Here is a 576,716-nt window from a genome sequence, read left to right as displayed (position 1 = left end):
ATAAAGGCTAACAGTCCATTAGCCTTCAAAATAGCTTGCTGCTTTCCTACAGTTAGGATACAAGTTATCCTACAATGACTTTTTGACAAGGATGTCTAGGTCTTGTTGCACATCTAAACTTTCCGACATTTCACTATTTAAGAAATATTCTGCACATCTGTTCTTCCTACCAAAGTGGATATAAGCACATTTTTTCACATTATATTCCATCTGCCATGTTATTGCCTAATCATTAAGTCTGTCCAAATCCTCCTGAAAACATTTGTATCTTCCTCACAATGCACATTCCTACTTAGCTTTGTATCATCTTGTAACTTTGGAAATATTACATTTAGTCCTTGCATCAATAGGACTGATATATATTGTCAACATCTGGGGCTCAAGTACTGATCCTTGCAGAACCCCACTAGTCACAGTCTACCAATATGAGAATGTCAATCTGCAGGAATTATTCCAGAATCTATGGAATTTTGGAAGATGATTACCAGTGCACGGTTGATCTCTCTAGTCACCTGATAGGAACAGGAGTGTGCCATTCAGTTCCTCAAGCCTGTTCTAACATGCAGTGAAATCTGTTCTGTGTGGCCTAACTCCATATAACTGCCTTTTGCCCATATTTCTTAATGTCTTTGCTTAACAAAAATTGATCTATCTCCCATTTAAAATTATAACCAATCCTGCACTCACTGCCATTTGTGGAAGAGAGTTTCAAACCTCTACCATCATTTGTGAATAGAACTGCTTCCTAACGTTTCTGCTGAACGATTTGGCCTACATTCCCAGATTATACCCCTTTGTAGTAGAATTCCCAGCCAGTGGAAATAGTTTATGTACTCTGTCCTTTCCTGTTAATACTTGAAGACTTTGATCAAGTCACCCCTGAAACGAAATTCTCAAGAAAACTGATCTAAAATGTATAATGTCTCAAATTAACCCCCAAAGTCCCAGCATCATTCTTGTAAATTGGCATCGTATTTTCTCCAAGGTTACTATGTTCTTCCTAAAGTGTGGTACCCAAATCTCCTCACAGTACCCCAGTGGGGTCTAACCAAGATTTTGTAAAATTGCAGCATAATGTCTGCATCCATGTGCTTCAGTCCTCCTTTTGCACTCTAGGATGTAGATTATCAGGTCCTGATGACTTATACATTCTAGGCACCACTGGTTTCTCCAGTATAACCTTCTTACTTCCCTCATTTTCGCATTCTCCCTAATCAATTAGATCTAATTCTGGGAGAATCCTTGTATCCTCTTCTGTGAAAACAGATACTAAGTAATCATGTAGCTTCTCTGCTTTTTCTCTATTTTCCCATTAGAAATTCTCCATACTCTGCTTTTAATGGACTCACATTTGTCTTAACCAAAATGTTTCCTTTTTATGTATCTGTAGATCTTTCTACAGTCCGTTTTTATGTATTTTTTTGCTAGATTTCAGTTTCATTCTATTTTTACTTTCCTTATCAGTTCCTTGGTCCTCCTTTGCTTTATCCTAAAAATTTTCAAACCAGCAGATTTATTTTCTTTCTGGCCACTTTTGAATCCTTTTTTTATGATCCTCCACTTTCTTTGTCAGACACAATTGACTGATTTTTTATTTTTGTTTTTGCACCATGAAGGAATATATAATTGCTGTAAGCCATGTAATCATTTTTTTAAAAGGCTATCTATTGCCATGTACAGTCAACTCTTTGGTAGTTACTGCAAGACATTAATTGGAGCTAGAGTGATCTCCTGAACTAGTTGCAAAATGATTTGGAGACAGGTTGCCCATCTGCCCACAATGAGGTATTTTATCTGCTTTTCCACGTTAGGCTTTGAGTAAGGTGTGGAGTGTTTATTTTTAAACTTCTTATAGAGTCATAGAGATGCACAGCATGGAAACAGGTCCTTCAATCCAATTCATCCATGCCGCCCAGATATCTCAACCTAATCTAGTCCCATCTATCCCTCCTAACCCTTCCTATTCATATACCCATCCAGTTGGCTTTTAAATGTTGCAATTGTACTAGCCTCCACCACTTCCTCTGGCACCCTCTAAATGAAAACGTTGCCCCTTAGGTCCCTTTTATATCTTTCCCCTTTCACTCTAAACCTATGCTCTCTAGTTCTGGACTCCCGTACCCCAGGGAAAAGACTTTGTCAATTTATCCTATCCATGCCCCTCATAATTTTATAAATATCTATAAGATCACCGTTCAGCCTCTGACGCTCCAGGAAAATCCCAGCCTATTCAGCCTCTCCCTACAGCTCAAATCCTCCAACCCTGGCAACATCCTTAAATCTTTTCTGAACCCTTTCAAGTTTCACAACATCCTTCTGATAGGAAGGAGACCAGAATTGCACTCAATCTGCCGAAAGTGGCCTAACCAATGTCCTGTACAGCCGCAACATCATCTCCCAACTCCTGTCCTCAATACTCTGACCATTAAAGGAAAGTGTACCAAATCCGCCTTCACTATCCTATCTACCTATGATTCCACTTTCAAGGAGATATGAATCTGCACTCCAAGGCCACTTTGTTCAGCAACACTCCCTCGGACCTTACCATCAAGTGTATAAGTCCTGCTAAAATTTGCTTTCCCAAAATGCAGCACCTTGCATTTATCTAAATTAAACTCCATCTGCCACTCCTTAGCCCATTGGCCCATCTGATCAAGGTCCTGTTGTAATCTGAGGTAACCTTCTTCTTTGCTGTCCACTATACTTCCAATTTTGATGTCATCTGCAAACTTACTAACTATACATCTTAGGCTTACATCTAAATCAGTTATGTAAATGATGAAAAGTAGTGACCCAGCACCGATCCTTGTGGCACTCCACTGGTCACAGGCCTCCAGTCTGAAAAACAACCCTCCACCACGACTCTCTGACTTCTACCTTTGAGCCAGTTCTGTATCCAAATGTCTAGTTCTCCCAGTATTCCATGAGATCTAACCAGTCTCCCATGGGGAACCTTGTCGAATGCCTTACTGAAGCCCATATAGATCATGTCCACCGCTCTGCCCTCATCAATCCTCTTTGTTACTACTTCAGAAAACTCAATCAAGTTCATGAGATATGATTTCCAACGCACAAAGCCATGTTGATATCCCTAATCATGTCCTTACCTTTCCAAATACATGTACGTCCTGTCCTTCAGGATTCCCTCCAACAATTTACTAGGACTTTAACGTTTGTTAATCTGAAGAAGGGTCACTGACCCAAAGGGTTAACTCTGCTTCTGTCTACAGATGTTGCCAGACATGCTGAGATTTTCCAGCGATTTTCTATTTTTGTATTTGTTGTCCATTTCCTTTGATAGTTATGGTGACCTGCCTCCTTTAACCATTGAAGTCCCAGAGGTGTAGGGATACCCACAGTGTTGTTAAGTAGGAAGATCCACAATTTTGACCCAAAATCAATGAAGGATCAGCGATTTATATATCCAAATCAGCATGGTGAGTGGCTCGGCAGGGAATTTGCAGGTGGTGGTGTTCCCAAATAACTGCTGACCTTGTCCTTCTAAGTGAAAGAGGTTGTAGGTTTGGAAGGTGTCTTGGTGAATTGCTGCAGTTTATCTGTAGATAACATCACATAGCTGCCATTGACATTGATAGTAAAGGGAAGGAACTTTGAAAGTGTTACTTGGAGTGCCATTAAGTGGGTTGCTTTATCCTGAATGGTGAGCTTCTTGTGTTGTTGGAGCTGCACTCATTCAGGCAAGTGAAGAGTATTCCACTACACTGCTGAATTCTACTTTTTAGATGGTAGACAGGCTTTGGGGAGTCAGGAAGTGAGTTACTCACTGAAGGATTCTTAACTTCTGACCTGCTTTTGCAGACACTATATTTACATGGCAAGTCCATTTTCTTGTCACTGGTAACCCAGGATGTTGATTTGTGGGATATTCAATGATGGTAATACCTTTGAATGTCAGTCGGCAATAGGTTGATTCTCTCAAACTGGAGATGTTCGTTGCCTGACCACTTGCTTAATGTGAATGTTACTTGCCACTAATTACTCTTAAGCATTGGTGGAGACACTTTGGGAGGTCAAAGGTGATTCTGACATTTTAATTGTCTTAGAAAGTCTGGCTGGACCAAATAATCTTTTTTTAATGTGTTATTGTTCAAATGAATCAGGAAACATTTTTATCTCAACTTTATATTATTGTATAAGGGGGTTTGTTTAGCTCTGTTGGTTTGATAGCTAGTTTGCGATGCAGAGTGATACCAACAGTGTGAGTTTAATTCCTGCTACTAGCTGAGGTTATCATGAAGGACTGTTTTTTTTCCTCAACTCTCGCATCATCTGAGATATTTAGTGACCCTAAGTTTAAACCACCACCAACTATCTTTCTTCAATGAGAGACCAGCTGTATGGTATGGTAAGTTAGTGGTGACATAACCTTTATTATTGCATATTTCCCTTTCTCTTTCCCTCGCTCTCTCTGTCTTTCCTCTTTCCTTCTGCCCATTTTGATGGTGTGTTGTTTAAGGAAGGGTAAGGCTTGAAAGCTGCTGGCAGTATCTTACTTTTGGCCATGTGGTTCATGTGCTCAAACAATGAGTGACACGTTTTTAATAGGACAGGACATTCTAAAGAAGGAAAACCAGCCTCTGGAAAACCTTGTCAACCGGGATCCTGAACTTCACTGGTTAGGGCACCTCTTATCCTTCCACCTTCACCCCTATGCTATTCCCATGCCAATACCAAGGTCATGAGCTCATCCCATTGGGCCCTTCCCCCAAACAGCTCCTGAACCATCATTGGCCAAATCACAGTCCATTCCTTCTGATCTAGTGAGGGACAGAGTGCCCAAATAAGTTATGGTTGACATCTTTTCCACCTTAAGGGCAGGGCTAGGCAGATACCCTAGAGTGTGGCTTTACCAGTCTGGATTATTGGCCCCATTTCAGATAGGACTGAGGTGGTGCAGAGGTTTTGATGGTTAAAAGTGCTAAGGAATATAGAATAAATCGAACAAATCAGCCATGTTATGATTTTTAAAAGTTCATTCATTGGCTAGATCAGCCATTATTTTCCAGAGGGCAGTGGTAAAAAATGATAAGTGTGCAACAGAATACCAAAAATGACATTTGTTTATTGAAGATGTCTCAGAACCCTTGGATATGTCAAAGTGCTTTGAGGCCAAAGAATATTTCATTGGTGTGGCCACTATTAAGAAAAAAGTCATAAGTTTTTTGCTGAGAAATTGTTGTCACTGAGAGAGCCAGAATTTGTTCCCATCCCTAATTACCTTGCTTAGCCATTTCAAAGGGAGGTTAAGAGTCAACCCCATTACATGGGGTCTAGTGTCTCATGTAAGCCAGAACAGGTAGGGATGCTAGATTTCCCTCCATAAAGGGCATTAGTTAACCAGATGACTTTTACAATGATCACTATTGGACTAGATTTCTATTGAATTCCCATTTCACCATCAGTCATGGTAGGATTTGAACACACGTCCCCACATCAACTTGGGGCTTTTGTTTATGGTTCCATTGATGTTATCGCTACACCACCATCTCCAACTTTAAATGATGGATCAGGTTTGAGGGGTTGAATGACTTCTTTCTCCCTATTCTTATGAATGGATGACCGAGAGGAGAGTGTAACCAACAGGATTATCCCTGAGAAGATATCTGTAGCTCAATGAGAGTCAGCTCCAGGTGCTTTACTCTGGCACAGCCAAGGTGTCTCTTCAACAGCCCGCATTAGAAGAGAAAAATCCCTGCAACATTCAAAACAAACTTCCTTTCGATATGAAACCTGCTGATGCCAACCTTCACACTTGCAGTCTCAATCTGGCCCAGCAGGAGATGGGGGTCAGTGCGCTCTCCAGTGTCATGGAAAAAATGAGTTAACAGCTCGCCAGCACTTGGCTGAAAATCCTGTCTCTTCTTTTTGTATTTCGTTCTTGCCTAAATGAACTTTTCACACACCAAGAATTTTAATCAGAGAAAATTAATCCTGCGAGTTATTAAATGTTCCTTTGGTGCAGATGTGAAGCTAGGCAGTGGTGCAAGCAAAACTGCAACAGGCCCCAAAGGGCATCAAAAAGATTGAAGTGTAAATCTGTTTCATTTTCCATGAGCAGCTTTATTTCCTCAGCATTGTTGGGAAAATCATTTCCCCAGACCCATAGACTGGTAAGTGAGTGTGATGTTCCTGAATCTCCATGTGGTTGTGTTTTCAGGATATTCGATCACCGAAGTATAAAGGTTTGGCACAGGAGTTGGCCATTCTGCTCATTGAGACTGCCCTGTCATTCAGTAAGATCATGGCTGATTGGCTTCTTATCTTCAAGTCACTATCCTGCCTGTCTCCATAATGTATAAGACTTGGATAGGTAGATTCTTGGTCAGGAGGGAAATCAAAGGTTATGGAGAAAGTGGACATGAGTATTACTAGATCAGCCATGGTTCTGTTTAATGGTGGAGTAAGCTTAAGGGACTAAACAGTCTACTCCTGTTCCTATATCTTATAGTCTTATGGCCTTATAACTCTTGGTTCCTTTTGTAGACCAAACTCTTGACTATATTCCATGAAGCAGCCCCCTATGTTCTCTGGGGATAAGAATCTCAAAGATCCTTTGAGAGAAGAAATTCTTCCTCATCTTTGCCTTAGAGAGATCTAGGAGTACAGGTCCATTGTTCCCTGAAGGTTGCTGCACAGATGGATAGAGTGGTGAAGAAGGCATATGGTATGCTTGCCTTCATCAGACGGGGTATTGAATATAAGAGCTGGCAGATAATGTTAAAATTGTACACAACGTTGGTTCAGCCACATTTAGAATACAGTGTACAGTTCTGGCTGTCAGCTTACCAGAAGGATTTGGACGCTTTGGAGAGGGTGCAGAGAAGGTTTAGGAGGATGTTGTCTGGTATGGAAGGTGCTAGCTATGAAGAGAGGTTGAGTAGGTTAGGTTTTTTTCCTTAGAAAAAAGGAGATTGAGGGGGGACCTGCTTGAGGTCTACAAAATCATGAAGGGTATAGACAGGGTAGATAGAGAAACTTTTTTTTCCCAGGGTGAAGGATTCCATAACGAGAGGTCACCCTTTCAATGTGAGAGGTGAAAAGTTTAAGGGGGATACATGCGGCAAGTACTTTACACAGAGTAGTAGGTGTCTGGAACGCATTGCCAGTAGAGGCAGGTATAGTAGATTCATTTCAGATGCGTCTGGACAGCTGCATGAGTAGGTGGGGAGCAGAGGGATACAGATGCTTAGGAATTGGGTGACAGGTTTAGACAGTAGATTGGATCGGCTCCGGCTTGGAGCCGAAGGACCTATTCCTGGCTGTAAATTTTCTTTGTTCTTTGTTCTTTAAATGGGAAATCCTTTAGTTTATAAACTATCTCCCCCAGTTTGAAATTTTCCAAAAATGAAACATTATTCCAGCAACTACCCCATCAAGCTCCCTCTCCTTCTGGCAAGTGCAAATGAACCTTGTTATGAACTCCACTGATTACTTGAATTTGTTGTTAATATAGTTATTTGCGCACTGGGGATTGTTTAGCAATGAGAGGATCCCATCCAATAGTAGGCATTTTATTTTTAGGGTTGTAGATGCCATTGGTTGGGAACAATTTGTTGTCTCTTTGCTATAAACAACTGAAACCACATGCTGCTTGATTTAGTCAGCCAGTCATTGTGACGGGCTGCCTGAAATTCAAACATGATGCTTAATTGTGGGAATAGGCAGACCATTCTTTAATACTGACAGTAGCATCCTACTGATGGAAAGCACCACTCATGTAGCTCCGTGACACTGACTTTCCATTTATAATCTCTCAGGTGCATTTATTCTGGATGTGTACTGCTAGTGCTACCACCAGCAGCATTATAAAAAGCTAAATGTGTTAAATTATGACAACAAGTTGCATAGACTAGCTTTCCTTTAAGAATAGATGACTAAGAGAAATTTCACCTATTGTCAGATGACCAGAGCAAATTGATACAATATTAAACGTAGAGTTAAGATGGCTTTTATTCTAGTGATGGGTGTGGCTTAAAGTACAGATCTTTGAAGTTTGGCTGCTGCTACAGAAAAATTCATCTGGAAAGGGGTGCTTTTTTCTGAAAAGAACCATATAGTTCAAACACTTGCTAGCAGATGAATCTCACTTAACTGATAACTGGATGAGTGAGTTTCAAAGTTGTTTGTAAGTTCTAATCCAATGTCAGAGTGTGAAATTCGATCTTATGAGATTGCTAGTTTCCAATGTCAGTTAAATGACCATGAAAAATGTCAAATTCCTGTCCAAGGTAACTTAACTGGTTCATTAATAGACTTCAGGGCAATCACATTTACTGTAATTAATTGATAATAACTCTTGGCTCTCCAATGTGAACCATGTCTAAGAACACATAAGCCCCTCATTTAGTCAAATCTCTGCAGCTTGAGAGGAACATGGAGTTGATGTGTCACTAAAGACAGAATCCAAAAGGGGTCTCAGTGATGGGAGATTTGGAGATATGTGAGGCAGAATTAGAAATCCAATGAGGCCTGTCTTGACTTCGGGCATAACCCATACTATCCTTTATGTACTTGATGAATGGCATGATTAATTTCTTGCTCAGTGAGTTGCTAATTAAGGGGATTATGCTTTGTTAAATGCCTTATTAAGGGTCCAACTCACTTAATTGATATTCAGCTTTGTACCTTACCAAACACGGCAATTTAAAGGTTGGGAAATATTGAGATGAATGTCAGAGCAGATACTTGATAATTTCAGCTTGTCCCTTGCTTGAAGGAACCTCCATTTGGCACCAGGCATCAACATCTTGGGGCACACTCCTTGGGCACCGGTGACACACAACGGCATCCAAAATGTGCCAGCTTTGATGAACCCTTCTAGTCACATCTCCAATCCACTTACAATACCCTCTAATGCTGCATGTCAAGCTTTATTGGTAAGTTCTTTTTAATTCACTTGTGGAACATGGACATTGCTAGCTGGCCCACATTTATTGTCCATCCCTAGTTGCTGTTGAGAAGGTGGTGGTGAGCTGTCTCTTGAACACATTGTGGACAAGTCTCATTGTAATGCTGCTGCAGGGACATTGTGTGCTAAGGGACGTGCACCCAGCTCATGGACTCCAGCATCTGCAATACCCACTTCCGCAAGCTGCATCACTGTCCTGTTTGCTTCCTGTCATAGTACTCTTTCACTCTGAGCCTATGTGGCTGCTCAGAGTCGCTGCCTTTCCGTTGTATGTTTTGTCCCCTCAGACGGAGACACTAGGCTCTCATCACCACCTTGCCATTTAGTGCAGGCACAAAGCTTTGTCATGGTTGTCAGCAGGTCTCCGTCAAGTCAAGGAAGATAGCCTTCACTTAGGTAGTTCCAGTCCAGTAAGTACAGGGCAGACTCTGTTACCATTCTGTAAGATTGAACATGGTCAGTCAACTGTTTGGGTGGACAAAATCAGGGTCGTCTCCTCATAAGGAGCTGAACACTATGGGGGTGGTGGGGAGTTGGTGACAGCGAATGAGTGAAGATATTGCAGGCAACAGTGAGAGTGGTAGAGCATGAGTCTTGTTGGGAGGTGGGCGTGGGAGCAGAGACAGAGAATATGATGGCACTTAACTGCCAGAGTAAAAAAAGGACCATGACTTTCTTTTTACATTGCTGGGCATTCTTCTAGACGACTGAAATGGCACTGACACAGGGGCAACCTTGGACCAGACTGGCATGGTCTGGTGTTGTGGCCTCCATTGCTGAATTTAGGAGAAGGGCAAGTCTCACATTGTCACCACTCTATTCAGCAGTTGCTCCATGACCCTGCCTGCAAATTGGGGTACAGATTTCCATCTGTCTGCCATGAGGCACATGTCAAAGCGGTGATTGAGAGCATAACGGGCTATTTAAGATGGCACAGCCACAAAGAGTGCTGGTCATTTGGTAGATATCTGGTGAGTGATGAGTTGTTCTGGAAACAGTGAGTGGTTAGATGGGGTCAGATCTGAACTGGTATTGGGGAGTTGGGAGGGGCACCATAGTAGTGAGGTAGGTAGTTTGGTAAGATGCAGCAAGACCTCTCGTTAGGTCTCATGGTGAGAATCATTCCAAAAATCTCAACACCACTCAGACTTAGCTAAAGAAAATGTGATTCAGCCCATATATCCAAGTGAGTTTGATATTGAGATGGCAATTGAATACCACCCCCCCCCCCCCCAAGTACCCAGGGCTATTACTTTTCATTTAAATGTCAAATGTTTAGTTGTGTCATTCTCAATGATCCATTCTCTGTTGAGAAGCCAATGCAAGCTGCATGGTAGTTGAGCCTGTGGTTATTCATTTGTCTCAGGAGATTATTTGTAAAATTTGATGTTGGAGGCACTTGTATTTCCAAAACTACTCCTAACCAACTTATGGGATAAATCAGGCTGGAATAATAGTTTTCATAATGTTGGGAATCACAGTGTCACTCATGTTAAAATACAGGAAGATACAGCAGTACATGAGTGTGAGCCTGTTGGAGTATTCAACGAAATATCAATTTCCAAATGTATTTACAGAGCACTTTTAATTTAGGATGTTTTAAAAATTCATTAATGGCATGGATGAGTGCTGGCAAGGTCAGAACATATTGCCCATCCATTCAGTTGAGTGGCTTGCTTGCCCATTGAGTCAACCACATTTTTAGTGGGTCTGGAGCCATATGTAGGCTAGACCAGGGCAGAAGAACAGATTTCCTTGCCTAAAAGACATTAGTGAATCAGACTTATTTTTAAAAATTGGGATGGCTAACCTAGCATTTATTTCCAATCCTTAATTGTCCAGAGGGCAGTTGAGAGTCAACCACATTGTTGTGGGTCTGAAGTTATGCATAGACCAAGAAAGATTTCCCACCTTAAAGGGCACTGGTGAATTGGACGGGTTTTTAAACCACTATTAACAGTGGTCACAATGAAGCCAACTTTTCATTGAATTCAGATTTCACCATTTGCCATGGTGGGTTTCAGACCCACCTCCTTGCAGTTTTAACACAGGATGCTCGGTTAATTACTTCCCCATTTACAGTGATCAGTGATAGCTACATGGCTCCCACTTATTAGGAGTAGCTTTATGCTCCAAGTTTTAATGTTTGAATTTAAATTCCATCAGATACTGGATGTAGGTTTGCTCTCTGAGCTGGAAGGTTCATTTCCAGACATTTCGTCCTCCTACTCGGTAACAGCTTCAGTGGGCCTCCAGTCAAAGCACTGTACATGATTCCTGCTCTTTATTTATATGTTTGGGTTTCTTTGGGTTGATGTCAATTCTTGTGGTGATGCCACCACAGGAAATGACATCACCAACCCAAAGACACCCAAACATACAAATAGAAAGCAAGAATCATGTACAGTGCTTCACCTGGAGGCCCACTGAAGATGTTATCTAGTAAGAGGACGAAACGTCTGGAAATCAATCTTCCAGCACATGAGCAAACTTATATCCAGAACCTCAACCTGAGCTACAAATCTCAAAACTTGCTAATTCCATCAGATAACATGATGATATTTGAACCCACATTCCCCGTGTATTAGCATGGGCTTCGGATTGCTAAGCCAGTGGTGTTACTGCGACATCACCATCTTCCCTAATGTGTTAGGGTACTTCAAGTTTACATTGATCCAAACAAGATAATAAAATGGGTAGTGGGATCCCATGTGAAAGAAAGTTTTGAAGACCAGTCTTAGAGGAGAGATGGAGATTTAAGGAGGAAGCCAACAAAGCCGTCAGATGGAAAGGAATCAGGGTGGTGTGGGGTTGGAGATGTGGGAAGAGGGCCTGTGTAAGAGGTTGGACAGGCAGGAAAGCAGGCCTTATAGGCCTAAGCAAGTTAAAAACATATGGAAAGATTAGAAATGATGGCACTTGGACACTTGAGATGGAAATATCAATAGGTCATGACGTGATGAGTAAGGAAGACTTGGCTTGGTTTAGACTGCATGTGGCTGAGATTTTGCTGAGCCCCAGAATAGGAAGTGGACCAGCAGTGTATTAAAAGAGTAGAATGGAATATGCATGGATTGGAGACAAACAGCATTATTGGAGAGAAGTCCAGTAAGTTTTGAGACCGAGATGATTTTGGGGTCCGAACTTGGCTCAGGGCTAAATCCGATGCCGAGGTTATGAAACATCTTGATTAGCCTGTGACATTGTCTGACATCGGCAAATTGCATGGGCTTTGTGGTAGAATGGAGCAGACGTTCTACAGTATTCAGCTGACATGCAGAAACTGGCAATCTGGATGCAGGGGTGAGTTTTTATTGTGAAATGCTGCAGATGCTGGAAATCTGAAATCAGAGCTGAAATTGTTGGAGAAACTCAGCAAATCTGGCAGCATCTGTGGGGAGAGAAACAAAGTTAATATTGCAGGTTGAGAAATTTGCATCTGAACTGGGAAATATGATGGGCTTAAAGCAAGGGGATCAATGCAGAGCATGCTGGAGAAATTCTCCATAGATGCTGCGAGACCTGCTGAAATTCCTCAGCTTTCTCTGCTTATATCAAAGTTCCCGCATCTGCAATGTTTTGCTTTTGTTTTATTAAAGCAAGAGAAAGTAGATGGTAGTGGAGGACAGTGGTGAAAGAACCAAAGGGGAGGCCGATGATAGGGTGTAAGGTGGAATAAATTAAATGACAAAAGGGAACCAATATGGGACAAGTAAAAGCAAATGTGGAGTCTATAGGAGGTGTGAATGGCAGGATAGCTGCACACCAATCAAGGAAATAAGGAAGAAGCAAGAGACTAGACTAGCACCAAAGAAAATTAAACAAAATGGCTTTGAGCTTAGGATCTGAAATTGTTGAACTCGGTGAGTTCTCAAAATTGTGAAGTGCATCATTGAGTGGGTGGGGTGGTGCTGATCGAGTTTGCATTGATATTTCAGAGGGATGCTCTAACAGGCCAAGGGCAGAGAGGTCCAAGTGGAAGTAATGTGGGCAATAGAAATGACAGAAACTTTGGGGTCACACGCTGAGACTGAACAGTTATTCTGAAGACCAGTCACTGTGTTCTCCAAGTATAGAGGAGATCCCATTGTGAATGTAGGTGCTGGTGTAAGGACAGCTACATTCAGTTTTAATGTTCTTGTTCCTTCTATACCTCTACTCTATGCGTCTGGCTCAAAGGATATAGGTCCAAGCTCCTTTTTCTTTATTCCAAGTGGTCAGTCTTCATCTGTGCTTCACAGGGAAATATGTTCCTCAGTGTGAGCCACCAGAACACAGCCATTTTTTTTGTAACCGCAACACTCCACTTTCTAACATGGGTGAGGAGGGGAGCAAACACAGGTGATTTTTCTCTTTTTAGAAATTGTTTTCTATTTTCCCAATCAGTAAATCCTGAAGCTATGCTATGTGTCTTATTAGGACAGCTTCTTAACATCTAGCATAGCACAGAGTCGATTCAAATTGGGGAATGTATGTGTTGTTTGGAAAGGCCAGAGAAAGTGGGTTGTACTCAGAGCAGAGAGGTTTGAGGGGAAATTTAATAGAGAACATGAGGGATTTTTGTAGGGTAAATAAAGAGAGTATTTTCACTGGCACCAATGTCTGTAACCAGAGGGCACAGATTTAACATAATTGACTAAACAACCAGACTAGAAATGACACAAATGCTTAATTTACACAGTGAGCTGTTATGATCAGGAATGCACTGCCTGAAAGAGCAGTGGAAGCAAATTTAACAGTAAGGGAATTGGATAAATGCTTGAAGGCAAGAGCACTGCAGAACCCGAAGAGGAACAGGAAAGCAGGATTAGGTTGCATCGCTTGTACAAACCGACGGCACCAACACAACGGACCAAAAGATCTCCTTTTTGTACTGCAAAATTGGATGATAACTAGATATCACAGATTAAATTGTTTCACCTATGCAGAAATTAATTGAAAAGGAAAGTGCCTTTTAATTGCCACATTACAATAGCACATAGAGGCAGCAGTTTACAAGTTTATAACAAATCTGAATGTATACAATTGGACGCTCAATCCATCAATGTGGGTTCTAGAAGATAGAATTATTAACCTAGAGGGGCTATGCAACATGGACTATTTTACTGAGATGGCTCAGTATGCAGTTTGAATCAGGGAGAAAAATAACACTCAAAGCAGATGGTGGATTTGGCTGGTATCCCAGTTGGAAGCTCTTCCAAGCATGCTGAACTGACTGCTTGCTCTTCCGCAATGCATGACTGCTGTATACCCAACATCAACAGCCCTCCTTTCACCACCCCCCCAATCTTGAACCCCCTACCACAGGCTCCCAAAATACCCAACCCTCCTATCAATATGAACCATTTTAGGCTTAGAATGGTGTAATTTGCTGTTTATATTTCAGTCCTCTATTTAGGAGTGGGGCGTGGATGCAAGTGGGAGGATGGGATGGGAATGAGGGGATAATGGGGTAAAATAAAGGCTTTGAAATTCTAATAGGCAGTCAATTTGAAATTTATTTATTGGGAAAGCTGTCAAAGCGTCTCCTCAAACTGACGTCAGAATGAATTAGGAGCCAACTCCACACTTTCTTCACTGTCCGATTGGAGTCCAAGTTATTCTTTGTGTGCATTTTGGGCATCTCTGGCTGGGAGGAAGTGAGGACTGCAGATGCTGGGGATCAAAGCTTAAAAATGTGTTGCTGGAAAAGCGCAGCAAGTCATTCAGCATCAAAGGAGAAGGAGAATCGACGTTTCGGGCATAAGAAGGGCTTATGCCCGAAACGTCGATTTTCCTTCTCCTTTGATGCTGCCTGACCTGCTGCGCTTTTCCAGCATCTCTGGCTGGGGGCCAGCATTTATTTTCATTCCTAAATACCCTGTGGAAGGTGGTGCTGAGCTGCTTTCTAGAATCTCTGCCACCCTTTGAATTTGAGATTGAGTTAGGGCGAAATGGGTACATCCACAGTCTGTTAGGGATGGAGTTCCAGGATTTTAACTCTGACATTGAAGGAATGGCAAAATATTTTCAAGTCAGGATGGTGTGTAGCTTGAAGGGGGACTTGTGGTAGTGTTATCTCCACTGTCCTTGTCCTTCTAGATGGTAGAGGTTGCATGATTGATATACATTATTGAAGTTGCTACAGTGCCTCTTATTTGGATGACCACACAGGCACCTTTTCCCAGTTGATATGCGCTTTGTCTTCCTCTAATGGACTTACTTTCATGCATTTTCTTCAGGTGATTGGGCTAATTGCTTGAAGGTGTTGTGGTTGGGGTGTGGATGCGTTGTCTGTCTGTATTTGTGGTGTTACATGTTCTGGTGACATTTGGCTCATGTCAAAGCTGCTTCCTCTGGATTCGAGCCAAGGTGGAACTCAAAAATTCCAGATCATTGGCCACAGCTCTTTGTGGGATATTGCCTGTCGTACCATTTTATGGGACAGCCATCTCTGCATGTCAAAGTAACTCAACAACTTAGACCTGATGCTGTTTCAGTCCAGTGTTAATGCATAGTGGCAACGTGAATTGTCTTGTATTCAGGTGAGGTTCAAGAGGACTGGCAGCCTTTGTAAAACTGCTTAACTCACTGCATACATTGTGCACATTACAGACCCCCATGGACTTCAAAGTGGGTGCTTTTCCAGCTTACTCAGCAAATAACTGGGTCCCGGGTCTTCACACGCTTAGACATCCAGATCCTGCTTAGTGCCAGGTTTGTGCTTGGCTGGTGCCAATGGTGGGCACAAGTCATCACTTGGCTTCTCCACAGTTCCTGCTTCTAATGAACAACAACCAAACTCTCCCTGGAAGTGCAATTCCTTGGAAGAATGGCAACAGAATGAAAAGAGGTGGCAAAGAAGATGATTCAGAGAAGGACAACAGTGATACTAAAGCCTTCAGTGGTCTCTGAAGGGTCAAAAGACAAAAGCATTAAATTGAGATGATTCAGTTTTTAATTAACCTTGATGTGATAGAGTGGAACCTTTCTTTGTGTTATCCTTGTAGAGATGACTATAGACTGTTGGAAATAAAAAAAATAGCTTCAGAAATGATTGCTTTCCACTTTAAATTACCAACTGAGAGGACAGGCCAACTTTGGATTGTTGCTTTCCCCTCAACTCCAGTCCCATTTCAAAATAGAACAATTCCTGGTATGGTAGCCTGGTATAGTCCTGCTCTTTCTGTCTTCTCTGGGAAAGGGAACGCGATGTTTATGTTCACTGGACTAAAAATCCTAAATTCAAATTTATAGATGGCAGATGCGAGAATTTAAATTAACTCGATGTTTCACATGAATCCTAACTTCAGTTACACAGAGTAGTGAAAACCAGGAGTTTTTCACTTGGAAGAGAAGGAAGCTGAGAGCGGGTTTGGTTGAGGTGTTCAAATTAATGAGGGATCTGGACAGAGGAAATGGGGGAAACTGTTTTCACTGGTGCAAGGATCAAGGACAAGAGGATATGATTGAAGGTAATTGTCAAAAAAAGCCAAATGAAGAAGAAATCTACTCCGAACAAGTGGTTAGGATCTGAAGTGAACCACCCGAGAGCAACGTGGGGTGGGTTTAATCAAGGGTTCAAGAAGGAATCAAGTTGTTAACTGAAGAGGAAGTGTGTGCAGGGTTATGTGGAGACTGGCACTCCAAGAATTGTCCCTTCAGAGAGCTGGCAAAGATGTGACCGGCTAAATGGCCTCCTGTGCTGCAATGGTTCTGCAATGCTGGTAAATTAATTTGGAATGGGAACAAGGAGGATACCTTTTATAACAAATTTAGTTTTCTCTCTCCATTGATGCTGCCAGATGTGCAGCAGTTTCTCCAGAATTTTCTGAGTTAATATTTTGAGTCCAGTGATCCTTCTTCAGTCATGGACTTGAAACATTAATTCTTTTTCTCTCTCCACAGATGCTGTTGAACCAGCTGAGCCAAACTTGAACTGCTACAGTACATGGAGGTGTAGGGCATCTACAGTACTGTTATGTTTTCCCACTCAATGAGATCATGGCCGACCTTATCCTGTGCTTCATTAACTTGCCTTGGTTCCATATCGCTTAATACCGTCGCCACATTTTGAAAGATCTTCCATTCTGCAATTTAACCTCATCCACAACACCTCTCTGGTTTTGTGGGAATGACAGGCCCAGATTCCTTTATGTATCCTTTGTGAAAAGAACTGTTTCCTTTCAGCATTTCTTAAGAGGCCAGCTCAAATTGTAACATTTCCCCGAGATTCCTCCCTGCAGATCAAATCTCCACCCGCCCTTTTTAATCCCTTTGCTCAAACCTCTCAATCTGCTCATCTAAACAAAAGGAATATAAGGTCTGTCTTTGCAACGTGTCCTCATAATAAGAGTCTGAAGTTAACAGTAATATATTAACTGATTTTTCATCCTTTTGATAGGTAACAACTGATTACACTAATAGACTATGAACAGGTTCCAGCTATGACTTTGTGACCCCTAAATAATGAACACTATGGTAAAGATGTTCTTCATGAACCCAACCTGTACTGGTCCATGGAGTGGGAATTGGAGTTTCCAGTGGATATGTCAAACAGATACAGTTGGACATATGCATCCTGACTGCAATTGAAAACCAGCAAAGCAGGAATAGTCGGTATTTAGTGAAGTGTGCACTGTGGTGAAAATTCATTACAGTGGTGGATTTTAATCTATCCCTGAATACTTGAACAAGATAGGACTCACTATATGCAATCTTCTCTAGACCCTGGTGAATATAGAAGCACAGCTTATGTGTCAACCATTGGTATGTAACGGAAAAGACTTGCATTAATATAGTATCATACACTACTTCTCAGGCCCTTGTACTGCCAGCATACAACCTTTTGAAGCATTGTCACTGCTATAATATAGGGAATGTGGCAGCCAATTTGACCCAAGCAAGCTCCCAAGGAAAGCAGTGTGGTAACGATCAGACAATCTGTTGTAGTGTGTGATAACATTTGGCCAGGAAACCAGGTTCAACTTCCCAAGACTTGAATTGGAAATAGCATCAGGGTCTTAGTCATCCACTCACACACCTCTATTCTAACTGATTAAAGATTTAACAGCTATCTTAGGTTTGTTCAATTTGGTCATATCAGTTATATGACCCTTTTGATCTTTTACTTAAATTAGAGTCATCGAGTCATAGAGATGTACAGCATGGAAACAGACCCTTCAGTCCAACTCGTCCATGCCCAAACAGATGTCCCAACCTAATGTAGTCCCATTTGCCAGCATTTGGCCCATATCCCTCTAAACCCTTCTGATTCATATACCCATCCAGATGCCTTTTAAATGTTGCAATTGTACTAGCCTCCACCACTTCCTCTGGCAGCTGATTTCATACATGCACCACCCTCTAAATGAAAAAGTTGCCCCTTAGGTCCCTTTTATATCTTTCCCCTTTCACTCTAAACCTATGTTCTCTAGTTCTGGACTCCCCTACCCCAGGGAAAGGACTTTGTGCATTTATCCTATCCATGCCCCTCATGATTTTATAAACCTCTATAAGATCACCATTCAGCCTCCGACCTCCAGGGAAAACAACCTCAGCCTATTCAGCTTCTCCCTATAACGCAAATCCTCCAACCCTGGCAACATCCTTGTAAATTTTTTCAGAATCCTTTCAAGTTTCACAACATCCTTCCGTTGGGAAGGAGACCAGAATTGCACTTAATATTCCAGATGACGTGTCTAAGGTCTCTGTCTCTTTCTCACACTAGCACTTGAAGAAGGAGCAAGGCTCTGAAAGCTTGTGTTTTCAAATAAACCTGTTGGCCTATATCCTGGCATCATGTGATTTTTGACTTTGTCCAACCCAGTCAAACACCTGCACCGCTACATCATGGCTCACACAGACAGATAAGAGTCTCAGTTTAATTCTCAACTAAAAAATAGCCATCTCTGCCAGTGCAGCACTCCTCCAGAGTGTCACTGTCGATTTTTGTGTTCAAGCGCTGGTCTGGGACATTGGTAGCCGAAATCTGGGCAGACTTTTGTGCCACCCTCTCCACTTTTCCCAGGTGGGGTCAGGGCATTGTGCCTGTTACCTATTCGTCTCCATGGATTTTATCCCCTGGAAGACAGTTGTGAGGCTCCTTGCCTAGTTTTGCACCAACTGAACCCTTATGAGAGGCGTCCCTCACTCACTGCCATTGCAGTGTTACCAGGTAAACTCTCATGTCCACCATTTCCTCCTACTTGTTTCCTTGGCTCCACCCACCCCACATCAACTAGCCTTGGCAACTGACTCCCTCACCTTGGATGTCTGAACCCTAGCATCAATGCGAGTCAGCGGACACTGTTCTTGGTACCAGCTCTCGGGCAGCCTTAGAGGTGAGTCCTCTTCTCTGATTCAGAGCAAGGCCATGGCCTGAGATGGTTGACAGCTGTAAAATCCTAGTTGGGGGTTTCCTAGCCATGTGGGAAGGACAGTGGGAGAGAGTACTCCTCTCAATTTCTCATGGTGCGTATGTGCAGGGTGGGATACTGTGGGAGGCAGCCAAGTTTTGAAATATTCAGGTCCTTGTGGCTCCCTTCGGTACTGTTGCCAAACCTTGGGAGGCTAGTTGACTGACGCAGCTTGATGTCTGCAGCTGGGGGTTCAATCTCTGTTATTGCTGAGCTAGATTTGGATTGTGGGTTGCATCTGCCCTTGGGTAGTGAAATCAAGAAGTGTATCTTTTTGGGTCCAGGATGACATTTTGACGAAATTCCTTTTTGGGGGTTTTGTGTAGACTTCTAATTCCTGTTTGCTCCCTCCCCTCTCCATGTTACCCTCCTGGATTAGAGATAGTGGGACTGTGAATGCTTCGAGCATCCATAACTATGTGCTTCCTGAAAGTGTTACTCTGACTATTTATTTATTAATTGGAAATTATGGAAATATGTGGTGGGCCACGGGAAGGAATGTCTCAAGTTGAATTTTTTTGTCTCTCTGGGAGATCACACTCCTCCTTTCTCTACCCATCTCAGTCATCTAGTTTCTCTTGGCTGTAGTCAGATGAAGGATTGTGACCCATGTGTATTCATTTGCAAAAGGGGTTCTGTGTGTTACCAAATGAAATGTGGATATTTGATTTGAGAATGCTTCTCCAGGGTCACAAGTTTTTGTGCCTATATGTGATCGACCCAGGTGATCTTGACCCACGGATGTTTGTTGCCCTGAGAGCAGTTAAGATTCACCCACTGTGGATCTGAATTCACATGTAGGCCAGACAAGGTGAAGACACCAGATTTCCTTCCCTAAAGGACATTAGTGAACTAGGTGAGTTTTCCCTTGGCAATCTACAATTCCTAATTTTTGTTTTTGCTTTTATTTGTAATGGTGGAAACTTTAACCTGGATCCCCACAGAACATTACAAGGGTCTCTCAATTAATGGCCGAGCAATCATACCACTAGGCCATCACCATAGCATTACACAAACAGTCAAACATCAGACAATTAAGTACTACTTCAAGCTTCTTCTCAGTTGTCTCCCTAAAATTCTTTGCCTCTCTACTCACCCTACTCCTTTTATGACACTTTTTAAAATCTACCTTTTTAACCAAGATTTGATGAATTGTCCTAATGTCCCTTTCTTCGAATCACTGTCAATCTTGGGAAGGATCTTAAAATGCACAATACGTTAAAGACACTATAATGAGTGTATTGTTACAAGAAAGGCACTTTAAGAAGTGTTTTAAAGTATAGCATCAGTAATGAATGTCTGCTAAATCAGCTTATTTTGTTTATATTTTGTATAGAGACATTTATAGTCAAAAAGCATAGTGTTTGGCCATATCATTAAAGAGCCATTTTCTGGTGAGTTCCACTAAACACATGTGGTATGTTTGTTTATCTGACTTTTTCTAATATTGCCATGACAACAGCATTCTTATTTTGGCTCACATAAAGTTTATTTAACCTTGATAATTAAACTAATTGCCAATGGAATGTAAACTGATAGGAATTTTGCCAGACCTCTGATTACTCAAAGGTGCAGGGAGTATACAGCCTTTGCCTTGCGCCTTTTGGTTCAAAAGCACAGTAGATTTTTCAGAAAACAAAGAAGTCATTTACCTGCCCAAAGTCACACGACTCCCCCACAACCATCATCAACTCTGCACAGCTACCCTGAAAGATTTAATGAATAAATGCCACTGAGCCCAGTGGAACAGAAGGATCCCTGGCTCTTGGGGCTCAAATGCACGTTGATGATTGACTGGCGTTAGTTGAGGAACAGGGAGCTCTCAATGTGTCAGGCAGAGAATTGATCATACAACCGCCCTCACCACGAACATTCCTACTGGACTGACTATTGCACTTGCTGTTTGTGGGATCTTGCTGAGTTAAACATGTCTGCTGCACTTGCCCACAATGTAGCTACTGCAAATTCAAGTGAGTCATCATATGTGAAGCACTTTGAGATGGTTCTGAGGGAGCTGCAGGGTGTTGCATTGTGCAGGTAAGTCACAAGTGTTAGGGATTGATATGCCTTGCTTGACTTATGCCTTCACTGGTCAAGAAGCAAGAGCATAAATGGAATTAGAAATTAAAAAGGAGAAAGTCTTGAACCGTCTCCATCTGGAGCAGATATAAGATCTAATCAAAGTCAGTCGTGGAAGGGTAATAATAATTTACCTACCTTCTCCCAATTCAAAATCTCAAAAAAAATCCAGATATTGATCTATCTTAATACAGCAAACCTTTTATTAACTGGCACCTAAGGGACCAGGAGCGTGCTAGTCGATAAAATACTCCGGATAATCAAAAGGGACACATAACTGCAGTAAATCCTGACCAAGCGAAGCTTCAAGACATCATCATCTTTCAAAATATCTATGTAAAAACATCAACACACCTCCTAAAATCAAAACAAAATACACAATAATTAATAGAAATGTGACGTGGGGCTATGCATGTCACTGTTATACTTCATTTATAGCATAAGTACTTGGACATCACAGTGGATTGCAGAATTTTTGCTTACTTAACACGAGTGTCAATTTGATAAGGTGCTGGTTAAAACAAAGTTTGCTGTACTGAATTTGGTTCTGCCTCCCATTTCTCTCCACCCACACCCTAAAGTTCTTCGGACCATCTAGTCTGCAACCATTTTCAATTTGCAGAGTGGCATTTATGAATTGAGAAATTGTGGATGACAATACAATGTACTGTGCATCCCAGGCTTCACCTGCTCATCAGGAGCAATCCCCTTCCCCCCCCCCCCCCCCCCCCCCCCCCCCCCCCCCCCCCCCGCCCCCCGCCCCCAATCTAACCTTCATGTCTCTTTCTAGTTCGATGCTGTGTGGATAGCAGCTCTCTGCTGAGTTCCCACATGTTCCCACCTACCATCTGGAGTAACAAGTGCTAGTCTGATCCTCAAACCACCCCCCCCCCCCCCTCTCAAAAGACCCTACTCACAGTTCAATCTTGCCTACCATCGTGATGGATACCAACTCCACCCCCACCGAGGCCACAGTAGTGGTGACTCCCCTTTCTACAGCATCCCATCTCCTTCCACACCTATCGCCTGCATCCCATATTTGCCAAACATGTCATCACTGTTTCATCCCAACAACACCCAAGGTTGCTGCCTTCAATCTCCAGTGTTGATGCCCCCCACTTCACTACCATGTGTCCCCTAATATCCTTACCTGCAGGACTGACTGTGGTGTAGCCATGACTGATCTGTATGAAGAGTCCTGGCTAAACAACTGAACAGATTCCATATCAACCCTTGAGTGACAATCCTTGAATCCCTTGACTGATGGCTCTGGACTGACTGTGACCTACTCTCTGGGCTATTGAGATGGAGCCTCTGAAACTGTTCGCCCAGAGTGAATAATTGACCATACCCAAACCCCTCGTCTGTAAGGGGATGCTTCCCTTGATAGACTGTACCAACATTCCCTGAATTCACCGCAGCACCCCGCCTTGCCTTGACGGAGGACTACTGCCTATCAACTTTGAGTCATGACAATTTTGGTTGAAACACATATAGTGTTTTTGCCAAGTGAGCTGCTGGCACATGCTGTGGCTGTGAGATTGACCTAGCAATGTACTGTATAACATGTCCAAACCCCTTGATTGATGACTGCTGAAAAGCACAACAAGCTGTCTGGTTTTGTGGTTCGAGCTAAATAGCAAGGGCCAGAATGAAGTGCTGAAAATGATTACAGTAATCTGTTCTGATGAAGAGTCACTGGACTCGCAACATTAGTTCTACTTTCTTCCCATGTATGCTGCCAGACCTGCTGAGTTTCTCCAGAAATTTCTGTTTCTGTTTTAATATAATTTAGGTGCTTGTTTTAAACCAGCACAGACTTGATGGGCTGAAGTGCCTCTTATTGTGCTGTAGACTTCTATGACTCTTAAGTAATGTGAGCCTTTAAAGGCTTGTTGAGGGGTCAAAGTGCAAAAGTAGTCAAAGATGCAGTAAGCATCCTGGCTGGCCCAAATTGAGAGAGTGAACTGAGACAGTGCTCTCAGTGCTAATTGCACTGAGAGAGTGAATGAGCAGTCCTGCAATGTAGCCTGGTCTAGTCATGAGCTGGGTGCCTGTCATAGTGTCATACAGCATGGAGACAAACTCTTTGCAACCTGTCCATGCTGATCATATTCTGAAGCTAAACTAGTCCCACCTGTCTGTGCTTGGCCCATATCCCTCCAAACATTGCTTATTCATGTACTTACCCAAATGTCTTTTAAATGATGTAACCAAACCTGCATCCACCAGTCCCTCTGGAAGTTCATTCCACACACAAATCACTCACTATGTTAAAAAAAATTAACCCTCATGTCTTTTTAAAATCTTTTCTTCTAATCTTAAAAGTATGTCCCCTAGTCTTGAAATCCCCCACTCTAGGGAAGAGACACCTGCCATTCACCTTATCTATACCCCTCACGATTTTATAAACCTCTATAAGGCCACCCCTCAACCTCCTACACTTCAGCAAAAATGTCCCAGCCAATCCAGTGTCTCCTTATAAATCAAACACTCCATTCCAGGCAACATCCTGATAAATCTCTTCTGAACTCACTCCAGCTTCATAATATCTTTCCTATATGTCGCTGTGCACAGTAGAGATTAAAATGTAGAAGTGTACTGTAAATGGATTGTAGATGTGTCATGATGGTGCAGTGAGTCTGGTACATGCAGATGCCCATGTCCCTGGTTGTAGGATACATGTGGCTGTTCACAGACTTTGTTTGTTTGTACCGGATGTCTAAGATGGAGGTCCAGAGCAGCAAGCAGCAATTTGAATTCACCAAGTGCATGCTCTGAATTTCACTTCAGGAACTCTTAACGTTTAGTTTCTCTCCAGCAGGTGAGAGAATGGGACCCTGTATATTAATGAGGTGAGATTGGCCAGCAATGAGGGTGATAATGAGAAATAATCCCTGTTAATAGGCCTCTTGCCACTTACCACCAAAAATCTCATCTCGGCATCTGGGATTCGGTTGGAAAATGCAACTATTTGGTCTCGATCTCTCACCCAATTTTTTCAAGCTTCTCAACATAACCCCTTTTTTTTAGGGCCTAGGAAGATTCCACCTTGTTAATCCTGTCTTTCTCCCTCTGTCTGTTTGTCTTTGTGTATCTCTCTCTCTCTCTCTCTCTCTCTCTCTCTCTCTCTCTCTCTCTCTCTCTCTCTCTCTCTCTCTCTCTCTACAGATGCTGCCTGATCCACCAAGCATTTTCTGCTTTTATTATCATTGAACTAGTTTTATTTTGAAGTCTGCCTTCAAAACTCCAGTCGTAAATGGACAGTTTCCCAGGGATAATGAGACAAAAGGGACAATTTCCGTGATGCTGACCTGTTCCCATTGAAAGAGATGTTTTGTATATGTGTGCGTGTGTTTGAAGCAGATCTAGCCCTGAAAGTGCCAAGTTTACGTGCTGCACCAGTGGATAGGAGGGGGTACGCGAATCGGACCACGAAAGGACAAAGCCCTCGTGCTAAGGCCTTAACAGGGTGCTTTGGCACATATCTTCCCCACATATATTAGGTAAGCGTAGGGGGCAGTTAGTTTCTTTGTCCTGTCTCCTGGTAGACAATTTGGCAGCTCTGTTTAGAGTCTGTGTGTAGAAATGTAACTAAACGACAAGAGAGAGTGAAATGGTGAACAATGCTTTGATTCATCAAGCACTCTGCAGTCGCCTAGCAACAAGAGAGCTATATAGCAGTATCATAACGTGCCAAGATACACCATGGTTTCGAAGGAGACTTCCTCAGAAACTGCAATGCGGCCAGTTTAAAGGGAGAAAAGCTTTTTTCTTGCTCTGTCAATCTTTCAAAAATCAATGTCTGTTTTTATTACTATAGCTTCCTTATATTTTAAAAAATTCAATTGATGTCTTCTTCAAAAAATGAGTTTTTTAAAAGATTCAGGCAAATATTTTGACGCCTTAACAACCATGTTGAGGTGGGCAGCTGTGCTCCAGCAATGGAAGTAGCACAATAGGAGAGACAATATAAACATTCATGGCAAATCTTACTCAAAGTTCGGTCTCAGATCAAACATTTGTAACAAAACGTCAGAATGTTTGCATGAGTTGCAATGACTTGAAAATAAATTTTGCAGCTTAAATCCTTGGACTCCAGCCACCTTTCATTGGCTGCAATGAAAACAGGACCCAGTATGGAGGAACAGTAGGAGTTCTTTGCTCCAGTGGTTTCAGTCCAAAATATCCTCTGTGGTTCCCTGAGCCTAACAGAGCGGTGAAACATTTGACATGATTCTGACAGCTAGCACACAAATTATGGGACTGTGACTTTTTAAAAATACTGACTGGAGGAGCCACCCATCCTGATATAGGTCCTAATGTTTTACATCTCAGCTGTATAAAGCCCCTCAACTTCCTACCCACAACCCCATCTTGCCTTGCCAGAAGATTCTTTTTCTCAGTGAGTTGGTTCCACCCACACAAATTTATGTAATTATAGCGCATCCCACATCTCTCAAGAGAAGACATAATTTTTATACTGCTTCCCATATCCCACTATGTAGTTGTTATAGTATATGAAACACAGCAATCAATTTGCGCAAAGCAAACTCCCACAAAAGTAAATGTGATAAATGACCAGGTTTCTTGTCTTCAACTAAGGACTAAATATCAGCTTAGATGCCAGGGAGAACTTTCCTGCCTTTGAAATAATGGTGGCGGATCTTTGATATTGATATGACGAAACAGTTTAATGTCTCATTTGAAAGTCAGTGAGATCCCTCAGTACTGCACTGGGAGTGTCAGCCTGGAATTTTGTGCTTAAACCCCTGAGGAGTGGGAATTGAACTGATGGCATGAAGATACAACTAATTGAGAAAGACTAGCCTAAATGGTTCAGTGTTAGAATGTTACTCAGTTGTGAGATGGGAGGAGAGCTCTTACCTGTCAATTGCAACCTTTCCAGCGAGGATCAAAAACTGTTTTCCTGGTGACTGCTAACATCTACATTCAAAAGAGGACTGCCACCTAATGCTTCCCGATACATGGCACTGTTCCCCAGAAAAGTCTGTTTTAAGTAAGTAAAGTCACCCTAAGGACTACTATCCCATTAGAGAGCGATGACTGATGGTGAATTTAACTCAAGAGTCACCATATACCTCAGGTGAGGGATGAAGTTGAAAAGGTAAGACTTCCATGGTGACCTCTGCTGACGCAGCTTTTGAATCCTCGCTGTTGGCAATACTCTGCATTACAAACCAGCCATCCAACAACTGAGCTAACCAACCCCGTAAGTTCTCATTCCTTGACTGGGAATCGAACTCAGGCTGCAGTGGTGAAAATGACAAATCCGAATTACTAGACCATTGATTTTAAATAACCACCACATAATATATACAAGGTAAAGTTATAGCCTTAACATTGATCATTCTTGCTTCATCACCTTTTCAATAAATTGTTGTTTATGCTGTCAATGGAAAACCGGCTGAGGAATCTTTCAGCCTGATGTGACGACAGAGATTTGTGGGATTTGGGTATCACTGGTGAGGTCAGCATTTGTTCCCTCATTGTCTTTTAGCTGAGTGACTTGCAGAGCCATTTCAGAGGGCAGTTAAGAGTCAACCACATTGTTGTGGATCTGGAGTCAGGTGTGGGCCAGATAAGGACAACACATTTCCTTCATAAACAGGCATAAGTGAATCATTAGTGTGTTTCATGTCAAATGACAGTAGTTGTCATCGCTTGTTTGCAATTCTGGATTTAATTAATGCTATTTAAATTCCACCTGCTGTTGTGGTGCGCTTTGAACCCATTTTCCCTGAACATTAGCCTGGGCCTCTGGGTTATTAGTCGAGTGACATTACCACAAGATTACTGTTGAACTGCCACCATCATGTGGGCTTGCCTCCAGCAAGTTATTTGTACCTGATGTTGCAATGCTTATTTTATCTCCTATAACATTGAAACTATACGTGGTATTAAAAGATTCAACAGATGTTTATTAAGGCTCCTGATGTATACACGTAGTACTGTCACAGATACTTCAGTGTCTGGGCCATTATTGAGCTATTCAGTTTCAAACAACAGCATATGTTGACGAGAACATGCCATGCTTCATGTGGCCCCAATTAAGGTGAGGTTGGAGAAATTTATACTATCACATCAAATGCTCTGATACAGTGATGATATCATGAACATGTCTCTTAAAGAGATGCTATATACTAAATGTGAGACTTAACACTACAATTGTCTCAGCATACAAATGCAGGATATTGATGTGCTAGGGTGGAATTACCAAAAGGGAAATGAAAGAACTTCGATACCTATAGTATCTTGCCTTTATAAATTTAAATACCTTCACTAGATCACCCTCAATCCTCTAAACCCAAGAAAATCCAACCCAAACATATCTGTCCTGCCTTTCTTGGTTAAATCCTTCAGCCTTAATTCTCTTCAACCTTCTTTCCAAATCTAATGGAATACAAACCGAGTTTAGGCAACTTCTCATCCCAATTTTACCCTTGAAACTGAGTATAATTGCTGTTGAATCTGCACCAATTTACCTCTTAAGCTAATACTTCCCTTCTGAGATTACCTAAAACTGGACCCAATTCCTCAGATGGGTTCTTTGCAACTAGTTCCTCAGCCTCTGTGTTTGAGTCCCTTTGAGGTAAAAGGCAGCATTTCCATTTGCTTTCTCTCTCGCTCTTTTGTTTGTAAGTGGAACGTCACATCCCTCAGTTATGTAAACAGTTGACCAAAAAAGTGCATATGCAGATTATTCACATGAAGGTAAATTGCAGTATTGCTAGACAAAGCAATATGTGATGGTTCCATTATTTCATACAGGATTCTCTGCATCCTTCATTGGAGGTAAGTGGAAATTGGAAGAATCAGATCAGCTATGACCTAATTGAATGGCAGACCAGACTCTGATGAGTGGACTACTGCTACTCTTAATTCAGATATATGTATTCATTAAGTAAACCTTCATCTCATGCTGGCCTTAATGTGAAAAGTCAAATATCTACATCTATTTTCTAAAATCTTTTACAGATGTATTTTGTGACAAACCATTTCTCTCAGTATGATAAAAGCTGTGCAAAATATGTCAATGTAATTTCTGCAATTTGGGTTGTTTAAAAAGAAAAGAAACATAAGTATGGTGATTAGTATCTGAAAAATGGTCAAAGACATTCTGGAGCAGTGACATAAATGTACCAGTTTTAAGAAGACATATAATTGAAATTGATGGCTGAAAGAACCCTGCGAGTGTTAATAGAATAAAATGTTTATTCTTTGGATTTATGACAGGTAGAATAAACCCATTAAGCTATTTATTTTGTTTTTAGTCCACTCCAGAAAATGCTAGAGTTTTAGCTGGGAATAATTAAGAGTTGAGTTGAGAAGCAAGTTTTAGTTTCTCTCCTAGAAAGTTTTAGTTCAGTTCAATCTAGTTCAGATGAAGGCAGACACTGCAGTCACAGTGTTTCTTTTCCTAATTTATGAAGTTTCTAAGTCCGGAGACTTTAAGACAAAAATCTTCAAATTGTTAGAATTGAAGCAATTTAGGCCATTGGAATTGTGAAAGGTTTATTCAATAGCTTTGGAGAGGTATTATCAAATTATCTCAACAGATCATGAAAGAGAAACTGAAAGGAGTCTGTTTATAGACCTTAAAGTAAGGATATAAGTCACACAACTTCACGACTTGTGAAAAGAATGTAATTTCTCTGAGCTTGAGTATCTGTAATGGATAGTGTTGGGGAAGAACATTAAACCAAATTTTAATGTTGTTCAGATCTTTCTAACTGTTATATGAAAACAGCTTTGTTTGTTTCTATTGTGTCATAAATTTATGTTCCGTTGTTAAAGAACATCCATAGACTCAGATGAATATGTTTCAGTGACTAGAACGTGGAACACTACAGCACAGTACAGGCCCTTTAGCCCTCCATGTTGTGCTAACCGTTTATCCTGCTCTAAGAGCAGACTAACCTATGTACCCCTCTTTGTACTATTTTCCATGTGCCTATCCAAGTGTCCCTAATGTATCTGAGTCTATTACCACTGCCGGCAGTGTACTCACGCACCCATCACTTTCTGAGTAAAGATCCTACGTCTGACATATTCCCTAAACCCACCTCTAATCACCTTAAAATTATGCCCGTCGTGATAGACATTTCTGTCATGGGTAAAAGTCATTGACTATCGACTCAATTTATACCTTTCCATTATCTTGTACACCTCTATCAAGTCACTTATCATCTTTGTTCCAATGAGAAAAGCCCTGGCTCCCTCAATCTTTCTTCATAAGACATGCCCTCCAGTCCAGGCAGCATCCTAGTAAATCTCCTCTGCACCCTCTCTAAAGCCTCCACATCTTTCCTATAATGAGGCGACCAGAACTGAACACAATATTGCAAGTGTGGTCGAACCAGGGCTCTATAAAGCTGCAGCATAACCTCGTGGTTCTTAAACTCAACCCCTCTGTTCCTCCATACTGCCAAGCATCCTGCCTTTAACCCTAAATTGTGCATTCAAATTCAACCTTTCAAAGTGAATCATCACACTTTTTCTAGGTTGAACTCTATTTGCCACTTATCAGCCCAGTTCTGCATTCTGTCAATGTCCCATTACAACCTACAACAGCCCTCCACACTATCCACAACTCTACCAACCTTTGTGTCACCGGTAAATTGACTAACCCAGCCTTCAACTTCCTCATTCAAGTCATTCATAAAAATCACAAAGAGCAGAGGTCCCAGAAACAATCCATGCGGAGCACCACTGGTCACTGAGGTCTAGGCTAAATACTTTCTATGTACCACCACCATCTGTCTTACATGGGCCAGCCAACTCTGTATCCTGACAGTCAAATTTCCCTGTATTCCATGCCTCCTTGCTTTCTGAATGAGCCTACCATGGGCAACTTTATCAAACGTCTTGCTAAAATCCATTTACACCACATCCACTGCTCTACCTTCATTGATGTGTTTTTGTTACATCCTCAAAGAATTCAATAAGGCTTGTGAGGCATGACCTGTCCCTTACAAAGCCATGCTGACTATCCCTAATCAAACTATGGTTTTCCAAGTGCAGGGAACCTCGATTATCCGAATACCAATTTTCTGAAAATCAGATTATCCGAGGGGGATCGTGAGGTCCCGATGGAAACATTACATCAAAGACGTGTTTCCAACAGTGATTGCATCTTTTGTTTAGTGATTAAGCAGGCACCTCCTGCCCTCTCTCTCTTCCCACACTTTCCCTGGAGTTCTATATAGGGATGTACCCTAAACTCCTCAGATAATCTCTCCAACATTGTCCTGTGCAGGGGAAAGGTGGAACCTGTCAAAACGTTGCAGTAAAACATTGTGTGTGTGGCTGCGTGTGTGCATGTTTGTGCTATTTGGAGACTTGCCCCACAAAGGCAGCGGCAGCATCAGTCTTGTTGGTGTCCAGTCCAGCTGCCTCGGAGAGGGGCGGGTGTATACAGGGTTGGGGGACGGGCAGTGTTGCGGGTGGTATTGGATGGGATTGGGGGCAAGGGGACGGTGCTGGGGACGGGGTTGGTGGTAGGGGGGGGCGGTGTTGGACAGGGCGAGGGTGGTGGTGTTAGGGGTGGGGTTACTTAGGGTTGGGGAGGGGCCTCGTGTGCTGTGTGCTGCTGCAGGCTCCTAAACGTGGAGCAGACTTTAAAGGCTCCGAGCCCCAGAGGAAAGGCATTTAATCGATTAACCGAATAATCGATTTTCCGAATGAAATAGTGCCTGCCCGTTCCTTTTCTCAGGGTGTGGTAGATGGGGTCTAACTTGATGTGTTTGTTGAACAGGAAGTGATTTCACCACAGGAAATAACATCACAGGAAATGACACCACCAACCCAAAGAAGCCCAAACATATAAATGGAAGGCAGGAATTATCAGCATTGCTTCGCCTGAGGCCCACTGAAGATGTTACCTAGTAGGGTGACAAAACATCTGGAAACGAACCTTCAAGCTCAGCGAGCACACCTACACTTTCTTAATATTAACCTGTTTGAGCATATCAGTCTGTTTCATGTTGTCCTCAGAAACATCAAGATCCCTCTCAGTAGTGAATACTGAAGCAATGTATTCATTGAGGAAGTCCCCAACCAACTCCAACTCCAGGTGCAAGTTGTTCTCTGCACTCTACGTGATCAGCCATACCCTCACTCTGGCCATCCTCTTGTTCTTCAATAAGTGTAGAATGCGTTAGGGTTTTCCTTTAATCCTGGGTTGAAAGTGTGTTGCTGGAAAAGCGCAGCAGGTCAGGCAGCATCCTGGATGCTGCCTGACCTGCTGCGCTTTTCCAGCAACACATTTTTAGCTCTGATCTCCAGCATCTGCAGTCCTCACTTTCTCCTTGAAGATTTTCCTTAATCCTACCCATCCAAAAGGAGTCCATCTTCCCAGAGGATGTTAGCATCTCAAGATTCATCCTTATATATAGAAAAGAATAACTTTATGTGTTAAAGATTATGACATTCACTTCCTGGTGTCGTAGAGGGGTCCTGGCATATTCAAGTCTAAAGAAGTAAGTACAAATATTAAAGGCACTAACGGAGTGCATTTGCAATGGTAAGGAAGATGATCCCAGAAAATTTGAGAAAGAAAGAGATACTGCACCCTTTTTTTGTGGTGGAGGGCAATTGGTGGTGGGTACTGATATATTTCAGAATTAATTGTGGGATCTTGCTGTGCAACACAGCTGCTGCATTTGCCTTAAGTCATTGATTGTCACAGGTAGTGTTTAGGCACTCTAAGCTGCAATGTGAGGGATGCAATTTATCATGCGTTATTTTCACTTGTCCTACATCTGTCTGTCCCCTTCCTCATTCTTCTCACCCTGCTCTTTTTCTCTCTCTCTCTCTTTCTGTCTGTCATTTTGCAAGAGCATTTCTCCACCTTCATTTGTAGTTGGAGTAGTATCTGTGACTATCTCTGGTCTGAACTTCATTTGTACAATCTTGAAAAATTACTAACTGAAGTTGGAATGCAGTTGTCCAATTGGTTTTCAGTTATACACAAATCACAAATGAGATGCAGGCATCAATCTCGAGGCCAAACTAATTGAAGCTTTGCGTTTTCTAACAATTATTGCACACATGTTTTGCTACTCGGATACCATCTCTGTAAACCATTATTTAGAGAACGTTTTAGTTTTGGATGTCAAGCCATCATTCAACAATACCAGCAATAGATTCCATATGTACTTGTGCCTGTGCAGATGCTGGAGATCAGTCAAAAACTGTGGTGCTGGAAAAGCACAGTTGGTCAGGCAGCATCCGAGGAGCAGGGGAGTCGACATTTCATGCATAAGCTCTTCATCATCTACATTACATGGCACTTTGCTGCTGGATGCAAATATAAAAGCATCATTCCAATTTTGTTGCACTGCGCTCCACCTGGTGATGCAGCCTTAATATATTTCCTGGGAAGTGGAGCAGATGAGGTTCAGAGGGTATGTTCTACCATTGCCCCAGAAATTGAAAAGCTTGGACCAAATTGTACTTCTGCATTTCAGAACTCAAAACCTCTTTCTCTAGAAAGAACAAATATTACAAGTATGAAAGCAGGGATATTTCTTGGGTTTGAATCCAAGGTACAGGAGTTGTTTTCCTTTGTTGGAAATCTAACTGCTAAAAGGTTATCTGGTTATGTGAATTGAAACCTTCCTACAGCACATTGCTATAACAACAGCATTAAATGCAGCACTGGAAAAGTGCAGCAGTGTTGGAGGCGCTACCTTTTGGATGAGTTGTTAAACTGTCTTCTTGGGGACCAATGTAAAAGTTCCCTTTGCACTATTTGGCGAAGAGCAGGGATGACATCCCTGATGTCCTGGTCAATATTTATCCCATAATTGACATTCGTTAAATATCCAATATGACTTCAGAGAAATTATGTTCTGAGGAAGAGTCATATTGAACTTAAAATGTTAACTTTTTCTCTTTCCACAGATGCTACTGCCAGAGCTATTTCTCCAGCACTTTTTGTTTTATTTCAGCTTTCCATGTTGTTGGTGTATATTTTAGTAAATTCCCAACAATGGAAAGCTACTATTGATGTAAATGAAACAAGGTGTGACTCACTATAGACCTGTATCTCCTCTCAAACTGGAGCCAACTCCACAAGTGGGTGGTCAAACAAAGTTAAAGAATTTACTGCAATAATCTGAGAGCAGTGAAGACACTCAATGCTCAAAGGATAGCCAAAGGTTAGATGGACAGATGGGCAGCCCTTAGACATTTTTAAATTCATTGCTGGGATATGAGCTTCACTGGCTGGGCCAGAATCTACTGCTAATCCCTAATTACTGTTGAGAAGGAGGTGAGCCAACTTATAGAATCCCAATAGTGGTGTGGAAGCAGACCATTTACCCTTTGAATCCACATCAACCCTCTGAAGAGTCCACACCTGCTATCCCTCTAACCATTCTATTTCCCACAGCTAACCTACCTAGTCTCCACATCCCTGAACACTATGGGCAATTTTCCATTGTCAATCCACCTAACGTACACATCTTTAGACTGTGGGAGGAAACCCACACAGACACTGGGAGAATATACAAATTCCACACAGTCTACCAAAGCTGGAATTGAACCCGGGACCCTGGTGTTGTGAGGCATCAGTGCTAACCATTGAGTCATTGTGCTGTCCCAAAACTGAAAGAATGGTGATACATTTCCAAGTCAGGATAGTGTGTTGTTTGGAGAAGGGCTTGCAAGTGTTGGTGTTCCCATGCACCAGCTGCCTTTGTTCTTTTAGATGATGGAATTCATGAGTTTGGAAGGTGCTGTTGAAGATCCTTGGCACATTGTTGGAATGCAACCCGTCGATGGTACACACTTCTGTCACTGTAACATTGGTGATGAATATTTCTATTAAGGCTTTAGATGGGTTACTATTGAGTTTCTTAACTGTTGTTGGAGCGGCACCCACCTAGGCAGGGGATAATATTCCATCATACTTCAGATTTGTACCTTGTGGATAGTGGACAGAATATGGGAAGTGAGGAGGTGCATTCATATGGCTGGTCCAGTTCAGTTTGGTAACCTCTAGCTGTTTGATGGTGGGACATTCAACGAAGGCCACGCCATTGAATGTTAAGGGGAAATGGTTAGAGTCTCTCATATTGGCCACAATGCCTGACACTTAACGTGACTTAGCAGTTGAAGCCTAAATGTTGTCTAGCTTTGGCTTCAGTATCAGAGAAGTTAGGAATAATATTAAAAACTGTCTACAATCTATATATATCTTCTGTTTTTCAATGGAAACAAACAGTAAATAACTTTTGGAACCATTATTTCTTCTTTGCATTTCTCTATTTATCTTTGCCCTATTAAAATAATGTCCCACTTTGATGACATTTCATCCTTAATTCATTAATGTTAGTTTCCAACCATGTCCCACACTCCCTACTATCCACTCACATGTTATAACTTATTTGATTGATATGAAGTTCTCCAATTATTTAGAAGCTTATAGAATTCTAGCAAAGATCTTTTAGTTTGTAAAGTGTTGCTGGTAAAGCTTTCAATCGTTAAGCAAAATGCTTTATATAGCAATCTTTGTTGCAAATCACCTCATGGCTAGTGAAGGTACTTTTGAGGTGCACTAACTGCTGAAAGGAAACTTGGCCACCTGTGCACACCAAGCTGCTACAGACAGTACTGAGATTAGTGACCAGTTACTGTCTTGGCTGAGGGATAAATATAGTCCCTTAGGTACCTGCAGAACGTCCCTGCTCTGGTTTGATTATTTTTTTGTGCCATTCTGGATACTAAAGGATACTTTTGCAGCCTGTCGAAACCTCCAACAGAGGTATTCTGAAGTATCAGCCTCATTTTAGTGCTCCGATCTTGGAAATGGATCTTGTGCCTGTGATGAAACTGTGCAGAGGTGAGAATGCAACAACTGAGCCAAGTTGCATTCAATCAGTCAAGTAACATTTTAGCAGCATTTGATTCTAGGATATTTACTGAACCATTCCACTACAGTGGAAAACAAAAATCTAAGAGCACCTGATGATGCCAAAGACCAGTGCACAATCCATTTGCGCTGTCGTAAGCATTGGAAATCAGCAGTGTCGTTGATAAATTTAAAACTCTCATCCTTGTTATCAAAGCTGTCCATGGTCTCCTCAGTGCCTATCTCTGTAACTTCCACCAGCCTTATAATCCTCTGAGATCTCCATGCTTCTCAATTTCTGCCATCTTGCATATCATGGATTTTCTTCACTCCAACATTGGTGGAGGTGCTTATAGTTTCCGAGTGCCTGACTTGTGCATTCCCTTCTGTATAAACAGTCCTGCTTCTCTCATCTCCCTTTTAGGATCCTCCTTGCAAGCAAGTTCTTTGGCCAAGCATTAGATTGCCTGTCCTAATCCCTCCTTAAATGAAGCAAATGAAAACAGAAATTGCTTAAGAAACTCAACAGGTCTGGCACCATCAGTGGAGGGAGAAGGTGGCATTAATGTTTCAAGTTCAATGATTTTTGTTAAATGGCTGAGTGTCAAAGTTATCACTTGACGCTTCTGCAAGCCACCCTTGGGATGTTTTAATATGTTAAAGGCTCTATCTAAATGCAAGTTTTCACTGCCATGAACTTTAATTTCCATGGCATGTTACTAAGAACTTGCCTGGAGCTTAATATAATCTGTTGGACCATTGAGGAAGGCACCAGTTGGGTTGGCTGCAGAACATGGCTGGCAGAGATTTTGTACCAGGCTGTTTGCCTGTCTCCCTCTTTCTGTTGTGTGAAATGAAATATGGCTTGGAGACAGAAAGGAAGGGAACAAAACAACTAGAAAATCATGAATAGAAAAAATAATTGATTTCTCAGAAGCAAAATTTCATGCATATCACAAAGCTCCTAACAGGAGGATATTTGCTCAGAGGTGGTCATCCCTCAGTTACTAAATTGGAATGCATGGACAAATCTAGTTATACTTTCATAGCTTAGCTACCAGTTGGTCACTGATAATGTAATTTGTCCTTGAGGGTGGCTGGTATGAGGAAGCGACCAATATTCACCACCTTGCAAAGTCCAGAGCGAGTTCATTTTTTTTTGTCAGGTTTCAGCTCAAACAGCTCTATGGTACAGGACTCTGTTGCTTTACATGCCGTTCCACCAAGACTAACATGCCTATGGCTGGAGGGTTATCAACTTGGTGAAAGATCCTCTTTATTCTGTCCAAAACATGATGGTCTTCTTTTATCAAGAGCTCTCCATGGCTGGGTATGGCAGATGGGCACATTCCAAGGCTCAGGACTACACGCTGAGGGATGCACTAAAGCTCGGGTCAGCTGCTGCAAAGACTCATAGGAGAAAGAGTGCAGTGCAAGACCCTCTTGTAGTCCATTAAGAAGCTAGAAACATGTGAAACCCCTTGGGCAGTATGTACTGGAGATGATCTGCCATGAAATGTAATTGTAGATTGTAACTGCAAGTGCAGTTAGCTCAGGTAGTTGGATGGTTGGTTTGTCAATGTAGAGTGATGCCAACAATGTGAGTTTATTTCATATAGCAGCTGAGATTACCATGAAGGGTTCTCCTTCTCAGTCTCTCCCATAACCTGAGGTAAGGTCACCCTCAGGTTAAATCACCACCAGTCATCTCTCTGTAATCAGTGAGCACCCATATGGTCTGGTATGACATGGTGACTTTACCCTTTATCTCAGAGTGCCAAATCCTATGCTGCATGATTGAAGTTTTTATTTAAAAGAAAGAATGCCAGTGTGGGTTCAGATGATTGATGAGGAAGATAACTGCTTCTGTCCGAATCTTCACCTACTTTTCCGGAGTGAGCACTGGACCTGGAATCGGCTGCTGCTACCTTGCCAAAGATAAAATCAATGAGGTCGGCTCAGCATTAAAAGATGCCACCTAAGCATCAGCGACTTTATCATTGGTTGGGACCAGTGCTGGTGGCAGTGATGCGGTGGTTAAAAGCAATCACAGCGACATCGAGGTGGGTCCAGCGGCAAGAGATGGGACTACAGCATTGGTTAGTCTGGCACAGGCAGCGGCAAGGTGGTGGAGGAGAATTGGCCCAGCAGCGAAAGGTGGTGTCTGAGGATCAGTAACTTCGACTTTGGTTGAGTCCAATGTAGACAGTAGCCAAGTGATAGAGGAAGGTTGGTGGCACAGGTGTCATTGATGGTGATAAGCTGGTTGAGGACTGATGGACTCTCTTTAAGCTGTATCTTTTTTCTTTTTTTTAACCTTATTCTTAAATTATTCAAAATGGGGCCAATTCATGGCGACAACTTAAAGCTTTTCACTGTATTTTGTCATATTCTTACTGTAAATTGTATGTGACAATAAAATAATTCATTCATACGTTCATTCAAATCCATCCATCTGGAGTAATGTTTGGTCTGTATGTGTCCGATTGCATTTTCAAGAATTACAGTATTCCATACGTTCATTGCATTTTGTATTATAAAGAATTTCCTTGTCTGTTTTAAATCAAGCTTCTTATTCATTTGATGGAAGTTGATAAGTGCTGTTCCTGAATTACTTATTTGGTTCCCTCTGTCAGCTTGGACTTCTCTATAAGAGCCCCTCCAGGACACAGGCTTGCAGAGTAAGACTTGTGGTGCACATCTCACCTGAGTTTCGGCCCAGGATTTCCAAGTCTCCTGAATTGTCCTGAAGTCGCCAGGATTTAGAGATTGAATTCCTGCAGTGGGAGATGAGGGAGTTGGAAACAATTGTCTGATTTTGTAAATATGTGTTGAAGTTCATTGGCTCAAATCAGTCCAATTTCTTTTTACAATCAGACATGTGGTAAAACCTCCAGGCATATGTCCAACAAATTTGGCAATCAAATTCAGACCACAATAGAATGGGTTATTAGGCCTTTGTCAATGGACAGGGAGGATCCCATCACACTATTCCAGAGAGATAGCTCTGACTGCCATCTTGGCCAATATCTATCCCTCAATACAGAATTGGCACTCTGAAATACCTAGCTACACTTATATTGAGAGTGAACACTTACCTGAGAATGACTGACCTGAAATGTATGTACAACTAGGATTTTATACACATTCTAGCTCCTCAATGTATAATGCGGGAGGGTCTTAGACTGTGACTTATCCCCACTAAGTCTTTGTGACACCTGCCCCAAGCTATTGTGCATCCCTCTACATTTCGTCCTGGTCCTTGGAGTATGCCAGTCTGCATCTTTTGTTTGCAGTGGACACTTGGCACTGAAAGACCAGTGAGTGTCAGGGCATGAATCTTCATTCTTTCTGCCTTTCGCAATTTATAAACCCTGAAATGCCTTATACTGGCAGGCATAATCAAGAGCACCAAACAAATGAGGATATTCTGACCAGGAGACGAAAAGAAATAGGAACATGAGTTGGCTGTTTGAGCAAGCTCTGTTCTGGTCACTAACACAGTGCAACTCCTGGGATCTTGCTGTGTGAAGATTAGTTGCCTACATTACGGCTAACGTTGAAGTGAGTTTGTTGTTATAAAGAGCTTCAGGGTGTCCTGAAGTGGTGAGAAGCTTTTGTGAGCTGAAGCATAAATGGCCATCTTGGGAACGCCTCTACAGTACAGCAGGATACTGCAGACCCTGCAACTCTGAAATAAGAACAAAGAAGAGGCTGAAGAAACTCAGTGAATCAAGTAGCTTCTGTTGAGAGACAGAGACTGAGTTAGCATTTCAGCTGGCATCAAAATTGAGGCAAAGTAGAGTTTTTAAGCCATGGGGTGGAGTGGGGAGGGGAGACAGAAAGAATGAATGAGAAGACCCTTATGCTGGGTAAGAAGGGTAGATTGAATAATAAAATATTTCATCAGGATGCAGTGAGAGCAGCTGCTTGTGGAACTTTGAACATCACTGAGCTACCTGTGATTCTGGATGGGATTCAAAGCGCAAGGGATGAAACTTGAGTTGGAATCCATATGGGGTGAATCTGAGCTGGAGGCAGTCACTGAGAAATGTGAAGTGGCTGTGGAAACAACTATGAGCAAATACCTGGTCAAATACCAGACATGACAGTGAAATTAATGACGGTGGATAAGAGAAAAGATTATTTTGGAAATCCCGTTGGAGGAAGGAATCCCATTCTGAGGAAGAGTTAACTCTAATTTCTCTCTGCATATGCTGTCAGACCTGCTCAGCTTTACCAGCAATTTGTTTTGGTTTCTGATTTGCAGCATCTGCAGTTATTTTGATTTTTATAAAATATTTCATGGCGTCAGCCATAAAAGAGTTGAAATAGATTAGAGATTGTGTCCAAATGAAGAGTGAATTGCTACATTAAAAAAAATGGAATGAACCACAAAGAGACGTAGAAACAGAAGACATACCTAGCAAAACAAAGAAAAATATGCAGAGCAAAATGGAAGCAGTGGTTATGATTTATTTTTTAGATTCCATACAGTGTGGGCCATTTGGCCAAGCAAGTCCACACCAACCCTCTGAAGAGTAACCCACCCAGACCCATTTCCCAACATTTACCCCTGACTAATGCACCTAACACTATGGGCAATTTAGTATGGCCAATTCACCTAACCTGCACATATTTAGACTGTGGGAGGAAATCAGACCACCTAGAAGAAACCCACGCAGACACGGAGAACGTGCAAAATCCACACAGTCGGTCACCAAAGGTGGGAATCGAACTCAGGTCTCTGGCACTGTGAGGTAGTAGTGCTAACCACTGAGCCACCGTGCCTAAAGTTGTTGAACTCATTGTTGAGTCCAGAGGCTGTAGAATATCCAAAGTTAGGGGGCTGCTTGTCATGTTTATATTGAGCTTCAGAAACTACTTGTTCTGTTCCTCTTTGCAAAGAGAATTTTTAGTGGCCCTCAACCAAGTCTCTAACTCAGCTCTTGGCTTCTCCACAACAGTGTATTGATTATCCTACCTCGATCCAATTGGAATCCCTTACCCTGATGTGCTCCTACAGCCCACACTTAGACAATGCATGGTCAATTCCACCCCTGACTGTTATAATAAAGATGCCAGGAAAGATCTTGTAATAGATGAGACCAAAGAGAGAAAGCTCTTTCAGAATATTGGGGCTGGTTTTGATATAGGGTGAGTAGAGGGAAACTTTCCTTCAGTAGTTTTTGTTGATATCGAGGCAGATTTCAAATAATTGGCCAAAGGATTAGAGCAGGGGAATCATTTACAGAGGGCTGCTAAGGTCTGGAACACACTATCTGAAAGGCTGTTGAAATCAGACTCCAAAGGACCTTTGAAAAGGCACCTGAAAATATGGATTGACTGCAGAGTTATTGATGACAAAAATGGGGTGTGGGATTAAATTAGGTGGTTCTTGCAATGATCTGGAACAGGCCTGGCAGGTTGAATATTATCCTTGTTAAGATTCAGTCTAGTTCAATACTTGAAAGTTGTAAAGGACACAGAGGTCCCAATGACAAATTTAGCCATTTGTTGAACCTAGTTTGAAATTGTGCTGGAGTTAATGCTGTTAACCACAGGGTGTGAGACTGCCTCTCCTGGGCAAGCGGAGAATGAGTTCTGTGCAAAGATAAAACTCCTCACATAGCAACTACGGCCAATTGGATGGGGCATCAGAGGGGCTGATGGTGCCAATAGAAGTGCCTCATTGGAGTGTCAACATCCTCAGGATCCTGCAACAAAGTCACGGGAGAGGTGACATCCGAAAATCTCGAGCATGGACCAGGAGGAATGTTTGTGCGGAACACTTTCTGATTGCAGTATTATTTTAATAACTAGACTTTACTCTACACCACAATAGGCTCTTGATACCACAGTGTTATTTTGGTTGGAAATGTGCTGTTACTGTGGGTACTCCATATGTTTGGCATGTCGTTGGTGTTCTCTGCCCAGCATGTGTGCTCTGTTGGACAGCGTCACTGCTGCTCTGTTTACTTCAGAACTGTCTCTTATGTTGCATCATTTTTTTTCCAATTCTGTTCAGCAGCCGGGAAGCAGTTCTGTCAGTTATTGTACTGAAAAGTCTGGTTAGTGGTTGCTAGTCAGTGATCTCTTTCAATCAGTATGTTTAGGGTGTTTGGTAGCTGATGGAAGCATAGAGTCTGACTGCAGGATGTAGGCAATAGAAAGCTTGCTTAAGCAGGATCAGTCGGTTAGTGCAATTAAGTTATTAGGCAGTTATACCTCTTAGATAACAACAACAACTGGCATTTATATAGCTCCTTCCAATGTAGTAAAATGCTCCAAATATTGTAAAATAATGATGGCATCACTGCCGATAAGGAGATATACAGTCAGACAGTTGGTCAGAGAGGTAGATTTAAGGAGACAAGGCAAGTCAGAGCAATGGAGAGACGTATGGATGGAATTCCTGAATTTGGGGCCCAAGCAGTTCAAGTTATGCCACCAACAGTTGGGTGATTAAAATCAGGTGGTGTCTAAAAGGCCAAAATGAGATGAGTGCAGCGTGACAAAAGTATGTGATGCTGGAGGAGATTAGAGATAAGGAGGGATCAACGCCACGAAGCAACTTGGATGAGAGTTTTTAAATCAACTCACTGAAGTCATTCTCTTGATGTGATCATCAGTCACTTGGTTACTTAGGTAGTTCTGCCATAGGTTAATGCAGTTATTAAATTTGTTGATTTATCTGGTCAGCCCTCGTCTTTGGTGTTGTTGTACTGTCCTTAATGGACTCTGCATGTAAATTTGTTATTAATTAGAAACATGGGTGAGTGGTAATGGATAAAGGCACAAAATAAATTGGGTGACTTGGTGGTGAGAGAAAATAATTCAGTTGTGCATTATAGAGGAAAAGAAAGAGAAAAAAAATAATCTGGTCGTTGTGACTGCTAGTTGGCTAGTTATTCTGTTAAGCAGATTAGTTAGCACAGTGAGCGCCTGGTTGGAGTCTGTCCACTTTATGTACACTCAAGGCACTTTGCTTTCTCACATGGGCTCTGTTATTATAGGCATCTCAACAAAACTTGCAGTGTAGTCCAACTTATAAAAACACATTGGCCAAGTCAGCATTTTGCAAATTGCTGAGTAATTTGTATTCAAAGGATAATAAAATGCACAGTGCCTTGGCTTCATTGTCGCTGGGTTGGGAGAGGAAAAATCAGTCAGGAACCCTTATTTTTGCTCATTATCCAGTGATCTCTCATAGAAAGTGGGTGTGTGTGTGAAAGGTTGGGATCAGGTCCGACTGCACCGCAAGTGCTTTGTTTACATTTCTTTCCTGACTTTTCTTCATTTTTTTCATGGGACATTGGCATCATTAATGAAGGCAGCATTTATTGCCCATCCCTAATTTCCCTTTGAGCCAATCAATCATTTCAGTGGGCAGTAAAAGTCAACGACTTAGAATGGCTCTAAAATCATATGTAGACTAGACCAAGTAAGGACAGCAGATTTTATTCCCTGATAGGGAAGAGTGAACAAGATAAGTTGTAAAAGGATTGAAGATAGCTGCCATCATTGAGATGAGTTTGCCTATTCCAGCTTTATTGAAACCCCATGGTGGAATTTCAACACTAAACTGGGCCTCAGCTTTAACAATTCAGTAACACTGTCACAACATGCCATCTCTCCATGGCTTTGTTAGCTTGTGTCACTACCTTCTTTTAGTGATTTGTGAATCTATACCTCCATAGTCCGTTTGCTCTTCTGTCCACTTGGATTCTTATCATCCAAGGATGAGAATTTCCTTCCGAGGACCAATCACCAACAACTTACACTTGCCTATATTGAAAATCGTTTGCCACTCACCAGTTCACTCTGCAAGTTGCAAACCTCCCATTTGCATTCTGTTGTAGTCTGAGCACACGAAAACTGTTGGGTGGTTTGGTGCAGCATGTTGTTTGAGAACTTGCCCGCAGCCTAGCTCCATCTCATTTGGCCATTGGTTTGGCACAAAAATTGGGCTGGCGCAGAGTGGCATTGGCAGGGATCTCGGAGCAGGCTGTATGCCCATCCTTTGTCTGGGTTTTGCAGCAGGTGTTGTAGGGAAGGGGAAACGGGAGAGAGCGCAAGGGAGAGGCTGACCAACATAAAAAGTCAAAAAGAGTATAAAATAATATGCGCAAAAAGCATGCAAAATGTATATGAATTCTTACTATCAACTTGGCCATTTCTAATATCTGTAAGAGTGCACTGGAATAAACATACATTTAAAACCTCAAATGAAAGAAGGCAGATAACAAAAATCCCTTACTTGATTCTTAAATGTGCAATAACAATTTTTAAACATATTTTCACCCCAGCATGATAATTCTTTGAAGCGATTTAATAAGTGCTACAATTCCACTTAGCGCAAAGGCAGTTTTTATTTTGATATTAAACTTTATATAACCAGGTATATCTTGGTAAATTATGCATTTAAAAATTTATTTCAGAAACCTCTTTTCCTTCTGTTAAAAAGAGGTTTGACAGTGTTAATGAATTATGTCAACTCAGCAACAAATCTTGATTGGCAGTATGTTCTTAATGATGAAAAAGAAAAAGGCTAACTCACTCAATCTAATTCCCTAGGCAGGACGAAAGTGAATAGCCAGATGCTGGAGATTAGAGTCAAGAGTATGAAGGGCTTTTGCCCGAAACGCGATTTTCCTGCTCCTCGTATGCTGCCTGACATGCTGTGCTTTTCCAGCACCACACTCTTGACTCTAACTCCCTAGGACTCAATCTAACTCCCTAGTCACTTGGCTTAATTCCCTAGTTACTTAATATAGCTCTTTTAATATCTTTAATATAACTCTTTAATATCACTCAGTCTAACTCTATAGTCATTCAATCTAACTCTATAGTCACTCAATCCCTCTCTTGGCTTCCACCCTATCACAGACCTTCTTTCCCTTGTTCCTTACAGAAAACCTATTACTGTACATATCTAACATTTCCCAGTTCTGAGGGAATGTCACCGACTGAAACGTTAACTGTTTCTCCTTGCACAGATGCTGCCTGACCTGCTGAGTATTTCTGGCCTTTTCTTTGTTTTTGTTTTAGATTTTCGCCATCTGTGGAACTCTCTTTTCCAACAGATATAGCTAGAATAGTCGAACCCCAGAGTAATACAGTGCAAAAGAAGGCCATTCTGCCCATTATGTCCAGATTGGCTCTTTTGAAGATCAAACCAGCTAGTTTTATATCTCCTGTTTTTCCATATCCTTGTCATTTTTCTCCCTATAAGTATTTATCCAATTAGTTTTTGAAGGCTACCATTTAATCTGTATCGACCATCCTACCTGACATTATACTCAAAATCATGACCACTTGGGTAATAGATTTTTACTCATGTTGCCGATTTCATTTGCTGATTACCTGTGTTTGGTGCTGTTTATTCATCAAACTTTCAACCATTTGGAAACAATTCCTTTTTACTTACATGACTTAAACCCTTTTGTGACTTTAAACACTTATAGTATATCTCGTACCATTCCTTGTTTTAAGGAAATTGACCCCAGTTCACCAGTGTATCAATTTACCTATTCTCCCTCATCCCTGGACCTAATTCAAATCCTCTGTCCAAAGCCTTCCCAAAGGGTGATAGCCAGAATTGGACTCAATACTCTAGCTGCTGATAAACTAGGATTTTTTTTTTCTTCTTTCTTTTGTGTGTGTGCAGGTGTGAGACACAGTGAGAGACACAAGGTGTATGAATCTTTATTCAATTTCCACCACCAGGAATAAAGGAAACACACGCGTGACCAGTGACAAGCAATGCCCTTCACATCAAAGGGCAATGCTGTGTGATCAAACAGTGAAGGGAAGGGCAGGGATTAAATAAAAATAGAGTTGGAGGGGGAAATAATGCTCTCCACTCCCTGCGGCGCCCACCTCTCCCTGAACAACTCCAGGGTGTTGGTGGAGACCGCGTGCTCCTTCTCCAAGGACACCCGGGCTCTAATGTAACCGCGGAAGAGGGGCAAGCAATCGGCCCTAACGACCCCCTCAATGGCCTGCTGCCTGGACCTGTTTTTGGCCAGTTTGGCCAGGCCCAGGAGCAGACCCACGAGGATGTCTTCAGACCTGCCCTCCCTCCTCCGTACCGGGTGCCCGAAGATCAGGAGCGTGGGGCTGAAGTGCAACCAAAAGCGGAGGAGGATGTTTTTAAGAAAATCAAAAAGGGAGTGCAAATGCCCACACCCAATATACACATGGTCCACGGACTCCACAGCGCCACAGAACAAGCAGTTGGGCTGGGAGTCCGTGAACCACCGCAATCTGCGGTTGAAGGGGACCGCTGCATGCAGCACCCTCCACCCCAGATCCCTGAGAGAAAGGGGGAGGACTCCTGCGTAGAGAGCCCACCACTGGGGATCCCCACCGCCCGGTGGCAAATGGGCACACCAAGGCGTGTCCAGACGGTGGATGAGGGAGAAGAGGTGGACAGTGTGCAGCAGTCGATACAGGGCCCGCCCTTTTACGTCCTTAAAAGGGACAAAATTAAAATTCCTGAGGCGGCTCAGGTTGTGGGGCACAGGCTCCCACGGAAAGTACAGGACCTTGGGGCCAATGTGAAATTCCGTCCGGGCTGGGGTGAACGCGGACGGGATCCCACCGCACACCTGAGCGTCCTCCAACTGGTGCACTACGTCGGGTCTGAGCACTGCCGTTTTAAGGTGTCGGATGGCAGTGGCCACGTACTGGACGTCTACCACTGCCCTGCTCGCTATGTCCTGCGGCAGCATCCAGCCCAGGCCCCCGGCACCCAGCACGGCCCTGACCCTGGTCACCCTCGCCACCACGACCCTCCCCTCGAACCCGCGAGTACAGAGGTGCGGATTCCTGAGCAACGGCTCCCTGACGACAGCCGCTACTCCTGCCATAAACTAGTATTTTATAAGGTTTTGGTGTATCTCTCAGGATTTTACGAACATACAAACAGACATCTTGTACTCTATGTCTCTATTTATAAAGCCCAGGATCTCAGAGGCTTTATTAACTGTGATTTTAATCAATTTTGCCATCTCTAAAGATTTGTGCACAAGCACCGAAAGGTTTTGTGTTCTTGCACACCCTTAAATATTTTATTGTTGCTTCTCAATTTTCTGACCAAAATATATCATTTCATAAGACTTGAATTTGAATTTCATCTGCCTTGTGTCTGTTCACTCCTCAAGCTTGACCCTTGAAGTCTCTTCTTACTTTTCCCTCTTTACTTCCATGTTTCAGGTCATTTGGAAATTTCAAAGACATGATCTTATCCCCAAGTCCAAGTTATGAACATACATCGAAAACAGCAGTGATCCTATATTTGAGCCCTGGGGAATCTTCACTGTTCATCTTCCTCCTGTCTGAAACAGTCCTTCATAATGCTTTTTTAAAATCTCTTGTCAATTTTGTATGCATACTGTTATTGCCCCTTTTAACCGATGGTCATCTACTTTGCTAGTTCAGTTGTCTGGTGCGCTGCAACAATCAACATCTTCATAGATGTTATGAATTGCTTTGTAAATCAGCATTTCACATCTAAAATGATAAACCAGTGCCAATTGGTCTTTTGAATGGTTGGTGACATTGAGGTCTAAATCAGGTGTATATGTAATTATTATGAGATCATGGCTTTTCTGATGAGAAAACATGCAGAACTTTAATCCCTTCACTGAGTTTGTAATCCTGAGCCCCAGGCGAATATCTAGGGATGTGGATTTGAATCTCACCTGGCTGATGTAAAATTTGAATTCAATAAAATCTGTCGTTATAAGAAAAGCTGGTTTAAAGGTATTCAGTTAACCATTGCAGATTGTGATAAAGAGACATCTGATACACTAATGTTCTTTACAGAAGGAACTCTGCCATTCTTACATGGTATGGCCCATATATGCCTCCATACTCACAGCAATATGATTGTCTGTGAAATGGCTGATCAAGCAACTCAGTTCAAGGGCAATTAGGGACGAGCAACCAATGTTGGCTTTGCCTAGTGAAGCCCACATCCAATGAAAGAATGGCAAAGAGATTATAAATTGACTTTCCATTTCAAGACAGATTTGAAATATCCTATCTACATGTCCTAAGAGGTTTATCTGACAGTTATTACAAGTCTCATTGCCCTCAACGCAATGAACCTTCTCAAAAATACTTACCTGGGCAGGTATAACATATCAAACAGTAACAGCAGAGTCTGAGGTATGTATTCTTTGGAGAATTTCAAAGGTGGTGAGAAAATTAGGGTGATGAAGAGATTGAGGGAGAATCTTCTACAGAGCAGATCTACAGCATCTGCTTTAATATTAGGAGGGCATTGTACTTAAGAGTTAAAGATAGACAATTACCTAGTCGTTAGTAGATAGGTGATAGCCTTCCATTTAGATTGACAGAGATTGGAGCAGGTAGGGTTCACCATCCCTCCATGTTGGAGGACGGTTCATATTTGTAATTGGAAAAGAACATGCAAGGAGAGAACTTTTCCTTTCTGGTGCCTCAACTGGGCTAATCATTATACAGGAGTGCCACTGAAAAGTCTTCCTGAAGTGGGATGATGCCTGAAAATAAGAGAGACTCCTCAAAGTAGGCATACAAGTAGAAGCAGCAAATTGTCCTGCAAACAATCTAAGGAAGATGTATAAATAGAGAAGCAAAATTGCAAAGGAAATATAAATTAAATAATGGAATGTTTTCTTTTAATGACAGAAATACCAAAAGCAAAATTCTTGTTGATAAATGTAAAATTAACTGACGTATTCAGTTGTTGGCAATGAGGGATTGATTAAATATATATAGATTTGTTTTTGCAGATGCTGTGAAACTTAGTGTTTGTCTACTCAAGGTTTCTGCTGGTTACTTGCTCCATTGGATTCAGTCCTGACCTTCTCCCAGTGCTTTCTTAGGTAGGAGAGGGAGAGTTTTTTCATAAGCATTTTGAACATGTTATTTAAAAAGAAATTAGACAGTGTTCTGGTCCTGAAGTCAAAGCATAGAAACCAGTGCATGTGAGGCTAAACACTTCCATCTTTGTTGTTTCTTTTACTGATGTTCTTACAAATCTAACTCTGGACATTTATTGTTGCCTGGCAGCAAAAAGTACAAACTTCAAACTCCCTGAAGTATTTGGCCATAGCTATTTCCCAGGTCTTATTTTCCCTTTCAATCTATGTGGTTTTTCTTTATAATGTTTTACCTGATGCGTTGCTGATGACTTACTTCCTCCTTATCTATTTGTGTGTGTTTGTTGCATTTGAATGTGTGAGTTAGGCTGCACTGTTATAGATTCTATGCCCAAGGACCCATATGCCATCGATTGATCTATATGTGGTCCAACATGGCAGATGTACACTTGTCTGGCCCATTGAGTGTCACCTATCCTTCACCCTCACTCCCTTTGTCTCCAGTACTCTATTTCAATTTCCCCCCTCTCTCTTTCTTTCTCTCATGCGGAGCCAAATATTGGATTGAGTTACTGGCAGAATGATGCGAAGGAAAACCTTGTATGAAGTGAAGGCTCTGCAATGACATCTTGGCTAGAGCATGTTGGATGGTAAATCTATGGCTTCAGATGAATATTTTCCTTCCCATTTTCCTCTTTGTTTTTTAAATTTTTTTTCAAGACAAAAATAGACAAGGATTCGGAATATGTGAGTGTTTTGTGAAGAGCAAATCACAGAAACAGATGACTTTTAACCCGTGCACTGCTGGAACTACAGAGCTGAAGGAGTCAGGATTAGGTGAAGTATGTACTGTTGTTCATTTCGTGCTTCTTTATTTGAAACAGATTCTTGCAGTTGGAAGAATGCCTAACCAGTCTTTAAAAATGTGTAGATTTGAGGCTGAGTCTGTGCACTCCCAGTTCTGAACCTAATTAGCTTAAAAGATTTATTATTCACAGTCAAGAGTGAACTGTAAGGGATACTTTGAGAAAACGAATGATGCCTATGTGGCTGGGGGCCATTAGCTCAGTTGGTTGGATGGCTGGTTTGTAATGTTGAGTGATCCTAAAAGTGTGGGTTCCACTCTGGCTGAAGTTACCGAAAAGGTCCTGCTTTCTCAACCTTCCCCTCATTCAAAATGTTTGCAGTATTTGAAATATTGAAGCCTTCGGGTTGTGCTTACTGCCAGTTGTCTGTGTGTTTCTCTCTAGTGCAAAGGTAGCTCTTGAGAGCTATGTGATATTTTGACTTGCTCTTTCTTTACATCATAAGTCGAGACTGAGAAAGAATGCTATTATTTGTGAGGATGAGCAAAACCATTGGCTCCCAATGTGAGAAAGCCAACTGAATATGAAATAACTAATTCAGAAGGAACCTTTTTGCCCATCAGTGAGGGGAGCAATATAAGTGTTTCCATAGGGGAAGCTATATTAACACATGAGGGTAAAGAATATGCAGATCAGGAATCAATGAAAGGAGGTTTGAGTGCAGTATAAAAACTGGCATGGACCACTTGGGCTAGGTGACATTTTATCTTATGTATCTCAGGAATATTTAACTTTTATGCACATCTTATTCCATTCTCTTCCATGTTGCCGTCTGACCCTAAGCCCCATCCAAGCCCTTCAAGGTCCCTGAGGCTATGCCATGCTCCACACCTACATAGGAGGTAAATGGCAGCTGCTGATGTTTCCAGTCCCCTGGGAGATTTGCTTTCACCCTTGTTGCATTCAGAAAACTGTTGATTTTCCCTCAGGGTATTCTCACATCAGCACGTTTGAGTTACTGCAATAATTTTCACAATTGACCTTGCTATTACCATCCTTGACACAACTCAGAGATTCAGGACAATGAATATTGGGATGTGCATTACAGGAGGAATTCAGTTGCAACTTTCAGAACTTCTAATTCTTGATCCAAGTACTTTTTAAAGGTTGAGAGGTTTTTTTTGCCTCAACTACACTTCCGTTTAGTGCTTCCAGACTCCCACCCTTGGAGGAGAAAGTTTTTGAAAATGTTTTACCTCAAACAAATATTGGCCAGGGACACCACAGACAAGTCTCCTGCTCTTCTTTGAAAGAACACATTCACCGAGAGGCTAAATCCAGACTTTAGTTTAATGTCTCATCCAAAAAGGTGACAGTCCTGAAGCACTCAACTGGAGTTTTCAGTTTTAATCTTTGTACTTAAATTCTGAAGTGAGATTTGAACCCATAACTTTTGACTCTGAGCTAAGAGTGCTACACATTTTGAGCCCGGCTGATTCATGCCACCCCTCTTCATTTCATCTTTGCGAAGGATTTGATGTGGACAGGACTGATTGAATATAACTGCTTATGCCTAAACAGTTCCTTGCTAAAGAAGGCTGATCAGTTCATGTAGAACCAGGCTGTAGCTTCAATTTGGTCTGTGTGAAATTGATCTACCAAGGAATGAAATGCTTCCTCAAATATACACACTGTACAGTGATACAGGCAGAGAGCATTGAGCTTAATTGTGGGGGTTTCCATATGTCTAGTCAGTTTTGGCAATATCCAGTGTGTAAGCAGTCACAAGGTCTTTATGTGCAACATATTTTCTCAGCACCTCACACACCTCCCAGCAGGGAAGCAGGCCAATCAGTACTCTCCGTCATCCTCATCCTGGTACATCCTTCTAATGAACGTCATCAACAAAATGTTATCTCCATTTCTCTTTCCATAGAAGCTGAGCAACCTGTTGAGTTTTTCCATCACCTTTTGTTTATATTACGGATCTCCAATGTTGGTAACACTCTATTTATATGTTAACGGATCCTTATATTCCATTCTTACTTTGTCTAACTTCTTTGTTTCAAAACAATTTGGCTTGCTTATCTTCAGGAAATAAATTCCCACAAGTTGAATTCGTCGCATTGAATGAATGAACAGCTGGACATGTTATTTATGTTTTGTACCTGGTTCCTTCCAAGTGTCACATCTGCCATCCTATGCACACTCTGTCTACCCATATCTGCTGAAATCAATAAGCTCACCTCACTAAATGTGGACCTCCTCTCCTTCCGAGACTTTGTCCTTTCTTTATTCTTTTGCAGGATGTGAGAATTGTTGACAAGACTTACATTGTACAGTGCATCCATGACTGCCCTGGAGAAGGTAGTGATTAGCTGACCTTAAACCACTTTGGTCCATGTAGTGTAGGTACACTCACAATGTCATTCGGGAGAGAATTTCAGAATTTTGACCCAGTGACACTGAAGGAACTGTGATATATTTCCAAGTTAGGATGGTGAGTAGCTTGGAGAGGTACTTGCTGACTGTGGTGTTCCCTGCTGCCCTTGTCCTTCTGGATGGAAGTGGTCATGGGTTCAGAAGGTACTGTTGAAGGATGTCTATGGCCCGCTTTTTCCCAGTTCTGTGGTGCATTGCTACTTTTTGTGCAGTCGCTGTACAAACAAAATCACAGCAACCAATTTACATGCAACAAGGCCTCACAAAGGAGGTGAACAATCAATCAGTCTATCTTGTGGGACCTGCTGGCCTTAGGGTATCACCTGATCATCCTTCAAACGATGCCAACTTAAGGGAGCTTTCTACATTATCTGATAAAGTAGTTACAGCTTCAGTTTTACATGTAACCTGAAGCAGCACTCCATCATCGCTGGTATATGTGCAGCAGTTGTGTTTTGAAACATTAGCTCTCAGGCTTTCTGTTCCATGAGGGAGAGATAAGATGCCCACAGCTGAACGTCATGAAGTACTCTCCATAGTTGTTTCTTTTGCCCTCTTTATTCTTTCATGAGATGTGGGATCACTGGCAAGGTCTACATTTGTTGCCCATCTGTAATTACTGTTCCAATGAACACTTTGCGAGCGACATTTCAGAGTCAACCACATTGCTGTGGCTCTGGAGTCACATATAGGCCAGACCAGATAAGGATGGCCAATTTCCTTCCCAAAAGGGCATTAGTGGACTAGTTGGGGGGTTTCTACCCTCCCCTCCCCTTAAATCAATGTTGTTATCATGGTCACCATCACTGAAGCTAACTTCCAAATCCAGATTTATTAATTGAATTTAAATGTTACCATCTACCATGGTGGGATTTGAACCCTAATTCCAGACTGTTAGCCTGGCTTCTGGATTATTAGTCTAACAACGTTACCACTATGCAACATTTTCTCCATAAAATGCAGCAGGCATGAGTAGTATTCTGTAAATGCATGTTTCTTTTAGAGAATAACACTTTTTAATATTAACTTGTTGTAAAAATCTTATAAAAACTTGCCCACATTAACTAGGCTGGGAGGGTCTTGTGGTGCAGTGTCAAGTCCCACCAACCACAGAGATGTGTCATAACTTATCTGGAGTTTGATTAAAAATATTTCCTGGGCGGGGGGAGAAATGAGAGGTCATTGCTATTAATCCCATCCTCAACTTTACATTCAGCAATCTTTATTAAAAAAAAGTTTAATTAAATATTAAATTTGACATGCATTTGAAGGCAGTGGTCCTGGAAGCTTTGGCTGTGGGATTCACAGCCTCTGGTCTCAAGGACATCATTTGTCAGCTACGCTAAAAACATGCTCACGCAGGAGGAGGAGTGATCCACAAGGTGTTGTGGGATAGAGCAGCCTACTCCTCTCCTAGACGTGGTCTGTGTCCCAACAGCTGGCTAGCCATTTGTTACACTAAGTGTTACTTCAGTTGAGGAGCTGGGATGAATATTCATAACCCAACACACTTGCTACACCAGTGCAGCAGCTGCCCTGTTCATTTGACAGTGATAATAACACATGTTGTGGGACTAAAATTAACAAAATACTCCCAGTTGTTGATGCTTATTTAGTGATTAACCAATGCATCTCTCTTTTCTTTTACTCCCTTATAAACCTTGAGATCGACATCCTTTGTTATGTGGTATTTTCTTCCATTTTTTCTTGTCTTTTGTCAGACATTACACATTGAAAGGAACTTTGTGCTAACATTATATTAATTAGCAACGCTAATCAAATGATATCGCGTCTGCTTCTGATTACAACAGCTCAGTCTGTCTTTATGAAGCCCAGCTTGCAGACTGACTTCACTCTGAATCTGACTGGCTGTCTAATTGCAGTAGCATGCGCTGTTGATATGGAAATATCTTTTAATTTTCAAACTCAAACCTGTTATAATTATCTTGGGGAGAGAAAGGGACGGGGGAGAAAGAAAACATCCGTTGGCCATAGGCCTTGATGCCATCGTGCCTGTCTGTACTGAAATGTTGATACTTGCATTTCTTTACTGCCTTTACACAACCTCAGAATATCCTGAAATAATCCACAGCCATTGAAGTACTTTTTGAAGTGCAGACACCACTGTAATGTGGCAAATCAGGCAGCTAATTTGTGCACAGCAAGCTACCACAAAGAGGTATATGAGAATAGCCAAATAATTGGTTTTCTTAGTGATATTTATGCTCATGATTGACTTTTTATCCATTAAAAAGTCTTTCCCTCTTTCACTCTGTGTCTTTCATGGTCTCTTTCATTCTTTATCTCACTCATTCTCCCTTTTACTCTGTTTCTGTCACTGTTTTTCTCATTCACACTCTTTTTCTTCCACTGTGCCTTTCTCTTACACTGTCTCTTTCATCTTATTTTTCAATCTCTGCTTCACTCTTTCTCTCTCTGTCTTGCTGTTGCTTTATCCCTCTTCCTCCTTCTCTTTTCCCTCTGATGTATTGCTTCACGGCATTGTCATAACCTCCAAAAGCATAGTCTCATCAATTGGCTTGGACACTGAATTATTCAACCATGGGAATCAGTAGAATTGAGTTCATTGGGATTTTGTTGTTTAAATGTATCATCCAGCTAAGTAATGCCAAACTGATCATTAGTTACACCATTCTCCTCCTTTCTTCCACCAGACTCCACCCCCACCACCACCACTAAGCCCACCATGTAAATCCTCATCTGAGAACGCAAAATTCAAATGCAACTCCCATATTTCAGATTGGCTGCTTCTGCATGGACCAGACACCAAAGCTGGAACATCTTTGGTCACTCATGAAAGCTAGATAAACACATGAGGGAGATAGGAAGGTTATGGTAATGCGGGAGGTTGAAACAGATGAATGGGGAAGTTGTGTGGACCATTAACACTAACCCACATTGTGCTCCTAGTACCTGCATTGACTATAAACTTGTGTAATCAATATCGGACTGATAAGGCACAGACTCTAATAACAGAAAATAGGAATAGGCCATTCGTCCCAGCAAGCCTGCTCTGCCATTTAACTAGATCAAGGCTGATCTTGTGCTTCAACACCATTTTCTATGCTATCCTTTGATGTCTTTCATATCCAGAAATGTACTGATCTTTATCTTAAACATTCTCAATGAATGAACCTTCCACAGCCCTCTATGGTGAAAAATTCCTTAGACAAGTTTAGTTCCTCTGATGGCTGCGGATATTGTTCACATATGATTATAAAATTTTTGAGAGAATGCTGTGGTATTGAGTTCAGTGAACCTTGATAATCCTTTAGATAGCTGGAAAACATCTGCACTCAACAGAACATGGAATGTGTAGTGACTTTCTAACTTGCAAAATATAATTTCTATTCAAATGTTGTTGAAACAGATTTGAACGTAACTCCACAGAGGCTGGTATCCCCACCAAGTCACCCTTTATTTACACATTTAAAATCCTTGACATTGGTCCAGCCTCCTCAGAGCCAGCTCTCAGCATGTCAATGTCCAACAATCCTCTTTTTATATGTCAGCCAGGCTCCCTTATTGGATCAGATTAACAACCCCAATCAGAGAACTCATTCAATGAGGCTGACCTCATTACAATCACTATAATCCTCCCACTCTAAGTCTGAGGACATAGGCTGGTCCTTTTTCTTCCTCCTGGGACACTTTATCAGCGGATCAGGTCCCTCTAACTCTGTGCGGATACAGGTGGCGCGTGATGAACAAGAGCTTTCCTCCAGTGCCTGAAGTGTCTTGGGAGAAATTCACTCTCTTTTTTGGCAGTAAAGGCATGGATGCAGTGAGATCTGCTGTGTCCATCTCAGATTCTGAAGTCTGTGCAATGCTTAACTGAAGGGAAGAACTCACAGGTTTCAACAGCCTTTCCGACTGTTCCGAGAAGCAGGGCTCAGTGCACCGTTTGCGAGTTTGCGGCGGCTTTCATACGGTCCACGTGCTTCTTCGGGACTGTTGAACATACCCGAACTTCACATATCACTGGTTCTGACCTTGCATCAACCAAGCCTCTCACACATGCAGGGCCATTTCTGTGGTTACTACAACAAATTTCGTCCCCTATAGTAAACTCTCTCTCTCACTTGGTGGAATCTGGCTTTCGACACTGGTGTTCCTGATGCTGTTTCACCCTCCACCCCAGGTCTGGGAAAGTCTGCTCGAGTTATCTGAGTAGTTGCATGAGATTTGGTACTATAGTCAAAGGGCCAGTTTGGTATCTAGCTGTAGGTTATTTCTTAAAGACTTCCTTCAGAGTTTGGACTGTTCTTTCTAGGCCATTGGATAATGAATGGTATGGAGGTGCCCTTACATGTCGAATACCATTCAACTTAAGAAAATGCTCAAATTCCCTGCTCGTAAACGATGGCCCATTGTTTTGTGATCAGGACTTCCAGGAGTGCATGTATTGCAAAAGATGAACACAGTTTTACCATTGACATTCCCGTGTTTGATAAATAAACTCTAAGCATGTGCAACCACTTTGAGTGGGTGTGAACAATGACTAAGAACATTGGGTCCATGAGAGAACCTGCATAATCGACATGTCCAGGATTTACCCAGCCATTCCCACAAATGTGGGGAACTGCTGGCAGTAATTTTTGTTCTTATTGGGGCTCTGGGCACTCCCCCACCAGTGCAGCTAAGTCTGCATCCAAACCTGGCCACCAACATCTTCATTTTGGAGACCTCTGAATGAGCCTGGTGGAGTTCAGCCAGTATCTGGTGGTGACCTTTGCTTGAAACTATCACTCTTTCGCCCCATAATAATATACCTTTCTCTACTGTGATCTGGTTTCTCTGGGTCTAAAAAGGTTTCAGTTCTGGTGATGGCCCTTTGATTTTTCTGTGTCGCCACCAGCTGTTTCAGTTTTGCCAGATGGGATCTTTCTTTGTCCATAAGTCTGATATTGTCAGCTGTGACTGGAAATGTGTACAGAAAATATAAAATCGTTACAAACTCTTCCAGTGGTGGTACCACCGATGGTCTACCTGAGAGTGGGAGGCAGCTCAATTCATCTACATTTGCTATGTGACCTCCTGGATGGTGTTCCAGCTTGTAATTATATGCACTTAGAATGACAGTCCATTGCTGAATTCGGTCTGAAAGCACTGCCTTGTCCTCTTTAAGTAGACCGAGTAGGGGTTTGTGATCCGTTATTATTACAAATTTATGTTCATAAAGGTATTGATGGAACTTCCTGACTGTATTTGTGGTATTGCCACATGAGCTAATACTAACCCAGTACTATACAGGGAGGCATCGCATGTCATTACCAGATCTCATTTGGGATTATAGTGTGCCAACACCTAAGAGGGGATAGCTGTTTCTTCACTTCCCTGAAAGCTATCACTTGGCTATGCAACCATTTCCAAGACTGACCCTTTTTTAGGAATTGCTACAAAGGTGCCAGGATGGCAGCCAAGTTATGTATGAACTTTCCATAATAATTCACCAGAAGGCCTAAGCTCCGGTACAGACATAGGAGCCAGCGCATTTTTGATCACTCTTGTTTTATCTTCCCACAGGTGTAAGCCAGTCTTGTCGACTCTGTGGTCCAAGTAGATTTTTCCCTTTTAAGGTATATATCTGCCTGGGAGAAATGTCTGAGGGCTATGTCTGTGTTTTCTAAGTACTCCTTATTGGTTTTTGCTGTTAATAGCATGTCATCTAGCTAAATGGTGACCTGGGGTAGACTTTGCAAAATGTTCTCCATCATCGACTGCAAGATTTCACAGGCTGACGATACCCCAAATGGCAGGCTAGTATATTGGTACAAACCCTTATGGATCTTAATTGTGCCATACTTCTTGGAATCGTCATCTAACTGCAATTGCAAGTACACATGGCTCATGTCCGTGTTCATGAAGGACAGTCCCCCTGCCAGCTTTATGTATAAATCTTCACTGGTGAAGATCAAAAGTGTGGACAAAGAACTAGGTTTTATGCAGCGTCTTAACGGAGGAGTAAGTGGTACAGAGAGGGCATGTTCGGTGCAATTCCAGAGCCAAGGGCTTTGCCAACTGTAAGTACAGCCTCCAATAATGGAGCAATTAAAATAGGAGATGTGAAAAAAGCCAAGACCTTCTTTATCCTTTGAAAGATGCAGGGGACATTGTAGTCCATCCCAAATTGCCCTTGGTTGAATGGCTTGCTTGCTTTTTCAGAGGGTAATTAGAAGTCAACTGTATTGCTATGGATTTGGAGTCATGTGTAGGCCAGACTAGGTAAAAACGGCAGATTTCTTTCCCTAATGACATCAGCCAATTAGATGGGCCTTTGCTACAATTGGTGACAGTTTCATGGCACCATTACTTCAATGAGCTTTCGCAATTCAAGAGTTTTTTGATTTGATTTCAAATTCCACCAGGTGCCATGATGGTACTTCAACTATGATCATGGGGTATTAGCCTGGCCTCTGGATTATTGCACCTCAATTGAGATCATGCAAACACAAATCTCTGAATATTCAGGCATTCATGGTAAGATTGCCCATGAGGTAAAAGGGACTGGTTAGTTTTCAATATCAAAATGTTTCATTCTGCTGTATTTCTTTAGTCAGAAATAAAACAACTGAGCCACTGAAGTTCATGTTTTCCAGATCTCTGCATTTCCCTTTCATAGCTGACAATTAGATTACTTACAGTGTGGAAACAGGCCCTTCGGCCCAACAATTCCACACGGACCCGCCAAGGCATAACCCACCCAAACCCATTCTCCTACATTTACCCCTTCACCTAACACTAGGGCAATTTAGCTCGGCCAATTCACCTAACCTGCACATTTTTGGATTGTGGGAGGAAACCAGAGCACCTGGAGGACACGGGGAGAATATGCAAACCCCACATAGAGAGTCGTCTGAGGCAGGAATTGAACCTGGGTCTCTGGCGCTGTGAGGCCCACTGCCACCGTGCCGCCCAATTTACTGAGTCAAACTGTTATCGGTATGATATGGTCTGAGTGCTTTCCTATATATTAGCCCATGTAACATACAGTATAAAGACTGGGTTCTTATTGAGACAGAAGGCATGGTGGCTCGTGGTTAGCACGGCTGCCTCACAGCACTAGGAACCTGGTTCAATTCCATCCTTGGGCAACTGTCTGTGTGGAGTTTGCACATTTTCCCTGTGCCTGCATGGCTCAGGTGAAGTGAAAGAAGCCATAGGAACAGAATTTATAGGCAGAGAAATCAAAAGTGTATGTAAATGTATTGAGTGGAGTGTCAACTGGTTGAATAATAAATCTTTGCAGGTGATCAAAAGTATCAGATGGTGTGAGTAAAGTGTCAACAGCTGTTCAGTAAGTGAAGGGAATGACCTATAATCCAATTAATTGAGGCAGTAAGATAATTACCAAAAATGCAAAATAAGTTGGTACTGGAGACAAACCACAAATGGCTGGAATAATATGATAGATGTAAGAGTCACATGCTGAGGGTCGGATCAAAATAACAAATTATTGTCTGGCATTAACATAATACTTTCATTATCAAATTTGTCATCTTGTGGGATGGGTGATTGCTCATGGGCAGTTCAGACATGTTGTCTGTTTCTTTGCAGGGCTTGACTATTATTCATTGCAACAGTATAAAACCAAGACAAAAGAAAAGTACTGCGGATGCTGGAAATCTGAAATAAAATGCAGAAGGGAGTACTCTGAGGTAATCTTGTTCATTGTCTACTGCACCCCAATTTTAGTGTCCTCAGCAAACTTACTAACCACACCTCTTATGTACACATCCAAGTAATTTACATAAATGAGAAAAAGCAGTGGATCCAGCACTGATTCTTGTGGCACACCACTGGTCACAGACCTGCAGTCTGAAAGGCAATCCCCCACCATCACCCTCTGTCTTTTACCTTTAAACCAGTTCTGGATCCAAATGGCTAGTTCTCCCTCTATTCTGTGTGAGCTAGTCTTGCTAACCAGCCTACCATAAGGAACCTTGTTAAACGTCTTACTGAAGTCCATATAGGTCACATCCACTGCTCTGCCCTCATCAATCCTCTTCGCTACTTCTTCAAAAAAACCCAATCAAGTTAGTGAAACACGATTTCCCACACACAAAGTGACGTTGACAATTACTAAATAGTCCTTGCCTTTCTAAATGTGTACATCTTGTCACTCAGGACTCCCTCCAACAACTGGTGTCATGCTCACCTGTGTATAGTTTCCTGGCTTTTCCTTACTATGTTAGCTAACCTCCAGACTTCCAGCACCTCACCTGTGGCTATTGATGATACAAATACCTCAGCAAGGGGCCCAGCAATCTCTTCCAGGATTTTGGCTTTGCTTCATCAGAGGATCACTTTACTAGTTTAGAGTTCTCATGTGGCTCTTCAAAAACTAAGTGTTTTGAATGAGACAAGCCATGTCCTTATTTTTTCAAAGAAAGGCAAGAGAACGAGTATAAAATGTTCTTCCTCAGTATCGGTTACTGTTCTTCATTCTTGAAAGCTAGTTGTAAATTTGAGCTCTCAACTCAGGTAGATGACAGGTGATGGTGATGAAAACTTGGATTTTTCACAACTGCTATTGCTATTATCACCTGTTCAGCTTTCATAACAACCAGCTACCACTAGTTTTTATTGCTCATTTGCTACCACCATGGCATAGTTTTTTGGGTCATATGCTGCTGTCAGTATGATATGAACTGAGTGTATCTGTTTATGTTAGCCCATGTGGCATAAACTATGAAGGCAAGGTTCTTGTTCAGACAAAACTGAAAGAACTGAAGCTGTAAATCAGAAACAAAAACAAAAATTGCTGGAAAAGCTCAGCAGGTCTGGCAGCATCTGTGAAGAGAAATCACAGCTAGCATTTCGTGTCCAGTTCTGAGGATTAATTTCTTTTCAAGATGCTACCAGACCTGCTGACCTTTGCCAGCAACTTCTGTTTTTGATTCTTGTTGAGACAGATGCCTTGAAGTTTATTAACAGCACCAACTGGTACTAATAGAAGGCTATTTAGTTTTGAGGGGAAATGTGAAAAGGGTGGGACTGACTCTTTCCTGACTGAGGATACTGATAAGTCAAACACAATTATCATCATTACTAATGAAGAGCACATTGACCCTCTGCACTTTGTCAATATGTTACTGGTTCCATTGAATGCAATTAGAATTTATCAACCATTGGACAACCACTGTTTTAAGCACTATCCCCCTGAACAATCATTTGATAACCTGCCCTGTTACCATCTCACATTGCTCATTTCAAATTGTACATTCATAGGATATACATTACATACAGTTCTTTGCACCACACTTTGGAAGATGTGAATCCATTGGAGAAGAAGTTTATGAGATTGGTTGTAGACTGGAGAAGTTGGGACGGTTTTCCTTAGAAAGGAGATAGTTGAGGGAAGGATTGATATGAATTTTCAAAATTATGAGGAGTCTGGGCAGAGTAGATTGGGACAAATTGTCCCGCTTGTAAATGGATCAAGAACCAGATGACTCATTTAAAAGAAGTACAAACGAGGTGAGAAAAATCTTTTCCATACATTGAGTAGTTAAGGTCTGGAATACAAATGAACCTCGATTATACAAATGACATGGGCAGGGAGTATTTTGTTTGGATAATCAAATGCCAGATTACACAATTTAGCCAAGCATCAGGACCTTGAGATTTTGTTCGGATAACCCAAAATTCAGATAATCGATGTTCGGATAATCAGGATTTCTCTGTATACTACCTGGAAATGTGATGGAGCCAGGTTCAACTGAGGCATTTAAGAGGGCATTTGATGATTATGCAAATAGAAACAATGTGCAGGGTTGTGGAGAAAAGGGAGGAAATTGGCACTAAATCAAAATGCTCAGAGAACTAGGGCTGACAGAAAAGGTCAAATGGCCTCCTTCGCCATTATAACGTACAAACATAAAAACTAGGAGTAAGAGTAGGCCATCTGGCCCTTCAAGCCTGCTCCACCATTCAATAAGATCATGGCTGATCTTTCATGCCCTCAGCTCCACTGACCTTCCCTCTAACCATGACTTTGAATTCCTTTACTGTTCAAAAAGTTATCTTTCTTAGCTTGAAAAATATTTACTGAGGAAGCCTCAACCACTTCACCGGACGGGGAATTTCATAGATTCACAACCCTCTGGGTGAAAAAGTTCCTTCTCAGTTCGATCATAAATCCGCTCCACCGAATTTTGAGGCTGTGCTCTCTTGTCCGAATTTTGAGGCTTGCTCTCTCCAGCCAGTGGAAGCATCCTCTCTACTTATATTGTATCTATTCCCTTCATAATTTCAGATGTTTGTATCAAATCCTCCTCATTCTTCTAAATTCCAATGAATATAATCCCAGTCTACTTAGCCTGTCCTCATAAACCAGGCCCCTCTACTCCCCTCAATTGAATTCTATGATATGGCACACAAACAGATCGTTCAGCCCAACCAATCAATTGCTGGTGCTTATGATCAAACACAAGTATCCTCTCACCTTCACTCATCTAAGCCTGCCATTGTAAACATAATCCCATTTATTTAGAACATAGAAAATTACAGTGCAGTACAGGTCCTTCAGCCCTCGATGTTGCAATTACCTGTGAAACCAATCTGAAGCCCATCTAAGCTACACTATTCCATTATCATCCACATGTTTATTCAATGACCATTTAAATGCCCTTAAAGTTGGCGAGTCTACTACTGTTACAGGCAGAGCATTCCACGCCCTTACTACTCTCTGAGTATAGAACCTACCTCGAACATCTGTCCTATAGCTATCACTCCTCAATGTAAAGCTATGTCCCCTCGTCTTAGCCATCACCATACGAGGAAAAAGGCTCTCACTATCTACTGTATCCAGTCCTCTGATCATCTTGTATGTCTTTATGAAGTCACCTCTTAACTTTCTTCTCTCTAATGAAAACTGCCTCAAATCCTTCAGCCTTTACTCATAAGACCTTTCCTCCATACCAGGCAACATCCTGGTAAATCTCCTGTGCAGTGCTTCCACATTCTTCCTATAATACAGCGATCAGAACTTTACGCAGTACTCCAAGTGGGGCCGCACCAGAGTTTTGTACAACTGTAACATGACCTCATGGCTCTGAAACTCACTTCCTCTACCAATAAAGCCTAACACACCATACGCCTTCTTAACAACCCTGGTGGCAACTTTCAGGGATCTATGCAAATAGACACCAAGATCTCTCTGCTCATCTATACTACTGAGACTCCTACCATTAACCCAGTATACTTTATTCTTGTTGCTCCGTCCAAAGTGAATCACCTCACACTTTTTTCGCATTAAACTCCATTTGCCACCTCTCAGCCCAGCTCTGTAGCTTATATATGTCCCTCTGTAATCTGCAACATCCTTTGGCACTAGCCACAACTCCACCAACTTTAGTGTTATCTGCCAGTTTACTAACCCATCCTTCTATGCCCTCATCCAGGTCATTTATAAAAATAACAAACAGCAAAGGCTCCAAAACAGATCCTTGCGGTACATCAGTAGTAACTAAACTTCAGGATGAACACTTCCCATCAACCACCACCCTCTGTCTTCTTACAGCTAGCTAATTTCTGATGGCAAACTGCTAAATCACCCTCATTCCCATGCCGTTGTATTTTGTGCAATGGCCTACAATGGGGAACCTTATCAAGCGCCACAATGAAATCCATATATATCACATCAAACGCTTTACCCTCATCCACCAGTTTGGTCACCTTCTCAAAGAACTCAATAAGATCTGTGAGGCACGACCTACCCTTCACAAAACCATGTTGACTATCCCTAATCAAATTATTCCTTTTGAGTTGATTATAAATCCTGTCTCTTATAATCCTTTCCAACATTTTAGCCACAGCTGAAGTAAGGCTCACTGGTGTATAATTACCAGGGTTGTTTCTACTCCCCTTCTTGAACAAGGGGACAACATTTGCTATCTTCCAGTCTTCTGGCACTATTCCTGTAGACAATGACGACATGAAGATCAAAACCAAAAGCTCTGCAATCTCCTCCCTAGTTCCCAGAGAATCCTAGAATAAATCCCATACGGCCCAGGGGACTTATCTATTTTCATACTTTCCAAAATTGCTAACACCTCCTCCTTATGAACCTCAATTCTGTCTAGTCTAAAAACCTGTATCTCAGTATTCTGCTCAACAACAGTGTCTTATTCCTGTGTGAATACTGACGAAAAATATTCATTTGGCACCTCTCCTATCTCTTTGGACTCCACGCACAACTTCCCACTCCTGTTCTTCACTAGCCCTAATCTTACTCTAGTTCTTTTATTCCTGACATACCTATAGAAAGCTTTCGGATTTTCCTTGATCCTACCTGCCAAAGCCTTCTCATGTCCCCTCCTGGCTCTTCTTAGCTCTCTCTTTAGGTCCTTCCTGGCCAACTTGTATCTCTCAAGTGCCCTAGCTGAGCCTTTATGCCACACATTAACATAAGCCTCCTTCTTCCTCTTGACAAGAGATTCAACTTCTTCAGAACCACGGTTCCCTCGCTCAACCACTTCCTCTCCCCCTGACAGGTACATACTTATCAAGGACATGCAGTAGCTGTTCCTTGAACAAACTCCACATTTCAGTTGTGCCCATCCCCTGCAGTTTCCTTCCCCATCTTATGCATCCCAAATCTTGCCTAATCACTTCATAATTGCCTTTTCCCCAGCTATAACTCTTGCCCTGCGGTTTATACCCATCCCTCTCCATTGTTAAAGTAAACGTAATCGAATTACGGTCACTATCACCAAAGTGCTCACCTACTTCCAAATTTAACACCTGGTCTGGTTCATTACCCAGTACCAAATCCAATAATTTTTTCTGCCTATTTGTATTTGTGGTATTCACCTCAACCACACCCTGTGTGGTGACTTCCCCATTCTCACCCCTAACTGAGCAAAGACCTTTCTTCTGAATTTCCTGTTGAATTTCTTTGTGAAGACCTTATATTGACAGCCTCTAGTCTGATCTTCCACACAAGAGGAAACATTAATTTCTGAACCTACTTTATTAAACCTTTCAGCATTTTAATGCCTCTATTGGGCTCACCCTCAGCCTTTATTTCGAGAGAGATACGCTCAGCCTGTCAATCCTTTCCCTGATATATAAACTGACAGATTTCTTCTATAAACCTTGTTGAATCCTCTGTACAACCTTTCCAGTACTTCTTATGCTACCCTCTTCATAAAATAGTGACTGGAATTGCACACTGATCGAACTGTGTTCAAATCATTGTTTGATATGATTTGAGCATAACCTTCCTGTTTCTTCTGCACAAATAAAGCTGTATACTTGGCTTGCCCTTTTTTATAGCCAGAGGCATAAATTGTAACGATTATTACATTTGTTTATGACACTGCTGCAAAGCACCTAGAAATTATTTTGGTGCATTAAAAATGTCATATAAGTTGTTATGTTGTGAATCACAGCAGGTAAATGAGAAAGCATATAAGGTCAGACAGAGAGAAGAAATATCAAAATGGAATGAATGGATGGTGGTTCATGTTGAATTGCTCGACATATTCTGCCTCTTAGTTTTCAGTTTTGGTGCAGGGTGCAAGCTCAAATTGTTAATGCTAATCTGAACCCCAAAGTAAACTTGATTTTTTTGAGCATTCTCTACTCTTTTAAATGGGAATTAAAGCTTCCTCCACACTATCCACATCAAACATTCCCAGGACAGAATCAGCACAGGGATAGATACAGAGTAACGTTCCTTCAACACTGTCCCATCAAAAACTTCCAGGAAAGGGACAGCATGGGGTTAGATACAAGACTCCCTCTCTGTTTTATTCTCTTTTCTTTTCAAGAGAAACAGGGCAGTTATATTAAATTCAAATCAGACATTGATTGGAACACAGTTTGAATATTGTGTACAATTCTAGCATGGTAGGGGAAGATATAGTTTTTTGCAACTGATTTGGAAACAAGGTAAAGATAAATCCTGAATCTTGGAAACACTTTGCATGTTACTGTGTCCCTGAATTAGAGAGATAGGATTTTTGAATCAACATTCCCTGCTGGCCTGTGCATCAAATACTCCTTGCAAAAGGAATCACAACAATAACTTACATTCATATAGTACCTTTGATGTAGTAAAAGGCCCTCACAGGAATCAAACAAAATTTGACAGTCGTGGAATGAGATATCTTAGGATAGCTGACTGATAGCTTGGTCATTAAGGTAGATGTTAAGGAGCAGCCAAATGGAGGGGAGAGAGAGTGGAATGGTGGGAGAGATTTATGGAGGGAATTTCAGACCTTCAGGTCAGACTCAGAAAGGTACTGTCAACTATAATGGCGAATTAAAATCGGGCATGCTTAAGAGGTTGAATTGGTGGAGCACAGATATCTCTGAGAAGCGTGGGGCTGGAGGCAATGACAGAGAGAGAGAGAGAGAGTCAAGAACTGAGGTGATGCTGGATCATAAACCAGTATCAGTCAGCGTGCACATAGGTGATGGATTTACTGGACTTGGCAAGAGAGGAGTAGACTCTTGGCCTGTGAAATCTCTTATTCTACGGACATCAAAGAGTTTTAAATCATTTCCAATGTTTTGTTTTCTCTCTGTGAGAGGGCACTTATTGTCAGATGCAGCCATTGTCCTGATAGCTCACGTCTCCTGGAATTTTTAATTACATTCAGCCTTTGTTTACACTCACATTTTACCTCTGGAGTGTTTTTAGTCAATTCTTCTTTTAAACACTAGATGGTGCACTGTCATCAGGCATGGGATGGAGCCTCCAAAGGCTGGGGGGAAGGGGGTAGGGGAAGGGAAATATAAATATTGATATCTTACGTGGGCCTATTGCCAAGATCCATGGGAGTGCATTGTTGTCCAGCTGTAAGATTATCTGTGTCCATCATGATACCATCATGAGTCATCCTCCACCATTTGTAAGGCTGGTGTATGGAAGGTGGAGGGTAGAATTTGGGATCCAGTGACAGTTTGAAAAGGGAGTGAGGTCCAAGTGTGACTCTCGTCCAGAGTTTACAACACAGGAGTACTTTTATAATGTCGTCTAAGGGCTTTGTTGTTGTCATGAAGAAATCCTGGTCTGAAATGTGCGAGGCTACCAATGGCTTGTACCCCTGAATTGCCAATAGCAGGAGCAGATTTGGAAGCAGCATCCAGTTAATACAGTAGTTTGAGCATCACCGAGACTGTGAAATCAGGGACGAGTCTCCTAACTGTGGCACTGTAGGTGTGCTCTCCACTCATACAGTCAGCATAGCCCCAAAGGAAGCCATTCTGCTATTCACATGCATGATAACACTCCACAGAGCAATCTAGTCAGTTCAATTCTTACATTTTATTCCATTGCCCTATGCATTTATTTGTTTTGAAAATTTAGTGAAATTATTGATCAACTTTGCTGCCACCACTCTCATTGTCAATGAGTCCCAGGTCACTAGCATTTTCTGCATAAAATAATTCTTCCTTGTATCCTCCCTATGTCTCTTGCCCAAAAGCTTATATCTGTGTTGCCTAGTCCTTACGCCACCAGCTAATCTGAACAATGTTTTTTTGTCTACCTTAGCTAAACCTTGTGTAATCTTGTAAACCTATATCTCATTGATCTTGTTGTGAATGGGTAGTGGAGAACTTCACCTTTCTTTGCTTGATTAGAGATGAAGGAGCTTAACTCAACAGGAAGACTGAAGCAATGATTTTGCTTTGCCTGGCCATTAAGTTGGAACATACAGAGTCAAATCCTGATCCAACTACAAAACCAAGTAAGGGAGTGAGACCAGCTCTTTCAAAGGGCAAGCACAAAATTGTGGGCCGAATGGCCACCTTCCATGCTAAGAGGCAAAACAGAGCGAAACTCAGTGACAAAGGAAAACTCACTGCTTCACTCTTTAGCTGTCCTTGCAATCCACAAGCTCACATGATCCCTTTCCATTCATTCCTTGCTTCTCCTAATATCATGTTTACACTGCATTTTAGATATTTTATTGTCGTCCTATACAGAGATTTATTTTGTAGATATTTTCTAATTAACCTGTTCAGAGCTGTTATTGCACACCTCTGGAGCAGATGGGACTTGAATTCAGGCTTCCTGCTTCAGAAGCAGGGACATTACCATTGCACTACAAGACAGTGGTAAAAAATAATAATTCACTGCCAAAACACAAGCTTGGGCCAGGGGCTTTCAAACTGTCAGACTAATGCTCATCCAACTGAGCTATGACAGTAAATTTAGTGTTAGAGTAGGTAGGGCTTGAACCCAAGCCTTCTGGCCCACACAAGTTCATCCTTGGGATGTGAGCATTACTGGCATTTATTGCCCATTCCTAGGTTTAATAAAAATCGAATGGGTAGTTAGTGTTAATTGTATCAATTGAAGTTAAGCACATACAGGTGGAGGATATTGACTGAGTGGTTACTTGCGCACAGATAAATAGGCACTTATAGAGTTGATTAGTCAATTGGCTTGATGGCTAACATGTACTTTAGAATAACGCCAACAGTCTGGCTTCATTTCCTGTTCCATTTTAGGTATACTGGAGACTTATCTTCTTGCATTATTCCTAGAGGTAAAAGGTGAAAACTATAGTTTCTTGTAGTACAGTGGTAGTGTCCTGGGCTAGAAGTTTAGGTTTAAGTTCTGCTTGCTATGGTAAAAGTTCTAGATGGTAAAAACTGCAATGGGAATTGGTTTAACTGAGGTCTTCTGTCACTGATGGACACTACAGAAACTGGAGTGTATTCTCCATGGCCACAATTATCTTTTAAGTTTCCTTTGAGAGTTTTATATGTTGTTACTGTGTTGCTTTCAAGGGTTGCTACTTATTAATGTGGTTTAATTTGGCTTAATTGGTTTCAAAACAGTAAAATAGATGCTGACATGGCAGTTCAATGGAGTCAGGAGATACTTACCTGTAACGTTGCGCTCTGTGAATAAGTCTGCTACAAGCAAAGACTGGCCCTCACCAACTGGCTATCTGGGGTATAATAATTAGGTGACTTTAGAGAACGGTTAAGAGTCTTTTATAAACATGGATCAAGTAAGGACAATAAGTTTCCTTCCATATTAGATGTTTGCAAATTTTCTTTTCTTATAACAGTTTAAGCATTTCATGGCATTTTCTTTTACGGATACCATTTTTTCAAATCAAAAACTGTACCAAATTCTTAGGGATGTTTCCTGAAACATTTCTAATGTTTCTTGAAATATTAGCAAAACCCTCTGGATCACTTGACCTGTAATGTCCATTATACATCCAGATTATTTGTGAGCCATTTTTCCAGTCCAGGCAATGTGTGCTGGCTGTAGGAAGGGTCTTCACAGCCAGGCGTGTCCCTTTCACAGTGACCTGCACACACCAGTGAAGAAGAGTCATACCAGACTCCAAATGTTAACTGTTTCTTCTTCCATTGATGCTGCCAGAACCTGCTGAGTTTCTCAAGCACTTTCTGTCCTTCTGGCTAAAAAATTAAATATAATATACCGTAGAGGTGTACGATAGCATAGGTGTTATGTTACTGGATTTATAATCCAACCATCTAGACTCATGCAGCATGAGTTTGAATCCTACTGAGACAGTTTGGGATTTAAAGTTCAGTTCTTCTATTATTCATTCATGGGATGAAGGTATCACTGGCTAGGCCAGCATTCATTGCTCATCCCTCACTGCCTAGAAAGAGTCAATATTACTGCTTTGGGTCTAGAGTCACATGTAAGCCAGACTAGGGTAAAGATGTCTGTCAGAGAACACCTCTGGGACACCCGGACCAACCAACCCAACCACCCCGTGGCTCAGCACTTCAACTCCCCCTCCCACTCCACCGAGGACATGCAGGTCCTTGGACTCCTCCATCGCCAGACCATAGCAACACGACGGCTGGAGGAAGAGCGCCTCATCTTCTGCCTAGGAACCCTCCAACCACAAGGGAGACTCAGACTTCTCCAGTTTCCTCATTTCCCCTCCCCCCACCTTGTCTCAGTCCCAACCTCGAATTCAGCACCGCCTTCCTAACCTGCAATCTTCTTCCTGACCTCTCCGCCCCCCACCCCCACTCCAGCCTATCACCCTCACCTTAACCTCCTTCCACCTATTGCATTTCCAATGCCCCTCCCCCAAATCCCACCTCCCTACCTTTTATCTTAGCCTCCTGGACACACTTTCCTCATTCCTGAAGAAGGGCTCATGCCCGAAACGTCGATTCTCCTGCTCCTTGGATTCTGCCTGACCTTCTGCGCTTTTCCAGCAACACATTTTCAGCTAAAGATGTCTGTTACCTTAAAGAACATTAGTGAACCAACTGGGCTTTTTCCTGACAATTAACATTGGATTAATAGTCATCATTAAACTCTTAATTTCAGATTTTTATTAAATTCAAATTCGAATATCTGCCATGGCAGAATTTGTATGCAGGTCTCCAGAACAGTCCAGCAATATTACTGCTAGGTCATCATCTCCTCTGCAAGTTACTTACTAAACCTGAAATGAGAATGTTAATGGTGATCCTAACACCAGGGACAGCTGCAAATGAGTAAATTATTCACTAAAATCTTTCAGGAAGGAAAATCTGTTATGCTTATCCAGCCTATTCATGACTCCAGATGCTCCCTGACTTGGTGAACTTGAACAAGACTCTTGTTAGACCTCACATAGACAACTACTTATAGTTCTGTGTGTCACATTGTAAGAAGACCGTGAATTTATTGGAGACAGTGCAGTGGAAATTCACAAGAATGGTTCCGGGGTAAAGAATTTTGTTTCCGAGGATAGATTGAATAAGTTGGGACTGTTCTTCTTGGAAAGAAGAATACTGAAAGGAGATCTGATTGAGTTTTTCAAACTCATGAGCGGGTTAGATGGAGTCAATGGGGAGAAACTGTTCCCATTTGTAAAAGGAACAAGAACAACAGGCCATAGATTTAAAATGATTTGCAAAAAAATCAAGGGTAATGTGAGAAAACCTTTTCACTCAGTGACTGGCTAGAATGTAGAATGGACTACTTGAAAGTGTGATAGACATTCAACTGAGCCATTCAAGAGGGAATTGGATAAGTATTTGGTTAAACTAATGTGCAAGGATATGGGGAAACTAGCAGGAGATTGTCATTAACTCATGATGCTTGTTTGAAGAACCAGTGAAGACACAGTGGGCTGAATGGCCACCTTGTGCACTGTAATGTATCTGTGATTCTATAGTATTATTTCCTTTGAAGTGGGCTGTTCTATTCTTGAGTGTATTCAAGGATGTGTGTGTCCAAGACCGGCACAGAGTTACAAGGGATGGGCAATAATTACTTACCCTATCAGTGGTGCTTTCATCCTATTGATGGAAAGGCATGTGCTGCATTCACCTACATCCCTGAGTCTCCAGGAGGCCTTTTTTTAATCAAGATCTTTAAATCAACGAAATCTGATTTTGTTAGTGATTCATTGAAGAGCAGTTTGTTTGGGACTAATGATAATCCCCTGATGGAAACAGACCAGAATGTAAAATGCACAGAGCAATCAGTCTTCCACTTAATATGTGTCAACATCCAGCAGTGTTTTGTCAAAGGCGAGTGACAAAGCCTGATTCAGAAATTGGGAAACATCTACTTTGAGACTTGGGCACTAGGTTGTGCCCTCAGGCTTGTGGTTTCAAGTCCCACTCTGGAGACATCAACACCAAAACCCTCCCCATCTCCACCAAGTGCTGTAAAGAGGGAGTGCAGCTCTGTCAGAGGATGCCGTCTCTTGGTTGAATTGTGAAAACAAGGCACTCAGCTGGATGTAAAATATCCTGCGGCGCTATTTCAAAGGAGAGCAAGGGAGTTCTCCTGAGTTCCTCAACCAAAATAACTAAAACAAAAAAAAGTCCAGAATATTTAGTCATTATCTCATTATTGCTTGTGTGATCTTGCCATGCACACAGTGGCTGCCACTTCCCCACATTATGGTGGTGACTATACTTCAAAACCACTCCATTGGTTACAAAGAGTTCTGGGATGTCCTGAGATCAGAAATGCAGATACGGATGAAATGCTGCAAATTAATTGGCACAGACGGCCCCAGACTGATGTTTCTGAATATTGAACAGAAGTCTTCTGTTAGCAGCAGGAGTTGTATTCTGTGAAAATTGATGGTCTGACTGTGGGCACCTCAAAGGAAGGTCAGATTGGGCCTTGTTGTCTTGAATTGATGCCCTTCTTGCTTTCTCTTAATTTTTGCTGAGTCTGCTCAAATCTGCACTTCCCAACACTTTGCCCAACTTGTCACTCTTCTTCAACACTGGTAGCCACAGTCTGATACTGTCCTTGCCTTCACATTCGAGAACCAATTGTTGAATGGTGCTCAGATCCGCCATCCCCAGCTACCATGAGACCCCTCTCCCAGCCACAGTCCGTTATGTGTCCACTACTGAAGGAAAATAAGTCCATAAATTAGCCCCCTTGAGCCTTTTGTTTATTTGTTCAGGGGATGAGGATGATGTTAACAATTGTTGTTCTTCAGGCAGTTAAGACTCAAACACATGATTCTGGAGTCACATATAGATCAGACCAGATAAAGATGGCAGATTTCCTTCCCCAGCTGGGTTTTTATGAGAATTGGCAGTGGTTGCAGAATTGCTATTAGGACAAGTTTTTATTGAATTCAAACTTTGCTATATCCCACGGTGGAAATTGAACCCATGTCTCTAGAACATAAGCCTGGGGTTCTGAATTACTAGTTGAAGAGTGTGGTGCTGGAAAAGCTCCTCCTCCTTGGATGCTGCCTGACCTGCTGTATTTTTCCAGCACCACAGTCTTCAACTCTGATTTCCAGCATCTGCAGCGCTCATTTTCTTCCTGTTCTGAATTATTACTCTTGTGAGATTACCACTCAAAAGCCAGCTGTGCTCGCTGGGACATATCGTTCATAAGCCTGGCATCAGACTTCTGAAACAGCTGTTGTTCTTGTGGCAGAATAGTCTGAGGATGACAGAAAGAATGTTTTAGAGGCCTCAAAACATGTCTGAAGAGATCAAACATTTCCCCCCGGACTCACTGCAGACCCTGGCTGGTGACCGATAAAATTGGAGAATGTTCCATCTGGCCAACGTCATACACATGGTGAGATTTGGGGAGTGGGGGCAATGTTGAGTTGCCAGAGCAACTATTCAAAATTCCACATAGCTCATCTGCCCCAACTATTGAATACCACCTGCCTGACCATGCTGTTGGCAAGCTCTGCAACTTAGCCAGCTCCAAATCCATTGAAATAGAAACAAGTCACCCTCACTTCCCAGCAGCTGCCTAAGGAGAGGGGAAGAGATTTCAATGGAAATTGGATCTTGGTGCTACACCTTCTGAAAGAGTCTTAGAGAATTTGGCATATGTTCTGCTGCCTATCCACTGCAGTATTCCCGAAAAAATATCAAGCTGTGACATCAGTTATAGGGATAGATTGAATGAGTAGGGACTGTTCTCTCTGAGGAGAGATTTGAAATCTAGTAGTCACTAGTGTACCACTATGTTCATGGGTTCTTCTTTGCAGCAGAATCAGTCACTGCCATTTTTTAACATAAAAGTTATTTTATTTTCAAGGATGGTTACTAGCTGTGGGTTGCAAAGGATTGCACAGGGACAAAAGTCTCTTAGTACTTGTTAGCAGGGCTTAGCTCTCCACCTGTCACGGGCAGATTAAAGTCTTGCAGAATGAGGTATGGCATGCTTTTAAATTAGACTTTATTGGACAAGATTTGTTTGAATATTACATGAAAATTTGCACTGTATGCAAAATAACCTCTTAAAAATGGATTAGATGTCTAACTTTCAGGATGAAGTTGGTCTTAAAGCTTGGCACGCATTCTGGAGTGGGCGCCTGTTGTAATAGACCATTTTCAATATGTCTCAAACTCATACAGCACTGTAAGAAGCCATTTGTTCCATCATGGCTGCCCTTTTCTTGAATGTTGCTATCCAATTGGTTCTACTTGCTTGCAGATCTACAGTACTGAAGAGTTCCACTTCAAATATTTTGAAAGTTATTTTCTGCTTCCACTGTACTTTCACAGGTACAAAGGAACAGGAATAGGCCATTCAACTATTTGAGCCTACTTTCACATTCAACTCTTTGTGCTAATTTTCCTTATTTCCCCATTAGTTCTTCTGGAGATTACCTTAAAACCATGTATTTTGATTACTGACCATCATGCCAGTGGAAATAGAATTTTTAAAAATTGATTTTTTCCTGGGATGTGGGCATCACAGGCAAAGTCAACATCTTTAAACTGAGTAGCTGTCCAGGCAGTTAGGGGTCAATCACATTGCTGTGAGTCTGCAATCATGTGTAAGCAAGACCAGATTAAGACAGCAGAATTTCTTCTTTAATGGACATTAGTAAGCTGGACAGGTTTTTGCAATAATCAAACTATGACCATCTTTAAATTCCAGGTTTCATTAATTGAAAATAATCCAATCATTTGCTATAGTGGGATTTGTACCTCTGTCACCACAGCATTAACCCAGATCTCTGGATTAGTAGTTCAATGACATTGCTACTATACCACTAGCTCCATGTGTAGCTTGGGTCAATTTGCTCTTCAGGCCATTATTAGTTTGAATGGCTGGGGGGTTTGCCCATTGTCGTATCTTCACATATGAAAAAAAAATGTCATCCACACAGGTCTGATGAAAATTGTGTGTTTGGTAAACTGAAATCTGTTTGGACTATTGTGGATCCTGTTGGCCTGGTTTATTGATGAAACCTGAAGGAGTGGGCCCATATGATCATTAAATGCAGGAGCATAAGTAGGCCATTCAGCCCATCAAATCTGCTCCACTATTCCATGAGATTGTGGCTGATCTGATATTTCTCAATTCCAATTTCCTATTTTCCCCACAACCCTTGATTCCCTTACTGTTAAATATTGGTCTATCTCATCCTTGAATAAATTTAGCATAATAGTTCTCGCAAATCCCCCCACTTGGATACAGGAAACCAAACTTAGTAGTGGGTGCTATTAATGCTGTGAACCATTCAGGTTGAGGATTACTGGTGTTCTGATTTTAGCTGGTTGAACTTCCTGGTCGCCACTGTCCAAACCTGAAAATCCTAGAAATATTTGTTCCTGATCAATGTGCTCCAGCATGTATCCTTTGGTAGAGTTTGCATGTTTAACATCATAGAATGGAAACTTTAACTGTGTTGTTTTCTCATTAGATTGGTTTGAAATACCTTAAGTATGATTCTCCAAGTTCTTTTAGGTATCAAAACCTGCATTCATCGTCTGCTCTGATGTATATACGACTCTAGCCCCCAGACTAGAAGGAACTAAAAAGACACTTGGGAAGTTCACTGACATTTTCCCGGGACAACTGGCCAGCAAATGCCAGCCTTGTCTATGAAACCCACTTTCAAGAATCAACTAAAAAGCATGATTAGGGAACTTAGGCTGATGAGTGGCAAATGTTGTTTAATGTAGACAAGTTGACAAATAGAAACTGAGCAATAGGGTAGACAGGTTGCAACCCAGAATACGAATTTTCGAGTATTGGTGTATGAATGATGAACCCCTCAACACTGTGTCCTAGCTGTGTCTCAGTGAGTGGCACTTTTCACCTCCAAGTCAGAAGACCCTGGGCTCATGTCCTAATACAGAGACGTGGGCATATACCCATGCAGATGTTCCTAGTGCAATACTGACAGAATTCTGCACTGTCAGATGCCAAGTCATGCCCCCATCTGCTCTGCAATAGATGGCATCTCATAGCAGTGTTGCAATGATGGTTAGGACTAATCTTACAATTATTCAGCCAATATCTCTGAACCTACATCAGCTCAGTACATGGTCACTTGTGGGAGCTTGCTGTGTGTAAATTGGCTATCATGCTGCCTACATTACTCCCTCAGGTCCATGGTGATAGTCAATCTTCCTCCTGATGCAGGACTCAATACCTTTGTCGCTAAAGCAACTACCAGCTTTGGCTAATTCACAACACAAAAATGAAACTGCATCAACACTGATCCTTCGGACCAATCTGATAGTTTGATCTCTGTGTTCTCGGGAGCTTTCTAAATGATAGTAAAACATGGATGACTCATCGCAATCGAGGAAAGGAGCTCAACACTTTTCTTCTTTACTGTTTGCGCCATGTTCTGGATTTATCCTGGCAGGATCAAATTGCAAATGTCAAAGGCAGAGCTGCCAAGTTTGTTGGCACTATTCAAGCAGAAATACACAGGCAGGAGGCTGGAAGAACACAAGCCAGGCAGCCTCAGGAGATGGAGAAGTCCATGTTTCGGGTATAACCCTTCTTCAGGACCTATGCACCTGAACTCTAAGGTCACTCTGTTCCGCTGCACTCCTTAAGGTCCTACCATTCACCATGAAACCCCTACCTTGATTTGACTTTCCAAAATGCAAGACCGCACAGTTAGATGTATTAAACGCTATTTGCCATTTCTCGACCAGTTCCCCAGCTGATCAAGGTCCTACTGCAATTTCTGATAACCTTCCTTACTGTCCATGATACCACCTATTTCAGTATCATCTGCAAACTTACTGATCATGCTTTGTACATTCTCATCCAAATCATTCATATGGATAACGAATAGCAATGTGCCCAGCACCAACCCCTGAGGCACTCCAGTAGTCATAGGCCTCCAGTCTGATCAGCATCCTTCCACTATTAGCCCTCAGCTTCCTACCATCAAGCCAATTTTGTATCCGATTTGTCAGCTCTTCCCTGGATTCCATGCGATCTAGATTGCTAATGGGCTGAGGAGTGGCAGATGGAGTTTAATTTAGATAAATGGGAGGTGCTGCATTTTGGAAAAGCAAATCAGAGCAGGACTTATACACTTAATGGTAAGGTCCTAGGGAATGTTGCTGAACAAAGAGACCTTGGAGTGCAGGTTCATAGTTCCTTCAAAGTAGAGTTGTAGGTCGATAGGATGGTGAAGAAGATGTTTAGTATGCTTTCTTTTATTGGTCAGAGTATTGAGTATAGGAGTTGGGAGGTCATGTTGCGGATATGCAGGGCATTGGTTAGGCTACTATTGGAATATGACATGCAATTCTGGTCTCACTCCTATTGGAAGGATGTTGTGAAACTTGAAAGGGTTCAGAAATGATTTACAAGATATTGCTAGGATTGGAATATTTGAGCTATAGGGAGAGGCTGAAAAGGACGGGACCGTTTTCCTTGGAGCGTCTAGGCTGCGGGTTATAGAGATTTATAAAATCATGAGGGACATGAATAAGATAAATGGACAAAGTCTTTTCCCTGGAGTGTGAGAGTCCAGAACTGGAGGGCATAGATTGAGGGCAAGAGGAGAAAGATATAAAAGGGACCTAAGGGGCAACTTTTTCACACAGAAGGTTGTGCATGTATGGAGTGAGATGCCAGAGGAAGTGGTGGAAGCTAGTACAATTGCAGCATTTAAAAGGCATCTGGGTGGGTATATGAATAGGAAAGGATATGGGCCAAGTGCTAGCAAATGGAAATAGATTAGGTTAGGATATCTGGTCAGCATGGACGAGTTGGACCGAAGGGTCTGTTTCTGTGCTGTACATCTCTGTGACTCTATGACTCCAACCTTCCAGAGCAGCCTACCATGTGGAATCTTACTAAAAGCATTACTGAAATCTATATAGACTACATTTACCGCCCTGCCCTCATCAACCTTCCTGATCACTTCATCAAAAAACTCTTAACAAATTTGTGAGGCATGATGTCCCATGCACAAAGCCATGCGAAATAATCTTAATTAAACTGTGACTTTCCAAATGCATGTATATCTTATCCCTCAGAATCTTCTCAAGTAACTTATCTACAACAGATGTTCAGCTTACTGGTCTGTAGTTCCCAGGTTTCTCTTTGCAGCCCTTCTTGAATAAGGACACGATATTCACTACCCTCCAGTCTTCCAGTACCTCACCTGCGGCTAACGATGATGCAAATATATTAGCCAGGGTCCCTGCAATTTCCTCTCTAGCCTCTTGCAGGATTCTTGGATATATCTGGTCAGGATGAGGAGATTTATGCACCTTCGTACATTCTAATACATCTAGCACATCCTCTATTGTGATATGGACAATCCGAGTTACATCCTCGGTTCCTGAGGATTGGAGGGCGGCTAATGTTGTGCCACTTTTTAAGAAGGGTGGGCGGGAGAAAGCAGGAAATTATAGACCAGTTAGTCTGACCTCAGTGGTGGGAAAGATGCTGGAGTCTATTATAAAGGATGAAATTACGGCACATCTGGATAATAGTAACAGGATAGGACAGAGTCAGCATGGATTTATGAAGGGGAAATCATGCTTGACTAATCTTCTTGAATTTTTTGAGGATGTAACTCGGAAGATGGACGAGGGAGATCCAGTGGATGTAGTGTACCTGGACTTTCAGAAAGCTTTTGATAAAGTCCCACACAAGAGGTTAGTGAGTAAAATTAGGGCGCACGGGATTGGGGGCAAAGTACTAGATTGGATAGAGAATTGGTTGGCTAATAGGAAACAAAGGGTAGTGATTAACGGCTCCATTTCGGAATGGCAGGCAGTGACCAGTGGGGTACCGCAGGGATCCGTGCTGGGACCGCAGCTTTTTACAATATATGTAAATGATATAGAAGATGGTATCAGCAATAACATTAGCAAATTTGCTGATGACACAAAGCTAGGTGGTAGGGTGAAATGTGATGAGGATGTTAGGAGATTACAGGGTGACCTGGACAAGTTAGGTGAGTGGGCAGATGCATGGCAGATGCAGTTTAATGTGGATAAATGTCTGGTTATCCACTTTGGTGGCAAGAACAGAAAGGCAGATTACTACCTCAATGGTATCAAATTAGGTAAAGGGGCTGTTCAGAGAGATCTGGGTGTTCTTGTCCACCAGTCAATGAAGGCAAGCGTGCAGGTACAGCAGATCGTGAAGAAGGCTAATAGCATGCTGGCCTTCATAACAAGAGGGATTGAGTATAGAAGCAAAGAGGTGCTTCTGCAGCTGTACAGGGCCCTGGTGAGACCACACCTGGAGTACTGTGTACAGTTCTGGTCTCCAAATTTGAGGAAAGACATTCTGGCTATTGAGGGAGTGCAGCGTAGGTTCACGAGGTCAATTCCTGGAATGGCAGGATTGCCTTACACGGAAAGACTGAAGCGACTGGGCTTGTATACCCTTGAGTTTAGAAGACTGAGAGGGGATCTGATTGAAACGTATAGGATTATGAAAGGACTGGACACTCTGGAGATAAGGCTGGAACAGGATACTGATTAGGAATGATCAGCCATGATCATATTGAATGGCGGTGCAGGCTCAAAGGGCAGAATGGCCTACTCCTGCATCTATTGTCTATTGACTGTTGCAAGATATCACCACCAACTTCCCAAGTCTTCATGTCTTTCTCCATGGTAAACACAGAGGAGGAATATTCATAAGAACCTTGCCCAACTCCTGTGGTTCCACACATGCATGTCCACTTTGGTCCTTGAAGGGTCATATTTTTTCTCCGGTTAATTCTTTTTCCTATAATGTGCTTAAAGAACCTCTTTATATTCACCTTAATCTTCGCAGCCAAGGCTATGTCATGCCCCCTTTTTGCCGTCCTGATTTCTTTCTTCAGTAAACTCCTGTATCCCCTATACATTTGCATGCTCTGCTGGACACCCAAAGCTCTATTTCACAGATATCTGTAGGCAGGACAAAAGGTTTCTAGACATCAATCATTGTACATGTGAGTCACTAGATGTCAACAGAGGGTAATGATCATCTCCTGTAAGCTGCATGCATCAACACAATGCTACTGTGGCTACAATGGCTTGGCAGCAGAGGTGCGGCATTTGAGGCAGAATGTGCCACTCAAGGATTGGCCTCCTAACTCGTCAGCAATGGTGCGGCATATAATGAGCACACCACAAGCCTTGACACCCCCCCCTCCCCCACCCCCCAGGACCCTAGCTATCACTGATTGTTTGCTGATTGCTCATCATCTAGATGGAAGGATGTCAACGTTTCCTCCAATGGAAAAGTATTACATTTTCAAGGTATTAAATTTCACAAGTATTACTTTTGAAAGTATTGCATTGACTGGACAACATATGGGGGTGTCCATTAATTATGAAAGTCATTCTCTCATTTCAAGGCATCAATAGGAGCTAATTCGGTTTTGCACTGTCTAGCTGGAAGCGTAGAGCGCAAAACAATTCTACATTTACTTAAAACTTTGGTTTAGTCCCCACTGTGAAAAATTCTAAAAACTGCATTGTAAAAAAAAGTCAGTCATTGATGAGGCTGCAGTGAAAGGTAATTACATTGATAAAATGAGACCTTGTAGAAGCAGGGAATGTTCAAAGTTGCTCAGGGCTATCTTACCGAAATTGTCAAGATTTGAGCTGATAACAGTTTAAACAGTTAAATGTTTGATATAGGTATTGATTCTACAAGAGAGCAGACTCAAACTCCAAATAGGAAGAGTCTGTTCAGATTTGAAAAGAGCTTGGTGAATATACAGGATGAAATGCCAAAGAAGCCAGTGGGAGAAGATTGTAATCAGAAAATTCAGGAGAGTTGGATAAGCACCTGGCAAGAAGAAAGAGATTGAAGGGTATTTTGGCTATCATGGGATATGACAACATGGAGAAATGGGGACTGACCAGATGGGTTGCAGCATCTTTTGGGGGCATGGATGTTCCTATAAGAATTCCATTTATCTTATAGCATGTTTACATTATGATTTTGCCACTGAGGTTGGCATCAAATTTGCAGAATCTGCAAAGTAGCAATCTGGCGTGTGTCTCTCTGAAGGCTGTGCCACCTCAGGCGCCAAAGTAAATGTCATAGGAGGCAAGGACAGCCAAGAAATATACATGGTTGAGGCATTGCTGCCTACACAGAACAGACCAGAAAGGTGATTCGCTGGCAGTGTCCTTACAGATCCTCACTTTGCTTCTATAAGCAGTTCCTGGCCCGAGTGAAATAATTGTTGTTTATGCCATTGTAGCAGCTGCACTGGCACAGTTGGTTTCAAAGTGGTTCTGACTGTAAAGCAGGCTGAATGGATTGAATGTTTCCAATGTTTCTAGAAAGTATCCTATGTAAATAGAAAGGTTTGAGTATTAATGACAATTAAGCCTGTAATTGAGAAGTATGACTGTTTCTTAATACATTTACAAAAGAACCTTTTACTGTTTGCATTTAGGAAATCTTCCAAGTATTTTTATCGTCCCCATTTTTCACCTCTTACTCTTTTTTATATCATTCTGCTGCTTTCTTGACGGATCTCCAGGACTCCTGGATTGTCACTTTATCCTGCATTTATGTAAACCTTTCTTTTTACAAATCAGTTGGTGAAACAGAACCTCAGCATTGCTACAAGGAGGCAGGAAGCTGAAGCTTTTTGACTTGCACCCAATAAGACTGAAATACAGGAAAGAAACAACCCTCTTTTTCACAGAAGAACATCACAGATAGGAACAAATCATTCGGCCCGTCAAGCCAGCTTCATCTGTCAACATGATCCAGACTGATCTTTGGTTTGGACTCCACTTTTATGCCCATTTCACACATCTCTTGACTCCCCGAGAGACCAAAAACCTGCCTAACCCAGCCTTAAATCTATTTAACAATGGAACAATCCACAGTACTCTGAATTAGAGAATTCTAAATATTCATAACTCTTTAAGTGAAATAATTTCTTCTTATCTCAGTCCAAAATGGTTATCCCCCTACCATGAGACTCTTGCTTATGATTCCCCAGGCAAGGGGAATCAATCCCTCAGAATAACCCTGTCGAGGTTCTTCGCAATCACATATGTTTTGATATAGTCACCTCTCCATCTTCTAAACTCCAAAGCTTATTAATATCTCATGCCTCATTTGTTGACCATCGTCACTTAACTTCTCAAGTGAACCCTTTTTAAGGGTACCTTTTTTTAAGAATACCTTTTGTATTCTACTGATAACTTCCTTGAGAGTTTCTGAGCATTGATCTGAGGGTTGATCCATCAAGAATTCAGCCTGGCTTATTGTGCTCAATTTATTTCTAAGGCTAATTGTCTTACTTAAATTTCAGTTTGTGGCTTTTGTTCCTTCCTTTCAAAACTAATTTCATTATAATGATAGTTATTTCCTAAATAGTGCTGTACTTACAGCACAGGAATAGTCCATTCAGCCCAGATGGTCAATTCTGGCATTTATGCTCAGCACAAACCTCAAGATAATTGCTCATTTTTGCTCATCACGTATTTGACTCTTTACACTTATAAAACACGTTCTTGAAAATTGTCCAGCATGCATTACAGAAATGTTCCACCTATATTAATTGAGTTGCTCCGCTTCTTCCAGACTATGTGAGAACTATGTTCTTCTATTGTTATCATATTGCATCAATTGCCACACTCCTGATTTTCATATCAACAAATTTGGATTAACTGCTGGGATGGATATGAGATATTGAATATCTCAGGTATCAAGAGATACAGGATTAACCTTAAAAGTCAAGAACCAGCCATGATTTTATTGAATTATTCCTGTTTCTTGTCTTTTTATCCTTTTACTGCTTTCAGGCAGTCTGTAAACAATTCCTGCCTGAGTTTTCCATCCGCTTCAGTCCCTTCACAGCTTTTCATGCCCACTCACCCTTACTGAGGTTTCCTTTGCTGGTCTGTTGACAATATTGCCAACTTTCTCCCTTTCCCAATCATCTAGTCCATCCCCCAATCTAGAATATGTGGCTGTCAGACCTCCCCATCATTACTTTTAAACTGAAGTTATAATTCAAACCTGCTTGTTTTATTCCTAATTTTACAGTCATTCCTGTACACTACATAAAACCTGCCTAGCTGTCCCATTCTGCCCTGATAGTGTGTTCCTCACATATTTGGTTGCTGTATACTGCTGTATAGGTATTTTCGTACTCTTTTAAATTTGTTTCCTCAAAAGAATTTTATTTTAATTTAATTTTATTTTTTTTCCTTTACTGTTTCTTGGACTCCAGTCTTTCCTCTCATTCCTCCCTTCAAATTATTTTCCTCTGTGCAACCCTATTAATCCTTTCTGGCATGGTCAGAAGATCCTTCTTGTCCCAATCCAGGAGCCTGTGACCCTGGAAGTGAAATGTACTCCATCCCACACCAATCTGTCAACCTCACATTTACTTTCCTGATCCCTTTATCCCTGTGCCAATTAGCACGTGGTCCGGGTGATAATCCCAAGATTACCGCCTCTGAACTCTGGTTTTTAATTTGGCTGTGATCATGGGCAACACCGCCACTAGATGGAGAGCTGCAGTCCGCGAGTGCGAACAGTGGGAGAATTGCCTTTGGCTGAATGTGACAAAAATGACAGTGACCTGTTGTGCCGAAATTCATTCTGAGCAAGAAATGAGTAACCAGACCACAATAATCTTGTACATTAGATTTTAAACTAGTTGTAATATGTTCCAGGGGAAACAGGGTAACAATCTGTATATTTCTTTATTCTGTACATGACTGTTGAACAGCCTGGTCTTTTTCCAATTCAGTGTGATGTTGCCCAATAATTTGTCAGTACAAATAAAAATCTTGCTTTCCTTTCCAAAATATGTTGGAAAAATGGAAGTGGATGGATATTGTGAAGTGTCATTATTATTTTTCTAGTCTGTGGTAAGGGAAGCTTTCAACCTGGGGTGAGTACATAGAACTGGTGCTGTTGGAAAATCTGTCTATTTTTATGGGCTGCTAATTTGTTCATTTCAGTTAATCTGAAATTGGAAGCTCTGCTCCTGGAGAATTCTTCACTTAGGAAGTCAAACAATGACATCACATTATTCTGGAAAGAATGAGTTTGAAAGGAAAGGTTTGCTTTTCTTATTCTGAGCCTTTTATTCAAAAACATTTTTGATGTGACATCAACCAACAACTTTTATGATTTGTCTGTTTCCAGGCATCTGAGAGTTACTGAAGTGGGCAATAGCCAAGGCTTCATTCCCACAGATACATAGAAGCATAAACCAAAGTGGTTTCATCCTGAATAAAGTGACGTATTCAATATTCCAAGCCTGCATATGGAGAGAAGACCTTAACATGGAGGCATGGTGGCTCAGTGGTTCGCACTGCTGCCTCACAGTACCAGGGACCCGGGTTTGATTCAAGCCTCAGGTGACTGACTGTGTAGTGTTTGCATGTTCTCCCTGTGTTATGCATAGGTTTCCTCCTGGTGCTATGGTTACTTCCCACAGGCCAAAGATATGCACTTTAGGTGGATTGGCTATGCTAAAATTGCCCATTGTGTCCAGGATGTGCAGGCCTGATGAATTAGTCATAGGAAATGTAGGGCTTCAAGGATATGGTAAAGGATGGGTCTGGGTGGATGCTCTTTGGAGGGCCAGTGTAGTCTTGTTGGGCTGCATCGCCTGTTTCCACACTATAGAGACTCAATGGATAACACATCCATTAAGAAGGCAAAAATTGTTACCATAGTAATCATTTGAGGATAAAGCAAAAGGACAGTAAATTTGGTGAAGAAGAATTTATTTCACATTGAAGATCATCAAAGGCTGTAGGGTTTGCCATTTTTCCCATTTTAATTAAAGCTTCCTTCCTCTGCTAGGCCACTCCCTGGGTTAAGCTGGATTGTTAACCAATATCAGCATCTTATTTCACTTTGAGCAGGTTATCCAACCTTTAATCCATCCTGAAACATTGGAGCATTGCAGGGAATAAAAATCCTCTTTGTTTTTGTACCTCACTTGCATTCCAGTGAACTCTCCTAAAAGAGAGGCAATACGGAACAGAAGGAAGATGTTTGGCTCGGCACTCAGAACAGAGAACAGAACAGGTGTTGTGCTGAACCTGGTGCCAAATTAAACTAATCCCTTCTGCCTGTCCTTGGTCCATATCCCTCCATTCTTTGCATAGTCATGAGCTTACCTAGAAGTCTCTTAAACACCAGTAATGTATCTGTCTCCACCACCACCCCTGGAAGCATGTTCTAGACTCCTACCACTCTCTGTGTAAACCTTGCCTCTCACATCTCCTCTGGACTTCCCCCTCTCACCTCAAATGCATGCTCCCCAGTATTAGACATTTCAACCCTGGGAAAAAGATTCTAACCGTCAACCCTATCTATGCAGATTCTGACTCAACCCTCAGTCATGCTCAATCATTGAACTAAGTTCCCAATACCTGCCATCTTCACTGATAAATGAGGAATGTAGAATCCTCTGGGTTTGAGAATTCCAAAGATGCAAACCTGTCTGAACAACAAAATATATCTTCGTCTCAGTGAATAATGGCTGATTCTCTATCCTGAGACGCTCAGCACTTTGTTCTAGACTCTGGGGAGTCTAGGGAAAACATAGAACTGCCGCAGGCTTGGGTTTACCAAAAGGGAATTGAATCAAATTCACATTCTTTTCCATTGTTGTCTACTCTTTTCCCAAAATGAGCTGTTTCCTCATTTATAAGTGAAGGCAATAAGTATTGAGAGCTTAATTCATTGACTAAGCAGAAGTGCCCAGTTGGACCTTCTCCTGCCTAGCAGAGTTCATTGGAGTGTGATCAAGAGGCAGAAACAGAAAAGATTTTTATTCCCTTTGTAGTTGTAAGGCTACTGATGAAATTTGTGACTCATCACCAGATACAACTGTTCTTGGATGAAAACTTCTGAATCTCCAGACGGCAACTTCAAATTCCCCAAAAAGGGCAAGAGATGCCCAGTTTAAATATTCATAATTTGGAATTGTTTAAATTTTTTATAATGCATGCTGATATTAGTGATCCATGAGTAGATTAACAGGCAAGTTATCAAAATTTCTTTAACAAAGATTTACTCTTCAGACAAAAGCAAAGTTTTTCATTTTTGTTCCAGTTATTTGGTCCCATCATGAACTACATTATTAATAAACTGCAGAGTGAAGGCTGTAATTTAGAGCCCATTGGGCTCTCTGCTAAGTTCTATTATATGTCAGTACAGTGTTAATTGAGCTGTTGGATGAGGCTCTTCCTCTTTGACTGAAGGCAGACTCTAGTTCAAAGCGACGTGTTTGCTTATGTTAACAGTATGGATCATAGAACGTCCCAGCATAGAAGCAGGTTGTTCATACTATCACATCCATAGTGATGTTTTCTCCATAGAAGCCATCTAAGCTGATTGTGTTCCTTGGCTCTCCCTTTCAATCTTTGCCTTTATAAGAATTAAGAAATGTTTGTGTTTACGTTGCACCTGTCATAGCCACTGAATGTCCCAATGGACTTCACAGCCAATTAAGTAATTTTCAAATGTAATAGCTATTGTAATATACCCATGTGAGATCTCATTAACCATAATGTAATACATGATCAGGTAATTGGGTATTTTTTGGCCAGTGGGGCTTAATTATTGGTCAGGATAGTAGGAATGACACCCCTGCAGCTCTTTAAAATTGTGCCATGGGACCTTTCACCTGATAAAGCTGATGGGGATTCAATTTGGTGTTTCATCTGAATTATGGCACTCATTTAGTACTGCACTGGAGTGCGAGCCTAGATTATGTGCTAGTATCTTGAGAGTGGGATGAGGGCCCACAACTTTCTGAATCAGTGGTGACAGTGCTAAGACTGAGTCATGGCTGGCAGAGAATTTCGTGTTCTCATCACCCTTTGTAGAAAAACATTTTTCCTTACCTTTAAGGTTTTGGGTGATTATCTTCATTTTGTCCCCTTCTATCAACTTCTGAAAGACCACTGGAGATGATTTATTTACTACTTCTTCCATTGTGGGGCCTTGTAGCAAATTTACTTTATCCTATTCTACTCTGATGAACATGGCCCTGAATTATCAAGTTTCTCTTTTTAACTGCAACCTTTTCTTCCTGGTAACATCTCAAAGAACGTTTCCACATTTGACACCGTTTATATGACTTTGAAATATACTGAAAACAGAACAATCCACCAACTGTTTTTTTCTTTATTCACTCATGGGATGTGGGTGCTACTGCATGGGCCAACATTTATTGCCTGTTTGCTTTCTTGAACCATTGCAGATGTGTTCGGTAGGGAGACCCACAATGCCATTAGGGATGGGATTTCATGATTTTGACCCAGCAATACTGAAGGCCCACCATCCAAGTCAGGATGGTGAGTGGCTTACAGGGAAACCTACAAATGGTGGTGTTTCCATGTATCTGCTGCTTTTGTCTTTCTCAATGGAAAGGGTTGTTGATTTGCAACTTTTTGTCTGAGGAGCCTTGGTGTATTTCAGCAATGCATCTTGCAGATAGTATACACTGTTGCTACTGAGCATCAGTAGTGCAGGACGTAGATGTTTGTGAATGTGGTGCCAGTCAAACTGGCTGCTTTATCCTGGATAGTGTTAAGCATCTTGAATGTTGTTGGAGCTGTACTTATCCAAAAACGAGGGGAGTATTCCATTGCACTCTGGACTTGTGCTTTGTAGATGACAGACTTTGAAGTGCCAGGAGGTAAATTACTCGCTGCAACATTCCGAGCCTCTAACTTGCTCTTGCAGCCACTGTATTCATATGATTAGTCCAGTTTAGTTTCCAGTCAATGCTAATACTCAGGATGTTGATAGTGGGGAGATCAGTGATGGTAATGCAATTAAATATCAAGGACCAATGGTTAAATTCTCACTTATTAGAGATGAACATTGTCCCGGTTTTGCTTCATTTAGCCATGGATTGCTTCAGAATCTGAGGAGTCTCAAATGATGCTGAACACTGCAATCATCAGGAAACATCCCCACTTGATTGATTGATTTACTGTTGTCACATGTGCCAAGATATAGTGAAAAGTATTGTTTTGAGTGCTATACAGGCAGATCGTACCATATAAAGTGCATTTGAGTAGCATATCAGAGTGCAGAATACAGAATTCTGTACAGAACTTCTGACCTTGTGAGTGAGGGAGGGTTTTTGATGAAGTAACTGAAGATGGTGAGGTCTAGGATACTACCCTGAGGAGTTCCTTTGAAGATGTCTTGAAACTAAGATGACTGACCTCCAACAATCACATCCAACTGTATCCCTAATGGAGACCAAGTGCAATGTTCAAATTTACCTTTTTGTGTTTGTACTATATGCCTGAAAATAGGAAACCAAATATTTGATTTTTACCTTCTTCACTTGCACAATCACCTTCTCTATCTCCATAATGTCTTTCACTCAATAACCCCTTATCCAATCTCTCAGTTTCTTTGATAGCCACACATGCAACATCATTTTCCTTTCAAGTGAAACAAATTACTTTGAATGATGGAAATCTGTAATAAAAACAGAATGTACTCGAGATACTCAGCATTACTGGCTTCAAAAGAAAAGCCATACTAGGCTTGAAACATTAACTCTATTTCTCTCTCCACAGATGCTACCTGACCCACTGAGTTTCTTTGGTACTTTCTGTTTTTATTCCCCTTTCCTTTACCCCAACATTGGTGACCATTAAGGAAACATCTGCACATCCTCCACTCTGTAATGACCTCTCCATACTGTTTTTTTCCTCCACATCTCTCCCAATCATCTTTAAAAAGGTCTTCCTTAAGGACCAGCTCTACTACCAAGTTTTTGGGCACCTTATCTAATCTCTCCATCAGACTGATACCCATTTTTGTTTGTTCTCTCTGTGAAGAGACTCTGTGAAGTGCCTTACAATGATTTTTAGTAATAAGGAAGCCTTTTTTAGGAATGCATATTGTTACTGTTGTTGTTTCATGATCTGGATAACACCTATGAAGACCTCTTTGCTACTGAACTTTAATCAGGTTTCTGCAAATTAAAATTTTATCCCTTTCCCTGCTATGTCAATTAGTTTACAGAGTGTGTATGCCACTGGCCTGGCCAGCATTTGTTGCTCATCCCTAGTTGGCCAGAGGACTGTTGAGAGTCAACCACATTGCTGCGTATTTGGAGTCACATGTAGGCTGGACCAGGTAAAAATGGCAGATTCCTTCCCTGAAGGGCATTAATAAACCAGATGGGTTTTTCCCGACAAGTACAATTATTACACTCTTAATCCAAAATTTTCATTGAATTCAAATTACGCCAAAGCTGCCATGGTGGGATTTGAGCCCAGCTACCCAAGCCATTATCAGTACCCTTAGCAGACACTGAAAAAGCCATCTTAGTAAGAGGATTAAATTACAACTTCCAAGATGCTGACAGGAAAGATTTCTTAGCAGCATTAGAAACAACACTGAAAGACAACGAACTCACAGAAGAAACCCAGCAAACCATCAGACAGACAGTCGCACCAACATTAAGCAGAAAAAAGGAAGCAAACACACTCAATACACAAGAAAGGAAAACACTAGAAGGACTAAAAAAAATTGTTATCCTACCTGTAGACAAAGGATGCTTGACAGTCATTTTAAATCAAAGAGACTACATTGAGAAAGCAAATGCGCTGCTTGCACATGCCAACACTTACCAACAAGAGGCGCTAGACTGACCCCACAACTAGAAAACCGAATCACAGCCCTACTCAAAAAAACTCCCAAAATCTGGAGAAATAAATAAGACCAACTTCCAAAAAATGAAACCAGATGGATCCAACATATCACGCTTCTATGAATTATCCAAAATTCACAAACCAGGAGCACCCCTCAAGACCCATAGTCTCCCCACCCGGAACACCAACTTACAGATTAGCCAAGGAGCTACACCAAAGACTAAAACACTTAGTAGAAGACTCACACCACTCCATCCACTTCACCCAAGAATTCCTGAAGACCATCAAAGACACCAAGATAGAAGAGAACGAAGCAATGGTCTCCTTTGATGTAACAGCCCTATTCACATCCATCAACATCAACCTGGCCAAGGAAACACTGACGACACTATTAGAAGAACCAAAGACGCATACCCCAAACACCACCAACTTCATCATCAAGGACAATATCATCAAGCTAGTGGACCTATACCTTAGCACTCACTTCACCTTCAACAACAAAATCTACAGACAAACCAACGGAACACCCATGGGATCTCTGATATCAGACTTCTTAACAGAGGCAGTAATGCAGGGACTCGAACAAACAGCTCTGCCAACCATTCAGCCCAAACTTTGGGTCTGCTACGTGGATGACATCTTTATCATCACTAAACTAAACAAATTAGAGGAAACATTCAAGACCATTAATAATGCCCTTACTGGCATAAAATTCACTGAAGAGGAGGAAAAGAACAGCAAACTGCCATTCCTAGATGTCGCAGTAGAGCAAACAGCCAATGGGGAACTTCAAACCAGCGTCTACAGGAAAACAACACATACAGGCCAAATACTGAACTACAGAAACAATCATTCCAACACCCACAAACAGAGCTGCATTAGAACATTATTTCAATGAGCCACCACACTGCAGCACAGAGGAACTATGAAGAGCAGAGGAAAATTACCTATATAGTGTATTCAAAAAGAACGGCTACCCAATGAACACAGTCGGTCGATTTCTCAGCAGCAAACCCAAACAAGCAGACAAAATGCGTCCAGAAACCTTAGCCACTCTCACTAAATCAAAGACATCTCAGAAATGACTGCGAGACTACTCAGACCCCTTGGCATTATGGTAGCTCACAAACCCACCAACACACTAAAGCAGCAGCTAATGAACTTGAAAGCAAAACTAATGTCATTTACAAAACACCTTGCAAGAACTGCAACAAACACTACATTGGACAAACAGGCAGAAACCTAGCCACCAGGATACATGAACATCAGCTAGCCAAAAAAAGACATGACCCACTCTCAGTTGTATCTTTACATACAGATGAGGAAGGACACCACTTTGACTGGGACAACACATCCATCCTATGACAAGCCAAACAAAGACACGCGTCAGAATTCCAAGAAGCATGGCACTGCAACCGGAACTCTTATCAACAAACACATTGACTTGGATCCCATTTACCACCCCCTGAGAAAAAGTACAGGAAATGAGATTACCTCAGAAAATTACATCACCACAGGAAATGACATCACCAGCCCAAGGAAACTTAAACACCTAAATAAAAAGCGGGTCATACCACCAGTGCTTCATCAGAGGCTCACTGATAGAAAATAGAACATAGAACAATACAGCACAGAACAGGCCCTTCGTCCCACGATGTTGTGCTGAACATTTGTCCTAGCTTAAGCACCCGTCCATGTACCTATCCAATTGCCACTTAAAGGTCACCAATGATTCTGACTCTGCCACTCCCACAGGCAGCGCATTCCATGCCCCCACCACTATCTGGGTAAAGAACCTACCCCTGACATCCCCCCTATACCTTCCACCCTTCACCTTAAATTTACGTCCCCTTGTAACACTCTGTACCCGGGGAAAAAGTTTCTGACTGTCTACTCTATCTATTCCTCTGATCATCTTATAAACCTCTATCAAGTCACCCCTCAAACTTCGCCGTTCCAATGAGAAAAGGCCTAGCACTCTCAACCTCCTCGTACTACCTATTCTCCATTCCAGGCAACATTCTGGTAAATCTTCTCTGCACCCTCTCCAAAGTTTCCACATCTTTCCTAAAGTGAGGCGACCAGAACTGCACACTGTACTCCAAATGTGGCCTAACCAAGGTCCTGTACAGCTGCAACATCACTTCACGACTCTTGAATTCAATCCCTATGCTAATGAACGCTAATACACCATAGGCCTTTTTACAAGCTCTATCCACCTGAGTGGCAACTTTCAAAGATCTATGAACATAGACCCCAAGATCCCTCTGCTCCTCCACCTCATTAAGAACCCTACCATTAACCCTGTATTCTGCATTCTTATTTGTCCTTCCAAAATGGACAACCTCACACTTGACAGGGTTGAACTCCATCTGCCACTCCTCAGCCCAGCTCTGCATCATATCTAAGTCCCTTTGCAGCCGACAACAGCCCTCCTCACTATCCACAACTCCACCAATCTTCGTATCATCTGTAAATTTACTGACCCACCCTTCGACTCCCTCTTCCAAGTCATTAATAAAAATTACAAACAGCAGACTCAGAACTGATCCCTGTGGAACCCCACTTGTAACTAGGCTCCAGGCTGAATATTTACCATCTACCACCACTCTCTGACTTCGACCGGTTAGTCAGTTTTCTATCCAACTGGCCAAACTTTCCTCTATCCCTGACTTTCCGCATAAGCCTTCCATGGGGAACCTTATCAAATGCCTTACTAAAATCCATGTACACTACATTCACTGCTCTACCCTCATCCACATGCTTGGTCACCTCCTCAAAGAATTCAATAAGACTTGTAAGGCAAGACCTACCCCTCATAAATCCGTGCTGGCCGTCCCCAATCAAGCAGTGTCTTTCCAGATACTCATAAATCCTATCCCTCAGTACCCTTTCCATTACTTTGCCTACCACCGAAGTAAGACTAACTGGCCTGTAATTCCCGGGGTTAAAACTATTCCCTTTTTTGAACAGGGGCACAACATTCGCCACTCTCCAGTCTCCTGGTACCACCCCTGTTGACAGTGAAGACGAAAAGATCATTGCCAAAGGCTCTGCAATTTCTGATGATGTTACTTAGTATGGTGACAAAACATCTGGTTATGGGCGGCACGGTGGCACAGTGGTTAGCACTGCTGCCTCACAGCGCCAGAGATTCGGGTTCAATTCCCGCCTTAGGCGACTCTCTGTGTGGAGTTTGCACATTCTCCCCGTGTCTGCGTGGATTTCCTCTGGGTGCTCTGGTTTCCTCCCATACTCCAAAGATGTGCAGGTCAGGTGAATTGGCTATGCTAAAATTGCCCGTAGTGTTAGGTAAGGTGTAGATGTAGAGGTATGGGTGGGTTGCGCTTCGGCGGGTGCGGTGTGGACTTGTTGGGCCGAAGGGCCTGTTTCCACACTGTAAGTAATCTAATCTGAAGAACGAACCTTCCAGCTCAGCGAGCAACCTTACATCCACATTATCAGGATCACTAAATTAATAGTCAAGAGATAATATGACATGGTGGCTCAGTGGTTAGCACTGTTGCCTCACAGTGTCAGGGACCCAGGTTCAGTTCTAGTCTTGGGCGACTGTCTATGTAGAGTTTGCACATTCTCCTTGTGTCTGTGTGGGTTTCCTCTGGGCGCTCCGGTTTCCTCTCACAATCCAAAGATGTGCAAGTTAGGTGAATCGGCCATGGTAAATTGCCGTAGTATTCAGGGATGTGTAGGTTAGGTGCATTGGTCAGCGGTAAGTGTACAGTAATATGATAGGGAATGGATCTGGATGGGATACTCTTTAGAGAGTTTCTGTGGACATGTTGGGCTGGAGGGCCTGTTTCCACATTGTGGGGATTCTATGAATACCAGTAGGTCATCACCTTCCCTAGTTCAAGTCCTCTCAAAAGCTCAAATCTCTGCTTGTCTCTTCAGAACATTGGCAGGAATGTTGTATTCTGGCCGCCAATAAGCCATCAAATAATTTGCATATTCTTGTGGGTACAAATTATTCTGTATTCAAATACCAATAAAGAATCTTGGTAGCTTGCACATTATTCGTCCCTCAACTAACACAGCCAAGTTATGCACTTTGGCAGGATGATTAGATTATGATTAGATTCCCTACAGTATGGAAACAGGCTGAATACAGGGGTTGAATATTATCGAAATGGAGAAGGACTGCAGAAGGCTGTGGTACAGAGGGAATTGGGAGTCCTTGTGCATAAAATAAAAGGCTAGCGTTCAAGGCAGATTATAGGCAAGGCAAATGGAATGTTACACTTTATTTCAATGGTAATAGAGTGTAGAAATGGGGAAGTCTTGCTAAAACTATGCAAGGCACGAGTTAGACCATAGCTGGAATGCTGTAAATAGTTATGATTCCCTTATCTAAGGAAAGCTATAGAGGCATTGGAGGCAGTCCAGGGAAGATTCACCAAACTGATCCTGGGTATGGAATGATATCTTGCAAGGAGAGGGGTAGGATGGGCCTGTACTCATTGGAGTATAATGAGAGGAGATTTTATTGAAATGTATAGGGTAGACGCTGAGAGATTGTTTCGACTTGTGGAATAGTCTACGATGAGAGGGCAAAATATTATAGGATAGTGTTGCATATTTAAGACAGAGATTAGGAGGAATTTCTTCTCTCAGAGGGTAGTGAATCTGTGGAAATCTTTACTAAAGAGGATGTCGAGGCGAGGTCTTTAAATATATTCAGGGCTGGGACATATAGATTTTTAATCAGTGAAGGTTGTTGAGAAAAGGCAAGGAAGTTGATTTGAAACTTATTAGATCAGCCATTATATCATTGAATGAGAACAGACTTGATGGGCTGAATGGCCTACTTCTGGCCCTGCATCTTCTGGTCTTATGGTCAAAATGTTTGGATTTCATCTTACTGCAGATTGTGGATCTTTTCTATGCAAGTGAATTGACATAATTGCACACAAAGTTACTTTGATGACATTTCAAGCAATAAATAGTAAAAATAGAAAGAACTGCACTTGCACTTATGTGGTACTTTGCACAGCCACTCAACATCTCAAATAAGTATTTACTTTGCTTTGTTCATGCGATGTTGGTGACACTGGCTTACGCAACAATTATTGCCCATCATAATTCCCCAAAAGACAGTAGTGGTGACCTGCCTTCTTGCACTACCCTTTGAAGTAGTCACTGTTGTAATGTGGGAAATATTATCGGCAATGTGATCTCAGCAAACTCCCACAATAGGTACATAATGGTGACCTCATCATCTATTTCTTTATAACATTGCCTGAGAGATAAATATTGTACAGTTGGAGAGAGCTCTCCTGCTCTTCTACACAATAGTGCCATGGGATCTTTTACGTCTTACAAGGCTGCAGTTTAACGTCTCATTCAAAACACAGCACCTCCAATGGTACAGTACTCTTTCAATACTGCACTGCATGTCAACCTAGATTTTTATGCTTGAGCCCCAGAGTAGGACTCAAACACAAAACTTTGTGATTCAGAAGTGAGTGTACTACCAACTGAGCTGACACATTGCAGTATTTTGTGAGTTGGTTAGTTCAGTTGGCTGTCCAGTCAGTCTGCACTGTCAAGTGATTACTAACCTCAATTCCTGCACTGGCTGAGGTTACCATGAATGGCTGTTTATCTCAACCTCTCCCCTCACCTGACGTGGGGTCACCCTCAGTTTTGAACAACTACCATTTGTTTCTTTCCATTGAGAGAGTGTTACAATGGTGACTTTACCTTTTTTTTGGTGGTACAGACTTGATGGACTGAAGGGCTTCTTCTATACAGTATGGTTTTATGGGACATACCAAGGGTAGGAAAGATATATAAAAGACAACACTTCCTCAAAAGATGAATATTAATTTATTGTATTCTGCTTCTGCTCAGAACTGTACCTTCATTTTTTGCCTAAGTTTCCAATTTAAATGTCTTCCTTCATTTGTTAATATTTCTATCTCAAATAAATAGTCAGATTTCATAATGCCATGTACTCAATAGATTTTGAAGTTATTGCCTTCAACACCCAAATCTAAACTTATATGAATATAGAAAAGAAGTTCTAGAAGGCGTCCCATAGAACATCCTGCTCTTCGTCCTTTAAGTCTAACTTCCTTTAACCCATCCAACCTTTGACTTCTGACCTTCTGTAGTTGTTCTATCAACGGGATCATGTTCCACTCGATTCCATGCACTGTCGTTTTTACCATAATTCTGATATGTTAGACCTTATTAAATACCTGCCAAAAACATTAATAAATCACTTTTACTGCTTCTGATCTGTATTTGATATTACTTAGAAAATTCAGCAAGGTTGGGCAAGCATGACCTCTTCCTAAATGTTTATTATTACAGATATTAAGAGCCCATGGTAATTGAAGTAACTTGCATTTATGTAGCAGCTTTGTTGCAGTAAAATGTATTGTTGACAAAAGACACATTTTGTTCAATCTTTACTTCTTGTACTCATTAGGACAATTTGCAAGAATACCAATGTACTATGTCCCAAGATGCATCACAAGACTATTGTCAGGCACAATTTTACATAAGGGAGACAGACTCCTCCACAGTTTCCTGAATTAGCTTCACACCCTCTTCTGTTGAGGAAATTAAATTTGCTGTTCTCCTGGCAGAACATTCCTTCCCATGTACCTCCAGAAAATTGTTGTTGTTCCCCAGATAGTTTCAAAATGTATTTGCCAATTTATAGATCTTTGCAAATTGATTTAATTTAAATTTTGGTACATCCACCAACCCATTTCTGTGATCGCAACCTGAAGTGGACTCTGGCGGTTATCCAACTCCATATATATACTACCCTTATGAAATAGAGTCTTTTTCTGTCGAACCCTTTACTCACTCTGCAGCCACGACTCTCTTGTTTGCACCTGGAGACTAACAGCACTGTGGGTGCACCTACACATATGGAATGCAGTAGTTCAAGAAGACAGCTCACCACCACCTTCTCCAGGGGAATTAGGGGTGGACAATAACTGTTGCCCCAGCCAACATTGTCCACATCCTGAAAAAGAAAAATGACATCCTCAAAGAAAGCATTTTATTGCCCTTTAGATGTTTTGCCAATTTACTCTAACACTCCCTCTTAGACTTTCTAATCTCCCAACTTGTTACTTTTTTGTTATTTATAGTTGTTCTTTAATCTTTATTATCTGCTCTGCCAGCACTTAATGGTTTTATTTTAATAAGTTTCAAATTTGATCTGATCTCCCTATTCACCCATAGAACTCTCCCTTTAATACACTTCCACTTTTCTTTGTGGAATGCATTCAGTAAGTAACCCCTCCATTTCCTTCTGAAATATTTCCTGTTGCTGATGGGCAGAGATATTAACAGAACGATTGCCCGTCCACCTGAGAGTACTGAGATGAAAAGGCTGGAATATATTGCTTCAACTCAGAAAGCAATTGTTGGGACTTCTCCAGTCATGTGTTATGACCTTCAAAACAGCAAATGGGATGTTCACTTTTTCATAGAGTCAGAAACAGACTGTTCGGTCCAACTCGTCCATGCCGACCAGATATCCTAACCTAATCTAGTCCTATTTGCCAACACTTGGCCCATATCCCTTTACACCCTTCCTATGCATATACCCATCCCGATGCCTTTTAAATGATGCATTTGTACCAGCCTCCACCACTTCCTCTGGCAGCTCATACCATACATGCACCACCCTCTGTGTGAAAAAGTTGCACCTTAGCTCCCTTTTATATCTTTCCCCTTTCACCCTAAACCTATGCCCTCTAGTTCTGGACTCCCCCACCCCAGGGAAAAAACTTTGTCTATTTATCCTATTTATGCCCCTCATGATTTTATAAACCTCTGTAAGGTCACCCCTCAGCGTCCGACGCTCCAGGGAAAACAGCCCCAGCCTATTCAGCCTCTGCCTATAGCTCAAATCCTCCAACACTGGCAACATCCTTGTAAATCTTTTCTGAACCCTTTCAAGTTTCACAACATCCTTCCGACAGGAGGGAGCCCAGAATTGCACACCTTATTCCAATAGTGGCCTAACCAATGTCCTGTATAGCCACAACATGACCTCCCAACTCCTATACTCAATGCTCTGACCAATAAAGGAAAGCACACCAAACACCTTCTTCACTGTCCTATCTACATGCAATTCTACTTTCAAGCAACTATGAACCTGCACTCCAAGGTCTCTTTGTTTAGCAACATTCCCTCAGACCTTACCATTCAGTGTATAAGCTCTGCTCTGATTTGCTTTCCCAAAATGCAGCACCTTGCATTTATCTAAATTAAACTCCATCTGCCACTCCTCAGCCCATTGGCCCATCTGATCAAGATCCCATTGTATTCTGACATAGCCTTCTTTGCTGTCTACTGAACTTCCAAGTTTGGTGTCATCTGTAAACTTACTAACTGTACCTCCTATGTTCACATCCAAATCATTTATATAAATGACAAAAAAATAGTGGACCCAGCATTGATCCTTGTGGCACTCCACTGGTCACAGGCCTCCAGTCTGAAAAGCAACCCTCCACCACCACCCTCTGTCTTCTACCTTCGAGCCCCACAAAAAGATTAATGTCAAATTTCTTCCTATGGAACTTTTTCTGAACAAAGAGTTTTTGCCAAATGTTTTTGTTGCCCACTCGTTGGAATTATAGCTGACAGACCAAAGAGTCCTCTTGAAAATCCTTCCTCTGCACATCAACTGATTAATGATTCAGGAGAGTCAAATGAGTGATTGGATGGAAACCTCCAGACCTAATAGCTCTGCCAGAACGAGTGCTCACCAGGCATTCGAGTATCTATAAAGGCAGGATTCACTCCATCCCTTCTGCACCTTTCAGCATCTGAGGAAGAGGAATTAGCTCAAAACTTAAACATGTGCTAACATAGATACATAGCCCATCCAACCTAAGTGTGTCAACATAATAAGGCGAAAAATCTGCAGATGCTGGAGATCTAAAAAGTAAACAGAAATTGACAGAGGAACTCAACAGGTCTGGCAGCACCTGTGTAGAGAGAAACAAAGTTAATATTTTGAGTCCAGGGGTCTTCTTCAGAACACCATGGTTGGTCTGTTTACACATGTAAATCTGCATCAATTACCTTCAGAAATTTGGCCTTTTTGACACACCTTCAGGGTAGGTGAGACTTGAACCCAAATCTTTTGCTTTAGCAGCAGAAACCCTAGCATGAAGCCACAAGAGGCCTGTATACTTAGTTTGCTTATATGATTGTTTTGTTGTTCCTTAAATGCATCTATACTGTTTACTTCAACCAATCCCTGTGGTAGCCAGTTCCATTTTTTTTGAGTGAATTTTATTTTCTGTTTGATTTCTGAGTTGCCAACTTATATTGATGGTCTCTAGTTCTGGTCGTTTCCGTGAGAGACATCTTCTCTCAGTGCTTACTCTATGAAAACCTTTTGATAGTTTAAATACCTCTGTTACATTACCCCTCTTTTTCTTTCTCCTTGTTATTTTAATACTTATCCACAATCCAGCATATTGGATGAATGCTGTCCACCTCCTTTTATTTATTCATTGAGGGATCCGAGTAAGCTGTACTTCAGACACAAGAATATGTGTTTATGTAAAGTTCATTTATTTTAATTCACTTCACTGTGCGATGGCAAATTAAAGTAATAGGATCGAATGTCCAAAAAATGTCCATAATTATTAATGGAAATAAGAGAGCTCCAATGATGATTCCTTTCCCAAATCCATATACTTTTTTGTTCACTCTCAAATTTCATAACGTACAGGAACTGTAGGGATGTTGGGCTTTGGAGCAGGAATAGGCCATTCAGCCCTTCAAGTCTGCTCTGCCATTGGATATAATCATGGCTGATCTACTTGTAATCTCAACACCACCCTCCTGCCTCCCACTCTTCCTCTCCTGAACAATAGCCCTTATCAATTGAAAATCAATCTAACTCAGTCTTGAATAAACTTAATGACATGCAACCTCAATTGCTTTCTGAAGTAAAGGATTCCAGCGACTAGCCACTCTCTGAAAGAGAGAAGACAAATTACCTCATCTCCATCTTAAAAGTGAAATGCCTTATTTTTAAATTGTGCACCCCAGAATTCAAAAGTGAAGGCAATCACAAGAGAGAAGGAAAACACAAAGGCTGTGGAGGGTCAGTGTCAGAGGTGGGGCAGTGGTGGGGAAGAATCAAAAATAATTGCTGAGTCTGTTAGGAAGGATCGAATGGAAATGTTTCACTGTGGGTGAAATGCAAGCAGCCAAGCATAACTGGAGGAGGATGGGCTTTCTTGGAACAAGCATTGGTGTGGAACCAGCCAGAAGCAAATTTCCTGCCCATGTTAGTGCCAAAGCATGCAGCTGCCAGGTAATTTAACACCTCCTGGTGCATGAACTGATGTGCGGCCAACCTGCAGTTCAAGCCAGGTGAGATTACATTCAGTCTGGGTCATTCCAACCTGGCTTAAATGTGATCACTCCCAAAACCATGTGTATGATATGTAAAGCTGCACCATACAGCTTTGGTACTCATTGACAGCCCAGCCTAATTCAGTTAGTTGGAATAGGATGCAAAAGATCACAGTAGGAGTGTCACACAGTGAGAACTCAAATCAGATGATAAACCTCGAGACAATTTGTCGACTTCTAAATTTCATGGTATGTTGAATCTTTGAGATTCAATGACGGCTGTGTTATTCTTTGTCATCTGCTTCCTCAGATGAATACAAACATTCTTATTTTGAAACAAGACTGCTGTCCTGCCCTGAAATAGTAGGCATCCTTTAAACATCATTCCAAAAACAAATGTTCTGGTCATTGTTCTGGAGTAAAGGACAATGTAAATCAGTCAGTGGTATAACTGCTGACATAACCATGACATGGATAGGACTCAGAGAGAAGGGTCTACAATGGAGACTGAAAGGGAAGCAATACTTTGTTTATAGTAATGAATACAGTGTGAATAAAGAGTTGGAAGTACTTTACTGTGCCTACATACAGATTTTCAATAGAGTAGAGCAGATAAGGACAGTGAACTGTTTCAACAATGATGGGATTGAGCAAACTTAGTTTAATGTCATGCTGGACCATGCTGAAAGCTCCCATTTCATGGTCAACTCCATTCCACACTAACTAGCACATCACTATTAGTTGTAAATTGCTGTCTGCAAATTGGCTGTCCTGTTTCCTTTATTATAACAATGACTACACTTCAAAAGGTAGTTCAGTGGTTGTAGGATGTGCTGAGGCAGTGAAAGAGACAATGTCAATGCAATTACTTCTTCTTAGCCGTGTACATATGGAGTGGTAATGGTTTGTTCACAGTCTTCTTCCAATCAACTTGAGAAAATGCTTTCAAATTAAGGCTGTATTTCTACTGGCAATGGTCTCACCCACTCACACCAAGTGGCCCTATTTAGGTGTGACTTTTCACTGTAATATTATTTGATATCAGCTAGACCTGATTGGTTCCTCACATAACATTCATGCCTTCACACTTTGAAGCATTGCTTTCTTACAGAATAAGAGCAGCAGCCAGAGGTGACATACTCCTCCTCAATCCACAATGCTGAGCTCAATGACAATAACTTTCCTGCTCCCTGATCAGAACTCAGCCGATTCAACTAGGCATGATATGCATTATTGGACCTTTGGAATCTGTGTGGTATAGGAACACTAAAGCTTCAAGCTGGTTCTTGGCAAACCACACCAAGTGGATGGTCACTGATGGTTGCAAGTAATCTGTATATACAGTAGTTGGCCTACCCTCATCATTATCACTTTTCTATCTGCTCATACTACTGAGGCATTTCATTGGTCAGTAATGACCTTTCAATTGTTGCTGAGGTCTTCTCACAGTCCAATTGATCAAAAGGAATCATGAGATCTCAAAAAACCAGTGTAAACAATGTCATTAGCTAATTGTAATCCTTTCAATTGTTCTTGATGTCGTTGAGCATCTTCATAAGCAACAATAGACATGTGACTTATGTCCATGATCATTTGTTGTGTCACTAACCCCCTATTAATTCCTTCCACTTATTTAGTGAGATTTCGACCTGAAAATTGCCCCTATTCCGTTTTATTATGTCAACTGTCACAGTATCTGTGGAGTCTTTTAAATTTTGCATAGTTGTGTAAGTGCAAGTCTTGTTTCTTCCTGTTTTTCAAATACATGGAGGTGTTAAGGCAAAGCTTGACAAATTTGAGAACTGTTGTTTAGCTTCTGCATGTTCTCATCACAATGGATTCTTCAGTAGAATTACATAACTGTTCTCATCTCTGCACAATAAACACCACTTGCATTCATATAACACCTTTAAGATAGTAAAATGAGTAAAATAGTTACTGCTACTGTTGGATGTGTTTTATGGTTGGACAGGATTTGCTGAACAATCCAAAGTGTACCACTAGCTGCATAGGTAGCTAATGTAAGATAATCAATTGTTCTCTTAAGATAACTATTTGTGCTTGGCAAGTGTAACATATGTTTATAGTCAGGGACCTGTTCTTTGCAAAGAAAAGCACAATTTTCATGTTTTATGCCTTTTTGAATTCCTTGGTAGGCTATGGTTTCCCAATGTTTTCTCCATGGCAACGCCTTAGCCAATTAGAGTTGAATTCCCAATCAGTTGGCATCCTTTTCTCCTGCGGTATAAATTGTTAGCAATCTTGCATATGTCTGATGAGTATAAGGTGAAAGGCTTTAGTGGCATGTCTTTCTTTTCAGTAAGATTGCATGTCTGTGCTCTGGGCAATTTTTCGATTGCAAAACAACCTTTGGCTTAACCAGACAAAATGTGATACTAGTCCAAAGAAGAACAGATTAGCACAATTAAACAAAGGTTTGGTCAAAGAAATAGGCTTCATAAAGACCAGATATTAAAATCTGCAATAGAAACAAATTTTGATGGAAATACTCTAAGTCTGGCAGTACCCGTGGAAGGAGAAACAGTTAATGTTTGAAGATGGTAATGGTTCAAGAACATACTTAAAGCTGAACCATCAACTCAGTACTAATCTCTGCCTGACCTGCTGATTCCCTGATTGTTTTAATGTGGATGTAAATTAGGAGATAACAGAAAAGCTGCTTACAGGAGGGAATTTTAGACTCTTTAAAACCAGACAATTTGGGTCAGGGTCCCCCAGGGGAGGGGCATAGAATGGTGAGACATGCAAGAAGCCAAAGTTAGAAATGTGTACAGTTCTTAGAGGGCTACGTGGCAGAGATAGGGTGGGGTGTAGGAACTGGTATAGATACAGAGGGGTGTAGAGGCTGGAGCTGGTTACAGAGAAAGGGAGGGGTGACGGGGCTGGAGGTGATTACAGAGATAGGGAGAGTTGTAGAAGACTGGAGGGGAGACAGATAGGGAGCAGTGCAGGAGCTGGAGATGGTTATAGAGATAGGGAGGGCTGTGGGGGCTGGAGAGGGTTACAGAAATAGGGAGAGATGTAGGGGCTGGAGGAGGTTACAGAGATAAAGAAGGGTGTAGTGGCTGGAGGAAGTTAGAGAGATAGGGAGGGGTATGGAGACTGGAAGATGTTACAGAGATATGGAGAGATGTTGAGGCTGGACAGGGTTTCTTCAAAAACCACAATTCCCCCCCCCCCACCACCACCACCACTTGGTCGATGATACCCTCCAACGCATCTCAACCACTTTCTGCACCTCCACCCCCGAACCCCACTCCTCCAACCCCAACAAGGACAGAACCCTCCTGGTCCTATCTTCCAGCCCACCAACCTCCGTATACATTGCATCATCCTCTGCCATTTTCCACACCTACAAATGGACCCCACCATCAGAGATATATTTCCCTCCCAACCCCTATTTGCTTTATATAAAGACCATTCACTCCACGATGCTCTTGTCAGGTTCACGGCCCCACCAACCCACCCTCCCCTCCTGGCACCCTCTCCTGCCACTGCAGAAATTGCAAAACCTATACCCACATCTCTCCACACCTCCCCCCCCCCCCCCCTGCCATGGCCCCAAAAGAGCCATCCACATCCATCAAAGTTTCATCTGTGCTTCCACATGTCATTTACTAAATCCGTTGCTCCCGATGCAGCCTCCTCTACATTGGGGAGACAGGATGACTTCTTGCAGAGCGCTTCAGAGAACATCTCTGGGACACCCGCGCCAACCAACTCCACCGCCCATGGCCGGACACTTCAACTCCCCCTTTCACTCCACCAAGGACATGCAGGTCCTGGGCCTCCTCCATCGCCACTCCCTAACCACCCGATCTTTCACCTTGGGACCCTCCAACCTAATGCCATCAATGTGAACTTCACCAGTTCCCTCATTTCCCCTTCCCCCACCTTATCCCAGTTCCAACCTTCCAATTGGGCATGTCCTACCTGTTCATTTTCCTTCCTATCTATCCACTCCACCCTTCTCTCTGACCTATAACCATTGTTGGCACCTCCATCTACCTATACCACTCTCAGCTACCTTCCCAATCCCCACTCACTCCCATTTATCTCTCCACCCCCTCACAAGCCTCATTCCTCATGAAGGGCTCTTGCCTGCAACGTGGATTCTCAAACTCCTCAGAAGCTGCCTGACCTGCTGTGCTTTTCCAGCACCACACTCTCGACTCTGATTTCCAGCATCTGCAGTCTTCACTTTCTCCGGAATTACAGAAGTAGACGGGCTAGAGGTGGTTATAGAGATAGAGAGAAGTGTGGGAACTGGAGATAGTTACAGAGTTAGGGAGAGGTGTGGGGCTGGAGGTGACTACAGAGATAGGAAGTAGTGTAGAGACTGGAGTATGTTACAGAGGTAGGGACAGGTGTCGGGGCTGGACGGAGCTACAGAAATAGAGAGGTGTTGGGGCTGGAGATGGTTAAAGAGATAGAGAGGGGAGTGGGGACCGCAGATGGTTACAGAGATAGGGAGAGGTGTAAGGGCTAGAGAACGTTTCAGAGGTTGGGAGAGCTGACGTCATGGAGGGAACGGAGACATTCAGGTGAGAATTTTGAAAGAGAGGCAGCAACAGTGTTTCTTTAAATCAGAAACTCCCACTCGGCAAGTGCCCAGTTGTCAGTGTAAACAGCAGAAGAACCTGCGATCACGTTTGAGATGAGATCGAGAAGTATCCAACTTGTCATTCCGCGCACAGCCATCACTGAGCTTTACTTTGGCTGATCTCTGAAGTGCGTGCATTTAAAAAGAGAGAGAAAGCGACAAACAAAAGAAGCAAAACTCAGTATTCTAACGGTGTCTAACTCTCTCGCAGGGGCTCTGTCCAAATGCATTTGCAAGATATAATTTACCGCGGGATTATAACGTCCCCTCACCTTCTTGAAAGTCTTTCCTTTGAAACATTACACGAGTTCAGGTGCTCACACAATCGAGATAGAGCGATTTCGGCCAGCATGCACTTTTGATTCAAAGTTAGCCGACTTTATTTTTCCTGGAAAAACAAAGTGCCGGCGGTTCGAGCACCACCTAACCTTTTTACGTGCTGTCCCAGCGTCTAGTTTTGTTCAGACTTTATTTATCTAGCAGTCAGGGTCAATCTGCTTGGGAATGCTTCCTAATAATGTACCTGTCAAATAGTTGTCTTCCCCGTCAGACACTTTGCACCAGAGAGTTGAGTATTTGGGGTTGGGGGGAGGGGGGTGGTGGGGGTGGGTGTGCAGGGGAACGGGTTGGTGTAGGGAATGAATTGTATTTCAGTCAAGGTTTCCATCACAAACAATAAAAAAAAACATTGCTGAAGAACCTCAACAGATTTGGCAGCGTCTGTGGAAGTTCTAACAAGGGGCACTGGACTGGAAATGTTTCTCAGTCTCCACAGATGCTGCCAGACCTGCTGAGTTTCTCCAGCAATTTCTGTTTTGGTTTGTTTCAGATCGCCAACTCCACAGTTATGAAGTCATAGAATCATACAGCACAGAAACAGGACCCTTCGATCCAACTCATCCGCACCCACCGGACGTCCCAATCTGACCTAGTTCCTTTTGGCACAATTTGGTCTATATCCCTTTAAACCCTTCCTGTTCATATAACCATCCAGATGCCTCCTAAATACAGCTAGTTCCATACGAAAAAGTTACCCTTCAGATCACTCACTGTTTACATCTTTCCCCTCTCACCTCAATCCTATGACCTCTAGTTTTAGACTCCCTTACCGTAGGAAAAAGGACCCTGCTATTCACCCCATCCATGCCTCTCATGATTTTATAAATCTGTATACGCTCACCCCCTCAGCCTCCGACATTCCAGGGAAAAAAGCCCCAACCTATTCAGCCTCTCCCTATAACTAAAACCCTGCAGTTCCAGCAACATCCTTGTAAATCTTTTCTGCACCATTTCAAGTTTAACAACATCTCTCTTTGTTTTATTTCAAGATTTCCATTGTGTTATTGCCAGTCCCACAGAGTGATTATAGTCAGTGCACTATGCGATGAAGATTGGAAAGGCATAGTGAAATTATAAAATTCGCTTCTTGCTGGGGAAAGGAAAGCACTTTGTAAAAAAAAACTATCGGTCTTATACTCATTAGGACAATTCGCAAGAGATGCCAAAATTTGTAAAGCTCTCTCTACTTTTAATAAACATATATTCAAGTCGCTTGTTGAAGGGGGTTTGGTGCTGATAGATGATCAGTGATTCCCAGAAATTATTTAAACACAGTGACAAATCTTATCAAAGACTTACACCTCAGAACAAACCCACACAGGAATATTCTGACCCTAGGTCAGTGCTGCATTATATGTCTTTTTTTTGGAAACAATGACAATGACATCGGAGACTGATGTGTGCCCCTTCTGTCCTTTACTTGTCTCTGCGTGTCTCTCTTCCATTCCTGTGTTTGTTGCGGGGCGGGGGCAAGGGTTGTGGGGGAAGGTAGGGGTGAAGTGGGGAGTCAGAGGCAAAACAACGTTTTGCAGAGGCGCTGATGCTTAAACTGCTAATGTTTTAGCAGTGACGGCTGCTGTCTTGCACCCATTAAGGCGAATAGATTGAGAAATCGGGATTGATAAAGAGTGACGGTTTGCAAGCAGCGAGAAATACAATGAGTGCAACTTTCGAGTCTTCACATTCAAAGGGAAACTGATGACCGAATTCCTGTTAAATTCGAGCACTTGGTATATATGTTATCACATTTTATCATAGGCGCACTCATTGACACAATGTGATATTTGTAATATATATCCATCTCTTTCTCTCCCTTGATTTAAATTGTAGAGCGATAGAGGAGGGGACCTTCAGCGGGACAAATAAAATGTAATCAGACAGAAAACGAAGGGGGAAACTGAGGGGAAAGAAAGGGAGAAGGAGGAAGAGTGAAATTGAAAACGACGGCGGGGGAAGGAGACGAAATTAATAAATATGTCAAGAGAGAAGGGGGAACAGAAAACAAAAGTGAAGTACAGAGTGGGATCAGTAGAGAAAAAAGGTATTTTTAAAAAGGGACGAATGGAATAATGAGAGAGGAGGAAAGAAGCGGAAGGGAAAGAGGGAGAGGAGAATAGGAAAAGGGAGAGAAAAAAACATACCGGGACGGTGGGTGGGAAAAAGGGCAACTGATGTTTAATAGTTTGTTTTGCGCTTTCAGGGAAATTGACTCCCGGGTTTGGACTCGGGTCAAACATAAGAAGAAGACGAAGTTTTAGTGGGAGTTAGTTACAAGTGGGTTCAAGACGGCGGTCCAGTCTTCCTAAAAGTGAGGGGAGATTCACAACAGCTTGGAATCACAGTTGTCACCTGGTCTGGATGAGTAAGTAATCATTGCTCTGTGTTTGAGGGAGGCGACAGGGTTAGAGATGAAACCTCAGAAAGGGTCTTGGTTCATTTTAATTTTGAGACGACCGTGCTTGTTGCCGCTTTGAGTTCCCTGCGCCGTGCATTTGTTTCTCTCTCACTGCCCCTTTTAGTTTGAGTAGTTGAGCTACTTAGCAAGACGCCAGTTTCGCAGATGTGAGTTGTTTTATTAATGTGCAGGTTTAATCAGCAAATACTCCTGCTTTGGGGACCCGCAAACTGAGGTATAAATTATTAATGAACAAATAATGCTCGTCTCTGGAACATGTACAGATGGGGCATCGGCGTTCAAGGAGACTTTGTATGTTTCTTGTGCAGAGAGAAACAGCAGACACAAAGTTATTGTAAACACCACTTTTTTTTCAATTTCCCTGCACTTCAGAGTGCAGTTCAATTCGTTCTCTGCGGGTGATGTATAGGAAAACACCTTTTTAATTCCGGTCTTGATTTAAAAAAAACACGAGGACTGATCTGTAACCCTGTCCGATTTCCATTGAAATTTACAGAAACCAATGGGTTGGGTGATATTGAATACTGACCAAGTTTCCATCAGCAACTTGCTGTCAGATTCTCTGCCTATTGGTGTTTGACACTGATGATTATTATCGGGTGTAATATCAAAATAGCAACAAATTGCTGCAAGTGCACTGAAATCATACAATAAATGAGCATTTCTAAGAAGAAACCCGTCATTGAAAAAAATATATACTGTGCATCTCGAACGTGGCTGAAATATTAAAGCTCTTCCGACAAAGTTTAACTATAACTAATCACAAAAGTACGGAATATTGAATAAATAATTAGCGTCAAAAATAATATTAAACAAACATCTTTCACGAACACGTTGCAACGTTTAAATTCATTAAAATGTTGCAAATCGTTTAACCAAATTTATTCAGTATGTTGCCATGGATAGGGCACAGGGCAATAAAGAATTTGCGATTTTCTGCTTAGTATCACCGGAATGTTTTATTTGCGCGCAGGTAATTTGAAAACGTTGCTGCTGTGCCAATGCAAAGTCCTGACTTAAAGCAGTTTGGAGTCGCTACTCCGTCTGTTATTAAAATATTCTTTCAGCCAGAGAGATTCAAAGGACTCCTCGGGCGGGCGGGAGTTAGCCAAGTGTTTGCGCAAATCGAAGTATGTGCCAGAGAATTCACGAGAGAGAGAGAGAAAAAAAGTGCCACACATTTTGCCCAAGGGAACGTGAACAAAACAACAAGCTAATTCGTTAGAACCAACTTAAACTCTGCTATTCGAATCTGCTTACTAAACGCGCTCACTGCACTGTAGTTAGCCTGACCTGTTCTCTGGCGATTATGTGGCCGACAATTGCGACCACGACTTTGTTTGTCGCTACAATGAATTTACGAGAGAAAGTGACCTCGTTTCCCATCAAAATGTCTGTTTCTGACCTGTGTCAATCACTTAATCATAAAATAATAACAAAAGTACATAGATGCACTTCATACAGACAGACGAACACATATTTTGACATTTATAAATATTCGCAATGTAACGCAATATAAATATAATTATTACTCAGTAAACTTGTTAATAGTATAGGTGTATAAAGTACATTCGCTATGTAGTTACAGATACCCTATAATCCATCTGCAAGATTGCATGAAGCAGTTTATAATAGTCAACTTCTATATTGCACTATCTGTCTGTCTGTCTTTCTGTTTGTCTATCTATCTAACTAACTATCTATCTATCTATCTCTGATCTGACACATCAATTTGAAAACTTATTTTAATCAAACACCTGCCCCTGTCACTCAGATTACGAAACGTCTATTTTGCATTAAATTGTCTCTTCCTGTGTGTGTTTTTATTGCAACTGTCGCTTAGGCGCTTCCACCTCAAAACCAAATTTGACAAATTTGTTAATTCATGCTAATCTGTTTCAGTTGTTTTTCCCCTTATTAAATCAATTCTTGGAATTACACCTAATGTGCAGAATTGCCGCACCGACTATTCCTCCCAGAAAGTAATTGCTGACAGGTTATCCGCAGTTCAATTTTCTACCTGTTAATATTTATAACACTCTCTTCGTACCTTCCTTCTCTTCACTTTTTTTTTGCACTGCCTCTCTAGTTCGCGCACAAATATTCACACTTACATGCCTGTTCACCTCACATGCCTCTTTCCAAGTGTTTTGCTCAGTATCTCTGCATTTCCTCCCCTCTGGGGTTCCCATCATTTGCCCCTCCCTCCCATGCTTCATTTCATTCCCCTGGACTGTGCTGCCCTTTCGCCCTCTCTTGTCCTTTATCTGTCTTCTCCTGCATTCCGCCATCCCTCTCAGCCCCCTACCCGCTCTGCCTATGGCTTCAGTGGGATGCCGGGAGCTCTGAGGTGATGATTCCAGAACGCCAGGCTCATCGAGGCTGGTGCTGTGATAGTGGGGCTGGGGGAGGGGGGATTGCGGAGCAGGGTGCCAACCTCAACTGGAACTTTAAACTAACGCCAACACTTGTCCTTTTAGGCGAGGGTAAAGTGTCCTACTTTAAAGAAAGACAAATTCTAGTTCTCGGTCAGTACTGATCCCCCAATCCAATTTAGACAAATCCTAGTCGGTGTCACATTGTTATTTGTGGGAGCTTACTGTACACTAATTGGTTGCCCTGCTCCCTACATTATGTTTCAAAAGTTCTTCTTTAAAAAAATTGTTGATGCTGAAGATCTGAAACAAATCAGAAATTGTTGGTGGAGAGAGAAAAACAGAGTTAACTTTTCGACTCCAGTGACTGTTTATTGGATCTTAAGAAGGATAATTGGACTTGAAACATTAACGCTGATTCTCTATCCTTTGATACTGCCTGACCTGCCGAATTTCTTGGCAATTTCTGTTTTTTAGTTCAAAATTCCTTCGCGGGCTGCCCTGTGCACACGAAAATCTATATATAAATGCAGGCCTCATTTGGGAGGAGGTTATTACTTGTTTTATTCGTTCATGGAACGTGGACGCCGTTGGCTGGGCCAGCATTTATTACCCAATTCTCGGTGCTCTTGAGAAAGTGGTGGTGAGCTACCTTCTTGAACCACTGCAATCCTTGAGTCATAGAGACACTATAGGGAAGGAGTCCCTGCATTTCGACTCAATCCTGTTCCTCTTCTCGCTTAATTCATCCCACCTCCCCATTCCTCCTTTCCCTTGTGTCGATTTTTATGTGGTTTAATACATAACTCACATTTCTACATGGCTAACCTAAGAACCGAAGCCCCATACCCTTCCCCAGTTGGACAGTCTGGTTCCATTTAGAAGGAGCCGCGGTGAAATGTATCATCAGCCTTCTGAGAGATTCTGTATTTCTCGGCCCCTCTCTTCTGGAAGCTCTTTGCCTTGAGAGATGTGGTTTGTGTGGTTGGGTTGGTGGACTTCTCACGGTTCTAATATGTCACTACCTCATAAACGATTCATGTGGTTGTCCCATTGTAGCGAGCTTTAGCGAAAATGGAAATTCGATTTTAACAATTCTAGCCCTTTCATCTCCGTTTTCTTTTACTCCATTCTATCTTGTGGGATGATTCCCTCAGCGGCAGTCAAGACTGAAGTGAACTCTGTCAAATTCTGTTCACAGTGTGTCTCTTCATGGTGTGGGGAGTTTTATTGGCAGCTGGCTGATGTTCGCCTTGGCTTTATTTTATGATTTGTTAATTTGCTGGTCCGCTTTAGAATTTAAGTAGCAACTATCCCCTCCCTTCTGTTACATGCATCAAGTGTTGACTATTGAATGGATACAACGGTCTCGGTTCCAAGTTGACGACTTAAACTCCAACAGAAGAGCGTTGGATCATTGTCTTTAAAGCCTGTCACATTGCTACGCGGTATTTTCAGGGCAGCAAAATGGCGCCAAATGAGTTCCTCACCTCAGGGTCAGGGGCGGAAATGGGCGTCCTCTTGTGTCCTGTGAATGAGAGCGCAAGCAGGGTGGTGCTGTGGCCGGTCACTCTGCCAATTGCACCCAGACTTCCCATTCGCCCTTGTTTCCTCACCCCCCTCTCCTATAATAGGATGGAATCACCAACATGGAACCTAGCAGGAACCTAACATGGAATTTAGCAGGTGTGAAAGCGAGAGAACATAAAGTTGCCATAGCCTTACCTGACGACAGGGCTGCACTCCCATTAGAGATAGGCAACTGGTAGTGGTTTAATCTGAGGGACACCACATTTCAAGCAAGGGGAGAGGTTGAAGACAGAGATTTCCGATGCTGGCCTGAGCCGGCGTCAGAATTGAACACATGGTAATGGTTATTATTCTACAGACCAGCCAAGTGAGCTAACCGATCTCCAACTGGTTGAATACTGAGGCAGTAATGGTGCAACAGTTTAGATTAGATTCTACAGTGTGGAAACAGGCCCTTCGGCCCAAAAAGTCCACACCGCCCCTCCGAAGAGAAACCCACTCCCCTAACTAACACACCTAACACTGTGGGTAATACACCTGACCTGCACACCTTTGGATTGTGGGAGGAAACTGGAGCACCCGGAGGAAACCCACGCAGACACAGAGAGAATGTACAAACTCCACACAGGTGGGAATCGAACCCAGGAGCCACTGTGCTCAGAGGAACTGGTGGTGGTTCAGTTTCCTCACGTATAAGTTAGCAAATTTTAGATTTTATTATTACAGTCATTACATAACCTCTGCATGGGACCTTGTGGCAGTGTCCATATCTCCAAACCAGGAGTCCCGAGTTCATGACCTACCTACCCCAGAGATGTGTAATAACATTTTTGAACATGTTGGTTGGAAAATATCTATAACCTTTGTATGAGGAAAACATTTAAAACATCAAGAATATTTTAGCTGCAACATTAAATTTCCATATGACAAACTATTAGAGGTATGGTGAATTAATATTCGACTGAGCAGGCCACTGGATGGGCATTTATAAAACAAAACATTGCATTTATATGATTGGACCTTGCTAAAAAAAACTCATTAACTCATGGGGATAATTCACAAGAAATACTAATTCAGGGAGAAGCCAATGTTTACACTTCATGAAAAGAGAGTGCTCGTGCCTATTAAATGTTGGGTTTTCTCTTGAATTGATATTCTTGCGAATTGTCCTGATTATTTCCACAAATGTCATGTGTTAGGGTCGTATTAATCTGGCGCAGACAGGGGCCAATCCTTTTCATCGCATTGGCCTCTCCCCTGATCCTTGTGGCTCAAAGTGCTCCGTCCTTCCTGCAGATTCTGAGTCTACAAAGGATTTGGCAACCATGTTGCATTTCTCCGGGTAGGCCTTCGACACCTCCTGCCTGAGCTGGAGAAAGTAGTTTTATTTCTGAGTCTGGTATGTGTTTCTAGACAGGCAAACAGGCCGCACGCTTTTTTTCCCCCTCTTCCATTTCGCCTGTTATTTCACTGGTTAGGTCTCTTGTCTGTTAGTAATGCTAAGGAGAAGGCTGTAATCCATATGTGGCAGCGTGAAATACAACAACTTGCGTGAATTTTGTTTCAAAGCGAGAGGTTAAGTAGCTTGTTTTCGATTATGGTTTCTTTTTGAGAATGTGTTACTAACAGCAAGAAAAAAACACCATATTAATCTTCTGGTTTACAGATAATCCAACACCTAAATTGTAACAAACAGAATACTGTGCAAATTGAAATAATTAAAAAAACTTCACTTACCTGCTTTTTAGATATTTTCCCAATCAACATGTTAAGTGATAACATTACACTCTCTAGAAGGGATAGGGCTTGAACCCAGAACGTTTGACAGAGAAGTAGGGAACGCTATCACTGTGCCATAAGAACATACTTGTTGCACTGTCTGTTACTTTGTCTGGTAATATCCAGGAGAGGACAGTGCGCGCATGTGTGTGACAGACTTTATGGACACGTTTATGTGATTGTAAAATTCTGTAACATAAATGAATGATCTTCCATCCTTATAGCGCCTTTACGGATGTCCCGATGCGCTTTGCAACAAATTACCTGCATCTTGAAGTTTACTCTCTGTCGCTGTCTGGGCTAGCATTTCTTATCTGTCCCTAACTGCCCCTGGAGAAGGTGTTAGTGAGCTGCTATAGTATTTATGGCTGAAGAGACACCCACAGTGCATTTATGGAGGGGATTCCAGGATTTTAACAAGCAACAGTAAAGAAAAGGGGATATATTTTCTATCAGGATGGGTGAGTGGTTTGAAGGCGAATATGCAGGAGGTGGTAGTCCCATGTTTCTGCTGCCGTTGTCCTTTTTGGTGGAGGTGTTCGTGGTTTTGGAAGATGCTGAGAAACATGATCTTTAATTTAGGGTCTCGCCAGAGATGAACGGAAAGAGGGGGTAAAGAGGCAAATGGTGTGGTGACATTAAGTTTAACTTTTTAAAGCCGAAAGATTTTTGTGAAGGGGGCGGAGAAGGATATAGAAAAAATTCAGAATTGCGGGGAGGGAGTGAGACCTATAAAAGTAACAGATAATTATCAGTAAGGATGAAGGCTTTTTGGGGGTTGGGAGGGGTCAGAAATATATCATTTGTTTTGGATTACCGAAGGTGAGTTTGCACTTTTAGAATGAGTGGGCGGCACGGTGGCACAGTAGTTAGCACTGCTGCCTCACAGCGCCAGAGACCCGGGTTCAATTCCTGCCTCAGGCGACTCTCTGTCTGGAGTTTGCACATTCTCCCCGTGAGTTTCCTCCCACATTCCAAAGATGTGCAGGCCAGGTGAATTGGCCATGCTAAATTGCCCGTAGTGTTAGGTAAGGGGTAAATGTAGGGGTATGGGTGGGTTGCGTTTCGGCGGGGCGTGTGTGGACTTGTTGGGCCGAAGGGTCTGTTTCCACACTGTAAGTAATCTAATCCTGTAATGACAGGAGCATTGAACTCTTTGTGAATGTTCGCCCATTCAGTGCAGTTAAAGTGGGACAGACCAACCTTGATTTCTTATTCTATCCTTGATGTTAAATGATCCGGGGTCGCCGGCACGTGATCCTTTAACTGCAAATAAACGCTGCTAGGCTGTAATACGGTGTCATGCGCACCTGGAGTCACATATTTCAAAAGGCAAAAATCAAGGCAATGGACCTGAAACGGTAGGAGAGAAAAGTTCACGGTTCGGGCGAAAAAATAATAATTTTGAGAGAAAGGGTGAACTTCTGGCGAGAGTCTAATTGATTTTGCAGTTTCCCTTACACTGTTCCCTCTCAACAGGAGTCATTAGGAGCGTGTGTTGTCGAAGTGAAACTATGTTTGGAAACAATGATGGCGTCGTTTACAGGCTTAGAAAGAGGGTGGGGGGTGAGTTGAAGTTTAGACATTGCTCCTGTCGCATCGGAAGCGGACACTAAGGATATTGTGACCACCCACCCCCGGACACACGCACAGGCTAGCGCGAGGAAATGGGCTGAACATAGACGGAAACACTGTTCCCCTTTCCAACATGAACACCTTTCTATGGTGGAAGTGAAGTTTGAGGTGACAGTTACTGGAAATGCTAGTGCTATACAGCTATCCGGACCCTGAGTTCTGACTTTTATTTCCTGCAGTAACAAAACGACTCTTAAACGGGCCCGGCTGTTATTATGGTTCATTTTAAATGCTGCGGCTCTTGAGATGGTACACATCCTGAGTTTAATCATTTGCTGATACACTTCATATTTAAACGAGGCCTTATCTGAAGCACTTTGACCTCATAAAACCTCTATAACATCTTGAACATATAACACGTTGATTCTGTTCAACTTTGAACAGGCCACAGAATCGTCCATCTCCTACAGCGAAGTTCAAGCACATCAAATGTTTGCCAAGAGACGCGTTTTTTACGTCTCTCGCCGTCCTTGCTTGAACTCCGGTTGCAGGCAGGCTGACATAATTCTAAACCTGTCAGGGGTATGCGGTTTACGAGGGATTTAATTTTAAGACTTGGCATTAAGCAGTATGTTGAGTGACCGGAAAATGTATTGAACTGGCGAAACGTCCAGTGAAAGTGGGAACTTGAGCAAGTGGGCTGAGGAAATGTGGTCATATACCCGCGCACACCCGAACTTGAGCGTGATAGGCTTTGTCAAGTTAGAGTGAAAGAAACAGGTCAGAGAGGAAGAGAGAGAGATGCGGTTAGATAGAAAAGGTTAGAGAGAACGACAAGGTCAGAGAGAGACGGGAGGCACAGACAGGGTTAAAGATAAACGGGTTTGTATCTAGAAAGAGGTTTCAGGGAGGAGAGATGGAGTTAAGGGGCGACCGATAGCGGTTGAAGAAAGGTTACTGAGAGAGACAGAGTTTAAAGGGAGGTAGGGCTAAAGAGAAACAGAGAAATGGTTAAAGAGAAATGGATTTAGAGAGAGAGAAAGGGTTAGAGGGAGATGGGTTTACAGAGGGAAACAGGTAAAGAATTATAGAGATGAGATTAGAGCGAGAGACAGATACAGAGTTGGAGAGAAACTGTTAGAGGAAGCGAGAGAGGTAGTGTTAGCGAGAGACGGACCGAGAGACGGTGAAGGAGAAATGGGGTTAGAGAGACAGACATGGAGGGTGATAAAGAGAAAAGGGCCAGGGAGAGATAAAGTTAAAAATTACATAACACCAGGCTATAGACCAACGCGTTTATTTAAAAGTACAAGCTTTCGAAGCGCTGCTCCCTACTGTCACCTCCACAGATGGATTTAGAGAGAGACAGAGAAAGAGGTTAAAGAAAAATGGATGAGAAAGAGACAGGGAGAGTGGTGAAGAGAAATAGGTTTAGGGCTAAAAATCCCAGAACACCAGATTATAGTCCAAAAGGTTTATTTAGAAGAGCTAGCTTTCGGAGCGCTGCTCCTTCAGGTGATTGACAACCACCAGATGAGTAATTTCAGCATTTCAGTTACATCACACCGTAAACTTTTGCTGTAAAGTCTGTGCCTTACAATCTTATGCTCCACAACTACCTGATGAAGGAACAGCGCTCCGAAAGCTAGTGCTTCCAGTTAAACCTGTTGGAGTATAACCCGGTGTTGTGTGGTTTTTAACTTTGTACACCCTAGTCCAACACCGGCATCTCCAAATCATAGATAAACAACGTTAGAGGGAGATTACAGAGGACGCGTAGAAAACGGACAGGGTTAGATACGGACGTTGAGAGTGGAATTTCAAAATATTAAAACTTCCAATCATTACAGGAGCGTGTTTCTGTTAAAACTGCTCAAAGGCCCGCAGAAAAATGCAAATTGGCACGAAATTGATACGTGAACTGGGAAAAGGGAAATTCCGAGCCAAGCAACTCCGTGCTACCCCCCTGAAAGGTCAAAGAGGTGAAACAGTGCCGGTGACTCGCTCAAAATCTGGAGAATGTCCCACAGATGGTGCCCAGACACCGCTGAGTTCCTCCCAGCACTTTCTGATCTTATTTCAGATGTCCAGCATCCGCAGTGCTTTCAACTGGACCGTGACGCCTGTCCCCAGGTACCTGCGACAGGGAAAAGCTCCATTTCAAATGTTTCCAGATTTTATTTTAGCATTTGTCTTTTTTGTTGTTAATTAAAGTGATAGAATCAATAAATATTCACACATCCCTCCATGCAAGCAGCCCTTGCTTCCAATGAGCATGTTTTCCAATGGAATCTTCTCTCTCTGGAAATCTGACTTGAGCCCCCTGCAAGTTCTCTTGACCCTCCCTATAGCTTCATGGTGTTTGCCCTTACCAGGTCTTCATTGTAAACTAAACATCAACTATTACAAAATATAACCCAGTCACCCAAGGTAGCAATTCAGTGTTAAAGGCAGAAATGTATTAAGTGTTTTCATGTCCAGTTACAGGATTCTCTCTCCACTCTGTTATGGTGCAGTGGTTATGTCCCTACTTCTGAGCCAAGATGCTTGGTTCAAGTCCTATCAGCTTCTTTAACAACAAATGGCATTCATTGTCACATCTTTGGATGTGGTTTTCTTTTTGTTCGTTCATGGAATGTGGACATCACCACATTGACTCTTAATTCCAAGTTTTTACTGAATTCAAATGCCACTGTCTGCCATGGCATTGTCCCCAGAACATTATCTGAGATTCTGGATTAATATCTCTGCACTTAACAGTCCAGAGGCCCAGGCTAAAGTCCATGGTAGTTGGTAAAATTTAAATACACTAAATAAAATCTGGAATTGTCCAGAATTGAAGTTTTCATTTACTTTTGTAAAAATGCATCTGGTTCATGAAGGAAGTAAATCTGCCACCCTTACTCGATCTGGCCTATATGTGTCTTCTGACCCATAACGACAGGCTAATCTCTGAATTGCCTTCTGAAAATGGCCTGGCATTAAAGAAGGGAAACAAATTAGTAAAACAAGCCTCACAAAATTATTTGTCAAACAAAATTTGTTGAACAAAATGAAATTAAGTGGAGGTTACCAAAATTTAGGTTGAAGAGGTAGGAGCAGCTTGAAGCACTCTTGTTACCTGAGTCTGGAGTCCTGGGTTTAAGTCCCATCTGTTCCAATGGTGTGTAATAACATCTCCTGCAGGTTGTTTAGGAAAATACCTAGGGACAACATGAGAAGGATTATTGTAGTGTACTGGTAATATCCCTATCTCTGAGCTAGAAGGCCTGGGTTCAAGTAACACCTGCTTCAGAGGTGTGCAAAATATCTCTGAGCAGATGATTGCAAAATATTTTGGAAGAGAGGTTGAAGGAGGGAGAGGTTGTGGATGAAGTTAATGTGGGATCACATGTTCGTCTCAGCGTTAAAAAGGGTACAAAGGTTGGGCACAGTCTGAGGAGAAAGTGAGGACTGCAGATGCTGGAGATCAGAGCTGAAAAATGTGTTGCTGGAAAAGCACAGCAGGTCAGGCAGCATCCAAGGAGCAGGAGAATCGATGTTTCGGGCATAAGCCCTTCTTCATTCCTGAAGAAGGGCTTATGCCCAAAACATCGATTCTCCTGCTCCTTGGATGCTGCCTGACCTGCTGTGCTTTTCCAGCAACACATTTTTCAGCTTTGGGCACAGTCTGTGTTAGTCTCAGTTAGTTGTTAAGATGAGGAATGGAGTTGATGGTTAAGGAATGAAGAATGTAATGGGACCCAAAGCCAATAGCTTTGTTCTTCTTGATACTTATGTGGAGGAAATAACTGCACATCAAAATAGAATGTCAGCCACACAGCACTTTGAAGGCGGTGGAGGCACTGAGGGAGATGGCGACGAGATTGAACTGCATCTCACGCTCATTTAAGTGAAATCTGATATAGTTTTGGATGATATTGTCGAGGAGTGGTATGTCTGCAATCGTTATCCCATCTAGCTAGAGGAAACAACTGGATAGGGTAGGGATCAGTGAGAGTGGGCAGTTGTGAATATCCAACATTCTGGGTCAAATGCATCTAAATGTTAGTTATGTTGTGATTTATACTGATGTACAGATGATTCCCAATATGGAAGGATTGTTATGAGTAAAGGTTGGGACTCTACTCACTGGAGTTTAAAAGAATGAGAGAGGTGATCTCATTGAAACATATAAGATTCTTTAAGGGCTTCAAGGAGAAAGTGAGGACTGCAGATACTGGAGATCAGAGCTGAAAATGTGTTGCTGGAAAAGCGCAGCAGGTCAGGCAGCATCCAAGGAGCAGGAGAATCGATGTTCCTGAAGAAGGGCTCATGCCCGAAACGTCGATTCTTCTGCTCCTTGGATGCTGCCTGACCTGCTGCGCTTTTCCAGCAACACATTTTCAGCTTCTTTAAGGGCTTGATAAGGGTACGTACTGAGAGGATGCTTCCCCTCATGGAACAGTCTACAACCAGAGGGCATAGTCTCCGAATTAAGGGGTGACAGTTTAACAGGAGATATTTCTTCTCTCTGAGGGTTGTGAGTCTTTGAAACTCCTTTGCACAGAGGGCTGTGGAGGCAGAGTCCTCGTTCTATTTAAGGGTGAGATAGATTCTTGATTCAAACAGGAATCAAAAGTCATGGGAAATGCAGGAAAGTGGACATGAGAAATGTTAGTTCATTCATGATCCTTTTGATTGGAAGGGCAGGCTCAAGGGGCCAAATAGCCTACACTTGTTCCTGTTTCTCATTCTGTTATATTAGCCTCCCCTACTTGATGTTGTTGAGTTTGTTTGATATAATTATCAATATGCAAGTAAGACCTTTTGGAATCGATCTTGTCAAAATTATCATGGAAGTAACATAAAGCTGTCTAAAAAGATGGTGTTTGCAGAAACTTGCAACATATTTCAAAGGTCCTTGGATATGAAGTTGAAGTGCTGTCACCTGCAAGACTTCAGAAAGTAGAGTTAGGTTGAATGGCCTACTTGTGGGCAAATGCAGACACAATGGGCCAAATGGCCTACTTCCATGCTGTTAATGTCTGATATCTATAAGACAGCAGTCATTGTGTTGCTGGGTATTTATGAAGACTGATGTTGACTGCTACATATGACAAGCTTAGAGTTTTATTAATATGTTGAATGTCAGATTCCTCTGAAAGCTGATCAATGCCACAATACATGCTTGGTATTTTTTTTAAATGATTAGTAATTAAGAAACCAAGTTTAAGCTCACTCAGTGCAGAACACTACCTGGACTGAAGAGTAATGATTGAACGATATCAAACTTGGGTTTCAGAGATCTGTAGTTGTAGGAAGGATGGAGGAATAGGAAGGTGAGGAAATTTATAATTTCCACAACTGAATCACCAATCTCTACAACACAAAAGACAGCGATTACATCTGTGTAGCTCTTTGAAAGAGTTACCCCATTATCCCCACTAGCCATAGATCTGCAAATCATTCTTTTTCAAATCCTATTCCCCTTTGGAAAATTACTATTGAATTTTCTTCTATATGGTTTTCAAATATCATATTCCAATAACCCCAACTAACCTGTTGTTCCAAAAAGAAATGTCTCTCTTTTCCCTTCTGTCTCTCTTTTCACTAGTTGTGTTAAATCCGTATCCTGTGGTTAGCTACCCACCCACCAATGGAAACAATTCCTCCTTATTCACTTGAAGGAAACCCCTCATGATTTTGAGAAAGAGCACAAGAAGTGTGCCCTCCAATAGCTATATTTAAATCTGTACCCATTACATAAATATTTGTATCAGTTGAAACCAAATCAAGAAGAATTGCTTGACTCAGAGAGTGATGAGTTTTTGCCAAGTGTGGTCCTTCAGAATGCTGCTAGATGATGTGATGAGAGAGTTAGTGTGCTACAGCTGAGATTTCCAAACATTGGCCCACACACCTTGCCAATCTAGCCATTAGAGATCATGCAACTCCATTCCATTTGCGTTTATGTTTCTGATTCACCATTTGCTCCTTGTTAAACTGTGTGAGCTTTAGAAAAAGCAGTGTTTAGTGGGCTGTTGACTCAACAGTAGATGAAATTTAAATCTGAAAAACAAGATCCATTGGATCAGCAGTCCATGATCCATGGATGTCAACAGGTCATGAAATTAATCTTTATATGTGTTCTCAGACGCATCTGGGCATACACAGGCTAACATCCCTGAAATCCACAAAGGCCAAAAAGCTAAGCACCTTTGCACAACAAGAATTGCCTTTAGTGTCTTGAATGGCCTTTTGCTTCAATCTAGACATATGCTTCCCAATCTCTCTGCATACAGACCACCTAGACTTTGGACTTCTCATCCACGTTTCAAGAAGTGTTGAATTCATATTTCACTCTACAATTTGAACACAAAGCACTAGTTTGATAGTGTATGCTGAATAAGTGCTGCACTGTCAGAGGTGCTATCTTTCAGATGCTATCTTGCAACATCAAACTAAGGACCCATTATCCCATTAGCTGGATTCAAAGATCTCATGGCATTATTTAAAAGAAAAGAGTAGGGAAATTATCTCTAGTGTTCTTGCAAATATTTATTCTTTAATCAACATAACTAAAATATGATATTGATCATTATTACTTTGCTGTTTGTGGGAGCTTGCTGTGCTCAAATTGGTCACTTCATTTTCTAGATTACAACATTAGCTACTCTTCAAACATGCAAGTACTTATCTTATAGTAAAGAGTGGAGGGTTACTCTGTAGTTAAGGGAAGTTTTATATAAATGCAAGTCTTTCTGTTCTTTCTTCTTCCAGATTTTGTTTTATAACATCCTTAGCTGCATTTGGAGTTTGCAATATTATGAAAGAATCCCAGTGTATCATAAAATGTAGATCTGCTTAAGTTTTACATTTGAGGCCTTTTCCATTAGCTATTACATTTCTGATGAAATACTACTAACAGATGTCTGAACCCACGGATCAATGTTCCAAGAATTGTGTGAAGCTTGAATCAAATCTTATTTGGACCACACTTGGATTACTGTGTACAGATCTGGTTCCTATATTATGAGGAAGGATACAGAGGCACTGGTGTGATTGTAAAAAATATTTACAAGGAACTGTGACCTCATATCTTAGACAAAGGATAAGTGGGGTGTTTTCCTTTTCTCTTGAAGGAAAAGACAATTGGATAACTTCATTATGTTTTTTGGAATTATAATTTTATAATTTAGACTGAATATAGTGTGCTTCCATTTGTGGGAAAAGGCACAATGGAAGATTATGAATACCTGATAGTCACCAATAAAAACAAACAGAATTTTGAAGAAATGCCTTCAATTAGTGAACAATTAAATTGTAAAACCCATAGACTCAAGGAGTGGCTGAAATAACTGGTATAGATGAATTTATGGAAAGGCTAAACAAGTAGGAGAAAGTGAGAACTGCAGCTGCTGGAGATCAGAGTTGAGAGTGTGATGCTGGAAAAGCGCAGCAGGTCAAACAGCATCCGAGGAGCAGGAGAATTGACATTTTTGGCAAAAGCCCTTCATCAGGAATAAGACTTGTGAGCCAAGGAGGTGGAGAGATAAATGGGAGGGGGTAGGGGCTAGGAGGAAGGGAGCTGAGAGTGCGATGGGTAGATGGAGGTGGGGGGCAATGGTGATACATCAGAGAGGGTGGAGCTGATAGATGGGAAGGAAGGTGGACAGTTAGGACAGGTCATGAGGGCGGTGCCAGGTTGAAAGGTTAGATCTGGGATAAGGTGGAGGGAGGAGAAATGAGGGAACTGGTGAAGTCCACATTGATGTTGTGAGGTTAGAGGGTCCCAAGGCAGAAGATGAGGCAATCTTCCTCCAGGCATTGGGTGATTAGGGTGTGGTGATGGAGGAGGCCCGGGACCTGCATGTCCTTGGCAGACCCTCCTCTCTGACTGATCACCATTACCCCCAATTTCATCTACTTATCACACTCTCAGCTACCTTCCCTCAGCCCCACACCCCTCCCATTTATCTCTCCACCCACTTGGATCACAAATCTCAATCCTGATGAAGGGTTTTTGCCCAAAATGTCAATTCCCCTGCTCCTCGGATGCTGCCTGACGTGCTGTGCTTTTCTAGCACCACACTCTCAAAGCTAAGTAAGTACATTAGTGTTAGGCTGGTATGTGATAGATGAGGAAGGATGGAATGAGACTTAAGTGGAATGTAAAAGTTGACATGAAGCACCTAGTGTCAATATTACATTTTCTATGTAATTCATCTAAGTTCTATGACAGAAACACTATCAGTTTAACTGATCACTGCAGCACATCTGCATGCCAATCAAAATCTTGTTTATATTATTCACAGCACACTGGCACCCTCTCTGATTCCAAGCATATTTTTCATTTTGATTTCCATTAGTCAGCACTTACTCCTGAACAAAGTCTCTGTGTCACTCACATGCAGACACACCTGGCTCACACTCACACATTCGCTCATCAAATCTGACACTCACCAAATGAGGACAAAGAAAACACAACTCGTTTTGTTCTGCACACACATTCAGAATTACACAGACTCTTAATCACTTCTGCACACTCATGTTGTGACTGATCAAACACTCATATGTGGAATCACAATACCTCACTTCCCTCACTTAACTGCACTCATTCATAAGAACATAAGAAGTAGGAGCAGGAGTTGGCTATTCAGCTTCTCGAGCCTGCACCACCATTCAGTACTATCATGGCTGGTCTCATCTCAGCCTTAACTCATTTTTGTGCCTCCTCCCTATAACCCTTCAACTCATTGCTAATTAAATTTCTGTTCAATGAACAATCATTACTAATGTAGTTTCTGTCCATTTCTTGCAATTGCAATTAAAAAGATCCATACTTTTAGCTTTTCATTGGTGATGGTCAAACAGCTAATTTAATATCTGTAACTGGAAAACAGTTTTAGTCCTGTTTGTATTTCTGTACACCTTTCAGCTTGACTTGTATACACACTCACTGTGAAAATGTATTTATCACACTCACAAATTGAATCAAATTTTCTCTCTCTCTTTCACACACATAGACACAAACAATACACAGCCTTTCTTTCCATATATTGTATCCTCCAATAATTCACCTTTATATAACTAGGGTCTTCAGAACAAGTAGTCCTTAAATTTTAGTAGTCTTATAAACTAGTTGACTTATTAATATGTTGCCATTGCATTAAGGTTTGATTAGCTCAGTTGGTGGAATGGTTGGTTTGTGATACAATATGATGCCAACAGCATGGGTTCAATTCCCTCACCACCCGAAGTTGCCATGCAAAACTCTCCTTCACAATCTCACCCCTTTCTGATGTGTTGTCACCCTCTGGTTAAAGTGCTACCAGTCATCACCCTCTCTAATGAGTGGTGGCTAGAGCAATTTTGCAAATGCATTAGTACTAATGTGTATCTGTTGATGTATTGCTTACCTTTGAAGCATTAATGTTGTTCTTGAGTAGTTAAAATGAAGTGACTCCTACAGTGGGCTGATAATTGTAGGCAGTCTCTGATAGTTGGAGTTGTAACCATGGTACAATGCTGTACTGCATGGAAATTTATATAAATGCCAATCTGTTGCGTAGTATTTGAGGGTCCTCCAAAGGAGGCTGTAGCATCCTTGTCACTGAGTGGTAGATTTAAATCCCACCCCAGTGATTTGAGGGCAAGAATTGAGGCTGATACTTCAGTGCAGTATGTTCCAGGTGCTGCCGATAAACTTAAACCCAGATCCCATGCCATTTTAAGAAAGAACTGAAGGGTTTAATCTGTGGTGTGTGGACAAATATTCTTCCTTATGTCAATATCACACGAGCACTTTATCTGGTTATTTTCATATGATTGTTTGTGGGGGCTTGCTGTGTCAGTATTTGTATGCCGAATTTCCTCATAGCGCAACTTCACGAGTACTGCATTGGCTGTAGGACACTTGGGGACTTCCCAAATTTGTGAATGGCGCTACAGAAGTGCAAGCCTGTCCTTTTTTAAAACTCATTTGTCAATGGATTTTCGGGATTGCGCCAGTATTGAAAGATCTCTCCTGGGGTACGTCCGAATTGCAGTGGGGTCATTCCTTTAGAAATATATAATGCAGAAGATGCTGGAAGCGAGCAGCAAGGGGCAAGAAAAGAATTAGCAATTAGATTAGCGACCTAATGCACTCAATGTCCACTGTGATTCTCTGTCGGAGTCTGTTTCTGACTCTGCTGCCAGACTTGCTGAATTTCAGTAGCTCCTTCCCTTTACTTTATAACTCCTTCACCATGTATTTTGCATTGTTAACGTTAACTGAAAAAAATACTGCAATGTTGATAACTTTTTTTCCTGAAAAAGGAACTGCAGTGCCACATTACTTCCAGTATATATTGTAGAATTTCGTCCGCACCCCCCCCAGAAAAAAAGTACATTGAAATTGTCAAAACACGAGTCTAATGCAGGGAGTGAAGGGTTAAAGTTGCAATCATTGATACTGCAGTTATGTTGCGCCATACTAGGTTTTTCTGACCTTCCTGTTAAAATGAGCCCCAGTTAATTGGACAATTTAACAGCGGATTTATGAGCAGTCAGTAATGAGGAGTATTGATACCACAGTCCGGTCGATTAGATCCCGAGAGTGGGAAGCAAGTGAAAAAATTAATCATAGTGTTATTTGAGAACTTCAGGTGAACATGGCCTCAGTCTTCGGGTTAAACAAATATCAAACCGCGACCTTCTGGCTCTGGCTGGAACCCCACAGAAGCCCGCCCAAAGTCCAACGCCACAGGCCCAACTAATTACACCAAAATGCTAATTATTGACTGTCACACTTTAAACTAATCTATAATCCCCTCTAGATAAGAACTTTATGTTGCCATGTTGATATCTGTGGGATTTTCAACGTTCGCCATAGCCTGCGGCTAATGACTGTACAGTAAGATCACCAAATAAAGTTGAAAATCACACAACACCAGGTTATAGTCCAACAGGTCTAATTGGGAGCACACTAGCTTTCGGAGCGACGGTCCTTCATCAGGTGATTGTGGAGGGCTCGATCGTAACACAGAATTTATAGCAAAAATTTACAGTGTGATGTAACTGAAATTATACGTTGAAAAATTGATTGTCTGTTAAGCCTTTCATCTGTTAGAATACAGTGATAGTTTCACTTCTTTCATGTGTAAATCCCAAAACCTTTTTTTAAAGTTGCATTCTCGGGTTAGCTGTTAACAATGGTGATAGCTAGACAATATGTTGAAGGTGTTAACCCCCTGTGTTCTCTGTCTATGCCATGATGTTTAGACTGATTCTAATTTAAAAAGTGAGATAACAGAGTTTTACATAAATGCATGCAGTTTTTGAGCTCAGAGTTCTACATGAATGCATGCAGTTTTTGAGCAAAGTGCAATGTAACTCTGCAAGTACAAATTCACCCCACAAAATATATGTGTGCATGTGGGTCTTTGTCTGTGTGTGTCTGTCTGGGGTGGGGGTTGTGAGTGTGAGAAAGTGTGTGTGTGTGTGTGTGTGTAGTGAGTGCAGAGTGTCTTAAGTCTGTGAGGGGGTGCATGTGTGAGTGTGGGAGTGTGTGTGTCTGTAAGGGTGTGTGTGGGTGTCTGTGTGCGCGTCTGTGTGTACCTGTGTCCGCACAGACATAACCTGATGAAGAAGCGTCGCTCCGAAAGCAAGTGTGCTCCCAATTAAACCTGTTGGACTATAACCTGGTGTTGTGTGATTTTTAACTTTGTACACCCCAGTCCAACACCGGCATCTCTAAATCATGATCACTAAATAAGGGAGCATTGCATATTCTAAACTGCCAACTCGTCGTGACCGAACAGCAATTTATTGCAATCCATAGGGTAAAATGCAGATAAAAGTTTCGTTTCCCTTAGCTCTCGGGCTTGTAATCAATAGCTTAATGAAAAGTTGAAGACTAGGACCAGAAAACAATGTGTCAACTCTCACTGTTTTCTTTATTTCTATTTCTCTTTTCCCCGCTTTCTTGTTCCCACTGTTTTCTCTCTCCGTCTCCCCACCTCTCTTCCTTTCTCATTCCTTTTTTTAACTCGCTCTCTGTTTCTTGTTTTCTCTTCCTATTTTGCTTATGTCCTTATTTTCTTATCTCTCGATTTGTTTCTTTCTATCTCACTTTCTCCCTCTTTCTCCAATTCTCTATTAATCTCCTCCTTTCTTCCTATCTCTGACTGTCGCTTAGTCCATCTCTATTTTCTCTCCCTCTCTAATGTCCTTCCTCTCTAATCCTCTCTACTTTTTCTCCCAATGTCTCCTCTCTTTTTTTCTTATTTCTCACCCTTTCTCTATTTTGCCTAATTCTCTGCCTCTTTCTACTTTATCTCTCCGTTTCTATTTTCTCTCTCTACTTCTCCCGTTTTCCTCTTCATTTCTTTCCCTTTTTTGCTCTCTCTATATTTCTCCCCTCCCTTTTCATTTTTTCTATTTCTCTCCCCCATTTGTTTTTCTATTTCTTTTCCTCTCTCTATTTTCTATCTCTCTCCACTTTCTTTTCTCTTTATTTTTCACATTCTCTATGTCTTCTCTATTCCTCTTCCTCTCATTTCTATTTACATTTCTATTTCCTCTTTTTTAAAATTTAAAAAATCTCTATATCCAGCTCACCCTCTTTTTCTATTTCTCTCTCCCTCGCTTTTTTTTTTCTCACTGTGTCACTATTTTCTCTCTGCTTGTTTCTACCTTTCATTCCTTCCGCTGAAGATTACCTGCGGCCCCAAGTCCCGCGTACTGCCTTGACACGGTGTGGAGCGGAGAACACCGTGCGCTTGCTAACAGCGTCGAGGCCAACAACGAACATAGACGGTTGGATTATTTGATGAAGTATTTCTGACATTCTCTGTAAAATGCACAACGTTACTCTTCCGTCTAACAGATCCCCCCTCCCCCCTCCGCCACCCCGACTCGAAACACATGCCCTCCCCCTCCTCAAACATGGGATGCTAACACAGACGGCTTGTTACAGGGTCGGGTTTGGAGGCGCAGGCATGTAACTGGGGTCTCCGAATGTCTTCGCAGCATTTGTTCAGTCCGCAATGTTACCCTGCTCGAAATATTTTAGGATCGTCTATTAAGTTACATTAATAAAGTTAAACGAGTGAGCAGTTGACCTACTTTAATATGAAAGCGGGTTAATCCAATTTATTCCAGCAAATTGTGAATGGACTGAATGGCTGGGATACTAGGGCTGCAAATGCCCGTAATCCCCCTCCCCCAGCCCATCCACCATTGATTATCGCCCTTTCCCCACTGATCTCCGTTCCCCATTGATCACCCTCCCCCACTGATTATCACTTCCCTCCCCCACTGATCGGTCCCCTCCCCCAAAATAATCTCCCCCTCTCCGAGGATCCCCCCCCCCCTCCCCATTGATCACCCCAACTCGCCCAATGATCATCACTCCCCTCCCCCACTGATCATTTCCTTCCCCAATATCACATCCATTTTCCTACTGATCACCAGCAACTCCCTCACTGTCCCTCCATATTAATCACCCACATTCTCCCACTAATCACCACCCCACTCCCCACTGACCCCTTCCTCACTGATCAACCTTATGCCTCCACTGATCACCCTCCCCACTGATTCCCCCTACTCACTGGTCGCCATCCCCTTCCCCACTGATCAGTCTCCCCTGCTGATAATCACCCCATCCCCCACTGATCACCCCTCAGGCCACCACTCCCTTCCCCCACTGATCCCAAATATTCGGACATTATCTGATTTAATTACTGAGGTAGGTGATAGAGGCTATTACATTGCTGGAAATTAAGCCATGGACTTGTTCCAGTTAGTTCATGTTTCAATAGAAAATTGGCAATATTCAATGTTAGAGGTATCATGTGCAGTTCAGTTGCCGCTCATTCCTCTAAGTTAAATGAATTGTTTGCTTCCCCCCCCCATCCCTTCACTCTCTCTCACCGCCCCCACTCCTCCCCACCACCACCATTAAGAACAAGTGAAATATTGGTCCCAAAACTAACACACCAGTCGAAATTCAGGGGTTACTCCAAAGCGGTTATTTTAGAACCACATTTGTGGCTCTCTGCGTAGGCGGGATTTTTTTTTGGTTGTTAAAACTTCTTCACTGCGGTAAACATCGCAGAAGCTTGTGAAATGCAATATTGTTAAAATGTGGTCAGTGAGAAGTGTCACTAATGGCGGTCGCGAAGCCTCATAAGGAGACAAAAAACTTTTTTTCAAGGTCTCATGACCGGGCGCATCTTCCGACACCTGCTGTCCCTTAAATCGAAAATCATTGACTCGCTCTGACTTCCAAAGATGCAGACTCACAACACAACTGCTTTAACCTCATCATCCCCAGCCCACACACACACGGGCTCGAGACCTCTCTCATACACACACACACAAACACACATATACGAATATAGATATATACAACACAGTCTCATGCACAAACATGTACACAAACATATACAGACACACAAACAGACGCAAACACATATGCAACACTGTCTATCACACACAAACATACATACCCACGCAGAAACATGCATGCAAACACACACACAAACACAGACACCAACACAAATAGACAACACCACTGTCTCATATGCAAACACATATACATACACAAATATACATACAGAAACACACAAACATACCTACACTTACATACATACATGCAAACATACAAAGAGACAACACAATCTCACATGCAAACATACATACATAAGCAGATATATAAACATACACATACATGTATATAGACAACAAACTCTCTCTCAACCACAAACATACATACAGACACATACACAAGCTCTATTTCACACACAGTCACACAGTCTTCCTCTATTTCACACACAGTCTTTCTCACATACAGTCTCTTTTTCACAGACATTCACACACAAACACCTACATACGGATACACACATATTTGGATACACATATACATGCAAGCACCTATACACACAAACATATGCATACATGCAGACAGGCACATCTGTGCATACACACATACAGATGTATGCACACATACACACAGGGTAAACACATGCATGCATTCAGACCCACACACAAAGACACTTAATTTTCAACTTTCCATTCACTGCTTATTTGGCAAAGAGACTAGTGAAGTGACTCGAGCAAACGGGCATGTTACTATCTCGTTATTTACATTAACGCAGTAAATATAAATTTAATACATTGTAAAGCAAAATGTGATTTAAAATACAAAGAAGGTGAACGCCTGATTAGATTTCATATTGCGCATTGTTTGTTTATTGTTAAATGTTCAACATTCTTCAGATATTGTAAAGAGGTAGATACACACTGATTGGCCACAAAACCGAAAACCTTACAAAAGAGGTAACACACTCCAACCTCATATGCTGAAAGCTAACTTTATATAACATATTAATTTATGACAGATGAAGACTCCTCATTGAGGCGAGAAATGGTCACATCATTTCAATTAATTGGTCGTATCTGTTATATTTTAGATTTAATCTAATACTTCTGCCTTTTCAAACACTGAACATTTCTCGAGCCTTGTTTCTCCAGGAGCTGGGAGTGAAGGAAAGAGTGTGGTTGGAATTAACAACACGACTCTCGGGTTAATATTTTGAGAGAAAAAAAGTAAACGGTAGCGATGGGGAAGTCTGCCCTTCCCACGCAGAGACTATAAGCTGTACACAACTTTTCAGTATTGCTCCAGGTAGAATGTGACAGAACTATCACAGCAAGCTCTTAACCCTAAGATTATCAATGTGTTTGAATTCGATTTTCCTTTTTTTTAATAAAAACGCTCGATTATTTCTTAACTACTAACGAGACAGCCAAAGAAAAACATCAAATTGTCCTTTAGTTTGAGCCCCAAAATTTAACCGGCTTAGGATTCATTCATTGTAATTGTTTAATATTCATTGGTGGAGTGCAGATGGACGTAGCTATCTCTTACTTTAAAAAGTATGTATAAATCTCTCCAAGTGACTTTGATAATTGCAACCAGCTCTGTTTCAATCTAATCCAAAAAGGTAGGGAATAGGCCCCAAATTGGCAAATTGGGGCAAAAACAAATGAAATTATTTAAATTATTAAAAAGGATGAAGATATTTTCTTATAGTAGTGTTCGAATTATCAATGGAGGAATTGAAAAAGGATTAAAATACATTTCTTCGAACAGGGATGTAGAACGAAATCTTTAGAGGAGTAGCAAATTTGCATTGCAGTGTCAACCTGATCTAACTGACGAGACCATTGTGACTAAAACTGACTGCACACTCCTGCCAACTTTCCCCCGACTTCATTGGAGGGAAAACAGCTAATATTTCGAGTCCAGTGACCCTGCTTCAGAATTCAACTCGAAACATTTACTTTGTTTCTCCTTCTCCCTTCACAGACACTGCCAGGCCTGCTGAGTTTCTCCAGTAATTTCTGTTTTTGTTTCAGATTTCCACAGTCCGCAGTTCTTTGTTTTATCCCTCTGTCATTTATTGTTGATGAGGTGGATTTTGAATATTCTTTCTCAGCAATTCCGGCATTTGCCACTGAACAACTATCCTTTCCTGCGGGGTTAAGGAGTAGCAAACAGATCGGTATTTTAATTCTAAAACCACGTAGAGTGCAGCTTTTCATTTTTAATACGTGCCCGAAGTTTTGACGTCTCCACCTCTGGTCAGTTAAAAGATCTGTAGCACAAGATAAAACAAAGAACTGCGAATGCTGGAGATCTAAAACAAATCAAAGCAGAAAGTGCTGGAGAAAATCAGACTGGCAGTATCTGTGGAGAAGAGAGGGAAACAAAATTAACATTTAGATTCCTGTAACCCTTCCTCAGAATTAGACTGGAAGCATTAACTATTTCTCTCTCCTACAGAGTTTCATCAGCAATTTTTTTTTTTGTTTTTTTTCAGACTATATAATTTTGGGCTCCAGAATTAAAACGAAAAAAGAGACTTTATTAAACATATTATTCTAATGCTGGGCTGTGGAACTATCTTACGTACATTTTCACGCTCTGGTCTTTGCTTCGAACTTGATCAGAGAACAAATGGTAACTTTAGATAGGGGTGGCGAGGTGATTGGTGGTGGTTGTTGGTTGAACACGGCGGTTGCGAAAGAAATGAAGCAGTCGTGAGAAAGACCCTTATTCGGTTCTGTGTTAATCGTGATAACATTCGTTTTTAACGATTTTTGAAAGGGAGTGTGTGCTTACTTGAGAAAAATACGAATATTCTCCAGATTGTGGCAATATTCAATTTTATACCATTGATAATTGTGAATCAAAACATACCTATTTGAAATAACGTTGATGCAAATAATTTATTGTTAGACTGACTGAGATATGAAAAAAAATCGACAACCACTTGGAAACCACAGAATTGCAAGGTTCAAAATACTTTCTTATAAATCTAAAACATTGATATAGAGATCATTATTGTAAGTGAACCAACCTCCGTGTGCCACATTCAAAACAAAGCCTGGGAACATTTTAAAGAAATTAAATAATAATTGTGCAGGGAATAAAACAACATTAAATATGATCTAAAATATTTATGAAAACACGACATTTACAGAACATTTTGTCAGAACAAAATCACATAATTCATGAACTAAAAAAAGGTATTTTAATGCGTTTAAACACAGCGTTAAACACTGTGCAACAGACCTCCAGTACGGGCTTAAGGAGTAGCAAATAGGTTGGTATTTAAATTCTAAACCCACGTAGAGTGCAGCTTTTCATTTTTAATACGTAAAATTAATATTAGTTACTTATATTACGGACACAGTTTTGAAAAAAAAGAAGCGGCCCAGTATCAATTTCTTCCGGCACTGATGCTTCCAGTTTAAAAGGTTGAATTTCGGAATCAAAGTAAAATCTTCTTGGCACAGTTATTTAAAATGTTTCTTCTTCGCATTCCATGTTGGAATTTGCACAGGAAGGTTGTGATTTAGATCGATTTGATATTCGCCATTAAGTTGTGTACAAATAACGAGGAGTTCAACAAGTTAAAATAAGTTTAAGTGTCATACTAAGTTTTTATGAAGAAGCAGTTTAGAGCTTTAGAAATCTTCCGATAGTAGAATGGTTCGGATAGTCTTTGGCTCATTTCATTGCAACCTTCTTGAATATCTACGATGTGTGTGAATCATTGTGTATGTATAACTGTGTGTATGTGCATCTATATGTGGGTATCTCTGCGTCTGTGTATCTGTGTATGCGTATTTGTATCTATGTGTATCTATGTCTCTGTATCTCTGTGAGTATCTATCTGTATGTGTGTGTTGTGAGTGAATGTATGTGTGTGCCTATCTGTTTGTCTGTGTATGTATCTGTGTATATCTCTGGGCGTGCCCACGTTTTTGTGTTTCTCTTCGTGTGTTTCTGTGTCTGTTTTTCTGTTTGTGTATATCTGTCTGAGATTGTATTTCTGAGTATGGAATTAGTATAATGGCTGGTAAAATGAAATACAAAAGCTTAACCAAATCAGCATTTCAATACATTTTTAAAACGTTTTAACCTAAGTTTTGAATCTGCTTCGGACACTGTTAGAGCTCTAACTCTATTGCATTGTAAAATTCATTTGAATAAATTATTGCTAATAACAAAACGAAAGTCGCAAATGCTGCATTTAATTAAATTGAGAACGTGTTCGGGAAATGTAACGAGATATCAACTAGGTAGGTTTTTTGCATGTAGAGAGAGAATAAGCTCTGAAAGTACATAAACTAAATACTTAGGAAAAAATTTCAATTATAACATGTTTTTTTTAGTTGAGAGTACTGGAGCTCGAAATTGGATATTCATCCAAACGAACATCTATTTGCAGTATGTCAGCCCGACCAGAGCGTTTATGATATTGTCTGAAATCAACTTTGAGCACGGTACGTAACTAAAACAGTGGAGGTTTGGTTAATCTATCTTGGCTTTCTCACCTACACCATCCCACCTCAACATTTTTTCACCACTACCACCTTCCCGTCCACCTTCAATCCCCTTTTCGCGAAATCCTGCCAGGCGCTTTAAAACAAAACATCTTTCGCATAGCTCCTTACAAGCAGAGAAAGCAGAACCTGGGAGGGGGGTGGGGGGGGTGGCTACTGTGACTTTGAGGCAATTTTTCAAAAATCCACGCCGGCACAAGATTATTTACTGGGTATATTGGAAGTCGGCTACAAAGTCTACAAAATGAATCCATGACCAGTTGATTGCCTGCAGCAACTGAAATGTTGTGTGGAGCTGAAAGGGTTAAAGGGTTTGAAACTTGTACGGAACTGTTGACTCCTTAACACAATCCCTGCACATTATTCCTTAAATTATCGATTCGGAAATCAGCCGCGTAAATTTAAATTTCATTCAGACAAAGGATAGTAATTTCCCATTGTGTTGAATCTGTTTTACAGTGGGTCAGTATTGCATAAACCGTTCTGTCGGGTAATCTCATTGGAAACTTTGTCTCTCCTTGTTTACACGCCCTGTCGCGATTTTTAATCTGTCCAGACCTCCAGGATATAGCTGCCCATCAAATGTAATTTAATTTATTCTGTTTTGCTTTATGAAAAATGCCAAGCGAAAGGTCGAAAGAGTCAAAAATTAGCTTCAGCAAATCAGGCCAGCCATTTGAAAACTACAAAGTTTTTTTTTAATCTCTCCTTCTCACTAAAGTGCTTGGAATGGGGGATCGTTTTACTTCATTCGAGAGAATCATGTCGAGATTGTCACGCTTTCAAAACCCACCCAAAAGTCCGATCCTATTCACAATATAGTGATTCCTGACTTTAAGCCCAAGAATATTTCTACCAATGCGCAGCAGAAAAAGCAAGAATAGCTGCTAGTGATTCTTCATGGGATTTTCATTTTTTTAAAAATCATGTTTTCTTATCTCTAAAACGCCGTTATTAGTTGTCTCAAAAGAAACGGTAGTCGCCTCCTTCTTTACCTCTATTAAATAGCAAATGTTCATTACTAAAGTGATTTGACTGCGTATTGCTGTTATTATATCTGAAATGATATACTGGCCAGTGAATCCATTAAATAACACTCTTGGTGTTTCTGTGATTTCGCCCCTTCTACTTTCAACAGATTTATTTGCGTTTGTACCAGCGGCACTCTGGTGTATTCGGGGGACACTGCAGCACCGATAGAATCATCATCATCACACATGCTTGTCAGATGTATTCCCAGATGTTGCAATTTCCCTCTCCCCGCACAGTCCCCATTTGCCCTGTCTGCGGATCTCTCTGTACATTTGAACACTGCTGGGGAAATTCGCGGATACCTGTTGTAAAGCGCAGGGACACTGAAGCTAGTGAAAGGTTGCAACTTTTAGGAGTTAAATCCCATTTCAGGAATGGCGCCGGGTCCATCTCGGTGGTACACATTGAAGAAATTCTGTTGGGATACAACTTGCAGCCATCCTAATTCAAAATGTGTTGATTAAACCAGCACATCGCTGTTTACAGTAACAGTAAACTCTTGGATTTTTAACAGGAGCTAAAATAGGTTTATTTAGTAGGGGCATTTTGGGTTTTTTTGTAACAGTTGCATTTAGATAAAAGCCAGACAGTTAGAAGTTCCAGGTTACTTTTGGAAGCTCAAAGGCTATCCACGATAGAACCATCAATCGACAAGTTGTTTTAAAGCAAGGACAACGTAGTGAAGAAGGTTTGGGATAAACTGCAAGCATAATATCTAACAAATGCTGAGGTTGTGATGTTAAACTAAAGTCAACCTGGACAGTTCAGGGCTATATTTTAAACCGATTAATTGTAAAGTCTGCTATAGGTTTTATACACACACACATACAAATTGACTTTACTCACTGTTATCAAATCTGCATTCTACAGGGAAAAATTGGAATTAATTAACACCTCCCTACCTTCCAGAGGACTGACACTATTAACTTTGTATTTTTGTGGTGGTCACAGGGGCGGGGTGTCCTTTCAGGGAAACATTTTAAGTTTTGGACGGAAATCGGTTCCCTCTGCTGGAAATAACATATTTGATTTGGATAGTTTGGTATCTGCGAGGCTGAACTTGTTCTCTAACGTTCACTGTTAACAAGTTGCCCTGCCATTGTCTCCTTCAACACTTAGCGCCGACCGTTTTCTCTCCCTCTACCGAAAAAAGGAGAAACAGCTCGTAATTTAGCAAACCTGTCAGCACGTTTGCAAAACAAAAATAACACAGTTCAACTATTTGCACGCACCATTTGCGAAATCGCTCCTGTTTTGGTCTCTTTTTTTTCTGTTTGAACTAACACCACCAACCCCGCCCTCACCACCATGTCCCTTCGCTGGTTCTACCGGAGAACGTACGAGACCGAATGCACTCGCATACATTTTCGGCAACTTTCCCTCTGCGTCGCTGCCTCTTTAAAACAACCCTCAGTTCCTGGCTTTTCACTCTGTAATTCTGCTCAAAAACATACACACAGGGACACACACAGACACAGCAGCTGCTCTCCCAGCGCTTATAGACCAGATGCAAAACAAAACACACACACACACAAAAGTTATTAAACAAATCACGGCTCAACTCCGACACTGGAGCGGTTAGTTAGTTAGTTAGTTAGTGAGGGAAGTGGGACTTATCGGCTCTCTCTCAAAACCCCCCCTTCTCTCTCTCTCTCTCTCCTCTGCAGTGTTTGAAGAGATTTCTGTTCTGAGCACACGGACTGCTTTTCTTGACAATGCTCCGAGACGAACAGTGAGCCGGGAATGCCGCGCAACTACAATGCTGCAGAGGTAGAATAACTTTTTTTTAAAAAGAAAAAATATAAAGAACAGTTTCACCGAAGCCGCAAAGGAAAAGGCATAACTTTAACCTGGGAAAGCCGATCCCAGAAAGGAAAAGACAGTGAAATGCATAGAGAAAAGGAAAACCTTCATGTGTCGGACTATTCGAAGGCAACTTTTGACTGAAATAATCTTTCTCTCTCTTTCTCTCTCGCTCTCTCGATGGTTTGGGACCGGCGCGCTTTATTAGACATGGACTTGCCTCCCGGACTAGGGAGTTTCCTGGATCTGCGGCTTGCAGTGGAAGTGATACAGTGATTTCTGGCAGATTTCCCCACACCACAATGGTACGTGTTGTGTGAATCGGGAATTCTCTTTCTCTCTTTCAATACTTTCTGAGAAGACTTTTTTTAAAGAAAAAAAACCAGTGCAATAGAAAGTGGAATTGTAAGCCCAGTTTAATACGCAGACTGACATCTGACACGTTTAAAGAAAGCACAAGTATTATGTTTATGAGGTTTTGAATTTTGGGGGTTGAGAAAGGAATCTAACTTATTTTTTCCTACGGTCTCGTACTAGTTAAAGGGGAAGAGAAGGTGGCGGTGATGGTCGTGGAGATGGGTGTGTGTGTGTGTTTTTTGGGGTTGTCTATTTTGCTGCTAAATCGCCGCCTTTATGTTGTAGTGTGAAATGCTGCACATTCTTCGCCCTCCCCACCCACAAGAATGTGCATTTTGATCACTCTTTCCTCTTTATTTACAAATATTGACTTGTAAATATTGCATTAATTTGCCTTCCCACCCCTTTTAAACTGACCAGTTCTCTTTTGAAAAAAATCAAAATTCTGAGGTCATAAGAATGTCTGAAGGTTTGGCCCATGTGTCAATACTTCTGTGTCCTTATTCCTTCAAACCCGAGAATGTATGAACCTCCATTTATTCTCTCCATGCAGATCATATAGAGCTATTCCATATAGTTTCATGCTATGAGATTATTTTAGGTCAGTTTCACTCCATAGGAAATCTGATGACATTGGCAATTTTTTTTATCAGTTTACCCGGTTCGTTCCTTATAATGTCCCGTGTCTATTTTAAAATGTATCCTTTCTTTGCGCCTGTCACTCTTGCACAATATTTAGATCAGTCTTGTTTATTAGTAGCTTGTCTGTGTGGTGCGTTTTTATTTTGTATATTTCATGTCGAGAGACCTGTGTGACTATTTAGGTAAGCGTATTGGCTTTATCGCATCCGGAGTTTAAGCAAATAGGTGGAAAGATGCAAATCTCGTCAACCGTGTATTTTTGCAAGAACTGTTTTCTCACGGGGTTCGGGGGACGGGCGTGGGGAGTGGTGAGGGTGGCTCCCCCAGAAAAGCTTCACAGTTTGTGGTTCTGTCAGAGAGGACAGAGAAGAGATAAATATTTTTAAAAAATAAATATAATCCACCAACCATAAAACAGTCAAATTAAAAATTCCAGCCTGATTCTCTTTACAGTCTCTATAGTCATTTTCCTAATCAATTAGTACCTGGAGCAATTTCACCGAGGTCGCATTGTTAGGCTGGCAACATTTTTAAAATAAAATAAAATACAACTGAGGCAGTCTTGCAAGACTTTGTGACTGAGTTTGATGTCACCTTTGTAAGACCGGTAATGAGTGTGTGATTTATAGACTGTAATTTACCTGTTAATTCATATTACATTTGTTTACTGATTCCGGGTTATAGTGCACGATAGTTTGCCATTTAGTGTTTTATGTTGCCCTTGCTTGTCTCTCAGTCAATTATTTTAAATTGTGGAGAAAGTGTATTTTTTCAGCCCTTCTAGTAAACCAAACAGGAACGCACACTTTCTGATGGAGATTTTAATCACTTGCAGGCGTGCAGTTTAAGTGTAGCAGGCAGATCAAAAGGGAGGGCTATGTGATTAGAGTGGTGACACATTGTGCGAATGCTTTCAGGAGCTGTTACGCCGAGAATGGTTTAAGTTTCGCCGACGCTGAATAATTGTTTTTTTGTGTAAATCAGCTGCCTGTTTTGAGCCGTTTCTCCCTCTAACCCGCCAGCAGCATCTGAAGCGCCCTGCTTAACTGTTTTAGGGAAGAGGAGTTCATCGTGGTACGGCAGCCGAGTTAACCTGTAGACGCCGATTTTTCCTCATCCCAACCTCTCCTGTGCACGGGGGAAGGGGCAGGATGACGAGAAAAAAAATGTAGTGCAGTGTTACCGAGGAACAGTTGGGTCATCTTGAAGGAATAAATTATTTAATTCTTATAATTGTTGAATTTACAAATAATTTGTAGGTCACAAACGAGGGGAGGGGGTGGGGGATGGTTGAGGGAAGTGATTGTTTAAATATTACCACTGATTAACATGAAGTTTGATTTATTTTCTGCAGTTTCAATATACTGGGGGAGGTAGATTTGAATGGTGCACACTTGCTGAAACTCATACACAGCGTGGTTTGTTGCAGATGGCAGATTGTTAACTAACTAATTCCGTTTCTGTCATAGTTTTCATACCACAACAGTAATATCACTTTGGCTCATTTATTTCAGAGTGTTGAATTACTGGACAGTTTAGTTTAAAATTAAATTGAAGGAAATTAATGTTGCAATTTTGGATGTTTTGCAGGGAGGGTTGTGATATGGAGAATTTTAGTAGGTGTTCTGTGGGAATGGGACTTTTTTCATATTTTATACCTATACTTGAGAGACGTTCAAAATTGTGAATGTTCTACTCAGAGTGGGAAGAGAGAAACTGTTCAGACTGGGGAAGGGTCAAGAACCAGAGGGCACCCATTTAAGGAGAGAAGCAATGGCAACGTGAAGAAAAACATTTGCATTCAATGAGAGTTCAGGGTCTGGAAGGAGCTGCCTGAGAATGTGGCAGATTCAATTGTGGATTTCAAAAGCGAATGAGGCAAGCACTTGAAGAATAAACACTCGCACCAATATGAGGGAAAAGGCTGAGGAGTCGATCTGGTTGGATGGCTTAACAGAGAGACAGCATGTATCTGATGGGATGAATGGCCATCTTCTGTGCTGTGATCATACCATGATTTTCCTCTCATAGGGCTTTTGCTCCTATATATATATCCTTGGCCCACTGGTCCTGCATTAGTGGCTAATATTCAGACACTGCTGAGGGCATCTCTTCACTGATCCATGTGAATGGCGCAAGGGACATTAATTATCCAGGCCCTTCACCAGCAAATGTTTCTTCTTTGATCACATGATGTTGGTATCTTTGACAAGGCCAATATTTATAACTGATCCCTTTGCCCTTGAGAAAGTGATGCTTAGCTGCCTTCTTGGGGGGATGTGTTTAGACTCACGCACACTATGCTGTGGGGAAGGGAATTCCATGATTTTGACCCAGTTACACTGAGAGAATGGTGATGTATTTCCAAATCAGGCTGGTAAATGGCATGAAGGAGAGCTTGCAAGTGGTGGTGTTCCCATGTATCTGCTGTCCTCCTCCTTCTAGATTGCAGGTTTGAAAGTGCTCTGTTAGGAGCCTTAGTGAGTTACTGCAGTGCATCTTGTAGATGGTGCATTGTGCTGCTACTGAGTCTCAATGGTCAAGGGAGTAAGTATTGAAGGTGGTAGATGTGGTGCCAGTCAAGCGGGCTAGTTTGTCTTGAAAGGTTCCAAACTTCTTATGTATTGTTGGAGATGCACTGATCCAGACAAGTGGCGAGTATTCCACCACGTTCCTGACTTGTGTTTTGTAGATGACAGACAGACTTTAGTGAGTCAGCCACTACAGAATTCCCAGTATCTGACCTACTCTTAACAGTCAAACTATATATATAGGTATATATAAGTCCACTTTAGTTTTTAATCAACTGTAACCCCCAGGATGTTGAAAGTGAGGGATCGGTAAAGGTAATGGCACTGAATGTCAAAGGGAGGTAGTTACATTCTCTCTTATTTTAGATAGTCATTGCCTGGTACTGTGTGGTATGAAGTTACTTGCCACTTGTCAGTCCAAGCCTGGGTATTATACAGGTCTTGCTGCATTTGGACATGGAGTGCTTTAATATATGAGGAGTCACGAATAGTGCTGAACATTGTGTAATCATTAGTGAATGTCCCTCACTTCTGAACTAATGATGGAGGGAAGACCATTGATGAAGCAACTGAAGTTGGTTAGGCCCTGGATATTACCCTGAGTAACTCTTGCAGAGCTGTCCTGGAGCTGAGATAATTGGCCTCCAACAACCACTACCATCTTTCTTTTTGATAGGTATGGAGTCATTGTTGGAGCAATTTGTCTCCTTATTCCCATTGTGTCAGCTTTACTGGGGCTCTTAGGTGTCATATATTGTCAAACTTGGCCTTGATATCACCTCACTCTCACCTTATCTGCACCCATGAAACCAGACAACTACTTGCCAATCTTCAGAGTGGATTGGAGAGAGAAGGGAATTTGTGGGCATAACTATCAGTTGAGGTCAAGGCGATGCTGACTGAAATTCCTGTGCTATGCAAAGATCTGTAATAATAACATTAAGATGAGAGTATATATCACCTACAGTACAGGAAAGTATTGAGATTGTGAGGAAGAACAGAGCAAGAAAATATATTTTGAGAAAATATTTCTTGATTTGCCCGCTAAAGACTGCGACTGAAAATAACACAAAAATATTGTTTTTGAAAGTTTATCTTCAAAAGTATATTCGAAGCCTTTCAGTTACAACTTGGAAAGGTTTTGCAAATCCAATTGCGTGTTGTTCAGTCTGAAAGTATTAGCAATTTGAAGGTATGTTTGTTGATTGTTACTGGGCCTGTGTATACAGGATTATTTTTGTTATAGTCTCTGGTTTCCGATGATTGTTTCTCTCCCATTCCATGGCCTGAACATTCGGAGAAATCTTTGCCAGTGTGACTTCTGAGTCAGCCCTCAGGAGGTGGGGGGGTCAGAGGAATGAACCATGGGGCTGATGTCCCTTCTGTGATGCCCGCTGGGCTACATCCCTCGCTACCATGCAGCACATTCCTAGATGGGCAGGTTGCCATCGAGGAATGGTCGTTTGGGGTCACAGAAAGTGGCAGGTGGAGTACCTTAGTCTTGCCAGTCTTACATGCCAGCTTCCTTCCCCCACCCCCTGCAGTGCCTTGCTTTCAAATCCTTTGTAGCTGCCTGTGGCTGCCATCTTTCTCATAGCTTGGGCAAGCATTGCCTTCAGGGGCTTTAGACATCTCCCACTGCACTGGCTGCTCACAATGCACTAGCAGGAGGAGTGCATCTGTAAGGACAGAAGCAGTTCTGCCAATTTCTCTTCTTCCCTTCCTCCCCCTCCCAACAACCTCCCCCCGCCCCCCCCCCCCCGCCCCACCACCGTTTGTGCTCATCACAGTGACCCTCCACTGCCATCTGCTGTGTTATCTACCAGCCACAAAATAAAGGATAGGGTTGACATAAAAGTTTTGTTTTCAAAAGAAAAGGAATGAGGAAAAAATATACACAAGGAAGATTGCAATGCAAATGCGATAGAATCTAAACAGATCATCTCCACTCCAATACATACTGCGGTACAGAATGTGGAGTCATTATGACCATCTGTTTAGATGCTATCATGCTAACTACAGCAGAGCTGCAAAGCCACATACATAAAGACACACGCACACACTATCTCTCTCTCTCTCTCTCTCCCTCTCCTGCAAAAAGCCTCCATTACAAGGGGCTTCTGAACACAGAATAGCAGCCCTTCAGCATCAATAGTGAGGCATACTTGTGCCAGCAGTCCCTCCGCTGCAGTCCTTGTGAGTGAGTCAACAAAACATTTTGAGAAATCGCCTCATTCTCCCTTTTCTTTTGCTACGGTATGACAGCCTGCAACATGGACCTTTCTGGATTTGTGACCATTGCGGCATTCCTTTGTTATCTTTGCAAGCAGGTGGGAGTGGGGCGGTTGTGGTTGTGGGGGGTGGGGGGTGCGGGAGAGGGTGGCTAGGGTGGTGGTGTATGGGGTTTTGGGAAGCTTTGAAATGTGGGGATGATTGAGTGGTTGGACTTGGGGAAGGGGCTTGGAAGGAGGTGGGGAAATGGGTGTTTACTGGGCAAACAAAATCTCGCAAACAGCCAGAAACACCACCAAGCTGCCATTATCCAGGACTGCACAGTAGCAGATAGATTCCCTAATATGAAACCACCTGATCTGAGGCAGCTGCTCTCAAGCATCCCAGTGGATGCAGTGGCAATAATTTAAATAGTAAATTTTGTATAATAACAAAATCAGCCTGACACATGGGCAAATGGATGCAATGAGGTAATCTCATACACTCTGATTAAAAATGGCAAAGCCTTGTTTTTGCCAGCCTTTAGCAGACTGGCAGTGAAAGCATGTAAAGAAACAGGATCCTCTATGTCTCGCATGGAGCCTATAGCTAGAGCTGTGTTTTCGATTGAAAAACATTGACGCAAACTGCACTGCAAATGTGTCCTAATATAGCCAAATCACGTTTAAGATAGAATATTGAAAAAATATTGAGTAAGTTCCCAGGAGTGGATGGAGCGGAAACCTGCTTTTTCTGCAGTATTGGCTGTTTTGGTGTGTAACAACATCCATTCAGCAATTTCATCCTGCCTTGGCTGCATGTTCTCCCTTCAGATGGCTTTTTGAAACAATTCTTAGAGCTTGGGGGTGAGGAGGGTGTCGGGGGAAGGCGGGGATGGGGGAGAGGGGGAACAAACGGAGAGTAATCAATGAAGTGCAGTTACTTGTAACCCTGAGTTCCTTAGATCACTCGAGTTCTGGGTTTTGATTATGTAAGTGGGGCATGACTGAATAGTTATTAGGGGAAGATCTGTGCTTCTCTAGATGGCCAAGGTAAAATGGAAAGGTTGTGTTGATGAGTTTCTCCTGCACATATCCCGGTAGCATTGAGAGAGGCCTAAGGACTGTGGATTCATACGTTGCCATGGTTGGTATATTGGTATGAGATCCTTCAACAGCACCTTCCAATCCCATCATGTCTACCACCCTGAAGAATAAGGGCAGATATACATGGTAACACCTCTCTTGCAAATTCCCCTCCCAGCCATGAGCCACTCTGATTTAGAAAAGTGTCGCTGTTACTTCATTGTCACTGGGTCAAAATCTTTGAATTCCTACCTTAATTGCACTGTTGGTGTGCCTGTATCCCAAGAACTGCAGTCTTTCAAGAATGTAGCTCATCACCCCCTTCTTGAGGGCAGCTACAGAAAGGAAAAAATACTGGTCCAGGGAGTGATGCCCTCGTCCCATGGATGAATGAAAAAAAAAATAAGAAAAATAAAAATCAGGTAGAGAAGTAAATTATTTACACTCAAACTTCCCTTACTGTCTCTCTCTCTCTTTCTTTCTTGCTCTATTTCCTTTCTTTCCTTTTCCAGGTGCATCTGTTGCCGTTGTTCATTCCAACTTTCACCCTCCCCCACCCCTTTATTTGAAGCTCCAAATACACTGTTATTTCGTATTGGATCTTTTTGCCCTTTGCATCAGCTGTAACTTAGTGAGCAACTTGACTCTGCACCAGAAAGCTGTGGCTTTAAGTCCCACAAAGAAATTTGAGCATGGCAATCTAGGCTAGCACTGCCAGCACAGTACAGTAATGAAAGAATGCTGCACTGCCTGAGGTACTGTCTATCTAGCACTCTCAGATGAGATGTCAAAGGTCCAAGGCCTCAATTTTGAGGAAGAATTGAATTGGGAGGAGTTTTTTCTCTGTCTACAACAAGATTTATAGAATTCCTACAGAGCAGACAGGGGCCATTCAGCCCATTGAGTCTGCACTGACGCTGTGAAGACCATTCCACCCAGACCCCACATTTTCCATGGCTAATCCACTATCCTGGACACTATAGGACAATTTTGGCATGGCCACTCCACCTAACCCACGAATCTTTGCATTGTGGGAGGAAACTGGAGCACCCAGTGGAAATCCATGCAGATATGGGGAGAACATGCAAACTGCACACAGACAGTCACTAAGGGCTTGAATAAAATTGTGGTTCCTAGTGCTGTGAAGTAGCATTGCTAACCACTGTACCACCATGCCACCATATCACTAAGTTAATTGTACTACAAAATGATATCGGGCACTATCATATAGCAGCTTTCTGAACAGAAATTGGCTGCTTTGTTCCTCTCATTACAACAGTGACAGCACTTCAGAAGTACTTTAAATCAGTGCAAAGTGCTCTGCAATATCCTGAGGTTCATGGAAGATGCTACAGAAGTACAAATCTTTCCATTACATCTTCCTTTCCATGAACCTATGGAATTGTCTACTGCAGAGGGTTGTACAGGATTTTCATGGAATATACTAAAGAATGAAATCAATAGATTTACGGACACTAAAAGCATCAAGGAGCATAAGGAGAGAGCAGGAATATGGTATTCAGATAGAGAATTGGCCGTGATCATATGGAACAACAGAGCAGACCTGATGAGCTAAATGAGCTAAATGGTCTACTCTTCTTATTTTCTACATCCCTAAGAATCCTCAGTTTATTGAAATCAAGAGCATCTCACACACATTCTGCCCCAAGTCTTTGAAAATGGCAATCTTTTTGCTTGTCGCAGTCATCCATTCTTCCCTCAGTCTTTTCAAAGCACTAATCATGAGGCCTTTTGGGCAGTACTAATCTTGATCAGCAGGAAAACAATCTACCGGCTTTAAATCAACAGTAGTACTCTAACAATTCTTTTCTCACAAGTTCAAGTCTTGCTCCAGGTTTTGAGCATATCATTGAAACTGACACTCCAGTGCAGTAGGAATGCTGAGATATTGTTTATCAAGACTTCATCTTTTTATTTCCCTGCCTCTTTTTTCCTCTTGAATTTATGTGAATCCAGTAGGTACTGATTTCGAGCAGACCCTAAAATAGTTTTATTGGAATTGCTGGTTATTTTAAGATATGATTGAGAAGGTTGCTGTTTTAGGGTGGGGCTAGTTGGTTGGAGGTGTTAGTTTCATTTCATTCAATACAATTGTGCGTGGCAGATGCCATTAAATGTGGCAACATGGAGTTAGGAAATTCCAGTTCTTTTTGCATTAAGCAGGGATCCATGTATAAAGTGCTGGATGAAGGAACAGAGTTGAGGGATTAATGAATCATTGATTACAAATGCACAAATAACATGAGATATTAAGAGGAGAAGCAATCAGAATTCTAGGCAAGGACAAATTCAAAAAAGCGAGTACTAAGATTGGCAGAGGATCTGATATGATCTGACTTTGAGGTCTCTTCCAGCTTTCTCCTGAACTGGCTACAGAAATGTTTTGTTTCACCCAGAAAGCAGCGCAGTCAGGGGATACACAACAAGGAGGGAGTTGTACTGTTGACTGGATGGAATTGGGTTTGAATTGGTCGAATGGTCTTTTACACCTCCCTCTCCTTTTCTGTTGGTATGTAGCTCACATCATGGAACATGGCCCTTCAACCGCATTTGTCAAAACTTCTGGGCTTGAGATTTGTCCGACCTGGCAGGAGAGGGGCCAACTGCAGAAACAAGGAGTTAACACCCAGTCTGATGGATGAGATGGGGACATGCTGAACCTGAAGGCACGGGATGGGCACCACAGTTGTTTTTGGGAATGTAATGGAGGTGTTCCTCTAAATTTCCACATTAGCCAACCCTAAAATTAATGTGAGCTTCTTGTTCACCAAATTATCACTGGTTTCATCATTTTTATATCTTTTGGTTCTCACAAGTATGAAATGGACATAATTTAAACTGAAGATGCCAGAGTTTCATTGAGTTGATGTTTTACTGAGGTCTGAGATGTTACTCAACACATGACCACAGTGTAGCAGTAACTGTGGCATTCTTAGGACAATTAGGTCCTAGCTCCTTACAATAAAATCACAGTATAACATCTCTCTTTCTTCAAAATAGATAGAATGCCTTTATCTCAGTATATTTGTTCCAATCATTAACTCCCTTTTCTGAAAACAGAGAGAATTTATAAGTAATCTGAAGACTTTGAGAATCTGTTTAAGCTTTTCTCTTCCCAAAATATTATTCATGGCATTGTTTAGGTGGTAGAATGTTGTGCCTCCTTCTTATAGGGTTGACATCAATGATCTCACTGGTGAGTTGCACAATGTTGGTTAGTGACATGGATCATAAGTGATGTTGCTGGTTAGTGACTTAGCTGGTTATTGACATTATGAATTAATGTTGTTGCTGGTTAGTAGGGGTATTGTTTCATGGCATTGTTAAGTAGTGATGTTGCTTGTTAGTGATATTGTTGGTTAATGATGCTGGTTAGTGATGTTGCTGGTTAGTGATGTTGCTGATTAGTGACATTGTTGGTTAGTGATGTTGCTGGTTAGTGATGTTGCTGATTAGTGACATTGTTGGTTATTGATGTTGCTGGTGTTGTTGATTTTTTTTCTTTTATCCAGCTCAGCCAAACGTTGAACACGGACTCAGGTTCTTCTCATTTGTCCACTGGCTTTGGGCTTTGTGTATATCTTTAAGTCACACTTTTACCAATAACATTTACAGGCTTCCAGGTTATTCATGATTGGATCCTGAATGTGTGCATTTTGTCTTCTCAGCAGTTCAGACAGGGGTTTTTACAAGTTTCATATGTTGATCCACTTCTATTATTACTTGACACTTCGAGGGTGCATCTTGTCTTATACTTAGAATATAAATAAAACTCTTAAGATTATTTCATGCCAGCTTTGAAAACCAGTTGTAAATATAGGAACAGGACCAGGCCATTGAGCCTGTTCCACCATTCTAGATCAAGGTGATCATCTCCCTCAGTGCCATATTCCTGAGCTATACCCATGTTGCTTGACATCAATTGTAACAAGAAACCTATCAATTTTTGTCTTGAACTTACTCAATGACTGAGCCCTCAGGGGTAGAGAATACCATAGATTCACTACAGTCTGAGTGAAGGAGTTCCTCTCCATCTCAGGCTTAACTGCTTTTCTGAGACTGTGTCTTCTGGTTCGAAACCACAAAGCCTGGCAAACATCCTTTCTGCATCTACTCTGTCTATTCCTTTAAGAATTTGTTAAATTTCCAAGAGATCACCTCTCAATCTTCTAAACTCCAGAGAATGCATCCTTCTTAATCTTTCCTTGTATAATGGTTCCACCACCCCAGGTAACCTCTGCTGCAGTCCCTGTGTGGCAACTATATCTTTGTCCTAAGCAAGAGGCCCAGAATTGCACACAACACTTCAGGTATGATCTATGTTCAGTACTATTGAAGCAGGACTTCTTTGCTCCTGTACTCAAATTGTCTTCCAATAAATGTAACATGACATTTGCCTTTCAAATTGCTTGCCAGCTTTTGGTGCCTTATCAATAAGGATATCCAGAATTATTTGAGTTTCAATACTTTCCTATCTCTATTTTTGAAAGACACACTCTGTACCTCTCTTCTTCCTATCAAAGTGGATAACCTCACACTTACCTATATTATATTCCATCTACCAGTTCTTGTCCAGTCATTCAACCTATCTAATTGCCCTGAAATCTCTTTGCATACTTCTGACAATCCCCATCAAATTTGTGAACACTAAAATCAGTCACCACACCCAGATATATCCTATGCAACCTTTCCAGGTATGTTATAACACACCTCTGGAGTAAGTGGGACTTGAACCCAGACCTCCTGATTCAGAGGTAGAGACATACCACTATGCCGGTAGAGTACCCTGATCACTTCATCTATACATTGATGTAGATTGTTCCCAATTAATGATCCCCCGGTACCCCATGTGGCACAATGGTAGTGTCCCTATCTCTAGTTTAGAAGATTAAGGGGAGATCTAATAGAGACGTACAAAATAATACATGGCTTTGAAAAGGTGGATGCTAGGAAATTGTTTCTGTTAGGCGAGGAGACTAGGACCCGTGGACACAGCCTTAGAATTAGAGGGGGTCATTTCAGAACAGAAATGCGGAGACATTTCTTCAGCCAGAGAGTGGTGGGCCTGTGGAATTCATTGCCACGGAGTGCAGTAGAAGCCGGGACGCTAAATGTCTTCAAGGCCGAGATTGATAGGTTCTTGTTGTCTAGAGGAATTAAGGGCTACGGGGAGAATGCTGGTAAGTGGAGCTGAAATGCGCATCAGCCATGATTGAATGGTGGAGTGGACTCGATGGGCCGAATGGCCTTACTTCCACTCCTATGTCTTATGGTCTTATGGTCTTATAGATTATTAAGGCTGGGATTCAAGTTCCATCTTGTCCCAGAAAAGTTTCATAACACATCTGAGCACATTGATGAAAGAATGTGTACTCAACTGGTTACAACATGCCAATCTGAGAATTACCCATTTATTCCCGTTTTATTGCCTATTAACAATTGTCAATCTGTGCCAGTATATTACCTCTATGCATTTTACATTTTTTTATTAACCTCTTGAGTGGAACTTTATCAAAAGCTTTCTGAAAATTGAAATAAACCACATTCACTGGTTTCCCCTGAACAGCTCTGCTAATGACATCTTCAAAAAACTCTATTAAGTTGGCCAAACATGGTTTCCCGATCATAAGTCCATGTTGACTCTATCCAATCAGAAAATAATTTTCTAAAAATTTCTGTAATCACAACCTATATAATAGCTTCTCCTGTTTTTCCTGTGTTGCACATCAGTGTAACAAGGTAAGTTATCCCTCACTTTCTCTCTCCCTCCTGTCATATTCATGGGGTTACATTTGCAACCATCTTCAGGCACTATTGCAAGAAATAGAATTAGAATGGAGTGACAGTAAGACAAGGTTGCATTTTCCTTTGCCTATTGGCATTTTAAGGTTTCTTCTCTCAATCCACATTCAATTGATGGTGATGATGTTGAAACCACATTCTTCGGCAAATCCCTTCTGTTCTCTGGTCGTGAATGGGGTTCCATTATCATATTTTATTCTTTCTGTAATTCTTTGCATGGTGAACAGAATTCATGCTACAGAAATGTTTGTTGCGGCTCTTAGATCTTCCACCTTATGGTTCTTTGAGTAGTATTCTGCAATTGTGAGGTTTTATATTGCAAAAATGTACTTTATTCATAAAAACTCTTATGTACATATACAGTTACTGAAGCTTGTTCTGTACAGTCTTTGCACATGAAGAACAAACAAGCATTGAAATTTGGCAATCCCCACAGTTTCAAAAACCTAAGGCATTTCTTACTTACACTAGACAATATTTACATACATTTGAGACAGCTAGCGGGTCTCATAACTGAACGGACCACATTGTAGTTTATCAGAAAGACCTTAGATGATGGTCTTTACCCAATGCATCTTGGCGTCAGCTGCCCCAAGCTTTAGTGCGTCCCTCAGCATGTAGTCTTGGACCTTGATGTGTGCCAGTCTGCAACAGTCGGTCGAGGTCAACTTCTTGCACTGGAAGACTAACAAGTTTTGAGCAGGGTAAAAACAATGACTGCAGATGCTGGAAACCAGATTTTGGATTAGTGGTGCTGGAAGAGCACAGCAGTTCAGGCAGCATCCGAGGAGCAGCAAAATTGACGTTTCGGGCAAAAGCCCTTCATCAACAATAAAGGCAGAGATCCTGAAGTGTGGAGAGATAAGCTAGAGGAGGGTGGGGGTAGAGAGAAAGTAGCATGGAGTACAATAGGTGAGTGGGGGAGGGGATGAAGGTGATAGGTCAGGGAGGACCAAAGAGTGTCTTTCACCCAGTTGATGCTCTTCCAGCACAGTCGATATTTGTCTCAGTATGCACCCCAGGGAAAAATCTGTAGAGCACAGAGTCCTGCATCACAGAGCTGCTTGGAATGAACCGCAACAAAAACCACTGCATGTCTCTCCAGACTTTCTTTGCAAAGGGACTGTGAGATACCAATCTTGACTATGTTTAAATGAATCAGCTCCTTCAGAATGCCCTGGTTGGGTGATAAGCTAATGTCTCCTCTTTTGGACTGTGTTGATGCACTCCTGGAGCACATTGCAAGTAGACATCGTTGAAGGAATCTTCTGGGCTCACTTGCATTTTTTAGAAGAGCGGATGAAGAAACAAGTAAGTGAGAGGCAAAAATGTCAATTTCCTAATGGGGGAGTTAGTCTTGCAATTACTTGCTCAGAATCTTTCAGATTGTTTGGTTTTCCTGACCTTCACATACCCTGTGCATTCACTCAATTGTTACGGTTGTAGAAGGAGGTTATTTGGCACATCGTAACAATTCCGTGATCAGCATGCTCTGAATACTCATTAATTCCTCCTGGAATCATGCTTAAGTTGGAAACCTGACTATGTACAAGTTATATGCACCTAGCAAAGTAGACATCTCCTTCCAAGAAGTAAACACTCCTTCAGTAACACAACGTCTTCAGAAACAAGGCACCACTTTGTGCAACCATGAAGCCTGACCATGTCAACCAGCTCATGAGAAGTCTCAGTCATTGCCTATCGTCCTTGCTATGGTATACCTCTGAAGCAGATAGGAAGCACTCATTCATGGGATATCGATTTGTTCTGGCAGTATCTGTGGCCTGCAATATTGTGAGCTTGTCTTTTTCAGTTAACCCATTTTGTAATCCGGGTTGCGCAGATCCCCAAATAAGGTGATTTGGCAAACATTCATCTATGTTCTGAAGTTTGTATTTCTCAAGCTGCATTTTTCAATTGTGTTATGAAGTACTCAGCCCTGTTCACCTGATTCTCACCTCAGGTCTTGAAATTCAGATTGAGGATTTAACTTTGACTAGAGATGGGTTCTGAATGTTTCAAAAACACTTCGCCTGGAGTTTGCGATTGCCTTCACATAATTTCTGGCTATTAAACAAATTTAAACCTCTCTTCTCTGCTCACAAAATGAAGTAGTTGAGCCTTTTCTCTTCACTTGAGCCTTTTTAAAAGCTCCTGATGTCAGTCTGCACTTTTGTTTAAACTTCTCAGTTGCATCTATGTTATCTTCAGTCTCCCAATTTATTCTGGGTTGGAAGTGTGTGTTCATTGCTGCTTCCACAGTCATTATGTTAATGAATGTTTTATTTAATTTTTCTTGCCCTTTCTGGCACTAATTGAGTTTGATTGAATCACAGAATGATAGAGTCATAAGACACCGAAACAAACCGTTTAGTCCTACTCATCCATGCCAACCAGGTTTCCCAAACTAAACTAGTCCCATTTGCCTGCATTTGCCCCATATCCTTCTAAACCTTTCCTATTCATATACCTGTCCAAAGGTCCTTTTATATGTTGTAATTCTACTTACCTCTACCACTTCCCCAGCTGTTCATTTCATATGTACACCAACCTCTGTGGAAAAAAGCTGCCCTTTAAATCCCTTTTAAATCTTTCCCTTCTCACCTTAAACCTATGCCCCCTAGTTTTGAACACCCCTTTTCTAAGGAAAATACCTTGACTATTCATCTTATCTATGCCTCTCATCATTTTATAAACTCCGATAGTCATCTCTGAACCTCCTATGTTCCAGGGAAACAAGTCCCAGCCTATCCAGCCTCTCCTTATAAATCAAACCCTCCAGTCTTGGTAACATCCTTGTAAATCTTTTTTGCACTCTTTCCAGTTTAAAAACATCAAAAACATCCTTCCTATAGCAGGATAACCAGAACTGAACGCATTTGAATTGATCCTTAATTTTGTTCAAAATGTTTGGGTTCATACTCATAGAAAACCCACAGCTACTGGTCATCTGGTTCCCATAGTTTTGAAATGAGCACAAAATGCTGCAGTTGCATTGAATATTTTTCTTTCAATTTCTCACATGGACTGACACATTGTCACTTGGCACGTGTTGTGCAGCAGTAGCTGTGGCCCCCGAATGTAAATTGTCAGAACAATTAGTTCCTTGCTCCTTATGAACAACACGACAATCTAGCAGCCATTGACTGCACTGAATCAACGTCAGAGATTCAAACTGTGAGGATTCAGTGGTTCAAGGCAGAAAGTTACACTAAACTTTAGAAATCCCTAGTTAGGCCTCAACTTTGGTGCTGTGTCCAATTCTGGGCACCACTCTTAGAGAATGGTGCTAATGCCTTGGAGACAAAGTTAAAAATCACACAACACAGGTTATAGTCCACAGGTTTAATTGGAAGCACTAGCTTTCGGAGCGCTGCTCCTTCATCAGTTTGACCTGTTGGACCATAACCTGGTGTTGTGTGATTTTTAACTTTGTACATCCCAGTCCAACACCATGCCTTGGAGACAATGTAGACAAGATGTACTGTACAGCATGTTTGGAGGAGGAGGGCGTCACTCTTATGGGGAGATATGTAAAATGGAATTCATTTCTTTAGTGCAGAAAGGTAAATGGGAAGTTTAGTAGAAATGTTCAATATTTGAAGTGTCTTTGTAAAGCATGATTAAAGAGCAGTTGTTTTCACTGGTGAGTCAGTCAATAATCAGAAAGTGCATATTTGAGGTAACTGGGGAAAAAGTGGATCTGGTAGCATTGTGATAATGAAACTTGAGTAGTTAATTCTAAGGCTGTGTGGAATGTTTTGGAGGAAGAGTTCAAATTCCTCTTGGTAGCTTAGGGGATTCAATCCATGGAATAAAATGCTAGCTTCAGCCTCAGAGTGAAGGAATGACCCTTTAGAACTGGGATGAGGAGGAATTTCTTAGCTGGAGGGTAGTGAATCTGTGGAACTCATTGCAGTGGAAAGCATTGAGGCTGAGTTACTGAATGTATTTAAGACAGAGATAGCTAGGTTCTTGATTGGTAAGGGGATCAAAGGTTACGGGGAGAAGGCAGGAGAATTAGGTTGAGAAATGTATCAGCCATGATTGAATGGTGGATCAGACTCGATGGGCCTAATGGCCTAATTCTGCTCCTGTATCTAATGGTCTTATGATCATGAAGCTATTGGAGTGGATTGAATAAATCCTTCAGATTTACGAATGTTCTTAAGGAAAGGAAGTCTAACATCTTTCTTTGGCCTAACTTCCGTGTGATTCTAGACCCACAGCAATATAGTTCACTCTTTACTGCCCTTCAAATTGGCTTCACATTCCAGTCAACCTGATGAAGGAGAAAGCACCATATGCAATGCATAAATTCAAGATGTCTATTCACCACCACCTTCCCAGGGAAATTAAACATTGGACTTGCTAGGCAATACTTACAAACCAAGAATGAATACAGAGAAAAAAAAAATTCAACCAATTGGAATGCACTGCTGAAAAAGAATGTTAGAAGTGCATACTACTCCTTTCATAAAGGAATCCATTTGTAGAGCAATGGGAAAAAGAGGAGTGAGGTGAAACAATGTTCTAAAAACCAATTCATGGGATGTCATGGCTAGACCAGCATTTATTGTCCATCTCCAATAACGAGTCAATCCTCATTGCTGTGGATCTGGTGTCACACATAAGACACACAAGTAACAGAAAGCAAAGAACTCTGGATGGTGGAAACCTGAAAGCAAAACAGAACTTGCTGGAGAAACTCAACAGATCTGGCAATATCTATGGAGAGAAAACAGAGTTAATGTTTTGAATTGTGTGACCCTTCTTCAGAATGTCTAAAGAAGGGTCACTGGACTCAAAATATCTATGTTTGTAGACCAGACTAGGTATTTCATCCTTAAAGACATGAGTCAAACAAATGGGGTTACAGCAACCAACAGTGGTTACACAGTTGCTATTGAACCAAATTAATTTTTAACTTCCAAGACTCACTAAATTCAACCTTTACCACAATGGGATTTGAACTCATGCCTGCTAAACGTTGTTTTGTAGCTCTGGATTACCAATCCAGAGACAATATCACTACAGCTCACGCCAATGTAGCAGATCAAAATGACCTTCTTCTGTATTATAAGATTCTATGATTTGACTATTGCATATTCTTAGCCATGCAAGCACAGATTCTTGTGAAAGAGGAAACTTCAAATTTTGCAAAATATGAAACTCTGTGAAAAAGGAGACGCACCAAAAAAAATGACATTTATGCATTTAGTGGTGGCTTGGCAGTGCTTTAGCTATGTAGTAGATGCAGAATTGTGGTGGGTGAAATGGCAATATAGATTGTTGAAATTGAACTTAGGTAGAGAGTAGGTGGCCATGCCTGAAGCTAGTTGCTGTGATTGCTTTGACATTGCACCAAACTTTTCCTACTGTTGCTAACATAAGTATGGTTCTTCCTAAAAGTGCTTCTTAACTTCCTGTTCCACTGTTGTGTTGGTAACAGAGAACCCCACTAGATGTTTTGTGTTTATTTTGACTGTCTGATAGGCAAGCAACTAAATTTTCCTGATTGAGAGGATGAAGTCAAGCCACGACAGGACTGCTTCCACATCAGAGTGAGACAATTAGCAAAGAGCCTCTGACAAAATGTGAAGTTGAGAAGGTGTAACCTCAGCTGATATGGGAATTAACTCATGTGGTTAGCATTACAAGTTAGCTGTCCAGCCAACTGAGCTAACCAGCCCTTTGAGAGTAGCATGTAGTTAATAGTATAACTTGGGTCTGTTGGCGTTTTCATCACTTTTAACTGAACAGTGGTGAATAACACTTGCAGCATTACAGAGCTGTTATAAATAGTGGTGTGCCTATAATCATCTTATTTTTCTGGGATGGCACTGTAGCTTGTAATTGAGCCTATAATGCCTAACAGCTGTGATAAAGGTGCATTTTGTTTCTTGTACAGAGAGTACACTTGGGCTTCATGGATCAATCCTACATTTTAAAAAATAAAGTTGTAAAAGTTAGTATTCTTAAATCTGCTGCAAATCTCAATTTATACCAGCTTCATCAAGAGGTTACAACCCACAGTTCAACAGCTGTCCCCTTCTGTGACATGACTGGCCAAATAAATGCCACGTATCCAAATATGCCTCATCTCCCAGTTGGACATTAATCCAAGAAATATGCATCTTTCTTTTGGAGAGGAAGTCGAGGGGAAATGCACTCATCTGACTGTATTGCTAAGTTATGAGGATTGAAAATTCTCATCCTTGTGTTCACATCCCTCTATGGCCTCCCCATCTCTGGGACTTTTTCCAAATCCACAACATTGTCGTTCTCCAATTCTGGCCTTCTATGCATTCAAAATTCATTCACTCCACAGGCTGTCAGCCTCTAAAAACCTCTCTTGCCTCTCAAACCTCGGTCCATTTTCCAGAACTAGGGGTCATTGATTAAAATTAAGAGGTTGTCCATTTTAAAACAGAGATTAAGTCTTTTTTTTCTCATTGGGTTGTGAATTTATGGAATTCTCTTCCTGACAAGCTGATGGAAGCAGAGTCTTTAAGTATTTTTAAAGTAGGGACCGATAGATTCTTATCAAACGGGTGGATGAAAGGTTATGAGGAATGGGAAGCACTGCAGATTTGTGGTTACAATCAGATCTGCCACGCTTTTATTGAATGGTAGAGCAAACTCAAGGGGCTGAATGGCCTTCTCCTACTGTTTGTTCATACGTTCAAAAGACTTATAAAAAAACCCACCTCTTTTTCAGTTTTCCAGTTGCTTCTTCCAATGCCTCCTCATGTGACTGGATGCAAACCCTGCTTCTATAAAGCACCTAAGTTTTCTTAATACATTTCATAAATGCTGTTGTGGTTGCGACTGCTAGTCCTTCACCCTGTAGTCTGAGACATAGTGCAATGCTAATTTTCTGATTATTATAGGATCTGAATCTACTCAAGTGCATCTGTGTGATAATAGAGTGCAGGACACAATGTTACAGCTGCTGAATTTGCCAGAGTTTGTATCTAATCCTCACATCACAAAGTAGATGCCTGCTAATGTGAATAAAGTTGCTAATCCCTCAGATCAGGAACAGCATATCAGCACTATTAAAATCTTAAGTGGGTCTAACTATCATGCACACTTTAAAAAGGAATATACTACAGTAGGACCTCAGGTATCCTGACATCTCAAGGCTAGCAGTGACCTGCAATTTTAAAATGGCCATATGTAGTATACAATATTATTCTTCCCTTCTCCATGCCTCCATCAACCAACACCTTTGTGTTCCTCTGCTAAAGGTGCAAACTTACATATGGGCTGTTGTTCATGTTCCTGTTTGTGGAAAATCAGCTGGTGTATTGCCCTCCATTGAGACAGCTATGAAAATTCAGACACCCTGAGAGCATTAAAGGTACTATACAATGGCAAGTCTTCTTTTGTTCACAGGTAAATAATTTGTCAATGCTAACTATTCAGGCTCAGGAAAGGAGAGAATGGGTGTGTTAGAGAGTTAGCTTTGACTAGGACTCTCTGAAGAAGACTGGAGAGGGGTTCCCTGCTCTTGCTTGAAAAGAATGCCTTGAGAACTTTTATGTTTTCTCAGGAGGATGGGGAGGCGATGTCCTAGTGGTATTATCGGTGGGCTTTTAATCCAGAGACCTAGGTAATGTTCTGATTTTGAATCCTGCCAAGTAGATGGCGGAATTTGAATTCAAAGAAAAGCTCTGGGAAGAAGAGTCTAATGATGACCATAAAGCCATTGCTAATTATCAGGAAAAACACATCTGGTTCACTACTGTCCTTACCTGGTCTGGCCTACATGTGACTCCAGACCCACAGCATTGTGGCTGACTCTTAACTGCCATCTGGGCAATAAATGCTGGCCTAGACAGCAATATCCGCTTCCTATGAATAAATAAATAAAAAGAACCTCACTCCTAATAATTAACTATTTCGTGTAAGTGTCAGCTTAGAGCAAAGAACAAGGAAAATTTACAGCCCAGGAACAGGCCTTCGGCCCTCCAAGCCTGAGTCGATCCAAATGTACTGTCTAAACCTGTTGCCCAATTTCTAAGCATCTGTATCCCTCTGCTCCCCACCTACTCATGCATCTGTCCAGACATATCTTAAATGAATCTACCATACCTGCCTCAACTACCTCTGCTGGCAACGCGTTCCAGACACCCACCACCCTCTGTGTGAAGTACTTGCTGCGTGTATCCCCCTTAAACTTTTCAGCTCTCACCTTGAAAGTGTGTCCTCTCATTATTGAATCCTTCACCCTGGGAAAAAGCTTGTCTCTATTCACCCTGTCCATAACGTTCATGATTTTGTAAACTTCAATCAGGTCCCCCCTCAATCTCCTTTTTTCTAATGAAAACAAACCTAACCTACTCAACCTCTCTTCATAGCAAGCACCTTCCATACCAGGCAACATCCTCGTAAACCTTCTCTGCATTTTCTCCAAAGCGTCCACATCCTTTTGGAAATGTGGCGCCCAGAACTGTACATAGTATTCTAAATGTGGCTGATCCAATGTCTTGTTCAATTTTAACATGATTTTCCAGCTCTTATACTCAATACCCCGTTCAATGAAAGCAAGCATACTATTTGCCTTCTTGACCACTATATCCAACTGTGCCGCAACCTTCAGGGTACAATGGACCTGTACTTCCAGGTCTCTCTGTCCATCAACTTAGAATTTGGAATGGGACTTGACCTTATGAAATGGAGGCCTTACATCTTGCCTTTTGTTTTTCTTCATTCTTTCATTTCATGAATACTATCAAGACCTGGATTTATTGCCCATCCCTAATTGCCCTTAAAGTAAGAGCCTTGCTCGGGCCATTTCAGAGGGCAATTAGGAGTCAGCCACATTGCTGTGGGTCTGGAGTCCCATGTAGGCCACACCAAGTAAGGACAGCAGATTTCCTTCCCTAAAGGGTAGCAATGAATCAAATGGGTTTTTATAACAGCTAACAATGGTTTCACGACAAATATCACTGAGATTAGTTTTGTATTTCAAACTTTATCAATTGAATTCAAATTCCACCAGCTGCCACTGTGGGATTCAAACCACTGTCCTTCGAAGATTAGCCTGATTTTCTGGATCTTTAGTAATGACAACATCTACCCCATCTCAGGGCTGCCTAGAGCCAGTTCCCCTTCCAGCTGGGTGAGATTAGAGAGGTTGAGGTGACCTTTATTAGAGCCAAGTAGATCCAATAGTGGAGTAGAAAACTCTAGGGGCTTTAGCTGAGGTAGACAAACAAATGTTTTCCCATTAGCTGATAGTACAAGCATGAACAGGCTGAGAATTTAAACTTTGGGCAAGAGATGCAAGGAGATGTGATTGGACCAGTAATCCAGAACCTCAGGTTGGTGCTCTTGGGATGAAGATTCAAATCCTACCATGGCATATGGTGAAAATTGAATTTGCTTGCATTTTTAAGAAAAATCATCTGGAATTAAAACACTAGCTTGCTGGTGATTTGCATAAAAACCCATCTGGTGCACTCATATCCTTTAGGGAAATGTGGATATTTGCTGTTTTTAACCTCTTCTGGCCTAGGACTCCAGACCCACAACAATGTGTTTAACTTCTAACTGCCTTCTGAAACGATCCAGCGAGCTAATCGGTTGTATCAAACTTCCACAAGGTCTAAACAAAGGCCAAACAGCATAGCTACACAGCAAAGAGTTCAAGAAGGTGGCTCAGCACTGTTTTCTCCAGGGCAGTTAGTGGATGGTCAATAAATGCTGACAGGGTCAATGAAGCCCACTGCCCATGAATGAATTAAAAGAAATAACTCTTTTGCATTGTGAGTGACAATGCCCTGGAAGTCATTGCTGGTGGAATTAGAAAGAATTGGTAACTTTAAAAAGAAACTGTTCAAGAAAAATAATCTTGTGGGGCTACAGGAATATAGCAGTGGAAATGGGATTGACTGCGTTGCTGTGCAAGGAGTAGGTATGAACTAGATGGATCAAATAGTCTCTTTCCATGAAGTAAATGGCTCTAAGATTGTATGACTCTATGATAATGAATATAGAAGCTATAATCCTCACTACTAGGTCAAGTGGTCTAAGTTAGGCCAGGAAGTAAAGTCACCATAATCCCAGAGGATCATAGGACGGTTCTGTCATTACAGGGAGACAACTTGTGGTGGTTTAAGCGAAGGAAGAGGTTGAGAAAATAAGTCTTTTCTGGTAACTTCAGCCCTGTGGGAATTGATTTGCATCACTCCTCATCACAAATTGGTCATCCAGCCAACTGAGATTGCCTCAAGGTGACACTATATAAAGTCACTTATAGTTATTGACAATGTAGTGTCTTAAAATGCTTGATGACCAGACAATTGTATTTGGAAACCTCAGAACCTATAAATGTGGCATGGGCTGATGTAAAGTCAAACACACTGGAGTAACTGAAGAGAGATCATTTAACACAACAGGTCCTTTAACAGTGCTAGGATACAGAAAGCTTTGTATCTGCTATTGCTATGTACCATATGCTGTAACAAAATCAGAATACTGATAGCAATGAAGGAGATCAAAGAACAAATGTCAATATTTATAAGCAATTAATTAGTGATGGAGGGGTTGAGATCTCAAAAGCAATTTAATTGTTCGGAGGAATGTCTTCAGTAAAATCATAAAAAAGTCAACTCTTCTCTCCCTTTGCCACCTTTGGAAACATCCCAAGATGCTTTGACAGGAGTGTTACCAAACAACATGTAACAATCTAGCTGTATTAGGAGATATTAGAACTGTTGATGACTAATTCCTTGGCTGATTGTGGGTAATAATGAATGTATTAAAATGGGAGAGTGAGTTGGAGAGGCAGAGAGATTTACAAAAGGAGCTCCGACTCCAAGACAGCTGAATGTCTGGCCATGAGTAGTGAAGTGATCAAGTTCAGTACACAGGATGCCCAATTTTATTGGAAAATGGAGATCAGGTACAAGTCACCGACACCGTGGATTGATCTGGAAACATTGTTAAGGGTTATGAGAAAATGTAAAAAGCCACTGAACAAAACAGTGATAGGTAAATAGGGCTTAGTATGAGTTAGGATGTGAATTATCCCAATAAATAAAACCCTTTCTAGTGTACATCAATATATGCCCTGTGTAAACTGGTGTCACAATGGTGTTGAACATTCATGGGCCTTGGCTGCAAAGTATTTTTAAGATCTTTTCCTGTTTAATTAGGAGGCAGAAAATCACCTTTGAAAAACTGGGAGGCACCTGTTGGGTGTCACCAGGGATGTAGATTGAAATTTCCCAAACTCACCCCCTTGTTATGAGAAGTTGTTAAGCAAGTGGTCGGATGCTTCTCTGGATTTTAAAGAGACCACATGGAATTAGGTCTTTCCAGCTAGTCATTCCTTATAGTTGGCACTGGCTGTTGTAAAGTCACCATAGTCCTTCTGGATCGTAGGACTACTCTCTAATTAGAGCGAGACAATTAGAGATTGTTTAACCTGAGGGTCACCACACCACAGGGGAGAGGCTGAGAAGGAGAATCCAGAATGGTGATCTCAGCCAGTGTGGGAGTAGAACCAATACAGTTGGCATTACTCTGCCTTCCAGCCAACTGAGCTAATCGACATGCCCACACCCTTTTTGGTACAAGGCAATTATGAGATGCTTTTTGGGATGGAGAGCCAGCAAAAGGTGGAAACAAAAAGAGAGCATGTCCTTGGAATAGACTAAACATTCAAGCAAAAACTGAACTACAAGGAATTAACATTGCATTGTTCACACATCTGCTTCACATATTTCTGAATGCTTCCACTTAATCAGCAAGTGCTGCTGGTATCATAAATGGCCTCAAAGCCCAAGGGTGTGAGGTAGTAGAGTTAACACAGAGGCCTTTAACTGAATGATTCTGGAGTTTGTGGTTATATATAAAGTAGTCAAAAACCACTCCTAGCAGTCAGGCCCAGTAACTCCATTAGGCCTCTGTTTTTCCCTGATGACCACAAGAAATGTTGGAACAAATTGTATGTTTCAAAACTTGACAAATGTGCAAAGAATTAAGCAGAAATAACAAAAAAAATTGGTTTCAATGAGGAGAGTGCCAACCATGATTCCCAATCACTACCTGAGTCTCACAAGATCTGAGACTGTGAGACTCTTCAAAAAAGACACAGAACATAATTAACTGATCAGGTAACTCAATCCTCTGACTCCCTAGTCCTGGAACAGTGATCTTAGACATAACTTTGAGGAAGATGTTGGGTATAAGCTTTGCTTTTAATTATTCTTTCATAGTATGTGGCCATGACTGACAGAGCCAGCAACTATGGCCCATCACAAACTTTCCCTTGAGAAGGTGAGCCACCTGCCAGGTCCATTTGCTCTCTATAGTCGTTTGCTACAATTGGATGATTTGCTGGGCCATGTAGAGTCAACCACACTGTCAGGAGTCATATATAGTCCAGATCAGGTAAGGGTTGCACATTGCCATTAGTAACTGGTCCAGTTGATGATGGTTTTATGGAATGTGATAAACCCTTGGCATTTGTTCATGCCAAGAACCTCCACATGGAGTCTATTAACATAGCAGGCTTGATGGGCTGCAACTCTCACATGGTTCTTGCTGATAAGTAAATTCTCCCTCTATTACTGCCTGCCATATTGGAACAGAGGAACAGGAGTAGACCATTCAGCCCCTCGATCCTGTTCCACCATTCAGTGGGAACATGGCTGATCTATGGCCTACCTCCATGTACCATAGCAGGCATTTTAGCTGAATTTACGGATTGATAAGGCTGTGTTACTACACATCTCCCTTGGCCATAAATCCAGGAGTGAGACTCAAACTGGGTGCTGCTGTCTTAGAGGCAGGGGCACCATCCTCAGCACAAGTTTTTCATTACATGACTACCTTTCAGTGCTAGACTTTGTCAATTAATTTCAAATTTCACCAGCTACTATGGTAGCATATGAACCCCTGTCACCAACAGCCAAGGCCTCTGAATTTCTAGGTCAAGATTACAGTCGTACTGGAAAAGCACAGTGGGTCAGGCAGCATCTGAGCAGCAGTAAATCAACATTTCGGGCAAAAGCCTTTCATCGATTTTCCTGCTTCTTGGATGCTGCCTGACCTGCTGTGCTTTTCCTGCACCACTCTAGTCTCAACTTTGATCTCCAGCATCTGCAGTCCTCACTTTCGCCTCTGGATTTCTAGTCCAGTGACAGTAACACCATCTCTCCCATCCTGGTGGCGCCTTGCCCACCACACAAAACTTTCTCAGGATAGATTAAACCAGGGTGGCTACATCCTTTCAGAGAAGTCGGAGGGTTCCCAGTCTGGGACCATAGACACTGGGAGGAACCGAAGGCAGTGTTGGAGACCTTTGAAGAATGCGAAAGTGGCACAGTGTGCATTTTTGTTCCATTTCCAGTTTAGTTTGAAGGTGGTCAGGCATCTTTAATGCAAAGGTATATTATGGAATTATCCACACTTCCCTCCCCCCAGGACCACGGAGTGTGGCTTGCCCCAGGACAAATAAGAGCCTCCACCCGCCTCTTCCACATCCCCAGAGCTTTATAAATATACTCCCCAGGAGCTGGTTATACTGGCTCCTGAAGCTTTGAGCACTGGATGCTCTGCATATTACAGAGCTGCCCTGTCAGAGGCCTGGATGTAGGTTAGCTGACTAATCTATCAGCTGATCACCAGAACACCCAAAAGTGGCTCTGTGTGCTATTTTTAGTAACAGGTTGGTGGAGATGAGCTGTCCCATATCACTTTAGACTTATTTTTACTGCGTTAACAGATCGAAATACACCGACCAGAGTATTCTTGTATAAAACAGCAAGAGGCAAATCAAACGCCAATAAAAACAGGCTAAAAGACACCAATAAAACCTGGTCATTGACAAATAAAATACCCAGTTCTTTCAAAGTAAAGTTTAATTGTTATTCTAAGATAATGTGATTTTTAAAAACTTTCAATGTGCACTGACAAGAAACCTGGAATTAAACAGGGAGAAGTTCATCTTGTGCATGTGAGTTAGTTGGTGCTGAACTTAACAAGTGAATACCGTTTTCTTAAGTTTGTACCTGGCAGCTAAGGAGTGGTGTTCAATTTTTTAAAAATAAGACTAACCCCAAAGCTCAACTGCTAGTCAATTACAGCTTAGGTTCACACCCAGGCGAAATCTCGACAGTTGATAGTGTGGCAGTGACGATGTGGAACTGTACGGCCACACGCGCACACACACGTAGGTCTCAGAAACGGCTAAAAGCAGCGAAACCTCCACCGAGAGCATCAGAGTGAGTTCGTCACAATCTGCCTCACAAAGTCCGTTGTCGCCATCTCCTCACCACCCTCCCCCCCCCCCCCCCCCCGCCGCTGCCAAACACACACACACACAGACTCACAGACTCAGGGCGGCTGAAAACACAAAAGTTGTGAATCACACAATTTTGTTGACGCTGCCTTCCTCAGATTGAAAGGGGTCACACATTGACCGTTTGAGATTTTTTTTGTCAACCTTATTAGAAGACGTTGTTACACACCTCTAGAGCAGGTGAACTTAGGCCTCCTAGCTTAGAAGTTAGGGACACTAATATTGTGCCAATAGAAAGCGTTGTCAGGACTATGATTAACATGGGAGAAACGCAGCATTTTTTTTTGCTTCCTCTCAAAGCGGTACACGAAGCATTTTAATCAGCTTTTAATGGCAAGTGGAGCGGAGGGGGAGGTGGGCGCGAGAAAGGAAGGTTGAGGGAGGCAATGAGCTCACGTCCTGCCCTGCTGCTGGGTATCTGCAAACCCCCTTTTGCCCCTCCGAGGAAACCATTAGAGACTGCTGCCAGCGGATCTGTCCTTTGCTGTCTCCTCTCCCTCCCTCTCTCACACACACACATACACACACTTTTTCTACTGTCGTAATGCTGCCCGTGACCAGCCTGGAAACGGGTACCAGGGATCCTGGGCAGCTGATTGACATCTCGGGTTGGAAGGAGAGGCAGGAGCGGTAGACGTGACTCGTACGATATTGGGGAGGGAAGGGGGTGGGAGGCAATTTTTTGCAACAACACATACACAAATGGATTTCAGCTCGAGATGAGCTCGCTCCAAAACCTTCCTAAGCTCTATAAACGTAACTTATTTGAAGCCAGAGAGAGGGGTGGTGGGGAGGAGGAAATCAACAGCCTTTTTTCCAATTCTCATTGTCCCCTTTCAACATACACAAAAAAGGCATTTTTCAGGCAGTACTTTACAAATCCCTAATGCAAGTTACGTGCAGTTGCAATCGATGGTATCCACTTCTCTATATATTTTTTAAAGGCAAGGATTTCGGATACTTATATTTAAAAAAATAAAGTTGAGATATGAATGCCTTCTTTCAAGTATAAAGCGGCATAATAACTTTGACGAACAAAACGCAGCGATTGCAGCCAGACTGCAGCTCCCTCCCTCCCTCTCTCTCTCCGCACTAGCAGCACAAACCCCGGGTTCTGCAGGCTGCAGGAGCGGCGCGTTACTATCTCTGTACGCTTGCCAAATTCCACTCCCTTCTCTCTCTCTGTCTCTGTCTGAAAGCGGGAGAGAGTTCTCTCCAGAGAGCAAAAAAAAACCGGAGCTGTGTAAACACCGTCTATTCCGTTGTGTTTTCTTTATGGAGGAGGTGGAGTGGGGAGTGGGGGGAGCGTTCGACGAGAGAAAAGTTTCCATCCGAACTCAAGTTTTGCTCGTATTCGCTTCACATGGACAATACAAATGGTCGGAGAGAAACGGGAATGCGATTAGAGGGGGAGAGAGAGAGCATTACTGCCCTAAATTTTAAAATAAATAAAATATTATTTTTGTATGTGTGTTTTCGTTGAACGGAGAGAGAGGGAGGGGAGATTACTGGAGCTCTGATGACTCCCATTACAGGGAGAGCGAATCGTCAGACAGAGAGGAACGCAAGCGGCGGTGTCACTGCCTCTCAGGGAAAGGGAGCCGTCTGTTTCCGAGTGCCTCATATCGTCCAGCGATCTTTGCAAAGTTTGACAAGTCGAACGCCACTGCCGGGGCTGTATTTTCCTCTCATTTTCGCTTCCTCCTCTACCCACCCCCTTCTTTCTCTCTCTCCCCAAGTCAACATTGCCAGGTTAGTTTCATTACGTCACGTGTAGCTGGCCACCTCCCCCCCCCAAAAAAAAAGCAGAGAAAGTTTTTGACAACAATCTTTGCGGTGAATTGTGCTTTCTTCTGTGTGCTGCCCGTGTTGTTAAAGGCTGTGAAACGGCAGCGTGCATAGTACAGCTTGTATTTTTTTTTCTCTTTCTGGTCTACTCTTTTTCTCTCTCTCTCTCACACACACACAGACACACACACACTCACAGGCTTCAACGTTGTGTTAACTTTCGCTTTCAGAAGTTCAAGGCCGGGGTTACAGTTCAGGATGGAAAATAGACTCCTGCACAGAGTCTGAAACCGGCTTTCTAACACAACTCATTCTACACCGCAGTAACTATGTACTCCCCGCTCTGCCTGACTCAGGTAATGATCTTTGGCTCCGCTGGATTTATTTACAATTATTTTCTTTTTCTACATAAAATAAGAAAGGATATATTGTATGCAAAATGCGATTGTTTTACTTTTGTTCCAGTCTGTGCGTCTCTCTCCCATCCGCATCACACGCCTCCCCCCTCCCTTCCGCCACCCTTCCTTCCCTGGTTTTGTGTGCGTGTGTGTGTGTTTTTCGTCTCTCTCTCTCTCTCTTCGGAATGTACATTGACGGCATCAATCCAGATTCCTCTGTATTCCGGCACATGGCTGTCATTACAGAAAATGGCGGTTACCCCAAATTTATACAAATTCATCTCCAATCTGGAATAGCAGCCTCAATGTCAATGCTACAGAATAGAGAGGGAGAGAACCAAGAAACAAGGCGGACGTGTCTGAATTATTGCTAACTTGTCTGCAGTTGAATTTTGAAATGGGCGTAAGGCCTGTGTTTGTATTGTTCCTCTGTACTCTTTTCAGGAGTGGGAAATTTGACAGGAGTTTGCTGTATTCTTAGAATTCTAACTGTCAGTTGTGGCGTGGTCTGGTCTGTACGGTATTAGGTAACAGAAATGTATATGTTTTTTTAAGTAGGCCGATTCCGATCTGAATCTATCTGGCAGTGTCGCTGCTCATTGTGACGAGTGTTTCTGTGCTGTTGTAGGAAGTTATGTAAAAGTTATACTAACATTTTAAAAATTAAGAAAACAAAGCTGCTGTGGATCTCTAAATATCAAGAAATGTTTTGCGTGAAATATGAATCCAGTGATTTTGAAATTGTAGTGTATTTAAAAATATATCTATATAATCCTTGCGCTGATACTGATACTGGGTATTGTATGGGAATGGGACAGTATAACGTGCCTATTTAGCAGCTGTGTGTGGGACTTGTGGTCTCGTCGGTTGCAGTTAATTGATTTTCTTTTCACGGTAACAAGCAGTTCACTCAGTGTAGGAAGCACCAGTAGAACCGGAATTGCTGAACTCCCTATCCTTCTTCACTGACACTGTACATCAAAGGACACCTTTCTGTTCAGCGCTGGCTTGTTGTACATTAAGAGCTGCCAACCCCAACTTTATAACCAGGGACCGAAAGTTTAAACTTAAACCGAAAGCAGAAAAAAAAGTGGAGATGCTGACGAGCAGTTGCTAAGCATCTTTGGAGGGAGAAACGTTAACTCTGTGACCTCCCCATGTTCAGCATCTGTAGTATTTTGTTATACTTTTGCATGGATATTACCTCCTTTCTCGTAGGTACCAAATCAAGACTTTGGATAGTAAAAATAATCTTGAACACCCGAAATTCCAGCTTTTTTGTGCATCTGAGAGACTCATTTTGATTGTTGTCAGTTAGTTACAATCCCTTTCTTTAAGAAGCAAGGTGTAAAGAATCTAATAACGCTCAATTTGCCCGTTTGATCAAAGTCATTCCTTCAAAATTACAAAACTGTGGGGTCAACCTCGCAGCGGTTATGGGATCGTTGGCAATTTTGAATTTGCAATCGCTTGTTGTTAGCAAAGATTTACACAGCTACCGCCCCCCCCCCCCCCCCCGCTCCATATGAAAATCCGATAAAATAATAACCGCGTTTGCAACACCGGCTCATCCAACAGATTCTGCGGTGTGTGATACAATGCAATGGTCATGAGAACACATAGATGAAGCTCGTTAATAGCGCTGTTTATATTTTCAAAGCCCTGTCTTCCAATTTATGAAAAGGAAAGCTGACTTTAAAAAAAATGTCCTAATAAAAAGTGTGCTCTGAAGGAAAATAAACCTTGAGGAGCGAGAGCGGAGGCGGTGAACACCTGGGTCCTCACAGACTGTTATTTTAAATCTGCCAGTGTATCTCTCCGTGTTCTCTACAGAGTTCATACGGAGGAGGTGACGTTAAATCGTGCTATATTAACATTTGAAAATAAAATCGCGCTCTCTTGAACTTATTTTTCAACAAGGCGTGCAGGTTTTTTTAAAATTCAGTTTTTACTTGCAAATATATCAGACCTTTGAGTTTTGTCACTGAAGCATTGTTCTAGTACATGCGGTCCGATTATGTGTCCCACTTACTTAATTGCTTATTCATTAATTAATAAGTGACGGTAGTGATTAATTCCCTATTAGTGACAAAATATGAATTAATAATGCGTAAGAACCTTTTGAATGGTCGCGGTGCCTATATATATATTGAAATGTGGTTGTGAGGAATGGTATGAATTCAACTTTTTTTTTCCCTGACATAAATTCGAATCTACCAGCTACTTCATTCGGGAATATTTGGACGAGGGTAAATGTGTGTTTGCGAAAGCGCTGCTCCGTTTAACTCTTTCTGTGCTGGACTTAGTGTGTCTACCCAGAACCGTCAGATATTACGCCTTTCATTGCGCCTTTCATGTTACACTGGGGATCGTGTGTGAGGGTAACTACACAGTCTTGATTATCACGGCTACACTGTCCACTGTGATGTCCTGCGCTGGGGATATTGGAGGAAGCAGGAGATGAGGGAACACGTGCAGTTTTGCAATGATGAAGTGCGCAGCCCCATTTCATGATCACTGTCCTGACTTTGTGCATCAGGGGCCCCTTCCTCTTGGACCAATAAGTCCCTCACTGGGGGTACCATAGGTTATCCAAGTGCATTTCACCAAAGGATGTTTTGTTAACAGAGTAGTGGGAGATGGTGGGAACATGCCTCTGTCGCCTCTTATCTGAGCCAGGCATTCTCTTAAACCCGGGATTCCCCGTCGGCGCTCAATGACGGGCTATTCCACTGGACGGGGATTCACATGTAAAAGATGGATGGGGGAGGGGCAAGATGGAGGTGGACTATCCACGCTCGGCCCAAACTGGAACGGAAGCGGAACTCCGGCCGTTTCTTTTACCCCTGTCTCCACATTCTCCCCTTCCCTCACTCTTTTGACGAAACCCGGGGGGGAGGGAGGGCAGTTATCACACTCTTAGGACCAACCCTGTCCCGAAGATTCAGAGATGAGATGTGAGGATTGTATGCTTATTTTTTGTAATAACTTGGGAGACAAGTTTTGGGGCGGGGGGGGGGGGGGGGGGGGAAGGGTCTTTTCCTCATCGTTTTACTATTGCGTTTGAAAATGGTTGTGCTTGCAGCAGAATTTAAAAAAATATAAAAATACGTCTTCAGAAGGATAATATACTATCATGAAATGGCGAGGGATGTTCAAGTTCTATCTCAAGACCCAGCAGAACTTTCTTTTCAAAGTTTTAAGCTCTAATATCGATTCGCTTCCTCGATAACCAGGGATTATTGTGAGAGGCATAAAACTATAAAGAGCATCGATTTCTGTAGTGATTATGCTGATTTCCTTAAAAATAATTGAGATATATGTCTGAGTTGAGAGTTTATAGCTTGGGTTTTTGTCAGTACACGTGTGGTAAAGAAAAAAGTCTGAATACGCCTTCAGAAGCATAATATACATTCGCTGGCCATTGGTTCAGTGGATGAATTATTCCGATATCTGTTAGAACCTCTTATTAAATCGGCCAAGGAATTTCGTGCGCCAGTGTTGTGTTCCGCTCCGAATGGTTCAGTTACTGCAAAGAGACGAGGTATAACGGGATACGTACATTTTGGGCAAAAAAAAAATCCCCGGCATTTCCAAACCATTCATCCCAAATCAGCGGACAAAGGGAAGGGTTTTCAAATGCGGCATTTTGCCTTTTCCTCCCCAATGGGACCCTACACACCTCTTTCATTATATTTGCCAACATGTTTTTTTTTCTCCGTTAGATTGTTAGGCTTGTGTGCAAATGAAACAAATTAAGGCACCCTCTTCTCGTTTCCCTTTAAAAATAGTCTGCGGTATTTTTGTTTTGTAAGAGGGCTGTGAGTGGCAAATTACATTCTTATGAATTTTTCACATTAATCGTCCTCCCCAGTACCTGGTACATTTTCTCCTCTCTGTGTTGGCACTCAAAGGCGGCGGGGGGGGGGGGGGGGGGGAGGGGGGAGGGAGGATTGTAATGGTTTGCCTTTAGAATACAATGGCATTGCGTATTATATGGAGAATAGCAGATGGCGAATTATAGGGTGGAACACACTCGAGGGGTCTTCGTCTGCTGAAACCACCGACAAGTGTCAAATGTACATGATTCATTATCAGTCCAAATTCTCTGTTGAGCGATTGCATTTTTTTTGGTGGAGTTGGGGGTGGTGTTGCGTTATTTTACTGGCGAACCTTTCTGCTCAGGGTTATTTCAATCACCAATCTTTCTCTCCTCTCCCCTCTCCATCACCAATGCTCTCCTGACGAGGCTACCTCTCTACTGGGTGGTTTCCGCTTCAAGCTGACCTCCCTACTTCATGCTCGGCTCAGTGAATACCATTGGTGCCTCTAAGCCTAAAGGTTTAACTTTTCAAAGTGGGGCGAGGTTCAAGTCGCCTCTCCAAATCTTTTAGTGCAAAACCCAGGTCCGAGTGCAGTAGAGAGGAGTGCTGCCCTGTCTGAGATGCAGCTTTGGGTGAAAATATTACTCGGAGACCCTGGGTGCCCTCTCATGAGAGATCCCATTGAGGTATTTTAAACAAGAGTATGGGAGTGGGAACGTGGGTGTGTGGTCACATCTAATACGCTGGGTTAGATATAGTTCTTCCGACTAAAGGGATCAAACGGTATAGGGTGAAAGTTGTAACAGGGTGCTAGATCTAATGATCAGTAATGATCCTATTGAATGGTGTAGCAGGCTTGAAGGACCAAATAGCCTAGTCCAGCTCCTATTTTCTATGTTTCTCCACAGTGACCTGGCCAATACTTATTTCTCAACCAAAACTAGGAAGGCAGGTTATCTGGTCTCTGTAGCATTGCTGTTTGTGGGAGCTTGCTGTGCACTGTTTGGCTGTCACCTGGCACTCTACCGGTGACCATGTTTCAACTTCACAGGTAAAATATTTTGGGAAATGTTGAGACAGAGAAAGGTCCCATGGTAACGCAGGGTTGTTTGATTGCATGACAAAGTTTAGATTTGACCAGTTGGTTAGCACATCCACCCTACTTTTACCTTTCCAGCACTAGTTACTTGATGACAATCACCCAAAGTATTCACAATTATCCTGGTTGATTACATTCACCAAGGTTGTTAATGTGAAACATTAACTCTTGTTTCTCTCTCCAGAGATGCGACCTGACCTGCTGAGTATTCCCAATATTTTCTGCATTTATTGCTGTAGTGCATTCAATAGCTTTATTGTTGTACAATACACTTGCTTCACCAGACTAGTCCAAAATCCATTGTGTACACTACATCAAATCTGTCATCCAGGATATGACTTTCTCATTATGGCATGAAAAATGTTTGATGTTGCGAGCCTCCTTTTTGTTCAGTATTTCCAGATTCTCATCTCTGTTTTCAAATCCCTCCAGCTTTAACCTCTCCACCATCTCTGTAATTTCCTTTAGCCCTGCACACTCCTGGATATCTGTACTCCTTCTATTCTGGCCTCTTGTACATCTCCAACTTTCATCGCTTCACCGTGCTTTTGTTGCCTAGGCAAAAATAAATCTCTGGAAACCCCTTTCTCTAACCCTCTCACATCTACCTCTCTCTCCTCATTAAAAACCATCCTTAAAATCTATTTCTATGAGGAACATTTCTGATTACTTGCCGTAATATCTCCCATGTGGCTCAGTGTCAAATAGTTGTCTGATTATATACCTTGGGACTGTTTACCTTTCTGGATATACAAATTGTTGCTGTTGTTGTCTGTCAGATTAGAATACACTATATTTCAACAAGTATTCCAGCTGTCAGTGTAGTTTAAATAAACAGTAAATTTTTTAAAAAGTAAGATTTGGCATTGCAGCAATGAACTCTTAAGCATGGTGTGTTGACATCTATCGTGTGCATCAACAGTGTACTTCTAATCATATTGGGGTAGTGTACAATAGAAAACTTTGCATCTTATATAGAACTTTATCATGCTACTTATAATGGGGTAAGCACTTGACATATTTTTCACTTTGATGTGGAATCAAGTTGTTTACTAGGCCAGTACAGCTGTTAGATCCCACAAACAGCAGATGGATGAATGGAGAGAAGTGTGATATAATTACATCAGGGAGAATTGTTGGCTGGGACACCCTTGTGTCCCTGCAGCCACTTCCTTACTGACACATTCTCACCTTCAAATAACACTATCTCTGATCCACCAGAATGGGAAGTTGGGACCTCAGTTTACCATCTCAGCTGGTGGATCGCAGTGCTGTGCTTTCCTCAGTCCTGCCTGAATGGCGTGCTTGCGTAGCGGAATTGGACTTGAATCTGCCAACCTTCGAGAGAGAGAGAGAGAGAGAGAAAAGCACTGGCAGCTGAGACAAACTGCCAAATCTATGGTGCCCAATCAAAGCTAAAGGACATAGGATACCAATGGACATGAACTATAGGCTTTTCGCTAATTGCCAGCAAAACTGACATTCCGGGCAAAGGATGTTTCCCTGCATGGACAGGATTGTGCATACAGAATGATCTTAGATATTAATATTAACAGTGGGTCCATGGCACTGCGTCTCTGATTGACATACAACATAAAATATCCCACACAGTGACACAGTGACAAAGCACTGCTGAAATGACATGATATTTCCTACTCACACATCCCTCACCTCAGTGTGTCTGGGTGATATCAGACCCTGAATATTTCAACTACATCAGCTCCAGGCCAAAGTTGCATGGTAACATTGCCAAAAAAACCCCATGTCATTCCCCTGGGCATTTCACTGAAGCAAGAGGCAGTGCTGAGAAATTCAGAAATATTCAGGAGGCTCAAGTGAAGAGTTTGTGTTTTTTTGGAAAGTTGGGGAGAGGACCTCAAAGCTGAGGAGAGGAGAATGGGTGTTGGGGATGGTATACCAGAGGACAGATCCAGAATAGCCAATGCATTGTTCTTGAGAATAGAATGGAGGCTAGAGTTGGAAATGTACTAGTAGTGATAAACTGGTGCTCAGACATTGAGGAGGTGGTTTAAGGACAATGGATAACTGCACCCAGTAGTCTTACCCGTGATATGTAAGGCGGTGTGTGTACAGCATTGAAGCCCTACAATGCAGAAAGAAGCCATTCAGCCAATCATGTCTACACTGACCCTCCAAAGAGAACCCCACCCTAACCCACCAAACCTCACGTGGAGTTATTAATCATGGCTATCTCACATATCCCTGAACACTCTGGTTAATTTACATCTTGGCCAATCCATCTGCACATCTTTGGAATGTGGGATGAGCCTCATTCCTGAAGAAGGGCTTATGCCTGAAACGCCAATTCTCCTACTCCTTGGATGCTGCCTGGCCTGTTGCGCTTTTCCAGCACCACACTTTTCAACTCTGGTCTCCAGCATCTGCAGTCCTCACTTTCTCCTAATGTGGGATGAAAGCAGAGCACCCAGACAAAAACCACATCAACATAGGGAGAACATGTAAACTCCACACAGACAGTTACTCAAGGCTGAAAATGAACCCAGGTGCCTATCAGTGAAGTAGCTGACATGCCACCCCATGTTTGGGAAATCAGTAAAAACCCATTTGATTCACTAATACTCTTTCAAGAAGGAAATCTACCATGGTTACCTATTCTGGTCCACATTTGTCTCCAGAGCTACTGCAACTTTGTTGACTCTTCACTGAAATGGCCTAAAGACTATACAGTTCACGGGATGGGCAACAATTGCTGGTGATGCCCATGTCTCATGAAAGAAGAACAAAATCTTAGTGTGGGATAGGAAATGAGCAAGGAAGTCTTGGGTGAATTAGAGTTTGGTTGGAACAAACTTTTTGAGGCCAGGGAAGAGAGACTTAAAGGAATTGTGTTTGGTGACAGTGTAACTAAATCTGAAATAAATGCCAAAAGACTGGTTTATGGAGCAAATTGCACAGTGAAGGTTGAAGTGCTAAAACATAGTGGAAATCTCTTCCCCCTTTTTTGAGATTTGTAAACATAAATTAGCCCAACCACATGATTACACATAGTGGGATTAATCTGGAGGATGGGTGCAAGAGGTCAACCCAGCATGTTTGCTTTGAACTATCAATTTACCAGAGAAAATACATCCTGCATTTAAACAATATGCCTTTAAGGTTCTTGCTCCTTAAAAACATAAAAAAAAGCATTAAAAACATACAATATATTCTTGGAGTTTAAGGAGGAAATCACAGTGGAAATCCTCCTTCCTCTTGTTCTGATCTCATTCAGAATAATCTTGGCTGCTGAGAAGTTATCATTTTTCTGTCTATAATTTACCGTTGATATGGGTCCCTGTAACTGTTTTTATCTTCAGTACAATCACATATCCCTCATTTTACCACCTTCCCTTTTTAAAAGGCATTATCACACACTGGCACCAGTGGCAGCTCCAATACCTCAAGCAAGAGGCCTTTCTCAAGACTGGATCCAAGCCAATGGAGGATTCATGGTGGAGGGTGGGGAATGGTTGCTAAAACTCTGTATTCCAGTGGAGAAATTTCAAATGAGGACATCTAATCTTAAAATGAGAGCTAGGCAGCATTTTTTCACACAATTCCTCTACTCAAAACTGGGCGATGCTGAGGGACAATTGGAATTTTGGAAACTGAAAGCAAAAGGTTTAGGATATCAATGGATAGTGAACCAGCCTAGGTGGAAAAATACAGTTGGGATGCAGACTCAGCGCAATGGCAGAGGGGGTTTGGAAGGTCTGAACATTGTGAAATGCTTCACAGATGAGAGTCTGTGAAGCATTCCTGATGACGGGCTTATGCCTGAATCGTCGATTCACCTGCTCCTCAGATGCTGCCTGACCTGCTGTGCTTTTGCAGCACCACACTCTCAACTCTCCAGCATCTGCAGTCCTCACTTTCTCCTGAAATGCTTTCCAACCAAGGGATAATCTTTGTGAATGCAGCCCCTGTTATTAAGTATGCAGTTGGGAGAGGCAAATTGTATAAAGCAAGGGTAGTACATGACCATCAGAATATAAGAATGTAGGAACCATGAACTTAGTAACACAGTGAGGCAATTTGGACATTCAATAATGTCATGGCTAAGCTGGTTGTTATCTCAGCTCCATTTTTCTGTTGCGCTCCTCCATCCCTCCAGGCCGACCATCACCAGTACCCTTGTTCTTGGCTCCCTTGTCTATTAAGAGTCTCATTCAGCCTTGAATAAATTTCAAGATCCAGCTTTCACTACCTTCTGAGCTGAGAATTCCACACCCTAATGACCTCTAAGATAAAAAAAACTTGCTATATTCATCTTAAAAGTGGGATCCCTTATTTAACTAGGGTGAGCCTCCTAGTTCTAGTCTCCCCATACAGGAGGAAACATCCTTTCGATATTCCCTCTAACCTCCATCCAGTCTCCTTAAGATCTCATATGTTTAAATAAGATCATCTCTAATTCTTTTAAACTCCAGGAGGTGTAGGGCCAACTTGTTCAACATTCCTTCACCAGATAACCCCCTCATCCTGAGAATGAGTCATGTCAACCTTCTCTGCACTGATGCTAATGCAATTATATTCTTTTCAAAGGAGCAGATCTAAACTATGCACAGTTCTCCAGATATAATCTCGTCAAGACCCTGTAGTAAAACTTCATGTACTACCCTTGCTTTATACAATTTGCCTCTCCCAACTGCATACTTAATAACAGGGGTTGCATCCACAAAGATTATCCCTTGGTTGGAAAGCATTTCAGGAGAAAGTGAGGACTGCAGATGCTGGAGAGTTGAGAGTGTGGTGCTGCAAAAGCACAGCAGGTCAGGCAGCATCTGAGGAGCAGGTGAATCGACGATTCAGGCATAAGCCCGTCATCAGGAATGGTACACATTCCTGATAATCTGTTTTAAGTGTTGTTGTTTCGGGAGGACAGTTCATTAGGACTGCATGAATAATTTGTTTGACCTCACCTAGTGGCATCTTTTATATCCTGTACAGGCATTTATGCTTATTCTGTCCTCAGTATCCTTCTCCAGTTTGTAACTTTTGTTAGGAATTGGATTCCAAGCCCACTTACCTTGTACTCATGTTTACAAATATCATTCATCAGCTCCTAGCCTAAACAGTTTCAACAGAGAAGGTATGACAATTGGGTTTGATCTTGATCTCGCACTGTAAAATCTTCATCAGGAGATGGCCACTAATCTGAATTTACACTCTTGTTCTACCAACCAAACCCCTACTTTCTAATCCTGGAAATTGACAGCTCTTCCCATTTCAGAGAAGGCTGCCCATGTGGAAGAGAGGCTTGCCATAATTCAGAGGCTGAAACTAGCACCTACTGCACTGGCAGGCTCAGAGGCACATGGAGTTAGGGGTAGGGGATTGGGCATGGCTATACACGCTGAGCCTTGGTGATGAGTACCTGACTGGGATGGAGTTGGTGAAATCTTTGTTAGGTATTGAGCTTGCCATGAGGACATGTACATGGACTGTATATAGAACTAAATGGACCCCACAGTGCAGATACAGCCTGCAGCCCAAGTGGTCAGTATTAGTATTAATTCTCCTCATCGATGTTTTCCTCCATCATTTTATAGAAGCCTTCTTGCAGATTCTGCTACTCCTAGTTCCCTCATGTAGCCCCTTACAATACTAATTTGGGTGTTTTCTTTTTGTCCTGAAGTCCCAGAAACATAGAAACCAGGAGCAGGAGTAGACCAGTCAGCCCTTTGCCCAGCACTGCTATCAATCAGACCATGGCTGAACCTCTATCTCAAAACCATATTTCTGCTTTCTTCTCAAGCCCCTTGATATCTTTTAAATGCCTCAAAACAGTTGAAAAATCAGAGATCTTGATTAATTGACATTTAACAATGCTGTTTCTGGTACATGAAATCAGCTTGTGTGTTCATTGGGGGCATGTTTTGAATCCTCAAATGAGGCAACAGTTGCCTCACCTCTTGTGCCCTCCTGCAGCTCTCAGGGATGGCTGCTCCAATTTTGGCTTCTTCCACAACCCCCAATTTCCATTACTCCCACCGTAGGTGGCCCTGCCTTCAGCTCCCTCAGTCTTTAGTTTTGGAATTTCCTCCCTGAATTATCCTGCTTCCAGATATTTTCTAATCAGCCTGCTCAGGAATATTATGACATACCTCATGAGCTGCTGGGTACTTGGACCTGAACTTCCTGGCTCAGAGGTTAGGATCCTACCACAGTGCCATGAGAACTCCTCACTCTGATCCACCATTCTATTCCAGTACCATGCTCCTTAAAACCTCACTCTTTGACCAAGCATTTGATAACACTCCTGCGGGGCATAAGGGATTACTTCAGCCCACTTCTGTGCTGTTCCAGATGTGCAGTGGGAGTACAATTTGCAGGCAGGAGGGTTTGCAGTTGTGATGCTCCACATGGTTGAGATGCCCGCTGATACTCAAGTTGGTTAAGCAACAAAAGGCTCATGTTGCCATTGGAACCAAACACTAGCATGAGCTAATACATTAGGAACAGGAAATCAGATGCTCTCATTTTTTGCCATGGAAGAAGTAGTTCAGCTATGTGAAAAATCTCGGAAAGTAGAGAAGCTAACAGTGAGGTTTAGTGGAGATATTCAAAATTAGGAGTAATTTTCATGGAGTTAGGAGAAATACTGGCACAGTGCTAATGTCACTGGACCAGTAATCCAGACACCCAGGCTGATGCTTTGGGGACACAGGTTCACATCCCATCCTGGCAACTGGTGGAATTTACGTGCAATTAATAAAATTTGTAATTTGGCACTAGTCTCAATGACGATGACTGTGGGCCTATCATCGATTGTTATAAAAACCCATTTGATTCACTAATACCCATTGTAGAATCTACCATCTTTACCCAGTCTGGCCTACATGTGACACCAGACTCACAGCAACATGGTTGACTCTGAACTACCCTCTAAAATGGCCTTCTTCATTCAAGGGCTGTTAGAAATAAATATTGTAACATGTCCCGTGAAAGAAGAAAGAATAAATTAAAAAGGAATCTTCTAGGATTAGAAGTGTCAGCAACCAGAGGAGATTAATTTAAAATAATTGGCAGAAGAACCTGAGGGGAGATGGAAGATAATATCGTCACTGAGTGAGAATGGTGCCTGAAAGTATGGTGGAGTTGGATTCAATAGGAACTTTCCAAAGGCAGCTTGATGTGTACTATTTGGAAGGAGCAAGCTATGGGGTAAGAGCATGAATGAAATAGAAACCCTTAACAGGGTCAGCACATGTCAGAGGGACATTCAGTAATGGCTTGCTTTGACAACTTAAATGCCAGCTGGGGCTCAGAACAAAACTCTGCCATTCTGTCCATCATCCTGACCCCAGGAATTCACATAACAGACCAGATTTGGAGTCAAACCCTTCCTGGAAACAGGGAGAAAACAATGATTTCAAAGCAACATTGTTTCATTCACATGAAAAGTTCTCTTTGCAAAGAAATTACTTGCAAACAGGGTGAAGCAATCAATCTGTCAGTGTCCTGATGGAAGTATATTATTCCAGGCAGTTCTGTTGTGAAGTGTGTTTTTTTCCTCCTTACGTTGTCGTGGCCTAACAGAACTGCAGCCTGGAACCCAAAAGATGCCCTGTCACCTGCTTAAGCAACTGGCATTAATGGACAAGTAGAATAGAGGATGGTAGAGAAACCTGGTGGGCGAGCTCTTTACTTAGCTGGTGGAAATTGAGCCATAATAGGCCCAAAAAATATAAAAGACTTCCTTCGACAGCCTTGCAACATGGTTGAGATCTATACCAATCGCCTTGTATTGAGCAAGGTGAGTTATACCAAAGATCAATTTGGTGTGAGAATATGAAAGTACATTGGGAAATTTAATGAAAGGTAATGTGGCTTCATCCATGGGTTTTTAATTACTTTAATGACTGATCTAGTACATAGGTCTGCCCAGGAGAATGTAAAAAGGATCTGAGGGGTAACTTTTTATACAGAGGGTGATGCATGTATGGAATGAGCAACCAGAGGAAGTAGTGGAGGCAGGTACAATTCCAACGTTTAAAAGGCACCTGGATAGGTATATGAATAGGAATGGTTTAGACAGAAATGAGCAAAATGTTGACAAATGGGACTAGGTTAATTTGAGATATCTCATCAGCAAGGATGAATTGGACCAAAGGATTTGTTTCCATGCTATATGACTTTGTGTCTCCACAGAATTAAAGTGAACAGGATGAGTCTATTGGCTTTTCCTTTGTAAACTTAACAATTTACTGGCATGATGTTCATGGGTGTTTTGGCAATATAGTCCACCAAAATGTGGCAAATTACACCAGGCAGAATCAAAAATATTGACTCCTTCCTCAGTGGCTGAAAATCTGAACAGGCTTAAATAATACATGTTGGCTGCTCCACAACACAGAGATTGCCTCCCAAGAGGCGTCAGTGGCACATACTGGGGAACCAACCATTCTTCTTCTCCTCCCTGTGGCATGTGGGGCAGACCCAAGTATCTGCTGACATCTGTTTTCATAGCAAGGCTTTCTTGGAACAGGTCATTAGTCTGTACATTGAGAATTACCACTCCACAAAAATTACCATGCTAACCAAGAAAATCTCTCACCCTTACCACCTGCCATTGGTCTCTTGGATGTTTACAGGTTGATAGTAACTCAGTTTGGTTGCATTATGCACACACCTCCCTTGGGCTTCAGTTGAGGAAGGTTCTAAACCAGTGCTTCCAGCTTCGAGACATTTGTGTTCCCCACTGTGCTACAAGACCACCTCCCAACATTTAGGATTTAGTCAACATTGTTTGGAAACCCCTGCTTTGCTTTGGCACCTTTCAGCTCGCCACTGCAGGGTGGAAAATCTGGCGCTCAATCCCTGAAGGGAGCTGCCTACATGATTGAAGATGTTGATGTATCACAGACAGTATGGTGTCAAGGCTTCTGTTTGACCATGCTATTTTTGGTCAATGTGGTAGTATTTCAGCAGTGCACTGGCATAGTGCTCAGTGTGATTCCAAACAGGTTTCTGTGGTCTGCGATGCATGGAAAAGAAAGCAAGACAAGCCCACGTTGCTGCAGAACCCTTGATGACCTTTGTCGTTCCCTAAGAACCTGACAGCCAGGGAAGTATTTTTGAAATGCAGAGACCTGTAATGTAGGGAGCACAGCTGCCAATTTTCACAAAACACTTCATCAAACAGTGAAAGAGAAGTGACCATATCAATATTTTATTAAACTGCCTAAACGTAACACCAGATCCAAGGTTTGTCTCTTAGCCTCATTCAGGACTGGGACACAAGAAGCCAAACTTAGAGAATAACAATTTATACAATCCTGACTTGTTTTATTTACAGAAATCACTGGAGAAACTCAGCAGGTCTGACAGTATTTGTGGACAGAGAAACAGAGTTAACGTTTTGGGTCAAGTGACGCTTCCTCTGTCCACAGTTGCTAATTCTTCAGTAATTTTGTTTCAGGTTTTAGTTTCATTTTAACTTGTTTTCATGTTTTCCGAACTAACCCGTTCAGAGATGCTATGACACACCTCTGGAGCAGATAGGGACTTGAACCCTGGGTTTCCTAGCTCAGAGATAGGGGTACTACCACTGCGCCACAAGAACCTTAGCAATTTTTTTTGTTAAGTGATATCGATCGAGGACGGAATGTTGGCCAGGATATTGGAGAGACGGATGTCTAAGCTTCCTTCAAATAAAACAGCCTTTTCTGTCCGGTTCACAGTATAATCCAGAATTAGTACCAGCTCAAATAGTCACCCCGTTCTGATACTGGAAGCCTGCAACCCTGAAGCTGCGGAGAGGACAGTGCCTTCCACAGCTCCACAGGTAACGTAGAAACAAATTCCCGCAGCAATGTCCTGTGCAAACTAGCAACCCAATATCGAATCATGTCTGAAACCCAGCGATTGGCGAGAATTGGCCGAATACAGCCTCCCGGGTCTTGCACCGTTCTATTGTGGACGAATAATACATCTCTACAACTGGGACTGAGTTCTGGGGGTGAGAAACTGTTCTCCGTATTTCTCATTGTGGCCAGACCGGCGTTGACTGGAGAAATCGCTGATTTTCGCTGCTTGCTAATTTTCTCCCCTCTCTCTTTGGGATTATTTGACAAAAAACAAACTATGAAATTTAAAGAACTTATCTGATTTCAGAGTTGAGGATCAACTCTGGCTGGTATGTTCCTCGCACATCCTTCCAAGCCCACCAGAAGTATTCGGGGAAAGACAGATGTTGGAGAGATGGTGTATTATTCACAGTGCTGCAAAGATGTGGATTAAATGCAATTGGAAACAAGAGTCGATGAACAGACTGAAGTTAACCCTGAGTCCAATCCGGACTATATTTTACTCACTGCAATGGCTGGTAAATCCAATATTTCCAAAGGGGCAGATTAAGGTCCTAACTGCCCCTTAGCCCCCCCACCCCCGCCCCATCCAATGCATCTTCAGGGATGGGGTAAATAACTTCTTAATATTTATTATGTGAAAGGGAATATGAATCAAAACCAGGCCATTCAGCCCAACCAGGTCATAATGGCGCTCGTGGACCCTAGCACTCTCCAGTGATCTGCCGTTCACTGATTTTTTTTTTCGCCTATTATGGTTTCTGCTGCGGGCGATGATATTGGACGGGCGAAGACACCAGCGGGTTAGATACACAGATTAAATATAATAGAGAAACTGGGACGCCAACCTGTAATTAGTTTAATTTTTAATTAAGCTGTAATGGACAGGGGAGAGCAGAGTGAGTAATAATTGAGGGCAGCAAACTCTACAGATGATACCACAGGTTGAGTCTTTCCATCAAAGTGCTGTGTTTAATTACAGCCTACTGAACGGCCACTAATTCGCTGCCTTTTTGGTTTACATTGAGTGCGCTGAAGTGAGTGTGTGCGAGTGGTTGAAACCAAACAGGTTAAAGGAAAATGGTCCTCGTCAATTCTGGGTCAAAATGCTCTGCCATGGGAGTATTGGGACGTTTCTACGTGGTTGGAGGTATCTTTGTGGGTATCTGTGGTGATGTTAAAGTATCTCTGTGGAGATGTAGCAAATCCCTGTGGGAATTTGGGGTAACCTTGTAGAGATGTGGGGGTCTCTCTGTGGGGATTGGGGGGCATCTATGGGGATGTGGATGTATCTCTGTGGGGATGCAAGATACCTCTGTGGGGATGTGGGTTTATCTCTGTGGGGATGTGGGGTATCCTTGTGGGGATGTGGGGTATTTCTGTGTGGATGTGAGGTCTCTCTGTGGGAATGTTAAGTAGTTCTGTGGGGATGTGGGGAATCTCTGTGGGGATGTGAGGGTCTCTCTGTGGGGATGTGGGGTATCTCTGTGGGGATGTGGGGAATCTCTGTGGGGAAGTAGGGCAATGTATGGGGATATGGGTTCTCTCTGTGGGGATGTGGGGGTATCCCTATCAGGATGGGGGTCTCTCTGTGGAGATGTGGGGTGTATCTGTGGGGATGTTTGGTCTCTATAGGGGACGAGGGTGTTTTGCTGTGGGGTTAAAGGGTGTCCCTGTGGGGATTTAAGGATATCCCTGTGGGGATGTGGAATAGATCTGTGGAGATGGGGGTTTCTCTGTGGAGATATGGGGTCTCTCTGTGGGGATGTGGGTTATCACTGTGGGGATGGGGGGTCTCCCTATGGGGTGTGGGTTATCTCTGTGAGAATGTGGGTTATCCCTGTGGGGAAGTGGGTCTCTCTGTGGGGATGGGGTCCTTCTGTGGGGATGGGGGTTTCTCTGTGGGGATGGGGGTCTCTTTGTGGGGATGTGGGTTATTTCTGTGGAGATGGGGTCTCTCTGTGTGTTATCTCTGTGGGGATGCAGGGTTCTCTGTGGGGATGTGAGGATATGCCTTTGGGAATGTGGGTTATCCCTGGGGGATGTGGTGTACCTCTGTGGGGATGGGGGTCTCTCTGTGGGGGTGAGGGGGCTCTCGGTGGGAATAGGGGTCTCTCTGTGGGGATGTGGTGTACCTCTGTGGGGATGTGATACTTGTGGGCATGTGGGGGTCTCTCTGTGGGATGTGGGGTATCTCTGTGGGAATATGGTTATCTCTGTGGAGATGTTGGTTATTTCTGTGGGGATGAGGTGCTCTCCGTGGGAATGTCGGGGTATCTCCGTGGGGATGTGGGTTAGCTCTATGGGGATGGGAGTCTCTCTGTGTGGATGTGGGGTCTGTCTGTGAGGTTGTGGGGTATCTCTGTGAGGATGTGGGGTATATCTGTGGAGATGGGAGTTATCCCTGTGGGGATGTGGATTATCTCTGTGTAATGCGGAATATCTCTGTGGGGATCTGGGTTATCTCTGTGGGGATGTAGGGAGTATCCCTGTGGGGATGTGGGGAGTATCTCTGTTGGGATGGGGTATCTCTGTGAGATGTGGGTGTCTCTCTGTAGGGATGTAGTGCCTCTCTCTGTGGGGATTTGGAATATCTCTCAGGGGATGGGGGGTGGGGGTCTCAACCATCTGCAAGACACATTGCAAATAATTCTCCAAGGCTCCTTAGATAGTACCTTCCAAACCCACAACCACTTCCACCTAGTAGGACAAGAGCTGCAGATTTATAGGAACATCACCAGCTGCAAGTTTCCTTCCAAAGATTATGAGGAAAAGGCGGGAAAGTTGAATTGAGGATTATCAGATCAACCCCGATCCCATTGACTTGTGGAATTGGCTTGATGGGTTGAATGGCCTACATCTTAAGCTCTTATTTTTATGGGATTTTTATTATAGTAAAATGCCGCAATGTGCTCGATGGCAGTGATTATTAAACTGAATGTAAGATTGAACCACGTAAAGAGGTGCTTGCTCAGATGATTGTTTTGAGGAGATAGGCTTGAAACAGCATCTTAAAGGAAGAGGGAAAGGCTGAAAGGTTTACGAAAAGAATTCTAGAGCTGAACACTCAAACGTTTGAAGGCATAGCTGGTCATTGGTGGAGTAAAGTAAATGCGGTGATGCAGTAGGCCAGAATGAGAGGAGCACAGTGAACTTGGAGGGCTGGAGGAGATAGCAGCTGCAGTCAGACAATGCAAACATAAAAAAATTCAGCTCAGAAATTGCCATCAAGAATAATAGTTAATGTGGATTGCTATGCTGGTGTGAATTTCCTCTCTCCATTCTTTTAATCTGGTTAAGGAAATTATGGAAGCAATGTTACAGTCGCAGATGGCTGAATATCATACATCAATCTTATATCCACTGTTAGTATCAGACTATGAGTTTGGCTGAGTTGGTCGCATTCTCAATAGCATTGGAAGGTCATAGGTTTAATTCCAACTCCAGAGACTTGTGTGTAAGCTCAAGGAGGACACCATGTGTGATTGCTGCACTGCTAGTGGTGCTGACTTTCAGATGATACATCAAACTGAGATCCAGCCTGCCTTCTTGGGGGGTGGATATGAAGGAAACCTGGTGTCCTGGCCAATATTTATCACACAACAAACATCACTGAAACAAATGATCTGATTATTATTATGTCACTGTCTATGAGATCTTGCTGTGTGAAAATTGACTTTGGAGTTTTCTATTCTTCAAAAGTGTGAAGTGATGTATTTTGGAAGGACAAACAAGGAGAGATAATATAAACTAAATGGCACAATAGAAAAGTGTGTAGGGACAAAGAGAACTTGGAGTTCATGTACACACATATTTGAAGGTGGCAGGACAACTCCAAAAGGCTGTTAAAATAGATGACAGGATAACAGGCTTAACAAATAGAATATCGGAGTAAGGAAGTTATGCTAAGGTGTTAGTAGTCACAGTATAGGCTCAATTGGAAAATCCTGTCCAATTATGGGGATCATACTTTAGTAAGAATGTCACAACCTTTGTGTGATGGAATAGAAATTTTGTAAAATTGAGCAAGAAATGATTGACTTCAACCATGCAGAAGGATCTGGAGCAAAGAAAGTCAATGAGAGATTGGGCGACATGGTGGCTCAATGGTTAGCACTACTACTTCACAGCACTAGTAACCCAGGTTCAATTCCACCCTTGGGCAACTGTCTGTGTCGAGTTTGCACATTTGTCCCGTGTCTGCATGGGTTTCCTTCCACAATTCAAAGATGTGCAGGTTAGGTGAATTGGCAGGTTAAATTGCCTATAGTGTCCAAGGATGTCTAGGTTAGGTATATTAGTCAGGGATAAATGTGGGGGGAATGGGTCTGGGAGGATTACTGTTTGGAGGGTCATTGTGGACTTGTTGGGCCAAATGGCATGTTTCGACAATGTAGAGATTTTATGATGATTTAATACCATGAGCTTTTGTAATCTGGATAGCACTACCTGAAAAGGCAGTGGAAGCAGACTCAATAAGAACTTTCAGATTTGGATCAATACTTGAAGGCAGAAAACATGCAGGGCTGTGGGGAAATAGCAGGGGAGCTGTGTTAATTAGCTAATGCTATCAAAGAAACAGTAAGGACTCAATGGGACAAATTATCTCTTTCTGTGCTATATAATTCTACAAAAACTGCATCATTGGGTGTGACAATCTTGGGATGGCATGGGATTTAAAGAAAAAGTGCTATATAAATGCAAATCTTTCTTATATTAAAGTGCATGAGCTCCCAAGTCAGATGAAGGTATCCTTTATGAATAGTCTGCCAGGAGTATCCGTCCGGTGAAGTACTGGGTCATAGAATGTTAGTGGAGGGGGGAATAGTGGAGATGCAGGCTGCTACCTGCTTTGGAATTGTACCCCACCTCAGGATTTCTTAAGGATTTAGCTTGAGTTTTAGTTCATCAAACATCTCACCGGGAATAAAAAGGGCAAATTCATCTCAGAATGAATGCAAGGAGAGATTTTTCATGTTTTACTTTTGGGGCCAATGGTGGGAGAAGGTGATGGAAAAAGACAGGAATAAAAACGAGACAGATATAAAGCAGAAATAAAAATGCAGCTGCCAGTGGGGGATACCCAAGTGAGTATTGAAGAGTTTTATGTCAAGTGAATGCCTAAAAGTGGACCAATCTCTGACACAAAGTGGCAGCCCACTTCCACCAGCATCAGCAGGTCGAACAGCCTAGCAAAAAATGCAGATCCTGCTCTTTACTGTCTCACTCAACTTTCCATTCTTTTTAAAAATTTGCTTAGCTGAATGGGTCATCTTAATATGTTTCAAGCATCATGTGTGTATGCTCACATTGTGTTTGTGTATGTGTATGATTAGGTACGTGTGTGTGTGCGTGTGTGCACGCTCATGGGTGTATGCATAACTATACCTATGTGTGTCATTGTAAATGTGTGTGTCTCAGCATGTGTGAATGTTTGTGCCTGTACACCTCTGTGTGCATATATATATATTATATATATATTTGTAACTTTATGTTTTGAAGAATGTCACTGTGTATGATTCTGTGTATCTTTCTATGTGTGTCTTAGTGTATGTCACTGTGGGCATCTTTCCCTGTGCACACATGTATGTATGTGTGTATGTTTGACTGGTTCAGTGTTTGTTAGTAAGTGTGGGATGGTGTGGGGAGAAAGTGGATTAGGACTTGATAAATACATGCTAAACAGGAATTGATTTTAATTTTTGTGGCTCCCTGCTTATTCCCTAATTTCACAGTGTTCAAATTAACAGAGAGGGAGATTCATAGACCTAGCAAGTGAAATGATATCAACACCTGTTTATCATGCATGACATCCTCCTTTGTCTGCTGTTTCATTAACCCATTCAAAATCGATGCACTGCTGCCTCTCCAAAAGAGAAATGGTCAGGAGTTATATTTAAACATTCTAGGCCTGTTAGCATGCTGATCTGAAACAGCATGAGTTCACTGCACAGGTTTTTTGAATGTATTTCAGATTTAGAGGTCAGATGAAGTATTACATATTGCTGAATGAATTATCTGTGCACGATCACCCAGACACACAAGCACACACAGACGCATACACACATGCACACCTAATCACAGACACACACATATACATACATGCACACCTACACATGCACACATATACACATTTTCAGTCTATGTTGATGTATAAAGGAAGGTCTCAGCTGTGCTTTATTTATCTGCTTTTACCTGTTCATTTGAATTATTCTTCCAAATTCTACTTGACTCAATAGAAGCAAAATCTTTTCATAAAAGTGAACCCATCCTCTTGTTTTCCATTTTGGTGGCCATTTATTTGTGTTTGGATTCAAAATCTTCTATTTCAGTCTTGATAGCTAATAATTTATCTTAAGAAAATAAATACACACAGTCAAACACATGCACACATGGATACAGACCAACAAGATATACACAGATAAACAGAGGCCTATAGAGAAACTTAAACAAACAGACACATCGACACAGACCCATAGACACACACACACAAACACACATAGACAGACAAAGACTTATAGACACACACATGTAAACACAAACCCATAGAGAAACACACACAGACAGACATATTGACACAGACCCTTAGAGAAACACAAACAAAACTACATAGGTACATTGACACAGATTCATAGAGACTCAACTGGATTTAAGTCTATAGTCACACACACTAGGCTTGGATTATATACACACAGTCCCACAGAGAGACAAAGACCCCAAGACACACAGTCAATGACACATACAAAGACATACACAAAACTATGTAGTCACATAGACATCAGCTGACATACATGCACATGCACAAAATGTACATCTGCAGACAAGTGCAAAGGTGGTCACACACTGATGCATACACACAGACACTCAAAGACACAAAACATACAAACAGATTATTCTAAATACAACACATATACACACAAATACACATACAACGGCACACACAAATGTGCAGACATAAGTACATACTCAGGCATGCACTGGCACACACTGGGCTGCACAAACACATATTGGAAAACACACAGACAAAAATGCACACACTGATGGCAATGTAGTACATGGCTTTGTTGGCATTTTCTTGTGTTTTAGAATTTGGGGTTGGAGGTGTTGTTTCCTGTCCCCTGGAAATAAAGCTTGGCTGTGAGCTGATACTACTGGGGAGTGGGAAAGGGGAAGGAACACAGGAGAGTCAGAATGGACACAGTTGGGGTGCTTAACAAGGCTTGCGTGTAAAGAAAACATCACTGGGATCATTTGACAGCAAATATTACAGAAAAGGGGATCAGCTTTCGATTTAAGTATCACAAGGAACAGAGAGAATGGACCCAGTGCAAATCTCCAGCAGTCATTTGGTTTTTTAAAGAGGAAATTTAGAAGTTGGGTAACCAGAATCTGGGAGAACTTGTGGTGGGCAAAACAGCCAATGGGAAAATAAATTATCTTCCTTTGAGGAAGGGGAACACAATGAAAACATTGGGTGCAAATTAGGATTGCAATGGGCCGCACCTATTTCCAGGAAAATGACCCAGTGGGTCCTGTTAACAATGGAGATGGGATATTGTTGAAAACTACTTGTTTGACCCTTTCATATCACCACTAAATATGTAACTTCCTTATGGCATACGTTTCCAATGACCCAGTTCTCTTAGAACAATTCCAAAGTACATTAGGAGACCCCCACATCACCCTCAAAAGTAAGTTCGAATCCCGCCTCCCCAACTCAAGCAAATTCCTCAGTCTTCGTGTGTGTGCGTGTGTTATTTTCGGGGTACGGCGGAAGGTGTTGGAGAGAATGGGCGAATGAGCCAGTGACTGATTTTCCGCTGCAGTTGGACGGCAGCTACCTGTGCCCTTAGCCTTCTGAGCGCTAGTTGACTGCTCCTTCTGCTCACCCTTGGAGTCTTGCTGTGCGGAGAATATTGTTATTGGAAACATGATTGATTTGCAACGAAGCCGAGTAGACAGTAGCGTTCAGAAATGAAGCACATATTGCAAAGAAATCTTTAAACAAAATTTTGAATACGTTGGATTTTTTTGTGTTCACATAAACTGGTTGCTATTTTTGAAATGTTCCGTATTGGCAGTGACTGATGGACTGGTCTCAGAAACTGCATGTAACCTCACTCTCGCACAGTACGCTCATTTTCCTCTGTTCGGGACTGCCCCCAAATTACTACTGGGACAAAAGAAAGAGAGAGCAGAGCCAAGTTTGGAGAGAAAAATACTGGGAGCCTATTGGAGGAGTTGTGGGCGGCAGGTTATTTTTTGTGTGTGTTGGTGGGGGGAGGAGGAAAGGGGACGGGTGGCGTTAAACTATCACAGAATTGTTAGAGCGTAGACGGAAGCCTTTCGGCCCATCATGGCCTGCGCCGGTTCTAATCCCCAGCGTCAATCTCCTGCCTTGCCCCCACATCCCCTGCATACCATTTCTATCCTTTCATAGACTGGAGGGGTGGGCACCAAGTAAAATTCAAGACTTGTTACTGGGGGCTTGTAAGATGACCCGGAGCTCAGTTCCGCGCTTTGCAATGAATTCGGTGCTTTCCACAAACGGGAATCGAACTCGCCACACTTGCGATCGGTTCCAAAGTTCAGGCAAATCATTCAAATAGCCAATGTTGAATAGCAACGGTACAGAATATTAGCAGGAAAGAGTGTTAGGCGGGCGGGGTCTACACGGGTTATTGGGACATTAAGGAGTGGGAGCGAGTGAGGGTGCGGAGGACAGAGAAAGAGATAGGCGATAGGGCAAACTCTTGGGAGATCTGAGAGCTGTCCTGAGCGCTTGAAAGGACACAGTGCCAAATTCTCCTTGTAAATAATACTGTTTCGGGAGGTGTAGATGCCTGCGTTGCATTAAAAGGCGGAGGGGGTTGGCGGTGGTAGAGGTGGGGGAAATGGAGAGGAATGGGGAGAGGGGCGAGAGGTGTTTGTGGCGAGAAAACATTTGCATTTGGTTACAAACGCTGCTTCACATTGTATTGATTGCTTGGTATCCGGGACTTGATGTGAAACTTGCACAGTCCGCTCTGGCTGAACCCATTGAGAAAGTGAAGCATTGCCAACCATCAAAGCTCCCCGGCAGTTTCTCCTGTTGCCAATTACCCGAAGACTCATTTTCAATCAAAACAAAAACTCAATGCACGAAATTTAACGATTGCAACTCGAGCGCCGACCCCCCCCCCCCCCCCCTTGCAGTTAATTCTTTAAACTACCTCCATCTGATTTTCGTTTGAGTTCTGTGCAAATGGTCACACCGAGTGGAAATTGGGACATTCATAGCAGACGTGCGGGTCCTGAAGTTCTTGCCTTTTCTTACCGAAGGTGCATCCTTCCAAATCCCGGGCACTGTTCTCCAGCCGCCCCCCCCCCCGTCGAGGAGCAGTTTAACCGGGTGCTCATCTGTTGGGATAATGGGGGAGAGGGTGCTGCATAATGGGTTGTGACCCAGAGGCTAAGTCTTTTCACACTCTACATACAGACCTCGCTCCTTTCCATCTCTCAAGAGTCCTGAGGGATGAACCAAGACTGACTTAACAGGACCGATTCTTCGCACGGCGAGTGAAGGGGAATGCTAATAGTTACAATGAAAGCCTCAAAAATGCAATAATTCAGAAGTTGTCCAGGAAAGGCAAAAAATTGTTTGTCGTGCAAAAAAATGACATGAACATTATTTAATATGCAAAACAAACCTTTGCAATAAATTATGAAAGGTGCAATTTTCCAACCGCTCAGGATTGTTTTAATATCTACAGAACAAAGTAGCATGACTAGACTTTAGCTGGGTCTTAGTTTGAGAGGTGGAGATGGGTGGTGGAGGAATAAACTTCATAGTTTGGGATGAATATTACTCCACACAGTTGCGATGCCTGAGTTATAAACTGGGCTCCGATGAGTCCATGCGTAGTTTAAACTGGCAGTGGGCGTCTTTAGGAAACAAGCGGTAAAAAAGAAAGAAAGTGTTGGGTTCCGATCACTAAGGGGACGGATAGCTCCAGAAGAGAGCCTTTGGGGAGAGAGAGAGAAAGACGGGATTTGGGAGGTGGGGGTAGGGGATAGGGATGTGTCACATCTCGGGATGGAAATCCCAAATGTTTTCGGAGAGATAAAGAGAGGGAGAGGAAAGGGTACAGTGGAAACAACACATTTATTTCATTCAGGCCAGTAAATTCTTAGCCACACGCACGTTAAAAGCAAGGACAGCGAAGCGTGTACAAAGACAGAATCTCTGTTTTATTTTACAAAAATAAATACGCCTTTCTTCTTTTAATTCCCCAAGTCCCGTTGCGCTTTAGGGTCTAACTCTGCACCAAGAAACATAACTTTTATTTAAACAAGGTCTACACCCACCTCAGAAAATTAACACCATAACTGGAGGAACGTTAAACAACAAAAAAAGAATACCTTTGCCCTAACTCCCTGAGAAACATTTATATACTGCGTATTTTTAGTGAGTGTGTGATTTTATTTATATCCTCGGCTGTCAGTTGATGTAAAAGTTGTGCTTTGAAACACAAAAATGCTTTCAAGCATTGCAAGACAAGCAGAAAATCGGAGTACTCTCGGCTTCCCTTTCTACCAGTGTACCTGAGTTTCGCTTTTAAACTTCCGGCTCTCGGCTTTATTATTTTTTCTAAAATATATATTTTTTGCTTTGGGGAGGTAGGGGGTCTGATGGTGTTGTTGAGAAGGTCGGTCCATCACTCTCGCCGTTAGTTCAGTCAAACCCCTCTCATGTATTCTTGATCTTGGCTTTCGGGTGGACGCTTTGTAAACGGAAACAAACTATTTACTTGGCTTATATACACTGAAGGCACAGCTGCTCCTCACACACAAAGGAGCTCTTTCTAAAAAAAACTCGAAATAATTCTGTCTAACTTCAGGGGAGAAAAAATATAAAATGAATTTCATCAGCCTGGTCAATTTCACGTTCTCATTTATTAAAAAATCAGGTAGCTGTGTTTAGCAGAGACCCATTAAACTTTTCACATTTTTACATATTTTAAGGAGGTAGGAGGCGGGAGTTAATTAGGAAGTTATGTCTCGCTCACAATACTGCGAAACTTCGTCGTTTATCGGGAGCAATATCACTTGACAGACTGCGTTGAAAACACATTCAGACAGTTCGGTCGAGTAAGTCCGCTTTTACAGTTTAAATTCTGTAGTACTTATGAACAAGGGGTTGGTTGTGGGCTGCGGGGTGAGAGTGGAAATGATCAGTTCACTCAATGGGAAGTGACACCCGTTAGTGGACTTAGCTTGGGAATTATCTTGGATAAAATAGCTGGGCGTGTGTGCACAAAGATGTGTTAATTTGAGTTACAGACAGAAAAATAAATTGCTGGAGATACTCAGCGAGGCTAGCAGCATCTGTCAAGTGAAAAAACAGTTTTGAGTCCATTGACCCGTCTTCAGATTTCCAGCATCTGCAGTTGTTTGTTTTATGTTGAGTTTCTCCATTAACCCCTGATTTGAACAGTTTTGCATCCGTCCACCCCTCCAACCAATCATTACCCCGACATAAATGCCAAACTGTATGAAAATACAATTCAGTTACATCTCTAAAGACTCAAATCTTTGAATTAAATACCTAGACAATTTCCTTTTTTGTGCAACTGTTTGAATTAATCCTTTTAAAATGTATAATTTATGATTATTTTTCTTGTTGCCACTGACCTGTTGCAATAAATGCTAAGATTAAGCAGAATTTTAGACAGAGACTATATAAAATTGGCAAGTGTGAGAAATAATATTTTCACTTCAAGAATATATTTAGTCAAATGCCTTGCGCGATATATAGAATCTATATTCATATATTTATTTGCACATTAAACATTGTGTGCATACATGTTTTAAAATGTACATGCCAAAAGAAATGTGCACATATTTTAATCTGTATGTTTTATATTTAAATTATATATGTGGGGTGTGCAAGAAATTTGAAAATTATATTAATGTTATTTTTGCAGAATAAAATCTATTTGAAACAATTGACATAATTTGTCAGCTTTTGAGAGAGGCAGACTTTTTTAAAAAAGAGATACTTTTATTAATAAATTTATTTTTAGGTATACCACACTGCTTTGTTATCAGACCATACAGGGTATATCTGTAACATAGTTTACCATTTTGAAGTTCATGTCACGCCACATTTAAAAAAAAAAGCTACAACAAAAATTGTTTTGTCAAAATAAAATGGAACATTTCAAATTTGCAATTTGTTGGATGAACAAGAATAAACTTGATAAATAAACCAGGAGGATTCTGATGGGGTCAAGATGGGTTGGGGGGTTGCCTGAAGTGTTAAATGAACTGGTTGAAATAATTGGAGTGCCTGTATCGTGACATTGGGAGCAAGGTCATTTTGGTTGTGTCCCCAAAATGTCCATGTGTCAAGAATGTTGTGCCGAGAAACATAATTGTTTGTGGGAGCATAAGAATGGGAGGACAGGTGGGTAAGGGAATGTGATGGGGTGAGGGGAAACATAGAGCCCACTTGAGCTGATTCGTAAAGTTGCTTTGAAAAGTGGTCAGAGTTAATGCCGAGCCGAGTTAAGAATTGGTTTGGTGGAATTGGAATATGTAGTGAGGACGGATATAAGACCCAGGTGTACTGGAGCATGTGGTTTTTCTTTGTGTTGTACATACCTCGGTTGCAGAACACTAAACAATTATTTTATATGTAAATGATGTCTTGTGCCAACATAAATACAGTCAAGGCCACACTGCGATTAAGTCCGATAAATTTAGCGCAGTGTCTGTCACACCCGCCCCCACCCCCCACACACACTCACACGCACATTCTGCCCATGTGTAGGTTTAATTTCAGAGTCATCTGAACCAGTTAACACATGTAAGGCTGAGGGTTTTTAAACAAAATTCACAACGATGTAGAGACACTCAGAGGTGATTAGCCATTTACACCTGCAGTGCACTTGGGGAGGGAGAAGAATAGAAAAAACAGAAGAAAGGTGGTCAGCTTTTGGAGCTGCCACTGTTCTTTCATTGTACAGTGGGACAAAGTGGTTTTCAAAGTTGGCATAGACCTTTGCGAGGCGCAGTGTCCCCGAAATTCAACTCAGTTTAAAAAAAAGTATACATGCAAACACAAAAAGCTAAAATGTGTCTACACTTTGGAAATATTATTTTCTTGGATTTGCCTTCCCCGACACTCAAAACAAAGATACCCCCATGGTGGGGAGAAAGATAGTTCAACAATTAAGGTTTTGAGGATACTGGCCTAAGCAATAGAATTTTTCCAGAGTTAAAGCAAATTTTTTTCCTTTTAACCTTCTCAAACTCCAACTGCTTTTGGAGTGAGTTGTAGCAAAGCTAAACTTTCATACGTTTACTCGGAGAAAGAATGAGAGGGAAACATTGGAAATACGAAGCTGGTATCTGGAGGAGAAAATGAGTTATCGTTTTGAGTGTACAAGACCATTTGTCAAATAGGGCTTGAAGTCAGCAGGAACTAGCTTAGTTGGTGGGATTAACATTTCTTTTAACATTGCTGTGATGGGCTGCTAAAATGAAAATGTAAGTGGTGTTGACCTACTTCTAGCCAGGACAGTGAGGCTGGCATCAGGCCCCAGGCTTGTGGCTTTAAAAAGAAGTAGGAACAAAAGTTGAGTGATAGTTTGGAATTTTCTGAGCGAGCGGCAGCTTTTGAGAGAGGTAGTGAGTGAGATTTTCAAATATTTTTAGATTATGAAAGCTTTCAAATTCCCTCATTTCATTTTGTGTGTTATTTTAGGGGAACTTTATTTTTATGAGCAACTGCGATAAAGTGATGGGGAAGTGTTTAAAAATCTTGGGAGCAGACCCAGCAGCAAGTGGCAGTTAATGCATGAATGTTGTAAAGTCAAGTCTGTGTGCAAAGGACTGTCAGTCACCAACTGAATTTTTATTGTTTTGTGTTCATTTGCTCCCCCTCCCCATCCGCACTATGTTTATTTAGAAATAAGTAGCTCGACTTTGAAAAAGGGATTTTTGTTTTTTAGAAAAAGAATGAAATTAATTTGTTTGTTCGTTAATCTTGTGGTTCATATCAGGAGGAGCAGCTGGTTAGGGTCTAGTGGGACTGTGTGTGTTTTTAATGGTGTGTGATGCCCCCAACCTGCCATGCTACAGAGAGCGAAAAAAATGAAAAATTCATAAATGCTGGACTTTGCTTATTCATTGCATATGAAGCAGCCGATTTGGCAAATTGCATTCTATCTCCGACTGCACAGTCCCTTTTTAGGAGCGTCGATTGGCTGCCTGGTAGGCGTGACTTTGCCAAATAGGTGGGCCTTAAGCTGGCAAAAGCTCAAGCAAATGGTAGGGGATTGTGTGGGGAAAGAGAAAGCGAGCGAGCGAGAGTGAGAGAGAGAAAGAGAGAGAGAGAGAGAGAGAGAGAGAAAGAAAGCTGCAGTCTTCTTTGCCAGTGGTCTCATACTCGCTCCAATACAGCAGTCCTTCCCTCCACCGCCTGTTCCAAATAGGCCAGAGGAGCCCTGCTATCAGACGAACTTTTTTTTTTATTTTGGCCAAGGCTTTTTGTGCATGATTAAGTCCTTTTTAAAAAATATATAAAGCCGTTTGCTGGAAGTGTCACATTTTGTGCGCGTGTGTTTGTGCGAGGCAGAGTACCCACTCACGCCGTATTGGGTACAGCCATTGAACGCAGAGCTGTCCTCAGTGTAATGAGAGTTTGAAATGGTAACTATTTTAAAAATGCCTACACAGAAGCAATGGAACTGCATTTTACGACTGTGTGTGTCTCTGTGTGTGTGTGCGTTTTGCAATGCTACCGTGAATTTAAAACAAACGTAATTTATTGTTCAACTAATTTTTTCAATTGTTTTGTAATCATATTGATTCCCATCTCTCCTTTGTCTTCTTCTCTTCCCTCAACCACCTCCTCCCTTCTCCCGCCAACAGGATGAATTTCATCCCTTTATCGAAGCACTTCTCCCTCATGTCCGTGCTTTCTCCTACACATGGTTCAACCTGCAGGCTCGCAAGCGCAAATACTTTAAGAAGCATGAGAAACGCATGTCCAAGGACGAAGAGAGGGTGGTCAAGGATGAACTCCTTGGAGAGAAGCCTGAAATCAAACAGAAGTGGGCGTCCCGGCTCTTGGCAAAACTACGGAAAGATATCCGGCCTGAATTCCGGGAGGATTTCGTGCTGACCATCACCGGCAAGAAGGCTCCTTGCTGTGTCCTTTCTAACCCTGATCAGAAAGGCAAGATTCGGCGGATCGACTGCTTGAGGCAGGCTGACAAGGTCTGGAGGTTAGACCTGGTAATGGTCATATTGTTCAAAGGGACTCCCTTAGAAAGTACTGATGGTGAACGCCTGGTCAAATCACCTCAGTGCAGTAACCAAGGCCTGTGCGTCCAACCACACCATATTGGAGTTTCTGTAAAGGAACTTGACTTATATTTGGCCTATTTTGTACACAACCCAGGTAAGTTGCCCATTTGCTTACTTGTTTACATCCCTTGTTCTGTCTGATGGGCCCTTGGTTGCGTGCAGTCGGTTTGTAGCTTTGTTTTTGAATGGCTTGCACTTTAAATTTCCCTGTGAAGAGAGACAGCATTCAAGTAACTTAAGACAAGATGGACAAATATAAAGTCATAAATTTTGTTAAAATAGATGCTTAAATTTAAGACCTAAAACCAAGAGAAAAATATTGAACTATTGCCGTTTGCTTCGGACATTGAGTATTATATTTAACCCATTGTGTGGATTCTTTGACAGATCAAAACGAAATACATTTGTTTTTAATGATGCATCCCGGATATAACTTACTGTTTTGTAAAAAATTTAATCATAAAACAAATTTGTTTCTGTCAAATATCGTTTGGCATAAGGACAATTGTGAAAGAAATAATGTAAAAAAAAATTAACAAATTAAATTCAAATTGATTCCAATCAGTAGAGACATGAATCTTTAAACTGAACACAGTTGGCAGGAATCTGATTTAACCCGTTTAAGAAAAAATAATTAAAATGTTGCAGTAAAACCAATGGGAGGGTGGAGGGACTCAAAAACTATCCATATAATTAAATTAAATTTGAGTAGTTGAAGGCTTGCTAGTTTATTTTGTACCTCAATTGTGAAGTGCCAACTGTACCATCGTTTCTTTGTATCTTTAATCCAATCTGAATTCCCACACAGGACCTGCGTTTTACTTCTTACCACCCATGCCCCCTCTCCAGCCCTTGTCTTTCTCAGAAGTTTGCCCAGCAATGCACTTGTCTGTCATTCACTGACTGCCCTCAATTTCTGCAACCGTGGCTGTGAATGCAACTGACTGGGCCAAGCTGACGTTTCCAAAATATAGGCCGCTTAAATCAAGCCAACAACTGCTTGCACATCTACGGTTGAGCCGAGAAGCCAAGCTCTCTGGGTGAATTCTATCAGGGAGGCAGTCAAACTGATATCAGGATTCAGAATTTAAAATTAAACCTCACACTCCCAAACAGAATGCAGATGTGAGTGTGGTATTACTGCGACCACAGACTGCTGGGCGATTTAAAGAGTGCCATGACAGTAGAATAAGGGTAAACATTTGGTTTGCATCCCATAACAATGAGATGTACCTTGTCCAATTTTGTGCTGCATCTCATCTCTAGTATGAGATGAATTCTTACTGTTGTGTCTCATGTCACTTCATTATGAGGGTGCATGTACAAATTTACGCCATTGGGTATGTGTCGCAACTTATAATCGGTGCTGGGAATTTAAAAGTAGCACCATATATTTACGCAGACATTTGCATGTGAAAGTGACAAGAATAATTTAGCTCTCCTAACAACTGGCAAAATCCTGTAAGCCCATTTAAAAATGTCAAATATGATCTCATTTTATTTAGTTACACATTGTGACACCTCTTTGAATTGGGGAGCAGTCTTAAAATTTGAGAAGTTCTGAACTTTATGTATTTGAACACCTCATTGAATGCATGTTGTCTTAAGTTGGTGCAAGTATTCGTTTGGATCTGAGAACTTAGTTACATATTACAGACGGGAAAGTTTTTGTTTTGGGCAGTGTTGGAGGTTGTTGATATGCATGAGAATTGAATAGGGAAACTGGATTTATTTGGGAAGCCTTGGTAAGTAATCCATGATTCTCCCACAAAAGATCAGTGCCCCGTTAACTTAATCTAGCAACAGAAATGGGATAGCTGTACCCGGGCTCGAACACAATTGTCGTGTTGAAATAAGACAGTGCCAAGTCCGACCTGGCAGTACAATGTGGGCACAGCTAAAATGCCACCTTCATTTTCAAAGAGAAAATTCTCGCTTACCTCCCCCCATGATCCCCTCATTCAAACACTGATTTGCGCAGGTTGTAAATATTTGAAATGTACGATATTGGTAACCAGGTTAACTGGGATCATGTTTTACACAAGTAAATGACTTGATCCTCAGACTTCGGCTGTAAAGGTTGGTATGCAAGAGTCATTCAGAGGGAAAGAAACATGTGTCTTGTGTTTTTTGTGAAAAGGAGTTGACAGAGAAGGTACAACACATGATCTATTTTCTTTCTGTTCTTCTCTACTTCACTGCCAATCAGCCAGGCCATAGACAGACTGCAACTCCATATCAGCATTAGATAAAATTTGATGAGCAAAAAGTATAAAATGGTCCCATTTTATTTGCATGCACCTTGGTATGACTGAACTGACAAGAGTTTTCTGTTGAGATTGCATCCTGTCTTACTGAGATTCTCTTTTTCAAAAATAAGGTTTAATATTTTGAGCTTGATATTTTTGCGAGGCAATATTCAAACCAATTTTACATGCTATATTTTACTTGTTAACATATTTGAAAATGCCAAACCATTCTAGTTTTGAAACAGATAATATATTGACATTGAGTAACATTTTAATTCCCGTCATATGGAAAGATTCAGAATATTTCATACAAATTACTTGATTTTGGAGGTGCATCAATTTCTACATTTATTCTGTATAAATTTATGCATCTGAGACTTAGGCAATCTGAGTTATGAATGCCTGTCACAATATAATGTCTAAGATATTGAGTTTATGTGCCTGCAAAGCAAATCGCTAGTTCGTTAGGTCCCGCCATTTTCACTTTACTGGAGCTGTTGCTAAAATGGCGTGACTGGGCATTATTCTCCAATTGGAGTGATAAGAAGTAGTGATAGCTCTCTAAAACTTGTGGCAATACTGGAGAGAGAAAACTAGAATCCAAGACCAATGTTTCTGGTTTCTTTTTACCACCCTCCCTTTGGAAACTCAGGCGACATGCAGTAGGGCTGGAATGTCATCCTGCAGCTGGATTTGTTAGCGCTGATTTTGTTTCCACAGGACAGAGTGGGAAGGAGCTTATCCCTGCACCTCATCAGTGGTGGTATTATTGCATTTACTCCTGCACCCCTCAGGCTTTGACCTGCCATCTATTTAGCTCCCTGCCCACCACCACCACCACTCCCAATACCACCTCCACCCCCCTCCCCCCACCCCCACCCCAACCCCCCTCCCCCAGCAACCAAATCTCTTCAGCTTTGGCAGCAGTCTGTACCGTGACCTTGGCCCTATTGCCGGCTTTCCCAATTGGCTAGGGTAATAAATGGAATATTAACGAAGAGCTGGTTCATCAACTTTTCTGTCATTACAGAGTTCGACATGTAGCACAGTCAGGTGAGCATTGAAACAGGAACAAATACTTATACACACAAGAAAAAACACAGTTATCCAGTACCTCAAGCCTCTGAAAAATCTCAATGCACTTTGTATTACTTGAAATGCAAATTGTTAGGCAGGCAGAAAGAAGAAAACATGCCTTTTATATTCAAGGGCAATGCAAGGAGGTCAACCATATACAAAAGTCAAGAATAAGAGACATAGCTTACATATTGAATCACCTACAACATTTACAGTGGTAATCAGAAAAACGTATCAATTAGGAGCAAGAGTGGATCATATGGACTCTTTCTGAGCACCTTTTTTTTGCATTGGGGTGAGAAATGAACACCTTACCAAGAGAGACAGGCCTGTTGAAGATTTAAACAGAGAAATTTGGACTGCTAGACAATGTCACTGTACCTACAAATCTTAAAATATTTGTGTCAGTCATTGAAGACTTGTTGTTTTTGGGCCACTGTCTTACGCCCAATGATCAAACTTAGGGCGAGCAAGATACAGAACTAGCTACCTTTGGTAAATCCTTTAAACCTCCCTCCCGGACATTTGACACCAGCCATTCCTTCCCCAAAATAAAGTTTCCTTAACATAAACAACTTCTTTTTGTCCAGAATTAAGTTTGGAGTAAAACTGATTATTAAAAATTGGAATGAACAACTGTCAGAGCTGAAGGAGGACTGAAGAAACACCAGTCAGTCCTTCTCTGAATTGCACCCCTCTTATCCACTTTTCTCACTAGTGGATTGCTCGCTATCACTCTGTACCTGCTCCCAGTATATTAATATCATGGCAGTTCTGATTTCTCAAGTCTTGTAATTCTGAAATCCTCTTGCCTTAGGGACTCATTGGCAAAACCCAGGTTGCCACATCTGTTCACTGTCCACATATAGTCAAAAATCTCATAATTAAATACACTAAGAGCTAAAAGAATTTCTTATTTATTTACATATTTATTTCCCACTCGCTTCTTATTCATGGTTTCTACTATTTAAAATATATGTAAAACACTAATGTATATATTTATAGTGTCTTTCTATTGATAAATAAATGTATTACATATGTTTAGAGTATAACATATTTAGTTTCACTGCTAAATGAAAAAAATCATATGTATTTTGTGGTGTAAAATCATATATGTTCCTAGATCAATTTTGATTTGGATTTACTGGCATTTTAGGTGGTCATGTTGCAAGACATTCACTTAACATTTGGATGCCAGTCAAGATGTCGTTCGTCTTGGCTATGGGGCCAAGTGTCCCTTGGCTGCACTCATTGTTGTCACAACCAAGGTGTTGAGTTCAGGGAAGTTCTGAGGAGAGATTTGATGGATCTGAAACCAGTTTGCCCTTACCACCTGGGGCTAACGGTGCCCACATCAGCTGCTTAAAGCACTGTGTCGTGGGCTTCAACTCCCAAGACAAGCAGTAGGGGGCATCACAGATCACTTCATCATTCCAAAGTCACAAAAGAGGAAACTGAAAGGGGTTCAAGTTACCATGCACCCTCCATGAGTGTGAGTTGGCTTAGCTCTGTCATGCCCTTCTAGGAAATAGTTTGAATCAGGTTATGTTGTGAGACGTTTTCAGTGCAGATAGGACTTGAACCTGGACCTGCTGACCCAGAGGCAGGGTCATTACCATTGCACCACAACAGCCCCATGTCTGCCTGGTAAAATTGCCTGTTTGACTTTTCCTTGCCAGAACCATGGTGTGTTGGTTTGAGGAAAGTGTCACTGGGTGGGTGGTGTCCATACAATTGTACTTCAAGATGATTAAGTTCCACTGGGTTGGAAGTAGGAATGTGCTGAGGGGTTGAAGAGGAGAGAAATGTTCTGGGACTTAAAAGGCATAAGTAATCCAAATTGGCACTGGTTACATGGTTGTCTTTAAGCTAGTTCATCTTCCATGATGGGATTTCAGCTCTTGTCCCTTGACTGATGCCTCCTTAGCCTGACTCAGGATTATTAGTTCAGTGATATTATCACGACAAAATGGCTTCAGTGCCAACCTTTGGATCATTTGATAGAACTGACATTGTTTGTTTCCCTGCATGGTTGTTAATGAAGATGTCTTTGGGACCAAATGGGAATTCCACTGCAAAATGCTGGGCACTTTTTTCAGGATCCTGTTTGGGATTTTGCAGGTTCCCCGTTCATTGATTCAGTTTAAGAGGACGTTGGTCTTTCTTAAAAATGAAACCAGCTTCACTTAGTTCCCTCCACGTGATTGTGAGGAAGCATTCACATTTATATAAACAGGGTAAACGCAGGAAGGATGTTCCCGTCAACTGATGAGTCCAGAACCAGGGGTTACAATTTAAGGGTGTGGGTAGGCCATTTAGGACTGATTTGAAAAATGCCTTCACTCAGAGGGTGGTAAGCCTGTGGAATTCCCTGCCATAGAAAACAGTCAAGGCCAAAACATTGAATATTTTTACGAAGGTGTTAGATAGTCCTTAGGGCTAAAGTAATCAAAGTATATTGGGGAGAAAGTGGGAACAGGGTCCTGAGTAGGATGGTTAACCATGATCATATTGAATGGCAGAGCAGGCTTGAAGGTTAAATGGCCCCTTCTCCCGTTTTCTATTCTCTATGTTATATCAGCCTCACTCCCAACATTCAACTCCCTTGGAAGACTTTGCACAGTAGGGATTTATGGGTAATAATCAAATGAGCAATCCCAGGTTTTAGACTTGCCTTTGGGATGATTGTTTTTGAAGATTGTGGGAGAACTTCTCTCCTTTCACTTGGCCATCACTCAGGCCTTCCTGGACAGCACAGGCAGGACTTCTCACATCAATGTTTGGTGGGGTTGGGGGAAGTCAACTTCTAACAATGCAGCACTCGCACCCCCATCACCATCACTTCTCCCATTCCCTCCTATCTGGCCTGGGAGCTGACAGCCATAACCAATCTGGCCAAACTGATCCAAGCCGGCTCTCAGTAATACAGGGAGGCAGAAAGGGGAGGAAGCTCTGATCTTTGCCAATTCACATTGTTGGTGTTCCACCGAGATTAAAAATTGACATCCAAGTTTGCTGGGCAACAATATGGGCAAAACCAGGCATCTGTTGAACTGCCTGCTGGTTGCCCTACTTTGCAAACTGGGCATTGCAGAAAGAATGCAAGCTATCCCATTCAGAGAAGTGATGAGAATCCGCTGCAGCATTGATGCCCTGCCACTAGATGCCTCTAGTAGCTTTGTGGCAATTGGGAAGGGCTGAATCAGAATGATCTGGGAATCAATGATTATTATCCCTCGTTACTGCTTGACGCCGATTTTGGACTTTGACTGACATACGCCCTTCAGGCAACCCCATCGGAAAACACCTCATCTGCTGAACCATTTTGGTAGCCTGCTGTGCCCGGTTTGCCAGTGGCATTTACCCCATAGGCTATCAGCAAGGCTACTGCAGGCAGACAACCCCTATAGCAGCAAAGCATTGTTGCTTTTAAAAATAGAGTACTCCTGAAATGGATCTCTCCTTTCTTCTAGAAAGTGAGGTCGGGGTGAAATATGGGAGGACTAAATATTAAAAAAATACAGTTTTAGAATGTAGAGCTTAGGGCAAGAGAAAACACTGCAGCTCCTCAGATCCTGAAGCAAGAGGTCTGTGTCCAACATTGTAACCAGTCCACAGAAACAAGATTCCCTATATCTAACTGTTAACATATTGTACGAACTGGTGCATAATGCAGTCTGTACAATGTACGAGGGACATTGAATGTCTCCACATTGTACTGATGATTTGATCACTTTGGACATTAGATTGACCACCACCTGAGCCCGATTCTGCTGTTCAACTATTCGGGGCTCTTGTGGTGCACTGTTAGTGTCCCTAGCGCTGAATCAAGACACCATGGTTCAAGTCCTACCTACTCCAGAAATGTGTAATAACGTCTCTGAACAGGTTAATTAGAAAACTAGATGATGTAAAAAAAAGAATATATCTATCCACTTGGTCCCTGAACCTCTGCATTGGTCTGACGCCTGATAAATTGTTCAAATGCAATGGAAAGTGGCTCTGCAATATATTCCTTCCCCCACCACATTATACTGCTCAGCGCAGTAATTGGGTTATTTCACTGGATTATTGCACTTTATATTCCAAATAACCAGCCAGATCAGGTCTTTGATGTCATTATGTGCGACCCCTTCCTCCAGTTTCTTCTCTTTCCCCATTTGCAATCCTTGATTTCCCCCCCCACCCCCAAAAAAATGGAATATTTTTGCTTAATATGCTATTCAGCCAATTTCCTCTTTAAAATAAAACTCTGGAAAATCCCAATGTTTTGAGCATGTGTAAGAAAGGCAGGAAGCAGTAAAGGGTGATAGTGCCCACAAACCTATTACTCCATCTTCATATAATACAGATATAACAGAAAATTAGCGTCTCTTTCCTTTCCTCACCAGGACTAATACTAAGTGGCCATTGCAGTTGAGATGGGAACGATCAGAAACTAGAATAGACTGATTCTCAGAATTGTGTGACACTGTGAAAGGGAAATTTTGGAAAATTTCGCTCTCCATCACATATTCTGCTAGTTATGTCTATAGAAGCGACTGGTGCTGCATTTGGCTGCAATGGGCAATTTTATTTAAAATAAAATAGAGTTCAAGCACATGCTTTTGAAATACAATGTAATTGCCTGGACTAAGAATAGCAGGTGGAAGCTAAAGGCTAAATGGACAGAACCAGGGAATAAAAAGAATTGGGGTGGGGGAAAAGATGTATCAAGAAGGTGTAGGGAAGCAACAGCAACGGATTTTAAGAAAAAAAAGTTCTCAAAAGGGAGCATTATATAGATGCAAGAAATTTTTTCTTTTGTTCATTTGTGGGATGTTGGCGCCTTTGCTGAGCCATATTTAATTCCTGTCTCGAGTTGACCTTGAGAAGTTGCCTTATTGAACGGCTGTAGGTTTTCAGTGACTCTTCTCTGTCCTGCTTCAAGCCGATAGAATCTCACCTTTGATCTTGGGAGGGGGCCCTTCGGGTAGAAAAAAGTGGCACCAACGTTTTTATTGTAAATCTTCAATCTTCTCTACTCTTCAATGCATGAGCAGGCCAATCCTTTGTGGCAAAAAAAATGAAGTGCTGGAGAAATTCAGCAGGTCTGACAGCATCTGTGGAGAGAAACAGAGTTAATATTTCAAGTCTAGTGACCACTTGTGGACTGTGATAGAGTGTAAGCCACACACAAAAAAAATCAAACACTGACACTATTCTGGGATGTTCTTGCCCAGGGATATTGTTCATTTGGGGCAGATCCCTGGAGTCCACATTATTTCCTGCTCACAATATGGGTGTTTAGTAATCAAAGCTGTACATTTGCTCATGGATATACCCCTATGAATATAATGCCACTGCTGGAATGGTGGATGTGATATAAATGTGATGCCACAAAAGAAAATAATTTGTATTAATATAGCATCTTTAATGCAATGGAATGCCCCAAAACAGATCGTACTAAACTCTGTGACCCATAGAAGGGGGTATCAGGAAAAGAATGTCAGTCAAAGAAACAGTACCAGAGACTGTTTTTGAAAAGAAAAGAGGAAGTGAGGCAGATAGATTTAGAAGGGAAGTTCTAACCTCCTGAGGAGTTGTTGGCATTGTGATTTTATGGAGCTTCCTGGATGGACCAGAACTTCTTTCTCAGTCCAGAGCTACCTGTACCTTCATAGGGACATAAATAATAGAGCAAGTAAAAGACTTACAGTTACATTATAACTTAATCACACCTCAGTAATATTTTAATATGTTTCGCCTGTAATGAATGGTACTGGGCGGCAGTAGTTGAGGTTATTCAGACAGGCACGTGAGCCAGGACCTCACAAAGATCAGTGAGAAAAGTGAGTACTTTATCTGTGCCTTATGATTTGGATCGAGAGAGGAAGGGGAGAATGATGTTGGAAGAAATCTGTGGCATCCTTTCAATGCTGAAGCCCATGAGCCATTGGAATTGATCCTTGGGACTTTGGATTTAGGCTCTGATGTTAATCTGGGTGTCAAGTCCTGCTTCAGTGCCTGAGTGTCAGGGAATGTGGCTTAGACCATGTTGCTTTCACCTTCTCCCTGAGAACATTTGATTGGCCAAACTGGGAAGGATGAGCAGATTGCTTTTGGCTTGCAGTTGAGGAGATATGACAGGTGTTCCCATCTGTCTCCAAAACAATAGTTTCACTCTGCAACATATAATGTGAACAGCATGGAGGGGTGAAGAACAAAAGAGAGAGCATTTGCGAACTCTTTTCAGGTCCACTCAATCACACTTACAAAAGACAGATGTTGAATGCTTGTTCTCTGGGGCCCACACATTGCTGCAATATTGTGTAATGTGCAGAATTAGAATTGATTAAACTCCCAGACATCAACTCATAACATGACACAATCCCCAATTGGCTGCAGCACAGAAAGAGGCCATTCAGGCCATAATGTCTCTGTTCACTCTCCGAAGGAGCAATTCACCCATGCCACTCCCTGGCCTTCTTCCATACCCCTGCACATTCTTCCTTTTAAATACTGAACCAATTCCCTCTTTGGCAGTGCATTCCAGATCCTAACCACTCACTGTGAAAAATCTTTTCTTCAATTTACTATTGTTTCTTTTACATATTGTCTTAAGCCTGTGTCCTCTCAATCTTGATCCTTCCACCAAAAAGAGCATGTTTCTCCTTATCTATGCTTTGCCCAGACCCCTTGTGAATTTGACCACCTCGACCAAATCTCATCTGAACTTTCCCTTTTCCAAGGAAAACAAGCAAACTTCTCTGATTTATCTACATAGATGAAGTTCCTCATTGTCGGAAGCAATCTCTCAACCTTTTAAGCATTGGATTAATGTCTTTCACATACCTCTGAAACTATAGTGCCCAGAACTGGAAACAATACTGTAGTTGAGGCTGAATCAGTGTTTTATTACTAGTTTAGGAAAACCTTTTTGCTTTTGCCTCTATTAATAAAGGCTAAGATACTGTATGTTTTATTAGCCATTCTATCAACCTGTCATTGAGTCTTAGAGTCATACAAAACCATTCAGCCACCTTCAATGATTTAAACACATACACACCCAGATCCCTGTGCTACTTCAACCCCTTTAGAAGTTTAAAATTCTTTGATAGCAAATAAAAAAAGCAGCTAAATGAAAGCTGAGAAAGGGATGAACCTTTCAGTTTTTGGGACAGAATACAATGAAACAGCCTGGTTTGGTAATTTGCCAAGTGAAAGATTTTATGCATGATTCCACATCATCATACACTGTGACCAAATGCTTTTGCGTGACTTAGTGATAGGAAGAATATTATTAAATTGAAGAGAGTGCAGAGCAGATTTACAAGGATGTTAGCAGAACTGGAGGGTATGAGTTCTAAGGAGAGGCTGGATAGGTTGGGACTTCTTTCACTGGAGAGTATGAGTTGAGGGATGACTTTATAGAGGTTTATAAGATTATGAGGGGCATAGATAAAGTGAATAGCAAAGGACTTTTCCCTAGGGTAGAGGTATTCAAAACTAGAGGGCATAATTTTAAGGTGAGAGGAGGAAGATTTAAAAGGAACCTGATGGGCCACCTTTTCACACAGAGCTGCAGAGAAAAGTACAGTTATCACATTTAAAAGATATCTGGATGGGTACCTGAGTAGGAAAAAATTAGAGGGATATGGGCCAAACACAGGCAAATGGGATTAGTTTTGTTTGAGAAACTTGTTTGGCATGAACGAGTTGGACCGAAGGGTTTGTTTCCATGCTGTATGACTCTATGACTCTATACCTGGACCCCGAAAGTTAAATTAAAAGACAGGGTTACACAAACTAAGGTTATATTTACTGATATTTGGAAGGTTGGGGGAGGGGAAAATCTAATCAAAGAGTACACAAAACTGATCAGATAGATAGATAGGAACTAATTGTGCTAATTGGAGAATCTAAGCCTGGGGAACATAGACTAAAATTTAGAGCCTCACCTTTTTCATTCAGAAGAATAGTTGAGGTTTCTCTGGATGCTTGGCCAATTATGCATTTAAAATCTGATATTTATAGAAATTTGTTAGCAGATGGTATTAAAAGATATAGGGAAAATGTGGCTATAGGCAGTTAGGTCGCCAACTGTCCATATCCATAAATAATTGAGAAAAACGTTAAAAGGCACAAGGGGCTGAATGGCCTACTCTTGCTCCCATATTCCTGGATCATTGTATTCTCGACCTTATCACCTTGTTTTTAATTTCAGTCTGGCATCACGGAATAAAGGTTCCTCCAGTTTCTTGGTTTCTGGGGGTCACAACCAGAGATTTTGCTTGTATGAAACATGATATAACTGCATGTACCTTAACTTTTCAGAGGTAGCACAGCTCATGGAGGGTGGGAAATGGGAGCACACATTCGGAGGGGACACTGTCCTGAGATTGAGCACAAGATATGATGTTAGGCTGAGATGAGAAGGGTTTTTAGCTGTCTATTGAGCCTGCACTCTGCCTGATCTGGGAGCTCTTGATAGTGAAGTTGGGTCCAACAGTGGAAAAGTGCTGAATACTTCAGAGTTGACTCCTCATCTTTTAATGAGCCATAAAAATATTAATTTGAGAAAGGAAAGAAAAGATAACAATTGCATATCTGTTTGGGGAGTTCAATTATATAAGTACTTAATAAGCACTACATGGCCTTAATTACTCTAATTAGGATAGAGTTGCTCACTGATTTCCACATATGATGAAGTAATTAGATACTTGTTCATGAGCCAAAGTCAACTATGAAACTCTTCAGTTGTTCTTGGATTTAGTCATGTTGGGGCCAGTGAAAGAGTTTGAGCCCATTAGAGTAATGGGCGAGCTGATTTTTATGACAGACTGCCATACTGAACTGGACTCTCACTAGCAGTTGGTCATTTTTGATCATTTCTTCATATTGGCCACATGGACCACTCTTTCTTTAAGCCATTGATGGTATCCCTGAGGAGGCATTGGTCTGCATAATGCTTCACAAATCCTGCGTACCCCTACACTGAGCATGTAACGTACTGCTCTTTGCCTCAAAATGTTTCATGGCAAGTTTCTGGAAGACTCTAGATTTTAAATGAGGGGTTTCAGAAGATTAGGAGGGGTGCAATGGCTTCAACAAGGTGGAAGGCCACTAATCAGAGGGTCTGGTGTAAGATAGTTGGCAAAAGAACCAGAAGGGCAGATGTGAAATGCATGGTGAGTCATTATAATCCCAATTATATGGCTTGAACATACAAGGAGAATTCAATACATAATTAGGGGGTGGGACTGTGATTTTGCAGAGTTATGGGAAATGAGCAGGATATTGGATTTTGTTGAGTAGGTCATCCAAAGAGCCGGAAGAGGCTTAATGGGCCAAAAGCCTCCTTCTGTTGCTGCTTGGATTGACAATGCCGAGTTAATTGATCATTTCAGTGACTGGTCGATAATTAGCCCAAAGGTTTTCATTCTCTTTTTTCCAATTATGCTCATGCAAATGCTCCTCTTCCTTTGCATCACAAGTAGCAGTAGCTGGAGAATCTGATGGTGAGGTGGTCGCAAGCATGTTCAAGAATATGCTGAACTTTAAAAATTACAAATCTTGAAATAGTTTACTGTAAATCATTGTGGTCATTTGAAATTTGGCATTCTTGCGAATTGTCCTGATGAATGCAAGACAAAAATATTCGATAAAATGTCTCTCTTTTCAGCAAGATTTCTTTCCATTTGCAAACCAAAATGAAAAGTCAAAGACCAACGGAGTATGACATTATTAAGACGTAAATTGTCAATGAAATAAATAATGACCGAGCTATCAGCCATTATCAAACCACGATTAAAACATTCCAAAGAGTGTAGAATTAGCAAGGAGTGAAACATCGCATGGAGTTCCCCTATTATGAGGTACTGGGGAAGCAAAGGACTGAATGATGAGTCTTTTGTTCACTCTTACTTTACATGAATCAAAACACACATTGGCAGGATCCATCAAGATGAGGATTCTTCAACTGTAAAGTTGGGGTACAGATCAAACTCAGAATGTAGGTTCCCAACAACCGATAGAGCTTTCAATCTCACAAAAGCATTTCCTACTTGTCTTTGCATAGCATAACGTTTTCCTTTCCCTTATTGGTAATCCTTGAGGATTCTCACAGCAAGGGTGCCAAATCCATTCTCCCTGTCAGGAATTTCTTTTACTGAGGGCAACCTGTCCAACAGGAATTGGATTGATATGGTTCAAACTCATCTTGCTAAAAGTACCTACAGCAGTGGGAAGCAAGTTCCAGCTCAGTGGATTTGGCTGGATTCTAACTTGTGCCCTCGGGGTTAACTCAGCCCTTCCCACCATTTTTTAAGCAATGAGTGGACATCATTTTTAGAAACAATATAGTGACCAGCTTGGCTTGAGTGGTAATCATGTGCAATCACATGAGTAACTGCTTTTATAGGGACAGTTTGTTTGCATCCATGTAAAGGTTTATAACTAAACATGATAAGACCATAAGACATAGGATCAGAAGTTAGGATATTCAGCTCATCGAATCAGTTCTGCCATTCAATCACAGCGGGTAAGTTTCTCAACCCTACAATCTTTGATCGCCTTGACAATCAAGAACCTATCTATCTCAGTCTTCAATGCACTCAATGACCAGGCCTCCACAGCCTTCTGTGGCAGTGAATTCCATAGATTCACCACCCTCTGGCTGAAGTAGTTTCTTCGTACCGCCGTTCTAAAATGTCTTCCCTTTACTCTAAGGCTGTGCTCTTGGGTCCTAGTCTCCCCTACCAATGGGAAAATCTTCCCAACATCCACTCTGTCTAGGCTATTCAGTATCTTGTAACTTTCAATTAGGTTCCCCCCAATCCTTTAAAACTCCATCAAGTATTGACCCGGAGACCTCAGACGTTTGTCATATGTTAAGCTGCTCATTCCTGGAACCATTCTTGTGAACCTCCTCTGAACACGCTCCAGGGTCAGTACATCCCTCCTGAGATATGGGGCTCAAAATTACACATAATACTCCAAATGTGGTCTTACCAGAGCTTTATAGAAGCTCAGAAGTACACCCCTGCTTTTATATTCAAGCGCTGTCAAAATAAATGCCATTATTGCATTTCCCTTCCTAACTACTGATTCAATCTGCAAATTTACCTTGAGGAAATCCTGGACTAGAATTGCCAAGTCTCTTTGCGCTTCAGACTGCTGAATTTTCACCCCATTTAGAAAATAGTCCATGCCTGTATTGTTCCTACCAAAGTGCATGATCTCACATTTTCCTTCATTGTACTCCATCTGCCATTCCTTTGTGCACTCTCTTAATCTGTCCAAATCTTTCTGCAGCCTTCCCCCCCACCCCATACTGCCTGTCTCTCTATCTATCTTTGCATCATCTGCAAACATAGCCAGAGTGCCCTCAGGTCCTTCATCTAGATCGTTAATCTATAAAATGAAAAGTTGTGGTCCCAACACTGAGCCCTGTGGAACACCACTTGTCAACGGCCATCCTGAGAAGGATCCTTTTATCCCCATTCTCCGCTTTCTGCCAGACACCCAATCTTCTACCAATGCTAGCACCTTGCTTCTGATACCATGGGCCCTTATCTTACTCAGCAGCCTCCTTGTGCCACCTTGTAAAAAGGCCTTCTTGAAGCCCAGATAGATGACATCCATTGGTTCCCCTTGGTCTAACATGCTCGTTACTTCCTCAAAGAATTCTAACCGATTTGTCAGGCATGACCTCCCCTTGATGAAACCATGTTATACAGGATTGGGGCTAGTCCATATTGAAGAACTGGCTTGAGATACCATATACATTGTGCATGTACATATGTTGCAACCATTTATGCGTGTGTGTTTTATTGTGCACATTTGTATGTGCACGTATGTATTTGTATGTGCGTCTGTGGTGTATGTTTGTGTGTGTGTGCACGTGTACATGTATGTGTGTCTCTGAATATACGTGCTTGTGCATCCATGTTGTGTACACATGTATGTATGTGTGCATGTGTTGGTTTGTACACTGTATGTGTGCATGCATGCATATGTCTGTGGTGTACATTGTGTGTATGATGAATGCACGTGTGTTTGTATTTATGTGTGCTGTGTGAGCTTGTGTGTGTATATGGTGTGCATGTATGTGTGTGTGCATGTTGGCACCTCGCTTCCTTGCAATAATTGTTAAATTGGGTGATTATTTGCAGTATTTCCTGTGCTTCATATTGTCCTCCACTACTTGTAGTTGTGCTGATGGACAAGTTGCCAGAGGTTACAGGTCCCGTCATGACCCTGTAATGAAAGCAATTTCAATAAAACTGTGATTTGGGACCAGGGCCTAGGTTGCCAGAAACAATTAACAACTTCACTGAGAAACGAGTTGTATTTATAAAGCCCCTTCTGACAACCTCAGCGCATTCCCAAAATGTTCCACAACCAATGAAGTACTTTCTGAAATGCTGTTATTGTGGGAAACACAGTGATCAATGTGTACATAGCAAGCTCCCACAGAAGCAATTTGTTAACGACTAGATGATCTCTAACTGCTCACCAGGTAGGAACATCAGACCTGCTTTGTCAACCTGGCTTTGAGCCTCTTTGCATATGGTGATAGGAATTTAGGTGTCTTTAGACCCAGATGGGGCGATGTTGGGATGTCTAAAATTGTTCACAGTTGCATGAGGAAGGTTTGGGGAGTGGTATTGGGAATGAAGCAAGTGCGCCTCAGGTCTCTGAACAGCTTAGCTCAAATCTTACCCACTTTGGCCTCTGTCTTGTTGCTCATCTTCCCAGCAAGTTTGGCAATCGGGTTAAAAAGACTGTGGGCAGCAACATTGTATGAAGGAAGATGGCACCATCTTGCAGACTGTATTCTTGACCGACATGGGGTGAGGGATGGATGGAAGGAAGAAGAAATTGAGACTCCAATTTGTTTTTAGTTTAGACTTCTGGTATTTACACAAGTATGATCATGTGGCAAGAGAATTGAGGTCCCCATTGAACTGTCCCTCAACAGCAGTCGGTACCCTCAAGAGAAGAGGGTGGAAGAAGGTAACTTGTTTGAACAGGCATGCCAAGGAACACAAAGTGAAATGGAATGATAACATTAAAATTTGTGCTCACATTTCATGAAAGGTATTTCTCAGAGTGAGATGGGAATTGCAATGATATGGCTGGCTTTGTGATGTCGAACTCACAGGACTCATGATCATTGATGGAATCTAGCTTGTCCTCATGGAAATGAATTAACTTAGCTTGGTTAGCTAAGTAAACATGCATCCTGGGTGGTTGGAAGGAATGGTAACAGGGTGAGATTGGGCCAGTGTGGTGGGTAAAGGAAGCTGGGATCGGGTATGTCTCTGCGGTGGAGAGTTAGTACAGGCTGTGTTGGCACTGGGAGAGGTGGGTAACTGAGCCAGGCTGCACTAGCATACTTGAAATTCTCGCAAACCAAGTTGGTAAAGGAATAATTTATACCCCAGCGAAGGAATATACGCATACATTCAAGAAGGAGGTAAAGTTTTGACTTTAAATGCATCGAGGGACACAGGGAGAAAGAGGAAATATGGCATCGAGATAGATGATCAGCCACGATCATACCGAATAGTTTGGCAGGCTAGAAGGGCTGAATGGCTTATTGCCAAGTTCTATGTTTATGAATGATATGTGACCAAAATGCCTGGGAGGAATTATCGTTTGTGGTGGAACTGGTGTATAATGCGTGCATTATCAAGGACCTTTTAGCCTGGGCACAAATCAGAATTGTGATCACATTCTGAGCCATCAAATGGGTCCATTTTGAACCAATGAAGAAACCTCATTGGGTTGGGAGATGGAGGTGGGGGGGGTGGGGGGCAGTCTCAGACGGACCACTTTCTGATTGGGAGCAGAGACGCACGCCCCCTTCTTTTTGTCAGTGCTGTTGCCCTGGAAACCCCAATCCACATTGGACAGTGGTGAAGAAAGGCCAAGGGGGGAGATTCAACATCTGTCAGCAATTTACCAAAATGACAGAATGGGTTTTAAAATATTTCCATATTTTTATACGTTTTGAACTGTTTATGTACTGAAAAGAAAACCCACCAAAGCCAAACAAAAAAAAAGATACTGAATGAAAAGGGTTCTTTGATAGCGTGGAACGTTCCTGCAGGAATATGAACTCTGTGTAAAGTCTTGTTTTGCTGATGTGGAAATGTTTTCTTAACCCTGAGTGGTTTATCGACACTGGCTGGACCCCAGTGCGGGCTACACCCTCAGAGTACACTCGAGCCTGTGTTTCTCTGTGCAGCCTCTGTGACTGCACTTTCTGGGGCTCTCAGCTTTACCATTTTTCCATCGAGTGTTTTGACTCTGCAGTGTGGAGGTGGTCTCAAACTGTGACACCCGCTCCTCCCCTCCCACCCACACCCCCAACCCCTTGTATAACCCATGTGAACAGTAGCTAGACCAATCAGTTGCCTTCTGGATGAGTTAGGAGTAAGACATAGGAGCCAGAGTGGACTGTTCGGATCCTGCTATCCAATAAATTGTGGCTCATCTTTTGCAATTCCACACCCTCCCCCAATCTGTTTTACTGCACTACCACCATAATTTCTTTTCAACTTCAAACTCCTGTTGGCAGGAATATTTAGAAGGCTCCTCAGGATCAGACTGTAAGCTCCAAGACAAACGAAGTGATACCCAAAACTTGGAAACATAGAAAGTAAGAACAGAAGTAGGCCATTTGACCTTCAAGCTTGTTCCGCCATCCAATTTGATCATGGCTGACTGTTAATCTCAATACACCAATCCCGCACTCCCACTTTATCCCTTTAGCTACAAGATCTATTTCTATCTCTTTCATGAAAACACAATGCTTTGGCCTCAACCACCTTCTATGGTCATGAATTCCACAGGCTCACCACTCTCTGGATAAATAAATTTCTCCTTATGTCAGTCCTAAAAGTTATACTCCTTATCCTTAAACTGTGACCTCTGCTTCTGCCTCCCCCCAAGGAGAGAACATCCTTGCTGCATTTAACCTATCTAGTCCTGTTAGGATTTTATCGGTTTCTATGAGATTCCACCTTCTAAATTCCATCTTCTCAATTCCACTGAATACAATTGTAACCTACTCAATCTCGACTCAACTATTGGTCAGGAATCCCAAGAATCAATTTTGCTGCACTCCCTGTTTCCTCAGATAAGGAGACCAAAACTGTATACAATACACCAGGTGTGGCCTCACCAATGTACTGTATAATTGCCACAAGACATCCTTGTTCATATACTCAGATTTTCATCATCAAAAGCAATCATAGGACCATGAAAAGAAATTCTGTTTGTTTAAAATGAATTATTTCATTCCTCTTGTTTTTTAAAAGAATGTGTGAAGTCAAAACAAATTGTTGACTGATGGTGGAGCAATCTAATCGGACAATTAAGAGTCTATTAACTTTCTAATTGGTTGTGAGTGATGAAAGGCCAATGATCAGAGTGTGCAGGGTGGGGGGGAGGGGAGGTGGCAGGGTTGTAATCAAGAAATGAAGTAATGTGACAGAACCTCCAGAATACTGATTGACATTCCAGAGTTGGAGATCTTAGTTTGATCCGCAAAATTGAACTAATCTATCATGTCAAGGCAGCATCAGGTAGATAGTTCAGAGGAGATTCATACCTGGAATAATTGGGTTGTCCCTAATGTATGTTTCTCCTGAACTGTGTGGCTGCTATTGGGGGCACTGTTTGAGATCATTTCTAACCAAGGAAATCAAAGCATTGTCTCCCCAAGTTGTTAGTATGTTTGAGGGGGGGAAAGTAATGGTGTTTATGTCTAGACAAAAGGCGAAGCAATAGTCTAGTGGTGTTATTGCTTGATTGTTAATGCGGATATCCAGGTTTGAATCCCATCACTCCAGATGGTGGAATTTGAATTCAATAAAAATAAATTTGGAATTAAGAGTCTAATGATTACCGTGAAACCATTGTCACTTGTCAGGAAACATCCATCTTATTCGCTAATGCCCTTTAGAGAGTGAAATCTGCCATCCTTACCTGGTCTGGCCTACATATGACTCCAGACCCACAGCAATGGGTTGGCTTTTAACTGTCCTCTGGGCAATTATGGATGGGAAATAAATACCAGCCTAGCCGGTCTGTGAACGAATTGAAAAAAGTTTGAATCCCACCATCGCAGTTGAAGCCAATTCTTTAAAAATCAACCTAGTGGCCGCCAATCAGGTTACCACATAAATGCCTGTCTGTTCTTCCCACTGCTTGCCCATTTTCCACTCACCAGGTGAATGGGCAAAGAGGATCAGACTATGTGCTTACTGCTGCCTTACACTAGCTGTGGCAAACATGGCCTTTCCCCAGCAAGTGCGGACTGGAGTGAGATAAGGAACAACTACCTTGACCAATTCATTCTTCTCACTTCTCTGGTTAAGATCTGTTGCAGCATCTCAGTAATGCTGACCTTTATCCTAGATGAAGGGCTTTTGCCCAAAATGTCGATTTTCCTGCTCCTTGGATGCTGAATGAACTGCTGTGCTTTTCCAGCACCACTCTAATCTAGACTCTGGTTTCCAGCATCTGCAGTCATTGTTTTTACCTCTATCTTAGAATGATGTCAAACAACACAACAATAATGTGTAATGATGTAATGCCTTTTGCAGAATAAAACACGCCAAGACATTATCAAATGAAACCTGACAGCTGGACACATCGGGAGAGAAGAAGAGAAATGACCCAAATGACAGTGAAATTGGCAGGTTTTTAAGGTGCTTCTCAATGCAGGTAGACAGAGAGCATTGGGTGGTTGAGGCTGGTGGATGTGTGTGTGAGAGAGACAGAGAGAGAGAGAGAGGTGGGGGGTGGGGGGAATAGTGGGATTGGTGACGCAGAGAGAAAGAGGGTTTGTAGGAAGAATAGAACTCCAGGCAGTTGAAGGCACAGGATACCAATGGTGCAGTAAAAATAGTTGATGCACAGGAAGCCAGAGTTGGAGGAAGCAATAGATCTCAGAAGGTCTTTGAGCTGAAGGTTACTGAGGTAGGCAGAGTTTGTACGCGAGATATGAAGAATTTTAAAATCAAGACATTCCTGGACTGTGAGCTGGTACAGCTCAGTGAACACAGGTTGGGGATGAAAGCTGACACCTCTGTGTTCCATGTGCATATGATAGCGGGTGGTGCACTGAACCAGTGCACTGTTAAGTACTTTTTAATTAAACTTTTACGCCAGCAACGTTTCAGCCAGGAAATGTAACCTGACTTCCATCCCTGTGCAAATATTCCAGAGTTTCAAATATAGCGAATCAAGAGTTGAAGTTGTGCAGTGTAATGAGCTTATCCTTTCTGATGGAGGTCTCGGAGGAACAGAGGATGAGGAAGTGGTAGGAGTTGGTCAAGCATTTCCTGAAGAGAGGACAGTAAGGAAGAACTCGAGGGGGTCTGGGCATCCTGGCAGCTAAACCCAACGGTTAAAGGAAATACAGCCTGGTAAACTCCAGATAAACATAACATGCACACGCCTAAATGCACTCACATCTTTACAGATGTGTATGTGCATTTTGCCTGCATTCCTGCACAAACATACATATGCACACACATCTACATACATGTACATACATTCAGTTTACTGGGCTGAAGAGGACTCAGAGCCACATTGGATTATAGGACAGGTGGACAAAAACTTGATCAAAGCAGAAGGAACATCTTAAAGGGGAAGAGTGGGATGGAGAGGCAGCGAGGCTTAGGTAGAGAATTCCAGAGCTTGGGGCCCAGTCAGCTAACAGTATGGCCACCAATAGGAGAGCAATGAAATAGGAGATGAGCAAGAGATCACATTCGGAGGAGCTTACAGATCTCAAAGGGTGGCAGGTTGTCAAAATATATTTGATAACATTCCATGAAGTGTCTTGAGGTGTTTTTACTTTGCGAAGGTGCTTTCTAAATTCAAGATGTTATTGGAGGGAAGTGAGCTACCAAAATTAGGAGATAAAGTCTAGACAGCTGGTTTCGAAATCTGTAGAACTTATTGAAACACATTAGTTTTGATGCACACTGTAATTGTATCTGATGTGTGTGGTGAGCCAGCCAAGCTATTTGTGGTTCTGAGCTATTGCTTAAATCTTTCTGTTATCCATCAGTTTTTTTGTTTCCTAGTGATAGACTGGTACTTTACTCTGAGCAACAGCAGCTCAGCCCAAACTGCCTGCTCACATTTTCTTGACAAGGTTTCAGGTAGAGTCTTTGTACACTCTGTGAGTTGTGCTCCAAACTCCAGCATGTACATATGTCATCAAAGTATATTGCTGTCTGTGAGGGTTTCAATCACTCTGTAACTTTTAAATGGGAAGAAAGGACAGTGTCCTAGGATTGGTGTTGTGCAACGGTAGTGGAGCATGACTCACCGAAATGATACTGTACCAGCTCCAACATGATAGAAAATTGTACCATGTGACCCGCACTGGGTGATATTGTACCATGTGACCCACACTGGGTGACATTGCATCATGAGATCAATACTGGGTGATATTGTACCATGTTACCCAAATTGGGTGATATTGTATCATGTGACCCTCGCTGAATGACATTACATCATGTGATCAACACTGGGCGATATTGTATCACATGACCTACACTGGGTGATATTTTATCATGTGACCCACACTGGTTGATATTGTACCATGTGACCCAAATTGAGTGAAATTGTATCACGTGACCTACACGTGATACAATATTTTATCATGTGACCCACACTGGGTGATATTGTACCATGTGATCCAAATTAAGTGATATTGTATCACATGACCCCACTGGGTGACATTGCATTATGTACCCCACACTGGATGGTATTGTATCATGTGACCCAAACTCGGTGATATTGTACCATGTGATCCATGCTAACTGATATTGTGCCATGTGACCCACACTGAGGTGATATTGTATCATGTAACCCACACTGTGCGATATTGTACCATGTGATTCATACTGGATGATATTGTATCACATGACCCATACTGGGTGATGTTGTACCTTGTGCCGCACACTGGATGATATTGTACCACATGACCCACATTGAATGATTGAATTGAATTGAATTGAATTTATTCTCACGTGTCCTGAGACACAATGAAAGCTTTGTCTTGCGAGCAATACAGGCAGATCACATAGTTAAGTACATAATAGGTAAACAGCAAAAACAAAAACACAGATACAGGCGAATGTTAAGAGTGAGTTATTTGTGAGTCCATTCAGTATTCTAACAACAGTAGGGTAGAAACTATTACGAAACACTGTTATGAAACCAGCTGGTGCATGTGTTCAGGCTTCTGTACCTTCTCCCTGGTGGTGGAGGTTGTAGAAAAACATTATCAGGGTGGGATGGATCTTTGAGAATGCTGGTGGCCTTTCCTTGACAACGGGCCTGGTAGATGGATTCAAGAGATGGGCGGTTAGCCATTGTGATTGTCCGGGCTGAGTTCACCACTCTCTGTTACCAATCTTGAATGGTACAGTTGTCATACCAGGTAGTGATACATCCAGACAGAATGCTCTCACACCTGTACAAGTTAGCAAGAGTATTTGCCATCATGCCAAATTTCCTCCACTGCCTGAGGAAGAAGAGATGTTGTTGGGCCTTTCTAACCAGTGCGTCCACATGAAGAGTCCAAGAAAGCTTCTTGTGGATGACCACTCACAGGTGCTTGACACTCTCCACTCGTTCCACCTCTGTGCTGTAAATGTGTCGGGGGGTATGAGTAACATTCCGCCAAAAATCAATAATGAGTTCCTTGGTTTTGCCAGCATTGAGAGCTAGGTTGTTCTCAGCGCACAATTTTTCCAGGTCTTCCACCTCCCTTCTGCAATCTGTTTCATTGCTATCTGAGATTCGACTGACTATGATGGTGTCATCAGTGAACTTGTGAATGGCATTAGTCTGGTATTTGGCGATGTAATCATGGGTACAGTGAGTACAGTAGGGGCTGGGTACGCACCCCTGGGGGGCTCCAGTGTTGAGTGTTAGTGAGGATGAGATATTATCCCAAATCTTCACTGATTGTGACCTGTGGGTCAGGAAACTGAGGATCCAGTTGCAGAGAGTGGGGCTTAGTCCGAGATCACTAAATTTAGTAATCAGTCTCGTGAGGATAATAGTGTTGAAGGCTGAACTGTAGTCAATGAGTAGGATTCTTACTTAGCTGTTCTTGGTGTCAAGATGTTCTAGGGAGGATTGAAGGGCAAGTGATGTGGCATCTGACATAGGTCTGTTGGGTCCGATAGGCAAATTGGAGTGGGTCAAGAGTAGTGGGGAGGCTGGAGTTGACTAATGCCATGACCAGCCTTTCAAAGCACTTCATGACCACCGAAGTTATGGCCACTGGGCGGTAGTCATTGAGACATGCTGCATGATCCTTCTTAAGCACAGGGATGATGTTGGCTCTCTTGAAACAGGCAGAGACAGTGGCCTGCTGCAGGGAGAGGTTGAAGATGTCTGAGAAGACCTCTGCCACTTGATTTGCGCATTCTCTGAGTGCATGGCCTGGTACTCCATCTGGCTCCATCGCTTCCCTTGGATTCACATGAAGGAAAACTGATCTGACCTCTGATGCAGTGACTGTTGGGATAGGCTCATCAGGACTTGTTGGAATAGGTGTTACCTCTCCGCCAAAATTCTGCTTAAAGCGAACATGGAAGGCATTGAGACAATCTGAGACGGATATGTCATCGTCTGGTATCTTGCACTGTCTCTTTTTAGAACCTAGATGTCATTCAGTCCTTGCCATAATCACCGTGTGTCTGTCTGGGTCTCCAGTTTGGATTGGTATTGGTCCTTGGCTGTCTTAACGGCTCTGCAAAGGTCATACTTGGATTCCTTGTATTTGGGTGGGTCTCCAGATCTGAAGGCCTCACGGCTGGTTTTTAGCAGAGTCTGTATGTTCTGATTCATCCAGGGTTATTGTACAATGTGACAGACGCTGGAGTGATATTGTTTCATCTAATTCATTTTGGAGTGATATTGAATGATGTGATCCACACTGGTGCATTATTGATCCATGTGACCCACACTGAGGTGACATTGTACCATGTGACTCAAACTGTGATGATGTTGTACCATGTTATGCACAGTGGGTGATATTGTATCATGTGACCCACATTGGTATGATATTGTACCATGTGACCAACACTGGAATTATATTGTTTCATCCAATTCACTTTGGGATGGTATAAAATCATGTGATCCACACTGGCGTGTTGATTAGATTAGATTACATTACAGTGTGGAAACAGGCCCTTCGGCCCAACAAATCCACACCGACCCGCCGAAGCGCAACCCACCCATACCCCTACATTTATCCCTCACCTAACTCTACGGGCAATTTAGCATGACCAATTCACCTGACCTGCACATCTTTGTGACTGTGGGAGGAAACCGGAGCAAACCAACGCAGACACGGGGAGAACGTGCAAACTCCACACAGTCAGTCGCCTGAGGCTGGAATTGAACCCAGGTCTCCAGTGCTGTGAAGCAGCAGTGCTAAAAAGCCACTGTTCCCAAACTGAGCTAAAAGTGAGCCAAGCCATTTCTCCAATGGTTAAATCAAATGTTTAGGATCCCTACACAAGTATCTGAGGGGTTTCTGATCTGAACTGCCTGCCAGAAATGGGCACAAGTCGGCCTACCTTTTTAGGCTTTTCATGGTCTGCTAAGTGGCTAGCCACAAAGGAAGGTTAGATATGTTGGAAAGGATTAACTGAAACCAGGATGTGCAGCAGTGTGAAATAACTCCACAGAGGCCGGTATCCCATCACTAAGTCACTCTTTACTTACACATAGAGAGTCCTTGACTCTGATCCAGAACCCTCAGAGCCAGCTCTCAGAGTGAGCAGACTTTCACACACTCCTGTTCTTATCTCAATCAGCCAGTGTTCCCTGATTGTACTAGATTAACAGCACCAATCAGGGAACACATATTCTATAAGGTCCAACTGGTTAATCTCCCTGCAATCACGACATAGTCCTTCCTTCCCACACCCCAACCACCCTAGGCGCACACCTACACCTCCACATCACTGGCTTCCTACCCTCCAGCTCTACCCACAGTTAGGTCATCCCCAGAATTGCAGTTTACAGTCGATATTTTATATCCTAGAAATGGGTATGACTAGGTCCAGTAATTTACCCCATTAGATGTAATGAAATGTGAGAGTGAGACACATCCAATTAGTAACAATTGAGAAACAGAATGAGTGTGACTTGATTGACCTGTGGTTGGATGGACTGGAGCTGAAGTTATGAAAACAGGGTGTAGCAATCAACCAAATTACCCACTCCGTGTTTCTCCCAGCGGCTACATAGAGTGGACCAGGTGAGGGAGCGGTACAACTGAGATATCCTATTTGATTTGGGGATGGGGTGGGGAAGGTGACAGGTGAGCAAGAGATGTGGATTGGCTAGGTAGTCAGGTGTACCATGTACATCATGATAAATGATTGAATTTGAATTGTTAATTAATTCAAATTAGTTGGAGCTTTCCAAAAATAACAAGTATTCACTGGAATAGTATCTGCAAGAAATACACACACACATTTTCTCTCTCATGCACACACCATACATAAATAGAAACACAAAGACACACTTACACTCTCTCTCACACACATCATACGTATACAGACATACATCCACCCCATGCATGCACAAAAATATACTACACACACACATTCATGTCTGCACCAGAGGTGTGTGCACATGCACACATACACATACAGATCAGTTGAGAGAGCAGGGAGAGCGCTTTAGTCTCCAGGGTCTGGGTCAGGGTGGGGACATCCTGTTCCTGGTTGGTGTCTGCTGACCCCTGCTGGAAAGTGCATTCCTCCGTCAATGTCCTCCGGCACCACCCCCTCCGCCAACATTCATTGCTGCACCATTAGGGTCTGGAAACTCACCCCTAAAACGTCTTTGCATCTCTTTCTCCTTCCTAAGACACTCCCTAAAACCTGCTTCATTGACTGAATTTTAAATCACCTGCCTGGAAATCACCTCAAGTCTGTGGTGCAATGTCATGCAGTTAATCCCATGAAAAGCCTTGTGACAATTTTGACGCAATTCAAATGCAAGTTGGGGATACCCTCGTGCTTGGCTGCGATGTTTAAGGATGGCACGGTTTGTTAGCATTCCCGTTTGCAAAGGATTGGTGGGGGGGAACCTGACTACTGGGGTCAACAGCCTGGGTCAGTGCACACAGGTAGAGACCAGTGGAAAGAGGAGGGAAGAGTGGCTGTGAGAGTGGAATTTGAATAGGGAAGGGTGTCTTGCTAATCAAGCCCCACTGTTCCATAATGTGTAACAAAGGGTAGGTGATGGCCATAAGGCATTGGCACTAGAATATTAATCCAGAGACCCAGCTAGTGTTCTGGGAACCTGGGTTTGAATCCTACCATAGCAGATGGTGGCATTTGAATTCAATAAATATCTGGAATAACTAATCTAATGATGACCATGAGATCATTGTTGATTATTGGGTAGAAACCTAACCGGTTCACTAATGCCCTTTTGGGAAGGAAGCTGCCATCCTTATCTGACCCGGCCTACATGTGACTCCAGACCCGCAGCAATGTGGTTGACTCTTAACTGTCCTCTGGGCAATTAGGGACAGGCAATAAATGCTGGGCTGGCCAGTGACGTCCATAACTATGAATGAATGAAAAACACTTAAACCATCAAGGTGATCAACGTGCCTTAAAATACACCTCCTTGGTTGATTTTAATGGATATCTTATCTCATGACCACAGATCAATTCAATGGGCTAAATCCTGTTTGGGAAATTGCTTTTGGTACCAAATAATAAGAAATCTAATCCTTTTTCCCAGTCTTGTGGGAATTTGGGAGAATAGGCCTTAATCATTTTGTCGATCGTCTAATGGCATCTTCAAATCTCTCCTTGTTTGCAGATGATAGGCAGTGAATTTTAGCTGTTTTGTACCCAAATTGCTTATTACATCATAAAAGGACTGAGACCTTAATTTGTAACCTTGGTCTGATTGTATTCAAAATGGTCGTCCATGAAGTGAGTTGATTTTTCCACCATTACCTTAACTGTTATTAATCGTAATTGTATTCTCCACTGCCTCCCAAATCCACCCCAAGTAAAAACATAATTGAATGCAATTGTCATACTGGAAACGTTGGCAGGAGGGCTTGAGATGCCAAGCTAGTAAGGCAGAGCAAAAGATGGCTGGGTTGTAGATGAGTTGGACTGGCGCCAGGGTCCAATCACAGAAAGTTCCAGGAGAGTCGCAAAGTCCACATGATTGCTGACTGGGTAGGCTGAAAGAAAAGGGTGATTGAAAGGGAGACTGGGTTTAATGTGGCACCACAAAAGGCAGAGTATCCGCAACAAAAGACGGCGCTGACTTTAAAGCAGACAATGCCCCCTTTGTTTTGTTCACTTAAATAGACCGGATCTTTGTCTTTTTTTTAAAACACGAATCAGTTATTAAAATACAAACATTTTTACTCTTGCCTAGTTCAATTGAGTCACACAATTTCACACGCAGAAGTTTCAAGTAAATCCCCACTGAGGGGACAAAGCGCAATTTTGCTTTTCATTCTTAATCCTTTATAAACATCTTAAGTATATATCAACATGCTTTGCGTCACCGGTGGTGGCTGTGTCTTCTGCTTTCTCTCTGGATTTTGGAGCTCCCTCTGACCATCGTTATCTATGTTGCCTTGGCCTTTCAGTGCTTCGTTAAAGCCAGCCTCACGGACCAAGATCAGGAACCATCAATATAAAAGTAACTTCAAATTTACCCAATAAGGAATTCAGAAAAAAATCTCTTTACACTGACAGCAGTTAGAATGTGAGAATTGATCCCCCTCAGGGAAAGCTGAGGTGTGCTGCACTGAAGTGTTTAAACAGAAGTTGGATAAACACATACAGGAGAGAAGAAGAAAAGGGTACACTGGCAGGTGAAATTAAACTTGCAGCAGATTTCTAGGGAATTTAAACAACATAGTGCACTAGATGGGCCCAATTACCTGTTTGCATAGTATGTCTAATTCAATATAAAGACCTTTCTTAGTGTTTCTTTATAGCTTTTATGTCCCATGGCAATCCTGTCACATGTAATTGTCCATTTTCGATGTTGAATGTGCTATATAAATGCAAGGTGTAGTTGCTATTGTGAGGCTAGTACTTGGTGCCCAGGATATTGGGCCTTCTGCTGTACCAGATGTCTCCAGATGTTGGGTTGATGGAAGTTCCTTGGTCTTTTTGGATTTCCCTCATCCAGAATACCCACCATCTCCCCTTTGCAGCTGTTTCTTAATTGGTTCCAGTGACTTGGCTGTCACTGTTCTTGCTAGCTGTACATTACAGTTGTTAACCACCCATTGTGTAAGGGAACACTTCCTGGCACTTGTCCTAAACTTGCCCTTCCACAGACATTAACCTTTGTCCCTTTGCCCTAGTGCTTCTGGAAGTATTGTTTACACATGGGCAGCTTGCACGCTGTGTAACCTCGGAGTCAGTGAAAGGAGCGACTTAGTTTAACGAGAAAAGAAACAAAGGATATGGGTTCTCTTCTAGAGGAATGAAAGTAAAAATTAAAGGTGCCAAGTTATATTTTATAGAACTTTGATTTGATCATCGTTAGAGTACCAAAAACAACTCTCACCTCCACATTATCTAAAGGCTTTGGAGCCACCGGAGAATCTGCATAAAAAGAGGCTTACCAGAATCAAGAGTTGATAACCATCTTGAAATGTTGAATCATATGTATTTTTCTATTTAAATTGAAAAGAGGGGTGACTTGATAGAAATATTTTATGGTGATGAAAGGGCTCCATAGGTAAAGATGCTACACTCCCAGGGGGCTGTTGTCTCATTAGAGAGAGACAACTGGTGGTGAGTTTAATCTGAGGGTCATCACACTTCAGGTGAGGGGTGAGGTTGAAAAGGTGGGACCTTCATGGTAACTTTAGCCAGTGTAGAAGTTGAAATGATGTTGCATCTACAGTGTAAACAAGCCATCCTGCCAACTGAGCTATCAGCTCCCCAAGGCTTCTGCATGGTTAACATCAAAAAGACATTTCCCACATGAGATGAGACCAGAACTAGATACCTGGCATACAGGATAGTCAATTCCATGGGGAGCACATTATTCAACGGTAAACTTTTCACCCAGACAGTTGTTAGAATGTGATTGCGGGGAATGGTGCATTTCAGAATGAACTGTGTGAATAGATGAGGGAGAAAGGAATAAAGAGGCTTGTTGATGGGGCGAGAAGGAGTAGAATGGCAGGAAGAGTAAAAAACCAGTACAGAGCAGTTGGGCTGAATGGTCTGTAATAATTTGTAACACTGAGTAGAACAGTCATGAGCACACTGTTTTAGGCTTTGCTGTATCAGAGGACTCTGACTATTCCAGAAAGTCTTTCTGTTTCACTGGACTGGGTGGGGAATAGTTTTGACACATCCTGAATTTTGAGATGTTAACACATTAAGGGAATTTGGATAGAAAAGTACAAGCTGAAAGGCTGATCAAAACATCCATGAATTTTTAAACATGTTCGCAACTACCCCCTATCCAACCCACATTTCTTCTCCAACAAGAGTGTGTGTAAATTATGCCAATGCACCCTAAAGGAGTGCAATCAAACAGAATTTGACACTGAGCCTCATAAGAAAAGGGCAGGACAGATGATCTAAAGCTTGTTTGAAGACATAGATTTTAAAGAACATCTTAACAGGGGAATGCGAGGTAGAGAGGTTTAAAGTTTGACTTTCAGAGCATAAGGTTGAGGCATGACCACCAAAAGAGGGGCAATTAAGATCGCAGATATTCAGAAAGCAAGAATTGGAGTGAGTGCAGGTATCTTGAGAGTCATAGGGCAATGGAAGATTGCAGAGGTAAGACAATAGACAAAAGGTGCAGGAGTAGGCCATTCTGCCCTTTGAGCCTGCACCACCATTCAATATGATCATGGCTGATCATCCTTAATCAGTATCCTGTTCCTGCCTTATCTCCATAACCCTTGATTCCACTATCCTTGAGAGCTCTATGCAACTCTTTCTTAAATGAATCCAGAGACTGGGCCTCCACTGCCCTCTGGGGCAGAGCATTCCACACAGCCACCACTCTTTGGCTGTATTTTTAAGCTGTGCCCTCTGGTTTGGCACTCACCCATCAGCAGAAACATGTTTCCTGCCTCCAGAGTGTCCAATCCTTTAATAATCTTATATGTCTCAATCAGATCCCCTCTCAGTCTTCTAAATTCAAGGGTATACAAGCTCCAGACTTTCAGAGTAAGGTAGTCCCGCCATTCCAGGTATTGACCTCGTGAACCCACGCTGCACTCCCTCAATAGCCAGAATGTCTTTACTCAAATTTGGAGACCAGAACTGCACACAATACTCCAGGGCCCTGTACAGCTGCAGAAGAACCTCTTTGCTACTATACTCAATCCCTCTTGCTATGAAGGCTAGCATGCACTTGCTGTACCTGCATGCTTACCTTCATTGACTGGTGTACAAGAACACCTAAATTGATTCCATTTAGGTAGTAATCTGCCTTCCTGTTCTTAAGACTGCCAAGGCAAAGGAGGGATTCAAAACCTCAGATCAAGGTAGAGGAAGGGACAGCAGCAAGGGAGGATCGAATTCCAGATTTACATTCACACGCTGTATCCAGATGGGTAGTTGAACTGAATTTGGCCTGACTACACTTTTAAATAAACATTAAACGGGTTAGACAACCCCTGCTGGGACATGGTAACAGAAAAATTAAAATGTCAACGGAAACTTATGAAAGTATTGTGTTTCCAAGGGTGATGATCCATCCTGGAAAAAAAGAAACATTTTGAAGTCAGTCTGTTGTATTATAGTTCAACAGCAGGGATTTGAATACAGACTTCCTGACCTGGAGGTAGGCACGTTATTGCTGCATCTCAAGATCCCCCGGAGACTCATCCTCAGGGGATTGAACCTATATTGTTAAAATTATTTTAGATTCATAGAGATCTACAGCACTGAAAAAGGCCATTTGGCCCTTTGACTCCACGCTAGTCAAAAGCAAGCACCTAACTATTCTAATCCCATTTTCCAACACAAATGGAGCACACTGTTTAAGGCTTTGCTGTATCAGAGGACTCTGACTATTCCAGAAACTATTCCAGTCACCAACCAAGAAAGCTGTGATTTAAACAGAAATCTTTATATCTATCAGTTTAACACTCCCCCCATGAGCTACTGCAGTCTAGCTCATTTGGTGTCTCTGTACTGATACAGGAAAGATGTGGGTAACATGCACATCATCCTTTATTATGAGATCAGTCTTTTTAATACTTAACCATCTTTAAAAGGTGCAAACAAACACTAAAAAATTCCTTTTTCTTTATCGTTTAGACATGAAAGCAGATTAAAGGATAATATCTGAGACAGTGCCACAAATAAAGAACAGGGGACAGAAGTTATACAGGGCATTAAAAGAAATTGTGTTTTTAATTGAACACTTCCATCTTTGTTTTTAATTGAACACTTGAATTTGTTCATTATCAAAATGTTAAGGTTGGAAAATGGGTCTCCAGGGCCATCCTTGGAGTTAACAGCTGGAGTTTATAGGTGGGTGGGAAGTGAAATAGAGAATGTGCTTAAATTGAACGCTGGGGATTTTGTTTGTATATCTGTATTGAATCGTGGGAGGTCTGAAAAAAAGGTCTTCCAGCCTGTTAATAAGAAACAGATACTTAGGGAGTTAAAGGGTTAAAGGTTTGTTGGGTCTTATTGCTGCAAAGGGGTTGCATAGGCGGGTGGAATGGGAGCCTTTGTGCGGTCTGACAAGTTAGCTTGACACCTGATCTGGGTTGACTGAAAGACAACTGTCCGATGCAGTGAGTGTGTTCAGTAAGCGAGGTCTCAGCTGCCCTAAAACACCACAGTCAGTCAGGCACGTGGCCCAGCAATTAGACCAGTTGTCAGGGTCATGCCCCAAACTCTTAGCCTTCCGAACTCTGACCTGCCCAAGCTCTTAATCTTTCTTAACAAGGCAAGTGACTGAGAAAACACAGCAGAGCCGGCGGCAGTGTGCTAAAGCTGGGGAGGGAACCAGGGAGCTGTTCTCCACTGTGATTAAAACTTTCCAAAGAACAGGCAGAGCCGAGAAGAAGCCATGAAGAGGGATAAGGAGAAAGGTGCAAAAGACAGACAGAGGATCTTGTTTTAAGAAATCAGCCTGTTTAGATATGCTGTGTGACACACATCTAGAGCAGGTAAGACTTAAACCTAGATCTTCATAGCCCAAAGGTAGGGGCACTACCATTGCACCATGAGAGCTGTCAGCAGACAGAGGGTTTTTTATTGATATCCAGAAAAGCTCTTACACATCCTGAAAGTTTTTTTTTAACCCATCAGCAAATCATCCATGGTATTTTTTCAACTATTAACCACCAGTAGTAAATCACCCGTGTTTTCCAATTGATTAATGTACATGCAAAACCAATTAAGGGCAATGCCAACCACAGACAGAGGACTGAGCAGGAAGGATACACAGGGTTAGCTGTCTGACAATGAATGTAAATATATATTGACGATCTGAGAGATTTGGTCAATAACAAATATTAGTTCAGCTGAGGACATCACTGTTGCACAAACAGTGAAACATTATAGAAAGTGTACTCCAGCCCTACTCCACCTTGCACACTAACCACCCCCCTGTTTAATTACCCACATCCCATGTTTAATAACCCCCATATTTCATAATTCTCTGTGTATCATAACTTTTTTGAATGAATCCAACTATCTTAAAAACTCTGTTTATAATAAGTCTGTGTTTAATAACCTCTTGTGTATATTAATCCTCTGTGAATAGTGCTCCCATGTGTAATAATCCTCATGTATAATCACATGTGTGGAAATTGCCTGTGTATTCCTCCTTGTTTATATTATCCTGTGGAGAATGCCCCCCATATCTCCTGTGTTTAATAAACTTCATGAATAAACCTCTCATGTAGAAAAACCCTCTGTGTATAACCCATGTCTAACAAACAATTTTTTCTAATAAAACCCTCATATATAAATCCCCATAAATAAGAACCATGACATATTATAACCCACACTGTAGAAAACCTCCATGCCTGTAATAGGTGGCATGGTGGCTCAGTGGCTAGTACTGGTTCAGGGGCCTGGCTTCGAGTCCAGCTTTGGGTGCCTGTCTATGTGGAGTTTATACATTTTCCTTGTGTTTACATGGGTTTCCTCTGGGTGCTTTGGTTTCCTCCCACAGTTCAAAGATGTGCAGGTTAGGGTGGATTGGCTAGGCTGAATTGCCCATAATGTTCAGGGGTGTGTAGGTTAGATATATTAGTCATGGGAATGGGTCTGGGAGGGTTACTGTCCATAGGATTGGTGTTGACTTGTTGGGCCAATTGGACTGTTTCCACAGGGTAGTATAGCTGCAGTATAGCTGTGGATAAAAACCCCACATTCATAATAGCCTCTCTCTTCATGAAAACACTCCATATGTAGTAAGACCACCTATATGTTTTTCCCTAATACTATTGCAAAGCACACCTGTTTAAATTCACCCCAATGTATAATTACCCAAGGATATTAACTGCTGCATAAAATCCACACTGCATTAGAACTGGCCATGTGTAGTAACTCGAATATGACAAAATCCTTATGTGTACTAACCTCCATGTGTAATAATCTTCATGTTTAGTAAACCCCATATACACTAACCCCCATGTACAGTATCGTTCATGTGTAATAACCTCCATGTATAACAACCCCCATGTGTCATCAACCCCATGTACACTAACCCCTGTGTATAGTAACCCCCATGTGTAACAACCCCCTTTTGTATTAAGATCCCCATGAGTAATACCCCCATGTAGAATAACCTCCATGGACAGTAATCCTCATGTATAATAACCTCCATGCATAATAACACCCATGTATAATAACTCCCATGTGTAATAATCCCCATGTATAAAAACTCCCATGTATAATAACCCCAATATAGAATAACCACCATGTGTAATAACCCCCATGTGTAATAATCTCCACATATAATAACCTCCATGTAAAATAACCCTCATGTACAGTAACCTCCATGTGCAATTACTCCCATGTATAATTACCCCACATAGAAGAATCCCCATAGCCTCCGTGTATAGTAACCTAATGTATAATTACTCTATGTGTTACGATCCTCATGCAAAATAACCTCCGTATGTAATAACCGCCCATATATAATAACTTACACATGGAATTTATTACACATAAATAACTTCGATGTTTAAAACCTTCATGTGTAATAACCTTCATGTATAATAACCCCCATGTGGAATAACCTCCAAGTGTAATTACCCCCATTTATAATACCTCACATGTATAAAAACTGTTCCATGTATAATAACCCTGTTGTGTAATAATGTCTATTTGTAATAAGCCTGTGTAAAATAAACCCCTATGGGTAAAACACTCCATGTAAAATAAACCCTGTGAGCAATATACCAAAAAAGTAATAATCCCCAGGTGTAATAACATGCTCGTGTAAAATGTGCCCTTTGTATAGACAGCCCCATGTATAATAGACCCCCATGTATAAAATATTCGCATGGATAATAACCCAGCCAAAGTATAATAATACCCTTATATACTCATCCCCCATGTATCTTACTAACCTCCTCCCACCCAATGTATAATAACTTCCTCATGTATTACTAATTCCCTGGGTATAGCAACCCTCAAATGTAATAACCCCTCTGCAAATATAATCATCCTCATAACTAATAAACCTAGTATAACTACCACATGAATAATAAGCCTCCTGTTTTATAATAGACCCTTGTGTATAATAGCATCCTCATTCAGATAATGATCCCTGTGTATAATAACTCTCTTGGAATAATAACCCAGCCATGTTTAAAATGCACCCCTGTATATTACAACTTCCCCTTATGGAACAACTCCTATGTATGTTAGCATCCTGCGAATATTAGTCCCCGTATGTAAATCTCCCCCCAAGTTCATAATAACTCCCATGTATAATAGCCATCCTATGTATAATATCCTGTTGTATGTAATAAACCCTAGTGTTTAATAACCTTCTCTGGGATATGGTACTTACTGCCAGTGTAATAAAGCCCTACAGGTATAATAACACACTCTAATGAAACGCCAATGTATATGATAATACCCCAAATGATAATACCCCAGTGTTTTGTACCTTCCCCCATATATAATGAGACCTCATATCCAATAACCTCCATATATAATATCCCCATTTATAATATACATGTTATATGCATAAAAATTCTATGTATAATAGCCCCTGGTGAATAATAAAATATTCCTGTGTACAGTAATATCCCACTCATGTTTAATAACCCAACCTAGAATTAATCTAGTGTGTCTAAGAACCCACACCATATATGATGCCCTTAATGTAAAATATCAGTCCCATGTAGTATCTGCCCTCATATACAGAAACAACCTATGTGTAATAACCCCCTATGCATAGAAGGACCCCATGATCTCTGATAATCTCCCCAGTGTATGGTGATTTTGCTTATGTATGATAATCCCTTTTGTGCAAATCAGCCCCATCGGATTTCAATACAATTCCGCCCGTGTAGAATAGTCCCATTGTACAATATGCTCCCTTGTATGGTAAACTCCAAGAATAAAAACATGCCTCATGTATAATAATGTCTTTAAGGATTAAATCTCCCTCTGGTTAATTGTAATGACCCATCTATAATATCCCCATTTATATGACACCCCTGTAATAATAATAGCTTTCCCCAAATTATAATAATGCCTTCTCATGTTTAATAATTCTTCAGCATACAATCACCCTGTCTGGGTATAATATCACCTTTGGAATAATGACACCCCTGAGTATTAAAATGTCCTCTGTGTATATTAATCCCTCCTGTCTTGTGTGATAATGATTCCTGGTATTGCAAAACCCCATATATTTCATATCCCTGCTTAATATCAAACTCCCTATGTAATACCTCTACATATAATAACCTCTTGAGGAAATAATAACCTACCTGTTTAGAATAACAATAATAAAACCCTGACTATGTAGTCCCCAGCCCCCTTATGATAACTCTCCATATATAATAAATCACCTTTGTATATTGATCACCAGTGTGTAATATTTTCTATCCATGTGTATAATAATTACTAAGCATAATAATCCCTATGTATAACATCTCCTCATATATAATAATGGTCCCAAATACAATAATGCTCCCAAAAATGACCACCAATATTTAGTAACTCCAGATGTATAATAATGCCCACTTGTGCATCCCAGTGTCAATAATCTGTTTTTTTAATGAATCCTGCTATTATTAATCCCTGTGTTGTTCATCCCTGAGTTACTAATCCCAGTTTCATTAATCCCTGTGTTACTAATCCATGTTTTATGAGTCATATTGTTATTAATCTGGTGTTGAAATGCAGATGTTAATAATCTCAGTTCTATTCTTTTGGGGGTTATTAACTGGTTGTTATTAATCCTGATGTTACTAAACCCAGTTTTATTATTCTGCTGTTATTAATTGTGGTGTTAGTAATCCAAATATTATTAATCCAGGATTATTTATCCTAGATTTATTATTCTGGGTGAAATAACTCTTAGTGTTATGAAATTGGTGTTGTCAATGAGGCATTAGTATTCCGGATGTCGTTACTGAAGATATTGTTATTCTGAGTGTTATTGTTCCAGATGTTGTTACTCTGGGTGTTGTTAAACTGGATGTTATTATTCTGGATGTCGTTACACAAGATGTTGTTGTTCTGGGTGTTATTATTCCGGATGTTGTTACTCTGGGTGTTGTTAAACTGGATGTTGTTATTCCGGATGTCGTTACTCAAGATGTTGTTGTTCTGGGTGTTATTATTCTGGATGTTGTTACTCTGGGTGTTGTTAATCTGAATGTTATTGTTCTGGATGTCGTTACTCAAGATGTTGTTATTCTGGGTGTTATTATTCCAGATGTTGTTCTTCTGGGTGTTATTCAACTGGTCTTTATTATTCTGGGTGTCATTACTCAAGATGTTATTCTAGGTGTTAGTATTCCAGGTGCCATTACTCAAGGTGTTGTTATTATGGGTGTTTTTAAACTGAGTATTATTATTCCGGATGTCGTTACTACATGTGTTGTTATTCTGGGTGTTATTAAACTGGACATTATTATTCCTGATGTCGTATTCAAGATGTTGTTACTCTGGGTGTCATTAACCTGGGTGTTACTAATCCTGGTGTTATTAGTCCAGGTGTTATTAAATTAAACATACTAAACTGGGTGTTATTAAATTTGGTTATTAATCCAGATGTTATTAAGCTGGGTGTTGTTAACCCAGATGTTATTTATCTGGGTGTTGTTTACCTAGGCACAATTTACCCAAGTTTTATTAATCACATGCTTGTTAACCTGAATGCTGCTACTCTAGTGATATTCATAATTTTGATGTAAAACCTAGTATTATTAATCCTTATTTTAAACTAACCATTATCATTACAGGTTTATTAATCCATTTGTTATTAATCTGGGTACAATAAAAATCTATGCAATAATCCATGTGATATTAAACTCAGTGTTATAAATCTCAGTATTATATTTCGGGCATCCAGGTTTTGTAATTCCAGTTGTTATTAATTTAATGATGATCGTATTCATTCATTATGGTTATTCTGTGCGTTATTTATTCTGGTGTTTTTAACCTGGTGTTATTAATCCAGGTGATATTATTCCAGCAGTTATTATTCTGAGTTTTATTCCCCTGAATGTTATAAACAGGGATGTTATTAATGTCAATGTTTTGAGTCAGGCATTTGATATTCTAGCTGTTGATATTGCAACTTCTAATCCTGTTGTTTTTACCCCACTGTTATTGTCCTTTCCGATATTGTTAACCCTGGTGTTATTGTGCTAAGTATTAATATTTCCAGTGTTAATAATCCTGTGTTATTAATACTCTGTTATTAATTCTACCTGTCATTATTCTCGCTGTTTATATCCCAGTATAATTAACCTAAATGCTATTACTCTCGATGTTAATAATCTGCGAGTTGATATCCTCCTAATATTGACTACAGGGTATGTATTCTTGGTGTTTTTAATCCCTGTGTTATTAATGTGGGTGTTATTATTTCCTGTGTTAATAATCTGGCTGTTACTGTTCTAAGTGTTTATTAATCCAAGTTTTACTAATTCCAGCATTATTAATAGATATTATTAATGTCAGTGTTATAATTCTGATGTTAACAATCTCAATGTTATTAATTCTGGCTGTTACTATTCTTGTTATTCTCCCTGGTGCTAATATTATTCTAGTTGTTAATAATCCGGGTGTATTTATTCTGTTACAGTCAACTACAGTGTTATTCTTCTGTCTGTCATTAATCTGGGTGTCATTGATTCTAGTGTTGTTGGTCCGGGTGTTATTAATACGGATGTTGCTGATCCTGGTATTATTCATCTGGCCGTTATTGATCCAAGTGTTATTAATCCGGGTTGTTGCTGATTCGGGTTTTATTGAGCCAGGTGTAATTAATCCAGATCAGGTGATCTAGGGAAGCAATGGCCGAGCGGTATTATTGCTGGTCTATTAAACCAGAGACTGAGGTAATATTCTGGGGATCTGAGTTTGAGTCCTTCTATGGCAGATGGTGGAATTTGAATTCAATAAACATCTGGAATGAGGCTTCTAATGCTGACCATGAAACTGTTATCGATTGTTTGGGGAAACCCATCTGATTCACTATTGTCCCTTTTGGAAGGAAACTGCCATCCACCTAGTCTGGTCTAAATGTAATTCCAAACCCACAGCAGTGTGGTTGACCCTTCGTTGCTCTCTGCAATAAATTCTGTCCTAGACAGTGATGCCCTTATCCCATGAGTGAACAAAAAAAGAGGTGTTATTAATCCAGTGTTTGTTGATCCATATTTGTTGATCGATGTTTTGTTGAACTGAACATTGTTACTCTGAGTGTTACTGATCCCGACATCATTATTTTGGGCATTGATAATTCCAGCATTAATAATTCTTTGCTGGCATTATTATCAGTGTTTTTGATCCTGGTGTTAGTGACTCACTTTTTCGGATTTTGAGTATTTTCATTCTTGGTGGAGTTGTTCTTGGTGTTACTAATTCTGTTTTTATGAACTCTGGTGTAACTATTTCAGTAACTTTAATCTGAGTTATTATTCTGGATGTTGTTATCTGTGAAGTTATAATCCCAGTGTTAATAGTCCCAGTATTATTAATGCAGCTGTTATTAATCCAGCTAATGCTAATTTGGTTTTGTTAACCTAGGTGCTATTAATTCTGGAGTTATTAATTGCATTTCTATTAATCATGATATTATTAATCCCAGTATTATCATCATGGTATTGTCAATCCCAGTGTTAATAATCTTGATGCTATTATTCCCAGCATTATTAAACTGGGATTTATTAATATCAGTATTATTATATCCCCAATGTTATTCAACTATCAATTCTTGTATTATTGTAATCACAATATTATTTTACCAGTGTCTCTCCTACAATGAGACAAAGGGAACTAAACTGGCGTAGTTGTTAGTACTGGTGCAGGTGAAAGGAAGCTGATGAGGAGTCCTGAATAGCCGAATGAATACAGAGCATAGAGGGCATGCAGAGTTTGTAGTATGCAGTTAGCACAGGGCACTGGGGGAAAGCAATTGATGGAAGACACTGCGTGCAGTAGTCAAAACAGTAGATTTGAAGGGACAGAGGTTGGCAGAGTGACAGGGTTAGAAAGAGTGTGATGTCTCAATGGTGGCCCTTTGTGGACTACAGGTGTTTGTTGACCCACTTGCGGCATTGCTGTACATTCCTCCATCCCAGGGTGACGTGGATCAGGCTGGTTGGCAGGCACTGGTGCCATAGTCCTCTCTGGTGGTCCTGAGGAAAGAAGACAACCATCCTCACTACCCACTCTAACCACCAGGAGTTTCAGATCCCTGTTAAAGTAACTCCACAGAGGCCAGTATCCTGTCATAAAGTCACTCTTTATTCACATATGCATAGTACTTCACACTAGTCTGGCTTCCTCTGAGCCAGTTCTCAGAGTGAACAGAACCTTTGACAGGGCTCCCCGATTGGATCAAGTTAATTTCCCTAATCAGGAACTCATATTCTATGAGATCCGCTTGGCTGACTTCAATACAATCACTACACGTCTCCCTCTTCTAAATATGGGGACATAGGCCTTGACTTTTTCTTGTAGCCTCTTCTGGGGTGTTTTCATCCCAGATTCAGTTCCTCTAACTCAGCCTTGGATACGGGCAGCATGTACTGAACCATAGTCCATCTCTTCCACCCAGAGCATCTTGGAAGAGTTTCATCTTCTCCTTCAGGCAGTAAAGGCATTGAGGCTGTGACATTTGCAATGTCCATCTCAGACTCTGAGTTTTCTTCAAAGTTAGATAGAGGGGGAGAACCCATGCGTTCCAGGACAGTTGGAAAGGCTGTCAACAAGCTGGGCACATTGTACTCCTGCACTGTTTGCAAGTTTTCAGCTTTTATGTGGTCCACATGGTTGTTCAGGAACACCTCACTTGCATGAATTTTGTACATCACAGGACTTGACCTCACGTCGACCATGCCTGTTATTCATGCAGGGCCATTTCCGTGGTTTCAGTACCAAGCTCCATCCCCTGAAGTAAATTGACTCCTTCTTAGAGTCTTGTGTCCGACATTACCATTCCTGATGCTACTTCACTCTCCCCCCCACTTCTGGGAAGATCAGATTTAACCTAGTACAGAAAATTGTCCCCATTAGCAACTCTGCTGGAGCTATCCCTGTAGTTGCATGAGGGGTAGTCCAGTAATCAAATAGGAACTGGGACAGTTTGAAATCGAGTGAAGCTATAGACTGTTTCTTTAAACCTATCTTCAAAGTTTGAACTGATCTTTCTGCCAGACCATTGGACAACGGATGGTGTAGAGCTGTCCTCATATGCTGAATAGGAAATGCTTGAATTCCCTGCTGGCAAATGATAGCCCATTGTCTGTGCCCAACACTTATGAGAGTCTGTGTATTGCAAAAGATGATGGCAGATTTTCTCTCGTCATCCTTGTGACGAATGAATTCCAACCACTTTGAATGGGTATCCATAATGACTAAGAATGTTAAACACATGAAAGGACTGAGGTGTGATCGAGTCTGGGATTTACTTGGTTATTCCCAGGAGTGTGGGGGAGCTACTGGTGGTAATTTTTGTCCTTGTTGGCACTGCCCCACCAATGTGGCTATGTCTGCATCCAATCTTGGCCACGAGACATAACTTCTCACCAGCATCTTCATTTTGGACAAGCCTGGATGACTCTGGTGGAGTTTAGCCAGTATCTGAATGCAACTTTTTCTCAGAACAATCACCCTTGCCTTCCATAATAAAATGCCATCCACTATAGTGATCTGGTCTCGCTGGGTCCAGAAAGGTTTCAGTTCTGGTTGTGATGGCCTTTTGTTTCCCCTATTTCCAGCTGTTTTGGTTTTGCCAGGACTGGATCTCTTTGTGTCCACAGTCTGATATTGTCAAAGGTGACTGGAAAGATATCCAGAAAGTTTAAAACCAGAACAGACTCTTCTAGTCGTGGCACTGGTGGTTTATCTACCAGCAGAAGGAAGCTTAATGCATTTGCATTTGCTGCTTGGCCTCCTGGCTAGTGTTCCAAATTGTAATTGTACACACTTAGAGTGAGACCCATTGCTGAATTTGACCTAAAACTATAGGCGACATTGCTTTGTCCTCTTTGAATAGCCTCAGCAAGGATTTGTGGCCTGATACTATGACAAATTTTTGTTTGTTAAGATATTGGTGGAACTTTCTTACACCAAAGATGACCGCCAAGGCTTCCTTATCCATCTAGGCGCATTTGCACTCTGCATTAGCTGAAGTCTCAGAAGCATAGGCTGTTAGGCATTCCGCCCTATTGCGCCATCGTGAGCCAATACTCTCCCGCTACTGTATAGAGAGGCATTGTAAGTCAGCATCGGATCTCGCTTGGAATCATAGTGTGCCAACACTTAGATGATGATAGTTGCGTCTTCACTTCTCTAAACGCTACATCTTGGCTACGAGACCATTTCCAAGGCTGACCATTTTGCAATAGCAGATGTGAGGGTACCAGGATGGAAGTCAAATTATGTGTGATTTTTCTATAATAATTCACCAGCCCGAGGAAAGACCCAAGCTTCAGTACAGACATGGGACCCAGGGCAGATTGCCCTCACTTTATCCTCCAATGGGTGTAACCTGGTCTTATCGACTCTGTAGCCCAAGCAGATCACTTGGGATGCCTGGAACACACATTTTACCCTTCTAAGGCTTACATCCACTTTGGAGAAAAGTCTAAGGACTGTTTCCAGGTTCTCTAAGTGCTCTTTACTGGTCTTCCCTGTTAGTAGCATGTCATCCAGATAACTGGTGACCTGGGTTAGACCATGTAAAATATTCTTCATCGTCCGTTGAAAAATGGCACAGACTGATGATACACCAAATGGCAGTCTCCTATCCTGGTACAACCCCTTATGGTTATTAATTGTAGCATATCTCTGCGAATCCTCACCAAACCGTAATTGCACGTACATTTTGCTCAGGTCCAGCTTCAGGAAGGACAGCACACCCGTCAGCTTTGCGTATAAATCCTCTATGCGACTGATTGGCTATTTATTCAGCTGTGAAAAGTGGTTTACCATTTGTTTGAAATCCCAACAAAGGCAAATCGACCTGTCGGGCTTCACAATCAGTATGACAGGTGCTGCTCATCCCAAACTGAACTAGTTGGATGATTCCTTTGCTTTCCAGCCTCCTGATTTCTGCCTCTACTTTTGTCTGTAAGGCAAATGGCATCATGTGATCCTTACAGAATTGTGGAATTGCTTCCAGGTCAAAATGCAAGGTGGCCTTGGCTGTTTGATAATCCCTTGATCTTCCTGGAAAACCTCCAGGTATTTAATCAGGACTTCACTCAGGTAGCCATTTTGTAATCAAAAAAATGTTGAGTCAATCAAAGTAGATCTTTCTCAACCAATTTTGCCCCATCAAGCTTTTACTACACCCAGTGGTAACTGAACTAGCTGCTTCTCATACAAGACTGGAACTGAAGTTGTTACTTTAATCTGTAAAGGTTTCCCAGTATAAGTTCTCAATCTAGCCGAGATCTTAATGCAAAACTAAGGTTTGGCATCCTCAGCGAATTTTCTTAAAGACTAGTTCTGCAATCACTGATACAGCAGTGATAGTATTAACCTCCATTAAAACTGTGTGACTATTTGACCAGACATTTATTTTGATTGGTTCTGATTTGGATGTTGCTAAGCAACTTAAATGTTCCACACCAGATGTAGGTGTGCTTTACAGGGTGTGCACTCTCCTGGATACTGATCTATGAGTTCTCTTACTCAATTCAGGCTTAGTGGGAGTCTTTTGCTGTCTTAAGTCTGCATACTGGCAGCAACTACAATGGCTTGCCAGCTCAGATCCTGAAGAAAATGTTAACTGTCTGTTTTGGGATTTTCCTGCGGGCTGACCTAGAATCTTTCTATTCAAGATATCTTCTGAGTAAGGCTATGCAATTGCCTTCACCCAAATGGTATCACTTAAGCTCAGTTGGTCTGGTGATGGTGTCCACTTCTATCCACATACCCTGTAACTCACATGCTCTACTTGCCACATTTTCAAATGACAAAGGCAGTTACGGTGCCTGTTTGAACTCTTGTTGGATTTCAGCTAGTAGGTGCTTTTGCATGGTTACATCATTAATCCCACCTACTAACCAGTCTCTCAGCATCTCTTTAATGGTCACATGCCTCTGCCTGTCATCTCCACCTCGTCAAAAATCCTGACATGGATTTCCCTAGTTCTCGAACTGCTGAGTAAGACCAAAAGCATCTCAGAATTAGGGGAGGCTTGGAGTCATAATATTTCTTAAATAAATCCGTCAACTCTTGAAAGGTTTTAGTATCTGGTGCCTCAGGAACGATTAGGCTCCTAATAACCAAAAATGCTGTGGATCCACAGGCTATCAGGTGAATTACTGATTGCTTTTCATCTGCCTCAAAGTCATTTGACCAGAAAAGAAATGTATTATTTTTACATGCCGGGCCCAGTCTTTGTCGGCAGGATTGAATGGGCCAAGCTTCTCAAATAATGGCATGATGTCAGAAATGCTTACCCCAACTCAAACATTACTGTTGCTAGCGAATTTCTTTAGGAGAATATTTTTCTTTCATTGCCACGGAAATAATTCCACAGAGGCTGGTATCCTGTAACCAAGTCACTCTTTATTTACATGTGCCTCGTACTTGACACTTCCTCAAAGCCAGCTCTCTGATTGAGTACCTCTGACATTCCTGTTTATTTTTGTCAGCCAGAATTCCCTGAATCTACCAGCCCCAATCAGAGAACTCATATTTTATGAGGTCCACTGGGCTGACCTCGGTACCATCACTACACCTGTCAGTGAAATGGAGGTTCCAACTTCCCCTTCTCAGCCATGTTCTTCAGAATTATGCAGCAAAGTATTATGAAGGCAACAATTGACCAGCTGGGCTTTAAATATGGCACTGGTGACAGGATTCCTGGAAGATGTTGGGTACAGTGATTGCCTTCACTGCTGGTGAACACACAATAAAAGTGAGTGAGATTACCCACTAGTGCTCAGGGAGAGAAACCTTCCATGAAACTCCCTGAAATTGGCACAGATTATTGGTAAAATTCATCCTTGTGTGGCATAATTCCATGAATTATTAATGCTGTTGCTATTTTTCTGGCTGTTATTTATGTTGGTGTTAATATTTTGGGTGTTACTATTCTGAGTGCAGTTAACCCAAGGATTCTCTAACCGGATTACTAGATGTTGTTAACTCCAGTGTTATTAATCCATGAATGTTCTGTGAAGACCTGTAAATCTGGGATTTATTCATCATAGTGTCATAACTCTGTGGGATGTAAATATGGAATTTATACATTCCAGTGTTATTAATATTGTGTTTTAAATCCAGGCATTATCTATCAATTTGTTATTGATCTTGAAATTATTAATCCCCTTGCTATTAATCCAGATGTAATGCTGTTCCATAAATTATTAGTCTGGGTTTTCTTAATCTAGGTGCTATTATTATGGGTGTTGCTGTTCGTGGTGCTATAACTTTGAGAGTTATTAATTCCGGTGTTATTATTTTGTCTGATAGTGGGAATCAGTATGCAATTATTCCAGGAGTTATTAATCTCACTGTTATTATTCCTTGCTGGGTATGATTAAACCAAGTTTCATTCATTGCAGTGTTGCTAATTCCAGTATTATAAGTCTTGGAGTTACTGATCCTTGTATCATTATTCTGAGTGACATAAATCAAGGTGGTATTATTCTGGGTATTATCAATCTGGGTGTTACTAATGCTTGGTTTTTTTACTCCCAATGTAATCAATCCCAGTTTTATTATAACAGATGCGATTTTGTGGGAGTTATTATTCTCATGTTATTGATCCAAGAGTTAATGATCCAGGAGTAATTATACCTAGTATCATTAATCTGTGTGTTGTCATTCCAGATATTATAAACCCATGATTTATGTATTCCAGTGTTGTTCTGCTATGTGGTGATAATCTAATTTATTATTTCCATTCTTATTGATTCTGGTATTACTCATTGATGTGTTATTAGAACAGGCATTATTGATCCTGGTGTTACTAATGCTAGAGTTATTAATCCTGATGTTATTTATTTGGGTACTATTTATTTGTGAGACATCAGTACAGTTATAAATCAGGATGTTGTTACTCTGCACATTATTCAACACTATTATACTGAGTGGTTTTAATCTCATTAATATTAATGTGGGTGTTACTAAGATTAACATTATTACACAGGTCCTAGTAATCCAGTTGTTATCATTAGTATGATATTATTCTAGGTGTAATCCTGGTGTTATCTTTCTTGGTGTTATATTCCAAATGTTATTACTCTGGGTATTACTAATATGGTTATCACTAATACTAATGTTATTAATCCTGGTTTTATCATTCTGGATATTACTATTCCATGTGTTATTAATACAGGTATTATTATTCTGGGTATTATTAATCTGAGTGTTACTAATTCGAGTATTGTTAATTCATTGTAATTGATCTAGATGTTATTATTTTATGTGGTAATCATCCCTATGTTGGGTTTCTGGCTGTTCTTAATTCTATGTTATTATGGGTGTTTTCTTCCTGGTCTTTTCTCTCCTGGTTTTATTAATCCCTGTGTTACTAATCCAGGTGTCATTTAATGCCAGCGTTGTTAACCTAGAGTGTTAGTTTTCCTAAATGTTATTAATCCAATGTGGATAACCAGAATTTAGTAATCCAGGTGTTATTAATAAGGTATTATAATACAGGTTTTATTAATCTAGGTGTTATTAATCTGGGTGTATTATTCCTAGTGTCATTATTGCAAACACAATTAAACTGCATGTTATTATTCATGGTGTTACTAAGCCTGGTGTTACTATTCCAGGCATTATAAATCCAGATATTATTAATTTGGGTACTTCAATCACATTGTTGTTAATCTGGGCATTATTAGCCCAGGGGTTATTAATACTGATGCTTTAACATAGGTATTACTACGTCACAATTTGGTAGTTAAGAGTGCATCAATAATTGTGCCTCACTGTTCTACAAGTCATCAGGGCCCTCAGGACGAAAGCAATGCATAACAGGGATTGAATTTTACCAACAATTGGCCATGTGTCAATTTCAGGGAGTTTTATGGAGAGTTTCTTGCCTTGAATGCTAGTGAGTTATCTCATGCAATTCTTCGCTGATCACCCTACCCTGCATGCATCACGCTTAACATGGCAACCCACTCACACTATCATGCAGTCACCAAGCAGTACATGTACTCACTACTTATGGGACTTTCTGGGGATTTCTGCTGTTGGCTCCATACTTAAAGCATCAGCTGTAGCTGCCAACCACAAATAGCCTTCAAAGTATATGTACTGGGAGGGGAATGGAAAAGAACAGCTTCTAAGGGCACATTGTCACTGCAGCTGCAGTAATCAAACAAAAGGCTTCCCATGCTCCATGTTGTACCATGTTAGAACCCCCTGTAAAGGAGTGCTACTCTTACCCAGTGTAGCATAACATCTTGTCATTGGTCAATGTGGGAACATCACATATTGGAAAATCCTCAAAGAAGCGAAAACATTAACTTTTAGTCAACAAGTGAAGTAAAAAAAAGCTGCAAATGCTTCTGGAATAGAGACTGCTTGCCTTCAATCTGCCACAAATGTACAGTCAATGAGAGATCACTGTACCTAGCTCACATCTATTGGAAGTGAATGTAATTTGGTTCCTGTCTGGCTTGGTGTACTTTTAATCATACTAATGGTAATGTGCCATCTGATTGATGCCCTTGTCTTTGTCCTTGGAAGACTGCTCTCCAATGTCCATTGTATCCTCTTTGCCTTCTCCAGTTCTGTAGAACACAGTATGCAAGGATTATGCTCAGATTATCGGTCTGGACAATACTGCAACCCTCATGTGGGCGGCACGGTGGCACAGTGGTTAGCACTGCTGCCTCACAGCGCCAGAGACCTAGGTTCAATTCCCGCCTCAGGCGACTCACTGTGTGGAGTTTGCACATTCTCCCCGTGTCTGTGTGGATTTGCTCCGGTTTCCTCCCACAGTCCAAAAATGTGCAGGTTAGCTAAATTGCCTGTAGTGTTAGGTAAAGGGGTAAATGTAGGGGAATGGGTCTGGGTGGGTTGCGCATCGATGTGGACTTGTTGGGCCGAAGGGCCTGTTTCCGCACTGTAAGTAATCTATCTTCATCAAACCCTGCCCCACTCCCAAGCCTTGGAATCTCATCTTTGGGTGATTTCTTCTCTGCACTGCTGTGGCCTCGGTTGAAGAAAGGGCTACAGTATATCTATGCTCGGCCTCAGTCCATGGCTTGTGTAATGAGGGTTTATGCCTCTATCCCTGTTACAGATAGTGAGTTCCAGATTCCCACCACCCTCTGGGTGAAAAAGTTTTTATTTATATCCCCTCTAAACCTTCAGTCCCTTACTTTAAATCTATGCCCCCGACCATTGATTCCTCTATCAAGGTGGTGATGGATTGGAGCCCGTTTCTGTGAATGAAGTAGGCTACACAATGATATAGCACTGTCAATACAAGGTGAGTACAATCTATAGTGCCCTGCACCTCGTGAGGGGAGCTACCTCTGTTACCAAATACTGCTCAGGTTGCAACACTGACCCCAACACAGGGAAACTAGATGAACTGATGTGATCTGGCACCAAATGGCATCAGTAATAGTATTGCTATAATTTATTAATCCCAGTGTTGCTAATCACATGTTAGTTGCTAATCACTATCAGTATCATCATACTGTTTTTATTAATGTACATTTTAGTAATCTTGGTGTAATTTACCTGAGTGTAATTAATCTCAGTGTTATTATTCCCAATGGTGTTACTAATCCAGACATTATTAATCCATGTTCTGACTGTTGTTAAACACAGTGTTATTATTCTGGGCATTATTAATCCTGGTTTTATTAATACCAGTGTTATAATAGATGTTATTAATCAGAGTGTTATTGTTCCAAGTGTTATTAATCCCAGAGTTACTTTACGAGTGATGTAATCAGGGTATTATAATGTAGGTATTATTAATCCAGAAATCATCTGGTGTTATTAATCTGTATGTTGATAATCCTTGTATTATTAATTTGGTTGTTGTGGGATTGATGTCAGAGTGTTGTTAATTCCAGCATCTTTAACCCTAGTTTCATGAATCTGTGTGTTATTAATCCTTATGGTATTAATCTGAGTTATTAATCAAAGTATTTTCAAGCAGTATTTTTATTCTGGATGTTATTATCTCTATTGTTATCAATATGGATATTATTAATCCAGGTGTTACAATCCAGGTGTTATTACTCTGGGTGTTATTAGTCAGGTTTGAAAGCCTGGATTTATTAATCTGCATGTTGTAACTCTGTTTTATAAATCTTGGTGTTATTAATATCAATGTTTTAATCTTGATTTAATTAACTCGTGTTATTCCTGTGAGTGATATTGGTCCCAGCATTATTGCTCTGGGCAGTATTAATCACAGTGTTGTTAATCATGGTGTTGTTATTAATCCTGGTGTAATTGATCTGAATGTTATTATTCTCCGTGTAATCGGATGTTGTAATCCAAGTGTTATTAATTTGGATGCTTTTAATCATGGTGTTATTACTCTGGGTGTTAAGAAACTTGATGTTATAATCTGAGTGATATTAATTCTGGTGTGAGAATCCAGGTGTGGTTATTCCTAATGTAATTTTTATGAATATTATTAATCCAAGTACTATTATCCCCAGTGCTATTAATATAGGTAGCATATTGTACTATATCCTGGGTGATATGAAATTTGCATTATAAGTTAGTGGCGTAGTCACAGTTGCTGTGGCTGATTACAAACATTAATCGAAAGTTGTTTTGTTTTGCTGCCTGTATTTTGAGTGATGAGTTACTGCTCAAACCAAGACGATTCTGTGGTTTTGAGATTGGTGGTGAGTGGAGAGTAATATAGTAAATGTAAGTGTGGCTTCTGCACAACACAAGTCCTTCAAAACTCAAGTGGAGAATAGTCACCCTGGCACTGACCATCCATTTCATTCAGAATTCATACTGAACAATAGTGCGGACCACCAGTACTGCTGGTGGGCCATTAATAGTGAGAATGGGTGGGAAGAAAGCTTGATGTAAAACCACATGTTGTATACGGATGATTTCTGCCCACAACAAAGCAGAGCTCTAGTCCTGAAGCCAGCAGCTGTTTGCTTTTTAAAAAAGTGCTTGTGGGCAGCAGGCTTTCATGTGTGTCCAGTCACACTGACCAATTGGGATTTGCCAGCTCACTAGCATTCATAGTCAGTTTAGAAGATTGTTGAATGGAAACAAAGGATTGACTTGCATTTAAACAGCATCATTCATGATTGCAGTGTGTTCCAAGGTGCTTTGTAGCCAATGAGGTTCATCGCAATCGTAAAGACAGCAAAACATTTGTGCACATGCAGCAAAATGACAAGGATCAGATCTTCTGTTTATTTTCTAATCAACCTGTTCAGAAATGTTATTACATACCTTTGGAGGAGGTAGGACTTGAACCTAGTCCTCCTGATCTGAGATAGGGACATTACCACTGTGGCACATGAGCCCTGTGTTTTTGTTAGTTGAGGGACAAATAAAGGCAAGAATAATCGGAAGATTTCCCTGGTCTTCCAATGGGATTCTTTCTGACCAACCAACAGAGGCATCCGAGTGCTGAAATTTTGAGCTTGATTGACTGGAGCAAAACTGGAGCCAGCAATCTCTAGATCCAGACATGACCAGGGGAGGAAGGAACTAGAGAAAGTGTGAGCTTGGCAAGCAGTCAAATCATGAGGGCATTGCAAGACTCGGAGAATTGGGAGATTAAGATCCATGTGCAGGGCAGGGTCAGAGTCCTGTGAGTCACTGTGTAGGAAGAATGACGGATGGAGACAGAGGGAAAGAGAGGTATAGACAGAGACAGTGAAAGTGAGATCTCCAGTGGCAACAAAATGCCTGTAACCCTGTCAGAGTTGAATCAGTTCTTTGCATCAGTCTTTACCATAGACGATACAAGTAACATGGGCTGACAGTGCCTGGGTCCTGACTGACTTCATCCTAAGGTCTTAAAAGAGGTGGCCACTGAGATAGTTTTGCTTTGATTATAATTCTCTTTATTTGTGGAAGGTAACATTAGTCAAGGTAAACTGGAAGATTTTTAATGTAATTCCTTTATTCAAAAGAGGAGGAAAACAGCAAGTAGGAACTACACCCCATTTAGCTTAACATCTGTCATAGGGACAATTTTACAAGCTATTATTAAAGGCTTAATAAGACGACAGTTGAATAAGTTCATGGTAATCAGATAGAGTCAACATGGTTTGTGAAAGGAGAAATCATGTTTCACCAATCTATTGGAGTTCTGTGATGATGTAACTTGTGCTTGGATAAAGGAAAACTGGCGGATGCACTGTCCTTAGATTTCCAGAACGCATTTGATAAGGTACCACATGAAAGGTTATTCTGAAAATAAAAACTCCTCATGTAGGGGTATGTCAGTATGGATAGAAGCTTAGCTAGCTAATAGGGGACAGAGATGTGGCATAAATTGTTTCAGGTTCATAAAATGTAACAAGTGGTGTGCCACAGGGATCAGTGCTGGGATCTTAGCTGTTTACAATTTATATAAATGACTTAGATGAACGGACTTTTGGTATGGTTGCCAAATTTGCTGATGATGCAGAAATACAGAGGAGACATAAGGACGGAGATACAAAGGCTAAATGAGTAGGCAGAGATATGGTAAATGGAACATAATGTGGGAAAATGTGAAAATTGTCCATTTTGGCAAGAAGAATAAAAAGGAAACATTATCTAAGTAATGCAAGATTGCAGAACTCTGAGATGCAGAGGGATCTGTATGTTCCAGTGTGTGAATTACAAGAAAAAAAATTCGATGCAGTTAAATCAAGTGATTAGGAAAGCTAATAGAATGTTATTATTTATTCTGAGAGGAATTGAATAAAAACATAGAGAGGTTCTGCTTCGGTTATACAGGGTACCACATCTGGAGTACTGTGCTCAGTGTTAATCTCTGTAACTAGGAAGGGATCTAAATGTGTTGGGGCAACTCAGGGAAAATTTATTTAAAATAATACCTGGAATGAGAGAGCTGTCTTATGAGGAAAGGAGGTTGGACATGCTAAGCTTGAATCCACTGATATTTAGAAGAGTAAAAGGCAACTTGATTGAAACATACTGATTGAAATTGACAGAGTGGATGTGGGGATGACGTTTCCTCTTATGGGAGAATCTAGAACTAGGGGCCAGTGTTTCCAAGTCGAAGATTGCCTATTTAAAACAAAGGCAATTATTTTCTCGCAAATGTTTGCAAGTCTTTAGAACTATTTTCCTGAAAGGGTAGTGGAAGCAGGATATTTTGTATGGCAAGGATGCATAGGTTCATGCAAAGCAAAGGGTTGAAATTAAATCTTGGGTGGGCAGGACTGCATTTGAGATTACAATCAGATCAGCAATAATCATATTGTATAGAGAAGCAGACTCGACTGGCTGAATGACCTACTCCTCCCCCAGTTTGTATGTGTTGGGAGCCTCTAATATAGCATATATGGTAAGATGGACTTGGGCAGAATACCCTGTCCCTGTGCTAGTTGTTCTATGTCATGTGTGTAATACATCCATATTTGTGGAAGACATTAAACTAACCAAATCATAGCATTGTTAATGATAGATCTTGAATGGTTATTTAAAAAATGGAAGCAAAAAGGGAGTATTGCTTGAGCTGGAAACAAAGGTATGTGATACTATATTTAATAATTGTCTCTCTTTGTTAGCATAACATATAGCTTTTACTGGCTGTGAAACTTTGGCCACCCCTGTTGTATGTGTTAGGAATTGCACAGACTGTCAATTTGAAAACTATTTGGTGGAGTTAGACCAACCTCGCACTGTTGAGTCAAGCCCCTAGTATTTGTGGTGGGCATTACATATGATGTATAAGTAGTATTGAGTGAAATGCAGATCTGTTCTAGTTAGTTGATCCTGTCTGGTGTGAGGGACAGTGAATTTGTGATTTAAGTTTGTCTAAAGGAAGAAGCTCTATCATATATCAGTGTGAATCCATTTTGACGTTTTTATTAAAAGTTCATTCATGTGATGTGGGCTTCACTGGGTAGGCCAGCATTTATTGTCCATTCCTACTGTTAAGAGTCAACCACAATGTGATAAGTCTGGAGTCAAACTTAGACCAGACAAGGTTAAGATGGCAGGTTCCTTCCCTAAAACACATCAGAGAACCAAATAGCTTCTTCCCAACCCCACAACCACCCTCTCCCCAACAACTGACAAATGATAGACTCTTGATTCAAGATTTTTTTGTTGCTCATTGAATTCAACAAGCCACTGTTTGCTATCCCAGAAATCAGTCAAGTGAATCTGCTCTGAACTATCTCTGAGGCAACTTTGTCCTTTTTGAAGTGTCCAAAATTCAGTATGCAATCCCATAGGTCTTGGGCTCCCTTTAACTTTAATGGACAACTTGAGTCAGTGGGAAGGGGAAATTTTCAATGTAAATTTCCAATTGGACAGGGAAGTGGGTAATTGTTGGCAGAAGGATTGAGGATTCTGGGGGTGAGTGGGAGGGTTGGGGGGTAGTTTCATGTGGTTGAATGTGGCTGAGGCCTCCTGGTAATGTTGGCAGCTCTTGCCTCCTGCCAGTAAGCAGGGGAAAAGACAACAGCTAGCACCTCAAGCTGTGAGGGTTGTGGTCTGCCAGTGTCCTGAGTTTCTCACACTCAATGTGCCATCAGATGACTTCCTCTTTATAGCGCTCTCTGACCTGTCCCTTAAGACCTTAATGTACAATCTCTCTAAAACGATGGGGCTGTACAACAGAGCTGGGCTCTCTATTCACTCGAGGCATCATGTAAACAAAACACCCTTTGTTACTTTGACTTCTTGGCTCGTGTCCAACCAAATTCTTTGCATGCTTCCGTCTTTGAAATCCACGTCCTTCACAATTGCCTGGTGATTTTTTTTCTCCCCCTCTACAACTGAGTTGAACTTATTTCTTTGTGGCCAAGATTGGGAAAAAGAAGGAAAATATAAAATAAACAAATTATGTATCTATCGCATTCCCGTGGTGTTTTCCATTCAGTGTGAGGTTCAATGTCATGTGGAGGTGAAGTGGGGCTTAAGGGGTGGGAGATGAATTGGGCTAGGGAATGCTAATACTGCCCAGTCTCCATATAAAAGCCACACTTTTTGACCCTATTTAGGTTCTTAAATTAAAAGCAAATATAGTTCGTTTGCAAAATTGAGGGCACTTTGAATGTAGGGTTCTCTCTGCAGTTCTGGTGGAGTTATTGGTAGACACTGTACTGAAGGGTTTTGGTGGGTTGGGGGAACATGTATAATCACGTGACCACTTTACATAAATGGATTTCGTTATGAAGGAAGTTTACAGGAAGTGTACACAATATGTATATACACAGGAGGTGTTATTGCAAGGTGGGGCAAATAACCTCCTCTATGGGATTGTCTTGCTGAAAGTTACTTGGTAAGTGGGTAAATAGCTTACAAATACTTCATTCAAACTACCTGCTTCTACTGCATGCAATACAGCACTGCAAAACAAAATGGAGTTGAGTATTATTAGATCAGCCATGGTTTCATTGAATTGTAGAGCAGACTCGCTAGGCTGAATGGTTATTTATGCTCCTACACCTTATGGTCTGAAAACTTAATCAGATTCGTTTTCAAGTTTATTGCTTGTGGCATCCTAACTCTGTGAAAATGTGGTGTACACAACAAAAGTTGAAGTGTCAAATGTTTCAGATGTGATTTCTAACTCCGCTTTGAACTATTTTTCTGAATCAACCTACCCAGCAATGTTACAATGCACGTCTGAAATAGGTTGGACTTGAATGTGGGCCTCTTGGCTCTGAGATGGGGACACTAGCATCATGCTGCAAGGGTCCCTGCTTCAATACTTAATGATGCCTCTTACTCCCTTTGCACTAGGTCCTGTGCTTGCAATTGTTGCCACTCAGGAGGTGAAAGGATCTGCAGAGCCGCCTCTCAATGTGCCACTGTGAGGCGGGGGACCTGCAACCACCTGTCTGTTATCTCAAGCCGTCAGCTTTAGGTACAACATCGCCAGACAGGCCAGAGCTACGAGCAAGAGGGGGTTAAATATTTCCTTAGCTGTAGGTGCTGGAGGCAATGATGGGAGGTTGCTTCAGGTACCAGATAGTGAAAGGCTCGAGTGATAGATTCAGGGCAGTGAAACTAACAGCGAAGCAGTGGAGCCTGCTTCCTTCACTTGGTTGGGAGAAGGGAGTATTTCACTTGCCAATTATAGTAATTCATTGCACGTATTATAGAGTCATAGAGATGTACAGCATGGAAACAGACCCTTCGGTCCAACTCGTCCACGCCAACCAGATATCCCAACCCAATCTAGTCCCACCTGCCAGCACCTGGCCCATATCCCTCCAAACCCTTCCTATTCATATACCCATCCAAATGCCTCTTAAGTGTTACAATTATACCAGCCTCCACCACATCCTCTGGCAGCTCATTCCATACACTTAGCACTCTCTGTGTAAAAATGTTGCCCCTTAGGCCTTTTTTATATCTTTCCCCTCTCACCCTAAACCTATGCCCTTCAGTTCTGGACTCCCCCACCCCAGGGAAAAGACTTTGCCTATTTATCCTATCCATGCCCCTCATAATTTTGTAAACCTCTATAAGGTCACCCCTCAGCCTCCGATGCTTCAGGGAAAACAGCCCCAGTGTGTTCAGTCTCTCCCTGTAGCTCAGATCATCCAACCCTGGCAACATCCTTGTAAATCTTTTCTGAACCCTTTCAAGTTTCACAACATCTTTCCGATAGGAAGGAGACCAGAATTGCACGCAATATTCCAACAGTGGCCTAACCAATGTCCTGTACAGCCGTAACATTACCTCCCAACTCCTGTACTCAATACTCTGACCAATAAAGGAAAGCATACCAAAAGCCTTCTTCACTATCCTATCTACCTGTGACTCCACTTTCAAGGAGCTATGAACCTGCACTCCAAGGTCTCTTTGTTCAGCAACACTCCCTAGGACCTTACCATAAAGTGTATAAGTTCTGCTAAGATTTGCTTTCCCAAAATGCAGCACCTCGCATTTATCTGAATTAAACTCCATCTGCCACTTCTCATCCCATTGGCCCATCTGGTCCAGATCCTGTTGTAATCTGAGGTAACCTTCTTCGCTGTCCACTATAACTCCAATTTTGGTGTCATCTGCAATCTTACTAACTGTACCACTTATGCTTGCATCCAAATCATTTATGTAAATGACAAAAAGTAGAGGGCCCAGCACCGATCCTTGTGGCACTGCACTGGTCACAGGCCTCCAGTCTGAAAAACAACCCTCCACCACCACCCTGTCTTCTACCTTTGAGCCAGTTCTGTATGCAAATGGCTAGTTCTCCCTGTATTCCATGAGATCTAACCTTGCTAATCAGTCTCCCATGGGGAACCTTGTCGAACGCCTTACTGAAGTCCATATAGATCACATCTACTGCTCTGCCCTCATCAATCCTCTTTGTTACTTCTTCAAAAAACTCAACCAAGTTTGTGAGACATGATTTCCCACGCACAAAGCCATGTTGACTATCCCCAATCAGTCCTTGCCTTTCCAAATACATGTACGTCCTGTCCCTCAGGATTCCCTCCAATAACTTGCCCACCACCGAGGTCAGGCTCACCGGTCTATAGTTCCCTGGCTTGTCTTTACCGCCCTTCTTAAACAGTGGCACCACATTTGCCAACCTCCAGTCTTCCGGCACCTCACCTGTGACTATCGATGATACAAATATCTCAGCAAGAGGCCCAGCAATCACTTTTCTAGCTTCCCACAGAATTCTCGGGTACACCTGATCAGGTCCTGGGGATTTATCCACCTTTAACAGTTTCAAGACATCCAGCACTTCCTCCTCTGTGCATTTTGCAAGATGTCACCATCTATTTCCCTACAGTCTATATCTTCCATATCCTTTTCCACAGTAAATACTGATACAAAATATTCATTTAGTATCTCCCCCATTTTCTGTGGCTCCATACAAAGGCCGCCTTGCTGATCTTTGAGGGGCCCTGTTCTCTCCCTAGTTACCCTTTTGTCCTTAATATATTTGTAAAAACCCTTTGGATTCTCCATAATTCTATTTGCCAAAGCTATCTCATGTCCCTGTTTTGCCCTCCTGATTTCCCTCTTAAGTATACTCCTACTTTCTTTATACTCTTCTGAGGATTCACTTGATCTATCCTGACTTGATCTATCCTGTCTGTACCTGATATATGCTTCCTTCTTTTTCTGAACCAAACCCTCAATTTCTTTAGTCATCCAGCATTCCCTGTACCTACTAGCCTTCCCTTTCACCCTGACAGGAATATACTTTCTCTGGATTCTTGTTATCTCATTTCTGAAGGCTTCCCATTTTCCAGCTGTCCCTTTACCTGCGAACATCTGCCTCCAATCAGTTTTCAAAAGTTCTTGCCTAATACTGTCAAAATTGGCCTTTCTCCAATTTAGAACTTCAACTTTTAGATCTGGTCTATCCTTTACCATCACTATTTAAAATGAATAGAATTATGGTCGCTGGCCCCAAAGTGCTCTCCCACTGACACCTCAGTCACCTGCCCTACCTTATTTCCCAAGAGTAGGTCAAGTTTTGCACCTTCTCTAATAGGTACATCCACATACTGAATCAGAAAATTGTCTTGTACACACTTAAGAAATTCCTCTCCATCTAAACCTTTAACACTATGGCAGTCCCAGTCGATGTTTGGAAAGTTAAAATCCCCTACCATAACTACCCTATTATTCTTACAGATAGCTGAGATCTCCCTACAAGTTTGTTTCTCAATTTCCCTCTGACTATTGGGGGGTCTATAATACAATCCCAGTAAGGTGATCATCTCCTTCTTGTTTCTCAGTTCCACCCAAATAACTTCCCTGGAAGTATTTTTGGGAATATCCTCCCTCAGCACAGTTGTAATACTATCCCTTATCAAAAACGCCACACCCCTCCTCTCTTGCCTCCCTTTCTATCCTTCCTGTAGCATTTGTATCCTGGAACATTAAGCTGCCAGTCCTGCCCATCCCTGAGCCATGTTTCCGTAATTGCTATGATATCCCAGTCCTATGTTCCTATCCATGCCCTGAATTCATCTGCCTTCCCTGTTAGGCCCCTTGCATTGAAATAAATGCAGTTTAATTTATTAGTCCTACCTTGTCCTTGCCTGCCCTGACTGTTTGATTCACTTCTGTTCTCAGCTGTACCTGTCTCAGATTGAACTCTTTCCTCACTATCTCCCTGGGTCCAACCCCGCCACCTTACTAGTTTAAATCCTCCCAAGCAGTTCTAGCAAATTTCCCTTCCAATTTAGGTGCAATCCATCCTTCTTGTACAGGTCACTTCTACCCCAGAAGAGATTCCAATGATCCAAAAATGTGAATCCTTCTCCCATATACCAGCTCCTCAGCCATGCATTCATCTGCTCTATCCTCCCATTCCTGCCCTCACTAGCTCGTAGCACTGGGAGTAATCCAGATATTACTACACTTTTAGATTACTTACAATGTGGAAACAGGCCCTTCGGCCCAACAAGTCCACACCGCCCCGCCTAAGCGTAACCCACCCATACCCCTACATCTACATCTACCTCTACCCCTTACCTAACACTACGGGCAATTTTAGCATGGCCAATTCACCTGACCTGCACATCTTTGGACTGTGGGAGGAAACCGGAGCACCCGGAGGAAACCCACGCAGACACGGGGAGAACGTGCAAACTCCACACAGTCAGTCGCCTGAGGCGGGAATTGAACCCGGGTCTCCGGCGCTGCGAGGCAGCAGTGCTAACCACTGTGCCACCGTGCCGCCCACTTGAGGACCTCCTTTTTAAATTTCTGCCTAACTCTCTGTAATCTCCCTTCAGAATCTCAACCTTTTCCCTTCCAATGTCGTTGGTTCCAATGTGGACAATGACCTCCTGCTGGCCCCTCTTCCCCCGTGAGAACATTCTGCACCCTCTCTGAGACATTCTTGATCCTGGCACCAGGGAAACAACACACCATTCTGCTTTTTCTCTGCTGGCCACAGAAACGTCTGTCTGTACCTCTGACTACAGAACCCCCTAACACAATAGATCTCTTGGAAGCCGACGTACCCCTTGTTGGATTAGAGCCAGTCTCAATACAGAAATTTGGCTGTTCATGCAACTTTCCCCTGAGAATCCATTAGCCCTACATTTTCCAAAATAGCATACTTGTTTGAAATAGGTGTATCCACAAAAGACTCCTGCACTAGCTGCCTACCTCTCTTACCCTTCCTGGAGTTAACCCATCTATGTGACTGCATCTGAGACTTTCCCCCCTTCCTATAACTGACATCCATTACATACTGTTGCTGTTGCAAATTCCTCATCGCTTCTATCTGTCTTTCCAACCGATCCACTCGATCTGATAAGATTCGCATCCAACACCATTTGTGGCAGATATAATCTGCAGTAACCCTTAAACTCTCTTTAAACTCCCACATCTGACAAGAAGTACATATCACTGCAAAGGCCATTTTTGCTCCTTCACAATCGACAGACCCAGAAAATATCTTATTCCTCTACAAACACTGCCCCAGGTTAAATTAATAGCTATGGCTTATATTTTAAGTTTAATCAAGAGACTTATCTCCAAAAACATATAATCAAGAAAGAATCCACTATTCTCACTACTGCAGCCTTTCTCTTGGACAGACTTAAAACAAGAATTAACTTATCTGATTCTGTGCTGTGAACTTCGCCCAACAGTTCCGCCAAGATTAGTTGTGAATTGCACTGTTTGTTAATTTTCCCAGATGCACTTCGATGTCCAGCAATACATGAATCCAAACAGCAAAGGCAGTAACTGTGCGGTCTCTCTCGGTCTCTCTCTCTCTCTGTCTGTCTGTCTCTGTCTGTCTCTGTCTGTCTGTCTCTCTCTCTCTCTCTCTCTCTCTCTCTCTGTCTGTCTCCCTCTCTCTCTCCTGCACTGTCCTCACCATGTGCTTCCTTTGTCTGCTCTTCTCCCTTTTAAACTGCTGTTGTTTTGACTTTTTTTTTCCAAAACAATACAACAGCATATAAAACAGTAATTGCTGCTCCTGGAATTCGAGGAAATCACCTCCAACACCTAAAATACCTCAAAAAAAGGAGCAGCTCTTACAGCCAGAAATTTTTCCCGTTCTCCATTTTGGATTACCCAGAATCCTTTTTTAGAACTGCAACAATAATGCAGTTAGAGAAAGGTCAACCCCTTAGCAGCACTCTCAACACCTGAGCACTGTACCAGGTCAGCAGTAGGGGATCTACATTAAAACCAGGTCAGCAGTAGGGGATCTACATTAAAACCAAACACAATGAACTTTTCTTCATTTTATACAGCTGCTCAGTGATGACAGGCTGTGTACTTGAGTTGAGAAGATAGAAGGGTGATCACACCAAAGTGTTAAAATATTAAAAGGATTCAATAGAAAGATAGCTTGTTATTGTCAGATGTCCATCTTATCTTTAAGACAATTCACCTTTGCATGTACACAATGTTGTGACTCTGCCCGATGGTTAATGTGCTTTGGGTTTATAAGCTGCACACAGATCCCAATCACAGACAGGTTTGTTGTACTGTGCTTCATAACTTTTAATGTAGTTTAGTATGTTAAATAAACTGATCAGTGGAGATAATCAACAGATTATGTAACCATTATCAGAATGATTGCGGTTATATCTGGATCATCTGTCCCAACAAAAAGCTGTGAAAGTTTAAAACTAATCTTTTCTGGGCTATAAGAACATAAACCAGATTAGTTGGAGTTAAGATGTACATCAGCCATCATTTACTTGAATGACAGAACAGGTTTAAGGTGCTAAATGTCCTCTTCTTGTCCCTTTTTTTTCCTTTCATAAGATGTGGGCATTACTGAAAAGGACAGCATTTGTTGCCGATCCCTAATTGCTCTTGAACTGAGTGGCTTGCCTAGCTATTTCAGAGGGCAGTTAAGAGTCACCCACATTGCCTGTAGGTCTGGAGTCACTTGCAGGCCAGATTGGGTAAGGATGGCACATTTTCCTTCCTAAAGGGCAATTAGTGAATCAGATGGGCTTTTAATAGCAACCAATGATAATTTCAGTCACGATAGCTGAGACTAGCTTTCTATCTCACATTAATAAATTGAGTTTAAACTCCTGTAGCTGCTATGGTTGGATTTGACCCATGTCCCCTGAACGTTAACTTGGAGCATCTGGATTACAAGACCAGTGATATTACCACTATGCCACCATCTTCCTCCAGGGGTAGCTTGGATGGCTTAAAGAAAGAAAGAAACTCGGTCCTCTTCTGATGAAGAAGGACAAAATCTTGACATCAGAGTGGGGCTAATTTAGAAAGGAAGCAAGGAAGCTGTGCTTTCCAGAGGTGTTCTGTGTGACTGGCCTTTCCTGAAAAGGCTGTGGATGTAAACTCAGAGTCTACGGCATTGAGATCAGAATGGTATCAAGGAAATGGAGTTCAGGCAGATAAACAATGTGAAATGAATTGATGGTCTCTGTGACTAATTTATGGACAATGCTATTTGTAAACTCATGTTCATTGCCATCTGAAATTGGTCAAACTCTTAGGGACATAAGTATGTGATTCAGTTCCACTAACCTGCTCCCCCATTCAGTCAGAATGTTTCCTGAATGATGTAGTTTGGATTCTAACGTTCTATTCCCAACCCCTTTTTCTTGATTTCCCTGAGTGGAGGAGAATGTTTTCATCGAAGCTTATATTCATGTAGCACCTTTCACAACCACCGGGACATCACACAGTGTTTTGCAGCCAATGAAGCACCATACAGTCTCTGCAGCAAGGCTGTTGCTTTAAGGGAGGGCGGGGCATGATTGCCAGATTGTATACAGCAAGATCCCACAAACAGCAACGCAACCAGGCAACTTGTTCTTGTGGTGTCAATCAGGGAATTGATGTAGGCCTGGATGCCAGGGATATCTCTGCTGCTGCTTTGTAGTATTCTGAAATCTTGGTTTGACATCTCGTCTGAAAAGCAGTACACCTGAAAGTGCAGCAGTCCCTCAGTGCGGCATTGGAAATATCAGCCTGGATGTCTTGTGCTAGAGCCAGCCTTGAACCTGACTGGAAGCCAATAATATTGCCTACAGAGTCACAGTTCACACAATGAGTTGAACTTGTTCATTCCTGCCAATTGTCCAAATCCTTTTCCTCCACAAGTAATATACTCTGACCATCTTGGTTTGAGGTGGTAGTGAAGGGGTTAATCAAGTAGGAAGTAAGTGATTAAATCTTTGTTTGAACCTAATCAGCATTGCCCAGATAAGAACACCCCGGTGCACATTAATTAACTCCTATCACTATAACCTTCTGCTCCCTGGAGCATATTTTACCTCAAATTCAGTGGCTTAGCAACAAAACTGCCTGGAAGCACAGGATTAACTGCTAAACATACAGGCATCAACAAGTTGTGCTAGAGCTGCTGACGTAAGGTGCAGTTCACCTTAAGTGCCTTTGTGTATCCTTAGGTGGTTTAAATGACAACATAGGCTGGCCCCTGAGTGTGCCAATGTGTGAGCTTCGACAGAAAGAACACAGTTTAAACCTTTATTATCTTGGTTGGAGTGGGAGCTAACAAACTCTACAATGCTGTTGCCATTGACAGTGGCTGATAAATTTGATTAAAATGATTGACTAAAAACTTGAGTTTTAAAAATATTTATTCAACCATGGAATTTGGGTTTCTGGCTAAATTAGCATTCATTGACCATCCCAGAATGTGATGAAAAGGTAGTGGTGAACTGCCTTCTTGAACCGCTGCAGTCCATAGGATGTAGGTATGTCCTTAGAGAGGAAGTGCCAGGACTTGGACCCAGTGACACTGAAGAAGCAGCAATATATTTGCATGTCAGGATGAAGAACAGCTTGGAGGGGAACTTGCAAATGGTTGTTCTCCATATTATGACTCTGCCTGATGAATGATTCTCTAATTTACCTTGTCTTCCAACCACAGCGTCTTGGAGAATAATACTATCCTTGTGTGTTGTGGCTATAAGTTTAATGGAGGATTGATAATGATTGAGGATATTTACAAATTCTTTTAATTCTAATACTGTGTGAGTCCAAATAGAGCATTGGTCATCTCAAAGGATGGAAAGTACCGTTACAAAATGAAGGCATCACGTAATGAATGAGTGAGGCACTGTTCTGTTTTATAGAACCCAAAGTGCATCAAAAAGGCACTTGGTGATTCAAAGTAGTGGCGGGTGAGGGTATAAGAGGCCCAGAAGCAGGAAAAGCATCAGCCCCAAATCATTTCTCTCCCTGGCTGTGGTTGATGGTGAAGCAAGATTATAGTTGACCATAGATGGTGAGGAGGGAGAGATGTGGGGACAAAGATTTCTACAGAGTGAAAGGAGAATGTAATATGAAGAAATGTCTTTGTAACATGTGCCTAAGTACAAGTGCAGACTCATTCTACCTGGACTTGTTAAAACATATGTTTAAGCAGAATAAGTTTGCAAACTTAGACCCATGTACAACACACAGGGATACGAACGTACATACATACAGCAACGCAGACAGACCCATAGGCACAGATTGACATAAAGAAAGACACATACACACACAAAGACAAAAGCAAATACAGACACGCATGCAGACATGCACAGTTGCAAACAGACATGAACATAGACACAAACACACGCAGATACATGCACACAGTACAGATAGAAAGAGAGATACAAAAAATGAAATGAAAATTCAAGGCATGTAAGCAATATAAGCTCAGCAGTCGACCGATTAAGATTCAATAGATGTCTGAGGCTGCTCTTGATTTTTTTTTGTTTTTGCACCCATGTGAAAGAGCGAGTGAGAAAGTAAAGCTGCATTTTTAAGTCTTTGCACATACTTGACTGTGCTGCATTGCTAGGAGCCCGGCCCTTTGTGAGCCCTTGCAGAGTGCTGTGGAATGTCTGCACACATATTGTCATGCAGGGTTGAAGAAGTCTAGTGTTTGGATCATTTCCAGTAGATTTTTTTTCATAATTTTTCCCCAAAGCTTTAACTCTTTCGCAGCTCAGTCGGTCCAGCACTGCACCATCCAGGCTCTCTGTCAGACATTTCCACTTTAAATCCAGAGAATTCAATCAGATTCTTGGCATCCCCTCCATCCCCCCCCCAACCCCCCCACCACAACACCTCCCCCCATCCCTCCTCTCACCTACCTTCACACCCCTGCATCCCTCCATCTATCCCTCCTCCCAACACTTTCCCTCCCACACCTCCCCTCCATCCCTCCTCCCACTACCTTCACTCCCTCTCAGCCCTTCCAGTTATCCATTCTCACACTACCTTCCCCTGCAAACCTCCCCCTTCAAACCTCCCTCTCCATTCATTTGCCCACTACTTTCAACACCTCCCCCCCCCCCCCCCGGCCCCTCCATCTATCCCTTGTAACACCTTCTCCCTCCCACTATATTCCCCTTCCATTCCTCCTGCCAGTACCTTCCCCCTCCACATAGCCCCTCTATCTGTTCCTCCTCCCAGCACATTTCCCACTTCCATCCTTCCTCCTACTGCCTTCCCCCTCCAAACCCCAAACATTTTTGCATTGGAATTAACCCCTTCTTGTGCCTTTTAGGAGGACTTAATTTGGCCTTATGAGCACTTAGAGACCATTTGGCCCAGAAATCCTAACCCTTTATTCCAGAAGCCATGCCCACTCCAGTATCAACAGATCCCTTGATTCTTTCTCACTGCCACAGTGCATCACAGTGCCTTGTTAATTTGAGTCCATGGATTTGATTTACTCTGAAGCTCAGAGTAAGCTCAAAGTCACAATCGACAAGTCTCGATTTTCTTCAAGAAGAACAACTCATTGAGAGATATTGTGAAATACCACTGGATCAGCTGGGACTTGAACCTGGGCTTCCTGGCTCAGAAGTATAGATACTACCACTGCACCATAACAATTCCAGTTTATTACATTAGTGTGAACAGTGTACAAAAGACCAATTGCTATAAGGTGGAATATGGAGAACCATTGGTATGTTGTAAATTGTTACTTTAGTCCTGATACTCCAACAGCAGTCACAAGTGACTTTAGAATTAGATGCACTGGGACAAAACATAAGCTCCGGTATGAATCGTTGAACATCCTGTTGCATAGCAACCTGCATTGGCACCTTTTGATTCAAGCTGAGTCCAATTTATTTGCCTCTTTTTAAACGCAAAGGCTGGGATAATAATTTCAATGTTAAGAAAAGTTGAACTTAGTTCTGCTGGGGCTCTGCTGAAAATAAAAATTGAGAACATGTTTGATCCTTCACTATGGCACTTGTGTGCTCCTTCAGTGTATAGTTTCTCAATGACTACAATTTTCAAGTCTAAGGATTTCAAACAGCATTGCAGGAAAATAGATTATCCATGAAATATTGATGATCTCACACCTGCAGCACTTCCTACTGACTTTGCCACATTATAAATTCCTATATCCTTTGTTAATGGAACTTCATATGTAAACTTGTTACATTGTGTTTACAGCATCCGAACAGTTGGAGGTGCTACAGAAGTTCTGCACTTAGGGAGGTCATGTTGGAAAGGGAAAAGATTACACAGACCATTATAAATGTCGACACGGATACTTATGTTAATAATATAAAGTTGGTAGAATATATAAATTTAAAGTTGACAGCTACCATGTCCTGATCTACTTGCCTTCTCCCCTTTAACCTCACAAGACTCAAATGACTACCCTGACTTGCTATGTCCAAAATTAACAGGATGGATTTGTATCTACTACATTTGGTGAATAATTGAACATTGTTATTCCTTTGTCCAGTTTTTCCCCTTCTGCTTGGTGTCTGATTCCTGCATATTTATTGTATCAGCGGCAATGAAACATGACTGATATCTATCAGACTGTAAATAGGGTCTTGCAGATCATCAAAAAGTGCTGATTTTTCACCTCTCAGGTGAATGTCTACCAGGGGTGCTGTTGTGGGAGTCCTTTTCAGACAATGGTGGCACACATGTTTTAGCAGATCCCCAACCCACTAGCCATAGCCATACACCAGAATGCTTTTGGTTTGTATGGAAGAACTGCTTTTGTGCCAACCCTCCAAACCTTTGAGTCTTGAAAGGCTTTGAGGCTGACAAAGCAAACATTTATTTGCCATTGCCAATTTTCCTTGAATTAACTGTAAGACCATAAGATGTCGAAGCAGATTTAGGCCATTCAGCCCATTGCGTCTACTTCGCCATTTGATCATGGCTGATATGTTTGTCAAGACCATTCGCTTGCCTTCTCCCCGTAACCTTCGATTCCCTTACTAATCAAGAACCTAGCTATCTCTGTATTAAATCCACTCAATGACTTAATCTCCATAGCCCTCTACAACAATGAGTTCCACAGATTCACCGCCGTCTGGGAAATTTCTCCCTATCTCAGTTCTAAAGGGTTGTCTCTTTACGCTGAGGCTGTGCTTTGTGTCCTGGTTTCTCCTACTAGTGAAAACATCTTCTCCCGATCCACTCTATATAGGTCATTTCATATTCTGTAAGTTTCAGTCAGATCCTCTTCATCCTTCTGAACTCCATCCCAGGGCAGACCCAGAGTTCTGAACAGCTCAGCATAAGACAAACACTTCATTCCCAGGATCATTCATGTAAACTTCTTTTGGAACCCCCTCGCAAGGCTAGCATATCCTTAAATACAGAGCCCAATGCTGTTCACAATATTCCAAATGTCGTCTGACCAGAGCCTTATGTAGCCTCAGCGATACATCTCTGTTCTTGTATTCTAGATCTTTTCTTCGTTTTCAAGAAAGAGTTTGATATCGTTCTTAAGGCTAAAGGGATCAAAGTGTAAGAGAAAGCAGGAACAGAGGACTGAGATGGATGATTATATTGAATGCTGGAGCAGACTCGAAGGGCTGAATGGCCTATTCTTGTTCCTATTTTCTATGTTTCTCTCTCCCTGTCATGAGGATGTGTGTGTGGGGGAGGTAGGGTAGTGTTTGTGGCAACTGTACTACACTTCACTGTGAAGGGATATTTCTTCTAAATTCTGAAAGTGATAGCTGAAAAGCTAACAAAAGAACCATGTAACTTACAATACCTGGTGAAACAGCTCATGAATTTACTGCTTAGACATCTGTATGAGGCTATGCTGTTATAGCTGAGGGACACATACAGTTTGTGACTGGGAGCCTAAGTTCCTATGGTAACTCAGCGCTCAGGTCTTCACTTTTGGGAGCAAGCTGCTGGGGGAAAACCTTTAAACCAGCACAGATCAGATGAGATCCCAGGCCTCTTCTCTCAACTGGGTCTGGTCTTATCTGTCAAGCCTACGCAGTCCTTTTTAGCCAAAGTGACATTGATTCCACCTGGAGGTGACATAGACATGGGTCAACAGCTGAATGGGAGGGTGGAAGATCATAACACCTGTCTTGTCCAGGCTGCGGGATGATTGACAGTGCTTAAATCAGCAAGAAAATCAAGATTTATGAGGAAAAGGTTGGAAAGTGGAGTTGAGGATTATCAGATTAGCCATGATCTTACTGAATGCTGGAGCATACACGATGGGCTGAATGGCCTACATCGGCTCCAACATCTTTTGGTCCAATGGACAGTGAGTTTCCAAATTAACAATGCCAGATACAGTACCGCCTCGACATACGAACGACCCCGTTCATGAACAAATCAGTTTACGAACAGGATTGTTCGTAATTTTGCTTCAACGTACGTACGAAATTCAAGGTATGAATGAAGGTACGAATGCAAAAAGCCCGTGTGCGACCATGTGGTTTCATTGTTCTGCTTTGCTATGCGCTTGTTGAACGCAAAAGCTCTCGGGCCCCGCGTGATCTCATTCAGTTCGTCTTTGGCGCGTGTGCTGTGAACAGCATTCGTTGCTACGTCCAAGCATTCTTACGCTATCCAAACAATGGGAAAAATTGATTCAGTTCACAAACTTTTCGGTTTGCGAACCAGGTCCCAGAACGGATTAAGTTCGTAAGTCAAGGCGCTACTGTATTGGGTTTGTCAGGCAGAAGGACAAGATTAAGCCACGAACCATTTTGAAATTCTGTTTGTTAGAAGGTAGATTAGATATTTTCTAATGAACCTGTCCAGAAATATTATGAGACCTCTCTGGGGCAAGTGAGGCTTGAACTAGGAATTCTAGGCTCAAAGGTAGAAACATTGCCACTGCACCACAAGAGTTGGTCGATCATTTTGTTTGAAAGAAAATCTCCCATTTGTTCCCCACTACCCAATTTTTTCTTTCTCTCTCTCTTCAAATGCTAACCTTGGAGCGGGAATGCTGGTTCATTTTTTGGATTGGTGGGAAACTGAGGCAATTTACAATGCTCTCAATTGAAAGCACATAACTCAGAGATCACATTCAGGATAATTAAAATATCTGATTGGACAGATAGGCCCGGTTTGATTTAGTTATTACAGCATAGCAATCTCCTTTTGGCAACCCTGAAAAAATGGGGTGCATGATATTAGAACCAAACCGTTGTGGGAGATAGCACCGTGGGAGAGGTGGAGGGATTCGTAGGGATGGGGGTATGGCAGTCAGAGGGAGAAGAGAAGGATGTTAAGAAGCACTGCTTGGAGCAGAAAAGATTAAGAGGTGACGTTATTGAGGTTTTCAAAATTTTGAACAATGTTTACAGGGTAAAGGATATCCTGTATCCACTAGTTGGTATGTCAGTAATTAGGGGTCACAATTTCAAAACTGTCAGCATGAGAGCTAGGAGTGAGATGAGGAGAAACTTCTTTACTGAGAGAGTTTTTAAGAGTTGGAATGCAGAGCCTGGGAGAGTATTAGGGGCAGATTCCATAGGAGGTTTCAAAAGAAAACTAAATATATATTTGAAAGAGATTAAGTTAGAGGGCTATGGAAATAGACGAGGTAAAAACAATGACTGCAGATGCTGGAAACCAGATTCTGAATTAGTGGTGCTGGAAGAGCACAGCAGTTCAGGCAGCATCCAAAACTTGGATGCTGCCTGAACTGCTGTGCTCTTCCAGCACCACTAATTCAGGCTATGGAAATAGGGCTAGAGAGTGGGACAAGCTGGGTGTTTCAGGAGCTGGTACAGATACAATGGGTGAAATAGCCTCCTTCAGTACTGTAAGATTCTATAATTCTGTGATTCTTCACTCAAACAGTAATTGAAATCCGAAACTTTTTCTCCCAAAAATACTCTGTAGTGATAGGAGGCCCATTGAAAATTCTGAGACTGGATGTGATACATTTTAATGTCCATTAAGCACACCAAAGGATATGGAACCAAGGCAGGGAAGTGGAACTGAGATCCAAATTAGCCCTGAGTTGATTGATTAACAGAACAGGCTAGGTAGTGCTTAACTCCTGGTCTTGTGTTCGAATATTCTAGAGTTGGACATAGCACTCTCTGAGTAGGATAAAACTCACTCAGTTCTCCTCCATATTAGATAGGTTTTCAGCAAAGATCTTAAAAGATGTTTATCTTCAGTGACAAGGAACCTGTGGTGCAGGGACCAGTGCATCTTTCAAGGGCACACACTGGAAACAGAAAACAAGACTATCGAGAAGGAATGGAGAAGAGGAATTAGTTTTAAATTGCTGTGGAAAATAAGGAATGGATTGGCCACTTTGGGACAAATGGCAGTCTGACATTCTGAAATCTCCTGTGGTCCATGCATAATTAAGGAGGCAGTGCGAGTTCATACAGTTGATGTATCCCAGCCCTGGCTAAGCTCTTCAGATTACTATGTGTTGGAAGAGTCAGCTAGGCTAGAAGTTTTTCTTGACTCGCAGGTCTTTTTTGCAATTGCAGAAGCCTCGCCTTTGAACTTGATAAGCTTGGAAATGCTGGGGGCAACTGAAATACTAATTTCCCATCTGCAGGGCTGTCCACATTTGTCAGATCTGGTCTATTTCATCTTAAATGAAAGGGGTTCAGTGAAGGATGGAATCAGAGGCAGAAAATTTGGAAAGTTCAGAACAGATTTCAAGCTGGACATATGTTTATATATAAAGGAAGGAAGCTAGATTTCTTTAAAAAGAACTGGATGAATGAGACCTTTCAAACATATTTCCTTTTTTTGGTTGGCTTTAGTTTGCTAGGTAATAAACTTCTAAAGCAACAGCAAGCCACTAGCTCCTGTTTCATTTACTTACAGTTGAATACTGACCAGCATATTTCCCCACACGTCTCCTATCCCCAAAAACCCCTCATAAATACACATGCACACATAAAACCCCCACTTCCTACTAAGCTGCTTCCGTTCTCTCCTGAAGCTGCTGATTCATTCATGATTCTGGTTCTACAAGCTCTTTGTTAACCAAAGATATTAAGGAATACTGTACAAAGGCAGATTTACTGAATGCGGCAGGATCAACCATGATCTCATTGAGTAGCCAGCAGAGGGACTGAATGGCCTCCCTCTGCTCTTTTTGTTCTTGGATCTTAGAAGCTGCACCTGGTGTTCTGGACAATAATTATCCCTCAACCAAAATCACAAAGAGATTATGTTTCCTTTGCCAAATTACTGTTTGTGGGAGCTTGCTGTGCACAAATTGGCTGCTGTGTTTCCTACCACAACAAGGTGACTCTGCTTCAGAAGTACTTCATAGGCTGTGAAGTGTCAGCACTCAATTGGGAAGAGTGCATTGACAATCGAGCCCCACTGTTCCACAAGTGCCCACAAATATATAATTACTCAATTAAATCATGAAGATTCAAATTTGTCTAATGCAGGTTTACACTAGGTTTCATCATTAACATGAGGCTGACTATCTATTAGAAACAGACTGCAGTACTGAACTTTTTAAATTATTTTTTATTTTTCTATTTCTGTAACTAAGATTTTGTATCTAAGATAGCGCCATGTAGTGACATTGTACCCTTTTCACTGTACTCTTGTACCTGTACTTGAGTACATGTGACAATAAAGATCTAAATCTAAATAAAATATAAATCTAAATCTATTCCTTAAAAAATGGCAAAAAAGGATGACTAATTTATGACTATGCAACCTAGCCTATACCCTTTTAAGACTTCATATGAGGACACATTTGTTCATGTATAAGGCGGACAAAGACAAATGGTTTGACACAAATATTACAGGTGGGAAAATATGGAGAGGGAGAAACAAATTCTGTCATTCAAGAGTGCAAACCACAAAGGTGGAGAGCTATTTCATATGGTTCTTTTTAATTTTAGCAATAATTGACACAATGATGTAGTGCAATGGTTGCTCTAAGGGCTGAATAGCATACACCTGTTCCTATTTTCCATGTTTCTTCAATTCAGTAGCTGATCAGCTAGAGCTAGGTCTTTTCTTATATTAGAACTCTTTCTGTAGAGTATTTGTTATATGTAGATGGGGTGGTTAAGAAGGCATTTAGCACACTAGCCTTATTGCTCAGACCTTCAAGCATAGAAGTTGGGATGTTATGTTGAGGTTGTACAGTACATTGGTGAGGCCTCTTCTGGAGTGCTGTGTTTACTTCTGGTCAACCTGTTATTATTAAGAATATTATTAAGCTGAAGAAGGTTCATAAAATTTACTGGGATGATGCTGGAAATTGAGGGTTTGAGTTATAAAGAAAGGATGGATGGTCTAGGACATTTTTCACTGGAATGTAGGAGGTTGAGGGATGGCCTTAAAGAGGTTTAGGAAATCATGAGAGGCATAGATAAGGTGAATTGCAGGTATCTTTTCCTTAGCATGATGGATTTCAAGACTAGGGAGCATATTTTTAAGATGACAGGAGAAAGATTTAAAGAAGACACGAGGAGCAATTTTTTTTTTATACATACAGTGGTTCATGTGTGGAATGAACTTCCAGAGGAAGTGGTGGACGTGGATGCAATTACAATGTTTAAAAGATATTTGGATAAGTACATGAGGGATATGGGCCAAGTGCAGGCAGATGGGAAGAGTTTGGGTTTATGTTCAGCCTGGGCTGGTTGTACCGAATGGTCTATTTCCGTGCTGTATGACTCTATGACTCTTTAAGTTGTTTTAGTCTTTCTGCTCACGAAGAGAGGTGGTGAGAGGTACTTCTTGTTTTCAGGTTTCTGGGTATCTTTCTGTGCACTGCACAGGTCAGTAACAAGCTGCTGCTGGACTGATCTGAAGACTGTTGTGAGGCAGCTTTTCCTTAGCTCAAAGACTCTTTGTGTTACTCTGTCTCACATTATACACTTCACTGCTCCAAAATATAACATAGTTTTGTATAGCTAAAGTAATTTGATCTTCAAGTTGCAATAAAAATTGTCTCCTAGTACTGCTATCTATTTCACACTGTCCAATCTCCAATTTCCAGCTTATGATCCAAAAAGAAAAAAATATGTGGTCCCTAACAAAGGCTTTCTGGCCTCATGAAAGTTGCTATATGAATGCAAAACATTTTTATTAAAACCTAGGTGAGCCAAAGATCTTTTAATTTTTTACATTCATTAAAATGGTGTGGCCACAAGCAACTTTGACCCCAGGCTATATTCGTGTTGGATCTTACAGTTGATCACATGAATGGGAGCTTACTGAGTCTCATCCTACATGATTGCATCCAATTATCAAAATATTCCTCCATTTCTCACTTTCACATGTATTTATACATAGGTTCTCCTTAAATGCAGCCTTGCTATTCATCTCAAATACTCTCAAGTTTCACTCTTATCCCACTCTTAGTGAAGATGTTTCTCCTGCATTCCCTATTGGGATTTACTAATGATTGTTTTGTATTTATGAGCCCCTAATTAACTAAAGGCTCTTTCTCAGCCTAAAGATGGAACTATCAGACATTTTTCATCTCCCTGTTCAGTAATAAATTTCATCAAAGTGGAAGATCTATTTCTTTTGTGCCTGCTCTCCTGAGGGGATCTTAACCAATACATGATTTATTTTACTTTGATGGGCAAGTGGTTGGTGAATCAAAGCTTTGTTGGCTGCAATTAGGAGATAGAAACTTTTTAACAGAAATTTAAACCATAAGGCCTTCGATGCCTATAGTAATTGCTGAACTTTCAAACGGCGCCCACTGGAGGTCACAGAAATTGGGACTGCACCGTCCAACATTGCTAAACTCCCAAGTTTGTGTATTGTCTTTTCAGGCAACACAGGAATTTCTGTGGAGGGACAGCGAGAGAGAGAGAGAAAGAGTGAGGAAGTCAGGTGGATAAAGGTTGAAATTGCACTTAACCACTAGCATGGACTAGAAGGGACTAATAGCCTGTTTTCTGTGCTGCAACATCTACACAATTCCTGCCTTTGTTCTTATGTGGAAGGAAATTAATCTTAGCTTAAATTCTGTCTGCTGGCATGCTGTAGTGTTTTAAACATGGTACCAAGATACTAGTGAGTATGGGATCCACAATTTAATTGGCAGGGCCCCATTGGAATCTGGAGAAGGGACTTAAATTACTGCGAAATTTCTCACAGCCAGTCATTATAATTAGTGTCTTGCCACAGACCTCTTGTGACACTGGTTTATCTATTACCTATAGGCCTCTTTCATAAGGGAATGCTATTAAGAGTTTTTCCTGCATGCAGTGTTTTGATAAGGGTCAAGGGTAGTGATCTCAAACAGGCCTCTGAAGTAATCATGCTTCAGCATAGCCGGAGCCAAGAAAAACACAGATTTCTTGGCCAGTCTTCAGAAGGGAGAGAAACTCCCCAATCCTATAATCAATCAAACATTTGGGATTAAAAATCCCAGCAAACTCATTCACCTTGTTAGGAGATTCATCCTGGCATTTCACAGTCTGGAAGGGAGGCAGGGCATTCATTTTAAAATGACTCAAATCAATTCCTTATCAGCTAAGTCACTTTTTTACAAGTCCCCTCACTGAACCTCTCTCTGGTCAATAGACACCACTGTCAATGTTCTCCTTCCTGTTTGTGATTTGGAATCTCTCTTCTCTTGTACCTCTCTATGTCACACAGCATTCTCTAGTTTAGCAGCTAGGTAAGTGATTACTCTGCCCTGCTTCCACTATAGCCCCTTTTCATTAGGCATCTCTCAATATGTGGATACCTGTCTGTAGAGCTACAAGGACAGACTGGTGAACCTGATATCAAACATTCCTGATGTCAAAATCCTGGAATTCCCTCCCTAACAGCATTGTCCATCAACCTACAGTACATGGACTGCAGTGGAACAATAAAGCAGTTCAACACCACTTTCTCAAGGGGCAGTTGGGGATGGGCAATAAATGCTGGGCCTAGCCAGTGATACCCACATCCCATGAGTGAATTAAATGATACTCCACAACAGCTTTCTCCCACCCTGTCCTGTGACCTTCGGTTCATTTTCATTGAAGCCCTTGTTTTTTTTAATATTCTTCCTCTTACACCTTCTTTCTCTCTCTGTCAGCCTTCTTTTCACCCCATCGTCTTCAGGTGGTGTGAAATTCAACCTTGGCACTCCTCTTATCATTCATTCCTGGCTTTCCATCCATCCTATTTGAGTTTAGCGAGGTTGGTACTTTGGGAAGTAGAATCTGAACCACTGGTGAATAAACAGGGCAATGGTGGGAGTTGGAGTGTTTCATTTGTGGTGTGATGGCAGTATCCAATATAAGCAAAGTACACTTCTGAGCAAGGCAAGACATGGGTCTGTTGGGACCAAGAGGTTTGTGTTCCTCCATTTGAAACAAACTAAAGCAGGAGAAAATACTTGTCAAAACATGATGCATCAAAATCTTCTTAAATAGTCCATTAGTTCTGTTCCTTCAAACCCATCCTCTTCTCCCACCACAGCTACGTGGAAGAAAGTAAGTCCGAGATGCTCTGCACAACAGCAGGATAGAGTTCAAATTCAAAGAAATAAAGAGAAATAAGCAACCCCGCTAAAGTGCAATCAATCACCAGGCCTGCTGAGCTTTCAAGTTGACGGAGCAGAGAAGTGAAGGAAGTTCCTTAAAGTCCAAGCTTTATGTTCAGAGCACAGCCCTCCTACCCCAGCTTACAAATTGCCTCGATCGGGAAGAGGCTTGGGAAACGATCTGCCTTTCCCGTCTGCACTACAATGATTTATTTCTTCGTTCAGACTGCTCGTTCGTGGGGGTTGATGGTGTGTGTGCTGCGCGCGCGCGCATCGGGGTTATGTGTGCGTGTGTGTCTCAGGAGTGGAAGAAGAAAAGGCTGAAATGCGACCACTCCCTTATCCCACCTCCTTGATGTCAAAGCTTTGCCCCCAGAGAGCTCTCTTAAGTCTTAATCCAATTAGCAATCAGGAATGAGAGGCATCTGTGCGTTCAGCTGACTTAAGGACTGCTATTTAACCCTTTGGAATCCAAGATGAATCTGGAACCTTGGTTTTGAAATAATTGTCAGGAATGGTGGGGAGGCTGGCAGGGGAGGAGAAGAGCTAGGACAGCCAGGCAAAGAAAACAGCGTTCACCCATTGCAGCCTCAACCCCAAAACTTTTAGTTTCTGATTGCAGTTTGGGTACTGATTCTACCCACTCCCACTTTGGGAAGCTCTGATTTAATGACTTTAATCACCCTAATCAAACATCCTTTTGGCCTTTGTCATAAGCCAGAAAATCAGCAGATGCTGGAAATCTGAAAGATAAACAGATAATGCGAGGAAATTCTCACTGCATTATGCCAGCTTCTGTAGAGAGAGAAACAGCATAAGTGTTGCAGGTCTGTGACTTTCCATTAGAAAGGCAGAAAACTAGAGACGTAAAATAGATATTGAGCAAGGAATGGGTGGGATCAGGACAACAGAAGACCTGTGATAGGGTGTTTGAACGATAGACAGGAGTGTTTGAATGGTGAAATACCTGGTTGATGATGGGATCAAAGATGTGTATCTCAAGGAAAACAGCCTCAGCTTCCGTTATCTATCCATTTTTGCAATTGCAATTCCTTATCCCTGGAACCGTGCTAGTAAAGCTGTCCTGCAGCCTCTCAAAAGCTTCACATCTGCCCTAAAGTATTGTGCCAATACTGGTCACAATCAATCTGGGACCGAACTGTTGTTTTCTGAAGATTTAAGCATAATTTTTGGCTTTTGTACTTTACACCTCAATTATAAAGCCCATAGATATTAATAATTAGCCATGTCTGAGAAGTTATTACATACCTCTGGAGCATAAATCAGAGACACTACCACTACACCACAACAGCCCTTTTTAAAGCCGATTGATACTTGATAATTAACCTGTTCAGAGATGGTATCACACATCTAGGAATCTAGGACTTCCCCTAGGCAGAGGTAGGGACGCTACCAGTGCAACAGAAGAACATGTTAGAAAAGCTATACACTGTACTTAATTAACTGATTGTTTACCTGTCTGCCACCTTCAAAGTTAGATTCACAAATGTTTTTTGGTCACTGTTCCAATTAAAATTTAAAATTATTACTTGTACTAACATTTAAAATACAAATTAATGGTGGGATATGGGTGTCATCAGCATTTATTTGCCACTTGGCATTAAGAATGTGGTATTAAGGTGCCTTCTTGAGGCACTGCACCAATTGATGCAGGTATATCCACAGTTACCCTCAGGGAGGGAATTGCTGGATTTTGACTGAATGACAGTGAAGGAATGGCAATGTATTTCCAAGACAGGATGGTGAGTGGCTTGAAGGGGAACTTACAATACCCATGTATCTGCTGCCCTTCTCCTCCTCGGAGGCAGAAGTTGTTGTTGAAGGAGGCTTTGTCCTTCTTTTTACTGCTGAGATGCCGAGAGAGTCCAAGGTACTATGACAATGTGTGCCTGTTGCAGTCTGCCAATTGACCTGCCTGTTGTAGTCTGGAACTGTGGATTAAGATTGTAACTGTTTTTATTTCATGGCTGACAAGGAAAAATTAACTAGTTGATACACAGTCTGTTTGAGTGAATTACAAATGCACTTGCCTTTGGTCTTGGAGTGGGATTTGAACCCAGAGATTTTGGTCAGTGATAGAGACACCACCTACAGTGCTACAAGTCCATCTCGTGTATCATACCAGCGTTAGATTTTCTTTTCATTCACAGAATGTCATCAGCTAGCCCAGCATTTATTGCCCCTCCCTAAATGCCCAGAGGTCAGGTAAGAGTCAACCACATTGTTGTGGGGTTGGAGTCATATGGAGGCCAAACCAGGTACAAATGGCAGTTTCCCTCCCTAAAAGACATCAGTAAACCAGATGGGTTTTCCTGACAATCAACAATGGATTGTGTCATCATTAAGCTCTTAGTTCTAGATTTTTATTAAATTCAAATTCCAACATCAAATTCAAACCGAGGTCCCAGAACATTACCTGGGTCTCCGGATTAACAATCCAGTGACAATACCACTAGACCATCACCTCCACAGAAAAATGTCTTAAGGCAGTTCACTATGACAAAAATCAATATCCTCATTCAGTGCTCCTCGGGGCTGTGTGAAGCTGGTGGGCCAGGATTTCTACCTCTGATCCTACAATAATTTGTGGAGTCTTATGGACAATTGGAGTTAACAAGAAGCGGTGTTTGAAATTGAATGAGCAAAAATAATTCCTGCAAAGTGACATTCAGAGAAAATGTTAGAATTTTGGCCATTTGATCAGAGCTAAAAAGATCTGTTCAGGAGGGCAGCAGGAGGAAAGGTTGACCTTAGCGAATGCAAAACTTTCCAAGTCATTTATTTTGCCTTGAGTCAGGATACACAGTACTCAGTCTATTTAATCTACCCAGCCTGTCATATTTTCTTTTTGCCTTCCTGCTAAATAAAGTCACTGCAGCCCCACTGCCTCTGTGATGTCTTCTGTTCCACAAGGTGGTGGGAGTGAGTTTTACTGGAATGATTGCTGTCCACTTAAAGCTCCTATCTTTGTATGTTCCTCCAGCCCTGTAGCCTCAGAGGGAAGTGATAATCTGGTGGTATTATCACTAGATGATTAATCCAGAGACCATGTAATGTTCTGGGAAGGCTGGATTTGAATCCCAACATGGCATGCCATTCAAAGTGGGGCTGGCATAGATAGAACAGAACAAGTTTTATTATGAAGGGACCAGGAGTGTCCTGATTGATCAAAAATTCCAGTTGATCAAGAGGTAGGCTTAACCAATGTAAAAACAATTCTAAGTAATGGAAACGTAATGCAGGGGCTACACATCTGTCATACTTTATTTATAGCATACATTACTTAAATAATAATGCAACTTTGTCTTAAATAAAACTTACCAGCAGAGAGCCTTCTCACTCGCTGACCACTTGGACATCACAGTAGATCACAGTGTTTGAGGAGAAATTGACTTGAAATTGAATCACTTGTTGATACTTCATGTGGCCATTCGTTTGAACAACAAGTATATTTTTAAAAAACATATTACTTGGATAGAATAATACATCAAAATTCACAGAGTATGAGGTATATCATTTTTGCCAGTTTATCAAGGATGCCGGTTTATAAGGTGCTGGTTAAAACAGTTTGCTGTGGTATGATTTTGGCAACATAGAAGCAAAGGGCTGGAGAGTCTCAGCTGTACTATCATTCTGGTAGAGTGGAAGGATGATGTTTGTTACTGATGGGCGTCAGTGGGTGTTGTGAGGATGGCACACATCGGATGAGCTTAGCAAACCCTGAGAGCAAACCTCCTGGCAGGAGTAGCTACAAGCAGCAGGAGTTAACAACAGCCTTTTATACAGGAACTAAGTATCACACATGGAAGATATTTCTTGTAGTTCATCATTTGCCATTTCTTCCATTGAACAACTGGAAACTTTTCCTAGGTTTTGTCGTGTGGTCCTGTGATACTTACCTGGAATTAACCCGTATGCCGTTTCCCCCGCAACCCTTCCTTACTATTGCAACAGCTTAAATTTTTAACACACCTTTAATGCCACAAACATCCCAGGTATTTCATAGAACATGTTTCTGAGACATGCAAAAGGATTTTAGATCAGGGCACCAAAAGTGTGGTCACAGAGGTAGGTTTTAAGGAGTGTCATAAAGGAGGGACGCAAAGCAGAGAAATGTCAGGAGGGAATTCCAGGCAACTGAAGCCAGGACCAACAATAGTGTGGGATAAATTGAGGGATGCACAAGAGGCCAGGATTGGTTGAGTGCAATTATCTCAGAGGGATTTTTAAAAATTCATTCGTAGGAAGTGGTTATCGCTAGCTTGGCTAGAATTTGTTGCCATCCCTAATTGCCCAGAAAGCAATTAAGAGTCAACCACATTGCTGCAGGTCTGGAATGGCATGTCGGCCAGACTAGTTTAGGATGGCAGATTTCCTTCCGTAAACACATGAGTAATTCTGATGGGTTTTTACAACAATAAACAATGACTTCGTAAGACTCTTGGTTCCACATTAAGAGAATTCAAGTTCCACCATCTGCCATAAGTCATGGAATCACACAGTGCAGAAGAGTCCCTTTGGCCCATCGAGTCTGTAACCACCAAAACTATACTACTTCCTACATTTCATCCCACTTTCCTGCACAGGGCCCATAGCCTTGAATGTTATGCCATGGTGGGATTCAAACCTAGGTCCCCCAGAATATTATCTGGGTCTCTGGATTAATAGTGGTCTAGTGATAATACCATTCCCCCTGAGGCTACTGGGCTGAAGGAATATACAAAGATAGGAGCTTTAAGTGGACAGCAATCACTCCAGTAAAACCCACTCCAACTGCCTCACTGCATAGAGGACATCACAGGAGCGGTGGAGCTGCAGTGACTGTATTTACCAGGAAGGCAAAAAGAAAATATGACAACCTGGATAGGTTAAACAAAATGAGTACAATGTGCCCTGACCCAAGGCAAAATAAATGACTTGGAAATTCTTGCAGTCATTAAGGCAGAGAAATGAGTGAAGAGTACAATGAAAGCATTGATTTGGTGTCTGGACTTTCCATTCTGAAGGGACAAGCCAGCTCTGTATAGGTAATACACCTCTGAGATTTTGATGAGTTCTTTAATGGTCACAATCCTGTTAGAAGTGTTATTTGGATAAAGTAGAGTTAGTTCCACAGAACTTTGCAGCCTTAAAGCCTCTCTGATGTACACTTCTCGACATCAGAGGACCAGCTCCTTATGAGGAGGCACTTCTTGTTGGGAGGTCTCCAGATCCAAGCTGCTGCATAACATTGCCTTCATGATCCTGTTGCAGTCTTCACTGTCACACTTTCCCAAGACACAGGAAAGCGGGGGAAAGAAAATTTGCATTTTTCTGACACAGTACCACATCTCTGAGGCATCTTTCAAATACTTCATGTCAAAGTAAGACTCAACATTTTCATAGCATCTTTCACCACCTCACCAAAATGCTCTACAGAGGAACGCAGTCATGGCACGGAAGGAGGCCGTTCAGCCTGTAGTGTCTGTGCAGCTCCCTCTAAGTGCTATTCAGTGCATCCTGCTTCCCCAGAGCTCTACAAGTTTAAGAATAATGTTCCAATTCTCTCTCAAAAGCTTCAATTGAATCTGTCTCCACCACATTCTCAGGCAATGCATTCCAGATACTAACTATTCAGTGTGTAAGGATGCTTCACTTTATATTGCCTTTGCTTCTTTCCCAGTTGCTTCACTTGATGTTATCTGGTTCTCAATCCTTCCCCTCCCAATTGGGAACAGCTTCTCCCAATCCACTTTGGCCAAGCTTAGCATAGTTTTGAAAATTCTAACTACTTGCCGAGGAAGGCGAAGCAGACTTGTTGATGGAGCTTAAGGTGAAGGAACCCTGGGGGCAGTAACCGCAACATGATAGAATCCATCCTGAACTTTGAGAGAAAGAAGCTGGAATCAGATATAATGGTATTATAATTAAGTAAAAGTAACTACAAAGACATAAGGCAGGTGCTGGCCAGAATTGATTGGAAGGAGGGCCTAGCAGGCAAAACGGTGGAGTCATAATGGCAGAAGTTTCTGGGGGCAATTCAGGAGACACAGTAGAATTCATCCCAAGGAAGAAGGAAGATACTAAGTGTTACAATGTTGACAGGGATGTCAGGGACAGCATAAAAGCCAACATAAAAGCATACAATATAGTGAAAATTAGTGGGAAGCCAGAGGATTGGGAAGCCTTTAAAAACCAGCACAGGACAAGTAAAGAAACAATAACAGGCGAGAAGATGAAATGTAAGTGATCTAGCTAATAATATAAAAGAAGACTCAAGAGTTTTATTTAGATATCTAAAAGCTAAGAGAGAAGCAAGGGAGGACATCGGACTGCTGGAAATTAACACTAGGGAAGTAGTAATGGGGATCAAAGAAATGATGGAGGAACTGAATAGGTACTTTGCATCAGTTTTCACAGTGGAAGATACCAGCAGCATACCAAAACTTCAAGTGAGTCAGGGGTCAGATGTGAGCGTGGAATGTGAGTGTAAATTGTGAGAAGCTGAAAGATCTGAATGTGGATAAATCATCTGGACTGGATGGTCATGCATGACAAATCTGCTCGAATTCTTTGAGGATGTAATGAGCAGCTTAGACAAAGGAGAGGCCAGTGGATGTGTTCTATTTGGATTTCCAAAGACCTTTAATAAAGTGCCGAACATGAGGCTGCTAAATATGGTATGAGCCCATGGTGTTAGGGGCTAGATACTGGCAAAGATTGAGAATTGGCTGACTGGTAGCAGGCAGAGTGGGGATAAAGAGGTCTTTTTCAGAATGGCAGCCAATGACTGGTGGAGTTCTGCAGGGGTTGGTTTTGGGACCATAGCTATTCACATTATATATTACAATCTGGACAGAGGAGCTGAGGGTATTATTGCTAAATTTTCAAATGACACAAAAATAAGTGGAGGGACAGGTAGTGCTGAGGAGGCAGAGAGATTGCAGAAGGACATGGACAAGCTAGGTGAATGGGCAAATAAATGATGGATGGAATACAATGGGAGAATAATGTGAGCTTTTTGTTTTATTCGTTCAAGGGATGAGAGCATTGTTAGCTAGGCCAGCATTTATTGTCCATCTCTAATTCCCCAGAAGGCAGATAGGAGTCAACCACATGCTGTAGGATGAGCCACATGTCGGTCAGACCAGGTAAGGATGGCAGTTTCCTTCCCTAAAGAACATTAGTTAACCAGATGGGGTTTTCCTGACAATTCACAATGGATTCATGGTCATCATTAACTTAAATTCCAGATTTTTAAAAATTGAATTCAAACTCCATCATCTGCTGTGGCAAAATTCAAACCTGGGTACCCAGAACATTAGGTCGCTATATTAACTGTCCAGTGATAATACCACTAGGCGATCACCTCCCCAAACACTTTAGTAGGAAGAATAGAGGCATAGACTATTTTCTAAACTGGAAAGATTTCAGAAATCTGAAGCACAAAGGGAATTAGGAGTCCTAGATCAGAGTTCTCTAAAGGTTAACATGCAGGTTCAGTTGGCAATTATGAAGGTAAATGCAATGTTAGCACTACCTTTGAAAGGGCTAGAATATAAGAGCAGGGATGTACTGCTGAGACTGTATAAAGCTCCGATCAGACCACATTTGGAATATTGTGAGCAGTTTTGGACCCCATATCTAAGGAAGGATGTGCTGGCATTGTTGGGGTCCAGAAGATGTTTACAAGAATGATTATGGGAATGAAGGGTTTTTCGTATGAGAAATTGTTCAGGACTTTGGATCTGTACTCAATGGGGTTTAAAAGGATGATGGGTGAGCTCATTAAAACTCACAGAATACTGAGGAACCTGGATAGAGATACAGAATACTGAGGGATCTGGATGTGGAGGAGATGCTTCCACTAGTAGGAGAGACTAGGACCTGAGGGCATAGCCTCAGATTGAAGGGATGGCCTTTTAGAACTGAGATGAGGAGGAATTTCTTCAGCCAGAGGGTGGTGAAACTGTAGAATTCATTGGTGCAGAAGGCTGTGGAGGCCAAGCCATTGAGTATGTTTAAGACAGAGATAGATAGGTTTTCAATTAGTAAGGGGATCAAAGATTAAAGGCAGAAGGCAGGAGAATGGGGTTGAGAAACATATCAGCCATAACTGAATTGATGAACCAAGTGGTCTAGTTCTGCTCCTATATCTTAAGGTTTTATGGTCTAAGTTGGTTCTGCCTCTTTTTAACTCCCTCACAGTCCACTGAGATAGTAATTTTATTTCTTTTTAGCACTGTGCTCTCACACTTCAATTAAAGAGCCAATTACAAGATTGTTTCAAGTGGAAGAAGGAGGAATTTGATTACTTACTAATGCAACAAAGAAGTAACAATGATGCAACATCAAATAAACACAGGTAATAGGTTTACAAAGGAGAGTGTCTGATGCAAGTAGGAAGAATAAAGGCTATACAGTTTAAAAATCAGTGGAGTTTAAATAAATCTATGTGGTAATAAATGTTTCACTTGGGTCCAAATTTGTATTTTCAGCAATGGTAAAATGTGTAGATATCCTCGAGTTCTCAGTGAATGATTGTTTCCCCTATTTGCTTTTTCACTGGGTGTTTTCTTTAGGCAGGCTGGGTGAAACAGGGAGGGAGAGACAGACTTTCGGTTCTTGTTGTTTCAAAGTCATTCTTCTTTCCCTCTGCTTAACTGTCAAAACAGTTACTGAAATATGCTTTGTTTGATTATTCCTAAGTCTGGCTCTGATGTCTTTCCAAGCTGACAAATTGCTGAACAAGCATCTCATTTCCAAATATGTGAAATTGTCATAGAATGGTGAACTACAGCAGGAGATATAAGCTTCTTACTGTTGATTCATTTGTCCATTTTCAATATCTTTATATATAAAATGGTAATTTTAATGTACAATATTTCATTTATTCCACTTTCCTGGATTAGCTTCAATTTGTGGTCAGGTAATCATGACAGGCATTTTAGGCCATGTTTGTCTTTTTTAATATAATCTTAATCCATGAAGTGTCTTAGGTATCACAATCAGATGACAGAAGTTCAAATTGGTGGAGTATAATTACTATTATCATATGGTGACAAGACATGCGTGTTTCTTTCTAGAGATTAGGTTTTGGGTGTGGTTATGTTTGTGAAGGATTTAAAAAGAATTTAGCCAGACCTCCTTCTGAAACAGCATCAGAGAGCAAGGAACCGAGTGTTGATAGAAGATCATTTTTACATTGGTGGTTTATGACAAGTGAGGCAAACATTAAAGGCTATTAACTTGTTATTGGTCCAGGACAGTCAACTGTTGATTTTAGTTTAGGACTCCCAGCGATTACATGTCTCGAGCAGTTTAGAAGGAAACTGATGTGGGTCAGAAATTAATATATAATTTATTTCCCAGAAAGGAGTATGGAACTGTTTACAGAGAGTACAGTTACTTTGATATAAGGGTTTACTTTGTTAAACTTCCAAACTAGGGATGTTTGGTTAGATATCTGCAGGTTATTAAAAGCTGAGAAAGTCTAAGTTCTCAGTTTTGAGAGTATTCATGTAAGAATACCTTACTGTTGTCAGGAGAGGATTGGGAAGAATCAGGTAAATTAAACTTGAAAATATAGTTTAGAAGGGTCATTTGTCTGGATTTGAGTCTCTGTAATGAACGGTGTTGAAAAACAGGATGAGCCTTCATTTAGCTCTGTCTTTTAAGATCTTTCAAACTATGTTCTGTATCTAAATAGTTTTATGTGTTTTGCAAATGTTATCTTTCATATTATTTTTGTTATTTAGTGCCAGAATCTTCTGTCCTGTTGTTAAAGAAATGCCATAGCCTTATGTGACAATGTTTCAGTGAATGACTACAGCACTAACTACATTTTTTAATGTATATATTTATTGAAAAATATTTTTACTAACTAAAATTTTAAAAACATACGTGATCTATCAGACCAGATTTCACTCTGGGATCTAACTCTTCCACTAGCGAGAATAATAACAGTCAAAATATTTTCTCCTGCTGCAAGGAGAACAGCCTGACTTCTACAACCTATCTGCATAACGAAGGTTCCTCATTCCTGGAACCATTCTTGTGAATGTTGTCTGCACTGTCTGCTCTTCATATCCTTGTAAAAGCCCAGAACTGGACTCAGTACTCTAATTGAGGTTGAACCAGTGTTTTATATAATCATTGAAGTACTTCTTTTGAAGGAGAGTCGCAGCTGTAATATCAGGAATGCAGCTGGCATTTTTGTACATGGTGGCCAAAGAAATGACCTGGTACTTTAGTAGGGTTGTTTGATGGATGAACATTAATCACAAGACTGCAGAGTAGTCCTCTGCTCCTCTTTGAAATAGTGCCATGCAGTCTTTTGCATTCACCTGGGAGTGGGATGTGTTTAACAATCCGTCTGAGGGTTGACACCTCTGACAATGCAGCACTCCCTCAATACTGCACTGAAAGGATCAGCCTCATTTTGTGCTCGCAACCTCTGTCAGAGGACCCCTTGATCTTTTGTTTTCGAGAGAAAAGAGCCCTCGCCTTGTTTTCTGGTCGTGCCCTCTAATGTGTTGTGAGTCTTTGTATTGACATACTCTCCATTACTTCCAGATTCCCCCTTTTGCAGTATGACAACAAGAAACTGCACGTGATACCCTAACTGCGGTCTAACTAAGCTTCTGTACGAATTTAACATAAACTCCTCTGCTTTAGAATTCTGTTCCTCTCGCCAAAATGAATTGCAAATGCGGCCATGGATATATTAAAGCAGCATTTGAACTTGGCGGTCATGTCAAAGCATCAAAGTTTGTGGGTGGGGTTGGAGGGAGGGTGGTGGTTTGTAGGGTCAGGAACAAAGCCACAGGTTTTGCATGAGTGACTTTCTGGCTCTTGCTTGGAGCAGTCCCTGCTGTTTTGCAATAATAAGGTTTTGGGTATGTGTACGAGTGTAATATTTTGTGGATGTTGTTTTTGTAATTATTGTGTAGGCTAGATTACGTGCTGTTAAATTGAATTCTAAAGGTTTCTTGACGGTTTAATAATATATAATGATAGCACTATTTAAACAGCCAGGACAACACTGCTTCTTTCAATTGAAAAGCTCTGGCAAGAAAGAAATGCCATATTACCACTAACTTGTATTGAGATATACATAGGGACCTGGAAAATAGGAGCAGGAGTAGGCCATTCAACCCATCAAGCCTGTTCACTATTTCAACATGATCACAGCTGATCTTCTAACTCATTGCTGTACTCCCACTTCTCTTGGAAAAACCCTTGACACCATGAGGGGCAAATGTTTTACACAGAGGGTGGTTCACGTGTGGAATAAACTTCCTGAGGAAGTGGTGAATATGGGTACAATTACCACATTTAAAAATATTTAGATAAGTACATTATTAGGAAAGGTTTAGAGGGATATGGGCAAGTGGGACTAGTTTAGTTTGGGATTATGTTCAGCATGGATGAGTTAGACCGAAGGGTCTGTTTCAATGCTTTATGACTCTATAACTCAATGAATCTAACTTTTTCTTGAGAAAGAATCTGATTTGGTGCTAAACCATTTGCCGCAACCACAGGAAGAGCTTGGGATATTGGACCACCAGCAGGATTTATGGTTTTGTGGTCCTGGTCCTTTCACCATCTCAGGAAGTGAAACACTTCACAACTAATGAATCCCTTTAAAGTGCAGTCACTGTTCTACGGAGTATGACAGCCAACTTGGTCACAACAATGTCCCATGGACAGTGAGACTGCTTATATGACCAGCCAATCCATTTTAGTGATTTTGTCTAAGCAATAAATAGTAGGATGAAGCAGAGAGAAAGTCTTCAAAATGGTGGATTGGAATCTTTCTCATCCATCTGACAGGAAAGGTGAGGTTTCTGCATAACGTCTCAGCTGAAAAAATAGCATTGCTTGCACCACAGCACTATCCCAGTATACAATGGGAGTACTAACCTTCAGTGTTAATCATTGTCGAATGTGAAAAGGTTGAGTACGTCTGTGCTCACTGGAGTTTAGAGGAATGATATGATTCAGAGGGAACTTGACAGAGTGCTTGCTGGCATGGTATTTCCCCTTGTTGGGGAGTCAAAACCTTGGTGGAGGATGGGAGGCATGTATACAGTTTACAAACAAGGGTTTGAGTTCACCCAAGTTCTCTGGGACATTGTAATTGCCCAAAGTGTTTCAAATAGGCCAATTCTTTCTTCTGAAAACTGAATGAGATGTTAAACAGAGGTCCTATGAGTTGTATAAGATCCCACGGTACTGTTTTGAAGGAGAGCAAGGAGGTTCTTCCTGGTTACCTGGCTAAGATTTATCACTCCATCAACATCATTAAAAAAACAGGCTATCTAGTCACTGTCACAGTGCTGTCTGTGGAAGCTTGCTGTGTGCAAATTGGCTATCGTGTCTCAACAGTGACTACACTTCACAAAGTAGTTCACTGGCTGTAAAGTGTTTGAGGTGACTGGTGCTCATGAGAAGCACTATATAAATGCAGGATTTTTCATTTTTTATTTTTTAATCACATAATTCCTTTGTTTCTTGCTGATTTCTCTTTGCCATTGCACTTCCCTCTGAGAGACCACAATTACAGTGGTGTTGCTCAGGCTCACCCAAGAGATTGGCCAAAGTGTGCCAATGTGGATGCTAAAGGTTGGCAAACTGCCCAACGTCAAGGAACATCTGAACTAAGTTGACCCTGTTTTCATCCAGTGCCCACACAAGTAAGGATCGATGGACAGCTATCAAGACACAGGGCCTCCAAACACATAGCTGCCCAAGAACCAATGCGGTATTTTGCTTTGGTTAACTGGCAGCACACCAGGCTGGCTCCTTGAGTGGGTGGGGATCGAACTTCTGAGCTTGCCGACATTGACCTGATTGTTCAGCAATCACACAGTCCTTGACCTTGAATGACTCCAGCCAATTGGTAGTGGGGGGCATTGCTGCGATGGTTTGCCTGTCTGGGCTGTGGAAATCTATGCCAAAAGAATATAACTGAGGCAGAGTCAGAGTAATCTAGTGCAGAAAAAAAGACATTCAGATACTCTCATAATATTTAAGATGTAGCTGGACAACCATTTAAAATGATAGGGCATAGTAGACCATGACAAGTAAATGGGATTAATGTAGTTTGATGTTTGTTGGTCCATGACTTTACATTTCTGTCACACCTTTATAATATCAGTTGTAGATTGCTTGCCTGCAATCTTTACCTCTGAGGCACAGGGATCTTGGTTCCTGTCTTGCTGTGGTTTCAGCACAAAAATTGCACAAACATATAACACCCCAGTAAGCTTCTCAAGCCTGCTCAGCCATCCAATAAAATCATGGTTGATCTGATTACTCTGCCTATCCCCGATAACCTTTCACCTCTTAGCTTATTAAGAATCTATCTATTGCTACCTTAAAAATTCTCAAAGACTCTGCCTTCACTGCCTTTTCAGGAAGAGAATTTCAAAGACTCATTCACTCTCCATGAGTCAATTGTTTCCTCACTTCTATGTTAAATGACGATGCTTTATTTTGAATCAGTGACCCATAGTTCTAGATTCTCCCATTAGAGGGAACATCCTCTCATATCCATTCTGTCAAGACCCGTCAGGAGTTTACATGTTTCAAATAAGATGCGTCTTACTCATCTAAATTCCAGCAGATACAAGCCTAGTCTGTCTAATCTTTCCCAATAAGACAACTCTCTACATTCCAGGAATTAGTCTCAGAAACCTTCACTGAGCTGCTTCCAATACATTTCAACCTTCTGTAAATAAAGAGCTCACACTATAGTGCCAGTACTGAGGAAGTGCTGCAGATTGCAGGCTCATTCTTGCCTGTTTGGGTATTTATAGCAGATTCCATTGGCACTATTTACATGAACGGCAGTGAATATCCTGGTCAAATATTCTCCTGAAAACTGGTACCTAAATGCACATCCTTCTTTCAGGACATCTCAAAATATTATTGAATTATTTCCAGTTACTGCTGTAATATAGGAGACATGACAACCAATTTATAGGCAGCAAGCACCCAATAATAAAGATCAGGTATTTCTGTTTTAGGGACATCACTTCAGGGATAAATTGCTACCAGAACAATGGGGAAAACAATGTGATCTTCCTGGACATAGGGCCACCAGACCATTTACATCCCACAGCCCTGACTAAAAGCAAAAGGAGTGTAGGACTCCCTCAGCGCTACATTGGAAGTATCAGCCTGCAAGTTATATTTGGGTCCCTGCAGTGGGACCTGAGCACACAGCCTGCTGACTTAGCAAGGAGTGAGTGCTTCAACTTTGAAGGAGGAAAGCAAAAGATGGAAGGCAAAGAATAGTTCCATCGCTGAGGTCACATTTGGCTTCATACTATTGTGATCTACACTCTGAATGGTTTCTGACCGTGCACTGAAGTCTTTGCTATCCTAAGTGGCAGGAAAGGAAGGAAATTGCTTGTCATTTTTAAAATTATTATTTTACCTGCGAAACAGTAGTGGTGACCAGAAAGAGAAGCCTCAGAAGATTTTACCAGTGCTGAGTCAACAAATGAGCTTGGCTTACGTTAAGTCAAGGCAAGATTTTTTAGTCATTTATGGAGCTGTCCACTTTTGCCAGGTTTTGAGAGTGAGAAAAAAGAGCAAACATTCAAGCTAAAGTGAAATCCTGACTTGTGGAAAGCCATCTGATGTTTCCAATATCCCAACATCAACACAATACTTGATCGCTGAGAATAGTCCCATCTCTCTTAATAAGGTGGCAGTCTGTGGGTGGATAGAAACCATGAGTGGAGGCATTGAGAACTAGACAACACTGTTCCCATGTATCTACCACCCCAGTCTTGCTGGGGTCCAGCAATTCCACAGGGCAAGAACATTTCCTGTCATCATGCAGCATAGAAGGAGGTCATTCAGGTCATCACTTCTGTGTCAACTCTCTGCAAGAACAACTCAGCTAGTCTCATGTCCCTTGCCTTTTCCCCCTTGCCATGCAAATGTTTCCTTTATTACAGATGTCTTACTGCAATTGTACAAGACCTTGGTGAGACCACACCTGAACGTTGTGTGCAGTTTTGGTCTCCTTCTCTGTGGAAAGGTGGTCTGGCTGTGGACAGAGTGCAACACAAGTTTACAAGACTGCTTCCTAGGATGGCAGGACTGATGAATGAAGAGATTGGATTGGTTAGATCTGTATTCACTGGCGTTTAGAAGAATGAGGGAAATCTGACAGAAAGCTATAAAGTTCGAACAGGGCTAAACACGGTAAATGCAGAAAGGATGTTCTCAATGACCGCAAAGTTCAGAACCAAGGGTCACAGTCTTCAGAGAAGACCTGATCTTTCCTATGATAATTCGGACTTTCTGGGCTCCACGTTTGAATGGAAGTCTAAGGATATGGGGTAGGCCAGTTAGGACTGAGATGAGGAGAAATTTCTTCACCCAGAGTGGTAAGCCTGTGGAACTTTCTGCTACAGAAAGTGGTTGAGACCAAAACATTGAATGTTTTCAAAAGGAGTTAGATATAGTTCTTCGTGCTAGAGGGATTAAAGGATATGGGAAGAAAGCAGGAACAAGGAACTGACTAGGATGATCAGCCTTGATCCTATTGAATGATGTAGCAGGCTCAAAGGGCTACTCCTGCCTTTGTTTTCTATGTTTCTATAAAATCTGATATTGACAGCTACTTTCACTAAATAATAATTATGTTTTAAAAATCTGGTTGACAAATGACCTTTGGGAAAGGAAATCTGCCAATTTACCTAATCTGGCCTACATGTGACTGGAGACCCACAGCAATGTGGCCTACTCTTTACTGCCCTCTGAAATGTCCTGGCAAAACTCTTAGTCCCTGGGCAACTAGTGATGGGCAACATCTTGCCAGTGAAACTCACAGATCACGAAAGAATAACAAAAGAAAATCTCAACTGTTTTCTCGTTTTCATAATGCAATACAACTGGTTTCAATCTTTATTTAACATTTAGGTGATAATGTTTTGCAGTTTTGCATAAAAATGAGGTTAATTAAAATACCTCATTCTTTGTGTGCACTTTGTTTAAAATTCCAAGTTGCAGTACGAGTTGCATCTTTTTCCAAAACGAGGTTGGATGAAGGTAAGTTTTGAATTAGTATGCTGTAGTTACATGAGCTTTACTGCTAGATACCTGCCCAAGACTGGCACAAGAGCATTTGGAATTGCCAGGAGCTTGGAGGTTAATGTATTAGTGAAAGGCCTGATAGTTTGGCTGTAAGACCCACATGGAAATACCATACTTGTATTTGCAGCTGAAGGATCCCCCTTAGGTCCGATAGAGTTCCCAGTGCATCCAGTCCAGCTTGGCACAGTGTTCACATATGTTTCCTTACTGGAGGTGGTGATTGTTGGGTTGCTAACAATATTTATAGTGTCAGACCAGCCTGAATCCTGTTGTCTTTTTCTCCCTCTTCCTCTCCTGAAGGCAGATTCCTGTCAGCATGACTTCATTGCCGCTTCCAAGTTTCAGAATCTTTGTATGATTTCAAACAGCCAATGTCAGCAGAAGATTATTGCTGTTTAATGTGTACACAGACTTCAGGTTTCTGTCACTCGCTGCTCTCTCACCATTGTTTTAATCTCTCCTACACTCCCTATACACTCTCTTGTTCCCTCCTGTCTCGCTGTCACACACTCAGTCTCTTACTCGTCTCTCCCAGTTACCTGTCTGTATTTCACTCTCACCTGCACTCTCTATTCTTCTCGCGTTTTCTCACTCTGTCTCTTCCTCTTTCCTCTTTTGCTTTTCTCATTCTCTTCTACTCTCTTCTCACACTCTGTCTCTCATATTCTTCTCCTCTCACTTTATCTCATGGTGGACGGCACAGTGGCTCAGTGGTTAGCACTGCTACCTCACAGCTCCAGGGACTTGGGTTTGTTTCCATCCTCGGGTGACTGTCTGTGTGGAGTTTGGATGTTCTCCCTGTGTCTGTGTGGGTTTGCTCTGATTTCCTCTCACAGTCCAAAGTTGTGCAGGTTAGGTGAATTGGCCATGTTAAATTGCACATAGTGTGCAGGGAAGTGTAGGTTTGGGCCATTAATCAGGGAAGAATATAGGGGAATGGGTCTGGGTGGGTTACTCTTCAGAGGTTGGTGTGGACTTGTTGGGCCGAAGGGCCTGTTTCCACACTGTAGGGATTCTATGATTTTCTCTGTGTTTCTCCCCCATGTTTCATTCCCTCACTGCTGTCTCCACTCTGTATTTTTCTTCTCTCTAATTTTCTTGGTTTTTCTCTCTTTCTCCCTCATGTCTCTCTCTCTTTCTCATTCTCTCTTACTCTTTCTTCTCACACTCTGTCCTTCTCCTCATTTTCTCTCACTATCTCTCTCTCTCTCTCTCTCTCTCTGTTTCTGTCCCATTCTTCATTTCCTCAGATGTGGCCACCTTTCTGTCTTTCACTCACTTTGTCTTTCTCTCCTGCCCTTGTCTCTTTCTCATTCTTCCCTACTCTCTTCTCACACTTGAATTCTTCCCTCTTTCTCACATATATTGTCTCCATTTCTGTCCCTGCTATTTTCCAGAATATCACTTACTCGCTTCTGTCTCTCTCACTCACACAAGAATGTACATACCCTCTCCAGGAGGAGGGGTGACAGTCTTAGCTGAAGCCACTCTCCCCTCTGCACAGAATGGGGTCCAAATCAGGTTCCTAAGACCCATAAAATAGCAATCACTCAGAATAAGCCTTCATATGGAAGCACTGACACTATTTTAACTTGTTTGCATAGAGTCTTGAGAGTAGGTGAATTAGTTGATAATCTCACCGGTTGGCCAGGCTGATGAAATTTTGTTAAGGCCAAATGACATGGGACAATAAATAGTCAACAATAATCCCAGCTTCTTGAAATGCTAAATTCATCGACCAGATTGTCTCCTGGCTTTTTTGTGCATTTGAATGTCAAGTGTGCCTTCCTTGGATGTTGCTGCGTGTCTGTTTGTTTGTTTTTGCTTGCTGTGCTGTAACCAAGGGGAAAGTAGGGCATTGCTGATAAATACAAGCTGCAGACAAGAGAAAAAAAAGCCTTCTCTCCTTATCCGGCAAGATGTTTGGTTATTCTGTGAAACTGGATCCGCCCTCTCTAATGAGAAAGAGAGAGAAAGAGAGAGAGAGAGAGAGATTGAGAAAACTGGCCTAGTTGTCCCTGTGATCCAGTTTAACATCACTCAGAATTTTGAATTATTCTCAGTTGTACTTCTGTCAAGACCAGACCTGATGGAGTTGGAAACAAATTTTTACTTCTCCTTCAATTGGTGCTTTTCTCACTGTGAGCCCTCAGTTTTGTGACCTTTGTTTATGAAGGGGTTTCTTTTCACTTGGGTGTCTCCTGTCCCCCAGAACATTTGCGGATTACTTAACACTACGAATCAATAATAATGAGGCACTAAACTTATATTCCACAACTCGCTCAGGCACTGCGTCAAAAAATGAAAGTTCATTTTGTGCACAATGTGCAAAATGTGAGTGAGATCTGATGTGTTGTGCTGAGAATATTAGAATAGAATCCCTACAGTGTGGAAACAGGCCATTTGGCCCAACAAGTCCACACTGACCCTCGAAAGAGTAACCCACCAGACACATTGCCTTACCCAATTATGCTACATTCTTCCTGAAGGAGCACCTAACCTACATATCCCTGAACACTATGGGACAATTTAGCATGGCCAATTCACCTAACCTGCACAACTTTGGATTGTGGGAGGAAACCCATGCAGACACGGGGAGAATGTGCAAACTCCACACAGACAGCCACCCGAGGTTGGAATCAAACCTGACTCCCTGGTGTTGTGAGGCAGCAGTGCTAACCACTGAGCCACCATGCCACCCCAATGCCAGGGCTCGCCCAGGATTTGAACATGGGAGCGCTGACACTTCCACTATCCACCCAAAGTGAGAAGCACATTCCTAGACCAATGAGCTGGCACTGCGGCTTGTGAATATTCATGATCCATTTTCTATAATAAGGTCTTTCCCCTTGTCATCCTCAAATCAGGGTCTTATTTTGGTTGTTTTAAACACCTAGACTAAACCTGATCAATTATATGTTGCATGTAATTAAATTGTAAGCTTTTACTTAGTGTACAGGCGCAGTAATAGAGCATTTATTGGAAAGAGACACTTTGCTGCAGCCAATTACTGTTGCTACCTTAGTCAAGTGTGTCAGCCATCTTGCACACAGCTCAATCCTGCACAATCTTATTGTTAGATGGGACCTACTTCTTAAATCTTGGCTCCCCTTCTGTCACAGACTCAGTTTTTGCAGTTTTGATACATTTGTTTACAGGATGTAGGTGTCACTGGCTAGTTCAACATTTATTGCTGATTCCTAATTGCCCTGGATTAGTTGCTGCCTCTTTTATCCAGTGTCATTAGGGTCACACTCAGATTCGGTACAGATTGATCATGGAGAAGTTAGGATCAAGGATTGTCTTCAGGCTTATTCTTCAAAATGACACCGTGATATCATCTTCATACTAAATGCTATTACACATAGTCCCTGGGTTGTGTTCTGGAACAAGTTGAGTTGTTCACAAGTTAGAACATAATGTAGGACAACGTAAAGGAGTCATTCATAAATACAGGGAAATGTTTATTATGTCAAGTCTTTGAAATTACATCCCTGTATGGGATCGCAATTGTAGGCACGAGTGTTCCCAAGTTGGACTTCTTAAATCTGTACACATGGTAATCTCTTTTCCATGTGTTCACATCCAAGTGATCATTGTGTGTTTTTCATAGTCACACATTCTTGTGTCTCTTCCACGGACTTTTACCCAGTCTGTTCTGATCCTGCCCACACTGTGGTATTTATACTCAGTGACATGCAGCTCCTTGACATCCTTGTAATATTGCTGTTTGGTCCTAATATCCATATGCAATTCTGGTCAGTTACCTCTTTGAGCCACTGCAATCCTTTGGATGTAGGGACCCCACAGTGCTGTCAGGGAAGGAGTTCTTGTTTGTGGGACACACTGCTGCACTGTGCTTTGGTGCTGAAGGGATATTGAATGTGGCGGATAGGGTTTATTCAATATAAATACTTCATAATTTTGAACACCTCTATTGCATCTCACTTAACCTCTTCTGTACTGTGGGGGCATCCATGGCACACAGTCACAGCAATGTGTATGATTTGCAAGGTACACCTCAGCAACTCACCAAACTTGTTCCACAACCCTTTTCAAATTCGCAGCCTCTACCACCCAAAAGGACAAGGGCAGATGCTACATGGAAACACTACTATTTATAAGTTTCCTTCCAAACCACTTGTTATCCTGACTTGAAACTGTATCACCCTTCCTTCAATATTGCTGGTGAAAATCCTGGAACTCACTCCCTAAGGGTGTGGGTGTCCCTGCACCATATGGACTGCAGCGGTTCAAGAAGGCAGCTCACCACCACCTTATCAAATGCAACTTGGAATGGGCAATAAAAGTCAGCCCAGCCAGCAACACCGACATCCCCAAGGACCCATGAAAAAACAAATCGTCCTCCCAGTTCCCAGGCCATTGCTTTCCCCTAAATAAGTAGTCTGCTCACACTTATTAAACTGCATTTTTGATACCTGCGATATCAGTGGATGGCCACTTCACACTCCTCTTTGATGTTTGTCCAACTTAACTTTCAAAGTCGGTTGCTTTCTGCAGCGAACAAGCCAGGCAAATGTACCACTCAGCTTAATATTTTGTTTTTTAATGAACTTTGGAGATGACCCCTTACTGATTGACACAGCAGCATTGAAATCATAGCCTATCCCTGGTTCAGCCAATGATGCAGTATGCTATTAATGAGATCCTCACTTTCCCAGAACAAATCAGTTTTGTGGTTGGCGCTGTGACTAAGTAAATGTAGGCCATCGCTGTAAACATGTAAAGCATAAATGAAAAAAAAAGTTATTCTCTCAGCTCAGTGGAGATGTTCCTGCATTGTACCATGTAATAAAACTGGGGCAGGAGCTTTATATTCATGATAAACTAAACCTGGGCAAGTTGCCACAGTGCCCTGAATTAACCTTTGATAATTTATGAATAGGCTGAATTGAAATTATCCACTAAAACATACTGAAATATTGTTCCTGACATTTGTAAAAGTCATTACTTTTGCCTAATGGATCAAAACTCAACAATTGCTATTTATATATAAAAGAAAATTGTGCTCCACTACCATTTTGATTGCCCACGTAGAAACTTTTGTTTGGGATTGAGTAGGCCACAGGCTTCACCAATGCCCCTCCCTGACTCATGATCAGAGTTTGGCTGGGGTGTGGTGATGGGTGGGGAAGGGTAGGAGGTGGGCATGGCTACAGACCTGTGACATGGAGGTATAGACATGGGGGAGGGGAACAGGTGGGAAATGGAAGGCAGGAGGTCAGATTGAGTATTGGTGCAAGTTAGAGAGGGCATGGAGAACAATTCTGAGTCTTTGAAATTCCCTTCTGAAATACCTTCACAGACACTGGTATTCTGTCACCAAGTCACCCTTTATTCACATGTGGCAAGTCCTTGATACTGATCCAACTCCTTCAAAGTAAGTTCTCAGAATGAACAGGATGTCTGTTCTTATCTGTCAGCCAGAGCTCCCTGGTTGGACCAGGTTAACAGCCCCAATCAGGGAACCCATTCTATGAACTCCATCTAGCTAACCTCATTACGGTCACTACATCTTCCTCAAAAGGCAGTGGGTGCAGGCTATTTAAACATTATTAAGGCAAGGGAAGATAGAATCTTGGTATCGGCAGTTTGCAGGAAAAAAAAGTTTAAAATCAGATCAGATCATTATTGAATTGTGGAAGAGGCATGAAGACTAAATGGCAAACTGTTGTCTTTGATTGTCAGAGAAAAGAGTTGTAGGGGCCAGAAGAGGTTTTGGAAGAGCTAGGGAGAGAATGGAGTTATGAGGAATTAGGAGATGTGGTACTAGGGAAGTGAGAAGTAGAGATGCTTGGGGAGGAGGTGTAAGAGGACGGAGGAGATGATGAGGTGGAGAGTAGTAGGAAGTGTTGGTGAAAGAGATGGGGGATTGGGAGGAGTCTGTGATTGGTGAAAAAAGATGCTGACGGGAGGTATAGAGACAATGGTGATGTCATGTTGCAAATTGTTGGCACTTAACACCAAAGTTTAAATAACTAATGGTAAGGTTTGATAATGAATTCAAGAAATAATCTGGATTAAATTAATCTACATTCAGGAAAGATGTGATCAAAGTAGTAGAAGCTGGGGAAGATCAAAAGTTTGCTTCATCTTCATTGTGCAAGGGTGTACTTGATAGAGAACATCAGTTAGATATTAGCATCAGAGTCAAGCACCAACCTGTCCAACCCAGGTGAAAAAGGACAAATCATTGCAAAGCGACAGTTATTCAGTGACACAAATTACAGTGAAATTATCCCATTGGTTCTGTGCACAGAACTTATTCATAATTATTTTGGTTCAACAAGACGTGGAATTTTGGATGCCAGAATTTGAACTGAGACTTTTGCCTCTGTGTCAAAGTGACCTCCAAGAAATGCTCCACCTAGTGTCTGGGTGGACAGTTGACCATTTGGAACATGGGACCATTTATTAATGACAGCGGAGGTGAGAACACATTCGGAACCTGCTCATTGCCAATCCCACTCCACTCCTCTCACTTCCTGTGTGTTCACAGTTCCTGACATTCCTGTGAAGGTGTTGTGGCGAGAGAGAGGTGGAGATCAGTGCCAAGGACATTTCCTTGCATCTGGCTAGTTGCACGAATGATGGCTGCACATTCAGCAACTTAAAGTGTTATTGAGGAAGAGGAAGAATCTACCTTTCCATAGCACCTGTCACATTCCCAGGGCATCCTAAAGTGTTTTCCAGCCAATGGTTTCCTCTTGAAGTCCCTGTTTTTGTAGGAAATTGTGGCTATCAATGTGTATTCAGCAAGACCTGGCAAACTATGGATGGAGTGTGTTAGCTGTTCCTATACGGTGAGTCCGGTTGGTTGAGGGAGAAATTTTGCACAGTACACTGGAAGTTCCCTCTTTGAATATTGCTCTTCTGATAGGACAGAGTGAGCCTCTGCTTAATGGCTCATCAAAAGACAACACCTCCATCCACTGGCTGATCTTCGCACTAGCTGACTTTGCTGTGATGTCATTGGAATTTGAGACTGTCCTCAATCCACCTCCACCAGGGGACACAGGTTGGTCATTAGAAGGACAAACTTGCCCTCTCTCTCTCTCCTTCCACACAAAAAATTGAGATCAAATGTCACACCCTCATAGAGAATATCGTCGCATTTTTAAAAATTTATTCATAGGATGTGGGTGTTGCTGTGGCTAGGCCAAAATTTATTGCCCATCCCTAATTGTACAGAGGGCAGTTAAGAGTCAATCACATTGCTGTAGGTCTGGAATCACATGTAGGCCAGATCAGGTGAGGATGGCAGATTTCCTAAAGGAAATCCCTAAAGGACATTAGTGAACCGGATAGGTTTTTCTTAAAAATTGACAATGGCTTCATGGTTATTATTAGACTTGTAATTCTCAACTTTATTAAATTCCAATCCTACCATGGTGGGATTATGAATCCAGATCTCAAGAATATTACCTGGATCTCTGGATTAATAATCTAGCAATAATACTAGGCCATTACCTCCCAATAACAAATATTACTGGACTTGTAATCCAAAGGCTCGACTAATGATTTGGCAGAAATGGGCTCAAAGCTCACTATAGTAGCTGGTGGAGTTTCAATTCAATTAATTAACCCATTTCCAATTAAACCATAATCGTGACTACTAGACTGTGGTGAAAATCCATCCAATTCACTACTGTCCTTAAGCATAGCAGTTCTGCTCTTCTCAAAGGGCCTGGCCTACAGGTGAGTCCAGACCCACAACAAAGTTGCCCTCTGAAATGGCCCTCTAAAGAGCTGGTGAATAAATCTGGCCTAGCTAGCAACATCACATTGCCCAAACAAATAACAAAAAATGTTGTTTGATCCTAAACAAACTAGAGTGTTGCTGAAAAAGGACAAGTTTTGTTGAAGCTTTTAACCTTGCCCCATCAGGACAATTCACAAGAACACCAAGTCAGTAGTCAAAAACCAATTTTTGTATTAGATGAGAGGAGAGTGCTGATTGTTTGTCAAATTTACTCTAATTATTGGAGATGTTGCTGTGGAGAATACAGCAATTAGTGATGGTCAGTTTCATCTCAAGAAAATAAGTGATAGCTGATTCATTTCTTAGGGCAATGTCTTGATCAATCAGAGTCAAACTGCCCGGTTTAAAATCTTAACAAAGCCTGTCAATTATTAGCTGCAGCATTCTCCATGGCAATGCATCTACCAATCAAAGGTCAGTACTCTCCACAAAAACAGTATAAATGTTGACTTTCCCCTTTCTTGGTATTCTTACGAAATGTCCTAATGAGTGAAACAACATAAGAACATAAGAACTAAGAGCAGGAGTAGGCCATCTGGCCCCTCGAGTCTGCTCCGCCATTCAATAAGATCATGGCTGATCTTTTTGTGGACTCAGCTCCACTTACCCACCCGCTCACCATAACCCTTAGAGTCATAGAGTCATACAGTGTGGAAACAAACCCTGCAGGCCAACTTGTACATGCCAACCAAGTTTCCCAAACTAAACCAATCCGATTTGCCTGTGCTTGGCCCATATCCCTCTAAACTTTTCCTACTCAGGTACCCATCCAAATATCTTTTAAATGCTATAACCCTTCATTCCTTTACTGATCAAAAATCTAACTTTACCTTTAAAACATTCAATGAGGTAGCCTCAACTGCTTCACTGGGCAGGGAATTCCACAGATTCACAACCTTTTGGCTGAAGAAGTTCCTCTAACTGCAGTCCAAAATCTGCTCTCCCTTATTTTGAGGCTATGCCCACTAGTTCTAGATCCACCTGCCAGTGAAAACAACCTTCCTGCTTCTACTTTATCTATTCCTTTCATAATTTTTTATGTTTTATAAGATTCCCCCCCCCCATTCTTCTAAATTCCAATGAGTACAGTCCCAATCTACTCAATCGCTCCTCATAAGTCAAACCTGTCAACTCCGGAATCAATCTAGTGAACGTCCTCTGCACCCCCTCCAGTGCTAGTACATCCTTTCTCAAATAAGAGACCAAAACTGTACACAGTACTCCAGGTGTGGTCCCACCAGTGCCCTATACAGCTGCAACAGAATCTCCCTGTTTTTAAACTCTATCCCTCTAACAATGAAGAACAATATTCCATTTGCTGCCTTATTTACCTGCCACACCTGCAAACCAACTTCTTGTGATTCATAAGCAAGGACACTGAGGTCCCTCTGCGCAGCAGCATGCTGCAATTTTTCAACATTTAAATAATAGTCCATTTTGCTATTATTCCTATCAAAATGGATGATCTCACATTAACCAATGTTGCACTCGATCTGTCAGACTCTTGCCCACTTATTTAACCTACCTATATCCCTCTGCAGGCTTTCAATATCCTTTGCACATTTTGCTGTACCACTTATCTTAGAGTCATCTGCAAACTTTGACACACTACACTTGGCCCCCAACTCCAAATCTTCGATGTAAATTGTAAACAATTGTATTCCCAACACCGATTCCTAAGGCACACCACTAGCCACTGATTGCCAACCAGAAAAACACCCATTTATTCCAATCTTTGCTTTCTGTTGGTTCACCAATCCTCTATCTATGCTAATACATCACTCATAATGCTGTGCAGCTTTATTTTATGCAGCAGCCGTTTGTGTGGCTGCATAAAGTTGAAAAGTTTGAAAGAAAAATGTCTTTTTTCAGCAATATTTAAATAACAAAACAAAATACTGTTCTAATTGATACTGGATGATTTTACATGGATCGAGGCTTGAACTTTGAACCTTCCAGCATAATTCATTCACCCAGGATGTCACTAGAATTTCTTTGAGAAACTTTTTTTTCTGCATAACTTGATATCTGGAGATGAGTCACTGGCTGGACTTACGACAATGCGACCATTGCCTTTTCAAGATATATCCCTTCATTAAATGTGTGTGTGCTTTCCCACTCAGTGTTAACTAGCTAGTTGACCATTGAATTATTAAATCTTGACCTCACCCAGGAGAAATCCCAGCTCTTCTGCAGCTGACATGAGTTCACAGCAGCCTATAAAGTCAGCAGACGTGGAACCTAACTGAACTACATGACTCAGTCACTCCTGATCCAGATGACTCAAGTCACTTAGTGAGGAAGCTGAAAAACCAAATAGTTTTTTTTAAGTCTGGTAGCATTGAACTATATCAATGCACATGTCAATGAGGAGCTATGTCTCTGGGGCACTGAGGCAATAGGATCCTCCAATTTGCAGTAGCTTCCTAGTTGGGCTAATGAGGGTCCAACCGGACAGACCAGGAATTCACTCCAGCAGTTGCTTGACTCTTACCCAAGGAACCAGTGGCTTCCATCCAGCTCCTGCAATCAGAACATCCCGAGGGAGTACTTGCTACAAAACAACATCTTCCTAGCGAGTAATGTTAGGTCAGAAATTCTTGTTCCAAAGGAATACTCTCAGTTGTTTTCATTACGGGAAATAGTGTCTCTGTGTTAAAAGGGCCACCTACGTTCTTCCTGAACAGGAAATGACAGCGTCAGGCAAAATAGTCCCTTCAAGATAAGATTTTCCACTGATTTATTTTAAAGAAGTAGCTTTTTCTTCGGTCCATGTAATTCTATGGACAGGTTTTTGGGCTTTTCAATTATTTTTCCAGTAGCACAATTGTTTCTATCAGAAATTCTAGGTTAATTCACATGTAAGATATGTATTTTTAAATTAACATGCTCAGATATCTAATGAGCTATTGAATGATATGGGGAGGTGATGGCCTAATTATGTTATCACTGAACCATTAAACCACAGACATAAATAATGCTCCAGGGACCTGGGTTCAAATCCTACTAAGGCAGTTGGTGGAATTGGAATTCAACTTTAAAAAAATCTGGAATAAAGAATCTAGTGAAGACCAGGAAGCCACTGTTGTGGGAGAAATCCATCCTGCTCTTTAGGGAAGGAAATCTGCCATCCTTACCTGATCTGGCCTACATGTGACTCCAGACCACAGCCCATGACTGTTAACTGCCCTCTAGGCTATTAGGGATGGACAATAAATGCTGGGCTCAACAATGATGCCCTTATCCTGCAAATGAATTGGAAATAAAAGCAAACACCCAAAGATCAAGTGAGATTTGAACCTAGGCCTCCTGTTCTCCTGTACCAAAGGAGGCCCCCACTGTAGTGCTTGCCTTGATTGGTCACCTTGAGGTCTTGAACCTGTAGGTACAACTTCTCTTCCAGAAGGTGAGCCTGTGACTGACATGTCAGGGCAACTCCGAGGAATAACATGAAATCCAGTCATTTGGACAAACTGCTAAATTGAGACATTGTTTGCTTGCACAGACTGAGGAGCAGAAGACCTTAACATATTCTTTGAAGTCAGACACATACGATGATTGATGGGAAAGCAAGTTGTGACAAGGATAGATTTTTAATTCACAAGGGAGCCAAAGGTTGCAGGGGTCAGACAGGAAAATGGAGATAAAGCTCCTCAGGTCAGCCTCCAGTGGAGCAGTTTGTCTGTTATGATCTTATTTTCTTCCGATGCAATGAATCTGCAAAGAGATGTAGTCAGGTTAATTGAAAGAAAAAGTCACTCAAAATATGATATGGGAAAATGCGAGATTGTCCTTTTGCTAGGAAGATCTATTTAAATTGTGAGACACTGCAGAATGCCATGGTGCAGAGGGATCTGGGTGTCTTTGTACATGAATTACAAAGGGTTAGCATGTAGATCAGTGTTTCTCAACGTGGGCGGAATCACCCCCTGAGGGGCATTTGCCTTCCTTCGGTGGGCGTTGAAGTCAAAGGGGGCGGCAAGGGGGGCACTGAACGACTTTGTAGAGAGTTTACTAATCACTTGGAAGACCGCCGTGTCCTTGAAGGACATTGCTGTGTGCAGATGGATAGTTGCATAACACGAGTCTGTTATCTTCCCTGCACCCATGGAGGCGTGCGGTCTGATTGGTTGCTGCGCTATTATTGATAGTCTTCTCTGTGAATGGCAAACCATTTGAACTCGTTCACAGTTGGCACTGATTCTACTGCCGAGATCAATATCACCTAGCTTGTGTCGCTTCTAGGAAGACAAAACACAGCTTTTCAACTGTTCTACCGAGTGGCAGAATGAATGCACAATACAGCTAATTAGCCAATCAAATTTTGCCACTTTTCTGAGCGTCTTAAAATTATTGTGATAAAGTAATACCCATGATTCCATCAGGGCATTCGAGCGACAGTGTAAAAATGGCCTCATTGAGTAAGAAAAATGCAGGCAGTATAGCATGGACTATTTGCGATATGGCTTTATTCAATCTCCATCTAATAAGCAGTTACCACTGTGCTTGCTCTGTGAACAAAGTTTTTCCAACGAGGCAATGAAGCCTTCCCGTCTTATTAAACATTTGGAAAAGAAACACAGTGACAAAAAGGACAAAGATTTGGCATATTTTCAAACATTAAGAATAAATTCAATCAACGACCAACGATTTCCACTGCTTTTTCAAAGATGGGAACCACAAATGTGGATGGCCTTGTGACATTATACAACATAGCGAAGCTAATTGCAAACTATGGTAAACCTCATTCCATGGGTGAATTGTTGGTGCTTCCAGCTATTGCCAAAATATTATCAACTGTGCTATATCAGGAACCATCAATGACTATCAAGCGTATTCCTCTTAACACCGATTCCGTGAGAAGGCGCATCGATGAAATGGCCTCAAATGTTGAGGATAGCTTATGTTCCCTTTTGATATCGAAAGAAATCGCCTTACAAATTGGTGGAAGTACTATATGCGGAAATCAAGTTTTACTTTTGGGGGGTGTCGCATGATTTCAAGGATAAGAAGGGGGCGTTGAATACAGAAAGGTTGAGAAACACTGATGTAGATAATACAGTAATTTAGAAAGCAAATAGAATGGTCGCCTCAGGTTAAACTCACAACCAGTCGACTCTTTCTCTCGAATGAGGAATGGTGACTCCACCTGTCACCCTCCAGTGACTGGCAGTATTGGATCTTAGTTTAATATCGGCCCTGAAATAAAAAATCTCTCCAACATTTTGCACTGCATTGCAATGTAGGCTGAGAATCAGGCCTGCAGAGAGTGGATTAGATTTGCTTTCTTCTGACTTGGAATGCGAAGAAGGTGAGAGTTGGAGGGGGTAGGATTGTGAAATACCTGTGTTTATAAAATGAAGACCAAACAGCTGATTGTATTAGCAGGCATGGGCTAAAATAATATTCGAAGATTGTTGCCAAGGAAATACCCTAGCCTTGATCTCAGCACATTAAGGAGGAGAAAGTGAGGACTGCAGATGCTGGAGTTTGAGGAATGAGGAGGGTGTGCCAAGCAGGCTAAGATAACAGGTAGGGAGGAGGGACTTGGGGGAGGGGCATTGGGAATGTGATAGGTGGAAGGAGGTTTAGGTGAGGGTGATAGGCTAGAGAGGGGGTGGGGGTGGAGATGTCGGGAAGAGGATTGCAGGTCAAGAAGGCAGTCTTCTTCCCGACCTCCCTGCCCCCACCCCCTCTCCGGCCTATCACCCTCACCTTAACCTCCTTCCACCTATCGCATTCCCAATGCCCCTCCCCCAAGTCCCTCCTCCCCACCTTTTATCTTAGTCTGCTTGGCACACCCTCCTCATTCCTGAAGAAGGGCTTCTGCCCGAAACGTCGATTCTCCTGCTCCTTGGATGCTTCCTGACCTGCTGCGCTTTTCCAGCAACACATTTTTCAGCTCTCAGCACATTAAACAGAGAAATCCATTTTTGCCTTCAAAGGAAATGAGATTTCATTGTATGAAATAGAAAGGTCATAAAACTCACCATCTTTCACGTCTGTTACCTGACTAGGCTGTAACATGACTTACTATCAGGTCTTCAGTGGTCACTCTCTGCAATTTCAGCTGTAGTCAAGAAATGCAAAAATGCCAGCTTTCGAAATTATAGTTATTTTCCACACAAAGCTGTTTTCCACCAGCTCCAGTTTTAGAAAAGCACTCGTGTTCCTTCACAGAGTAATGCGATCCTTCTCTGACCTGCTGCCAAACAGATGCTGAAGTTTGGAACCTCTCCAGTGGGACCAAGAAACTCCTCAGTCTTTCGGGGAAGGAAGAGTTGCTCTAAGAACTGCAATGTTGTTTTGCAAATGGAATCAATCACCTACACTCACTCCCTGCACTCACCCTACCCCAACCCACACAATTCTGCGGAGCCCCCACCCCGCTCTATTTGGGCAGATCCACCAATATTGGAAACCGCTGCCAAAATTAAACAGCCAACGGTTCACTTATTAGGACATACATCATGAAACATGACATCTTTTATATGGAATACCTCATGAAGCAGGTGCTTCTCCTACTGAGTCTTGTTGGGAGTTCGATCCACAGCTCTGCGTTTTCCTTTCAAGGACTAGCCTACCTCCCGAGCAAGACATGTGGGATCATTGTAATGACCTTTTCCTGGTCACACAACCCTCTCTCCGTCACATCTGTTTGAGGTGGAGGTAGGGACATTACTACTGTCCTACAAGAGATCATTTATAGATTGTCTGTGCTTTTCAAACAAACATTCCCAATTAACATGTTCAGAAATGTGACACACCTCTGGAGCAAGTGGGATTTGAAGCCAGGTCTTTTAGCTCAGAGGCAAGGACACTGCCACCACACTACAAGAAGTCCTTTACAGTTTAGCCATTCACTACCTTAAAGAATATGAGTCATGGTGCAATGAGACTGATTGGATTAAGTCAGCATGGACTTGATGGGCCAAATGGTCTCCATCGGCACCCTATAAATCAACAAGTAACCAAATATTTGTGTACCCAGCCGTCTCTGTCGGGCACTGTGGATGCACTTGTGAATGTAAGGAAGTTTGGGTTTATTTGCTACAGTCTGCATGATATCCAGTCTTACCCATGAAGATTGATTTCTGTGGACAATGCAATGGAGAATGGGCCAGCCTGTGGAACTATGTACCAATAGGTAATTAATGTCTTTGGACAAGAGAGGAGAAAGTAATTGGTCACGTGAACTGATAGGTTTGAGTCGATTAAAAATCTTGCAATTGGATAATAAGTAAGCTAGACCAAATACTGGAACAAATTAGCTTGGCAAGCAAGAACAAGGCATTTGTCATGAATAAAGGACACCCTTCTGTTAAAAAAAAATGGCTCAAAATATATTGTACGTGCTGTTAATTACACCATCTTCCTTAGCCATGTGCTCCTAGCTCACACCCTCTCTCAACACATCCTGTGTCAACCAGCAAGCTGATTGTGTCTGCCACAAAAAATGGAATCGATCCATCGTAACACATGGAATGGACTATGTCTACATTGCAGTATTAATATCAGTTCAGAGGAAGCTAGTAGATTACCACAAGAGAGAAAGGAGTACAAGGTTATCCTGAGAGGCTTGAAACATAAAAGTAAAGTTATACTAGATCATAGGGCCGCTCTCCCATGAGAGGGAGAGTGAGATGACTGGTGGTGATTTAACCTAAGGTCATCGTTCCTCAGGGGAGGGGAGAGGTTGGCAATAGAGCAATGTAGAGTAATTCCAATAGCACAGGTTCAATTCCTGCACCAACTGAGGTGAAGAATAGCACGGTGGCTCAGTGGTTAGCACTGCTGCCTCACAGCACCAGGGATCCGGGTTTGATTCTACTCTTGGGTGACTGCCTGTGTGGAGTCTGCATATTCTCCCCAAATCTGCGTGGATATCCTTTGCATGCTCTGGTTTCCTCCCATAGTCCAAAGATATGCAGGTTAGGTGGTTTGACCATGGTAAATTGCCCCAGTTTCCAGGGATGTGCAGGTTAGGTGGATTAGCCATGAGCTGGAAGGTTTGTTTTCAGACATTTCATTACCATACTAGGTAACATCATCATGAACCTCTAGTGAAGCACTGGTATTATGGCCCACCTTTTATTTATGTGTTTAGGTTTCCTTGGGTTGGTGATGTCATTTCCTGTGTTGGTGATGTCATTTCCTGTTTTTTTTTTCTCAGAGGGTGATAGATGGGATCCAAATCGATGTGTTTGTCGATAGAGTACTGGTTGAAATGTCATGCATCTAGGAATTCTCGTGTGTGTCTCTGTTTGACATTCCAACCAGAATGCTATCAGTAAACACATCAATTTGCATTCCATGTATCATCCTCTGAGAAAAAGAACAGGAAATGACATCCCCAACCCAAGGAAACCTAAACACATAAATAGAAAGTGGGCCATAACAGCAGTGCTTCACCAGTGACTCACTGAAGATGTTGGGTGAAAGTGAGGACTGCAGATGCTGGAGACCAGAGTTGAAAAGTGTGGTGCTGGAAAAGCGCAGCTAGCCAGGCAGTATCCGAGGAGCAGGAGAATCGATGTTTTGGGCATAAACCCTTCTTCAGGAATGAGGCTGGTGTGCCAAGTGGGCTGAGATAAAAGGTGGGGGGTGGAATTTGAGGGAGGGGTGCTGGGCATATGATAGGTGGAAGGGGGGTGAGGGTGATAGGCTGGAGAGGGGGTGGGGGTGGAGAGGTTGAGAAGAAGATTGCAGGTCAAGAGGGTGGTGCTGCATCTGGGGTTTGGGACTGAGATAAGGTGGGGGGTGGGGAAATGAGGAAGCTGGAGAAATCTACATTCATCCTGTGGTTGGTAGGTTCCTAGGCAGAAGATGAGGTGCTCTTCCTCCAGGTGTCGTGTGGCCAGGGTCTGGCGATGGAGGAGGCCAAGGACCTGCATGTCTTGGTGGAGTGGGAGGGGGAGTTAGTGTTCAGCCACAGGGTTGGTTGGTTGGTGCGGGTATCCTGATGTGGTCTCCTCTACATTGGGGAGACAGGCTGCCTACTTGCAGAATGTTTCAGGGAACACCTTTGGGACACCCGCACCAACCAACCCAACTGCCCCATGGCTGAACACTTTAACTCCCCCTCCCACCCCCCCTTAGGTGAAGGGGTAAATATAGGGGAATGGGTTTAGGTGGGTTGTGGGTCGGTGTGCACTTGTTGGACTGAAGGGTCTGTTTCCACACTGTAAGTAATCTAATCTAAATGTCTCTCTGACTTTTAGTCAGGTGAGGGAAGGCAGTTATTTAAAGAGACAAGTCTCCTTTGCCTTTACTGCCTTAAAGGAAAAGTGAACAACACACAACAATTTTTTAATCCAAAGAAAAATAAAGTGTTTGCTTTCTGGCATTGATTGTTGTTCAGGGGAAAGTACAGAGGAAATCTATTTCAAAATCACTGCTTTTCACTGAAACCTCAGTAGCCATTAACTGCAATGGATAGAATTCTCACACCCTTCATCCGCTGAATGATATATTTCACACTCATACCATAGGCCTTTCCTTCAGTCCAACCCTAATCTTACTCAACTTGATTTGCTGATACAGCATTTTCTAAACACAGACTTAAAAACAGGAAAAAAAAATGCATGCAATGTAAGTAGGAATCAATACTGGGTAACCATGTGGAAGTTATTTTGGGAGCACAGATACAATTAAAAATTTGTGACAGATGAGAGGGCTTTGTACAAGCTACAGTGGGTGAAATAAGTGCGCAGCCAACACCGACCTGCATGGAAAGGCAAAAATGCTGTTCTTTTGGAAAGCCACAGAATCAAATTTATGTGTGAATTTATCACATGCTAAGTAAAGTTCTTTTTTCAAGCAAGCAAGAATGGAGTGCTAATGGAATCCACCACATCAGCAGAATAATAGTGAAATGTGGATTAAATTCCTTTGAAGGGACTTGAATTATACTTTATTAAACTGATTCTTCACCACTGCCCCTTGGGGTTTTCCTAATTTTCAGAGAATGAAATCTTTCCAGCAATGTAGATAGGACTCCAGTGCACCTTTGACTCATTTGCCTGAGAACAACAAGTCTGTGAGGAAGTAGCTCTGCATAATTCTACATAAACTCATCTTCAAGGGAATGCCAGGAAACGCTTCAATGCACAAAGGGTAGTGGAAATCTGGAGTTCTGCTGGCACAGTGCCAATGTCACTAGTTATAGGTTCATATTCTGAGGATATGGGTTCAAATCCCTTTTAGGTAGGGGAAAGAGCTAATTTCAGCAATTGCGACTATTATCCAACTGTTTATTTCTTTAAAAAAGAAACCCATCTGGTTCATTAGTGTCACTTAGGGAAGGACATCTGCCATTCTTTAGCCAGTCTGGCTAATATGTGACTCCAGACCTACATCATTACTCTTAACTACCATCCAGGCAATTAGGGATGGGCAATTACTGCTGGTCTAGTCAGTGATACACAAGTCCCATGAAAAAAATTAAATTGGCACTACCTTACATTAGTTAATGTCTTCTACAGCCTGTTTGAACAGTCCAATTTAAAGTGGACAATTGACTCTGTTATCTGAAACTAATTAGACTGAATAAGGGCTTTCCCCATGCGATTGAAAATAAATGTACAAATCATTCATAAATGTTCATTGAAGGAAGTGCTGGACAGGAGAAGTGGTATCAAAAATGTAACAACAAGTTCTGTAAAGACAATGCCAATCGTAAACTGCTCCAAAACGACTTTGCTTTTCTCTGTGACTCATACAACAAAACAGATTAGATTAGATTCCCTACAGCATAGAAACAGGCCCTTCAGCCCAACAAGTCCACACCAACTCTCCAAAGAGTAACCCACCCAGACCCACTTCCCTCTGACTAATGCACCTAACACTATGGGACGATTTAGCATGGCCAATTCACCTGGTCTGTGGGAGGAAGCCCAAGCGGGCACAGGGAGAATATGCAAACTCTACACAGTCACCCAAGGCTAGAATCAAACCTGAGATGCTGGTGCTGTGAGGCAGCAGTGCTAACCACTGAGCTACCATGCTGCCCTTTTTGGTGTCTGCCTTTTTGCTGATGTCATTAGTTAACACAATTCAACCTTTTTCTTATCTCCTGTCGACTTTTCTTCCACTGGACCACAGGCTATTCCCTCTCGGTGAGGGAGATCAGTCTGACTGATACTAGATTGTTAGCAAATGCTCCCCTATAACCAATCCAGAACGATTCAACCTGTTCAGATCTCCCAAAAGGAAAATCAATCACACCAAAAACAAGCCTTCTGGAACATGAGCACAAGTGGAAACCATTCAGCCGCTCGTGTGTGTGTCCTGTTGGAACACATTTTTTAATTCAATAGTGACTGGTCAATACCTTAATGCCATCTCCTCACCTTGATTCTGTATCCCTTATCTCATTCGTCCTAACACTAACTGATCAGTTTGAGTTTCCAATTCTCAATTGACTGTTCTCTCAGGGAGGGAGAGAGACGACTAGTGATGGTTTAACCTGAGGGTAACCACATACCTATGGCAGGGGAGAGATTGAGAAGGAGGGATGCTGTTACAATGTTACTGTCTTTCCCCTTCAGACCATATTCCTCATTAGCCACCCACAAGACAGGTCAGGTTAGGAGATCTGGAGCACATTCTCACTCTAAGTCCCAACTGAACAGTGACTGCGTGAGGAATACTCTTGCCTTTGAGTTTAAAAGTTGAGATACAATGCCTAACCCAAGGCCTATCCATTCTCTCAGGTGGATGTGCAAATCCCCACAGACGCAATTTCAAAGAAGAGCAAGGATGATCTCCCCACTGTCCTGGGCTTGTCTACCTCTCACAACTTGAAAACTCTCCCCAAGCTCAGCAGGTCTGGCAACGTGTGTAGAGAAATCAGTGTTAATGTTTCGGGTCTGGTGAACCTTCCTCGGAACCCGTTGTCAGGTCACCAGATCTGAAACATTTATTCTGATTTCTCTTCAGAGATGCTCCCAGACCTGCTGAGCTTTTCCAGCAACTTCTGTTTTTGTTTCTGATTTACAACATCCATAGTTCTTTCGGTTTTTATTGAAAAATCTCCTGATTGCTGTACGTTGCTGTTTTTTGGGGTTTTATTTGATGAAAGTTGGCTGCTCAGATCAAAGTGATCACACTTCAAATATACTCCACTGACTGTAAAATGCTGTAAGATATCCTGAGACACTATCAGGATGCAGGGTTTTGCTATTTGTCTTCAAACTAATCACGATGGGTGTGTAGGTTAATTGATATTGTGGTTGACTTTAATGTAGTGGTATTATTGCTGGACTGTTAATCCACGGACCCAGGTAATGTTCCAGGGACATGGGTTAAAATCCTGCCATGGCAGATGGTGGAATTTGAATTTAATAGAAATTGGAATTAAGAGATAATCATGGATGGATTGTCAATTGTTGGGGAAAAAACCCCTCTGGTTCACTAATCCTATGAAATGTAGAATTATCGAAATACCTATTCAGAAAACTTCAAATTTTAGCTGGGTGAAAGCAAAATTAAAATCCCTCAGAGAATTCAGACTCTCAGCAACTGCAGCATTTAAGGAGATGGATATGGACAGGAAGATGCAAAAGGAATAAGAAAGTGAACAGAGTAAAGTATAAAGACATCCCAGGAAGAAGTGTCTGTCTCCTGTTGGTATTATGGGGTTGGGGTTGAAACGGGGTAGAGGTGGGAGTTGGCTGTAAAGGGGAGACGTGGATGATCAACTCGTGAGCATTGCAGGCAATCCTTGAGCCTTCTGCTATCATCTTTAATATCACCATCTTGGGTGGTAAATGGCTCAGTGTATAGCTCCGCTGCCTCACAGCACCAGGGATCTGGGTTCGATTCCGGACTTGGGCGACTAGCTGTGTGGAGTGTGTACATTCTCCCAGTGTCTGTATAGGTTTCCTCCCACAATCCAAAAATGTGCAGGTTAGGTGAATTGGTCATGCTAAATTGCCCATAGTGTTAAGTGCATTAGTCAGGGGTAAATATAGGGTAGGGGAATGGGTCTGGATGGTTTACTCCTTGGTGGGTAGGTGTGGACTTGTTGGGCCAAAGGGCCTGTTTCTATACTGCAGGGAATCTAATCTAATCTAATCATATTGCCAAGCACAATTGCTATAATAGCAACCAGGAAACGATGCACTAGCTATGACTAATGGACCTGCACAGAGCAGAGGGAGAGAGACAATACAAGGTCTCTTAGCACCACTCCTCCCCTCGCACTCCCGCCCCGCGCATCCCATTCTAAGTCCCTGTTTATCTTCTTACTGGAAAGTGAGTGTATTCTGCTGCTGCTAATTAACAACTGGGTTACAACATCCATTAGGTAAAAACAATGACTGCAGATGCTGAAAACCAAATACTGGATTAGTGGTGCTGGAAGAGCACAGCAGTTCAGGCAGCATCCAATTTCGCTGCTCGTTGGATGCTGCCTGAACTGCTGTGCTCTTCCAGCACCACTAATCCAGTACAACATCCATTATCGCATTCTCAGTCAATTTCTTTCTTTCGATACGGGCTGACCGGGAGATTTATTGGCACGGTTTGTCTTTTCTCTTTGTCCTGTCCCAGCTCTGAGGTGTCGCCCTGAAGCTGTTTCCCTGGCCTTGACTCAGTTGGTCACTTTGTGAGGGGCTTAGCATGGTCTGCCCACCAAATATCAGAGCAGTTAAGAAGAAAGGTCCTGAATGCCAGTACAATTGGGAAGAGAGGGAGGGGGAGTGTGGTGCCAATTGCTGCTTGTAGAATCCTATCAGACTCGAAATGTTAACTCAGGTTGTCTCTCTCTCTCTCTCCTCAGATGCTGCCAGATCTGCTAAGTTTCTCCAGCACTGTCTGTTTTTATTTCAGATCTACAGCATCTGATGTCTGATCGTTTTGTTAGAGAGAAGAAGGTTGAGAGGTGACTTAATTGAGACATATAAGATAATCAGAGGGTTAGATATGTTGGAAGGTGATGATTAGCATAAGGGGATAGCTTTAAATTGAGGGGTGATAGATATAGGACAAATGTCAGAGGTAGTTTCTTTACTCAGAGAGTAGTAGGGGCATGGAACACACTGCCTGCAACAGTTGTAAACTCGTCACCTTTAAGGGCATTTAAGTGGTCATTGGATAGGCATATAGATGAGAATGGAATACTGTAGGTTAGGTGGGCTTCAGATTGGTTTTGCAGGTCAGCACAACATCAAAGGCCAAAGAGCCTACACTGTGCTGTAATGTTCTATCTTCTGTGATCCTTTCCTTGCAAAAATATGCTTTATTCATAAAATATCTTTATATATGCACAGAGTTATGGAAGCATTTTTGTGCAGTCTTTGTGCATGAATAACAACAAACGTTGGAGGTTTAGCATTCCTGCAATTTTTATATCGAACCCAAGATATTTCTTACTTATACAGGACAATATTTACATATGTTTGAGGTACAAAGAGGGTCTGTTGACTGAATTAGCCTTAAATTGTACTTTTTTAAAAATTCATTCATAGGATGTGGCCATCACTGCATCTATGGTCCATCCCTAATCACCCAGAGGGCAGTTAGGAGTCAATCACATGGCTGTGGGTCTGGAGTCACATCTTGGTAGACCAGACCAGGTTAAGAAGGCAGATTTCCTTTCCTGAAGGGCATTAGTGAACCAGAAAGGTTTTTCCAACAATCAGCAATGGTTTCAGGGTAATTGTTAGACTCTTAATTCCAGACTTTTATTTGAATTTAAATTCCATCATCTGCTGTGGCAAGATTTAAACCCAGCTCCCCATTACCAGGGGTGGGGAATCACGAACCAGAGGGCATCAGTTTACGGTTAGACAGGAAAGAATAAAAGGGAACCTGATGGGCAGCTTTTTTACAGAGAGAGTGATACGCCTGTAGAATAAGCTGCTGGTGGAAGTTGTTAAGGTGAGTACATTAACAACATTTAAAAGGCATTTGGGCAAATACGTGGATAGGAAAGGTTGAGAAAGATGTGGGCCAAGTGCAGGGAAATGGTGTGAGCGTAGGTAGACATTTTGGTCGGCATGGACTAGTTTGGGCCAAAGGGCCTATCTCCATGCTGTAGGACTCTATGACTCTAAATAGCCTAGTGATAATACCACTTGGTCATTACCTCCCCAGTAACAGCAACATCTGCAGTCTGATACTTTCCTTATCCCATCCATCCATAGTTCAGTCTGCAAGCTGTTATTTCAATCTGAACTTTGAAAGTGTGATCACCTTTGGGTTGTGTTATGGAAACTATTGGACAGCATTGCACTGGGGGAGGCTGTTTGGTCCATTGCACCTATGCTGGCTCTTCTGAAGCTTTAGAACAATCTTTCTCCTCTCCTTTCCTGAAAGTGGACAGTTTGAAGAGAGGTCCTCCCAGTATCCCAGTCCACTTTGTAAGACGGTGAACGTGCCTGTACTGTTTGCCTGCTAGAAGGACCAACCTGATGTTGATTGAGAGCGAGGGGGATCTTTTCTCAAAGGCAGGAATCTGAACACTGATGGAGTAATGATGCTTCAAAGATGGACTACTAAATGGAAGTAAAACAGAACTTTTAACAAGATAGAAATGAGAGATAAGAAGTTCCTTTGGATTATTGCAATTTGCCATGAAGTGTATAGCAGTAAATCAGGTGGCTTATTAGCAGGAAAGGTTTAGAAGTGTTTGCAAATATTGAGCACAAATCTTGTGTGCAGCAGAGACCCAGCCACTTGACAGAAGTATGCAGGGTGGCAAATAGCTTAGGAGATGGAATTTGGTATGTGGGGACTTTCGAGCTGTAGGTCTGTAGAACTGTAAATGGGCCTGGCTCAGTGGAATTGCTTAGTGTGGGAGAAACTAGGAAGTAACTTGGTTCATTGGAATTCTACGATGTGGGAGTTAATGGGAAGTGGTTAGCACCATTGGAATTCTACACTCTGAGAGTGAATGGTAAGTAGACAGATCTACTGGAATTTTGTACCCAAGGTCTGAATAGGAAATGGATAGGTGTTTCAAAATTCTGTACTGAGGGATTGAATGGGAAGTAGGCGGATCTCTTGGAATTTGGTACCCTGGGATTAATGGGAAGTGGGTTGGTGGTTTGGAGTTCCGTTCTGCAGGATTGAATGGGAAATGGGTAGGTGTTTTGGATTTCCATACCCTGGGATTGAATGGAAAGTGGACAGTTGTATATGAACTGGCAATGAATACAACATGAATATGATGACACTGAAAAAAAAAGTCTTACAACTTCAGCAGTGCAAATTTATTCGGAGATCTTTTATTTTTCAGATTTGTATCGCCAGTGATATATTAAAAGTTCAGTGTTTAAATAAATATTATGTTTACAACAATAATATCACTCCTGTTTTTCTTCTTCATTACATATTTTTGCAGATGTTGATGGGCTCAAAATTTTGGGGAATCAGTTCAAACATTGTTCGCCTGAACATACTGGAGCATTTTCTTCAGAAAATAGATGCTTGAGGGAGTCTACCTTGTAGAGGAAGTATTTCCAGATTGTGAAAGGGTTTGATAGAGATAGAGGTGATATTCCCACCTTGTAAGGTCAGCCTAAACTTAAAGGCCAGCATCACACAGTGGTCCCAAATAAATCCAGTTGAGATTTCAGGAGAAGCTTCATTACACTAAAAGAGTGGTTAGAATGTAGAACTTGTTTATGAAGGCTGCATCACTAACAGAGAATTTGCAAATGGCATGCATATTTTACAATGGGAGTGTATTGGGTAGGTTCTAATTATCTAAACATTTGATACATCGCATATATAGTAAAAATAAAGGTAAAGTCCCATAGGACTGCTCTCTCCTTCAAGAGCGATGACTGGTAATGATTTAATCTGAGAGTCGCCATGCTGCAGGCAAAGGGAAGAGGTTGGGAAGAAGATTCCTTCATGGTAACCTCAGCAGGTGCAATAGAAAATAAAAAAACAATAAGCACAATATTTCTAATACATATAAAGATCTCCTTCTGGAAAAATGCTTCATTAAGATGAGAAATAGAGCACATTTTTCACAATTACCTTTCTTATAGGGCTTCATGGTAGAATACATTGATTGCAATAACAATAAGCACCTGTGGATATAACTGTAAGCAACAGATTGCAAAGTGTTTATTCACTAATCCCGGATGTACAGAATGTTATGTCATGAGCACCTCTGTACGTTAACTTTTTTTGACCATTAATTTTGGTGTTTTTTCATCTTTTGCTAAAAGTTGTGGATGCACAAACAGTGAAGAGGCAATGGGTGAAATAGTGTACTTAATGATGTGTGGATAAAAAAAATTCACAAATGGTAAAGACGGGGAGAGCAGAGTCACAATTGGCCTTCTTCACTGTAATAGTTCTATAACTTTAGGATTCTGTAAACCAACACAGATGAACTGATGTTTTGCTTCATTAGTAATTGTGGGATCTTGCTGTCACAGATTGGCTACTGCTTTTCCCCACAGAATATAAAAATGCGACAGGAGTTCAAAGGTGATATATTGGCACTTTGGGAGATCTACAAACTGTGAATGATGACATTCGTGTCTCTTATTACCATATACTATGCCTATCGTGGAGGCAAAGGTTTTTGCTGTGGGAATGTCATCTGTTGAGTCCTCACTTGAAATCATTCTCTTCTAGCTCACTTGGCTGGCAATTTTGAAACCAAAGCAAAAAATGTGATTTATTTTTCTTTCAGATAATATTGGTGATTTATTGCTTCTTTATGGCACTGTCATAGTGTCCCTATCTTTGGACTGGGAGGTCTGGGTTCAAATCTCACCTGCTCCAGAGGTGTGTAATAACATCTCTAAACACTTTGATTATGAAAATAGTATACTGAAAAAAAAACATATCAGTCACTCAGTAACAGCATTAAGCCCTCTCTGGTGAGTTGTAGCAAAGTTACATTCTGAATAAATTAACAACCTGTAGGATCTGCAACAGCATCTTGTTTCTCCCAAAATGTACTTCATTCCAAAAATCTGTGCAGAACATAAGTTCAAATGTAAAATTACATGAAATACAATATATTTGAGTTTTTTCCAAATGATGTATATGGCACCCTGACTTGCTTTACCATACCTAAAATGGCAGATTGTATTTATGACATACATGTCAAACATGCAACCTGAGAGGTTTACTATAAGACCATAAAATGTAGGAGCAGAGTTAGGCCATTGAGCCCCTCAACTCTGCTTCACAACTTGATCATGACATATATGTTTCTGCCTTCTCCCCAAAACTCTTGATCCCTTTACTAATCAAGAATCTATCTATTTTTGTCTTAACTACACTCAGTGACTTTGCCTCCACAGGCCTCTATAGCAATGATTTCCACAGAGTCGCCACCCTCTGGCTGAAGAAATTCCTCCTTGTCTCAGTCATAAAGGGCCGTCTCTTCACTCTGACGCTGTGCCCTCGGGTCCTAGTCTCTCCTACTGGTGGAAATATCTTCTCCACAACTACTTTATCCAGGTCTCTCAGTATCCTGTAAGTTTCGATCAGCTCCCTCCCTCATCCTTCTAAACTCCATTGAGTACAAACCCACCGTTGTCAACCACTCCTCCTATGACAAGCTTTCATCCCTGGGATCATTTTTATAAACCTTCTCTGAATTCCCTCTGACACCAGCATATCCTTCCATAGAAAGACATTGAGTTGACAGTCCTCCAGCAGTAATCGATATTTCTCTTGCTGGGAACAGTCCTTAACGTATGCAGTCCTACATCATGGCGCTGCTCACTGTAAACCCCAGCAAACCCCACACACCCCTCTCACTACATCTGCTTAGCAAAGTCATCATGCTGGTATTTTCTGCTCTGTGCCTGCAATGCCCCTCTAAATAATGTTCTGTCATGCACCAGGAAGTGTGATCATTTTAATTCTCTACATAGGATACATATGTAAGCTGAGGACCTCTCACTGGCCTTTTTTCTAGTAAGTTGTCATAAAGAAGAGTCTGAGAAAGATGAAGAGTACAGTCCTTGAAGTGAAGGAAAATAGTCTCCTTTTCCATTCCACCATCTAAACTGTGGGACATAAATTGTGAGCCATAACAGATATCTCTCTGATGATCTGTCATTAAATGTAACTGCATCTTTAACACTTTGGGAAGCTAGCACAACTTGCTGTGACAATTATTGATTTAATATGGAGGATGAAATCAAGATTGCACAAGAATTGGAGGGAAGAGGAGATCGCAAGGAGGAGAAGGGTTGAAGGAAGTTATAGAATAGGGAGATTAGAAGGAGATTAGAAGGTTGAGAATGTTAAAATCTTGACATTGGACACAAAGAATGTAGGTCAACAAGCACAGAGGATGATGGAGGGTTGATTCTCCTGCTCCTCGGATGCTGCCTGACCGGCTATGCTTTTCTAGCACCAAACTTTTCGACACAGAGGATGATGGGCAAAGGGGAGTTGCCTGGTTTAAATTTAAACAAAGCTCACCAGTTGACTGTCAGTTGTCATTTAAATAGTGCAATCCACATGGCAATGCTGCCATCAATCAACCAATCAGCACTTTTTTCTCATACAGTATAAATGTTGGTTTCCCTTTACAATGGTATTTCTTGTGAATATCCTGATGAGGCAGGACGAAGGTCTTTGATTAGATGCGTCTTTGATTTGTCTTTTTTACCGATATAAATGAGAACTTTGTTAAAATCAAGAAGCTGGTAGAGAATGACCATAGGCCATGTGCAAAGGCCAGACTCTTGACATCCTCCCTCTATGGAACTGGGTCTAGCAAACGGATTTGAATATTTGCTGGAAACATTCCTCAGATGATTCTAGTAAAGCAGGTTTCTAAAATTTGTTTGTTGTTGGATGCGATTGCTGTCCTTATTTGAAAACTAGACTGGAGATGTGGAGCAACGCAGGTGCTGTCCCTCCGGGTATCAGGAAATATTCATCAGAGCCAACTGGCTTCAGGCAGGGCAGATGTGCAACTAAATAACAATGCAATGACTTACAGTGAAGCTGAAGCCTTGCACAACCTCATGCTCTGAGCTTTGCATGTGGCACTGCATTGTCTGGTATTACCTAATATCCATTCTGCTGGCCATTCATTGCTACATTTAAGCAATGGTGTTTTTGTTTGAGTTCAAAAATTCTTTAAAAAGAAGGAAAAGATTTAAGTTTGAATCATGCCTTCACATGTTCCTCTGAAATATTTCTGGATTCTTCAAGAACTGATAGGAATGCAGTTAAGAAGAAGGTGATACCATTTAGCCTCTTGAATAAGTACCACGCATCACATAGACCATAGATCTGTACTCCGTTTGCCCAGCTTGGTTCCAGAACCATTTGTCTCCAAAATCTATCAGTGTTTACTTTGAAAGTTTCAGTTGATCTCCTGCCTCTAACCTTAAAAGCTTCTGTGTAGAGAGAATTCCAGAATTCCACTCCTCACTCAGGTCATGGATCCCAATTGTGGATTTCCCCATTATCGGAAACAAGTTCTCTCTGTCTACCAAACAAATCCTTTATTCCTCTTTAAACACCACAATCTCAATCTTCAAGGTACAATGGAATGCACACCTTAGTGAATTAACCATTGCTGCATACAATGTTCACAACTGTCAGCCATAAACACACTTCTGACTATGACAAACAGCATTAGATGAATGGTCAAGAATTGATTTAGTGTGTTACCAACTGAGTCAGGTGTGTATGTGTGTCCATGAGTCTGTGTACCTGTCAGTTAGTGCTTGTATTTGTGTGTGTGTGTGTCTAAGTGTCTGCCTGTGTGTGTGTTGTGTGTCTGTGTATCTGTCAGGGTATTTATCTGCGTGTGTCAGTGCATCTGTCAGTGTGTTTATCTCTGTGAATGGTTGTGTGTCTGTGTGAGCATCTGTCAGTATGTGTTTCTGTGTATATATTTATCTGTCACTGTGTGTATATCTCTGTGTATATTGTGTCTGTATGTATGTATTAGTGTGTTGTGTGTGAGATTTAGTCATTGACATAAGGACAGTATTTTTTATGCTACGTTCTGACCAAAACAATGGCAGATCACAACACTTTTTAACTTCACAAAAACAACAGCAAAAACATTAATTGATATAGCACCTTTAACATCCTAAGGCATTCCCAAGGCACATTGCAGGTGCATATTCAAAGTACAGTTCTTTAATCAGTGGCTGCTGGGAGGCAAGCAAATTAATCACAGGATAAAAGAGGTCAGGAATTTGCTTGATTTGTTTTTTTCACACTTCTCTCTTAAACAGATTAACACCGTATTGTATTTTGACGGTGTACCAAGCCTCGATCTGGAATGTGCTTAAATTGTTTTTCACACCTCCCAGTCAGGGGGAGATTTCTTTTTTAACAACACAAAAGTTCATGTCAAGCTTGGAAATAATGGGTGAGTTTCTGAGCTGCCATCTTGTGTTTTTATAAAACAAGGCTGCATTTTTAAATCAAACTGAATGAGTCATAAGAGCTCTGTATGTCCCATCCCTTGTTGTGGCTTGTCATTTATTGGCTCCTCTTGACCTTAACATAGCAACATCTAGACTTTTGACCTCGTCTTCAAGCCCTCCACTTTGATGAGGAGATGTCCTTTCACAAGCCAGCCTCTGTATTTGGCTTGTTGCATTTTCAAGTAAACTGAATCTCTTCCTGGATGCAAACTTCATTTTGGCCAAAATTCTATATTTTTTCTGGGGTTGGACAAGAGTCATGATTTTCTGTTCCTCTCCCCTCCTCTCTATTGCCTCCCCCTCCATTTCTGCACTTCTGCATTCCCAACCCATCCATTCCAGCACCTTTCTAATTGCTCTTTTCGCTTTATTTCCTTACTGAACCTTTCGGACTTTGACTCTCTGTCTCCTTCTTGAAAACCTATCTCTTTTAAGCAAACCTCATCAACTATCTCCTTCTGTGGCTCGGTGTCACACTCTGTGTTAGAACATTTGACGACCTTAAAGATGTTATACAAATATACTTTGCTGCATTGCTGTCACTTTTGCTTAGGGTCAGCTGGAACTCTCTTGCCTGAGTCAGAAGGTCATGGGTTCAACTCCCCTTCCAAGAGTTGAGTGTGAAAATTCTGGCTGATACTGCAGAGCAACACTGAGGGTATGCTGTGCTGTCAGAGGTACCACGCTATGAGCGAAATGTTCAATTCGGGACTATGTTGACTCTCCCCACTTGACAGAAAAAATTGCACACCTCTACCTGGAAGATGAGGAAGCTAGCTCTTCCCAGTGTACTGACCAATACTTACCATCTACAGGAAAAGAAAAGATTCCCCATGAGATCTTGCTGTGCAAAGATTGGCTGCTGCCTTTTCTACATTGCAATAGGGACTGCTCTGCCCACAGCGCCTTTCTTGGCTGCAAAATGTGCCAGGACCATCCAGAGGTTGTAAAAGGCCGCTATATAAATGCAAGTCTTTCTTTGCTGCTTTTGCAGAATTTCTCAGCTCCATCCTTTCAGCCACCTCCATCCTTTCAGCCTTGCCTCTTAAAATGTTTAACCCTTCACCAATGCAATTCCTCTACTTTCTTGGTCCTTTTCCAGTGTGACTTGTTACACACCTCTTCAGTTCTAAACCATTTTCCAATGTTAACCTAGATTGGGGCATTATGTAAATGTAAGCTTATTATTTACACCTTTGCTTGATAAGACCTACATGAATGCAATTAATGCATTTGGTTGGATTTGCAGGGAGCGGGAGGGATGTTTTAGGGAGAGGGTTAGAAATTAACGAACAAGGGTTAAAGATTTGTTTTGATTTGCAAATTGAGATTTTGCCCAAATTTTGGTTTAGCAGTTCAGCCTCTGAATCTGCTAAATCTCTGGCTTGCTGGAACAAACTCAAACATTCTTCCCAGTTTCAACTGATACCAAGTGTTCCTCATTAAAATAACCCGACTGTTTTTTTAAGAGTTGGATACATTAAAAAAAAGTGGTCACATGTTCAAACCAAAATGAGCAAGTCATAAATGAAATGAGTAGGTTTTCATTGCAATTCTTTCTGTCTGTTTTTTCATCTCACATTCCATTGCCTTCATCTTCCCCTCGCCCCTTTCATCTCCAATCTGCTCTATTACCCTCCTTTACTCTCCTCTCTCATTCCCTCAATTCCCCTTCTCTCCCTCCCATTCTTTCTATTTCCCTGTCTTCTTCCCTGTCTCAGGAAGTGATTGCGTCCCCCAAGGTTTTGCACCATGTCCCATTTTGAAAGTTGCCACAATCCCCCAGTGAGAGCTATGACATTCAGGTTGGGTGCAGTTGTGGGGATAGGGCTGATGAGGCTGGAGTGGGGGAAAGGAGGACCTTGGATTAACTGCCCATAGTACCTGTTCCTGATTTTCAGATCAAAGTTAATGAGGGTTCAGACCAATAGAAAGCAATTGTATCATTGCAAGGTCTTCATCACACCAACGGGAGAGCGAAATATCCTGACAGAAGGGTGGAGGTGAATACCCTTGGATATTTCATTGACGGAGCCTGAGGGTCAATCTGAATTGATGGAGAGTGACCTTCTCCCATCATATTTACCCTGTAATCTTGGGTATAGAGATCATGAGGAGAACAGGTTTATAGAGTCATGGTCATACAGCACAGAAGAGGCCCTTCAGCCCGTCGAGTCTGCACCAACCTACCTACACTAATCCCACTTTCCAGCACTTGGCCTTGAATGTTATGATGTTTCAAGAGCTTATTTGCGTGCTTTTTGAAGATTATGATGTTTTAGCACCTCAGCCACTCCACAAAGGAAATGCATTCCAGATTCCCAGCAACCACTGAGTAAAAGATGTTTTCTATGAGATGTTTCCTCAACACCTTCTGCCCTTCACCTAAAAATTATGCTCCATGACTATTGACCCTTCAAGTAAGGGGAACAGCTGCTTTCTACCCACTCTGTCCATTATGTTACACACCTCTATTAGGTCCCCTCTCCACCTTCTCTGTTCCAAAAGGCACATGTAGCCTTTTTTCATAGCTAACTGCTCCATCCCAGACAACATCCTGATGAATCTCCTCTGCACCCCCTCCAGTGCAATCACATTCTTCCTGACCAGAACAGCACACTGTCACTCCAGATGTGGCCTAACCAAAGTTTTGTACAGTTTTGATTGACTAACCCAGAGGTCCCCATTGGTTGGATTCCCATATGGAAAGTGGTTGTCTCGGCATTTGACACTGGTGGATTTGAACTTCAGGGGTGGGCAATATTGGCAAACGTTGACACAAAAAGTGAATGTCATTTAACAGTTGAGGAGAAATCTTTTCTATCAGACTGTCATGAGTTTATGGAAGGCTCTTGCCCAGAGGGTGATGGAGGCAAGGTCTTTGAGTATTTTTAAGATTACGTTAGACACATTTGAAATAACTCAACAGAGGCTAAGTCCCATCACCATGTCACTATTTACACATGAACAGTCCTTCACAATAGTACTGCCTCATACAGTCAGGTACCAGAGTGTCAGTATGTCTGACACTCCCCTTTTTATATGTCAGCCAGGGCTCCCTGAAGCAAATTAACAGTCTTAATCAGGGAACTTATATTCTACGAGGTCCAGCTGGCTGACCCTGTTACAATCAATATAACATTCTTGCCTGACACTGGAGTTAAAGGATAGCAGGTGGCAGGAAGGAAATTGTAGTGGAGGTGACAATCAGTTGAGCTATGATCTTATGAAACTGTGGAGCAGGTTATTGTCTTGTAGGGTCATTGGTCCTGAAATGTTGACTCTGCTTTCTCTCCACAGATGCTGCCAGACCTACTGAGTTTTCCAGCAATTTCTGTTTTTGTTTGTTTCATTTTGTTAAAGGTTAAGGGATCTCAGTTCTAAATTGAACAATTAATCAAGCATTAATTTCTGTTTGTGGGAGAGAGTTACAAACTTCTGTGCAGAAGTGTGACCAAGCTTTCTTCTCGAAATGTTCACCTCTAATTCTCAGACTGCACCCTTTACTCATAGGTTTGTTCACCAGTGAAAATAGGTTCTCACTCTTTATCCCATCAGATCCCTGTTACATCTTAAAAACTTCAATCAAGTCGCCTCCTAACTTTCCAAATAATATAACCCTAATCATTGTAAACTCCCCGCATGATTTGACCCTATAAGTCCAGGTATCATAAGGACCTTCAGGATTAAAACCAAGAAAATGAGTTCATGTTATATTTCTTTCAGGTTTTCTGCCCTATTCCCCCACCCGCCCCATCACTCTTGAAGGTGCTGACTCTTATTATAGGTCCACTCCTTGGATCTCAGCGTCAATCCCATAACTCACTAAGGAGAGTGTGAAGAGTGTAACCAACATTACAGTCAACTACTAAGCCTGATTCTCCATAACCCAGAGACCGTGTACGTTATCACTGACCAGTAGGGGGAGTCACTTGTCTCTCTCTCTCTCTCTCTCTCTGTCACCAGCAAGTATCCCCTTGTCCTCCTCCTCCTCCTCCTCCTCTCTGCTCATCAGGGATATCTCTGGTCAATTAGAATAACTCCCAAGCAGCTTCTCATTGCCAACACAATCTGGGAACCAAAGCTGGGCTTGGTCAACATTCTTTCGTGTGACTGTTAGCAACAACTGGAAACCAAGCCATTGTCACCAAATCGTGCACCTGGACAAGGTATAAATAATACATAACCACAGGATTGCATTTTCATACAAAGGAGGCAAATGCTGGAAAACCTCAGCAGGTCTGGCAGCATCTGGGAGGGAGAAACAGAATTAGTGTTTCAGGTCTAGTGACTGTTTGTCAGAACTGACAGCAGAGAGGTGGTGGTTATGCTAATGATGGCAGGGCTAGGAGAAATGGAGTCAGCAGAGAGAGATAGGGGGGAGAGAGAAAGGTAGCAAAGGGACTGTTGATAGTAAACCAGGGAAGAAGAGAAGTTAGATAAGTGATAATAGGGACGATGAGTAGTTGAAAATGGTTAGATGTTTGATCACAAACACTATTAGGAGAAATGGGACAAAGGTGGCTGGATGGAGTGAAGTTGTAACTCAGACATGACCCCAAGTGTAACACGTTGAGGGACAAATTTCCTATGGTAAGTGAGACATAGCACAAATTATAAGTGGCTAAATTCCCATAAAACTGGCTGACTGGACATGAGAATGGTATGAATCATCTGTAGACTCTTCTCAATCAAAATATCTAAATTGTTGGACACAATTGTTTAAAATGCCATGAAATGTGGACAAATATGGCAGTCATTCAACACCTCACTGCTTCACAAACAGAATAAGGGGAATAATCATTTAACCTGGAGAAGCTCAGCAGCTCTGGCAATGTCTCTGGACAAAGTTAAGACTCTGGCATTGAAGCGAGGTGGAAAAGCAATGGATTTTACATTGTTGAAAGTATTAGTTCTGAAGAGTTATATTGGACTTGAATGTTAATTATGCTTCTCTCTCCGCAGATGCTGCCAAGTCCTCTGAGTTTCTCCAGCAATTTCTGTTCTATTTTCTTTGATCTCCAGCATCCACTTTTATTAAATGGATTCATCTATTCTTTTCTTGCTTGTGTTTATCCAGCTTCCCTTTAAATGAATATTATGCATACATTATTAAACTAAATTATTATTACATTCATTACTAAAATACCAATTAGTATATGAAATACATTATATTCACCACAACTACTCCCCAATCAAGCTATCCCCTGGATAAAGATTTTTGTCCAGAATTCCCATGACTAATTTCCCATGGGCAATTCACCTAACATGCCCGTCTTTGGATTGTGGGAGGAAACCGGAGCACCCGGAGGAAACCCACGCAGACACAGGGAGAATGTGCAAGTGCCACACAGACAGTCACCCGAGGCTGGAATCAAATCCGGATCCCTGGCACTGATCTTGAGGCAAGAGTACAACAAATTGTCTATGCTTGTGCAATTTACAGCAAAAGATCAAAAAGCAAAATCTGCCTGAGAGAGCAAGTGATTGAACATCCATTCTGTGAAATTGTGTAACTAAAGAGAAAGATCCCAAGGTTGGGGTGGAGTTGTTGTGGGGAGGTGGGGATTAATCCTGTGCTTCCACTTCGCATTACTTGATATTCCATACTGCATTTTATGCGACTTTCTGTAAAAATACATTTTAGTTCAGAAGAGACAGGAGTAGGCTGTTCAGCCCCACAAGGCTGCTCTCCTATTCAATAAAATCATGGCTAATCTGGTTGTGTTCTCAACTCCGCTTTCCTGCCTGTCCCCATAATACTTAACTTAAATCAAAAATCTATTCAATTGAGTCTTGAATATTTATGACAATCTTTCTTCCACTTTTCTCCGGTGAAGAGAATTTCGAAGAACAATTACTGATTGAGAGAAGAAATTCCACCTTGTCTCCATCTTAAATGAGAGATCTTTCTTTTGAAGGAGAAGACAATGGACTAGTGGTATTATCAGTAGTATATTAATCCAGAAGCCCAAATAATGTTCTCAGGATCGATGCTCAAATCCCATGATGACAAGCTATGGCTTTGAATTCAATAAAAGCCTAGAATTAAGAGTAGCAACATTTGCAACCTTTTGTAGTCATTATTGTAAACTCGGTTTCAATGCAGCCAATTTGGACACAGCAAACTCCCAGAAACAGCAGTGAGATGATGAATGGATCAAGAGGACTTGAGTGCAGAAATCAAATCACTGTCATCCTGTAGAGTTGCTCTCTCATTGGACAAAGATGACTGGTGGTCTGTTCACCTCAGGCAAGGGGCAAGGTTGAGAAGACAGACCCTTCACAGTGACCTCAGCTGGTATGGGAAACAAACCCGAGCCAATGGCATCCTCCTACATGACAGGCCAGCTGTCTAGCCAACTGAGCTAATCGACCTGCCTTGTTCCAAAGTCAGGATGTCTTACCACAGTTCTAAAGAGCTTTGGTGAGACCACACATCTGGAGCATTGCATTTGGGTATTGTAATGTTGGGGTTAAAATTGTCAGCCATCTGACTTGGAGTCAAGATCACCCTGTTAAACCATGGGTGATATGGAACAGAAAGAAAGTTGCTTGCCATCTCAGATGACAATCCGGTTTTCCACATAAACTGGTACTATGTGTCATTATAACCTGCCTTCGCTGTTGGACATGATAGTCTTCTGTAACTGAGGTGTGACAACAACTACATTGTCTCTGGAGTACAATTGGTCATGCTTCAGATATATACTCTGCACTTTTCTATGATTACCTTTGGGGATCAGGGAATAATTATCAAAGTCTGCTTCCCTTGGTGATTTAGTATTTATCTAAAAAATACAGTATAAATGCCAACAGAGGAAACCCATAAGAATGTACATCTTTCAGCCTGTTAGTAAAGAGAGGCCACATAGTTGGACTAATTATTGGCCTTTCCTCTCTGGCCAATAAACTGGTCCCTAACCCTGCAATGAAAAGTAATTTTTGATTCAACAAACAGGGCTCCTTACAACCCGAGGTCTTGATACCAGCCTTCACTCAGTGGGTAGAATTTGTGCCTACTGAGTTCGAAGGTTGTGCATTCAATGCCCACTTCTGAGACTTGAATAGAAACTTCTTGGGTAGAAAGTTCTTTAGCCAGAGAGTGGTGAATCTATGGAATTCACTGCCATAGAAGGCTGTAGAGGCCAGGTTCTTGAATGTATTTAAAACTGAGATGGACAGGTTCTTGATTGTCAAGAGGTTCAAGGATTATGGGGAGAAGGCGGGAGAATGGTCATGAGAACCTTATCACCCATGATTGAATGGCAGAGCAGACTCAATGGGCTGAATGGCCTAATTTCTGCTCCTATGTCTTATGGTCTTATGGTCTAAAGATTTCATGACACTCCTGGCCCAGTGACAGGTGCCTGCTTTTGGACTGGACCTCAAACTAAGGCCCAATCTGCTCTCTCAGGTGGGTATAAGGCACCCCATGTGAAGAACAGGGGCATTACCTCTGGTATCCTGGCAAATGCTTATCCCTCAACTGACATTGAAAGATCAAAATCCAGTCCTAATCATTTCACTGTGGAACCTTGCACCTTTTGGCAGCCACATTCCTTATTGTGACAATGAAGACGCATCAGAAGAACTTCCTTGATTGTAAAGTATTTTAGAACATCATGTAGTCTTGGTAGATGTTGGTGGCGGCACAGTGGCACAGTGGTTAGCACTGCTGCCTCACAGTACCAGAGACCCGGGTTCAATTCCCGCCTCAGGCGACTGACTGTGTGGAGTTTGCACATTCTCCCCGTGTCTGTGTGGGTTTCCTCCGGGTGCTCCGGTTTCCTCCCACAATCCAAAGATGTGCAGGTCAGGTGAATTGGCCACGCTAAATTGCCCGTAGTGTTAGGTAAGGGGTATGGGTGGGTTGAGCTTCGGCGGGGTGGTGTGGACTTGTTGGGCCGAAGGGCCTGTTTCCACGCTGTAATGTAATGTAATCTAATGTTCTATCAATGCAATTCTTCTTTGGAAATGCAAGACATCTGATCATGCTCGCAAAACCATCATAGGTCAACTCAGGAAGAAATTCCAAAGAAGGTTCTCAGGTTGGTTTTGCCAATGTCCTCCCTACCCTCTTGAATTGCTGTGCTCAGTGGCCTCGCAGTATTTTATGAAGTTAGGGGTGAGTTGACAGGTCATGCAGCTATCCCTGGCAAGAATAGGCGTAGCTAACATTGGGATTCCAAACCTCATAGTCAGAGCTTAGCAGAAGTGCCTTTTCTTACTGCAGAAATTGTGAAGTGCAAACCAGCCTCTGACTGTGACTTTGGATCCTGTTTGTGACCAGGTGACGCATGCTAGAAATGGTGACTCATTAGCATAGAATAACCCGACTTGGAACTACTGCTGCCAAACAATAATGGGTACTGTCTCCACAAACAGTATGTCAAATCATGAACAGTGATGAATAGTGTTGAGATTTCCCTTGAGTTCTGTTCTACCTACTGTTTGGATGAATTCCTCACCAACACTCCTAACATTGAATCGTTACAAAGTAACTCCAATAACAAATGCAGTGAACACTTGAGAAACTCAGCAGGGCTGGCAGCATCTATGGAGAGAGAGAAAAATAGAGTTAATGCTTCCTCTTCTAAAGAAGAAGAGTTGTACTGGACTTGAAATGTTTACTCTGACACTCTCTCTTTCTTTCTCCACTGATACTGTCAGACCTGCTGAGTTTCTCTAGCATTATCTGTGTTTGTTTCAGATTCCCAGCATCTGCAGTATTTTGCCTTTATACACTCACTTTCCAATAATTTGTTCCTGTCTGACCTCCTCTGCTCCCAAGGGTTTCTGAGTGTTTGTTGGTGAGCCTTGAAAGGTCTCCGTGTCTTGACTCAATGAATGCCCAAGGCACTTGGGATGTGTGCTGTGGACTGCATGATACCCTTGCCCTTGCCCACCTCCTCCACTCTGCTCGTACCCAATGTCTGGTTCTCTCCAAGTGCAGCAAACTGGGCAAAGACTCTCTGAAGTGTCAGCTCCTTTGTTCAAAGTGAGGAGAGAGAAGCTTGAGCAAACATTGTGAGGGACTGAGAGTTTAGGTTTGCGGTAGAGTGAGATGCTGAGATGAGATTGACACTATACACCCGGTATATTGATGACATTTTCTTCCTGTGGACCTTCAAAGCATTATCTGGGCCAACGTGGCACCTATTGTTAAAGGTCACTTGAGAATGTAACTTTAAGAAAGCTCTCAGATTTACATACGAAAGAACTGAAACCAACATGCCCATTCTAAAAGATGAGAGACTTAAAAAACAATCCAGGTCTTTTTCAAGATATAATTTCAGTTATATCACACTGTAAACTTTTGGGATAAATTCAGTGTCCTATGATCTTATACTCCACAACCACCTGATGAAAAAGCAGCGCTCTGAACGCTAGTGCTTCCAAATAAACCTGTTGGACTATAACCTTTAACACCAGGTTATTTTTAACTTGGAGCACCCCAGTCCAACACCGGCACCTCCAAATCATAGATAAGGTGACTAGCAAAGATCTTTCCCCTAGGGTGGGGGACCTCAAAACTACTGAGAGGAGGAAGATTTAAAAGGGACCTGAGGAGCAACTTCTTCACACAGAGGCTGATGTGTATGTGGAATGTACTGCCAGAGGAAGCTGTAGATCGAGGTATAATTATAACATCTAAAAGACATTTGGACAGGTACATGAATAGGAAAGGGTTAGAGGGATATGGGCCAAACACAGGCAAGTGGGACTAGTTTAATTTGGGAAACTTGGTTGACATGGACGAGTTGAACTGGAGGGTCTGTTTCTGTGCTCTATGACTGTATTCTGAGCTCAAATTGGCTCCATGTTACAAGAGGTATTGCCCTCAAAATGACCTTGACGGTTTTAATGAAGGTGCCATGTAACCACGTGCTTTCCATTTAATCTGGAACAGTCTTGGAGTTGAGCAGTGTAAGGACATGGTCTGTGGAAATTATAGACTCTGTCATTCAAATTGGTCAGAATAAGCATTGAGAGATGACCATGTCGGCTCAGTGCCAACTTGTCTATCCTTGCCTTTGTGATGTAGCAATGTCTGAGGTATTCTGAACTGGTACAGAGAGAGGAGGAGACACCTCTTACAGCCAGGCCTATCTCCCAGAACCTCTTCTGTGTGATGATGCATCTCCTTTAACAAGGTTATATTGTCCTTGTTTCATTTTCAAAAGGGGTTGTAAAAGGCAGAGGTTCTGATTGGTCTGGGCTTAGGCCACTTTGATTATAGCTAACAGACACTGCCGAAGGCATCAATCAGGGAAAAGGGTTTTTAGGTTTGTTTTTTTTCAACACTTGTAGAATGAAAGAGAAGCGGCCAGTTCTCCCACTTCAGGGATTTTTCTAGGTTGGTTGAGTTTTCAGCTGGGGACCTGGAGAGATAGCTGCAGTGGAAGAGATTCCATGTCTCAGCCAATGATCCTTGGCTGATTCTCTCTGAAATATCTCTCTCCTGTAAGAATCTGTGTTTGAATTCACCTTTTTGCCAAAAGGTGTGCTTATAGGATGTTGAAGGAAATCAGAACAGATCTTTAAGTTGGATCGTGTTGGTCAGGTTTTCAAATAGTTGTTATTCTAAATTCCATTTTCGTTTGTTTGTGTTGCATTCAGTGATGTGTAAATGAATTGTTTTACTTAAAGCCAGGTGATTTGACCAGCTGAATCACTCCTGGGATATCCACCTTAACATTTGCCGAAAGCGACTAGAAAAGTTAAGGTCTGGGCTACCTTCTTAAAATGCTTTGAGGGGGGTCTGGTCCATAACATCTGTTACAAACTCACTTTCCCATCTCCCACACCTCCCCTTCCACACACCTCCTGACTCCCCATAGCATTTCCACCATCTTCAAGGCACAAGTCAGGAGTGTGATGGAATACTCCCCACTTGCCCTGGCTGGATGCAGCTCAAACTACACTCAAGAAGCTTGACAACATCCAGGACAAGGCAGCCCATTTGATTGGCATCACAATCCACTCCCTCCACCACCGATGTTCAGTTGCAGCAGTGTGTACTATCTACAAGATGCACTGCAGAAATTCACCAAGACAGCATCATCCAAACCCATGACAACTACCATCTCGAAGGACATGGGCAGCAGATACATGGGAATTCCATCCCTTGCAAGTTCCCCTCCAAGTCACTCACCATCCTGACTTGGAAATGTAATGCTTTTCCTTCAGTGTCACTGGGTCAAAAGCTTGGAGTTCACTCCCTAAGGGCATTGTGGGTCGACTGATAGGAAATAAGTGCTGGCCAGCCAGTAATGTTTCAGTTCCCATGGGTGTTTAAAACCAACCAAACTAGCCTCACCTTTCCTCATAGCTCCATCCTCAGGACCTCCTGGGGCCACCTTCCAGGTTAATTAACATTTAGCCCAGCAGTAAAGATGGGGTGGGGTATGTGGTGGATCTGGCTTTTTCAGCAATGAGTGGGATGATTTTGGGGGGAGAGAAACATTGCCACCCAGCTGCTGGTGGGCTTTGGGAATTCACTGCTTGCAAGGGCGCGAATGGACAGAAACCATTTTCACTGTTGGAAAAAAGGTGCACCTGAGGGAAAAGAGCTGGGGTTCAGGCTGGATGGCCTCCTTGTGAGCCAATGCAGATGTGATGGGCTGAATGGCCTCATTTTCAGCCATAAATCCTTCTAGATATTTCCTGAGTTTGTTGCATTTGAGGTGAATTTTATTTGACTTAGATTTCTAGTGCCACTGTCAACATGTTCCAGAATTGTTTCTGATGTTTTCACATTGTTGAAATTCTTCCCTTGAAGACTAAATGAAACCCCCCCAACATCCAAAAGAAATCTATTCTCAAAGAGAACCCTTTACTTTTTATGCATGTGTTTTTTGGCATTGTGTCGTGCATCCGGAGATAATTAAGGGCCTCTTGTGTGTGACAGCCACGTGTCGCCCTGAGCTAAGATAATGATTTGAAATGAAAATTCTTTCTTGTGTTTATGTGTGTGTAGTTGAACAAAGATTATACCATGTTAAACACTAGAGTTCAGGAAGGAAACCCACTTTAACCTTCTCCTAGCACTCAATGCAAAAATTCAAGCACTGCTCTGGTGTGGTATTGAAGGAGCACTGCACTGCTCTGGTGCGGTATTGAAGGAGCACTGCAATGTTCCGGTGCAGTATTGAAGGAGCACTGCACTGCTCCTTTGTGGCATTGAAGGAACACTGCACTGCTCCGGCGCAGTATTGAAGGAGCACTGCAATGCTCCTTTGTGGCATTGAAGGAACACTGCACTGCTCCGGTGTGGTATTGAAGGAGCACTGCACTGCTCCTTTGTGGCATTGAAGGAAGACTGCACTGCTCCGGTGCAGTATTGAAGGAGCACTGCAATGCTCCTTTGTGGCATTGAAGGAACACTGCACTGCTCCGGTGTGGTATTGAAGGAGCACTGCACTGCTCCGGTGTGGTATTGAAGGAGCACCGCACTTCTCCGGTGTGGTATTGAAGGAACACTGCACTGCTCCGGTGCAGTATTGAAGGAGCACTGCGCTGCTCCGTTGTGGTATTGAAGGAAGAGTTCAGGAAGGAAATCCACTTTAACCTTCTCCTAGCACTCAATGCAAAAATTAAAGCACTGCTCCGGTGCAGTATTGAAGGAGCAGTGCAATGTTCCGGTATGGTATTGATGGAGCACTGCACTGCTCCGGTGTGGTATTGAAGGTACACTGCACTGCTCCGGTGTGGTATTGAAGGAGTAGTGCAATGTTCCGGTGCAGTATTGAAGGAACACTGCACTGCTCCGGTGCGGTATTGAAGGGGCACGGCACTGCTCCGCTGTGCTATTGAAGGAGCACTGCACTGCTCCAATGTGGTATTGAAGGAACACTGTGCTGCTCCGGTGCGGTATTGAAGGAACACTGCACTGTTCCGGTGCCGTATTGAAGGAACACTGCACTGTTCCGGTGCCGTACTGAAGGAACACTGCACTGTTCCGGTGCAGTATTGAATGAACACTGCACTGCTCCGGTGCGGTATTGAAGGAGCACTGCACTGTTCCGGTGCAGTATTGAATGAATACTGCACTGCTCCGGTGCGGTATTGAAGTAACACTGCACTGCTCTGGTACAGTATTGAAGGAGCACTGCCCTGCTCCGGTGCAGTATTGAAGGAACACTTCACTGCTCTGGTGCAGTATTGAAGGATCACTGCACTGCTCCGCTGTGGTATTGAAGGAACACTGCACTGCTCCGATGCGGTGTTGAAGGAGCACTGCACTGCTCCGGTGTGGTATTGAAGGAACACTGCGCTGCTCCGGTGTGGTATTGAAGGAGCACTGCACTGCTCCGGTGCTGTATTGAAGGAGCACTGCACTGCTCCGCTGTGGTATTGAAGGAACACTGCGCTGCTCCGGTGTGGTATTGAAGGAACACTGCACTACTCCGATGCGGTATTGAAGAAGCACTGCAGTGCTCTGCTGTGGTATTGAAGGAACATTGCACTGCTCCGGTGCAGTATTGAAGGAGCACTGCATTGCACCGGTGCGGTATTGAAGGAGCAATGCACTGCTGCGGTGCAGTATTGAAGGAGCACTGCACTGCTCCAGTGTGGTATTGAAGGAGCACTGCACTACTGCGGTACAGTATTGAAGGAGCAAGGCACTGCTCCGATGCGGTATTGAAGGAGCACTGCACTACTCCGATGTGGTATTGAAGGAGCAATGCACTACTCCGGTGCGGTATTGAAAGAACACTGCTCTGCACCGGTGTTGTATTGAAGGAGAACTGTCCTGCTCCGGTGTGGTATTGAAGGAGAACTACACTGCTTCGGTACAGCATTGAAGGAGCACTGCACTGGTCCGGTGCAGTACTGAAGGAACACTGCACTGCTCCGATGCGGTATTAAAGGAGCACTGCACTGCTCCGGTGCGGTATTGAAGAAGCACTGCACTGCTCCGGTGCGGTATTGAAGGAGCACTGCACTGGTCCGCTGTGGTATTGAAGGAACACTGCACTGGTCCGCTGTGGTATTGAAGGAACACTGCACTGCTCCGATGCGGTATTGAAGGAACACTGTACTGCTCTGGGGTTGTATTGAAGGAACACTGCACTGCTCCGATGCGGTATTGAAGGAACACTGCACTGCTCCAGGGTGGTATTGAAGGAACACTTCACTGCTCCGCTGTGGTATTGAAGGAACACTGCACTGCTCCGGTGCGTTATTGAAGGAGCACTGCACTGCTCCGGTGTGGTATTGAAGGAGCACTGCACTGCTCCGGTGTGGTATTGAAGGAGCACTGAATTGCTCTGGTGTAGTCTTGAAGGAACACTGCACTGCTCCGGTGCCGTATTGGAGGAGCACTGCACTGCTCTGTTGTGGTATTCAAGGAGCACTGCCCTGCTCCGCTGTGGTATTGAAGGAACACTGCACTGCTCCGGTGTGGTATTGAAGGAGCACTGCACTGCTTCGGTGCGGTATTGAAGGAGCACTGCACTGCTTCGGTGCGGTATTGAAGGTGCACTGCACTGCTCCGGTACAGTATTGAAGGAACACTGCAGTACTCCGGTGCAGTATTGAAGGAGCACTGCACCCCTCCGGTACAGTATTGAAGGAACACTGCACTGGTCCGGTGCAGAATTGAAGGAACACTGCACTGCTCCAGTGCAGTATTGAAGGAACACTGCACTGGTCCGGTGTAGTATTGAAGGAACACTGCACTGCTTCGGTGTGGTATTGAAGGAGCACTGCACTGCTCCGGTACAGTATTGAAGGAGCACTGCACTGCTCCGCTGTGGTATTGAAGGGACACTGCACTGCTCCGGTGCAGTATTGAAGGAACACTGCACTGGTCCAGTGCAGTATTGAAGGAACACTGCACTGGTCCGGTGCAGTATTGAAGGAACACTGCACTGCTCCGATGTGGTATTGAAGGAACACTGCACTGCTCCAGTGCAGTATTGAAGGAACACTGCACTGGTCTGGTGCAGTATTGAAGGAACACTGCACTGCTCCGATGTGGTATTGAAGGAACACTGCACTGCTCCGGTACAGTATTGAAGGAGCACTGCACTGCTCCGGTATGGTATTGAAGGAGAACTGCACTGCTCCGGTGTGGTATTGAAGGTGCACTGCAGTGCTCCAATGCCGTATTGAAGGAACACTGTGCTGCTCCGGTTTGGGATTGAAGTGACACTGCACTGCTCCGGTACAGTTTTGAAGGAGCACTGCACTGCTCCGGTATGGTATTGAAGGAGCACGGCACTGCTCCGGTACAGTATTGAAGGAGCACTGCACTGCTGCAGTGCAGTATTGAAGGAACACTGCACTGCTCTGGTGCAGTATTGAAGGAGCACTGCACTGCTGCAGTGCGGTATTGAAGGAGCACTGCACTGCTCCGGTGCGGTATTGAAGGAGCACTGCACTGCTCCGGTATGGTATTGAAGGAGTATTGCCCAGCTCCAGTGCTGTATAGAAGGAACATTGCACTTCTCCGGTACGGTATTGAAGGAGCACTGCACTGCTCCGGTGCAGTATTGAAGGAGCACTGCACTGCTGCAGTGCAGTATTGAAGGAACACTGCACTGCTCTGGTGCAGTATTGAAGGAGCACTGCACTGCTGCAGTGCGGTATTGAAGGAGCACTGCACGGCTCCGGTGCAGTATTGAAGGAGCACAGCACTACTTCGGTGTGCTATTGAAGGAACACTGCACTGCTCCGGTGCGGTATTGAAGGAGCACAGCACTACTTCGGTGCGGTATTGAAGGAGCACTGCACTGCACCGGTGTGGTATTGAAGGAGCACAGCACTGCTCCGGTGCTGTATTGAAGGATCACTGCACTGCTCCGTTGTGGTATTGAAGGAGCACTGCCCTGCTCAGGTGCAGTATTGAAGGATCACTGCACTGCTCCGGTGCAGTATTGAAGGAGCACTGCACTGGTCCGATGCAATATTGAAGGAACACTGCACTGCTCCGGTGCAGTATTGAAGGAACACTGCCCTGCTCCAGTGCAGTATTGTAGGAACACTGCACTGCTCCGATGCAGTATTGAAGGAGCACGGCACAGCTCCTGTGTGGTATTGAAGGAGCACTGCACTGCTCCGGTGCGGTATTGAAGGAACATTGCCCTGCTCCGGTGTGGTTTTGAAGGAGCACTGCACTGCTCTGGTGCGGTATTAAAGGAGCACTGCACTGCTCCGGTGTGGTATTGAAGGAGCAAAGCACTGCTCTGGTACAGTATTGAAGGAACACTGCACTGCTCCGGTGCAGTATGGAAGGAACACTGCACTGCTCCGGTGTGGTATTGAAGGAACACTGCACTGCTCCGATGTGGTATTGAAGGAGCACTGCACTGCTCCGGTGCTGTATTGAAGGAGCAAAGCACTGTTCCGGGACAGTATTGAAGGAGAACTGTATTGCTGCGATGCAGTGTTGAAGGAGCACTGCACTGATGCGGTACAGTATGGAAGAAACACTGCACTGCTCTGATGCGGTATTGAAGGTGCATTGCACTGCTCCAGTGTGGTATTGAAAGAACACTGCACTGCTCCGGTGCAGTATTGAAGGAGCACTGTATTGCTGCGATGCAGTATTAAAGGATCACTGTACTGCTGCGGTGCGGTATTGAAGGAACACTGCACTGCTCAGGTGCGGTATTGAAGGAGCACTGTATTGCTGCAATGCAGTATTGAATGAGCACTGTATTGCTGCGATGCAGTATTGAAGGAGCACTGCACTGCTCTGATGTGGTATTGAAGGAACACTGCACTGCTCCGGTGTCGTATTGAAGGAGCACTGCTCTGCACCGGTGTGGTATTGAAGGAATACTGCACTGCTCCGGTGTGGTATTGAAGGAACACTGCACTGCTCCGGTGTGGTATTGAAGGAACACTGCACTGCTCCGGTGTGGTATTGAAGGAGCAATGCACTGCTCCGGTACAGTATTGAAGGAGCACAGCACTACTCCGATGCAGTATTGAAGGAACACTGCCCTGCTCCAGTGCAGTATTGAAGGAACACTGCACTGCTCCGGTGCATTATTGAAGGAACACTGTCCTGCTCCAGTGCAGTATTGAAGGAACACTGCACTGCTCCGGTGCAGTATTGAAGGAACACTGTCCTGCTCCAGTGCAGTATTGAAGGAACACTGCACTGCTCCGGTGTGGTATTGAAGGAGCACTGCCCTGCTCTGGTGTGGTATTGAAGGAGCACTGCACTGCTCCGGTGCGGTATTGAAGGAGCACTGCCCTGCTCCGGTGTGGTATAGAAGGAGCACTGTATTGCTGCAATGCAGTATTGAAGGATCACTGTACTGCTGCGGTGCGGTATTGAAGGAACACTGCACTGTTCAGGTGCGGTATTGAAGGAGCACTGTATTGCTGCGATGCAGTATTGAAGGAGCACTGCACTGCTCCGATGTGGTATTGAAGGAACACTGCACCTCTCTGGTGTGGTATTGAAGGAACACTGCACTGCTCTGGTGCAGTATTGAAGGAACACTGCATGGCTCCAGTGCGGTATTGAAGGAACACTGCACTGGTCCGATGCAATATTGCAGGAGCACTGCACTGCTCTGCTGTGGTAGTGAAGGAGCACTGCACTGCTCCGCTGTGGTATTGAAGGAGCACTGCACTGCTCCGATGCAGTATTGAAGGAACACTGCACTGCTCCGGTGTGGTATTGAAGGAGCACTGCACTGCTCCGCTGTGGTATTGAAGGAGCACTGCACTGCTCCGTTGTGGTATTGAAGGAGCACTGCACTGCTCCGATGCGGTATTGAAGGAGCACTGCACTGCTCCGATGCAGTATTGAAGGAACACTGCACTGCTCCGGTGTGGTATTGAAGGAACACTTCACTGCTCCGATGCAGTATTGAAGGAGCACTGTACTGCTGCGATGCAGTATTGCAGGAGCACTGCACTGCTGCGGTACAGTATTGAAGAAACACTGCGCTGCTGAGGAGTGGTATTGAAGGAACACTGCACTGTTCCGGTGTGGTATTGAAGGAACACTGCACTGTTAAGGTGTGGTATTGAAGGAACACTGCCCTGCTCCGGTGCGGTATTGAAGGAGCATTGCACTGCTCCGATGCAGTATTGAAGGAGCACTGCACTGCTCCGCTGTGGTATTGAAGGAGCACGGCACTGCTCCGGTTTGGTATTGAAGGAACACTGCACTGCTCCGGTGCAGTATTGAACGAGCACTGCACTGCTCCGGTGCAGTATTGAAGGAGCACTGTACTGCTGCAGTGCAGTATTGAAGGAGCAGTGCACAGCTGCGGTGTGGTATTGAAGGAACACTGCACTGCTGCGGTATGGTATTGAAGGAACACTGTACTGCTCCGGTGCGGTATTGAAGGAGCACTTGCACTGCTCCGGTGCGGTATTGAAGGAGCACTTGCACTGCTCCGTTGCAGTATTGAAGGAGCACTGCACTGCTCCGGTGCAGTATTGAAGGAGCACTGCACTGCTCTGGTATGGTATTGAAGGAGCACTGCACTGCTCCGGTGCAGTATTGAAGGAGAACTCCACTGCTCCAGTGAAGTATTGAAGGAGCACTGCACTGCTGCGGTACAGTATTGAAGAAACACTGTACTGCTCCGGTGCAGTATTGAAGGAGAACTCCACTGCTCTGGTGCAGTATTGAAGGAGAACTACACTGCTCCGGTGCGGTATTGAAGGAGCACTTGCACTGCTCCGTTGCAGTATTGAAGGAGCACTGCACTGCTCCGGTGCAGTATTCAAGGAGCACTGCACTGATCCGATGCAGTATTGCAGGAGCACTGCACTACTCCGTTGCGGTATTGAAGGAGCACGGCACTGCTCCGGTGTGGTATTGAAGGAGCACTGCACTGCTCCGATGCAGTATTGAAGGAACACTGCACTGCTCCGGTATTGTATTGAAGGAGCAATGCACTCCTCCGGTGCAGTATTGAAGGAGCACTGTACTGCTGCGGTGCGGTATTAAAGGAGCACAGCACTGCTCCGGTGAGGTATTGAGGGAGCACTGCACTGCTCTGGTGTAGTATTGAAGGAGCACTGCACTGCTCCAGTGCGGTATTGAAGGCGCACTGCACTGCACCGGTGTGGTATTGAAGGAGCACAGCACTGCTCCGGTGTGGTATTGAAGGAGCACAGCACTGCACTGGTGTAGTATTGAAGGAGCACGACACTACTTCGGTGCGATATTGAAGGATCACTGCACTGCTCTGGTGTGGTATTGAAGGAACACTGAACTGCTGCGGTGCAGTATTGAAGGAGCACTGCACTGGTGTAGTATTGAATGAGCATGACACTACTTCGGTGCAGTATTGAAGGAGCACTGCACTGGTCTAATGCAGTATTGAAGGAGCACTGCACTGGTCCGGTGTGGTATTGATGGAGCACTGCACTGCTCTGGTGCTGTATTGAAGGAACACTGCATGCACCAGTGTGGTATTGAAGGAGCACGACACTACTTCGGTGCGGTATTGAAGGAGCACTGCACTGGTCCGATGCAGTATTGAAGGAGCACTGCACTGGTCCTGTGTCGTATTGATGGAGCACTGCACTGCACCGGTGTGGTATTGAAGGAGCACTGCACTGCTCCGGTGTGGTATTGAAGGAGCACGACACTACACCGGTGCAGTATTGAAGGAGCAATGCACTCCTCTGGTACAGTATTGTTGGAGCACTGCATTGTTCCGGTGTGGTATTGAAGGAACACTGCACTGGTCCGGTGTGGTATTGAAGAAGCACAGCATTCTCCGATGCAGTATTGAAGGAGCACTGCACTGCTCCGGTGCGGTATTGAAGGAGCACTGCACGGCTGCGTTGCGGTATTGAAGGAACACTGCACTGCCCCGGTGCGGTATTGAAGGAGCACTGCACTGCACCGGTGTGGTATTGAAGGAGCACCGCACTGCACCGGTGTGGTATTGAAGGAGCACTGCACTGCTCCGATGCAGTATTGAAAGAGCACTGCACTGCACCGGTGCAGTATTGAAGGAACACTGTACTCATCCGGTGCGGTATTGAAGGAGCACTGTACTACTCCGGTGCGGTATTGAAGGAGCACTGCACTGCTCCAGTGTGGTATTGAACGAGCACTGCACTGCTCCGGTGTGGTATTGAAGGAACACTGCACTGCTACGGTGTGGTATTGAAGGAGCACTGCACTGCTCCGGTGTGGTATTGAACGAGCACTGCACTGCTCCGGTGTGGTATTGAAGGAACACTGCACTGCTCCGATGCGGTATTGAAGGAGCACTGCACTGCACTGGTGTGGTATTGAAGGAGCACTGTACTACTCCGGTGCGGTATTGAAGGAGCACTGCACTGCTCCGGTGTGGTATTGAAGGAACACTGCCGTGCTTAGGTGTGGTATTGAAGGAGCACAGCACTGCTCCCGTACAGCATTGAAGGAGCACTGCACTGCTCCGGTGCAGTCATGAAGGAACACTGCACTGCTCCGGTGCGGTATTGAAGGAGCACTGCCCTGCGCCGGTGTAGTACAGAAGGAGCACTGCCCTGCTCCGGTGCAGTACAGAAGGAGCACTGCCCTGCTCCGGTGCAGTATTGAAGGAGCAATGCACTGTTGCGGTGCAGTATTGAAGGAGCATTGTACTGCTCCGATGTAGTATTGAAGGACCACTGCACTGCTCCGGTGCAGTATAGATGGAGCACTGCACTGCTCCGGTGTGGTATTGAAGGAGCACTGCATGGTTCCAGTGCAGTATTGAAGGAACACTGCACTGGTCCTTTGCAGTATTGAAGTAGCACTGCACTGCTCCGGCGTGGTTTTGTAGGACTCACTGCACTCCTCCTTTGCAGTTTTGAAGGAACATTGCATTGCTCCCAGACAGTATTGAAGGAGCATTGCACACTCCGGTGCAGTAATGAAGGAGCACTGCACTGCTCCTTTGCAGTTTTGAAGGAATATTGCATTGCTCCCGTACAGTATTGAAGGAGCATTGCACACTCCGGTGTGGTATTGAAGGAGCATTGCACACTCCGGTGTGGTATTGACGGAGCACTGCACTACTCTGGTGCGGTATTGAAGGAACACTGCACTGCTCCGGTACAGTATTGAAGGAGCAGTGCACTGCTCCCAAACAGTATTCAAGGACCACTGCACTGCTCCAGTGCGGTATTGAAGGAGCCCTGCATGGCTCCAGTGCAGTATTAAAGGAGCACTGCACTGTTCCTGTGTGGTACTGCATTAGCACTGCATGGCTCCGGTGCAGTATTGAGGGAGCTGTGCACTGCTGTGGTGCAGGGTGAATGCTTCACTCTTACGGTGCAGTACTGAAGGAGCGCCGTTTTTGAGCTGAGTGTTTAAACTGTGGCTCCATCTGCTTGTTCAGGTGACGATGAAAGATTCCTGAGACTTCATCTCAAAGAAGAGTGGCCACTTATCCTCAGTGTCCTGGCCATTATCTACCCTTCAATCAACATCCGAGAAACAGATTCTCTGGTCTATCGTCGCATTATTAACCACATTCACGGTGAAACCAAATGTTGGCACAATCTGGATGTTTGTCTGTGTAGCTGACACAATGCAAGCTGAAATGGCTGCACTGTACCTAGTGAGGAAGGATTTTTGCCTGGAACCCTTTCCAGATTGAACTTTTTTGTTCTGTCATTAAAGGGTTTTGCACCAGTGATTGATGCTTCAATTGGTGACAGTCACTCTCTTACTCTTTCTCTATCTGAGACAGACACAGTGTTCAGTAATAATACTCAGGGTCTTACAGTCTTACCTCATTATCAGCTGTGGCCAAGTCGTGATCACTGTGATTTTATCGATCATGGATTTGAGTGCAATGCCAGAGAATTAAGCACAGCAAGTAGGTTAAAACCCAAAATATAGTCCGCTGACTGCTTGTTGTACTGTTTGACTTGTTACCTTGTAAAAGATTATATGGTGTTAACTTGACGTTGAGTTCTCTGCAGTGTCCTGGGTATGTATTTCTCAACTGGGGAAGTGGTTCTGGTGAGTTCAATACTCGTTGAATTATGGCTGTTTTATTCCAAATAACCAATGTTGAACAATAGAGCTGAAGTCAATCTTTACACACTTTTGTAAACATTTATTTATTGTGATACATATTACATGCATATGCCTCCTAACTCTGCACTCACAGTATTGGCCTGTTCCTACAAATAGCAGCACAAGTCAATTCCCATCCAATGTCCACCACCTGAATACAATTGTGAACCCAATTAACATGGATTAATAATTTGGCCTGTTCCTTTTGGTATTGTAAAGTCAGGAGGTACAAAAACAAGGAATGAATGGTGGGGGGAAGCATCTGCTCTCTGATGACACAAATGCAAGGATACTTTTTGGAACAAAATTATGAAAAATATAAAACAATAAGCATCTCTCCAAAAAAAAGTAGATCTGGCAATTTTGCTCCCTGATTAATCTTTCAGTGGCTGGTTGTTTTAAGGAAAGCGGACACCAGCAAGACTCAACTCAGTGGATTCTTAAATGGCCTCCGAACAGCTGTTAGCAGGACAGGGTGGGGGGGTTGGTGGATGGCAAGGGAAGCCTCTCATTTTTGCAACCTCTAATACCAGTGCAAGGAGTGCGCATCCCTAAGTGCAGGCTCTCTGATCTAGCAAGTAATAATTATTTTGTCCACACTTTGAAGATAGGCAGTGTGACCTCCTGATTAAAGTGTTTTTCTGATATTGTAATGTATCCTCTCACCAATCTCAGTTTGAAAAGAATTCAACGTTTTGACAATCCTAGAATCCTTGTGCACAGAGCCTTTCTATTCCTGCTGTTAAACGCTATGACATTGCTAGTCTTATCTTCCTTCCCATTCAGCCCTTTGAACCTGCTCTGCCATTCAACATGATCACCCAACTCAGTCCCCTGTTTCCACTGATCCCCTTGGACTTAAGAACTATATCCAACTCCTTACATTTCTCATCTCCGTCCAAAGTGGCCCACCTTGTCACCTTAGACTGTGACCCCTGGTTCTGGGCTCCCCAGTCATTGGGAATGTTCTTCATATGTTTACCCTGTCTAGTACCATTAGAATTTTATATATTTCTGTTTAGCATTAACATACTGAGGGATCTAGGCATATTAGTCCCTGAAAGTGGCAACACAAGTGAATAAGGTAGTCAAGAAGACATATGGCATGCTTGCTTTCATTGGTCAGGGCAAAGAATATAAAAATTGGCAAGTCATGTTGCAACTTTAGTTAGACTAATTTGAAATCTTGTGTAGAATTCTGGTTGCCACCAACCAACATGATGTGGAGCCTTCAGAAAGGGGACAGAAAAAGTCTACCAGGATGTTGCCAAGTTTGGAAGGTATTAGCTATGAGCAGAAATTGGACAAGCTTGGTTTGTTTTCACTTGAACATCAGAGGTAGAGGGGTGACCTGATAGATTATGAGAGGCTTGAATAGAATGGAGAGTTGGAATCTTTGTCCCAGGGTAGAATTGTCAATTAATTGAGCACATGAGTTTCAGAAGATGGGGGAAGGTTTAATGGAGATGTGAGAGACAGTTCTTTTTGACAGAGGGTTGTGGGTGCCTGAAATGTGCTGCCAGAGGAAGTGGTGGAGGCAGACACAATAGCAACATTTAAGAGGCATCTTGACAGAGACAGAAATAGCAGGGCACAGAGGAAATTGGACTGCATTGAGGTAAAAGGGTTTTTCATTTTAAAAGGCATCATGTGTTGGTACAGGCTTGGTGGGCCATAGGGCCTGTTCCTCTGCTGTTTATTCTTCTAAACTTCAGTGAATATGTTTTGAACTTTTTTTTTTGAGTTACTTTTCTATCTCCTTGGTTAGCTCAGGTGGTTGAATGGCTGGCTTTTAATGGAAAATGATGCCAACCACATGGGTTCAATTCCCACATTAGCTAAGGTTATGTGACAATCCCATCTTCTCAGCCTCACCCCTCACCTGAGGACTGCTGGCCTTCAGTTTAAGTCACCACCAGTTGCTTCTCACTAATGAAGCAGAGTAGCCTTCTGGCCTGGTGTCCTTTTGGACATGCCCTTGAGTAAAACAATTGAGGGTTCAAGTCCAAATCCAGGGGATTAAGCACAAAAATTGAGTGATGCTGAAAGAAAATACTGGCTGCTGGACTGTTGGAGGTGATGTCTTTGAATTGAACCTGTGTCAGCTTTTTCGGGTGAATGTAAACGATCCCAATGCCACTTAGTCAAAGAAGAAAAGGAGAGGTTGTCCCCAGCGTTTGGCTCCTATTAATCTCCCAATCAGTGTCATCTGATCATCCTCACATTTTGGTACCCTGCTGTGACAAACTGGCCACTGGGTTATCTATAACAGTGACTGCAGTTCAAAAGTTGACAGACACAGCACAGCTAGCTGTCCTTGCTTATCTTCACAATCCCTTACATATTCATCAGTAAGCACGATGATTGGATATCTCTCATAAAAGGATGGGCATCTCTGAGCATGCAGCACACCCTCAGTGTCACACTGGCGTGTCAGCCTGGACCAAGAATATTTTGTGTTTCAATAAGTCTCGCATCTTTCTGAGGGAACATACTAAGTTATGAAAGCGCAAGGGAGTGGAACTAAATGGGAAAGCCAGACACTGCTATTCCTGTTTACTGCCTTACGATTAATGTTCATTCGTGCTTACTACATCATCACTCTTTCTGAGCAGTAATATAAACTGGTTTGTATTTGGAACATTGGCTCATGTTACCTGTCAGTGCACAGTGCTGGAGGGTTCAACCCCACCTCTATGCTGAGTTAGCTGCTCTCAGTAGGAGGTTGCAATAGGCATCAGTACAATTGACCCACTGAGCTAGGGTCAGAAATCCAGTGACCTGTGTTCAGCACACATACTCTCACACAAACATGCAAACACTCACACACACCCCTGCATATATATGTGCCCACACAAAAACACACACGGATCCACACATGCACATAGGCATGCACAGAGATGCAGACATCGTCCACTTAAGGCTGGTGACCCAAATCTTGGTCAAAGAGTAGGTTTTAAGGAATGTTTTACAGAAGGCGAGAGTTGAGAGAGGTAGAAATTCTGAAATTAATAGCTTCAGTAGCTGAAGGCATGGCACCCATGGTGTAGGTGTGATGAAATAGGAGGCCCGAATTGACGAATGCAGGGATCTCAGAGGGTTTCAGGATTGGAGGAGGTCACAGAGGAGCCTAACGTCATGGTCATGAGGGAATGGAATTGAGTCTGTGTTGTCATCAACGGTGTCAATGACAACCATCACCACTTGTCATAAAAATCCATCCAATTCAATTATGTCTTTTTGGGAGGGAAATCTACTGCCCTTTCCAATCTGGCCAACATGTGACTCCAAGACAGTGGGCAATGATGACTCTTAACTGCCCTCTAAAATGGTAGGAAAACTGGCAGCAAGAGCATCAGAAATTCTCAACCACATCTAGGGCTGATGTGTTAATTGTCCTTCTTCCAGAGTCAGTGTAAATATTTACTCCCTAACCTTTGTAAACTGTCCAAACCTTCCTGTGGTTGTAAGTATCTGAAGTGATTGTGTATTTTACATTAACTGCTTCTTAGCCCTAATAAAATGCAGGAAGAGCAGAGTGTCTCTGCTATTGAATGCCATGGGAGCTATTGATTAAATATACTCACGGTAAAGCTTGTATTAACAAACCTACAATATTTTTTAGAAAGTTCATTGATTCAAAGGGTTTGCCAACTGTGCTATTTAGGTCGGTAGCAGCTAAAGTGATTGCCACTCTCTTGTATTCCCACTTTTTCAGGAACTGTCAAAATTTGGGAAATAAAGGCACCAGGGATGTGGATTTTTAAAACATTTTCTCATGGGATGTGGCCCATCTGAGTGGGAACCACAAGATAAGAAAAGTGGTGATGGTTGACAAAATAGTGGAATTGACTTGTGGGCCTGAGTTTTGTAGATCCAGTTCAGTCACCGAATTGGTAATCATACAAATCCCATCATGCCAATGTCTGAATTAATACATCCAGTGACCAATGAAACTGTCATCAACTGTCGAAAAAGGTCACTTGGATTGCAATTACTGTTTAGGGAAAGGAAATGTGCAGTTACAACTGCAAACTAGCAAAATAACATAACACACGCGAAACAAAAATGTTTTATGTTCTTTGTTTCAACAAAAATCTCTTTGATTTCTTGTACTACAGAGGGCAGTTGAGGCCAAAACATTGAATGTTTTCAAAACAGTGTCATGTATAGTTCTTAGGGCTAAAAGTATTAAAGGGCCTGGAGAGGATGTGGGAACAGAGGACTGAGTTGGATGATTAGCTACGATCATATTAAGTGGTGGAGCAGGCTTGAAGGGCTGAATGGCCCACTCCTGCTCATGTTTTCTATATGTATTCTCCATGTTAGAGGGCAGAGTCATAAGGTGTTTGGCTAAGGAACCAAAGGGGTGTAGAGGAGAGAGGTTTTCCATTGCACCAGGAATACATTGCCTTAAAGGTAATGGGGCACTTTCAGTAATGACTTTTAGAAGCGAAGTGAATAAATAGTAGAAGGGACAGCTGTACAGGGACATAGGGCAAGTATGGGATTGGGGGATGGTGCGCAGGGTGATACGTGGGATGGAGTGGTCAGCTTGTTCAAGGAGCTAGCACAGGCATGATGGGTCAGTTGCCTTCTTTCTGTGCTGGGAGCATCTCAGTATTGAGTATCGGAACAGGATATGAAGTCAATACTAAGGAAAGCTCTGTGGGAAGCCTCAGGGAGTTAAGTCCATGGTATTGTCAGGAGATTTAGTTGAGCTGTCGGCTTGAGCTGGAAGTCAGGTGATCAGTTTCTCTGCCAAATGCCTGCAGGCTGCTTTTGCGTAATCACTGTTAATGCTGATGATATGTTGTGATAGAGCATTCAGTGGGTAGTAGCTGAAATCAGTTTGGCTATTAACACTGCACTACACTGGAACAACTTATTGCTTTAATTAGGATCAGATCCGTAACCACTAAAATTAATCAAAGAATTTTTCTGTAAAAACATTTTTCCAAATTAGCATATAGTCATATTATCTCAGCTTTATTAGGAATTCTGTCTTAGGCTGCAGTCTTTGATTTATCTAACATTAACCTTAGCACCATTTACTTTAAATGTTCCTCATGATTTTTCTCCTTTAAACCATAGTGATTAACCTCTAATGTCTTGAGATTCCCAGAGAGTTAAGGATTGGCAACCATTCCAGAGAAATGTCCATTTTGGGCCAACAGGTGCTCAATTGCTTTGGCTTTGTGAGTGCCATACAGTAGGTTGGCGCAACTAGGATCACATAACACCATTACCCGGTTATCATTGACCCGAAACAAAAGCAGGTTTGAGGCTAAGAATATTGTAGTGAGTAACTCACGTCCTGATTCCCCAAAGCCTGTCCACCATCGACAAGGCACAAGTCAAGAGTGTGATGGAATATTCCCCATTCGCCTGGATGGGGACAGCTCCAACAACACTCAAGAAGCTTGACACCATCCAGGACAAAGTAGCCTACTTGATTGGCACCACAACCACAAGCATCCATTCCTTCCATCACTAACGTTCAGTGGCCAACAGTGTGCACTATCTATGTGATGTGTGGCAGAAATTCACCAAGGGTCTTCAGACAACACCTTCCAAGCTCATGATAGTTTCCATCTAGAAGGACAAGGGCAGCAGATACATGAGAACACCACCCCTGCAAGTTCCCCTCCAAGCCACTCACCATCCTGACTCGGACATTTATTGCCATTCCTCAAGTGTCACTGGGTCAAAATCCTGGAACTCTCATGCTAAGGGTATTATGGGTTTACCTACAGCATACAGAGACTGCATTTGTTCGAGAAGGCAGCTCACTACTACCTTCTGAAGGGTAATGAGGATGGGCAGTCAATGCTAGTGTTATGGACTAAACCATACCACTCATAACATTCTTAGGCAGGCAGCGCAGACCATAACTTTGCAATTTGTTTTGGTAAGTGTACAGTGAAAATTACCCGGATTAAATTAGCTAGGTTGACTACTAGGTTTTAAAACAGACAAAAATTTATTCACAAAATTACACAATGAAACACAGGGATCAGAATAAAGAAACTCTGCAGAACTCAGTCTGTCCAACTAGACTTAATTTTACTGTTCCGAATATACACAACAGTCCCAATAAGTAAACTCCCTTTAAGAACCAGTATAAATGGAACACATGCTTACAGGTTGAAGTTGAAGGGCAGAAAAGTGAAAGAGAGTTTCCACACAGCTTCCTGTTGAACTCCTCACTAGGTTAGACTGAACTAAAACTGCTCAGCTAGAGAGCTGACCACTCCCTTTTCTTTATACAGGTCACTTCTAAAACATGATCATTTTGGCCTGAAGTCTCATCTGTTTACATACAAGCAATAGGCCTCTCAAAATCCATTTCATCTCTGTACCAAAACAGACTGATCAGAGCCCAGCCCGGTTTATTACCCTTCAGAAAAAATCAAGACAGTGTTCTTGAGCCAAGGAACAGCTTTTAGAAAAAGGAACTAGCTTTGTGACAAGCCAAGGAACAGCTTTTAGAAGAAAAAAGGGACTAGCTTTGTGACACTAGCTTAGCCAATATAGTTAACAGGCTGGCCATTCAGCCCATAGAGCCTGCACTGTGTTTTCAAAGAGCAATCCAGTTAGTCCCACACCCTCAGATTTTCCCCAGACCATTACATTCTGCTCTTCAAGGATAGTCTTTTGAATCTGTATCCACCCCAATCTCAAACAGTTCTTTCCAAGTGTGAGCCACTCATTTAATAGAAAGGTTTGTCTGCTTTTCTCCCTCTCCCCATTTTACTAATCACCTTAAATCTTTGTTCTCCAGCCATCAGTCACTGGAAACAGTTTTTCTTTATTTATCCAAATAAAACTCTTCTCCTCTTCATCTTTTCTGCTCTAAGGAGAAATACTTCACTGGGCTAGCCTTGTAACTGTAGCCCCTCAATCCTGGTACAGCTGGAGGACTTTGTGCAGTTCTGTCTGCCACACTGTAAGAAAGATGCGGCTGCACTGGAGGGGATGCAGAGGAGATTCACCAGGATGCTGTTTGGGCTGGAGCAATTCAGCAATGAAGAGAGGCTGGATAGGCTGTGGTTGTTCCCTTTAGAGCAGAAATAGCTGAGGGGTGAATCTGACTGAGACATACAAACTTACAAGGAGCTTAGGAAGGGTAGATAGGGAGAAACTTTTTCCCCTTAGTAGAGAAATCAGTAACAGGGGAATGGATTTAGGATAAGGAGTAAGAGGTATCGAAGGGATTTAAAGAAGAAATGTTTTATCCAGGGGGTGGTGAGTATCTGGAACTTATTGCCTAAGTATGGCAGAGGCAGGAAAGATCATAACATTCAAGGAGTATCGAGGTGAGTACTTGAAGTGCCATATCATATGAGGTCTATGGATCTTGCTCTGTAAAATGGATTAGAATGGATACGGACTTGATGACCAGCCCAAACATGATGGGCAGAAGTGCCTCTTCCTGTACTGTAAAATTAGACTAGATTCTCTACAGTGTGGAAACAGGCTCTTCGGCCCAACCAATCCGCACCAATCATCTGAAGAGTAACCCATCCAGACCCCTTTCCCTCTGACTAATGCACCTAACACTATGGACAATTTAGCATGGTCAATTCACCTGACCTGCACATCTTTGGACTGTGGGAGGAAACCAGAGCACCCAGAAGAAACCCACACAGACACGGGGAGAATGTGCAAATTCCACACAGACAGCCGCCCGAGGCCAGAATTGAACCTGGGACCCTGGTGCTGTGAGGCAGCAGTGCTAATCACTGAGCCACCATGCCACCCCCTGCGTTGAAGTCACTCAACCCAGGAATCATCTATTCATTATCTTCAAAAAGTACACATCCTTCCTCAGGTGTGGAGAGAGCTGGTGCTGATCCAGTGGGCCGAACATCCTGTTTGTGCTGTAAAATGTTGTGAGCTGGACCCTGAAAGAAATGTCAAACAGAGCAACATCCACAAGAGGAATAAAGGCTCTCATTAATTGTACTCACATCTGTCAAACAAACAAAGTCTCTGTTGGTGTTAAACTCAATATGCCTAGTAATTTCCCCCAGGTCTCAGTAATGTGCTTGTCTCGACTGAGATGAATATGTCCATCCCTTTCAATTTCCTGCACTGGTTGCAAACAGAGTCATCCCAGCTTCTTGATTGATCTGCTTAAAGGCAAAGAGCAGTGCAGAAATTAACAGTTTTCTTGTGGCTCCCTCCTTTTGTACCATTGAAATGTGCTCCTCTTGTTCAAATAAATGTTTACCTTCGCTCCAACCACCCCTCAGCAGACCAAGGCACCTGGAGCTCTCCTTCAGTTAAGGAGAGGTGAGGAAGGCACTAGTGACAATCTGGTCTGCCAATTCACTGAGGAAGGTATCATCCTAAAGTGAGGGGTGGATGGCTGGCTTGCGACACTGAATGGGACTCAATTCCTGAGCTCACTGTGAAGGGCCTGCGTTCGCAACCTGGTGTTTCTGGTTCAGCATCCCCTTGCTGGTTGTCTCCTGTTCTCCAGTGAGAGAGTAGCCTATGGTCCTCTGGTCACCTTGGAGAAGCCACTTTGCAGACTGAGTGAGATATGGTGCCCACATTGTAACTGTGCTGTCCGCAGGCCAGAGAATTGCTCAGGCACTGGACACTGGGGTTTTCTGGGGCCAAGTGGCTTCGGAACTGAATCCCAGGGTTGGGCCTCACTTTCCACAGCCTGGCCATAAATACCTTGAGAGTGTGTTTGGCTGAAATGTCCCAGTGTGACAGATATAGTGCTTAATTATAATAATGTAATTACCAAATCAAACAAGTGGAACAAGGCATGATAAAAGTGGAAACCATTCAATATCTCGCTGTAACCTCTGACTTTGGAAGAAATAGTCCTTAAATAGCAAGGTCACTTGTTATTGCATCAGCCCTTTCACTCAACCTTAAATACACTCTAAGGAGTCTCTAAGCTTTCCCTTCTCTATCAGTTCCATAACCCAACCCGGATGTGTAATTAGGAGGTAAATTGTGTACCAACTAACAATGGTAATGAAAGGCATAAATTGTATCAATGGTTTGTTCAGGGATCAAGGGACATGCTCCTTTGAACAAGTTCAAGAAACTACTGACATAAATCGCCCTTTTTTTTCAATACCTACAGATAAGATCAGTTATCTCTGGAATATATCTGGGTGGACAACAGACTGTTCCCAGGCCGTCTCGGCTTGATGCTCTAATGTTCTCTCTCTGCCTGCATAAATGGAAGCACGTAGCCCCCAGTATTTATGATATACTGTGGTCCGTGAGGCGTGGGACAGCAACTAAAATCAGCTAAAGTTGGGTGTGTGTGGGCGGAGCCAGTGAGAAAACGTTGACAAAGTTAACCACAGACGTTTTGACTCCTGGAGCGAAAATGTCGAAAGAAGAATTTTCTCAGGTGTCTGCAATGATCCTGATTAATAGAAATGCATACAGTTTGAATAGCCAATTTTTAGAAAAATCATTCATGTGATGTGGATGGTTCCCAGAATTTGTTGCGGATCCTGGCTTGAATTGAGTGGCTTACCGGGCTAGCGACCAATCAACCATGTGCTGTGTGTCTGGAGTTACCTGTAGGTCAGACCAGGTAAAGGGGGCAGATTTCCTTTTCCAAATGGGTTTTGTTAAAAACAACAACTGATGCTAGCTTTCAATCCCACTCCAGATGGGATTTGAAAACCCACAACATTGCTAGTTCAGTGACCTCTAGATTGCTAGTTCAGTGACATTATCATGGCACCGCCATCTCTCTTCTGTTGCATGGGTCGCTGGTCCAAACCTACACTGGAGTGCACATTTCTCCTTTGGTGGAAGGGGAGGTGAGAGCTGTGAAAAACAGGCATGTATCAAAATGAACCACAAGCCAATGAAAATACAGCCTCAATAAAATTGATCCTTCATAGCAATCCATTTCCACACATCAAGAATAAAATTTCTGACATTTAATTCACTACATTTGTTGAAGGGCATGGATGTGCAGAACAGTTATAGGATCATAGAGACAGACAGCACAGAAACAGACCTTTGCTCCAACTCCATGCCAACCAAGCTTCCCAAACTAAACCAGTCCCATTTTCCTGCCTTTGACCCATATCCAACTAAATCTTTCCTTTTCATGTACCTGTCCAAATGTCTTTTAAATGTTGCTCCCCCTTCTCTGAACTGTACAACTAATTATTGGCTGGATATCCAGACAATCTGTTTCAAAGGTGTGCATTGGGACAATGTAGACACAGTCGCTGAAGTGCTCACTATCTTATTGAAACAAAGGACTCTCTTTCTGATGATATTGCTCAATAGTACTCCAGGAGCAGGAAAGATTTTTCCTGGAGTTTTCCCCTCTGTTTTTGCCCCATTTCCAGCTTCTAGGGAGAGTACCTACGAGATAAATTGAAGGGAATCTACCTCTATCATGTGGATTGATTGAAGAAAACAGTTGACTACCACTTCCGTTGGCACATTTAGGGATGGGTAATAAATGTTGACCCAGTCAGTTGTACTCAGGCTCCAAGAATGATTAAGAAAGATCTTTCAGGCCACGGGACATTATTCCCCTTCATTGGGTAATTTGATATCTAATAAATGTGTGCCTTCAAAGAGAATCTTATGAATGTCAATGAATAATGCCACATCTGGACAATTCCTTTCTAAGAGGTGCTGAGGGCATACTCCAATTTAGTTCAGTCCAATTTTTTGGCCCTCCTCTCCCAGAGATATTAATACTTGGCAGTATGCCAAACACAGTTCAGACCCTCCTGAACACCTGAGTCAAGTATCACCACCTTCCCTGTGTTAAGTGTGCCACTTGGCTAGTCGACGGCAGGGACATCACACCTGAGGCAGATGCTGAATGTGCATGATTCACAACTGGGTTGTGATTGGGGCTCAGGGAGCCTCCCCTCTCCCCTGCCCCATGATAACTAATTCAACATGGTTGCAGAGCTGAAGTTGGAACTCTGTAATTGATCATGCTGCCTGGTCTTTGGGAGCAGGACTGGTCATGGTTGGCTCATTGGTGATCCAGAGTTTGTTGACCATGCCAAATGCTCCATGAGAGAGCAGGTACATTACTCGGGCAACTATGGTGAAGATAAGATATTTTGATGGGTATGGGTGGGAATAAGGGGATGGGAACGGGACTTGGGCCCATTTATAAGGAAAATGCAAAAGATTCTCAAAAATACATCTGGAATTAAGAGTTAATGATGACCATGAAACTGTTGCTAATAATGTCCTTTCGGGAAGGAAACTGCCATCCTTACCAGCAATATGGGTGACCTTTAACTGTCCTCTGAGCAATTAGGGATAGTCAATAAATGCTAGCCTAGACAGGGACATACAAATTGCGTGAATGCATAAGGAAAAAGTGAGATTGGACGTTAGACGACTTTCAAGCTTCAAATCCAAAGGTGATTGTGTGAGTGGGACAATTATTTTTGCTTTAAGTAGCTAACTCAGTGCAAGAAGAGAAAGTTGGGGATGAGGAGCCAGAGGAGTAAAGTTTTTGTGTTGAAAAATATGGATGTCCCTACGGAAGTGAATCGTTGAAACGAACAGTATTTTAGAGGCAAGCTACGTGAATAATTGAGGGAGAAAGGAATGTAATCTGATGGAAGGGTAAAATGAGAAAGTCTGGGATGAGGATGGCACGCGACCAATTGCTGAAAATGTGTTGCTGGAAAAGCGCAGCAGGTCAGGCAGCATCCAAGGAGCAGGAGAATCGACGTTTCGGGCATGAGCCCTTCTTCAGGAATCATGCGACCAGTTGGGCTGAATCGCTTGCCCCTGTGCAGTTCACACTGTGTATGGAAAAGCATTTCTCTGGTTAATATCTGGACTGCTTAGAAAGATGTTTGCGGTGGGGCTTTTTTACAAGTTTCAGTCTGACGCTGTCTTCAAAGATGTTAACATCGCCAGAGGATTTTCAGGATTAATATTGTGCAAACGTTTCAGTCAACGATTTTGTTCAAAATCGTGTTATTTATATCCCTCTATCCAACTTCTGATTAAAGGCATCATTAGCAAGCTTCACCATCAATCTTGGCAAGTCACTACAGAGAATGAGTTTCTGCAGGGCGTTTCGCTGTTTACAACATTGCCATTTTAATGCTCAACCTTGGGGCTGGGGGCTGGTGGGGGATAAACAGGGAGAGGGAATAGCTTTGAAAAAGGTTTCAAGATCCTATAAACTGCGCTGCCTGGCTTTCTTAAACCGCAATCTCCGAGTCCCTAATTTTGGCCTGAGAGCTGCCAGTTCTCTATGGCACAATGTCACTTACTGAGGGTCTTTGGAATAAGAAGCATTGACAGGATGACCGGGGCGGAGAGAGGAGGCTTCTCATAGGCTGTACTCTGGGCTTGACTCGAGGATTGAAATGGATTTCCGATCTGGCCCCACACCAAAGGAACAGTGCGTTGCCACAGACATATCCAGCTCAATGCATGTTCAAACACTTCAGCCAACAGTGCACATGGCAACAGAAAGTTAACGTTTCATGCACAGAGAAAGCAAGTTTCGGTATTGCTCAAACTTAGGCTTCTGTAAATGTACACCTTTGTGAAATAGAATTCAAGGCCAATTAAATCTGCAGCTATTGACTATTATAATTCTAGGTGCCGAGTATACCTTTCCATAAACAAAAGAGAATTGCAAAGGTTCGAGAGAACATGAACTCTGTTTCTCTCTCCGCAGATGCTGCCAGACTTGCTGAGTTTGTCCAGCAATTTCTGTTTTCGTTTCGGATTTCCAGTGTCTGCAGCTCTTTGTTTTATTTTATTGTTAAACATTTACTGTTGTTTTATAGGAGCTAAGCAGGTTAAATGAGTCTATGGTAACATAATGGTTACGTAACAGCATTAGTAATCCTGGGGATTAACAATTCAAATCCCTTCCCCCACCCAATAGTTTTGGGGAATTTAAATTCTAATAAATGATTCTGGAGTCAGAAAATGGGACGAGTGATGGGGTTACTGGATGACTGTAAAAAGTCAGCTGGATCATTGGAGAGAACAACCTGCTGCCCTCACTTGTTCTGCCCCATATGTGATGTCAGCCTTGCAGTTCACTCTTGAAGCCCTCTGAAATGGTCCAGTGAGCTACTTAGTTGTCCCCAACAAGAGCATAGGGTACTGAATGCCGACATTGTCACTTTCCCCAGGCTGCCTTCAGCTCTTTCTGGGTTAGTGCCTAGATACAATCCACCAAATCCCCATCCTTCTCCCGCAAGGAACATTGCAGAGTCGAAAATATTGTTTCCTGTATTTTTCACTTTAGATTGTTGGATTTGAGTTCCTTCACAGGTACTTGATCTGTAACAATTGACTTGCATTTATCTAACTTTAGGACACGCTGAAGCACTTTCTAATTTTCTAAATTTTAAAATGTTATTATTGTTGCAAAATAGAAGCTAGGATGAACGAGAAGATGTCTGAGGCTAAGATGACTGATCACTATCAACCACAACCATCTTCCTTGGTGCTAGACATAATTTCAATCACTAGAGAGTTTTCCACTTGATTCCCATTGTTTCTAGTTTTGCTTGGGCCCCTCAATACCAGACATAGTCAAATACAATTTGGTGTCTAGGGCAGTCAATCTCACCTTCCCTCCGGAGTTTAGCTCTATTATAGAGTCACAGAGTCGGAGAGATGTACAGCACAGAAACAGACTCTTCGGTCCAACTTGTCCATGCCTATCTGATATCCTAACCTAATCTAGTCCCATTGTCCAGCACTTAGCCCATATCCCTCCAAACCCTTCCTATTCATATACCAATCCAGATGTCTTTTAAATACTGTAATTGTATTAGCTTCCACCACTTCCTCTGGCAGCTCATTCCATACACGCACCACCCTTTGTGAAAAAGTTGCTGTTTAGATCCCTTTGATATCTTTCCCCTCTCACTCTAAACCAATGCTCTCTAGTTCTAGACTCCCCCATCCCAGGAAAAAGACCTTGTCTATTTACCCTATCCATGCCCCTCATGATTTTATAAGCCTCTATAAGGTCACTCGTCAGCATCTGACACTCCTGGGAAAACAGTATTCAGCCTCCCCCTATAGTTCAAATCCTTCAACCCTTGCAACATCCTTGTAAATCTTTTCTGAACCCTTTCAAGTTTCAAAACTGGATCAAGTCTGTAATGAAGTCAGGTGTAGAATGGCCCAGACTGAATCCAAAACTGGGTGCCACTGAGCAGGTTATTGCTTAGCCAGTGCTGCTTGATAGCACTGTTGTTGACACCATCTATTACTTTAATGATGATTGAGAGAGGACTAATGGAGTGGTAATTGGCTGGGTTAGATTTGTGTACAGGATATACCTGAACAATTTTCCACATTGTCAGATAGATGCCAGGGTTGTAACAGTACTGGAACAACTTGGCTAGGAAAGTGACAAGTTCTGGAGCGTTAGTCTTCAATACTATTGCTGGGATATTATCAGAGCCCATAGACTTTTCAGTATCCAATTCTTGATATCACATGGAGTGAATTGAATTGGCTAAAGACTGATAACTGTAATTCTGGGGATCACTGGAGGAGGCTGAGATGGATCATCCACTTGGCACATCTGGTTGAAGATTGCTGCAAATGCTTCAGCCTTATCCTTTGTACTGATATGCTGGATTCCCCACCATTGTGGATGGGGATATTGTGGATTTGTTTAATCATCCACCAGCGTTCATGATGAAATGTGGCAGGACAGCAGAGCTTAGATCTGATCTGTAGGCTGCGGAATTGCTTGGTATTGTCTGTTACAAATTGTTTCCACTCTTTGGCACACAAGTAGTTCTGTTTGGTGACACCTCACTTTACAGAATGCCTGATGGTGCTCCTGGCATGCCCTCCTGCACTCTCCATTGAGCAAGAGTTGATCCCCTCACTTGATGGTGGGCCATGAGGTTAAAGTTTGTGTTTGAAGACAATTCTCTTGCTACTCATGACCCATAGCATCTCATGGATGCCCAATTTTGCATTGCTAGATCCATTCATAATCTCTGCCATTTGACTCGATGATGGTGCCACACAACACAATGTCAGTTATTCTGAATGTGAAAATGGGATTTAGTCTCCACAAGAATTGTGTGATGGTCACTTCTATCAATACAGTGCTGGAGAAATGCATCTGCAGCCAGTGGATTGGAATGGGTGAAGTCAATTATGTATTCCACCTTGTTGGTTTCCTTACCACCTGCCATGGACCCAGTCTAACATCTAAGTCCCTTAAAACCCGGCCAGTTTGATCAGTAGTGCTGCTGCTGAGCCACTCTTGGTGTTGCATTTTGAAGACACCACCCAGAGTGTATTCTGTATCCTTGCCCCCTCAGCATATCCTCGAGTTTTGTTTTGGCATGGAGGAGCATTGGTTCATGAGCTGTGGGGTGTCAGGAGGTAGTGATCAACAGGAGGTTTCTTTATCCGTGGTGGATGTGATGCCTTGAGATTGCATGAGGTCCAGTCAATGTTGAGGAGTCAGTGGGCAAATACCTCCTGATTGTATACCACTGTATCACCACCTCTGCTAGTTGGAAAGGACATACCTCGGCTAGTGATGGTGGTTCTTGGGACATTGTCTGTGAGATATGATTCCGTGAATATGACTGTGGCAGGCTATTGTTTGACTAGTCTGTGAGACAGCTCACTCAGTTTTGGCACAAACTCCCAGATGTTAGTAAGGATTACTTTGTAGCATCAACCGTTCATTTCTGGTGCCTTGGATAATAGTGGGAAGTCCATCCGGTATTACTCCTTCTCTTAAACTTTGTAACAGTTAGATATAATTGAGTGTCTTGCTAGGTCATGTCAGAAGACAGTTAAAAGTCAACTACTTGCTGTGGATCTGGAGTAAAATGTAGGCCAGACTGGCAGATTTCCTTCCCTTAGGGCATTAGTGAACCACATCGGTTTTCACAACAATGATCGGCATGCGACTGGCTTTTAATTCCAGATTTACTAATTGAATTTAAATTTCACCAGTCGTCATGGTGGGATTCAAAAGCTAAAACATTCCCTACAGAGTATTAGTCTACACCACCACCTCACCTGGACTGATACTGCTTTGCCCACTGCTGTAAAAACCAGTTTGTGATATTGAACTTATTACAAGGTGCTAGCCCACGTATCTGCTCACCGCCTCATTGGATTTTAGGATGAGTGGGAATGCAGTGACTGGCTGCCTCTTTAGTTTAATGCTGACTTTGTGTTGAATTCTGAAATGCTCTCCTGTTCTCAGACATGATTAAGATTTCAAAGGAAGCTTTAAAAGCCTGCACTTTTCAGCCCTGTTAATTGTTCACTTCACTGGGTCACACTGACCCCATTACTCCTTTAGACTCTGTGAGAAAATGTACAGGCTGGTCCTGTACCAGGTGCTCCCAGAGCTAGGGCGGCCCTAAGCTCAATCTGCAATCTTACTTTTCAGCTGAATGTTGGCTGGGCAAGTGTTCCTTGACCATCCCTCATTGACTTGGGGAGGTGTTGGTAAACCAGATGCATCTGTAAGATATAAGTGCACTCTCAGTGATTGACTTTCTTGCAGCAGTTTGATACAACCAGTGGCTTGCTTGGTCATTTCAGCACAGTGGTTCAGAAGTTAGCATCGCTGCCTCACAGCACCAGGGACAGGGGTTCAGTTCCACCCTTGGGTGACTGTTTATGTGGAGTTTGCTTATTCTCCCCATGTCTGCATGAGTTTCTGCTATGTGCTCTGGTTTTCTGCCACAGTCCAAATATGTGCAGGTTAGGGTGGATTGACCATGCTAAATTGCTCAAGCTGTCCACATAAACAGTGTTAGGTGGCTTAGCCATGGGAAATGTGTGGTTATGGGGATAGAGTAGGGGTTGGGTCTGGGTGGAATGCTCTTCGAAGGGTTAGAGAAGACCTGATGAACCAAATAGCCTCTTTACACTGTGTGGGGATTCTATGATACCGTCGGGCAGTTAAGACTCAACCACATTGGTTCTGGATTCTTATGAAGGCCAGACCGGGTAACAATGGCAGATTTCCTTCCTTTGAAGGACATGACGGGTATTTACGACAATCCGATTGTTTCATGTTAACCATTACTCATATTAGCTTTTTAAAATTTAATGAATTACACTTTTAATTTCCCAATTGCTGTCATAGAATTTTAACCCATGGATTTGGATTACTTTTATGGGTGTTTGATCTCTTAGCCTTTATGCTGTTACCCCTGAGTTAGCTCACTGCGTGTAGGCACTTTTAGTGCTCTTGGTCAAAGAAGAGGTTTTAAAAATGATGAATTAAACATCATTCAGAATGATAGCCACATTTTGGACATTGGCTGATGGCAGAGCAGTCTCAATAACAAATTCATTTACCCCTATAAACACAGTTTGCTAAGCTATCACCACTTATTGCACAGCTCCCACCCATGGCACAGGAAATACCAAGGCTGGGGAAGTTTATAGGGGGGAGTTGGTATATATGGAACTGCACACTAGTGCTAGCCTCTGCTCTTAGAAAATGTAGAAAAGTAGGGAGGGAAGTCCACGCAGGATAGAAGAGAAGAACATTTCTATTGAAAGGCACTTAGAGTCATAGTCATAGAGATGTACAACACGGAAACAGACCCTTCGGTCCAACTTGTCCATGCTGACCAGATATCCCAACCTAATCTCGTCTCACCTGCCAGCACTTGGCCCATATCCCTCCAAACCCTTCTTATTCCTATACCCATCCAGATGCCTTTTAAATGTTGTAATTGTACCAGCCTCCACAACTTCCTCTGGCAGCTTGTTCCATACATGTACTACCTTCTGCATGAAAAGTTTGCCCCTTAGGACTCTTTTATATCTTTCCCCTCTCACCCTAAACCTATGCCCTCTAGTTCTGGACTCCCCCACCCCAGAGAAAAGAGTTTGTCTATTTATCCTATCCATGCCCCTCATGATTTTATAAACCTCTATAAGGTAACCCCTCAGCTTCCGACGCTCCAGGGAAAACAGCCCCAGCCTGTTCAGCCTCTCCCATAGCTCAAAACCTCCAACCCTGGCAACATCCTTGTAAATCTTTTCTGAACCCTTTCAAGTTTCACAACATGTTTTCGATAGGAAGGAGACCAGAATTGCACGCAATCTTCCAACAGTGGCCTAACCAATGTCCTGTAGAGCTGCAACATGACTCTTGTACTCAATACTCTGACCAATAAAGGAAAGCTTATCAAATGCCTTCTTCACTATCCTATCTACCTGTGACTCCACTTTCAAGGTTGTTTTGGGAAGCCTTGAAAATCAAGGATTGAAACTTATCAGCCTTTACCACGAGGATTGGCTGTGCTTTTACTGCTCCTCAGATGCTACCTGAACTGCTGTGCTTTTCCAGCACCACTCTAATCCAGAATCTGGTTTCCAGCATCTGCAGTCATTGTTTTTACCTGTGCTTTTACAAGTCATAGGAGCAAACAAAGGGAACATTCCACCTTGAAGACAGTGATGGATGTTTGTGTGTGTGTGTGTGTGTGAGCATGTGAGTGAGTGAGAGTGTGTGTGTGTGAGAGAATATGACTGTGTGTTTACATGAGTGAATGCCTGTGTGCGTGTGTGTGTATGTGTGTCTGTGCGTCTGCGTATGTGTGTCTGTGTGTATGTGAGTGTGTCTCTGTGTGTGCGCATGAATGTGTGTTTGTGTGTGTGTGTGCACCTGTGTGTATGTGCCTGTGTGAGAGTGTGTGTATATATGCCTGTGCATGCATGTACATGTGTCTGTGTATTGCAGGGAATATAAAGAATCTATCTTTACTCTGCCAACTACACATTTGTGCAGGCCTTGCCCAGCAGCGCATTACTTCATCGAGGTGTAATCTGGCACCATTGCTTCTTCCCCAACAGGCACATTTGAATTGTGCAGTATCAAGTCTCGCTCCTCCCTCACCGTTGATGTTGTTCGCAGTCTGAAGCAGACCTGCCTTTGCTGTGTCCGAGGGCAAAAGTCAAAAAACAGGGACAGCACCTTAGGCACAGGGCACTACCAATGCGGGATGGTGAGGGAGCGGAGTTTTAGGTTTGTTTCTGCTTAACCGGGAGCCACATGTCCATTTCCATTTTGCAGGAAAGGAAGGGAGGCACAGGTGAGGACAGCCTCAACCCTGACCCAGGAAGCCTTGTCTGGTTTTGTTGTCTGGTATTTTCACTCTGTAAACATTCCATTTCAAATCACAACCAAACTGGACAGAGAGAGGGAGATGTAGAGAGAGAGAGAGAGAGAGAGAGAGAGCGTTTGGAGTAATGAGTAATATCTCATACTCCAGTTTTACTGGTTTGCACTGGAGTCTGGGTCATTGAATATATTGAAGGTTTAGTTAGACTGGTGTTGAGAGTGCGGTGCTGGAAATTCACAGCAGGGCCGCAACATCTGAGGAGCAGGAGAATTGACGTTTTGGATATAAGATCTTCATCGGGAATGTGGCTCCTGAATGAGGCTTATACAAATGTTTGACTGGCAATGGAGTCTAGGGGGGACAAATAGGAAAATGGACTTGAGACCCATGGTCAGATCAGTCATGGTCTTATTGATGGCAGAGGTAAGTCTGAGGGGCCAAATGGCCTACTCCTATTTCTGATTATTGAGCATCACATTCATGACTCCTTTACCACCATTATTACCCTTTGTCTTTTTTGCTTCAGGCAGCCTCACCATCTGTTCCACTTGTTCTTCCCACCCCTCTGTCAACAACGTTAAAAGCCATAATTTTTCAACCCCTTACAGTTCTGAAGAAGAGACAGAATTGGACTTAAATGTTAACTCTGTTTCTCTCTCTGTCTGAGGATGCTGCCAGACCTTGCTGAGTCACTCCTGTCTCTCCAGCACTTTCCGTGTTTCGAGCATCTTAGTCTTTTGCTGTAGTCCCTTGGTGGAGAAGTTGCCCTCTGTCCCTTTCGGCCAGAAGTCTGTTCTCTCCTCCCTCCACAATACAATGTTTGGGAATCTCCTACAAGTGGGGTACAAATCTGTGTCCAAGCATTGCTGGAGCATTGCGTCACCTCTCACCGACTCTGCAGTGCCATTAATCCCCATGGTGAAAGCAGATTCCTTTCTTCCAATATGGGATCAGGTTCAGCAGAATGCTGTGGGCTAGTATTCACATGGACAGAGATCTTCCTTCCTGTTGGAGTTCACTTAAATGTGTGTTAAACGTAAAAGTTGGCACGTTCTGTCAATTGATACTCTATGGTTGAACAAAATGACAAGTATACCTACTCGGCACAGGAATGAGTCAGGATCACTCTGTGTGGTCAGCTCATTGCCCAGAAACATTGACATTATTAAGGATTAAGTTCAATCAGCTTCAATCTTAAGTTTACGTGCATACATCATCTTTCAAACAAACTTGGGAATAGATCTAGTCACTTTTCTCATTGTTTCCCTTTCCCTGTTCCCTCAACTCCCTCTGCTAGATTGTACTGCTATTAATTGGCTAGTTAATAATTCATCAATGGGACTTGTGTATAACTGGTAAGACCAGCATTCGTTGTCCATCACTAATTGCCTTTGAACTGAATGGCATGTTAGGTCACTTCAGAGGGCAGCCATGAAGAGTCAACCACAAATGCTGTGGAGAAAGTGAGGACTATAGATGCTGGAGATCAGAGTCAAAAAGTGTGGTGCTGCAAAAGCACAGCACACCAAGCAGCATCCGAGGAACAGGAGAGTTGACTCTGGAGCTATATGTAGACCAGATCTGGTAAGGATGGCAGATTTCCTTCCCTAAAGGACATGAGTGAGATGGAATTGGATTTACACCAGTTGGTGATAGTTTCACAGTCACCATCACTGAGACTGTCTTAAATTATATTTATGTTTAAGAATTATGTTTTCAGCTCAAATTGCACAAGCTGTCCTTGTAGTGTCTACAATTGTGTCTCTGGAGTCTCTGGTTTAGCCATTCATAGACAATACCATTAAATCACTATTATTTGTCCCACTTACAGCTTGACGTGCAGTGGTACAAACAGCACCCAATGTACCTTCCTGGTGATTAAGACCATTGGAATGTTATAGGGGACTAGTACCCCAATGTATTGGCAGTCCCTGGGTTACAAATGTGTTTAGTTCTTAAGTCTGTTCATGTGTTGATTTGTATGCAAATCAGAACACAATACAGTACAATATAAAATTGGCCTTTATAAGTATGAATCAATGTTCACATGTCAGATCTTTAAAATTAATATTAATATAGCCATGCACGGGATTTCGTTCATATGTCTGAGTAATTGTAAGTTGAACATTCAAGAATTGGGGACCACCTGTATATAACATTGATATATAATCAAAACTCTCTTGATACTAAAGAGAATAGCACATACCATTGAGGCAGCATGGTTTATACACTTACTGGGATTTATTCCATAAGCCTTAATGTTTCAGAGTCACAAGGTTACAGCTTCAAGTCTCTCTCCATTCCTTGAGCTCAAAATCAAGGTTTTCAGGGAGTGCTGCCCTGCCAGAGGTGCTATCTTTCAGATGAGACATTAAACTGAGGCCCCTAACTGGCTGCTTGGGTGCATGTAAACAAATAAAAAGGCATTGTTCTGATGAAAAGTAAGAAAACAGTGTTCTGCCCATGTTTATCCCTCAATCCACAACACAAAATACTCTATTATCTTGACATTATGTTGTTGCTGTGCTTAGTATTTTGACAGGTGAATATGATGGATGTCATGTTTCCAATATTACAGAAGTGCCTACTCTTCAAAAAATACACTTCACTTGACATAAGATGCTTTGAGATGCCCAGTGGATGGGAAGGATGATATATAAATGCAAGTTTGTTTTTGAAGAATAATCTACTCATGTGGGAGCTTGATGTACACAGGTTGACTGCTGCGTCAGTGATGATCTATCAAAAGTGCGGCTAAAAGGTTCTGTGAGATATCCTGAGGCTCTGACAGTCACTATGTAAACTCAGGTCTTTTCTTCTTTATTTTCATATGGTTCAAAGGTGATTGGGGCAGGAGTGGTTTGTTTGGAGGCAATATTTATTCAAAATTTGTTTGCTTGAAGAAATGCCAACTACAATGTTGGACCAAATGGTCTTTTTACCTCTAACGAATCCATTGCTGCAGTTTCAGGCAGAGAAAGTTTGTTCAGCCCTGATACTGGTCCAAGCAAAGGGGCAGCGGTGCACATTGGAAAAAAGGCCAAGCTTTGTTGAGACAGGTTATGTTGCTATAGGTGAGCAAGGAGCAGCAAAATAAAACTTATTTGATTTTCTCATTCATTTTTGATGTCTGGTGCAAACAAGGTATGAGTGAGCATCAGGTGGAAATGTGAATGTGTTCCTTGAAAACCCCCTTGTTTTTCCTTCCCCAGTAGCCGAACGGTTGGTTGATACTAAACATACTTAAGCAATGGCAACTCAGGCTAAGCTGCAGAGAGTACAGTAGCAACTACACACCAGTCTGTGAGGTACTGTACCCCAACTTGGCTGTCATACCTCAACACATGTAGATTCAACGTTAACATGTCTGGAACATGTTTGGTACCATACCCAAACATGTATGACCTAGACCCCAATGTATGGCATAAACCCGTATGTGTGTGGTATCACATAGAAGAAAATTGTGAAAGCAAAATATGATGAAGCTGCAGCTGTTATTATTAATTTTTTATTTGTGTATTAATTTAGCCTGAATTCCTTTTGGATCAGTGAACCTCCAGTCAGTTCCTTCGCTGGTTAAAGAAAATAAACCAAACATTTTAGAAATATGGGAAGATATGAAGTTTAAATAGAGAAAAACTGCAGAAAGCTGCAGCACAAAAGACATGGGGGTACTTGGGTGTGGAATCCAGAAAGCTAGCCACAGACGCAGCAGGTAATCAGGAAGGCAAATGGAATGTTGGCCCTTATTCCAAGGAGGTTGAAATGTAAATGTTGGGAAGTCTCACTGCAATGTACATGATGCTGGTGAGACCACAACTGGAGTACTGTGAGCAGTTTGGATTCCTCATTTAAGGAAAGATATTATTTTATTGGAGGCAGTTCAGAGAAGGTTCATCGGATGATCCCTGGTATGGAGAGATTGTCTTGTGAGCAAAGGTTAAACCAATTGGGACTTTACTCATTGGAATTAAAAAAATGAGAGGTGATCTCATTGAAACATGTAGAATTCCCTATTTCTCTCATTTATCCAATGAAGAATGGTAATGTAGAATGTGTAGCTTTTTTCTTTATTTCTCTAATTTAGTACCTAATCTATTTTAGTACCTAAGATTTGTAACTAGGTACTTTATACCTAAGATAGTGCCATGTGTTGCAACATTGTACACTCTTCATTGTACTCCTGTACTTTTGTACTTGAGCACACGTGACAATAAAACCTAATTCTAATTCTGATTCTTAAGAGACTTGAGAGGGTAAATGCTGAAAGGATGTTTCCCTCATAGAAGAATCTGTGACCAGAGGGCATAGTCTCAGAATTAAGGAGTGCTAATGTAACACTGAGATGAGGGCAAACTCCTTCTCTCAGAAGGTTGTGACACTTTAGAACTCCTTGTCACAGAGAGCTGTAGGATGGCAGAGTCCTTTTGTATATTTAAGGCTGAGATAGATTCTTGATTAATTGGGGGAATCAAGGGTTATGGGGAAAGGGCAGGATGTGTATGAGAGGAATGTCAGATCAGCCAGCATCCTATTGAATGGAGTGGGCTTGAGGTGCCAAATGGCCTATTCCTATTTCTAGTTCTTATGCTTTTAGAACTTTAGTCTATAGTTTGAATAACTCTAAGTAAATAAGAATCTACCTGAGGATGGTACGCATGTCAGTTGTGTATTGTTGGATGTGTACTAACAAGAATACAAATCCATTGTATCTGGTTTGATATACACTGACCAGTATTCATGTTGATTGTGTATCATTTGATATACATTGACCATATACAAGTCCATTGTATATTGTTTGATATAAACTGATCAGTATAGAACTCCATTGTGTGTTGTACACAGACCAATATACAGATCTGTATACACAGATCTGTTATGGTGGACACCTGGCAAAAATCTATGATTGTGAAGATGTTGAAAAAGTATTTTCCCCTTCCAGTATATTAAATAGGTCTAAACAACAGAATGAGGATGAGGAAATAAATATGACACCAAGTTTGTATGGACTCCTCTGTTTTGGTCCATTTTAATGACAGTTAACATTTTCACTAAAATAGTAGGGAGAAGGTGTTCATGATAGCTATTGATGCCTTCATCAGGGCATGCTCATTCACAAACATGGCCTCTATTGGTTTTCTGGCAGAAAGTGAGGACTGCAGATGCTGGAGAGGCAGATTTGAAAAATGTGGTGCTGGAAAAGCACAGCGGGTCAGGCGTCGTCTAAGGAGCAGGAGAGTCGATGATTCGGGCATAAGCCCTTCATCAGGAATGTGGAGGGAAAAGGGGGCTGAGAGATAAATAGGAGTCTGGGGGAGGAAGGTTGCTGGAAAGGCAGTAGGTGGATGCAGGTAGGGGGTAATTGTGATAGGTTGGTGGGGAGGGTGGAGCGCATAGGTGGAAAGGAAGATGGACAGGTAGGACAGATCAAGAGGGCAGTGCCAAGTTGGAAGGCTGGATCTGGGATAAGGTTGGGGAAGGGGAGATTTGGAAACTGGTGAAGTTGATATTGATGCCGTGTGGTTGAAGGGTCCCAAGGTGTAAGATGAGGCATTCTTCCTCCAGTTGGCGGGTGGCTTTGATTTGGCAGTGGAGGAGGTCCGGGACTTGCATGTCCTTGAGGGAGTCAAGTCCTGGGACTCCTCTACTGCCAAATCAAAGCCACCTGCCAAATGGAGGATGAATGCCTCATCTTACACCTTGGGACCCTTGATCTCATCCCAGATCCAACCCTCCAACTTGGCACCACCCTCTTGACCTGTCCTACCTGCCCATCTTCCTTCCCTGCTATCCGCTCCATCCTCCCCACCGTCCTATCACAATCACCCCCCACCTGCATCCACCTATCACCTTCCCAGCTACCTCCCCCCCACCCCAACCCCCTCCCTACCCCTCATTTATCTCTCAGCTCCCTTTGCCCTCCACATTCCTGATGAAAGATTTATGCCCAAAACGTCGACTCTCCTGCTCTTTGTATGCTGCCTGACCTGTTATGCTTTTCCAATGCCACACTTTTCGACTCTAATGGTTTTCTGTTTAACACCAGAGTCTGTCGCCTTGCTTGGACTACCTTGCAGTAAGAGTGAGCTGAGTGAGCCACACTACTTCACCACAGTTGCAGCTTTGGTGGAGTGGGTAGCGGGGGACTTAAGCAAGATTAGTATAGAATTGGGAAAGAGTTAAAGATAGGAATGATCCATGAGGAGATGTTTGAAATAGTTTGCCTCAAAGTTAGGCCTGGGGGAATGTGTCACTGGTCATTGGCTCATCTCTCCAATAAAAAGCAGCCTCGATGTGGTTTATTTTATCCTGGGTTGACTGGGTGGAAACCAGGGAAAGTCTGAACCAGATCTCCTATCCTGAAGAAAAGGGGAGGCTTCCAATTATCCCAAATTCTCTAAACAGGCAGGAATGCCCTGAATTGAATCCCTTTGGTGAAACATGGGATTTAAGCAGTTACTGCTCCTGGATAAGGTCCCAATGGCAGTGTTTCAAGCTGCTTTGAGTAATTATCTGCAAATTGTTCTTGCGTTTTTCTTCTGCTGGATCAGTCCTGTTTCCAATATACATTCCTCACAGAATGTCACACAGACATAGAACATTTTCATAAAACATGTTGTTTTTATTTTAATTTCTGCACTCACTTCTGTTTCTCAGAAGTGGGAGTGTGCTGTTTGCAACGAAATGGCCAGCCTGTTTAGACAGAATATGTTTATGATTTTGTCATTTATAACGCATCATGGAAAATCTTACCATGGATAAAATAACAGCAAATTCTGGATTGGGTGATAAAGCTGTATTCAGGTGAATTCAGATATGGGGAGAGAGAGAGAGCGGAGGACAGGTTTTGTTCTTGTGGGTATTTTCCAAGGTGAGGGTGAAAGATTGGCAAGATTGGCATCATTGCCCTTCTCTTTGTTGGCCTCAGAAAGCTGCCAATTGTGGTTCACAGCAGTTACTCTCCTTTACAGCTTGGTGAGTTGCCAGGCTATTGAAAGGAGGGCAACCAAAGGGATTAGAGGCACATGTAGGCCAGACTGGGTACACTTGGCGCATTCCATTGCACTTTAGTAAACCGGGTGAGCTCTTTATGACAATCAAAACAGTTCCTTCTAGTCCCACCAGTGGATCATTGAATTCAATTCCACCATTTGCATACCTGGATAACTGTGTCCGATTTTCTTTCTGTAAACTAAAAGACGGGTAAACTAGCCTTAAAAACTGAAAGAACTGCAGATGCTGTAAATCAGAAACCAAAACAGAAAAGCTCAGCAGGTCTGGCAGTGTTTGTAAAGAGAAATCAAAGTTAATGTTTCAGATCCGGTGACCCTTCCTCAGAACAGAGTTCAGTTCTTCTATAAAGAGAATAGGTGAATATTCCCTCAAATTTAGAAGAATAAGAGGTGACCTTGTTAAAACTTATGAAATTCTGAAGAGATTTGATGAGACTTGTGTTGGGGGTGGAGGAGAGTGAGGTGTTGGTAATTATTCCCCCAGTTGGAGAATCTGGAGCCAGTGGGTCAAAATCTCAGAATTAATGATCGACTGTTTAATACTGAGATGAGGGGAAATTTCTTCACTCAAAGGGTGTGGATCCTTGAAAATCACTAGGTTTGCAGCTTCGGACACTGAAACATTTTTTGGGTCTCAATATTAAAGGGTATGGAGATAGTGCAGGAAACTGAGCTAAAAGATTGGTCATGATTGCATTGAATGGTAGCACAAGCTCAAGTAACCAAATGGCCTATCCGTGCTCCTCTTACGTAAGTTCTTATGTGATCTGGTTTTCTGGATCAGCATCTTAGCCAAATGGTTTCTTTATTCATTCATAGGATGTGGGAATTGCTGGCTAGGCCAGAATTTATTGCCCATCTCTAATTGCTCAGAGGGCAGTTAAGAGTCAACCATGTTGCTGTGGGTCTGGAGTCACATTTGACCAGACCAGGTAAGAATGACAGTTTCTTTCCCTAAAAGACATTAATTTTTTTCCTGACAATCGACAATGGATTCATGGTCATTATGAGATAATTTAATTAAAATTTCACAATCTGCCATGGTGGGGTTTGAACCTGGGCTTCTGGCGTAACAGTCCAATGATAATACCACTATACCACTAAGTGGTCGTCTCCCATCATTCCATATTACCATTTCAACTGTATCTTGGTTAGTTTTATTCTAGCTTCATCCACACATAGCTGTTAAAATATATTCCAAACTTCTTTCATCTGGATTATGCTTCCATCATCCTCTCTGGTGCCTCCAAATTCAGTTTCTCTCTTCAGCCGAATTGCTTACACTTTCCTGCGAAGGTTCTGGTATGTATTTCAATCCTCTTGCTCCCCGCATCTCTCTCTCTCTCTCTCTTTCTCTCTCTGTGTGTCTCTCTCTCTCTCTCTCTCCTCTTGTCTCTCTCTCCCTCTCTCTCTCCTCTCTCTCTCCCTCCCTCTCTGTGTGGATTCCCCCCCCAACCGTTTGATTCTTGGAATCTCACTGATATGGATGAGTTCTCTCTCAGTCCTTTCCCATCCACCAATAGCCTACATGGTTTTGGATTACCATCTCTTCATCAATCCCCTCAACGACCTTGCCCTTCCCAGCCCTGGTGTTGGTCCTCAGACATCTCTGGGACACATGCATGAAACAAACCCACCGCCCCGTGGCCAATGCTTCTACTCTCCATTCCACTCTGTCAAGGACATGCAAATTCTGGGCCTCCTCAACCGCCAAATCCAGCACTCAACGTCTGGAGGAAGAATGCCTCATCTTCCACCTTGGGACTGTCCAACCACATGACATCAATGTCAATTTCAGCAGTTTCTTCATTTCCCCCCTCCACCTCATCCCAGATCCAACCTTCCGCCCTCTTGACCTGTCCTACCTGTCCATTTTCCTTTCCACCTATCTGCTCCACCCTCCCACCAACCTATCACAATTACCCCCACCTCAACCACCTATAACCTTCCCAGCTACCATCCCTCCTGCCCGACCCCCACCCTCCTATTTATCTCAAAGCTCCCTTCCCCTTCTACATTCCTGATGAAAAGTTTATGCCAGAAACGTTGATTCTTCTGCTGCTCAGGTGCTGCCTGACCCGCTGTGCTTTTCCAACACCACACTTTTCGACTCTGACTCTCCAGCATCTGCAGTCCTCACTTTCTCCTCGTCACTGCTCCTCAGACCACTGTTTCCCAAAAACAAATCACAGGACAGGCATAAAATAGGGATGGCTTTGTATGGCTCGAATGCCCTCAGTCTGGATTCCTCATGTATTCTTTCTCGCATCAATAGAATCTGGTGGATGAGGCAGTTAAAGGGTGATTTGTTCCTGCAAACGAGAATAAAAAAACCTCAGGTATCCAGATTGAAGTGGATAGGTTTCACTTGAATGGAATTCAGCAGATGTGGAGAATGGGATGCTCTTCTGTGTGTCAGTGAGGAACTCCTTGGATTTGTACATTCCTTAAATAGTACATAAATGTAAACTAATGATAAATAATGTGCAGATAAACTGTATTTACCAGTTTTATTGAAAGCCTATTCTCAGCCTTACATTGCAGGACTTGTTACCTCTCTTGGTGTGTAATTCTCATCTTTGACACCATAATTTACAACAGGATATAGCAAATTGACAGCTCACAGTCTGACCTTTCCTGATTTTCAGTCCCTTTGAATTCAGTTGGGAAAGGTACAAAATGGAATAGTTGTTGTGTTTTTTTTAAAATGAAGAAATATTAAGAATAAGTAAGATTTAAAAACACCCATAGGGCAATAGTGAACCAGATGGGTTTTCGCAACAAATACATGATTACTTTGCAAATTGGACTTGAATCCCACCAGTTTAAGCGGAGAGATTTGAACTTTTAAGCGGAGAGATTTGAACTCATATTTCCAGAGTATTAGTGTGGATCTTTTGGGGATATCACCCTGACGCCACAATCTGTCCCTACAAATAAAGCTTTGATAGAATAAATAAGGAGGTAGAGGAGGATCAGATTTAAGATAATTGGCAAATGAATCAAGAAGCGACATGAGGGGAGGAAAATGTTTGCGTATGTGGCTGTGATCTGGAATGTTCTACCTTAAAGGGCAGAAGAAGCAGATTCGATAGTTAATCAACCATGAATGGATAAATATTTGAAAAGTCTCTAGGACCATATGCAAAGATAAAACTGGGGTGAATAGGTCTAGTTGGAGAATTCTATCAAAACTCAATCAGAACTCTTTAAGAACTCTATCAGGACTTTGCTTGTAAGGGTGATAGAGACAGAAATCCTCATAACATTGAAGAAGTACTTAGATGTGCACATGTGATGCCAAGGCATACAAAGATATAGACCAAGTGCTGGACAATGGGACTAGAATAGTTAGATGGTCCTTTTTGACTAGCACAGGCACTTCTTTTTTCTGGCCTGTAGACATCTATGACTCTATGACCTCTTTTTCTGCTGGCATGTTCTATAATTTCGAGGGCATGAGCGGTGCATCAAATGCACCAATGCACACTGTGCCCACAAATGGAGCATGGGTGCTCCTGGCAGCAGGAGTGGCCTTGCGATGGAGATAAGGAGCTGGAGTTTTCAGCTCTCCTTTCTCAGCTGGGCAGGGAAACGCAGAGAAAACAGAGAGAAAAAAGCGAGAAAAGTAGGCTTGCAAACACGTGGCAGTCAGACTGACATTCTGGCTGACACTGGGAAGGAAAGGTTTGCCAATGGGTGGTGAGTGATGAGAGACAGTTGCTTTGTGCTCTGACACAGTGTTGTAGGGGGATGGGTCACAAGCCAAGATGTGAAAAAAGGCAGAATGAGAATCAAAAAGCACAACCGTGTTCATTATTCCATTAGTCATTAATGTGGTAATTTTTCAACAGTATATCTCCATTCTGTATAATTCACAGAATAAAATTAGATGGGGTAGGTCTGCAATTATCAGGGCTGCTTTCTGCCAGGGAGCTTAAATGACTTTAAGTGGGGTCCTTAATGATGCAGTAAGAAGCTGAGAACTCCACTGATTTCAAAGCGATGTGATCCTCCTAGATCTTGTCCACCTGTTTGTTCTTTCCCACGATTAGAACATCTCTTTTCCTCTGGCAGTTCCTCCACCTCTGATTAAATTCTTGCCATCAAAATGACTTGTCTTCTCTTCAGCTGGTTTCGCTTTCTCCCTCTCTCTCAACCTTATCATTAAGGCCATCACTATGATAACATGTGCAGGGCATGAGGGTGAAAGGTTCTGCCTTGCACTTCCTGGGGCTCATTCCTGAGTGACAATGCTTCCAGCTGCCTGATTGCTCCAGTCAGCAATTTCGTTCTCAACACTCCCTGGCCAAGCCTCTGGGCCTTCCCAAGCTTTGAAATAAATCTTCCTTTAAGCTTATCCCTTTAATCAAGGCCCCATTAACCTCTCTGTTGGAGCATCATCTCTCCACAAGTCTAATCTGTGAAGTACCCCAGGGTGTCTACTTTTATGCAACAAAGGCACTGGGTAAATGGGAGCTTTTGCTTTACCTGGTATGAATGTGATTTGAAACAGGAGATACCTTCACTGCCATCTAATAAGTTCATGGCTGACCCAATTACTGTACATTCTCATCTATCCCCCAATAACCATTCACTCTCTTGCTTTTCAAGAATCTATCTAGAACTGCCTTAATGATTGCTTCCACTGCCTTTTTGATAAAGAGAGTTCCAAAGACATGCAACTCTCTGAGAGAAAAGACTTCTCATCTCTTTAATGAGCAACGCCTTATTTTGAAACTGTGACTTCTAATTCTAGATTTTCCCACAATAGGAAACATTCTCTCCACATTTACTTGTCAAGTCCCTCTAGGACCTTAAACGTTTCAATCAAGACACGTCTTATCGTTGAATCTCCAGTGGATACAAGCCCAGCCTGTCCATACTTTGCTCAAAAGACAACCTGCATATTCCAAGAATTAGTCTGGTAAACTTTCTCAGGACAGCTTCTCACACATGTGTAACCTTCCTTACATAAGGTGACTAATACAATATACTCCACATGTGGTCTGACCAAAACCTTGTACAGTTGGAGCACAACCTCCCTGCTTTAGTATTCACTTCCCATCACAAAAACAATAACATTACATTAACTTTCTGAATTACTTGCTGTATCTGCACACTAACTATTTCCAGCTCATGCAATAAGACATCCACATCACACTGTGCCTCAGAGTTCTGCTGTCTCTCATCATTTAGACAATAAACATTTTCATTCTTGCTGTCAAAATGGACCATTCCCATTTTCCCACATTACACTCCACAGATTCACAAATACATGTCTCCCTCCTGAAGAAGGGCTGATGCCCGAAACGTCGATTCTCCTGTTCCTTGGATGCTGCCTGACCTGTTGCGCTTTTCCAGCAACACATTTTCAGCTCTGATCTCCAGCATCTGCAGTCCTCACTTTCTCCTCCAAAACCCAACAGCCACCATTTCAGTCTGCTCCTATGCACAGAGTCTAAATGATATCAGTTATTTTGTTTTATTAATAAACTGAAGGATTTCCCATTGTATTGTGCAGAGTAGCTTCCAGATGGCTTTGGAATGACACATGATGAGCCATGTTGTAGGAACTTGCAGTGCTGAAAGGTGCTGTTTTGCCTATTGTGCTGGTGTTGGCTCTCTGAGCCCTTCATCCCCTGCTTTTTGCCTGCAATGCTGCAGTCAGCTACCAACCTCTTTTCTAAAATTAATTATGTCTTTCCAGATGAGAGCGTTCCAGCTCCCAACAGATATCTGATTGGGGAAAGGGAGCCTCCTTCCCTCTCCAACTCAAGTACTTACTAACTGATGACCTCTGCTTCTTGACCCAGTTGTCAAAGTGACAGGTTTTCCATGATCTATTCAAATAAATCCTCTTCCATGTAATGGTCAAAAAAATCAACATCATCCTACTGTCTTGTTAAAATTGACCCCATACTGTTGGCATTGCTCCACTTAGATAAACCAGCCATTTAGTCAACTGAGCTAGCTAATGTTGCATGGTAGCTCAGGGGTTAGCATTGCTGCCCCATACCACCAGGCATCCAATTTGATTTCAGCCTTGGGTGACTGTCTGTGTGGAGGTTGCATGTTCTCCCATGTTTGTGTGGGTTTCCTCCCACAGTCCAAAGATATGCAGACTAGGTTTGCCATTGTATATGCATGTTTATTGGCACTGAGTTTAGGTGGGATTTTCTTTGGAGGGTTGGTGCAGACTTGATGGGCTGAATGGCCTCTCTACCCTCAATTCTATGGTTCGAACCCCCCACCCTCCCTGCACAATTCTCACACTCTAATTCTGCAGCTGAGAAGAAACTGTCTAATATGCCCCACACACAGTGAATTGCAAAGAAGTTAATTTTAAAGTTGTCAACCAGAGAAGTGACAAATATTTGTAAATTGAGGTACTGGTGAAATTCTGATTCAATACGATGAGGTAAGAGTCAACCACATTGCTGTGGATCTGGACTCACATGTAGGCCAGACCAGAAAAGGATGGGAGATTCCTTCCCTCAAGGGAATTCGTAAACCAGATGGGTTTTTCTGATAATAGCCAATGGTTTCATGGTCATCGATAAATTCTTAATTCCAGATTTTTTATTTGAGGAGAGATTTATTCACCCAGAGAGTGATAAACCTGTAGAATTCCCAGACATAGAAAGTGATTGAGGCCAGAATATTGGTTGTTTTCAAGAAGGAGTGGGATATACAGTAGTTCTTAGGACAAAAGGACAAAAGAGTATGGGGGAGAAAACAGGAACAGGGGACTGAGTTGGATGACCAGCCATGATCATATTGAATGGTGGAGCAGGTTCAGAGGGCCAAATGGCCTATTGCATTCCCATTTTCTATGTTTCTGTGATTCCAGGTCTGAAGAAAGAAATGCTAAATGACTGGCTTTCCTTATTTTCATGAATACTTAATTGCAATTAGTGGCCAGTCTAGCACATGATGAGCGTTACAGGACTTGTGTTCACTTCTCTATTTATTGAAACCAACAGTTTCTGATCAGACTGAAGGTCTAAGAGTCTATGATCTTCCTTGTAGACTGAATCATAGGGAAATTATTTTGCCCCCCCTCCCCACCTTCTGATCTCCCCACTCTGCTTTACAGAAAATTGCAACCTGGTCTGCATATAAAGTAATAAATGAATTTAATAGTAATCCTAAAATATTCACAGCTTTCTGTCCCAAATCTGTTGCTGGGATTCGACAATGTGTTGGATTGCAACACTACCAAGTTCTTCCTCATGGGCGGCGACATTCCTCCTTCTTTGCTGCTGCGGGCTAACTTAATTGTAGCCAGGTTTTCCATTAACAATGGTCCCAGGTGGAATATATTATTGCTGAGCACTAGCTTGCGAAATGCAAGTGCAATCAAGTTCCTTGAGTAATGCATCCCACCTGGGATCTCTGTTACTAGGAAATCTCTCCGTGCCGAATTAAACTGAGAAGGGAGTGAGGCACCAAAGAGAGGGAAAATTTTGGAAAGGAACCAGGGAGGAGGTCAAAGGGAGCCTCAGTATATCTTGCGCAGAAGTCTACATACTTTCAGAATGGCCTTGTTTAAAGAGTCTTGATGTGGCGGGGGGTGGGTGTCAAATGATTGCCAGTGATCCTCTGATTCAGAGGTTAATATATTCCATTTGAGAGAGAGTTGATGGCTTTGTTTAATCATTAAGATATTTTTAAAAAGTTCATTTTTTGCTTGAAGGGAAAGGAAAATGCTGTTAGTCTCAACTGTCTTCCTACTGCATCAAATGGCAACAGTGTGGAAAGAGGCCATTCAGCCATTTGCATCTGTGCTAAGCCCCTGGTATAAGTCACTCAGCTAGTCAAACTGCCCCTGCCTTTTCTGTATAGGCCTGCAACTATTTTCTACTTCAGTTAATTATCTTATTTCCCCTTTGAATGGTACAGAGGGATCTGGGTGACCTCATGCATGGGTTTATGTGTAGCAAGTAATTCGAAAGACAAATGGAATGATGACCTTTATAACAGGGAGGATGGAAGTGGTAAAATCTTGCTACAACTGATTTGAAGCATAGGTGAGGTGACCCTTGGAGTACTGGGTACAGTTTTGATCTCATTATTTAAAGAGGGACACGCTAACATTGAAAGCAGTTCAGAGAAGGTTCACTAGGACTACTTGTGGGGTGAAGAGCTTGTCAGATGAGGAGAGGTTGGGCCTGCATTTGCTGGAGTTTCAAAGAGTGAAAGGTATCTTATTGTAACATATAAGATGGGGGGGGGGTGTTGTTACTTGACAGGGTAAATGGAGAGAGAGTGGAGGTTTTCCCTCATGGAGGAATCTAGAACAACGGTACACAGTTTCAGGATGAAAGGTGTCCCATTGAAAACAGAAACATGGAGGAATTTCTTTTCTCTGAAGGTTATTAGTCAGTGGAATTTTCCTCCCTAGAGATCAGTGGAGACTGAATCATTGAATATATTTAAGGCTGTTTTCAACATATTTTTGACCAACAAAAGAGCCAAGCCTTATGGAGGACAGGCAAGAAAGTGGCAGTCAAGGATACAATTAAACCATGATCTGATTGAATAGCAGAGTAATTTCAATGGGCCAAACGGCCTACTGCTGCTTCTGTTCTCATGTTTTAAGTCTATGGTCTGTACAGATTATTTTCTGTGTCTGACCCACAGTATTTGTCACAGAATAGGGCTTATGTGGTCTTTAGAAGCTGCTGTCTGGATGCTCAGTTAGTAGGGACATTGTCATGTATGTATACCTCTTTTAGTTAATGACCCCCATGGACAGAAGGACCATATTGTGATACTGGGTCTCAGATAGCTGAGGAATCTTAGTGCAGACTCCCATCTCAGGGATGTGTCCAAATGAACAACCGATCACCCAGTGCCTTCAACACCTTTGATTTTCATTTGCAAGTCCTGCGTTTAAAAAAAAACGCATGGTGATGAAGTGGAGGGGATCTGATTACAAATGCCAATGCTAAGATACACAGTTTCTCTGAATGAACTTTAAACATATCTTGGACTGAGCCCCTTCAGATCATGAAGAAATAGTGACAAGCTGCTCTTTAATCTCTTGTGTACAGCCTCTTATAAGTAATCACTAGTTGTGTCTTGTTTGCTGATAGCATTTAACTGTTCAGAGCCTGTATCTGTCAGCTTATGCCTGGAGTCCTAAATGTGTAGATGGTAAAGGTTACCATAGTCCCACATGGCTGTACCCTCATTAGAGGGAGATAACTGGTGGCTGTTTAACCTGAGGGTCACAGTAGCTCAGCGGAGGGGTGAGGTTGAGAAGGAGAGTCCTTCCTTGTAACCTCAGCCAGCATAAGAATTGAACCCATGCTGTTGGCAACACACTGTATTGCAAACCAGCAGTCCAGCCAATTAAGCCAACCAATCCCCCTTACTACTTCCTGAAGAAAGTCATTATTCATACAGCAGAATCTGGAACATGCTGCTTGAGAGTGTGTTAGAGGCCAGTTCAACCAAAGGGAGTTATTTGAATTGGGATGATGTACAGGGTTATGGGGAGAAGGCAGCTGCATCACACCAAGTGACTTGCTCAGTTAGAGAGCCAGTATTGGCACATTGGGTCGAATGGCCTCTTTGCGCACCATACAAAATCCATGCTGTTTGTGACCATTTGTGGAATTTTTTTGTCAGAAAAAACTGAGCTATGTTTGGGGAAGAGAGACATGCGACTTTGATACTTCGCGAACTCAAAGCACCCCAAAGTATTTCACAGCCAGTGCAGCACATTCTTAAGTAGAGTAGTGTAGGAAATAAGATAGCTAATTTGAGCACAGCAAGCACCTACAGACAGCAATAGGACAATGGTCAAATAAGCTAAACTTTTGTACCGTCAATTGAAGCATAGATAGCGAACAAGTCACTGGGGAGAATCCTTCTGCTCTTCTTCAGATTAACAACATGGGACCTTTCCTCCTTTGGGATAGGCAGGGTCTCGATTTAATATCTAATCTGTGGACAAGCAGAGTTTGGGTGAGAAGAGGTTTGTGATGCCACTGTAGTCAAATCATGGAAGGTGTGGAATGACAATAAAACCCTTGCTGTTAATGCAAAACCTGCCTATGGCATGTCCTCTTCTACACTGCATTACATTCCCAGCATATAGCAAGCTGTTGATCCTGAGTGCATTGAGTTGCCACCATCACCTCCCTCAATATCTCGCCTCTTAAGGGAGTGAGGGAACCTTGCTGTTGGGGACTCAGAGGCAGTCACTGCTTTTAGTTCACTGAGGGAGCTGCCATAACTGCGATGGTGTGATCTTGAAATCTATGGATCATCAGCTTGGTAATTGCTATATTTTCAGCAAGGTAAAAACAATGACTGCAGATGCTGGAAACCAGACTCTGGATTAGTGGTGCCGGAAGAGCACAGCAGTTCAGGCAGCATCCAAGTAGCTTCGAAATCGACGTTTCGGGCAAAAGCCCTTCATCAGGAATGAAGGGCTTTTGCCCGAAACGTCGATTTCGAAGCTACTTGGATGCTGCCGGAACTGCTGTGCTCTTCCAGCACCACTAATCTAGAAATTGCTATATTTTCCCAAGGCAGACAGTGACATTCAACTTCATTCGCATCATCAATTTCCACAGTGTCAGGCATCCTTGAAAGCATGGGCAATGTCCATATCAGAACGTTGTGCACTTTGATACAGCACTGCTGCACCTTCCTTGGCATTGCTCAGCAAAATCAGTATTCTCTTAATCAGTACTCCCTTTGTGACCCTTTGTTCTCAAGCTAACTCTTTGAAAGAGCTATGTGATTAGTCCCAATTCTTGCCCTTTTCTCATATCTTGCTGTTAGGAGGGAAGTTCCAAGATTTTGACACTTCAATCTCACTGTCAGTCAAAAATCTCAGAACTCTCTTTCCAAGTGGCACTGTTGACTGTGCCTTCACACACATGGGCTGCAGCCGTCCAAGAAGATGCTTCACCATCACCTTCTCAATGGCAATTAGGGACAAACTTTAAATCATAAATTCCAGCAATGGCCATATCCTTCAAGAGAATTTAAAGACAATCTCCCCTGCACCCTCTGTAAGCCCTTGGCATCCTTCCTGTTGGTGGTCTCCTGAATTGAATGCAATTATCCACAATGAGGTTGAGCGAATGATTTATAAACATGAGCACAAAAATAACTAAAGCCACAGTTTTCTGTGGACAGGTCTCTGCTGCTCAAACAGAGTGATGTGTCATCATGTTGAGGGCTACAGCGTGTTATTCACTGTCAGGAAATATATCCTGAGGTCACCTGGAGATTAATTGCTCCTCTGTGGACAGGCAGGAAAGAGGAATGACTGGATTTTGACCTGCGTTGTCTCCAGCCTCTCCTGCCACTGTGTGGAGCTCCAAGATTTGCACATCGATTGGCGAACGTAGATTCTATCAGGTGGCTGAGTGGCCGTGGAGCTCAGAGGGAACATGGGTTTTGACTGTTTTCATATGAAGCTTCCTATGGTGTGTGTGTATATAGACTGAAGGTAAAAAATACATGAAAGATAAAAACCATGAGAAGCTTATACCTGATGCTATCTGAATCTACACAGGTATATTCATCTGTCCATCATTCCAGATGAATACATTTGTCACTGTTATATGAAAAGCAATGACCATGAGTTAATTGTTGATTTTCAGAAAAATCCATCTGGTTCACTATTGCCCTTCAAGGAAGGAAACTGCTGTCCTTACCTGGTCTGACATATATGTGACTCCAGACCCATGGTTAATGTTCCGCCTCGGAACACTTCAACCCCAGGGCATCAATGTGGACTTCAACAGCTTCCTCATTTCCCCTTCCCCCACCTCATCCTAGTTTCAAACTTCCAGCTCAGTTACTGTCTCCTTGACTTGTCCGACCTGCCTATCTTCTTTTCCACCTATCCACTCCACCCTCTCCTCCTTGACCTATCACCTTCATCCCCTCCCCCACTCACCCATTGTACTCTATGCTACTCTCTCCCCACCCCCACCCTCCTCTAGCTTATCTCTCCATGCTTCAGGCTCACTGCCTTTATTCCTGATGAAGGGCTTTTGCCCGAAACGTTGATTTCGCTGCTCGTTGGATGCTGCCTGAACTGCTGTGCTCTTCCAGCACCACTAATCCAGTATTTGGTTTTCAGCATCTGCAGTCATTGTTTTTACCATGGTTAATGTTGTTGACTCTTAATTGCCCTCTAGATATGGTCAACAAATGCTCACTGCGATACCCTCATCCCATGAATGAATTTAAAAAAAGATGCTTTTTCTCCAAGTGACAAAGTCTCTTCTACCCAGATAGAAGGAATTGGTACTCAATCTGTAGATCACTTCTCAGGGTTATGGGGGTGGTTGGTTGCTTAACTTGTTTGACTGGCCATCTGGTTTGCAATGCAGAGAGTGATACCAACAACAAGGATTCAATTCCCATATCATGAAGGACTCACCTTCTCAACTTCTCCCCTCACCTGGTGATCCTCACTGTAAAACACTACTAGCTGTTTCTCTCACTAACAAATCAGCAACTATAGCACCTTTCCCATTCCTTTTCCCCAAAGGTTCTCTTGAAGTATTCAAATCTGAAATAAACTTTCCCCTTCATGTTTTTTATGGGTTAGTCCACGGTTACAAGTAGCAAACACTCAGGATTTAAACTTACATTTGTTCGACTTGATTAGCATAGTTACTAACTTCTCTTGATGCTTAGTCCAGATCTGAAACTGGGGGGTTTGTAAAAGTAACGCAAATGAAGGATATGGTCTCCTGAACTCTTCCACCTCCCTCACCTGGAATCACACCAACTTGCATTGACCAGAACATGCTGCTTGAGACCATGCATGTTTGTAACTGAGTGTTATCATTTCGCATTCCTGATGAAGAACTTATGCTCGAAACGCGGCTCTCCTGCTCCTCGATGCTGCCTGACCTGCTGTGCTTTTCCAGCACCACACTGTTTGACTCTGATCTCCAACATCTGCAGTCCTCACTTCCTTCCAGTTACCATTTATAGGAAGGAAAATTGAATAAAAGAGTAAGGAGGTATTGCTTCAGCTACACAGGGCATTGGTGAGACCACATCTGGAGAGTTGTTTACAGTGTTGGTCCCCTTATTTTAGGGAAGGATGTAAATGCATTGGAAGCAATTCAGAGGAGATTTAGTGGATTAATACTTGGAATGATTGGGTTATCTCCTATGAGGAAAGATTGGACAGGCTCAGCTTTTATCTATTGGAGTTTAGACACAACTTAATTGAAACACATAAGATTCTGAGTGGTCTTCACAGGGAACTAGTGGGCAGGACACTTCCTGTAATGGGACAATCTAGAACTAAATATCACTGTTTCAAAATATAGGCCCACCTGTTTAAAACAGAGATGAGACAAATTTCTTTATTCTCAAAGGCTCGTGAATCGTTGGAACTGTCTGTTCCCGTCTCATAGCCATCAAAAGCACTTACCAGGGAAATGCTTTAGGAGTGTAGGCAAACTTGCCTGTCACTTTGTGCACAGCAGATCCCACCAACAGTTGCAAAATGCAAGCACAGCGCAGAAAGGGTTAAATCACAATGTAAATGAAGCTTGTTTCCTCTGTTATTTTGGTAACCCTTCACATACAGTACTTCAGCCGCGGGACAAAGAGGTGATCGGATTACTGGAGACAGTCCCTCTGCTTGTTAGAATGAAGGATAAGCCAATCCCATGGGCTACTGTACTTTAAATATCCGAAATTTAAGGCAGGTAATTGTTCAAATGATTGATGGAACAAATGCTTTCACGCCTAAAACGACTTGGGTTCTCGTTGTGAGTTGGATTTCGAGTGTGTCAGATGCGAAATCGAGAAGTTAGACCATGTCGATAGTAGCTGTCATATGACAGTAAAAACCACCTTAAATGCATTAGTACAGTGATAACCTAGCAGCTCCTTCTGCTGAAAAAACCTGTAGATTGATGGATTTTTTGTTTGCCAAGAAGGGAAGTTGCTGGGTCTTTCAAAAGCTGAGATCATAGTCAGTGAGCATGGAATTTGTGCAAAGGTTATAAATAAGGCCATGGTGAGTCAACCTTTCTGCGAAGGTTATTTTTAGGAAGTTGAAATATAGGGGCACATCTCTGTGACGGGTGGGATGCAAACCTCCACGTTCAGAGGTAGAGACACTACTACTGTGCCACATTGCAGTTTATGTATTTAAGAACTGGGAGGCATGCCGTTTCCAATCTCTCTAATTGCTTCAGAGTCCCGATTAGCCCAATGCTTGCTGGTTATGGAACCAACAGGGGCCAGGGCAATGATTGTGGTGTAGTGGTAACCACACTGGGCCAATAATCTAGAGTCTCAGGCTAACTTGCTGGGGATTTTGGTTCAAATCCCTTCCATGGGAACTGGAATGCAACTTCTAAAGTTGTGGATTGGAAGCTAGTCTCATTAATGGTGGCCACAACAATGATCATTGATTGTTATTAAGCCCCCTCTGACTCAGTCATGCCTTTCAGGGAAGGAGGCTACCCAGTCAGGCCTACATGTGACTCCAAACACACAACAACGTGGCTGACTCTTAACTACCCTCTGAAATAGATGCAAGCCACTCAGTTCGAGGTTGATTTGGAGTGGACACATAATTGCTTTATTAGTCTTGGTCTGAGATGGACCCTGGTGCCACAATTTTCCATTGCATATAAGCAAAGAGTAGGAAAAGGCCACTCAGTCCCTTAAACCTGCTCCGCCATTCTATAAGATGATGACATGTATTCCCACTTACCCCTGATGACCTTCTCCCCACCAGCCAAACCCTGCATTTGTTTATCAAGAATCCACCACTGCCTTAAAAATATTATCTGCTTCCACTGTCTTTTCAAGAAAGACAACTTGAAAGCCACAAACTTCTGTGAGAAAAAAAAATCTCCTCATCTCCATTTCAAATGGGCACTCCCTGATTTTTAACCTGTGACCCCATATCTGAGCACAGTATTGCATGTTTGGTTTTATCTCCATGACTCTCCAGTAACCAATTTGTCCCCAATATTTCCACGTACTCACTACGTAACTCTGTATTTAGCGATCCCAACCTCTCTTGATTTCACAAGTGTCATTTCACTCTTAACAATGGGCCATTTGTTCAGCTTTTGGAGTCAATCTCAACATTTTGCTGTCACGGTTTCACACAGGTGGTGATACATTTCTCATTGTAATGTGAGTAAATGGAAGCAGGTTCATGCCTCTGAGGTTTACGCCCAGGCTTGTGGTGTGATGCAGCTTGGCTCAGTTGGTAGGTCTCTCGCCTGTCACTCAGAAGGCCCACTCCAAAGGCTTTAGCACAGTATCAAGGATGAAAATCAGCTCATTACTGAGGGAGTGCTGTATGGTTGGAGGTACTGCCTGATCATTCAAATGGGAAAGCAATACCCGTCATGCTCTCTCAGGCAAACCCAGAAGATCCCATGAGGAGGAGGACGTGAGTTAGCTTGGACAATTGGTTTGTAATGCCGAATGAAGCCAACAGTGTGGGTTCAGTTCCTGCATCAGCTGAGTTACCATGAAGGACTCTCCTTCTCAACCTCTCGCCTGAGGTGTGGTGACAACCAGTCGTCTCTCTGGAACGAGAGAGTAAGATTGTGCTGATTTTACCTTTAGATATTTGGAGGGTAGGCAGTGATACCATGTCACTCGCATAGTAATCCAGAGGCCTAGGCTAACATTGGAGTGGCCATAGTCTTCGTCTCCATAGACCAATTCTCTCACTAGCATTCAACCCATGCTATTGGCATCAGTCTTCATTGGCAAACTAGCCATTTAGTCACATGAGCTAACAAACATAGTGGCTCAATGGTAAGCATTGCTACCCTACAGTACCAGGGACCTAGATTTGATTCTAGCCTTAAATGACTGTCTGTGGAGTTTGCATGTTCTTCTGGGTGGGTTTCCCTGGGTTGTTGTGGTTTCTTTCCACAGTTCAAAGATGTGTAGGTTAGGTGAATTAGCCATGGTAAATACGGGGATAGGGTGGGTCTGGGTGGGATGCTCTTTGGAGGGTCAGTGCAGACCCCCTGGACTGAATGGCATCTATCTGCACTGTAGTGATTCAACAATCACTTTTCTGTCTTTGCCTTGACTCTGTTGTCAACTAAGAATGTGTCTAACTTGGTGTTGGTAATCTTCAGTGATCTAGCCTCCAAGGCTCTCTGGAGAAAATTGAGTACGCCAACTAATGATCTTCTGAGAGAAGTAATTCCCCCTCATTTCCATCTGAAAAGAACCTCATATCTGTTAACTGAAACAAACACAAAGAATGCTGGAGAAACTCAGCAGACTCTAGCAGCATCCACGGAGAGAGAGAGAAACACAGTTTACATTCTGAGTCCAATTATGACTGTCCATCAAAACTTTACTTCTTGTTCTTGAATAGTGTTGCCAGATCCAGGGTCTGAACCAGGAGACCTTTGTTTAATTCTCACCTGCCCCAGAAGTGTGTAATAAATTTCTGAACAGGTCAGTTTGAAAATATCTAAAGGGGGAACAGCTGGACTGGTCCTTTAAGTTTAAGTCATTTTAAGTTGAGAGAGGGGATTTAGAGGGGATTGGAAGCAAAATTTATTTTCAGCCAGAGTGTGGGGGGAGTCTGGAAAGCATTGTCTTGGGAGGGGAGTTGAGGCAGGAGACCTCACAACCTTTAAAATGTGCGTCAGATAAATACTTGAAACATCATAACATTCAAGGCTGTGGGACAAGTGCTAGAAAGTGGGACTATTGTAGATAGGTTGGCAGAGACTCAATGGGCTGAAGGGTCTCTTCTGTGTTGTAGGACTTTGTGACTCAAGTTGTCAGATTGTTACATATGAGATGAGTGAATCTTCTCTGAACTGCTTCTAATGCACTGGAATTCTTTTCTTTGAATAAGAACTCCATAATCCTCGAGAAGCCATCACACTGAGTGTTACGTTTAGTCACTATCCTTCACAGCCATTTTAAAATGTCATATAAGGTAAGGACAGGAACTACTGTTCTTAATGGGCTAGTCCTTCTTGGAGGGAAGAATGTAGTCCAGATCTGAGGAGAGCACTCAGTTTCTCAGGCACAGTCTGAACAAGGAACAAGAGTAGGCCACTCAGCTCTTCCAGCCTGTTCCACCATTCAATAAAACAATGGCTGGTCTGATTTTAACCTTTATATGCTTTCCAGCATACCCCGATGATTTTTTAACCCTCCTCCATTGAGAGTCAAGAATCTACCTACCTCTAATTTACAATACTTAAAGATACTGCATCTACTGCTTTTTTGAGGAAGGGAATTCCAAAGACTAAAATCCCTTTGAGAGAAAAAAAAGTTTCAAAGATCAAAACAACAGGACTTTAAAAAGGAAGAAGATAGACAAAGGCAGTGACCACACAGGAAGTGAATGAAACAGAGAAATAAACCTGCACAGCTGTCTGACCCAGCAGTGAATCTACGCAGCTGATTGTTCTGCTGTTTGATTTCAAGTATCTCTGGACCTCAAAGTTTGTCTAAGAAAAATAAGCAAACAGCAAAATTCACAGCTGACCTTGGAGAAACCTCATTGGGTAGTTTAAAAGTGTAACCATACTTTTTTTTGTAAATCTACAATCATAAATAGAGTGGGTTACCTTTTACTTGCATGTTTTATTGAGATCTGTCTCTTGCTTAAACTTTAAAAATATAAAACATACTACGTTAGTCTGGAGCAGTGTTTTAGAGCAATAAGACTGTTTTCTGGGTCTGTAGATTGTTAAGGTGCAAAGATGGCATTTGGTAGAGTGATGTGCTCTTCCTGTCGAATGTGGGAGATTAGGGAGAGTGCCCGTGTTACTGATGATTATGTCTTTAGGAAGTATGCTCACCAACAGTGAGACAGCAGAATGGTATGTTGCCTCCCTGGTGCCAGGATGAAGGATATTTTGGAGAGGATGCAGCATATTTTCAGAGGGGAGAGGGACCAACAGGATAATGTGGATGTAGGTTTGCTTGCTGAGCTGGAATGTTCATTTCCAGATGTTTTGTTACCTTACTAGGTGTCATCTTCAGTGGGCCTCAGGTGAAGCACCGCTGATAATTCCTGCTTTCTATTTATATGTTCGGGTTTCTTTGGGTTGGTGATGTCATTTCCTGTGATGAGGATGATGTTGTACACATTGGAACTAATGACATAAGAAGAGAAAAAGATGAGATTCTGAGGAGAGAATATAGGAAGTTAGGCAGGAATTTAAAAAGGAAGTCCTCAAGGATAGTAGTATCTGGATTACTCCCGGTGCCATGAGCTGATGAGGGTAGGAATAGGAGGATAGAGCAGATAAATGTGTGGCTGAGGAGCTGGTGCAGGGGAGAAGGATTCACATTTTTGGATAATTGGAATCTCTTCTGGAGTAGAAGTGACCTATATAAGAATGATGGATTGCACCTGAGTTGGAAGGGGACTAATATACTGGCAGGGAGATTTACTAGAGCTCGTCTGGAAGATTTAATTTAGTAAAGTGGGGAGTTGGGACCCAGGGAAATAGTGAGGAAAGAAATCAATCTGAGACTGGTATAGTTAGGAAAAGGAGCAAGTCAAACAGTCAAGGCAGTCAGGAACGAAGTAGAGAATGAGGTAGGACTGATAAATAAAACTGCATTTATTTCAATGCAAGAGGCCTTGCAGGGAAGGCAGATTAACTCAGGGCATGGTTAGGAAAGTGGGACTGGGATATCATAGTAATTACAGCGACATGACTCAGGGATTGACAGGGCTGGCAGCTTAATGGTCCAGGGTATAGATGCTATAGGAATGATCGAAAGAGGTGCAAGAGAGGAGGAGGAGTGGCGGTTTTGATAAGGGATAGCATTACTGCTGTATTTAGGGAGGATATTCCTGGGAATATATCCAACAAAGTTATTTGTGGGGAACTGAGAAATAAAAAAGGGATGATCACCTTATTGGGACTGTACTACCGACCCCCTTATAGTCATCTGGAAATTGAGAAACAAATTTGGAAGGAGATCTCAGTTATCTGTAAGAAAAATAGGATGGTTATGGTGGGGATTTTAACTTTCCAAACATAGACTGGGACTGTCATAGTGTTAAGGGTTTAGCTGGAGAGGAACTAGTTAAGTGTGTACAAGAAACTTTTCAGATTCAGTATGTGGATGTACCTACTAGAGAAGGTGCAAAACTTGACCCACTCTTGGGAAGTAAGGCAGGGCAGGTGACTGAGGGGTTAGTGGGGGAGCACTTTGGGGCCAGCAACCATAATTCTATTAGTTTTAAAATAGTGATGGAAAAGGGACAGATCGGATGTAAAAGTTAAAGCTTTAATTTAGAGGAAGATCAATTTTGATGGTATTAGGCAAGAACTCTCAAAAGTTGATTGGGAATGGCTGTTTGCAGGTAAAGAGTTGACTGGGAAATGGGAGGCATTCAAAAATGAGATAATGAGAGTCCAGAGACAGTATGTTCCTGTTCTGGCGAAGGGCAAGGCTGGTAGGTGTAGGGAATGCTGGATAACCAGAGAAATTGAGGTTTTGGTCAAGAAAAAGAAGCAAGTATATGTCTGGTATAGACAGTAGGGATCGAGTATAAAGGTAGCAGGAGTATACTTAAGAGGGAAATCAGGAGAACAGAAAGGGGACATGAGATAGCTTTGGCAAATAGGGCTAAGAACAATCTAAAGGGATTCTACATATACATTAAGGACAAAAGGGTAACTAGGGAGAGAATAGGGCCCCTTAAAGATTAGCAAGGAACCACAGGAGATAGGGGAAATACTAAACAAATATTTTACATGTGTTTACCATGGAGAAGGGTATGGAAGATATAGAACATGGGGAAATAGATGGTGACATCTTGAAAAATGTCCATATTACGGAGGAGGAAATGCTGGATGTCTTAAAATGCATAAAAGTGTATAAATCTCAGGGGCCTGATCAGGTGTACACTAGAACTCTATGAGAAGCTAGGAAAGTGATTGCTGGGCTGCTTGCTGAGATATTTGTTTCATCGATAGCCATCGATGCGAGGTGCGGGAAGACTGGAGGTTGGCGAACGTGGTACCTCTATTTAAGAAAGCTGGTTATGAAAAGCTAGAGAACTGTAGACTGGTGAGCCTGACATCGGCGGTGGGCAAGTTGTTGGAGGGAATCCTGAGGGATAGTGTTTACATGTATTTGGGAAGGCAAGGACTGCTTAGGGATAGTCAACGTGGCTTTGTGTGTGAGAGATTATGTCTAACTGCTTAATTGAATTTTTTGAAGAAGTAACAAAGAGGATGGATAAGGGCAGAGCAGTGGATGTGACCTATATGGACTTCAGTAGGGCATTTAACAAGGTTCCTCATGATAGACTGGCTAGCAAGATTAGGTCGCACAGAATAGAGGGAGAACGTGCCATTTGGATACAGAACTGGCTCGAAGATAGAAGACAGAAGGTGGTGGTGGTGGTTCCTTTTCAACTGGAGGCCTGTCACCATTGATGTGCCGCGAGGGTTGGTGTTGGGTTCTATGCTTTTTGTCATTTAATAACTAATTTGGATAAAATGAACATAGGAAGTATGGTTAATAAGTTTGCAGATAACACCATAATGGGAGGTGAAGAGGACAGTGAAGAAAGCTACCTCAGAGTACAAAGGGATCTTGATCAGATGGACCAATGGGCCAAAGAGTGGCAGATGGAGTTGAATTTAGATAAATGTGAGGTGCTGCATTCTGGGAAGGCAACTAAGGGCAGGACTTATACACTTAATTGTAAGGTTCTGGGAAACATGGCTGAACAAAGAGACCTTGGAGTGCAGGTTCATAGTTCCTTGAAAGTGAGTTGCAGGTAGAAAGGTTAGTGAAGAACGCGTTTGGTATGCTTTCCTTTATCGGTCAGTGCATTGAATATAGGAGTTGGGAGGTCATGTTGTGGCTGTACAGGACATTGATTAGGCCACTTTTGAAATATTGTGTGCAACTATGGTCTCCTTGCTATAGGAAGGATGTTGTGAAATTTGGAAGAGTTCAAAAAAGACTTACAAGGGTGTTTCCAGGGTTGGAGGGTTTGAGCTATATGGAAAGGATGATTAGGCTGGGGCTGTTTTCCGTGGAGCACTGGAGATTGACAGGTGACCTTAGAGAGGTTTATAAAATCATGAGGGTTAATAGACAAGGTCTTTTCCCTGGGGTGGGGAGTCCAAAACTAGAGGGCACATGTTTAGGGTGAGAGGGGAAAGATTTAAAAATGACTTAAGGGGCAGCTTTTTCATGCAGAAGGTGGTCTGTGTATGCAATGAGCTGCCAGAAGAAGTAGTGGGGGTTGGTGCAATTACAATATTTAAAATGCATCTGGATGCGTTTATGATTAGGAAGGGTTTAGAGAGATATGGGCCAAATACTGATAAATGGGACTGGATTGGATTAGGATACCTGGTTGGCATGGACAAGTTTGACTGAAGGATCTGTTTCTGTGTCGTATATCTCTATTACTTTATCTCTGTTTTAAATGGGGCTCCCATATTTTTAAACAATGAGAATGGTGACAGCACAGAAGGGAGTCATTCAGCTCCTTATGTCTGTGCTGGGCGTTTAAATAATGACATATAAACCTCCAAGCCAGTCACCATCCTGACTCGGAAATCTATTGCTGATCCTTCACTGTCACTGCGTCAAAATCCCGGAATTCCCTTCCTAAGGGTATAGTGGTTCAGTGTACAGCATGTAGACTGCAGCAGTTCAAGAAGGCAGCTCATCATCACCTTCCCAAGGGCAACTAGGGATGGGCAATAAATGCTGGCTGCGCCAGTGATGCCCATATTTCACAGGTGAATAAAAAACCTGTATCTATGATGTAAACAGGGACCAGGACACCAGACAGACCTGCTTCTCTTGAATATAATGATGTGGGATCTCCAGAGCTAGCAGATGAAACCCTCGATTTAACATCTCATCCAAAAAGACTTTCCTTTTGTCAGCACAGTGCTGCCTCAGGACCGCACTGCAGTGTCAGTCAGGGCAGGTACACTCCAAACATTGTGTGTGACTTTAACCTGACTCACTGATAAGAATTAGAGTCATAGCATCATAGAGTTCTCTTTGACCTAACTCATCCATTCTGACCAGGTTTCCCAAACTGAAACTGGTCCCATTTGCCTGCATTTAGCCAATTTCTCTCTGAACCTTTCCTATCCATGTACCTGTTCAAAGGTATTTTGAATGTTGTAATCGTACTCATCTCTACCAATTCCTCTGGCAGCTCGTTCCATATACACATCACCCTCTGTGTGAAAAAAATGCCTCTCAGGTCCCCTTTAAAGCTTTCTCTTTTCACCTTAAACCTTTGCTCTCTAATTTTGGACTCCCCTACCTTGGGGAAAAGATATTCAACTTATCTATGTCTCTCATGATTTTATAAACCTCTATAAGGTCACCCCTCAGCCTCCTACACTCCAGAGAAGAAAAGCTCCAGCCTGTTTCAGCTTCTCCTTATAACTTAAACCTTCCAGCCTCAGGTAACATCCTTGCCAATCTATTTTGCACCCTTTCCAGTTTAATAACATCCTTTCTATGGCAGGGTGACCACAACTCGACGTAGTATCTAAATGTGGCCTTCCCAATGTCTTATACAGCTGTAACTGAGCCTTCACTGATGATAAGATAGGAAAGGGGACGAGGTCCAGAGGTGGTTGGAAGGCGGGAATGAGAGACCAGTTAATCTATACCAACTCAATTTGAACGAAAGCATATTGACCCCGCTGTGCCCCCAGCAATAAACCTCTCAATTTCAATTTAGTTAACTTGCAATTTGCCTCTTTGCAAAAGAACAGGGGAGAAGCATCACTAGCTTTGCAAAGGAGCATTAGCCTTTTTTTTTCAAAACATGACAATGGCAGGCATGCGATGAAAAAGAAACCCTTATCTTTTAGGTTCTATGATTTTTCTATCAGGCTATAAACACTAGCTGAAAAGATGTGATAATTAAACCTGCTGCAGCTCTCCAGCCCTGATATTTGTTTAAGTACCCAGCTGGACCATGTGATAAGGGCTGTTTATATTGAGCACATGTGTCATGCATCACAGGCATAAGCCTCAGCCTGACTGTGTGGCTGCTTCAGTGGTGGCTGAGTGTATTGTATCAAACCTCCACTGGGAACTGTGTTAATCACTCTGTGCAATGCTGCCTGGGCCAAGGCAATTGACTTTCCTTTCTTCAGCAGGAGGCTGGGTTCATCATAGATTCTCTACAGTGCAGAAAGAGGCCATTGGGCCTATCAAGGATGTATCCCCCTCCACACAGCATCCTGCCCTGTCCCTGTAACTCAGTATTTCCCATGGCCAATCCACCTAATCTGCACAGCTTTGTTCTGTGGAAGGAAGAATGTGCAACCTCCACAGAGACAGTTGCCAAAGGTGGAATCGAACCCAGGACCCTGGTGCTGTGAGATAGCAATGCTAGCCACTAAGCCACTGTGCCAGCAATCAATGGCCCATCAACTGGAGCGGTTGAAGGTGGGGTCAGATTGACCAGAGAGATAGTAAGGACATCAGGTGTGTGTATATGTGTGTTTGTGTATGAGAGTTTGTATGCGTGTGTGTGTCAGCATGTGAGTTTTTGTATGAGTGTGGGTGTGTTTGTGTGTGTGTGGGTGAGTTTGTATGTGGGTATGTTTTTGTGTGTGTAGGTGTGTTTGTTTAATCAAACTCAGGACCCTGGTGCTGTGAGGCAGCAGTGCTAGTCACTAAGCCACTTGTGCCAGCAATCAATGGCCCATCAATTGGAGCGGTTGAAGGTGGGGTGCAGATTGACCAGAAGGATAGTAAGGACATCAGGTGTGTGTGAGTGTGTGTAAATGTGTGTTTGTGTATGAGAGTTTGTATGCGTGTGTATGTGTGTCAGTATGTGAGTTTTTGTATGAGTGTGGGTGTGTGTGTGTGACATTATGTGTGCATGTATGTGTCAGTGAGTGTGGATGTGTGTATGTGGGTGTGTTTGCATGTGTGCGAATGCATTTGTGTGTGGGTATGTTTGTGTGTGCTTGTGAGTGTAGGTTAGTTTATATGTAGGTGTGTTCGTCATATGTGTGGTTGTGTTTGTGTGTATTTGTGTTTGTGTGTGTGTGTTTATGTATGTAGGTGTGTTTGTGTGTGTGTGTTTATGTATGTAGGTGTGTTTGTGCGTGAGTGTGTGGGTGTGTTTCTAGGTGTGTTTGTGTATGAGTGAATGTTTGTGTGTGTATGTGTGTGTGGGTTTGACTATGTGCGTATGTGTATGTGTGGATGTCTTTGTGTGTATATGGGTGTGTTTGTACGTCTGTATGTGTACGTGTTTGTGTATGTGGGTGTGTGAGTGTGTATGGGTGTTTTGTATGTGAGTATGTGGTTGTGTGTGTGTTTGTGTGTGGATGTGTTTCTGTGTATGTGTGTGCCAAATGCTTCTTCAAAGTTACATGTGTCTCTACCACCCTTACAGGCAGTGAGTTCCAGAATCCTATCCTCCCACTGAGTGAGAAAGTTTCTCCCACATCTCCTCCAGACCTCCTGCCCATTCCCTTAACACTTTCATTGATCCCTCCAACAAGGGGAAAAGTTTCTTCCTTCCTCCCTATTTATGCTTCTCATAATTTTATACATCGCCCTCATGTCAGAAGGTAATCCACTCTGTTGACTTATAATCGGACAACTTAATATTTTCTTTGCTGCCGGGGTCAGGCTATTGTATGTTATTGAAGGTTAAAGTCTTTAGCCATTATCTTGCTGTCAGTCCCATTACTCAGCAATGCTTGTGGCTCCTTGTAGTCGGTCAGGGTGTACTTCACCTCCACCAAACCATGACCCTGTCCATTAAAGTAAATGGCAGGAAAAAAAAATTGGCTAATTTATTTAAAATTGATTTACCGCAAAAAGACTTTCAGGCAGTTTTTGCTAAACATTCAAATGTGGGACACGGGCGTCGCTGGCTGGGCCAGCATTTACTGCTCATTGAGAAGCTGGTGATGAGCAACTTTCTTGAACAATTTCAGGCCGTTGGTATGAGCTCCTGTCACCGTGTCATTAGGGAGGGTGTACTGGTGACAGGGAAGGAACACTAATATATGTTCAAGGCTGTGTGATGAGTGGCTTGGAGGGAGAGGCCGTGATAGAAATTACACTGTGTCACATTTTATGGCCTTCCAGGATTTATTAACAACAGTGCAGATCCCTCTCAGCAGTACAGACCCCCTCCACAGCAGTGCAGATCCCCATCAGCAGTGCAGATCACCCTCAGCAGTACAGACCCCCCCACAGCAGTGCAGATCCCCATCAGCAGTGCAGATCCCCCTCAGCAGTGCAGTTTCCCCACAGCACTACAGCACAATACCAGGTGAACCAATCTGCACTCTGCCCTGTGCTCACTTTATTGGTGTGGCATTTGAGCCCACAAGCTCCTGACTTGTACGGCTCATTGAGTCACCAACATGAATATCCAGGATCGATCCTAGCTAGGCAGCAGTGATGGAGAGGGGGTTTACAAGATAGATACAGAGGCCAGTCAGCCCATTCATCCAGTGAGGCCCTTTCAATGCCATTGTGTTGTATGGCTAATAGCTTGCAGTCAGCAGCCATAGTGTAGGTTTGTTCTCCCTACTGACGGCAAACAGGGAATGTTCCAGAGATTGGCTGATCAGAGATTGGGTAGAATGGACATATATTCCCACACTCTTAAACTCACACACACACACAAGAACACACACTCATACATTCCCACCTAGTCTCACACACACACTCACACGCTCTCACACGCTGTCATATACACACACATTAACAGACACACACACACACATACATCTGCAAGAAAGTGAGGACTGCAGATGTTGTAGATCTGAGTCGAGAGTGTGGTGCTGTAAAAGCACAGCCGATCAGGCAGCATCCGAGGAGCAAGAAAATCACCATTTCGGGCATAAGCCCTTCATCAGGAATTAGTGATGAAGGGCTTATGTCTGAAACGTCAATTCTGCTCCTCAGTTGCTGCCTGACCTGCTGTGCTTTTTCAACATCACACACTTTACACACACACATACACCCTGTCACACACACAAACACCCACCCACATATACAGGCACACACGCAAAAACCCTTTCACACACTCACACACATAAACACCCCCACATACACAGACACACTCACATACACCCTCTCACACACTCACACATAAACACCCCCACATACACAGACATACTCACATACACCCTCTCACACACTCACACACATAAACACCCCCACATACACAGACACACTCACATACACCCTCTCACACACTCACACACATAAACACCTCCACATACACAGACACACTCACATACACCCTCTCACACACTCACACATAAACACCCCCACATACACAGACATACTCACATACACCCTCTCACACACTCACACACATAAACACCTCCACATACACAGACACACTCACATACACCCTCTCACACACTCACACACATAAACACCCCCACATACACAGACACACTCACATACACCCTCTCACACACTCACACACATAAACACCCCCACATACACAGACACACTCACATACACCCTCTCACACACTCACACACATAAACACCTCCACATACACAGACACACTCACATACACCCTCTCACACACTCACACACATAAACTCCCCCACATACACAGACACACTCACATACACCCTCTCACACCTAACCACATAAACTCCCCACATACACAGGCACACATAAATTCCTCCACGCACACAGACACACTCACATACACCCTCTCACACACTCACACACATAAACACCCCCACATACACAGACACACTCACATACACCCTCTCACACACTCACACACATAAACTCCCCCACATACACAGACACACTCACATACACCCTCTCACACACTCACACACATAAACTCCCCCACATACACAGACACACTCACATACACCCTCTCACACCTAACCACATAAACTCCCCACATACACAGGCACACATAAATTCCTCCACGCACACAGACACACTCACATACACCCTCTCACACACTCACACACATAAACACCCCCACATACACAGACACACTCACATACACCCTCTCACACACTCACACACATAAACTCCCCCACATACACAGACACACATAAATTCCTTCACGCACACAGACACACTCACATACACCCTCTCACACACTCACACACATAAACTCCCCCACATACACAGACACACATAAATTCCTTCACGCACACAGACACACTCACATACACCCTCTCACACCTATCCACATAAACTCCCCCACATACACAGACATACATAAATTCCTCCACGCACACAGACGCACATACATACACCCTCTCACACACATATTTTCTCACCCACATACCCTCATACGCAGACACACACTCACACTTACACACAGCCACAACACACTCACGCACACACTCTCATACACACATGCATATACTCATCTCTGTGCTCCCAATAAAACATCACAGAATTACAGAATTGTTACTAAGCAGAAATAGGCTATTCCGCCCATCATGCCTACACCTGTTCTTCAGATGAACATCATTATTTAGTGCCAAATTCCTGCTATTTACCCCAAATCCCTGCACGTTATTTTTATCCAGACAATTGTCCAGTGCCTCTTTAGAATGCCTCCATTGAACCTGTCTCCACCATATTTCTAGGCAGCTCATTTCATACCCTCAGTCTTAGAGTCATGCAGCACGGAAACAGACCTTTCAGTCCAACCAGTTCATGCCGAGCATAATCCCAAACTAAATCAGTCCCACCTGCCTGTGCTTGGTCCATATCCCTCCAAACATTTCTTATTCACGAACTTATCCAAATGTCTTTTAAACATTGAATTTGTACCCACATCCACCACATCCTCTGGAAGTTCATTCCACATACAAACCACTGTAAAGTAGTTACGGCTTGTCCTTTTTAAATCTTTCTCTTTTCACCTTAAAATATGCCCCCTAGTCTTGAAATCCCCATCATAGGGAAAATATACCAATCATTCTCCTTATCCATATCTGTTATGTTTTTTAAACCTCTATTAGGTCACCCCACCAACCTCGTCTGCTCTAGTGGAAAATCCCAAGCCTATCCAGTCTCTCCCTTTAACTCAAACCCTCCATTCCTAGTAATATCCTGGTAAAACTTTTCTGAACCCTCTCCGGTTTGATAGTATCCTTCCTTTAACAAGGCAACCAGAACTTCACGCAGTACTTCAGAAGAGGCCTCACCAATGTCCTATACAAACTAAACATGACCTCCCAACTCTGATACTCAAAGGCTGAGCAATGAAGGCAAGCATGCAATACACCTTTTTAAGCATTCTGTCGACATATGACACAAACTTCAAAGAATTATGTACTTGAACCCCTGGATCTCTCTTTTAATTGTATAAATTCTGCCCTTGTTTGGATTTCCAAAATGCAATAAAATGCAACTACTTGCTGAAAAGGTTTTCCTTCACATCACCCTTGCTTCTTTTGCACATGATTTTAAATCTGCGTTCTCTCACTCTTGTGCCTCTTACCAACGGGAACAATTTCTTCGTGTCTACTCTATGGGTTTGAAAGCCTCGTTCTGTCCAAGGAGAACAGCCCCAACTTCTTCAATCTCTCTTCGTGACTAAAGTTCCTCATTCCTGGAAGCATTCAGGAAAAGTGCTTCTGCACTCTGTCCAATACATTCACATCCTTCCTCCACTGTGGCACCCACACCAGTACATGGTCATCCAGCTGAGGTCTAACTTGTATATCGTACAAATTCAACATCACCTTTTGGCTCTGGTACTTCATGTCCCTGTGAGTAAAGCTGAGGATATATTCGGCCAACATATTTTGCAATGTACTGTCAGTGTTGCTAGCTGGGGGCTTGGTCCTTAAATCCCAAATGCATGTTGCGAGAGATTTCCCAAGATGGCAACATTGACTAATGGGATCTGGTGATCTCGTTTCACCACTGAATGCAAATTGGTTGCCAACAACAAGTCAGTAAAATTCCCAAACTGTCTCATTATAATAGCTGTTGAAAAGCCGTGCTTCATAAAGCTATAATTACTGCATAATTGGTTATAAAAACTACAAAAGAAAAATTACACGACTGTTGCAAGCTGTCTGTGGTTTCTTAGGGGTAATCATGATAGCTATAGGGAGAAATCCTTTATCTTGGACCTGCTTCCCTCTCAAGCATTTCTTTCTAAAGAATGATAGAGTAGAATTCCTACAGTGTGGAAAGAGGTTGTTCAGCCCATCAGCTCCAAAGAGTATCCCATCCAGACCCCTACCCTCTCCCCATAGTTTCAAGGCTAATTCACCTGGCATGCACTTTCCTGGACACTATGGACAATCCACCTAACCTGCACATCTTTGGACTGTGGGAGGAAATCGGTGTACCCGGAGGAAACCCATGCAGACACTTGGAGAATGTGCAAACTCCACACAGTCACCTGAGGATGGAATCAAACCCAGGTCTCTGGCGCTGTGAGGCAGCAGTGCTAATCACCAAGCCACTGTGCTGATATTTAACTCTACAATAGATCTAGCCTCACTTAAACTTAAATAATCATGACTATCTGGAAGGGTCTTCTCTCTTTTAACCTGGATTCCTGGACAGGATACAAGGAAACCCATGTACTCTGATAAACAGTTTCAACTCCTTACCAGCCTGGAAGGGCATTCTTCTCTTTGTTGCCAAGCTGTGCCTTCGAGTGAGCAGTATTGCTAAAAAAAGACAAGGTTAAGCTTGGATAGGTTCTTGGTCAGATTACACTTGGAGTGCTGTGAACAGTTCAGAAAGTCATAAAGTCATAGAGATGCACACCATCTGATCAAGATCCCATGGTAATCTGAGGAACTTTCTTCGCTGTCCATTATACTTCCAATTTTGGTGTCATCTGCAAACTTACTAACTATACTTCCTATGTTCATATCCAAATCATTTATATAAATTACGAAAAGTAGTGGACACAGCACTGATCCTTGTGGCACTCCACTAGTCACAGACGTCCAGTCTGAAAGCAACCCTCCACCATCACCCTCTGTCTTCAACCTTTGAGCCAGTTCTGTATTCATTGGCTCGTTCTCCCTGTATGTCATGGGATCTAACCTTGCTAACAAGTCTCCCATGGGGAACCTTGTCGAACGCCTTACTGAAGTCCATGTAGATCATGTCCATCACTCTGCCATCATCAATCCTCTTTGTTACTTTTTCAAAAAGCTCAATCAAGTTCGTGAGAAATGATTTCCCACACACAAAGCCATGTTGACTTTCCCTAATCAGTCCTTGCCTTTCCAAACATGTGTAAATCATGTCCCTCAGGATTCCTTTCAACAACTTGCCCACCACCAACGTCAGGCTCACCGGTATATAGTTCCCCGGCTTGTCCTTACCACCTTTCTTAAATAATGGTGCCACATTCGCCAACCTTCAGTCTTCTGGCACCTCACCTGTGACTATTGATGATGCAAATATCCTAGCAAGGAGCCTTCTGGTCTCCTAGTCATTAAAAGAATGTAAAGCTGCTGAAAAGGCTACAAAAATAATTTTCAAGGAAGGTTTTATTTTATCGATTTAAAGGCTGTAGATAATAGCTGACAAGGTCAGCATTTACTGACCTTGAGCAGGTGGGAGCTGCTTCCTTGAATCATTACAGACCATTTATGCTCTGGATAGACCCACAATGCTGTTGGAAGGGAGTTCCAGGATTTTGACCCAGTGATACTGAAGGAACGCTGATATATTTCCAAGTCAGGATTGTGAGTGGCTTGGAAGAGAACTTGCAAATGATTGTGCATCTGTTGCTCTTGTCCATCTTGGTGGGTTCATGATATGGTCAAATGAACCGGTGTGTATATGGTGGATGGAGTGCCAATCAAGTGGCTGCTTTGTCTTGTATGGTATTAAGCTTCTTGAATGTTGTTGGAGCTGCACCCGTCCAGGAAAGTGGGGGGCATTCCATCCTACTCCTGACTTCTAGATGGGTAATGAGTCTTTCTGCTTTCCAATTGGTTCAGGAAGCCAGTGTGTCACAAGCAGAGATGTATTGGCCAACTAATGGCGGGACAGTGGGGGACAAGTCATGTGATGAAACCTCCAGGAATACAATTCATCACTGATTGGGCAGTTGAACTTGGCATCTGCAGGTGGGCACATGAGTGAAAGATAAGTTGAAAGGGTAGATGAGATATCATCTTCCAAATTGGGTCAGCCTTTTCTCAAGTATTTGGGGGAAAATCCTGCAAATCTTGAAATGGTCAAGAAACAAGAGAGGACCAACGGTCTGAGAGCCTTCACATGCCCTTTCAGAGCATTTATGAGTTGTTGGACTTGTAGAGTTTAAGTGATTTCTTTGTATTTTGTCTCTCTCGATGGTCAGGCAAATGGCCAGATTACCACCAGCAGAGTACCTGACTCATCCATTAAAAGAGGTTAAAGATAATTTCCTCTCGGACATCAGAAATTGATTCTTGAGGCCTCTGTGGTCTGTCCCATGAAAGAACACACATGAAAAGCTTTTCCTTTGGAATCGTGTCACAAGATTATGTCTATCGTATAACTGTGACTCCTGCTATTGTGGAAATGAGCAGCTGTCAGTGACACTGAATCTAGCTCCTATTCAGAATGTGGTTTGTCAGATTTGATGTCCAAAACCAGTTAGCTTGGATGGCTAATTTGCAATGTAGAGTGACACCGACAGTGTGGGTTCAAATACTGCAAGGTCCCTCCTTCGCTACCTCACCTGAAATATCGTGCCCCTCAGGATAAACCTCCACCAGTCACCTCTCTCTCTCTTTCTCTGATGTCTGCTAGTATTATGAAACTGTACTGAGTAAAGTATATTACTGCAGATCTGAAACAAACATAAGGAAGTGCTGAAGGAACTCAGCAGGTTTGGCAACATCTGCAGAGACCGAAACAGAGTATGAGTCTTCTTTTGTTATGAGAATGTTGCCTGTGGGGTGTCTCTAGCACTTCCTGGATTTATATGCATTTTTAAACTGCTTTCAGTTTCTCAGTGAAGAGGGAGAGACTTACCTTTGTAGAGTATGTTTCACAACCATGAGAATCATAACAAAATATTATACAGCTACAGCTCAAGGGCAGTTAGGAGTGGGTAACAAACTTAGAGGAGAAAGTGAGGACTGCAGATGCTGGAGGTCAGAGCTGAAAATGTGTTGCTGGAAAAGCGCAGCAGGTCAAGCAGCTTATGCCCGAAACGTCGATTCTCCTGCTCCTTGGATGCTGCCTGACCTGCTGCGCTTTTCCAGCAACACATTTTCAGCTCTGGGTAACAAACTTAGCCAAGTGATGCCCATGTCCCATGATTGACTAAATAAAATGACACAGCTTTTTTGCACTGTGTTAAGGGAAGTTGGCTATGGCTCAGTATTCTGGAGAAATGGCTGTTCAAATCCCAGTCCAGAGCTGAAGTGCCAGTGTGATTGACACTTCAATGTGTCGCTGTCTTTTGGATGAGACATTGAGGTGCAGCCTTTCTGTCTTCTCCGCTGGTGTGAACACTGTGTAGCACATTGAGAGGACAAGTTCTACTCAGTGTTTCTGGACAAGGGTCATCTCTTAACCAACATTACAAAAAAGTATAATTTCTGAAATGAAAGACCAGATTACAACCTACGTTTTTAAAAGAAAATTCATTGGATGTGGATGTCGCTGGCTGAACCAGCATTTATTTCCAATCCTTTGTTGCCCCTTAAAAAGATGATGGTGAGCTGCCTTCTTGAACCACTGCAGTCCATGTGCTGTAGGTTGACCCACTATGTCATTAGGGAGGGGGTGTTCCAAGACTTTGACTCAACAACATTGAAGGAATGGTATATTTCCAAATCAGGATGATGAGTGGCTTGGAGGGGAACTTGCAAGTGATGGTGTTCCCGTGTATTTACTGCCCTTGTCCTTCTAGGTGGAAGTGGTCATGGATTTGGAAGGTACTTTCTAAGGATCTTTGGTGAATTTCTGTCGATGGTACACAGTGCTGCTCATGAGTGTGCATGGTGAAAGGAGTGATGATTGAACCTGATGCTTTGGGCTCTAATCAAATTTGTTTCAAGATACCCAACTGAGTATCTGAGTTGAGAATTCAGAGGTTGCCAACCCTTTGCGTGAAGAGAAATCTCCTCATCTCAGTCCTAAACAACTGACTCTTGTACCTGTGACTGTGACCCTTGTTGTAGACACCTGAGCTGGTTAATTATCTATGTCATATTCGAGAAACTAGTGGACCATTTCTTTTTTTTATGGAACCCCTACAGTGTGGAAACAAGCCCTTTGGCCCAACAAGTCCACACCAACCTTCCATAGAGAAACCCACCCAGACCCATTCCCCTATTATTTTTACATTTACACCAACGCACCTAAACTACACATCCCTGAACACTATGGGGAATTTAGAATGGCCAATTCATTTAATCTGCACATCTTTGGATTGTGGGAGGAAACCAGAGCATCCAATGGAAACCCACGCAGACACAGGGAGAATGTGCAAACTCTACACAGACAGTCGCCTGAGGCTGGAATTGAACCTGACCCCTTGGTGCTGTGAGGCAGCAGTGCTAATCACTGAGCTATCATGCTGCCCCAAACATTTTCTAAGTAAAGATCTATTTCCATGAGACAGTGAGTTGAACTCAAGAGCCGAAATCTAAGATCTTCATTAAAAGAAAGAAGGCTTATGTTCAGGATTCCTTTCTGTTATTTCAGACCAGAAACTAGAATTTATTAGGAAAATAAAATGGAAAAAAACTACAAAGGTATATGTAAAAAGACAAAAGAACTGGGTGAAGTGGTTAGTCTTTCAGATTTGATGGGCTGAATAGCCTATTTTTGTGCTGTACAATTCCCAGTGATATCACTCACCACAACAAACTAAGACACATAAATAGCAAGCAGGACAGAACACCAATGCTTCACTGGAGGCTCATTGATGTTACCTAGCATGGTGCCGAAATGTCTGAAAGCAAACCCACCAGCTCAGTGAGCAAACCAACAGCCTGGTCCACAAACTGAGCTACAAAGCTTCTCCAAAGTATCAATTCCCAGTATGTTTTGACAGTTGATATTGACCTGGTTGCTGAATTCTGTTGTCGCCCGAAGCCTAGGTATGAGCAGGATTTATTTGGCGTTTTCCTGAGCAGCAGAGTGTTGAGTCCCTCAGCTTGAGCTTTGTAAATCTGCTAAAGTCAGCCCAGACCGACAGATCCCAGGACCCAATTCCAGAGATTTAACCACATGACCTGGACAATCATTCCCCCCCCCCCTCCCCCAGCACCACGAGGGAAAGAAAAACCAAGAGTGGACCATTCATTTGTTTGGTTTTTGTTGGATCCTGCTGTGCAGGATTTAGTGGCACCAGCATTTGAAAAAATAATGCGTTGGAAATGTGAGGAGCTTTGGAACACACTAAAGACAGAAGGAGGTGCTGTTACTACATGTGATCCCTTGCTTACTTGTTTACATTTGCTGCGCAATTGAGATTAATTGAAAGTTCTCTTCAGAAAAAGAAACTAAGATGGACATTTTCAATTAATTTCATTGAATACAATGCTGTTTTTTTCTGCTCTGACACCCCACCCTGTTAGTCATCACACTGGCTTCTGGGAGTTCAGAACCACCACTGCTCCACTCCAAGAATGTTTCATGAATTACTCATCACAGGCTGTCTTCGATCTTCAAGCTGACCACATGTGGAGGGTGGATTTTCACTGCAGTCCGCTCCCTTTCTCTGAGCTCCTAAATACATAGATGTTTGCTGGGCTCCCCATACCGGTTTGGGCAATCTTTTTGCTAGATACGCTCACAGGCTATGGAATCTCTGACCAATTGAGTGACCCTTTTACCTTGTGATTAGCATTCACTGAGTTGGGAAGATTGGACCCCACTCCAGACAATCAAGCGGGGTGCTCTTGTCCAATGGGATACAGATACTTTTACGCAGGATACTTTAGAATCATGTAAGATCAAATCTCCATCCCCTCCCCCAACCTACCAACTCTCTTGATTGGTATAATGATCGTCAAGTCATGGCACGGTGACTCAGTAGTTAGCACTGCTACCTCACAGTATCAGAGACCTGGGCTTGATTCCAGTCTTATTCCTGATGAAGGGCTCTGGCCCAAAACATTGATTTTCCTGCTCCTCGGATGCTGCCTGACCTGCTGTGCTTTTCCAGCAACACACTCTCTCAACTCTGATCTCCAGCATCTGCAGATCTCACTGTCTCCTAGTTGATTCCAGTCTTGGACAACTGTCGGTGTGGAGTTTACACATTGTCCCCCTGTCTACATGGGTTCCACTGAGTGCTCTGGATTCCTTCCATAGTCCAAAGATGTGCAGGTTAGGTGGATTGGCTATGCTAAAATTGCCCATAGTACCCAGACTAGGTGGAATATCCATGCGAAATGCAGTGTTACAGGGATGGATCGCAAGGGGGCGTTGAGGGGGGGGTGGGGTGGGGTGGGGGGGATGGTGGGGTGGTGGGAGGTGGGTTGGAAGTGGGTGGGATGCTCTTTGGAGGGTTAGTGCAGACTTGATTGCTCAAAAGACCTGTATCTCCACTGTCAGGATTCTATGATTATGACCATGGGAGCAGAGTTCACATCACAGTCTATTTTCTGCCTGTACATTTTTTTTGTAATCTTTCATAGAATGTAGATGTTACTAGATCCATAATTGCTCAGGGGACAGTGAACAGTCAACCACAGTGCTTGGTTCAGAAGTCACATCTAGACCAGACTGAATAAGGATGACAGATTTCCTTCCCTAAAGGCATCAGTCAACTGGATGGACTTTTTTTAAACAACAGTTGACAGTAGTTACAACTCTTTAATCAACCTGTTCAGCTATGCTGTGATAAGCCACTAATAGGACTTGAAACTTGGATCCTCCATCCTCAGAGGTGTGGACACTACAACTGCATCACAAAAGCCCTCGCACAAGCTTGGGTATCAAGAGGAAGAGAGTGCGGTGAGATGTTTGAACATAATCTTATTTACCTATTCAAGCAGATGGGAATTGGCACCTTTGTCACAGACTCCTGGTCAACCCCCCTCCCTCATTGTTGCTGGGCTTGCACAGCAGACCAGGGAGGTTATGTGAAGAGGGGGAAAGAGTGAAAGAGAGAAAGAAGGATAGTTTCAGGTCCACAGCCTCTTTTCAATGCAACTTGAGATTCTCGCAAGTTCAGAGTTCAGGAACAGCAGGTAAGAGAGTGATTAAATGATGGAACGCCTAGTGGTGTGGATTTTTTCACAGAGGGTAGTGCATATATGAACGAGTTGTCATAGGAAGTGGCAGTACAATTACAACATTTAAAATACATTTGGACAGGTACATGGATAGGAAAGGTTTAGAGGGATATGAGCCAAATGCCGGCAAATGGGACCAGTTCCATTTAGGAAACCTGGTCAGCATGGATGAGTTAGGCCAAAAGGGCTGTTTCTGTGCTGCATGACTCTATGACTATATGACCTGCTGCGATTTGTGGGATTGCTGTTCATGATCACTGAGTTCGCTCTCAATGTGACTTTAAGAGCAATTCCTCAAATACGGAGGGCTGGAGGACATCTTGACTGTGTTGAGAAGAAGTTCGATGTTTGCTGTGTTTATTCTTTCCTCTTGCTTCACGGGAGGTGTAATGTACTACAACTGATTGGCTATGACTACCACCGAATGAGGAGGATTTCTGGACAATTGAAGCATCTTGGATCTTTTAGAACAGAAAGAGACAGATTGTTGATATTGTTAGTGTTGTAGAGAGTGTGGTGCTGTAAAAGCACAGCAGGTCAGGCAGCATCCTGATGAAGGTCTTTTGCCCAGAACATCAATTCTCCTGCTCCTTGGATGTTGCCTGACTGGTTGAGCTTTTCCAGCACCACACTCTTGACTGAAATCTCCAGCATCTGCAGTTCTCACTTTCATCTTATTGTTGGTGTTGTGCTCATAAGGAAAAAAACACAAGAATCTCAAACAATCACAACAATTTATAATCTGAGGAAAGGATGCTAATTGGTCGGTAACTAGACCGAATTGGCTGAGGCATCGCCATGGGATGAATTTAATTTGATTTAACTTAAGCATCCAACCCTCCCAGATCAGGTACGTCTCTGCTTTCCACTGCTCAACATAGTTCTGACAGCAAACCTTATCCACACATCCGTGGCAAAGCCCCTTCCTGTTACAATCTGATGCATACAGTCTGCACATCTCTGAGTGAAGCACTCAGTCAAAAACCAAGCTATGGGGAATTCAGTTCTCATACCAATTAGCAACTGGCCTTAGACTCCCCCAGGTTCACTCTAAACTAAGGCTCTCTTAGTCAAAAGACACAGGAGGCTTTCATCTCATTAGTTTGAGATGGATTTGAGCACAGATCCCAGAGGTGAAAGGCCAGTATGTTGATGCACTGAATTGTTCAAATGTTTAAAATTAATTTTTGAGAAAAAAACAAATGAATCAGAGCGAAGACTCTGGGTCAAAAGCCAATTTTTTTGTGTTTATAATAATGTGACAGTTGAAGTGTGGAGTCCAATATTTACATATAATGCTGGACTTAAATAGACAAAAGAATGGTTTACAAATATCTTTATGATGTTGCATCATTTCCCTTAAGTGTCAGAGAAATGAGTTTTCATTTATTTGTCTCTGACCACGATCCTGGGGTAGGTTCCTCTCAATCAGTCCAGATCCTCCCCTTCCACCTACCCCAACACCACCTGATTACCTCCCGACCTTTGGCTAATTGGCGATGGTAGCAGAGGAAAGAAGGAATTGAGCAGTGGGTTGCTATCAAATGACAACACCAGCTCCACAGGTTGATCTCCATCCAAAATAGAACCAGGTCGAACCCCTTGGTTCAACTCCAATCTGTAACTCACACCTCAGTATTGTTCTGTCAGTAGAGTAGAAGAATTGAACAGTTATAGAACAGGGGCACGTCATTCCGCCCATTGTGTCTATGGTGGCTCTCTACAGGAGCAATTCATCCAGTAAAACCCCCACCACTCTTTTCCCTAAGAGCCTTGTACATGCTTCCTGTTCAGATCATTATTTAATTCTCTTTTGGAGAGTGGCAATTGAGCCAAAATCCACTACACTCTGCATTCCAGACCTGAATCATGCATCATGTAAAAATACTTTATCTGCATGTTGCTATTGTTCCTTCTGCTGATTGCCTTAAACTAGTTCTCTGTACTTCCGCCAATGTCAAGGTTCTCCCTGTCACTTCTAACAGAGGCCCTCATGATTATTGTGTGCAATGTTGGTCCCCATATTTAAGGAGGGATGTAGTTGCGTTGGAGGCTGTTCAGACAGGATCCATGAGATTGATTCCAGAGATGAGGAGTTTGTTTCCTGAAGAGAGATTGAGCAACTTAGGCCTATACCATCTGGAGTTTAGAAGACCAGAGGAGATTAAATTGAGGGATTAAGATTGATTAAGTAGACGTAGAGAGGATGTTTCCTCATGTGGGCCAATCTAGAAGAAGTTATAATTTTAGGAAAAGGGACAGTAGATTTTAAACAGAGTTAAGGAGGAATTACTTCTCTCAAAGGGTCATGAATCTATGGAACTCACTCCCCAGAGTGCAGTGGATGCTGGGACATTGAATAAATTTAAGGAAGACACAAATTTTTAATTAATAATGGGTTAAAGGGTTCGGGAGAGTGGGCAGGAAAGTGGAGTTGAGGCCGAGATGAAATCATCCGTGATTATATTAAGTAGGGGAGCAGGCTAGAGGGGCTAAGTAGCCTATTCCTGCTCCTACCTTTTCTGTTCTTATCTTGGTGGAGTCCTCTCAGAGGGGAGCAGTTGCAGGTTCCACAATCTATTTATGCAAGTAACATATGTACAATACCATAAAATAAGACCATTAACTACCTAATATAGAAACTATCTGATCACCCCCTCCCCAGCCCAGTCAGACTCATTCTTCCAGGTACCCATTATCCATGATATAAGCCATCTGGACCCGTTCAATTGGATAAAGTCCCATCAGCAGAGTTTGTTGCTCTGCTGCTTTACACTGTTGCAAAACTTGGTGGGTTCGTTCAAACTGAGAGATTGCTTAATAGCAGCAACATGGACTGAGGGAACATACAATTGTTGAAGAGAGCCACACTTTCTCTCACCCTCTCTGCCACTGTTTTATGGTACTGGAATTCTATGTTGGTATCGAGGATTACAAAAAATCCCCAGTTTACCAAATGATTTTTATGCTTCATACTTGTGGCCTCGATGAGATTATAAGTCTGTTTTTCTGAAACCCTCAATTCTATGTGGGCTTTGAGCAAACAGCAGTGAAGGGTACATTGCCACAAGCAGATGATCACATTAAAACATACTTCCAAACATATGGCATTGTATAAAAAAAAGCATTCCTCTGAATTAATTATATAAATAAAAACAGAGAATGCTGGAGAAACTCAGCAGGTCTGGCCGCAACTGTGGAGAGAGAAACAGAGTTAATGTTTAAGGTCCAAATGGATCTTCTTCATAGGATCACTACATTGCGGAAAGAGGCCATTCAGCCTATCAATTCTGCACTGACTCCTTGAACAGCATCGCATCCAATCCCTATACTTCCCATAGCCAATCCACCTAACCTGCACATCTTTGTACTGTGGGAGGAAACCAGAGCACCCGGAGGAAACTCATGCAGATATGGGAAGAGTGTGCAAACTCCACATAGACAGTTACCCGAGGATGGATTCCAACCCGGGTGCCTGGCACTGCAAAGCAGCAGTGGTACCAATGGGTCACCGCGCCCCTCTGAGTTAATGCTCTGAAATGTACTGTACAAACTAATTTTGATGCAGAAGATGAATATCATTCTTCATAACTTCTGAAAAAGAGTCATATCGGACTCGAAACATGAACTCCGTTTCTCTCTCCCCAGGTGCTACCAGGACCTTGCTGAGTTTCTCCTACACTTTCCATTTTCATTTCAGACCTTCAACATCCACAGTATTTAACTTTCCCCTGGATTATTTGTTTCTCTGAAGTTCCCAGTTTGCAAACTGGTCCATTCTGATAGCCACATGGCTTCTGCCTATCAAGGGTTGGCATTTAATCCCCCGAGTTAAGAATAGCACAAAGCAACCATAATGGTCTGGAACTGGTCAATCCAAACTCCCTATGACAAGGGGCAGGTGTGACATTTATATATCTGTTGGCTGACACTCATCGGTCACGGGTTAAAGGCTGAAAATAAGAGATGGCAGTGAGTGAACTGCAGGCTGCAATGTGACTGAGGCAGTTTATCAGGAATGAAGAATAGCTGGGTGGAAATTGGAATGTCAGACTTGGGATGGCTTGGTTGCCTGAGCTGGGAAGCTAGGCATGAGTTGTTGGTTGTAAGTATATGGGGCTAGAGAGCAGCAGTTTGACTGATGCCCGCAATCTCACAGCCTGGGCAACGTCGCTCTTCCTGATCTGTGTGTTTATTCCGTAATTTACCAGAGAGAGAGTGTTTGTGTGTGTGTGTGTGTGTGTATGTGTGTGTGTGTGTGTGTATATGTGGTTGGGTGGGCGGAAGAGACAGGAGAGCCGCGCCCTGCCTATAGAAAAAGGGCAGTGACCCAGAGCCATGTTGCTAGTCGTACCCCCTTCGACGCAGTCTGGGTTGGCGCCACTCAAAACTGCAACAAAAAGAAATGGGAAAGCAGAAAAAGAAAGTCTTTATTTGGGGGTGGGAGTTTGGGATGGTGGGAAGCGGAGTGGTGGTTTAGAGGGGAGGGGGAGTGAAGGTTTCAGACGGAGTGCTGGGCGCTGATTCGCTCACAGAACCTGCATTGCGGCATAGACAAGGCTGGCATAATAAATATTTAATGCAGCTTGTTTGCTTTTGAGAGCCCTTCTTACTGCCATGCAATGGGTTAATGGAGTCGCTGTGGTGTTCTTGGCAAAAGGAAGCAGTACTTAGCTTTGTTTAAAATGCTCCTATTGTTACTAACTAGTCTGTCCTGTACGTTTTGGCACGGGAAGCCCTTTTTAATTCAGAAGTTGCTGAAGGGGGTACATTTGGGTTTTCTCTCTTTTTTTTCTTTCCACATGGTAAAGCACAGCACAGATTTCATTTTGACTACGCTGGATGCACAGCCTCAGAACCCAGAGCTTGCATCTTGGCACGGGACCTGGCTCAACCTGGCATCAAATCGTGCCCAACAACATTTGAAGGAGATTGAGTTTTTAACCCATTCTTGAGCCTCTGCTCTAGGCCCCAACTCCAGCTGCAGTTCCAAAGGAAACAGTCTGTTATGACACGTAGTCAAAAGTAAATCCATCTTTTGCTTGGCTGTCCGCGATTTAAAGACTCCCACTTTCTTTTCCTTTCTTATCGTAAGCACTATTTCCTGGTCAGCTGACCAGGCCTCAGGCCTCAGAGTTCAAGTGTTGCCAAAATATCTTTTTAACTGCTCTTTTGGATATCTGATGATGTATAATTTCTAATAGATCTTTATTGTCATCATTGGTCTGTGTAAACTAATAAAACTTTATTTCTGAAAGTCCTAATAATTCCACAAAAAACTCCAGCCCTCAATCTTGAATCTCCCCTCTTTGCCTTTTATCAGCCCCTTGTTTCTCAAATGATGGCCATCCTACGCAAGCTGTGCCCGCTGGCACACATGCCCCCTTTCTCTCTCTCTAGGCTTCATCGGACAAGCATTGAAAATAAGGGTTAGTGTTTCCATAGCACCTGTCACCGCCTCATGATGGCCCAAAAGTATTTCTGGAAGTTTGGTCAACTGTTGCAATGTAGGAAAATGGCAGCCAATTTGCACACAGCAAGCTGCCACAAACAGCAATGTTATAATGACTAGGTGGGTAATCACTGTTCAACATGATGCTGATTGAGGGGTAAGCATTGCTTGAGAAGTTGGGCAGAACTCTCTCCTCCACCCCGTCCCCCGTGCCAGGCCTCTTTGAAATAGTGCCAAGGTATCTTTATATCAACAAGAGACTGTAGACAGAGCTGTAACTCAACACCTCATCTGAAACACTCAGTCCCTCCACCATCAACAGTAATAGCAGTGTGTACTATCTACAAGATGCTCTGCAGAAATTCACCAAAGATCCTTAGACAGCACCTTCAAAACACATAACCGCTTCCATCCAGAAGGAAAAGGGCAACAAATACATGGGAACACCGCAACCTACAACACACCGCAACCTACCTCCCACCATCCTAACTTGGATACACATTTCTACTCCTTCACTGTCATTAGGTCAAAATCTTGGAACTACCTCCCTAATGGGATGGTGGGAGTTCACCTACAGCACAAGGGGCAACTAGGGCTGGGAAATAGATGTTGGCATCCCACAATTGAATAAAAGAAAGCAAACAGAAACAGAAATTGCTGGAGAAAGTCAGCAGCTCTGGCAGCATCTGTGGAGAGAGAAATCAGAGTTAATGTTTCAAGTCCAGTCTTCAGAACATTCTGAAAAAGGGTCACAGGATCCAAAATGTTAACCCTGTTTCTCTCTCCATAGATGCTGCTAGACCTGTTGAGTTTCTCCTGTTTCAGATTTCTAGCACCTGCTGTTCTTTGTTTTTTAAAGAACGCCCTCCATTGGTTATATAAAGATGTATTTATATAGAAAGGCTTTCACAACCTCTCACAACCTTTCACAACCTCTCGGAACACTGTTCAGTCAGTGAAGTACTTTTCGAAGTGAGTTACTGTTATAATGTAAGAAACATAACAATCAATTTGTACACATCAAGCTCCTACAAAGATTGATGTGACAGTAACCTGTTTTCATTGTGTTCATTGAGGAAGGACCTGGGGGTACCCACCTCTTTGAAGTTATGCCGGGACTCCAGTCTCCCTGAACAGACAGTAGCGACTCCGATTTGACATTTTGGAAAGCCATCTCCAGTAATGGTGCTCCCCCAATATGGTACTGAAGTACGTGTAACCCTGGACTTTTGTGCTCAGTACCTGAGTGGGAACTGAACTGAGAAACCTTGTGACTCAGAGGCACAGACAATTGAGCCATGATCGACTAAAGGACTTGAGTGGTATCCTGAAGATGTGAAAGGCAATATATAAATGCAAAGCGAGGTGGCATAAAGAAAAAAGAGACCGTGCCCTTTAGTCATCGTGACAGTATAACCCTGGATAGTAGGTATTCAGAACGCAACTATCCTCATATATAGCGGCTCATTTAATCCTGACTCCTGGTTGCAAATACAACTTGCGGTGTGCTTTGCTGAGGGAGGTGCCACACTGTCACAGGAGCCACTGATGCTCAACGGATTAGTCAAGTGGTCACAATGGATGTGCTTGATGCAGAAGTTGGTCAGGACAAGGTTCAACCAGCACCATGAAAGACAGATTAACCAACTGATCATGGAGAAATTGGCCGCCCACTTTTGCTTGGTTATTTTTCGTGAGTTCAACGCCTGAAGAACTCCTCAGAAAGGGTTTTGAGTGGTGTGATAAATCACAGTCAAGCCTCCACTGCAATATCGTGTCCAATGCCCTGGACCTGAGACATTAGAGAAAATGTGCAAGCTATGGAGAGGGTGCAGACAAGATTTACTAGAATGGGATCAGGTATAAGGGGCATTTGTCAACACAGAGAGACTGGAGAAGTTGGAATGGTTCCACTTGGAACAGACAAGGTTATGGTGCGATTTGATAGAGGTGTTCAAAGTGATTAGAGTAGATGGATACAAACTGCTGCCATGTATGGAAGGGTTCACAACCAGAGGACAAAGATTTCAGAATCACAGTATTGTGACAGTTCAGGAGGATGCCATTCAGCCCATTCTATCTGTACTGGCTCTTCAAACTGAGTACCATCACTCAATGCTGATCTCTTGCTCTCTCACCCATCTCTTGAAGGCTTTTTTTTATCCAAATAATCGCTCATTGCCCTCTCTGATGCCTCCATGGAAACTATTTCCCCTGTTATGTATTTATTGAAGATCGTTAGTAGTGGAGAGATGAGACATTTGTGAGGTGGTAGTTTTTAGGAGCTGGAAGGTATGACCTGAAAGGGTGGAAGAAGCAGCTTTGGTTGTAACTTCCAAAAATGGTTTTAGAAACGAAACCCAGAAGGAAAGATAAACAGCAGTACAACTGGCAAATGAAACACACTGCTCTAACCTGACCTGTATACTTAAAGATGAAGCTCCAGCACAAATGGGACATTCATTTCCTCTGAGGGAAAGAACATAGTAGGGCTACGGAGAAAGGGAAGGGTTGGGACCAGTTGCATAACTCTTTCAAAGGGCTGGATTGGTGCAATGGGCCAAAATGGCTGTGTTCTGTGCAGCGTGATATGATGCCTTGCGCCTGCAGACTCAGTACACAAACCTAAATTGAACCTATTTGCCCTCCCCCCCTCAAACTGGTGTCACTGTCAAAATGTATTTGGTGGTTTGGAAAATGAAGAGGGCTGCTATCACGGGAGCTGGCAATACTACCTCTTTGAGCAACTTGTTAAAAAAAGGGATTAATGTGCCTTTTTATATTAAAAAAAGGGCGTTCTGCTTCAGTGGCATGGTATGCAGGACACAACCATCTGATGCAAGAGAGAGAGAGAGAGAGAGAGACAGAGAGAGAGAGGAGGGAGAATAAGTGCCGATGAAAGGATGTTACTCATACTATCTCAGTTGTGTGCTTTTTATAAACTAAACAGCACCATATGTAGTGTATTATTTTAGTTCAGACTGCGGGTGCAGCGTGTTCCAAGCTGGTTTGCACAGATTATAAACTTTTGGTTCCTGAAAAATCGTTGCCTTGGTAGCTGCCTTTAGCTTACAATAAAAGTTCGCTGGCAGAGCAGTCGAGCTCCTGCTCACAGGCTCCCAGAGTGCTGGCTTTTTTTATAGGCCCGACACTGATGGTGACATGCCGGGGCTGGTTGGCAGGGGTTTCGGAGGTGGGGGCGGGTGGGGAGGTAGGGGGTGGGGAGGTTGGTCTCTGGGGCTTGTGACTTTTGGAAGGCACTGCTTATTAGGTTGTGAGGGTACCAATCCCGTAGCAGTCTCGCCCCTCTGTACATTTCCTCCCCCCCCCCCCCCCCAACCATCTTGTTGCCTTGGCCACATTGCAGGAACAGTTGGATGACGGCAGCATGGCACATTTTTGGCACCTGCCGAAGCATGTACTCAGGCGAAGGAAACTGTGTAAAGATTTGCGAACTGTCCCCGGGCAGGAATTATATGGAGTTCAGGTTTGGTTTTAGCGAGGAAACAGAACCTCACTTTTGCTCTTAGCCATCAGCCCCTTGATTGAATTGAATGATTTCTGCACGGCCAATTTAAAAAAATTGAAATTGTACATTCTGTTTCCCTCTGCCTTCCCCACGACACGTCGTGAGTTCTTCCTCTTCCCTCCTGCTCTCCTGAGAGACGTTAAACGTGCCCAAAGTTGACGTTTTCCTGTGCACGAAAGAATGCTTGCTATTGGGAGCAACTCTAAAATGGCTGCCAAGTTCTAAGATGGCTGTCAGGAGTCAACACTGCAAGCCGTCCAATAACCAATGAAATAGTTAATCCATTTTTCCAGAGTTGTCACTGAGGCAGAATCTCATTCCTTTTCAAAAAATAAAAGAACATGTGCGCAAGGAGTTTTAAATTAGTTTGATTCTGTTTTGACTTTATACTGTGCGTCGTATTTTCTTTTTGGTTTAAGTAGCTGAATCTATACTAGTGCTGAGAGTTAGCCAAATGAGGAAAACACAGCAGTGTGCACACAATGAGCTGCATTTCTCCTTCGTTCATTCATAAACCGAGGGGAAAAACTTGCCACAGTTCACATAATCCAACTTAACTTTCAGGCTCATAGCTTCTTACTGAGAATTTTTTTTTAAGTTTATGAAAGTTAACTGTTATGGAAGCACTCAGTCAGCATTTAAAAAAAAAGTCCAGTTATTTTCTAGAGGTTTTTATTCGATCCCAATCCCTTCTTTTTTGTGCTCTCTCATTTGTTCCTCCAACATGTGGATTTTTTTTATTGCTTCTGTTGGACAAAGTTTGCCCCCACTGTCTAATTGCCACCGCCTCCTTCGGGTGAGGGTACCATGCCCTCTTGCCCTCCCCACCTTGTTCTTCCTGACCTCCAGCAAGACTGAGGAAGGTTAATGAAAGACTTGCATTTACATGGCACTTTCACCTATCACAGGACACCTCAAAGCACTTCCCAGCCAATGAAGTGTGGCTGCTGGTGCTCGGTAGGGAACTCAGCAGCTGATTTACACACAGCAAGCTCCCACAGACAGCAATGCCCTAATTACAGGATGGTATGCCACTCTTGAGATGACGATTGGAAAATAAATGTTGGCCAGGTTCAGAACTCTCAGTTCCCTTTTTGAAGTAGCACTATGGGATTGTTCAATATATTAAAACAGTTCAAAGATGACAGCACTTTCAACACATCAGGGCTCCCTCTGTACCACACTGGAGAGTCAAGCTTGATTGTTTTCCCCTCCAAAGAGGAGTCAGGCTGAACTCAAAGTGCTAATGCTGTTTTCCCTCTCCATGGATGCTGCCAGACCTGCCGAGCTTTCCCCAGCACGTTTGGTTTTGTTTTTAGCTCCGGCTTTGACAGTGTCTGCTGTATTTCACTTTTGGCACTTTCCAGACCAGAAGTGGGAATTGAACCAAGACCCCTTGTGATTCTGAGGTGGGTGTGGTACCAACTGAGCTACTCCTGACATGCTATCCTGGAGTGCAGCCTGTATCATGGCCCCAGGCTTGGTTAACGGATTCCTGTCTTGTATCATTTACTCCATGAGGGCAATGGAGAGTCTGCCTTGGAGGACCAGTGTCCCTCATGTATGTTGACTTCTTTTATGCCTTGCCTTTCTTTCCTTGATGTTCATCCAACTTTCTTTTGGGATGTGATTCCACATCTGCTGGCAACTTTGTCCCCCTCCTCAACATGAATGAATTATGAGGGTTAATGCCAGGGCTTTCTTCACACAATGGTAGGTGTGGATGGGCAGTGGGGAGGGGGTGTGGGGCCAAAGGCATTTATGTATTCACAAACTTTTGGAGGTGGTGAAGGCTGTTAGAACAACATCACAAGACCTGATAGCAAATTGGGGCTGGGGGACATGAACAGAGGGGTCCCATGCTGAACTCTGATCTTTGTGCTTTGCCGGTGATCTGTGCACTCTTGTGAGTAGGAAGGCATCAACTCTTTGAAGGGAGGAGGCTTATACCAGGATAATCCCATGGATGCATCAAATGTAAAGAGAGTAGAGAAGGTAAAGGTAATGGAGATTTTTTGAATGCTGAGGGAGCTTGTGAGGACAAGTCAGATTAATTTGTTTTGAGCAAGTGGGTGATGTTACAAAGAGGTGTAGATTAAAAATAATTACGTAGAACAGTGCAATGCAGAAACAGGCCCTTCGGCCCAACATGCCTGTGCTGACCATGATACCATTCTAAACTAATTCCATCTGCCTGCTCATGGTCTATATCCATCTATTTCCTGCCTGATCCTAAACATTGCAGGCTTCTCCCACTTTGTGGAAGGACCGGATGGAAAATGTGGGTTTTATGGAAGGCTGTGAAGTGGGGATGGTGGTTGCGGAAAGACCTGCCAACATCTTCTTTCACTTGGATACTTGATAAGGCAGTGGGGGTCCTTCCCCTGAGATCGAGGACCCCAGGGTATATGCAGTGGCTGCTTCCAGTGCCCTGTCCAGCTGAGGCTCTGGAAAGGTCTTGACGCACCGGTCCATGGGTGAGCCATGGAAGGAGATACAGGGGTTCTCGCAAAGTGTCCAGAGTAATGGAGTTTAGGAATGGGCCCCTCCTGTTCCTGTTGTCAGGGTCCCTAGATCGGGCACTGTGGATCAGTACTCTTGAATGGGGGGTCTTCGCCCAAGCACCCCCCACCCATGGTGAAAACCAACAAGGGCCAGTTTGAGGTCTTTGAGGGGAGATGTGGTCCTTGTGGGGAAATAGTGGGAGTCCTCAACGTGTGGGAAAACTGGAAATATATCCACAGGCCTTCTCCCACCACAGTCTCAATCAGGGAGGAGTCCGCAAACCCCAAACACTTGCTTGATAGAATATCTTAGCCCAAAACTCACCACAGAGGTGAGAATGTAATCTCAATCTCACCTAGCCCATTTCCATCAGCAGTGGGAACTTTGGCTGACGTTCTCTGTCTTTTGCCCAGAGAAACAAAAACCATTTGCGATAATCTTGACCGACTGCTTGTAAGTGGAGCAAGAACGAGAGGATGGAGGCTTATATGGAATGTGCAAAAGGAGCAATGGTCAAAAGTTTTCACACTTTCTGTTGCCAGGGCTTGCCTAGGAATGTGACGCTGGCAAGTTCAACTGAAGCATTCAAGAAGGGCAGGGATTATTGACTGGATCAAGATACTATGCAACGGTCAACAGAGGAAAGCAGGAGATTGGCAGTGGGTGGTGTTGCAGGCACAACGGGCCACACAGCCTCCTTCAGGGCTGTAACCATTCAGTGATTCTGTGGACAGGGAATTTGGTAAATCTGTGGGTGGGAAGAATGAGCAGTGCTGGGAGAGTGTGAGTCTGTGATTTCCCAGCAACACATTAGTTAGCTTGACATAATGCAGTCATCAGCAATAGCCTGCATTAAGTTAACGACCCCTCACTAAGGTGGGGAGTGAGAGAGCAGTGGCATCACACAGGTGCAAACATAAAGAGAAAAGTCAAAATCGGATAGCCATTGGGAACTATAACAGTGACAGTCACTGTAACCCTGACGGTAACTGTAATTGTGACAGTCACTGTAACCCTGACGGTAACTGTAATTGTGACAGTCACTGTAACCGTGACAATCACTTTAACCATGACAGTCACTGTAACTGTGACAGAAACTAACCGCGACAACAACTGTAACCATGACAGTCACTGTATCCGTGACAGAAACAGTAACTATGACAGTCACTGTAACCATGACAGAAACTGTAACCATGACAGAAACAGTAACCATGACAGTCACTGTAACCATGACAGAAACTGTAACCGTGACAGTCACTGTAACTGAGACAATAGCTAATTGTGACAGTAACTGTAAGCATGATAGTCACTGTAACTGTGACAATAACTGTAACTATGACTGTAATTGTAACTATGACAGTACTGTAACCATGACAAGTGTAACTGTGACAGTCACTGTAACTGTGACAATAACTGTAACCATGACAGTAACTTTAACTGTGACAGTCACTGAAACTGTGACAGTAACTGTAACAATGACAATAACTGTAACCATGACAGTCACTGTAATCATGACAGTCACTGTAACTGTGACACTAACTGTAACCATGACAGTCACTGTAACCATAACAGTAACTGTAACTGTGACAGTAACTGTAACCGTGAAACTGTAACAGTATCCGTAACAATGACAATAACTGTAACTGTGACAGTAACTGTAACTATTACAACTTTAACTGTCAGTCACTATAACCGTGACAGTAACTGTAACTGTGACAGAAACTGTAACCGTGTCAGGAACTGTGACAGTAACTGTAACCATGACAATAACTGTAGCTGTGATAGTCACTATAACCATGACAATAATTGTAAAGTGACAGTAACTGTAACTGTGACAGAAACTGTAACTGTCAGTAACTGTGATAGTAACTGTAACCGTGACAATAACTGTAACTGTCACAATAACTGTAACCGTGGTGGCAGCTTCAGTGACTGGATGTAGTGGCATCACCAGCAACAAGAAAGCAGCCCCTTCCAGCTACTGATGCAAGACTCACAGGCTGACCTAGGCCATGGCTAGACCCAGGTACCTGCAGCTGTGACTGAGCGTTCTGAACGCCATTATGGAAGTAAGACTTTAGACTTAAAGATGTGGATTTTTTTAATCTTTTGGCTCTTTAAAAAACAATTGTTTTAAAATTCTGATCCTGTAACCAAGATGGTAATGGAGGATGGTGACTTTTCACCGTACTCATGCCTTCCTATATTTGACAATAAATCTATTTCTAATTTTAACTGTGACAGTCTATTTGACATTACTGGTCAGTTGGCTGGTGTTCAGGACATTGGGACAGGGTCTAAGTGTCTGGGGTGGGGGTGTGGGGGATGATGGAACTGGCAGGAAAATGACTTTAAGATCACAATCAGGTTAACCATGAGCTTATACAATGAAAACAGAAAATGCTGGAAATCGCAGTTTCATCAGGCAGCATCCATGGAGTGAGCAAGCTAACCTTTCGAGTCTAGATGATTCTTCATCAGAGTTTATGCAATATTGGCTGGAAGGAAGAAAGCAGTAAAACCTGATTGGTGAATGATGCATACTGGTCTGACTTGTTTTGCATTCTCAGGACAGAGATCCACTTTGAACAGCATATTTGTTTCCAAGTATTACAGGTGTTTTCTCCCCCTCTGGGGTAGCAGACTCAAAGGGCCAAATGGCTTAACATTTGTGCAGCTGTTTCTTATTAGGTGGTAGTTGGGTTGGAGAGTGGTGGGGGATGTTCAGGGCTCACTGTTCTATGAGGGAGCAGGCACACAACAGAGCAACAACACTCCCCCACAGGCTTGGTCAGAATCTCTCCCTCAACCATTGCTCGCTGCAGATTGGTTGATTATAACATCCACCTCGTTGACTTTCTCTGTGGGATCCTGCTGTGCCTGTCAGCAGCTGACTCTCAGAAAGAAGAGCACGTTCCGTGATCTGATGGAGAGTCAGATCAGACTACAAACGTTAACTCTGTTTCTCTCTTTGCACAGATGGTGCCAGAACCTATTGAATTTCTCCAGCATTCTCTGCACCACTTTCAGATTTCTGCATCTTCCTATTATTCTGCTGGTGGGATATGGCAGAGATTCTTGATCGGCAGGGTTATGAGGAAAAGGGCAGAAAAGTGGACAAGATGGATCAGCTGTGATCTTATATAATAGCTTGGCTGGTTTAAGGGGCCGAATGGCCTAGCCTTGTTCCTATCCTGCACTTATGACAGCGCGTCATTCAGACCTTGAGTTGATTAATGAGATCTCAGCTCTCACAATGGAAGTCAGACTTGATTCTCTTGAGACAAGCCTGTAACAGCATCAGCCGCTTTCTAAGAACTGTGTCTTTCCCTTATTTTCTTTAATCTGTGACAGTTTAAATGATCCCTTCACTGATTAATCGTTAAGATAATTATATTGAGTTACCAAGACAATGTGATAAGATAGTTCTGGGGTCCTGAACCTGTCAGCTTGCTGGCTTGTCAGTGCAAGGACTCAGACACTGCTCAATTCCTTTTGCATTCTAGAGGAGCCAGGTGCTATTCAAATGTGTGGCAAAGGCTAAAATTGCAGGCTAGCTCAGGAGAGACTTGTATAGTGATAAGCCCAGAGTCTGCTCCAACAACAAATTTTCAAGTGAAGCAGAAACCATAGACATGTAGTAACCAAGAGCAGGAGTAGGCCATTTGGCCTTCAAGTGGAGAGTGTGATGCTGGAAAAGCACAACAGGTCAGCAGCATCTAAGGAGCAGGAGAACAACATTTCGGGCAAAAGCCCTTCATCAATGAGGTTGTGAGGCATTCGGCCTTCCAGCCCACTCTACCATTCAATAGGCTCATTGCTGATCATCCAACTCAGTGCCCTTTTCCTGTTTTCTCTCTTATACCCTTTCACCCTTTTAACCCTAAGAACTGTCTGACTTCTTCTTGAAAATATTCAATGTTTTGGCCTCAACCGCTTTCTGTGACAGGGAATTCCACAGGCTCCCCCACTGTCTGGGTGAAGACATTTCTCCTCATCTCAGGCCCACGTGGCCTACCCTGTAACCTTAGACTATGACCCAGATTCTGGACTCCTGAGTCATCAGGAACATCCTTCTTGTATTTACCCTGTTTACTACTGTTAGAATTTTTTGGTTTCACAAAATGAGTAGTTGGGATATGGAGTGAACTGCCTGGAAATGTGTGGAGGCAGGTTCAATTGAGGGATTCAAGAAGGCTTTGGACATTTATTTGGTTAGAAATGGGTGCTCAGGGATATGGGGAAAAGGCTGGAGTTTGGCACTGGGTAATAGAGCTGATGCAGGCACTATGGTGATTGTACTGAGGTCAGGCAGCTGGACCTAATAGAATTTGAGTTCCCTGATTGGGGTGGTTAATCTGGGAAAGTGTGGCGGAATTATATAGCCAGTTTGTTAACTGGTATTCCTTTTTATTGAGGACTGATTAAAAAAAAGGAGAAAACAAAAAAAGGAAAGTGTGGGCCCTCTTATCCTGTGATCCTGTGACAACAATAACAACAACTGGAATTCAGATAACTCCTTTGATGTTGCAAAATATCCATAGATGCTCTGTGTAGGTCACCCAACAAAAGTTCGCCTTTCCGGTAGTGTTCCAGAGGAATCAGGACCAAGTGCTAGGTCAAAGAGTTAGGTTTTAAGGATAGTCTTAAAGGAGGAGATGTAGAGATGGAGAGGCCTAGACAGGGAATTCACCACAGTGCTTCAGTAATTTTCCTAAAGATAAAGAAACTGCAGATGCTAGGATCCAAGGTAGACAAGCAGGAGGCTGGAAGGACACAGACACAGCAAGCCAGGCAGCATCAGGAGGTGGAGAAGTCAACGTTTCGGATGTAACCTTTCTTCAGGATTGAGTGATTCCATACTATTACAGACCTCCCTTTCTCTTCTGCTTTCTCTTACTCCTATCTCTTACTCAAATCCTGCAATGTTGCTGTCTTATGATGTGAAAACCGTACTTTCATTCTCTCTCTATCTCTTTCTCTCTCTGTGTGTCTCCACAAATGCTGCCTGGTCTGGTGAGTGTTTCCTGTATTTTCTGTTCTCGTTATTAAGGTGTCAGTAAGTGATCTTGGTGATGATGGATATATGTGCCAATAGTCTTGTCTACCTTGATTTCCTCAATGTTATGAGAATTTCTGCCTCTACCACACATAAAGAGAGTGAGTTCCAGATTCCCAACACCCTCTGAGCAAAAACACTTTTCCTGACACCCCCTCGACCCCTGACTTCAAATCTTATCTATTTGTAAATCAGTCCATTGTGAGAAACAAATTTACCTGGAATTCCATGAGTTGCAAAAATCTCTTTCAGTATTCAACTGTTTAGTCTGCTTTTTAAACTCACTCCACCTTGAGAGGTAGTCAATGGCTATCAAATAAGGCTTGTCATTGAACATGAATAAGTCCATTGCCAGCCATTTCCACAGTCAGGTTGGATGATTCTCTCGCATTAGAAATCTTTTCTTCAATATCCTTTGATATACAGTGCCATCACTCTGATGATGGAATCCATGCTCCACATTTGGTGATGCCCAAATGACCCAACTGTTATTGTTTAAGACCTCTTCTACTTAAGTTGAAACAATCTCTTGTTGTAGACTAATACCTCAAGTGTGAAGTGATTTCTATGTTCAAAATATATTTTGATGGTGAAACCACGAGGTTATTGGTTTATTGACTGATTTTGATGACATCTGGTCTGACATCCACTCCTAATGAATTTGTACCTGACTATTCTAACTTGCTAGACATTTGTGCTGCAGTGGATTGAGTGCCCATCTCAATTTGTTTAACAAAATGAACGTCTTCTTTGGGTGGGAAGATCAAAAGTTGCATTAGAGACTCAGTTGTAGCTGTCCTTTGGGAATTGGATTAGCAGTTAAAGAAAAAGCATTTCATAGATTTCTTACAGTGTGGAAACAGCCCATTCAGCCCAACAAGTCCCCAACAACCCTCCGAAGAGCATCACCTCCCCCATTCTGTAACACAGAATTTCTCATCGCTAATCTACCTATCCTGGATGCTATGGGCAATTTAGCATGGCCAATCCACCTAACCTAAAGTCTTTGGACTGTGGGAAGAAACCAGAGCATACCCACACAGAGAATATACAAACTCCACATAGACAGTCACCCAAAGGTGGAACTGAACCCAGACTCTCTAGTGATGTAAGGCAGCAGTGCTAACCACTGAACCACCAAGCTATATTTGAAGGGCTATGGAGAAAGTGAGCCCAAATGGAACTAGCTACGTTATTCATGTAGCATGTTGGCATGACTTCAGTGGGCTCAGTGGTCTCCTTCTGTACTGTAGCTATGCTATGGGTTCTGTAGTGTATTGAAAATGGGATGGTGCATTTTGTCCATTTGAGGTAGTTATACACTAATGTACCAGCAGAGGGAGACGCTAAGGAAAGATAATAAAGGACCCGCATTTAGTAGCTTACACCATGCAAATTCTAAACATCCCTAGCTGAATGTAGAACTGTTTCTCTCCTAAGAACAATTCGGAGGTGCCAGTGTTGGACAGGGGTGGGCTAGTGCTTCCAAATAAATCTGTTGGACTATAACCTGGTGTAGTGTGATTTTTAACTTTCTTCTAAGAGCTTCATAGCTTAGACTCCACCTTAAAAGCCATTCCCAAAATGGATAGAACCCAACACCTATACCTACTTATGAAAGAAAAGGAAAATTATAAGGATTCTGTTCAAGGCCTCAAAGTGGATGAAAAACAAGTTACCAAACCTGTTTTGTGCCCACTGTATCTTTATCTCTCCAGAAATAAGCTTTCGGAAACAGTTTTTTTGTTCAACCTTATTTCAGGCAGGCTTCTGAAGTTAATGCCTGATCTTGTCTTTAAGAAATCCAACTGCAGGTTGACTATGAAACAAGAACAAAATACTGTTACTGCTGGAAATAACAGAGAAAAAAATTTGTTGGAAATGCCCAGGCAATGAAGGCAGTGCCTGTGAAGAGAGAATTAGAGTTAATGATCCTGGGCACCGATCTTTTACTACTGCCCCTGTACTCAAGAGGCTGAGGTGAGCTAATGAGTCTGGCTCAAGAACATGTACAAAGAGCCTGAGGCATGTTTCGGTAAAGCCAAAGTAAGGCCTGAACTATTATCTTAAGGACAAGCTCCCTTCCACCACTGAAAGCAAATCCCTTCCATCTACTCTGTTGGGACCTTTCATGATTTTGAACACATCTCTCCAATCTCTCTCTTTCTCTCTCTCTGTTCTGTCATTAGCGAAGTATCAGATGGATATCTCAGCGCCTTATAGTCGCGGGTTAATGTTGAGCCTCTCGTCTAGTTGTTGAAGACAGTCGGTGGAAAGGATGTCCCTGAAATTGTGCCTGGGTTCTGTACCCACGTTCAGTGTGGGCAGGACACATTGTGTTCTAACTCTGCCTCCCTGTGAGCCATGGTTCTCAGATTGTGTGCAGAGACTGACAGTAAATCCTGAGACAAAAAACAGGAATTGCTGGAGAATCTCAGCATGGTCAGGCAGCATCCTTGAAAAGAGAGAGAAAGCAAAGTTAACATTTCAGCTCCAATGACCTTCTTCAGAACACAAAATACTGGGAGTTTTCTCTGCCTCTTTCTCTAGAATGTTAAAGATTCAGCACAACATAGTTGTACTTGCAATGTGGGGTACAATATTTGTAAGGAATCTGTTAAACTTGACTGCATGGGTGCATTTACTATATTTATAATGTAAGTGAGAATACTTTCTATTGGGGCCTACTATACTTCAGAAGCTGAAGACTTGCAGGTCAGGCAACATCTGTTGAAGTAACAGTAACAAGATAATTTCAGGTGCAAAACCTTTCCTGGGAATGCTTTCCTGCTGAGTAATTCCAGTCTCTTCTTTCAGAATTCCAACAGCTGTAGACATCTGCTTGAAGCTCATACCTGGGTCCAGGTCCCAGGCTTTAAGTGTAGGGTAGGATCTGATAGGAAAACAAGAATCTCACTTACATTGTAAATATAGGAAGTGTGGCTGGCCAGTCAAGTTGAGCAACTTTTCTTGCAAACATTGTACTTTGTAATGTCTTGGAACCTTAGTTCTGATTGTGGATTTTCTGTTAGTGAGAGTCAAGATGATCCATGTGATCAGAAAGATTGGTTGCCTTCCTGACTTGGCTGTAAGTTCTGAGTCTTGAATGAAAGCTTGTAAAAATTGCTGATGGGTAGGTCACCTGGCATTTTCCAGCTGTATACTGTTGTGATTTGCTGTTTTGTGAACAGTTTTGAATCGTGGGTAAGGCTAGATCCTAAACTGTACGATAACCAGGAATGAATCCAATCAGCAGGAACCTCTAGGATAAGAGAGCGCTGAGAATGAGGAACTTACCACCACAGCGATTTGTTGAGGTGAATGGAACGGTGGAAGGCTCGATCCAAAAATGCAGGGCAAAGGCTAAATTGCTTGGATGAGGGGAGGCCGTGGGACAGGCTTATGTCTTCTAGTACGTGGATTTCACACCATGGGTTTGGGTTCAAGACAGAATAGCTTAGGAGAAAGAAAGGGAAGAACAGTCTCAGCATTGCATTCAAAGTAACTATTTATCATGCTATCATATTGAATGCTGAAAATCTTCACGACACCAGCTCATAGTCCAACAGGTTTATTTGGAAGTACTAGCTTTCTGAGCGCTGCTCCTTCATCAGGTGGTTGTATACAGCCCAGTCCAACATCGGCACCTCCACATCACAAATATTGGATGCTGTTATACTTGGTCATCATCGATACACTGCGTTCAGGCATGTAGTTACATCAAATCAGGATTAATTTGCTTTGTGGGTCAGTGTTGCTTCTGTACAGTTTCACTTTGGTGTTTTTTACAGAGAATTCCTTCTAGTGGAGAATCTTCCAGTGTGTTCCAGCACCATCCATACTGTGGTATTTACACTTGGTGATGTGCAGTGCCATGACATCATCACCAGGCAGTTCCAGGGTCCCAAAGTTCTTGTACAGTAGAGTGGAGCATAAATGCCAGCATGGACTGGTTGGGCTGAATGGCCTGTCACTTCTGTAAATTCTATGTGAGACAAGATAGATGAGTATGAAATATGACACATGATGATGATGCCAGATGCTCCTTTTCAGTGTATTAATAGACAGGCAGTTCAAAAACAATGTGATCATATTTAATTCCTCTTTCATACATTTAATATTCATTTTGATAGGATTTTTGTTTTAAAAAAGGCATTTGTTAAGTAGCTACATGAGTAAGCTTCAAATATTATCAGGACAGATTGTAACAAAAGTGTTGCATCGAGAGCACAGGACTGGTGTTGGACTCTCGTGTGGCATTTTGAAAAATTATGTCATGATGAAAAACAATATTTACTGAAGTTGTTCAGCTTTTGCAGCCATAACAAGTGTTCCTTGGCTGCAGTTTGACAGGAGTGATTCCCCCAGTGCATTTCAAAGTGGCTCAGGTTCACAGCATTGGAGAGCGCACCGGAGACTCAGACTGAGTCCAAGTGCCAAACTTGGGGCCTGTAGATCCTCAGTCAGAATGCTTTTGCGGTTGAGGTAGCCTTACACTCTTCGGAGTGGGTAATCATGGAAACGTCAGGATATCTGCCCATTTTCACATGTTAGGAATCTTCTAAACCTCAGAATTGTAACATCATGGTTGGGATTTTCATTGCTGTATATAATGAGTGAAGTAGACTTGGAACTGTTTGTGTGGGGAGGCTGGGTGGAATGCTGATGTTGGTAGAAGGGTGGAATTCTGTCAGCTGCTTGTTGTGCTGTGTACCTGATTCCAAGAGACTTTGAGCAGGGGCTTTTGCAAAAGTGCTCATTTTGTACGAATCACCTCACTCTCCCAACTCACAACTCTTGAGGGTCTAAACCATCAAGTAGAAAGAACGCAGGGAGGAAGTCGGGGAGGAAGCGATTCCCCACACAGTTAAGAGAGACCAACAGGTTAACTAGTTGAACAGGCTCAACATTTACTTGATGTTTGAGAGTTCATTTCGTTTGGCTTTCATTTGTTGGGAGGAGATCTATAATAATCCTCCAATGTTTCAGGAAGATTGCTGCATGATTACAATCTGTGATTGTTTGGGATCAGTTTACAGGAATGATGACATAGATGTTGCTTTGTTATCTGACCTGTGCCACACAATTGGAAAGGATCTTGAAGAATGTCTGCTGCTGATGTGCAATGTGTTATGTGGTAAAGAGACTGTATTTATGAGGAATAGTTCCGTATTAGAAAGAGGTCTAATTCTTCAGTCTTATCCTGAGGCATTAATTAAAATAACACAGGTGACTGTGTTCAATTCAGGACACTGTTCATTGCGAAGGATATGTCTGTTGTCTGGATAATGCTGGAGGAGATGCTGTTCATGATTAAGGTTCTTGTCTCTTTAATTGTAGGAAACTACAGGACCTGGTTTATCCAGTGTGGTAGAGCTGACCTACTGAGGAGTTAACAAATCAAGGTTTATTGTATGTTAGCAACGGGCTCTGAGATATAGAGACAGAATTAGGCCATTTGGCCCATCGAGTATACTCTATAATTTGACTTTGGCTGATAGGTTTCTAAACCCCATTCTCTTGTCTTCTCCCTGTAACCTTTGATCCCTTTACTAATCAAGAACCTATCTATCTCTTTCTTAAAGACTCACAATGACTTGGCCTCCACAGCTTTCTGCAGCAATAATTTCTGCAGATTCACCACCCTCTGGCTGAAGAAATTCCTCCTTGTCTCAGCTCCTTCACTCTGAGGCACTCCCTTTTCTCTCCTACATATGGAAAGATCTTCTCCATGTCTGCTCTATCCAGGCAGTAGTCTGTAAGTTTCATTGGGTTTATTATAGAATCCCTGAAGTGCAGAAAGGGGCCATTTGGTCCTTGAAGTTTACACCAACCTGCACATTTTTGGACTATGGGAGGAAAATGGAGTAGCCGGTGAAAACCCATGCAGACACAGGAAGAATGTGCAAACTTCACAGACTCAGTCACCTGAGGGTAGAATCAAACCCAGGTCTCTAGCACTGTGAGACAGCAGTACCACCCATCTAAGATTATTATCTAAGATAAGTCTCTTGTGTTGATACTCTACAGTAGTGTATCCTCTACCACGAATCACTGAATAACCCAAGACAAAGCAAAGGCAAAGGGGGATTGGTGTCAGCAAACCACCTCAAACAAACCTTACCCAGTATCCAATACTGGTAGAGATGGCCGATACCAAAAAAGTAGTCACCTGGGATAATGCTACATGGATTAGTTTCATATGGATCAAATGAGGAATAGAGTGTCACTGGACGGCCCGATACTGAACCTCGAGGTGAAGCCCGCGAGAGTGTGCAAGGTAGACAATTGACTGCTCTCAATGTTGATTCCTGGAGTGAAAGGGTTGTCTTATGAGGAAGAGTTGAGCACGGTAAAACTCATCGGAGTTTAACAGACTGAGGAGTGATCTTATAGAAACATAGACGATCTGAGGAAGTTTGATAGGTTTGATGATGAGAAGATGTTTCCTCTAGCAGGAGAATCTGGAACTCAGAGACAAATTGAAGATAATGGATCTCCAATTTGAGGGAACGACGAGGAAGAATTTCTTCTCTCAGAGACTCATTAGTCTTTAGAATTCTCTTCTGCACAGCGTAGCGAATGCTGGTTTGTTAAATATCTAAGAGTTAGTACCTCCAACAGGGCAGCACACCCTCAGTTCTGCATTGGGAGTGGCAGCCTAGATTTTTGTGTACAGTCCTGGAGTGGAGTTTGAACCTTTAACTTGAGATATGAGAGTGCTACCCACTGAACCATGTTCTAGATTGAAGCTGCCCCCTTGGTAGGCTCAGTACAACATCGTGTGATGTATTAATCATCAACGTGGAGCTACATATTGCTTCTTTTCACTGTTTCAGGAAACTTTCAAGAAAGCTTGACCAATGGTTTAGGTTTGTTCAGGGAGGTTAATGTAATGGATTCCGTCAACAATAATCCAGAGAGTGCGTTACCATTGCCATGATGGGAGGAGGAGATGTGGAGGTGATCTCATTGGCCATTTCATTGGTCAGTGCCCCCACCCCTCACTGCTGGTTGCTGCAACGTCTTTGCCATCCAAATCCTCTTCTAGCTGCAATACCCAGCACTTGGCTCAGGGAAGAGGCAACGAGTGAAGTGGCAGATGACAGGCTGAGGGCTCTTTCTGACTGTGTCTCTAGGCCAGTAGTTTCCTAATTCGTTTCAGTAGCACCTCTTGCATAAATATAAGCTTCATTGAACCATTCATTGACAAGCTATTTTTGCCAATCTGAAATGTCCATTGATTTCAGTGAGTCAGCACTTGGTGAGACCATATTTGGAGTATTGAATGTGTTTTGGTTTCCCTATTTGAGAAAGGACATATATTCCATAGTGGGAGTGCAGAAAAGGTTCACTAGGCAGATACTGGGGTTGGCAGGCCTGTCCCATGAGGAGATATTGGCATGACTGGGCTAGAGTTTAGAAGGACTAGAGGGGATCTGATTGAAATGTCTAACATTCTGACAGGACTGAATAGAGTAGATACCAAGAGGATGTTTTCCCTGATTGGGGAGTTGAGAACCAAGGGACACTTTCAGGATATGGGGTAGGCCATTCAGGACTGAGATGCGGAAACATTCTTCACTCAGAAGGTGGTCAACCTATGGTATTCTTCACCACCGAAGGCTGTGGAGGCCAAAATACATTCAAAAAAGAGATTTTTTTAGACATTACAAGCATCAAGGAATATGGGGAAAAAGTAGAAATATGACATTGAGATTCAGGATCAGCCATGATCTTTTTGAATGATGAAGCAGCACACAGAGCAGAGTGGCCTACTCCTGCTTCTAGTTTCTATGTTCAGAGTGTGACTGCAAAGCTGCATTTCTGCACCTGTGCAGCAATTGATGCAAACTAAACATAAAAACTGCTTTGCATTATGGCAGACAGGAGGTTGTGACAGGCTGCTTCAGGCTCCGGGAGTGTTAGCTTGGACAATAAATTAATTTTTGCCATTTTGTCAGGTACAGTGCAACAGCTTCCAAACCTACTAGGCGAAGAAAAGAAAATTCCAAAGATAAAAATGATGCAAAAGATTGACTTTAAAAAAACACTTCTGCAAACCTCTCACATTCTGAAAGGAAACATTCTCAGCTGTCATTCTGAGCAAGAGGTCCTCCTTTGGACGCCGAGAAAGACCACAAGCAAAATATCATCTAGGCTGATTTTCGTTGTAACATTCACAGCCTGACCTGAGCCAGGCTGAAAGCAGTAATAAAGTCAAAGTGGGCCGAAAGGACTCTCTCTCTCAGATTTAACAGATTTTGGAAACAGTTATCAGTTGAGACAGAACTGATTGGGTATTACTGGGTTTTCAATCAGCAGTCAATTTGATTAAGGCTGAAGATAAAATCTCTTTATAAAAAACAGGGGCCTTAATAAGAGATTAAAGTTTGCCATGACAAGCAAAGACATAAAAGAAACTGACTGAAAGATGTAAGTAGCCTTATCGCAGATTGAGTGCTCTTCAGACAGGTTTTATTTACACTGATCAAGTGTGGAGATAGGAGCATGAATGGTGTGTCAATTCACTACAAGTCTGTCATCATTTTTAATTAGCATTCGGCAATTTGCAAATGCAGTTACTTTAAAAAGCTTATCATTAAGGCTCAGTTGCAGTTCAGTGGGCATCATTCTCACGTGAGGGGCCCAGAGAATGAAAGGGGCAGGCTAAGCTGACACACCCAGAGCTGCATTGAGGGAGTGCTGCATTGTCTGAGGTGCTGGACTTCAGATGTGATGACCAGCTGAGGTGGCATCCATCCTTGAAGGATCTGCAGATTGGTTGCTGCATTTTTTCCATTCATTGGCTGTAAAGCACTTTGGAATATCATGAAAGATGCTATATAAATGCCAGTCTTATTATAAAAACTAGTTACCCTATCTCTCATGTTGTGCCTTTTTTAGAGCTTCTCTACAGGGTTACATCTATTGCCTGATGAACCTGACCTGGGAGAGTTTACACTGTGTTGAATCATTGCTCTCCCCTGACTGGAGAAAGCTTACTTTTCACAAGGAGAGGGCCTTATCTCTGCTCTTATCTCTATCACATCTAACCTGGAATACAGTTGTTAAGAATAGAAGCATTTTTACACACGTAGTCTCAGGTTTGACCTGAGTGTATTTGTTTGGAGAGTATTGAGGTAGTTTCATTCTGTCTCTTACCCTATGACTATGTAGGAGGACATAGTGAGACAATTTAGACAGCGTGAGAAGACATCTCCTTCAAACAAGTACAGTACCTCACCTTGGAGTGATTTTTGGGACACTGAAGAAGGCTTTTTATTCTCCATGGAGAAAATGAGGACTGCAGATGCTGGAGATCAGAGTCAAAGAGTGTGGTGCTGGAAAAGTGCAGCAAGTCAGGCAGCATCCAAAGAGAATTGACGTTTTGAGCATAAGCTGTACATCAGGAATCCTAATGAAGGGATTATGCTTGAAACGATGATTCTCCTGCTCCTTGGATGCTACCTGGCTATGCTTTTCCAGCATTTTACTCTCCATGTTAACTCATGCTGAGTCTGACCTGGAAATATTTGTTGAGGTTGCATAGGAAGAGATACTTTATTTGTAGTTTAATGTATTGAGTAAAATGGGCCTTCAATCTGGAAAAGCGAGAGCTAATTGCATCAAAAAGGACTTGACAGGGTAGATTGTGAATGACTTATTTTTGGCTGGAGAGTTTCAGAGTAAGGGACGATGAGAGGACATTTTTCTGCTTAGATGGTTATGAATATTTGGAATTATCTACCTCAAAAGAGCCCTAGATGTTCAGTTGATGAATATGTTCAAGTCTGAGATTGGCAGTAAACAAATCAAGAGTTAGGGTTAATTAAGCAAGTTTGTGAAGAACGGGCATGGCCTTGAGCAGCTAATTGGCCTAGATTACTTACAGTGTGGAAATAGGCCTTTCAGCCCAACAAGTCCACACCGACCCACCGAAGCACACCCACCCATACCCATTCCCCTACATCTAACATTACGGGCAACTTTAGCATGGCCAATTCACCTGACCTGCACATTTTTGGACTGTGGGAGGAAACCGGAGCACCCGGAGGAATCCCATGCAGACACTGGGAGAATGTGCAAACTCCACACAGTCAGTTGCCTGAGGCGGGAATTGAACCCGGGTCTGTAGCGCTGTGAGGCAGCAGTGCTAACCACTGTGCCACCATGCCGATGTTGTTAATTGACTTGTTCAGGGATGTTATGACACATTTCTGGAGAAGGTAGGACTTGAACCTGGGCTTCCTGGCTCACTACCACTGCAACACAAGAGCTCTAAAACACTTGATGGTATGTACATCAGGTTAATTTAAAGGCTGTTTGGGTAGGAAGTTGCTGCTGAGCTTTGAAAACAATATCTCCAGACTATAAGACAGGTATTTTAACCCATGCCATCCACCTAATGTTATCATACACTGTTGGAGCTGGTGGGATTTAAACCTGGGCATCCTGGCCCAAAAGTACAGACACTACCATTGTGCTACAAGAACCATTCACCCGAATGGTCTAGATATTTCCCTAAGCAACCTGTTCAAGGACGTGATGACTTGCCTCTGGAGCAGGTGGGACTTGAACCCAGGCCACCTGGATCAGTGATAGGGACACTGCCACCGCACCAGAAGATCTCTAAACAGTCACAATTATTGCCAAAACCCAGACTTGCAGCAGAGGCCTGTAATTCTTTAATCAAATGCTCTATTTCAGTTGGACACTCTCAGCCTGTGAGCACTTAGGCTGCATTTATTAACTATCCAGGGTTGCTGTGTGAATTTCAAGTGAACTAAGTGCCAACTATATTTTGTAAACTAGTGTCGGACACAAATCAGAGTTAAGTCTTTTCCATCTCGGGTATTTGTGAACCAGTTGGATCTTTTAATGATCTTCCACCAATGTTAGTGGTCATTTCTCCTGGTGACTTGCCTAAAATGGATGAGTATTGGTTGAAATTAATGAATGAATTAGTGAACACACAGCCTCTGGGCTATTGAGTAAGCAGGACATTGCTGCACGAGCACCTAATTCTCTTTGAAGGTCAGGAAGACCTGGGATTGGGAATGGTTCTTCATTCCTAGCCCTGCCATTTCTCAGTTTGCAAATTAAATCCAACTACATTCTCTCAACTATGTAGAAGAATCTAATCAAGTCCGAGTGTGTGAAATTATCTTGCACTTTGTGCCCGGCAATGCACAGAGCTCCTTTATGTTAATAATCTTTGCCTGAGGTATTCGAGGAACTTCCATTAATCAAAGTCTTCTTTGCAGCCCTTAATGTTTATGATTAATAGACATTGGTGCTTTACGAGTCATTATAAACGTTTACATACTATGAGTTAATCGATCAAAGCACAATAGCCTTTCTTTGTCTGTTTCATAACTGTAGCTTTATTGAGTGTGGACAGAGAGGATAATCAGGTACACAGGCACACAAGAAAAAAATGTCAAATTACAGGCCTTCAAGTAAGAAATGCTGTGGTTATATAATTGTACCTTTTCCTCCTGCTCTAATGGGAGAGCTCTAGGCAAGTTCCAAGCGCTTCTATTGAGTCCTATGCTTCCCAACAGCCTATTAGAGACAATAAATTTTATTTAGCTCTTTTAAGATTGTGAAGGTTCGTTAAGGTAGATTTGCAGAACACATTTTCACTTGTGAGTGAGACCAGAACCGAAACACCATAAACATAAGATAGTCACTAATAAAGAGGGCAAGAGAAACCATTTTGTCCAGAGAGTGATGAGCATGTCACTCAAGGAAGAGGTGAGGTGAATAACCCATTTAAGGGTAAGCTAGACAAACAGAAGGGAAAAAGGGAAATAAGTTATTTTGGTAGTATGACATAGAGGAGGGAGGAGGGAGAATTCCAGAGTTCCATGTCCTTGGCATCCAATTAAATTGAATTGAATTGAATTTATTATCACATGTACCGAGGTACCGTGAAAAGCTTTGTCTTGTGAGCAATACAGGCAGATTCTTTAGTTAAGTAGCATGGATAAATAAATAATAAGTAAATAGCGTCAAATACTAAAACACAGGTACAGGCAAATGTTAAGAATTTGTGAGTCCATTCAGTATTCTAACAACAGTGGGGTGGAAACTGTATCGAAACCGGCTGGTGCGTGTGTTCAGGGTAGAGGTTGTAGAAGAACATTGCCAGGGTGGGATGGATCTTTGAGAATGCAGGTAGCCTTTCCTTGACAGTGGGCCTGGTAAATGGATTCTATAGATGGGAGGTTGGCCTTTGTGATTGTCCCGGCCATGTTCACTCGGTTAATATTAAAGATGGTAAAAACAATGCCTGCAGATGCTGAAAATCAAATACTGGATTAGTGGTGCTGGAAGAGCACAGCAGTTCAGGCAGCATCCAACGAGCAGCGAAATCAACGTTTCGGGGAAAAGCCCTTCATCAGGAATAAAGGCAGTGAGCCTGAAGCGTGGAGAGATAAGCTAGAGGAGGGTGGGGGTGGGGAGAGAGTAGCATAGAGTACAATGGGTGAGTGGGGGAGGAGATGAAGGTGATAGGTCAAGGAGGAGAGGGTGGAGTGGATAGGTGGAAAAGAAGATAGGCAGGTCGGACAAGTCAAGGAGACAGTAACTGAGCTGGAAGTTTGAAACTAGGATGAGGTGGAGGAAGGGGAAATGAGGAAGCTGTTGAAGTCCACATTGATGCCCTGGGGTTGAAGTGTTCCGAGGCGGAAGATGAGGCGTTCTTCCTCCAGGCGTCTGGTGGTGAGGGAGCGGCGGTGAAGGAGGCCCAGGACCTCCATGTCCTCGGCAGAGTGGGAGGGGGAGTTGAAATGTTGGGCCACGGGGCGGTTTGGTTGATTGGTGCGGGTGTCTCGGAGATGTTCCCTAAAGCGCTCTGCTAGGAGGCGCCCAGTCTCCCCAATGTAGAGGAGACCACATCGGGAGCAACGGATACAATAAATGATATTGGTGGATGTGCAGGTGAAACTTTGATGGATGTTCCACCATAGGACACACCAGATGGCCTCCTTCTTTAGAGACCGCAATTTCCCTTCCCACGTGGTTAAAGATGCCCTCCAACGCATCTCGTCCACATCCCGCACCTCCGCCCTCAGACCCCACCCCTCCAACCGTAACAAGGACAGAACGCCCCTGGTGCTCACCTTCCACCCTACAAACCTTCGCATCAACCAAATCATCCACCGACATTTCCGCCACCTCCAAAAAGACCCCACCACCAGGGATATATTTCCCTCCCCACCCCTTTCCGCCTTCCACAAAGACCGTTCCCTCCGTGACTACCTGGTCAGGTCCACACCCCCCTACGACCCACCCTCCAATTCTGGCACTTTCCCCTGCCACCGCAGGAACTGTAAAACCTGTGCCCACACCTCCTCCCTCTCCTCTATCCAAGGCCCTAAAGGAGCCTTCCACATCCATCAAAGTTTTACTTACACATCCACTAATATCATTTATTGTATCCGTTGCTCCCGATGTGGTCTCCTCTACATTGGGGAGACTGGGCGCCTCCTAGCAGAGCGCTTTAGGGAACATCTCCGAGACACCCGCACCAATCAACCAAACCGCCCCGTGGCCCAACATTTCAACTCCCCCTCCCACTCTGCCGAGGACATGGAGGTCCTGGGCCTCCTTCACCGCCGCTCCCTCACCACCAGACGCCTGGAGGAAGAACGCCTCATCTTCCGCCTCGGAACACTTCAACCCCAGGGCATCAATGTGGACTTCAACAGCTTCCTCATTTCCCCTTCCCCCACCTCACCCTAGTTTCAAACTTCCAGCTCAGTTACTGTCTCCTTGACTTGTCCGACCTGCCTATCTTCTTTTCCACCTATCCACTCCACCCTCTCCTCCTTGACCTATCACCTTCATCTCCTCTCCCACTCACCCATTGTACTCTATGCTACTTTCTCCCCACCCCCACCCTCCTCTAACTTATCTCTCCATGCTTCAAGCTCACTGCCTTTATTCCTGATGAAGGGCTTTTGCCCGAAACGTTGATTTCGCTGCTCGTTGGATGCTGCCTGAACTGCTGTGCTCTTCCAGCACTACCAATCCAGTATAATATTAAAGATGCACAAGAGACCAGAATTTGGAGGGCTGTAGAAACCATGGAGATTGGCTTTTGCTGGAGGTGATAAAGTGACAGTGAGGGGGGAAGCATTGAGGGATTTGAGAGCAAGCATGAGAATATTAAAACCAAGAATGATGTTTGGCGGGGAGTCAGTGTATACGCAGGCAGATAATGGGTGAATGGCACTCTGCATTGTCCAACATGCTAGCTTTCGTATGATATGTCAAACTGAGAGCCGAGGTGCTCTCTCACATGATTGTGAAATTCCAGGGCACAATTTCAAATAAGAGCAGGGAATTTCTGGTTGGTAGTTATCCCTCAACTAGCATCTTTAAAACAGATTATCTGTTTACAACCAGGTTGCTGTTTGTGGGAATTTGCTGCACGCATGGTTGCTGTTTACAACATTACAAAAGCAACCATACTGTGCATTTAGAAGTAATTTTTGGCTGTAAAAACAATTTGGGATATCCTGAGATCGTGAGATACGCCACAGAATGTAGTCTTTATGTCTGTCTATGGGTTTAGCAGAAACCATACAAGGTAGCTCAGACAGGTGCACTGACCAGACTTATATCCCCCAGACAGGAGTGATCACAACATGATAGAATTTCACATTCAATTTGAGGGTGAGAAACTTGGGTCTAAAACTAATATCTTCAACCTAAACAGAGATAACTACAAGGATATGAAGGCAGAAATGGCTAAAGTGGACTGGAAAAATAGAGGACAAAGATGATTTTTAAAAAAGCATTGGCAGACATCATAACTCTTAGCAAATGTATATTCTATTGAAAAAGATGGATTCTACAAGAAGGATATAGTACCTGTTACCAACTAAGTAGGTTTTCTACATTAAGTCAGTGTCTACATTCTAAAGTATTTCAATAGATAAGACAGGAGGTTCAGGTTGTGGTGTTCATGTGTACCTATCAATGTGTGTGTGTGTGTGTGTGTGTGTGTGTGTGTGTGTGTGTGTGTATCTATGTGTATGTGCCTTCATTTAATTGTGTGCACGTGGTTAGGTGTGCACATGGGTGTATGCACTTGGGTATGCACATGTGTGTCTGAAAATTTTGTGTGTTTGTGTATGTGTCTGTATCTAGGTGAGTGTATACTTATGTGTTTTTTTAAATTGATTCACGGGATAAGGGCATCGCCAGCTGGGCCAGCATTTATTGCCCATCTCTAATTGCCCAAAGGGCATTAAGAGGCAACCACATTGCAGTGGGTCGGGAGTCACATGTAGGCCAGACCAGGTAAGGATGGCAGTTTCCTTCCCTCAAGGACATTGCATGTGTGTGCATGTGTTGTGTGTGTGCTCATGTAGTATACATTTGGCTGTCTGAATATGTGCATCTGGGTGTGTATGTGTATTGTTTGGTGAGAGAAAGCATACTTATCAGGTATATGTTTTATGCTGCCAATGGGTTTGATGAGAAAAGCCTCACAAAATGAGCATTCAAATATGGGGTAGAACTGTTCTTTTTGGTAATGTGGGAATGGGGATACAGATGGAAAGAAAATAACTGCACTTATATCACAGCTTCCAATGAACTACTTTAGAATGTAGTCACTAACTTAATGTAAGAAACATATTTAGTTAGCCACAGAAGCTGCATCCTTTTTGTAGAATCTCTCTTTTTCAATGGATTATACTTTTGTTGAGAGGTTATGAGATATCTTCTACGATGTCTGCCAATTCGTTTTTTTAAAACAATCTTTCCTCCTCTATTTTCCCAGTCCACTTTAGCCATTTCTGTCTTCATTTCCTTATAATTATCTTTATTTAGGTTGGAGATTCCAGTTGTGGATTCACATTACTCACCCTCAAATTGAATGTGAAATCCTATCATGTTGTGATCACTCTTTCCTTTATGAGATCTATGAGATCATATATTATTTTTGTCTCACTACACATTCCTAGTTCTAAAATAGTTTGTTTCCTTGTTGGTTCTAGAATGTATTGTTCTGAGAAACTGATCCAAATAGCCTTTATGCACTCATCCTTAGGCTACCTTTGTCATTTTGATTTGTTAAGTCTATACAAAGGTGAAAATCTTCCATGATATTGCAATGCCTTTCCTACAAGTCCCTGTTATTTTTTTGATTCAGACTCTGTCTTACAGTATTGCTACCTGTCAGGGGATTAGATTAGATTAGTTACAGTGTGGAAACAGGCCCTTTGGCCTAACAAGTCCATACCGACCTGCCGAAGTGCAACCCACCCAGACCCATTCTCCTACATTTACCCCTTCACCTAACACTACGGGTAATTTAGCATGGCCAATTCACCTAACCTGCACATTTTTGGACTGTGGGAGGAAACCGGAGCACCCGGAGGAAACCCCGCAGACACGGGGAGAATGTGCAAACTCCACACTGTCAGTCGCCTGAGGTGGGAATTGAACCCTGGTCTCTGGCACTGTGAGGCAGCAGTGTGCCACCCACTTGGGATCTATAAACCAGTCCCATTTTCTTCCTTTGCTGTTTACGCAATTCCAACTTGATTTTGCATTTTGACCTCCCAAGACAAGATCATTTCCCACATATGTACTTGTCACACCCTTGTTAACAGAGCTGCCCCACCTTGTGTTCTTTTTGTACATGATTCTAAATTGTCAAATACCGATGAATATGTAGTCCCAGCCATCTGCACTTTGCAACCTTGTCTCTGTAATGTCTATTGAATCATACTCATCTATTTGTATTTGCACTATCAATAAATCAATCTTGTTATCGGTACTGTAGTGCTACAGGTAAAAAGATTTGAATTTTTAAAATCATATTTCCCTTCTCTTATGCTTGTTCGCTCTGCCTCCTCCTGTCATACACTGGTTATCATTGCATGTAGTTAATCGATAACATGATGGTTGTTTTCTTGTGCAACCCTGTGTTATAGAAAAATGACGCTTTAGAAACAGTGCTTAAAGTGTTGGCAATGTAATCATGTTACAGTCGACACACGTTATAAAAGTTCACGCTTTAGAAGCAGTGTCCCCAATTCGTCAATTGCGTTATAGTGAATTTGTGTTAACGAAACGCGCATTATAGCAGAACAACCTGTAGATGCATTGCTATCCTGCACTAATGCTTTGATGCTTTCTCTTTCACACTGTGAATCTCCCCTTGTAACTTAGTTCAAGTCCTTTCTGCGATGCTAGTTCCACAGTTCACCTGTACACTGGTCCCAGCCTTCTCAACATTTCAGCTTCCTTTTACCCCATGACTGGTATCTGTGCCCCATGGGTCAAAACCCATTTCTCCCACATTGAATTTTTGACATGTGGGTTCAGCTCTCCAACCTGGTGAAGAGCCTGTGCCAATTTGCTCATTGCTCCCCTCATAATCCAGAGGTGTTACCTTTGTAATGATCTGCTTTTTTAAATTTAGTGCCTGTTTAATTTCTCATCTGAAGGTCAGTGTTCTTGACAGTGTGGCACTTTGTCAGTGCCTGACTGGATTTTGTGGTCAAACTGTTGAGAGTAGGACTTCAACCATCTCACCACTCTTAAACCATTCTGACTGAAAGGCATGAATGCTAAAATGCAGATAAGAAGCTCTCCGTCTGCAAGAGGAACATGGAACAGCACATTATTCTCCCTCTCCCATTGGTAATTGTGTAGCATCTGAAAACTCTTCTTATATTAATCCTTTTCCCTTTTCTTCCTATGAAACATCCCCTTTCACTGAATTCATCAGACACAAACGGCAGATTGCTTTGGGGAAAAAAACTAAGCAAAAACTGGCGGCAGAGTACAATTTGGAAAATATTTTCCAAAAGTCTGTAAGAAAAAAATGCACTACAGTTAAAGCTTTGCAGATTTTTATTTCAGTCGACTTGTAATGATTAAATCCAATTCTGTGTCAGATTACCCACTTTGGGACCTACTATTATATAACCTGATATAGGCGGTGACATGGGAATTACAAAAAGTCTCTGTGATCTGAACTGTGTCTTACACCAGCGTTGTTGAAATGCAGAATGCTGCTGTTTTTCTCATCAGTAGTCAGTATTTATGGCTGATTGATTGGGGAAATAGTGTACATCAGTAGCTAGATTCCTGTTAGGGGCTCTTTCTGCTGCTTCCCCTCCTTCACCTCTCCTCCCACACTAGCTTCTACCCAGCTTTAGGCTATTGCTGTTGTACTAGGCACTGACAGGCCTAGTGGTAAGCCGAAGCTTTCAGCACTGTTCACCATTAGTTTAGCTATGGCTTAACTTTACCTTAGAGAATGAGAAGGTCATAGTTTTAGGCCAAAGGAAGATAGATTAAAAACAGAGATGAGGGGAAATTACTTCTCTTAAAGGCTTATGAATCTGTGCAATTCATTTCCCAAGAATGTAGTGGATGTCGGGATACTGAATACATTTAAGGAGGAGATGGACAGATTTTGAATTAGTAATGGGTTGAAGGGTTATGGGGAGTGGGCAGGAAAGTGGATTTGAGGCCAAGATGAGACCAGCCATGTTTGTATTGAATGGTGGAGAGCCCTGAGGGGCTGAATGGCCTACTCCTGCACCCAGTTCCTTTTGCAAGCTCCTTCTTTCAAACACATCTGTTAGAACAGGGCGTCATGAATCTCCGAAATGTGCTCTTCCTTCTCTTTTCCTCCCCTCAGTTGCTCTCCTCTCAGTTGGGCCAATTGATTTAAGTCCCGTAGACTCTTTTGTTCTTGTGGAAGGTGTGACTGTGTTTGGGGTGTACCTCTGCATCTCCCAGGAGCTCCCGAATAACCCTCCCCCACCCAATATGCTGTCCTGCTGATCATCTAATGTGAGCCCAGGCAGTGAGGATGAACACTCCAGTGAAAGTAAAATACTTCAGATGCCAGAAATCCCAAATAAAAACAGACAATGCTGGAGAAACTCAGCAGGCCCAGCAGCCTCTGTAGAGAGAGAAGTAGAGTGAATGGTTTGAACCCATGTCTCCTCTGAATATTAAGCTGTTCCTCCAGATTGCTTGTCCTGATATTGCCACTCCGGCAGACAAACCCCAACCCAAACTGCTCCCGCTGCTCAAATTCTAGTTATCCCGAGTGACTGGAGCATTTCCGCCCTGCGTTTTAGGGTTGACTAAGTGGGTCATTCCTCAATTGGCAGGCAGCTCGCATACTTCAGATTGTTAGTTTCAGATTTCCATCATCCATAGCATTTTGATTTTATTCAAACACTCACTGCACATCGGATTGACAGAAATTAGTTACATGCTCCTTCCACCCAGTTCGTGCCCTGCTAGGTGCTGATTTAATGGGAATGTCACTGGGTCTAGTTATCTAGGGACATGGTTGTAGGGCATTTAAATCCCAATGTAGGAACTCAATGATTGAATTCAATTAATAAAACTGGAAATGAATGCTAGTCTCATTATTATAAAACCAATCTGGATAAGGAGAAAGCTTTCTTGGTCTACAATGTAACTGAATCTGAATTGGATTGGCAAATCACTTAATCCAAAGGAAATTAGGGACGGACAGCAAATTATGTCCTTGCCAGTGGTAGAATCGTTACAGTGCAAAAGGAGGCCATTCAGCCCATTGTACCTGCTCCAGTTCTATTCGTTGGTGGCAAACTCCTGCCTTTTTCACACATCCCTGTATGCCATTTCTTGTCCACTTCCCATGAAAGAAAAAATGATTTTAAAAGAAGTGGTTAAGGACAGCTATGGGTTTTGCTGCCACATTCTGCTCTGTCTAGAAGCTGAGTGGACTCAGGAACTAGAATTGACCGTCCTGACACAAAACCTGAACTCTTAACTCCTGGTGACGTCTTCTCCAAACCTACTGCTCCAGCTCACTTGGGTACGAGAGTAGATGTCTTACACATCCTGTAAACAGACGAAGCAATGTAAACTGAACTTAAAAGTGGGAATTATCACTGAGGGAAAAGGGAAAAAGAAAAATGAGGCCCTTTTGTCAACTGTCTGCAACCAAGAACATCTGCAATAAGTCAAACCAACAGACACATTAATCAGTGTCCCTTTTTTTTAACATTCCTAAGGAAATGCATCTAAAGTTTCTGTGTTGCCCAACCCACATTAGGTTACAACTGCTTGCAGCGTGATAGTATATATTACCAGTCACCAGTCACACCCTAAAGGGCAAAGAAGCCGCTGTATTTACATACAGTTCATATTTTGATAAACAAAGCAAAGAATGCATTCAACAGCTATTGCAGCTAGGATCGAAAGTCTTGTTGGGATTATCCCACAGCGTGCCTGCAGAAAAATCTCTACTCTGCACAGATTTCAAAAATAATTCCCGATGGAGCTCCAGTGGCTTTCATTCTGTGTACTCTGCAGCATGGTTCAGATATCTGACTATTCCCCTGGTTTAGAAATTGCCCATGGGAAGTAGCTCCCATAGTGACAGACCATGAATTCAAGAGGCCAGGCCGAGGGTAATAGTGACTATGTTTATTGCCAATTTCAGGCTGAGAATTGTAACACTTTTGCACTTCAAGTGTCATTTCTCCCCTCATCCATGTTATCACTGAAGGAAAGAATGGTGATATATTCCTATTCCCCCGTCACCCCTTTGCTCATTGACTGATCCGGGATCCCAGTCAAATCCCATTCCCCCATCACCCCTGTGTTCACTGACCCACACAGAGTTCTAGTCAAAGCCCATTCCCCATTAACCCAGTGCTCACTGACACACAGTCCCAGTCAAATCCCATTCCCCACACCACTGTGTTCGCTGACCCACACAGAGTCCCAGTCAAATTCCATTTCCCCATTAACCCAGTACTCACTGACCCACACAGAGTCCCAGTCAAATCCCATTCCCTCAACATCTCTATGCTCAATGACGTACACTGAGTCCCAGTCAAATCCCATTATCCATTACTCCTGTGCTACTGACCCACCTGATTCTGTTAAGCAATGACTTTATTTTAAAGGTCATGCCCTTGTTATTGAATCCTTCCATGGCTTCACCTTGCCTCCCTCCCATATTCCTGTGATCCCTCCCAACTCCACACTACTCTGATATCTCTTTGCTACCCTGATTCTGACCTCACGTCGCTCTGTGATTTACTCATTGCACTTTTGGAATGGCTGTTCCTTCAATTGCTTTGAGCCACTACTCTTGAATTCTCTCCTTAAATATCTCTGCCTCTTTACCTCACTTTTTCCCTTTGAGACATGACTTCTTTGACCGAGCTTTTTGCCATCAGACCCAATCTCTTGTGTGTTATGGTGTCCTACAATGGTTTATGGGTGTGCCTGTGAAATTCCCTGGAGTGTTTCACAACTTTAAAGGGAAAATGAAGAAGATTTGGAGGTAACCTTATTGAAATGTATCCTGAGAGATGTTTCCTGTTCTGGAGGGCAGCACAAATAAGAGGTGTCCCAATAAGACAGAGGCATGGAAGAATGTTTTTTCCAAAGTTGATCACTCAGTGTAATTCTGTTCCCATTGAAGGAGCAGGGTCTGGAGTTGGATAGATTTTTAACAGGTGTCAGAGTCAAAGATTATGGGGGAATGGTGTGGTGGTGTAGGGTGGGAGGTTGTGGCAGGGGGCAGGAGAATCACATCGAAGCACACAACCACATTAGTCATATTCTTATTGAGTGACTGTAGTACTAAATAGCCTCCTTGTGCCTAATGCCTATATCGATGCTACTTGCTGGTGTAAGACTAATACACATCCTCTGAAAAGGAGCAATATAGAAAATTAGGGTTTCTACCCAGCCTACTTTATCTTCACCATTGGCGTCTTGGCCTAAATTGGCTTTTCTTGTGTTGGCAACTACACTTTGCTGATCCACTGATCCTAGAGGTTTGACCTTGTTCCATTAGATTAACTCCTGCCATTCTCCACCATTTCCCACCTTGATGCCCTTACAATTCCCAATTTTGTATCCCTCATTATCCATGGATTCACCATCATCTTTAACAAGAGCATATCCAGAGATGTCAGCTCTTTATATCAAAGCATAGCACTATCCTTGAGTGGGAGAAAGGGAAGAATAAAAAAAAACAGCAATACTGGACCCACGAAAGATGATGTTTGGTAATGAAGTCCCAAAAATGGAGGCTATGGAGGTGCCTGAAGTGTAGACTCTGTGACAGGTGTCAGACATGAAATTCTAACCCTTTCAATAAACTAAAGTGGCATAAAACCATCTTTAAAATAAAGGGATTTGTGAAAGGTACTTAAGATTTAGGGATACTCAATTATTTATGCATTCAATGGACACTGTGATTAGCGGACAATCATCTGTGCAAAGCAACTCCTCAGGATTAAATAATGAAGCTTGTACTGTCAAGTGGTTGTCTTGGAAATTTTATTCAGTTGTACCCGATGACCATAATCTTTTGTCATAGTCTTCCTTTTGTGGGATTGTTGGTATGGCCACTAGTCTTCCTTGGAAGAGTCGATGTCAGTGTGGTTCAGACGAATCTCTCAGCTTTTATTGGTCAATGGACCGTTTTCTCATTTCATATGTTTGTTTTGAGTGGGTGAATGTATTTGGCAAGATGGACTGTCTTTCTAGATCACTTATGGCCCCAAGCCTTAGCCCCAAGTATTGATGATGATTGTGCAGCTATCGTCCAGTGTCAGAAGTCACTGTCTCCACTGGGTACAGGCGACTCTGGGGTTTGAGCACCTCAATGTTTGGTTGAACGAAAGACAAAGAGAATCTCCCAGTGCTGATTACCCATCTCTTTTTATCTCACAGAGTCAGGACAATCTGAAAGCTCGAACCAGCAAGGAGACGCAGATGTCAAACCACCACCCAATGGTAAAGATCGCCGTTTACACACTGCTCAGAGTGAATCTCTGGTGGGTGGGAGTGGGAAGGGGAGATGGGCACAGCTGGCAGGTAGCAAGTCTGGGCACCTCAGGTTTGGGATCTGTTCGACAACTCCTTGAACAGGTATTTAGGAATGGCAGCAGTACCCTGGTGGTGTCAGAGGTAGCGGAAGCAGAAACTATAGAAACATAGCAAATAGGAGCAGGAGTAGGCCTTTCAGCCCTTCGAGCCTGCTCCGCCATTCAATAAGATCATGGCTGACCATCCAACTCAAGTACTCTGTTCCAACTTTCACCCCATACCCTTTGATCCCTTTAGTCCTATGAACTATATCTAACTCTTTCTTGAAAACATTCAACATTTTGGCCTCAATCATTTTCAGTTGCAGAGAATTGCACAGGCTCACCACTCCTGGGTGAAGAGATTTCTCCTCATCGCAATCCTAAATGGCTACTCTATATCCTTAGACTGTGACCCCTGGTGCTGAACTCCCTGGCCATCAAGAACATCTTTTCTGTGTCTACCCTGTCCCATTCAGTTAGAATTGTATAGGTTTCTATGAGACATTCCTCCTCATTCTTCTAAATTCCAGTGAATATAGGATCTAGTCTCTCCTCATAAAGCCCCACCATCCCAGGAATCAGTCTGGTAAAAGTTTAATGCACTCCCTCCACAGCTAGAACATCCTTCTTCAAATAAGGAGACCAAACCTGAAAACAGTACTCAAGATGTGGTCTCACTAAGGCCCTGTATAATTGCATTAAGACATCCCTAGTCCTGTACTTGAATCATTTCACTATGAGGGCCAACATACCAGTTACCTTCTTCACCTGCTGCTGCATCTGCACACTCACATTTAGCGGCTGGTGTTTGAGGATACCCAGGTATGATACCTCTCCCTTGTCCAACCTAAATCTAACCATTACGTTTTCTGAACATTTGTAGAAAAGTCGGTTGTTGCAATGCTGCTTGCCATATGAAAAATAAGAGGTAGCAAACGATTGTCTCACAACAGTCTCCAGACTCTGCTCATCCCCTAAAGCCATGTTGTGTCCAGAGATCAGCGGAAAATCAGAGATGAAGAGCAGCCAGGTTTGGGAAGGATAATATAAATCTATGAAATGACTCTCTGACTACTCCATCTTTAGGTGGCAGGAAGCAATCCAAGAACTGCTCTGTTCCAATCTGTCTTGAAGCAATTCAAAGTATCTTGCACATCAGCTACTGGTTCTAAAGGTCCATTGTTCTTCTGATAATCTCACCCTAACCCAAGGCCAGATCTTGTGCAACTCTGCATTGCCACATCCTGGTCCTGTGACACCTAACTGCTAACAATTCAGATGCAGGCTAGTTCCTTCACTGATTGAGAAACATTAGTTAAATCCCTCCTTGCCCTTAGGTGTTGAATCCCAGCTCTTCTAGCCCAATCTGGACACGCTCGATGCTTCAGACTAGTAATTACCAAATGACTTTCCTCTAGACTTGGTCCAAACCGCTTGGAGATCTGTCAGGTCATCCAATGTCCCCTGCAGTCCAGGTCTAGACTTATTTTTACAACTGTGTCAGACAACTGGAAAGTACACATGATGTGTTGTATGTTGGGCAGGGTATTGGTGGTTTCAGTAGCTTTTTACATTGAAATGCTCAGAGAATGATTACTACTGTAACACCAACTGGTAAACACTGTGTAATACATCCACTCCAGCCAACTTTCAGCTTTATTTTTCATATTTTATAATCTTAGGGCATCTACTCTTGACAAAAGTCAATTGAAATGAGAAAAGGCTACTTAACCCACCTAGCATGTTTAGTCCTGTGGATGCTGATATTTCCAAATTGGCCCTGGTGGACTGTAGAAAGCTGGAGACTCAAAGAAATGTTGACAGTGGCTGAAGCTGTGTTTCCCAATTATTTGAATGTAGTCTTATCTTCTAGCCTTTATATCTGTTGTAACCTCAGATTATTGCTTTTTCCTATTTACTCTCCATGTCCTGTTCACTGGCTAGGTGGATGTTAGTGATTCCACTGCTTTTTCAAAGAAACGCTGAAGGGATTTCTCACAGCAACTAAATCAATGTTCCTGCCTCAACCAACATTTCCCAAAATCACAAGAACTACCCATCCATTTCCTTGTTTTCTGATGAATGTTATTAGTGCAGAATAGTGCAAAATACAATTCCTGTGTTTCTAAGTCATTCTCCTGTTGGAAGTGTATTGAGATGTTTTGAAATTTTAAGATGATTCCTGAGCATAAGTATAGTCATATCCTTTAGCTTACCATCTTTTCTTATTTGATTAATGGACAGGTTGTGAAAGGAGAGTCAAGTTGGAAGATCAGTCACGATCTTATCAAATGGTAGAGCAAGGTCGAGGGGCCATTTGGTCTAATTCTGCTCCTATGTTCCAAGGACTCTGTAAGTCTGAGCATTAGCCAAGGGCAATGGGACCTCCTCATTAGCGGATGACAAGAAAGCCACAAGTTGGCAGGGAAAGTAGTGTTTTTAGCAGATGTTTTAATCTTTCTGGGGAAGGTTAAGATTTATTGAGTTTTTTTAACTCATTCTTGGGTGTGGGCCATTCTTTATTGACCATCCTTCATTGTCCTTGAGGAGGTGGTGGTGAACTGCCTTTTTGAACCACTGCAATCTATGTTGTGTAAGTAGATCCACAATTCCACTGGGAAAGGGATTTCCAGGATTTTGTCCCACTGACACTGAAGGAACGACGACATATTTCCAAGTCAGGATGGTGGGCGGCTTGGAGGGGAACTTGTAGGTTGATGGTGTTCCCATGTTTCTGCTGCCTTTGTCCTTCTGGGGTTAGAGTTTGTGTGTTTTGAATATCCTGTCTAAGAAGCTTTGCTGAATTTCTGCAACACATTTTGCAGATGATATCTACTGCTGCTACTGTGTGTCAGTGATGAAGGGACTGAATGTTGAAGGTATTAGATGTGGTGCCAGTGAAGCAGGCTGCTTTGTCCTGGATGGTGTCAAGCTTCTTGAGTATTGTTGGAGCTGCATTCATCCAGGGCAAGTGGAGAGTATTCCATCACATTCCTGACTTGCGTCTTGTAAATGGCGGACAGGCTTCAGGGAGTTGCTAACTGCGTCTGGAACAGGTTTTGCAAAAGGAATGAGGTGATGATAAATGGTCAGTGCACGACAGAGACCATTAGTGGGAATTTGCTGTTCCAACATGTCAACAGTGAACACATTTCAAAAGTACTTTATCAGGTGGAGGCTCAAAAACACGGGTTCTGACTTTCATATCTCATCCCACCACCTATAATTCCCAGGACGATGTAACTCAGTGATGATTCAGAGCAAAAACTCCAATTTTGTAGAGGCTATAATCAGAGTTATAGCCCTTCCATGCTGCTCAGGGTCTTAGGGAGTGTGGGATCATTGTGCTCTGCAGAACTGTTGAATCCACTATCATTACAACCCACGATTCTGTCAGTGACAGAGTAGATGAAAATACAAAATTTTTTTATTGGTACAGGAGATCAAGAGCAGCATGTCCTGGCTTTTCAAAATGCCGAAAGGCATGGCTGATGTGATTATACAGTTAACCATTTCAATTCCATGGTACGACAGAACTAAAAGATGGAAGCACAAAATTAGCAATCATGTTGCTGGGGATTGGACATTTGAAGCTAAGGGGCAATTTTTTCCCGCAGAGGGTGGTGCATGTATGGAATGAGCTGCCGGAGGAAGTGGTGAAGGCTGGTACAATTACAGTGTTTAAAAGGCATGTGGATGTGTATATGAATAGGAAGGGTTTAGAGGGATGTGGACCAAATGCTGGCAAATGGGGCTAGATTAATTTAGCATATCTGGTTGGCATGGACAAGTTGGACTGAAGGGTCTGTTTCTGTGCTGTATATCTCTATTACTCTCTATGACTCTATGTCAACTCCCAAGGGTCAGTGCAGCAGGCTCCCACCGAGAGCCATTACCACTGTCACAGTGAAACTCCTGTTATGTAAAAGGGTAAATCAGTACAGTGACCAGATCATTAAAAAAAAATCTGGCCCTCCAGTACCCTTTAGGGAAGGAAGCTAGACTATTAGTCCAGACACCCAGGTTGTGCTGGAGCCCAGGCATGACTGATGGTGCAATTTGAATTGAATGCACAAAATCTGGAATTGATCATGAAACTATTGCCGATATTCCAAAAATCTATCTGGTTCATCAATGTCCTTTGAGGAAGGAAATCTGCCGTCCGTACTTGGTGTGGTCTATATGTGACTCCAGGCCCACAGCTAATGTGGTTGACTCTTAATTGCCCTCTGAAGTATTCAGCTATATTCAAGCAGGTGACTCACCACCACCATCTTCTAAAGAGCAGGTAGGGATGACCAACAAATGTTGGCCCAGCCAGTGATGCCCACAGATGGGATTGAAAGAGGTACAACTCTACAGTAGGTATTATGGTACTTCCATCCATGGAATGCAGTAGGCTGAAGTTGTTGGAAACGGAGACCAAAGGCCAGGAGTTAATCTAATAGAGAACACTTAGCCATTGAACTGAGGAAACTGACCATAGATGGCAACCTTTGACAGTCAATATGATTCAATGGAGAGAAAGGTAGATGCACATTTTGAGTCCTTCACGACCTTTTGCTTGGTTTTATCTACTCTGTTTGACACATGCTGGCAGGAAAACTCTTTTCCAAGTCTCTTTTCACCTCTGACCTGCCCTACATCCATAGTTCAAGCACCTAAAACAACCTCATCCCTGAAATACCTCCACAGAGGCTGGTATCCTGTCACCAAGTCACCCTTTATTTATCCAGCTCCCTCAGAGCCAGCTGTCAGAGTGAGCAGAAAGTCTGACACTCCTGTACTTATCTGACAGCCAAGGCTCTCTGATTGGACCAGATTAACAGCCCAAATCTGGGAATTCATTCTGTGATGTCCACCTGGCTGACTTTGTTACAATCACTGTATCTACTTCCTCTAACTCTGCCTTGGATACAGGCAGTGTGTAACACACAGTAGCTCGCCTCTTGCACCTGGAGAGTCTCGGAAGAAATTCATTCTCCCCTTCAGCCAGAATGGGCGATGAGGTAGTGTTATCCCCCGTGTCCATCTCAGATTCCGAGGTATCTTCAACATTTGACAGAGAGGGAGAACAAATGAGTCCTGGAACAGTCAGAAAGGCTTTCAAGGAGGTGAGCATATATTGTTCCCACATCTTTTGCAAGTTTGCAGATTTCATATGATCCATGTGGTTGTTCAGGATGGTCACTCCTACCTGAACTTTCTACATGACTAGACCTGACCTCACATTGACCATGCCTCTTACCCATGCAGAGCCACTCCCATAGTTCCTATACCAAATTTCGTCCCCTGAAGTAAACTGTCTCTCTCGCTTAGCGGAGTCTTGTGTCCAGCATTGGAGTTCCTAATGCTGTTTCACCCTCCTCCTCCCCAGGTCCCAGAAGGTCAGCTTTAACATGATGCAGAGTCTTCTCCCCATCAGCAACTCTGCTGGACCTCTCCCTGTAGTTGTGTGAGGTGTGATCCTATAATAAAATAGAAGCCGGGACATTTTGGTATCTAGTGAAGCTGTAGGCTGTTTCTTTAAGCCTGCCTTCAAAGTTTGGACTGCTCTTTCTGCCGGATCATTGGATGGTATGAAGCCGTCTTTATATATTGAATAGTATTCGACTTTGGGATATACTCAAGTTACCTGCTGGTAAATGATGGCCCATTATCTGTGACCCACACTTTCAGGAATCCATGTATTGCAATAGATGCACATTGTTTTTCTATCATCATTCCCACGTTTGACGAATGAGTTCAATGAATATCCAACAACTTTGAGCGAGCATCCACAATGACTAAGAACACTAAGCTCATGAAAGGAACTGCATAGTTGACATGTAACCAAGTACAGGGTTTGCCTGGTTATTCCCATGAATGTGGGGGAACTGCTAGCTTAGTTTTCATCCAATTTGGCACCCTGGACACTGCCCTACCAACATTGCTATGTCTGCATTCAATCCTGTCCAGCAGACATAACTTCTCACCAATACCTTCATTTTGGAAACCCCTGGATCACTCTGGTGGAGTTCAGCCAATATATAGCAGTGACTTTTACTTGGTACAATCACTCCTGCTTCCTATAGAAATAATGCCAGCCTCTACTGTGATCTGGTCTCCAGGATCAAAAAAGGTTTCAGTTCTGTTTGTGATGGCCCTTTGGTTTCCCCCACAACAACCAGTTGTTTCAGTTTTGCCAGGATTGGCTCTTTCTGCATCCAAAGTCTGATTATTGTCAGCTGTAACTGGAAGTGTGAGCAGAAAATTTAAAAAGATTATTGAATCTCCCAGTGGCAGTACTACTGATGGTGTCTCTACCAGCAGGAGGCAGCTCAATGCATTTGCATTTCCTACTCAGCCTCCTAAACGGTTGAAATAACTCGCACTTAGCGTTAGAGCCCATAGCTGAATTTGGCCTGGAGCTATGGGTGGCATTGCCTTATCCTTTTTAAGTAGACCTAACAGGGGTTTGTCATCCATTTTTATGACAACTTTATGTCTGTAAAGGTATTGGTGGAACTTCTTAACTCCAAATATGCCCTCTAAACCTTCCTTCTCTGTCTGGACATACTTACGCTCTGCATTAGCCTAAGTCCTGGATGCATACGCAATTGGACATTCTTCTCCATTGGGCCATTTATGAGGTGGTACTACCCCGATGGCATACAGGGAGGTAACGCATGCCTGTTCCAGATCATGCTTGGGATCACAATGTGCCAACACCTTCAAGGATGATAGCTGTTTCTTCATTTCTCTGAAAGCTATGACTTGGCTATACGACCATTTCCAAGACTGAGTGTTTTTAAAGTGTTGATGCAAAGGTGCCAAGTTGGAGGCCAGGTCATGTATGAGCTTTCTTCAGTAGTACCCCGCCCAAGGAAAGACCTAAGTTCCAGTACAGACATGGGAGCTGGGGTACCTTTGATCACCCTCACTTTATCTTCCAACGGGTGTAGCTTGGTCTTGTCAACCTTGGAACCCAAGTAGGTCATGTGGGGAGCCTGGAACACACATTTTTCCCTTCTAAAGAATACACCAACCTGGGAGAACTACTCTATCCAAATTCTCTAAATGGTTTTTATTGGTCTTCCTGGTTATTAGCACGTCATCAGATAAATGGTGACCTGGGGTGAATGTTGTAAAATGTTTTTTATCATCCGCTGGAAGGTGACACTGGCTGACTATACCCCAGATAGCAGTCTCATATATTGGTACAAACCCTTATGGGTATTAATTGTAGCATACTTAAGGGAATCCTCATCTAACTGCAAGTGCAAGTACACATCGCTCACGTCCAGCTTCGTGAAGGACAGCTCTACTACTCCCCCCCGCAGCTTTGCATATAAATCTTCTATGTGACGGCTGGCTATTTATCCAGCTCTGAAAAGTGATTTACCGTTTGTATAAAGTTCTCGCAGAGGCGAACTGACCCATCAGGATTCACCATCGATCCGATCGGTACTACTCATTCTGCAAACTGAACTGTTCTGATGATTCCTTCACTTTCCAGTCTCGCGATTTCTATCCCTGCTTTTGCCCGTAAGGCATATGGCACTGGACAGCTTCAAGGGTGTCCACTTCCATCAGAACACCCTGAAGCTTATATGCTCCACTTGCCACCTTTTCTAATGTCAAAGTTGTAGTGTCAGTTTGAAGTCCATTTGGGTTTCAACTAGTCGGCATTTTTGCATCATGTTTACATCATTAGTCCCACATACCAACCAGTCTGTCAGCATCTCATTAAAGGTTAAACCAAAGTCACACGCCTTAGCCAGTCATCGTAACCTAGTCAAATATCCCGATACGGATGTCCCTGGTCCTCGAATTGCTGAGTAAAACCTATAGCATCTGAGAATTAGAGGAGGTTTGGGATTGCAATATTCCATAACTAAACCTATCACTCTTGAAATGTTTTAGTATCTTGTGCCTGAGGGAAAGTTAGGCTCCTACTAACTGAAAAAGCTGTGGGTCCAGAAGCTGTCAGGAGAGTTACTCATTGATTTTCATTTGCCCCAGTATCATTGTCTGAAAAGAAATAACACATTCTTTCCACATACTGGGCCCAGTCTTCGACGGCAGGATCAAGCAGGTCAAGCTTCCCGAATAACAGCACGATGCCAGAAATGCTTGCTCTAACTTAAAGAGGACTGTTGTGAATGAAGTTTGTTAGAAGCATGCTTTCCTCTCGTAGACCTTGAAATAACTGCACAGAGGCTGGTATCCTGTCATCAATTCACCCTTTATTTACATGTGGGGAGTCCTTGACATTGGTCCAGCTCCCTCAGAGCCAGCTCTCAGAGTGTATATCTGTCAGCCAGGGCTCCTTGATTGGTCCAAATTAACAGCTCCAATCAGGGAATTCAGATTCTATGAGATCCACCTGATTGACAAATCATTGCATCTCTAATCTCCTGACACTCAAATGAGAAGACAAAAAAAATGTTTTTCATTATTCAAGAGCTTGACTGATAACTACGTCAAACCACCAGTCATTCCCGATCATATTAATGACAAATAATTCAAGGTATTGAAAGAAATTTTAAAAATTAGACCCCTTTATAAGGCTGTGTGAGATGACCCACCGTTGCCTGCAGTCAGAATGAAGGTAACTGAAGTGTTACAATGAATAGGGAGGCCATTCAACCCACTATACCTGCACCAGCACTTCAAATGAATATCATTGCCATGTGCCAATCTCCTGCTTCCTTTCACCATCCCCTTGCATGTTATTTTTAATCAGGTAATCATTCTATATCTGCTTGAATGTCTGAATTGAAGATAATTAGATAATTATCCTATTATCTGGGAAATACCTTGCTCAGAGTGAATGGAATTAATTTTACAATTTTTGCTTGTTGAACTTTTTTTGTTATTCGTTCATGAGATGTGGGCGTCACTGTCTGGCCAGCATTTATGGCCCTTGAGAAGGTGGTGGTGAACCGCCTTCTTGAACCATTGCAGTCCATGCATTGTAAGGACACCCACAATGCTGTTAGGGAGGGAGTACCAGGACTTTGACCAGAGATAATGAAAGAATGGCGATATTGTTCCAGGAGACATTTATTCTCCCAGAGAGTGATGAGTCTGTGGAATTCTGTGCCACAAAACGCAGTAGAGACCAGAACATTGAATATTTTCAAGGAAGTGCTCGATATAGTTCTTGGGGCTCAAGGGGTCAAAGGGTATGGGGAGAAAGTGGTATCAGGGAATTGAGTTGGATGGTTAGCCATGATCATATTAAATGGCAAAGCAGGTTTGAAGGACTGAATGGCCTACCACTGCCCCTATTTGCGCTGTTTCTATGGTTAGGTAGGTGGTGGTGTTCCCATGTATTTGCTGTCATAACCTTCTAGCTGGTCGAGGATGAGGATTTAGAGGGTACCGTCTAAGGAGTCAGTCATATGGGCTGCTTTGTCCTGGATGTGTCAAACTTCTTGAGTGTTGCTGGAGCTGCACCCATCCAGGCAAGTGGGGAGTATTCCATCACACTCCTACTTTTTAAAACAACTCACCGCTTTAAGAAAAATGGTCCCCATTTCCTACCCCAGTCAATAATAATTTTAAATGTGTACCAGTGAAATAGGTTCTCCATATTGACTGCATCAAACTGTAAGAACTTAAGATGTAAAAACATCAGTAGGCCATTCAGCCCATCAAGCCTGCTGCATCATTCAGTGAGATCATGCCTGATCTGATAATCCTCAACTCCACTTTCTTGCCTTCTCCCCATAACCCTTGCTTCCCTTCCTGATTATAAATCTGTCAATCTCAGCCTTGAGTATACTTAATAACACAGTCTCCCGAACCCCTCAAAATAAAAACTTCCACAGATTCACAGCCCTCTGAAGGAAGAAACTCATCTTCATCTCTGTCTTAAATACACCCTCATAGTTTATCACACCCCTAAGAAGTCTCCTCCTTAAGCTTCTCTTCCTGAAGGTGAATATTTCCAATGTTCACATTTCCTGATGAGACTGCTGTAATAAAAGCCTCTGCATGAGTGACTGCAGTACTATGAGTAGTTTTAGAGAGGCGAGGAGTTTGCATCAGCCTTCTTGGTAGAGACCATTGATAGCATTCCAAAAATACTAAATCAAGAGGATGGGGACGCAATAAACAAGTAGCTATCAGTAGAGGAAAAGTATGATAAGTCTCCAGGACCTAATGGGATGCATCCTTCGATATTAAAGGAACTAGCTACAGAGACGGTAGCACTGGTAGTAATCTTCCAAGAATCCTTAGATTTTGGATGGATCCCAGAGGATTGTAAAACTGTAACACCATGATTAATAAGGAAGAAAACAAAAAACAATTAAATACAGGCCAGTGAGCTGAACATTTGTCATTGGAAAAATGTTCAATCCTATTATATTGCAGATCATTTTGGGGTACAATCAAGCAGAGTCAGCATGGCTTCATGAAGGGGAATTATGCCTGATAAATTTATTGGAATTGTTTGAGGATATAACAAACAAGATAGATAAAGGGGAAGCATGTAATATACTTGGATTTCCAAAAGGCATTTGATACTGTACCACACATTAGTCTACTTAAAAAGATAAGAGCCTACAGGATTGAAGGTAGTATATTTACATGGATAGAATATTGACTAATTAATAAAAGACAGAGAATTGGAATAATAGAGGCATTTTAAGGATGGCGGCCTATAACTAGTGAAGTGCCACGGGGATCAATGTTGGGACCACAATAATTCACAATGTATATGAATTTGGATAGGAAAATGAATGTATTAGTGCCTCATTTGTCGATGATATGAAAAAAGTGGAGAGCCAAGTGGTGAGAATAACACAAAGAATCTACAGGGGAAAATAGACAGGTTAAGCAAGTGGACAAAATCTTGTCAGATGAATGTAATGTGGAAAATGTGAGGTTATGACTTGTGGCTGGAAGAATAGAGGAGCTGAACTTTTTTTAAATGGAGGACGACTGCAGAAATCTGCAGCATGGAGGGATTTAGGAGTCATCATGCATAAATCACAAAGCTCAGTCCAAAGATGGGCAGGTTAGGTAAATTGGTCATAGTGTCAGGTGCATTAGTCAGAGATTAAATATAGGGGAGGGGAGTGGGTCTGGGTGGGGTATTCTTTGAAGGGTCGGTGTGGACATGTTGGGCCGAAGGGCCTGTTTCCACACTGTAAGGAATCTGATCTAAAAATAGGCAAAATAAATAGAATGTTGACCCTTATCTCAAATGGAATGGATTTTAAAAATAGGAAAGCCTTGTTAAAACTAGACAAGGCACTAGTTAGACCCCACACCTAGAATACTGTGAATACTTTTGATCCTCTTATCTGAGCAAATATACAGTGATATTGAAGGCATTCCAGAGAAGGTTCACTGGGTTGATCCCAGCTATGGAGGGATTTTCTCATGAGGAGAGGTTGAGTAGGTTAAGTCTGTACCCATTTGAGTTTAAAAGAATGAGATGTGGCCTTGTTGAAACATGCAGGTTTCTTGGGGGGAATTGACAGGGTAGGTATGGAGAAGTTGTTTCCCTTTATGAGAAAGTCGAGGACTTTTTTGGAATTAGAGGTCACCCAAATAAGTCCCAAGATGAGGTGGAATTTCTTCTCTCAGAGGGTGATAAATCTGTGGAATTATTTACTGCAGTGGGCTATTGATGCTTAGATCATTAGGTGTATTCAAGACTGGGATTTTTTACTAGTAAGGGATCAAGAGTTACAGGAATTAAGTGGGTAACTGGAGTTGAGGATTATCAGATCTGCAAGGATCTCACTAATTGGTAGAGAAACTAGATGGGCTGAATCACCTGCCTTTGCTTCTATGGTTTATGGTTTTATAGAAGGTTAAAGACAGCTCAACAACGATGTCTGTGTAAGTAGTCCATGAGAGTACATGATTTCTTTGGGAAGGTTTGTGATTTTAGTTTCGTCCCCCTAACTGTGTCAACTGATGCTTGTACAAAGGGACACAGGCTGCCAACAACTCTTATCTGTTATATCTAAACGAGCTTTTAAATGAAGGTTACCCAGATCAACAGCCAAGTACTTCAGCATAATATGCAATCTTAAACCTCAAAGAACACAAATTACAGCATCTTATGACCACTTGCCCTCCTGTGGTGCTTTGATCTGCACCACGGTGGTAATTGTAGGTTATAGCATGGATTGACTGAGGATTGAAATGCTACTTGTTATCAGCCGTTAAGAGTCAGGTACTGTGACAACTTGCAAACCACAGCAATTTGCATTTATATAGCACCTTTAATGCACTTAAGTAGCCCTGGGTGCTATGCAGGGCTGAAATCAAACAAAACGTTGGCATTGAGTCACACAGAGAGATATAGGGGCAAGTGAATAAAACCTGGAGTGGGGAGAGGTAGACTTTAAGGAGAATCTTAATGCAGGAAAGGAACTGCAGAGACAACAAGGTTTAACCTGGGAATTGCAAAGACTCATTGCTGCAAAGCACAACCATCAGAAGGCACATTTAATGCTGATGAACACTGAAGCTGTGTATTATCCTGTGGGCTCCCTGCCAGGGAGTGAATTCCTGGCCTGTCATCCTTTTCGACTGTGCAATTTAATAATTATCCACTTTTTTAATTGTTTCGCAAAAAAATTATTATTTTCCATTTTACCTTTGACTTTAATTTGGCTTTCTCTTGCCTGTCCCGCCTCCCCTACTGTAGTATGTCCCTTCCACAGTGAGGGTCTACGTCAACAGGACACCAGTCGACACCCAGCCAATACAGTAACTCTTTATATCCAAGCACAGGCAACCAGTAATGGTTAGTTGAATGTGGTGGCAACTCTCTAAGTTCAGCCTAGACTCTCGTGGCGCAGTGGTAGTGACTCTACCTCTGTGCCAGGAGGTTGAGTTCAAGTCTCACCCGTTCCAGAAGTGTATTATAACATCCCTGAGACAGATTGGTCAGGAAAATATATAGGAGATTGTGAGGATTGCAGATGCTGGAAATCAGCTTCGATAAAATGTGAGGCTGGTAAAAGCACAGCTGGTCATACAACATCAGAAGAGCAGGAGAATCAATGTTTCGGGCAGAAAGCGATGAAGGGCCCTTCCTGACACATTGACTCTCCTGCTCTTCTGATGCTGCTTGGCCTGCTGTGCTTTTTCCAGGAATATATCTCGAATCTTCAGGGATTTTCGAGGCTCAACTTTAACCGGGGGGGAAGAGCACAGTGGTGTTTCCCAAGAAACTGTCTTTACTGAGAAAGAAAGAAAACTTTTCTTGCAGTACATTAGTCTGCTTCTAATAAAAATCTCGGATGTGAAAGTGGGAAGAGAAAGGCCTTTTGACTGACATTCGAGAGACACCCAGTTGAGGTGTGTTCCATCTCCAACAGGCATAGGAAGGAGGGGAACCATGATACACATTATAGAGTCAGTAAGGCACAAAGAGTGGCCATTCAGCCCATCAAGGCCAGGCGTGCTATCAGCAGTGCGATCCATTCGGTCTTTATCCCTTGCTCCAACCCTGTAGCCCCTGCATGTTTATTTGTCTCAAACGCTCATTGTTATGGACCAGGCCAGACACTCCCCCCTCCCCTCAACAAATCATTTGAAGAAGGTCGCCCAAAACCTAATTCTTCCAGTTGTTTTAAGCATTGACTATATTACATTGACTATAACCATACCAACATCCACTACTACATTCTATTTCAGTCAGTTTACTCCTGCCACCGAATGTATCCATTTCTTATCCAAGGTCTCAATAGTGCGTCGGCAGTCACGTTTTCTCATCCTGCCACATGCACAATTTTCATGTAACAACAAGCTCCATCTAAACAGTCTGGAATTTTTGACCTTAAATTTCTCCACAAACTTCCGTGGGTTATGATCAGTGTATGTGATTGTCTCAGATACATTACTGGTAACATACATATTGAAATGTTATCACACAAACGCCAAGTTCAAAGTCTCCTTTTCAACTGTTGAATATTTCTGCTGACGAATGTTCAGTTTCCTGGAGAAATATCCAATAGGTCTTTCTATCTTCTCGTCATCTTCCTGTAAAAGCACAGCACCAACATCCACACCACTCGCATTGATAGCCACCTAATTTGGTAAGGCTAATACTGGGCAGTGGTTAACATGGTTTTCAGGCTGTCAAATGCCCTCTGACAGTCTGCTGTCCACTGAAACTTCTTGCCTTTCTTTAATAACTCAGTGAGTGGAGCAGTCACACTCCTAAAATCTGGGACAAATTTCTGATAAAATCCATTCAATCCCAGAGATGGTAGTGCTGCTCTTTTTGTCGATGGTTTGGGAAACTCCCCAGTTACCTTTTTTTTGCATTCCGTGGGGCCTTTTGTCCATGTCCAGTAACATGGCCCAGGAAGGTGACTTGGCCTTTGGCAAATTCACTCTTAGTCAGTTTTATCTTCAAGCCTGCCTCCCAAAGTCGATTGAACAACTCGGAAAAAATCCTTGCATGTGTAACTAAAAATCACCAGGTCATCAATATATACCACGCAATTGGGTAATCCACAAATTACCTTATTGGTTAGTCCTTGAAATGTGACTGGTACATTTTTCATACCAAAAAGCATGACTTTAAATTGATACAGTCCATTTGGTGTTACGAAAGCTGAAATTGTTTTCACTCTTTCAGACAGAGGTACCTGTCAGTATCCTTAGAAGTATAAATTGCTTGTCCCACCTTTTCAATACAGTCTTTCAAATGTGGAATCAGATAAGCATCAGCTTTTGTAAATGCAGTGACTTTGTGATAGTCCATACATATCCGTTGGGTAACATTTGATTTTGATATCATTGCTATTAGAGAGCTCCAGCCACTGCAATTCACTTCGATTATGTTGTCTTGGAGTGTGTGTTCAATCTCCTTTTGAACCTGTGCCAACTTTAGAGGGATAAGTCTATAAGGATGCTGCTTAATCGGAGCAGCATTTCCTATATCTACATCATGTATAATTAGGTTAGCAGTTGCCAGTTTGTTTCCACATATCTCCCCATGTGATAATAATAACTCTTTCAGGTCATTTTGATTTTCCTCTGGAGGTAACTCAATAATTTATCGCAATTTTTGACAAGTTCCTCATTGTCTAATTTAAATTGAGGAATATCCAGTTCAGAACCCTCTGAACTTGTTTGTTCAGTCTGGGTTGTAAGTAGTAACACAGTCTCCTTTTGCTTTCCTTCCTTGTCAAAATAACCTTTTGAGCATATTCACATGACACACTCTGAGATTTCTTTCTGTCTGGAGTCCTTATTAAATAGTTCCCCTCACTCAACCTCCTTTGAACTTGATAAGGTCCACTAAACATTGCTTTTAAAAGGTTCACCTATCACTGGAAGTAACACCAACACTTTATCTCTGATGGCAAAATTGTGAGTTATTGATTTCTTGTTTGCTTCCTGTTTCATTGTGTGCTATGATACTCTTAAATGCTGCCTAGCCAACTCACCCACTCAATTTAACCATTTCCTAAAATTTGACACATAGTCCAAATATATGGTCTCTGAATTATGACTTACCAACTTCTCCTCAATCAATTTTAGCAGTCCTTTTACTTCATGCCCAAACACCAATCCAAATGGACTGAATTTGGATAATTCATTTGGTGCATCTCTGATGGCAAAAAGTATAAATGGAATTCCTTTATCCTAATCATCTGGATAGTTTTGACTATAAATCCTCAACGTGGTCTTTAATGTCTGATGCCACCTTTCTAGCACTCCCTGTGATTCTGGATGGTATGCAGTAGATTTCAATTGTTTTATTTCTAAGCTGCCCATAATGCCCTTTAATAGTTTTGATGTAAAGTTTGACCCTTGATCTGGTTGTATTTCTGTGGGTAGTCCATCTCTAGTGAAAAATTTGAGTAACTCTTCTACAAACCTATTAGCTGTGATATTGCATAATGGAATGGCCCCTGGAACTCTCGTGGACACATCCATTATTATCAACAAATACTGATTTCAATTTTTTGCTTTAGGTAGGGGCCCTACGCAATCAATTAAAACTCTTGTAAAATGTTCCTCAAATGCAGGAATAGGTATTAGAGGTGCAGATTTTATTATTGCCTGTGGTTTTCCAATAATCTGACATGTCTAGCAAAATTCAATTACATCCTTGTGCAGTGCAGGCCATAAAAATGTTTTTGTATTTTAGTTTGTGTTTTTCTTACCCCTAAATGACCTCCAGATGGTAGTTTGTGAACCACCTGCAACACCTCCTTTCTATTATCCACTGACAATACGATTGAACTTCTAGCCATTTCTCGTCTACCTGAATATGTGATGGTCTCCATTTCCTCATTAAAACATCATTTTAAAGATAAAAGCACTCAGGAATATGTTCAGGTTCTTTCTCTCTATATGCTTTTTTTATATAATTGCTTTAGTTTTCATCTTTCTGCTGTAACTCAGTTAATTTCTCTGAGCTAAAGATGTTTACCTTATCATCCATCTGCTCCTGGTTTATCTCAACTGTTTGATCAAACAGGGTCTCTGCTAATTCCACTTCAACCTTTTTATCTGTAGTCTTTGATCTCTCCTGTTTCAACTGGTGACTTTGTGACCTCATTACCCCATGGTCAGGAAAAATCCTAGGATACGCTTCCTGCAATATCTCAGTTGCCTGATTTACCACTGGCTTTTCAACCACAGTAGGCAGCTCTCCTACCTGTGAACCAGCTATATTGTTAGCAAGGACAAGTTATATTCCTGGAGCTGAGAGCTTGTCCAGTACTCCTACCACTCTTCTCCACTCTTCACTCTATCCTCACTCTACATAATTGAGCTCTTCTTGTCTCATCGTGAATTCCCATTACTAGCACTTTCTCTGGCACTAGTCCTTCAGAGGTACCTACCTCCTCAACTTTCGACATCAAAGATTGAGAAGATTTTGTATTTCTTAATATTGTATCTCTTTACCCAATACTCCTGCCCTCTGTTAGTAAATTTTACCTTTGCAGGTATATGGTTTAAGATGATCTGGCACTTCCTCCTTAACCAACCTCCAACCAGCTTGTACATTCTGATGCAGCTTTTTAGCCTCCATTGTGTTTTCTGTTACCACTCCAACAAACTTCACTGGCTTATCCTGTTTTCCTATATCTGGCTTCTCAGTGTTTTTTTCTAACTCACCAACACTGTGATTTCACGTGGCCTACTTTATTGCAGTGAAAACACCGTAGCTTTTTAACCTCTCTTTCCCCTTCAAGAGTTTCCTTTTTACTCCGTGGTATGTTATCCTTATGATCTTCATGGAGATATACTTTTCCCTTGCCACGTGAGGATTTCTCTTTTCCCCAATTTTTATTCCCTCATGGATTGAAATTGATGTTAAAAGCCAAACTTTGATTTGTGGGCCAACTCATAATCATCAGCCATTTCAGTTGCTAATCTTGCCGTTTTAACTCTTTGCTTTTCCACATGAGTTCTCACTACCTCAGGAAGTGAATTTTTGAACTCCTCCAAAATAATTGTCTCTCTCTAAGAGTGTCATAGGTTTACTCTATGTTTACTGCACTTATGCACCCATCAAAATTACTTTGTTTGATCCTTTCAAACTCAGTGTAGGTTTGACCAGGGTCCTTCCTTAGTTTCCTGAAACATCTGTAGGCTTTTGTCACACACTCATATGCATTTAAGATAGCTTTCTTCACCTCCCTCATATGCCCCAGGTACCTCTTCTGATAGTGGTGCAAATGCCTCACTAGCTCTACCTGCAAATTTTATTTGGATCAACAAAACACACATAGTCATTGGCCACTGCATTTGTTTAGCCACCTTCTCAAATGAAATGACAAAGGCATCTATATAATTCTCATCAAATTTAGGCAATGCTTGAATATACTTAAACAGATCCCCACCAGGTTTTTGTCTACCATGGGTGTTGCCCCTCCTCACTCTCTTCCTCACTGAGTTTATCTTCAGCCTTCATCTCCATCCTTTTAGGCTGCCTTACCTGTCTAAGTGACTATTTATGAGATTCAACATCCTCCTCTTTCTTCCTTTCCTCTCTCTCCTTTTCTTTTTGTTTGCTAGGACCTTTCATTCTATTTCTCTTTCCTCTGCTTTTAATCATAATTCAAACATTTTTCTCTTCCTTCTTCTTTTGCCTCTAACTCAAAGTGCTTCATTTTCGATTGAATTTTAGCCATCTCCAAAGGTTCTGATGGTGTTTCCAGCAAATTTAAATGCTGAGTTTATTGCTGTAATTATCTCTCCTTTTTTTCCTGAATGAAGGTAACTCCAATTCCAGCTTGCCTGTCAATTCCAGCAGCTTTGCCTCGCTCACCTTTTGTAAAACCCCAAAGTCCACCACCAGAAAACTCTTAGTGTCTGAAAGAGCTGGTAAGTCGAAAAGCCAGGGGGAAAATTGATGTACAGAGAGATCTGGGTACTCAGGTCCATTGTACCCTGAAGGTGGCAACACAGGTCGATAGAGTGGTTAAGAAGGCATACAGCATGCCTTCCTTCATCAGACAGGGTATTGAGTACAAGAGGTGGCTGGTCATGTTACAGTCGCATAGGACTTTGGTTCAGTCACATTTGGAATTCTGCATTAAGTTCTGTTCACCACATTACCAAAAGGATGTGGATGTTTTGGAGAGGATGCAGAGGAGGTTTACCAGGATGTTGCCTGGTATGGAGGGTGCTAGCTATGAAGAGAGGTTGAGTAGATTAGGATTATTTTCATTATAAAGACAGGGGTTGAGCGGGGACCTGATTGAGATCTACAAAATCATGAGAGGTATAGACAGGGTAGATAGCAAGAAGCTTCTTCTCAGAGTGGGGGACTCAATTACTCGGGGCCACAGGTTCAAGGTGAGAGGGGAAAAGTTTAAGGGGGATATGCGTGGAATGTTCTTTATGCAGAGGGTGGTGGGTGCCTGGAACGCGTTGACAGCAGAGGTGGTAGAGGCAGACACAATAGTGTTATTTAAGATGTATCTAGACAGATACCTGAATGGGCAGGGAGCAGAGGGATGCAGATTCTTAGAAAATGGGCAACAGGTTTACGTGGATCTGGATTGACCCACGCTTGGAGGGCCGAAGGATCTGTTCTTGTGCTGTAATTTTCTTTGTTCTCTTCTTCTCTTTGTATACCAAGCCCTGATTAAACCAACCAAATGCAGCATTCGGAACAAAAGACGCTAACACTTACCACTCATTGCCTTTGAGTCCAACAACCCTAATCCCAAATTGGAACTAAAGAACAAATCCCACAAAGAGCCCCCAGTCTATTGTGGACCAGGCCAGACCCCTTCAAAACATTTTAAGAAGGCAGCCCAGAACCTAACTTTTCCAGTTGTTTTAAGCAGATGTAAAGTGAATATTCCAGGAGCAATGCAGCTGGTCAAACCACTCAATATTAAACAAAACAGAATTTATTTACATGCGAACAAAAGAAAACCAAATTTAGAATAACATAACTTTTGAAAACCCAACTGACACGAAAATGCAACTTAGCAAAGAGCTATTCCGATTTCCTGCAACATCCCATAAACCCCTTGGCAAAAACATAAATTCAAACACAGGTTCTTACAGGAGAGAGATAACACAGAGAGAGGATCAGCATGGAGCCGTTTCTTATTTCCCCCAACTAAAACTAACCCAAAACTAGAATAAACTCTGAACTGGGAGAACTGGCCACTGCCCTTTCATTGTACAAATTTTTTTTTAGAAAAGCCTGAAAGCCTTTCCTGATTGTTGACTTAAGCAGCATCTGTTAGCCATTATTAAAGTAGCCAGTTCACACATTTCGGCACCTCTGCCTTTACAATCCCTCTCAAAAAAATTACCAAGGACAGAATAACCTTGTTAAAGGAGCAGCATGATCACACCATCCAACTCCCCTCTTGTAATAATTGATCACTTCTGCTTCCAATACTTTTGTAAGCAGCAATCATTAATGCTTGCTGCTTACAAAAGTTTTTCATTACTGTGTTGGTCTTGTCCAAGATTTTCAATTTGCGTCCCCACACCTTTAACCGTAAGCCAATGTGAACAACATTTCTTTATCTGTCTCATCTAAACCTGCCATAACCTTGTGCACCTGTTGGATGGGTGTGGGAGGCGACTCTGTTTGCACAGGTATGGGGTAGAGTGTGGGAATGTGACTGACTGCAGACAGTCAACATGGACCTGATAGGCTGAATGGGCTTCCTCTCTGCCTTAATGACTCTGATTCTGTACCCCTCACTCCCATAGCCCTGTAACACGATCTTCTGTAGGAGAGTCACAAGGGATAAACATGGGAACAGCAGTAGGCCATTCAGCTCGAACCTGTTCCACCATTCAATGAGATTATGGCTGATCTGTAGCCTAACTCCGTCAGCCAATGAGAGCAACATTTCTATATCTGAATCAGTTAAACCTGGAATAACCTTGTACACTTGCTTGTTAGGTGCGGGAGGTGACTATGTCTGCACAGATGATGGGGTGGAGTGTGGGAATGTGACTGACTGCAGAGAGTTCGCATGGATTCGATAGGCTGAATGCTCTTCCTCTCTGCTTTGGCCTACATCCCTTGACAAAACTGATCTGTCTCAGATTTAAAATTAACAGCAGATCCAGCATCTTTGTGGAAGAGAGTTCCAAATATCTACTACCTTCAAATCCATGCCAGCTGGAATTAGATTTTCTGGACTGCTCTGATCCCCTTCTTGTGATTAAAATCAGTCCAGGAGAACTAATGGCCCAAACACTCTCCAGAAAGGTACTTAACTTCGGTGTGACGTGATGTGATTTGTGCCTCCGTATTCCAGAGGTTCATCATTCCAGAGGTTCACCATTCCCTGGGAATGTCCAGTCTAACTCCCCCAGGATTGGCCAGGAAGTTCCAGGAATGTAAAGTTAACCCCCCAGGGCACTGCTGTGAATGAGTCCAGGGAACAAAGAAAACCATGGTGGGGTTAGGGATGGGGGTGGTTGCAATTAAGTTATTGTTTTCTGAAAACCTTTTCTTTCCACACTTCTGTTTACCAGTCGAGACCATGGACAAAAATTTAATCAAGCATCATCCAATTGGATAAGGAAGGCTCTTTATAGGCTTTCCCAATTGGCTGCAGGAAAGCAGGGCAGAGTGAAGACAGGCAGGGTGATCATTGGGCAAGAGTGTAGGGGCAGGTGGCAATTTGGAGGGTAGAGGCCATGGGTCTACACCTCTAGGACTGGATTCCCCACCTGGGAGTTGGCAACCTGCTATTTTGATTCCCCTCCATAGTTGGCACCTTTCATCCACCACCCCTACCAGCCGCATGTGATATAGAGACAGTTCCATTGTCCTATCCATCACTATACTGACCCTGCAACAATGCAGAATGAATAGCAACAGTCTGGGTCAAGGGCACTGTGCCCTCAAAACTTAAAATAAAATAGCATCAGTGAGAATACTTTTTATATGTACGAGAATAAATGGGTGAGGAGGGATGAAAGTAAGTACTATTTATGCTGTATTGAATAGGTTTTTTTTTAAAAAGCACTACTTTTTAAGTGTATTGAAATGAGAATAAAAGAGTAAAGTTTAGTGCTCATTGTATGTATGTATGTGTTCACCTTTGCGTATATTAATCTATTCATTGTTTGTTTCTCTGATAGGGTCTAGCCTGCTCAACTCTGACCTGTTGTTGCAAATTTATGACCCAGCTATTGCAAATCCAGTTCTCTTGTGTACCACTTCTCTCCTTCATGGTTTTGAAAAGAACAGAAACAAAATGATAAATCTTAACCTCTGTGACTTAGAGAGTATCATAGAATTCTGCTTCCTCCTATGTCTACACATACCATGCAGTAGTGTGCCAATGGACTGCACTAACCTGCCCTATTCCTGTTTTATTACCATGTATGAAAAAATTGGGCTTCTTCAAATCCTGTTTGGGGAGGTGATAGCCAAGTAATGCCATTGCTGGACTGTTAATCCAGAGACCCATGTTCTGGGACCTGGGTTCGAATCCTGCCATGGCAGATGGTGGAATTTGAATCCAGTAAAAGTCTGGAATTAAAAGTTTAATGATGACCATGAGTAAATTGCCAGTTGTCAGGAAAAAAAACCATCTGGTTCACGAATGTCCTTTAAAGAAGGAAACTGCCAAATCTGGACAAGTCTGGCCAACTTGTGATTCCAGACTCACTGCAATGTGGTTCACTCTTAACTGCCCTCTGGACAATTAGGGATGGCCTAGCTTCGATTCTGAGGAAAAACACTTCCACCTCCCTCACAGATTTCTCAGGACACTTAAGCAGGCCATTCAGCCCATCATGTGTATGTGCCGAACCCCGAGAATGAGCAACTTACTCGGTGCCGTGTTGCTGTCCTCACCCTGTAACCCTGCGCACTGTTCCTGCTCAGTCCCACTGTCCCGTCTCGATGAAAACTTGCCTCTGGCACACCATTGAACACGGTGACCCTGTCTCGCAGTGGAGGGTGAGAAAATTCAAACAGGACTGGTGGTTTCTGCCACTCAGGGGATTACGGGATGGGATGAGGCTACTCCACCCAGAGTGACAACACCAGCAACGCCACAGGAGTAAAGTGAAAAGTTAAGGTTAGGCTTAGCATTTGGGTTAGGCTTAGGAGTAACCATTGGCTTGTTCACACAGCATTGGGTTAAAATGCATTGGATGTGAGTGGTCAAACTCTTAGCAAATATCCATGCCAGGAGTAGGAAAACACATTAGCGAAAAGAAAACAGTTCAAATTAGAACCCCTTTAAGCCACTATTCCTGATGAATGTCAAAATATGGAAAATCTGTCTAGATTATAGAGTAAACTCAATATTTCTCCTGTATAATGCCATCTGCTCCATCCCTGACCTCTGTGGTTATCAATGGGGATCAGCAGGGAAACTAAGCTGAGCTGTATAACCTTGCAGTGTCTGTTCAGCACAGTGTATGTGGAAGTAAACCATAGAGGCGAGGGTGTATTGCTCTATAAATAGTCAGCAAGTTGTGGACATAGTGAAATATCGACGGGATAACGCTGTGTGCAGCAATGATGCTGATCCCACTGACGGTGCGAGGTTCCTGTTCGATCAGCATGCCACCTCACTGGCACCAAGAGCTGTTAAAAGGACCATTGCTACATGCAGTGCCCTGGCAGCATTCAGAACAGAGAAGCACGAGGTGCTGTTATCATTCATCTCTGGTGCTAATGTTTGTTTTAACAATTGTTCAACAAATGAAACACATTTGCATTTTGGAGCACAGTGATTACAGAGTGACTACACAGACTATTTACCCACAACTGTACACAATACATTGACATGCCTATGGCAATATCACCATAGTCCCACTGTCTCATTAGTGGTGATTTAACCTAAAGGTCACCACATCCCAAACTAAGGAGTGTCCTTCATGGTAACTTCAGTTGGTTTAGAAATTGAACCCATGCAGTTGACATCACTCTGCATTGCAAACCAGCCACCCAATTCCCTACATACATGTATATACACACATACAAGCATGATGTGCACACACACATAGACACACACACACCTCTAACCACACTTGATTATACTGACACACTTATACACAAACTACATTCACTGACACGTACACACTCTCATGCACATATGTATAAAGCTTTGCATGCAATGACACTCTACACATGCTCAGACACACCCGCTTATACACCTATATACACTGACACACCTGCATATACTCACTCAGAGAAATATGCACCTGCCTACACCAATAGCCCTACATTCTTCTTTATAGACTTACCTATTGCTGCATGCATTGATACACCTACATAGCCTCACACACACACTTACATATCCCTACACATACTGAATTTCCTACAGAAATCACAACAGCACACATAAACACACTCCTCTACATGCTTACATGTAATGATTCGCCACCACATGCATCAACGCACCTATAATCATCTACAGCCACAAATGCATATACATTTACAAACCAATATATATTTACATACACTATGCACAGACACTTGCTCATGTACATATATAAATCTTCTCAAGGACTTCAAAGATGATCTGCATTCTGTGTTCCTAACTGCAATCCCAAAATTGTGCTACATTTCTGAAAGTGATGACAGGTCATCAACCTGAAACACTAACCTGTTTCTCAATGCATTTCATTTTATTTCAGTTTTCCAGCATCCTCAACATCTTTCTCCTGATCTCTACACCCTCCCACTGCATTCTCTGAGTGTTTTGGCGAATTCCTCAATCACCAGAATAATTATTGCAGTGCAGCAGGAGGCCATTCAGCCCATCATCTCTGCACTGGCTCTATTATCTGTGATGTAATGCCAATCTCCTGCATTTTTTCCCATGGCCCCATAGCATCACCATCTAAAAGAACACCCAATGTACTCTTGAATGACTCCATTGAACCTGCCTCCACCACATTTCCACTCCAAACCCTAGGTACTTGCTGTATGAAAAAATATTTTCTCATGTCAACCTTGCTAACCTTTCTAAATCTAGCCTCCATGCTTTAGGAAGGATGCAAGGCCTTAGGGAGGATGTGGAGGAAATAAGATCAGAATTAAGGAATTTAGTTACATAGAGACAAGTGAAGCTGGGATTGTTCTCCTCTGAGCTAAGCAGGTGAAAGGGTTTTATTGGATGTGGTTATCACTGGCAAGGTCAATATTTGTTGTAAATTCCTAATTGCCCTTGAACCAAGTAGCTTGCTGAACCACTTACGAGAGCAGTTAGGAGGCAGTCACTTTGACATGGGGCTGGAGTTACCTGTAGGCCTGACCACGTAAGGATTATCCTAAGGGATGGTAATAGATCCAACATTTTTTTTTACAACAGCCAGTAATAGGCTTGCAGTTACTAATTTTCAATTCCAGATTTGTTAATTGAATTTAAATAGCATGGTGGGATTTAAACCAACATCCCCAGCAGATGAATCATGGGCCTCAAGATTACAAATGCAGCATGGTGGCTTAGTGGTTAGCACTGCTGTCTCACAGCACCAGGATCCTAGGTTCAATTCCAGCCTTAGGCTGACTGTCTGAGTGGAGTTTGCATGTTCTTCCCCTGTGTCTGTGTGGGTTTTCTCCCACCGTCCAAAGATGTGCAGGTCAGGTGAATTGCCCATTGCGTGAGGTGCATTAGTCAGAAAGGGGGGTGGGTTCCTCTTTGGAGGGTTGGTGTGGACGTTTTGGGCTGAAAGGCCTGTTTCCACACTGTAAGGAATCTAATCTAACAACATCACCGCCATACAACCATCTCAAAGAGGTTTGATAGAGGAGAGAGGGAAAAAAGCATTTCCAGTAGCAAAACAATGAGGAGCCTTAAAGGACAACAACTTAAGACAACAGGGGAAAAAAAACTGATGGGAGTTAGGGGAGGGGATCATGGAGTATTGTGCGGCTCAGGGAAGAGGATGGTGGGAGAACGATGAAAAGATTTTTTTTACATTTTGTCATACAGCAGGTTATGGTGATCTGGAATGGGGGCTGATTTAAAAGTGACTTTCAAATGGGAATTTGGTAAATTCCTAATGCGGAAGAACAAAATGCAAAGTAATGAGGAAAAATGCTGGGGCAATGGAACCCATTTGCTAGATAATGGAACCATTTGCTTCATTCGTTCAACAAGCCCCCACAAGGATGATGGAGTGAATGGCCTCCATCTGTTCTGTAAGATTCTTGGCAGAACAGTTTCCCAGAATTTGTACCCAAAACTGTGACTTCATCTCAACTTAAATGTTTTTCCTTGGGGCTCCCTGCATTTTGGGTCATAACATTCCCAAAGCTTTGCGACGAAAGTGAAATGTACCACACGGCCAGTGAAAAACCAACATCTATGTTTAACAAACTGCACTCCAGAGGGCAGTAAACTAATGTCCGAGCTCCCTTTGTGCCTCCATCTATCATTTCAACAATTTGGAATTAATTTGACAGGAGTAGCAAAATATGAGCAAGTTTTAAGTTCTCCACCGGAAGATAATGCAGGTTTTAGACATAACATTTTCGCTGCCCTGACATTGCTTAATTAAAACCACCTGCAGAAAGGGTTAAAACTCTGGTCTCAAACTGCATCAGAATGCTTATAACCTCAGCACCAAATTTAACCCCAGAATGACCTCTCGAACCTGTACTCTCTCCAGTGCAATGAATGTTTCTAGATTAATCAACTATCTGACGGAACTCCTCATCCCTCATCTTTCTCTTCATCCAAACATTGCCTTCACTCATCTGGTCTTCAGATGGGAAAACTCTTTGCTAAAACATCCCTCCCCTTTCTGCTTCCCAGTGTGTGGGAGTTCAGCTCACCATCTCCTTTAGAGATATTCTACTAAGTAAGCACTGGGCATTCCCCAAGCTCCCAGTTTTCTACGTTTGACTGAAGGTTCTCTGAACTGTCAGAGGAACAGTTCAAAGGAGATTAGGATTTTTCTAAATGCAAATTTGGGTTATTGATACAGCAATGCTCCAACAATTTGCTCAATTGTTGGACGAATTCTCTCCTCATTATTTCCTGGCTCTGGTGAACCCTTTCTCAAGTCCCTAATGCTGGAGTAACTGTGAGTCTGCATTTAGGGCTCTTCACCTGAAATGACAGATTTGCGTTGATATAGCAACATCAGAATGCCCTGGAGCACTTTACAGCCAATCAAATACTTTTGACATGTCACTGCTGTTATAATGGAGGGAACACAGCAGCCAATCCGTGGACAGAAAGCTCCCACAAGCCGGAGCGCCACACGTAGGAATGGGGTTAGACCATTCAGCCCCTCAAGCCTGCTCTGTCATTCACTGGGAACACGGCTGATCTGGGCCCTAACTCTATACACCGGCAAGAGAAACAGAAATTGCTGGAGAAACTCTGTGTGAAGATAGAGAGAAAGACAGCAAGCAGAGTTAATGCTTCAAGTCCAGAGACCTTTATTCAGATTCTGCCTTTGGCCTGTGTCTCTTAAAGCCTTTGCTTAACCAGAATCAGATTTAAAACTAACAACTGATCCGGCATTCACTACCATTTGTGGGAAAGAGCTCCAAACCTCTAACACTCTTCATGTGTAGAAATGCTTCCCAACATCTCACCTGAACAATCTGTCGCTAATATTTAGGGTGTGCCCCCTTTTTCTCAAATCATTAGAAATCATTTATCTTGATTTACGCTTTCTTTTCCTACTATTTCCAATGACCAGACAATCTGTTTTTTGTGATGCTGATTGAGGGGTAAATATAGTTCAGGATACTGGGGAGAACTCCCCCAGTGGTGCCACAGAACACAGCAGTTTAATGGCTTGGCTAAAGGAGGGAAAGCTCCTGGGGCAGGGTTAGAATGTCTGCTTGGATGCTGTCACAAGAATTGGATTTGGAAACCTATCACCCCGTGACTCAGTCACTCAAGTTACACTGCATTACGTTGGGGAGGTGATGGCCCAGGTATTATCACTGGACTGTAAATCCAGAGACCAAGAGTCATGGGTTCAAATCCCACCATGGCAGATGGTGGAATTTGAATTCAATAAAAATCTGGAATTAAAAGTCTAATGATGACCATGGAACCAATGTCAGAAAAAACTCATCTGGTTCACTAACCCCCTTTAGGGAAATAAACTGCCATCTTTACCTGGTCCGGCCTGCATGTGACTCCAGCCCCACAGCAATGACTCGTTGACTCGTAACTGCCCTCTGTGCAATTAGGGATGGGTGTTAAATGTTGGCCTAGCCAGTGATGCCCTCATCCCATAAATGAATAAATTAGAAAGAAAATACAGACCCAGCTCAAACCTAGGAAAGACTAAATTAGATTCATTCTGCTTTTAGTTTGAAGCATTCTGGACCCTAAGGTTCTGTGAATCGATCTGCTGATCCTTCACATATTCCCACAATCTGCTTGCAATCCTGATTACCCCACAGTGGAGTTTGATTTCTAGAGATGCCTTATTCCCGTTTAAGCCTCTAAATTATGGGCAACCTTTTGACAAGAGCGAATTGGCAGATAAATTGTTTGATCGCGCAATTAGTCTGAGTGAAGACATGTGTCCTGTCAGCGTGACTCCTGAATGTTGTGGCAATTTTTCTTTGCCTCAAGGTGGTGAAGGTGGGGGGAAGGAAGAAAATGTGAGAATTGCTCGAACCAGGCATCTGTGAATCAGTTCTTGGGGGAGCTACAGGCAGACTTGATTGACAGTTCTGCACCTGACTAGGAATAAATACTTCACAATTCTGCATCACATTTAGTTTTCAGAGGTTCACACGAGTCGTTGCTACCAGGCTAAGGCCCAATGTAAAATCCTCAATGGGCTATCATTCCAGCGCCCAGAGAGAAAAGCAAGCATTCTGAATTCTGTCAATTTGATCATTTTGCTTCTGCATAATTTATTGTCAGGTATCAATCTCGATTGGAAAGTTTAACCTTCACTAAATGCTCTAGCTGTTTTCAGGCCAATTTAAAGAGTTTGGGAGTGTACAGTGGTATCACATACCATTACCGGTTTGGAGTGGTGTACTGTTTGTTCTGGGTCATACTTATCCAGATTGTTCATGCATTTGGCCTGGGTTTGGTTCGTAGCAGGTTGACTGTGCCCCAAATGGCAGATGGAGTCTTCCCTGGGTGAACATTGCACTCTTCATTAGTAGAGGTTCAGAGTGCGTCTAATAGTGTCCTTTCACCATGACCATAATTTGCTGATGCCAAATGTATCACTCAGTTTTAAAAAGTTAATCCATGGGTCTTTGGGCATTGCCGGCCTTATCTGCAAAACCCATATCTGGTGAATGAATGAGATAAAACTGAGGGATGGAGAATAGGAATTGTACCCTTGTGATTTCCTAACTTCCTTTACTCCACTACAAGTGGCTGTGCTTTCGGACACCTCTCCTGCTTTATGCTCACTGTCTATTTTTTTATTTGATATGCTCCAAAAATGGGACTGTTACTGTGATAAAGGCATTGGATAAATGTGAATAGTTATAGTGACAGAGCTCCAGTACCTCACTGGGTCACGCTGAACCCTGGAATGGGATAGTCCTGGTGTGGCCCTGACAAAGGGTGTAGCTAATGTTGAAGGTGGTGACCCCTCAGGACTGTCCTGTTGGGTGTCATTTTACTCCAGCCTTGTTTCATTTTCCAGTGACTTTCTTTTCTCTCCTCATCAGGGCATTTGAATTTCCAGGACTGTTTTATTACATCTGGAGTTTTTAGCGTTTCTGAACTTGTGAGAGTGTCGCAAAGTAAGTATTGATCAGTTTGATTTGGAGATTCTTGCATTTTGTTTTAACGGGTTTTTTTTATTGTGTTGAATTATCACAGTTTATTGGCACCTTACATAGGTGATGTGATAAAGGTACTGCAATATTAATTCTGAACCATCAGGTAACATGCTATCATGGTATAACCAATAAATCTGGAATGAAAGAGTTTAATAATGCTGAGTAAAAGGGAAGCGTACAAAATGGAGAATGCATAGGGACAGTGAGAGTAATGCAGGGATAGTGTGAGGGGTCATTCGATCTGTAGGTGGGTGACGGGATCAGAGGAGAGATTGGTTAGGTTAGACCTGTACTGATTGGAGATTAGATGAATGAGAGACAATGTTATTGAAGCAAGCAAGATTCTTGAGGACTTGACAGTGTAGATGCAGGGAAGTTGTTTCTCCTTGTGGAAGAGTGTAGGAGCAGCATGATCCCAGAGTAAGGGGTCACCCATTTGAAATGGAAATGAGGAGGAATTTCTTCCCTCTGAAAGTAGCAAAACTGTGGAATTCTTGAGCACAGAGCACTGTCAGGGTTGGCTTATTAGCTATATTCAAGACTGAAAATAAGTAGAAATTTTTTTATCAATAAGGGAAATCAAGGTGAGGGGGGAAGTAGCAGGAAGGTGGAGTTGAGAATGATTAAATCATTGAATGGTTGAGCAAACTTGATGGGCTGAATGGCCTCCTCTGCTCCTATGTCTTATAGTCTTATGGAAACAGGATGATGTTATATGTATGTTGGAATGTGAAGGTATGAAGTTACATAAGGAATAGCCGTAGGCCATTCAGCTCATCGAGCCTGCTTTATCTTTCCATAAGATCGTGGCTGATCTGACGTGGCCTTAAACACCACTTAACTGCCTGTTTCCCTGCTTTTTAACCAAAAATCTGTCTAAGCCCGTCTCAAATATATTCCTTGACTCAATCTCTAGAAGAGAGAGTTCTGAAGACTAAAGACCCTTTGAAAGAAAACAAACTCCACCCTCGTCTCCAGCCTAAAAGGGAAATCCCTTATTTTGGATACTTCTCCAAGGGGAATCATCCTCTCAACATCCAGTCTGTCAATCCCCCTCAGAATTTTATGTTTTAATAGGGTCAACTACTGCCCTCGACCCTTTAAATTCTAATCAGCAGAGGCCCAACCTCCTCAACCTTTCCTCTTGAGGTAGCATTCCCCCCCAATCTCAGAAACGGAGCACATGATGAATGAAGCCAACAATGTGGCATTTGGTGATTGCCATTTAAAAACTCAATTGGTTTTAAACTGCTTTAATCTTGCTTAGTGTAAAAAACGTGCACATGCATCTTTATTTGCGTTTCGGCCAGGGTTTGTTCCTGGGCCAGCAAATTGCTTCACTCGAAACATTTGACTCGACAAATCTGATCACTTCAATTGTGTTTTCTTTCTCCGCCAACTGTTGTGAAGCAAAAACAGGGGAATTATCTGATAGAGATCTGCTTGTTTGAGTGGTTAGGCCCAGAAACAGAGATTGGAGTTATACAGTTGTAACTAATTGAGAATTTGGGACGGACTGAGCGTGATGAGCACCTCCACATGGAAGAGCTGAGGCAAATTAGATAAGTGCAAATGGACAAGCACATAGGAGCAGCAGTGGGCCATCCAGCCGTTTGGGCCTGTTCCACCATGTGGTCAGATCAGGGCTGATCTGATTTTTATTTGAAGTTTGGAAATCAAGATTTACAATTGACAGAGTCCCACACTAAATCCAAGACCTTTGTGTTGAGCATTTGAAACAAAAGCATATCCAGTAACTTGCACAGTTACCCCCCAAGGGGCAGATCAGAGATGACGCAAGGAGTGACCTTTGACCAGGTTTCCTTGACCTGGGTCATCATGATTCTTGCCTTCGTCCCAGAGAGGAAGGAATAGAAAGATCTCCTGATTGGGATGAGATGGAGAGACAGAACCAGGCTCAAATGGAGGATAACAATAATAAGCACGTGCATTTGTATTGCGCCTTTAATGTGGTTAAATGTCATAGATCCATAGAGATCTATAGCACAGAAAAAGGCCTTCCATGTCTGTGCCAGTCAAAACAGCAACCTAACTATTCTAATCCCATTTACTACTTGGGTATCACAAGTGCACATTTAAATGTCTCAAGGCTCTTCACAAGGAGTTAACTAAATATTGTCTAACACAGCACCTAGAAAGCAACAAAGGTGACCAAGGCTTGGCCAAAGAAATAGGTTTTCAGGAGTGTCTTAAAGGAAGAGGGAGAGGTGCAGTGCTGTGTGAGGACGTAGGAGCAGGAGTAGGCCCCACAGCTCCTTGTGTCTGCTCCACCATTCGACAAGTTTATGGGTTGTGGCCTCAACTCCACCTTCCTGACTCACCCACTGTCCCCCATCTCCATCTTTGACTCTCTCGTTTATCGAAGACCTACCTCAGAATCCCAACAATGCAGAAAGAGACTATTTTAACTGATCGTGTCTGCACTAACTCTCCAAAGAGCATTACACCCACACCCACCCCATAACCCCACATTTTACCATAGCTAATCCAACTAACCTGCACATCTTTGGACTGTGGGAGGAAACCCACCCAGACATGGGGTGAATGTGAAAACTCTACACAGACAGCCACCTGAGGCTGCAATCAAACCCAGGTCCCTGATTCTGTGAGGTGGCAGTGCTAACCACCTGATATTGATAACATTAATGATCCAGCCTCCACTGCTCTTCGGGAGAAGACAATTTCTTGGACCAAAGACCCTCTTAGAGAAAAGAAAGTTCTGAAAAAAGAGACCTCTCTTTGTTAAACAGTATTGTCTCGTTCCACTCTCCCCTCTCAAGTGGGAACACCGGTTCAGCCAATGAGATCTCCTCCAGATGGTCTCTATTTTAGTAAAGTCAGCTCTCACTCTTTGAAACTCCAAGCCAACAGGCCCAGCCTGTCCAAACATACCTCAGAGGATAAACCTCTCCCTCCAGGAAGGGGTCGAGTGCTGGAGAGGTCGTGGGAGAGAAATCTCAAGTTTGAGGCTGAGGCAGCTGAAAATGCAGCCACCAACAGAGGAGTGACCAAAATCAGGGAAGGTGCTGGAGTTGGAGGAGGCTGGAAACCTGAGAGGGTGGTAGGAGATGGCTGTGATAGGGAGGGCCAAGGACATTGAGGGATGTGAAATCCATCCTCAGAAGACTAACGTTGAAGTGTTGCTGACCTGGGAGCTAGTGAAGCATAGGGATCTAGGGAGTGAGGAATCAAGGAGGCGTGAGGGATCGTGGGGCTGGGGATTGAGGGGACAATGGAATGTGGGGCAAGGGGATGAGGTATGAGGGGGCAAGGGATTAAGGGTGTAAGCAGTCAAGGCATTGAGGGGGTAAGAGGTTGAGGGGGTGAGAGGAGTTTTGGCACAAATTGGGAATAATTTCAGTGGAGATTTGGAAGATGTCATGGTTATGAGGGGAGGGCCAGGAGAGTGTTGGGATACTCACACCTCATGGTAAGAAAACGATGGACATGGGTAAGAGATGGATTGAAGCATTGTGGAGTCAGTGAGGTTTGCAGAGAAGGATCATGGTGATGGAGTCACTATGAGGGAGGTACCCTGAAGCAGATATCTAAAGTTACAAGTGGCCTGCTTACACCTTGACAGTAACAGGGAGAGCGAGAGCAAGGGGAAAGAGTGAGAGTGGAGGGCAGAGAGGGAGAGAGAGAGCGAAGGAGAGAGGGGTGGGGGTATAGGGAGGGGGAGAGAGGGAGAGAGAAGAAGTGGGGGGCGGAGAGAGAACTAGTAGGAGAGGGAGAGAGGGCAAGTGGGAGATGGGTAGAGAGCTAGCAGGAGACAGAGGTGGAGTGGGGGTGGGGGGGGGCAAGAGATGAAGGAGAGAGGAATGGGGTGGGGGGAGGGGGAGAGAGAGAGGGAGAGCGAAGGAGGGGGTAGAGAGGGAGAGAGAGAAGAAGTTGGAGGGAGAGAGCTAGCAGAATAGAGATGAAGACTGGGGGCAGAGAGGGAAGAGAGAAGGAGAGAGGTGTGGGGAGACAGAGAGAGGGAGCGAGAAAGTGAGAGGGAGGGAGGAAGGAACGGTGACAATTACAGGTCAGTGGTTGGGTTCTCCCCTGTTGACTCAATGTGATTCTTTGTTTTTGTTCTCAGCCCCAGTTGCTGCTGCCACAGGCCCCAGCTTCAATCTGGCTGACCTGGAGAGTCCAGGCTACTACAGCATTAACCAGGTTCCCCTGGGCAGGAGGACCATCACCACCCCACCCTCCACCAGGTAGGAGACTGGCAGCAACAGTTCTGAGTGGGAAATCCCAGGGGCTTGTCATTATTGCGGAAACAGTGGCCTGCTTTCTTCTGATCCAGTAGTGGCAAGGTCATGTTGTTGGATTTGTGATCCAGGGAAGTGGGCAAATAGCCTGAGACATAGGTTCAAATCCCACCATGTCAAGGAAGTGAAATTCAAATGATAAAGCTGTGTTGTAAAGCTGGTCTTACTAACACTGAAGAATTCCTGATGAATTGTCAACTCTCCTGCTCCTCGGATGCTGCTTAACCTGCTGTGCTTTTCCAGCACCACACTTTTTGACTCTCACTAACAGTGAGTGTGGTAACTGTCTTTGTAGAATCATACTGGACAGAAGAGGCCCTTCAAACCATTGAGTCTGCATCATCCACATTAATCCCACTTTCCAGCACTAGGCACATAGCCCTGGATGTTCTAAGATTTCAAGTGCTTATCCACATACTTTGTAAAGGTTGTGAGGATTCCTGCCTCCACAATTCTCCCAGGTAATGCATTCCAGATTCCCACTGCACTCTGGGTAAAAAAAAGACTTTCCTCAAATCCCCTCTAAAGGTCCCTCCCTTCACCTTAAAATAATGCCACCTCATTATTGACCCTGAGGGGTCAATTTGACAGCTGAGGGGAACAGCAGCTTCCTGTCCACCTTGACCATGTCCCTCATAATCTTATACCACTCAATTATTGTAAAAACCCCTTCTGGTTTATTAATGCCCTTTAAGGGAGGAAAACTGCCATCCTTACCTGGTCTGGCCTACATGTGACTCCAAGCCCGTAACTGCCCTTTGAAATGTTCAATTCAAGGGTGATTAGGAATAGGCAATAAACGTTCACATTTGTTGAAAGAAAGAAGAAACCTCCATGTGATTTTGTTTTTGTGTCAGTAAAGGTGACATCATTCTTACATTGGTACCAAGGACCAGGCTTGAATCTCAAACCCAAGCCAAAGCTGCCTGTAGCAATGGTTGCCACTGAAATGCATTAGCCTCCTTCAAAGGCTCAAGTGGTTACCTGACAGTTGAGTTTCACAACATGAGCTTCAGTTTAGGGAGGATTGCAAGCTCTGAGGTAGGCCCAGTCACATTGGAGCTCTGACCAACCAAATGAACAAACAACTGTAAGCTGGCTTTAAATTCTCTCATTTTGTTTCTACAAACTGTAGATGGGGCCTAAGTGGCTCAACCTCAAGCCCTGTCAATAGCAATAAAAATGGGAGGCCTTGAACGCTTTCAGAAAACTATGAATCTTCTCATTCGCCTCTCTACCCATTCCTTATGTGTGTTTCTTTTTCTTTATGGGATGTGGACATCACTGACGAGGCCAGCATTTAGTGGCCATCCCTAATTGCCCAGAGGGCAGTTAGGGGTCAACCCCATTGCTGTGGGTCTGGAGTCACATATAGGGGCCAAACTGGGTAGAGGATGGCAAATTTCCTTCCTAAAGTGAGTCACATGGGTTTTTAATGACAATTGGCACATAGTCACCATTAGACTAGCTTCCTTTTAATTGAATTTAAATCTCACCCATCAGCATTGGTGGGATTTGAACCAATGTCCTTAGAATATTAGGACTACAACTCCAGTGACGTTAGCACAGAGTTACTATCTTCCAATTGAACAATGTACTATCTTACAGGCCCAGTCCGACCTAGCCCTTCCCTTATGGATCTGCTCCCCAAGCCCATCTTTTTCCCCATTCGCATGTGTTACAAATGAGTCCTGGTGGAAAAATACTTGGGAGACCCCAGATCTTGGGATTCAGTACCTTTAGAAAAAGGCGTTTCTAATCCTCGGGAAAGCTGGCCACACAGCTAGGCTGAGAGGTTGGACCGAGGGTCTAGACCGAGGATCCAGGCCGAGGGTCTGGGCTGAGGGGCTCGGCTGAGAGGTTGGGCTGAGAGGCTGGGCTGAGGGTCTGGACCAAGAAGCTAGACTGAGAAACTAGGCCAAGGGGCTGGTCTGAGGAGCTGGGCAAAGAGGCTGGGCTTTGTGAGTATTTTATCACCACCACATTTTGAGTTGCAGCCCTTGCTTTTCCACAGCTCCACCAAGCGGCACAAATCCATCGAGGATAGTGAAATGGAGAGCCCGGTGGATGAAGTCTTTTACTCCAGTACAGGCCGATCCCCAGCTGCGGGCAGCAGTCAGAGTGGAGGATGGCCTAACGATGTCGACACCGGTAAGGCCTTCTATTGGATAGTGCCTTCTATTCAATCATTACTTCCTCATCGCCAGCTCTGTGTCCCAATTTCAGACAGTCTCCAAGGGGGTACTATCTACCAGTGATAGTCTACAATTGCCATTGACATTGACATATCCACAGTTGTTTTTAACAAAAGGCATATGGTTCTGGTGGGGGAGTGAATTAGGAGCAAATTGTTTCCTTTTCATAAAATCTTATTTTTGTACCTTTTAAACACTGCATGGGATTTGGGCTAGTTGGGACAGAACTCATTCCCATCCATTATAGCCCTTGAGAAGGTGGTGGTGAGCTGCCTTCTTGAACTGCTGAAGTCCATGTGCTGTGGGTAGACACACAATACCCTTCAGGAGGGAATTCCAGGATTTTGACCCAGCGATAGTGAAGGATCAGTAATATATTTCCAAGTCAGGATGGTGAGTGTCTTGGAGGGCAACCTGTAGGAGGTGGTAATCCCATGTATCTGCTGCTCTGGACCCCCCGGGTGAGAGTAGCTTCCTGTTTGTGTCAATGCCTTAAATTTATCATTACACTCCAGAGATTATACCTATTCAGATCGATACATCAACTTCATTATCTGTGGAGACAAATAGAAATCTAGTGGAGATGGCCTTAGCCCTCTAACTAGGAAAATATAAGAATGGTAAAATCATTCGAACATGGATAATACCCTTTGACCCATCTATTCTGGCCTCCCTAATGCCAATCCACTCTATATAAGGACCATAATGTAAAGGTGGGTTCACCATAATCTTACCATAATTCAAACAGTACAGAGAGAGAGAGATGACTGGCTAGAGGTTTAACCTGAGGATCACCATGCCTCAGGTGAGGGGAGAGGTTGAGAAAGCATAATATCCATGGGAACTAAACCCACACTGCTGGCGTTGCATTTCAAACCATCTCCTCAAACCAAGCACCAGCACAGATACAAAGGCAGAATATTATGGACTTTGAAAAGCTGACGCATAGACACAGAACACTGGAGAAATTCAGCAGGTCTGGCAGTGTCCATGGAGAGAGAAACAGTTAACGTTTAAGTCTGATATGACTCTTCCTCAGAACTCTCCTTCTTCAGTAGAAACCAAAGGATCACCATTAAGGTAACAGAAACCAACATGTAAATATAGTCAATATGCACAATGTGATAACTATCAATATTAATAAAGAGAGACATGTTTAAGTGTCTGGTGAAGACACTCCTCCTTTCCATGAATACTCTATCTGCAACGTGTCTATCCCGGCTGTTTTACACAGTGAACCTTTGTTTCTAGACATTTATTGATATTCATTCCTGTTTGCCCATGATATAAATGGAAAGTACAATGTGTCCCTGTTGGGTGATGTATGCATCCTGTCAGTTTCATTGGATCATTTTCAGATATGACGTGCCCTCAGCATCATAGCTCATGTTCTGTGATTCCAAGCTGAGTGCAGGATTGAGGTTGACATACAGGGTGCTACATTGTTTCAAGTCCCTCCTTTTGGATTGTACGTTAAACCCACTGCCCTCAAGGCAGGCATAAAGGACCCCATGACACTTGTTTTGAAGATGTTCCTGGATATTTATACCTCAGCCACCTTCACTAAAAAGAGAGTACCCAGTAACTAAGGCGGTACCATGTGCAGGATCTCCATGTGTGAAAATTGATTGTTGCGTGACCTTTGCGACAATACAGAATTCATATCTGCAAGTGACCTTGTTGGTTGCAAAGTGACAGTGGGAAATGTCCCAAGGCTGTGAAAGGTGCTAGCTAAGTGCAGGTTCTCCAATGTGGGTGTATGTATATACATGTGTGCCTGTTTGTTTGTCTGTAGGTCTGAGTATGAGTGTGCCTTTCTGTGTGTGTGTGTGTGTGTGTGTGTGCGGGGGGGGGGGGGGGGGGGGGCGGGGGTGGAGGTGAAAGGGGGGAATGTGTGGGTCTGTGTGTACCTACCTGTGTGTGGGACCAACTGTGGGTATGTGTAAGATTAGCTGTGTGGGTGTGTGCATCCATGTGTGTGTGTGTGTGTGTGTGTGTCTCTGTCTGTGTGGCTCTGTCTATCTGTGTGGGTGTGTATCTGTGTGTGTGTATGTATTTGGGTGTGTGTCAGTGTCTGTGTGTGTATGTGTGAGGTGTATGTGTGTGTCTGTGTGAGTCTGTGTGGATGTATGTGTTTGCGTGTGTGTCTGAGTGTGGAGCAAGTGTGTGGAGAGAGGGGAGCAAGGAAGCAAATAAATATGGGCACTCCATTCAGAAATGGAGCTCAGAACAACAAGACCACATTGTCTCGAGAAGAGGGATTGCTTACATTCCACTCTCACTATTTCCTTTTTTTAATTAAATGAGTCTGAGAGAGGGGAGAGAGAGAGAGAGAGAGAAAGAAAGAGAGAGAGAGAGAAGGCATTATCACAATCTGGAGCATTTTTCCAAACGTTCCTTGTGGCGAGGTAGAGAAAGAAAGAGAGAGAGTAAAAAAAAGCAGCCACAAAAAGCAGCTTGTTAGTTCAAGAATAAATCTGAAAAAAAAAGGTGAGGAGCTGCCAAAAAGATCGTGAGCAGCAGGAATACAGATGGATTCCTTCATTCATCACAAGGCCTGGCTTGTTTTCCAAATCTCTTTGTGTCGAATGTCTTTTAAATTAAAAAAAAAATCTGATTGGTCTCTCGCAACGAAAGACGTTGTAAATCAGAGTGCAGCGAATGTCCAGCAAGCCTGCTTCCTGCCCTTGTTATCCTGTTCGAGGCACCTCTTCCTTCAGGCCCCTCTGCCAAATCACTTTGAGGCAGCTCATTAACTAACGCCTCATTTGGAGCAGGGAAACCACATGGGAGGTCTCAAGGTGCAGCAAGGTTTTCACTAAATCTGGACTATCAGTGTGGGATGGTGCAGTGGTTGTGTCTCTATCCTTGGACCAGGAGGTCCAAGTTCAAGCCCCACCTGCTCTAGAGGTGTGTAATAACATCCCTGGGCTGGTTGATTAGAAAAATAAGTTGAATAAAAATAAATTAATGTCAGTTGTGGTGCAGTGGTAATGTCCCTACCTCTGAGCCAATAGGCCTGAGTTCAAGCCTGACCTGTTCCAGCGGTGTATTTCAACCCATCCAAACTGGTTGATTTCAAAATATCCCAGTCATTGTGAGACGTTTTTATGGCAAGGTAATAGTTTCCCACCCCTTAGGCAGGAGTGCTAGGTTCAAAGTCCTACCTGCCAGGAGGTGTGTCAGATTATTTCTGAACAGACTCACTTAAAATAACTGTCAAGTAATTCTACTGGAACAACTGAGGTGTCAGTCAAGTCACTTCCACAGTGTGGTACAATGCAACCTCAAAGCTGCAAGTTTAATTTCTGAGCGTGTCTGTGCACAGCAACATTCAGGGATCTGAGATCTCGGCGATGGAAACATTAAAAACATGTCAACTTGTGGCTCAGTACCTCGTTCTCTTATCGTGGGGTGGGGTCAGTTAGCTTGGATGTGCTGGTCTGGAATGGAGAGTGACACTAACAACGTGGGTTCAATTCCCATACCAGACGTGATTACCATGAAAGACTGTCCTTTTCAATGTGGCTATAGGTATTGATGGATATGTTCAAGACTGGGATCAACCTGTTGGTTAATATGAAGTAACTACATTGTGTAACCACACAGCTCTGGCTGTACCTTGGAACTAATCTATGTCATGGTTTGGGAGACCAACAGTAAGTAGCCATCGTCCACAATTGAGCATAGACATCCATCTCAATTGGAGGCAGAGCCTCCATGAACTATAAGAATGGCCAGAATGGGGAACTGAAACCCTGCTGGTGGCTTTATATAGCACCAGAGCATAGCTATTTCACCAACTAAACTAACCTGACCACAATACACCCCAGCCTCCTTCCCCAGAAGATCAGCAGTGGGGATGATGTATCAATACACATTCATTACACCCATTTTCTTTTAAGCCAACAATTCTGATCCCTCTCAATTAAAAGACCTGCATTTAAGTCTTGGTCTTTGGTCTTTGGTTGCAACATGTTTTGGGACCTCCTGTAAAACAGCAACATGATTGCCACATAGGAAACAGTGTTGGGCATGAGTGTTCGACATGGACTGGGGTTTTGAGATACAGGTTAGCCATGAACTGATGACACAGGATGTTGGGGCCAAATGGCCTCCTCCGGTTCCTATCACCAGCCAAAATGATTGGCTCTGAATTTTCTCAGTGCTGTCCTATTCTCAGCAGCAGAGTGGAGCAAACTCTGTAAAAACCGGCCTTTTGTGGGTATATTGCTCTCTGCTCCTATCGATGTGTTTGGGCTCATGATGGACTGCCCAGGATGAGACAAGGTCTGTCTTCAACCTTCACCTTCTTTCTAATCCAGTTTATCACATATTCAAGCTAGATGCTGCAACCCATGGTGTTTATCCATCAGGCTCTAATCATCACTGTCATATCAATGAAAGACTATTCCATGAGAAGGATAAGACTGAAGTTTGCTCAACCTTGAATGGACTGGATGGAGGAGATAGGGACAAACTATTCCCATTGGTAAAAGGATCAAGAATGAAAGAGTGTAGATTTAAAGTAATTTGCAAAAGAAGCAAGGGTGAAATGAGAAAACAATCTTTTTCCCTTAGTGATTGGTTAGAGTCTAAAATGCACGTTGTGTTGGAGGCAGGTCCAATTGAAGCATGAAAGGGCACTGGATAATAATGCACAGGAGTATGGGGAGAAAACGGGAGATTAGGAATAGGAAATGATGCTCAATTGAAGAGCCAATACAGGTTCAATCTGGACTTCTGTGATTCCACCTAGTGCTAGCTGCTTTCCTCCACATGCTTCTCTGCACACGTTACTAACATTCTAGACTTCAGGCTCCTGCCTGGCTCAATGTGTGTCTCTCTTCCTCCCTTAACTCCACCCACACTGTGCTATTTAAACACAGTGAGAAGCAGCTCTGCGACATCTTCACAAGATGGACCCAGGGTCTGAAAGCCCTTACACAACTGGTGGGGGAGACGCTATCTGGTAATTGGAAATACAGGATGAGAAAGGAGGAAACTCACATCATATATCTTCACATCATTGTAGAAGATGTGAAGCCAAAACCATATGATTCATAGGAGAGAGTGCTGCCTCCTGAATTATATTGGCACTGAAAACATGAAGGGAGTCCTGATTTAAAAGTAAATTGTGGGGAAAAGCTGAGAAATGGTGATCTCGTTCGTGCTGTCCTTCCTTCGTTGACCTGCATAAAGTTTCCTTATCTTGCTCCATCTTTATGTCTACCTTGGATGACCCAGTTTGGCCCCACTCTGACATAACATTACAGTGCTCATGCAGATTGTCAGCAAAGTCCTTTCGCTGAATTAGATGGGAAAAATGCACTGTGGGCAGTGGGTCATTTAAATAATTGAATGGAAAATCATATTCCAAGGCTATGCACCCCAGTGCACGTAACCTTCATCTATTTCAGTGTTACAAGGTCATTCAGTATGTCCAGGAGAATAGGAAACAGTCAAGGGTTGTTGTGTGTAGTGACTTTACAAACACATTTTTCAATGTGATATTGATGTTGCTCTGAGCAATGCCTGGAGGAGCCCATAGCCCAGACTGATCAGATTAGAGGTTTCCGGGATTAACTGGAGTCATTCTCCAAGCTGGTCTTCTACATACGCCCAATGCCGCACTCTGCTTCACCATTGTTGTCTACGGTTTGCAAGCTGCGCTGGATCATAGGGTCCAGAAAAACTCACATTTCTATGGTGCCTTCCATTACAGGATGGCACGTTGCCACCAGTGAAGTGCAAACCCTATTGTAACATGAGAAACTGAGAGATAACTCATGCACAGCAAGCTCCCATAATCTGTGAGATAGACAAGAAGGAGGCATTCGCCCTATCATTTCCATGCTGCTTCAACTGGAGTTGCCTACCCCAATCCCATTTCCTTTACCCGACAACTTCCGATACATTTTCCTTTGGAGAGCCTTGTCTGATTCCCTGTACATGAGGTTTTGCTATCTGAATTGTCTGTGACAAAGAACTCCTATCACTTGCTGCACGAAAGCATTTTTTAAAAACTTTCCCTGTTATTCTTCAATGAGAAGGTGAAAAATAGGGCTAAGATAGGCTTTCACTTGTCTTCAACACCGATTTGCATTCAACCCCGATCTATGACCATCTGGTGACTTCTGTTTCATAGGTTAAATAATGTTGGAGAACCAGCCTTTTTTGTTTTCAAGGAAGTTTTCCTTTCCCTGTTTTTGTTCTGCAGCAAGACTCAGAGCCTTTACCGTGGTAACAGAAAATTGGTTTTAAGGTGCACTTGGGGCTGCATCTGTATTTGGCTGTGGTTTATGCCAAAACAAAATGCTCATCGCCTTTTAAACTCACAATATAATTCATAGCATTCACTCATTGTTTTCCATTAGAAAAGTATGGTTACAACTTACTGGGTGAGTGCACTGGCAATCAAGCCCTGCTATTTCCATAGTTGTCACCAAAGTTAAAAGAAGTTATCAAAATACTCAAAAGTCCCCAGTTTACCTGACTGATAGACTCAGGTTATTATAAAACATGGACTGTATTGGTGGAGGGTTGTAACCTTACTCTGGGACAAGAGTCCTGAATTTAAGTGCCACTTTGCTGCAAAGGTGTGTAATAAAGTCTTTGAATGGGTTGATTAGAAAAGTTCGAGTAAAAATCTCACAACACCAGGTTATAGTCCAACAGGTTCATTTGGAAGCACTAGCTTTCGGAGCGCTGCTCCTTCATCAGGTAACTAGTGGGGCAGGATCATAAGACAACTGATCCTATTCCACTAGTTACCTGATGAAGGAGCAGCACTGTAAAAACTAGTGCTTCCAAATGAACATGTTGGACTATAACCTGGTGTTGTGAGATTTTTAACTTTGTCCACCCCAGTCCAACACCAGCACCTCCACATCAGAATAGATCCAACCACTGGTAAACAAATATGAACTGTTGACATCTACTTCAACTAACTAAGACTCTACTCCCCTCTATATTCCCCTACATGCACATACAGACAGACACAGGCAAGCAATAAAAAAAATTGGTATGATGGATGGAGGTGATAAAATTTTCAATCAAAGAGTTCAAGGTATCAGTCCTTAGGATTCGATAAATGTGAGCCTAGCTAGAAACACCAACATCCTGGAAATGGATATTTTTTAAAAAGAAAAGGTGCAATTGCACTCAAATTTATTCAGAGAAGGTTCGCTTGATTGATTTCTGGGATGGTTAGGTTACATCACAAGGAGAGGCCAAACTGGCCTGGTCTGTTTGGAAGACTGTGAGGTGATCTTATTGAAACAACAAGATCCTAAGGAGATTTGATAGGGTGGATTCTGAAGGATGTTTCTCCTTGTGGCGATGAGTAGGATTAGGGAGCACTCTTTAAAAATAAGTAGTCTCCCCGTTAACTCAGGAAGCGAGGGAGAATATATTTCCCTCAAGAAATGCTCTTTCCTATAGAGTGGTGGAGGGGTAGGGTGGGGGGGGAGGTCTTTGAATATTTTGGTGGCAGAAATAGATATGCTCTTGAAGGGTTGTAGCAGAGCATGTTCTAGTGACCAATGGCCTATTCTTGCTCCTAATTCCAATGTTCATATATTCGGGGCTCAGTACGAGAAGGGAAAAAAAAACTGATATTCCTGTGAGGTACCAAGGGAGTGCTGCATTGCTGAACAGGCCCTCTGTTAGAAACATGTGAATGTGGGGCTTGATCTGCTCAGTCAGCTGTAAGGGAGTTATCTTGGATGATCTAATAGCTACCCCTCAACTAGGTAAATGGTGATGGAGCAATAATATCACTGTTTAGTACTCAGAACCCTAGGTTAATTATTTGGGCATATGGGTTTAAATCCCACCAGAATAGATGGTGAAATTTGAATTCAATAAAAGTCTAGAATTAAAAGTCTAATGGTAACCAGTGTCATCAAAGCCCATCTGGGTCACTAATGGCTGTTAGCGAAGGAAATCTGCCATCCTAACTTAGTCTGGCTTCCATGTGACTACAGATCCACAGACACTTGGTTGACTCTTAACTACCCTCCAAGATGTCAACAAATGCAATGCCTACATCCCATGAAGCAATAAGAAAAAACTGACATCATATAAACAGGGTATCTGATCATTAGCACTTTGCCATTTGTGGGAGCTTGCTGTGCATGCACAGGCTGCCACATTTCCTGTGCTGCTGTAGCAGTGACTGCATTTGGATAAAGTATTTAGATTAGATTAGATTAGATTACTTACAGTGTGGAAACAGGCCCTTCGGCCCAACAAGTCCACACCAACCTGCCGAAGCGTATACCACCCAAACCCATACTCCTACATTTACCCCTTCACCTAACACTACGGGCAATTTAGCATGGCCAATTCACCTAACCTGCACATTTTTTGGATTGTGGGAGGAAACCGGAGCACCCGGAGGGGTGCCCACGCAGACACGGGGAGAATGTGCAAACTACACACAGAGAGTCGCCTGAGGCAGGAATTGAACCCGGGTCTCTGGCGCTGTGAGGCAGCAGTGCTAACCACTGTGCCACCGTGCCGCCCATATCTCACTGGCTTTCCTGCAGTTGAGAAAAGCAAGTCTTTCTTTGGTCATGGGGAGTAATGAACATGTGTGGGGCACTTCCTATTTCGGATGGTGGCCTTTTGTTGGTCATAGTGTCTACAAGACACTGCCGTGATAGCTCGGGGTCATTCTCTCCCCTACGCCCACCTTCCTGCAGGTAAGGGGCTATTCAGGGGCAATACTGTCCTATTCCCATGCAAACTGAGGAGGCTCTGTTTGCAAGGCACCATAAGGATTGATAGTTCAGCATGTACCATCATGGGCTCTCAGCCTATGGTCCAATGCATGGCCTCTCCCTGAAAGCTACCCAGGGCAGGATGAATGAAACCAGTAAACTCACTCATGGCAGTTTGCAACTTTATAGGCTGGGACTGAGGGCCCCGGTCGGAAATTCTGAGGAGTTCAGACAATTGAAAGTGATATCTCGCCATGAAGCACTTTGGAACATGAGTTGCAGTGTGATTGAATTCAAACTGAATATACCGACTGTCTGGCCAGATAATATTCATTCCTCCAAGGACAGAGAAAAGAACAATAAAAAGATAAATTCCAAATTCCTTACCGCCAGCACAGATTTATATTCTAATAAACTCAGAGATCATGAAATTCTGCTCAGCTTTGTTCCTCATCATTTAAGAATTCCAACCTTGAATTTTAGCATCTGCCAAAATATGAGCATCTGATAATCCTGAAATTCCTCCTTGTAGGAATTGTGACCCATTGACAAGGAGTGAAGGGAGGAATATGCTCCATGCAGTTATTGACCACCCTGTCATCATGTTATAGGGATGGTTTGGCCATGGATCACTGGGTAGATACTCTTGCTTTGGACTCAGAAGGCTATGGGCTCAAGTCTGACTCCAGAATCCAATTTGTGCTTACAGGCCCAGTGCAGCACTGTAGGAATGCAGCATTGTTGGAGGTATTGTCTTTCCTGCAGGACATAACACCAATGTTGTGTCTGTTTGGTCAGGTTGGTGTGAGAGGTCCAATGGCATAATTTCGAAGAGGAACATAGTGTTATTCCTGCCATAGAATGGTTACAGCACAGACAGAGGCCCTTCAGCTCATCGTGTCTGCTTGCTCTCCAAAGGAGCTGTTCATCCAGCACCATTTCCCTGCCTTTTCCCACATAGCTCTGCATGATTTTCAGGTAACAATCCAATTCCCTTTTGAGCACTTTGATATCTCTCCCACATTCAAAGGCAGTGGATTCCAGTTCCTGACCACCCACTACATGACTAGGCAAAAGTGAGGAATGCAGATGCTGGAAATCAGCGTCTAGATTAGAATGGTGCTGGAAAAGCACAGCAGGTCAGGAGCAGGAAAATCGACATTTCGGGCAAAAGCCCTTCATCAGGAAACTCACTACGTGAAGCACTTTCTCCTTTTAGCCTATCGTCAACATCAACCAGCACCATTTTGTCAATACTGTTCACGGGTGAGCTTGCTGTGTGCAAATTGGCTGTCATGATTCTGATAACACAACAGCAATGAAGCTTCAAACATATTTTATTGCCTGTAGTGCCTGAGGCTACAATTTGACCAGACTTCCTTACCTCTTGGACGGTGGGAACTTTAAGTAGGTCCATATGGAAGGGCCATTGCGGCCTTGTTTAATGCCTCCTCCTCCAAGAGGCAGCAGATCCCTCAACACCACGCGGAAGTGGCCACCAGGTTACATTGGCAAGTCTCCACCTGAAAAGCCAGTGAAACCGGTCAATCACAGCGAATCTGTCAGTACAGAAGGAGACCACTCGGCCCATCGTGCCTGCACCAGCTCTTCAAAGGAACATCATTACCTAATGCCGACTTCCTACTTTTGCTCCAAATAAAACATACTTGATCTGACTCATTCTGTGCACTATAAAATCAGGGCTCGGTCATCCATTTGCCTAACATCTCCCAAGTGGGAGACAGAGGAATTTGAACTTGTGGCCCTATGTATCAGGCCAGAGGGCCATCAATGAAGCCAAGGAGAACACTGATAGGTATAGCATTCCCTGCAGGCAGATCTGTGCTTGAGCTGTCCATTGTACCCATGAGCAGTTGGGATCTTCAAGGCTTTTGATGTGCAGGGTGTTGCTTTGCTTTTCTATAAAAGGTGGATTGCTGGGTGCATTCCAGAGGGTGAATTCCAACAACACGTTCTTTCCACTGCTCCATAAACCACACACAGCGATTAAATGTCACTTTTTCCAGATGCAACCAAGATTTCTGTTGCAGCTTCGAGCAATCACTGGCAGATTCGCACTGATGATTCTATTTTCAGTGTAGGATGTTTTATTAACAGTATTCTCCCCAGGTGGCACTTCTGTGTTGCTCCAGATGTACCTGGGGAGAAAGGGAGTGAGCACGAAATAGGAAAGAAAGAATGAGAGGCAGGTAGGGAAAGGCAAAGGTGGTAGAAGGGAGAAAGGTGAGGGATGCTGGGCAAAGCAGGGAAGGGTAGAGCAGGGGAGGCAGGCAAAGAATGAAACTGGGAGATGGGCAAAGTGTAAAACAGGGACAGAAGAATGTTGAACAAAAGCATGGAACCAGGCTGAACCAAAAACAGAAAGTGCAGTCTGAGTTGTATCTGCAGAGATTGAAAGAAAGCAAACATTTCAAGTGCAATGATCTTTCTTTGTTCCTACAGACATTGCTGAGTTTCTTTAGCGTTTTCAGCTTTTACTTTAGTCTCCATCACCCACAGGAGTTTGTCTTTATTCATAGGACCAGGCTGTTTGGCTTTAATATCCCTATTCCTTACACTGACTATGTACAATTTACTTTAGCATAGGGTCTTCATTTAATCTCTGACAAAATGTGGATCTGCTCTATCACTGGGGCCTTACGAACTGCAGATCTGTAACATTGCGTGTCACTGCCCATGCCTCAATTCAGACTCTCGCCCACATCTTCTCTCCTCTGCACTTTACTATTTCAATCCCCAGTCAGTATTCCATATCCCATCCTACACATTCATTCAAAACTCTGGTCTCTGGAGCAGCAATTGCACTAACTCCTATTCTTGCATCGTCCCTGTGCTCACTCACTGATTTTGTCTCTCTAAAGTGACAGGACCGTGACTCTGAGAATGCAACCTTTGGTTTGCAAATCACTCAGCCTCTCTTCCTACACTTTTTGTAACTCCCTTCAGTCTCTGTGCCCACCCTGTGCCCACCCAGATCTCTGCACATCTCCAATTCCAGCCTCTTGCTCATTCCTGATTTTCCTCACTCCACCAGAGGCAGTGGTGGCTCCAAAGTTCCATCCGTAAAAGTAAAGAGAATCTCGCATTTCTGTAGTGCCTTTCACCACCTCAGGATGTTGCAAATAGCTTTGAAGGCAATGTGGTCATTCTTCATGTTGAAGCTCTCAGCCTATTACCCCTTTCTCCATGCACTCCTTGAAACCTACTTCTTACAACAAGCTTCTGCTCACCCTTCCCAGTATCATTTCCTGTGGTGAAGTCACTTCCTGTTCTTTTTCTTGGGGGTAGTGGATGGGGTATAACTCAATGTGTTCAGGAAGTGACTTCACCACAGGAAATGACATCACCACATGAAATGACATCACCAACCCAAAAAACCCCAAACATATAGATAGAAAGCAGGAATTATCAGCAGTGCTTTGCCTGAGGCTCACTGAAGATATTACCTAGTAGGGTGATGAAACATCTGGAAATGAACCTTCCAGCTCAGCATGCAAACCTACATTCAGATCCCAACCTAATCTAGTCCCACCTGCCAGCACCCGGCCCATATCCCTCCAAACCCTTCCGATTCATATACCCATCCAAATGCCTTTTAAATGTTGCAATTGTACCATCCTCCACCACTTCCTCTGGCAGCCCATTCCACACACGCACCACCCTCTGCGTAAAAATGTTGCCCCTTAAGTCTTTTATATACTTTTCCCCTCTCTACCCTAAACCTATGCCCTCTAGTTCTGGACTGCCCCACCCCAGGGAAAAGACCTTGTCTATTTACCCTTTCCATGCCCCTGATGATTTTATAAACCTCAATAAGGTCACCCCTCAGCCTCCGACGCTCCAACGAAAACAGCCCTAGCCTATTCAACCTCTCCTGATACCTCAAATCCTCCAATCCTGGCAACATCCTCGTAAATCTTTTCTGAATCCTTTCAAGTTTCATGACATCTTTCTGATAGGAAGGAGACCAGAATTGCATTCAATATTCCAACAGTGGCCTAACCAATGTCCTGTACAACCGCAACATGACCTCCCAACTCCTGTACTTAATACTCTGACCCATAAAGGAAAATGTACCAAACACCTTCTTCACTATCTTATCTACCTGCAACTCCACCTTCAAGGAGCAATGAACCTGCATTCCAAGGTCTCTTTGTTCAGCAACACTCTCTAGGACCTTACCATTAAGTGTATAAGTCCTGCTAAGATTTGCTTTCCCAAAATGCAGCACCTCGCATTTATCTGAATTAAACTCAGTCTGCCACTCCTCAGTTCATTGGTCCATCTGATCAAGATCCCATTGTAATCCAAGGTAAGCTTCTTCGTTGTCCACTACACCTCCAATTTTGGTGTCATCTGCAAACATACTAACTATACCTCTTAAGCTCACATTCAGGGGTTCAAGATAGACTGGTTGAGGAGAAGGAATAGTCAAGAATTATCATCAGGCTTATTCTTAAGTGTTACACTTACTAATAAACTTCATACTAAATATTTATAGCAAAATGGTCATCTTATACCAGGCTCTGACTGATAGTTACATTAGATAATAACCAATCTGTCTTCTCTGAGTATTCATGTCAAGGTGCTCCGTGTGTCTCTTTCAGAGAATCACACATTACAGAGTTTGTTACACATTGTTCTATCTCTGCCCACTTTGGGGTATTCATACCCAGTGATGTGCAGCTCCATGACATCACTGAAGATTGCTTCAGCATTCTATTACCCTTGTACAACAGATAGAGTTAGGATCCAGATCTTTGAGAGGCTGAATGGTCTCTGGCTGTTTTCATATTCCAGGATGAGGTTGCTGTGAGGTGGCTTTCTGGTTGGAACCTTTGTTAACAGTGTAAATTACTGAGGAGACCAAGCAAAGTCTGTGTCCAATCAGGACGCCATGGGTTCCAGTCTCTGATGTCTATTTGCCCATCTCTGTTGCCTGGGATCTCCCAGTTGGTTGGGCCAAATGGGTGAGTTGGTGACAGGCTGGATTGGCATGTTCAGGGCTTCATGTCTGATGTGTTGATTATTCTATTTCCAGGTATGACATCACCCACTTCCTTAAAGAAGTCAACAAAACATGAGTTTGGCAGTGGAACACCTTCACAAACAGTCTCCTCGCGGATGGCATTCACCCATCACCCATTGCCCGTGATAGCAGGTACCAGACCAGGTGAGGGGAAGCCTTAGGTTAAATCTTCAGGATCACCCTGCAGGCAGTGCAGTATGCCCATTTTAGCTTCTGGACTGTGTTGTGTCTTGAATTGTGACTGTAGTCTCCCCATGCACCGAGATGGGAAAAAGGGAAAGTGCTCAGCTGGCAGCTTGGATGCTCTGTACAACAGCTGGCATCTGCGACTGAACTGTGTCAGGATAAGGGGCACAGCATCCATGTCCTGGCTTGGTGCATTGCTCCGGTGGTCCACAATGAAGGAAAACCCCTTAAATGTGGAAGGGGCTTTAAATAAGAGAAGGTTTGCTCAGCAGAATGTGGCCTTGGGTTGCGAACGTGGGTATTACACTGACCTCACTTGCACAGCAGTGGCAAGATAGTACTTCAGGTCAGACGAGTGAGTAAGGAAACAGGGGGTGGCATTGTCAGTTCCTCCTGAAGCCTGGCTCCCAGTGCCAGCCGCAGAGGCCTGGCAAAATAGCATCAGTCCACCCCTCCTCCTGATTGCCTTGGGAACACCTGAGACAGGAGAGAGAGAGAGAAGAAATGTTTCTAACTCCTTCCGGAGGGTTGAGTTAATGTTGAATGGGAGTCTGAGTGGATTCTGGTGCATTTGCACAAATGGAGTAAACAATCCTGATTATTTAGTCAACTAATGGTGGATGACCTTTGGGATCCTCAGCTTTTCACCAAGTTTCTTGGACTCGCAATTATGTCAGGAGTTTTTTTTTGATATAAATGTCTAGTAACATTAGCATAGCATGGTGCCTCAGTGGTTAGCACTGCTGTCTCACAGTACCAGGGACCTGGTTCAATTCCAGCTTCTGCCTGTGTGGAGTTTACACATTCTCCCCATTTCTCTGTAGGTTTCCTTCCGCAGTACAAATATGTGCGGGTTAGGCAGATTGGACATGCTAAATTGCCTTTTGTGTCTAGGGATATGCAGGCTAGGTAGGTTAGCCATGAGAAACATGGGGTTGCGGGGGTAGGGTGGGGGACTGGGTCTGGGTGCTGTTTTGAGAGTTGGTGCAGACTCAATGGGCTGAACAGCCTCTTTCTGCACTGTAGAGATTCTGTAATTCTATGAGCGTGCATCGGTTTCCTAATGCCTAATTTTTGATTGTGAACTTTTGCAAGGCAATGTCCACCTGAAGCTGTTGCTGCCCTCTTCACTGCTGGGTACTCAGTTGAAGAGTTGTGGCTTCAGAGAAAAAAGCAAGTTTGGCAAATCCTTCTGGGCAGTTTCCTCAACGGAATAAGGTGTACCCGGCGAAGGATAACCTTGAGGCACGCCCTCCCTTCTGTCAAACTAGTCTCCGACTGTTTGCTGAGGAAGTCCACTGCCACCTTTAAGAGCAACATGAGAATGGGTAGCTCTGTTGACAGATGCCCAATGTTTCCATCCAGTTTACATGGGGTACATGAGGTCCACTTGGCAGTTCCTGTGTGCCACTTTGAACTGACTGATTGGGGCAGTTTTGTGGCATGGGTTTGACAGAAAGAGGGAGAAGGTGAGACCACCTCAGTGAGGCCTACAGTTGAATGGGCAAGAGTTATTCATTTTGTTTCATTCTGTGTGCGTTGGCCGCGGATGTTGTTCATGAAATGCTGACTGCCTTGTCTCTGCATCTTTCTCTGCATTTTTTTCCTGTTTTTGAAAAACGCAGGGAGCCCTCGAGCACCGGCCTCCGCTATCCATTTCCCGCCGTCCTCCATCATCCAGCAGCCAAGCCCCTACTTTACCCACCCAACCATCCGCTACCATCACCATGCTAGCCAAGACCCTCTGAAGGAGTTTGTCCAGCTGATCTGCTCCGACAGTTCCAGTCAGGCCACAGGACAGGTGGGGTACCTGAATGTAAGGCTCCAGCTTTTACTCTGCTGCTTCCTATTGTTCTGTTTCCGATTCGAGAAAAAACATGCTTCTAGACATTAGTGGTCGAGCCATCAAACGTAATCGCTTGTTTCCTCCTCTGGCACTTAAAGTGTGAGTCCCCCACCCCTGCCTCAGCCCTTCACTCAGACCTTTTTGACTTAGTTTGGCATTTGGCACATTTGTCATTAGCACCTCCCCCTTTCCCAGGCTTGTGTTGTGGACTCCAGCCAGTGTGTAGCACTGAGCTACACCAGACCATGGATTGGGTGGAGTGAGATTAACCAGCTAATGCTCCAATTGGGCACAGCCATCTCCCATTGGCCTACCACCCATGCCACATTGACACTTGGGCAGCCAACTCCTGACCCCATTTGGAAGACCAGTGGAGCCATCCATATTGGGGTTATGGATGGCCCCACTGGCCCGAGCCTCACCTGGTTCCCCGGATTTTCTCCACACAATGGGAAGCACCGTCTTTGCTCACTCCCTGTCCAGATTACCATGTGGGCAGTGGGCATTCAGGGGAAAGTGAGGACTGCAGATGCTGGAGACCAGAGTTGAAAAGTGTGGTGCTGGAAAAACGCAGCAGGCCAGGCAGCATCCGAGGAGCAGGAGAATCGACGTTTCAGGTATAAGCCTGAAGAAGGGCTTATGCCCGAAACGTCAATTCTCCTGGTCCTCAGATGCTGCCTGGCCTGCTGCGTTTTTCCAGCACCACACTTTTCAACAGTGGGCATTCAGGTAAGGTAAGAGGGGTTGGGCCAGAGTGTCAACACAAGTCTGCACCTTTGGGCACCACAGTGAACAAAGACCAAACCTAATTGCAGCCCCTTCATTGGACTGTCCTGCTTCTCTCCCAATCCTAAAAAAAGGCCATTGAAAATTTCCCATCACCTGATGCCAAGTCTTGACCCAAGTGAACATGCAAACTGGGAGTAGGAGGAGACCATTCAGCCCCTCAAACCTACTGTGCCATTTAATAAGATCATGACTGATCTGGTTGTAACCTTCAAATCACATTCCTGCCTAGCCCTGATAATCTTTCACACCCCTCACTATCTACCTCAGCCTTGAAAATATTCAAGGACTCTACTTCCACCATGTTTTCAGAAAAACTCACAACCCTCTGAGAGTATAATTTTGCTTCATTTCTGTCTCAAATGGGTATGCTTATTTTTAAACAGTACCCCTTGTTCTTATTTCTCCCATCAGAGGGAACATCACCTCCACATCTGTCAAAGGTCCCTCAGTCATATATGTTTCAATCAAATTGCTTCTTAATCTTCTAAATTTAAGTGGGTATAAACCTAGTTTGCCCAACCTTTCCTCATCAGACAACCCATTTCTTCTCGGTATTAGACAGATAAACCTCCTCTCATGTGGAAATACCTGAATCTCATTTCCAGTGGAGTGATTGATCCATATGAGTGGGATGGGATCTGAAAGTGCAGTGGTAGTGTCTCTACCTGTGAGCCAGGAGTCCACATCTCATCCGCTCCAGAGGTGTGTACTAACATCTCTGATCAGGTTTATTCGGAAAATAACCTGCACCATGAAAGAAATATTGTAGCTGCACTCAATGCAACAGAATTGGGAAATGTTTCTGCTTCCTTGGCAACCACAGAAAGAGGAAGTCACTCTTATGTGGTGCAGAACCTGTAACTCCAAAGGTGGAGTAATATCAAGAGCAATTGTCTCCACAACCTAGAGTTTACACAATAGGAGGAGACAGGTCTGGCCCCAGAGGAAGGCTGGGCAGACAATATACAAAGATGCTCCATTCTTTGATGCTGATGCTAGCTGCCTCACCAGCCTCATTACTGACCAGGACTTGATCCATTGCAGATTTGGTCAGGTCACTTCTGCCTTCATTATGTTGACTCATTAACTCAGCGTTCTCATCCTTTGAGTCCGAGCCTTACACTGTACCGATAGAGATGTCAACTTTCTCTCTCTCTCTCTCTCTCTCACACCCTATTCACCAGTGTTCCTGAGTGCCATCTACTGCAGGTAAGCTGGCCGACCCGCATACTTACACCCACCCTTGTCCCCTTCTTCTGTGAGCACACTCGCTCTTTGCTGGGAGCACCATAATGCTAGCCTTCTGGGGCTCAGTTTTCCAGAAACATCAATATATAACACCCATGTGTCAGTTACCCAGCTCCCTGATCAAGATGCAGAGCACACTGGGGCTGGCATCGCAAATGGACTAGGACTACTGGGTTGGCATGTTTTATTCACTGGGTACCATGATTAGTCACTACTGCATGAAACCCTTAATATCAGCACACCTCCAGCAATAGAGAAAGTGAACTATTTGAGTACATCATCAAAAGGACTCAGAAAGGGAGACTCACTCTTTAAAGCTGGCTTATTTGCTTAAGTTCTGTGTGGAAAGATCTTTATGCACTGCCCTTTTAAGATATTTGCTATTGCTGCCTTTTACGCAAATGATACTAATAATTTCTTTACTTCCTGTTAGCAAAGAGCAAATTTGTTAGGAATGTCTTGTTTGTATTTTCTGCTGCGATGTTCTCAGTATTCTTCTCTCCTCGTGTCTGGAAGACCTCAGCCGTCTTGTTATGATCTGGGTTATCCTTTGGCCATTCTTATAACCTTGGGCGGCACGGTGGCACAGTGGTTAGCGCTGCTGCCTCATATCGCCAGAGACCCGGGTTCAATTCCTGCCTCAGGCGACTGACTGTGTGGAGTTTGCACGTTCTCCCCGTGTCTGTGTGGGTTTCCTCCAGGTGCTCCGGTTTCCTCCCACAGTCCAGAGATGTGCAGGTCAGGTGAATTGGCCATGCTAAATTGCCCGTAGTGTTAGGTAAGGGGTAAATGTAGGGGTATGGGTGGGTTGCGCTTCGGCGGGGCGGTGTGGACTTGTTGGGCCGAAGGGCCTGTTTCCACACTGTAAGTAATCTAATCTAATCTAACCTAGGCAGGGGATCATGGGCAATTTATCTTGGAAAGCAGCTTTCCCTGTAATAGCTCCTCCCTATGCATTTCCAGAATTCCAGCAATAGAGAAAGTGAACTATTTGAGGATTAATGGTCCCCATAGTAACCCGAATGGAATGTTCTACCATGTCCTGGTTGGGCTAGGGATTAGATCCCAGCTCTTCCTATGCCAGAGGCTCAATGGTGCTCATTAATTAAGAGGGTTTGAAATGACTTGCATCAATATGCAGCCATTGCAGTGCAGATGGTAGCATCTCTAACCTCTCAGCTAGGAGACCCAGGTTCAAGTCCCACCTGCTCCTGAAGTGTATTACAGAGTGATCCACAAGGAGGATACTGAGGGGGGAGAGAGAGAGGGACAATGTGAGTTGGAGTTGAAGGATTTGGAAAAAAAGTTAGCTTTAATATTCAGTGGGTAATAGAGAAGGCAAGTGGAATGTTGTCCTTTATTTCAAAGGATATAGAGTAAAGAAATAAAAATGTCCTGTAAAACTATACAAGGCACACCTGGAATACTGTTACAGTGTTGTGCTTCTTATCTAAGTAAAGATATCCTGCCATTGGAGGCAGTCCAAAGAAGGTTACTTTGTATGGAGGGACTGTCTCATGAGGAGAGGTTGAGTAGGCTGGGCCTGTAATCATTGGAGTTTACAAGAATGAGAGGTGACCTTATTGAAATATACAAGATTTTTTGAGGACTTGACAGGGTAGATGTGGAGGGTTTGTTTCTACTTGTGGGAGAGTCTAGGACCCGAGGGCATCGTCTCAGAGTAAAAAGTTATCCATCTAAGACAGAAACGAGGAGGAATTTCATCTCTCAGATGATAGAGAATCCTTGGAATTCTTTATTACAGGGGGCCGTAGCTGGGTCAAAATGTGATACTAACATCAACCGATTTTTTATTCAGTAAGGAAATAAAGGATTATGGGGAAAAGGGAGGAAAGTGGAGTTGAGGATTATCAGTTCAGATGCTATTTCATTGAATGGCGGGGCAGACTTGATGGGCCACATGACCTATGTCAGTTCCAATGACGTCTGGTCTAAGGGGGACTGTGTTTGAAAGCAGTGAGAGGAAGACAGAATCGGCTTGAATGGCACACAGGGGAGTAGTGAGGAGCCAAGACACCTGGTGTAAGGGGAATGGGAGGCCACATGCAGAGTTGGTTGAAGGAAGCAGGAAGGGTCAATACCATGGAAGGCTCATGAATGCTGCAGGCTGGGCATAGTGAGGGATGCAAGAGGTGAGGGCATCTGGAGCTGCAGGCCATGACTTTGTGGATGAGTTCTGGTCCCCAGTGAACAAACGTGGCAGACTCGAAACCTCGAGATAACTGCAGCATCATCTCCTAACAGGAAATGCATTGGCAAGAAACTCCCGAATATAATTAGTTCAGTGCAGTCACAGTGAGAGTAGAATGTTGTCAGGTTGACTAAGTGCAACAGCTAATACTGAAGGCTCCTGCTAGACGCACAGATATTTTTCCCAAGACACTCCATTTTGGCGAGAAATTTCTATAAACTTCAGATTAAAATAGTTAATTGTTGTTCTATGTGCCCTGTAATTATCCATTCAGCGATTCAGCACAACCAAGAATTAGCAGTCTAAAGAAAAATCGCTAATAGCAAACACATGCATTTAGGAGACCCAGTTTGTAGGTGGCAGGTACGTTAACTGCCGATGATTATGTTCCCTTTCCCAGACTGAAAGGGGCTCTCACTCACTTGACTGCACTGATACTTGTGCTCCACGAGCTCAGTCTATGCTGGTGGCATGGCGGTTCGACTGCTGGCTGAGATGATGAGAGTATGTCACAGTTCTACATGTCCTCTCAGTTTCTGTGGCCCCCAAGTTAGCTCATCTCAACCCTGACCGGCCCTCGGACCATATTAGGGAGGTCTGAAGATTCGGAAAGACCTCCCCGCTCCTGCCCCAGCAATTCCTAATGAATCAGGCTATTCCTTGGAAAGGAGTCTAGCACAGAAGAGATGATACATTAATACCTATGCTCGTGTTTATCATCACAGTAACAGTGAGGATGAACCCAGAATCCACCAACAGCATTCAATGTTCCTGCTCACAGAACCTGATAAAAAACGCAAGAAATAGGAGTAAGAGTAAACCATTCCGCCCATTGACCATGCTCTGCATTTCAAAATGATCATTGTGAATCTTGAGGTCCAACTCCAGTTTCCTGCCTGCTCCCTGTATCCCTCAGTTCGCCAAAAGGCCAAAAATTGGACTATTGTAGCCTGACATCTATTTGACAATGGAACATCCACAGCCCTCTGTGGTAGAGGATTCCAAATATTCATTACCCTTTTCTGAGTGAAGACATTTCTCCTCATCTCAACTAAACTCCATAGAAATATCAGCTTACTTAGTCTTTTATTGTAAGACAACCCTCTCAATTCAGGCACCAAGCGTTCTATCATCTCCAATGCAAATCGATCCTTCCTTTAGTTTGGGGACAAAAGCTGCACACAGTATTCCAGATGTGGTCTCGGCAAAGTCCTGTACAACTGTAATACAATCATTACTCCTGTACTCTGATCTCCTTGCAATGAAGACCAATGGGCCATTTGTCTTGGGGCAGGCTTGATGAATGGTGGGCTCAAGCAAAGATTAGGGATTCAATCCCTTGACTACCCCCCCCACCCTTCCAATCCATTACCAACCTTCAACCTCCCCTTGGATGAATCACTGAAGAGAGCAAAACAAAACAAAGCACCTTGGAGAACCTACGCCACTCCAGTTCCATTGTCTCCTGGTCAGCATTGAGTGTTAATGAGACTCATCAATGACAAATGCAATATTCTAGCTGTGCCCACAGCCCTAGGTTTTCTGAGGAACCTGGTGGACCACAAAGGAACATAGAAACAGCAATAGGCCATTCAGCCCCTTGGGCCTGTTCTACCATTCAACGAGATCATGGCTGATTTGTGACCTAACTTCATACACCTGTCTTTTGCCCATATCCCTTCATACCTTTGCTTAACAAAGATTTATCTATCTCAGATTTAAAATTAATAGCTAACCTAGCATCCAGCACTGTTTGTGGAAGAGAATTCTAAACATCTACCACCCTTTGTGTGTAGAAATACTTCATAACATCTCTCCTGAATGGTCTGGCCCTAACTCTCAGACTATGCCCTCCTAATTCTAAAATCCCCAACAAGGGGAAATAGTTTATCTTAACTATCCTGTCTTTTCCCATTAATATCTTGAAGACTTTGATTCGATCTACCCTAAAACTATTTGGTGGCTCCATCTTCACCACTCTCTGGGGAAGAGAATTCCAAAGACCCATGACCCGCTGAGAGGAAAAAAGTTCCATCTGCGCCTCCATCTTAAATGGGTGATGCTTTATTTTCATACTCTGACCCCTCGATTTTGTCTCTCCCTTGAGGAGAAAATGCACCTTCAGTATCCATCCTATTAAGTTGTCTCAGGATCTTATCTGTTCCAGAGAGCTTGGCTAATTGGAACAAGAACATTGGGAATTTTCATTTTATTCACTCATGGGATAAGGTTGTCACTGACTGGGTCAGCATTTATTGTCCATCCCAGAGGGCTTTCATTTCTTTGTTGAGATTTCATAGTGATTGATACAACTTGAGTGGCTTGCTAGGCCATTTCAGAGGCCAGTGGAGAATCAACCACTTTGTTATGGGCCTGGAGTCACATGTAGACCAGACCAGCTGAAGATAGCACATTTCCTTCCCTGAAGGACATTAATGAGTCAGATGGGTTTCTCCCCTGACGATCGGCAATGATCACCAGTAGATTTTTAATTTTGTTTTAAATAGAATTCAAATTCCACCATCTGCCATGGTGGGATTTGAACTAGGTCCACAGAACATTAGCTGAGTTTCTGGATTAATAGTCTAGATACTATCACTAGGTCATCACCTCCTCATAAAATGGTGATCTCATAGAATCATAGAGTTTTTACAGCGCAGTAAGAGGCCTTTCAGCCCATTGTGCCTGTGCCAATCATCCTCAGGATTAACAGTGAATTCCAATTCTGCACACAAGGTTCACAGTACAGCTAACTGTGGTTTGGATGCTTGTTACAGTTGTATAGATTGTCTTGCTTTTCTTCCCTGGTTTCTGATACTAAACATTTTCAGACATGTTAATTGTGTGGATTAAACACTGGAAAGAACGCATCAAAACAGGGAATCTAACCCTCAGCACTGTTCTGAAAACAATGAAGGAACACACTTCTCACCTTCTTCTTAGTACCAAAATGTAGCAGTGCATGGGTTAAAAGAACTGAATGAAATTCTCCTGGGAAACCTTTTAATGGACTCATTAACCTGTCTTTAATGAATGGGTTAACATCTGTGATGAATAAAAGACCAAGTGGAATTCGATGCAAATATCAAACGACCCAGAGAACCTAAACCTCAAAATCACCATTCCCATTTTTCACTCATGTTGAATTTTCCAGAGAATGTACTGATGGGGGATTTTCAACCCCCTGCACCCTAAAGGATTGTAAAATTTGTTTTAGATTAATTCTGTGCTGTGTGAAAAAAAACATCCATCTGCGTTCGCATTTTGCCTGTGTCTGCATTTCCAGTCATGCTGCCCACTGCTGGCAGGGAAGTGCAAATTACCGTGTGACATGTTGACATAGGCAGTTTCCATTGTTGATGCAGATATTGGAATTTACATTGGAAAAATAAAAACAGCCATCAGAATGTTTAGCTCGAAAATAGAAACAGAATTAAGTCTGCACAGGCCACTGCTCACCTTTAGCCTTTGCTTCCCTGAATTAAGACTGCACATCACCTTGACTGTCAATATGAGACCGACTGTGTATGGCTCAGTGGGGAGCACTGTTTAAAGGAGTAGAGCAGTTTTCCCTTTTATTTATGTATTCACATATTATGGGCATCACTGGCCAAGCCAGCATTTATTGCCCATTTCTAATCACCCATAGAAAGGTGTGGTGTTTCTGAACTGCTGCTAATGTGTAGCTTTCAAAGTTTTGACCCACCCACAATGAAGGTACAATGACATAATTCAAAGTCAGGTTGGTGAATGACTCAGAAGGGATTATGGAGCTGGTGGTATTGCCGCGTACTTGCTGCCCTTGTCTTACTAGGTGATACAACAGTGGAGCTACAACAACAACTTCTCCTTATAGAGCGCTTTTAACCTCATGAAACTTCCCAAGGTGTTCCATGGGAGTGTTATGGAGCAAAGTATGACTCTGAACAGTGTAAAACCAAATGGCCAAAAGTTTGACCAAACTTAGGACTTTAAGGAGTATTCCAAAAGAGGCAGGTAGGATAGAGAGGAGGAGGGGGTAGGGAAGAAAACTCCAGAGCTTGGCACCTAGGTAACTGAATGTATGGCCACTGAGGGTGGAACATTTGTATTTATTTATTTATTCATTCACAGCATGTGGGTGTCACTGGATAGGCCAGCATTTATTTCCCATCCTTAATTGCCAAGAGTTAAGAATTAACCTTGTCAATCTGAGTCCAGAGTCAGACCACGTTAGGATGACAGGTTTCCATCCATCAAGAGCATTAGTGACCTCGGTGGCTTTTTACAACAATCATCAATGGTTGCATGGTCACGTTGAGGCTAGGTTTTTAATTGAACTCAAATTTCACCATCTGGCAGAGTGTGATTCTGAAGCCATGTTACCAAAGTATTAGGCCGGGTCACTGCATTACCCACCCAGTGATAATTCCATTGGGTCACCACTTCCTCATCCTTACTAAGATCAGGGATACAGAACATCTCAGATTGAAGCAAATTCTAGAGATACGGAGGAATGAGGCCATGGGGTGATTAAGAAACAGGGAAGAGGACAGTTGAACTTGCGGTGCACGTGATATCGTAGTAGCCAAGTTTGAGAGTGACTAGACTGAATTACTGAACTACGTTGTGTGAGGGGTTTGAATGCATTGCCCTGTGTTTGTGAATGTGCTCAGATTGACTTGAACTTAACTTGACACATCATTGGACTCTGCACAGGTGCCTGACTGTGTCACCAGCAATTATCCTTTGGAGCACCCATTTTGCGCTAAACCACTGCCTGGAGGGGCACAGTGGTAATGCCCCTTCCTCTAAGTCAGGAGACCTGGAATCAAGTCCCACCTGCTCTAGAGGTGTGCTGTAAAATCTCTGAACAGGTTGATTGAAAAAACCTAAACCACTGCCTCCAATTTAGAATGAATCTTCCAATATTGCACCATTTCAAAACTGAAACAGCTAGGCAGAGAGCTCTCTGATCCAGGAGCAATTTAATCTTCACTTGCCCCAGCAAGTTTGCAAAAACCTTCAAGAGAGTTTAGTGAAGTGGCTGGAAACATTATTAAAATTACACTTGCAAACAGTATTTACAAAGAGCTAATAATCCCATCTATGGATGGAAAATATGAGACTTGTGTTGAGGTACCAAACGATAGGAATTTAAACACACATAACCTGCCAGGCTAGGGAGCACTTCAGATTGGACAGCTAGGTTCTTCCTGGCTTGTACTGGTCTCAAACCACACCTGAGGCTGCAAGAGGTCCCAAACTTAGTTAGCCCAAGTAATAATGCCGTTGTTGCCAAACCTTTATACGCAACATGCTCTAAACTGGCACCTTCTTCTCAGAAAATCGACTGCCTCTTCCTTTACACTCTGATGCCCAATCTTGTAGCCTGCTTCCCATTGGAAGACTTACTTGTGAATTGATCACCAGTCAGTGATCAGGTCCTTCATTCAGGTCCACAGGGTGTAACTATTCAAGGAAATATTTTGCGTTGGTTGTGACACTTCAGACAGCAAGAAGGTACTGATTCCCTCAGCTTCAGTCACGCCAATTCAAAGCTTTCATCTTCACTCCTGGCATCCAAAGGGTTCGCAGTGAATTGCTAACTCAAGATCCATTGAATTTATATATTTTTTATATGCGTCAGACCTTTAGCCAACAGTTGATAGGTGCATGTAGAGAAGTTGCATTATAGCCAGGGAATCTTCACTGCATGGGGCCACTACATGAGTGATGAATCAACTGAGTCATTGTCTAGTAAATGAGCAGATAAGGAAATTAGGCACTCCTGGCTGGTTTCTCTCGATACTTGAGGTCATCCAAAATTCATTCACCCATGTCCCTATCCCACTGTGCATGCTGATCCAATTTGGCTCCCAGTCAAGCAATGTCTGGATGCTAAAATTCTCATCCTTGTATCATAGTCTTGGCCTCATCCCTCCCTAAGTCTGTCATCTCCTCCAACTGTACAACCCTGCGAGATATCTGTATTCCTCTAATTTTGGTCTATTTACTAATCAATTACAATGACAGTGACAAGCTCAGGAATTGCCTTCCTACTTCTCTCTGACTCTCCATCATTTTCCACCAACCATTGACACATTCCTTATAAAGCAGCCCTTTGACCCGTTTCACTTAGTATCTCTTTATGTAGCCTGACATCACATTTTGTTTTATGATGCTCCCAAGAATCATCCTGGGACTTTTCATTACATTAGAGGTGCTGTATAAATATAAATCTAATGGGAGTCAATTATAAAGGATGTAATAGAACATTCAGAAATGCATATGACAATCAAACAGAGTTAACATGGCTTCATGAAGGAGAAATCATGCCTGACAAATTTCATTTCCAAAGCATAAGGATAGCTGGTGGCTCAGTCATTTGCACAAATACCTCACAGTATTAGGGACCTGGGTTCAATTCCAACTTTGGACGAATGTAGGGAGCTTGCACATTCTCCCTGTGTCTGCATAGGCTTCCTTTGGCTATTCTGGTTTCTTTCCACAGTCCAAAGGTGTCACTTTGGAACATTATGTGCAATTCTGGTCTCCCTTCTATCGGAAGGATGTTGTGAAACTTTAAAGAGTTCAGAAAAGATTTACAAGCATGTTGCTAGGGTTGGAGGGTTTGAACTATAGGTAGAGGTTGAATAGGCTGGGGCTGTTTTCCCTGGAGTGTCGGAGGCTGAGGGGTTACCTTATACAGGTTTATAAAATCATGAGGGGCATGGATAGGGTAAATAGACAAGGTCTTTTCCATGGGGTAGGGGAGTCCAAAACTAGAGGGCATAGGTTTAGGATGAGAGGGGAAAGATATAAAAGAGACCTAAGGGGCAATGTTTTCACATAGAAGGTGGTGCATGAATGGAATGAGTTACCAGAAAAACTGGTGGAGGCTGGTACATTAACAACATTTAAATGGTATCTGGATTGGTAAATGAATGGGAAGGGTTTGGAGGGATATGGGCCAAGTGCTGGCAAATGGGACTAGATTAATTTAGGGCATCTGGTCAGCATGGACAAGTTGGACTGAAGGCTTTGTGTCTGTGCTGTACATCTCTATGACTCGATGTGCAGGTTAGGTGGATTGGCTGTGAGAAATGCAGGGTTACAGGAACTGGATCTGGGTGGGATGCTCTTTGGAGGGTCAGTGTGGACTTGATGGGCCAAATGGCCTGTTTCCACACTACAGGGATTCTATGATACTGATCTATGATAAGTTTGATAAGACACTACACAGAGGTCTACTTAATAAAGTAAGACCCCATGGTTAGCATCACTAGGGGATCGGTTAACTAAAAGAAGATAAAGAGTTGGGGTGAAGGAGACATTTTCAGGATAGCCACAAGGATCAATGCTGGCACCACAATTATTGGCAATATATATTAATGACTTGAACGAGGAAAGTGAATGTACTCTGGCCAAGTTTGCAGATGATGCAAAAATAGATAGGAAGACAAATAGTGAGGATGACAAAAGAGTCTGCTGAGGAATGTAGACAGGTTTTGTGAGTGGGCAAAGCATTGGCACATTGAATATAAATAATGGTGATGTGAGATTATGTACTTTGGCTGGAAGAATAGAGGAGCTGACTATTATTTAAATGGAGAAAGACTGCAGAAAGTTGCAGCACAGAGGGATTTGGGAGCTCTCATGTATAAATCACAAAAGGCTAGCATACAAGTTCAGTGGGTAATAGGGAAAGCAAATGGAATGTTGGCCTTTATTTCAGAGAATAGCATATAAAGTTTAGGGAGGTTTTGCTAAACCTATTCAAAATGCTGGTCAGACACAACTGGAACATTGTGAACAATTTTGGGCCCCTTACCTAAGGAAAGAGATACTGGCATTGGAGGCAGTCCAGAGAAGGTTCACTAGGTGTATTTTAGGTATAGAGGGATTTTCAAATGATGAGAGATTGAAGAGGTTGGGCCTGTACTCACTGAGGCTTAGAAGAATGAGAAGAGAGCTAACTGAAACGTGAGATTTTTAAAGGAGTTTACAGGGTAGTTGTGGAGAGGTTATTTCCCTATATGGGAGAATTGATGACCAGAGGGTGTAATTTCAGAATAAGGGGTCACATATTGATAAGGAGGAATTTCTTCTCTCAGAGGGGAATGAATCTGTGGAATTTTTTACCAAGAGGGCTGTTGAGGCTGGGTCATTAAGTATATTCAAGGATTGACAGATTTTTAATCAGGCAGGGAATCAAGGGTTATGGGGATAAGGCAGGAAAGTGGAGCAGCCATGATCTCATTGCATTGTGGGGCAGACTCAATGGGATGAATGGCCTCTTTCTGCTCCCTATGTCTTACAATCTCAGCAGCTGTCAATGAAGTAAACTCACTGCCTTTTGAAACTGAATGACACTGCAAATGGTTAATAGTCAAATTCCACAGGCATGACGTTTGGTTAATAGATTGAAACACTAAAAAGTATTAAAAATAAATAACACCACTGTGACAGCGATTTTTTTCTCTCTTTCTCTCCCTGTCTCTCAGTTGGCCACAGGAAGTGCAAGCAGGATAAACTTCCTGTCAACCACAAATCAGGTTGCTAGAGGCAGTGGCACCATTCATTTCCCTTGCCACAGAAGTTGGCTTTGTGAGAAATTCATTCTCCAATACAGAGCTCCATTTTACACCTCACACTCCCCTGTGTAATGCTCTGCTCAGGTCACTGAGCCTGGTTGCATCGTTCACTGTACAAGTTGTCTGATTTTCTCCACCTGGAGAGATCATAATGTTAGTTACAAAGTGGGTGTTAATTTGTGAAAACACGACATCATTTCTTTTAACACACGTGCCACATTGGAGTAAACCACACAAACTTCACTTGGAACAACCCACTGCTACACTGAACTCACATTAAGGGCCTTTAGTTGAGAATAATGCAGTGAACATCATACAGAAATGAGAGAGGCAGCCTTTATACTAGCTCAACCCAGAGACTGAAATACTTTTTAATGCACCAGCAATGACCCTGAATTTGTACTGGAAACTGAATTTAATGTTATTTTCTTGAACTTTACTCCCATCTCCCACCAGCCCTCTGGCTCAGTATGGGGTCATAGATTCATAGAGTCATGCAGTATGGAAGCAGACCATTCGATCCAACTCTTCCATGCTGGTGAGGTATCCCACTCTGAACTGGTCCCATTTGCTTATGTTTGGTCCGAGACAGGAGTCTGCATCACACTATCCTATCCAATGTTCAGATTGGTATTAAGTTTTGGAGAGAGACAGAGAGAGAGAGTGTGTGTGTCTGTTTGTGTGTGATAAACAGAGTTGGTGATGGGTGAGGGTAGAGGGATGTGAAACCAGAGCCATTATAGCTGCAACCAGGCCTGCCCTGCTGCTCAGTGAGATGGTGATGTCAACTCATAGAGTCAGGCTACACATAAGAGGCTCTTTGGCCCATTGTGTCTGTGCCAACCATTAATCCCACTTTCCAACACTTGGCCCATAGCCTTGAATGTTATGACATTTAAAGTGCTCATCTGTGTACTTTTTAAAGGTTGTGAACTTTCCTGCCTGTAATACTCTCCCAAGCAGTGCGTTCCAGATTCCCACTACCCTCTGGGTGCTTTTCCTCAAATCCTGTCAAAACCTCCTGCCCTTCGCTTCAGATTATGCCCCCTTGTTACTGACTATTCAGCTATTTAGTCAATCCTAAGCTTCCGGCAATGGTGTGTTCTCTCTCTGTGCTGATCTCTTTACTGTGTAGCAGTGGGAAGAAAACTATTCTAGTCATCCAGGGAACCCAGCGAAATGTTCTGGAGGCGTAGGTTTGAATCCCACCATGGAATTTAAATTCAATGAATTGAACATCTGCACCTGAAAGCTAACCTCAGTCACGATGGTCAGACAAGAATTGTCAGTTGTTGTAAAAATCCATCTGACTCACCAGGATCATAGAGATTGGACAGGTACATGACTTGAACAGGTTTAGAGCAATATGAGCCAAGAGCAGGCAAATTAGACTAGTTTGTTGAGGAAACCTGGTTAGCATGGACGAGTTGGGCGGAATGGCCTGTTTCTGTGCTGCATACCTAATGTCCTTTAGGGAAGCAACTGTGTTATCCTTACCCGGTCTGACTTACATGTGACTCTAGTGCCACATGATAACTGACTCTTACAGAATTGTTATAGTGCAGGGGAAGGGCATTCAACCTATCGTGCCTGTACCGGTTCTATTTTTCAATCTCCTGCCTTTTCCCTATTCAGGGCAATTGCCAGTGATGCCCACACCCCATCGATAGGTTACAAAATGCCAGCGCGCGCGGCACAATCTAATAGCAATGGGGTTGGCAGATGCTGAATTTGCTCCTGGGAGACTTTCCAATGCCACCATAGAATCATAGAGTCACACAGCATGGAAACAGACCCTTTGGTCCAACTCGTCCAGGCTGACAAGGTTTCCTAAACTGAACCAGTCCCATTTACCTGCATTTGGCCTATTTCCCTCTAAACCTTTCCTATTCATCTACTTGTCCAAATGTCTTTTAAATGTAATTGTACCCACCTCTACTACTTCCTTTGGCAGCTTGTTCCATTTATGTACCACTCTCTTTGTGAAAAAGTTGCATCTCAGCTCGCTTTTAAATCTTTCCCCTCTCACCTCAAACCCTCTAGTTTTGGACTCCCCTAACCTGGGGAAAAGTCCTTTGCCATTCACCTTATCTACGCCCTTCATGATTTTATAATTCTCAATAAGGCCATCTCGGGTGACCGAATCAACATGGACATTTACTATAAATCGACCGACTCTCACAGCTACCTAGATTACACCTCCTCCCACCCTGCCCCCTGTAAAAACGCCATCCCATATTCCCAATTCCTTCGTCTCCGCCGATCTGCTCCCAGGAGGACCAGTTCCAATACCAAACAACCCAGATGGCCTCTTTCTTCAAAGACCGCAATTTCCCCTCAGACGTGATCGACGATGCCCTCCACCGCATCTCCTCCACTTCCCACTCCTCCGCCCTTAAGCCCTGACCCTCCAATCGCCACCAGGACAGAACCCCACTGGTCCTCACCTACCACCCCACCAACCTCCATATACATCGTATCATCCGTCGTCATTTCTGCCACCTCCAAACGGACCCCACCACCAGGGATATATTTCCCTCCCCTCCCTGATCAGCATTCCAAGAAGACCACTCCCTCTGTGACTCCCTCGTCAGGTCCACACCCCCCACCAACCCAACCACCACTCCCGGCACCTTCCCCTGCAACCGCAAGAAATACAAAACTTGCGCCCACACCTCCCCTCTTACTTCCCTCCAAGGCCCCAAGGGATCCTTCCATATCCGCCACAAATTCACCTGCACCTCCACACACATCATTTACTACATCAGCTGCACCCGATGTGGCCTCCTCTATATTGGGGAGACAGGCCGCCTCCTTGCAGAACATTTCAGAGAACACCTCTGGGACACCCGGACCAACCAACCCAAGCACCACGTGGCTCAACACTTCAACTCCCCCTCCCACTCCACCAAGGACATGCAGGTCCTTGGACTCCTCCATCGCCAGACCATAGCAACACGGCAGTTGGAGGAAGAGCGCCTCATCTTCCGCCTAGGAACCCTACAACCACAAGGGATGAACTCAGATTTCTCCAGTTTCCTCATTTCCCCTCCCCCCACCTTGTCTCAGTCCCAACCCTCGAACTCAGCACCACCTTCCTAACCTGCAATCTTCTTCCTGACTTCTCCGCCCCCACCCCCACTCCAGCCTATCACCCTCACCTTATCACCCTCACCTTAACCACCATCCACCTATCGCATTTCCAACGCCCCTCCCCCAAGTCCCTCCTCCCTACCTTTTATTTTAGCCTGCTGGACACACTTTCCTCATTCCTGAAGAAGGGCTCATGCCCAAAACATGGATTCTCCTGCTCCTTGGATGCTGCCTGACCTGTGCTTTTCCAGCAACACATTTTCAGCTCTGTTATTATATTGAGCCAATCCCCAACTTCCACTCCTGTTTTTCTTTAAAGTACATTCACGGGAGAAAAAAATGTAATGGGTATTTCTTCAGTTGGTTGATAGGGTTGGCAAGTGGAGGAGAATGATGTGAGGTAGTTCACAGGCAGCATATTGGAATCAAATAAAAGCGCGATGTGATCTGGGATGCGCTGGTCTAAAAGAGTGGTTGAAAGAAGTTTCAACAGCAACTTCCCAAATGGAATTGGATAAGGACTCATGGGTAACAAGATGCAGGGAAGAGCAAGAGAGTGGGATGGAAGTTCTTTCAAGGAGATGGCATCAGCATGATGGGCCAAATAGCCGCCGTCTGCTCTAATATTCTACGAGCAGCCATGGCAGGAGCACAGGAGCTTCTGATGGACAGGATAGATGCTCCATGTTGACCTTTCAGCATTATTCCATCCTCACTTGAATATCCTACTGATTGCTGACCCTCTATTCCAGTGATTGCAGGGAAATCCATGCCTTTGGGCATGAGATAGAGTCATAGAGACATTTTGTACGGAAACAGACCCTTTGGTCCAAAACGCCCATGCTGACCAGATATTCTAAATTAATCTAGTCCCATTTGTTAGCACTTGGCCCGTATCCCGATAAACGCTTCCTATTCATATACCCAGAGCTGAAAATGTGTTGCTGGAAAAGCGCAGCAGGTCAGGCAGCATCCAAGGAACAGGAGAATCGATGTTTCGGGCATCAGCTATAGCTGATGAAGGGCTAATGCCCGAAACGTCGATTCTCCTGCTCCTTGGATGCTACCTGACCTGCTGCGATTTTCCAGCAACACATTTTCAGCTCTGATCTCCAGCATCTGCAGTCCTCACTTTGTCCTATTCATATACCCATCCAGATGCCTTTTAAATATTATAATTGTACCAGCCTCCACCACTTCCTCTGGCAGCTCATGCCATACACGTACCACCCTCTGCTTGAAAAAGTTGCCCCTTAGGTCCCTTGTAAATCTTTCCCCTCTCACCCTAAATCTTTGCTCTCTAGTTCAGGACTCCCCACCCCAGGGAAAGACCTCATCTATTTATCCTATCCATGCCACTCCTGATTTTATAAACCTCTGTAAGGTCACCCCTCAGCCCCTGACGCTCCAGAGAAAACAGCCCTAGCCTATTCAGCCTCTCGCTATAGTTCAAACCCTCCAACCCTGGCAATAACCTTGTAAATCTTTTCTGAATCCTTTCAAGTTTCACAACATCCTTTCTATAGGAGGGAGACCAGAATTGCACACTCTATTCCAGAAGTGGCCTAACCAATGTCCTGTACAGCTGCAACATGACCTCCCAACTCCTATTTTCAATGCTTTAACCAATAAAGGAAAACATACCAAACGCCTTCTTCACTATCTTATCAATCTGTGACTCCACTTTCAAGGAACTGTGAACCTGCACTCCAAGGTCTCTGTTCAATAACATTCCCCAGGACCTTATCATTAAGTCTATGAGGGTCCAGCCCTGATTTGCCTTTTCAAAATGCATTTATCTAAATTCAACTCCATCTGTCACCCCTCACCCATTGGCCCATCTGATCAAGATCCTGTTGTACTCTGGGTAATCTTCTTCGCTGCCCACTGCACCTCCAATTTGATGAGAAAAGAAAAATTTGGGTCTTTTCTGCAGCTAGTGATGTTGAAAGAAATGCTTGCAGGACTCTATACTGTATACCCAAATAGTAGTTTTCTCACGAATGGCAATTTATAATAAAAGCTGAATAACTCCAAACGAACACATTTTCTAGATGTAATTTAAACTTTTATAACTAGAAGGTCCAGCAGGTTAGATTACGAGAAGGCAAAAAATTGAAAAATGCAGAGGGAGATTCAATACCCATTAACATTCCAATCAAGTGAGAAATTCAGCAAGCACCCCTGCCCCCCAAGTGCAAATCCCTCTGTAACTGTGGGTCGGCATTCAAAAGAAATCCCAAAATCATGTCATTGGCACTCAAGGGGAGCTGGATGGACGTTGCTCAAGAGCTGGCACCCAGTCATTAAAAGTGAAAGAACACAATGAGTCTGTTTCATTTATTTCTTTTTCTAGGTCCTGCAGAAGTAGAATGGTCTTGATGGATGGGGGGGGGGAGGGTGTGGGGGAGGTGGCGGGGGTGCGGGGTGAGTGTTAAGTGTTTTGTGGGATTTGATGGGGGAGGAGCTCGAGACCTTGGAACTGGACTGCAATATTGTCAAGGCATCAAACTGTTGGTCAGGTCTCTGGCAAGGGTCCCACTTGTCTTCTACTGTATTAAACTACGTGTCTTCTTTGCTTGTTTTCTTTTTGTTCTATTCCATGTTCACAGCCAAACGGTGGCAGCCAGGGCAAAGTTGCGGGGTCTTTTCTGCTGCCGCCACCACCCCCAATGGCCAGACCCGTCCCCCTTGCAATGTCTGACACAAAATCAACCAGTGCGTCCCCAGAGGGAGGAGCCACATCACCTACATCACCGTGTAAGTGAAGGAGAAAGCTCCTCTTGTGTGTGCGTGTGCGTGTCCAAGGATGTGTGTGTGTCTTTGTCTGTTCTGATGACATGACCCTTCTCACATTCCTTAGGTATCAGATCTAACTCCCCCAGGAGCATTCCTGGTCACCCATCCGATTTTAACCTCAGGGATACAGTAATGTAGCTGTGGTACATCCTAGCACCATTCCCCAGCACTTAATTTAAACAAAACAGATTTTCCTTTATCCACCACCCCCCCGACCCTGCACAAGGCAGGGGATGAAGGTAAAGTCTCCCAGGCTGCTTTCTTGTGAGAGTCATGGATCACCACACCTCATTCAGCGCCAAGAGGGTGAAGAAGGAAAGTCCTTTACAGCAACCTCAACCAGTGTGAGAATCAAATCTGTGCTGTTGGTATCATTCTGCATCAGCAAACTAGCCAGCTAGCCAATTGAGCTAAACCCTGAGCTGTCCCAAAGGCAAGGACAGTAAATGACAGGGGACAGAAAACAATAAGGAGAAAGTGAGGACTGCAGATGCTGGAGATCAGAGTCGAGAGTGTGGTGCTGGAAAAGCACAGCAGGTCAGGCAAGAGATGAAAAGCTCTTGCCCAAAACATCGATTCTCCTGCTCCTCGGATGCCGCCTGACCTGCTGTGCTTTTCCAGCACCACATTTGACAGAAAACAATAAGCCCATTGGAAGTTTGCAAACCCCAAAGTGCTTCATGCTGCCTCAGCAATTCCTTTACTATTCTGGCAGATTTTCTGCTGCTTTATTTCAATCTACTCAGGTTCCTTTTTATTATTTTCTGGAATGATATTGTTTATTGCATGGAGTGTATTCACACTTTGAGCCTTAGAACAAACCAATTACAACGAGCCATAATCGTTCCTTGCATAAGAAGTGCTCAGTGCTTGAACATTAATGTGTGCAATTTGCACCTCAGAGAGAAAGAGAGAGAGAGAGAGAGGGGCCTTACCATTTCTAACTGGCAGGGAACATCTCAATACACTTCAGAACGTATTCTGTTGTTAATAGTTGGTGTTTTTCTGTAAGTGTTTTCAGACTGAGGCAGAGAAGGTCAAATATTTACTGTTAATAATACCCACTCAGTATGCTTATATCTGATTCCTCTCTCCAATATTTTAATGGAGGCGGTGGTACAGAGAATCTGTAACTCTGCACCACTTTTGGCCCAGCATGCTATTGCTGGCCTTCCAAAGTATTCACCTCTTAGTCCCTTTTCCCATATTCTTTTAACACAAACCTCTTTGAAATCTCAAATCTAGATTCTGTCTCTCCTCCCAATCCACTTGAATTATTCCATGTTGAATTACACCTGCAGCCAGTAATAGAACAAACTTCAAACTGTTTCCCTTTGTGCTTATGACACGGAGTCATATTTAACTTATGCCATCTCTGAGGCCGTGAAATCTGGTGGTGCAGTCTGCTCCTCATCCAAAGCTCCAGGTTGACACTCTAGAGATCCGGGTTCAAATCCTACTATGGGACTCGTAGAGTTTAAAACTCAGTTTAGAAATCTGGAATCATAAACTGTCATTGATTGTTGTGAAGATCCATCTGGTTCACTAATGCCACTTTAGGGAATTAAATCGGCTATCCCTCCCCACTCTGGTCTGCATGTGACTCCAGACCTGCAGCCATGTGGTTGGTTCTGAACTGCTCTTTAAAATAGACAGCACCTTTCAAACCTGCAACCTTCATTACTTAGAAGGACAAGGGCAGCAGATACATGGGAACATCGCCACCTTCGAGTTCCTGTCCAAGGGTCATGCCATCCTGACTTGGAAATATATTGCTGTTCCTTCAATATCGCTGGGTCAAAATCCTGGAATTCCCTCCCAAGCAGTGGGTGTCCCTGCATCACAAGAACTGCAATGGTTTAAGGACGCAGCTTACCACCACCTTTTCCTGGGTAAGTAGGGATGGCCATTAAATGTTGAACTAGCCAAGTTACTCCCTCATCCCACAAATAAATTTGAAAAATGGTCTCACGAGCCACTCAATTCAAGGGCAGTTAGGCACGGCAGAAAATATTGGCTGTGCCAGCATTGCCCATGTCCCACAAAATAATTTCTTCTTCCTCTCTAGCTGTGGACTCATCAGCCAGTGAAAATATTGGCAATGTTATCAGAACTGGTATAAATGATTCATATTAGTGTCTAAGTTAACGCGCCTGATCAAGAAAATGCTATTTGTCCAGTAAAACCACCAACAGTAACTTCAAGGCTTTGGATGTTAAAATGCTTATGGTTCCTGTGAGAGTGGTTAAACCATACTCATGTGGTGCTACTTAAAATTGTGCCTCCATCCTGAGTTATTGAGACCATAAAATGTAGGAGCAGAATTAGGCTATTCAGCCCATCAAGTCTGCTGTGCCGTTCAATGGAACCATGGCTTTGGTCTTTGAAATGAATGGGAGATTTGTCCACCATCTCCATTCCTACTCGAGTCCATTCCTAAACAAACTTGCAGGATTAATAAGTACATGAATTAGGTGAAGTGTTAGCCAATGATGCCCACATTACTTGATAAGGAATGAAGCAAAGAGGCCAACAATGGGCAGTCGAGGGAACCAGATGGCTGGATATTGCCTGTCCTTCTTATGTGGCTAAGTTTACATGGTGATGCCTATGTCTATATATCCACCCTGTGGGCACTGGTCCGGCTAAGATGCTTTGTCATTCCCCTGCATTCAATTTTAACTTGCGTTCCCAAGTTTTGTTTAAAGCTGATTACAGTGTGCGGGGGAGGGAGGGTGGGGGGGTGGGGGGGTTCTTGCTGGCACTTAACAATGATTGCTGTTTCTTAAAAAAGAACATGAAAGACTCAAAATGAGGTGGAAGCGAGTTTGTGCAAAGGTTGATCCAGCTCGATTAAACAACAATGGACCGGAGCCAAGTCCCAAGCTGTCCAGTTGAGAGAAAGCTATCATGCGTGTTTGATTCTTTTATAATGATGCTCCTGAGGACCTGCTGACCACAGAATTAAACCAAAGCTTTCTGAGCTGTCACACTTCACCAAAACAATTCAGACACAGAACCCTTAGAAGTTTAGGGAGAATCTGCACAGTGTGTTCCTCATTGCTGAATCTGCGATTTACAGCAAACCAATTTATCATGAGGAACAAGCCTTCATAATTGGGTAAAGCAAACCACAGAACTGTGGATGTGGAGGTCTGAAACAAAAAGAGGAATTGCTGGAGAAGCTTAGCAGATCTGGCAACATCTGTGGGAAGAAAGCAGAGTTAACATTTTGAGTGTGGTGATTCTAACAGTTCTGATGAAGAGTCTCCAGTCTCAAAATGTTAACTCTGTTTCCCTCTCCATAGATGCTGCCAGACCCACTGAATTTCGCCAGCGATTTCTGTTTTGTTGCTGCACAATTGGGTATTTGTTTAAAGTTTGTTTGGTGGATAGGCAGGGAATTCTGTGAGGAACCCTACTGAGTGTTTCTGCAAGATGATCTGCAGGGAATTAACTTCCCCTTGAGGCTGAGGTGATTCAGAGATTCAGAATGAAAGAGATTCAGAATTAAATTCCAAACAATTGCATTCATCCTGGGAACATGTGCGCAACACATGGGCAGGCCTGCAGGGATAAATGCCAGCAGAATGGCACCATGGTCTGAGAGGCCAGCCCAGACATTATGGGCCGATTGACTTCCTCCTGTACCATAACAAGTCTGTGATTCTCTGACATGGAGGGGTCCAAACTGTGGCAGCACGTTTGATTGCAATCTGCAAGTGATGGTGCAAACAAAGCGAGGGTGAGAGAAATCTTTTTCCACACAATTAGGGTCTGGAATACACTGGCTGAAAGTGTATTGGAGGCAGGTTCAACTCAAGAGGGCATTGACGATTAATTTGATAGGAATACGTTGCAGGAATACAGAGATTGGCACTATGTGATCAAAGTGGTGCTGGCACAATGTGCTGAATGGCCTCCTTCTGTGATGTAACAGTTCTGTAATGTTTAATGGGGAACTACAAATAAATGATGGAGGTGTGGAAGGAGTAGTGAGGCTGGTTAAATAATAAACTTTAAAGAAAGACATGGTGTCTGCTAAAGATTCCAAGGAAAATGCTCAGAAGGTCAATGCTAAGCTGTGCCATCACTAGAGGATTAGGAATAGCTTCTCTATCAGAAAGTCATTCTGAGGCTTTGCTCCTGATTGTTTCATGTCTCCTGCTGGGCAATGGAATTGTGGGAGGTCTTGGATGAGACAGGGTTATGTACAGATGATTAAATGTTATACAATAAAATAATGAACCCTTGGTCCCTGGGACAGGTGGGTGAGGACATGTGATATCAGTGACCATGAGTTTGTGTTTATTGAGATTATGGGGTAGGTTGGACAGGGAGCTGGGAGGTTATCTTAAAGCTTAAACCTTTCAGTGCACCCATTGCTACTTACCTTGTGGATTCACAACTTTACAATCTCCTTCTCTCCAGCTCACTCACTCACTTGCAGTCCCTTTGAATCACTCAGACTCACTCTAGATTCTCCCAGGTATAGCACCCCCATTGTGGGTGGGGGAGATATCCTGGGAATGTGGGCCAAAAAGATAGATGTTTCAAAATGGAGAAAAGCTCTTGAAATTGAGCACAGTCGGTCATCCTGCTGATCGGGTCAGAAGTGACATGCTCCCAGGTTATAGTCCAGCAGGTTTATTTGAAATCACAAGCTATTTGGAGTGTTGCACCTTCATCAGGACTTCACCTGATGAAGGACCAGTGTTCCGATAGCTTGTGATTTCAAATAAACCCGTTGGACTTTAATCCTGTGTGTGGACCTCTGACCTTGTCCACCCCAGTCCAAAACTGGCACCTCCACATGATCCTACTGATGGACAGTTAGCGCATAGCTCATAAGTACCTCACTTCATATGTTCTCTGGGTGACACGACACAGTTTGGTTGGCACCAGCAAGATCAATTCCACTCTGTCCACATTCCCACAACCCCAAACCTCCCCCCGCCACCGCTGTCTAACCAAGATGTCCCAAGGATTCAGAGAGAGACAGAGGGAGACAGACATAGAGATAGAGAGACAGACAGAGGGAGACAGACATAGAGAGAAACACACACACAGAAAGAGAGAGACAGAGAAAGACAAACAGAGAGAGAGACAGAGACAGAAAGAGTGAGACAAAGAAGGAGAGAGACAGAGAAAGAGAGAGACAGAAAAAGAGAGAGAGGCTGAAAGAGAGAGAGAATTTTGAGCAGTCCAACTAGAATGGGAAAAGGGTTTGTCAATTCCTTATCATGTAACATAAAGTCTTCCTCATACTTTTCTGACCATCTGAGGCTGTTTTCGTTTCTCTCTCTCTTTTTGCAGCATATTCAACGCCCAGCTCCTCCTCTGCAAACCGGTTTGTCAGTATTGGACCACGAGATGGGAACTTTGTAAATATCCCGCAGCAGTCACAGGTTAGTGGAATGCCTTCTGTTCACAATCTCCACAAAGTCCAGCTAGACAAGAGACATACGCCGAAGATTACTGTCAGGCACACCACACCGCTCCTGGTTATGGTGAATGTAGCAGCTTTCCTGGTTAGGTTTCAGTATGATATTACGAACAGCTGAATTCCTCAGAAGTTGTCCTCAGGTTAAGGAGAGGCGAAGCAATGTACACCATTTTGGGAAATTCTAGCACCTATTCATGAACTTTCCTGTCCCTGCTCCTGCTGACTCTTCTTTTTATCTTAGGTAGAAAAGCAAGCAGCAAAGGGAAAGCTTTCTCCCTCATCTTATCCTTCCAGAGTTGACATTTGGAGTCTGACAGATGCATAATGAATGAGAGATTTTTAGTCGTAAAAATATCGAGCAACATTGTTGAATCTAGGATCAAATCAGGGGTGAGAAAGGATTAGATCAAAGACGTGGCAAATCAGAAAATAAATGAAAAGTCACCATAGTCCCATTCTCTCATCTTAAGAGATAGAGAGAGAGGCAACTGGTGGTTGCTTAACCTGAGGGTCACCCCACCTTAGGTGAGGGGCAAGATTGAGAAGGCAGAACCTTCATGGTAAACTCAGTTGGCATAGGAATTGAACCCCACATCACCCAACAGCCATCTAGCCAACTGAGCAAGCTGCCCCCAGATCAGAGAGTAGGAGCGCATTAGATAGGGCAGTATACCTGCTGTAAAGATCGGAGATTAGAGAAGGAATGATAATGAGGACTACCCCCATCTTGAAAATAAATGAATCAATTAATTCTTGCAGGATTATTGGTCTCAATAGAGTTCAGTGGGAAAAGCAGCCTTGCATAGAATGGCATATATTTGCTGTTTGAAGAGAATGGAGGGATTGGATTGATTAAAACAGTGACGATAGTGACAGCGATTACTCAGAGAAGTAGAAAGGATGTAGCCAGAAGAAAACAGCAAGGTTATTATAGGAATACTTAATAATGATCCAACATTCCCTTGTCATGTAAAGGTAGACATTGCTGGAGAAACTCAGCAAGGTCTGGCAACATCTGTGGAGAGATAGAAAACAGAGTTAACGTTTCGGCTGTGGTCTTCCACAGTTATGGAGAAGAGTCATACCAGACTTGAAATGTTAACTCTGTTTTCTCTCTCCACAGATGCTGCCAAACTTGCCGACTTCCTCCAGCACTTTAATTGCTATTTTGGATTTCCAATATCTGTGGTCTTCCGCTTAGCTTAAATTGTGATATAGTGCCTGTATGAAAACCAGGGGATTTAAAAAGGTCCTCAAGAAGCCAGTATAATATAAATTTTTTCATTATTCATTAGTGGGATGTGGGCATCATTGGCTAGGCCAACATTTATTGCCCATTCTTCGTTGCCCTTGAGCAGGTGATGGTGAGCTGGATTCTTGAACCATTACAGTCTATGGGCTGTAGGGACACCCACAGTGCTGTTAGTAGGTCAGATATACAAAGCAGAGATCTGTGGGATACCATTACATAATGAGAAGGTGGTCAGCTATTGAGCACCCTCTTGCGTAACATAGAAAACCCATCCTGCTTCAGATTCCAGTAAAGTTTAATCTCTCAGATAAATTGCATAACCACAAAAATGTAAAGATGCTAGAACTGTAAAGCTTGATTCTTTCTGCAACAAGGCCTCCATCACCCCTATTACAAGCAAACTTACCAACTTAGGAGCAACATGCCAATCTATATAACTGAGAGTTGACCTTTCGATACCACAGATGAAATTCGCATAATCTCAGTCAAATAACCTGTGCTCAGGCTGAATCCAATAATCCCAGTAATGGGCTCTTTTCAATATCCTGGTGGGCTCCCAGCTCATTTTAAAGGAATGGGCAATATATTAGCAGCTTTGAACATGACCTTTGAAATCCATTCTTCCTGCTGTATGAGGCCATGCAAACTTCTCTTGAATCTCACTTGAGCTGCTTCACAATTTGCAACTTGCCCATCCACACTTCCTTCCATGATCAAATCTTAGTCACGATAACCAGAGCAAATGATTGCTTTCAGTTGCAACGGGAATACTGACAATCAGCATGAGGTCCTCCTCATGTGCAGTTGGATTCCTTACTCCCATCAGCTAAGGGATGGTAGTTGGCTGTGGTCTAGACTGAGTTGGGAAGTTTCTTGATCAATAGAAAGCTTTCTTTCCCTCCTCCCCCACTGCACATGTTCCCCTGATACCAGCCCTGATTGTGCCAAATATCACACCCATAACCAGCCGTGGGTGGGATTTAAACATCACACCTCTAGGTTGTAAGTCCAGCATCATAACCACTATACTGACATGCATTTAGCAGCTACTGCAGAAGGAAATCTTGCCTATCCTCTTGATGGCACAAGAGCAGTAATCTGAAGTGTTGGACGGCAGGCTTCTATTGGTTAGATTGGTTCAGATAAGAGAAAGTTGGAGGAATTTTGTGGTTTTAGTTCTTTAGGTCATTGCAAGGTTAAGCATATTTATTTATTTGACGCCAAGGAAGCTGGGAAGGATGGTTTGTTTAGACTTTGTTGTGGCTTGAAAATGTGCCAATAGAGAGAAAAATAACTGCAATTAAACAAGCTTGACCAGAATCTAAGACAGGATACGGTGAATATGCAGAAATGAATGGAATATTGTTCAGTGTTTGTTTTTGCATTGTTTAATGAATGCAATATGAGATGAACCCACAAGGCTGGATGCCAATTTATATAAGATTAAAAACAGGCTTTGTCATAGAATCATAGACCAATACAACTTCAACAGTGGCCATTCAGCCCATTATGCCTGTGCGACTACTTTGAGAGGTCCATCCAATTGGTCGAACTCTTTCTCCTAGCTCAATGCATTTCTTCTGCTTCAAGAATATATCCAATTCCTTGTTGATAGTTGCTATTGGAGCTGCTTTCAAAGTTGTTTCAGTGTCAAAAATCCATCGCAATCCTAAAACTGGCATTGAATTGACAGTGGGTGGCCTCATGACAGGTTAATGTGGAAAGTCAATGTGTCATTTTGGGCAAGTTGGAATTTTTTTTTTCATGGTTGGCATCGAGAGGTGTTGCAGTAGGTGGTGTGGTCTGTCAATTCACACTGTACCTGAAGATACAATCCAAAGGAGTGAAAAATATTGTACACTTAATATCGAGATATTGGTGACAGAGAAACATTCATCTTAAACTGTGGTATAAATGCAACATTTAAAAGGCAGCTGGATGAATAAGAAGGGTTTAAAGGGATATGGGCCAAGTGCTGGCAAATGGCACTAGATTAGTTAGGATATCTGGTCGGCATGGACGAGTTGGCCCAAAGGGTCTGTTTCCCTGTTGTACATCTCTATGACTATATGACACTTTGATAGTTTGCATGCATTGCTTCTAGCGTGTTTCTGGTATGTTTAAGATTATTAATTGAGAAACCAGGAAGAAGAAATCAGGATCCAAATTTGGGATTCATCAGAGATTGACAGATTTCTAGATATTAAAATCAACAAAGGATATGGGGATAGTGCAGGAAAATGGTGTTGACACGGTCAGCTATGATTGAGTTCAGTAGTGGAGTGGAATTGAGGGGCCGAATGGCATATTCCTGCTCCTGGTTCCTAGCTATGTTTCCGATGTGCAGTGCAAGATGATGAAAGCAGGAAAGAAGGGATACGGAAATTAGGAAATCCAGTTCGGGCCACCCACCTTGTGTTGGACGGGGTTGGAGAATGGTGACCGATGAAGAATTTCAGGTTAGACAATAACTGATGGCCCTTGAGGGTCAGTTATGAAGGTGCAAAAATATGCAATTTGGTGTATGTTGCACTGAGAAGGAGTAGCATAGGAAGATCCACAAGCACACGGATTTTATACTAATAGCAATAAAATAGGAAGATATGTATACGACAGAATGAGAGAAAAAAAAGACCAGAGGCACAGGGAGGATTAACTAACGGATAACAAGCTTTTGTTGCAAAAACAGAAATTGTTGGAGAAACTCAGAGGCCTAGGAGTTAATTCTGCTTTCTCTCTCCATAGATACTGCCACAACCTGCTGAGTTTCTCCAGTTTTCAGATTTACAGCAACCACAATTTCTTGTTTTCTATTTAAGCTTTTGTTGCACTTTGTCCATGAATGTGTCCCAGATATACCTGTGTGACAGGAGATTATACCTGCATGCTAGTGGATTATACCTGTGTGATAGTGGATTATACCTGCGTGCCAGTGTATTATACCTGTGTGCCAGTGTATTATACCTGCGTGATAGTGGATTATACCTGTGTGATAGTGAATTATACCTGTGTGACAGTGTATTATACCTGTGTGCCAGTGTATTATACCTGCATGACAGTGAATTATACCTGTATGCCAGTGTATTATACCTGCGTGATAGTGGATTATACCTGTGTGATAGTGTATTATAGCTGTGTGATAGTGACTTATACCTGTGTGATAGTGCATTATACCTGTGTGCCAGTGTATTATACTTGTGTGACAGTGGATTATACCTGCATGATAGTGGATTATACCTGCATGATAGTGGATTATACCTGCGTGATAGTGAATTATACCTGTGTGACAGTGTATTATACCTGTGTGACAGTGTATTATACCTGCATGATAGTGGATTATACCTGCATGACAGTGTATTATACCTGTGTGATAGTGAATTATACCTGTGTGCCAGTGTATTATACCTGCGTGATAGTGAATTATACCTGTGTGATAGTGAATTATACCTGTGTGCCAGTGTATTATACCTGCGTGATAGTGAATTATACCTGTGTGACGGTGGATTATACCTGTGTGCCAGTGTATTATACCTGTGTGACGGTGGATTATACCTGCATGATAGTGGATTATACCTGCATGATCGTGACTTATACCTGTGTGCCAGTGTATTATACCTGTGTGCCAGTGGATGATACCTGTGTGACAGTGGATTATACCTGCGTGATAGTGAATTATACCTGTGTGATAGTGAATTATACCTGTGTGCCAGTGTATTATACCTATGTGACAGTGGATTATACCTGTGTGCCAGTGTATTATACCTGCGTGATAGTGAATTATACCTGTGTGATAGTGAATTATACCTGTGTGCCAGTGTATTATACCTGTGTGACAGTGGATTATACCTGCATGATAGTGAATTATACCTGTGTGCCAGTGTATTATACCTGTGTGACAGTGGATTATACCTGTGTGCCAGTGTATTATACTTGTGTGACAATGGATTATACCTGCATGATAGTCGATTATACCTGTGTGATAGTGAATTATACCTGTGTGACAGTGTATTATACCTGTGTGACAGTGGATTATACCTGTGTGATAGTGAATTATACCTGTGTGACACTGTATTATACCTGTGTGCCAGTGTATTATATTTGTGTGACAGTGGATTATACCTGCATGATAGTGGATTATACCTGTGTGATAGTGAATTATACCTGTGTGCCAGTGTATTATATTTGTGTGACAGTGGATTATACCTGCATGATAGTGGATTATACCTGTGTGATAGTGAATTATACCTGTGTGATAGTGAATTATACCTGTGTGACAGTGTATTATACCTGTGTGCCAGTGTATTATACTTGTGTGACAGTGGATTATACCTGCATGATAGTGGATTATACCTGTGTGACAGTGTATCATAGCTGTGTGACAGTGGATTATACCTGTGTGATAGTGGATTATACCTGTGTGATAGTGGATTATACCTGTGTGACAGTGTATTATACCTGTGTGCCAGTGTATTATATTTGTGTGACAGTGGATTATACCTGCATGATAGTGGATTATACCTGTGTGACAGTGTATCATAGCTGTGTGACAGTGGATTATACCTGTGTGATAGTGGATTATACCTGTGTGATAGTGGATTATACCTGTGTGCCAGTGTATAATACTTGTGTGCCAGTGTATTATACCTGTATGATAGTGGATTATACCTGTGTGACAGCGGATTATACCTGTGTGACAGCGGATTATACCTGTGTGATAGTGGATTATACCTGTGTGCCAGTGTATTATACCTGTGTGACAGTGGATTATACCTGTGTGATAGTGGATTATACCTGTGTGCCAGTGTATAATACTTGTGTGCCAGTGTATTATACCTGTATGATAGTGGATTATACCTGTGTGACAGCGGATTATACCTGTGTGATAGTGTATTATACCTGTGTGCCAGTGTATTATACCTGTGTGACAGTGGATTATACCTGTGTGATAGTGGATTATACCTGTGTGCCAGTGTATTATACCTGTGTGATAGTGGATTATACCTGTGTGCCAGTGTATTATACCTGTGTGCCAGTGTATTATACCTGTGTGATAGTGGATTATACCTGTGTGCCAGTGTATTATACCTGTGTGATAGTGGATTATACCTGTGTGCCAGTGTATTATACCTGTGTGATAGTGGATTATACCTGTGTGATAGTGGATTATACCTGTGTGCCAGTGTATTATACCTGTGTGATAGTGGATTATACCTGTGTGCCAGTGTATTATACCTGTGTGACAGCGGATTATACCTGCATGATAGTCGATTATACCTGTGTGACAGCGGATTATACCTGTGTGATAGTGGATTATACCTGTGTGATAGTGTATTATACCTGTGTGATAGTGGATTATACCTGTGTGCCAGTGTATTATACCTGTGTGACAGCGGATTATACCTGCATGATAGTCGATTATACCTGTGTGACAGCGGATTATACCTGTGTGATAGTGGATTATACCTGTGTGATAGTGGATTATACCTGTGTGACAGCGGATTATACCTGTGTGCCAGTGTATTATAGCTGTGTGATAGTGGATTATACCTGCATGATAGTCGATTATACCTGTGTGACAGCGGATTATACCTGTGTGATAGTGGATTATACCTGTGTGACAGCGGATTATACCTGTGTGACAGCGGATTATACCTGTGTGATAGTGGATTATACCTGTGTGATAGTGGATTATACCTGTGTGACAGCGGATTATACCTGTGTGCCAGTGTATTATAGCTGTGTGACAGCGGATTATACCTGTGTGATAGTGGATTATACCTGTGTGATAGTGGATTATACCTGTGTGCCAGTGTATTATACCTGTGTGACAGCGGATTATACCTGTGTGATAGTGGATTATACCTGTGTGCCAGTGGATTATACCTGTGTGATAGTGGATTATACCTGTGTGACTGTGTATTAGAATTGTATGACAGTGTGTTTTACTTGAAAACATTTGTGATATATCTGTGCGTCATTGTGTTATAATTGTACATCAGTGTGTTATTTTGTTATACCTGTGTGTCAGTGTGTTATACCTGTGCACCTATATTTGTATGACAGTGTATGTTATACCTGTACAACAATGTGTGTTTGACCTGTGTGACAGTGTGTGATAAACCTATGCAACTATGTGTGTTATACCTGTGAGACAGTGCATTACGGCAATTTGTTATACCTGTATGACAATATTTTGTACCTGTTGGCCGGTGTGACAATGTGAGTGTATTAGATCTGTTTGACAGTGTGTTATACTTGTGCAACAGTGTGTGTAATAACTGTGTGAGAATATGTTTGACCTGTGTGTCAATGTATTCTACTTGTGTGACATCATGATATACATGTGTGGCTGTGTTTTATAACTGTGTGACTGAATGTATCCCATGTGTTAGTGCCTTTACACTGCGTTATATCTGTGTGACAGCATGTGTTATATCAGTGTGTCATTGTGTGCTATACCTGTGGGTCAGTGTGTTATACTTATGTAATAATGTTCTATTCTTGTATGACAATGGGCTGTATCTGTGGGTCAGTGTCAATTATACCTGTATGACAATGGGCTGTACCTGTGGGTCAGTGTGAATTATACCTGTGTGACAATGGGCTGTATCTGTGGGTCAGTGTGAATTATGCCTGTATGATAATGGGCTGTACCTGTGGGTCAGTGTGAATTATACCTATATGACAACGGGCTGTATCTGTGGGTCAGTGTGAATTATACCTATATGACAATGGGCTGTATCTGTGGGTCAGTGTGAATTATATCGGTGTGACAGGGTATTTTGACAGTATGTTATACTGGTGTGACTGTGTATGTTATAATGCTGTGACATTATAGCATGATTATGTGTCTGTGTGTGTTGTATGTGTGTATCACTGTGTTATACCTGTTTGGGAGTGTGTTTTAACTGGATTAGATTAGATTAGATTCTCTACAGTGTGGAAACAGGCCCTTCGGCCCAACAAGTCCACACTGACCCTCCGAAGAGCAACCCACCCAGACCCACTCCCCTACATTCACCTCTGACTAATGCACCTCATGCTACGGGCAATTTAGCATGGCCAGTTCACCTGATCTGTACATCTTTGGATTGTGGGAGGAAATCTAAGCACCTGGAGGAAACCCATGCAGTCACGGGGAGAATGTGCAAACTCCACACAGACAGTTGCCCGAGGGGGGAATTGAACGCGGGTCTCTGGCGCTGTGAGACAGCAGTGTTAACCACTGAGCCACTGTGCCGCCCCTGTGGGACATTATATTATACCTGTGTGACCATGTTTTATACCCGTGTGCCAGTGTCTTTTACATGTTTGACAATGTGTTAAACTGTGTGACAGTGTGCGATACCCATGTAACACATGTTATACCTGCTTGTCAGTGTATTATACATATATGACAGGGTGTGTTATATTGGTGTTACAGTGCGCTATACATGTCTTAACAGTGTGTTATACCTGTGTGACAATGTTTTGTTCCTGTAAGTCAGTGTGAATTATACGAGCATGACAGTGTGCTACACCTATGTAACAGTGTATTCTTCTTGCATGTCAATGAATGTTGTGTGACATCGTGTGGTACACCTGTGTGAAACTGTCAGAATTGTGTAACTCTGTGTGATACATCTATATGTAGCTTCATGTTGCACCTGTGTGAAATAGTATATTATGTGGGTGTTAACCAGACCACATCATTATGGCTTGTTCTGATTGAGTGAAGTTGCAGGAAATTATCAGCCAATTTTATATCTCGCCCAATCTTTATTTCCTTTGACTTTGACTCACATCTGAGCATACTTTCGGCTGAACCATGAAGTGAAGCTGAACAGCTGAAATGGGTTGGCAGTCATTTCCAGTCACTGAAAATATGAACCCTGCTGGCAAGAGTCAAAGTAACAAAAATGCTGTGCAAAGATAAACAAAATGTGAACTATTTATATAATGTTAGACAAAAGAGAAATTGTTTGGGAATGAAATCAAAGGTTTATTTTTCAGAAGTTTAGCTCAAAGTGCTTCCTTTTAGCATCAGTTTATTCCGTTGGAAGGAATCTTGCTTCTGGTTCTGGGTTTTCTTGTCCCATTCAAAGAATTGACAGCAATTGAAGACTGACATTATTGTGCAGCAGTGCAGACGTGCTGCACTGGCAGAAGTACGTCCCTTTGGATGGGATTTTAATGAAGGCCCTGTCTGGCTATTTTTGGTCTGTTTGTTCTCACCTGCTGCCTTTTGAATACTGACGCACCACCCCACTTTCAAATCTGCCAGCATTATCAAAAGTGCTTGTCCTTCCATTCTATCTCCCTTGGAAAACCAACCTGTTCCTATCTTCCTAGCACCTCTATGTTCTGGCTATACTACAGTGCTCTGACAACCGATATCAACATTGGGAAAGGTGTCCGTGGTACTCTGATGAGGGTAAAATGATGACCTTTTCCACATTCACCACCCATTGACATCTTTAACACTGTCGATCATGCCATCCAACTCTGACATCTCTCCTGTTGTCCATTTAGGTAGAGGCACAGACCTAGCCTGTTTCCGTGTTCCTCTGTTCAGGAATGACCACACTACTCATTGCCACGGTTTCTCTTCCTACCTTCATTCATTGGCGCAGCATCTTCCAGCTTCGGCTGCTTTGTACATCAGTTAAACATCGGGAAGACCAAAATCATTATCCTGTTGAATCAGTGTCTGTAGCCACCAGCTTTATCCCCTCCTGATCACTACCTTTGGCTGAACCTGAATCATTTGACCCCATGCCACACTTCCAGCCTTCCCCCCAACCTCATATCATCACCAACACAAAGACCATCTTTGCTGACATCACCTGTCTCCATCTCTGCTGCAGGTCTATCTGCTGTTGAAATCCCTACCATTGGGCTTATTGCTTCCTGCCTCAACCGATGATTCCCCTGGATGTCCTCCCATCTTCTACCATCCCTCCCATCATCTTAATAGCGCATTCTAACTTGCACCAAGACCTGTGGTCCCAGATTCACCAGAGCCTTGATTTCAAAATTCTCATTCACATGCTCAAATCTCTTAAAGCCTCGCCATCTGTCTGACTTTTTTCAGGCACACAACCCTATGCTTTCCTCCATAGCCTCTTATCTATCTCCCAGTACCTCCATCCCATCATTGTCAGCCATGTCATGGTGAGCTGCATTGCCAATCTTTGGAATTCTTTGCCTAAGTTCTCTCCATCCTGTAATGTTCCTCTTGACCTTTACGATAGTCCTTGAAACTGACCGCTTTGATTCAAGTGCTGAATTTCACTCATTTGTGGACACAAAGAAAACAGGAGTAGGCCATTCAGCCCTTCGAACCCACTCACCATTCAGTATGATAATGGCTTATCACCCAAGCGAGTCCCCTCTTCCCCCTTTCTTCCTATGCCCGCATCCCTTTAGCCATAAGAACTTTATCTACCTCCTCCTTGAAAAAGTCCTTTTTTAAAAATCATTCATGGAATGAGGGTATTGCTAGCTAAGGCCAGCATTTATTGCTCATCCCTATTTGTCCATGAGTCAGTTAAAAGTCAACCCCATTGCTGTGGAGTCTGGAGTCACATATAGGCAAGACCAGGCAGTTTCCTTCCCTAAAGGACATTAGTATCTATCTTTGTATCTATTTATGAGACTCATTGTCAAATTCTGTTTGACTGTTAAGCCGTGTTAGTTTAAGTCACTATATAAATGCAACTTCTTGCATCTTGGAGGACATTCTGCAGGGAAGAGGATAAAAGAAAAGGACGTTTTACAGAAGAAATTCCTGATGAAACAGTGTTTTTAAAGAGTGAGACTCTCCTCCTCAGAAGGTAGACACAAGAGGTTGGGTCCGGCTGAGTTTGATGGATTTTTGATAGACAAGAGAATCACTGATTACAGGGTGGTGGCGGACAGGGAAATGGAACTGAGACCACAGCTAGATCAATCATGATCCTATTAAATAGGAGAGCAGGTTTACGGGACCGAATCACCTCCTCCTGTTTCCTATGCATGTTTCCTCTATGCACACTGCACACTCACAAAAATAGGAAAGAGCAGAAGGGGGCGAGGAAAATCAGGAAGTCTGGTTTAGCTGACACCTCGATTGAGACTTCAGAATGGTGTCAGAGGGGGTGGAAGACAGTGGAGGACAAGGAATCGCCCAGGTTTCAGCTTGGAGGGTGTGTGATGGATCTTGTTGACCATACAGAGGGTGACAAAGCAAGAACCATGCTGGCCGGCGTATTTGGAAATTAGAAGGAAGAGGAGAGGAAGGTTTACAGAGAAACTGATTCTATAGTAGTAGCAATAAAGCAGAGAAGTGTGAGTGAGAGAGAGAGAGAGAGAGAGAGGAAAGGCTAGAGGAAGCTGAAGGATTATCTATCAGGTAACAAGCTCTTGTTGCTGTGTAACAGGGACACCATTTGGAAGAAAGCTTGCATTAAATATGGGGCTAAGCCATGACAGACATCAAGATTGGAAGAGAGATCAATTGCTTTCTTTAGGCTGAACAGGCATGGTTAAAATTGCCACAATCCCAAAGGAAGAAGTGACATTAGGAGAGGCCAGCATTTCACTCTGACACAATCACCCGGTTTTAACACTCTCACTCATCAGCTTACTAACTGGGTGGGGCAACAAGAAGAAAAATGAAATAGAAATGTGCTTTTATGGGAAACAAATGTGAAGGCGGAAGATCACCAGAAACATTTAAAATAAGTGATGTGAGGTTTCAGGAAATCAGTGCATTTTTGTACAAGGAGCCAATTGTCCAGAACTCCTTTTTTTCACCGACTCTGCACACATCAGCAAGTATTTTATATTGCAAAATACAGAGACAAGAAGGGAATAAAAGATTTCCTTGATCTCAGAGTTGGAAGGGGAATTGGAAAAATCAAGGGGCCTTTTGTTTTGTAGTTAATATGTGCAAATGTTCATTCCGTCCTGGAAGACCTGATTAATGAGGCATTGAGGTGAATGGGGCCTTGGGTGCTTTTTCCATTGAAGGTGAACTGTGCTACTGCTACTCCAGGCCATTCGGTGGAACCCTCGTGGCCACTTGACCCACAGCACTGCTTCTCATTGCCTTCCTGTCATGGACCACACTCCAAACCAGTGTCTTCCCTGGTGGCCATTCTCAGTTACACTATGACTTGACATGCAACAGAGCTCTGAGGTGTGCTGAATGCAAGTGGTTTCTCCTCACACTCTTTTCAGTCAGACTGCCAATTGGAGAACTGACAGATCTTTCTCACGGTCAGTTCAAATGGGACCCTTTCACTTACCACTGTTTCCTGATGTGAGCTGAGAGAGTTTCAGTGGTGTCAGAGTAGTCCAGCTGGGGTAGGCCATGAATGGAGACGCTTAGCTGCACACAGCAGGATCTACCTCTGTGCCTCCTGTCAGGGTGAAGTGGACCACATTGTTCAAGGAGTCTAAGGGGACAGTTCGCTGTTGGAGGTTTGGGGAAAGAGAAGATTACATTGGCAAGATGCCAACAGTCTTCAAACAGCACAGCACAAGACCATTTGGGCCATCAAGTCTGTGTTATAGTTTCCAGTGAGAAATCCAGTTAATCCCAGCACCCCTGCTCTTTCTCTACATCCCTCCCAATTTTTACCCTACCAGTACTTTTCCAACTTCCTTTTGAAAGATGTATGATTTGGAGCCTCGAATTTGTTGGCTTAGACCAACTTAGACAATAGCACATCGAAGCACATCCAAGAGATGAAGTAAATCAGGAGTGAGTGGGTACAAAATCACAAATTTACAGGAGAGAAGGAGGCCTTTCTGCCTAGCTTCCATATGCTAGCTCCTTGGGACTTTTTTCTTGCTCCATAGGTCAGAGGTTTCTTCCTTTCAGGTAATTTCCACAGGGGCTGGTTCTCTACCCTTTCAGGTGGATCACAACATCGCACTGCATTATAAAACAACGTCTTCCTTGTGTGACATTTAACTGGAGATTTAAAATGTGTAGACTTTGGGAGAGAGAGGAAAGACTAAGTGAGAGAGGTCAGGAATTGCAGAGTTGTGAAAAAGTAGAAGCTGGGAGTGTCTGTGAATCACTGAGTTACAAAGCAAGGAAAGTTTAAAGATTAACCCATTTATCCAATTAGAGAATTAGAGTCATAGAGAGTCTTAGAACACAGAAACAGACCCTTCAGTCCAACCAGTCCATGCTGACTATAATCCCAAACTAAACTAGTCCCACCTCCCTGTCCTGGGCTTCATATCCCTCCAAATCTTTCCTATTCATGTACTTATCTAAATGTCTTTTCAACGTTGTAACTGTACACACATTCACCACTTCCTCAGGAAGTTCATTCCACACATGAACCACCCTCTGTGTAAAAGAAATTGCCCCTCCTGTTTTTTTTTCATCTTTCTCCTCTCACCTTAAAAATATGCCTCCTGCACTTGAAATCCCCCACTCAAGGGAAAAGACACCTGCCATTCACCTTATCCATAGCCCTCTGATTTTATAAACCTCACCCCTCAACCTCCTATGCTCCTGTGAAAAAATTCCCAGCCTATCCAGCCTCTCCCCATAACTCAAACCTTGCATTCCCAGAAGCATCCTGGTAAATGTTTTCTGAACCATCTGCAGTTTAATATCCTTCCTGTAACTGGGTGACTAGAACTGGAGACAGTACTCCAGAAGTGACCTCACCAACATCCTGTACAACTTCAACCTAATGTCCCAACTCCTTTACCCAATGGTCTGAGCAATGTAGGTACGCATGCCAGATGGCTTCTTAATCACTCTATCTATTTGTAATGCAAACTTCAAAGAAATATGTGCCTGAACCCTCAATCTCTCGATTCTATAACACTACCCAAGACCCTACTTCTAATTGTATAAGTCATGCCCATGTTTGTTTTTTTGATCTGCACTGAGAGCGTGAAAGAGCCATTAGGATACAGAAGATGTCTCCATTTACAGGAACACCAGAATTAAGCACCATGGACAGACAATGGTGATGGTTGTCTGTTATAGTTCCCTCAGGGAGGCTCTGTCGGTGTACCTATGTGCTCATTTACCTTCGTGTTGCAGCCTGTAGCCACAGAGGGTGATGAGCAAGCCTCCAATATTCTTTTCATCCTATGGCTACCCAGGAATCTCCACCATTCTGTTATTAGCAAGCAGAGGAGGGATCTGCAGCTCGATACTCCAGCTGTATGGTTGTGTTACCAATATACCTCCCCTGACCATCATATCATGAAGCGGGAATCAGACACGGAGCTCTGGTTCAGAGGCAGGGGTGCTACCCACCAAGCCACAAGGATCTCCATCAGCCAAGATGTCCCATGGAGGACTCAAGAGAAACCTCTTTCCACAGGGAGTGCATGAATGTGGGACAGGTGTACCACACAGAGTAGGTGAGGAGAATAGGTTGGATGCATTTATGGAAAAGTTGGATGAACAGATGAAGCAGAAAGGAGCAGAGGGTGTATTGGTTGAGTGAAATGAGGAGAAGATCTTATATAGATTTATAAAATCATGAATGGCATAGATAAGGTGAATTGCAAAGGTCTTTTCTCTGGAACTGGATAGTTCAAAACTCGAGGGCATAATTTTAAGGTTATGTGAAAAAAGGTTTGAAAGGGACCTGAGGGGTAACTTTTTCACACAGAGGGTGTTCATATGTGGAATGAACTTCCAGAGGAAGTGGTAGATGCAGGTACAGTTACAACACTTAGTGTCATAGTCATAGAGATGTAATGGATAGGAAAGAAACGATAGGATATGAGCCAAACATGGGCAATTGAGACTAGTTTAGTTTGGGAAATTTGGTCGGCATGGACGAGTTAGACCGAAGGGTCTGTTTCTGTGCTGTACGACTCCATGACTCTATAAATGAGGAAGAGGCATGCGAGGAGGCTAATCCAGTCGTCCAAAACCTGAGCTCGCAATGTTATCCACTTCCTGAAACTTACCTTCGTCGTATTTGTGAATGATAAAAGACTGGGTCGAAAATAAACAGTTTGGCATGTGGCCACTCTCAGTGCTTAATGCTGGGAGGGAATGTGTTAGTGAGAGATGGGGATGTTGGGGTGGGAAACAGGAGGTAGGTTATGGTTGAGACCACCAGCTCTCCAAATTTTCATAAAGTAGTTCAGATGGTATGGTTGAGGCTCAGCATTGTCTACACCACCCCCTCCCCTCCTCCGCCCCAACCCCGGTCAATGATTGTGTTCCACTAAAGCCATCTGGAAGCATTTAGTGTTCAAAACTGTATAAATCTTCAATGAAGACTGGTATAATGCATTGCACTTCCATGGAAACCTATTTTGGACCATGTGCATTGTCTATTTAAGTAGCCCATGTGACACCTCTTCCACTCTGTTCCACATCTGGGAATGTTATTTTATTGGAAGAGTACCCACCTTGGTAAGAATTCAAACTAATATTCCACATGCTGGAAAAGGAGCAGTGATTGCTTAACTGTGCATGAGCTGAAGACTCCTCCAACAGCTTGCATCTATATAGCCTGAGTGCTTTATCCCCGAAGAATCACTTTTGAACTGGAATCTTTCTAAAAGGTGAGACATGTTTCTGCAGCTTCCTGTCTTACACTCATCAGGACAAATGCAAGAATGCTGTGGAAATGCATGCCATTCACTCTTTAATGCAGTGATGTCCTTGTAGGTTTCCCCTCTAGGCATCGCTGTCAGTGGGGAAAGCCCCATGCTGAAGAGTAGTGAGGAGTTTGAGCCCTGAAATCCACAGATGGTTTGTGGAAGTGAAGACTGGATCAAGGAAGAGCTTCCATCACTTTGAGGAACTACACGTTGGGGATGACTTGGAGAACAGGCGAACAGTGAAGAGAAGGATAAGAACAAAGAACAAAGAAAATTTACAGCCCAAGAACAGGCCCTTCGGCCCTCCAAGCCTGAGCCAATCCAAAAGTAGTGTCTAAATCTGTCGGTCAATCCCTAAGCATCTGTATCCCTCTGCTCCCCACCGCCTCATGCATCTGTCCAGACGCATCTGAAATGAACCTACCATGCCTGCCTCTACCACCTCTGCTGGCAACGCGTTCCAGACGCCCACCACCCCCTATGTGAAGTATTTACTGCGTGTATCCTCCTTAAACTTTCCACCTCTCACCTTGAAAACGTGACCTCTCGTTATTGAATCCTTCACCCTGGGAAAAAGCTTTCTCTATCCACCCTGTCTATACCCTTTCATGATTTTGTAAACCTCAATCAGGTGCCCCCTCAATCTCCTTTTTTCTAATGAAAACAAACCTAACCTACTCAACCTCTCTTCATAGCAAGCACCTTCCATACCAGACAACATCCTTGTAAACCTTCTCTGCACCCTCTCCAAAGCGTCCACATCCTTTTGCTAATGTGGTAACCAGAAATGTATACAGTATTCTAAATGCAGCCGAACCAATGTCTTGTACAATTTTAACATGACTTGCCAGCCCTTATACTCAATACCCCGTCCAATGAAGGCAAGCATACTATATGCCTTCTTGACCACTCTATCCACCTGTGCAGCAACCTTCAGGGTACAATGGACCTGCACTCCCAGGTCTCTCTGCCCATCAACTTTTCCCAAGGCTCTTCCGTTCATTGTATAATTCGCTCTAGAATTAGTCTTGTCCAAATGCATCACCTCACATTTGTCTGGATAGTGATGGTGATGTAAATTATGTACAGCTGAACAGGAACAAGAGAAAGGTGTATCCATAGTACTGAGTCCAAGAGAGGAGAAGGTAGTAGCACTGAGCACGTAGATTGCAGGGATTTCAGAGCCCATTTGGCCTCACTGGTCCGCTGGTGTATTTGCTTCATACAAGCCCCCTCCCATCCCTCTTCACCTCACCCTATTAGCAAAAGCACTGCCTTCTGTCTTATGCATTTATCTAGCTTCCTGTTTAAGGGAGTTTTTTTTTCAATTCTTTAATTGGGTACCCAGTGTCACTGACAAGGCCAGAATTTGTCCCCCATCTCTCATTGCCCTTGAATTGAGTGGCTTTCTCGACCATTTCAGAAGGTAGTTGAGAGTCACCCACGGTAGTTGTGGGTCTGGAGTCACATAAAGATGGTGGATTTCCCTCCCTAAAGGATGTGTTAATGAATTAATAAATCAGAAGGTGTTAAATTAGTGAATCAGATGGGGCTAGGAACATTGGAACAGGAGTAGACCATTCAGCCCCTCGAGCCTGTTCCACCGTTCACTGAGATCATGGTGGATCTGTGCCCTGCAATTTGCCCATATCCCTTAATATCTTTGCCTATCAAAAATGTATCTATCTCAAATTTAAAATTAGCAACAGATCCTGCACCCACTGCTGTTTGTGGAAGAGAGTTTCAAACCTCTCTCACTTTCTAAGTAGAAGTGCTTTGTAACATCTCTCCTGAATGGGCTGGTCCTAATTCTCAGACTATGCCTCCTAGTTTTAGAATCCGCAACCAGTGGAAATAATTTGTCTACCTTTTTTTTCCCTGTTAATATTTTGAAGACTTTGATCAGGTCAACTCTTAAGCTTCTACAATCTAGAGAAAACAGGGCTAATTACAATAGTATCTCTCATATTTTAACCCTTGAAGTCCAGGTCTTTATTCCTGTAAACCTACATTGTATTCCCTCTGAGGCCAATCTATCCTTCCTAAGGCATGATACCCAGATCTGCTTTGTGCTCCAAATGGGGTCTAACCAGGGTATCATATAACTGCAGCATAACCTCTGCATTGCTGTACTCTCGGCCACCATTATTAAGGTGAACTACGATAGCAGGATTTGAACTCATCCCTCCAGAGGCATAGACCTCTGAATTACGATCCAGTGACATTTCCACCATCTCCCCTATAATCAAGGAAGTGGGAGAGAGAGAGAGAGAGAGAGAGAGGTTGAAGCTGAGATATCACTGTTTTAGATTGTGTTCTTCTGTTCTTTATGCAAACTCAGGCCAGAGTTTGAGGCTTCTCTTAAACAGTGCTTGTTAACAATATGTTATGACTGTAGAGCTCCCTGCCCTGAGCTATCCTTTTTTTCTATTATTCACTTATGGGACATGGGTGTCACTAGCTGGGCCAGCATTTGTTTCCTGCCCCTAGTTGCCCCTTGAGAAGGTGGGGGTGAGTTGCCTTCTTGAGCCGTTGCTGTCCATATGCTGTGGGTTGACCAACAATGCCTTTAGGGAGGGAACACCAGGATTTTGACCCAGCAACACTGATGGAACAGCAATATTTTTTCAAGTCAGGATGGTGAGTGGCTTAATGGGCATTTGCAGGCGGTGGTGTACCTGCTGCCATGTCCTTCTAGATGGAAGTGGTTGTGCGTTTGGAAAGTGCAGTCCAAGGATCTTTGGTGAATTTCTGCAGGGCATCTTTGTAGATAGTACACACTGCTGCTACTCAATGATGGTGGAGTGGTTGCTTGTGAAGGCTGTAGTTCTAATCTTCCAGCAGGGTCTTATCAATGTATATGGAGGTCCCACAGTTATATCACAACAGGTTCAAAGTACATATACATCAACTCCAATCTCCCTGAGCATCTAGTCGGACATCCTCTGCAGTTCTGTTCTCTCAAAATGATCTCAAATCCACGCCCTCCTATCCCTCGACCCTCACGATGCCTTTGTGCATTTTTACAGTCCCTGAGTCCAAGAGGAAGAAAATAAAGTCCCACACACTATCTCTCAGACTATCCTGACACCCCTACCCCTGGCAACAAGGCCTCCTCTCAATTTTCATTTTGAGATTTTTTTCATTTTTTTTGCCCCCTTTTCTGGAGGGGTGGAGTGGGGTGGAATGAATTGGTGGAAAAACAAGAAAGTTTTAAAAAGGAGGGAATCAGAGTGCACGGGAGAGTGATGAAAGTGAGTCGGACACACGGAGCTAAGAGAGGGAATGTTTCAGTTGGCAGCACTGAGCCAAGTGAGAACATCTGGGCTTCGGATGTTGCATGTGTCATGCATCTTGTGATGTGTATCATTGCATATCAACCATGACCGGGTCAAAGGCAAAGGAAAATTACCTTGACAAAATAATATTCTGCACTATGGTTCTGTTTGGAACTAAGAGTCTGTGTCTTTTATCTCTGAAAACGCAAACCAACCAGAGAGTAGACTGGCTCCGGCTCTCTATTATCCTTCCTTCTCTCATCAAGCACACAATCATCTTGAAGACAAAGTCACAGTCTTGGCCAGGAATTAATCCTGGGGAGCTCAGTGACCATTCAGCCCCTCTGGTGAAAGTGGGTGTGCAGAGTTTCTGCTCACACTCATCTCCAGGGTTTTGATCCCAAGTTACAGAACTGCCAGCATTTAAGTCTATGTGTGATTTGTAGAAACATAGAAAATAGGAGCAGGAGTAGGCTATTCACCCTTTGCTTTTGCCTGAAACACAGTTTTCCTGCTGCTTGGATGCTGCCTGACCTGCTGTGTTTTTCCAGCACCACAGTCCTCATGGTCACCCATTCAGACCTTCCAGTCTGCTCTGCCATTTAATACGATCATGGCTGATCATCAAACTCAGTCCCCTGTTCCCACTTCCTCCTGCATACCCTTTGATCCTTTTAGCCCAAAGCCCAAGCCAACGGGCCAAGGATTGGCAGACTGAGTTTAATTTAGAGAAATGTGAGGTGCTGTACTTTGGGAAGTAAATCAGGGCAGGACTTAATGATAAAGGCCATGGGGAGTGTTGCTAAACAGAAACCTTGGAGTGCAGGTTCTTGGTTCCTCGAAAGTGAGTCACAGGTACATAGGATAGTGAAGAAGACATTTGGTATGCTTTCCTTTCTTGGTCAGTGCACTCACCGTAGCGGTTGGGAGGTCATGTTGCAGCTCTACAGGACATTGGTTAGGCCACTTTTGGAATTCTGTGTGCATGTCTGGTCTCCCTCCTATAAGAAGGATGTTGTGAAACTTGAAAGGGTTCAAAAAAGATTTACAAGGATGTTGCCAGGGTTGGGAGATTTGAGCTATAGGGAGAGACTGAATAGGCTGGGGCTGTTTTCCCTGGAGCATCAGAGGCTGAGGGATGACCCTTTTGGAGGTTTATAAAATCATGAGGGAATGGATAGGGTAAATAGACAAGATTTTTCCCTGGGTTGGGGAAACTAGAACTTGAGGGCATAGATTTAGGGTGAAAGGAAAAAGATTTAAAAGGGACCTAAGGGGCAACATTTTCACACAGAGGGTGGTATGTGTATGGAATGAGCTGCCAGAGGAAGTGGAGGATGGTACAATTGCAACATTTAAGAGGCATTTGGATGGGTATATGAATAGAAAGGGTTTGGAGGGGTATGGGCCGGGTGCTGGCAGGTGGGACTAGATTGGGTTGGGATATCTGGTCAACATGGACGAGTTGGACCAAAAGGTCTGTTTCCGTACGGTACATCTCTATGACTCTATATCTAACACGACCCCTAATTCAGACATCCCTGGTCATCGGGAACATCATTCCTGCTTTTACTCTGTCTACTCCTGTTAGAATCTTATAGCTTCCTGTCACCTTTCCCCCAGTGTAAAGTTCCAAGGTCCTGTTATTTAAAAAGGAAACTTTTTATGTAAACATATCATGCCTGGGTATGGGGGTGAGGAGGTGGGTTAACCAAAACCTCCCCGTTCGAGTTGCTGCTGCACCATCATTGGGAGGAAGTCACAATGGCAAGTGGGATGGTTTCATTGAGACCATGAGCTTGTGAACAGAAGAAATCTCTGAGGAAAACCCTTGCCGGAGATTTGTAAGTCAGGAGAGGAGTTGCGTTTATGTAGCACCTGTGTTGCTTTCAGAGAATCAAAGACATTTTTATCCCCCATTGCTTTTTTGTTTCTCTCTGCCTCAGTCCCAGATACCCCTTTCATCACAAAGGGAACTGAGAGCAACCCACTCAGTGTCATGCCAGGGACAGAATACAGAGTCATTCTGGTCGGATGACTTCACTGCACGCAGCGAATAGCATTTGCCCACAGAGTCACTTGGGAGATAGCATCCATCAAAATGGCTTTTCTAAAGAAAAACCTCCAGTTCCTAGAAGTGAATTACAGTTTGTAATCCAATCTCAATCTTGGTTCACAGCCAGAAGTTAAAAAAAACTCTTGAAACGCTGCTTTTGCAGTTCATCGTTTGGTCCAGAAATTCCTACAGGATTGAAGCATGGAACTCTTACCATGGTATTGTCAAGCCTTAGTGACTTTGTAATCAGGAGGCTATGGTAGCATAGTGGTGATATTACTGGCATAGCAATCCACAAACCTCGAGTTGGTTTTCTGAGGGACATTGATTTGATGTGATTTATTCGTGTTACACGTATTGCGATACAATGAAAAGTATTGCTTTGTGTGCTATTCAGACAAACCGTGCCTTACAAAAGTACATCCTAGTAATAGAATATAGTATTACAGCTACAGAGAAGGTGCAGAGAAAGATCAACTCTATTATATGAGCGGTGCATTAATAAGTCTGATAATAGCGGAGAAGAAACTGTTCTTGGATCTGTTGGTATGTGTGGCATGATGGTAGATTTGAAATCCAGTAAAAATCTGGTTCATCTGGTTCACTAATGCCCCTTTAGGGAGGGAAATCTGCTGTGGCCTACATGTGACTCCAGACCCACAGCAATATAGTTGACTCTTAACTACCCACTGGGCAATTAGGGGTGAACAGTGATGCTCGCATCCCATGAACTAATGTCAAAAATCACAGTAATCATAGAATCCCTACAGTGTGGAAACAGGCCCTTTGGCCCAACAAGTCCACACCAAGCCTCCAAAGAGCAACCCACCCAGACGCACTCCCCCATCCCATTTTTACCCTGCTTAATGCAGCTAACCTACACATCCCTAAACATGACAGGGCAACTTAGCATGGCCAATCCACCTAATCTGTATATCTTTGGACTGTGAGAGGAAACCGGAGTACCCAGGGGAAACCCATGCAGACACGGGGAGATTGTGCAAACTCCACAGACAGTCGCCCTAGTTTGGAATCAAACCCAGGTCCCTGGCGCTATAAGGCAGTAGTGCTAATCACTGAGCCACTGTGCCGCCCCATATATTCCAGCCTAAGGGAAGAAGTCATAAATTAGTCACAACTGCTATCCCCAGTAGCCTCTAAACAATGGAAGGTTTACATAATAAAAGACATAATAGGAGGCCATTCCACCCATTGTGGTTGTACTGGCTCTTTTACTGGTCCCACACTCCTTGCTCTGCTCCAAGAGTATTTTAGATTAATTTCTTGCCTTCCAATTTATCCATTTATTTATCCAATTTATTTTGCGAAAATTACGATTGAATCTTCTTCCACTGCCCAGTGAGCAAGTGTGTTCCAGACCCATTGCTAATGTGATTGAACCTTAACTGCTGTGGACCCCTCAGCTATGGCTTGCTTAAGATTCCGTGTATTGACACTGGTCATGGTCTTGATGGGGTTGGGCTGTTATGAACAAGAAACATAAATAGGCCATTTGGCCCTTCATTCCTGCTGTACCATTCCATAAACCCATGGCTGATTAGATGTTAACCTCAGCTCTAAACGCCTGCACATGCCCGAGAATCTTTCATCCCCTTGGCCATCCAGAATCGATCTACCTCTGCTGTAAAAAATATTTAACCATGCTGCATCGAGGCAAAGGGAATGCCAAAGGCTCACAGCCCTCAAACAAATGTTTCCCCATCTCTGTCTGAAATGGGCGCTCCTTTATTTTAAAACTCTGACCCCGGGTGAACCTCCTCAGTGCCCTCCCTCATCAGGTCAGGCACTGAGGGATGAATCCGCCTTTATTTGTTGGTGCCAACTGACTGAAGTCTCTTCAAAGGATGCCCACGTTGAGGAAGCTCTCTGCCTCCCTCAGATGTATACTCAGTGAGTCCATTTCTCACTGCAACAACGCCGTGACCTCCTTAGCCCTCCAGCTCTTTGCCTCCCATTGACCAACCAGATCATACGGTCTACCTGTCTTCACTTATCCCCACTGCACCATCCTGCCCCCGCCCGCCCCCTTTATCTGCAGCTCCCCTTACACCCTCCCCCAGTCCTGAGGAAGGGTTACACCCGAAACATCGACTTCTCTACCTCCTGATGCTGCCTAGCCTGCTGTGTTCATCCAGCCTCCTGCCTGTCTACTTTGGATTCCAACATCTGCATTTTTTTTTGTCTCTGACTTTGCCCAAGCAGATTAGCTTTCTGAATCCAGATCTAGGCCTTGAGTACTGTAATGTCAGCTGATGGTGTAGGGGGTGTCATGTTGGAATGTGGTCTCCTTAGGGAAGCGGGGCTGGCGGTGGAGGCGCGGGGGGAGGTTGGGCTCAAGCCAAGAATCCATCTGTTGCTCTGTTTACAGTCAAAGTCGCCAGTTTGGCACCAATGGAAGGACAGCAAAAACGTCTCTCATCATCCCTGACCACAACTATCCCTCACCTGCTGTAAAGTATAAGAAAACATGCCACGGATGTGTACAAAGCAAGATCCCACAAGTGGCAGTGTGAAAAATGCTCCATCTTGTTTTATGTGAAATGGCAGCATGTTTACTGAATAGCAATGGTCAGCCAACCTAAAAATAATTTGTTTGGTATGAAACACCCCAACTGGCATCCATCCCCTAACCAACCCCATCTCATGGTCTGCTATTTAGGATCCTGCTGCCCACAGATTGGTTTCCCTCACTACAGCAGTGATGTCATCCATAGCTCCACACCAAACAGGACAAGACTTCTCATCTCCTCACTGCTTGTGGGATCTTGCTGTGTGAACATTGAATGCCACACTCTTCCCGCATTGACAACACTTCAGAAGTACCCCCATTGTTGTGGAATTGAGGCCTTTGCAAACGGCTACATAATGGCAAGATTTCACCTTCTCAGTTTGAGATCCACCCTGAAATGAGAATTCTGAAACATTGTAAAAAATGCTTGATCAGAAACAGCTGTCCATGAGTTTCCAGTTAACTGGTAGAAAAGCTCATCTGACTGGCACACAATCCGATGTTGATGGGTTTTAAGGAGCTCTTGGCTTGTGTAATGAAACCACACGTAACTTGTGACATTTAGATAAGGCACACTCGATGGTAACCATTAATGTTCAGTGCACTCATGGTTTGGACCCATGCCCTGATATATTGAATAGACTCAATATGTAACCAATTTCCCACCATTGTGTTTGTAGATCACTTTAAAAGAACCTCAAGCAGCAACTGGAGGACAATGCGGGTCATGTGTCATCTGAAATGTGTGGTTACATTATGGTAACATTAATGACGCCCACACTTTGCCATAAGAGGTCATGTCGATCTTCCTCTCTCCAAATAAATGATTTCCAATTCTGAATCAGCAGAGGCCCATTCCTCAAGGCTGTCTTCCTCCACTGTCGCATTTGGTGGTGCATTCCTGGTATGAAGCTTTAATGGATAGGCTCTGTGTCACTTCCTGCTGGCTAATGTTAGGACCGTTGCTTTTGTCATCTATTTCTCATGCCATTTGCATCTATTGAAACCATTTGTGGGAATGTAAATGCCGTGTTGGACAGTTAACTGTAGGAAATTCACATTCGATAGCCTTTGGTATCATTCTTTTAATGGAAACTTGGATAAGGGGGTTATAAATGCGGCTGAACAAATATAGACCAGTTTATGTTTCAGGTAGAACTGTTCAGCACAATTTGCTTAGTATGAATCATCCCAACTGGCAGCCATTCCCTAACCTTCCTGATGAAGGACTCTTGCCTGAAGTGCGATTCTCCTGCTTTTCGGATGCTGCCTGACCTGCTGTGCTTTTCCAGCTTCACACTCTCGACTCTGATCTCCAGCATCTGCAGTCCTCACTTTCTCCTGTTCAGTACAATTGCCTGCTTCTAACTTGAGATTATCAGCTTTAAGGTTTTACTTTGTGTATAAAAATTAACTCTCACATTTCAAACACTGTATTCCCATCAAGACCACAGCCTAACTTCAGCTCACTGTTAAAGAACTTGCATGTTCCACAGGCCTCCTTCAATCTGTTTGCTTGGGCCTCTATCAACCTATAACATGTTTCTATAGAACACAATCAATCTACAGCCTGATCATTTTGGCCTCTACCAACCTACAACCTGTTTGTGTAGGCCTCTACTAACCTACAGCCTGCTTGTGTATGCCTCTACTAACCTACAGCCTGTTTGTGTAGGCCTCTATCAACCTATAACCTATTTCTATAGGACACAACCATCCCACAGCCTATTCATATTGGCTTCTACCAACCTACAGCCTAATTGTGTATACCTCTACTAACCTACAGCCTGTTTGTGTAGGCCTCTATCAACCTATAACCTGTTTCTATAAGACATAATCAACCTACAACCTATTCATTTTGGTCTCTATCAACCTACAGCCTGTTAGTGTAGGCCTCTATCAACCTACAACTTGTTTCTATATGCCTCTACCAATCTACAGCTTACTTTTGTTGGCCTGTACCAACCTACAGCCTGTTTGTATAGGCCTCTACCAACGCATAGCCTATACGTGTCAGCCTCTATCAACATACAGCCTGTTTATATAGGTCTGTACCAACCTACATCTTACTTGTGTCAGCCTCCACCAACCTATACCTACTTATGTAGGTATCTACCAACCTACAGCCTACTTGTGTAGGCCTCTATCAATGTCTACCTGCTCAGCCTTTGCCAATTATAGTTTGTTTCTTTAGACGTCTACCAGCTTAAAGCTGCTCACATATGCCTGTGCTAACCTGAAGTCTCTTTGTGTAGGCCTCACTGCTGACCCGACAACCTGCAGGATAAAAGGTGCTGATTGGTTGGCAAGTTGATTCTAAGTTGCCAAACCGTAGCTGTAAAGCTGGTGTGTGAGACATATTAGGTAAAAACAATGACTGCAGATGCTGGAAACCAGATTCTGGATTAGTGGTGCTGGAAGAGCACAGCAGTTCAGGCAGCATCCAAGTAGCTTCAAAATCGACGTTTCGGGCAAAAGCCCTTCATCAGGTATAAAGGCAGTGAGCCTGAAGCGTGGAGAGATAAGCTAGAGGAGGGTGGGGGTGGGGAGAGAGTAGCGTAGAGTACAATGGGTGAGTGGGGGAGGGGATGAAGGTGATAGGTCAGTGAGGAGAAGGTGAAGTGGATAGGTGGAAAAGGAGATAGGCAGGTAGGACAAGTCCGGACAAGTCATGGGGACAGTTACTGAGCTGGAAGTTTAGAACTAGGGTGAGGTAGGGGAAGGGGAAATGAGGAAACTGTTGAAGTCCACATTGATGCCCTGGTGTTGAAGTGTTCCGAGGCGGAAGATGAGGCGTTCTTCCTCCAGGCGTCTGGTGGTGAGGGAGCAGCAGTGAAGGAGGCCCAGGACCTCCATGTCCTCGGCAGAGTGGGAGGGGGAGTTGAAATGTTGGGCCACGGGGTGGTGTGGTTGATTGGTGCGGGTGTCCCAATCTCTCTCCCCACCCCCACCCTCCTCTAGCTTATCTCTCCACGTTTCAGGCTCACTGCCTTCATTCCTGATGAAGGGCTTTTGCCCGAAACGTCGATTTTGAAGCTACTTGGATGCTGCCTGAACTGCTGTGCTCTTCCAGCACCACTAATCCAGAATGTGAGACATATTAGTCTGACATGTTTAGCACATGTCAAAGTGGAGTCCGGTATAACTACTTCCAAGTGTTACGGATTGTTTCCTTTGCTTGGGAACTATAGGCTTCGAAGTCTCTGACTAATTAAAAAGAAGGCACAAGGTTTGAACATATTCCTTTTTGCAGAGGATGGGTCCCTGCCTGTGAATGTATATCTCCTCCAGCAAGTATTAATGAGCTTCCACGGTATCAGCTTGGTTGGTTCCCTGAAGTGAGTTGTCAGTAGAGCTATTGGCATACTCATGAATGTTCATCAAAGTGCTGCCAGATTATGGAACAGTGGATGGGGTTTCATGAGTCTCTATTCTGTCTGTTTCAAACAACTGCAGGAATAATCTGTTTGATTTGATCAGCCTGACTTTGAGCTATAAGGCCCACGTACCTGAGGACAATTACAGTTTCCCACTGCTTTTCCTATGGCAACCTCTGCCAATCAGAATCAGCATGCCAATCAGTCAGCAGCCTCTTCTGTGGTGTAAATTGTTGTGATGATTAACATTTGGCATTCTTGCAATGGTGAAAATATGTTGCTGGAAAAGCACAGCAGGTCAGGCAGCATCCAAGGAGCAGGAGAATTGATGTTTTGGGCATGAGGCCTTCTTCAGGAATCAATTCAGGAATGAATTCTTCAGGAATTCTCACAATGGTCCTGATGAGTGTGAGACAAAAACCTTCAACAACATGTTTCCCTGTAAGATATGAGTTCTGTACTGCACAGAGGTTCAATGTAGAGATGTGTGAGGTGATGTACTTTGGTTAGAAGAACATTGAAAGATAAAGGGGGTACAATTCTAAAGGGGGTGTAGGAGCAGAGAAACCTAGGTGTGTATGTACTCAAATCATTGAAGGTGGCAGGACAGGTGGAGAGAGCAGTTAATAAGGCATACAGTGTTCTCAGCTAAGGGCATAGAGATAAAAACACTTCTGCCCCTCACATCATCGCTGATGCCACATGCTCAATGACTTCCGCCACCCCAACTGCCGTGGTCACCACCACTTCCGCCCCCACCAGCGCCACTCACCTGCATTCTGCTGACATGCCCCCCACAGACCCCACTGTCACTATCCCCACCCCCCAGAACCCCAAAGGGAACACTACCCCTGCTCATGACTCCACCCTCATTCCCCCAACCATCACACCCACTCCAGTTACAGGTTCCGACACCACTCCCAGCTCCACACCCACACCAGATCCCAGCTCCCATCCCTGCTGAGTCTCCCCCTCACTGAGGGGGATCTCCCCCTCAGATCTCCCCCTCACTGAGGACTCACCTTCATCCCCCTCCATCCACGCATCAATGAATTTAATACACGCCGTGACGTCGAACAATTTTTCCGTCGCCTCCGCCTCCGAGCTTACTTTCACAATCAGGACTCCCGCCCACCTTCCGAGGACCCCTTCGCCCACCTCCAACACACTGCATCCACCTGGACACCCCACGCTGGCCTATTACCTGCCCTCGACTTCTTCATTTCCAACTGCCGCTGAGACATTAACCGCCTCAACCTGTCTACCTCCCTCCCCCACTCCAACCTCTCACCCTCACAACGCACAGCCCTCCAATCCCTCTGCTCCAATCCCAACCTCACCATCAAGCCAGGGGATAAAGGGGGCGCAGTGGTAGTCTGGCGCACTGACCTCTACACCGCTGAAGCCAAACGTCAACTCGAGGACACCTCTTCCTATTGCCCCCTCGACCATGACCCCACCCCCCATCACCAAACCATCATCTCCCAGACCATACAGAACCTCATCACCTCAGGAGATCTCCCACCCACAGCTTCCAACCTCATAGTCCGGGAACCCTGCACTGCCCGGTTCTACCTCATTCCCAAGTTCCACAAGCCTGACCACCCTGGCCGACCTATTGTCTCAGCATGCTCCTGCCCCACTGAACTCATCTCTACCTACCTTGACACTGTCCTATCCCCCCTAGTCCAGGAACTCCCCACATACGTCAAGACACCACCCACGCCCTCCACCTCCTCCAAGACTTCCGTTTCCCCAGCCCCCAACGCCTCATCTTCACCATGGATATCCAATCCCTCTACACCTCCATCCGCCATGACCAGGGCCTCCAAGTCCTCCATTTTTTCCTCTCCAGACGTCCCCAACAGTACCCTTCCACCGACACTCTCATTCGTTTGGCCGAACTGGTCCTCACCCTTAACAATTTCTCCTTTGAATCCTCCCCCTTCCTCCAGACCAAAGGTGTAGCCATGGGCACACGTATGGGCCCCAGCTATGCCTGTCTCTTTGTTGGCTATGTAGAACAGTCGATCTTCCGTAATTATACCAGCACCACTCCCCACCTCTTCCTTCGCTACATTGATGACTGCATTGGCGCCACCTCGTGCTCCCGCGAGGAGGTTGAGCAATTCATCAACTTCACCAACACATTCCACCCTGACCTTAAATTTACCTGGACCATCTCTGACACCTCCCTCCCCTTCCTGGACCTCTCCATCTCCATTAATGACGACCGACTTGACACTGACATTTTTTACAAACCCACCGACTCCCACAGCTACCTGGATTACACCTCTTCCCAACCTATCTCTTGCAAAAATGCCATCCCGTATTCCCAATTCCTCTGTCTCCGCCGGATCTGCTCCCAGGAGGACCAGTTCCACCACAGAACACACCAGTTGGCCTCCTTCTTTAGAGACCGCAATTTCCCTTCCCACGTGGTTAAAGATGCCCTCCAACGCGTCTCGTCCACATCCCGCACCTCCGCCCTCAGACCCCACCACTCCAACCGTAACAAGGACAGAACGCCTTCCACCCTACCAACCTTCGCATAAACCAAATCATCCGCCGACATATCCGCCACCTCCAAACAGACCCCACCACCAGGGATATATTTCCCTCCCCACCCCTTTCCGCCTTCCGCAAAGACCGTTCCCTCCGCGACTATCTGGTCAGGTCCACGCCCCCAAACAACCCACCCTCCAATCCTGGCACTTTCCCCTGCCACCGCAGGAACTGTAAAACCTGCGCCCACACCTCCTCCCTCACCTCTATCCAAGGCCCTAAAGGAGCGTTCCACATCCATCAAAGTTTTACCTACACATCCACTAATATCATTTATTGTATCCGTTGCTCCCGATGCGGTCTCCTCTACATTGGGGAGACTGGGCGCCTCCTAGCAGAGCGCTTTAGGGAACATCTCCGGGACACCCGCACCAATCAACCACACCGCCCCGTGGCCCAACATTTCAACTCCCCCTCCCACTCTGCCGAGGACATGGAGGTCCTGGGCCTCCTTCACTGCCACTTCCTCACCACCAGACGCCTGGAGGAAGAACGCCTCATCTTCCGCCTCAGAACACTTCAACCCCAGGGCATCAATGTGGACTTCAACAGTTTCCTCATTTCCCCTTCCCCCACCTCACCCTAGTTCTAAACTTCCAGCTCAGTAACTGTCCCCTTGACTTGTCCGGACTTGTCCTACCTGCCTATCTTCTTTTCCACCTATCCACTCCACCCTCTCCTCCCTGACCTATCACCTTCATCCCCTCCCTCACTCACCCATTGTACTCGATGCTACTTTCTCCCCACCCCCACCCTCCTCTAGCTTATTTCTCCACGCTTCAGGCTCACTGCCTTTATTCCTGATGAAGGGCTTTTGCCCGAAACGTCGATTTTGAAGCTACTTGGATGCTGCCTGAACTGCTGTGCTCTTGCAGCACCACTAATCCAGAACCTGATAAGGGCATAGAGTACAGGAGCAGGGAGGTGATATTGAACTTGTACAAGACACTGGCTAGACTTCAGCTGTAGAGAGAATGCAGAAGTGATTTACAAGAATGGTTCCAGGAATAAGAAATATCAGTCAGAAGGACAGATTGAAGAAATTGGAACTGTTTTCTCCGAAGAAAGGTGAGGGAAGATTTGAGTGGGCTGGATAGAGTGGATAGAGAAACTTTTTCAGCTTGCAAAAGAAACAAGAACGTGAAGATCGAGGTTTGTAGTGATGCACAAATGAAGCAAGGGTGTTGTGAGAATACAACTTTTTCACTGTCAGGGTCAGGTTATGCACTGCTTGGAAATGTGTTGGAGGCAGGTACAATGGAGGCATTCACAAGAGCACAAGTGCAGGGATATGGGGGAAAGGAGATTGGCTCTAGGGAATAGAACCGGACTTGATAATGGATCTGGTGCAGGCACGATGGGCCAAATGACCACCTTCTGTACCACAATAACTCCACAAAAGAAAGTATTAAAGTGGTTTCTGTTGTGCTGAAATCTCCATAGTTCTTAACTAACAGCTGCTGGAAAGAGACTGCAGGCTTGCGTGTGCACGTGAGCATGTGTGCTTATTCATGCCTGCTTGCCTTCACAGGCGTGTGAACAAGAGAGAAGTATACCAGGACTGGTCTGCCACACCTAGTCAAGTTGTCTAATGATGGTGACTAGCTGAGAAAAAGGGCAGTTAAACATGGGAACATTGGCAGGCCCAAGGGTGCAACCCAAAGGAGGGGCGGGTAGCTGGGGTTCACAGATAGACAGGGTGGTGAAGAAGGCATTTGGTACATTTGCTTTGATTGGTCAGAGCATTGAGTATTGGAGTTGGGAGGTCATGTTGATGCTGTGCAGGACATTAGTGAGGGCTGTTTTGGAATACTGCATACAGGTCTGGTCATCCTCCTATAGGAATGATGTTGTTAAACTTGAAAGGGTTAAAAAAAGATTTATATGGATGTTGCTCGGATTGGGGGGGGGGGGGGGGGTTGAACTATAGGGAGAGCCTGAATAGGCTGGGGCTGTTTTCCCCAGAGCATCAGAGGCTGAGGGGTGACCTTGTAGAGATTTATAAAATCATGAGGGGCATGAATAGGGTGAATAGACAAGGACTTCTCCCAAGGGTAGTGAAAGCGAAAACCTCCAGCCACTGCTGGGTTAACACGGCAGCTCAAAGTGACTTAACTTTTCTCTGTTGAAAGAGATTTCCTTAAATTGGTTCAGATTTCTGAAAAGAAAGTCTCTTGTGGGCCAGGATTAAAAAAGCTGGTTTTGATTCTCCGCCTCCCTCCCTCCCCTCCCTCTGAAAAGAAATATTTTTCTCTCTCCCTGTAAGCCAAATGTCAAACACACAGTTTGAAAGTGTCAGCCGGCATCCCTCCCTGGTCTTTTGGGTTAAGCCAGAGTTCCTCTTTGCCATCCAGCAGAACCTCATGAATTCTTAATAAGGGTGCTGGCAGCATTGAGAACGCTGGAGTGGGAGGCTTTGTGGGTGGGTAGAGTGTGTAAGAGAAAGAGAGAGAGAGCAAGAGAGAGAGGGAGAGGGAGAAATTTCTGTACGCGTGACAGTCACGTCTAACTTGTCTGGTAACCCACAGCAACCAGACATGATGTAACACGCAGTTGAACTTGGATTGTGTTGAGGGGTGGTGGGGGGTGAGGGGAGTGGGGGGAACCGGCTTGCAAGGGTGTGGGAGCGATGTTAAGAAACATACAACAGACCAGAGGAATCAATAAGGCACAGTCTGAGCCGAGGATTGTGCCAGATCTGCAGAGTGTGGAAAGGCCAGCAACTGAAAGTGGGAAGGGAGGGGAGGAGAGCGGGATAATTAGCAGCTGTAAAGTGACACATGGGCGATGCGGAGGAATGTGCTGACTTCAAGGGCACCGTGTAGCTTCCTGCGATTTCTCAGGCTGCTCCGGGAGATGGGGCAAAGTGGGAACGTACGTGATCTGGGCCTCACTGGATTTGAATCGCTGTTAGATTCACAGTGGCCAGACACAAGCTGAAACCCCTCAGACTACCTGCCAGGCACCCGTTTTCCCTCAACAAATTAGCAAACAGCGAAATCACACTCCCACAGCACCGTTAGATGGGTTTAAAAGAATGAGTGGAATGGAGGGATTTCATAGAAACCTATAAAGTTCTCACAGCACCAGACAGGGGAAACGCAGGAAGGATATTCCGAGGGAATCCAGAACCAAGGGTTACAGTGCCAGGACATGGGGTAGGCCATTTGGGACTGAGATGAGGAGAAACGTCTTCACCCAGAGAGTGGGGAGCCTGTGGAATTCCCTGCCACACATTGCGGCTCAGGCCAAAACATTGAATGCCCTCCAGAAGGAGTCAGGTATTGTTCTTAGGGCTAAAGAGATCAAGGGGCATGGGGGAAAAAGTGGAAACATGTACTGAATTGGATGATCAGCCATGATAATATTGAATGGGGAAGCAGGCTCGAAGGGCTGAATGGCCTACTCCTGCTCCTGTTTTCTATCTTAAACTTAGCAAAATGTTCAAAGGTCCTTCAGAGGATTTGACCTGGAGTCACAGAAGTTTGTAATGACACAAAGAGGCTACTCAGCCCATCATGTGTGTACCAGCTGTATAAATAAACATGATGGGTTAGTACCATCCTTTTCCTTTAACAAGGCGACCCCAGTGTGTTTGCTTTGCAGGGCTCCCCCTTCACCATATTTCAGTCTATGCCTTGTTGACTGCCTCAATTGGACCAGACTCCAGAACATGTGATAGCACATGTCTCAGTCACAGAGCCAGCCTTTTGAAGGGGAGGGAGAAGTGGGGTGGGGGAGGTGGTCATGGAGGGAACGTTGGGAGCTCAGGGACCCGGCCTGGTCGAAGCACAGCCACCAATGATGGAGACCCAGGACAGCCCAAATGGAAACATGACTGCATGGGTGGGTCGAAGAGAGGACAGTCAACTGGAGGGGCTATTTGACCATGTTGGCTCTCACCGTGCCCCTCCTTCCCTCCCTGATGCCTTGATGCTTGAGTCTGGCACTGAGTACCTTTGGACAAAGTTGGCGCAGTGCCCACCTCCCATCTGAAACCCCTCTAAAGAAGTCATGGTTCATCAAAATGCCTCACATGGTGATCTTGCTGCCTGCTCATGGGTAAACGTCAGCATCACAGTGAAGCCCTGAAGTGGGCATTAATTCCCCCTTGAAAGGAGTGAGTTGGTGTTGAGGTAGTGAGGTTGTCAACTTGTCTTCCCATCGTTGGGGTGGGGGGCTGAGGGAGGTGGTGGGAGGTGGAGGGAGGTGCATCAGTATTCCTCCCCGTGATATTATTAGGAAACAAAAAAGGATCTCTGCAACTAAGTCAAGGCAGAGTGTTCACAGAGTGGTTCCCACTCAAAACATGGAATGTTCCTTAGCTGACAGCATCAGTCTACTTCACCCCCAACCTGCCCCCATCACCCACCACCACCACACCACCATCACCATTGTCAATTCTGGGTTAAAAGTGAAGGTTGTTTGAGCACTCACGCTGCAAAGTGTTTCATTTTAATCATCTAATCCAACACTGGTACAGCCGCAGCCATACAAGACTCAGGTGCGGCCACATTTGGAGTATTGCATACAGTTCTGGTCACCGCATTATAGCAAGGATGTGGAAGCTTTGGAAAGGGTTCATAGAAGATTTAAGAGGATGTAACTTGGTTTGGAGGGAAGGTCTTATGAGGAAAGGCTGAGAGACTTGAGGCTGTTTTCGTTAGAGAGAAGAAGGTTGAGAGATGACTTATTTGAGATATACAAGATAATCAGAGAGATATGGTGGACAGTGAGAGCCTTTTCCCTCGGATGGCGATGGCTAGCATGAGGGGACATAGCTCTAAATTGCAGGGTGATAGACATAGGACAGATGTCAGAGGTAGTTTCTTTACTCAGAATAATAGGGATGTGGAACACACTGCCTATAGCAGTAGTAGACTTGTCAATTTTATGGGCATTTAAATGGTCATTGGATAGGCATATGGATGACAATGGAATAGTGTAGGTTAGATGGGCTTCAGATTGGTTCTACAGGTTGGTGCAACATCGAGAACCGAAGGGGCTGCACTGCGCTGTAATGTTCTATGTTCTATGGTGTTCCTCACCTCCCCATTTTCATCACCCTTCCATCCTGAAATCCTCTCCTGAAGTGTAGAGTCACATTATGGAAGGATTCCAAACACATTAGCAATCCTTATAGGAACTGAAGAAGAGCAGAGGCCATTGGGCCCAAGGTCTGTCACCCACTGTTTGGTGCTTGGGGCTGGGATGCTGAGTGACGGTAGGTTCCTGCATCACAGCCAGTCTCCATCCCAAACATCTCCATCCTCCATATACTTGCAACCTCTGACCAGTCACTGGATAGACAATGGGGCAGAAGGGAAATTAGACCTCAACTTAGACCATAAGATAGAGAAGCAGAACTAGACCATTCAACCCATTGAGTCTGCTTTGCCATTCAATCATGGTTGATGTGTTTCTCAACCCCATTCTCTTGCCTTCTTCCCATAACCCTTCAGCCCCTTACTAATCAAGAACCTATCCACTGTATTAAATACACAATGCCTTGATCATATTCAATGAGCACTGTTCTCTGGGGGAGGGAATTCCAACGATTAATGACCCTCTGAGACAAGAACGTCCTCCTCAGCTACATGTTAAACAGTGCATCCCCACAGGAGGGGAAACCTCCTCTAAGCATTTGCCCCCTCAGAACCAAAAAGCTTGTTCTTTCAAACTGTAATTGGCTGTCAGAAGGCAGGAGACTGCAAGACTGGACATTTTGAGTGGCTGAAGAGCATTTGGTTGGTTGGTTGGTTGGTGGAGGTGGAGGAAATAATTGGGGCCATGTCATGTGATGGCACTTGCTGGAATGAATTGACAATCCCAGGGGTCAATGTATTTAGCTGCCGAACTGGTGTTGAAATAACTAATATGAGACCTGATCATCTCCCTCACATTGTACCCAAACTGTCCTGCCTTGAATACTCAGAATCCCAACAGTGCAGAAAGAAACCATTCAGCCCATCAAATCCCACCACTTCTCCCACCCAGATTCACCCCCCTATTTGCCATGGCTAATCCCCCTAAACTACACACCCTGAACACGACAGCATGGGATGGAGACTGGCTGTGATGCAGGAACCTACCGTCACTCAGCATCCCAGCCCCAAGCACCAAACAGTGGGTGACAGACCATGGGCCCAATGGCCTCTGCTCTTCTTCAGTTCCTATAAGGATTGCTAATGTGTTTGGAATCCTTCCATAATGTGACTCTACACTTCAGGAGAGGATTTCAGGATGGAAGGGTGATGAAAATGGGGAGGTGAGGAACACCATAGAACATAGAACATTACAGCGCAGTGCAGCCCCTTCGGTTCTCGATGTTGCACCAACCTGTAGAACCAATCTGAAGCCCATCTAACCTACACTATTCCATTGTCATCCATATGTCTATCCAATGACCATTTAAATGCCCATAAAATTGACAAGTCTACTACTGCTATAGGCAGTGTGTTCCACATCCCTATTATTCTGAGTAAAGAAACTACCTCTGACATCTGTCCTATGTCTATCACCCTGCAATTTAGAGCTATGTCCCCTCATGCTAGCCATCGCCATCCGAGGGAAAAGGCTAATCCCCCTAAACTACACACCCTGAACACGACAGCATGGCCAATCCACCTAGCCTGCACATCTTTGGACTGGGGAAGGAACCACACAGATACGGGGAGAATGTGCAAACTCCACACTGACAGTCACCTGAGGCAGGAATCGAACCAAGGTCCCTGGGACTGTGATACTGCAGTGCTAATCAGTGAGCCACTGTCCCACTTGCTTACTGTCGATGACAGAGGGGCAAAGGTGGAGAGTGCTAATTCATTTTGGTTTGAAAATGTTTTGAATTGTTAGCTTGTTATAGCCAGGCTGCATCTCCAAGTTCAAAACTAGGGTGGGCCAAGTGTGTCATGAAGTGAATGGAACCCATTTGGCAATTTTTATATGAAAGTGGGTGGTAGTGTAACTTGGACAAAATTGTACTGTCCATTAAAAACCAAACAACTTTGCATCGTCCCTCTCCCAGTCCACTGAGTAGCTCTGACCTGTCAAACTCAAAGTGTAGATGCAAACTGAGCACCCAGAAAATGATCATGGGTTTAGGGAAACAGGTCGAGGAAGGTAGAGAAGGCACCTCCCCATCACTTTCTCAAGCGGCAATGAAAGATGGGCAATAAAAGCTGGGCCCAGCCAGTGACAACCACATCCTACCAGTGAATTAGAAACAAGACATCACTGATTGCAGCTGGGAATTCAAGAGGAATGTCTTTTTTCTGGACAATATGGAACTTGGTTCGGTAGACATAGTTGAGTCGAATAGGAAAGTGGGGGAAGCTAGACAATAGGGAGCTAAACAAGAGGGAGAGAGGGTAGAAGAGATGAGTGGATGGAGCCTATCTGGGTGCGCATGGTCCAGCTGGTCCAAATGGCTTCTTTCTGTACTGTGATTTCTAGGAGATCTGTCCCTCCTACCAAAAACCTGGTGAGCTCTGGTTGCCGGTCTGGAGTTAGCTTTCAGATTGGGAATACCTCACCCAGATGGGGTGAAAGGGGGAGGGATGGTTTTTGGAGTTGAAATGATTTCGTTTTGAGCTGACTGTGGTGGAATATCACTTGACATTCTGGCCATTGTGTTGGGCTCAGAGGGACATGCTTGGCAGTACTTGTTGGGGTGTTACAGGCCAAGGTCAGTGGCTGGCTCAGAGAGATGTTAAAGCTCAGACATGACCGCTCTTGTTGTGAGAAAGGATCCCAAACTCCCCCTCGTGCACGTTGCTGTAAATTCAGCCCTCACCACACACTATCAAAACTAGATGTGCTCACTACTTCCACATCCACTGCTCATGACTGGCCTGTACATTCATAAAGAAATAGAGTCATGAAACAAACAGTGCAAAACATGCCCTTCAGCCCATCAGGTCTGCACTGACAATAGAAAAATAGTAACTGATTGGCTTTGGAGCCAACTTTCCCTCTCAGGTACATGCCCAGGCCTTTATAGATAAAGTTGTCGCTTTCACTTACGGCTTTTACTGGACACCACGCACAAACTTTGGAAGTCCACACAATGGCCGGAGGCATTAGATGGAGCCTAGTTTGGAACAAACTGAGAATATTGAAAAGGCATTCTGGTTATATTAAAGACCTAGCTCTGTCTTGTGTGGTTGGAGGTGTGTGGTCTCAGTTGATTAATGTCCAGCCACCAATCTCTCTCCTACTGCCTTCTCACCACCCACCCCCAGGCAAGGGAGATGATAGGGATTTCTGAGTTGCGACTCTTGCTGAAATCCTCTCTTTTCTTTAATTTATTATTGTCACATGTACCTAGGTACAGTGAAAAGTTTTGTTTTGCGTGCAGTACAGGCAGATCATACCATACAAAGTGCATTATGGTAATAGAACAGAGCGAGGAATATACTGTTCCCAATGCAAAGAAGGTTCACAAAGGGCAAGATCAACATTAAATTTTAAATTTGAGAGGTCCACTCTAATAACAGTGAGGAAGAAACCGCTCTTCAATCTGTTGGTATGTGTGTTTAAGCTTTTTGACTTTTTGCCTGACAGAAGAGGTTGGAAGAGAGTAAAACTGGAGTGGGAGGAGCACTTGTTGATGTTGGGTGCCTTCCCGAGACAGTGAGAAGTGTAGATGGAGTCAATGGATGGAAGGTTGGCTTGTGTGATGGACTGGGCTATGTTCAAGACTCTGTAGTTTCTCAGCAGAGCAGTTGCCTTACCAAGCCGTGATGCAGCTGGACAGGATGCTTTCTATGGTCCCATCTATAAAAATTGATAAGAGTCTTTATGGATACGCTGAATTTCCTTTGCTGTCTGAGGAGGTAGAGGTGTGGTTGTGCTTTCTTGACCGTAGCATTAACATGGGTTGAGCTGGGGAGAGTAAACTCTTTGATAAGTGAATTGGAGGCAATGAACAAGGTGCAGGGAGGTGATGTTGAATCTCAGATGGTCTTGGTTGTCTCACACCTTTCTAACAAGGAGCTCCTGAGGCCAATGCTAAAATGCTTTGAGAGGGTGTTGAAAATATCTTTTGAGGGTCACAGTTAAGGCACATCATTGGGGCAGAACGATAAAATACATTTAACCCTTCTTACATCCCACTACACTGACTGACTGACATTACCATGAATCATCGTGCAGATAGAGGCCATTCAGCCCATCAGGTCTGCACCAACCCTCTGCAGAGTATCCCACATAGCTTCACATTTACCAGATTTAACCCAGCTAGCCTGCATGTTATGGGGCAATTTAGCATGGCCAATCCACCTCACCCACACACCTTTGTGACTGTGGGAGAAAACCCACACAGACATAATAAGGAGAATATACAAACTCCATACAGTCAGTCACCAGGGCTGGAATTGAACCTAGGTCCCTGATGCTGTGAGGTAGCAGTGCTAATCAATGTGTCACCATGCCACCCACAAAGGGCTTTCCTTCTCAACCTCTCAATTTGCTTAGAGGTATGCTGACCCTCAGGTTAAACTCACCACCAGTTGGCTCTCTAACTCTGTCTGATGAGAGAGCAGCTCTATAGTTCTCTGGGACTATGGCGACTTTTCTTCTAACCAGAAGTCCTTGGCACTGATTTTAGATGCTGAAAAGATTTTGATTTCTATCATTGGCATTGTTCAATCTAAAACCATGTGAAAATTAACATTATTTTTCTGAAAGAAAATCCTATTTAAGTGAAAAAAATTGTGTCATTCAGACGACCAGCTAGCGTTCCAATGGAACTGATACTATTTACAAAAGCTTATTGGCCAAGATTTTCAGTTCCTTACTTGGTCATTTAATTTGGCCTCGGTCTGGTCATTGAACCCTTCACCTTTTACTGAGAGGGCGAGGGACCACAGTGTTATCACTGCAGCCTCAGCGCTGTCAATACTTGCAAACTTGTTAATGATTTATTGGATTTTGTGCAGTTACCTGAGTGCAGGCAAGTCACCAAGAGCTGGGGAATGGAAATTTGCCTCAGTTAGCAGTTACTCCAAGACAGAACAACCCACTCTCAGAATAAGAACATGGTTTTAGAAACGGGAGCAACAATAGGCCATTCGGTCCATTGAGCATGCTTTGCCAATCAGTACTGTCAAAGCCCGTTTGACTGTGGCCTCAACCTCATTCTCCTGTCTGTCCTCCAATCCATCTCTAAAACCTTCGACCACCTCCCTTGTTAATGGAACACTCAGCCATGAACGTTTTAAAACCCCCACCTGCACAACTTGCTTTGGTAGAAAATTACAAAGACTAAAGACTTTCTAAGACACCAAGTTCCTCCACACCTCCATCTTCAAGAAAGGTAAAGTCACCATAATCCTACCAGATCGTAGGGCTGCTCCCCCCTCAGGTAGAGAGACAACTAGTGAGGGTTTAATCTGAGGGTCACCACATCTCAGGCATGGGGAGATGTTGAGAAGGAGTGTCCTTCATGGTAACCTCAGCCAGTAATGGGGATTAAGCCCTTGCTATTGGCATCATTTAACAATGGAAACCAGCCATCCATCCAACTGAGCTAACCAAATCAGGACCGCTTAATGTTAAACTGTGCCCTTTAATTTTGGATTCATGGCTGCAAGGAGATGTCCTCTTAGCATCCTTGCCCTCAGAATCCAATATGTTTCAGGAATATCACGTCTTGTTCTGCCATACTTCAGTGTGTGACAGCTTAACCCTTCCTCCTAAGACAAACCCTTTCATCCCAGGGAAAGACCTTCCTCTAAACTGTTCCATCATGTGTATGTCCCTCCTTAAGTGACCCATCTACAGAGGAACCACGATTATCCAAATATCGGATTATCTGGCAAGATCACAAGCTCCTGATGCTCGGCATTTGATTGTCCAGAATTCGATTAACCGAACAAAATATTCCCTGCCGTGTCCTTTGAATAATCGAGGTTCCTCTGTCCACCACAATGGCTGCAATGGTTCAAGAAGGCAGCTCACCAGGACCTCCAACAGGCCAGTCAGTGATGGGCAATCTATGCTGGGCCAAACCCCCCCCATAACGGATAAAGAGCAATAAGGAGGCCAGAACTGTATGCAAGTTGCAGTCTCACCAATGCACTACACTGTCATAGCACCAACCCCATCCTACTTGAACACAAGCACGAGAATTCGAAGCAAGAGTAGGCCATTTGGCCCTTTGGGCCTGCTCCATCATTTAACAAAATCATGGTTGATCTGATGGTGGCCTCAACTCCACTTACCTGCTCCCAGCCCCACACATACCCCCATCCTGCCCCCCCCCCGCCCATCAATCAACAATATATCAAAAAGACCAACATCTCTATTCATCTTCTCAATTACTTGCCGTTGACATATTGTGATGCACCCCATTGTTTGCCCCTTTCCTAGTGTCCTTTCATCTGTTCCTTGGTCAATTGTTTGCCTAATTTTCCCTCAAATTATGGGATAAATGGAAATTCAGTTGGCTTCCTCAGATAAGGAAAGATTACTTCTGATTCACTCACAGATGTGGGTTAATCCGGCCAGGCCAGCATCTACTGCCCCTCCCTAATGGCCCCACAGTTAAGAGTCAAGCATGTGGGACTGGAGTCACAAAAGGGTCAGACTGGGTAAGGACAGCGGTTTCCTTGCCTAAAGGGAGATGAATTGTTGGCTTTTTCCCCAACTACTGACAGTGGGTTCATGGTCACCATTAAAGTGATTTTTTAAAAATTGAATTCAAATTCTACCATCTGCCATGGTGTGATTTGACTCCCAGAACATTACCTGAATCTCTGAATTGATAGTCAAACGATAACACCATAAACAGAGAGGGTGAGAGGAAGACATACAGGCTGAGAGAAATAAATTACAGGCGAATCATTTTTAACCTCAGTCAAACGCCATCCAAATGCAGAGTTAACATGAAGCACTATGTTTCTGTTTGTCTTCTCAGTGCAAGCGAATAGAACTCATTAAAGTCGTTAATGTAAGCATAAGGGCCAACAATACTCCCAAGTTCATCAACAGATGCAGTTGAGTAGATTTTAGAGCCTACTTATGTAATGTTTGCACTGAGGCTACACCAACCATAACTAGTTGGTACAATCACTGAATCATACAGTACAGAAACGGCCCTCCTTAAGCCAGTTAAGACTCTCCAAGTGGAAGTTGGTTGAGGGGGTGGGGGCTGCTGCATTCTGAGTGATAGATTCATCAGAATACCCCCGAGACCCTGTCTGTGTCAAAATTGACAGAGAGAGAGTGAGAGAGAGTGAGGAAGAGATGTGCCAGGGAGATTTCACAGATCTGCCCTTTCCTTTGTTCATTGAGTAGAGGAACAGCAACCCCTGGTGGCAGGCTAGGTAATCGCAGTGGCCTCGGGGCAGCGTTCGGACAGAGTGCAAGACAAATTAGAAACAGATTACAAGCACCTTCCGCAAATATTTCAAGCCAGGCATTCAGTGTCGATGTCAGATTCCAATCCCAGATGCAACAATTTACGAGCATTGAGAGGATTTATTATGTGCAAAGAATCTTCTGGAGCATTTTTGTTGCTTTGGGTGGCTTTCCCTCGCCCCGAGAGTGGGGTCAGGTTTCAGTATTGCTTTAACAAACCTGGAGGCTCTCTGTCGCCAGCGTTTTGGGACCGGGGTGGGGGGGGGGGGGTTGACGTTAAATCAAGGCTCCATTCTCCCGCCCATTAGGACCAGGAACAGTATCATTCCGGCCAGAAGAAGCAAGGGGGCAGCTCCATCCAGTGTATTCATCCCTCAGCCAGTGGTGTGGAAGCGGGTTTTGTGGGATCTTACTGTGCACACAGCGGCCGCCGCTTCCCTACAAGTGACTGCACAGGCTTTTGGGGCATTTCGGGGTTCACACGGACACAGGATAAGCAGATGCCTGGCATCCAAAGCTTTGCTCTTGAGCCCTTATTATTTTAGGAATCATAAGAGATCACAGTCCGGTGTATTTTAATATAGCTGTTCCCCACCCCCGCCATCTCGCCCTTGAAGGGGCAGTTGTTTGAAGTTTTCTCCACGGTAGTAGGTGTGTGATTGCATGGAGACAATTTTCAGACTGAACTAACACTCAGCCATCTTTGTGCATCATATGGAAGCGGAAAATGTCCATAGTACTTTCGGGACCACACAGTGATCCTAATACGTTGAGTATTGGATACACTGGAGTTCACACAAATTACTGATCAGTTTTAATAAGGTTTGGCATTCCTAATGAACACTGTATCCCCTTCTCAGGTCTAACCTCTAGACTTTCTGACTCTGAGGCCATTAATCAGCCAGATAAATTTCAGTTCCCAGTGCCACCAGAGCTCTGGCGTCATGTAGTGACTCCATTGTGACTGGGCTCGATTAGCTCAGTTAGCTGAATGGCTGGTTTGTGTCACTAGCAACTTGAGTGCTATTCCTGCACAGGCTGAGGTTACCATTACTGACTCTCCTTCTCAAACTCTCCACTTACCTGAAATGTGGTGCCTCAGGATAAACCACTACCATCAATTATCTGTGACTATGAGAGAACGGTCCAGGTGAACTTTGGTGATTGTACCTTTAGCATTATAACTCCTTTTGGGTGAGTGAACAAAGGCTTAATTCATGACAAACATAGAGTCACAGAGATGTACAGCATGGAAACAGACCCTTCGGTCCAACTCGTCCATGCCGACCAGATATCCCAACCCAATCTAGTCCCACCTGCCAGCATCCGGCCCATATCTCTCCAAACCCTTCCTATTAATATACCCATCCAAATGCCTGTTAAAAGTACCGACTCCAGCAGGACTTGAACCCAAAACCTTTAAATCCCTTCAAACTGCTAGAAGTCCAATGTGCTAGCCCTTGCGCCACAGAGTCACTTTAAAACATGAGTTGCTCAGTGCTGTTTCTGAGCTGCCTGTGGGATAAGGCTCTTACACTCACCAATGTGTGCATGACTTTGTTGCTCCTCCAAGTGCCTTCATACCTGACCACTGACACAGAAACGGACAAGAGGTCATTCAGCCCCTCCAGCCTGCTCTATCATTCAATTAAAGCATGGTTAATCCATGTTGTGGTTCTGTTCGCCGAGCAGGGAATTTGTGTTGCAATCGTTTCGTCCCCTGTCTAGGTGACACCCTCAGTGCTTGGGAGCCTCCTGTGAAGCACTTCTGTGATGTTTCCTCCGGCATTTATAGTGGCCTGTCTCTGCCACTTCCGGTTGTCAGTTCCAGCTGTCCGCTGCAGTGGCCGGTATATTGGGTCCAGGTCGATGAGTTTGTTGATAGAATTTGTGGATGAGTGCCATGTCTCTAGGAATTCCCTGGCTGTTCTCTGTTTGGCTTGTCCTATAATAGTAGTGTTGTCCCAGTCGAACTCATGTTGCTTGTCATCTGAGTGTGTGACTACTAAGGATAGCTGGTCATGTCGTTTCATGGCTAGTTGGTGTTCATGGATGCGGATCGTTAGCTGTCTTCCTGTTTGTCCTATGTAGTGTTTTGTGCAGTCCTTGCATGGGATTTTGTACACTACATTGGTTTTGCTCATGCTGGGTATCGGGTCCTTCGTTCTGGTGAGTTGTTGTCGGAGAGTGGCTGTTGGTTTGTGTGCTGTTATGAGTCCTAGTGGTCGCAGTAGTCTGGCTGTCAGTTCGGAAATGCTCCTGATGTATGGTAGTGCGGCTAGTCCTTTGGGTTGCGGCATGTCCTTGTTCCGTTGTCTTTCCCTTAGGCATCTGTTGATGAAATTGTGGGGTATCCGTTTTTGGCGAATACATTGTATAGGTGTTCTTCTTCCTCTTTTTGCAGTTCTGGTGTACTGCAGTATGTTGTGGCCCTTTTGAATAGTGTCTTGATGCAACTTCATTTGTGTGTGTTGGGGTGGTTGCTTTCGTAATTCAGGACTTAGTCTGTGTGTGTGGCTTTCCTGTATACCTTTGTGGTGAATTCAGCAGATGCCTAAGGGAAAGACAACGGAACGAGGACATGCCGCACCCCAAAGGACTAGCCACACTACCATACATCAGGAGCATTTCCGAACTGACAGCCAGACTACTGCGACCACTAGGACTCATAACAGCACACAAACCAACAGCCACTCTCAGACAACAACTCACCAGAACGAAGGACCCGATACCCAGCATGAGCAAAACCAATGTAGTGTACAAAATCCCATGCAAGGATTGCACAAAACACTACATCGGACAAACAGGAAGACAGCTAACGATCCGCATCCATGAACACCAACTAGCCATGAAACGACACGACCAGCTATCCTTAGTAGTCACACACTCAGATGACAAGCAACATGAGTTCGACTGGGACAACACTACTATTATAGGACAAGCCAAACAGAGAACAGCCAGGGAATTCCTAGAGGCATGGCATCATCCACAAATTCTATCAACAAACTCATCGACCTGGACCCAATATACCGGCCACTGCAGCGGACAGCTGGAACTGACAACCGGAAGTGGCAGAGACAGGCCACTATAAATGCCGGAGGAAACATCACAGAAGCGCTTCACAGGAGGCTCCCAAGCACTGAGGATGTCACCTAGACAGGGGACGAAACGTCTGCAACACAGATTCCCAGCTCGGCGAACAGAACCACAACAACGAGCACCCGAGCTACAAATCTTCTCCTAAACTTTGAATGGTTAATCTATAACAACCATTGGTTGTCTCACCCGAGCCAAAGACAAATCCATCAATGTCATTCAGTAATGTGGGTTGCAAACGCAAATGTCATGCATTAATTTTAGAGATTGGCAAAATGACCACGACTATTGGGTTCAAGGTCCCTGGCACTGCCCTGTTAGGGGGAGAACTCAAAGGATGGAGGAAGGATCAGGAACACCCTCAGAAACGAGAGAACAATCCGAGGCGCAGATCCAATAACCACCTTCCCTTCCCACCGTCCCACTCCCACCCACCCCCTAAGGTGAGGAGCCTCTGGGTGAATCCTTCATTGTAGCAAAATCAGCAGGATTACAAAACTGGCCAATCTTTCGGCAAATCCATCGGCCGAAGTTGGCTGATAAACGAATACAGCTGACAATATCAGTCATTGAAGTAGGAAGGTCTACTCATGTCAGTTGGACTAACCGGTCAACCAGCCCCTTTGAACAGGAAGGAAAATGATTTTAAAGTTCTATCACAAGTAGTGTTGTCAGATTAGGAATTATATACAAAGATGGTCAAGCATTGGCAGAGCCGTTTGGAGTCTGGGTGAATATTGTCTGTGAAATGTCATTGTGAAGGAGTGAAGTAGTGTGCAAAAGCAGAAACTCAGCAGGTCTGGCAGCATTGGTGGAGAGAAAGCAGAGTGAACGTTTCAGGCCCAGTGATCCTTCTTCCAGAATCTGCAGATCTTTGCTTTTTCATGGTCTAGTGTAGACTGGTATTCTACTCCAGGAAAAACTAAGGAGTTAGGAATAAGGTGGAAAATTGGGGAGGATCTCGGTATGGGGGATGAGTTACATGGGGGATGGATTGTGGAGCAAGGTTATTACAAGCAGATCAGGAGAAACCTACACTTTGTTTGGCTAAAGAAGCAATTATGATTTGATATCGACTGAAGCTGACCCAGCGTGTTCCCGCCAGGTATGGAGCTCCCAGGGCAGGAGTTCTGTCTGTAGTTGATGCTCTGAGTTTGGATGGTCACACTTGCAGTTTAAAATCAACTAGGCGAAAGTGGGTACTGCAGATGCTGGAGATCAGAGTCAAGATTAGAGTGGTGCTGGAAAAGCACAGCAGGTCAGGCAGCAGCCAAGGAGCGGGAATATCGACGTTTGGGGCAGGAGCCCTTCATCAGGAATTGTGAACGAATCCTGCCTGAAGCGTCGATGTCCCTGCTCCTCGGATGCTGCCTGACCTGCTGTGCTTTTCCAGCACCACTTTAATCTAGAACACTTGCAGTTTAAGCCTCCCCTAATGATCTTGTGCAGCAAGCGTTCACATCTTTCCTGGCTCCGTGTTTAAGCTGTCCAGCTCGCCTGTGAAATGTGATACTTCACTTTAGATCGCGGAGCTATGACACTGGTTGGTACATTTCATTCACAGAGCTCTCAGGTATCTGCTCCAAGCTGTTGCTCTGATTTTCAGCTCCCTCTATAGCCTCCTTCACTTTCCTCTAAGCCTGCACTAATCAAGCACAGTGAACGTCAATCGTAAACTGACTCATATAATCGAACATCAAAGAATTGAACACTACTTTTACCCACTTATTGGATTGTGGTTTGTGATGTTTGCAGTCAGTCAGAAAGGGCGCTATTGAGATGTGTGGAATGTATTCTTAAATACATAGAGAAAAATGCAATGTTAATGTAGATAAGCGGAGATTAATCCAAAGAGCAGTAGCTTTCTTTGGACCTCTCAATGTTTTCCCTTTCTCTTACCTTTTATCTCAGTGTTTTTTTGTTGGAAAATTTACCTTGCGTTGAGAGATAGAATGTGTCAAAGTGGCCCCCTTACTGTGCAAATTAATTGGAAAGGATTTTACATGTATTTTCTTGATGCACTTGATTCCCAGTGACTTGCTTCAGGAGCAGTTCCGAGAAGACTCACGTTTTCCTGAGATGAGGGGGTTCGGCTTGGGAGGAAGGGTTGAAGAGGTCGGGCTATCAGAGTTCAGATGAACGAGAGGTGATCGTAGTGAATCTGTGACAAGGTAGATACTGAGAGGATGTTTCACCTCAGGAAGGAATTCACAACAGGAGGAATGGTTTTAATCTCTCATTTAGGATGGAGCTGAGGAATTTATTCTCTCTTAGTCCCTGGAATTCTCTTACACAGGTCATTAAATATGGACAGATTTCTCATTGACAAGAAAGTCAAAACTTATGGAGAGGCAGGAAGCAATGTTCCCTCTGAGCTGATTGGAGGGTCGGCTCACATCGACCTCCAGTTCTGGAAGTTTCTGCCACATTGGAGATCCGCAGAATGAGAGGGAAGGTAGACTGGAAGATGAGATCGAGTCCACAATCAGTTCAGATCTTTATTGACTGGTGGACTGTGATCAAGGGGCGGAGTGGCCTACTCCTGATCAAAACGCAGAGAGGTTCAAATGACAAGCGACTGGTGGCGTCCCCCAGAGATATCACGGATCAGAGCTTGAGAGCGTCACATGTGCATCTGAGGGGCTGGGGGAGTGAGGGAGCTACACTCTGCAGTGTATAGTATGATCGGAGATTGTTTCTACTGGACACTGAGGGTCAGAACAGGGATGTGTTCGACTCCCAACATTGACAATCTCCGCCAGGATGAATAGAACTTTTGTCTTAAATTTACCTTTTTTTGTCACATGAATTTACTTATGACTTCTGTCATTAATGTAGGCGCCATGGTAGGGCGACTTATAACATTTCTCATTGTATTTTTCTTGCAAAAGTACATTTGGCAAATAAATTCTAAATTCTAAAATGCTCACAAAGGAAAGAATAGAGAAAGCAAAGTTTTTTGTTTGAAGAAAAAACAGAAGTCCCCTTCAGACGATTGACTGAGCTGAGATAGACCAGTGCTACTGTACCTAACCTTGTTGATAATTTTCTGTCTTGTTTTCCTGGTCTCTCCACAGTCTTGGTTCCTCTGATAGTTGCGAGTCTGTCCCAATGAGCAGCGACAAGACCATCTGATACCTTCCTTGACACAAGTAAAAATTGACAGAGAGAGAGAAAGAAAGAGAGAAAGAGGGGGGAGGGAAACGGCATCATCGCTGAACACTGGGAACAGAAACAACAACCATCTGAGATGACTCAGACACGTTCGAGGAAGGAAACAAAAATATACAAACCAGTTCAGAATGATCTCTCCAACCATATAGGAATCGATTTTTCCACTCAAATTGGCAACCAATACCGTCACACATTGTGCAGTGTAACGTGGCTTTGAGTTTGGTGGGAGCATCTCACTTTTGCATTTTGTAAGGACCGTGATTTTAACCTGTTTAACCAGTATTAAAAGTAAAGGGTAAAGGTTACAGTGGACTCATAGCACACCAGAAAGATGGTACACAATCAACCCAGAATTGACGTTTTTTTTAAAAAGGAAAACACTACAATCTGCAATGCAAATGCGACTATTATCTTTATAAGTGCCTCGTTCAGTATACATCAAATGCATTAAAGGCTTCATAAATGTATTCAAATATTTATAAATATATAGAAACTATACAAGAATAGACAATTAGTTATTCCAGCCCCAATTATCCCACCGAAATGTGCGACAGTCTCTCAAAATGTATTCTATATTGGACTGCCTTAACAATTAAATCTAAAAGTGACCCGGATTTTTGGCCGTTTCCCCCACACTGTGCAGTTGAGGTGATGTCCAGCAGGGGGCGGTGAAAGTAACCCTCTCAATGACATGCCCTTAATCTCGGTGAGACTCTGGAAAGGGGGTGGAGGGCTCAGGTAGGAACCAGCTAGTCTCACAACCAGTGGAGGACTCAACGGTTCTAGTTGTTGCTAGCGCTGACCTTTCACCTTTTCCCACATTTCCGCCTCTCTCCCTCCCACTAGAAACTCAAGTAGGACACTCAACACCAATAGTCCTTCCTGCCACGCCAGCCATTGCTGGCCCTCAGTAGCAGTGGTCAGAGCTGCCTGTATAGGTGGGTGATAGCTACATCACTTCCACTGCCCATTGTCCAAGCAGAAAGAAGCCTTGTCCCAGTTTGGCCGCTGAGGCTATCTGCTTAACGGAAAGGGGTCGAAGAGCCTTCAAAGGGGTGTTGGGGGAATGGGGGTGAACGTTGTGGAAAGTGTAACAAGAAAGGCAAAGGGGGCTGGAGTGGAGCAAGGGTAACAGAGAGGTCAGGCACCAGCCCCTAAGATTACCCCCGCCCCCCCCCAGTAGAACACACAGGTGTGGACAGATGGACAGGTTTCAAGCTAGCAATCTTTTTCTCTTTCCCACCCCCTCCTCAGTGTCTTCCCTTAAGTCCTTAAGGTGTAAATGATCCTTCCACCAAATGGAAAGCTGAGTGGTACGAGTCCACAATGACTGGGTAAACTGTACACATGGAGCTCTGTTAAGGAGGAATGCTCATTGATGGAAATCCTGCACCTGTCCAAGTTCACTCACTCTGCTCCCAAAAAGGGTTGCTCATATTTTCCATCCTTGACCTGATTGCAAGTCATCATTGATCAGCATTGAGATGTCGAAACAGAGAGAGACATGAAGACATGTCCAACAGAGTGGGTAGGAGGGGGTGGCCAAAGGAGAGAGGTGGACACAGAGAGAGACAGAGGAAAGGGAGGTGTCAGTTTTATACAAGGTCCGATTCTTCAGCACCTCCTAACATTGTGTGTGCGGCTGGAGAATGAACCTGGAGTTGATGTGTGTCTACTCTGAGGTGTAAGCTACCAATCAGCTGCATGCTATGGACTGCATTACATCCCTCCCCCAGATTGGCTGCTGGGGGTGGTGATAAAGGAGGGAGAGTGGTGGAGAGGGTAGGTATATGGGGGAGGGGTGAAGTCAGATAGGGGGTGGGGAAAATGGAGGAGGGGTGGAGGTGAATGGTGGAGGGGTGTATGTGGGGGTAGAAACAGGGTCATCATTAGATCCAAACTTACGTACTTGAGTTTTGATTGGGCAGAGGTCATCATGTGGTGGCATTGAATTCAACCTCAGTTCCCTCCCCACCACCCCCACAAAAAACCTCCCCCCCATCCACCACCATAAACTACAGCCTATCCTGACCGCCAACAGGAGGCAGGAGCAGAAAGCACAAGAGGGTGGGAGGTCCATGTTGCTGCTCCCAGCCCCCAACCCAAGCCCAGCCACCCTCCCCCAGAGTACCAGGGCCTGGTCACTAGGTCCTGATGTATACCCTCCAGCCCTAGGCCCTGTCCCCAATCACCTTGACCACCCTCACCACTCACCGACCCACTAAGACCATCCATAAAAAGCTGGTGTCCTGTCTCTACAGCAGTAAATGGTTGTGCTGATCTGGAGACATTGCCCAGAGGAGGCTGCCTAAGGCTGATTCACTCGTTTTCACATAACATTGGGCTACAGAGAGGGAGGGATGGGGTAGAGTGAATCTAACGGGACTCTCCCACATTTGACCGAACAGCCTCACCTGCTGCCCTGTGCCCCGCCATGATTACAAGATCTGAGTGAGGAAGAGATTTGGCTTCAGCTCAATCTCAAAGTTCAAACTGTAAAGAATTTGGACCAGCTTCAGTAGCTGGAAATCTGAAATAAAATCCAGTCCCCTGTACTTGCTGCTCACAATGTGGTCTCTCCTCTACATTGGAGTCTACAAAACGCAGACTGAGCAACTGCTTTCTGAAACACCTATATTCTGTCCATAAAAATGACCCTGAACTTCCAGTTGCCTGCCACTTCAACAGCCCACCCTGTTCCCCGGAGAACATCAGCATCTCGGGCTTGCTGCAGTGCTCCAGTGAAGCTCAGTACGAGCTGGAAGAACAACGTCTCATATTCCTCTTGAGGACCCTGCAACCTCCAGGACTCAACAATAAGTTTAGAACCTGAACGTTTCACTGCATGTCCTTTACCCAGCCCCACACCCCAGGCCCTGTAATGACATGGTCTGCTTTCAGCATAGCCAGCCCATTTCCACCTACTCATTCACCTACATTATCAGCCTCACTTTCTCCCTGGGTTATCATCAACTATCTCTTTGTCTGCCTATTAGTTGTTCTCTCTCTCTCCCCACACCATCTTCCTAGCTACTATCAGTTCTGATAAAGGCTTACTGCACTCGAAATGTTAATTCTGTTTGTCTCTCTCCACAGATGCTGCCAGACCCTGCTGAGTTTCTCCACCAGTTTCTGGTTGTGTTTCAGACTAGCTTCAGTTTGTTTAAGATGGGAGCTCTTGTGTTTGACTCACATCTCACCAGGAACAGAGGGGTTAAAGGGTAGTCAAGTGACCAAATGGTGACTTCACTTCTGTCACGCACTGACTCTTGGTTTCATCTCTGTGATTGTGAGAGATATAGACAGTCTTTCAGCTCTCTCTCTGAGTGCTTTGTAACCGACCGTGTGGACCATCTCGATCAGACGACTTGCCAAGGATTTCGGGTAGTTGATGTCATTGGAGACTGTGCATTCCTGTTCCGATCTCCATCTTGGTATGACATCAAGCTTTTGTTCGCTAATTCAAATTGGCACGAGGCAAGCTTTGCCTGAAAACAATCAAGGCATTTGTTGACCCGATTTACTCTCAGTTGTTGAGGATGTAGCCACGGCAACCAAGGTAGCAGAGCAGGAGCTGGTTTGTAAGAGTGAGTTATGACACAGAGGGGATGGTGGGTGGGGTATAGGTGTCAAGGGAGAGGGGTGCCCACTTGAGGACAAGGTGCTTTCTGGGGGTCAGAAGCGTGAGCGGAGACTGAAACCAAGATCCCACCTCAGGCGACTGACTGTGTGGAGTTTGCACGTTCTCCCCGTGTGTGCGTGGGTTTCCTCCGGGTTCTCCGGTTTCCTCCCACACTCCAAAAGATGTGCAGGTCAGGTGAATTGGCCATGCTAAATTGCCCGTAGTGTGAGGTAAGGGGTAGATGTAGATGTAGGGGTATGGGTGGGTTACGCTTCGGTGGGGCGGTGTGGACTTGTTGGGCCGAAGGGCCTGTTTCCACACTGTAAGTAATCTAATCTAATCTAATCTAATCTAATCCCACCACCACGTGCTGGATAGGCTTTGCCAACTAATAACAGGCCGCAACCTGCTTAGAGTGGCCTCCCCATCTCCAGCTACAATGTGAGGAGGAGGCAGTGTTTGAGGACAGGAACAGAAATTGCTGGAGAAACTCAGTAGGATCTGGCAGGTTCTGTGGAGAGACGAACAGCATTAAAGTTTCGAGTCCAGCGAACCAGTTCTGTGTTTGAATAACTTAAATTTGACTTTCCTGGTAACCAAATCCAATTTACTGACACAATCTTCTCCTGTAGCAATATTGTGGGGTAGGGGAAAAGGGGGAGAGGGAAAGGGTTATGGTCAGGAAGGGGGTGATGGGGAAGAGAGATCTCTTCAATTAGCTCTGCTTTCCATTGAAAGCTAAGCGAATGGACAAGGTATGGTGTATTTGTGTCATGAGCATAACTCCGTTTCAGAGTGAAAGACAAACATATAAATCTCAATATAATAATACTGCATCTGAACTAGGTAGGCTTTGTAAACCACACGCCGACACACAAGAGTCATCGCCATTAGCAAATGTTTGTTGCTTGCATTCTGGGTAGTGATAGTTTTGGCTTTGCTTTCTGGTTTACCGCTTTTAAAAAAAAAGGAATAAAAAGTCATCAGAAGTGTTAAAATTCTTGCAGTTTAAACAAATGCAGAGGCTGCCTGTCTTAGGCCAAGGTGGGGGGGGGGTGGGGGGCACCAAACCTACTCCTCTCCCCCAAACCCCGAACCCCCTTTTTCTGGTTCACTTAAAGCACAGCAAAAAGCAGCAGCTCACATTGAACATTTAAAGAGAAGGTGTCCCCTTTCCTTTTTAACCTTTGTTCCCTTCTGTTATGCACAAAGCACCAGGATGGAAATTCCCACAGATCCACTCCCACTCATGTTTCCCCATGTCTGACCAACCCTCCACCCCACACCCCGAGCCCTTCTCTTGACCCGAGCTCACTTCCACTTCAAACTGTGGTTTCCCGCTTCCAAATTGCTGGGAAGGGAACCATCAAGAGTAAGATGGTAGCTTTGGCATTCCAACGTGCAAGGTCAGACGTGAGTGTGTCACGAGGTTGCGTAGCGGTGACATTTGATGACACGTGACTTAGCCAGGCAATCCTTCCCGACTGTACGGGTGGTCGTCTGCCTGTATCGACCATGCACAGCCCCAGACCCAGCACAGCAGATCTCAGCCAAGTTGGCTGTAGGTCCCCTTGAGAAGCATTGGCATAAAGTAATGACCATGGCCGCTGCTTGGGAAATATGGCCAAGTCAAGGTGTGACTTCACAGCGATCTAGCTTCCTCCCCCCCCTTGCTGTCACACATCAAGAGATATGCCTTAACATTCCCATCGGACTGTCACAACAATACCTGGCACGGCTCCCAAACTTTAGGAGGAGGAACGGAAAACATTGGGAACATCACCACGCTTCGCAGCTCTCCTGTCTCTGCCGATCATCCACCTTCCCCCCGTTACCCTTGGCAATCCATCAGTTCAGCAATGCCCTCCCAAGTGTTTAGAATGAGAGACAGACTCTGTCAGGGCAGGGTGAGTGAAGGGTTGAGAGTGTGTTGCTGGAAAAACATCTGCATCTCCAGCATCTGCAGACCTCACGGTCTCCAGGGTGACTGAGGAGCTGGGTTGAGGGGATTATATCTCCCCCGACTCCAGCATGACTCCCCAACCTCCTGCAAGAAGGAGATAGCCACTGGGAGGCTCCTCAATGAGTGCTCTCCCTGTCTAGACCCTCCCTCCTGCCATTTACCTGCTTATTACTAATGCTCATTCAGAAGGGGTCAAGGGAGGTCAGAGGTCAACCTTCAGCCAAAAGAGATACCTGATAAACCACTCAGTTGCAGCTTTCAGCACCCACGATCCCCCCACCCACAACATCCACTCTTCGGGGTGGGAGGGAGGGGAGAGTTTGATGTTTATATTTCGTGTCATGCCAATTTCAATTTGGAAAGCCTTCAAAATACAGTGCACAAAAGACAGAAAAGAAAGGGGGCAATGTCTCTCAACGCAACTCAGTCAAAAGCTGAAGACTGTAATGCCAACTGACTAAGTTGTCTCACTTCATTCTTCAATGCCAGCCTGCACCACCTTCCTACAGGCACCCACGAGGGACATCCAGCAGCTATTGTCTTGGATTCCAAATGCCTGGGGTCTACTCTGCAGCCAGTGTTGTTGAGAAGACTCTTTTCTTCCCTCTTCCTTTTTTATTCTATCCCTCATTTCCTAAACAACTTGTTAAGACTGACCCATCAGACATCAAATAATTCAAGGGTATTTTTTATTCCAGACAAGATTGAATCTTTAATTGCCCTAAAATCTGTACTTTCTGATATAAAGTTAAGATTTGAAAACCCACGTGAAAGAGAATATTGACGTAAATTTCACAGGATCAAGGTCATTCCTAGAGGATAAAACAGAGACAGGGACCTCCAATATGTTACAGGAAGGTTAGGGTTTCACAGGGTCGACTGAATGCCTTGTTTCAAAGCCATTCACGGTGGTACATTTTCATTCTTGCCAGGCCACAGATTGCTGAGACCTTTGCTCTCAACTGCACTTCCTGCATGGATATATATGGGAATGAAGAGAGGCCTGGGTGGTGCTGTGACAGTTCCTCAATTGGATAGTCCACCATCCAACCCAAGAATAATGTCCAGGTTGCTGGGGAAGAATTAGCCATTCTGAGCCCATTCATTTTGGAGAAAATCTGAAGGTTTTTTCCCCTAAGCTTTCTTCACAGCAATCGTGACAGTGTACAATCCCAAGTATTGAGTCTCTTCCAGCAAGCTAGATTCTGAAGATAGGTTGCATATCAGAAACTTGATATTAAAGAATATTCCCATTCTCCCTTGATTTGTAGTTTTTAATGAAGACGTGTTCTGAGGAAGGAGGCCTGTTTGAAGCTGAGACCAGCTCCTACCATGGATCATTTGGTGTCTGAATTTCCTGTGGGGAAGTCTTTGTCCTCTTCCTGCTAAACCTATAATTCTTGATTTCTATTTAAGATAATTCATAGACTTTATGCCACCATTCTCCACCCACCCACTGACTGGTTAGCAGTGGGCATGATGTTGTGGGGATGCCATGGTGATATGTCCATTCTTTGCTGGTTTGATGTTGGACATATCCACGTTCCTCGTCATGCTCTGCCAAGCAAGAAAGCTCAGATATCCCAAGACTGGTGTAGCCTATCCAGGGTGGCAAAATCCGGCTTCGAGGTATTCCTGAAGGCTTTGTTGCGTTGCCCCTCCTACCCCACTCCTGCCCTACTGCCCTACACTCTTCCCCTCGACTGCCCATTTCATGCCAACTGGCATGGGGAAGATTGTTATCCAGTCTGTTCACTCGACATAATCAAGCTGCCCCTGCTTGCAATTACTCATAACTCTTAACAAATTGCTTACAGCAAGCATGTCTTTTGATTGCCCTGGTGAATCTTCTCTTGTTGTGCTTTGGAAATTAACCTTTAATTTCCAGTAACTCCATGCCAACCCTGTCGGCCTGTCTCGAGAGGATTCGGCCTGGTGAATCATTGGGGCACCTCACGCTAGTGGACCTCTGTTTTTCAGTTCATATTATAGTCTTCACCTCACACTAAGACAGCTACTATCTCCATAGCAATCTCTCACACACAAATCAAAAGAAAACACAAAAAACATTTTTCAAAAAAAAAATCGATAGCCACTTAAAAAGAAACGTCACCCGGTGACAATGACAAAAATAAAAACGTTCTTGAGCACAGCAGAACTTAGAAAGGGGTGTGCTCAAGCAAGGAGTAGAAACCATGGGGGGAGTAAGCACACTACAGAATATAGGCACTTAGAAGATATTGACAAAATGCATGGATACAAATCTGAGCAATTTTCTTAATTGCAAGAATTCCGTAAGATCTGCTTTGGATTTGAACGCACAGGATGCTAAATTCTACGAGAATTCTTTATTCTAAAGAGCTACTGCAACCCAACTGAGGTAACATGTCAGTCTAGGGATCAGTTCAGTTAATCGGGTAGTGTAACCTCAAATCATGTCAACTGAGGGATAATGTTAGTTGGACTTTGGTTTCCCACCTTGGTTCTACCCTCAGGTATCCTCCTCATAACAGTTGAAACATCACAGTCCACCACACAGCTTCAGCACTGTAGCTGACTGTGCTAAATAACTTTAATTTTTTTTAAAAATTAAAAGCGAATCTAGAGGAGAATTTATGAAGGCCAGCCTGTTATTTTTTTTCCTTTCGTGATGGAGATTTGACATGTATTTTGTCAGAAGGAAAAAAATAACAGTTCTCAACTGAAGCCAAGTGCAATGCATTGGAGAGTTGAATATCTTTGTATGCTAGAGATTGTTAAAAAAAAGAGAATTGCTTTTCTATTTTTTTTTAAAGAAAGGTCTGCCTTTTTTTTTAAAGTCTACTTGCCCCAGGGACTCTAAACAAAAGAAGGGGCGATACTATCCCAGCCTTTATAAGTGTGGGGGAGCTATTAAATTTTTTTTTCTTTGATTGTGGTCTTTTTTGTGTTTTTATTTTTTTATTGTGAATGAATCTGTACCCCTTGGGTTGGGCTGAAGGAGAGAATTGAAAAAAAAAGACAAATAATTATAAATAAAATGGTGCTTTTTATGATATAAAGTACGTTCAATTCTACAATTACAGTATATAGGTAACAAAAACAGTTAATTGTTATTGATGCTCACTGTAGGGAGAAGAAAAGTTCATTTTTGTCTATCCTTTTTGTTTTATTTTTGGATCAAGTCTCTCTTTCTAGGCTGAGATATACAGTGTAGTACTAATGGAGTTTGGTGTTTTTCCCTGTTTAATCGCTTATCATTGCAATGGAGTACAGTAATCATATGTTATTCGAAGGGTTTCTGTGTTGTAGCGGACCGCAGTAATCACGTATGTTATCTCATTGTCTTATAACCTTACATGGTATCCATGCCGATCTCTTCAGCTTATCCATCAAACAGCTAAATAATGAAAAAAAAAATGTAATATTGAAAAAAAAAAGTTTAAAAAAAAAATGAAACTCCAAGCAAGAGCGAAATAAATAAATTCCATGTTCATTTGGCGTGTTCAAGGGGTGGGGGAAGGCAGGTCGGGATTGGTGTAGGGGTTTGGGCGGGCAGTGGGTAGCGCCCTGTGCTCATTGACATGGCAACACAAACAGGCAACAGTCCTCTCACTACCCCAACCCCTCCCTCCTTTGCAGCCCATTGCCCACAGACGCAAAGGGGACGGGTAAAGGTATCACACAACTGGTTAGCGATTTGTAATCAGTCCACGGATTGGGAAAGGCTGCAGTCATGGCCTGCTTAATTGTTTCACTGTGGCACGCGCAGAGTCTTCGAACATTTACAGTGCATTTGGAGACCATTCAGCCCAAGGCATCTGTGTTGGCCCACCAGGAGCCATCCAGCTTCATCCCACATTTCCAGCTCTTGGCTTTGTCATCTTGTGGGCTGTAATGCTTCAAACGCACACTGGATTCTTTTAAATGTGACAAGGGACGCTGTCCCTTTGTGCACCCTCAGGCCTTGTGTCCCAGAAACTCCCTACCACCCTTTGGATGGAGAGGAACCTCTCCTCAAATCCCTCCCTCTTGCCCTAAGTCTATGCCCCTTAGTTATGGGCCCCTCAACAGATGGGGTGTCAGGGCCTTGAACCTGCTGTATTTAGTTTCCTGTTCATACTTGGTGTTTAAACTATGCGCCTCAGCTTCCTCTGTTCAATAGGAAGCAACCCCAGCCTCCCCACTCTTTGCCCATTGCTCCTATTCTCCAGTCCTCAGATTCTCCATTGTACCCCACACTTGTTCAATCACATCATTCCCATAGTGCATTGATCCGAACACCATGCAGAAGTGCCCTAACTGCTGTTTTTCATGCAATGGTATAAAACCTAAAACTGTGGATGCTGTAAATGTGAAACCAAAACAGAAATTGCTGGGGAAACTCAGCAGGTCCAGCAGCATCTGTGGAGAGAGGGACAGAGTTAATGTTCTGAGTCCAGCGACCCTTCTCCAGTAATGGACTTGCAGCATCAACTCTGTTTTTCTCTCCGATGATATCACCAGACCTGCTGAGTTTCTCCAGCGATTTCCGCTTTTGTATACACAATGAGTTTGGAACCAATGCTAAATTGCAAAGTTCAATAAGTCTAAAAATAGTTGTCCTTTGCTCATTTGGCTTTTTAAAAAAATCTCCTTTCCTAACCATTCCTTTGTTAATGGAGCTATTCCCCCTCCACACAACAGACCAAATGTTAGTCTCTGTGAGTATTCAAGAAGGGGAAGATGAAAGAAACTTGTGACCGTCTGGTTTTGATTCTTCCCTCCATGAAGGCAAACATCTAGTCAATGGATGTGACTAAGAGCGGAAAACCAGTTTCCCATTTGCTCTAGACCCTTTGGTGGAGAGGTGCTCCCCTGTATCCTGACCAACCCTTGTTCCCTAAACAGTGCCGAAGCAACTACTCCCTCACTATCACATTATTGATGGTGGTCTCTTGCTGTGCGCAGCCTGGCACACCATACTCCCTACATTACTGTTGCTGACTGTGCGCGCCAGCAGTGCCTCATCGATTGCCCCACAAGGTGTTAAGTAAATGCAATCTGCAGCCGTAAAAGATTCCAGTTTACGTGAAGCTCTCTGCTTTTCCCCTTAAACAGGCTGCAGCGAGGGAAAGAGTTAATGTCACAGTGAAATGTTTAAGACCAGGAGGATTAAACAGGCACATGTCCCAAATGCAGACTTTTAAAATCCTGCCAAGCATGCTGGAATGTTCGAAGGTATTGATTTGCAATCTAACAAATATTAACTTATGATCTACATAACATGGCCAGTTTGGATTCGATGTTTTTTTTGTTCAAATTAATGAAGTATTGTAAGACGCACACACGCTTGAAGGGCGTTGAGTGTGTGAGGGGGGTGGGGTGGGGAGGGGGAAGCTGGGTTTGAAGTTGAGGGGCTGGGACACTAAAGTGCTGTTCAGTTTCAAGTCTAATCCTGGTCGGTGTAATCAAAGCCTTAATCTGAATTATGACTATGCAATTATTGGCAATTTCAGCACCTTATTTTTAAGAAGAGTTAGGTTAGAGACCAGAGTAAATGCAATGTGTTTTAGGGTGTACTGATTCACAGCTAGTGTGCTGTTCAGGGGCTGCTTGCTAGTGGTGAAGTTTTTTGGGGGGTGGGAGGTCGGGTTTGGGATATTAAGGGGTATGGGGGAGGGAGGTCAATGGGTTAATCCTTTCAGCTCCAGATGAGGCATCAATTCAAGGCAGTGGGCCCAGCATAAAGTCACTCACAGCTAGGTTAGATTCACCTGCCCATCCCATTGGGCACAGAGTGGGGGAGTTGGTATTGCGAGTCCAACCTTGCCCCTGGGCATTCACTTGTGATGCTGCACATGAGGAGGGCTAGGGCTTTGGGTGAGCACTCGAGGAGGTGACGGTAGGGAGGCTGGGGAGAGGAGGGCGAGGGGATGGGCAGCGTAGGAAGCACTGTCTGATAAATTCAATCCATTCTCACCTGGATAATTCAAGGGTATCGGGCACTGCGAGGCCACCTGCTGGCACACATAGGGATTGCCAATGTCCCCGCCCACACTGAGCAGACAAAGAGGCCACTCTTCGGAGTCTGACTCCCTCTGCAGCTCCAGAGACCCGTATGCTAGTGACAACAGGGCACGGCAATCTTTTTGTGAGTCATGTTCAGTGTCCTTGCAATGCACACCAAATTTGAATCTTGCGGAACGGAGGGGCTTGTCGCTAAACTGTCTCATCTTGCACTCATCAGGACAAATGCAGGAATATCAAATTCCAAATTGTCAAAACAATTTATACTGCAGCAGAAAAGGGTGCTGATTGGTTCGTGAGTTGACTCTGATTGGCCATTAGACTCCTAAGTGACTAGGCTCCTCAAGCTGCTGGATAATTCCACAATAGCCCAAGGCTTGAACCTGTTCCTTTTGTATGCATCGTCTCTGAATGTGTATCACTTCTAGCAAGCGGCAAATGACTTGATTAGAAAAGGAATTTGTTCCAGCCTAGAGCGCTTTTTGAATGACCTGGGAGCCTGTAGTTCCCCCTTACTTTCTGCATGGCAACACCTCAGCCAATCAGGGTTGATTGGCCATCCAATCAACACCCTATTGCCTTGTTGGATTGAAATTTGGTATTTTTGCATCAGTCCTGATGAGCATGAGACTAAAAGCTTCAGCAACATTGCGCTCTCTCTCTCTGTTCAGCAACATTGACGTTGAGAAGATTCAGACTTGGCCCTTGGTGTGTTCTTCCAGACGGTGCCAGCATTAAGGAGCACTGCAATGCTGAGGGTCCTGCAGCCTATGCTGTACCCACCAATGCACACTTCTCACCCACAACCCGGCATCCCACCCCAACCACAGTCAAAGGTCTCATTAATGGTACTGTCAATCCAGTGAGACTGAGGAGCTGACCTGGTTCAGGCCTGAGGCAGGTTTCGGAGTTGAGGGAGGCCACACTGTAGGCACAACAACTTGCCTTGTTTTTGGAACTGACCTGGGCCTAAAGTAGAGGCAATTGGTTGCTGCAGAGATGGGAAGAGCCAGGTCAAGTCCACCAGCACCTCACCCAGATCTGAACAGTGTTCATTTCAGCAAGGGCCAGGCTATTAATTCAAATCTTCAACACAAGCTGCTAGCTGGCCAAGAGTGGGTGAGGAGATGCTCAGTGGTGGGGAGAGCTCTGCATTCCTGTCTGTCATTGCTCCACACCACCCTTCCCCCAGTAGATAGGAAACCCAATGATTATAAGCTGAACATGATGGGGTCTTGGAAAGCCATGGTACAGGAGAGAAACAGAGGGGTAATGTAGCATTTGCCAAACCGGCCTTGCTCCCTGACTGACAGTGGCTATTGCTGAATACACATGGCAGGAGGAGGTGGGGGGGGGGAGGAATACAGGGACTGGGTTGAGAAGAAAACAAATACAAAAAATTTGAAAACCTGAAATTGGGACTTCAACACAACTTGAAATTGTACCAACATTTCTCTTATGACAGAGCATAGTGCTATCCCAGAACCCCCTGTGCACGCCTATTTTCATGGTTTAATGCATGTTTAATTACAATTTCTTTCTCCATAATAAAACAATTTTATAGAGCAACACTTGTTTAACTGATTGAATAAAAAAGATGTTCTTGACTGTACAAAACTGTGTGTCAGTGGTTTACCATTAGGAGTAGGCCATTTGGCCCATTGAGTCTGTTCCATCATTCAATGGGATCGCGGCTGATCTGACAATCTTGAAATCTACTTTCCTGCCTTTTCACCCTCATCTTTGATTGCCTTACTCAATAGAAATCTGTCCATTCAACCTCAAATATAATGTCCAGACTTGACATCCTTCTGTGGTAAAGAATTTTACAGATTCACTACCTTACCTCATCTCTGTCTTAAACGGTTACCCCTTGCTCAGATTTCATACCGTCTGGTCCCAGACTCTCTCACAAGGGGAAATAACCTCTCCACATCGACCACGTCAAGTCCCCTAAGAATCTTGTACATTTCAATAAAGTTACCTTTCATTACTCTAAACTCCAACAAGATGGGGCCCAACCTACTCAACGTCTCCCTCATATCCAGGATTGGCCAAGTAAACCTCTAGACTGACTTCAATGGCATTCTATCTTTACTTACATAAAGAGGCCCCAAACTGCTCACAGTATTCCAACTGTGGCTTTTTATAGTTTAAGCAGGACCTTTGGATTTGCAAAACTGTGCCCTCAGTGTGATTTCCTGCAGTTAATGGGATCGTCTTTCCTGTATTTTGGATTTACCTCCCCCCCTCCCCAAATACCTCTCCCCCTCTCTCCACAGCCAAGGGAGCCTACCATATCACCCTCAGCCCTTGATTATTGCTAGTGTAGGTGAACGGACCCCCACACCTGTGGATACTACATATCCCTTAATATTCTTGCTTCGAGAGCAGGCTCTCAATCTCAGATGAGAAACTTACACAGCATCGACCATTGTCATTTAACTCTTACCCAGGACGTGGACACCACTGAGACAATCATCGAACTGATTGTCTCCGTAAGTCATTTCACAGGGCAGTTAAGATGCCCGCCCTTTGCTGTGGGTCTGGAGTCACGTGTAGGCCAGACCCAGGTAAAGATGAGGGTGGACAAGGGACATAAGTGGGATTTGCTAGTTCCAGGCTTTTAATCACAG

The 576,716-nt window shown here is 43.0% G+C and overlaps 2 protein-coding genes and 1 long non-coding RNA gene across 9 annotated transcripts in view; 2 read left to right on the top strand and 1 right to left on the bottom strand.

Annotated features, from left to right (window-relative positions):
- LOC140468059 (uncharacterized) overlaps positions 1-83,342 on the top strand; it is a 146,530-nt gene extending 63,188 nt beyond the window's left edge. The window contains exons 3-4 of the mRNA XM_072564246.1: positions 58,986-59,086; positions 83,248-83,342. Coding sequence (XP_072420347.1) covers positions 58,986-59,086; positions 83,248-83,265 — 119 coding nt within the window. The 3' untranslated portion in view covers positions 83,266-83,342. The remainder of the gene's footprint in view (positions 1-58,985; positions 59,087-83,247) is intronic.
- Positions 83,343-115,035: 31,693 nt separating this feature from the next.
- Positions 115,036-135,713, bottom strand: LOC140468061 (uncharacterized). Its single transcript, XR_011955585.1, has 3 exons — positions 135,580-135,713; positions 116,876-116,957; positions 115,036-115,891 (listed from the first exon to the last, which is right to left on the bottom strand). It is a non-coding gene; the product is annotated as an uncharacterized lncRNA (long non-coding RNA).
- Positions 126,469-564,285, top strand: nfixb (nuclear factor I/Xb). Of its 7 annotated transcripts, XM_072564242.1 has the most exons (14): positions 126,469-126,537; positions 132,469-132,579; positions 135,339-135,441; positions 135,683-135,779; positions 194,305-194,836; positions 438,487-438,549; positions 467,689-467,763; positions 471,908-472,028; positions 474,097-474,233; positions 488,066-488,197; positions 489,865-490,055; positions 508,616-508,763; positions 514,119-514,210; positions 562,411-564,285. In XM_072564242.1, exons 2-14 carry the CDS (start codon positions 132,549-132,551, stop codon positions 562,423-562,425), a joined length of 1,737 nt encoding a protein of 578 aa, XP_072420343.1. In that variant the 5' UTR covers positions 126,469-126,537; positions 132,469-132,548; the 3' UTR covers positions 562,426-564,285. The 7 variants fall into 7 exon arrangements, with proteins under 7 accessions (XP_072420343.1, XP_072420340.1, XP_072420341.1 ...); XM_072564239.1 differs by lacking the exon at positions 126,469-126,537 and having other exon boundaries at positions 489,865-490,040; XM_072564240.1 differs by lacking the exons at positions 126,469-126,537; positions 438,487-438,549.
- Positions 564,286-576,716: the final 12,431 nt, after the last annotated feature.

The sequence above is a fragment of the Chiloscyllium punctatum genome, chromosome 46 (genome assembly GCF_047496795.1).
Source record: "Chiloscyllium punctatum isolate Juve2018m chromosome 46, sChiPun1.3, whole genome shotgun sequence".
Taxonomy (NCBI): Eukaryota; Metazoa; Chordata; class Chondrichthyes; order Orectolobiformes; family Hemiscylliidae; genus Chiloscyllium; species Chiloscyllium punctatum.
This window is presented reverse-complemented; position numbering and strand designations above follow the sequence as displayed.

Bases quoted from the DNA above. Each gene is read 5' to 3' on its own strand.
- nfixb (XM_072564242.1), top strand. From the start codon at position 132,549: ATGATATTGTCTGAAATCAACTTTGAGCACG. The intron at 467,764-471,907 runs GTAAGTATTGAT...TTTTGTTCTCAG, and splicing joins ACTTGTGAGAGTGTCGCAAA to CCCCAGTTGCTGCTGCCACA. The intron at 472,029-474,096 runs GTAGGAGACTGG...GCTTTTCCACAG, and splicing joins ACCACCCCACCCTCCACCAG to CTCCACCAAGCGGCACAAAT.